This window comes from Schistocerca serialis, chromosome 5, assembly GCF_023864345.2.
Source record: "Schistocerca serialis cubense isolate TAMUIC-IGC-003099 chromosome 5, iqSchSeri2.2, whole genome shotgun sequence".
In the NCBI taxonomy this organism is placed as follows: domain Eukaryota; kingdom Metazoa; phylum Arthropoda; class Insecta; order Orthoptera; family Acrididae; genus Schistocerca; species Schistocerca serialis.
Window position 1 is genome coordinate 589,972,686 of NC_064642.1, and position 576,716 is coordinate 590,549,401.

At 42.9% G+C, this 576,716-nt stretch overlaps 1 protein-coding gene across 1 annotated transcript; it reads left to right on the top strand.

Moving 5' to 3' along the window:
- The first annotated feature begins 173,357 nt into the window (after window positions 1–173,357).
- On the top strand, window positions 173,358–479,059 carry LOC126481386 (uncharacterized protein C6orf132 homolog). Its single transcript, XM_050105108.1, has 8 exons — window positions 173,358–173,703; window positions 374,365–374,505; window positions 402,704–402,877; window positions 425,224–425,336; window positions 430,392–430,536; window positions 451,599–451,731; window positions 465,999–466,263; window positions 475,876–479,059. The coding sequence occupies exons 3-8, from the start codon at window positions 402,722–402,724 to the stop codon at window positions 476,201–476,203; spliced, it is 1,140 nt and encodes a 379-aa protein (XP_049961065.1). The 5' UTR covers window positions 173,358–173,703; window positions 374,365–374,505; window positions 402,704–402,721; the 3' UTR covers window positions 476,204–479,059.
- Window positions 479,060–576,716: the final 97,657 nt, after the last annotated feature.

Sequence of the window (576,716 nt, forward strand, 5' to 3'; positions counted from 1 at the left end):
TTACATTTAATATTACGATCAGGACTTAGGAAAAAACAGCGTTTATTATTCTGGCTTTTCTCCCAAGAACATAAAATGCTGCAGGGCGTATGAAGTTCTCAAAAATAAAGATATAACCCACTGAAAAGGTCAATATGCAATATTACCGAGTGTAAAAATGGAATAATTACAAAGGAAAACCAGGACAGAAGTGCTCGGATTGAGAAGCATGAGCCAGCCGCTGTGACCGAGCGGTTCTAGGTGCTTCAGTCCGGAACGGCGCTGCTGCTACGGTCGCAGGTTCGAATCGTACCTCGGGCATGGAGGTGTGTGATGTCCATAGGTTAGTTAGGTTTAAGTAGTTCTAAGTCTAGGGGACTGATGGCCTCCGATGTTAAGTCCCATAGTGATCAGTGCCGTTTCAGCCATTTTGAGAACCATGTAAGGTAGTGATGCTGTCTTTCATCTCAATTGTTCGGACTGGGAAGCATCAAACCAGTTAACAGCTATCAGTCTGAGTTTTAATTCCACTTTATTTCTTGCTTTAATTCATTCAGTACTTCATCAGTGTACACTTATGAACGCTAATGAAACGGTAAGACATCGAGAGGAACAGAAACAACGATATTTTTCTCTCTTACAGTTTGTTATCATATACATTTGAAATTCCATCTTTGCAAAAACTTATACTGCGTAGCAAAATTCTACATTTAATTGTTGCAGAATTTCAATCTTTCGAGATGACATTTATCAGCTGCCTTCGGACACTCGTGTATCATCCAACTATATATCATTTCAGCCAACACAGGACGAAGAATGATTACTTCATTTAACCACTTCCGATAACGCTACTTCGAATGACATTTTCCTGACGCACCCTCTCATACCATTCCCTGAATAAGTACGCCATCCTGACAGTTGTCTTCGATTTCTTAGTAATGTAAATAAGTGTTAGAAAGTTTCTTCTTACTAATTTATTGACAACTTGTTCAGTCCTCCTAATAACGTGGGGTCTCTAGTGACCCCAAAGCTTAATTTTTTATAAAATAAACATTGTTCTCTATTTCTCATAATTATGAAAAAATAGTTTCATAATACATGCACATAACTTTTTGAATATATTTACTTCAACAGAAAATTGTTATAGTACCAGAGGTTACCGCAGGGATCATATACGACACCATTTCTCTCTTGGAATTTTATAATTCATTAATGTTGTTTTACAATCTATAACTGTCGCTGTATTTGCGTGGTTATAGTCTTGGAATTACTGTTGTAAAGTGGCGTCAGTAATTCGTTGCACGCTTTTTGACAGTAGTTCTGTGTCTGTTGCATTAAGCTGAAAATCACTGATTGCCTTACCGTAAAACAGTGCTCGAAATATGCTAACAGCTAATCCTCTCTCTGGACAATCAGTGATATCAGCGATATAGATTCTGGTGCCTCATGCAGTGATATAGAAATAGACTTGTCACAAGAGAATATTCCGCAATAAAATGCAAAGTTCGAAAGAAGATTTGGGCAGTGCTGAAGTCCGGATTGTCAAGGCAGTAACACGTACTTCTCACTTTTATTGTTAAGTACTTATTGTAGTTTTTGTTAGTATATATGTGCGGTAGCGCCTAGTATCACGATGTACACGCTTTATCTGTTTGTCTTACGCCGAAATACAAAGAAAACTTGTGGCAAAAATACGAGTTGAGAAGAACTTGCGGAAGAGAGGAAAAATGTAACATAATAGGGGTAAAGCGAGGTCTTATAAATATCGCAGTAAAAATCAATCAATTGTTTCTCGGGAAGAACAAATACTAAAGTGGACTAACAAAGTGTCAATCTTCTTTACGGTAATTGATGGAATCCAGCAGCTGACGTTGTAATGAAATGCTTTATCGGTATCTTGATCCTTACAGATGCTTACGGGGCCCATGATGAAGCAATTACACATATGTAGAATAAGGGGGATGGATCCATTTTAGTGAAGTAATGGCTAGAAATCGTTCGACCCAAATTTAGAAATGCACCTTATAAGCCGATGTGGATGCGAGACAATGCAACCGTGCAGTGGACAAGCAGGCCCTCATCAGAGAAATATTTGAAAAGTCGGTAAAGACATTTCAAGACGCTTATGTTCCTCACACCATCAAGACGACTGATGAACAACTTTTGGTTCGTCTTGGTAGATGTCCCTTTTGGCAACATATTCTTTCAGAATCTCAAAAATATGGATTGAAGCTATGGTCTGTATGTGATAATGTAACATTTTACGTTATCTATCCGTAGGTTTACACTGTTCGACAAGAAAATAAAACACACGAAGCTGGTCAAGGCAAGAGAGTTGCTTTGAATATGATGAAAAGCTTAGAATACACTGGCAGAAATGTAACAGCTCACAGTTTCTTCGAAAGCTTTGGTTTAGCGAGAGCATTACTGAAAATTGATCTCACCAATTTAGGCACAATTAGAGGAAATAAATGAGAACTACTAGAAGCTTTCACTCAGACCAAATGTCGAGTCAAATATTCGCACATGTTTGGGTTCCAACAGCATGCATCATTTGTTAGGTACTATCCAAAAAAGGTCGAAGTTGTAACTATGTTTAGTACAAAACAGTCAAGGAAGAAGGTTGAAGATCATAAAGCAACGGAGTCAATAATGATTCTGGATTCTAATAAAATAGTGTCAAGAGTAGATACAATAGACAAGATGGTAACAACGCAAACTACAAGGAGGAGGAGCAGAAAGTTCCCATGATATAATTTTACAACACGATTGATACTAGTGTACTGAATGCGTTTATAATATAGCTGCATCTTACACCAGGCTGGTCAGAAACGTATATCTACAGGAAACAGCCGTTCCTCGTAGAACCAGGAAGCAATTAATTGGTAGAAGAACAGACGGTATCATTTCCTCAATATTTTTGTCAACACAACACATGGAAAACAGGACAGTACCCATTTTGTAAAAGATATACGGATAGAAAATACACTGATTTGTGTTCAAAATATGACTATTCTGTGTGTAAAAACTATTCGGCAATATCTTACGCTAAATATAATGTCTCACAATTCTCGCTTTGGAATTTGATCAAAAATATTGGTAGTTTCAACAGAATCATTTGTACCTTCTATTGAAATAAACGATTAAAAATAATTTAGCATTTTTATTTATGTTCATGCCACAACCATCAAGTTTCAGGAGATGGAGAAACATAAACAATGTGATTATATTCAATACTTCTTAAAGTTATCGTTATGAAAAGGAGATTTTATTGGGGTCACTGGAGCCCCCTAGTGATACTCAGTGTAACAAAAAATATTCGGTATTAGGAAGCTGAAAAAATAAAACGAAAGCATAGAATTTATATTTAATCACCTTAATGTTACCATTAGGCGCTTCTCGGGAGATATGCCTGCCCTGAAATTAATACTTCGTTTCTTGTAACTTCTCTGTAATAGCCGTGGGAAGGATGACGAGTGATTATACAGTAATTCGAAAACAAAAAAAAAACAAAAATTGTATTTAGATTCCCGAAGTTGTTTGTAAGATATGTTTAATTTGCTACTTTTACTTGGCTCACCGGTAATGTAGTCTGCAAGATGGTTGTTTCCGCAACAGTTCATATTTCAAATAAGTATTTTCTAGTAGAAGCGTTTTGTGACTCGTCACTGGAAGAGACATTTCGAAAGTGGGAGAGAGCAACGGCAACTCTGCTCTGGTGTGGCCACCATGCATCCAAGCACTATGTATCAGGTGAGCCACCAGATACCTTAGTACCAAGCGAGGCCCGTCCGGTGTGGCGGTAGCCTCATTCGCTGCTCACTACCAGGCCGGTACTTGACTGGGGTCGCTGACCACCACGGCAGCCCTTAAACCGTGCGTCACAACACGGATCCACCGCTCGTTCCTCTGCCCCTGCGGTACTGCCAACCTCAGGCAAAAATCGCTACACCAATCGCTATCGTGCGAAAAGAAAAGATACCATGTACGGCACAATATAAGAATACAAAAAAAATTTTTTTCGAATTGTTAAGAGAAACTTATCTAATTGAGACAAATATTTCCTATTTTCTGTGCATGAACATAACCGAACAAAGAACAAACAGTTCCTGATCATCTGTTTAACACTTAGCGTTTAATTAATGTAAGCGAGATTTTCCTGAATCTTAGAATCTCTCAGTAATTTAGTTACCGATGTATCCACTGTTTCGAGCTGCAAACATCCGTTACACTGGGCGCCAAACTGACGAAAAACTGAATTACAGAAAATAGGGGCCCCTGTATACTGGTACGGCTTGAAACGAGTACTTCACTGTACCACTTCACTGTCCTCACCGTTGCCTAAAGTATGAGGTACTTTTCCTACTGCCGGCATAATTGGCCTTGATCTCAAGATCGATCATGGTAACGGTGGCGAGCATGATTAAAGTTGCGGATGGGGCACCACAAATCTGCTTAAATAAGACCCGAGTGCAGCGTCATTCGAGATATACGTAGTTCCATAGAGACTTATAAATTCATAAATAAGGAGGCTCACACATTTAATGAATTAGAAAGTACTGAAATGAGAGGTAGATATGCTTTTAGTATAGTGTATCATTGTTTAGGGGACCGGAAGACTGCGTTCGGTCAGTAAGAAATCACAGGATGTACACTACAATAGAAATAAAATCCGAGAAACTAAAGGCGGACGAAGGAGTTTCTGTCTAGTCATGGTACACGGTAGAGGAACGTCGAAGATCTTAGCGGCGCGATGGGGGTATCTGTGATCCGAATGTGGTCGTAACTGAGAGCGCCAACGCAATTCCAGTGAATCTAATGGTCGAGACAAGCGAGCAGCAAGGTTGTAAACTCGTTTGGTCTACAAAAGTGGCAGCCATTCTCGAACTTTAGAGGTCTTAGGCATTCCGGTAAATTACTGCAACATAGTGCCTAAGTTGTAGGTCCACATTACCTTAAGCGCAATAAGGGGACCACATCCTAAGCGTATCGTAAACCCACATCCTCCGTAACTCACTTTTGGCCCTACAGGCGACGACATTAACGTTCTCCACGCGCTCACTAAATCAAACCCTTCCATCGGATTGGTGCAGTGTGTACAGTGATTCATCCCTTCAAATCCGTTCGTCCATTACCCAGGTGCATCGCTCTTCACACCACATCGTGCGTCCCTCGAGAGTGGTACAGGAATGTGTGCCTTCTGAGGAGTTGCTCAATTGCGCCCTATCCTTTTTAACTTCCTACTCACAATTATTGTTCTTGCTGGATTGATATTAGGACTCTGAATTCAAAACTGATTCCTTCTGCTCAATTCATGCGATTTTTTACTACCACCTGCGGCAGTGCTTTGTCTTGGTTTACCTACGATAAATCGCATTTACACTTCACTTCACTTTGGGAAGCTTTAGAACTGTTGAACTCTCTCAGATGGATCTGTTATTTAGGTAGCAGCCAATGTCTAGTCCACTGTCGAAGTCACTGAGCTCACTGACCGATCCATTCTGCTGTTACGGCCTCTCGACTGACGACTCAACACTCCCTGGCTACTTTTACATTGGTGGGTCTGCCTCTAGGAGGGCGTGGGTTCGAGTCCGGTCCTGTCCTGAGAGCAGCGGTGGCCTGAGGACCACAGGTGACCAGTACATCCACCTTCATCCCATGGTCGGACAGAGCAGGCCAAGGGGGGTGGAAGGCGGCGAGGACCAGGTACTGTAGCAGTCCCTGGACTCGCGGCCGTGTACGCGGTGCAGGACGCTACGCCTCAGTGGCCAGTAACTGGGCAGAGCGCGGCCGACTCCAAGCTGAGCTGCCTTGATGATGGAGCAGTGGCGTCGGCATACCTGGAGTTGCTGAGCCGGCTGGACTCGCGGAACAGCGCTGCGGGCTGCTCCCCAACACTATGCTGCACCCATCGAAGTACTGTAAATTATGTTGATAAAGCAATGCTACCGAATACCGCTGTATCACTCTGCACTACCCTGGACGCTATTAAACTTGCTCCGGCGCGGTGAGTCCCAGCTGCAGCTCGGCCATCTGGAATCCCAGGTCGACCATCGACGCAATGCAGCACCTACCTAGTAAACGTAAGATGTTTATGACTCCTTGGGAGACACACAAAATCTACAGGTATCTACATAATAGCAGAGGTAACATGGCCACAGTACTGCTATCAACATCAGTGCCCTTTAACTGCTGCGTATGACGAAACCACTCACGCAATTGTTTACAAGTCCTGAACTTACAATCAGTTTTATGAACCTTAATACAATGTGTCCCGAGTTAAGTTTCTGCTCAGTCATTTTCCTGTTGCGTCTATTGCTAGATTATCTCACAGTAATAATCGCTTCCAGTTGCAAACTGAATTTTCATCAAGTTATTAACTTTTGTTCCATCTCATTATAAAACTGCTACATTTAAGAGATAATATTTGTCGCTGTGTTTGAAATACATTGTTGCTGACCTGTTCAGTTGTATGCAAAAAATGGCTCTGAGCACTATGGGACTTAACATCTGAGGTCATCAGTCCCCTAGAACTTAGAACTACTTAAACCTAACTAACGTAAGGACATCACACACATCCATGCCCGAGGCAGGATTCGAACCTGCGACCGCAGTGGTCGCGCGGTTCCAGACTGTAGCGCCTAGAACCGCTCGGCTACTCCGACCGGCTCACTTGTATGCATAATGCAGACAAATTGTACAGTAATGACGAGATAAATAATTCTTTTTGAATCATACTTCAGTATTCAGTTTTAATGACAGAGTTTTTTATTGTATTTGCTGCAAGTTATCATGAATTTTGAGCAGGGTCATGGGAATGCTAGCCAATTTTTCTCCTATTTCAGCCTATTATGCATTTCGTTTGAACTGTGTTGAACAAATCAGTAGTGTCCCTCTCGGAGTTTTTGGTTTGCAGTATAAATTAATTTATGAAGGATTATTCGGCTTACAGTATTGTTGATTATTCGAAAATTATAGGGTAGATTAATTCAGGTTTTAGGTGTACATTCATGATGTGTTATCGCATAGTGCATTATACAGTTTAGTCTGTTATTATCCACACCCGTTAATTATAGGTGTTAGATCTACCAGGTGGTGAGATTACTCGCATCTCTGTACTGGTGTTACAGCAAGAGAATAAACGTTTGTTGAACCAAGAAAGTTGACAGTGCTCATACTGCATTGTGATACGGGCACGATATTACAATCACCACATGGTATAGATTTAAAAGAAACTTTTCGTTTATCTTGCTGAGAAAGAATGTGATGAACTACTAGTTTTTTCTTAAATTATTTAAGTCTCTCGCACGTCGTAGATTTTGTAGTTTAGTGACAGCTGTACAATCACATCCTAGATGTATACATGCATTTTAGTAAACTAAAAACATTCGTGAATAATTTAAATTGTTCATAATAGTATTAGCTTTTGATGTTATTTATAGTAAGGAACATTGCGAGTTTATGATTCACATGTTAAATGAGGCACTTTATTTTTATATTTACCACTGTCATTTTGAATAGATGATCTGCAACTGGAGTAAAAAGTGACGAGTAATTTATTGACTTTTTTTTTCCTTTCAGGTGTGTGCAGTTAGCAATATATGGTAGACAGTGTTGTGGAATAGGATCATAGTACATGGAGCAACTGAGGGTGGGGGTGGGTTGCAATACGATTCTCCTCGGTGCGCGACGGCGTCATGATAGGATGAAACCTACCGATGTTACCATTTGAGTCTGTCTTCATCAGAGTGACTACGTGGTGGTGGTGCAGTTACTGCTTTATTCACGTCACTGCGTTTGTAACCATTCAGATGAGAGTGGCACAGGGTCCTAGCATACAGTATGTTGATTGTATGACAGGGCGAATGCGAAGGGAGGGGTGCCAGGGGTGTTATATATTGATAGGAATAGTGTACGTTAAATTTTGTTGGTGATCAGTAGCGAATCGAGTGGAAACTGGCAAATTAAGAGCACGAGAGTTAGTAGCCTTCCTCGTGGTTCATGTTTGCAACTCGATTTCTTTCCTCGGTGGCTTCTATGGTTTTTATTTCGGTGAAAAGTTGTGATGTGGCTAAAACACGCACCTGTTACAATTGCGTCGAGTTGTACTTACCATGATGTGCTTTCACAGTCGATTTGGTATACTGGCCACATCTTGTGTACCGTTCGTGGTTCAGAATATGTGTAGTGATGAAGCATCCCATCTTTCCAATGAAGACCAGTCCTCTGTCACAACTAAACTCATGAACGCCTGTCGTGTGAAGCTTATCTACAGCGTATTTAGTGGAGCCCAGCAACTCTCTTTATTTTCTTATTTCTGAAATTAGTTTGATTCTCTCTCGATGTAGAAAGTGGCCCACAATGTCACTAACGCCACTCACGTATGCTAGGCGGACAATTTGCCGTGGCTGCTCCCTCTCTATACCTCCTCTCGTATTGCCGAAGTTTTCTTTGCAGTACTGCCACTGTATCCATTTGCCCTAAAAATCTTTCGTAGCTTACGCTGTTCAACCACCACGCTGTCGGTATAAGTGATCCATAGTGCTCTTGTGGCCAGACTATAAGCATCAAAGTTGTTCAACTTTGAGTGATGACGAAACATAACGCTAAGGTATCTGTCCATGTTTGTTGGCTTCCTGAATACCCTGAACACTTCTTGCCCAAATATTATTTGGACAGATAAGTCACGAAGAGAAAGGAAAACATCGCATTGACAGCACCGTCAACAATATTCTGTGTTGTGACTGATTTAAATGTTTATGGGAAAGATTAAGTTCGTCTTCTCCTTGTGAGCGAATGCGAATATGTTATCTATATACCAAAACCAGAATTTAGGGCCCATGCGGACGAAAAGTCGTGCTGTATCTTTGTAAGCTTCCATAAATAGGTCCGCAGCTAATTTTATCATCTATTAGCTGGTTACACTACCAGACGAATTTTCTTGACTCTGAAGATAGATTTAACCCGGTGTGAATGAGGTGAGAAATTGTTACATCAGCTGTGAGGAGCGTATGAGGCACCCGAAACTCTGACGACGAATTTTTGATACTATAATCGGGTATTAATTATTTTTTGCTTGGGATATTAATAATGGTGTCTATTAAACAAGATGAGTAAGTAAAATACTATGTTTAAGATATAAAATGTTTTTTGGGTGAAGTAGTGAAGTGTCTATATTTTCTCAGAAAAGTTTCAGAAATTTAACATTTTTTCATACAAAATTCAAACAAAATTACAGTTTCTTTGAATAATTACCATAATTATAAAACAGAAAAAGAAAATAAAAGGTCGCATGAGATCAATTAGCTCAGTACCAACATTGTACCTACAAATCAGCACGTTTTCCACAGATAAAAATCGCGTGCTCCACACATATTGGCTTCTCACACTTCGAACAACAATGTTTTGCTTTCCTGTCTTTTTTTTTCTCAGTACAGTCACCACACCAGACATATCTGCAAGTCTTTTTATTTTTTTAACTGGCGATGAAGCATCCGGTCCGAAAAGAATGAAACAGTTAACGTGTGGATCCCGAGCCGACGTTTATTGATATTAACAAGAAATGTTTGGTGATGGAGATTGAAAGGAAGGACATATTATTTCTGCTCGGCAGTGAGTAGCTTTCAGAACGGATTTTGTATTCTAGTAGTGAGTTTATAAGCTCCATTAAGAACAGATTTGGTTGTGTATCGACTCTCTAACTCTTCATTTCTCTCCAAATGTATCGTTAAGCTGGTATCAGACAACCTTGAAATTCTTCCTCCCTATTTTTATATTTACCACTGCTGGTTACCGTTCGTCAAAAAACACGGCTATTAATATATAGGGCTGCAGTGAAGTTGGATTAACTTTCTTTAATTCCTATATATAGTAGATTGGCCCTCTCCAATGTTCTGCTATGTGTCCCGCAATGACTTCAGTTTTCAAAAGCGATGACGACGGTTAGAATTTCCGTTTATTTGCTGTATCTCTCCTCCTGAATTTCCGCAGTTGGTTTCAATATGTATTGATAGGTGGCTATTAAACTTTCTGACAAAATGGATTCACAATTTGCACAAGCTTAATGTACTTATCCATTTCTATTTCGAAATTTAATTATCAGCTCTGTTACAGCAGGTGTCATGTAAGAAGTACTTGAAACTGGTAATTACCGTTTTTTATTGTCAAAGTTGAGACAATAATAAGCGGTAAACACCATGTTTAGCTACTATAAGAAGGTTGTGAGCCCATCCCAATTATAAATTCTTTAAAATAACTTTCGGTATTTAGCTCTGTAACATTTTTGTTAGTAAAACCAAAATTCTCTCTGTTCTCCCGCGACCATAATTATTTGTACTGTCCTTGTTTGGAAACAAGGGAAGCGTTGACACGCTCCACTGGGTATCGGAAATTTAGTAATATCCTTACATATTACATTTACAACACTGTATCAGTTGTAAATAACCTCACCTCCAGCATAGTAATCAGGGAATTCCACTCTGTTTTCACGCAACTTCAAAAATAAAACCTTTTCTCATTTCACCAGAGAATAAATGTTTTGAGAATAACAAGTGGCAGTATGAGAACGGTACCGAAGAAACATATTTGACGCGCCTTCTCTCTGTGCTACGCCATGAAATTTAATCACAGCTCTCGTTTGGTGGTTTCAAATACGGCTTATAAATTTTCATGCGGGTTTATCGAATGAATGTAAATTATTTTCACAACTCTTTCAGCGGCAGAATGTAACAACATACATAACCCTACCGTGAGATCGAGCGCAGCTGGGCCAAGAGGCGCCATCTGATTGTGAATACTGTTCTCTGCTGTGTAGCCACGCCATTCAGCCGTCACACGTAAAGGAAGTTTAGAGGCATAAGTTAGATAGATAGAACAGTTCGATCTGCTCTTGTTTTTGTTTCTTACGTTTACTATGTGTTTAAAGAAACTCACGTCATTCTCAATGGAGAGAAGTCTTCCAAAGTAAGAGTGATTTCAGGTGTGCCGCAGGGGAGTGTTGTAGGACCGTTGCTATTCACAATATACATAAAAGACCTTGCGGATGCGGTTCTAGGCGCTGCAGTCTGGAGCCGCGAGACCGCTACGGTCGCAGGTTCGAATCCTGCCTCGGGCATGGATGTGTGTGATGTCCTTAGGTTAGTTAGGTTTAACTAGTTCTAAGCTCTAGGGGACTAATGACCTCAGAAGTTGAGTCCCATAGTGCTCAGAGCCATTTGAACCATTTTTTTGAACCTTTTGGATGACATCGGAAGTTCACTGAGGCTTTTTGCGGGTGATGCTGTGGTATATCGAGAGGTTGTAACAGTGGAAAATTGTACTGAAATGCACGAGGATCTGCAGCGAATTGACGCATGGTGCAGGGTATGGCAATTGAATTTCAATGTAGACAAGTGTAATGTGCTGCGAATACATAGAAAGAAAGATCCCTTATCATTTAGCTACAATATAGCAGGCCAGCAACTGGAAGCAGTTAATTCCATAAATTGTCTGGGAGTACGCATTAGGAGTGATTTAAAATGGAATGATCATATAAGTTGATCATCGGTAAAGCAGATGCCAGACTGAGATTCATTGGAAGAATCCTAAGGAAATGCAATCCGAAAACAAGGGAAGTAGGTTACAGTACGCTTGTTCGCCCACTGCTTGAATACTGCTCAGCAGTGTGGGATCCGTACCAGATAGGGTTCATAGAAGAGATAGAGAAGATCCAACGGACAGCAACGCGCTTCGTTACAGGATCATTTAGTAATCGCGAAAGAGTTACGGAGATGATAGATAAACTCCAGTGGAAGACTCTGCAGGAGAGACGCTCAGTAGCTCGGTACGGACTTTTGATGAAGTTTCGAGAACATACCTTCACCGAGGAATCAAGCAGTATATTGCTCCCTCCGACGTATATCTCAGGAAGAGACCACGAGGATAAAATCAGAGAGATTAGAGCCCACACAGAGGCATACCGACAATCCTTCTTTCCACGAACAATACGAGACTGGAATAGAAGGGAGAACCGATAGAGGTACTGAAGGTACCCTCCGCCACACACCGTCAGGTGGCTTGCGGAGTATGGATGTAGATGTAGATGTAGAAACTCGATGCAGTCATTACAGCGTATTAAATTATAGCAATCAAATAAGTCTTTATGTTATTCTAGGTGTTCATACTTTCATTAGGTACTCTTTGGATCACTGATGTACAAATAAATGGCATAGGCGTTACCACTGACATTTTCTCCGTTAAACTGGTTGTTGTTGTTATTGTCGCAGTCTTTCGGCTTGTGACTGGTATGATATAGGTCTGTCCGCTACTCTATCCTATACAACCCTCTTCATATTCCAATGACTAATGCAAACCCACCTGAACGTGCTTACAGTATTCTTACCTTGGTCTCCCTTTACAATGTATACCAACCACACTTCTCTCCAACATTAAACTGATGTATCTTTGAGACGCACAGTGTGTCCTGTCTAGCAATGCCTTCTTTTAAGAAAGTGGAATAGCTTTTTTCTTGGCTGGCTCTCTCAAGGATACCATTTTGCGAGAATGTCGTCCACTCCTGAGGCCTTATTTCGACTTAGCTCTTTCAGAGCTGTGTCAAATTCTTCTCACAGTATCATATCCCTTTCTATGCCTTCAAATTCATTTTCCTTCTATACCCTTCTACGTATTTCTTCCGCCTTTCAGCTTTCCCTTCTTTCCTAATATTGATTTTCCTTCTGAACTCTTGATATTCATACATCTACTTTTCTTTACTCTAAAGATCTCTTTGATTTTCCTGTAGGCTGTGTCTACCTTCCCCCTAATTATAAATGTCTCTAAGGACTTTTTTACAGTCAAAGAGGACGAATTTAAGGTATGAACTTAGTAAAAAGCTGACTATGTAATCTATCTTGATCAGTGACTCAAGTTGTAAAGTGTAACGTTACTGCAAGCACCGGCGTCCACTGTCACTGTCACAGTGAATAAAATTCTTCTGGGTCTGTGACCGCAGTGTCAGCGTTTATGACTTTCGAAATTTCGATCGCTATTACAAGTGGTTTTACAAAGATTTTTTTTTGTTTTTTGTTTTTTTTAAGTGGGTGAAACGTCGGAAGTTTTACACATTGACAATGTGAAATAGATTATACCCAAAGCGCTTGTTGTCGTACGTAGACAAATTTTACAAAGAGTGATATGTTCTGCTCCATATACAAGTAAATGATAGCAGATTGTGGAATGCTTGCGCCATTAACATACCAGTACTAAGCATACTATCGTTCCACAACGAGCGAGATGTTCACAATACAAACTCGAATATGTGAAAGATGAAAGATGGAGAGAGGATTTCATCGTGGTTTTAGAAGAAGCTGTTTGTCATCTGAGATAAATTATTAATAAAAATCACGGAAATTTTTTATCGGGGTGGATATGAGATGGGTTTGAATCCTGATCTTTCCTAACTCAAGCATATTAGCTTCATCGCTCGCTCGACGAACAAAGCCGTTATTTTTGAGTGGGAGACTGGATTGTGCTGACGGTTTTTGTAACAATGAGTTAGAGAGGGTGGCAATAATATCGTGCCAAAGAGATATAGTTTAATCGTAAAAGAAATGTACCAAATAAGTGATAAATCTCTAGTGCCACTTACATTTAAGATCTGCAGCTTTCAAGAGCGTTGTACTTCTTTCGGAACATGTCTAAAATACGCCTATTTTCTCCAGCAGGATTAAAATCTGTTTCAAGTGTTTGTTTCTCAAGAGCAGCGGAATCATATTCCTTTTAAGATACATCTCTGATCATTGAATTCAGTGTCTAATTCTATTAACTACGGAAATTAGCCCCCTCTGTCGCTTATTACTGAAACAATTAACGCTAATTTTCGGGTTGTATGCTTCATGACTCTCTCGCGACAGATATATCTAATCGGCAGAATCATTTCAGTTTTCCAGCTTTAGGTCAGTTAACACTGACATTTCTGTGTTGCTCCAGTACACAGAAATAGGCAATTGATCTACGACGAGAAAGTGTGATGGGTATCACGGGTGACAATGGAGTCTAAAGACGAAGTGTAACAAATGGAAGTGGCGTAACACTGTATTCGAGACAGGTTGTGCTAGTACCGTTCAAGAGCTGTAATGACAAGCATCAACAATCATGTATATACAGAGTATTTCTAGGTGACACATAATATCACGGCGAACAACTTCTTTTCGGGACAAAACGTTCATTGTCGCTTCCTGACGTCGCTAGGTCCACTATTATTCGCCGGTCCTGGTACGACGGGGAGCATTAAACTTTACTTATGCCTACCTCGATAAGCTTCTTTCTGTTAGCCGCTTTCACTCTGTGTTGGTAGATACCGGCTCAGCCGATGAAAATTAGCGTTGAAGAAACACCAACTAAATACCTACGAAGCAAAGCCTGCATAATTCAAGCTTGGAGGCAGAATCCGTAAGTTCGTAAAGTTTTCGGGCGCTCGGGATGCTAAATAACCTGCTAGAAAATGTTTAAGTTTCACGTAATTCGACTTTATTGCCTTAAAAATATGTGAAAAATAACTATCAACTTCATATTTACTGTCAGACTAGTATTGGTACAACCGGATACTGTTTTCACTATAGAGTTTCACATGAAGGCTACCAGCAGTTCAACAGTCCGATCTGACTGATTTTAACGTTCTACAAAGCCACTGACCCACAGAGCTACTACATTAAGTCGTTCTTGAGCTTCTTAACTGAAGAGGTTGCCTCAATGCTTCGAGATGTTCACGAAACACTCCACGTACTGTTTAAGTACGACAAGAAGGTTCACACGTTAATAACTTCCAAACTAACATAAGTCACTTAAAATTTCCAAACTTCCACAAAAATGTTCAGTACTGTAGTCGCTTCGTACATACGACAGAAGAACCGACAGCGCGTTAAGATTTTATTCATGTTAACAAAAATATGTGTGGTGGTGTTCCACATTGGTCTGTCCAGTAACACGTTTCTCAGCCGGCCGTGGTGGCCGAGCGGTTCTAGGCACTTCAGTCCGGAGCCGCGGTGCTGCTACGGTCGCAGGTTCGAATCCTGCCTCGGGCATAGATGTGTGTGTTGTCCTTAGGTTAGTTAGGTTTAAGCACTTCTAAGTCTAGGGGACTGATGACCTCAGATGTTAAGTCCCATAGTGCTTAGAGCCATTGAAACCATTGAAAGGTGGCTACACTGAGCCACAGCGCCAGAGATTGCGCCAAAGAGTATTATTCAGCCGCCTCCACGGAGTGCCTGTCGAGGTCTCGTAGTCCGTGCTTTGGGAGAACTCGTGGTAGTCTGTACTGAGATGTCGTAGTGAGGAGTGCTTGTTGAGAACTCGTAGCAGGGAGTGCTTGCTGAAATGTGGTACTGAAAAGTTCTTGTTGAGATGTGGTAGTAGCAAGTCGGTGTGGAGATATTGTAATGTTTAGAGTGCTTTCCATCAATATAAATGACGGTAAAAAAAAGAAATTTTCTTTTCTCTCTCATTATTTCAGTGTCCTGAATAATGCGTCATTACAGGTTCAGTCAACAAAGCATCTGGCGTGTGTTCTTGTATTAGAGTGTAATTCTGGTTTTCTTGCGCAATTATAGTATTTCTAATTTTTTTTATCACGTCAGTATAATTGGTATTTAAAAATTCTTGTCTTGTTGAAGAAGAACCGTGCCGGATGTGCGTTGAGTCATACTTCCACATACAGAACAGTTATACTTGTGCTTTGGTTTCGTAGGTTTTATAGTTGCTGGGGACTTAATTAATTAATTGTGTTAACGAAATTTTCATTTCATTCTTTGTTGATGTTCTATGCAGTCAGATTGCGTACTAAGACTATTCAGGGCCAACCGTTTACGAGACTTGCGTACTCGGACTTACAGCTACCAAAAACTAAAAATATTTGCATTTTATTTAATTAAGCCCCCATGCATGTGGCGACCGCTGCTTCGGATCGTCCCTTGGAATCTTCTGATTGTAAAAATAGTAGACAGTAGTATTGTTGTAGTAATTTGTAGTTAGTAATTGTAGTCTATTTTGCATGTGTAGATTCTTCTAATGGTATTTTCCAAAATTTAAATTTGTTGTCTTGTCTATGGGTTTGACAATTTAGTGCAATTATTTCAATTGTTCGTTAATCGTGTTTGAGGGAAACATCTCGTGTGAATGGTATTGTTGGAGATGAGGAGTCATTGTGTGTAATTTTCGTACAGTGACGAGTTTTGTATGTTTTGTAAATGATTACGCGATCGATGAAAAAGGCGAAAATGATGAATAGTGAGAATGACGAAATTGTTAACATGGCGAACTCGCCAACACAGGAGAACAGTGTGATGAATAATGAAGTGGAAAACAATATAATAAGTCGGGAAAATAGTCCGGAACCATTTCAAAATTTTTCTCAATCAGAAAATTCACAGAATACGAGATTAACGACAGAAGATTCTGTAATAGTATCGAACACAGATGGCCGTACAGCTATGACGAAGGAAGCTGGTTTTGTGGGAAATGTTAGGGGCGAAAGGAATTTTGAACTAGTTCATACGGAGCAGTTGATGAGTGCAATATTAAATTTAGGAACACGGTTAGACTCACTGGGATCACAAATGGGAACAATGGAAACACGGTTTGGATCTGAATTAATAACAGAGATTGGAACAATTAAAACAGAGATGGGAACTTTGGAAACACGGTTAGACTCACGAATAGGGACATGTTTCAAAAACATGAAAGATGAATTAAAGAAAGAAATCAGAGAAGAAGTACAGCCGATTTTGAATTCTCACAGTAATAGATTAGTTGCAGTAGAGATTAGACAAAGGGAACAGGATAGAGAAGAGGAAGAAAGAGATCGCGTGGTAGTACAGAAATTTTCAGAGTTAAATTTACAACGTGCAAAAGATAAGGAAGAAATTTTTGAGAGAATCGAGGAATCCGTACCAAATGACAGAATAAATAATCTAACACAACAATATGAACAGTTAACTACCAAATGTGTCAATATTGAAACCCGAGTCGCGACACTTACGGAAGACGTAAATAAACAGAAAGAACAAATAGGTGATTTATCGGAAAGAGTTGAGGAGATTTCAGACAAATTGAAAAATCTTAGTTTAAATGGGGACAGAGATTCAGATGATACCGCACCATTGCCATTTGCAGAAACCGAAGAGTACCAGAACATAAATAAGCATGTTGAAAATCAGGGAAAATTTAATGAACGCGTTAAAAGGGAAGTTGAGGCATTACGAGAGCAAGTCAAACAAATTGAATGCGAAATCGTAGGAAAAGACAGCAGAAGAAATTTAGAATCACGGATAGCAGAGGGCTTTGAAGAAAATAATTTATTTCATTTACGAGAAGCAACAAGAGAGCGCCAGGCGCGTGAACTTGACAATAATCGACATTCGGACTGGGACAGACGCGGTAGGTCTTTGTCGCCACGAGGCGAAAACTTTGACTATAAACACTTTTAAACTGTTCGGAAGATTAAGATATTTCGCAATTCTAAGAATGACATACATCCATGTGCACGGTTAGATCAATTTATGTACGCACTTCCACCGAATTGGCCACTAAGACACAAACTGGACATTATGTGCGGCTGTTAAGGTCCTCAGGGGATTCACTACTCTAAGTGAATATGTGCCGTAGCGTGCATAGGGCCCCGAGCTGTAGTGGTGCTATTTCCCTTTTAGTTTTCTGCACCGCTGCCTACTCTTTTACTATTCTTTGCATCTGTCAAACCAACTCTTCGACTATCAATCTATCTAGAGAGTAAGTAAACAATAACCTGATATGTCGACTTTACCTAAAAGTGATTTCGGAAATTACCGTTTGGACTTACTGTATCTTCAGCAGCATTCATTCGTAGCTTAAACGAAATTTTACCTGTTTATCTTCGTGACAATATTACTTCATACGTTGACGATATTCTTATTGCTAAACGTTCTTGGAGTGAGCACAACAAAATTTTGGATTCATTACTACGTATTTTTGCACAAGTTGGCATTACAGTGAACTTAGAAAAATCTGAATTTGTTCGTTCTCAGGTGAAATTTCTCGGTCACATTATTTCTACAGAAGGTATTCTCCCTGATCCAGAGAAATTAGACGCTATTCGTAATTATGCTGTTCCTACCACAAAACGTGAGGTTCGTAGTTTCTTTGGTGTCTGTAATTTTCTTAGACGCTTTGTTAGATTGGACGATTTGGCCACACCTCGTTTTTGCGATCTATCTGGAAAGTTCTTTTTAAACGAAAATCGGTCAACAACTCTGTTTGGTTAGTTTGTATTCCTGATGAGTGGGTTAATAAGCTGATTTGGTATACGCATTTCAGTTATGCACACTTTGGTCCCAGAAAATGCTTTCATAAATTACGAGAAAATTGCTACTTCAGTAATATGGAAAAACGCCTTCGATTTGTTCTTGCCAAATGCAAATTATGTCAAAAGGCTAAGCCGCCAACAATTTCTCACAGAGCACCGTTGTTTCCTATCATTCCAGCGAAATTAAAGGACATGGCTGCAGTCGATTTGTTCGGTCCAGTGGTTCGTTCTACTAATGGTTTTGCGTACATTTTCGTAGCAGTGGAGTTGACATCAAAGTATGTGTGTTTTACACCGTTACGCAAAGCAACAGCTCGTTCAGTATCTAACGCTTTCATCAAACATTTTGTTAAAGAAGTTGGTCATGTTGATAAGGTTATATCAGATAATGGATCACAGTTTCGCTCTAAAATTTGGCTTCGTACTCTACGGCGTCGTAAGATTAAACCAATTTTCATTTCACTTTTTCACCCTCAATCTAACGCTTCAGAGAGATGGATGAAAGAAATCAATAAATTGTGTCGTCTCTATTGTCATCAGAATCACAGAACGTGGGATCAGTATCTTCATATTTTTCAAAACATTCTGAATGAACTCCCTAATGATTCAACTTCTCTACCGCCTATATTGATATTAAAAAACAAAGCACCGACAAATCGCATTTCTGAAATCGTTCCTTTTCCGCCTTCACGGAAACTGCGGCATTCTGAAGTTGTGAACCTGGCTCTACGAAATATTGAATCTGCGGCTGCTAGAAGAGAGAAATCAGCAAAACGTCCTGGTCGTTTAAAAACTTTTTCAGTTGGCCAAAAGGTATTAATTAAGTGTCATCGTTTGTCTCACAAAGGAAAAGGCTTGTGTCGCAATTTTTTTCTGCTTTATAACGTCCATATACAATTCGCAAAATTATTCATGATAACACTGTTGAAGTAGAAACTCTTAAATCACGACGCTCTAAGGGAATACATCATATATCTAACGTTAAAGTTTTTGTGGAATGATATACTTTTGAAAAATTTTTGTGGAATGACATACTTTCGAGAAACCAACAGTTTACGTAAACATGGATACCGCGCTGTGTTTTGGCGGCGGCACATACTCAAAGCAACAGTCAAGTCTGCGCGCCGCACAAGGCAGTCGTTGACCGCAAACAATTGCTTCCTACGTCACGCGCCTACAGCTGATCGAGTGCTCAGTGCGAATGCACTGACAGCCGTAAACAAATACACAGTTTAATTTCTCCGATTAAATTCAGTATAAAGCTATAGTGAATTGATGAATTATGTTATTAACATCCAGTATTTTTCAGGATACGGTTCTATAAAATATTTAAGAACTTCAGGTAAATTCTGTGCGTGTCCGACTTTAAGGCGACTTGCTATCGAGAAATTTTCAGGAAGAATGTAATTTCGAAGAAGAAACTAATAAACTAAAAAAGGTAACTATTAATTGAGTTCATTTTTCAGGCAACATATTTCCACTTAGGTGCGTACCTTAGACGTAATTTGCTGCTCGCGATTATGTGATTCATACTTTGTGCTAATTTCATGTTCTATGAATTTACTTGTGAAGCGACGTGCTTGCGTACGTTAACTGATTTTGACAATGATTATTAATGAACTGGGTTGTAACTTGTGTATATTATGCATCGCTTGGCTGCACTGCTTTTTCACTGATGTCATATTTTTTAATTATGTGCATGCTGTGCTTATTTATTTAAATTATAATTGTCACCTGATTTGTTGTGCTGATTTGGTTAGGTATGTAAGTTATACTTTGTGATTTATCTGCTTGCGCCTTCATGTTTACTTATTAAGATTACATATGAACACTTATTTGCTTATGCTGATATGATGCTAATGACCTGTTTGCTGCTATGCGTATGGATTGCATATTTATACGTTTCTGTTGTTGTCATAACTACTCTATAATTTGGTGTATAGAAATGCTGATATACTGTGTACAAACATAGAGTTTAGGTCACATTATTGTATTAATTATAGTTTGTTCGCTTGGCAGAGCCTCGTTGTAAGAATTGTGCTGCATCCACTTGTTGACATTCTGTTCTCTACTGGTATATTTACTCGCTATTGCATGTTTTGCTTACGCTCAGTGCCTTATATTTTTAAGATAGGAAAATGAACTGCTATAATTCGACATAAACGACATTAGTACAAGAAACTTCATAGAAGTCACATGAGCTGAGGTTTTATGGAAGCTGTATAAATTTATGCTAATAGGAAGGAAGCTAACGACATGACATACAAAACTAGGTTTAGACCATTGACAGTCATTACACTGCATTTTTCGTGAGCAATTGAGATAGAAAGTGACACTTGACACAAAAAATACTCCACATGTTTGCTTCTGCCATAATTCTTGAGGTGGTGTACACACTGTGAAATATTATGATCATTCACACTCCGTAATCGTACTTAATTACTGAGAGTTATTCGAACTAAGTCTGTTAGAGGTCATGTATGCATTTCTTTTGTTTATAATTCATAATGAGTAGAAGATTTGGCTCAGATGGATTACACAGAGGTTGTGTGTTGACAGTGTGTCTTCGGAAAGTATAGGATGATGAGGTTTGCATAAGTATTTATCTGTACTTGTTCGAGGAGACTGGCTAGAGGAAACAGTTGTTATGGAAGTGAAATGATATTGGCGATAAGGTTTATATGTGTCGACGTATTGAAGAGATATTATTGAGGTATTGAGATTATATGAAGTTGATGATTATTGGAGTTTTTGTGGACAAGAGATAAGGTAAATGATATTGATGATAAGATTTATATGTATCGACGTAAGAGGTATTATTGAAGTATTGAGATTATGTGATGCTGATGATTATTGGAGTTTTGGTGTATAAGAGGTGAAGTAAGTGATGAGGATGAAGATAGCAGACTAGAACACTAAAGTAGAAGGAAGATAGTCTATACACACACTTTGTTAAATCACTAAGCAGTATATACTTTTTTTTTGAAGAGCGGAAGTATTTGCATATCTTGGCTCACTGACAGTTGTTCAGCAACAGTACATTTGATCTGGCTTGTCAAACATTGGTCTTGACATGATGACTATGACATTGACTTAACTATTATTGACTGTTATACATTGCTGCCACTCCTACTTGATACACATGTCGAACATCAAATCATGGACAGAGTTACATTTACACAGTTAACACTATTCAATTACACAGTACATTTGGTATCAAATGGAGACGAGATTATAACCCTGATTTATGTTTTGTCACTAAAAACAAAAACAACCAACCGCTAGCCGCAACTCGTGAAGTCCTGTCTGATTTCCCACATAGCCAGCATCGCCCTGTTATCTTAAAAGTCGGAATTAACATCCCAATCATAAAATCCTTTCCTCTCCCACGATGGAATTTCCAGAAGGCAGACTGGGCCACCTTTGCAGAAAACCTTGACAAGTGTCTAGGTTGGATACCCCCGACTAGGGACAACTATGACAGATTTGTGGGAGCAGTCATCGCCACGGCTAAGAGGAATGTACCCAGAGGCTACCGGAAAGAGTACATCCCTGGCTGGAATGAGAGATGCGAAGACCTGTACCAGGAATTTACCAAAACCAACAACCAAGAAATCGCGGACGAACTGTTGCACAGCTTAGACGCAGCTCGACGGGAAAAATGGATGGACACCGTGGAGAATCTAGATTTCACTAAATCCAGTAGGCAAGCATGGACCCTACTCCGTAACCTGGGAGGCAGTAAACGTAAAATAAAAGACACCCACCCGATAACCCCTAACAAAGTGGCCACACATATAGTTAGAACCTCAAGAGCACCAAGGGACAGAACACACACCACGACCGTCAAACGTGAATTAAGATCCTTAAAACAAAGGGCATCGCCTACCTCCGAATTTTCACAGCCTATCACAGCGGAAGAAGTTGCAGCAGCCTTGTCAAAAATCAAAAGTGGCAAGGCTCCCGGCTTCGATGGCATCCACCCGGAATTCCTACTTCACTGTGGAAAATATACTAGAACATGGCTCGCAAACTTCTTAACAGATATTTTAGAATTGGGTAATATCCCACACCAGCTTAAACGAGCAAAGATTATAGCGATACTAAAGCCAGGCAAACCTAATGACATGCCCCAAAACTACCGCCCTATCGCTCTGCTGAACTGTGTCTATAAGCTGTTGGAACGTATCATCTACAACAGAATAAGCGGAAAAATTCTTGAAGTGGTACCGATTGAACAGGCAGGTTTTCGACCCAACCGCAGTTGCACCGACCAGATCCTCTCCCTAGCAACTCATATAGAGGCGAGCTTTCAGAAAAAACTCAAAACATCAGTAGCCTTTATTGACCTATCAGACGCTTATGATACCGTTTGGCGACAAGGCCTGATATTTAAGTTGCTGCGGGTCATACCATGTAATAAGCTGGCCAACCTCATTGATAACATGCTCACAGATAGAAGTTTCAGAGTCATAATGGGCGACTTAAAAAGTGACCAAATGAAGCTCAACAATGGTTTACCACAAGGCTCCGTTCTGGCGCCATTGATGTTTAACCTCTACATATCTGACTTACCTGAAACCACTTCTCAAAAATTCGGATATGCCGACGACTGGGCAATAGCTGCAAGAGGCAGATCAATGGAGGCAACGGAAAACACATTAACTGCGGATCTAACAAAGCTGGGAGATTACTTCCGAAGGTGGAGATTACGGCCAAACGCAACAAAAACGGAGGTGACATGCTTTCACCTCGACAATGCCCAAGCAAAAAGAAAGCTCAACGTTCATTTCGAAAACAGGCAGCTAAACCATAACAATTACCCCAGATATCTAGGCGTCACCTTTGACAGAACCCTAACATTCAAGGAACACCTACGTAATACAGCCGCAAAACTTAAAACTCGAAATAATATCATACAGAAGCTATGTGGGACCACGTGGGGCTCTTCCGCGGCTGTGCTGAGATCTTCGGCTCTGGGACTTGTCTACACAACAGCAGAATATGCCGCACCGGTATGGCTAAACAGTAAACACACAGGCTTGATCGATGCTCAACTAAACTACACAATGAGGATGATATCAGGAACAATAAAGCCAACGCCTTTACACTGGCTACCTATACTGAGCAACATTCCCCCACCGGACCTGCGCAGAGAGAACGCTCTCTTACGTGAGTATGGAAAAGTGCTGAACAACGAGAAACTGCCAATCCATAAGGATGTTCTTGCCCTGGAGATGAACAGATTGCGCTCAAGACACCCCTCTTTAAAAAAGGCAAAAAATACGCATCCTCTCAACCCGGATTATGGCAACCTCTGGAAAATGCGGTGGAGAGAATCTGTGCCCCAAAACCTGCAGAATATGCCATGCATCAATGTCCAACCACCAGGATTCAATTTGCCAAGGAAAACTTGGACGACCCTGAATCGAATTCGGACAAACAACGGCAGATGTGCAGACAGCCTCCACAGGTGGGGTAAAATCACCACCCCGAGATGTGACTGCGGTGCGGACCGGCAGACGATTCGTCACATCGTGGAAGATTGCCCTCTGAGACGTTTTGCAGGAGACCCCAATGAGTTTCTGACCGCAACTGAAAGTGCAATAGATTATGTCACAAATCTGGATGTTTGTTTGTGAACTTTTGTTTGTTATATACACTATTTTTAAAACACTTTTATATCTACAACTATATGTTACACACTGTGACTACTCTTTATTTCTGTGTCTTATGATTTTTATGTCTTTTCTATATGATGTGTTATATGCCATAAGCTAAATAAATAAATAAATAAATAAATTACACAGTAGTACTTAATGTGGATGAAAGATGAGTGAGTGTGTTTTGTGTGTTTTCCTTTCCTAATCCCATATAATTAGTCCCAACCTATCTCCTAAATATTATTTTATTTGTATGTAGTGGCTTGCACTGACACTCATAAATATTATAGGTTTACTGATATTTGAGTATTTGTAATAGTTAATATGACAATTATCTGATATCATTTGTGTGTTTATTAGAATTTGTATGTTTAGTGTAAGAGCATTGTAAAAGCATTTGTATGTGTATTCAAACTATTGTTCAGGCTTGAACTGTCTGATTAGTGATAGTGAATATTATGAACTGTTACCTGCACTTTTTCAACATAATGGGTGCCACTTAGAAATGTTTAATTTCTTCTGATGAACTGTGTGATTAGGATAGTGAATATTATGGACTGTTACTTGTACTTTTTCTACATGATTGGTGCCACTAGGATATGCTTAATTTGTGCTTATAAACTCTGATGAACAGTGTGATCAGTGATAGTAAATATTATGGACTGTTACTTGTACTTTTTCTACATGATTGGTGCCACTAGGACATGTTTAATTTCTGCTTATAAACTCTGATGAGCAGTGTGATCAGTGATAGTGAATATTATGGACCGTTACTTGTACTTTTTCTACATGATTGGTGCTGCTAGGACATGTTTAATTTCTGCTTATAAACTCTGATGAACAGTGTGATCAGTGATAGTAAATATTATGGACTGTTACTTGTACTTTTTCTACATGATTGGTGCCACTAGGACATGTTTAATTTCTGCTAATAAACTCTGATGAACAGTGTGATCAGTGATAGTGAATATTATGGACTGCTCTCTGGACCTGCTCATCATTGCTAGGTGCAACTGATGGACTGATTCTACTGACATAATGTCACTTGTTGCTGTGTGTACCTGCTCAACATTACTGGGTGCCACTGATGGACTGCTTCTACTGAAATAATGTCACTTGTTGGTGTCTGCGCCTACTCAACATTACTGGGTGCCACTGATGAACTGCTTCTACTGAAATGAAGTCACTTGTTGCTGTCTGCACCTGTTCAACATTGCTGGGTGCAACTGATGGAACTGCTTCTACTGAAATGAAGTCACTTGTTGGTGTCTGCACCTGTTCAACAATGCTGGGTGCCACTGACGGACTGCTTCTACTGAAATAATGTCACTTGTTGGTGTCTGCACCTGCTCCACATTACTGGGTGCCACTGATGGAACTGCTTCTACTGAAATGATGTCACTTGTTGGTGTCTGCACCTGTTCAACAATGCTGGGTGCTACTAATGGAACTGTTCCTGCTGAGTGATGTCACTTGTTGCTGTCTGCACCTGTTCAACATTGCTGGGTGCCACTAATGGAACTGCTTCTGCTGAGAAATGTGACTTGTTGCTGTGTATACCTCTTCAACATTGCTGGGTGCCACATATGGAACTGCTTCTACTGAAATAATGTCACTTGTTGCTGTCTGCACCTGTTCAACATTGCCGGGTGCCACAAATGGAACTGTTTTTACGGAAATAATGTGACTTGTTGCTGTGTGTACCTGTTCAACATTGCTGGGTGCCACTAATGGAACAGCTTCTGCTGAGAAATGTGACTTGTTGCTGTGTGTACCTCTTCAACATTGCTGGGTGCCACAGATGGATTGCTTCTACTGAAAAGATGTCACCTGTTGGTGTCTTTTTTGTATAAACTGATTTTTTGTGTATTGTGTGAACTCTTATGTAAAGTCACATGTATGAAAAGAAGTTGTCTTGCTTACTGTATTTCATATATTAGGTTATTGAAAGGTCAGTGCAAAGCCTAAATTTTAACTAATTATGTGATATTTAGGTATTAATATTATCTTTTATTTTTGTCTGTATTTTTGTGGACGAATTTGGTGGTATTTTCACCACCAATGCTGGCAAAAATACCATCAAATTCTGGCCCGTGGAGGAAGGGCATATGAAAGGTGGCTACACTGAGCCACAGCGCCAGAGATTGCGCCAAAGAGTATTATTCAGCCGCCTCCACGGAGTGCCTGTCGAGGTCTCGTGGTCAGTGCTTTGGGAGAACTCGTGGTAGTCTGTGCTGAGATGTCGTAGTGAGGAGTGCTTGTTGAGAACTCGTAGCAGGGAGTGCTTGCTGAGATGTGGTACTGAAAAGTTCTTGTTGAGATGTGGTAGTAGCAAGTCGGTGTGGAGATATTGTAATGTTTAGAGTGCTTTCCATCAATATAAATGAAGGTAAAAAAAAAAGAAATTTTCTGTTCTCTCTCATTATTTCAGTGTCCTGAATAATGCGTCATTACAGGTTCAGTCAACAAAGCATCTGGCGTGAGTTCTTGTATTAGAGTGTAATTCTGGTTTTCTTGCGCAATTATAGTATTTCTAATTTTTTTTTATCACGTCAGTATAATTGGTATTTAAAAATTCTTGTCTTGTTGAAGAAGAACCGTGCCGGATGTGCGTTGAGTCATACTTCCACATACAGAACAGTTATACTTGTGCTTTGGTTTCGTAGGTTTTATAGTTGCTGGGGACTTAATTAATTAATTGTGTTAACGAAATTTTCATTTCATTCTTTGTTGATGTTCTATGCAGTCAGATTGCGTACTAAGACTAGTCAGGGCCAACCGTTTAAGAGACTTGCGTACTCGGACTTACAGCTACCAAAAACTAAAAATATTTGCATTTTATTTAATTAAGCCCCCATGCACCATTTTTGAACACGCTTCCCGAGCGATTCCTAGAGACACAGAACTGTGGCGTAAAGCAATACACAAAGAGCAGGAACTGCTTAATTCATATTGGCTAGTGATATAGGCAACCAGTCAGAACAGCTGCAGCCTCAGATGCTCGTAGCAGTTCCTAAATCATTGAATAAGATTCATAGAAAGCTATTTATAAAGATATTCTGTATTTGGGAAGCATAATTCAACTTTAATAAAACAAACTACGAGTTATCGCCAGAAATTAAATACTAATGAATTTATCACTTAACATTTCATCTGGCTGCTTTTATGCAAAAACGTGCAGCGCGCCAAGCTGGTGGGAGCAGTATTTTGCTGTGGGAGACATTCTCCTACCATTGCATGGGACCTGTGGTAGCAATGAAAGACACACTGACAGCTGCGAACCAGCTTCTTCCCTTCATGCTCAATGTCTTCCCTGACGGCACTGTCATCTTTCAACAGTATAACTGTCCGTGTCGCGGGGCCAGAACCATGCTACAGTGGTTTGAGGAGTATTATAGAGAACACACGCTGATGTTTCGGCGAGCAAATCCTGTGGAAGCGTTTACGTCGCGTACGCAAATCAGCGGCCCGTTGTTTACCCGATTTACATGACCTGTGCGTAGACATGCAATGCCACATGCCTCCACAAATCTACCAAAAAACTGTCAGATTCCTGGTACGCAGAATCAGTGATGTATTTTGTTCCAAATACAGACAAGCCAGCTATTAAGCAGGTGGTCAAAAAGTTTTGGCTCATTAGCTTATAGCGTCTTCTGTCGAGCAAGACTTCAGCCACGAACATGTGGCAGAACAGATGTGTATATCCCGCAAATGGAAGTTTATAAGATAGTTGTTCGGTTGCTGGAGCAACTAATGTGGCGAATGAGCTTGTGAAACTATAGCACAGAAGTACGAAATGAGAAGAAGAGAAAGACTGTGGAAGCGGAGAAGTGAGAGAGTTCGAGACAGAAGTTGTGGGAGACGAAGCGGCGGAGTATGCAGAGTGGGAGCGAGCAGTGGCGAGCCGTCCCGCGATACACATCGGGCACAGCGGCGGCGGACCTCATTGCGTATGGCATTTGCGTGCGCCGCGGCCTCGGCGGACAGGCACTTTGTAAATTGGCTGATTCGGATGCAGGGCACGCGGCGCGGGATGGGACTCGAACGCGGTGCGGCCGGGTCCATAACCGGACGCCGGCGCTGCGGGACAGACGTCAGTCATTCTGCCCGGCCAGCAGCTGTCGCCCTGCAGCAGAGGTCCCGGCTAACGGCTTCCCGAGCTGCAGCCGAGTACCAGCCACGCAGCAGATACCAGAGCGTCGTGTGTGGCTTGCAGGTAAAACGTCGCTGGGAGGGTCCGTTCTCCAGCTGCTTGACCATGCTCGTGGTGACCTCTATGTCATATAACCAACGGTAGCTCAGTTCTGAAAACGTTAATTACTGTTTTCAGAGTGAAACCATGGCCATAGTAGGCTGTATTCTTTTTATTATCCGAGCAACTGACCAATTTCTGCCGTCGATCATTTTCAAGCACATATAGTAAGCTTCACGTTTCAATTTACATTCTAACACATCGCTGGTACATGTGAACAGGCACACATCGAATTTTCCTTCCTATGTGGCACAAAGCCGGCCTGTGTGGCCGAGCGGTTCTAGGCGCTTCAGTCCGGAACCGCCCTGCTGCTGCTGCGGTCGCAGTTTCGAATCCTGCCTCGGGCATGGATGTGTCTGATGTCCTTAGGTTAGTTAGGTTTAAGTAGTTCAAGTTCTAGGGGACTGATCACCTCAGATGTTAAGTCCCATAGTGCTCAGAACCATTTGAACCTATATGGCACAAAAACAATGCAATAGTGTACGCGATTAAGTCTATTAGCCGACGCAAACAGAAAGTTTCCATATCACGGTATAGCCTTCGCGTCGGCTAATGGACACGTACAGAAATCTGTCATACCATGGTACAGCTTTTGTGTCGCCTAATGAACGTAATCTTGTATTGTGGTTCAAATGGCTCTGAGCACTATGCGACTTAACTTCTGAGGTCATTAGTCGCCTAGAACTTAGAACTAATTAAACCTAACTAACCTAAGGACATCACACACATCCATGCCCGAGGCAGGATTCGAAACTGCGACCGTAGCAGTCCCGCGGTTCCGGACTGCGCGCCTAGAACCACTAGACCACCGCGGCCGGCAATTTTGTATTGTTTTCCCCCCAAATACTCACAGATACGGGATCTATACGTGACTACATGCAACTGTAGTGGAATGAGAAGTGAACCATAAAGATTGAAATATGCGCTTGAAAATGACCCATCGTTCAAACTGGCCAATTGCACGGATAATGAAAAGAACACAACCTGATTAGACTACGTTTTCATTCTCAAAACATGTCGACACTGTGGACCCCAAAACAACAAAATTTTAAAAATTATGAAGTTTGATCTTCAGACATTCTTGTGGCAGCTCAGCTAGACTGAAGAGCGTGCCAGTTTAAATGAATTATTAAAGCAATTCGGTTGAACGCATCCAACTGTCAATTAATGAACAGGAATCAGGCCAAAATAAACTGAGTTTATACCTTCAGACATGGTTGCAGTTTCTTCGTTGTAGCAGCTCGAAACTACGTATTCGACACGCGTGCTTGCGTGGTGCAATCGGCAATAATAGAACCCTTCTAGGATCGCTTTGGCAAAAAGGAAAGTTTCACAGTACAAACAAAGCAAAAAATTCAAAAATCGTAAATTTTTTATTATTTCACATGAAAAAAAAATTGTTTATCATTTCTTATGTGACTGTTCGTCCGATTGTTAAGGCCACTGTTCCTTAGGAGTTGGCAGACGTATCAAGTTGAAATTTATGTACATTCTAATGCCACCATCCCTTGACAGTGAAAAAAATTGAAGCTTCTAAGTCACTGCAGTCGAAATATACGGCTTTCTACGTCACATATGTTGCTACTCACCGATTCTTTCATCAAAACCTGCAGGGTACTTACCGTTGACGTAGAATCATGAAATTTGGCACATAGCAAGATTTTACACCACAACCAAATAGATAAACTTTAATATTATTTATTTGTAAATATAAGAGACGAAGAACTCTCTTTTTTTCATTTGTTGTCTGACTGTCTGTCTGTCCGTCTGTTAAGTTCCATTTTTCTGAGGAACAGGTTGACATATGAAGTTGAAATTTATGTCACTTGCTAAGGTCTATTGTCCCTTGGCGGTATAATAAACATTAATTACTAAGTCTATGCAATCGAAAGGTACGGCCGTTTACGTGACATGTTTTGACACTCGCAAACTCACTCATAAAATCCTATAGAGTACTTCCCACTGACGTAGAATCATGCGATTTGGCAGGTGGAAATGATTTACAGTACAAGTAAAAAAAAAAAAAAAAAAAAAGAAAAGAAAAACAGAAAATCGTTAATTTGTGATCACAAAACGCGAAAAATTCTCTTTTGTCATTCGTTATTCCACTTTGAACTTGAAACTAACACGTTCTATAAGGTCTTTGATTCCTCGGACCAGTATCTTGCCAGTATGAACATCGATAACAGGAAAAAATCATCGAAATCCCCCTCGATTACCGGAATGGATGAACTGTCTATATATACCAGGGTTGGAACTTTAATAGTGACAAATATTTATTTACAGCTCGGACAAAATAGATACGTGTTTCAAAGTTTTACTGACATTCAAAATAGTTACCAGCATTGTGTATAACCCGTTGCCAACGATATGGAAATCTTAGGATACTCTTAGCAGCGCCTATTGTGTTGACAGTTTGAGCGGCGCGAACGAATTTGTAGCGGTTCTGAAGCGAATGCCGTAAAGTGTTCCCTTCAGTTTAGAAATCGAGTTGAACTCACGAGGGCTTCAGTCAAGGGACTGTAGTAGGTGGTATAGCACTTAGCAGCCCCATCAGTGAAACAAATCAGTAAGAGTCTGCACTTACGAGTTTGAATATTGTCCGGCAAAATGATGGTCAGGTCGTGCAGAAAGTGTAGTCACTTCTGTCTCTAAGCTGGTCGAAGGTAGTGTTCCAAAAATGAACAACATAGAGACAGAAGTGATGACACTTTCTGCAGGACCTGACCATCATTTTGCCGGACAGTACTGAAACTCGTAAGTGCAAGCTCTTACTGATTTGTTTCACTGATGGGGCTGCTAAGTGCTATACCACCTACTACAGTCCCTTGACTGAAGCCGTCGTGAGTTCAACTCGATTTCTAAACTGAAGGAAACACTTTACGGCATTCGCTTCAGAACCGCTACAAATTCGTCCACGCCGCTCGAACTGTCAACACAACTGGCACTGCTAGGAGTATCCTACTACTTCCGCATCGTTGGCAACAGGTTATACACAATGCTGATGACTACTTCGAAGATAAGTAGAAATTTGAGACAGGTATCCATTTTGTACGAGCTGTAAATAAATAGTCGCCACTATTAAAGTTTCAACCCTCGTATATAATTAGTTTCAATGGTAACCACAGTGCGCGAGTCTTAGTCGCAACTGACCAATTTTATTTTTTAATACTGCTATTACAAGAAGCAAAGTTTCCTTTCTTCTTTTAACCGTTTCTCAAATACTTCATAAGCAATAACGCTTTTCTCACTGTCAGTAATTGAAACTGGTTTACACTGTTCGCCGAAACGCTGTTCTGAAACAAAAGTCACATTTGCGCACAAAACTGCTCGCAGTATTTTTCCGATTCTCTCTTCTGTTTTCTCTATTGGCCACACATAAAGTATCTCCTTCCGCTTCCATAATTTGCTAATATGCGAAGGCAAGATATCTGGTTCGAGTAGATGATCGTCAAACACTTATCGTACACCAGGAAGTCTAAAAAAAGCGCACACTCCGCTGCAGAATGAAAGATGAACTCTGTAAACAAACCCTGGGCACAGGTTAACCATTTCTCCGCAGTATCCATTTTGTAGGTGTGCTAGTTCAACTGGGTATTCAGTATAGGTGTGAAATTCGAAAAATGGTACAGAGATGCTCGTAGAAGTTGTGAGAAGAGATTGTGACAAGTGCGTGAATGTCTCAGTGTATGGAAGCATTACTCGCAAAAGGAAAAGGTCTGGCTTCGAGTGCCGGTCCGATGAACAGCTATATTCTGTCCGTAAGTTTCGGAAATGCGTACACTCCGCCACAGGGCGAAAGATTCACTCAGTAAATTAGCTTTAGGTCCGGTTCCATACCACTGGCAAGATCACTTTACACTCTAGGTGAAGTATACGTTGTATTCTTTATTTCTGAAAAGTTAAACTGTTTATCAAACAGTTAACACAGCAAGGATGTGGGACTGTGTCAATTCGACCTTGAGAACCAGCGTCAAGGGACTATCCAAGAACCGTTTTGTAGATGCGAGTACGATTCAGCGACAAATTGAAGTTCCGAGTGTACATATGAAGCTTTCACGGTTGGCTCGGTCAGATGAGCACCACGGAAGAATATAAGAATCACAGGTAGGTGACAAGGTCAGGCAAAAAGTGTTATTACAATCGGTCAGCATAGCATTTACTCGTATAGAAGTAGCCTGTTATTCTGCGTATACCCGTTATTCCCAATACAGTGGACGCTGGGATTCATCAAACCAATACTATCGATTTCTTCTCTGATTCAAAATGGTTCAAATAAAATGGTTCAAATGGCTCTGAGCACTATGGGACTCAACTTCTGAGGTAATTATTCCCCTAGAACTTAGAACTAGTTAAACCTAACTAACCTAAGGACATCACACACATCCATGCCCGAGGCAGGATTCGAACCTGCGACCGTAGCGGTCTCGCGGTTCCAGACTGCAGCGCCTAGAACCTCACGGCCACTTCGGCCGTCTCAAAATGGTTCAAATGGCTCTGAGCACTAAGGGACTTAACATCTGATGTCATCAGTCCCCTAGAACTTAGAACTACTTAAACCTAAGTAACCTAAGGACATCACACACATCCATGCCCGAGGCAGGATTCGAACCTGCAACCGTAGCGGTCGCGTGGTTCCAGACTGTAACGCCTAGAACCGCTCGGCCACCCTGGGCGGCTTCTCTTATTCCATTAAGGTACTGAGCGAGGGAACAGCGACTATGTTTGTGCCTGCTCAAGCGCCCTAATTTCTTTCACCTTATATTCATGATGCCTCCGCGAGGTATATAGTTGTGGCAGTCGAATTATCGGGAGTCTTCTCCGAATAAAGGTTCTCTAAATGTATCAAACGAGGTTCGGGACAACTGTGTCGGCTTCTCTCACAATTTTCATATTCAGATTCCTCGAGGAATTTTTTAGACCTCTGTATGGCCTATGACAATAATCTAGGATCTTAGCAGCGGGTTTCTGAAACTGGTTCTATTTTCGTGTTTATTGGTTTTCAGCCCGTGCCCATTCAGTCCTCTCAACAGTAATGTCAGTTATGACGATACTAAAGTAAGGACAATAGAAAACCCAGTCTCCGGGCGGAGGAAATTGCCGGTCCGGCTGGGAATCGAACCCCTGCCCCTTCAATTAACAGTTCGCCACGTTGACCACGAAAATATCGAGGCCGACTTCCTAACGTTCGATGTGTATTGTTGTATCTAACTGATAATGACTACAAACCTTGGAACACACACTGCAGTAGATTGCACTAGAACGTTCCATGTGATTCCCTCTAGAGATGCAATCCACAGAACCATTTCAACGGCATCATGTCTTCAATCGCCCTCCTACTGGTGATTTTACGTGATACACCGATTTCGTATCGCTCTAAATACACTGTTGGCCATTAAACAGTAGGAACGATAGCAAAAAAATAAATTCTTTCTTATTTTGCGGATACAATATACTTGGTCAACCGGTCAAATTAACGTGACCAACGCGTATCATCGGCATCATCGTACAATAAAGACTAACAGAGGGACGTGATAGCACTAGCAGTGGAGGGTACATAAAGCGTGTCGGGCAATGTGGGTAACATTTGAGTCGTTGTCGTAATGCGCAAACTGAGCGCTGTACCTGACGTTCGAAAGGGCATAACTGGCTTACGGACAATAATGGAAGCATTTCCGAAACCGTTAAAACTGTAGACGTTTTGCGTACCATAACCGGAGCCGAAGCAACTGTGAGTGATCACCAGAAGGCACAATGGATCAACACCAGTATGCATCTGTCCTTGGGGACCATGGCAACCCCTACATACACTTTGCTTCTCCTCGCCACGATGGGACATACCACCAGGACAATGCAAAGCGTCACACAGTTCGTAGTGTACGTACATGAATTGGAGAGAACCAGGACGAGTTTATCGTACTCCCATAGCCACAAACCCCCCAGATTTAAACCCGGTCGAAAATGTGAGGTATCTCCTCCATCGTGCTGTTTGCGCCAGTGATCCCTAGCCGAGAAACCTAGAGCAGCTGTTCACAGCACTGAAGTCCGCATGGCTCGAAATCCATGTCGGTACCTGCCAGAACCTCCATGACTCTTTCCCTGCACGTCTCGCAGTGGTCCTAGATGCAGAAGCTGGCTTTTGACAGGTGATTATATTAATGTGGCTGGACAGTTTAGTAGGAAGCATTCGTTAAAATTGAAGTTCATTTTGGGCATAGAGACTACCTAATTTCGTACACTGTGACCCCTGGAAGCAACATCTGATCTAACCTGGTTGTGCAACGAGTGTAACTGAAATTGGACGACAGATGTGGGAATGAGAATTCTACATCAATTCAATGCCAGATTTCACCAATCATAGCGCCCAGCGAGTGATGATGTACTAGACACTCAGCCAGCTATGACCAAATGTTTTCAAAAGGAGAGAGATCAGGAGAACATGCTGAGCGGTGGAACAGTCCAATGCCTCCAGTATCGACGTGGAGCACGACAGCAAGGGCAACATGCAGTTGTGAGTTATCTTGTACAAAGATAATGTCAAAAAGATCTCGAAGATACGGCATGGCCACCGGACTTAACATGTCAGAAATGTAATACCATCTGTGCAGATTACCTGGCATGATAACTAGAGGTTACGGTTTTGTATGTCCAGTCGCACACCTCATACCGTCACGCCAGGTTGTCGGCCGGTGTGACAATGACGAATGAAATCTGACATCTTTTCACCCAGAAGCCTGCACACACGGGTGCATCCATCTTTGTACTGTGTGCAGAACTCGGGCTAATCTGAAAAGATTACGTGGTGTCACTCGTGAGTGCAGTATTGTCGTTGGACAAAGACTGTCGGCTCGCCTCTCACTGCTGGCGAGTGAATGGAAGCCACAACAATGGTCGCAATGCTGAAGGTTCGTGGTGGTACAGACAAGACGCCATCCGCGTGCATGCTTCACTCTGAATTTCATATTCTGTCCTCAATATCGGTTGGGCTATTACATGACGCGCATATCACTCGGTCGACATCCCCGCTTCGCTAAAGCAAGCTGCAACCCTCTCCCGCAAGAGGGCTCCGAATTGTAGCGTGTAGCCGGAGTGTAACGTAACTATGTCGGAGCGAGAGAAACAGCATCTTGTAATCGAGTTTTAAAAACACAGTTCGAAGATTTCATCCACACATGGAGTAGCCGTTACTTAATGTTGACAAAGCCAGACCACACAGGAGCGCTGCTACATCTGTATCTGTCTGCCGACTTGGGTTCACCGACGTCGATCATCCATCACACAGTCCCATCACACATCCGATTTTCATCTGCTTAAAACGCTTAAAGAACACCTTACAGCAAGATTTCACATACTGTGTTCCACGGAACAGCGTGTTCCGCGGGAAGTGAATCAGTACTGCGCGAAAAAAATTGTAATTAACCTGGCGGGTATTTTTGAAACTTCCAGGATAATAATTACTGTATAACTTTACTATGATTTTTGTGTTATTACTTATGATTAAAAATTGAAATAATCACTGAATAAAACAAGTTCTTCTCGTTTTTTAAAAATTTTGCTAACTTTCAAAATAAATAAGGTGTCCCAGAGTACCAGTATTTTCAGTGTTCCGACAGAGGATTAGTTCGGGAATCCATGCCTTAGAGGACTTAACTTTGATAATGATGATGCTGTGCAAGCAGAAGTGAGGTTGAGCCTCCATAAGCGAGGTCAAACATTCCACAGTAACGGTATCAACAAACTGGTCTCTCATTCGGAGAATTGTATTTCGTCACCACGATGACTATGCCGAGAAATAATTCATTTCCGTGTCCGGTCAGCATTTACAGAAGATATCAACTCCAATGGCCTTGTTGTTTCCCTCGATCAGGACCTGTGTTGTGCAGGATTGTTCAAGTTGATGACAAATTAGCAAGTGGACCGCGTCTTGTGTTGTTCCGCACTCGCAGGATGTATCTCCATCACCTGGAAGAATGCCCCATTTTCGCTTGTTGGTCTTGAAAGGAGGAACGCCCATCCTAAGACGATTGAGTGATCTCCAAATAGGGTAGGGCAAGTCATTTCCGGGAGCTAGCTCCTCCATTACAGGGATATCAGGTGGTAGCTTGCACTTCCACCTGATGATGCGGTTAGACGCTGGTGTTTCCTCTAGTGGCTGAGTCCTCGCGATGAAGCTCTTTCTCGACTTCAGTCGACGGACAGCAGCCTGATGATCTTGCAGTGGATGTTTGGGATCATAAGTTTGCTTAGACCCCTCTACATCAGTAGGTACAGCCCTTAATAGTGGGGGAGCTATTCCAACAATCGGATGGATTTTATCGACTGGAGTTGGCTTCATACATTCCGACAAGTTTCGGACGCTCTCATTGATTGCAGTATCAACCTGTTTGCTGTGAGTGGATGCACTCTACAGCATACTCTGCAGCGGACACACACAAAGCAAGACCCGAAATTCTCAGGACGAGAGGACTTGCTCCCCAGGTGGTGGATGTGAGCTTCCTGAAGATGATATTCCGTGAACTGAGTTTCGGCCTGGTGTTATGGCAATGTTTCTTGAAGGACAGAGTTCGTTCAAGGGTAACACCCAGATATAATGGTGTTGAACAATGCTTCAGTCGTTAGCCTTGCCCTGTAACGTCCAGTTCCCGCCGAGTTTCTCTATTCTTCAAGTGAAATGCGCACGCCTGAGTCTTGTTGGGATTTAGCTGTAGATGATTGGCTTTGTAGTAAGATCCAAGCGATTAGCGATGTAGAATATTAAGAACCCTTCTTTCATTTTAAAAGCTTTAGATTTTCCACATAAAAATTCTCAGGCATTACTTTTCAGCACGCCTTCGTACTTTGTTAATTTTAGCACTCACTTGCAGGGTGAACCAGGTGTTTTGCATTGCGTAAGAAATTTCTTTGGCAGTACAAAAGATTTCGGTTCACAAACGAATCAGCTAGGCAGACACTGAAGCTGAGAAGACTGACTGAAAATCGTAGCAGATGTGAAGTGGTTGATTACGGTCGTGCAGCGAAAGACTGTCTGGCAGTGGGAGAACGCTGACTCTCCACGAAACGACGTGGGTAGAGCAAAGTTTTTCTACAGAAATTTCTTCGAGAGTGTTTGATTCTTCGTGACGGCTATGAAAGCGCTCACAGTTCCGGCGACAGCTGAGTCTAAACGCTGTGCATTCTTGCGCGTCGGCGCCGGCAGCAATCAGGGTCCCCGCTATTGGGAGAGACGGCGGTGACACGGCGCAGGTGTTTCGCGTTATCGCGTCAGTGGGCGCTGACGGCTGACTGTTAATGGAGCGGCTCGGGCCCGCGGCTTCCACTCCGCTGCTATCTCGGCCGCCGCATCTGGTCTGCGTTAGCGGGTCCGCCTGCATGCAGCTCGCAGTGCGGCCGAGCCGATCACGGGGCCGCAGCTGACGGAGCGCCTTACGAATGCATCTCGTTTATTCTCCTTATCTCTACCCATTTCCCAGAACTGTACCTGCTTACGGTCGCAGTCCACCAGTTCAAAGTGCTCATTACGGAACGGGGATAACTTCTTTCAGCGAGAAAGAATTCCTAAATGCACTATAGTCCAGTGAACGTGTACCGTACAAGGAAGGAAAGCAACATTTATGGCAATAAAACGGCCAACGACCTACGTAAGAAACACGTCCTTAGAGATCCTCAGACGACAGCCATGCAATCAACAACGTCCACAATTGTTTTGAATAACATTCCCTGCAGTGAACAGTCATAGTCGTTAAAACGCTTGATTTGTATGTATTCAACAAGGGGACTGTTCGTAACGACAGATCGTGGTGCCGGGTCGCCATTGTTCTAAGCAGTTTCAGTCTAGCATAGTGAAGATTGCTACAGAAAATAAGAAAAGAAAGAGTCATACGGTGCTGTTCAATAGGAGTCAGAAAAGAGCTGTTTTAGCCGCCTTATCGTTGCTGCAGACAATAAGAAAAGAAAGAGTCATATGGTGCTGTTCACTGGGAGTCAGAAAAGAGCTGGTTTAGCCGCCTTATTGTAAAGGGTTTACTTCCACTGTCAACAATGGTCTCTTTCGTCTCTGTGCATGAGAGTTGTGTCTTATTATCATTATTATTCTGTAGATTCTGCCTAGTGGCAGGTCCATGACTTCGTATGGAGAATTTCTGATTCCACTGTTCCTGTCTTCAGCTTCTTCCTTCAGTGTGTTGTATCTCCTTCCATCTTTCATGTCGTCCAGATGTTGAATTCTTCTTCTTCCTCGTCCTGCGTTTCCTCTGAGTTTCCCTTCGATGACATTATGTATGAGTCCCTCGTGTCTAAGTACATGTCCAATCCAGTGGGCCTTTCTCTGCAGAATTGTACGCAGAATACTTCTCTTCTGTCCTACTCTTCGCAGTACATCGTCATTTTTTATGCGATCTGTCCACTTGATCTTTTCCATTTCAAAGCTCTCCAATTATTTTTTCTCCTTCTTTCTCATGGTCAATGTCTCTTCTCCATACAGTGCAATGCTCCAAATGCATCACACTATCAGTTTTTTCCTCCATGCCAAACTCAAGTTGCTGGTCAGCAGAGTGCTCTTCTTGTTGAAAGCAGCTTTGACCATGGCGAAGCCGGCCGAAGTGGCCGAGCGGTTGTAGGCGCTACAGTCTGGAACCGCGCAACCACTACGGTCGAAGGCTCGAATCCTGCCTCAGGCATGGATGAGTGTGATGTCCTTAGGTTACTTAGGTTTAAGTAGTTCTAAGTTCTAGGGGACAGATGACCTCAGAAGTTAAGCACCATAGTGCTCAGAGCCATATGAACCATTTTGACCTTGACGATTTTTGCTCGGATTTCGTTGGTGCAGTGGGCATCCTTTGTAATAAAACTTCGCAGGTACTTGAACTGATTCACATTTTCCGGTTCCCGATTGTCAACAGTTCTCTTCAAGTGTTTCTCACGTTTTGATATGCGCATTACTTAACCCTAGTTTAAAGTTCTTATTTTTATTCTTCCTTTTATTTAATGAGAGTTTTATTGATGTGACTACGTAATATTATTAATTGATTATTATTTATTGTTTGATTTATCGATTCCTTTTCTGGTGTTTGCTCCTTTTATTCGAGTCTTTTTAATTATGTTTGCAGCGGTTATGAAGTCTATATTCCTTACTGTTCTCCATAAATTAAAGAATACAGTAATACCATATGCGTTTCGCAGCAGCAGATCCCGTTGAGTCTCCTTGCTGGAACTTCTCCACCTGAAATCGCTAAAGATAATTTGTCGCTCTGTGGAATCGATCGGTACAGTCAAGTGCTACGCTGTCATGTGTATGGAATGTGACGTCCAACTTTAGTTCGTGAAATTTTTAGGTCTTCGGAGAAATATTCTCGACGAATCCCAAAACCGTGTGAAACTGCAGGTTCGCAACATCAAACCACACAACACTTCCGAAAGACTTGCGTCTTTATAATCACTGAATATTTCTTTTGAAATGATTGAGGGTTATGAACTCTACACACCTGATACTCCTTTTGTGCTTTTATATGTATTTATTTCCTTCAATACCATAAAACACAGATTACTGCCCTAACGGCGGCTTCCAACAATCTTCTCTCAATTCGACATAGAACATCTCTCTTCCAATGTCCAACAAGGAATAATTTTCTCTTTGCCGTAGCTTAATACAGTCTGTATATCTTTGTTATTGAGTTCGCACGGAGATCCGTAAATTCCACGTTTATCTCTCGCGCAGGTATTTTACATTTATCGTCGTATTAATAATCCGTAATCCGCGATCCGTCCGGAACAGTTTGGATTCACTTCGCACCTCTGGGCTGAACTTCAGGTCCTACGGATCACTGAACACATCAGCAAAGGCTTCAACACTGACAAGTCGACAGCTGCCGTTTTTTTGGACTTGCAAAACGCCTACGATAAAATCTGGCAAGACAACCTCGTACACAAGATGCTGACACAGACCCCTATACCGGATATTTATGTCAAGATCGTGGATGACTTCCTCCGTGGTAGGACTTTCCTAGTGGCTCAACGGGGAATGCGTTCTGGCATTCGCCGGCTGTCGGCAGGCACTCCGCAAGGATCGGTGATATCTCCCATCCTATTTAATATCTATGTCAATGATATACCGGTCATCCCCGAGTGCCACCTTGCACAATACGCTGACGACACAGCGCTATACACCACTGGCCGCATTACTGACGCCGTCGTCGCCCGCCTCCAGCAACAGGTGGACGCCACTATCACCTGGTGCCGGACAAACAAAATAGCTCTCAATGCCGCCAAAACTACGGCAGTTTACTTCACGAAACGGCGCCCAGTCCTCCGCCGCAATATCTCAATTGCAGGTGTGCAGGTGCCCTGGTCCCCGACAACTACCTATCTCGGGGTCCAGATGGACCACAAGTTGCTCTTCCACTGTCATGCGGAGTATGTCACCACCAAGGGGCAAAAGCTAACCAGGGCTTTGTACCCGCTCTTTCGCAGTAGGGATCTTAACCTGCATACCAAGCTCCGCATTTACCGAACAGTTATCCTGCCTGCCCTCACGTATGGATCTGCTGCATGGGCCACGATTAGTGTCACCAGGATGCGGACATTGCAGCGCCTGCAGAACAAGGTGCTCAGGTGGAGCCTGAACGCCCCGCCACTCACGAGAATTGTTACTCTCCACGAGGAAGCAGATATCGTCCCCCTAAAGACGACCATACGCAACAACGCGCGGCGGCTCTATGAGAAAGTGGATGCCTTGCGGGACACTGTCCATGGGTTACGCCACGTTGGGACCACACTTCCACGCCGCTGGCATCGACATCCGGTTCCACTAACCATCCTAGAGGAAACGGATTCCGACCATGGCTAACGATAGGTCTGGCACGCCCACCACGGACGCATCCTTTGGCGGGACTAGCCCCCATTCTACGTCCAATACTTTCCAATCATACCTGCCCATGTTAGGCTAAATTTTTCTGCCTGACTCATGTAGTACTGTCACCGTCAGAGGGTGGTACGGGACTACAAGTCCCACCGCCACACCTCCAAAGTGAATTGCAGTGATGCTGTCACTGCCCTGTGGAAATTTACTGCCTCACCAACACAGTTAGACCGCAATAGAACGGTGATGCTGTAATGTAACATATCACAACACACTTCAATTATGAGTATTTGCATGGCAAAACGCTACATGAACAATACGAAGGCACTTTCAAAAACGCGCTTTGCCAAGGAGGGGGGTGGGGTGCTTTGTGCTCACTCCAAATAAATGACAGTACTCGTTAATCATTGTTGAACTATATTAACAACATATTTTATAAATATTTGCTGATGTGTGAACGGGGTCCAGGACCTGAAAACCCCCTTTAACGCACTCTTAGCAGTACAAATGCGTTTTCAACAGCGTGCACTGCCGACTTATGTCCACCACCAAAGAATATTAAAAAAACAAATTTCGTTCATTGCTGTTAACTTCTACTCATAACACGCATCTTGAAGAGATACTGATGCGCAAGTAAGGCCGTGAACCACGAAATATTGAGTACGACTCTCAATAGGGAAATTGACTACTACGAAGACTTACATTTTTGGATTAAGTTTAACTGAAAATTTTAAAACATATATGGAGTCTAGTAGAAGAATTCAGCAGGAGTAATAATGTTTATTTTAAAATGTAAAGAAGCTGACTAGATTACAATACTCTCAAAAGGTAGGCACTACCCTTCCTTGCTATAGCGAGGGTTAAGTGTATCTGCTGAGTATAGGTGACTATAATGAATGCGTCTGTAGTGTTGGGTTCCTGTCTTTGTTGCTCAAGTATGATGATAAGAGAAGGGAGACAGTGAAGCTGAGAGCCAGCGTATAGCATGCTACTCCTGAAATAGCCACAAGGAGCCTCTGAGGTTAACGCTCCCATCCAACTGACAGATCACAATCAGTGTAACTTGATCTTACTTGATGAGGCAGAGAGGACAGTGGCCCAGGACAGTAAATGAAAAAGTTTACTCCATCATTACTCCTACACTTGGCGGCCAGGTACTGTCGTCGTAAAATTCTTGCACCGCCAAGGTTCGAACCGGACACGTCTGAGTAGAACTTCTTCACACAGAAGTGTCTTGGTGATCTAGGGTATGGATGGCGGTAACAAAGTGAATCGTGGTTGGCGCAACTTCTTCGTTCCTAATGTTTCATCCAAAGCTGCGCTGGACGTCTTCAGAGGTGTTCCTGGTCCCGCTGAATCTGAATGACTGATAGGTTAGAAGTAGGATAACGACATAAATGTGAGGAAAGGCCGTGGTAAAAGTGTGCACGGGACTGGTGGAGATAATGCTTGTCAGAGAGGAAACTTATCTATCAGTTCTGTAGAGCTACTGTTCATATATCACTAACTTTCTTGGCATCATCTTTTCAGTTAGAATTATGTCCACATTTTCTTCCGAAACAAAAATTTTATCTAGAATGACTAACTACTACCCACGGCTATATAGAGAAGCCATCGAAATAGATAAACAAAGATATAATATTAAAAAGAAGCACCTATGAAGATATGTAGTGCAGCTCTACGCGAAACATTTGTACGGGGAAATTTCATGGACGATGACCACACAACCTGGAAGAGTCACTAGCAGCTGCTACAACTTGTCGAGAAAGTCTACGTTGTCTGAACGTAGTAAATGTCGCGTCCTTACGAAGTTCAACAATGAGTACGTCATGCTGATATTAGGCTCATGTAACTGGAAATGATTAAATCTGGTAGGCGCCTCCCACTGAGAAAGCTTGTAATATTGGACAAACACCTTGAAACTGGGGTGAATTGCACAGGATCAAATTCTTACATTCTTTTCTTCGTATCTTAACAACGAATGCTTCACAGATAAGTTCTCCAATTGAATCAATATTCTTATTAAGACCGTTAGTTTTGTATGAGAAAAAATTGTAAGAAAGCTAGCTAAATATAGAAAAGAATCGGATCTGAGGCACATGAAACCGTTATAAACGAGAATTATTGGAATGATGAGAAAGCAGTCCTCCATTTGTCCTCTAGTCATTCGTTCCTGGATCTCTTGTCCTTCCCTTCAGTATGATTTTCTAGACGTCTATATTTCCTTTTGACTGCTTCATTGGCTGTAATTTTCTATTTTATCCTCTCATAACATACATTCATTAGCTCCTGTATTATCCAAAGAATTCTACCATGCCTTGTCTTTCACCTATATGACGACAGAAATCGGAATGAATTCAGGGACCTGACTTGTAGTCTGTAAACTGAGTCGACAGTGGGTTGCAATTCCTTTGTGTGAAGGAGACGAAATCTCACTTCTTCTCAGGAATCTCTGTGTCTTCTTCTCACTTACCGTTCACTCACAGCCCGTTTTCTGTCACGCTGACTGTCTCATCTCCTTTCTCTCCCTCGCCATTTTTTCTTCACTCTTCCACTCTCTGTCAGAAAGGCTTGCGGCTGCCCCTGTTCGGTAGTTTTGTTAACGATATTCCGACTCTCTCTCACTGGAGGCGCTGAATTTTCCATTGTAGCGTCTTTGTCAATGATGAGCCCAGTTTACCGACTCGACCAATGAATGGCGCACAATGCGTAACCACACCTTCCAGTCTCCATAAAGGATGCCAAATTTCTTTCCCTGCACCGGCTACTGACTCCGTGGTGAACTGCACGCTGCTATAAGTTGCTTCATATTTTTATCTGCATTCCTGAGTTGTCAACAAAACTACCAGCCAGTATTACACGAATTTGTTTTCTTTGTTGCAGGAATGCCTTTGATTCACCAAATGTCCCAAAGTAACTCAGCGGTGTCCCTTTGACGCCACAAGTTTAAGGAGACAGCTCTTTCACATCGAAGCAAGCACTTAAGGCAAGCTCTACTTGTTTTACTGTTGGGAAATTTTCACATTGAAGTCCCAAGCCGTGCTTAGCTGTAGGCCGCCGTCTTTATTGAGGGTGTTGTAAAAACGGTCTGGAACCCGATCATCGAAAGGCTGAAGCGGTCGCAGCGGGCGTGTAACGAAAACGCTACCTTATGTGGCGTTCGAGCGGGCACCAGTGACGTCACAGAAAGCAGTGCTTGTGCATGACGGCACCAGAAACTGAAAGCCAGTTACCGCTTGACGGTGGCCAAGGAGTACTCGACCGAAAGCCCATGGATTTGGAACCCCTTGAAATGGCTTGAAGACGTCAACGTCTTTGTGGGAAAATATTTGTGGTTGCCCATGCGACCATCATTCTAACTAGGCGTGCACCTCTTCTTCCAAAGCAAATCGACGGCCAGGAATGTGGGCGACCCCACACGCTGCCAAGGCTGTTTAGACGACACTGCAGAAGTTTCAGTGGGAAGCCCTTACATGTCGTCCATACAATACCGATCTCTTGCCACTCAAATTCTGTATGCCCGAAGTTCTGAAGAAAGACATTTGTATTTATAATCAAAAACAGTCTTGATCTTAGTTTATTTATTACGGTGACCGGTTTCGACCACTACTGTGGTCATCTTCAGACCAATGAATAAGAACCGCCTTCTGCTGGATTAGCTTCGGACGAGGAGGTGCACGCCTGAGTACAATCATGTTTCTGTAGCCAACCATAAACATTTTACCATGAAGGCACTGACCAACTTGCCTCACAGTGGGATAAATGTATTAACATTTATGGCTATTAAGTTGGAAATAATAAAAAATTTACTTAATTTTTGCCCTCTATTCGTATTCATTTGACTGACCCTTATACATATGTAATTAAGGAAAAAGATCCAAGTCATACATTAAATGTAGATTTGGGAGAACAACGATCTACTTTTTGGTGTATAAATTGAAAAATTGTCACTTACTGCCATTTGATAGGGTGGGAAAGAAAAGATAAACCAGATGTTTACTGCAATTTTGAACGTGTGTTTTTTAAAGACCTCCGTTCCGTCAAACAACGGTACTTCAGTGATCGAGGACTTCCTTTTTTTGCGATCCTGCGATATGTATCAAACTAATGTTTGATATGCTAAGCGGTATAACGTTTGATATACTGAACGGTATGCATCGAAACATCTAAGAAGTGGGTATCACAGATATCATCAAAGATACAAAATCTTACTCAAGGCAGATGCGAAGAGTTATGTATTTAATGCCAATTATTTGATTCAATGGAGCAAAACATCTGATTTTGACCGCTGTAGAAAGATTTATACTTTGTGAATATGCACTTCTAAGTGTGTAGTAATAAAACTTATTTATAGTTTGTTTTCAGGAGATGACTAGGAAAGTATTCTATGTTTATGCAGTGTGCAATTTTGCTTGACATGGAGGCACAGTTTATCCCATATGCAGTAAACCCAAATGCAGCTTCAGGTGTACCATCTTGTTTGCAGCGACAAATAAAAAGATATGGGAGTGAAATAAACTATCAAACGAATCAGTTTGTTACCACCTAACTTCTGGTGGGATACCAAACAACCTTTCCGAAAACTTTTGGTGGTTCATATGCTAACATAGGGGCCTGGTGTCTGATTCTATAAGTAAAAGCCAGGACCTAAGGCACTATGGATATTTTCTTTTCAGCCACTCATTACAGTAATATAGCAATTTTACTCATAAGATTTTCCTCTTTTATTTAACAACTTCTCATATAAGTTAATTGTATTACTGTTTTATTCTCTTTCGATGGTATATTGCGTGTTTGTGGAAGTATGTGTATTCATGAATATCTTCAATATTACCAGGTGTTTATAAATATTAGTAACATTAGTTGTATGTGTCCTACTTGTGTGGTGAAAAGAACATTGGAATCATCCATTTACTACTGCTTCAAAGAAGTACTACGATTAACAGTAGCTTGTCTGTAACTGAGTTTGCTATTTTCTGTTGAGTATTCAAAGTATTCACATACTGATGCTTGCAAGTTTTCCTCATACTTGGTTCTCCTGTGAGCGGCCATGCCATGCAGACTGAATGCTCAGAAGATTAGGGAATTCCAAACAGAGTTTCCTTTCTGCCAGCTGTCGGTAACCTTGGCCTGCTTGCTACTGTGTTGCCCCTACATATATCAGCACCATGCCACAATGGCTGGCTATGTGATCTGAATTCACACCCTCAATAAATATATGACACCTCCTGCTAATAACGTCATAAACCGCTACTTGGCATTTCACAATGTAGGACTACATGCTCTAAACAATGATTGTGCCAATGAATGTGTGTTAAATCTGTGGTGATCGGTTAGCCTGCATAGTTGAGCTTGTAGCTAATATAAGTATGTATATATACAAATTCAAGGAAATAATAATATCTTTAATTAAATCAAACTGCTAAGTGTATAATGGTTGCTATTGTTCAAGAAAACAACTGCTTATGCAGAACAATGACTTCCCTGGAGAAACAAGCCAAGGCTGTGTGCTCATATATATATAGGACACTACACAGAACACGATATTCGTTTATACATGTGCTTGCAGTAAAATCAAAGTTTTTAATTATTTATGATCTTATTTTGACTTTTACTACACTAACAGTAATGTAACATGCTGTTGTGATGATGGGAATTTATTCAATTTTAGGTAATCAGTTACCTGCACTGGTTCAATTACAGATCTTCTACTCATATGTGATTGTATACAGAGCTGGCAGCACTGTGAATATCATCAACAACCAAACCATCTAGCAAAATACAATGAAATTCTAAATCAGTCATTGGTCCATCAAGCAAACTGGGACTCCAAATGGTCAGGCTATGTGAAAACTCCCTGCAATATCACACATCTGTTGTACATTGTGCTCAACTGGGGCTAGTCATCACCAGGAAAAAATATTAATACACATACAAATCAAACATCTGCATGCTCTTAAAATTTAATCTATGCTTCAGACTATCCCATAACCTCATTATTCTAATTATGTACATATAGACCACCTTCATTTTATTGTGCAACTACACATTTCTTTTGACTACCTTTAATGATGATACTAACACCAAGCACTAGATTTGTCTCTATGCACCAAAGTTGTTTGACAAAAAACTCTTTTAAAATAATTTTACGTAAATATACATAATTTTCAACAAGATATTGTGTATATTCCCTTCCACATAACTATTTAATTTCTTCAGTCCTCATTTATGTGGCACCATATCCTAATTGTAACACAAATTAAGTTTCATCACTCGTATCTCTACATTTACATCCTCTAAAAGTCATAAATGTTACCAAAAATTTTTACAGCTACATACAATATAAACTACAATGACATATTCTGATTTACATGAACTTAGCAATTTACTTTTAATCCACATTTTCAATTAGTTTAAACTATTATTCCCATTCCCGCTGTCCATACACACACTTAACCATATTGATATAACTATACAGAACAGAATCCCCCAAAATTCTCTAAACTACCTTTGCTCATACTGAAATAACTCATCATCATATTTATCCTCCAAATGAGCCATTGTTTCACCATTTATCTTATTATCTTTTGGCCACCTCAAAATGTCAGCTACAATAACTATGTCTTTTAATGTTATTGTCAAGAGACAAAGAAATATAATTTTAACAAGACTGCACAACCCTATGTGTATGTGTACACATCGAATTCAGTAATCCTCTAATACTTTATTACATTCCTAACAATATGTACATATTGCTGTTGACAAACTAATTCTTATCTTCCCTTTATCTCTACATATATTCACACAAACAAATAAACATTCCTGAAAGTTCTTCTCCTGTGATCAGCCTACATGCCCATCCCCTGATGCATGTTATTCATGTTGCCCACATTCCACTTTCCATTACAACCAGCTCTGCCTTTTTCTTAACACAATATAGCAGCATAGTAACTTATGTCCAGTCAAAACCCCAAAATAAATATAATAACATAGAAACATGATATATGAATACCCATTTCAACATAATCTTAATCTTTCTTTTGCCTTGTGTCTTGCAGTCTTGTCTACTTCTTCCAACTATGTCCAAATACTACTGAAAACCTTCTCTAGGAACAAAAGGTAATCATCTCCCTTAAACCTCATGGCATATTTCATTAACAACACTTCCATGACAACAATTATCGTGTGTATTCTTTTCTAGGAGCAAAAGGTAATCACCTCTCTTAAAAACCTCATGGCAAATTTCATTAACAACACTTGCTTTATGACAGTTACTTCATGCATTCATTCAGCATTAACTTCATAATTACCATCTAGTACACCAAATAGTACAGATAAAATTGTGAAAATCAATGACTACCGACATCATCTCTACATTACTTCAAATAAACCGCTTTATGGGACACATGTGTCTTATCAATAGACCCATTTAATACACAATAGTCCAAGAATACCATCAACACAAACTTATCAGTACACTCTCCCACTGAGCAGGTGCACATGCAATAATTCGTCATTAATAACTTCTACAACACTAGATAAACTGCCTTTCAGGTCCATTTCAACACTGTTCTCACTTCTAGCAATATTATTGTGACTGTTCCAGACACATGGTTAACTGCAACAGATGCCAGCTCACTGATGTCAAATTACACTATATCACCATTACATCTACCATACACATTAACATAATAAACAGGAAATATATTCCAGAATTAGATTTTCACTCTGCAGTGGAGTGTGCGCTGATATGAAACTTCCTGGCAGATTAAAACTGTGTGCCGGACCGAGACTGGAACTCGGGACATTTGCCTTTCGCGGGCAAGTGCATTCATTCCATTTATCAGAAACCTTCCTTAATTCCTGTGGACAGTTACCTCCTTCCCTTATAACAGATCGACTGTCATACACAAATCACTCTCTTTTCTTCTTCGCAATGGCCAAAGCACATACAATATTGAAAAAGGGTTCCAGGAAACTGGCAAGAAACTTTCATTATAAAATTTGCTCTCTGCCTTGCTAAACTTATTACACACATACATTACATGTCCTATGGTAAAATCTGCCAACAAATTTCCTAACTCAGCCTCTATAGTAAACATGGCTTCCTTTAAACTCAGTAACTTCTCTTGACTGAAAAACTAACTACAATTATAGTTTTCACGCCCTTTGCAAACTTCACACATGAAGTACCTTCCTCTGATTCTTTATTAGACATGCCTCCTCTTAAATCAAATATTTCTCTCTCAATAATATTCATCTTCCTTCTTAACATTTTATTACTCTGTGTAATGTCCCCCTTATATTTTCTTGCACCCACACACATCAGTTTTGTATTTGTTGCAATATATATTGCATTCACTTCGACTTTTTCTTCAGTGTGCCAAAGAACATAAAAAACAGAGTAAGAAAACACAGATTGCTACTTACCGTAAAGAAGATACATCAAGTTACAGACAGACACAATTAAAAGACAGTCACATAAAGCTTTAGGCCATAGCCTTCTTTAGTAAAAAAGACACACACACAAACACGGAGAGAGAGAGAGAGAGAGAGAGAGAGAGAGAGAAGCACGCCTCATGCACACACGATCATCAACTCTAGCATCTCAGACCAGAATACACTGAATGCACGTGTGTGCGTGTGTGTGTGTGAGTGTGTGTGTGTGTGTGTTTATGTGTGTGTGTGTATGTGTGTGTGTGTGTGTGTAAGAATAGTTTGTATGCCTCTCTTTTACTGATGAAGGTTGTGGCTGAAAGCTTTATTTGATTGTATTTTAAGAGCGCCTGTCTACAACTTGATGTATCTTCTTTACGGTAAGTAGCAATCTGTCTTTTCTACATTGTTAATGTTCGCATCAAGATCATAAAAGATATTTTCCACATTAACTTCCATTCCCTCTCCTACAATTTTTCTTCAGAATCAGTCACATCTACTTCTTCATCAGATTTTGACTGCATATTATTCACACTCGAAATTAATTTAGTCTCTCATGCATTGCTAATCCTCAATTCAGAATTTATTTCCTTAAATTTCTGATACATAATCCAACTAATTTCTCGGTCCATGCACTTAAAAACGATCCAAACTATACCTTTCTTATCCTCTCTAGAACTGAGTTAAACACAGCCTGCACCCCCTGATCCACAATGATTAAGTGACATTTAAATTTCGCTAGCATGGCAGGGAACTGGAAACACAAGCCAAGGTTGTGCGGGGTGGCGCGCTACTTTTTTACCGCCCTGCCAGTGTCCAGCAATGTTCATTTGTCTAGCTAAAAGCTGGAGTAGAAAATACTAGACAAATATACGTCATCGAATGCAGAACAGAAGATTTGTATACTAAATTTGTGTGACAAGTTATTGTACAAAAGTGTTGTGTTACTGTAGAGGATGGCAGAATTGAAACTATCCATAGTTACACGTAAGTAAGCTACTGAAATTAGTATACTATGTTTCTGTTACTAAGTCTAATAATATCGTGTTATATGTTATGTGACCACTGATTAAAATAGTACCTCACGGTCATTGAGCACATTCATGGTTTTAGTCTGCTGTTGGTTGAAGGGGCGAGATCTTGCGTGGCTTAGGAGCCGCTTATGAAAGCATGATCTGCAGATAGTCAGACTTAGTGTTACCAGTGTATTCAACTGCGATTCTGGTAGAATTTTACCAGTGTGGTTCCATGAATAGTTGTGCTCGTTTTGAGAATCAACAAGTTATTGAACTTCTATGTATTGGTTAGATATAGGATTCTTTTTAGGTTCACGAATCAGTAGGCCAGAAGTTCTATTTAGGTTCGTCTCATCTGGAATAAACCGACGCAGCTGTGTGCGAAGTTACAAGTGGGTTCGTTTCATCCAGGGTCAGACTCTAACATGCATTCCATTTCATATCTTAGTTTGCAATCATGTGTTTCAGTAAATATTTGGGCATGTGGGCGGTTGATGATGTGGCTTGGAGTTTTAGTCAGAGCAGTAGCAGCAGTAATTGTAGCAATGCAATTATTGTTTGGATGCACACTATGGTAGCAGTAGGCTACAATGGATTTGTATTATCACTCTGTATACCACCGTTCATTAGTCATGTATCCTTGCTACCATGGACCATGAGTGTTTACAGATTTGCCGTATTTGCCTATTAATGCTGCAGTCACCCCAGGCCACTGCTCACTGCACCATCGCCAGGCAACTATTGTCTATTGCAGGTCGCAACATACATAGAATTGTCCAGTAAACAGGATGTGGCTAGCTGCTGAAATAAGGGTTTTAACTTGGCAATGTAAATTTTCCGGTGTATTTTTACAATAAAGATCACAGTTAATACTGCCAAGTCCATACTAAGTGGCAACACAATGCAAAGTTCACACGGACACCACAATCACACACAAGGCCAGTTTATGGTATTTACACACGTTACCAAAGTTAATAGAGTTCACTGGATCGTTTAGTTATGAAAATGCTCGCCCAAATGTTTTGCACTCTACACGTAATACCTGTTCCAGTCTTAGATCGCACAACACGCCACGTGGTTTTAACTAACAGTCAAAAGCAATAATTTTGATATTCCGTCCGTAATTCCATACGACTTTCACTATACCGTTCACTTAAATACACTTCGTACTACTTCACGAACACGTAGTTTGCATTTTTCCGCGATTTTACAGTACTATCGTCGGAGCTGCTTTCAATGAGATGTTACTAGTTCGAATCCTCAGCCCCGACCTCCCTAGATCACACCAAAGGCTTTGTTCCCAGCATAGATTGGCGCGAGCCTGCATTTTTCTGATTGGCTGATATCACAAACTGCAAATCAGGTCGCAGTATTATCCCGCGCTAACTCGCGCCTTATTTCAATGACCAATCATAGTAAAACATTTCTTTGTATGGCAATTGCTGAATAAATAAATTTAGAAAAGTATCAAATATAAAATGACTCCTTCTGAAATTACCGATTAATTTGTGTTCTACTCACGATTTATTAGTACCATAAACTGACTGCGCATTTAATTATAGTAAATCCCCTGTATAGTTTGACTGGTACTTCGTGGATAAACAAAACCATTTTCATTTATTTCTGTTCTTCTTCACTCATACAACACTCACATTGCTAATTACTACACATATAATACAATTATAATTATGCAGATACATTATATATTAATCAAACATAACTTTACAACATTGTTTTGACTATGAGTGCTAGCACTGTCCGTCAACTGCTGCCCTCTGCCACCTACTAGTACAACTACGTGCAGCTCTGTAACTCAGGTCCATGTCAGCTGGTGACATCTGTCGATGACTCATGCCTATAACGATATCGTCCTAACAAGTGACAGGAGCTATGCGAAGGCGCTACGCCTCAGTTACTGCTATATTTCCTTTAAACTTCCTCTCTCGATGCTGTGGGGTAATGTGCTGCTGGAGGTGATGTTGCATGGATCTGATACAGTTTGCAGGTGACAAACAGCAAGGAGGCAGTAATGCTGAGATGTTGTACCTTGAAGGTGGTGGCATGGTCAGGCAACATGGCTTCCTGTGCTAACATGGTCAAGCAATGTGGTAGAGCAGCGCAGCAGGATGGAGTTGATGAGGCATGAAGGCGATTGTGTTGAGACACTACAGTTCAAAGATGGCAGCAAGCTCAGCAACACTACTTGACTGTGGTAGCACAGACAGGGGATACAGTTTTGCAGTGACTTTGAAGGTGATAGCACAGAGTTGGTGCAGCATGAATGTGATGGTACCGCAAGGCCACATGATACGGAATTGGCAGCATGGCCATGTGGTGTAGAGATGCAGTGGCCGGGATGTGATGCTACGGATTTAGAAGTTTTGATACATTGCGGCATGGTCAGACATCAGTGTGGACTGGTACAAAGGCTGCAGCTTGAATGTGGTGCTATGCGGAACTGGTCCTATGTATTGTCACCATAGAGGCAGTTGTGGTAGAGGTGGCTGTGTTGCAACAGCGGGAGATGTGGAGGTGCAGTGTCAGAGATGCTGCGGCACAGGTAGGTCTCACTGTGGACTGACGTGATGGCTGTGGCATGGATGTTGTGCAATACAGAATTTATGTTGTGGGCAGGAGATACAGAGACAGCGACAACGAATTGTAGTGTAGGGCAATGTAGAGGTGCCATGGTGGAGATGCTGCAACATGTCCAGGCATGAATACAGACTGGCATGACGGCTGCAACATAGACATGGCATGGAATTCATGCAGTGTGTAGGCAACATGGAGGCAGTTGTGGCAGTGATGTTGGCATAGGGGTGCAGCAGTGGAGATGATGTGGTGTTGCTAGTTGTCATTGTGGACAAACATGGCAGCATGAATACAGCAGCACAGCTAAGAAAAGAAACAGTGGCACTGCCTGGCGATGGTGCAGTGAGCAGTGGCCTGGGGTGACTGCAGCATTAATAGGCAAATACGGCAAATCTATAAAGACTCATGGCCCATGGTAGCAAGGATACATGACTAATGAACGGTGGTATACAGAGTGATAATACAAATCCATTGTAGCCTACTGCTACCATAGTGTGCATCCAAACAATAATTGCATTGCTACAATTACTGCTGCTACTGCTCTGACTAAAACTCCAAGCCACATCATCAACCGCCCACATGCCCAAATATTTACTGAAACACGTGATTGCAAACTAAGATATGAAAAGGAATGCATGTTAGAGTCTGACCCTGGATGAAACGAACCCACTTGTAACTTCGCACACAGCTGTGTCGGTTTATTCCAGATGAGACGAATCTAAATGGAACTTCTGACCTACTGATTCGTGAACCTAAAAAGAATCCTATATCTAACCAATACATAGAAGTTCAATAACTTATTGATTCTCAAAACGAGCACAACTATTCATGGAACCACACTGGCAAAATTCTACCAGAATCGCAGTTGACTACACTGGTAACACTAAGTCTGACTATCTGCAGATCATGCTTTCATAAGCGGCTCCTAAGCCACGCAAGATCTCGCCCCTTCAACCAACAGCAGACTAAAACCATGAATGTGCTCCATGGCCGTGAGGTACTATTTTAATCAGTAGTTGGTCACATAACATATAACACGATATTATTAGACTTAGTAACAGAAACATAGTATACTAATTTCAGTAGCTTACTTACGTGTAACTATGGATAGTTTCAATTCTGCCATCCTCTACAGTAACACAACACTTTTATTCAATAACTTGTCACACAAATTTAGTACACAAATCTTCTGTTCTGCATTCGATGACGTATAATTTGTTTATGTAAAGGTGTGTAAGTATAAAAATATTTATTAAAACAATATTTTATACAAATATTAATAACGTTATTCGTATGTGTACTACATGAGTGGCGGTAGGTGCACTGGAATCACCGGCCGGTGTGGCCGTGCGGTTCTGGGCGCTACAGTCTGGAACTGAACGACCGCTACGGTCACAGGTTCGAATCTTGCTTCGGGCATTGATGTGTGTAATGTCCTTAGGTTAGTTAGGTTTAAGTAGTTCTAAGTTCTAGGCGACTGATGACCTCAGAAGTTAAGTCGCATAGTGCTCAGAGCCACTTTCCACTGGAATCGTTCTTTTATTACTAGTTCAACGATGTATTCACAATAGCTGTAGCTCTTCTGGAATTGATTTTGCTATTTTCTGTTCAGTATTTCAAGGATTTACATATTAAAACTGACAGGTCATTACCACACTCTGGTCTTGCTTGCAAGTGTCAGGCAGACCGGACGCTCAGGGGATTAAGGAATTCTGGGGAGGTTGTTTACTGCCGCTTGTTGACAACTTTGGTCCGTTTGCTGCCGAGTCTCCCTTACACTGTAGCCGACACGCCGGCTAGCAATATGATTTAAACTCACTCTCTTTGAATGGGCAATCTCACCCACCCTTATTTTTTTTAAATATAAAAAAAGTCACTACCTCTGTTGGACGAGTAGCGGCACAGAACGTTGGTGCTATTATTATGCAACGAACGATGACGTGCTCATTTGAGTGCAGTGAGGGGTACGTCTGTTGTCTAAAAATTTCTCGAGCAATAAACTGACCGCATTGTATCGCCTGGTTCCAGGTCCCTGCAACGTTTCGGAAGTACATGTGACCATTACCTAGTAATATTCTTCGGTATTAGCCCCTCAGCTTTCATTTATCGCAAGTCTTTCGCCGCTTATAAAGTCCTAGCGGTCGGAAAAGGGCACTGGTGACTTAGGCGTACAACAAAAGGACGGGCCCTCATTATTGGAGACAAATATCTTTAACATTCGATTGCTGCAAAGTTCTTAAGCATATTCTAAGTTTTGTTGTGTCTAGAACTTGAGTCCAACAGTGGCACATGTATCGGCTGTTCGTAAATCAGGATGAGGCGCCGCTTCCTCATCTGTACGTCGGTTGTGAGTGATGATTTGGATTGAAAACATATGGCGGACTACTGACAAAATACCCATGAATGTAACAGTCCTCTATTCATTTAGCTACAGAGGTAAGATCGCCACAGCAATGGGAGACGTTGTCTGTCCTGTCCCCTCTCCCCGATGAAGGAGTTGGCCGAGGAGTGCGGCGTTCCAGCACGTAGCAAGCAGCGATAGCTGCTGACGTCTATGGAAGATGAACGATGACTGCAGACTCCCGCTGGTGTGTAACGGACACAGCCCCGAGCAGCTTGGCCACCTCGTGGCAACAGAGTATAGCTCCTGGGAGGATAGTATCTGAAACTTAGTCGACAACATGTATGCCCGCACTAGGCAGTGATCAGCAACAATTTGGGCCTCAGTGCTTTGTCATCAGAATGACGGCACCTTTTTACTATGACGCCGTTTTTCTGCATCAATGCTAGGCAGTTCTTTATTCCAGATTAGGATGTAGTGCTACAGTTCGAATATAGTAAACAGACCGCAATACTAGAAATTTCTGCAAGGTGTTCAAAAAGCTAAATACTCCCCACCAGACTTTTTTGTGAAAGACAAAAATGGGAAAACACTGAATAATAATCATTTTATAAAAATTATTTCGAAAATTTTATAAAGTTTAGGAGGTCCAAAATCAAGATTTAATTTTACATACGGAAAAAGCACTTAGACTCAAATCCCCCAGCAGAAGAGGAAATCAAGGAAATCACAAAATCTTTCAAAAGCTATAAAACACCTGAGGACGACTCCATAACTGCACAACTTTGTAAATATTCGAATAATAAATTTGTGGCTAAGACAATCGAAACAGTACAACACATTTGGTTGACAAAAGAGGTTCCTGAAGACTGGAAGACCGCCGTGATCTACCCGCTGACCTGATGACCTGATGAGATAACCGATTGGAGCAATTACAGAGGCATTTCTCCCTTATGAGTTACCTACAAAATCTTATCAAAAGCATTATTAGCTACGGTGGAACTACAACTATGCACTGAAAATGGTAACATCAATGCTACCTTGGAAAGAACAGATCATGTTTGTAACAGATTCTCAGCCTAAAGTCAATAATAATGTACCTGAAAAGAAGATCTAAAATTTCTTAGTCTTTTCGTTGAATTCAGGAAAGACTGCGGCTCAGTTGATGGGAGGTCACAGTTCAAAATACTCAATGAACAGGACTTAGACAGTAAAACTAAAGATGTCATTAAGCAAACACTACGCAAACAAAATTTCTTAAGTGTAATTTCGAGATGAAATTTTTAGAAGTTTTGACATAGAGTGCTAAGGCAAGGAGATGGTTTCTTCGTGCTGCTCTTTAACTATGCTCTAGAATAAAGTTACAAGGAAATGGACAATGTCAATAGGAGAAAGCCAAACCAATGAGGGAGTTACATTAGGTTGCAAAAGGGAAAGCCTCGATATATACTGCTTAGAATTTGAGGATGACCTCATATTGTTTCAATGAAGAAAGCACTAGACAAATGAAATTACTCAAAGAATGAGTTGAAAAATCAGGCTTACAAATCTTCTTTGAGACAAGCAAGTTGTTGACAAAGATTAAGGTATCCCAAGAATAATGAGAATGAAATAGGGAAAGACTTAGAGAACTAATACGTCCAAGTATTAAAGAGAAGTAACTGAACAAGAAATTTTCGGAGAAACAAACCAATAAATCAAGAGTTAGTAAGATAAAAACAGCATACTACCTCACTATGGACGTATTTAGTAAGAAATCAATATTCATCAATGTTAAATTCACACACAACTATACAATAATTCGCCCAGAAGCAGTTTCTGGAGCAGAGTGTTTGGCACTGAACAAAAGGCGATAGTAGAAACACTTTAAATTACACAAAGAAAAACACTAAGGAAAGTTTCAGGACAGTAAAAGAGCCAAACACTACGCAGAAGACGTCATAAAATGAGCTTTGTACACATATTCAAAAACATTAGACAAGATCAGGAAAACAGCTTTCTACAGCCACATCCGAAGGATGCATTCCTACAGTCTGATAAAAACGCTTTTCTCTCTCTTCGGTAAATTAAAACTGGATAACACATAGTGCAAAAAAGTTGAAACATACATGAACGAACTCGAAATTACTCCCCAAGATGTTGAGGAACGTCTGCCATCCAGAAAGAAAGTACTAGACTCCAAAGATTTACATGGAAAAGTTAAGACTAAGAGTGGAGGCATTTGGACAGAAAAAAGGAGAGAGAAACAACGAGAGATGATTAAAGAAATGTAGGAGAAAAGAAGCAGAAGTTGTTGAAATAACTGTAACGGTTCATGCATAAAAGAAGAAGACATTTCCTTGAGACGGAAATCTTCTGTCTACAAATCTGCAGTGATGTTGAGAGCATCACTTGTGTGATGCTCGGCCTGCCCTTTACTTGTGCGACATCCTACGAACCATGGACGAAGAGCAACAGGCAGATTGCTATTCCTAGCTTTCTGGAAAGCGTTTGGCCCAGAATGTTCACGATGGTCCGAGCAAGTGGAATCGGCTCCAAGGTATGTAACTGGTTCGAAAACTTCTTAAATAGTAGAACTCAGTACACTGTCTATGACGGCAATTGTTCGACGACAAAGAAAGGGTATCATCAGGAATGCCCCAGGAGAGGTCAATGGGACCGCTCTTTGACCCTATACACACAAACTGTCTGACGGATAAGGTGAACAGCAGTCACAAGTATAGTGGGGACAAAATTTTGTTATCACTATAGTCGAAGAATTTAGTTAAGCATGTCAAGCAAATAAGATAAACGACATATTAAAGAAGTGTTTGATAGTCCATAATTTTCTTCAGTGACTGTCCGTTACGAATCCAGCTCTATGGCAACCATCCCAACCGAATCAGTATATGTATACCAGTTAGAATGGGTGCAACGTGCTACTGATAAGAAGGCCTTTGCCATCAAGGTCTTTGTAACTTCGACTCGATATTGTGATCACTGAAATAACATCACATACAATCTCAACCCGTGAAGTTACTTTTCTTTTCCTACGCTACCTACGCGTGCTTCACTCGCTTTTTCAGCCGGAGTAGCTGAACCACAGCAGATACCTAAAATTTCTTTTCCTTACGTGAGAGAGTATTTTCGAACATGTGTGATTTTGAAGGATTTTGCTTGAGTGCTGAAACCTAATCGTAGATTCATCCACCTTCACAAAATATTTCAAGCAGGAAACCTTTCTAGAGAAGACATGCTCAGTATACTCATTTGCACTGTGAAATTGGCCTCCTCCTGTGGGTGGGGTACATTGGTCATCAAACATGTTACCCATCAGTTCCAACTGTTTATAAACCGTTGTCCAAAACAAATCAATAATTTAGAACTCTTAAGGCTAATTCGCAAGAAAATACCATTTAATGTAGATATGAAGAAAGATCGAAGAAAAAACACAAAATATCGTCTTATTTATGGAGCGTTTCTTAAACAAGTCTGACGCATTTTGTCCTGATTTGTTCTTTTTACTCTGTCAGGAAGTTTTGTAACCCGTAAAGAATGAAAAATTCATTGTTAAAACAATTTTGACACACTTATCTACATCTACATGGATACTCTGAAAATCACACTTAAGTGCCTGGCAGAGAGTTCATCAAACCACTTTCACAATAATTCTCTATTATTCCACTCTCGAACAACGCTAGGAGAAAAACGAACACTTCTATCCTTCCGCGTGAGCTCTGATTTCCCTTATTTTATTATTGTAATCGCTTCTCCCCTGTAGATCGGCGTCAACAAACTCTTTTCGCATTCTGAGGAGAAAGTTGGTGATTGATATTTCGTGAGGAAACCCCGCCACAATTAGGAACGCCTTTATTTTAATAATTCCTACCCCAAATCCTATATCATGTCCATGACACTTCTCGATAATGAAAAACGTGCTGCTCTTCTTTAAACTTTTTCAATGTACTCCGTTAATGTTCTCTGCTAAAGGATGCCACACCGCGCAGCAGTACTCCAATAGAGGACGGAAAAGCGTAGTGTACGCAGTCTCTTTAGTAGATCTTCTAAGCATTCTGCCACTAGATTGCAATCTGCTCTTCCCATTCTGCACAGATATTTTCCAATTTATCTTGTCCATAACTGTAAGTCCTAGGTATTTAGCTGAATTTATGGCCTTTATTCGTGACTGATCTATTATGTAACCGAAGTTTAACGGAATTCTTTTAGCACCCACGCCGATGACCTCACACTTGTCATTATTTGGGTAAATTTCCAATATTCGTACCATATAGATGTTGATTTTATATCGTTTTGCATTTGTTTTTACCTTCTGATGACTCTTCTAGGCGATAAACGACACCATCATCTGCAAACAACCTAAGACGGCTGCTCAGTTTGTCTCCCACATCGTTTATATAGATAAGGAACAACAGAGTGCCTCTAATGCTACTTTGGGGAACGCCAGAAAACACTTAAGTTTTACATGATGACCTTCCGTCAGTTATTACGAACTGTGACCTGTCCGACTGGACATCACGAATCCAGTCGCGTAAGTGAGGCTATTTTCCTTAGGTATGCAATTTGATTACAAGCATTATCGGGTACATTGTATGTTTATTCTCTTGCAGATCGCCTGCAGAACGTCATACGTACACAAATGAACGGACTTGCTGTCATAATATGTTCTTGTATGCAATGACAGAATTGTTGGGAACACCATTTCATCCTATGTATACATACACCACTCGCGATTACCTGTACCACAAATTCGATTGCTGATGTGTTGGTCAGCGTAGCGTAATTCCTCATATTTTCGTACCCTCCTCATGTGCTCGCATCCTCCTTATACACTGAAGCGCGAAAGAAACTGGTGTAGGCATGAGTTTTAAAATACAGAAACATGTAAAACGGAAAAATACAGCGCTGCGCTTGGTAACGCCTATATAAGAAAACAAGTGTCTGGCGCAGATGTTAGATCAGTTACTGCTGCCACAATGGCAGGTGTTCCAGAATTAAGTGAGTTTGAAAGTGGTTTTATAGTCGGAGCACGAGCCATGTGACACAGAATCTTCGAGGTAGTGATGGAGTCGGGATTTTACCGTACGACCATTTCACGAGTGTACCGTGAATATCAGGAATACGGTAAAACATCAGATCTTCGATATTGCTTCCGCCGGAAAAAGATCCTGCAATAACTGGACCAACGATGACTGACGTTAACCGCTCAACGGAGAGAAGTGCAACCCTTCCGAAAATTGCTGCAGATTTCAATGTTCTGTGATCAACAAGTGTCAGCGTGCGAACCATTCAACGGAACATCATCGATATGGGCTTTTGGCGCCGAACGGCCCGCTCGTGGACACTTGATGACTACACGACACAAAGCTTTACGCCTCGCCTGGGCCCGTCAGCACCGACCTTGGACTGTTGCTGAGGGGAAATATGTTGCCTCGTCGGACGAGTCTAATTTCAAATTGTATAGAGCGGATGAACTTGTACGGGTATAGAGAAAACCTCATGAATCCATGGACCCAGCATGTCAGCAGGAGACTGTTCAAGGTGTTTGAGGCTATGTAATAGTGTGTGGCTTGTGCAGTTGGATTGATATGGGACACCTGATACGACTCTGCCAGGTAACATGTGCGCAGGCATCATGTCTGATCACCTGCATCCATTCATGTGCCGGCCGAAGTGGCCGTGCGGTTAAAGGCGCTGCAGTCTGGAACCGCAAGACCGCTATGGTCGCAGGTTCGAATCCTGGCTCGGGCATGGATGTTTGTGATGTAATTAGGTTAGCTAGGTTTAACTAGTTCTAACTTCTAGGGGACTAATGACCTCAGCAGTTGAGTCCCATAGTGCTCAGAGCCATCCATTCATGTGCATTGGGCATCCGAAGGACTTGGGCAATTCCAGCAGGTCAATATTACACCTTACACGTCCAGAATTGCTACAAAGTGGCTCCAGGAACACTCTTCTGAGGTTAAATAATTCCGCTGGCCATCAATCTCCCCAGATATGAACATTATTGAGCATATATGGGATGCCTTGCAACGCTGTTCAGAAGAGATTTCCACCTCCTCGTACTCTTACGGATTTATGGGCAGCCCTGCACGATTCATGGTGTCAGTTCCCTCTAGCACTACTTCAGACATTAGTCGAGGTCACGCCGCGTCTGTTGCGGCAGTTCTGCGTGCTCGAGGGGGCCCTACACGGTATTACGCAGACGTACCAGTTACTTTGGCTCTTCAGTGTAGATTCGTACCCTGTCAAAGTGTTTCGCGATTCATCAGCCGAGGTGCTTCTTTTTTCTTGCTTTTAGCATCAAGTGTTGGTGTTCATTAGATCATGCTAATCGCTGTGACCTACGTCGTGTGACAAGGAGTACACACGTCGAGGGAATGTTCCTTTATCTCATAACAACGATGTCAATTTGATGGCTGTTCACCAGCTGTTCTCAAGAAATACGATCTGCGATATTTTTCCTGCTCGCCGCCGAGTACATCTGCTGTTACCATCAGGGGTGGGCAAATGCGACCGCCAACACGTCGCTTGCTGACGCTGTTGACACTGGCGGCAGCGGTTTCGTTCCGCTTGAGGTAATCGTGGTACAACCCGGACATGGATGGTGATTAGTTGTACTCACAGTCTCCGCGATCTGGGGGATGCAGTGTCCCATGCATTGACCAGAAACCGTTTGGTTGAGTTGACATGTGGTGATATCATCTACACTTCAACATTTCCTGCTCTGTTATATTCCCATGAACCAGTACAAGGTTTGACGATTTCCCACTCATATGACACTCCGAACTATTTCGGCTGCCTAGTCGGTAGGAGCGCTCTCCTCAACCTAGTGGCTAAGTCTATCTCAACGGTCGTCAAACTGTTTTGTTCAGGAGCCAGTACAGACATTTTGGGGCTGTACCTCCGGCCGCATATGTACCGTACTTATTATTAACTGGTAACCTACATAAATCAGTAGGTATAGATCAGCTGTAGAAAGGGCAGTGTAAGTTGTTAACCGACTGCTAATAACTGGTCATTAAAACACAATAAACTTCGTGTCGACTGTTTTCCGTTTTAGACTGCTGCCGCCCTCTGTTTTTCCGAAAGTCAGATGGAATGTTGCCATAAGAGCCGATGATGAACTGATTATTAACAGTAACTCGACTTAAATTCAAATGCATTATGCAATATGATACACGATCGCAAATGTTGAATAAATGCTTTGAACATAATTTTCTTCTACTCATTGCGTTGTATTACAACAGCCGTAATTTAATTTCATATTTCTTGCTATAGGTATGTACCCTTTTGAGGATGATCATCTCTATAATGCACAGTCACGAATCCGTGTTACTAGCGTGTCAGTATTTATACCGATCGGTAAGAGTTACGCACTCCCTGCTGTTGCCAGTACTGGAAGACAAGCAACAAGACATCCCCCGTTCCACATCTCCTAACTCCGCAGTGACAACATTACTTACCACTCTGTACCGGAGCTAAGCTGCCAAATTTATTTGCTCGTGGCCGAATTCACGGACGTCAATTGAAAGTAAGCACATCTTAAATTATTAATGTCGCTGTAAGTGTTTCTGTTTGTTACTAAACAGGAAAACTATGCATAAGCTCTTAAGGTTAGTGCAGTGTTTGGATTCGGTTTCATGCTAGCGGTCGCCTTAAACGCTTTGGCTATCCGTGCACGACTCATGGCCCGATACTAACTTACGTATGTCGTCGTTCCTGTCTCACAATCTGTACTTGTGCATAAACTATCTAATTCCTGTTCACAAGAGAGTATTTTAATTTAAGTCGCTGCCTGGTATTGGCGGATAAATACATTACGTGGTGCCCGCGTTGTTAAGAAGAATGATGCTATTTTCCTTCGTACATGCATGCGTGAGCGAAGGAATTACATATGGACGTTTGGGTCTGTCCGTGAGGCGTAAGCGGATAGCCAAAATGGTTAAAATGACCGCTTCTGTAAAGCGGGAAATTCGGGTTCACGTCACCGTCCGACACAAATATTCATTGTAGTCATTCCCTTATACAGCTGATGGCTTTTCGTATTCGCAACTGCGAATACATTTCATGTATGTCATAACGTCTGTAGGGCCTGCCGGAGTGGCCGAGTGGTTCTAGGCGCTACAGTCTGGAACCGCGCGGCCGCTACGGTCGCAGGTTCGAATCCTTCCTCGAGCGTGGATGTGTGTGATGTACTTAGGTTAGTTAGGTTTAAGTAGTTCTAAGTTCTAGGAGACTGATGACACATAGTGCTCAGAGCCATTTGAACCATAACGGCTGTAGTGGCCGCAGTATCCGTTCGAAGGCCCATTGCATAGTTCTTCGTAACAACACAGGCACTGCTCTTTCGTGTTGGTTGCTGGATGTATATTATTATGAAATATGACTGAGAATCGCCCGTCGCACGAATACCTGATGCAGGCCGGAGGCCGGAGGCAGTTGGACGACCATTGCTCTGGCTGCTTTGATCACGAGTATAAATAACCCATGAGACGCTCTCTTTCTATTCTCTGCATCTTTTTATAGTTGGTTGTAGGACTCGACTGTTCGATAGAGGATGTCAAATGAAACACATTTCAGACATCACATTTCATCATTGTTTTATTTGGCAACCAGTTCCAGCGTTTTACTACGCTATCTTCAGGCCCCTGACGCACGTGTAGGAAGAATCTACTTCGGTTGTGACGAAACACGAGCCAGCACTACTGGTGCATGGGGGCTTAATTATTTATAATGAATGCAAATACTTTTTATTTGCATTCTGTCCGATTACGAAGTCTCGTAAACGGTAGGCCCTGACTGGTTTTGTACGCAATCTGACTGCATAGAACAACATAGAATGAAACGAAATTTCCGTTAACACAATTAATTAATTAAGTCCCCAGCAACTATGAAAGCTACGAAACAACAAGGCACAAGTGTAGCTGTTCTGTGTGTGGAAGTGTGATTCAACGTACACATCTGGCACGGTTCTTCCTCAATTAGACCAGATATTTTAAACACCATTTATACTGAAGTAATTAAAAAAAACCAGAAATACTGTGATTGCACATAGAAACCAGAAATACAGTCTAATACAAGAACACGAGCCAAATGCTTTGTTGACTGAACCTGTGACCAAGAGGCATTATTGTTTAAGACATTGAAATAATGAAAAAAAAGGAATTTTTTACCTTCATATATATTGATGAAAAGCACACTGTGATCATTACAGCATCCCCAATCCAGCAACATCTGGTGTCTAGCCCATCAAAACAATACTACAAGTTCTGAACAAGCACTCCCCATGGGAACTTCTCAACAACGACTCTCTACTGCAACATCTCAACAAGCACTCCCTACTGCTACTTCTCAATAAGCACTCTCCACTACCACATCTCAACAAACACTGCCAGTGGAGGCGGCTGAATAATACTCTTTGGCGCAATCTCTGGCGCTGTGGCTCAGTGTAGCCACCTTTCACTGGTATTAGTAGACTTTAGCTATAACGACCACTTCAACCATCACTGTGGTCACTGTGGCAAGAGTGTACTAACACCAGTAGTGATGGCCCCTGTTTTGATCACAACCGAGGTAGATTCTTCGTAGACGTCGGTAAGGGACCTGAAGATGGAGTAAAACGCTGAATCTGATTTTCAAATAAAACAAGGTTGAAATTTGACGACTGAAGTGTATTTAATTTGACATCCTCTTTCTTTCTATGTTTCAGACATATTCTGAGTTCATTACGCTAAAATACACAACCAGTGTTCCTCAGCAGCCTTTCTGATCAGAAGATCCTGTTTCAAATCCTATACTGCTAGGGCTTGTTTTTTGCTTTGAGGATGTAAAGGGGTACACTGAATCTCTTGAGACCAATTGGGTAGCTACAAGGGATGGTCACAAATCATCCTCTCGGAAAAAAAATATTTACAAAATATGGTTCAAAAATGGTTCAAATAGCTCTGAGCACTATGGGACTCAACTGCTAAGGTCATTAGTCCCCTAGAACTTAGAACTAGTTAAACCTAACAAACCTAAGGACATCACAAACATCCATGCCCGAGGCAGGATTCGAACCTGCGACCGTAGCGGTCTTGCGGTTCCAGACTGCAGCGCCTTTAACCGCACGGCCACTTCGGCCGGCCAAATATGGTTCAAATGGATCTGAGCACTATGGGACTCAACTTCTGAGGTCATTAGTCCCCTAGAACTTAGGACTAGTGAAACCTAACTAACCTAAGGACATCACACACATACATTCCAGAGGCAGGATTCGAACCTGCGACCGTAGCGGTCTCGCGGTTCCAGACTGCAGCGCCTAGAACCGCACGGCCACTTCGGCCGGCAAAATATTTACGTATATTACGGATTCTTTATTTGCACTTACATATTTACAGTCCTCATACACGTAGATATTCCCATTATAACACCATGCCGTGCCCCTAGAGGAGACCAAAAAAACGTATTGTGGACTGATAAGCTGAAGTATGTATATGTGGAGTAGTGAGATTTCAGTTACCACCAGGAAATATAAAGTTCAGTTGTCGCTATGAAACTGAAGTTTCTTGACACATTTCTCTTCTCATCCACCCGGTGGGCAGCGTCTTAGTGTGCCAGGTGCTCTAGTCTCGAAGGGGCCACGTGTGACAGCGTGATGGCGGAGGTAGCGTCACGCTGAGCCTTTCTAGGGCGTCGCTACACTGCGGCTGTAAGTGGCAACTCTGGAGCAGAAGTGGCGACTTCTACTAGAGCCAGCACTGGTGTCCCTGTGGACAGTGGCTGATAAGTCGTGGGGTGGCACTGGAGTCTTATAGCGCGCTGGCCAGACTTATTCTGTTTCGGAGTGGCTGGCCCCAGGAGATGCCAAGGTACATAATTCAGTGTAGAAAATAGGTCTGCGAGTTAGTTGACAGCTACCAAGAAGAAACGGACTCTGGGGAAGTAGAGTGCCGAGGAGTCGACAGCAGTGTGGAAGCAACAGCAAATAGCAGTGCCCTGCAGCAGTCAGGGCGGAGCGTGGCCGACTGTAACACGGATATTGTCGTGCTGTGGCAGGTGATGGTATCTTGCTTTCAGCATCTTAAGGAAACTGAGCCGCACTCGGCTCGTGTTCATGTCATTTATTGTTTATCATTTTCTATTACTGTACTGCCGCCTCGTTTTCTTATTCCATTTACTGGCGTGAGCAGCAGCAGCAGCGCACTGTCGTACCATCTTTGGAGCGACCGATAGTATTTCGGGGTCGTCGTGCGTCTGACTAGTCAGTTCGAGACGGTCCAGCAGTGCAGTCGGGAGGCGGCAGCAGTGAAGTCGGGGACGCAGCGCCGGTGAGGGGCAGACAGGCAGTGCTCGCCGACCGCTGGCGACACACATGAACTGTCCGACGGAGGGAGATTGGAGCGGGACTACCATTGGTTGGTCGTTCGGTTGGGCGTCTCATCGCCGACGTATATTTGCTCCTTTCACGGTTTCCGGACCTAGCAGTCGGTCGGTTGGCGTGGAGCAGCAAGGAAGTCGCCGCGGGGCCACTGGCGGTCACTACGCCTGTTGGAGTGCGTGGGGCTGTTCCCATTGCTACAAGGTCCGTGGTTCGCCGACCCTGGACACCACAGTTGGGTTTTGATTTAATTTACCAGCAAGTCAAGACTGTTCACATTGTGTGGTTTGGAGTTCGTTGTCGGCTGTTGGGATATTCCCGCGAGAAACAACGTGGCTCTCAAGTTGGAAAATTCTAGCCACCCTCCAGTGACGTTTCACTGTATTTGCTTATCTGAACTGAAGTGCACCGCGGAATCTTCTGCCTTGTGGCCGTTAACGTTCCGGTTACCTGCTCTGGCCGTTGACATACATTTCAGGCAGTGTATTTTCCTCATCGTGTTGATGCTGCCCAGCACGGTGTGTAGTTTGAAAGCTCCGTGTATGATTGGTTATGGGCGCAATATCTTCTACGTTGTTCCGTTGAACTCCGTGTTGGGCCCTGGTCGGGTGAAGTGGAACTTATCTTGTCTGTGGGTGAGTTGACTGCCGGTCGGTTGAGTTGTCGTCGGATCGTGAATGGTTGGCCCGACTGCCTGTCTGACCAAAGCGAGCGTTAGTGTTTGAATTACAGGCCGACCCTCGAACATCTGAGCGCCCTTGGGTGTACAGCCTTTTTTTTTATTTGTTCTTGTTGCTTGTACTTGCATGACTTCTAGCCGATTTTTTTAAAATTAATGTTGTTTTCCCTTAAGGCGTACGATTCTTTAGACCTTCAGTCTTATTTAAAGAACGTTTCACGTAAGACCTTTGACATTTTAAAGATTTTAATGTCGTTGGATTTTAAATGTTGGGCCTACAGCCGATTTAGTGTTTGACTTGTTTTGCTCTTAAGGCCTTCAGCCTAAATTAAAAAACTGTTTCACGTGAGGCCTTTGGTATTTAAAAGAAATTAATGTGATGGAGTTTTAAGTATTAGGCCTTCAGTTGAGTTTAACTTGTTTGCTCTAAAGTGTCTTTTCTTTGGGCCTTCAGTTTAACTAAAGAACAGTTTTAAGATAAGGCTTTCCCTTTTAAACTTCTGTTTTGGTTGAGTTTTGCCTGATTAAGAGCTGTTTTACTTAAGGCCTTGTTTTTTTTTAATTGTGTTGTTTAGCCTTAAGTGTGGATCTTTCAGTCGACTTTGAATTCAAATTGTTTTCTCTGAAAATCTCAGACTCTTTGGGCCTTCAGCCTAAATAATAAATTGTTGTAAGATAAGGCTTGCCTTTTAAATTTCTGATTATGCTTGGGTTTTAAGTTATCGGCCTTCAGCCTTTTTTAAATTAAAGTGGCTTTCACGCAGTAATTAAGTCCCAAAGATTGAAGCTGTGTGTTTAAAATAATTTTTTTGGGGCTCTTGTAATGTTTGATCAACTAATAAAGTTGTATGTTCGAGTGTAGCTCACAGCCCCTTAATCTGGCCCCTTTCCACAATTTAAACCACCTGTCCGGTCCTGCGGGTTCAGCAGGGCGTCTCAGAAACAGCAGCTCATAGTCAGGAAGGAAGGATAGAGAAGAGCTCCTTTTATCGTGTTACGTGGCTCAGCGTGAGATGAAATGTGCCAAAATATAGTGCAGTGGTGTATGCACGGATCGATGAAGTCAGACTGGTGTAATTGTTGTTGTGAAGAAGCACAGCGAGACCGTAAGGACTTAGATTGTGCCAGAACCGTACTTCAGTGTATTTGCACAGTACATGGGTGGTGCCATCTCTAGCCATTGAGACATAATTGTATGTTAGCAATAATTCATTGTACCTCTTCCCAGTCTAACCATTTTACTTAATATTTTGTTGTAGGTTGTATATCCGAGATGATCTGCCTGTTGTCTGTCTCGGATACGGTGAAGGTGTAGGTTGTAGAGGACAGTATATCATTCTAAAGCGAAGTATTACCTTTCTTATTTTATTTAGGTGCCCTCTTGCAAAGTCATTTGTGGGCAGAAACAGATCGTTTTATCTATACAAAGTATGCTTGTACCACAGGAAAAGTTTCACAGTATATTATTGTTGCCCACTTTGGATATCAGACTTTCTTATTACTCTGGGCGAATTTCTTTGTAATTTCTGAACCGAGACTAATTTTTACAGGAGACTGAGTGCAAAGGACGACTGTATTCGTATGCACTATTGTAAACCGTTGTTTAATAAAGCAAAAGGTTGGTTAAAAACCCCATCTTGCACAAAATCCGGGAAAGGTCCACTTTCAACCATAACCTGTGTCACATGTTGTTAATTTTTCGTTTGTTTGTAGGGATATGTCTATAGTCTTAGTATGTACTGAAATTCCCGCCACCACGGTATCGTACCAAGCCTCTAGAGATTCTGATAAACCTGCATACTGGCGCTGTTCAACTACACTCAATCAATGGGTTGTGACAAATTGTGTTGGCATTTATAGCGAGATGCTGAGGTACTGTGCCGCAGGGATTTCAACGTGTAGGACTGCAGAGGTGTAACTGCAAACAGACAAAAAATTACTTTACATTACTTAACATTATGCTTTTCAACGCGACAAAGTAAACTATTTGACTACTCATCGTATCTGGGAAGTATATCCTCCGCCTTCTACGACCAGGAGAAAGACCTGCTAATCCAGTGTTGAAAACGTCGTCTTCCCCTCCTCCTCCCCTCTCTGTCTCCTTTCCTCTTTCAAATGATCAAAATAAAAGTAACAGACATCTTTCCTCAAGCATGAATAAAATGAATTTAATGTCAACATAATTTTGAAATAATTGATGTAAAATTCTGTTTGGAGAGGAATGAAAATAACGCCTTTGATATCGCATCTGAACGGCGCCTTATTGTAGAGGGTGACACGGTGCTCAGTCGACATCGATTGGTCTTGCGGCCTTAGTGTGGAGGCGACAAAGTTATTCGCTTAGTTGCTACTCCAGTACTATCCTTTTCTGTTAAGTAACCTTTCTCGTCGTTTGCAATTGACCAAACATGTTTCACCTAACTGTATTAGGCATCTGCTGTGGTTTCTTTTGTCTCCTATGTTTTAAATGAGTCAACTGGCTCTTGTTTAAGAGTTGCTGAACTCAGACTATTTTTGAATCATGATTTGACCCTATAGGTTTATATTATTTTATCAGAACTGCAATTTCCGTCAAACAACAGACAGCCTCTCAGGTATATTTTTATGTCAGAGTAGGATCTGTTGTTCGTCCGAATCAAGCAGTTTTTATCTTTTCTTCTTTCTGTTCCCAGCTTCGATTAGGCCTTCGTGAACCATTCCTGCTTCATGTGGTTTATTCACATATTTCCTTTGGGTGGTTAATTAGTTACTTAGTTACACGTTCCGTGCACACATTACGATATTAGAAATTCTTCTATGGAATAGTAGGAGTAGTCAAGGAGAAACTTCTTCGGTTTGTTTTCAAATTTTACTGCGGCTTCTGTCAGACATTTTATATCACTGGGTAAGTGATCAAACTTATTAGTAGCAGTATTGTGTTAACCCCCCCCCCCCACCAATGAACCATTGAACCATGGACCTTGCCGTTGGTGGGGAGGCTTACGTGCCTCAGCGATACAGATAGCCGTAGGTAAGTGCAACCACAACGGAGGGGTATCTGTTGAGAGGCCAGACAAACGTGTGGTTCCTGAAGAGGGGCAGCAGCCTTTTCAGTAGTTGCAAGGGCAACAGTCTGGATGATTGACTGATCTGGCTTTGTAACAATAACCAAAACGGCCTTGCTGTGCTGGTACTGCGAACGGCTGAAAGCAAGGGGAAACTACAGCCGTAATTTTTCCCGAGGGCATGCAGCTTTACTGTATGATTAAATGATGATGGCGTCCTCTTTGGTAAAATATTCCGGAGGTAAAATAGTCCCCCATTCGGATCTCCGGCTGGGGACTACTCAGGAGGATGTCGTTATCAGGAGAAAGAAAACTGGCATTCTACGGATCGGAGCGTGGAATGTCTGATTCCTTAATCGGGCAGGTAGGTTAGAAAATTTGAAAAGGGAAATGGATAGGTTATAGATATAGTGGGAATTAGTGAAGTTCGGTGGCAGGAGGAACAAGACTTCTGGTCAGGTGACTACAGGGTTATAAACACAAAATCAAATAGGGGTAATGCAGGATAGGTTTAATAATGAATAGGAAAATAGGAATGCGGGTAAGCTACTACAAACAGCATAGTGAACGCATTATTGTGGCCAAGATAGATACGAAGCCCGCACCTACTACAGTAATACAAGTTTATATGCCAACTAGCACTGCAGATGACGGAGAAATTGAAGAAATGTATGATGGAATAAAAGAAATTATTCAGATAGTGAAGGGAGACGAAAATTTAATAGTCATGGGTGACTGGAATTCGAGTGTAGGAAAAGGGAGAGAAGGAAACATAGTCGGTGAATATGGATTGGGGCTAAGAAATGAAAGAGGAAGCCGCCTGGTAGAATTTTGCACAGAGTACAACATAATCATAGCTAACACTTGGTTTAAGAATCATGAAAGAAGGTTGTATACATGGAAGAACCCTGGAGATACTAAAAGGTATCAGATAGATTATATAATCGTAAGACAGAGATTTAGGAACCAGGTTTTAAATTGTAAGACATTTCCAGGGGCAGATGTGAACTCCGACCACAATCTATTGGTTATGACCTGTAAATTAAAACTGAAGAAACTGCAAAAAGGTGGGAATTTAAGGAGATGGGACCTGGATAAACTGAAAGAACCACAGGTTGTACTGAGTTTCAGGGAGAGCATAAGGGAGCAATTGACAGGAATGGGGGAAAGAAATACAGTAGAAGAGGAATGGGTAGCTTTGAGGGATGAAGTAGTGAAGGCAGCAGAGGATCAAGTAGGTAAAAAGACGAGGGCTAGTAGAAATCCTTGGGTAACAGAAGAAATATTGAATTTAATTGATGAAAGGAGAAAATATAAAAATGCAGTAAAAGAAGCAGGCAAAAAGGAATACAAACATCTCAAAAATGAGATCGACAGGAAGTGTAAAATGGCTAAGCAGGGATGGCTAGAGGACAAATGTAAGGATGTAGAGGCTTATCTCACTAGGGGTAAGATAGATACTGCCCACAGGAAAATTAAAGAGACCTTTGGAGATAAGCGAACGACTTGTATGAATATCAAGAGCTCAGATGGAAACCCAGTTCTAAGCAAAGAAGGGAAAGCAGAAAGGTGGAAGGAGTATATAGAGGGACTATACAAAGGCGATGTGCTTGAGGACAATATTATGGAAATGGAAGAGGATGTAGATGAAGATGAAATGGGAGATATGATACTGCGTGAAGAGTTTGACAGAGCACTGAAAGACCTGAGTCGAAACAAGGTCCCCGGAGTAGATAACATTCCATTGGAACTACTGACGGCCTTGGGAGAGCCAGTCCTGACAAAACTCTACCATCTGGTGAGCAAGATGTATGAAACAGGCGAAATACCCTCAGACTTCAAGAAGAATATAATAGTTCCAATCCCAAAGAAAGCAGGTGTTGACAGATGTGAAAATTACCGAACTATCAGTTTAATAAGTCACAGCTGCAAAATACTAACACGAATTCTTTACAGACGAATGGAAAAACTAGTAGAAGCCAACCTCGGGGAAGATCAGTTTGGATTCCGTAGAAACACTGGAAAACGTGAGGCAATACTGACCTTACGACTTATCTTAGAAGAAAGACTAAGGAAAGGCAAACCTACGTGGCTAGCATTTGTAGAATTAGAGAAAGCTTTTGACAATGTTGACTGGAATACTCTCTTTCAAATTCTAAAGGTGGCAGGGGTAAAATACAGGGAGCGAGAGGCTATTTACAATTTGTACAGAAACCAGATGGCAGTTATAAGAGTCGAGGGACATGAAAGGGAAGTAGTGGTTGGGAAGGGAGTAAGACATGGTTGTAGCCTCTCCCCGATGTTGTTCAATAAATAAAAACTTTGAGGTTCGCCGGTGACATTGTAATTCTGTCAGAGACAGCAAAGGACTTGGAAGAGCAGTTGAATGGAATGGACAGTGTCTTGAAAGGAGGATATAAGATGAACATCAACAAAAGCAAAACGAGGATAATGGAATGTAGTCGAATTAAGTCGGGTGATGCTGAGGGAATTAGATTAGGAAATTGGACACTTAAAGTGGTAAAGGAGTTTTGCTATTTGGGGAGCAAAATAACTGATGATGCTCGAAGTAGAGAGGATATAAAATGTAGACTGGCAATGGCAAGGAAAGCTTTTCTGAAGAAGAGAAATTTGTTAACATCGAGTATAGATTTAAGTGTCAGGAAGTCATTTCTGAAAGTATTTGTATGGAGTGTAGCCATGTATGGAAGTGAAACATGGACGATAAATAGTTTGGACATGAAGAGAATAGAAGCATTCGAAATGTGGTGCTACAGAAGAATGCTGAAGGTTAGATGGGTAGATCACATAACTAATGAGGAAGTATTGAATAGGATTGGGGAGAAGAGAAGTTTGTGGCACAACTTGACCAGAAGACGGGATCGATTGGTAGGACATGTTCTGAGGCATCAAGGGATCACCAATTTAGTATTGGAGGGCAGCGTGGAGGGTAAAAATCGTAGAGGGAGACCAAGAGATGAATACACTAAGCAGATTCAGAAGGATGTAGATTGCAGTAGGTACTGGGAGATAAAGAAGCTTGCACAGGATAGAGTAGCATGGAGAGCTGCATCAAACCAGTCTCAGGACTGAAGACCACAACAACATTGTGTTAAAGACATCATTAATGTGGAGTAACGAATGCCTGTTCCTTTTGAACTGCAGTGGGTTATTTGCAACGAACAGCTGCTGAGAGGCTTGTATCAGCGTACTGATTTTGGTAGTCGTCTTTCTGTGATACGTTCTAGATGGTGTTTCCACTATTTTGTGTCCTTGTACTTCATCATTTATTTCATATATGTGAAACTATTAATTTCTTAATTTCTAAATCGATCTCGTTTAGAACACCCTCTTACAGCCCTTAGAAATTTCATTTCCGCTGTTTGTACGAACTTTTCATTTTCCATGACTCACTTCCATAAGCAACGAAGTGGCGGCCACTACATTATAGATCTTGGGCTCGGCGTCTGAGCCATACATTGTTCGTGTTCATCCCATTAATTGTTTGTATCTTCTATTACGATAGTGCTACCTCGTTTTCTTATTCCATTTACTGGCGTCACTAAGTTCCTGCCTTAGTTGCCCATGAATGGCAGCAGCAGATCGTATCGAAAAACGCAATGTAGTACCATCTGTGGAGCGAACGATAATATTTCCGGGTCATCGTGTGTTGGGTAGTCAGTGAGTGGGAGACGCATTAGTAGTGCGGTCGCGACGGAGCAGCAGTCGCGGACGGACCAAAAGTCCAGTCGGCCGGTTGGCGTGGGGCAGCAAGCAAGACCCCGTTGCGTGGAGTCGGTCTGGAGCCGCTGGCGGCGTGCACTCGCGGTTGGAGAGTGAGGTGCTGCTTGCGAGTGCTACGAAGTTCGACGCCAACCGACCTTGGACATGAAAGCTGAGTCCTCACTTAACTTACTATCGAGCCTCAACTGTTTACGTTTCTTCGTTTGATCCTGGTTGTCACTTTTGGGACATTCCAGCGAGCAACAACGTGTGTGTATTTAACTTAACTTAATTTGTTTCATGTTATGGAAGTTTACAAGCGGTATCTTCTGCCTTGTAGCCGTTCCAGTTATCTGCCCTGGTCATTGATGTAATTTTAGGCAGTGTATTTTCCTCGTCGTATTGTTGCTGTCCAGTACGGTGTGTAGTTCGATGCCAATATTCTGTGTGTCGTGTATTGAAATCTTGTGGTCGTTGCGTGGAGCGGAACTGATTTGGTTGATTCGTCAGTCGGCTGTCTGTCGGTTGGGTTGCCTCTAGATTAAGAAGTCTTTGGACAGGCTGTCTGCCTCACGTTACTGTTACATTCCCAGGACGACCCTTGGAAACTTCTGAGCGCCGTTCCTTGTGTTGTGTAGTAATTTCCCTGTTTGGACTTTAGTTGTTTTGTTGATATGTGACCTTCAGCCTAGTATTTATATCTCTTAAATTAATGTCCTTGTCTTGCCCTTAAGGCATGAGATTGTTAATCTTCATTTTATATGAAATGTTTTAAGATACGGCCTTCTTCCCTTTAAAATTGAAACTCTTGTTTCTGGGGCTTAAGCCGTTAAATTATTTGTTGTTGAGCGGCCTTCAGCCGGTGTTTTAATATCTCTTAAATTAATCTTCTTCTCTTGCCCTTAAGGGATAAGATTGTTATGATTTTGAATGGAGCCATCACCCCAATTTGCATGAAATGTTTTAAGATAAGGCCTTCTGCCTTTTGATTGAAACTCGTCTTATTGCTGAATATGGGACCTCCAGCCTACTTCCATTAAAATTAAATTGCTAAGGTCTTCAGTTGATTAGATTGAAGATTTAGAAAATATTCTTCGGTGAAAACTCCAGAGGAACTTTGTATTTCAATTTTGTTTAAGTCTTGTGTCTTGGATTTTGAATGTGGCCTTCAGCCGATCTAAAGTTACTCAAAGGAGATCGATTAAAGTTTTGAGTGTTTTGCGTCCTTTTTGTAATATTGTGTGTTGACAAATAAAGTTTTTATGCTGAGTGCAACTGAAAGGAACTCACTTTGGTCCCTTTCCACAACCTAATCCGCTCTGTCCTGTTAGTCCCGGAATTTCAGCGTCCATTAGAGTTTCATTCTTTAACATCCTTCTTATGGTGCTGCTTATCATTTGAAACGTATTTAATTTAGTATCTAAACTGTTCATCCAGAACACTATGACCACCTACCTAATAGCCGGTATGTCCAACTTCGGCTCGGACAGCAGTGGCGATATGTAGTGGCATGGAAGCAGTGAGGCCTTGGTAGGTCGCTGGAGACAGTTGACTGCACAGCTGCACACACAAGCCACCTAATGCCCGTAAATCCCGCCGAGGTGGTCGATGAGTCCTGACGCCACGTTCAACCACACCTCAGAGTTGTTCGATAAAATGCAGTTCTGGCGAGATGGGGCGCCAACACATCAACTGGAACTCACTACTGTGTCCCTCAAACCAAAACATCACACTCCAGGCCCTGTGACAGGGCGCATCATATTGATGAAAATTGTTACTGTCGTCGGGAAACATGATTACCATGAAGGGGTTAATTGGTCTGCAACCAGTACATGATACTCCTTGACCGTCATGATCCTTTGCACGAGCTCCACTTGACCCGTGGATGCCCCAGTGAATGTTCCCCAGTGCATAATAGGGCCGCTACTAGTTTGTCTTCGACCCGCAGTACATGTGTCAAGGAGCTGTTCCCGTGGAAGATGACGGATTCGCGCCTTCCCATCGGCATGATGAAGAAGGTATCGGAATTCATCAGACCACGCAACGCTCTGTCCCTGTCCAATGCCGGTGGTCACGTGGCCATTGCAGTCGTAGCTGCCGATGTCGTGATGTTAACTTTGGCACACGCATGGATCGTTGGCTATAGAGGCTCATCGTTAGGAGTGTTCGGTACGTTGTGTGTTCAGACACACTTGTACTCTGACCGGAATTAAAATCTGATGTTTGTTCCACCGCAGTTCGCTCCTGTCCTATTTTACCAGTCCGTCGGCCTACGACGTCCGACGCCTGTAATGAGGTGTGGCAGCACAAACCCAAAACTTCTGGACGTGGTTTCACCTAGGTTTCGCCACGTGTTGAAGACACTCACCAGACCACTCCCCAAACACCCGAAGTCGTGCAGCTTCCGAAATGCTCGTGCCGAGCCTCCAGGCCATCACAATCTGCCCTCGGTCAAACTCAGATAGTTCGCACGCCTTACCTATTTTACGCATGTGCAGCACGCTCACCGTTAATACATACACCGTGCGTAAGTCTGACTAGCAGTCACTCCTTTCCAGGTGACGCTTCGATCGCCTGGACTTGTTTATATCGATAGTAGATCGGTGATCATGTTCCGGCTGATCAGTGTATGTCCTAATTGTCGTCGAAAGAAACACTATTTCCAAGGTAGCTGAAGTTAGAGACTTGTTCAGCTAATCGATTATTTATGATTGTTTTGCCTTGGTTGTTTCTTCCTATTAACATTATCACCTTTGCTTTGTTTGAGGAAATGTTCAGCGCCCAGGTGCAACTTATGTTACGCTCTTTGCAATATGTCTTCTGTTTCATCTGTAAATCAAGGAGTAAGGCAAGGATGTAATACTTTTTACTAAATTTGTGATGCAATGGCCGCGCGAGATGGTCAGCTCTCCTCGCAGACAATATAGCCACCTAAGGCCGGGGCCATCAAACTGCTTTTCAATGTAGTCGCACACGAGGAATGCCCCAGGACGTCCACCCAGTTGCTAGTGTATGACGGAACAGGTCACGGACCCTTACAAATATTCAAGCTGGAACGAAAGCAGACGTTTGCAAGTATAAAGACAGAGATGACTAATAGCACGTTCACAGGAAACACGATGTCAGTTCCTCACGGAGGACCGGTAGTTTGTCGAGCGAAAGAATGCCACCCAGCAATAACTTTCTTAACAGCTGTGTGTGGTATTTCTGCGGTGTGAATTGTGAGTGGTAGAAAATGATAAACAAGTATCTTGTAAAGTTATTTCATCGACCAGAAGAAGAACATTTACTGGCCAATCGGCGCTACGGGCACTCTCAAGGAAAGAACTGTGGAGATCGCTGAGAGATTGTCGTGAGGTGGCGGATTCCTCTTCGAGACTGCAAAGCGGACACCTCTTAGTGAGTCTCGATGGAAAAGGCTTGTCTTGACGATACTTGGCTTCTGAGCACCACTGTTCCAATCGATACAGCTCTAGTTGCTGCCAAAGACGCACGCCGTTTTCCGCTTCCATGTCATCACCGGGGGGAGATTGTGCCAGACGATTCCAACGTTCATTCAGGCGTGCCCCTAAGAGAGCGACTATCGCCTGTTGAATGACTTCCGCTATAGCATTTCATTCAAAGTCCGCCTGCCAGTCCGTTTGTGTCTTAGTAACCACAACTGGAAACCCTCGTAACCACCCAGAGAATCTTGTTATTGGTAATGTGTCCAAAATGCTTTTTGTGTCAAAATAAACGTTTGCTACAAATCCAACAACATTCTTAGAATTAGGGCTCAAAAACATTTTATTTATTGAACAAACACCACCATCCGATGCAAACTGTAACCAGTAAATGTGAAATCACCCACAACAAGTGTCAAAGAGCTATTGTGTCAAATCATAATTTCTCTTCTGGAAAAACTATCAAACTTCTTTGAAAATTACACAGGGTAACAGCATTCTACCAAATTTATACTAATCTAATATTTTAGTATTTATATGTTACTTTTCCATGTAGATGAATCATATAAAACTATTTTTTCTCCAGTTTCTATACATTTATGTACAATTTCAAAAACTAGACCAGCATTACTGTTCTGTCGTAACCATAAGAACCGGAACGAATTCAATGATTACAAGAGTAAAGAAGGCAGTGAGGAAACGTCAGGCAGTAGCCCGCTGACATGGACCGTGCAGCGCCGGGAGAGCCCCCTGCAAGAAATAGATATAAGCGCCACTCCTGCCAGCCTCGGACGGAAATTAGTGTTCAGATCGGTTCCGTATACGGACATTAGTGGACGGCTATAGACGGGTACTCGCAGAACATATTGTAGTGGTCTGTATCAAGTGCTTACTTGGACTTTGTTTAAAGCGACGAACGTTACTGTTTCCATTACACTTGAGACACTGATGTAACTCCAAAGTTAAGTATTGCCAACTGCTTTATTCACATAAAATTGCTAATGTTATTTTCTTGAATTGTTGTATAGCATTCCCAGAACGCAGCATCCCCTAGGCACCCTATACGAGGCGAGTGGGCAAGGTCTAACAATAACTAACTACTTTGTTCAACAAACAGAATAAGGTACAAAAACATGATATTTAGGGTCAAGGCAGTGCTTTTACCGGTAACAAACATTCTAAAAGGATATTCCGTAGTTGAGGAGAATTTGATTAAGAAATAAACTTTGGAATGACTTTCTCATTTGCGTGGTGCTGCCTTTGTTTCAGGCAACGAACACCGGATATAGTGCCCGACATAGCGGTATCCCACCTTCCTTGGTATCTTTTTTCCACAGTCCAAATACCTTGCTGAAAATGTTACTTGCCCGCTGCTCCCGAATCTGCCTGACGAAAACAATATTTGGATTCAAATAGAGCGTTTTAATTGACATTCTACATCCAAGGGCGTTTGTAGCTCTGAATAAAAGAATCTATATGTTCTAAATAGTTCTCACTTCTTTTCTTGCCTGGAAACACAAGTACCGGTATTCTCAATGACTCCCATGCATTAGTTCTTCTAAAATGATTGCTTCCTTCAGATATTTTGACTGTTTGTAACATGAGCCAAATTTGGGGCATGGTAAAAATTCCACTTGTATTTTTGTATGGGGAAGTACGTGTGCTAGAAAGTGAGGACCAGAAGAATCACTAGAAAAATCTTTAAATAATTGTTCAATTAGTGTCAATTTAGCAAGCACAACGGTTATGCACTCAATAAAAAAGTAACAATCATGATGATGTTTCGTGGGCTCCTTTCTCAGTCAAGGGTTTGCAAAAGGCATACTTTTTCTTGTCCCACGAAGCCACCTATCCAATGTGGACCTGCAGCTGCCACATGACACACGAGCAGCGGAAGAAATATCGAGATCTCCGACCAGCAATCCAAATTAAGCTCTGTACGATCACAAAACTTTGTCCCTGATACAGTCTCATGTTAGACTGGTTTAGGCACATACAGTACCTACAGACGTAACAGATTCGATTCAGGTGGTAATTTACACATTCTTCTGGTTGCCATTCTTCTAAATCATTGTCGAGAAGAAAACAACAGAAAATTTGAAACCATTTCTGGATAATCGAACTACCAGTGGCATAATTTCGCACTTGAGTGTTGTCTAGTGATTTCCGTGGTACTAACAAAGAAAATGGAGATAAAAGTAATAAAAATCATAGCATTGATTATTTATAAAAGCGTAAGAATGGACATTTATTCTAGGTCTTTTAAAAATTAGGATATCTTAATCATTTACTAAACAATAGGTATAGGAGGCGTTCAGTAAGTAATGCTACAATATTTTTTTTTGAAACCAGGTTTTTTCAGGATTCCAGTACACTATATTATTCCCCACTCTTTTTTGCTACTACGTCGCATGTTTCAACATAATCTCCCTTCACTGCGACGGCGTTATGCCATCTTACTGGGAGGGCCTGTATGCTTGATGGTACCACTCTACACGTCAGTGTCATGCTGCGTCAATAATCTCCCCATTATTCACTTACTGCTTCCCGCTGAGTGAATCCTTCATTAGCTCAAACATATGGAAGACGTAAGGTGCGATATGCCCGCCCGGTTAGCCAAGCGGTCCAACTCATGGCTTTACGGAGCGGGAAGGAGCGCCTGGTCCCCGGCACGAATCCGCCCGGCGGACGTGTGTCGAGGTCCGCTGAGCCGGCCAGTCTGTGGATTGTTTTTAGGCGGTTTTCCATCTGCCTTGGCGAATGTGGGCTGATGGCCCTTATTCCGCCTCAGCTACATTATGTCGGTGATTGCTGCGCAACCAAGTTCTCCACGCAAACATAGGGGTTACAATCTTCTGGTGTGAGACGTTCCCTGGTGGTGGTGGTGGGAGGGAGGGGGGTCCACCGACGCCTAACCGCACAATAACCCTGGGTTCGGTGTGGGGCGGCGGAGGAGTGAAGTGGACCGCGGAAGTCGTCGTGGGGATGTGGACCACTGCGGCTGCGTTGGATCGGAGCCTCTCCGTCGTTTCTAGGTCCCCGGTTCACATACGATACAACACATACAGGGTGCGACATCCGACCTGTAAGATGGAGGAGGAAGAAGAATCAAATGAAGTTTTGTGAGTTCATCTCCGGTACACAGACTTACGTGAGGCCTTGCGTTGCCGTCAATAAGAAGAAGTTCGTTTTGCAATTTTGTGCTGAAGTCGTTTCTTCAATTTCTCGAGGCTAGCACAATACATTTTAGAAGTGATCGTTGCACCATCAGGAAGGAATTAAAACAGGATAACCCCTTCAGAGTCACAGAAGACCGTCGCGATGGCTTTAGCGGCCGGGAATGCGGATCAGAACTTTTCCTTCGTAGGTGGTTTGGTGTCAATCCATGGTTTGCTGTTTTGTTTCCTGTTCGAAGTGATGAACCCGTGTTCCATCGCCTGTGGTGATGTTGGACAAAAAATTGTCACGACCAGCATCGCAACAGATGAGCAATTCCTCACAGACGGTCCTTCGTTGCTCTTTATGATCTTCTGTAAAGCGGTGAGTAACTCAGTTGGCTTACACCACACTAGCTGAAGGAGAAGTGTATCAGCATTACCAGGGAAGACTGTCCAATTGAGAATCGAGGTGTCTGTTTGTGATCTGTCGATCACCTCGAATGGGAGTGTCCACACGTTCCAACATTGGAGAAGTCACTGGTGTGTACGGCTGGCCCACAAGCGGGAGATCGGACAGATTCGCGTACCCTGGTTGCGATGATGACAGACGCCTCGCCCAACGATTCACCGTGTTTCCGTTCACTACCAGGTCTTGGTAGACATTCTGGAAGTTCCTATGAATGTCTGCGAAGCCCTGGTTCTCCGTTAAAAAGCTCAGTGGCAACTCTCTGTTTTAAACGCCCATTCATTACAGACGCCATTTTGAAACCTACATATAGCCTCGCCACCTGTCGGAACTTCATGAAACTATAGGGTTTGAAGCGGGAATATTCGAAGATGTCTGACAAGAAATCCCGCATTTTTTAAACCGAAGTTGGCCGAGAAAAAGAAATGTGTGGCATTATTTACTAAACGTCCCTCGTGTTTTGGCAATGCTATGATCATTTACGTATTCTGTAGGTCACTTTTATTGAGAAAGTGATTTTAAATTGGCGTAAGCAGATTCTTTTTATGCTGTGTGATTCACGAAGTGGAGTCATAACCCTGCTGTGCACTGGATTTAGCCTTGTTACTACACTCTAAGTTCAAATACACAATCCTTGGAAATGTACTTCCATTTCTTTTTTATTCCTGCCGCGTTGTTCCGTCGGAACTTTGAATACGCTACATGATACATATACGTATACATTTTTGAGTTATCGCTATTTGTTGCGGGTTGCCCTTGATTTATGGAAACCAGTGTTTCCGTTTGGTTTTCCACCACCGGTGACCGCAGCTGCAGTCGCGCATCTCCGCGGCGATCTGCGCCCGTTCAGCGCTGCGCGCCGACGTCAGCTACCCGCGGCCGCTTTAACATAAATACCTGCGTCGCGTCAGGCCACGCAATTTGTCACTCGCGGGTCGTCGCTCGGTTGCAGCGACTCGCCGGCGAGCGAGCCCGCGAGTTGTGCAGCGCGCGCGCCGTCTTGCGCCGGCCGCGAGTAAAAAGTCAGCGGCGCGGCGGTCAGCGGTGATGTATTTCGGCGCGGCGCGGCCATGCGTCACCGGCGTGGCGGCTGCCCCTTTGGCGCAGTGCGATGCAAATGCCGCGCAGCCGCTACCGCTGCCCGCGTACGTACCGAAGCCCGCGGAATCCGCTTGTCGGGCCTTGTAGCGGCAGCCTCGCTACACGACTCCCAGGAACGCGGGTAATACACTGTATAATGTCACAACCTTATTTCGTCCTTTCGCGAGTCTCTCCTTGGAGTCGGTTTCGTAAATAGCGCGACGTTCATCAGCCGTGTAAAAGGAATACGAATGGAGAAACGGCTGCTTTGTACCGACTGCGTGACACCGTCACTTTAGGAGAGATTAATGTACACCCTCCTCTACTTTGACCGGACAGTCGGAGGATTTTTGGCTTTACCCGTACGCTGCACCTCTCACAATACCATCGCTCTTCGGTTTATTCCCCGGCTAAAAGTTTATGCTACTAAATGAAACAGGTAACAAAGTCTATACAGCTTCTTAGTATAAGATCCATACTATTATTGTCAAGGACTCCATGCTGCCCCGAAGAAGTTAATGGTTCACTTCCATTCCGTTTGTAAGCACAGTAAACCTGTTCCAGAGAGACGTTACCTGAATCATATCTTACACATATATTTCGAAGATTCGTCATAACTGGACCTAAATTATTTTACTATGAAGGATAGTTAAATGAAAACGAGACACTTGTAAGAACTGTAAATAAACTGTTTATTATTTGAAACTTAATCGTCGTAACTGTTAACAAATTTATACCATTTTGAGATAAGACGGGTTCTTTTGTTGTTTCTTACGGAACCATGGTTGTACGCTGGTGTACACCGCTCCGTCCGAAAAAAATCGACAGTCACGAATGACTTTCTTCAGGACTCCAAAATTATGGAAATGAGGAAAGATCGGGAATATATGGAGGGTGTGTAAGTGCTTCCCTGTGAAACACCTGCAGCGTAGTCGAAACAGCATAGCCAATACGTCGGCCAGCCATGAAGGTATTGATCGTCTTGTATCAGAGTGGGACAAATGTATCAACAGTTACGGTGGTTTCTTTTGAAATAATACACAGTTTACTTACTTTTTCAATTTGTCTTTTTAATTTAACTGCCGCTAGTATCTTTGTATTTCGAGATAAAGATCTAACACGTGGCACACAGCTACAAGACTGTTCTTCCACTGCCTCTGCAGTAAAAGTATGTTCTGAAAAGTGAGGAGAGAGAAAGAGAGACAATGTGAAGATATATCTTTCTATGCTTTCAACATTATAATTTAAAGCATCTGTCTACAATTTTCCAACTGTTACAAAGAAACAAAGAAAGAGAGAGAGAGACGAAAGATTGCTTACTGATATAGTTAAAATGGTTCATATGGCTCTAAGCACTGTGGGACTTAACACCTGAGGTCATCAGCCCCTAGAGCTGAGAAATACTTAAACCTAACTAACCTAAGGAGACCACACGCATCCATGACCGAGACAGGATTCGAACCTGCGACCATTGCAGCAGCTCGGTTCCGGACATAAGCGCCTAGAACCTCTCAGCCACAGCGGCGTGCACTGATATTGTTATTTCGTTTACAGTGCAACACTATTGTCCCCTTAACTTAGCGGTCAGCGCGTCTGACTGACATGCAGCGGTCTTGGTTCGATTCCCGACGGGATCGGAGATTTCCGCCGCTCAGGGACTGGGAGTTTTGTTGACCTCACCGTCATTTCATTATCATCGACACACATGCCACGCACTGTGGCGTCACTGAAAGGACATGCAACTCGGCGGCCAACTTCGCCAGGTGGGGACTCCTAACTATCAGTGCCATATGATTATTTCGTTTTAACATGTCTGCCCCGATAGCTGAGTGATGCCGGCACGGTAGCTCAGCGTGTTCGATCAGAGGGTTATCTGCCCTCTGTAATAAAAAAGAAAAATGAGTGAATGGATCAATAATGAACTTCAACGGGCTCCCCGAACAATTACAACGAACTATAACGCACAAAATGAGATTAAAAAAGAAAAGTGGTCAGTGTGACGGATTGCCGTCCTACGGGCCCGGGTTCGATTCCCGGCTGCGTCGGGGATTTTTTCCGCTCAGGGACTGGGCGTTGTGTTGTCTTCATCATAATTTCGTCACCATCCGGCGCGCAGGTCGCCCAGTGTGACGTCGACTGTAATAAGACCGGCACCAAGGCGGCCGGACCTGCCCCATAAGGGGCCTCCCGTCTAGTGACGCCAAACGCTCATTTCATTTTATTTTAGAATAACAATTTTTAATTACATCCACTACTATTATACGTTTTCATGCTCATTTTGAAAGGTGGTTGTAGATTTTGTTATGCTTACATCTTTGACACAAAACAAAAGTAACTGTCGTCTGATAACTCAGACAAAGAGCCTTGTACCTGAACATACGTGTCCTGTGGTCCTGTGCGGCAGTCTAGTTTAGTTTGGTAACGGGATTCACGAGACATACAGGCCCCGCAACGAACTTGTGACGTCATACTACTTGGATTGTCCGCCACACTTCGCCAACGCTTGGCCCGTGCAGGGCCGACGAGATATCAGGCAACTGAAAAGTTCCCCCCTAAAGGTCTTAAATGTGTCGTGTGCTAACGAGAGCTTGCAAGCGTTTAAACGCGTAGTAAAAAGTTATTAAACTCGTCTGAAATACTTACTCGCTCCCAGCCGAAGACCCCTGCTGGCACTGATTATGTCCGTAGTGTCATACGCTGTCGCGTACCCTCCGCGGCCTGTCTTCCTCGTGGATATCATTTGGTAATAAGTGACGTCAGGGGTCTTCTGGCCAAAATGATAGGCAGCTGCAAGCTTTGGCGGACACATAAGCACACTTGATTTCTGCATGTTGGGTTTGCTAGACTGGCCGCCGCTATCGCTGCTACCGCTGAAAGCGGTATCGAGTGTGTACGCTCCAGCGCATGCCGCAATCTCTTGTCTTGTGTACTGTGTTTAGGGCAGTATTACGTTGTTGCGTGTTACTCTTGTGAGTTAAGATTCTCGGCTAGAAAATCATTGAAATGATAGCAGTTTCACGGTAACCACATGGTCCTTTCCATTATCTTTGACAAGATTGTCTGGGCTTCTAGATTGATTTCATCAAGAATATATAATGATAATTGTTGTGTTGAGTCAGACTTCCATTCTAAGCTGACATTCATGTGCCTTGCTCCAAATTGTGGTTTTGTGCTGTGGACTTCGGTGGTTTTCAATTAACGGACGGCCTAGAATTTCACTTATTCTGAGCATTTACTCACATTTCATGCAAAGATCTCCGGACGAATAACTGTGATACCGTATTAGTATCTTTTTTGTATTCATGCCTGGCCCATGTGATCATAGCCGCCGGCCGCTGTGGCCGAGCGGTTCTAGGTACCTCTGTTCGGAACCACGCTGCTGCTACAGTTGCAGGTTCGAATCCTGCCTCGGACGTGGATGTGTGTGATTTCCTTAGGTTAGTTAGGTTTAAGTAGTTCTAGGGAACTGATGACCTCAGATGTTTGGTCCCATAGTGCTCAGAGCCATTTGAACCGTTTTTTATCATAACCGACAAATTTGTTTTAAAGATAGATACTCTTTAAATTACAATGTGAATGTTGTCATTTACCTACATATTTATTTTATTGTTTAAGCACAAAAGGTGAAATAGAATTTCGACTACCTTTATCTCAGAACCGAAAAAATATTCTTGAAATTGGAAGAACAACATACAAGGAAGCCCACTTGCATTGCGGAGTACTGTTTGCTACAGACGCAGACAGCTGAATTTCATATTTGTGATGTCTGATATTTGGGTTATGTCATAGAGAACAGAGACAATTTCGATCCCGCAGCAATTATGAACCAGTCAAGACACAAACCAATTAATTGCATTAGCTATCAGTGGGCGCTGATTTAAATTAAGGGGGAAAGTTGATAATTTGTGTTGGACTGGTATTCGATCGTGGGTCTCCTATATTTACAAGGCAGATGCGCTGACCGCAGCTCCATCTGGACAGAGAGGTTATCACAGCTGCGCGGAGTACCTACCCGTCAGAACCAAATTCGTAACTTATCCACACGTTACTGGCGTAGTGCTCCTTGGCCATTATCCTCGATACTCACTGCATTTCGCCAATTCCTCAAGAGTTCGAGCGTGGTGTACATCAGCACTAAAGTGATCAATTGGTCGTCCTCACCTCAATTATTCATATAATGTCTGTTCTTTCGGACAAGTCAGAATTATTAATTGAATATGTCTGAAAGAAAAGATACCACATATAAAATTAAGATGAGGACGACAAGTTGCTCACCTGTGTGGTTGCACACCACGCCAGAACTGTTTCGGGAATCGACAAAATCCCACGAATAATGAGATTAATGGCTAGGGGGAACTGTATTAGTAGTGTGCAGATAAGTGGAGAATTTGAGTCTGACGGGAAGCGTTCTGGGCAATTCCGTGCGTTAGTCTGAACTCTGGGTTCTGATGACTCAGAGGTCACCGCTTGTGCCCAGTAAGCAGGACTCCTGGGTTCGAATACCAGTCCGGCGCAGTTTTTCAACGTTTCCCATTAATTTACATCAGTGCCCATTGGCAGCTAATGTCATTATCTCCTTTCAGGTGCTGTTCCAGAGCGGAGCAGATCTTCGTTGCACAGATAACATTTTATATCATGAGCATGAGGAGCAGTTCTTATGTATGATTTAGGGTAGCTGATTATGCATCTAGTTCTTCATATGTTTCAGGGTGGAACCGTTAAATTCTGAAAGGCAGGTGTTGTTTAAAATACCTCACAGATTATAGCTGCACAGAAAGCCAATTTTTGGCTTCCAGGTTTACTTATTTATGATTTCACTGTTAAAGAAAATTCGTAACACTAGTGAGTTTCAATTTCCACGTTAACGCTTTAGATTAAATATTGATTTTAGTCAATGTATTTTTATGGACGACTTTCTGTAAAGTAGAATTAGAGTTCTCGTCTGTAAAAAAACTGCAGTCTTTTATTCCTACATCTTTACAGTTCTGTGGCGCCTTTTCCGCACTGTGATATTACTTCTTTGGAAAGGCACTACAGTGATAAATTGGATGCTGTTTCAATTTGCACAGTGAGTCGCCATACAACACATACATGTGAATCACATTCTGAACTTTCACTTCTAGTCACTAAGCCACTTTGCGACGCGCAGCGGACGTGCATCCTGCGCTGTTATCACACTACCCCGTCGTCTCAATTAGTTCCTGATATAAACAATGCATAGGAAGAGCTATCTCGGGAAGAGTATCTACGAGAATAATATCGAATGTAATATGATTAGAGAATTATAGAGAGCATTTCACGATTTCTCTTGCATGATTGTACATACTGTAGTTGAAACTTTGCAGATTAGGTTTTCCAGAAACCGTATAAGTAGAACAGTTTCCTACAAAAGTTGCTGGATGTATCAAAAACCGTATTGACAGCATTAATTACATCTGCGCAGTTCATTTAGAAACACTGGGAGAATAATACTACTGTGCGACGAATAATTTAAGTTGAAAGTGTCCTTCATACAACAAGGTCTTACCAGAGGAGAGCAGTCTCACAAAGAAGTGTCTCACGTAAGCCCAAAGTGCAGCAAGGAACAGGATATGAAAAATATTAGAACGAACAACTACAACTGAAAACTCGCAACATCACAGGGAAACTTTCACATACAAAGACCGCTTCCAGTGAAAAAGAACGTAATAAATGTCCAGATCAATACAAGTAACAACTCACTGATAATATCAACTATTAAAACAAAAATTATGATGTAAAACGTAACGAGACTAAGTAATAGCCCTCTCAGCCGCCCTGCCACAGATACTTAATTTAAAATAAAATATTTTCGACTTCCTCCTTTTAATAAACAGACTAATATCAAACTGCATAGAGACACCATAACACTAACAAAAGACGACAGAAAAAACACAGTGACCGTTGGCAACACTATATACGGTAAACACGCAATCAACGTACATTGAAAGTGAAGTGTTCAAGTGAAATCTGTTCAGAATCGGCGAAAATCGTACATCCTGCTGTGCAGGACGAATAGGTACTTCGATTTTGTATAATGAGTTCATCGTATGTCGGCATCTGATTGAATCATGTAAAGCCACATTCTGGTTAGACTGCCACACGGGAAGAATACGTTACAAATGTCGACATTAGCATGAACCTTAGAAACGGCAGTAGTCACTGAAACCAATCATTTCCTTGTTTATGTTCTCATTCAAATTGTTTTCTCCCAAGTATCGATTACAGGCTCTAGAAGTGTGAGAAGTGTGTAGTAGTAATTGTGTAATATTATGTATCTGGAAAGAAGTAGATCGTTCACTGTTCTCCAAACATGCGTTCTCGTATGTTGAAGGGTAAGCCACTCAGTGGAATATGTCGCCTTTCTTGTAACATATACCTCAAAAGTTGATTGTGCATCTCCTGGACGTTCTCATGCTCACTAACGAATACATGAACAAACACTAGCTCTCCATTGATCTTACCTATATCTTCTACCAATCTTGTATTCCAAGGAACACTCTGATGAACAATATCCAGGAATCTGTTGAGTGAGTGCTCTGCTAGGTACTTTCGTTTGGACGACAGACAGCGCTGAAGTGATGGTGTTATTCACAAAGGGCTGAAGTGATGGAGCTGTTCGCATCTGATATTCTATATCAATTCGATTTAGGTGCTTCATCTTCGTTGTATAATCTCAGTCTCTGTTACATACCTACAATACGCAAACGATTATAATACATTTTCTCAAATGAAACCATAATCAAGACGGTTACAGTGACTTTCCCATATGCTTTACAATATATGTATGGGATTTGGACCTCGAAACGGGCAGCTTTTTATTATTACCGTTTAAATTTTTCAAATGAAAACATAGACGGCTTTTAAGGCGCAACTAAAATGTAGTGTATATATTCTTAAATGTGAATCGCAACGTGCGTTTCCATGAATAGAGTACCACCACATTTTCTGCTGATACTAGTCGAAGTGAACGAGGGCTAACGTTCGTTCATAGTGCACAGGAGCAATGCTTTAACATTAAGTTTCGCTACAAAATGGGCAAAACGGCGATAGTGTCTCTCCAGTGGTGGTAAAAGTGCTCAGGAAAGAAACTGCGATTTTTAGCCCCCTACTGACAACGATTTCGTAACAGAAAGATAATTGTTCGTGATGATCGTGTCCAGCTCTGCGATTAGCAAGGACAGCTTCTGTAGCATGATCCAAAACTATAAGGATGAGGAAAACACCTGTTCTAAGTTGTGCCGTAACTAATCTGAAAATCGTCATTTTGGAAGAAGGATTACAGTGGGTTTTACTAGTTTATTCCAAAATACAGAAGCAGCCCTCAATAAATGTGCTGTATCGAATAGCGATTACTCTGTGAGTTCCTAAAACTTTTTCTGGTGATTTATAGATTGTTCGTTCCTTTTAATGTATGTCAGGGCACTGATGACCTCGACGTTGAGCGCCCATAAGCCCCAACACACACATACGTTTTATAGATTGTTTGAATGTACTATTCGCGCACATTGCATATTATCACTGCTCATAAAAAACAAAATTCACATCAGACGCCTGAGGTCACAATATACAACTGCAACAATATTTTATTATAGTTGATTAATGACTCAGGCCATCCGTAAAGCTTCATTTCAGACCATTAGGCAACCTTAGTCACTGAATACGAAATACTTTGTGTTTCTGAATCCAAATACATTTTCACTGCGCCAGGAAAGTAATTTATGCAGTGTATGACAAATACCAAAGGTCAAATTCTCCGCAATGTAAACGTAGTGAAGATATCACTATCTCTCTGAAAAGTATATGATAATTCGTGTTGACTGCGTAATAAACGAGAGAAATATGTACATACGAATGCCTATAGAATTGCAAATTCATATTTTAATAATCGACAAACGTTCGACGTTCGTACTGCGCATGCAAATCTCCGCCTGTCGTGGCGTGGGCGACATAATTCTAAACTACGTAAGAAGTAAAAGGTGTGTCCCTGGGTTCCAGTGTCCTCAAACACGGCCTTGAAAACATTCCAGTACCAGATGATGAACAGTTGTAACGACTTCGTTTCCAAAAAGAAAAGAGCAATGACTACTTTTGTGTGATGGATAATAAAGACACATTGCAGTTCACTGCCTCAATTTGCTTGCTCAATTGTACACTGGAAATATTACAGATTTGTAATTACGTTATAGTTTATTTTAGACGGCTATTTGTTATTAACGAGACTACACTGTCATTTATGGAATTTACGCCATGAATTCAACTGCAAGGGTAAGTTGAGGGCTGAAGTAGTTATGGCACATTTAAAATTTGTTGCATGTGCGACTGGATGGTTTCAGTCAGCGAATTGTTCCTACATGTTATTCGAGCTAGTCAGAGTCTTCCCTTACGTCAGCCCCGCAAACTATTGAGTTCACACAAATGGCACTAGCATAATACTTCTTCAGAGGGTTTTCACAATTCATTTGACTTTCTCCAAACTGTTCAATGGCCCTTTGCATAGAATACTCCATTTTCTGAACCCTCTTTAATTTAATTTGATGTTCGTCCCTGCAATTTTTATTATTATCTGATTTGCAACCTAGGTATACATTGTAGCTTATAACTTGATTTCTAAAGCTTTTCGAATAATCATTTAATTCGAGTGATATCTGATTCACCTGGAGTTTCCAAGAATAACCAATTCTGTTGTGATCTGAGAAGAGGATATTAGTTACAGCCAGCTGAAACTTTTCGAAAAATTTTGTCCTTCCTTACTGCGCAAAAGAGTGCGATCTTGCGTAAAATTGTCCCTACCGGCACATTCACGCTGTTGGAGGGTTGGAATGACTTTCGTGCGCTAAACACTCTCACGGCATTTACTAGTTACAGTACAGGTAACATGACCTGCAAGCCTCATTTCATCGAAAAAATACGCCCTTACGACAGATGATGCCATCAGTCTGCACCAAGTAGTCACATTTGCAGCATGAAGTGGTACCTGATGATGCGGGTGAGGATCTTCCATTGCCCACATTTTGCTGTTCTGTGTGCTGACATCTCCTTGTAGATGGAAATGGACGTCATCTGTCCACAGACTGTCCCATGCCCATCAACTTTCCATTTACAGGAGGACAGGGAATTTCACATGGGACGTTTGTCTTGCTAGTTGGCCAGCAGGAAGTAACTCCAGAACGTGGTTCATTTGTATGGATAGCAACGCAGGATCTCTCTTAGGAGTTTAAGAACCGTGCTCGTAGGCATTTCCCATGTTCCTAGTGCACAACATCTTTGCACACCACCGCTCGAACCCTCCTGCAATGCTGTGCCCACATCTTCGACAAAAGTCGGGCCAACTGCTTTGCTCCGTCTGCCACACTGCACATCGAAAGAACCTGTCTTTTCGAATTTTGTAGTCATTTTCTCCAGACTCTTTGCAGACGTTCGAACTGTGTCTTTTCTCATACCCCTGGACTTCTGCAGGGCTACTGGCGCACAGTCACCGTTCTTGTAAAAGAGTTTTAGCAACAACGCACGATCCTTCGCGGAGATAGTCATGCGGGGCGTCTCGGAAGAAAACTGAGCAAAGCCGTGTGACGTGCGCGTCTGTCGGTGTGCACACTCGTATTCTGATGCTTACACTGTCATGTATTTATCAAATTTTCGTAACAATTTTGTGGCATGACGTTTCCCACTGCGTCAGTAATATGCTGTCCAAATTTGAAGTCAGTCTGACGAGTGGTTCTTTTTCTATAGCGTTTTGAAACTGGAACTGTAATTGTGGACTTTCTGCAGATAGTAAAACTAATCCTTATATATAAAATTCTCGTGTCACATGTTAGTTGCCATACTCCTCCGAAACGGCTCGATAGATTCTGATGAAATTTTAAATGTATGTTCGGTACATCTGAGAATCGTTCGTAATCCGTTTTTCGTACGTCTAAGTGGTAAGGGTGGTCCAGCCCAAAAAAATGTTTCTTATTTTTTCGGACAGAACTTCTTATTTCAATTTTTTTATGATGTGGCATTAAAAAGTACACACAACCCTAAATTTTCACACTTCTACCACCAACCCCTATTTTATAGCGATTTTAGTAATTTAATAATTTTCAACACCGGTCGATGACTGATCGATTATCACTTGACCAGTCATCCCCGCCAGGTGTCTACCAGTGACAGTCTTTCACGATTCGATAGATAGGTAATTGAAGAAAACGCACCAAAAGCAGCGACTCGAATATCCCTCTCTGAATCAACTGAACTAGACCGAGAATTTTAACTAGGTAGCACGCGTCATTCGCCAAACCGACATTTAGGCCTAGCGCACATGCATCGATTTTTATCGCATGGAAATATATAGTACGATCAAATTCTATTAGTGGAACATAGAAGTTCCTATGCTCTCCTATGCCTAAATGAACTTATTCATACAATATTTTTACGTTCGATAAAAGTCAATGCGTGTGCGCTTGGCCTCATTCATAATGTTGGCGAACACGTTTCGACACGAAATTGCCTCTATGTTTCTATGCTCATGAACGAGCCGTGTATAGGTTCAAATGACTCTGAGCACTATGGGACTCAACTGCTGAGGTCATTAGTCCCCTAGAACTTAGAACTAGTTAAACCTAACTAACCTAAGGACATCACACACATCCATGCCCGAGGCAGGATTCGAACCTGCGACCGTAACGGTCTCGCGGTTCCAGACTGCAGCGCCAGAACCGCGCGGCCACTTCGGCCGGCGAGCCGTGTATTGGCTACAATTGTTACATCAGCGTGATCTACCGTAGAAATGCCAGAACTAATAGTGGCCGATACTGCCGGACTTCCCCCTAGCCCTTTTTCACTCCCTACACAGTTGTCGGCCATTATTATTGTTTGTGTCACGAGCTCCCGCCAACAACGGTTATTATGTTACACGCATACATTTTGTCACACGTATACATTATTCTTATAGACTAGAGATAATTTATACGGCAAAACAACGTTTTCCGTGTCAGCTAAAACATACACTACTGGCCATTAAAATTGCTACACGGCGAAGATGACGTGCTACGGACACGAAATTTAATCGACAGGAAGAAGGTGGTGTGATATGCAAGTGATTAGCTTTTCAGAGCATTCAACACGGTTGGCGCCGGTGGCTACACCTGCAACGTGCCGACACGAGGAAAGTTTCCAACCGATTTCTCATACACAAACAGCAGTTGACCGGCGTTACCTGGTGAAACGTTGTTGTGATGCCTCGTGTAAGGAGGAGACATGCATACCATCACGTTTCGGAATTTTATAAAGGTCGGACTGTAGCCTATCGCGATTGCGGTTTATCGTATCGCGACATTCCTGTTCGAGTTGGTCGAGATCCAATGACCGTTAGCAGAATATGGAATCAGTGGGTTCAGGAGGGTAATACGGAACGCCGTGCTGGATCCCAACGGCCTCGTATCGCTAGCAGTCGAGATGACAGGCATCTTATCCGCATGGCTGTAACGGATCGTGCAGCCACGTCTCGATCCCTGAGTCAACAGATGGGGACGTTAGCAGGACAACAACCATCTGCACGAACAGTTCGACGACGTTTGCAGCAGCATGGACTATCAGCTCGGAGACCATGGCTGCGGTTACCCTTGACGCTGCATCACAGAGAGGAGCGCCTGCAATTGTGCACTCAACGGCGAACCTGGGTGCACGAATGGCAAAACCTCATTTTTTCGGATGAATCCAGATTCTGTTTACAGCGTCATGATGGTCGCATCCGTGTTTGGCGACATCGCTGTGCCACATTGGAAGCGTCTATTCGTCATCGCCATACTGGCGTATCACCCGGTGTGATGGTATGGGGTGCCATTGGTTACACGTCTCGGTCACCTCTTGTTCGCATTGACGGCACTTTGAGCAGTGGACGTTATATTTCAGATGTGTTACGACCCGCGGCTCTACCCTTCATTCGATCCCTGCGAAAACCTACATTTGAGCAGGATAATGCACGAACGCATGTTGCAGGTCCTGTACGGGCCTTTATGGATGCAAAAAATGTTCGACTGCTGCCCTGGCCAGCACATTATCCAGATCTCTCACCAACTGAAAACGTCTGGTCAATGGTGGCCGAGTAACTGGGTCGTCACAATACGCTAGTCACTACTCTTGATGAACTGTGGTATCGTGTTGAAACAGCATGGGCAGCTGTACCTGTACACGCCATCCAAGCTCTGTTTGACTCAATGGCCAGTTGTACCAAGGCCGTTATTACGGCCAGAGGTGGTTGTTCTGGGTACTGATTTTTCAGGGTCTATGGACCCAAATTGCGTGAAAATGTAATCACATGTCAGTTCTAGTATAATATATTTGTCCAATGAATACCCGTTTATCATCTGCATTTCTTCTTGGTGTAGCAGTTTTAATGTCCAGTAGTGTATAAAGGTTTTCAGAGGTGGAACGAAGTTCGCCGGGTATAGCTTGTAATGTATAATAATGATGAAACGCAGGTTCTTGCCAATCCTATCTCATTAAAGAAGAGTCTTTGATAACATTGGATTACTGAAAAACACCGGTAGGTGGCGAATGGGACCTCTTTCCGAGGATGTGTATTGTTGATACGAGGCCAGGACACGTACTTGGTACCGTAGCAGTTTTGCGCCCTAAACAAAAAACAAACACCTACTTGGACGATAGCCTTGTGACCATTGCTGCAGTGAGGTAGTTGATCGGCGGTGTCGTCTGTATTTGGTCAGGTTCCTCTTGTAGTCGCCGCCGTAAGGTCGGTGCCGGCGCTGGAGCTCTCTCTCTCTCTCTCTCTCTCTCTCTCTCTCTCTCTCTCTCTCTCTGTGTGTGTGTGTGTGTGTGTGTGTGTGTGTGTGTGTGTGTGTGTGTGTGAGCGCCGCTCGCAGTTAGCGCTGCAGCGGCGCGGCGGCTCGCCCGTCCAATTCACAGAGTGGCCGATGCGGCGAGTGGACGCCGCGCGGCCGGCTCGTAAGAGTTTACGATACACTCAGAACCGAACGTCGTCAGTAATAACGTGTGCTTAGCATGAAATATTCATGAGGCGGCCCGCTGTTTGCTCCGTGAGTCGAAGTGCGGCGCGCGGCGGCGGGCGCTGTGCTGTGCGGGCTGCACTGCACTGCTGGTGCGCTGCGCTGCGCTAGGCGAGGTGTTTGCGCCTTCCACTCGCACTGGCATCCGACGCGCGCGCGCTGTTGGTATTAACGCTCGTTTAGCCTTCTAGGGCTACCGGCACGGTGACAGCCGCCGCTCGGTCCCATCTGTGTATCCGATTCAGAGGTGGACGAGTGGTCGTATCCTTTGGCGCTGATATTTATTCGCGCGAGGAGATGCACAAAAAACAACGTGAATCGACGGTGGAGGAGGAACATGTTCCCTCTAACACATGGAATGTTCGTCTTTATGTGGTTACATTTCAGGTAGAAATTCTACTGAGAATGTATAGACCGGTTCTTCATGGATTACACTAATGATTGCACAGTGGAGGCTTTCACGGCCAGTATTTGCATCCTTGGTGGTTTTATTATTTACCAGGGAACCCGGGCTACGCTTCTCTATTGCTAAATATGTGTGGAAATTGGATGCACTTCCTAACCTCCTCCTCCCCCTCTCTCTATTCATCGTCACCTGCCCCCTTCTCTCTCTCCAGCACGTCATCCCTCCCTCTTTCTGTCCCTTCCTCTTCCCCTATGCCTCTATGACTCAAATAGCTCAGAACACTATGGTACTTAACATCTGAGGTTATCAGTCCCCTAGAACTTAGAACTACTTAAACCTAACTGCCCAAAGGACATCACACACGTCCATGTCCGTGGCAGGATTCGAACTTCCGACCGTAGCGGTCGCGCGATACCAGACTGAAGCGCCTACAACCGCTCGGCCACAACGGCCGGCCCTCTGTCTCTATCCCTGTCCGCAGCTCGTGGTTTAGTGGCAAGCGTTGCTGCCTCTGGATACCGGCTTAGATTCCCGGCCGGGTCGGGGATTTTCTTCGATCGGGGACTGGGTGTTTATGTTGTCCGCATCATTTCAATCATTCGTAAAAGTGGCTAGTCTGAAATGCGTAAATATTGCGAATTTGTACGGGCGCTGATAACCACGCAGTTGAGCGCCTCACAAGCAAAATGTCATCATTATCTATCCCCTTCTCCTCCCACTCTCTGTCCATGTCGTCCATCTTACACTTTACGTTCATTGCCTCCCTCACTCTCTGACCATCTCTCTTTACTATTATAGCAATAAATAAATGAATAAATAAAATAAAAAAAGAAAGTAAAAAAATGAGTGAGAGCGTTTAGCATTGCTTTAATCTGCCAACGGCTAGGATGACATAGTTTCGGACGATTCAGATTACGTAGTAGTATTGTAATAAGCAGACAGGCAATGAGTACAGCTTCCCAGTCTTCTGTTGAAACCACTCTGCGGGGAAGAAAACAAAACTGCATAGAGTTGTGGATACAAATATTGCTTCAAATTGTAAATAAGTAGAGAGAATGTATGTGGGAGAATTAATTTGAGTAATGGTTTAAACGCCCTGGTGTCGTTGTTTCAGGGCAGATTTATGTGCCTAGCACTTCGCTCGATGATGCAAGCAACGCTTAACAAAAATCAAGATACCTTCTTAGAATTTATCTATCTATAAACAGCGTTCAGCCATATAAAATAATGCAAGGAACAGTGAAGAATGGAAGAACGAGGTGTTCGCATTACAAAGGATCTAATGACGTGTTTGCATTACAAAGGATCTAATGACGTGTTCGCATTACAAAGGATCTAATAAAGAGACGAACTCTTCCTCCCCAGCTGTTGAATCCCTACATCGTAGAAGCAATGACGAAAACATAAGAGGTGTTCAGGATTGAGATTAAACTTCACGGTGAAAGAATATCAATTATAAGATTTGCTGATGACATTGCTAACGTCACTGAAAACTAGTAACGGTTACAGAATATACTGAACGAAATGAATATCTAGTGAGTATTGTAAATAACTGTGACGATATGTGCAGGTTTGAACAAGCAGTCAGCTCTAAACTTTTCGTCAAATGATTTCTAGTTTAAAAATGCGATCATCTCATTACTGGTGAAAGAAGCTGATATCTGGCATGCATTCATTGCTCAAAAATATTGGTAATAGGAATGGAGTTCGACTACTTGCAAGGTAAAAACAAACTGCATTATCGTTTGAGGTTCAAACATCTCACTCCCGGAGAAAAAATCGGTATCTAACATTCGACTGGGATTACTTAACAAACTTATTAGATACTGGGTTTGAATGCTCGTCCAACACAAACCATTACGTCACATCTGCTGAAGCATGCTCACAATTTGTTACTTGTCAATGACACAATATCTAACAACTACCTTATAGAATTCTGGAAGTCTAGATAATTTTGAAAAATTTCTTATTCCCAAACTAATATTTTTGACTAGTTATTAACGGATGATTTATGCGATGAGTTATGAGTGTTAGTTGTCTCAGATAGTAATGAGAATGGTAACATTTTCGAAATGTCGTCTAAAATTTGAGTTTAGAAGTGTATTTCCTTATACTTGCAATATCATGGTATTAACTTACATTTAGGTTGATTGCTGTTCTGAACAGTGTTCCTAACGGGTGTCTTGTGGTAAACATGTTTTAAAGTCAAAGGAGTATACCGAAAAGAGATTAGAGGATCTGCAAGAAAATAATGTTATGTGCGGTGCAGAACACAGTTCTGGTTATACCGGCTTTTGAGCATGGTAGCATACATTTTGGTAACAATGCTTCAGATTTTGATCGACACCCACTTCGTTACACATCGTATGCTATTATTATTCCACATAAATAAGAGCTTTCCTTGCAAAACACGAACGCAACCACCACTGGTTATCATATTTACATACGAAATTTAAGAAAATATGACCATCTGTCATCTGTCAGGTCACGGCACTCATGGAATGAGCTGTAGCCAGGACGTTTATAAACGTCAGTAATTCACCAACTGTATGGTAAATTTGAGGCATTTATCTATTACAGTTAAAATGTTTTTAAAATTGTAAAATATGATTCAATGTAGCAGACGGCAAGGTTTGAATGTTTCAAGATTTTAAGATTTTCATGTGAGCTGACCATGATACACGACATGGTTCTGGAATGGAAAAATTGTTGTAATCAAGTTCAGTCAAAAAAAAAAAAGATAAATAAATAAGTAAATACAAAATAGGAAATCAGCATGAAGCTATGTCATTCGAGACTGACAGGTGTGGGTTTTGGGCATGTCGTATTGTGGCGTTGTTTTGATTTTATTATACTGCATGATGTGCTATAATTATGTATGTAAAATATATAAATGATTGTAGTTATTTGTAACAGTTGTAACGAAGGTTTGTGCTGTTAAAAGCGGTCTGTTAACACTGAATAAAAATGTGAGTAACGTTTCAGTTACGTATGACGCTGTCGCATATCACTACCAGCGACGTCTGGAGAGCGTTTCAGTTTGCTGCGTTCGATTGAAGAAAAACGCATTGTTTACTCATACGAAGCCTAACATTTTATATTCATATAATGGTTTCTGACGAGAAATATGAACAATTGGTTACTCGAATGTACATTGGTGGACTGTATAATTACACTTACGTTTGGGGTAAGTCAAAAAAATGTATTGCACGGATGAAATATTTTATAATGCTTTATGTAACGTTCAGCTTATGTGTAAAACTGCGGAAGTAGGTTATAATTTCACCTTTGTTAACACCACTTTAACTTTTGTAGGCCAATGTATGAAAATGGACGTGATGACCCGAAACTAGTCACCACAAAGAAGTGACTATTATGGCAACTGTGACGGATATTGAGGAAAAAAATAAAAATGTTTCATACAAAAGTTGCTGGTCGTATCCCCCAGTATGGTGGACCTTCATAAATATGAATAAAAGTGCTTTTGATCGCTTGAGACTGTGCTATATAATACTCTATTACTGTCGCTTGTAATAGCTGCTATGCCCAATAGGTTTACAAAGATTATTTGATAATGCTAAACCAAATGTCATACTGTCAACAATCGAAGATCTACGGATCAATCAAACGTATTTAGATGGTATACCGAGAAGTAATATTCAGTTTAGCAAATTTGTCTTAAGAAAATCAATGCACCATTAGAAATCCTCAAGTCATGAATGTCCAGAGGAATTGACTAGGCCTTCCACAAAGCTTCCTGGTCTATTGCTAACCTGTTAGGATGAAGGTCACACTAATATTCTTCCAAAAGCTCCGCTTATGGATCTCGCATATTGTGGATAGTAAGTTTTTATATACTATATTCAACAGGAAAATCTTTTATTCAGGTATTATTGCACTTTATCTACTTCATGACAACAGCATCGTAAATGTATGGAGAAAGTATCTTGTATAGGCTCTGTGTTTTACATTGCGGTGTGTATAGAAGAAATCATAAATGTTTAGTTTTTATTCACAATGCTTTCGTCTGCATCACTGGTCAGGAGACAATTTTTTTTTTAATTTTATTTTTATTTTTTTTTTATTGGTGTCTCACAGGCCATCGCATTTTAAAAGACGTTTTCAATTCCGCATATGTAATAGTTATTACTGAACCTTATTTATTCAAGTTGGATACATTTCGGATTTGAGCCATTTTAAAATGGGTGTATAAGTATCGCAAATCGTAGGACTGTGGCAGCTGTTGAACAAATGTGGTGACGGTCTTTAACCACTGGGAAATGGCTGTAATCGGCAGTTCGTAGATAAGTAAATGCATGTTTGCTGGCCGGCCGCGGTGGCCATGCGGTTCTAGGCGCTACAGTCTGGAACCACGCGGCTGCTACGGTCGCAGGTTCGAATCCTGCCTCGGACATGGATGTGTGTGATGTCTTTAGGTTAGTTAGGTTTAAGTAGTTCTAAGTCTAGGGGACTGATGACCTCAGATGTTAAGTCCCATCGTGCTCAGAGCCATTTGAACAATGTTCGCTGATTAATATAGCCGATATGGTCAAGAGATGTTACTCGTATTGCTGAACGAACCATATTCGAACCCATATTGTCCATAAATGTTTGATGGATAACATGTCTGGTAGGAACTAAGAGCAGGGGAAGGACGTCGAGGAATGAGAAGGCATCATCCGTCTCTATCTCTGCCGTGAACTTCATGGGATTACTAATGTTGTTGATGTTGTTGAGGTGAGCTTCTCATGTCCATGATACAGGTAACAAAAGTGTCATCGCTGGGCATTTAGTTTCACCTTTTTCGATAAAAAAAACTAAACTATGTCAGAGCTGTGTCCAGGGAGATGTCCTGAAAGTTCTCTATAAACAAGTTGGCCTAACTGGAGTGGTAGGATTCCCATCGTGACATTGACCATCATATATTCTTTTTCAAACGTTTAATTCGGGAATCGAATCAAAAGTCTACACCTCGAAGAACGAGAGATTATGGTCAGTTTAGTTGTGGTCTCATTATATTTCTGACTGTATAGACCTGCTCGTGACACTTATGAATTTACTTAAGCAAACTCTGAAGGTATCGTATATTTTGTATGGTGGTGAACAATATAATGAGATGAACGACGTCGGGAAGCCTATTAAATCTAGTAATAGCCACCCTGTTTGTGCAGTACTTTGAAGACATAGCCCTGTACACCCTTCCTGCAAAGCCTAGATACTTTTGTCGTTAATATGACGGCTTGACCTTGTGGACGCGAAAGGCTGCAAAAGTTTTTGGGCCACATTGACAACGTCCAGGACCACATCAAGTTCACAATGAAGGTAAAGCCGGACGCTGTCTTGCCATTTCTGACGCCCTTCGCCGCCGAAAAGCAAGTGGGTGTCTCAGCAACAGTGTTTACTGAAAACGTAACCACACGGACCGGTTTCCGCATGCTGCCACCTACCACCACTTAGTTCTGAGGGCCTTGCTGTATCGTCCAGAAGCCGTTTCAGACACTGAACCTTCCGAAAGCACTAAACATCTTACAGATTGCCCCCGAGGAAAAAAAGAAGAAGCCATCTATTTTGCCGTTCTGTGACTCAGTAAGACGAAAACTTAACCGACTCCTTAAGGAGCAGAAAATTCACTCTACAGGCACCTAGCAAAAATTCGACCACTCATGAGACCGAAGAAAGGTGCCACTGACATCAGAACGCCAGAAATATACTAAATATCGTATCAGTATGGATAGTTTTACGTCAGACAGAAATTACGCACTATTGAACAACGCCATATAGAACACGACAGACGTTTCAGCGTGGGGTATCCTGAGAAATTGGCGGTAGCAGTTGCTTTGCAAAATGGACGCCTAATTACATCGACGAAACATCTATTAATAAGCGGACAAGAGGATTCTGGAATAGCGTAATAAAGGAAGTGATCGAGATGAATGTTCCTGACAACACCCCCAATACTGACGGCAGTCTGCAGTTAAGCACAGCGGAAGCTTGAAGCGGACGTGGCGGTTTTGCTGCCACAGAAATACCTTATACCGTGCTGCAAAGGCACCAGTGACGAAGCGCGGCTTTGTGAGGACGGCAGCAGTATGCAACAGTCTTCAGAATGACGAAGGAGCACTCGACCTAGAGCTCGTGCATTTTAGAGCAAATGAGGCTCTGCAAATCCTCGCCATTTTGTCAACTAATTACACTCCTGGAAATGGAAAAAAGAACACATTGACACCGGTGTGTCAGACCCACCATACTTGCTCCGGACACTGCGAGAGGGCTGTACAAGCAATGATCACACGCACGGCACAGCGGACACACCAGGAACCGCGGTGTTGGCCGTCGAATGGCGCTAGCTGCGCAGCATTTGTGCACCGCCGCCGTCAGTGTCAACCAGTTTGCCGTGGCATACGGAGCTCCATCGCAGTCTTTAACACTGGTAGCATGCCGCGACAGCGTGGACGTGAACCGTATGTGCAGTTGACGGACTTTGAGCGAGGGCGTATAGTGGGCATGCGGGAGGCCGAGTGGACGTACCGCCGAATTGCTCAACACGTGGGGCGTGAGGTCTCCACAGTACATCGATGTTGTCGCCAGTGGTCGGCGGAAGGTGCACGTGCCCGTCGACCTGGGACCGGACCGCAGCGACGCACGGATGCACGCCAAGACCGTAGGATACTACGCAGTGCCGTAGGGGACCGCACCGCCACTTCCCAGCAAATTAGGGACACTGTTGCTCCTGGGGTATCGGCGAGGACCATTCGCAACCGTCTCCATGAAGCTGGGCTACGGTTCCGCACACCGTTAGGCCGTCTTCCGCTCACGCCCCAACATCGTGCAGCCCGCCTCCAGTGGTGTCGCGACAGGCGTGAATGGAGGGACGAATGGAGACGTGTCGTCTTCAGCGATGAGAGTCGCTTCTGCCTTGGTGCCAATGATGGTCGTATGCGTGTTTGGCGCCGTGCAGGTGAGCGCCACAATCAGGACTGCATACGACCGAGGCACACAGGGCCAACACCCGGCATCATGGTGTGGGGAGCGATCTCCTACGCTGGCCGTACACCACTGGTGATCGTCGAGGGGGCACTGAATAGTGCACGGTACATCCAAACCGTCATCGAACCCATCGTTCTACCATTCCTAGACCGGCAAGGGAACTTGCTGTTCCAACAGGACAATGGATGTCCGCATGTATCTCGTGCCACCCAACGTGCTCTAGAAGGTATAAGTCAACTACCCTGGCCAGCAAGATCTCCGGATCTGTCCCCCATTGAGCATGTTTGGGACTGGATGAAGCGTCGTCTCACGCGGTCTGCACGTCCAGCACGAACGCTGGTCCAACTGAGGCGCCAGGTGGAAATGGCATGGCAAGCCGTTCCACAGGACTACATCCAGCATCTCTACGATCGTCTCCATGGGAGAATAGCAGCCTGCATTGCTGCGAAAGGTGGATATACACTGTACTAGTGCCGACATTGTGCATGCTCTGTTGCCTGTGTGTATGTGCCTGTGGTTCCGTCAGTGTGATCATGTGATGTATCTGACCCCAGGAATGTGTCAATAAAGTTTCCCCTTCCTGGGACAATGAATTCACGGTGTTCTTATTTCAATTTCCAGGAGTGTACATAACTTTTTTTAAAATACTTCTGTCTCTTGTCTTTACATTCTTCTTGTCTGTATCTGATGTAATGGTAGCAAAATGATTTGTAGTCAATATGTCATTTATATTACGTACTGTCTGGGTGCTCGGTGCTGCTCAGGTATATACTTACTCGAATTGTGTAATTTCATCTTCTCCTCAACCCTCTCTGTCCAACTTCTCCTCCACCTCTGTCTGTCTCCCCACACCCTTCTCTCTGTCCATCTCTTCCTCCTTCTCACTTTTTCCATTCCCTCTTCCCTTTCTCTGTCCATATCTTTCTCCCCATCACTTTCTCCATGTTCTCTTTCCCCTGTGTCCATCTCTTCATCCTCCATCTCTCTGCCTGTCTCCTTCTCCCATTGCCCATCTCCTCTCCCCTTTCCGTGTCTCTTCCCTCACCCTCTATCACCTCTTGTTTTCTTCCTCTGTCCGTCTCATTCTTCCCCTCTCTTTGCCCATCTCCTCCTCTGTCCTTTCTCTTTCCCTTTCCTCCTCCCTTCTTCTCTGTCTATCTCTTTCACCCACATACCCGTGGCCATGTCCTTCTTCCCCCCCCCCCTCCCCCAACCCACCTGTCCATGTCTTCCTCGACCTGATCTCAAACACCCCAATAACAGTTTCTTTGTTCTTACTGCCACGGTATTTTTTCCATACAGTTACATGTAAACCAGTTTGGGTTGAAGTTGGTTCAGTTGTTTAGAATACGTGGAACATACATACATACATAAAAATATTTTTATAAAATGTATGGATATTATCATAGATTCCAAGATTGTGAATCATAGAATTCAAGGATTCTTTCCAGCGAGAACTTGTGTTGTCGACGGGAAGTAACAACTGTAGACAACTGGAGGCACAGACGTCCTGGTAGCTCCTCTAAGGCTGCTGATCGAATACCATGTGAACAGTACCACGTGAAATTATTTAATAAGCACAACCGATGGAGAGGGATTGACTATGTATATTTGACGATTAGTGTCATTAACACAATCCTTAGAAATGGTTTCGTGACTGTTTTAGATGTTAAGTGATCGTGATACGAATTCTAACACTACTGACTGTGAAACCAAATATAGAACCGCTCTGGCCGACTTCCAGCCTGCTAAGACGTTTGGGTGAAAGGAAGCGTAATTCGTCAATAAGGCGGTTCTGAAATAACTCGGCCTGCTCCATGAAGTAGAGACTGAATTGTGAAAAAAATGCAACATAGTACTAATAACAGATCATGATAGTGGACGCTAATATATACTAAATGGGGAAGTATGTGCCATTTGTTCACACCAAAACCACACTGACGTTGATTCACAAAGACGTCAATATTTCGACAGTAATTAACAGAAGAAGATATTGGTGAAAACACTATGTGAAATGAATAAATAATCAAGCGGGCGACAGCTACTTCATTACGAGAACGAGAAATACGCTGTGACAGCCGTTGTCAATATAACCAATTGTCGACGCAACACCGGCCAGATGGACTTATGTGATGAACTGAAACAAAACCAAGCTCTCACAGGCACAAAATTATGTCCTAACAACACTTTACTTCTGTCTGAAGAGTAATTTGTAATGTAGCAAATTTAAAACTATTTGAGTATTCATTTTTATTTCTATCCCTGACAAAACTTATTTAATATTCTATCATTACTTCCATCCTAGTCTGCAATATTTATACGTTAGACTACAAGTGTTTTAAATAGTATAAAACAATTTGTGTAGTAACCAGACTACTCCTCAACACTATAATTAATTCTAAACATTAAGTGATGAAAGTTGATATCCACCATTATATAGTGCGAGCGCGAACCCTGTATAAAAGGGGTGGCCTAGAATTCGGACCACTAACGGGTTTCTGGTTCGTGTTCTGCAGCTCTCTCAGCAGGAATACAGGGCAGGTTCTGGCTGATATAATGATATTACCTTAAGGTTACAGGTAACGACGTCCAGTGTCGAGCTATACACTTGTTCGCCTTTCTGCTCCCACACCCTCTCCCCTGGGGAACCGCTGTAATTGATCAAGGTCACCCAGGGAAACCACCCACATAATGGTGTTACGTGAGATAAAAATGGTGGGAAACCCCTCTCCCCCTCCTTCTCCTCCTTCCCCTTATCTTTTAGAACTAGCTCAGCTGTGTGTGGGGATGTTCACTTGAGGCCTGAGCTTGATAGAGAAAGGTGTAGGTTTGCTATAAACAGCAGTATAATTTTCTCTACGTAGCTCAATTATACTCTGTATCAAAATGCTTTGTAAATAATAGCAACGATAAAAAATGTAACTTATGGTTTATCGCCAACTTTTTAATAATTTAATCTTTTATTTACAGTAGTTTTTTGCAATCATTTGTTTATATAAGTTTCTAATAGAAACACAGCATATTTTTCAATACAATTATTTTTATTAATAATTTACTTCCTATTTATTATGCAAAACCAGGAAGTTTAATGTTACCTCTTATCTCCTGCATAAAACTACGGTTGTAACACCCCATGTCTTCTTGTGTGTAAACCACCATCTCTCCTGCTGACATTCTCGTGGGAATTTCATGTAGAATTTTAAATTTACAGTTTTTTTAAGGGAATTATCAGAAAATGTTGCTATTTAGATAGTTGTAAGCTCTGCAATCGGTTTTTCTGTTGCTAGGTGCACAACGTACAGACCAGTGCGTTTAGATACAACTTAATCATCCTTTTAAGCAGATTTCGGTGGTAATGGAGCTTTATAAACAGATTTCTCGTGTGTCCTTTAACGTAGTAAACGTTCCCATTACATCAGTTTCGTCCAAGACTCCAACATATGGCCACTTACCATTCCAATTAACAATAAATGCAAAATTTCGCAACAGGCTATGTTTAAACCAATATGTAAACCTTTCTTGCACATCTGCAATAGCTATTTCTTTTTCCAGTAGCGGTTTATATTCGTCGCTTGTTGCCGTTGTCTTCGTCACCTACTCCAGTTTTCATTTTTTAGCTTCGGTCTGTTTCATTTCCAGTTGTCTTTTTTGTACAACAATAACTGCACTTAAACGCGCTATTTCTTTACTGGGGAATGGCTCAATTATGTGTGATTCATTTACTCTTTTTCTTAGCACTTTTGGAATAACATTGGTTATAGGCACCACTCCTAATTCGGCAGTATCTGTATATGACGGTTTTGGGAGAAATATGTTTCTCGGGCTTTAATACAGCACTTCTGTTTCACACTTACATCGCCCTTACTGGAGTCAGTGTTAAGAAGCTCCAAGTAGTTTACATGTAGATAATTAAAACAACAACTGCATGCAGACAGAACATAACCTGTAAGCTTCTCTCGGTACAGGGTGTCTGGTAAGTTTATTGGTACACCAGCGAATTTTAGGGTATCAAAATGGTTCAAATGGCTCTGAGCACTATGGGACTCAACGGCTGTGGTCATTAGTCCCCTAGATCTTAGAGCTACTTAAACCTAACTAACCTAGGGACATCACACACACCCATGCCCGAGGCAGGATTCGAACCTGCGACCGTAGCAGCAGCGCGGCTCCGGACTGGAGCGCCTAGAACCGCACGGCCACCGAGGCCGGCTTTTAGGGTATCCTTATTACCCCAGTCGACAAACTGCAGAACATTCTAGAACGCCACACAGCAGCTGTTCTGTAAGTTATTAATTAGCCGACACCACATGGATGTGGTTGGCGCAGAGTACAATGGAGTACGTTGTAAATACTTTGTTAGAGTCTGAAACGCTCAAACAGTCTTGCACAGGGTCAAACCCATGGTACATTCTGTAGTTTTATATTTTAGCCTCCGGTCTGGTAATACGATGATATTAAGCTAAAGGGGAGGTAAGAGTTTCTCGTAGTCACGTGTCTAGACATTTATCGATAACTTTGTTCACGCCTGGATATGTTATTTGATATATAAATTTATTATATATCTTTACAACTGGAGGTCATCCACGTTAAGCAGTCTATCCCAGCCGTCTTATTCTTGTCCAACCTCATATTTCTGTTCCCCTTACGATCTCCTTCCATGCATAAGTCGTGATTTGATATGAAGTAGTCGCACATCTTCATTCTATTAAAAATTCCAGCATAGTTTTGCGTTATGTCCAAGTCCAAAAGGCAGTAGTCGTCTACAGGTAGCTGCTACAATGATATCAGTCAGCACTTCCATCAGAACATGTAATTTGACGTCAGCTAATTCCGCTTTGTGTGATATAACCACATGATGTTTATATTTCCTCGAAATGATTTTCGATGCTTCCTAGCCGATTTTTTCAAGCATTCCTCTTGCTGTCACACTACCATTTCCGTGTAGGAGAAAAGATAGCTTCGCTTGGACACTATATCTCGCCGTGATCAACTTTGAAAATACACTCCTGGAAATTGAAATAAGAACACCGTGAATTCATTGTCTCAGGAAGGGGAAACTTTATTGACACATTCCTGGGGTCAGATACATCACATGATCACACTGACAGAACCACAGGCACATAGACATAGGCAACAGAGCATGCACAATGTCGGCACTAGTACAGTGTATATCCACCTTTCGCAGCAACGCAGGCTGCTATTCTCCCATGGAGACGATCGTAGAGATGCTGGATGTAGTCCTGTGGAACGGCTTGCCATGCCATTTCCACCTGGCGCCTCAGTTGGACCAGCGTTCGTGCTGGACGTGCAGACCGCGTGAGACGACGCTTCATCCAGTCCCAAACATGCTCAATGGGGGACAGATCCGGAGATCTTGCTGGCCAGGGTAGTTGATTTACACCTTCTAGAGCACGTTGGGTGGGACGGGATACATGCGGACGTGCATTGTCCTGTTGGAACAGCAAGTTCCCTTGCCGGTCTAGGAATGGTAGAACGATGGGTTCGATGACGGTTTGGATGTACCGTGCACTATTCAGTGTCCCCTCGACGATCACCAGTGGTGTACGGCCAGTGTAGGAGATCGCTCCCCACACCATGATGCCGGGTGTTGGCCCTGTGTGCCTCGGTCGTATGCAGTCCTGATTGTGGCGCTCACCTGCACGGCGCCAAACACGCATACGACCATCATTGGCACCAAGGCAGAAGCGACTCTCATCGCTGAAGAAGACACGTCTCCATTCGTCCCTCCATTCACGCCTGCCGCGACACCACTGGAGGCGGGCTGCACGATGTTGGGGCGTGAGCGGAAGACGGCCTAACGGTGTGCGGGACCGTAGCCCAGCTTCATGGAGACGGTTGCGAATGGTCCTCGGCGATACCCCAGGAGCAACAGTGTCCCTAATTTGCTGGGAAGTGGCGGTGCGGTCCCCTACGGCACTGCGTAGGATCCTACGGTCTTGGCGTGCATCCGTGCGTCGCTGCGGTCCGGTCCCAGGTCGACGGGCACGTGCACCTTCCGCCGACCACTGGCGACAACATCGATGTACTGTGGAGACCTCACGCCCCACGTGTTGAGCAATTCGGCGGTACGTCCACCCGGCCTCCCGCATGCCCACTATACGCCCTCGCTCAAAGTCCGTCAACTGCACATACGGTTCACGTCCACGCTGTCGCGGCATGCTACCAGTGTTAAAGACTGCGATGGAGCTCCGTATGCCACGGCAAACTGGCTGACACTGACGGCGGCGGTGCACAAATGCTGCGCAGCCAGCGCCATTCGACGGCCAACACCGCGGTTCCTGGTGTGTCCGCTGTGCCGTGCGTGTGATCATTGCTTGTACAGCCCTCTCGCAGTGTCCGGAGCAAGTATGGTGGGTCTGATACACCGGTGTCAATGTGTTCTTTTTTCCATTTCCAGGAGTGTATACCTCACAGTTAATTGGTGAAATGATCCACACATCTTCTTCCTTAACACTGCAGAACGTCTCTTCTCTAACTGCGCCTGACAGTCCACTTGCTCTCAGACTTTAACAACCATAATGTTATCGCAAGACGGTTCTGTTATGGGTTCAAGCACACTTAAATTCTTCTTGTAAGGAGCGAGCCATTTTCTGTGTAATTTATACTACCGGTATCAGTAACAAGATTGTCCAGGTTCTCAAGTAATAACCACAAACCAAAGTGTTGGCCGATGGGTCTTGTCTTCATCCGTAATAGCTTATGAATGTTAAGCATTTAGCCGGTCGGTGTGGCCGAGCGGTTCTAGGCGCTTCAGTCTGGAACCGCGCGACCGCTACGGTCGCAGGTTCGAATCCTGCCTCGGGCATGGAAGTGTGTGATGTCCTTAGGTTAGTTAGATTTAAGTAGTTCTAAGTTCTAGGGGACTGATGACCTCAGATGTTAAGTCCCATAGTGCTCAGAGCCATTTGAACCATTTGTTAAGCATTTTTGAGGAATCCTTGTTGACACTTTCAGCTGCCATAGAGGTATCTTTAGTTGTGACCTCCTTTTATACTCTAAAGATCCAAGATGGTGGAGCTTCCAGTCACTTGATCTTCCGGGTATACATTCTAAATCTAGTTGTACCTGTAATCCAACCGCACAGCGCTGTACTCTGGCGCGATTTTGGACAAGATATTGCAGCACAGTTTCCGCACAGTAAAGTATAGGTCGGTACCCGAACTGGTCGGTATAACGTAATATTCATCATGTAAAGCGCTGCATCTGGACACGTTTACGGGTAGGGTGGTACAGCGCAATAGCTAGACGGAACGATGTAGCGCTGTACCCAAGCGTAATAGCGGATTTATGTAGCGCGATGTAGAGTGGCAATCGTGAAGGGCACTCTCCCTCCCACCACCGGACACCTTTCACACAAAATAGCGCAAATGGGCTAAGAGTTTACAACTGGATTACAATTATGACAAGATTTAGAACTTATGACCGGAACATCATGTGAACGGAAGTTCCACCATCTTGAATCTTTAGAGTATAAAAGGAGGCGTGAGAGCCGCATCTAATCGGTGTTCCGTGGTAGACGAGTGTGTCAACATAGATTCCTCCAAACTTCTAGACATCCCACAGCTGTTACGGATGAATTCAAGGCCAATCGGCGAACAGTTTAGTTTGTGATTATTACTTGAGAATCTGGATGATCTTGTTACTGACATTATAAATTACACCGAAAATGGCACGCTCCATAGCAAGAAGAATTTAAGTGTGCTTACAGCCATTACAGAACCGTTTTGAGATAACATGCTAGTTAAAGCCTGTGATCAAGAGGACTGTCAGAAGCGGTTAGAGAAGGACAGTCTGCAGTGTTAAGCAAGAAGATATATAGATCGCTTCACTACTATCTACGTAGTTAATTCTCCCAGTACTTCACTGCGAGACTTGGAATGAAAGCGAAGGTAACTTTTTTTTTCTTACCCGGGAATGACAATGTGACAGCAAGAATACTTGAAAAAATGGGCAAGAGGGCAATGGAAACCATTTCGAGGAAATATAAAATCCTGTGGCTACATCATACAAAGTGGAAACAGCTGACGTTAAACTGGATGTTCTAATGGGAAAGCTGCCACAAATATTGCTGCAGCTATGTGTAGATGACTGTTACCTTTTACATTTGGACATAACGCGAGACTTTGCCGGCATTCATAATGGAGATGCGAGACGCTTCATTGACTGCTCAAAGATTGGGAAGTTGGGCCCAAATGAAAGTTAAACACCGTTCTAAAAATACATAAGACAATCTACTTAAAACAACATAAAGATATTCGAAATGCTATGCTCAGAGAAGATCTAAAACAAATTAGTAGTCATAACAATATTTCGATTAATACAGAACAAGCCTTGAAATGACAATTGAACAATTATGCTGAAGTGTTAATGACTAACCATCGTCCAAATTCAATGCAAATTTTACAAATATTACTAAGCAGTCTGTAGACTTTACAGGAATCAGTAACTTTACAGAAGCCCAAAAGGAAAAATGATAGAGTACTCCAAGAGCTGTGCCAACGCTAAAATAAATTTAAATGGTACTTCAGTCACACTAAGTAAGATATGGTTTCATATTTCATGTTTTTTTAACAACAGGTCGTAAAGGAAATGAATTTTTAGTATTATTTAATTAATTTTGTGCGCTGAAAGCATAATATAATTTTTACCTGGTACAAACTGTCGGCATATGGACAGACGCAAACATTGTCACAGATTTTGGCACTCAGGTTGGCACATAATGGTGACTTACTCAGCTGATAGTCGAAAAAAATGTCTTTTACACACATACACTAATCGAAACGTTGTAGCACTTTTGCAACATTATTATGGAGACGTGAAAATTCTAGCTGAGGAAAACAATATAGACGTCCTGGACAGTTTTCACGTTAAAGGGATTTGTCTTTCAAACGCGAATTACACTGCAAATCAATCAGTATATGCACAGGGATGCTATCGCTGAAACGGCAAATGAACTCGAAAGCAGCTCTAAAACAGATGTGGGATTGACAGCGTCCTGAAAACATTTAGAAAACTAACCTTGTAGTTCTTTCAAGGCCACAATGAATTCCTCGAACTTCACGTTTTCTTTAACGCCAGTGAGCTCAGGGAAATGGACTATGTTTCTCTGAATTTGTCCCTTCTACAATGCGATTTTCTTTCTAAACACACACGCATTAAATGAGAAACAAATTGTTTCTTTCCTTCAAATGCCTTACTGTGGGCGGTGTACGGTCAAGCCCACTTAAAATGCGAGTTCTGCAATCCATTCCGGGTGTTCTAATCTTCATTCCCGCAATCCTTTAGCTTTCATAAATTCAACAATAGCTCGTTTTAAATCGAAAAATCGTTCCGTGTGTGCCCAAACGTACTTTGCAATAATATATAACGTCTCCATACTCTTTGTCCGCAGCTCGTGGTCTCGTGGTCGCATTCTAGCTTCCCAAGCACGGGGACCTGGGTTCGATTCCCGGCGGAGTCAGGAATTTTCACCTGCCTCGAGAGGACTGGGTGTTTCTGTTGTCCTCATAATTTCGTCATCACTCATGAGAGTGGCGAGACTAGACTGAGCAAAGGTTGGGAATTTCTACCGGTGCTGATAACAGCGCAGTTGAGCGCCCCACAAACCAAACATCATCATCATCCATACTCGTCGTTCAATCCATGAACAGCTCTTGCAGCTAACAGTGGATTAAAGCATGTGTACTATTCGTACCATTATTTTCTTCACGTGCCCTATTCCCGCAAATACAGAACCGAGTGCTTCAAAAATGGCTCTGAGCACTATGGGACTTAACTTCTGAGGAGGTCATCAGTCCCCTAGAACTTAGATCCACTTTAACCTAACTAACCTAAGGACATGACACACATCCATGACCGAGGCAGGATTCGAACCTGCGACCGTAGCTGTCTCGGGGTTCTAGACTGCAGCACCTAGAACCGCTCTGCCACTCCGGCCGGAGAGTGCTTCTTCATGTGCAAAACAATGAATCACATCTGTAGACGATTGTAATTTTTAGCTCTTCATCATCAAACACATCTTTAAATTCCTTTCGAATTGCTTTTTAATGTAGTTCCATGACAAATTTGCAGTTTCTACCGATTATGCGATAGTATGCGATAGTCTTATCCTCTTCTGCCATTCCCATTCATTTTTGAAGGCTTGTGGCGATAAATTGTTAGACTGCCTCTTTTCTGCAAACATCCATCGTACCTGTGAATCTCCTCCATACAACGGGCAAATAGTGAAAGGATAACAGTTGTGACACCATGACTCGGGTGAACTGAAGAAATTCGTGCCAACCGGCAAACGCCGCCCCACATTGCCCAATGAAATGTCGTTCTGTCACGCATTTCGGCACACCGTGGCCGACCGTGTTCTATAATCTCTTCCGTATTTCAGGTTGGCAGCGAGTCGATGATTGTGTAGTATACAAAATAGACTGCTGATGAACATTTGTGTTTTGGTTTCTGCCGTTTTTCTGCACTTACGTAAAAAATGTCAGGTCAACTGCCGTTATTTTAAATTGCTTTATCTCTAAGTCGTCATGCTAAAAAGTAATCGGTAACTAAATTTAATGTCACTGAAACGTAAATTTCTGCATTTTGAGTTTTCGATTCTCGTAACTAACATAGCGTTGTGGGTTTAGGAAAGAACAGATGCTCAGTATTTGACGGTCAACAAAAGCCATTTTATTGGTTATGTTACATGAATAACTCACATAATTTCATAATCAAGAAATGAAAAGAATTACATTAGATACAAGTTCAAGTCGACACACATACAAGTAAATTCTACTTTCCAAAAATAATTCGACCAACTGGTTTTGTTACAATTTCATTGATAGGATTAGAGTTATGAAAATCGTCTGCAATCAACAGCAAAAACATTTCAGGTACATCGCAAGCCAAGATGAAGAAATATGGAGAGTATATCACGACAGTCACCAGATTACCCTGTGGGTAAAGGAGGTGAATATTTGAGGATCACTGTGGAATGGAATGTTGTGGTAAGGAAAGGAAGAGAAGACGAGTTAAGAGAGAATATGGGTCCATAATTGCAATGAGAGAGGAGAAAGACTGTATGATTTCCTTAACTAATTTTAAACAGTAATATCAGATACACTGTTCGAGAATGACACGTAGACGAGGAATATTTCGAAAGATACCAGAAGTGTTACTCATAGGATACAGAGGACTCCAAACCAGATATTGGACTGTAAGGAAATATGGACTCAGAACTAAATCTTTTGATGACGAAGAGTAGGTTGAAGGGAATCAACATGGAATGAAATGGACTGCTAAAGTGCTGAGGAATGATGTGTCAGCCTGAAGTTTTATGAGGTTGTAGATACGGCAGCAATGAGTACCACAACAGACAGTACAATTGAACAGGAAGGGACATCTCTGAGAGGGCAGTCACAGATATTGGCCAGATAAATATACTCACAAGTAAAGTAAATTGGGAGAAATCTTGGGGAATAGAAAAAATACTTCAACTGACGAAAGAAGGGCGTAAAAATGGTTGAATTGAAGACAGAAAAGAGATAACTTCCGACTAAATTAAAAGCAAAGCCGTCAATATCGATTACAGATGAGATTTCACTGATGTAGAGAATAGATAGGCGGAAAGAGTACAACGAGGGCTTCTTTGACGATACGGAACTGTGTGTTAGCTTAATATAGGAAGAAATGGATGACGATTTGGAAGAAATCGAGGATACAGTAGTAAGGTCAGAGTTTGTGAGAGCCGTGGAAGGCTCGTGAACTCAAAAGGGGCGGCCGAGGTGGCCCAGCGATTCTAGGCGCTACCGTCTGGAACCGCGCGACCGCTGCGGTCGCAGGTTCGAATCCTGCCTCGGGCATGGATGTTTGTGATGTCCTTAGGTTAGTTAGGTATAAGTAGTTGTAAGTTCTAGGGGACTGATGACCTCAGAAGTTAAGTCCCATAGTGCTCAGAGCCATTTGAACCATTTTGAACTTAAAAGGTGAATGTACAGATAAATTAATTAGACCTGGTCAAGCAACTGATGGAAGTGGCAACGAAATGACTACTCAGGTTAGTGTGTATTATCTATGAGACAACAGACATGCCACTGAATTTCTGAGGTCTATCGTCCACAGATTCCTGGAGTTGGGGGGTGGGAGGGGGGGGGGGGGCGTGACAACTTTCTCCTAACTGCTCATGCATCTGAGCTACTGACGAGAATAATATATACTGGTAGATAAATTGCAAGATAACTGTTGTATTGCAACATGATCAGTTTGGGAATAAGAAAGGTAAAGACAGTGGAGGGGCAGTTCTTTCATTGAGCATGATAATGGAGGCAAGTTCTTGGGTTAAAAAAATGTTGAAAAAATGCAATCTTTGTCTACTACAGTTCAAGATGTACGTTGAAGATGCAGTCATGGAATAATACGAAAGGTTCAGGAGTGGAATTAAATTTCAGAGTGGAAGGATTCGTTGAGACGAGGTTGCTATCTTTTGACATAATGTGGAAGTGTTATAGGATCTGTTTAATGGACTGAACTATCCAACGAATATGGACTGAGAGTAAGCCGAAGAAGGGCGAAATTACCGAAGAGTAGCAGCCATGAATGTGCCGCGTGCTTGCGATATCATTGTCGCTAAGTAACAAATGGTTCAAATGGTTCTGAGAACTATGGGTCTTAACACCTGAGGTCATCAGTCCCCTAGAACTTAGAACTACTTAAACCTAACTAACCTAAGGACTTCACACATAGTCATGCCCAAGGCAGGATTCGAACCTGCGACCGTAGCAGTCGCGCGGATCTGGACTTCGCACCTAGAACCGCTCGGCCACCGCGACCGGCGCTAAGTAACAGACTTTACCTGCCTTGTGTATGGCTTGCCCCATTGCTGTGATAACGGACCACGTCACGAGTTGGTGCATAAGCAGCAGTGCGCGGCGATACAACGATATGCTCCACAAGCAGGGTGGAAGTTACTTGCTGGTAGCTGGAAGTGTGGGTTTTCTGAGGCGATGTGAGCTCTACTTTGGGCTGAACACAGCTGGAAGGCAGCGGCCTGTCCTGCGGAGTGTTACTGTCACCATCACACCGGCTGTTTACACGTCTCCCTCTCAACCGGTCGAGGAAGCGAGGTAGTCGGTGAACCATTGCTGCCTATATTGTGGACTACAGCGTGAGGTTTTCTGTTCTTTTGTAATGGATTGTAACTGTATTTTTGTTGCTTTTTGGTCTAGCTGGTAAGTGTGGCCGTTCCGCAGATTTGCCGTTGTGAGTGGAGGCTGTGTGTATCTGATTTTTGTGGACGAGGATCATGATTTGATGTTTTTGTCTTCTAGCCACATTATTGAGTACAGTGGCTCCATCGTTTGTGTATGCAAGTCCGCGCTTCTTGTCAAGCCTAATGGTAAGCTGCCTGTCTGGCATATTATTTATTCAATGCCCGCCAGATTTCTTTCATTCTGCTGTGTTTTAGCATTTTGTTGGAATAGTGTTTAAGCACCTGTTAAGATTTAGTGCAAGCTACCAGGTGTAGAAGTATGGACCGGAAATTTGGTTGCAATAAGTACATGTCTGTTGTTCCAACTGACAAACAATATTTTCTTCAAAATAGTCTCCATTGCTATCTATACATTTCTTCCGCCTCTCTGGCAGTCTATGAATGCTATGCCAAAAAAGAATGCTCTTCTTTCGAAGCGAACCAGTCAGCGCGCCATTTTCGTACATTTTCATACAAACTGAAGCGTTTTTCAGCGAGAGCGTGTCCCAGTGATTCCAATAGATGATAATCGGACGGAGCCGTCTGGAGAACAAGCCGCATGCCCTAGTATTTCCCAACTGAACGCCTCGATCGTTTACCTGACCCATTTTTCTGTGTCTGATGGGACGTTATCGTGGAGCAATATGACTTTGTGTTGCCTTTTCACATATTCCGGTCGTTTTTTTTCTAATGTTCGACTTAAATCGATCATTCACTGTTGGTAACGATCAATGTTAACGGTTTGACCAGGTTTTAGCTGCTCATAATTGATGGCATCCTTCCGATCCCACCGAACACAGAGCATTGTCTACTTTCCAAAGTGATTTGGTCTCGCATTGGATGTCGACGGTTCACCTGGGTTCACCCATGATTTACGACGCTTAGGATTCTCAAAATATCTCCATTTTTCATCACATGTTACTATTCGATGGAGAAACGATTTTCTTTTCAACCTGGAGAGCAGCATTTCACAGGAGGTCTCTCGATTTGCTTCCTGTCTTTCATTCAGTTCATGCGGAACCCATTTTCCCGCTTTCTGCACATTCCCATAGCTTTCAACCGAAGAGAAGCGACTTTCTGCGTCACATTTAATTGTTCCGCGAATTCCTGTTGAGTTTCAGTATCGTCTTCATCCAATAAGGCCTGCAGTTCGTTGTCTTCGAACTTTTTCAGTGGTTTCTCGCACTCGTCGTTTCAAAATCACCACTTTTGAATTTTATGAGCGACTCGAAACATTGAGTCTTCCCAAGAGCATGTTCGCCGAAAGCTTGGACAAGCATTCGATGCGATTCTGCAGCAGTTTTCTTCAAATGATAACAGAAAACCAATGCTGTCCGCAAATTGTAGTTTGTAGGCACAAATCTCGACATGTTTATGGGTTTGAAACAGACCCCGATGTATGGAACTTGGGTTACTCTGTGTTGACATTCGTCGTCAGCCGTTACAGAGAGCAGATGGCACTGCAGACGCGGTCTCACGAGCCCTACATTGACTGCTAGCACCATCTACAGGGAAATTGGGGTTTCATGTTTCTACACCTGGTACTTGCATTCAGTACTTACCAGCCCTATTTCTTTCATTAGTGTTTTGTGTTTTATTAGGCTAGTCTTTAACACATTTAGTGCATTCCAAATCTATTTTATTCACTGGTAGTTGTATGTTATTAGAATAGTGTTTCATTCTGCTTATATACGTGTGTTACTGGAGAGATTAGCCGATGCTTGTCATCCTAATTATTGACTCCAGGTGAAAATCCGGAAACGACCCTCAGTATGTGCTTTAGTTGGTCTTTAGCATTCATCAAATGATTTTGTAAATTCCTCATACGTATGTAGAAAAGATATGTTTTGGTAAGACAACCACCAACTGAGTATAATAAATCCGCATTACTTGTCATTAGTTGCTTTCCGAGTCAGGAGCCTGTGTAGTAACTAGCTTGCGACCTGTTTATTTGCGGTCTGTAAATACGGTCAACTACTGCCTTTGTTTTCTTACCAATTCACCCTGAAATTAAGCATCTGCTTCGCTTTTGTGTTTCATATTTCAGTTTTATATGATTCAATGTAAATGAATCCTTTACAACCACGCTTAAGTAGATCTAAGAAACACCGTCTAAGGGCAGCCTCTTAGTATAAGTTCAGTCTATTGTTTGGTTGGCCACTGCGCCGTTAGTATGAGCCGTGGAGGCGTGTTCAGACGAAACTGGAGATCCTTTAAATTTTTACCAGTGAATTCCTTTCATTGTAACCGAATTTCTTGCAAATGATCCATTCTAAAGTTTGTCGGTATCACCGCCGGGTGTTAATTCAGGTATTTTATATCTGTCTTTCCTGGCAGTGAAATTCTGTTCACTTAAGGCTGATCAGTCATGCCGTAAACTACCCGTTACGGCCGAGGCATCGTGTTCTTTAATGTAATTTGTATGTAAAATTATACACCTTAATATGCCTTCGCCGTGCTGGACATTTATTATTGTGCCTCAGGCAGTTTGTGCACTTGCTAATTATAGTTATTAGCTAGATCCTATTAATATTCTTGACCTGTAATTGCATGTTAACGAGCAACGCCATATGGCAATTAATAATTTGATTGCAACTGCTTAGTACTTTGAATCAGTTCAATAATTTTATTTTGCCCCCCTCCTCACCCGAAGAAGTTGATGTTTTTTGTTGTTTTTTAATTTATCATCATCGCCCCAAATTTTTTTGGATTGTATTTAATTGCGCATTTTTGCAGTGCAAAGGGTTTATTTGTTTCTCATAATAAATTACTGTTGAATTTTAGTTTATTTTGTGGTACCAGTTCCCTACTACTTCAATGAAATTAGCGGCAAAGTTAAGATCAAAATTTGGGACCACGTTTTAGTTCAAGTGAAGAAGCAAAGTAATTCATGAAAGACGAAGCAAGGAGGATGCAACAAGCAGATTAGCATAAGCAGTAAGAGCGGTTCACGCCAAAAGAAACCTGTTAGTATCAAACACAGCCGTTAATTTTCGGAAGAAGTTGTTTAAGATGTGGTGTCACAGTAGGAGTGTGATAATTAAGTGGACTATTTATAGTAGAAAGTGAATAGATGAGGAAATAGGTACTTCGAGAATAGTAACTTGAAGAAGGGATAGGAGGTGCTTTTACTGATTAATGCATCGAATTTATTTCTGTAAGCAGGTTAGTTTTATTACGGATTCTGATGCACCACATTACACCCCACTCCTTCGGCTATAAAACCCTAATTTTCAAAATAATCTCCAGCCAATGCGACGGTTTACGCTCCCCTTTACTGTGAGGGCCTTTACGCCCCTGTGGTACGTCCTACTGGTCGGCATCATCCACGTACTGCTTCCCGCGGAATGCATCCTTCACTGGGCCAGTCAGATGGGAGTCAGAGGATGCAAGATCCGGGTAATTTGTTGGATGACGTAGAACCATCCAGTGAAGTTTTATGAGCTCCTCTCGGAAGTGCCGGCTCGAACGAGGCCTCTCGTGTCCTTTTCCAGGACATGCAAGGCCTCGTACGACCCGGCACAGCCGAGAGGAGAAGGGCCAACACATCGAATGAGTGTCACCACGTTCCAGCATGGCAGGAGTCAGCTGTGTGTGGCCAACCGGCATGCGGCAGATGGGACAGGTTTGTGCGACCTTGTTGCGATTACGACAGACTCCTCACCCGACGACTCATCGTGCTTTTGTTTACTTCCTGGTCTCCTTACACATTCTGCAATCGCCTATGAATATTTGCGATGCTCTGGTTTCCCGCCAAAATAAACTCAGTGACAGATTCCTGCTGGGAATGTACCTCTACATCTACATCTACCTGGATACTCTGCAAATCGGCTTTAACACCTGTGTTACGGCCCTTGATCAAATATTGATTTATCGATATTTTTTCAGAAATCATCCATGTTTATCACCGACAATTTTATTCCTGTTGTATCGGTATCGTAATGGCAATATCGAATGCTGAAGTGTTATTTTATATTATATTTTTTTCACAATATCTGAAACTGTTCTTTTGAAATTTTTTGGAATTCATGGGGAAGGATACTGATAACATTAAATATCAGTGGAATAGCAATGGATATAACATTAGAAAAATCTGTGATATGATAAACATAGTGAAGATAGTCTTTATATAAAAACTGTTATTAACTTTTTACATCAAATACACACATATAAATTAAAAGCAGCGTAATTAACAAAAAGTAAAAAAAGCCACGTATAAATAAAATTAATGCCGAATCAATAAAATATGTACAAATCATTTTAGTTGATGGTTTTCTCCATTTTTAAAGCATCTGTTGGAAGAATGGAACACATTCACAGTTATTTCTGTATTTAAAAAAGGAAATTGGAGAAACACAAGAAATTATAGAGCAATAAGTTTGCAAAATGCCGGATATAAAATTTACGGAAAAATTCTTAAACGAAGACTGAAAACTATTGATGATGTAATAATTTCAGCAGCACAATCAGCCTTCACTAAGGAACGTTCGTGTAACGATAATATATTTACTGGAAAAGTGAGCTGTTTCCCTTATAACTAGATTTAGCGTTTATCGACTGTGGGAAAGTCTTTGATAAGATAAAAAAGTAACAAAAAATTTTCGTAAACACCTTATTAATACCATAAAGAGTCTATACGCGCATAAGTAAATGGTTAGAAGTTTGTCTTCGAAAACGGGAGATGAAATTTAAATAGTAAACTGAGGTGTTCAACAATAATGGTGTCTATCACCCATTTTATTAACTATATGCGTTGACTATTTCGTTACGAAGGGGAAAGATGCAAGACAGTTGAAATTTAAATAAACATTCCTTTAAATTCTCTGTTATACGCTGATGACCAGATAATTAGATATGCAACCGAAAATAATTTACAGAGATATGGATCGAGACTACAGTTTGACTATCTCTGCAAACAAGACAAGGACAATTGTTTTCAAAGAGTAGAATCCAGTCAGAGCGATAATAATAAAAAATGAGAAACTTTTGGAACCAATATCCCACCTCAGTTATCTAACATGTGATATAAGTTTTAACTGCAACAAAAACTTTGAGAAGACGGTTAATAAATTTCAAGCTATGTGCGGAACAATTGGAGAACTTGGAGAAGAATAACTAGAAAGGAAACACAAATTCTATAAAGTTATGGCCGTACCTGGTCTTGTATATGGCTCCGAATCACGGAAATAAAGAAAAGAAACACGTATACAAGCAGCAGATATGATTTTCAAGAGATGTGTAAAGGGCTGTGATACAGTAGAAGAAATAAACAATGAAACAGGAAGATCAGATTTAAAATTCTTTTCAATTAATGCCAACATAGAAGAGAATCGACAGAAATGAATCATGTTGATAGAATGATACGAAACAGACAGCAAAAGGAGTAATGACTTATAGGCCGACCGGGAAGAGAGAACTAAATAGAATTTTTGAGAAGTGGACGGATACAGAGAACGGAAGAACTGACTATAGCACCTAATCTTTGGAGGTAGATGACGAAGATGATGGTGATTTCATGGGATATTTTGCGTCTGTCTTTATGAGTTTTTCAGATCAGTGTTTTCAACGTCTCCGCTCTCCCATCTCTCAAACAAACATTTGATCATTCGCGCCGGCCTTATCTTTGTACGTTCTATCTCCCCTGTTAATACTTAAGGTACGCGTGCCACGCACATCAACAGAATTGTAAGGTGGGTCGCACGATATGGGTTTTTTAAACAATCACCGTTGTAGACTGATTGCATTTCCCTAATATTCTACAAATGAATCAGTTTTCCGACTACTTTACGTAATACTGAGCTCATACGATCTCTCCACATCTTACCCATACAAACTGTTACACTCACATATTTAAATGAACTTCCCGACTCCATTAGAGTATTATGTGTTTTAACTTTATGAAGGGGCGAAATTTTGCATGTGTAAAGGTAGTTGCCAGTCTTTGAACTACACTAAAGTCTCATCAAGTTCTGACTTAATATTTCCACAGCTTTTCTTCGGACAGTGCTTCATTATAGGTAAGTGCAACATCTGCGATATATCTCAGATTTCTATTAAAATTGTCTGCAAGATCATTAACATACAATGAACAGGAAGGCTTCCAACACACTTCCCTATGGCATACCTGAAATGGCTTCTATCTCTCTCGAAGACTCTCAACTCAAGTTAATTACTGTGTCTTTTATGCCAAGGAATCCTTACCCAATCACTAATTTCCCTTCATGCCCTATACGATCACACTTTCGATAGCAAATGTCAGTGTGGTACCGAGTCAAATACTTTTCGGATATCAATACTGCATATTCCTGACTGTCCCGATTCATATCTATCAGACTGACATGTGAATAGAAGTACAAGTTGACATTGATATGACCGATTTTTTCGGAATTTATGCTGGTTGGACATTCTGCTCGAGGTACATTATTACATTTGAATTTAGAATAAAGACTGTACAACAAATAGATGTCAAGGTTATTGGACGGTAGAGATGTGTATCATTTCTGCTGCCTTGTAGACGTGTTTGATCTGTAATTTCTTACAACCACCGGGCACGGTTTTTGTTCGTGGAATCTAGGGTATATTATGGATAAAAGAGGGGCTAACTCAGTTGCTAATTCGGATAGAATCTGATAGTTATTCCATAGGACCCCAGAGCTTTGTCAAGTGTTAACGTTGCCAGATGTTTCACGACACCAGTGATACTAATATGCCTTCCACTCATCATTGTAGTGCAGCAAGAATTAAACAGGGCAATAATCCTGGATCTTTGTGTTTAAAGGAATACTTCAGAGCCATGATCAGCATTTTTGCTTTTGTTTTACATCCTTTGATTTCGTTTCCAGTCTCGTCCATCAGTGTGTGTTCACTAATTGAGAGGCCACCAACAGATTTTCAGGCAAAATTATTCTTTGTTTTGTTTTTTGCTTTTACTATCAGTCAGAAATTGGAAAGAAAAAATATAAGATACAAGGAAGGTAAATGCGGAGAAACCATGAGTAACAGTCGAATTATTTCAGTTGATCGACGAAAGAAGGAAGTCCAGAAATGTTCAGTAGAGTTCAGAAATACGGAAGCACAAGTCACGTAGGAACGAAATAAGTAGGAAGTGCAGGGAAGCTGCACAAAAGTCACAACGATATTAACTGAAATTAAAAACAAAGGCAGTAACACTAAGAGTGCAATGGAGTTCTCTATGAGGAAAAAGACTTATCTGATGACGTGACAGAAGAAGAAACAGGAGCTGACTGTGAAGAGGTAAGTCCAGTATTAGAAACTGAATTTAAAAGAACTTTGGAAGACTTAAGATCGAGTAAGGCAGAAAGGATAGATAACATACCATCATAATTTCAAAAATAGTTTGAGGAAGTGACAACGGAACGCCTATTCACGCTGGTGTGCTGAATTTGTAAGACTGGCGATACATTGTCAGATTTTTGAAAGAAAGTCATTCACAAAATTCCGATGGAAGCAAGAGCCGAGAAGTGCGATGATTACAATGCATCAAGTTGTTGACAAGAACAGTATATGGAAGAATGGAAATGGAAATTGAGTATCTATTAGCCGACGAACACTTTGACTTTACGAAAGGTAAATGCACCAGAGAGGCAGTTCTGACATTGAGATTGATAATGGAAGTAAAACTTAAGAAACATAAAATTGCCTTCGTAGGATTTGTCGACCTGAAAAAAGTTCACGAAAAATTAAAATAGTGCAAGATGTTCGGAATTCTGAGAAAGATAGGTGTACCTATAGGGAAAGACTGGTAATACGCAACATGTACAAAAACCAGCGGGAACAATCAGATTCAAGAATCAAGAACGAACTGCTGGGATTAAGAACGGTGTAAGGCAGGGATGTAGACTTTTGGCGCTACTTTGCTGTCTATACATCGAAGTAATGACGAAAATGAAAGAGAGCTTCAAGTGTGGGATTAAAACTTCTGGGTGAAAGGATATCAATGATAAGGTTCGCTGATGACACTGCTATCCTCACTGAAAGTGAAGAAGAGTTGCAGGATCTATTGAATGGAATGAACAGTCTGATAAGTGTACAATTTGGACTGCGAGTAAATCGGAGAAGAAAGAAATGATAATTAGAAGAAATGAGAAAAGTGAGAAGATTAAAATCAGAATGGGAATGACGAAGCAGACCAAGGCTAAGTTTTTGCCACCTAGGCAGCAAAATAGAGCAAGGGGGAAAGTGCACATAAAAAGCAGACTGGCCCTGGGAAAGACGGCATTCCTGGCCAACAAAAGTCTTCTACTATCAAACGTTGGCCTTAATCTCAGAAAGAAATTTCTGAGAATGTACTTTTGGAGCGCAGCACTATATGGTAATGAAAAATGGAGAGCGGAAAAAAGCAGAATAGAAGAAAATGAAAACTTTTGTGCTGCAGAAGAATTTAGAAACTTAGGTGAAACGATAGGGAAAGAAAAGAAGAAATTCTCACCATAACTGATGAGGAAAACATTGACAAGGAAAAGTGGTAGGATAATAGGACATCTGCTAAGACATCAGGGAGTAACTTCCATGGTACTAGAGAGACTGGCAGAAGGTAAAAACTGTAGAGGAAGACAGAGGTCGGAATACCTCTAGAAAATAATAGAGGACCTACGTTGCATGTGCTACTGAGGGATGTATGTGTTGACGCAGAACAAGAATCAGTGGCGAGCCACATCAAACCAGTCAAAATACTGATTCCAGGTACCCTGAATTTCTATTTGAGGAAATTACTCGGATATTTCTGCGAAAAGTTACTATCCAATATTAACAATGTTACCGTACTGTACTCGTCATTTCAAGAGATTTCTAAAGCCTACAAAGACAAGTACCTATACGAGTATCTTCCCATTTAAAAATGAAAAATCGTGCTTTAGTATCGCCAGAATACTACAGTTAAGACTATCACAGGTCCAACAAAATTATAGGTGCCCCGGCGTACTGTTATGCACATATACACTATGTGATCAAAAGTATCCGGACATCTGGCTGAAAATGACTTTTAAGTTTGTGAAGCCCTCCGTCGGTAATGCCGGAATTCAGTATGCTGTTGGCCCACCTTTAGCCTTGATGACAGCTTCCACTGTCGCAGGCATAAGTTAATTAGGTACTGGAAAGTTTCTCGGGGAATGGCAGCACATTCCTCAGCACCGCCTCCGAATGTCACTGTTGGCACTACACACACTGACAGATGACATTCACAGTACAAAATGGTTCAAATGGCTCTGAGCACTATGGTACTTAACATCTGAGGTCATCAGTCCCCTAGAACTTAGAACTACTTAAACCTAACCAACCTAAGGACATCACACACATCCATGCCCGAGGCAGGATTCGAACCTGAGACCGTAGCGATTGTGCGGTTCCAAACTGAAGCGCCTAGAACCGCTGGGCCGCACAGGCCGTCGTTCAGAGGACATTTGCCGTACCCACGCTCGGCTATCTCATCGCCACGTTGTGTACCGTGATTCGTCACTCCACACAATGTTTTCCCGCTGTTCAGTCGTCCAATGTTTACGCTCCTTACACCAAGCGAGGCATCGTTTGGCATATATCGGCGTGATGTGTGGCTTACGAGCAACCGCTCGACCATAAATACAAGTTCTCTCACTTCCCGCCTAACTGTCATAGTATGTTTTGGACTGACAAGACAGCCAGTCCAAAGTGACGGGTAACCGAAAGGCACGCGCTTAAACTCACGCAGGCTGGCGTGAGGTCTGAAACAGGATACGTAATGAATGCTATAAAGAAAAGTACGTAGCTGCTGGAATACTTAACTTTAATCCACAATGGGTGACATTGGTCTTGTTACTGTACATGCTTCATTAGATACATAGCAAAGGATAAATGGCGCCTTGCTAGGTCGTAGCAATTGACTTAGCTGAAGGCTATGCTAACTATCGTCTCGGCAAATGAGAGCGTAATTCTCAGCGAACCTTTCCTAGCGAAGTCGGCTATACAACTGGGTCGAGTGCTAGTAAGTCTCTCTAGACCAGCCGTGTGGCGGCGCTCGGTCTGCTATCACTGATAGTGGCGACACGCGGCTCCGACGTATACTAGCGGACCGCGGCCGATTTAAAAGCTACCACCTAGCAAGTGTGGTGTCTGGCGGTGACACCACATATTACTTGCACTTCACTATCACATCGGAAACAGTGGACCTAGGGAAGTTTAGGAATGTAGAAATCTCGCCCACCGACGTATGTCACAAGTGACACCCAATCACCTGACCACGTTCGAATTTCCTGGGTTCTGCGGAGCGCCCCATTCTGCTCTCTCGCGATGTCTAATGACTACTGAGATCGTTGATATGGAGTACCTGGCAGTAGGTGGCAGTACAGTGCACTTAATATGAAAATACACTGCTGGCCACCCTGAAGGAAGCATACGAATCAAGTGAAATTTACACCATGGGTTTGCAGTGATGAGATATGCAACTGATTAGAATTTCAGCGCAGACGCGCATCACGCGCGCCTGTGGCGCCACCTCATAGCGCCATTTAAGGCTTGGCGATTTCGACGAGTGTACGTTCGGCACGTGTGTTTACCTTGTGGTTGTTTCACAAGACGATCAATTATGCCTCGTAGACAACAGCGAACATCGTTTGATCAAGTATCCGAGTTCGACAGAGGAAGGATAGTGGCTTACCGAGATTGTGGATTATCATATAGAGAAATCGCTAATCATGTTGGACGAAACCAAACAACTGTAATGCGGATATGTGACCGTTGGATGCAGGAGGGTACGACGGACCGACGTGGTCGATCGCATTCACCTCGGTGCACCACTGCACATGCTGATAGGCAGATTGTGCGCATGGCAGTGACGGATCGCTCAGTGACATCCCGAACCGTAGTACAGCACATTGCGTCTGTAACGCATCATCCAGTGTCTGCGTGTACCATTCGACGCCGTTTACAGCAGAGTGGTCTGTCCGCAAGACGTCCATTGCTTCGTCTACCACTGACGCAGAACCACAGACGTCTCCGTCGCCAATGGTGTGATGACAGACGGATGTGGACGGCATAATGGAATGACGTTGTCTTTACTGACGAGGCACGCTTCTGTCTGCAGCACCATGATGGTCGAATTCGATTGTGGAGACACCGTGGAGAGAGGATGCTGGACAGCTGCATTATGCACCGCCACACTGGTCTTGCACCGGGTATTATGGTATGGGGCGGTATTGGATATTACTCTCGCACGCCTCTAGTACGCATTGCCGGTACTTTAAATAGCCGGCGCTACATATCCGAGGTGCTGGAGCCAGTTGTCCTTCCTTACCTTCAGGGCTCGGCCACAGCCGTATTTCAACAGGATAATGCGCGACCACACGTGGCACGCATTGTCCAAAAGTTCTTCGTCAATAACCAGATTGAAGTGCTTCCCTGGCCGGCTCGCTCTCCGCATCTTTCGCCGATAGAAAACATGTGGTCCATGGTTGCTCAACGAGTGACCCAGATTACATCTCCAGCTGCCACACCAGATGATCTTTGGCAACGTGTGGAAGCTGCTTGGGCTGCTGTACCCCAGGAACACATCCAACGTCTCTTTGACTCAATGCCGAGACGTGTGGCAGCGGTGATCTCCAACAATGGCGGCTACTCTGGCTACTGATTCTGACAGGAACCACATGTCACAGACGTCTGTAAACGTAATCATTTGATACATGTTATCTACAAAATAAATTTTGTTGTGCTACCTCTTGTCTTTCTTGGTGTTGCATTTACGGTGGCCAGCAGTGTATGTCCGGATGCTTTTGATCACATAGACTACACAACCATTTTATCGGTGCCTTCAACTATTCACGAAATTATGGTGATGTTTTGTCTTAAGAGGAGCCGGAACGATCCATTCCTCCATGTTAATTTTAGCAAATAGAGGAAACATTTTTTGTAAAACCATTTAAAATATTTCTCTGAAATTTGGACCACATGTTCAGTGAATATTTCTCTACTTAGCTATAATGCAATGTTAAGAAATATTTATTGGCTTTTGTTTTACAATTTTTTTAAACAAATGCTTATTTTTTCTCAAAAATTTTGCACTTTTTCCTCTATACCTCTTGAATTATACATTTTTTTTACAATTTGTTATAATAATAAAGGAAAAGAAGTAAAAAATATTGAGTATAAATTTCATTGATATACTGTTTGCAGTTTTTGAGAATATGTGCCTCAAAGATGAAAATTTTAAAGTTATGGGAAATGGCTTCCAAAGTTTTTTAATACATTCCTGCCTCATACGATATATTATCAGCATCCCCTTCTTTTTCCAGAGTTAGTTTCCTTTTCACTGGTCTTTTCTTACCTTTTGCTGCATGTTGTACGCGTTTGTCTCTTCTTCCTGAACCTCTTAGTCTTTCTTCATCAATCAGGTGCATTGTGGAAATGGTGTTGTGTCCTGGTTGGCAATCTAAACGTTTCAGCACATCACATTTGATAATGTTTCCTTCACTGTATGTTGCCATTGCATTATACACTCCAAAATGCAATGTTTTTATCTGCACAAACACTCTTTTGGGAATCGTAATCCAAATTAAAATACTTACACTTTCATTTGGATTTTGTGTTTTCCCATGTAAACACGCTTGCAATAAACTTGGCTGTGATAAATCTCTGAATATGGGCTTAGTTACATCAATTACAACATTTGGCAAACTGTTTTTATGGGCATATTCCTTTCCTGATTGGTACTTGCAACATGAGTCATCACCTGTGAGTGACAGTGCGTGTTGTGGGTGCTCGTTTGTTGATGCAGTTTAAAAATAATGCCCATACTGTTCTCTTCACGTGCTCAATGCTCCTTGTATTTTGCCTAATTGCACACCCATAATACCTCTACAATCTATCACTTGCATCATCTGTCAATCTTCCTCTTTCTCCAAGGGTCTTACCATCACTAAGCTTCTGGGACACTAATGTCTACTTTAGTTTGAGCAAACGAGCCCCCATGTGCTTCTGCACATGTCCAATGCACTCCTGTTTTTTAATGTGAATTTCATTGCCATAAAGTTTGAGTTCCTCTACAGCTTTATATCCTGTAGTACCACCATCTCCTAGATAGTTAGTGTATCGTACGTTATACCACTCCTGTGATGTGGAAAAGATTGCTTTCACTCCCTCTACTTCCATCTCTCCACTCGTGCCTTGAAAATTTGCTTCACAACTTTCGCTATGTTCGTCCTTGGTATTGCCCTTACATATACAAGGTTTTGAGAGAATAGCAACATCAGTTACCTTGCAACTGTCTCCACTGGTAGCTGTCACAAGTCCATTTAGAGATTTACGACGTTGCCATGATCCATTTAAAGCAACAGTTAAATCTCTACAATTCCCATTGTCTGTCACAGGTTCTTCAACTGCTTTCTTTATTGTTGCTTGAGTAATATCTTTAGCAGAAGATCCCACCAATTCATTTTAAAATCCAAACTTGTTTGGTGGTTTTGGTAAGTTCATAATTCCACAAACATTGTCCCTACAGCACTGCCCTTGCAAATGCAACGCAAGCCATACACTAGCCTAACACATACATCACACACCTTCTTTCCACTATTATCACTACGAGGAATACTGTTAGAAATAGAAACCGAAACTTCTGCAGCACATTTGTTACACTTCAGTAACATTTTACATGCCAAACCAAGGTGCAAAGTTAATTTCAATTTCACTCCTCTTTCTTTGCAAACTAGGCATAATACGTTATGTTTCAAAATATTTGAGAGCAAGGAAATGTTAATTATTTCATTCACATCATTACTGTCACTTTCATAGTTTTCAAATTTTTCTTTGCTGTTACAAAGTTTCTTGCTGGAAGAAGTTCTATCACATTCCGAGCAGCATCTCCCTTTGAAACGACAAAATATTTCTTCTTCCACTCATTGTGCCTTTTCTTAAACACTCTATTGCTGAAACGGGGCATATTGGTACCCACAAACCAAATACGTAAAACAGGTACGAGCAAAATTCGTCAAATACGCAAAATTGAACAAACAACACAAAGCAAACTCCACAAGTCACCACACACGGTATAGCGTTTATGTTTACCGATATGAACAGCACTTGTCACTGAGATAAAGCCATACAACGTTGCAAAACAAAACACTGTCAAACTCCGCAAAGATAATCTGATTGCAGCCAGCGAGCGGCGCCGTCAGAGGTGACACACCGAATCCCTACAACCGTTTACGCTGCACGTCAACTCTGCAGCGATAAAAAACGCACTTAGAATTCACTTAGAATGGTGAAACTTGATTTGTTTTGAAACTTCCTGGCAGATTATAACTGTGTGCTGGATCGAGACTCGATCTCTGGACCTTTGCCTTTCGCGGGCAAGTGTTCTACCAACTGAGCTACCCAAGCACGACTCACGTCCCGTCCTCACAGCTTTACTTCCGCCAGCACCTCGTCTCCTACCTTCCAAACTTTACAGAAGCTCTCCAGCGAACCATGCAGAACTAGCACTCCTGAAACAAAGTTTAGAATGAAAAAAACCAAAAAACTTTAATTCTGTGATTTTCATCGTTCCGGCTCTCCTTAAGCAACTCAGCCTGAATATCATAGAGCGACCAATGAACCAAGTCACTGTGTTTACAGAAACAATTCAGCCGTTTTCGCCAGAGGTAGCTACCAAACTTTAGGACTTTGTTACACAGCCTCCGAAGAGTAGCGCGTGAAGAGATTCGCAGGTAGGCAGCCTGGCGCAACAGGCGCCACGCAGTTCCGCGCTGAGCCGGGCGGTGACCCCAGGGACGGCGGAGAGCGCAACTTATTCATAAGGCGGGCAGCCAGCGAGGCCCGCAGATGCGGCCGCAGATAGCAGCGCCTAACCAGCGGCTCAGATTCCACCTGTCTGCGGCGGGGCCTGTCCCCGGACTTTACGCACTGGCCACTGGCCACTGCCCGCTTGCCAGATTGCCGTAGCACGCGCGGGAGCCGGGGACTAGAATTTGCGGTGATCTTCCATTTGTGGTCCGGCATCTGATGCCACTTTACTGATGTTTCTCGAGATTAACCAGAAGAGCGAATTCTTTCGACCTCTGTCAGAGCCGCAAACAAAAAAACGTTTGCATCTGCTTGGGCCTACTTCGGTAAGATGCTCGGCAATTGTGACAGATTCTTAGAGGCAACATTTCATTTAAGTAATTAGGGCTGTAGGAAACCTTTAATGCTGTAAAACAAAATACAGGATGGAAAAAAATGAAATGGGCTCGGAAAATATTTCATACAACTTATACCAACCGCCCCAGGTGCACATGGGGTAAGATGTGTTGCAATAAGCATTTTTCGCTCCAGTTCTGTTTTGGCCACCCTAGGCGGCCGAAGTGGCCGAGCGGTTCTAGGCGCTACAGTCTGGAACCGCGTGACCGCTACGGTCGCAGGTTCGAATCCTGCCTCGGGCACGGATGTGTGTGATGTCCTTAGGTTATTTAGGTTTAAGTAGTTCTAAGTTCTAGGGGACTGATGACGTCAGATGTTAAGTCCCATAGTGCTCAGAGCCATTTTTTGGCCACCCTGTAAATGCAGATGCGTTGATACTACACACGGCATATGTTACGTTGTTTTTGGAGATCATGCATCTACAGATGTCAACCTCAGCGAACAACTTGAATCTCTAACGTAACACCGGGTGATTCCATAAGAATGAACAGATTTCAATTGTTTACTACAAACAGACTATAAAAGCGGAAACAAAATTCCGCATGTCATTTGATAGAGGAAGGTTCTGACACTGTTATTTGTTTGTAGGAACATAACGGCTACACCACAAGAGAAATAATTTTGTGTGTAAGAATCTGCGCAAAATCAATTCATTATTCAACTGAAACGTGTATTCCACCAGTGACATGCGTAATATGTTTCTACCTTTCACGGTTTGTATGTAATAAACAAATGAAATCAGTTCTTTCTTTTTGAATCTCTTTTATAAATAATTAGGTTTTACACACAATATAAGCCAATAATCACCTTAGAACCCTTTAACGTATTATAATCACTTTATTATGTATCAAATCATTATACGTAGAGTAGCTGGCAACTGAGTTCAAAAGAAAGTGCTGATTGATGCATGTGACTAAGGAAGGCAATACGAATTGTTTTCCACACAACACCATAGTATTTTGGGCGCCTTCATTTAGCGAAAGTGAGAGTGGTGGAGCATGCCTTCGCTCTGGTTGGCTATTAGGATGCTGCAAAAGCTGAAAAACGTATAACTTCATCACTTATTACTTTCCAAAGAAATTGTCAGCAGCATAACAAGGTTCTCATTTGATAAACAACTGACGATTCCGTCATAGTCGTTGGTGCAGGCGCCTAAAAATGAAAGGTGGCTTTGTTGAGAAATTCGAAAATGTAGGATGGTGGTGGTGGAGGGTACTTAAAAATTCCAAAATGGTAGTGGCAGGAATTTCAAAATTCAAGGTCTTGGAGGCGGTAAGATTCAAAATGCAAAATGGCAGTGGTGTGAAATTTCAGAATTCAAGATACCGAAAGTAGCCCAGTTATGCTATGCATCCCTCCTACCCACTCCAGCCAATCACAGTGTAGTGTTTTAGTGGGTATTAGAGTGAGGCAGCCAGTCACAATACAGCGCCCAAATTACGTAAGCTTCATTTAAATTACATAAGGATGGCATCATGTTCAAAGATATACGGTATTTGCAAGGAAAAAATTACGTAAGCTTCACTTGAGTTGCGTGAAAATGGCCTCATGTTCGAAGGTACTAGTCAATACTGCAGTATTAGAGTGTCAAATAAATATGTGGGCTGACAGTATGTTCAAAGAAATTTGCCCATGAACTGCATAAAGCGGCACCATCTCTCTGTCTCTCTTCTCTCTCTCTCTCTCTCTCTTACAAAGTAATGAAGGACTTACGTTTTGTATCAGATCCGAACTGTTTTCGAAAGCTTTATTTTCTTTTCTTGATATTTTTTTTTCAGACAGGTATCTGAGTGGAATTCTGATTTCTTGTAGTTCTGTGCTGCAGAAACCTACTGCTGTATATCACGAAATGTAATCTTTCACCAGACACAGTCTAGGATTCGGCTTCAGAAACGCAAAATTTTAATATCTATGTAGACCAAATGGGAGTGGAGCCATTTTTGAAACTATTAATTTAGGATTACCATTTTTAGTAAAATTGTTGACTCTGAACTTAGCTTTTGATAGATCTGTCATCTTGATCTTGTTGTACCCAGGATGCTAAAGACCTGTCTTTCAAATCAAGATGTCTCATGTTAATTATTCTGTGTCATTATATTGATTGACTAGATTTTGCACCATATCAACCCGTTTGAAAGACTCTGAGCATTGAACTGTTGAAACATCTTAACTATTTAGAGCGCTATTGAACTGATCGACGACAGAAGCTTTCAAGATTGAATATGATGAGTAGTGATTAATCTTGTGTCTTCCATTAGCTTGTTGTAAAAGTCCTTACATAAGTGTGTTTGTAGATGATTTGGAATTCTGTTACTTCTTCTGTATATTTTTCTTAATGTATTTTGAACCTGAGTACCAGATTCAGTCTTTGATCAGTAGTCCATGCATATTAGCAGAACGTGATGATTACTGTTAATAAATATTTATAGCCTGGACTGTGTTCAGAATGTGCGACAGGTTGGTTAAATCAGCTTCATGAAGGTCATCAATTCCTTCTGTGATATCCATTCTACTCAGATAAACTTTGAATGCTGAGTGATGCAGTTTCCATCTATTGCAGCTTTCAAGCTGATTACAATAAAATTAATAGCAAGAGCAAGATCCTGATGAAGTGAGGTATCGACATTCTTCACATAATATGGTACGGAGGAAGATGTGGAGCCGCACGGAGTGGCTGCGCGATTTGAGGCGCCATGTCACGGATTGCGCGGCCCCTCCCGCTGGAGGTTCGAGTCCTCCCTCGAGCATGTGTGTGTGTAGTTATTAGCATAAGTTAGTTTAAGTTGTGTAAGTCTAGGGACCGATGGCCTGAGCAGTTTGGTCCCTTAGGAATTTACACACATTTGAACATTTTGAAGATGTGGAAAAACAAATAAAATATGATCTACATATCAATGTAAATACGTTACATATCTTTCATAGCTCAACTGTGAGGACCATTCCTCTTATCAGCTTCAAATGGGAAACCTCACAACAAACAATCATGCCACCAATGTTTCATCTACTTCACGTTTAACTTCGCTGTTCATGTTTGTCACCACACATATTCGACTGGACTGCAAGTTCTGACGGAAAACTCTTATGCTCAGTATTCTGTGCATTACATTGCGGCAACAAGTCCTTAATTCATTTCACTTTCTCCAGGCTCTTCAGTAAGATAAACGATTCAAGTGAAACAGCTGAGTGTATATCATTCAGTGCGGTCTCCAGTAGAGCTAATAATGTGACTGTGGCATTCACCGTTTTGCTAGAGTTATATCCTACTACTAGTAGAGTTTTGTCTTCACTAGCACGAAATTACCACAAGCAACCACAGTACTCTGATCACCGCCCTACATTTGAAATGCAAGTTCCTTGGCAAAACATCGACTGCCTGTGGTGCAGGATACTTGAGAATCAAAAAAGACGTCGTACATGGTTCTGGAAGAAAGGAAACATAGTAATGTGCAGTCTCACACTAGCAAAAACAACCTAGTGGAAAGTTTTTTTTTTCAGCCATTGTGGCCCAGCGGTTTTAGGCGGTTCAGTCCAAAACCGCGCTACTGCAATGGTCGCAGGTTCGAATCCCGCCTCGGGCGAAGATGTGTGTGATGCCCTTAGGTTAGTTAGGTTTAAGTAGTTCTAAGTCTAGGGGACTGAGCCATTTCAATTATTTTTTAAAAAGGTTTTCGCTTGCGTTCAGTGTCCACACAACTGTCAAATGAGTCGTAACTTATCGAATCGAGAAATGTGTTAGCAGAATACTTCTTGGTGATCGAAATTGATGACGTATATGTTTCTGGGAAAGAAAAGAGAAAGCAACGGGCAGTCTACTCTCTCGAACAGCTGCGTGTTGCACGCCACTTCTGGGATTCTGGTAGGCATTCTAGCCGTGGATCGAATCTGCCTGGCGGATTTATGGCGACGACCAGTGTGCCAGCGAGCCTGGATGTGGGTTTTAGCTGGTATCTCACATCCGACTAGCTGAATACCGGCCTGGTACTCATGTCCTGCCTCTGCTACCCGATTTGCAGACATTTCTAAGAGGTTCGCACACTTCCACATGGATAACACAAAATGCAGCCGAGTGGGATTCACAGATTCTATCATGAGGTACAGAAATGACGGCAGGATGGCCATCCAGTCAACTTACAACATTAACATTGTCAAATCCGATAACAATCATACCGACACTGTTTACGTGGCTCACCGATCCTGGACACGAAAGTTGTGTTTTGATTTAATCCACCAGCAAGTCATGACTGTTCACAATGTGTCGTTTGGATTTCGTTGTCGGCTGTTGGGATATTCCCCCGAGCAACAATGTGTGTTTTCAAGTTGGCAAATTTTAGCCACCATCCGGTGGAGTTTAACTGTACTTGGTTATTTTGAATTGAAGTGCACCAGCGGAATCTTCAGCCTTGTGGCCGTTAACGTTCCGGTTACCTGCCCTGGCTGTTGACGTAATTTCAGGTAATGTATTTTCCTCATCGTGTTGTCGCTGTCCAGCACGATATGTAGTTTGACAGCTAAGTGTATAATTGGTGGTGGGTGCCAATATTTTCTACGTCATTCCATTGAACTCCCTGTTGTGTGCTGTTCGGGTGGAGCGGAAGTTATCTTGCAGTGGGTCCGTTGACTGTCTGTCCGTTGGGTTGTCGTCGGATCAAGAATGGTGGGGCCGACTGCCTGTGTCACCTAAGCGAGTGTTTGTGTTCGAGATCCAGGCCGACCCTCGGAAACTTCTGAGCGCCTCTGGGTGTACTGCCTTTTCTTAGTTGTTCTTGTTGTTTGCATTTGTAGGGCTTCCAGCTGATTTTTAAATTAAGGTTGTTTTGCCCTTAAGGCGTAAGATTGTTTAGGCCTTCAGCCTAATTTAAAGAACTGTTTTAAGTAAGGCCTTTGGCATTTAAAAAAAATTAATTTTGTTGCATCTTAAGTGATGGGCCTTCAGCCGATTTTGAATAAAAATTGTCTTGCTCTTAAGGTGTCAGACTGTTAGGGCCTTCAGCCTAATGAAAGAACTGTTTTAAGGCAAGGCCTTTGACCTTTTAAATTTTTTTTTTTGAGTCTTAAGTGATAGGCCTTCAACCGAGTTTTAAATTAAAGTTGTTTTGCTCTTAAGGTGTTAGTTTCTTTGGGTCTTCAGCCTAATTGAAGAATTGTTTTAAGATGAGGCCTTTGCCTTTTAAAAAATTAATTTTGGTTTGAGTCTTAAGAGATAGGCCCTCAGCCGATTTAAAAGAACTGATTTAAGATAAGGCCTTGCGCCCTAGGAATTTCTGATTTTGATTTCAGTTTTAAGTTATTGGCTTTCAGCCGAATTTAAATTAAAGTTGTCTTTCCCTTCAGGCATGAGATTGTATGGTGTATTCAACCGGTTATTACGTTCCAAAATTTAATGCTGTGTGTGTTTTTTTTAATTTTCTTGACCCTTGTAATGTTTGGTCAAATAAACAAAGTTGTATGCTCGAGTGTAACTGACATCCGCTTACTTTGGCCCCGTTCCACAATTTAAACTACCTCTCCTGTCCTGCGGGTTTAGCAGGACGTTTCACAGCGGACATCAACAGTTCTTTCCCTTTTCTTTTCTTTCATCCCCCTCCTCTCCCCTCCACCTTCAAATTGCATAATATCAAATTAATGTCTTAAATGACTGAACAAGCTATCTGTCCAAGTTTCTTAACCGACATAAGCTACAGTTCCAAAACACAAGTGCTAATGAAGCTACAAATTCAATTACGATCAGTAACATCCATATAAAAGTTAACCTACACTGAAATTGGATAATGGTTAAATCACAGTTTAAGATCGACCAGTATATTTCGCAGCACACCGGAATGACACGTCTGTAAAGAACAGTCAATACAAAATACCAGCGGCCCACAACATATTACACAAATTCTCATTTACCGCCAAAGAGGAAAGCACCAAGACATGTAGCACATAGATGACGCTAAGCTCGGCTATTCAAGAAGACGATAAGCAACAAGCTAATTCTGCTCTTCTCTAATTACGAACTAATAGCACACATGAACACAGAACTCACGCCTGCCGATGGACGGCCGTGTGCACACATTTAAGTTGCGTATTTAACTACCAGAACGACAAGAACACTTTCTCGCAACCTGCTTCTCGGCTGCGTAAAGGTCTGCTACAAAGCAACTCACTGGTGAACAGCGCAACAAATTTCACAAGAGGTCAAGCCACCAATAATTAGCGACAGGCGAAATAGAACAGAAATCTCCGTGACCGCATAGAACCATTTGAGTTTGACCGAGTGTGAACATCAAGACTAAGGGCCACAGGATAGGTGGATCTGTTCTTGTTATTGGTAATCCTTCCTCGCACCAACCCTCTCGCTTTGGAGCCTGCCGATTAATGCCAGTTGGCCGCCTGTCCAGTTAATGAAATACTAACAGCGCGTCTCGCGACGCGCCAAGCTGCAGGCGATGTTGACATGTCGCTCGCCGACCACCACAAGCCACCACCTCGTTCGAACGCCTCCAGTTGGCGTAACAGCGCCCACGCTCGCTGCGGTGGCCCAGTTGTTTGCACCAACGACACACTCTTCCCGCGCTGTCACCGGCAGTGAGAATTTCAAATCACGTGCGCGTTGTGACGATTGGTACTGTCTGTCACACTGTGAAACCGGTTGTCGTTCCAAATAAAGGATCTTACATACAGCTGTCTGCGGTTTTCATTCCACAAGATGCAAATAACAAACAATACAGGGCATTTGTATCCACAGGCTGCATTTCTCTACTGCACGCAGACTGATCTCTTGTGAATGTGTTGCCCACTCCACGTGTTTCCAACACCCCGTCACAGACTGTAGGTGATGTGATAGCGAAATGAATACGCAAAAGAAAAACCACAGCCAAACCAAGAGAAGGCAGACCTCATATACTGACAGACGGGGACCGTCGAACATTGTGGTAGGTGATGGCAAAAAACACTTGAAATCAGCGGAAAAAATCACTCCTGAGCTTCAAAGTGCTACCAGCAGTCCAGAAAGTTGAATGACTGTGCCTACTCCATGGCAGCTGTCTATAAGCCACAAACTTCTGTTATTCTTGGACACTGTCAGTGGAAGGAAATACGCAATCTGTTGATTTAAAGCATTTGTGGATAAAATTCCAAAGTCAAATCGCAACTTTCCTTTACTGGTTACTGGAAAAAAATGGTTCAAATAGCTCTAAGCACTATGGGACTTAACATCTGAGGTCATCACACACACCCATGCCCGAGGCGGGATTCGAACCTGTGACCGTAGCAGTCGCGCGGTTCCGTACTGAAGCGCTCAGAACCGCTCGGTCTCAGCGGCCGGCGGTTACTGGATTTGGCTCATTTCCGAGCCACCTTCAGATCAATCTAAACTGTTGTTCAGTGTGTGAACCCATTACACATTGTCCATCATCGTATATTTTAGAACCGAGTCACGTTATTTAATTAAAAAATTATGAAGTGAAAATCTCAGTTGGTTATGTTGATTAACGTTGTCAATTTACATAACCAACTAAAACTTTTATTTAACTACGGTGGCATCTCTAAGAAATACGACGATATGTAATGAGTGTCACACATTGAACAATATTTTAGATTGATATGAAGATAGCTCGTTAACGAGACGAAACCAATAATCAGTAGAGGAAATTAGCAACCTTGACGTAGAATTTTGATCCACGTATGTTCCAGACAGTTCTGTTGTCAGTGCTACATAACGCTTGAGGTGGTGGAAAGAGCGAAGCTACTGGTCATTGGATGATTCGAAACTAGTGGTTTAGAATGATGAATAACGCTATGTCATGTTTCAGTCAGTTGAAGGACCTTGGTTTGGCGAGTGCCTGGACAAAGTTACCTGCCATAATGTTTGTTGCATACAGCATAGTACACAGGAAGAAGGTGGTGTTACGGTGAGGGAGTCTTTTCGGCTTTCCTTGTCTGTACAGTTTTGTTCCTTCAATATGCCCAACAAACCACCAATGGAACATCATTCGGACGAGTCTGAAACTCGACTTCGCTCCAGCACGCAGCGCTCAACGTCACTACCTCCTGTAGTTTCGGCTCTTGAAGAAGAAACGGCTGCCATTACTCCACGGATATTCAGACACTTCGCTGGAAGTGTTTCCAGCGGAGATCAAGCCCTCGTAAGGGCAAAGGATGCAAATACCAGATACTGACGTCCAGTAATAGCTGATCGGGTGTTATTGATTAGATAGAACATGGTCAATTAAATTCTTCATTTGTATGACCATATTGTCCGTAGCTTCTTTACAATTCCTGAGATTATTTTCGTTCTGTCGTTGCAACTACAAGAAATGCGTGCTTTTTCACCAGACACGTTTCGCTTTATTGATGAAAAGCATCATCAATAAGTCTGTATCTAAGGTTACTTACCATTTCTTTATAAGATCAAAAAACAGTTCGTTAAAAATCTGTTGCGTTTTACTTTCGGTGATTTCCGCTTGGTTTCTAGCCGATGTACATCGGTAAATGCCTTCTGCTAGCACATCTTAGCAGTTTTTCTTCGTTTGACACTGATACTTGTAGCCTAATTTTTAGTTTCTCTGCAGAACTGTGCATTTCTCGTGTTGTACACAGCACAGTGTTCCGCACATCACTGTTTTCTGTTTATTTTTATACTTCTAAGTATGTATTGTGGTTTATGTTTTGTAGTGTTGCCCACATAACATTGTCACTAATTTGTTTTTGACCTATACTTTCCTTATGGTATTTTAGTTAACTGTATTTAATTATGTTGCTGTGTATTTATATACTGTGTAAGAGTAGTGAAGGAGCAGTGATTTTTTTTTGTGGAGGAGGGAGAAGGCATGATGAGTGGAGATAAGTGTATAGTAGTGTGATGGAGTGTGAGTTGGAAGAGAAGGTGTGGGGCAAGAAGTGAAATGTAATTGGGAGGGGGGATGGGGGGCGGGGTGTTGCGTGGGAGAGGGTGAAGGATGGCAATGGCTCTTTTCTTTTTCTTGTAATTTCTTCAGTTAGTTTATACACAACACAATAACATATATAACACAATAATATATAACAAAAATAATTTTATATATATAACAAAAAAATAAACAGTTGCTCAGTGACCAAATAGATATTGCAAAATAGACGCTGTATAAAATCATTGAATAAATTAAATGAAAAAGAAAACACCCTTTCCACCCTTCACCCTCTCCCACCCAATCCCCTCCGATCACCCAATTACATTTCGCTTCTTGCTCCTCACTTTCTCCTCCAACTCATGCTCTATCACACTACCATACACTTATGTCCAATCATCATGGCTTCTCCCTCCCCCACAAAAAAAGTCAGCGCTCCTTCACTACTCTTCCACGGTATATATAGACACACAGGAACATAATTAAATAGAATTACAAACGTACAATTAATTAAAATACCTTAAGGAAAGTATATGTCAAAGACAAACTAGTGACAATGTTATGTTGGCAACACCACAAAACATAAACCACAATACGTACTTCGAATTTTATATATATAAAATAAACAGAAGACAGTGGTCTGCGGAAAAGAGTGCAGTGTAGAACGTGAGACATGCACAATGTTATATTGGCAACACTAGAAAATATAAACCGCAATACATATTTAGAAGTATAAAAATAAACAGAAAATAGTCGTGTGCGGAATAGTGTGTTGTGTAAAACATGAGAAATGCACAGTTCTGCAGTGCAACTAAAAATTAGACTACAAGTATCAGTGTCTAACGAAGAAAAAGTGCAAAGATGTGCTAGCAGACGGCATTTACCGATGTACGTCAGCTAGAAACCAAGCGGAAATCACAGAAAGTAAAAAGCAACATATTGTTAACGAACTGTATCTCAATCTTAAGAACAAATGATAAATGTCTTTAGATACAGACTCACTGATAATGCTTTACCTCAGTAAAGCGAAACGCGTCTGATAAAATAAGAAACACATTATCTTGTAGTTACAACAACAGAACTAAAATTCCATTTGGAAGTGTATGGTCACACTAAGAAAGAGCGTCTTTCCCAAGGTTGATTTCTTCCTATCGCCAGTCAGGCCCCAGACCAGTTCACGTGGTTCGAAACCTCAGCAGCGTTACAGAAAAGTATCCTATGAAATTTGAATTTCTTGGCAGTTTTAACACTTCGTCAATACTATGACGTAGGAAAATTAGCGGAATATTTTGAAAATAACGAATGTATATGTAGTTTGAGGAGGTGAGTGGGTGGGGTGGAAATCACGACCCATCCCCCAATCAACTCCCCAGCCTTAGATCCGGGGTCTGGTTGGTAAATTCTTGGGTATCTTTTGATAGTCTGTGACCTCATCGAGTTAATTTAATGAATGACATAGAGTACATTTGTAAACGATGTGATTACTCAGCATAAAAGTGTCGCATAAATATTCAACTTACTGCAGTGGACGACTACAATAGTTCTGTTGTGCAGTGGAGGGAGCTTAACTCTCTAACTTATTAGAGACCACGTTCCTATACTAGTTACTAAAAGTGCTATTTCTATCACACGACTCTTGTTACGACAGCGACAGTAAAAGTAGAGAAAACTGAGGTTTCCTGAGGAGTACCCTACAGCAGTTTGCCAACTTCCTCCAACCAGATTCAGAGTAAAGAAGACTGAAAAATGCCTCAAAAGAAAGAGTTTTTAAATTTTTATCCAGCTGCATAGAAATGTTAACAGAACACCATAAATATTTTTTTACTATGCTTACTTAAAACTGGATATGAATGTCGTCTTCATCATAACCATCATCGTCTTCATGAGAAAGAGAAGCTACAATACAGAAGAAGTTGATGGTCTCAATTTATATGTTTCTTTTGTATAATTTTTTTTACAACGTAGTTTTGACAGCCCTCAACCTTTCTACTAGAACTAACACGAATCCGTAATATGGCGTTAACCATTTCCGTGCGTATTCGATTCCTTACCTTCGTTTTCACGAGAGTGAACTGGATGAATATTCTTTCTGCTTTGCTGTTCGACCAAGGAAGTGTGACCCTAGATAAAGCAAATTCTGTAAGTTCTTTGAAAGAATTTTCACCGCCGGCGCCCTGGTAATAGAAAACCTCACGCCAGATATTGAGATGATTGTTAACATCATCCCACTGGACGATGAACAGTGTGTGCCACTATAATTCAATTTTTGTAACTGTATCATCACCCAATTGAGAGTTTTCTAACAGGGGAACTACGGTTCTTTTATCACTACATGCGCCATTAAAACTGAGAGAAGAGATAATTTCTTTAATACAAGTTTGTCCCTGTGACACGAATTCATGATGAACTAGTTCTTGGAAGCCATGGCGTCGACATTTGACCTGATCGGACCTGACGAGCTGTTTAGGTCTTGGAGAGCCTTTCACGACCCACTGCGAAAACAGAACCTTGGTCTTAACGTTACACCCGTAGATCAGCCTCTCATCACCAGTTATGACTCTCTTAAGGAACATCTCGTTCTCATTTGCGCGATCCCAAAGCTCTTCAAAGATTGCGAGGCGAAGGTCTTTCTGGTCTTGACTCATGGGCCGTGGACGAACTTGGCGGCAACACGACGCATTTCAAGGTGCTGTGTCAGTAGGCTTCCTGCATCGTTTGATGTATCTCTGTAAAGATCTTCTTGAGGTTGACTCAAAATGTAATGCGGACGCATTGTTTCTCGAACTCTGCCATCTCGAAATTCGGAAACTGTGCGACTCAAAGTTCTTCTCGATACTGCACTGAACAATAACTAACAGACATGCAACAATGAGTCTTCTGGCAGTTACACATTAAACATAGGCGTGTGCAGGGATGCCAACAGCATTTTGCTCCAACACAGCATTGGCGCGAAATTACCAATGTTCCGGTATTTTTTGAACAGACATATTACTTCAACGTCATCAACCAATCTTTGCTGTTATTGTTTAATGAGTAAACAAAGGATTTTTTTCTTCTTCTTCTTCGGTTGTCTTGTTTCCAATTTCTGATTTTTTTTAACTAGTATCAAAGATATCACTTGCCTAAGAAGAAACTGAATAACAACTACCAGGTCATCTAACAACTTGCATTGGTCCACATTATCTGACTCGAATTTCTTATCAACTCTTTGAAGACATGAAACACTAGGTTTCAAAAGTATCAAATATTCTACATTAAATTCGTCACTGAACATCTAATAGAGCATTTCAACAGTGTAGCAGTTTTCGTTCAGTCTGTCAATTTAACTCGAGCCATTCATCATTTATTCTACATTCTGCAGGTTCAATAGATAACCATCTGATGTAACAAGCTTGGGAGATTTTCAGAGGTTCCTTCCCATCATTTAGAACTTAGAAATCTAGTGGTAAAAGAGCTGTCACGAAGAAGATCGAAAAAACCAGTTGTAATTTTCTCTTATCAAAAAGTCCTGATTTATTGGAAGACATTCTGAAGTTGCTGCAGAGGTTGGCAGCTGAATGGTATAACAGACATACCTTATAAGTGTCAAATGTGAAACCTCCCTTGTAAGTAATTCGTGCACTCCGTTATTAATACGGACCATCACACTAGCATTACCTGCTGCTATTCCCTGCAATTTCTTTAAATCAAAATTAACTTCTTTCAAGACCTCTTTAATATCTGATACAATATACTCAGCATTGTATATTTCAGTTTCGACTAGTAAAAGCAATGTCGACACTATCTTGTGAGAAGTTTTTCTATGTTATACTGTAGGTATTGCTAGATGTTTACTGGCACAAATATCAGTTGATTCGTCAATTAAAATACTGTACAATGCGTATAGTATAAGCAATACCGATGCTGTCTTGTGAGATGTTTTTCTATGATATGTTGTAGCTCTTGTTAGATGTTTAGTGACACAAATGCCAGTTGTTCCTCAATTAAATACTGTACATAGCGTCATCAACATTAGTTCTTGGAACCTTCACAAGATAGTATCAAAGAACATTCTTGATAACAGCTCTGCACTTTGTACGATGTAACTTAATCTGGCTTGCAGTAACACTAGCTTTGAACCTGCTTCTACACATTTCATATAAGTGACCACACGACATTATAGTTCAATGCGCGGACAGAAAGAGGGTAAGTGACCCTCTAGTTTTATTAGTTGCTACGGAATCCTCTACTGGTTTGAAAATATATATTGCCTGTAATTGGGAAGAAAAAGAGGAAACTGCTGATTCATGTTTTTTTTCTTTCTGTGTCATTTTCTATATCCGCTAACCGAACTCTTACAGTACAGTGACAGACTTTACAGAATGCCTTTCTATTACCTCATGCAGCTTGTGATAACTGTTGTGTCTAAACAAGACAGCCTAGACACAATAAGAGGAAGCCGAAAGGCACGCGTTTAGCAGGTAAGAGATAGGTCTGTAACAGGATACGTAATGAATGCTATAAAGAAAAGTACGTAGCTTCTGTAATACTTAACTTTAATCCATCCTTGGTACATCGCTATTGACGATATAAGTGAGACTCCATAGATACATGCAATGTTACTAATGGCGCCTTGCTAGGTCGTAGCCATTGACTTAGCTGAAGGCTATTCTAACTATTGGCTCGGCTAATGAGCAATGCTTCGTCCGTGTAGTCGCTAGCTACGTCGTCCGTACAACTGGGGCGAGTGTTGGTCCGTATCTCGAGACCTGCCTTGTGGTGGCGCTCGGTCTGCGATCACACAGTGGCGACACGCGGGTCCGACATGTACTAATGGACCGCGGCCGATTTAAAGCTACCACCTAGCAAGTGTGGTGTCTGGCGGTGACACCACATTCCTCCCCCGCAAATCGGCGAACGGTCGTGTTATAAGGCTTCCGCCCGCCGTGGGGAGGACCCCATGTTGACGTATGCGATGAGGTTGGGAGCCTAACATGTCTATAGTAAATCAGGTCCTATCAGTGAATCAGACTGTGCCTAACAGGCGAGGCTGTGCCACCCGCACCCGGCCATTCGGTCCGAGGGGATCTAGGAAACGCCTGAAAACCTAGTCCAGGGTGCACGTCAACATGCGGTGTATGCGCCCGTAAAGAGACAGGAGGGGCCGAAGGGTCGACCTCCATTGCGTCGGGGTATCCGATGCGCGATGACGTCATGTGGTCCGGAGCGGGCAAGAGTTCCATGGCGGACGACAGCTGGTCACGGGAAGCGATCGGCGGCGCGCGACCCAGGGAGGCGCTTGGTGGCTGCAGCGAAGCGTCCACTGCGGGCGGCGCTGGCGGGAGAACAGGCGGCGGCGGCGGCGGCGGCGGCGCGTCGCCATGGGGCAAAATGGAAGGCATCGTCGGTAACACCTGGGGATGAGGCGAGCCAGTAGATGGGTCCCCAGGGCTCTGAACGGACGGCACCGTCGCTGAAAGCAGACGGGGAGTGGCAGAACCCGTGCAACGACAGAGGCGCAGCTGATTGAGATGCCGACGCACCTCACCAGAGGCCCCCAAAACCAAATACATCGCGCGGCCGAGGCAGCGAAGAACGCGCCCTGCGAGCCAACGCCGTCAACCGCGATAGTTGCGATAGAATACAACGTCGCCTGGAGCGAAAGCAGAAGTCTGCCGCTGCACAGGAACCTGATGCGGCGGGTGCAGCAAAGACATCAAGGTTCGATGAGGACGACCGTGGAGCAACTCAGCCGGCGAGCGACCATCTCGGGGCTGAGAGCGATATGATGACAAAAAGAGCAACAACGCGTCCTCCCGAGAATGCGACTCTTTCAACTTCAACATCTGTGACTTGAAAGTCCGGACCAATCGTTCAGCAGCACCGTTTGACTGAGGCGAGTACGGCGCGGATGTCAGATGTTGAATACCATTGGCCTGGCAGAATGACTGAAATTCTGAGGACATGAATTGTGGGCCATTGTCGGAAACAATAGTCTGCGGAAGACCTTCAATGCAAAAGATAGCAGACAACGCTTGGATGGTGGCAGATGACGTCGTGGAAGACATCCGGACAACAAAAGGAAAATTACTGAAGGCATCTACCAGAACCAACCATCGAGCATTCCAGAATGGACCAGCAAAATCGATGTGCAAGCGTTGCCAAGGGGAAGTGGCTTGTGGCCATGCAAAGACTTTCCGCGGCAGTGCGGATTGTTGTTCGGCATACGCCATGCAAGAAGAACACATATTCGTAATCGCAGCATCGATTCCGAACCAAGTACAGCGCTGACGAGCAAGTTGTTTCGTTCGCACTATACCCCAATGTCCTTGGTGAAGAAGCCGTAAAACAGAGGACTGTAACGAACGTGAGACCACGACTCTGGACTGATCATTAGCAGGACGCAACAACAAAACACCACGTCGAACAAAAAGTCTCTCATTGTGAGGAAAAAATCGGCGAACCAACGGATCCTCGATCCGAGACTTTGACAAGGGCCATTGCGTAGCAACAAAACGCAAAACGGGAGCAAGGACCGGGTCAGCAGCTGTGGCTGTAGCTAAACGACGAAAATCAATTGGAAACGATTCGACCACGTCATCGGTTTCCGAATCAATGAACATGCAAGCAAGTTTGGAAGAATCGAATGCTCTATCCTCAGCAACAGGCAAACGGGACAACGCATCGGCGTTTCCGTGCTTAGCAGTGGACCGATACAAGATATCGTAGCGGTACTGCGAGAGGAAAATAGACCAGCAAATGAATATCTGCGCTGTACGTGGAGGTACAGGCTTGTTCGGATGAAAAAGCGATGTCAAAGGTTTGTGGTCCGTGATGATGGTAAAGCGACGACCATACAAGAAATCATGGAACTTAGTAACACCAAACACGAGAGCCAGAGCTTCTCCATCTGTGAATAATTTCTTTGCGCAGACGAGAGCAATTTGGACGCAAAGGAAATAGGGCGATCATGCGACCCATCTCTGTGCGCAAGCACGGCACCGATCCTGAAATCCGATGCATCTACCATCAACAAAAGGGGTTTCTGGGGATCGAATGGCGTAAGGCAAGTATTTGAAAGCAACGCCGATTTCAACTGGCGAAAAGCGCGTCCGCATTCCGTCGTCCAGACGAACGGAACATCTGCACGGCGTAAACGATGAAGCGGAGCTGAAATGGAAGAGGCATTGCGCACATTCACTCACACCTTGTGATTCTAAATCGTTTAACGTTCTTGCGACCTCATCACGCAATGCGTGAGGAACATTGCGCGCTCTAAAAAATTTCGGTTGCGCAGTGACTTTCAGTTCCAAATGTGCTTCATGGTTCTGAGCGCTACCTAAGCCCGGTGCAAAAATGTCTGCCAATTCTTCACACAGACGAGAAACACTGTCTGAAGGCACAGTCTGATTCACTGATAGGACCTGATTTACTATAGAGATGTTAAACAACTGAAATAAATCTAAACCAAACAAGTTCACTGCAGTAGAAGAACGAAGAACGTAAAATGACACAAGTTTTGTTTGTCCCTTGTACGTAGCAAGAAGGCTGCAATGTCCTAACACAGGGATATTCTGACCTGAATAACTATGTAACTTAACATACGTGGCACGCAACAGAGGTTTGCCCAGTTGTTTGTACGTGTCGTGATTGAACAATGAAACTGCAGCTCCAGTATCGAGCTGGAATGGGATCACTCTGCCTTCAAAGTCCAAGTCCACAAAAAGTTTAATGTCCTGCCGACGACAAGAGAGACTTTCTCGTGCAATTTGAACTGACACTGGTACAGAAGCACTTGTGGCTTGACAGGATTTCCGGCGACGTCGACGCACACTTTGTGTGGGACGAACACAGTCACTGTTTGAGATAGTGGCACTGGACGAAGTGGAATTAACTACATGAATGTCCATGGGAGAAGGTTCACGAGCCTGAGTGTCCTTGGTTCGATTCCGGCGCGAAGCAAAAGGCCTGGAATGATGAAGAGTGTCTGATCTGAGCTTTTTCTGGCAAACACTTTGAACATGTCCTTTTTTATTACAGTAAAAACAAATAGCTTGGCGTGACAGGCAATTGTCACGCGAATGTCTAGTTGCACACCGCGGGCATGATTTCACTGCATTTGTATGCTTGCGCGGCACACCTGGTTTAGAGCGTGGCGGCAGCTGCGTGGACATGCGCGAGGGCAGTTTATCGGTCCGCGCAGCGCGCCCGGGTGGCCGGTTAATGTTACACAGGGCTGGCGAAGTTGCAAATGATTCCTGAGCACAGTCAAGTGTGTCTTGTCTATCTAATATGTCTATCACTTGCTGAAGGGAGGGATTAACTAGCTTCAAAATCTGTTCCCGTATACGAACATCAGAAACGTTCTGTGCAATTGCATCACGTACCATTGTATCTGAATAAGGGAGTCCACATTCACACTCAAAAGCACAATCCCTTGTAAGGCCTTGCAATGTTGCAACCCACTCCCTATTAGTTTGACCGGCCGTACGTTTTGTACGAAAGAAAGTATACCTTTTTGCAACGACATTGACTGTTTCTTTGAAATAGGCGTCCAATGCCGACAAAATTTCTTCGTAGGACAGAGTTGCTACGTCGCGTTGGGGAAATAATTTCACCATCACACGGTACGTTTGCACCCCTACACACGCCAATAAATGAGGCTGCCGCTCGTTACCTTGAATTCTGTAGGCGGCGAGATGAAATCCAAACTGGCGTGACCACTCCGTCCATGTTTCCTCGTCTGCTTGAAAATTACAGAATGGGGGTGCAACTGCATGTTGTGGCTGCGGTAGCGATGAAGCGGCGGCGGCCGCATCGTTTTGCAGTGCACGTTGACCCTGGACAAGCTGTCCAAGGGCATCCAATAACGCCTGCGTCTGCTGATTCTGCAAGCGATAAAATTCGGACAGTACATCTGGCGAAGCCATGACACAAGTAAATGTAAGCAATTAGAAAGAACAAGACCCTTTCCGTTGACTCGTCGCCAAAAATGTTGTGTCTAGACAAGAAAGCCTAGACACAATGAGAGGAAGCCGAAAGGCACGCGTTTAGCAGGCAAGAGATAGGTCTGTAACAGGATACGTAATGAATGCTATAAAGAAAAGTACGTAGCTTCTGTAATACTTAACTTTAATCCATCCTTGGTACATCGCTATTGACGATATAAGTGAGACTCCATAGATACATGCAATGTTACTAATGGCGCCTTGCTAGGTCGTAGCCATGGACTTAGCTGAAGGCTATTCTAACTGTCTCTCGGCAAATGAGAGCAAGGCTTCGTCCGTATAGTCGATAGCAATGTCGTCGTACAACTGGGGCGAGTGCTAGTCCGTATCTCGAGACCTGCCTTGTGGTGGCGCTCGGTCTGCGATCACACAGTGGCGACACGCGGGTCCGACATGTACTAATGGACCGCGGCCGATTTAAAGCTACCACCTAGCAAGTGTGGTGTCTGGCGGTGACACCACAATAACCACGACACAAATTTAGGATTTTTTAACCACTCTTCCCTGAAGTTTTAGAAATATTGCGGTTTAACTTAACACTTTTAAAACGAACTCAACAATAACTGAATAATATGAATAATAACAAGGAGCATTCGCGAATTTGTGTTTGGTTCAACTGCTCGGTCCTTGAAAATGGTAATAAAATAATTAAAATGAAAATATTATTTCATATCTTCATTACTTAAGTTGGTTCAGTCAACATTTCATTGCTTCAAGCTTTTAAAGTGCTTTAACATTTTGTTCCAGAATTTTGAATATTACGTCTATAGATTTAAATAATACAAAATAAAATATAATAGTTCCGTATGTATGTACTTCTTGCAGTCGTTGTTTAAACTGCTGAGTACTAATAGCAATTAAGCCTACGTTTCTTAAAAGATGGTATAGTATAAAACCTGTTAAGCTCAAGTTGAAGATACTGATATACAACTCAAAACTTCAGCAACGAACCAAATAAATTTTTCGAAGACTACAATATTAAAAAGACTATAATACAACGAAACAGTATTAGAGAAATTAATTTCTCACTAGCAACCTGATCTTAAATTTTCCATCCGGACGACCTTTCCATGTTGATGGAAAACAACTAATTGGTAACATTGACTGACAATCACTCTTCTCGTGTATAATACGAGAATATTGTATAAAAAGAGAGTAGAAGACAGTTTTGATTCACACAACATACTGCGACTTGAACACTACAATGTGGACGTAAATTTTATAATCTATTTTGGTTTTCATCTCGTCAGCGTGCCCGAGAGATACAGTGAGGTACCATCTTAATATCGTGTCGGACTTCCTTTTGCCCAGCTTAATGCAGCACCCCGACGAGGCATGGACTCAACAGATCGTTGGAAGACACCTGCAGAAATAATGAGCCATCCTGTCTCTAAAGCAGTCCAAGTTATGAAAGTGTGCCGGTGCAGGATGTTGAACACTAACTGACCTCTCGATTATATCCCATAAATGTTCGATGGGATTCATGTCGGGAGATCTGGGTGGCTCAAATTGTCCAGAACGCTATTGAAACCAATCGCAAACAATTGTGGCTCGGTGACATAACACTGTTGTTAGGGAACATGAAGTCCATGAATGGCTGCAAATGGTCTCCAAGTAGCCGAACATAATCATGTCCTATCAATGATCGTTTCAATTGGGCCAAAGTAGCTCGTCCATTCCGTGTAAACACTGCCCACACCATTATGGAGCCACCACCAGCTTGACGGTGACTTGTTCACAACTTGTGTCCGTGGCTTCGTGGGGTCTGAGTCACACTCGAATCCTGTTATCAGCTCTTACCAACGGAAATCGGGACTCAACTGATCAGACCACGGTTTTACACTCGTCTATGGTCTAAACGATATCTTTCAGCCAGAGGAGACACTGCAGGCGATGTCCTGCTGCTAGCAAAGGCACTCGAGTCGGTCGTCTGCTGCCATTGTCCATTGAAGCCAAATTTCGCCGCACTGTGGTGCGGGATACGTTCGTCGTACGTCCTACATTGACTGCTGCGATTATTTCACACAATGCTGTTTGTCTGTTAGCACTGATAACTCTACTCAAATGCTCATGCTTTCAGTCGTTCAGTGAAGGCCGTCGGCCACTGCGTTGTCCGTGGTTAGAGGTAATACCTAAAGTGTGGTATTCTCGGCATTCTCTTGCCACCGTGAGTCTCGGAATATTGAATTCCCTAACGATTTCTGAAATGGAATGTCCATATGTCTGGCTGTAACTATCATTCCGCGTTCAAAGGCTGTCAGTTCCCCTCGTGCGACCACAATCACGTCGGAAACCTTTTCACATGGATCATCCGAGTGCAGATGATAGCTACGCCAATGCAATGCCGTTTCAGGCTTATGTACGGGATACTATGGCCATCTGTGTACAGGGTGTTTCACTAATATGTTTGCCCCTGTAAGTTACGAAGTAATAGGCGACTAAAATATTTATTGCGGCAGGTCACCATAAGAAACGTTAAGCTGTCTGCGGAGCTATGACCATAGTTTATTGTGTTATTATCCAAATAGTTACAATAAAACCATACAATTTTTAAATGGAACAATAGTTGTTTCTATAATGCACTGGAATCGGTAACACCAGCTGTGTATACATCAATTTAAATTACATTCCTATCACTTTTAGTTTGGGAGCTGCAACCCTTCAAGCTTTCAGGGGTAGATACCACACGCTGTACATAATACATGGCTGTGTGGTGGGTGATGGATGTTCTGACGGTGGGAAGTTGATTTAAATGAGATGTTCAAATGTGTGTCCATGTTCCTGAATGCACAAAGCAGTGCGCCATCTAAAGGATCTGCGGACAAGATGTAACATCTCCGGTGTCACGGAGCAACATGCGTCCTCGATGCACCGTTTTAGATCATCTGGGGCGCCGGCCGCTGTCGCCGAGCGGTTCTAGGCGGTTCAGCCCGGGACCGCGCTACTGATACAGTCGCAGGGTCGAATCCTGCCTCTCTCATGGATGTGTGTGATGTCCTTACGTTAGTTAGGTTTAAGTAGTTCTAAGTCTAGGGGACTGGTGACCTCAGATGTTCCCATAGTGCTTAGAGCCGTTTGAACCATTTAGATCATCTGGGGATGTGGGCTCAGTGACATAAAGACGATCCTTTAGATATTCCCACAAAAAGAAATCTAATGGTATAAAATCGGGCGACCTTGCGGGCCATGAATAAGGACCATGGCGCCCCAACCACCTTCCTGCAAAGCTGTTGTTTAGTTATTCCACAACAGCATGCGCAGAATGGGCTGGGTGACCATCGTGCTGCATCCACATGTGTGTAGACACACATGTTCAAGGAGACCACCTAAACTGTCGACTGTAAATGCGCGATATAACTCACCTGTCAGTGTACCTGGGAAGTAGTGTGGACCGATGATTTCATCCCCAACAATACGTTAATAGACCACCTACACAGACGTCGACAGGTCGTACCCACCGAGTATTTTCTTCGGCCTAGTAGTACACGTTATGGCGATTCACTGCACCATAATTCATGAAAGTGGACTCATCACAGAACATAACACCTTCTAAAGACTCCAGCGTGAAATTACGCATGGTCCACTCACAGAATGTAACTCTCGCACGGAAATCGTTCCCATGCAGCTCCTGGGTCACTGACAGGCGGTACGGGTGAAACCTGTGGCCGTGTACTATACGCCACACAGATGTGAGACTGACACCAGCGACTGCAGCAACGGCTCGTAACATGACATGAGGATCGTGGTGTACTGCAGCTAAAACAAAAACCTCCGTCTCCTCACTTCCTGCAGTTCTTCGTCTGTTACTGCGGCGCTTTACCAAGCTGCCTGTTCGGCACGTTGGAACGTAATGGCTGCCGGAGCTCTTCGCCTAGGATATCTCACGGCGTACTCCACGGCTGCTTCAGTGGCATCGTGTCGGCACTCTCCGAGCATCAGCAACATGTCAACGTACTCGTTGTTCGTGTGTGCCACCTTCATCCGATGTCAGTAACTGTGATATATTGAGCCCCCTTTGTTTGTGTGGCTCGAGCTGTCGGGTATACGGCCGTGTGCGGCTATAGTCGGCTCCGTGACACCGGCGACGTTACAACTCGGCCGCACCACATTTAGAAGACACATTGCGTTATGCGCAGCGTGTGTGGTATCTGCCCCTGAAACTTAGAAGGGTTGTAGCTCCCAAACTAAAAGTGATAGGAATGTAATTTGAATTGATGTGTACACAGCTGGTGTTATTGATTCCAGTGCATGATAGAAACAACTATTGTTCCATTTAAAAATTGTGTCTTCTCTCTGTAACTCTTCGGATAATAACACAATGAACTATGTTCATAGCTCCGCAGACAGTGTAACTTTTCTTATGGTGATCTATCACAATAAATATTTCCGTCGCCTATTACTTCGTAACTTACAGAGGCAAACACATTTAGTGAAACACCCTGTATGTGCATATCACAATCCCACCACTTCTGCCACCTCATTGTATGATGACTATGAAGTCATTGAATGTCAATCGCAACATATTTGACAAAAACGTGATTGTGATAGAAGTAAATCTATTCGCAAAATGACGGTAAATTGAAATGAGAAACTTTTTTTTTTTTTTAGACTGGGGGACAAATTGGGAAGGCTTCCCAGCTGACGAGATGGCATACCAGACAGGGTAGAGTCACGGAGACGTGATTACAATAAGAAGGAGGCGAGGCGCCATAAATGAGCAAGATGGGCGGCGCTCGGCTGCTTAAGAATGCATTAAAGTAGGAGCCACGTCTGACGTAACGCCGAGTGGGCGGATGGAAGATGTGCTTCTCATAAATGAAGCAAGACTGAGGTACAGATAGAAAATGCCAGTTTCCCCAGTGGTAGGAGCACTTTCTAAAATGACTGCAGCACTACTTTGATTGCCTTGGAGACTGTGTTGTGCTCTGGAGATAGAAACTAATTAAACTATCTTTTACCTTCCCTTACTCGTCGCTTAATGAGATAGCTAATTACAAGCAAGTATTGTTTCGTAAAGAACTGATGCTGTCTTCCAGTCGATGAAGAAAGGCTCGTCATCCTCATTATACTCCATCTCTTTATTTTCTGTCTAACGACACTGACGGGAGTACTTTTGCAGAAAGGTGAGAGAAAGCAGCGAGGTATCACCGAAGGTGTGCTGGAAGAGACAATTCGGAATCCACCTAGAATAACCTTTCTATGTCATGGGAAATCTGTTTCATACTGACTGACCACAATATAGTCCTGTCTACTCCCATCAATGATTCAGCTATTTAGTAGCTGTATCATCTCCCTCAGTCTCAAGTCCTGTAGTTTTCTAGAACTTTTATTCTTACTTGTAGTCTCTGGCACACTATGTACAGGTAAATTTTATCGATGGCTACAATTACTATATGGCTTCTTAGTGTTATAATCATTTTAGATAAAATAGCCGCGCGGTGTAGCTGTGCGGTGTAGCCGCGTAGTGCGAGGCGTCTTGTTACGGTCCGTGTGGCCTCCCATTTCGGAGGTTCGAGTCCTCCCTCGGGCATGGGTGTGTGTGTTGTCCATAGTGTAAGTTAGTTTAAGTTAGATTAACTAGTGTGTAGGCTTAGGGACCGATGACCTCAGCAGTTGGTGCCATAAGACCATACCACAAATTTCCTAATTTCCAGATTAAATAATTTTGAGTACTGGGCTGACGCTTCGACCAATTTGCTGCGGTCTTCTTCAGGACGTTTCATCATTTTTCTACTACTGGTTACGAAGTAACAATCTACACAGTCCAGTCAAATTAATGTGACCGACTCTCAAAATGTTGATTAACCATATTTTGCTGTGCGGACGTGCACGAAGAGAGTCAGTGAGCTTCTGGAAGGTGTATGTGTATTGAACCGGGGACCTAGAAAAGACGGAGAGGCTTTGTCCCTGCCGTAGCCCTCAGCGGTTCAAAACAGGCCACGGCAGTCCATGCACCCCACCACCGCCGCCCCACACCGAACCCAGGGTTAATGTGTGGTTCGACCCCAGTGGATCCCCCACACCCCCCCACAGGGACGTCTCATACCAGACGAGTGTAATCCCAAATGTTTGCGTGGGAGAGTAATTATGGTGTAGGCGTCCATGGAGTTGGCGCAGCTAGGAGAACCAGCATGCAGTCGCCGAGGCAGATGCAAAACCGCCTTAAAAAGCATCCACAGACTGACCACCACACCAGACCTTGACATTACTCCGCCGGCCGGTATGGCCGAGCGGTTCTGGCCACTTCAGTCTGGAACCGCGCGACCACTACGGTCGCAGGTTCGAATCCTGCCTCGGGCATGGACATGTGTGATGTCCTTAGGTTAGTTAGGTTTAAGTAGTTCTAAGTTCTAGGGGACTGATGACCTCAGACGTTAAGTCCCATAGTGCTCAGAGCCATTTGAACCATTTTGAATTCCGCCGGGCGGATGCGTGCCGTGCACCATCACGCCTTCCCGCTCGGGAAGCAGCGCATTAGATAGCGTGGTTAGTGGGGATGGCGCTATTTTGCCATACACGGTATACTTTAAATATGGAAGTACGGGGTCAGTTTACAAACTTAGCCGTTTCGGAAATTCTTTCCTTCTTGGTCCAAAAGCCCTTTTGGACATCAAGTAAATCGCTCCGTTTCCACATTGCGACGAGGACTGCACTGTTATTCTGCCCCCACCCCTCCCCCCCCCCCCTACCTCCCACCACGACACGCTTTTACCCTCTTGTGCTAGTGATGCCACCTGCCGCCTGCGAGTGGTTATTGCTCGCTAACTTCGAACATAGGCGGTGGTCACATTAATGTGAGTGGACCGTGTATGATGATGATTGATTTGGTTTTAGAAGTAGATTAGCTTCACCATCTTAGATCTGATTGCTAAGAAATTTGCTACTAGATCTCTTCGTGTGTCCGTAGCACGTTGTCTTGCCGTAGCGTTCTCGCTTCCTGTGCACGGGGTCCTGGGTTCGATTCCTAGCGGGGTCAGGGATTTTTCCTGCCTCGAGATGACTGGGTGTTGTTGTCATCTTCATCATCATTCATCCCCATTACGGTCGGAGGAAGGCAATGGCAAACCACCTCCACTAGGACGTAGCCTAGTATGGCGCTGCGGGTCTCCCACATCGTCCCCAATGCTCCTTGAAGTACGGGACCTCATCGTCATCATCTCTTCGTGTATAAGTGGTTCTTGTTTAATGCATGTTAAAACAAAGGTACGAGTGTTTTTATTCAACTTTTCTCCCATCCGTGACACGATTCGACTCACAAAAGATTTCCTCTTACTTCACTTTAAATTATGTTTGTTAAATGGAAAGAAGACAACTTGTCTCATGTATCGGTGAATCGCTTCATTTTATTCCGTAATTTTTTCTACTCAAGACCAAGTTTTAACTACCTGTCGAGGAGGAGCTATTAGAGAAAGAGCATATACTCTATTAGGACAAGAATAAGGAAAGAAAGCGGCCCTGTCTGTTTCAAAGGTGTCATGGAATACTTAGATATAGATGTTTGTGTCTTCAGTCACAATGTTTCTTTTTTCTGATGAGGTCCATAAATGTTCGCCCCTTCAGTATCATTTTCAGAAACTACAGTGACGTTTCTGGGTGTTAAATACTCTAGTGATTGTCATCTAGCAGCAAAGGAGGTAGACATAATGAAAATACGTTCAGCCTGTCGATCAAAAAATAATCGGTTTTAGGCAGTATACGTTATAAGAGTGAAGCTGACAGTGTTTCCATTATTCTGTAAATATGACACTGTTATGAAGATGGACTACACTACCCCACTGACTAATACGTCCAATTCTAATTGAGAAAATAAAGTAATATTACGGTTGCCATCACTTGGACCGGAAAACGTTCCTCTACTGTATTGGGGGAAAACTCACATGTCGACTTATGACCCTGTGTAACTTCATAAAACAGATAAATTGATATTGACAGCTGAGGATAATATATATTATGAGGTTTGAAGAGCTTTGACTCGCAGTAGATATGGAGCGCGACATGCCATGCTTTATCATTCTTATCCAGCAACACACACACCTCTACCTTTCTCTTCGCCGAACAGTACTCTTACTCATCCGCAGCAGTTTGTTTGACTTTAGTTAATCTGTTTTCATAAACTCAAATTGTCTGTTAAGACTGCTTGATCACATATTTAAATGTAAAATTAATGTGTACAAATGAACGTAGAAAGTTTACTGCACTCCCGCATTCAGACTGAATCCTTGTGAACTTCGTAGCAGCCTTCACGAGATGCATGTAGTAAAAACCCGTTTTAAATATTTAACGCTAAACAGTTACATGTTGTAACCTTCCCGTATAAAATAATAAAAATGACAATTTTTTGTTAATATCTTAACTCATGAAAACTGAGAAATTTTGATGTAAGTAGCGCTACGCCATGGCCATGTGAAATCAATCTGAATAAACTGAAAAGTTCTTACCTCGTGATGGTGTCCCCGGATAACGCTGTCTATATATCTGCTCGTGAATGGCACAGCTTAATGCAATAATGGCCTATCTACTAATACTGGACAACATTTGTCTGAGATCTGAATTTTTAGAAAAACTGACTTTCCTTATTGCCATAGCTGCACAGCTGGTCGTCTGATTACTAAAGAACACATGACTATGATCTGAGAAAATTTGTGAAATATTTAAATTTAAATAAATGACTGGATCGCGACTGGCAATGACTTAAGGCTAAATTATTCATTCCAGTTTTTGTTGACTGGTAAAAATTATATTCTGAAAATCTTTTACATTATTAATAAAGATCTGCAATCCATTAAATGAAAAACTGAATATTACAAATCTGGGTCTACTGGCGCTGACGAATCACAAAAAAGATTGAAACAAATTTATGTTACATCTCAGACAAATGACTTAACTACGCGCATGCCAATAAAAATAATAAAATTTATCTTGCAATACATGGCTAAGAACTGCGCTGTACCAGCGACAGACTACAACTGCCGTGTAGCAGTCATAGAGTAAATATCTATGGAGTGAGCATTCACATGCGCAGAACAGATTTTGTGTTGTCAACACACATTGTCGGCTTGGTTACGTGTTCTCGGGGCGTCGTGTGTTTGTCCGTATAGCACCCTGTATATTTAGAATGTCACTACTTTCCTAGTACAGACGGATTCTTTTCGTACGTGTCGTGGATTTTTTATATATGTTGCGCAGACATTTTAACAGTATCCATTTGATACCGGGAATAAACCAGCTACGTAACTTTTAAGGGCAAGTGATATTGCATTCTGCTTCTTTGCGATAGGTGTCACAGTTCAGATGCACTCGATTTTTGGTAGTTTTCGGTATGATACGGCACTTCATAGTATTACAGAGCCTGACCTACATTTTTGCAGTGGTCTTTCAAAACGACTTGACAGTACGCTAGTACTTCAGCAAGTGTCCGAAAAACACCGAATTTGCCACACATTAGCGACTATATCCCTGCTAATTCGTCCTATTTTCTGCTATTTCTGCACATTCATTTTCTCGTTTTTGCGACCTAAAGCACAATTTTTCTTGCTGGTGACACTTCGATGTATTTATTTAACGCATTTTACGTACTTGCTCCCAGTTTATTAAATAAATAGTAGACTGAGTAATCTATATACATAATCGACAAGTCACTGATAAATGCATGGAGGATAGTGTTTGCTGAAATAACTAACCATTCCCTTTCCTAGCAAATTTACGAGAGGAAGCGATTGTTTGTACGCTTTTGTACGAGCCGTAATATCTATTATATAGTCATAAAATCGTAGAAAAATAGGTCTACAGAATCAAGCCTTAATTATAATGCGTCTCGAAATTTTGAAACATGTACAGTGTCTCTTACTAATATGATAACTATAATTAGAGCTACATGGTATGTACCCATGAAAAGTTACTGTCCCTCCTTTCACATATTTTTCTTTGCATACGTAGCAACAACAGTAAATCACCATCGCTATTACACTATCAACAGACGGTGAAACACAACAAAAACTCTTCATATTATAAACTTCAAACGCTGCAGAAAGCACACACGCACAGTGAAGTCCAGAAAACACGTGACAATCCTGGTTTATTGTTGTCAACATGCGCAGAACGCAATGCTCACTTCAGAGATATTTACTCTATGGTAGCAGCGAGCGAGTGCAACAACTGCCGAGATTGCTCTGACCTGCGATTCTATTGCAGCAAAGATATTTTGTGTCGCAGTCAGCGCGTGAGCAATACATCGAAATTACGTTTGCTTTAGCAGGTTGGTGAACACCTTACATGCAATACATTGAAATTACGTTTCCTTCAGCAGGACAATGCTAATAGCAAGAAAGAACTCCATGAAGATCATAGTATATGCATAACAAATACGTTGGTGTTTCACCATTGTTTGTTTTCACTGTTAGACACTTCCATCTTATCCTAGTCTGTAATCGTCTGTGTCTAATTTCTCTTCTAATGACTAAGTTGGGAACACTGTTAGTGGTTGGGTACAAAACATTTAGTAATTCTTTGTTATGGAGTAGGTATGTTACTAATTAAGAAGAGTAGGTATGTTACCCACTAAGAAGTTGTCTAGCCTAGCACAGTAATGGTCCACCAGTGATCATTTTGCCTTTGTACAACATTCGGGATCGAGGAGGTAGTTATAAAACAGTAGCGCAAGCATCTGTCGGCACGTATAAGTTTTTTTAAATATCTTCATAAATGGTTGCCTCCTCCTCCTCCTTACGAATACAGAGGGCTGACTCAGTGGTGAAGTCAAAGGCCTCGTATTCTGGAGGGAAACATCTACATCTATATACATACTCTGCAAGCCACAGTACGGTAATGGTGGAGGGTACGTTGCACCACAGCTAATCATTTCCTTCCCTGTTCCACTCGAAAACAGATCGGGGAGTAAACAACTGCCTTTATATATCCGTACAAGCCTTAATTTCTCTTACGATCATGGTCCTTACACGAAACGTACGCTGGCAGCAGCTGGATGGTTCCGGAGTCAGCTTCAAATGCCAGTTCGCTATATGTTCGTCAAAAAGAATGTTATCTTCCGTCCATTGATTCCTATTTGATTTTTCTAAGCATCTTTGTAATAGAAGCTTGTTGATCGAACCTACCGGTAACAAAGCTATCCGCCCGCCTCTTAACAGCTTCCATGTCCTCCCTTAATCCGACCTGGTGGAAACTCCAGCAGTACTGAAGAATGGGTCTCAGTAGTTTTCTGTAAGCGGCGAAATTTATTGACGAGCCACCCTCTTTTAAAACTCTCCCAATGAACCGCAGTCGACCATTCGTCTTCCTCACTACGATCGTCATATTCTCCTTCCATTTCATATCGACTTGCAACGTTGCGTCTAGATGTTTAATCAACCTGTGTTAAGTAGAGCACTACTGACGCTGTATTCGAACATTTTTCTCGATTACAGTAACAACATCTACCGCTTCTGGAAGGTAACTCGCCCCCGAATCTAGATCTGTCTTCAGAATTTCTGTATTGACCACAGTTTTCATGTAATGATGTTTTTATAAATGCTTAGGACGGCGAACACGTTACACAGCTGACAAAACAACATGCTCTAGCAGCAAGACTTCAGAATCCAAGTAGCAAAAACCCTTTAAGTATATAAAGGAATCAAAGGAACGAGTAAAACAAGAGTAAAGAATAACAGCTAAAAATTTACATCACCATTTCACTTCTGGAATGTCATTTCACAAGGACCAGTTAGTTTGTGAATCATTCTTACGGACACTTCTGAGAGATTGCCATACTATTCTTTCAACATCACACAATAAATAAAGGAGATGTTCATCAGACCTTAATTTCCTAATATACCCTCCTCTATTTTAACTTCGCGGACACTTGGTAACTTCTCTCGCAAACATATGAACCCATGTCATGTTCGTCAATGGTTTTCACAGAATTTTTGACGAGACCCAGTTTAACGTTCAACGGGAGTAGATGCACATATTTGGGACCATCCCGAGGAGTGTTCACCACATACTTCTACCCTGTCACAAGTTGTTTCCGAACAGACTATTTTTCTGTCCCTGCGTTCCTACTCCTATAGAAAGCAGCGATGTTTCGTATACTGGCGCAGCATGTCCAGAATAATTGCAGTTCTTTTTGTGTCTCCTTATACACGTCATTTGTATCAGTTTAATGTTTTCAGGGTGTCTCCTTCAGATTAACTGTGTGAGTCATAGAAGCAGAAGGAAATTTATTCCCTCTGCGGAGAGGTACCGCTTCTGCACTAACTTTGTCTGGATCTGTGAACAACTGCCGCTCATTTACACTGAAATCACTGCCAAGAGTCTCCTTAGGGACTCCAAAACATTTCTTTGGAGAAATCTTCCGAAAATTACATGACAGTCACCATATTCACTTTCTTATCACTAGGAAGAAGATTCCATCATTTGAACTGCGAAGTTAAGTGACGAGCCTGTTGCTTCGACCCATTTAAATCACTAACATCTAGATCTACATCTACATACATACTCGTCATGCCACCGTGCGGTGCGTCGCGGAGTGTATCGCTGACGTTGCTAGTCATTTCCTTTTCTGCCCCACTCCCAAACAGACTCGAAATACGATTTTCAAAATGCCTCTGTATAGGCCCTAATTTCTTGTATGTTACCTTCGTGGTTGTTACGCAAAATGTACGTTTTCGATAGTACAGTCGTTCTGTAGTCAGCTTCAAATGTCGGTTTTCCAAATTCTCTTAACAGTGTGCCTGGAAAAGAACTTCACCCTCCCACCAGGGATTCCCATTTGAAGTCTCGAAGCGTCTCCGTAATAACTGCGCGTTGTTCGAAGCTGCCCGTAACAAACCTCGCAGACCACCTCTGAATTGCTTCGATGTCTTCCTTATCTAGCAGTACTCAAGAACAGGTCGCACTAGTGTCCTACAGATGAACCACGCTTTCCCAAAATTTTCCCAATAACCCGAAGTCGACCATTCGTCTCACCCAACACAATCCTCACGTGATCGTTCCATGTCATGTCACTCTGCAACGTTGCACCCAGATATTTAAACAAAAGCGTTAAGATCCGATTGAGACAAAACGTATTGCATTATTTGTAGAAGGATTAAGGTTGTATGCAACACATCACACTGTTCAACAAAAAATACATTTTTCTCGATTACAGTGATAATAATATGTACTGTTTCTGGAAGATAACTCGCGCCTGAATCAAGATCTAGCTTTAGAATTTCTGTACTGCACAATTTTTTGTGTAACGTTTTTGTAAATACTTACGACAGGTTACACGTTATACAGGTATGATTCACCGTACTCTGAAAATGTTAGATCGGCATGTTTGTTTCATAGTTGCATTATTTGCGTTCCTCGCTGTATTTTTCGTCACTCACTGTGACATTCTCAGAACGCTCTGGTATCAGCAGTTCCTCAATGTGACGTACAGGCCTTATAGCAAATGGTAATTTAAGATGTTGCTCTGTTCTTATTTTCGGGACGATTCTAGTTTTGTCAGGTACAAATAAAAGGCTTTGTGTGATCCTTTGTTTTGTTTCAAATCATAGGAACAGCAAAGAACACATTAAATGATTCTTTTAACCAACCCATCAGGATTTTAGAACATGACGAACAACATATGTGGGAGAGTTGCGATAAAGCTATCTAACAAGTGGTTCAAATGGCTCTGAGCACTATGGGACTTAACTGCTGTGGTCATCAGTCCCCTAGAACTTAGAACTACTTAAACCTAACTAACCTAAGGACATCAGACACATCTATGCTCGAGGCAGGATTCGAACCTGCGATCGTAGCGGTCGCTCGGCTCCAGACTGCAGCGCCTAGAACCGCAAGGCCACTCCGGCCGGCGATAAAGCTATCTCCTAGTGGCCAAACTTACTCGCGAAAGAAAGTTCATAGCATTTCTTTACAAGATGATTAAGTTACAATTTTTGCTACGAGTACTTCAAATTATTCACAGACATAAAAAAAAGTAACTTGCGCTACTTACACAGGTAGGAGGCAGTCCTTCTTCTGAACTAACACAGAATACAACGACAGACCTTGTACAGCTTACACTATCAAGCAGTCGCTTCCAACAACTACCAGAACCTTCAACATTGAGATGCAAATGACAACAAACTCCACTCATCATATTTTCCAACAGGTAGATTTCGCAACCGAGGATGTAAATATTGCAACTATTTTTCGTCAATCAAATCTGCGAAATATATAAACTAAGTAACGAAAGAATGCAAAATATTAGCGTTTTCAAGGATTTCGATGGATTCAGGGTAGGGTGTCACACGAAAACAGCTCTTTAGTCAAAAACTGATTCAATTTTCGAATTAAACACCCGCGACTTAGCAAAGAACACGATTCATATTCGTCGTAACAAAAGTGTTTTTTTGGAATTACAGTTTCCTTGAGATACCTTTGATAATGGCAGAAGCTAAAGAAAGGGATTAAAAATTGTGTCACAGCTGGGACTTGAACCCTGGTTTCTTGTTTACTTGGCTAACAATTCCAGAACGGTTGCGGTGGAGTACAGACACCTGCACAGACAAACCTGGTCGAATGCCCTACCGAGTAGTAAGCAGGAAACCGAGGTTGAAGTCCCAGCTGTGGCACCAATTTTAATTCATTTCTTCATCTTCTATCATTATCGAAGGTATGTCAAAAGGAAATGTTAATTCCATCAGATCAATAGATCACCTACAACTGAGGGACAGGCAGGATCCTCATTAGGTACAAAGCTGGGGTTCTATTCTAGTAGCGGAGAGCATCGGTAGTAATGACGATTTTAGAAGAGCAAAATGGGCTGAAGGCGTGAATTGAAATTTGCCTTCTGGATGGCGATGGATTAGGAAAGTTCGTGTAGGTATGATCGTTGTACTGCGGGGGCGGTGTAATGGTTAGCACATCTGCCCAGCAAGGGGAAGATCCTGGTCCAAGCCTCGGTCATGCCACACATTTTTATTCACTTCTTCAGCTGTTTTCATTAGAAATATTACTGTTGACCACTGTGTTAATCAGTTCCTCGTGCTGACGAAACCTGAACAGATAATTTACAAACAAACAAAAACTGCTCAAAGCAAAAACTAGACTATCCACGAGGTGTTCGACGAATTTAAAGCGAAACTCTATCTACCGATCTGACGAAGGGTCCTAAGCAGTTTTGGTTCTACGTTAAATCAGTAGATGTATCAAACCCACCGTCCATACACACTGTTACCATAAAGGCAACAAAACAGAGGAAGGTAGAGGAAGGATGAAATGCTAAGGCTCTTTTTCCAAAACGATTTTGCTGAGGTAGACCGTACTACGTTTCCTCCTCTGAGTCATAGCACGAAAGTGAAAAGACACATATCGAAATAAAAAGACAAGGGTACAAAATCAACTGAAATCGCCCAACACAGAAAAAGACCTGACAGGATACCAATTCATTTATACATGGAGTATGTGAAAGACCATGCTCACTTCTAGCAGCAGTATGAAGAAGCTCGTTGGATGCGATTGTATAAAAGAAGAAGAAGAAGAAGAAGAAGAAGAAGAGGCAGGTCACTCAGTTTTCAAAAAGTGTCGTCGAACGAACGTACCTAACCTAACGCCTATATCGCTGACGTTGGCAGGTTGTAGAATTTTGGCACGTGTTTTACACTTGCATGTCATATTTCCGGAGACTGAAAATTTCTTGCGTAGTAATCAAAATGGTTTCCGCAAACAACTGTCATTTGAAACACAGATCGCTCTGCTCGTTCACGAGACGCGGAAAGGAGTAAATACCGGCGTCCACATTGATATCGTGTTCCTTGACTAACAGAAGGCGTATTATAAAGTAGATAGCCATGGTCTACAGTAGAAAAAATGTCCGGAAACCAATAATTCCTGAGACTCGACCGATGTGTACCCTCATTTTCATCTGATATGCAAAGCACTTTAGGCAGTGCAGAACGTGATTACCATGCATCCTGACACATCCTTCAGCCCTTCTTCGCAGCGAATCACACTTTCTTTCAAATAAACCTGATTAAATTCGAATCGCGACAGGTACATTGATTACAAACTCACGGAACGTTTGCATGTTGACGATGGGTTGGGCGTACAACAGTGCCTTTAAACGTCATAGCTAGAAATGCAGCGGATCCAGATCCGGTGAACGGGTAGACCATGCCACCGTAGCTTCTCGACCAGTCCACCGTCCACGAAAGATTGCGGGGTGGTACTGTCACATGATCCGCAGAAAATAGGGTAGTGTCCCATCATGCGTAAACTACAGTCGTCGTCTTTCTGTAACGATAAAGTCTCTCACTAACAGTAGTAATTCGGTGCCCAGAAATTGGCATTTACACCTCTGTTTGGTAAAGTATATGGTCCTATGAGTCTGTCACCGAGAACTCTAGCTTCCAGTCTAAATGCGTCACCTCGTATCATTCCTTGAGTATCTGATTTGCATCTGTCTACATATGCGTATATACTAACCCATCCTATCTACTCTGTAAAAAATTATTTAGTTTTGACCAGTACTTGCTCTTGTAGCGGTATGAGACAATTTTTCGAACTACTTGTACAGCTCCACACTATCACTTAATAAACAAAATGCTAGCGTACTGAACTTGAGACAAGCTGTTTGACTGGACCGAAAGTTTCCTACAAAGCAGAACATAGCATGTCATTTTTAGTTGAGCTATACCTTTCAGACGTAAAAATAATGTCGGTTGTCTCTCAAGGCAATGTAATAGGGCCGTTACTTTTCCCGCTATATGGGAATGACCTATTATCGACCGAAGTTCCACTATGCATTTCGCGGAAGTTCCTTTTGTTTATGATGGAAAATTGTAGCGAAACAGAGAAAGACCTACAGAAAATTGACACTTCATGGATCAGCACTCGACCTTCAGCATAAACATCATCTAACGTACTGCGTGTTAATAGGCAGAAAAAACCATCATTGTATGATTACATTACCGCAGAACAGTCATTGGAAGCATTCACATCCATTACTTCTAGCTCTACATCTACAGTTCGCAAGTTCCGTTACGGTACGTGGTGGAGTGTACTGTTGGTATTGGTGTCACTTCCCCCGTTTCCTGTTCCCGTAGCGAATGGTTCGCGGGAAGGACGCCTATTAGTAAGCCTCTGAGCGGACGCGAATCTAATTTTATTTTCAAAGTCTTTCGTGACGTATGTGTATTTAAGAGGATTTCATATATTGGCTGGCCCTTCTAGGAACGTACGCTCTTGGAATTTTAACCGTAAACCACACTGTGATGCAGAACGCCTCTCTCTCAGTGTCTCCCACAGAAGTTGGCTGGCATCTCTGTGATGATATTGCACTTACTAAATGACACTGTGACGAAAAGTGCTGCTCTTCTTTGGATTTTCTGTATTTTCTCTATCTATCCTATTAAGGATTGGTACGGATCCCAGACCGCCGGTGAGTATTCAGGAACTGGTTGAACGAGGGTACTGTAATCTACCTCTTTTGCTAATAGGCTACATATCTTTGACGATTCTTCCAGTGAAATTCATTGTGGCACCGGTGATTAATTTTATGTGGTCGTTCCACTTCAAATCGCTCTGTACGAATAATACTAGATATTTTATGAGAGTAGCTCTTTCCAGTGTTCTGCAGCCGGGTAATCATAGATTAATGAGTGTTTCTGTTCACGTATACGCAATATTTACATCTGTTTACGTTGACGGTTAATAGCCACATCCTGCTCTAAGCTTCGATCGTCTGAAGATTTTCTTGCATTTCGCTACAGTTCTCTAGCGTTGCTTCTCTGTATACAACAGCATCATCCACGGAAACCTCATGGAACTTCTGAAATTATTTATTAAGACGTTATAATTTATACTTATTCCTTAAACGGATAGTCCTACAACAATTCCAAGGGTTACGCCGGTAATTACTTTTAAGTTCGAAGACTTCTTTCCGTTGAGTATGACATGCCATGTTCTGTTTGCTAGAAACTGTTTAATCTAATCACGCAGTTGGTCTGATGTTCCGTACCCCCCCCCCCCCAAATTTTGTTCATTGGTGGCAGTACGGAAATGTATCAAATGCTTTTCGGAAGTCAAGGAACATGGCATTTAGCTGAGAACCTGTATCTGCTGCTTTGTCGGTCTCATGGACGAACAGAGAGATCTTACTTTCACAGGATTTTGATTCCTGTAGCGGAGACTTCTGATCTCCAGAATTTTTTTCAAAATTCTACAACAGAGTGACGTCAGAGATACAGCAACACCACAGTTCTGTGCGTCTGTTAGACAATCCTTCTTGAAGACATAAATCATCCGCGATTTAGTTTTCATGCCCTATGTGTGTGTAACTATATTGGTATCCCGCCATGTCCATTGGTCTTCCCTCATCAGAGCGATAGCAGTCGTTTCCTATGCCATGGGCTCTTATTTCGAGACTGTCGTTTTCTCGTTCGTGAGACGGTAAGGTCTGTTCTCCTCAGTCAGCCTATAACATAGGCGACTTTTACGATTTTATTGGAAAAACTAATGAAGCAATCAACATACAAATTTTTGCGCACTATTTGTTGAGTCTTCGAAAATATTTTCTGATTTTCTTAAGAAATTCAGTCGTTATTAAAGTTACTCAGACCAAAATGATATTCCTCCATTATGGAAGTTGCAGATCTTATCTGGAATCAAAAACCAAAGAATTTTCTTAATCTTATTGCGCATGGAGTAATAGCACAGTTTTTTGAAATTTGTCAAAATAATAAAATGGCGGGCGTCTGAAATACACACGTTGTTTTGTCGTGTCTAATCGGTCACATTTCGTGCAATAACTATTGAAGAGATGAAAAAAATGGTTCAAATGACTCTGAGCACTATGGGACTCAACTGCTGTGGTCATCAGTCCCCTAGAACTTAGAACTAATTAAACCTAACCTAACCTAAGGACATCACACACATCCATGCCCGAGGCAGGATTCGAACCTGCGACCGTAGCAGCAGCGCGGCTCCGGACTGGAGCGCCTAGAACCGCACGACCACCGAGACCGGCGAAGACATGAAAATGAAACAAATTATCCTATTACTCCTTGCAAAAATGCCAGACAAATAATTCGGCCAAATTTCAGAGTTATCTTAATTAACGTGCCAACGATCCATTCAGTCAACTAGAACTACAGTGTATTCCTCTGTGAAACAATTTTGGAAAAAGGCGTTTAGCACTTCATCTTTTTCTGTGTCATCCTATGTTTCATTGCCATTATGGTCACAGAGGGTCAGGATAGATGGACGTTTACCGATGCAACTTATTAGGATTTTCTGTCAAGTCAGTAGGTGGTATTTTTCTTTCAGGTTCTACGCATGAGTCTCCTTAGGCTGATTAGGCCGTGGCTTACTTTTTTGTTTGTCTTGTGTCCTCACACGGGATAGAGAGAAGACAGTGGTTTACAGGTAAGCCTGCAATTTCCAAGCGGTTAGGAACAAATGCAGAAGACAAACTTCTAGTGAAAGCAGGTTGATTGCGTGGATCAGCGCTAAAATCTGTCACAGGTAACGTACGACAGGCGTCGATTTTGGGATTCGATAGGATACTTGCAGCAGGAGACTCAAGGATACTAAGGGGTCTCATTAACATTAATTGATTGCAATGAGACTAACTACTACACTGAATATCAGTTCTAAACATTAGAAAAAGTAAAGGACGCAACTGGCTGTTCAGTGAAGTCACTGTTTTGAGTCCATGGCGTGAGAGCAAAGAGAAATACCAATCACTAGCAACATTGTAAAGTACTAGCTTTGAGAGAATCACTGCAGATGAAAAAAACAGGATGTCGGACCCTCACCGAGGCTGGCGACGAGCCACACCGAGTTGGCGTCCCAGCGATCTGACCGAGATCTCTGTCTGAAGAAATAAAAAAAATTTTCGAGCATGGTAGCGGCTTGCTATTTCTCCCTCCCTATTGTAGCCTCATCCTTCCAATGGCACATTGCAGGCTTCGGCCAATCTGACATCGGTTCGTTTTTTCCAGTCTGGTCATCAACATTCAGATTCGTCCCCCTCTCCTGTTCGGTATGTAGGGATGTTTCTGCAATAGCTGTCAGCTGACTGCTAAACGTCATTGCCCTTCCTGTTACGAGTGGCAAAAAGACTGTTTTACGTCACTTGGCCCCGGCTAGAGGTCTCTCGTGAATGTGGACTGCTGCTATAGCACTCTGACCAATGTAAAGCTACTGACGTTGCGGTTCTCAGGCGCAAGTATCAAGTTTGATGCTACGCTTTCAGGTTCGAATCCTGCTTCGGGCATGGATGTGTGTGATGTCCTTAGTTTTAAGTCTAGGGAACTCATGACCTCAGATGTTAAGGCCCAAAGTGCTTAGAGCCATTGGAACCATTTGACCCATCAAGTTTGATGCCTCTCCTAAGACGTGCCTTTCTGTGACCATCTTCTACTGTGACGCCTTACAACAGTGTGTGGGTGGGGATGGAGTTACCAGCTAGTTCTCTAAAGCGAAACACCTTCCCTGGAACAGCTGCCCAGAGCGTTTTCGATTCGCAGGACCGCAGCTTTACTGTTTACTTCCGGTAACCTAAACACTAACACATTTGCCTGATGTATACATCGTGTCTCTGATTTCATATTTTAGGATGGCCTCACTGGCTTCCAACACCCTCAAGCTTAACACTGTACAAGTCAATATGTCGTAACTACATTGAAGGGCCAAAGAAACTGGTATAGGTATGCATATTCAAATATAGAGATATGTAAATAGGCAGAATACGGCGCTGCGGTGGGTAACACCTACATAAGATAACAAGTGTCTGGTGCAGTTGTTAGATCGGTTACTGCTGCGACAATGGCAGGTTATCAAGATTTAAGTGAGTTTGAACGAGGTGTTATATTCGGCACACGAGTGGTGGGACACGGCATCTCCGAGATAGGGGTCATGTGGGGATTTTCCCATATGACTATTTCACGTGAGTACCATAAATATCAGAAATGCGGTAAAATATCTAATCTTGAACATCGATGCGACCGGAAAAAGATCCTGAAGAGAATCGTTTAGCGTGACAGAAGTCAAACGCTTCCCCTATTTGCTGCAGACTTCAGTGCTCGACCATCAACAAGTGTCAGCATGTGAACCATTCAAGAAAACATCATCGATATGGGCTTTCGGAGCTGGAGATACACTCGTGCATCGTTGATGACTGTGCGACACAAAACTTTACGCCTCGTCTAGGCCCGTCAACAATGTTGCCAGGTCGGACGAGTCTCGTTGCAAATTGTATGGAGCGGATGGACGTGTACGGTTATGGAGTCAACGTCATTAATCCATGAACCCTGCATGTCAGTAAGAGACTGTTCAAGGTGGTGGATGCACTGTAATGGTGTGAGGAGTGTGCGGTGGAAGTGATACGGGACCCCTGAAATGTCTAGATACAACTCTGACAGGTGACACGTATGTAAGGATCCTGTCTGATCACCTCAATTCATGTCCATTATGCTTTCCGACGGACTTGGGAAATTCCAGCAGGGCAATGCGACACCCCAAACGTCCAGAATTACTACAGAGTGGCTCGAGGAACACTCTTCTGAGTTTAAGCGCTTCCACTGGCCACCAAACTCCCCAGACATTGTGTGTATCTGGGATGCCTAGCAACGAGCTGTTCGGGAGCGTTCTTGATCCACTCGTACTCTTACGTATTTATGGATAGCTCAAAAAGGTAAAAAAGTGTTCAGATGTGTGTGAAATCGTATGGGGCTTAACTGCTAAGGTCATCAGTCCCTAAGCCCACACTACTTAACCTAAATTATCCTAAGGACAAACACACACACCCATGCCTGTGGAGGACTCGAACCTCTGCCGGGACCATCCGCACAGTCCATGACTGCAGCGCCCAAGACCAGCGGCTTCAGAATAGTTCAAATGGCTCTAAGCACTATGGGTCTTAACATCTGAGGTGCTCAGTCCCCTAGACTTACAATTACTTAAACCTAACTAACCTAAGGACATCACACACATCCATGCCCGAGGCAGGATTCGAACCTGCAACAGTAGCAGCAGCGCGGTTCCGGACTGAAGGGCCTAGAACCGCTCTGTCACAGCGGCCGGCAGTTATGGATGGCCCTGCATGATTCATGGTGTCAGTTCCCTCCAGCACAGCTTCAGACATTAGTCAAATTCATGTCAAGTCGTATTGCGGCACTTCTGCGTGCTCGATGGGTCCCTACACGATGTTAGGCAGGTGTACCAGTTGTTCTGGCTTTTCAGTGTAAATAGCTGCCTGTGAGACTTTGGGACCGTTTAAATTTGCTGTGAAGCTCTCTTGGCTTTAGTAGCAGCTTTCTGAAGTGATTGGCAACGAAATATCCCTTAAGCTCTCCCCCCTTTTGAAATACACCGTAAGCCAACTTGCATTTTTTACCTGTAGAAGAGGATGTAGGCACAATTCGTGTATTGCAGCGGGTAGGTCTTGGAGAAAGGAGAACCACTTGCATGAATATCCAGAGCTTTGATGGAAGCGCTGTTCAAAACAAAGAAGGGAAAGCAGAAAGGTGGAATGAGTGTATAAAGGGTCTACACAAGGTCGATGTACCTGAGGACTATATTATGGAAATGGAAGAGGATATGGATGAGGATGAAATGGGAGATGTGATACTGCGTAAAGAGTTTGACAGAGCACTGAAAGACCTGAGTCGAAACAAGGCCCCCGGAGTAGACAACATTCCATTAGAACTACTGACAGCCTTGGGAGAGCCAGTCCTGACAAAACCATCTGGTGAGCAAGATGTATGAGACAGGCGAAATACCGTCAGACTTCAAGAAGAATATAATAATTCCAATCCCAAAGAAAGCAGGTGTTGACAGATGTGGAAATTACCGAACTATCAGTTTAATAAGTCACAGCTGCAAAGTACTAACGCGAATTCTTTACAGACGAATGGAAAAAACTGATAGAAGCCGACCTCGGGGAAGATCAGTTTCGATTCCGTAGAAATGTTGGAATAGGTGAGACAATACTGACCCTACGACTTATCTTAGGAAATAGATTAAGGAAAGGCAAACCTACATTTGTAGGCTTAGACAAAGCTTTTGACAATGTTGATTGGAATACACTCTTTCAAATTCTGAAGGTGGCAGGTGTAAAATACTGGGAGCGAAAGGCTATTTACAATTTGTACAGAAAGCAGATGGCAGTCGAGGGACATGAAAGGGAAGCAGTGATTGGGAAGGGAGTGAGACAGGGTTGTAGCCTCTCCCCGACGTTTTTCAATCTGTATATTGAGCAAGCACTAAAGGAAACCAAAGAAAAATTTGGAGTAGGAATTAAAATCCATGGAGATGAACTAAAAACTTATAGGTTCGCTGATGACATTGTAATTCTGTCAGAGACAGCAATGGACTTGGAAGAGCAGTTTAACGGAATGGACAGTGTCTTGAAAGAAGGGTATAAGATGAAAATCAACAAAAGCAAAACGAGGATAATGGAATGTAGTCGAATTAAGTCGGGTGATGTTGACGGAATAAGATTAGGAAATGAGACACTTAAAGTAGTAAAGGAGTTTTGCTATTTGGGGAGGAAAATAAGTGATGATGGTCGAAGTAGAGAGGATATAAAATGTAGACTGGCAATGGCAAGGAGATATTTGTTAACATCGAGTACAGATTTAAGTGTCAGGGAATCGTTTCTGAAAGTATTTGTATGTAGTGTAGCCATGTATGGAAGTGAAACATGGACAATAAATAGTTTAGACAAGAAGAGAATAGAAGCTTTCGAAATCTGGTGCTACAGAAGAATGCTGAAGATTAGATGGGTAGATCACATAGCTAATGAGGAGGTATTGAATAGAATTGGGGAGAAGAGGAGCTTGTGGCACAACTTGACGAGAAGAAGAGATCGGTTGGCAGGACATGTTCTGAGACATCGAGGGATCACCAATTTAGTACTGGAGGGCAGCGTGGGGGGTAAAAGTCGCAGACGGAGGCCAAGAGATGAATACACTAAGCAGATTCAGAAGGATGTAGGCTGCAGTAGGTACTGGGAGATGAAGAAGCTTGCACAGGATAGAGTAGCATGGAGAGCTGCATCATACCAGTCTCAGGACTGAAGACCACAACAACAACAGGTCTTGGTATGCACGTCGTAATCACGCCAGAGAGAATCGGTGTTCGAGTCGACTCTCATCTTCCTCGCGTCGTATCGCACTTGAAACTCGTGGAGTGGCCGGGAGCGCTCCCCGGACCCGGCGGGCTCTAGTTCGCGGCCGCGCCGCCGGTGTCGCCCGGACCCAGGCAGCGAGCGGCCACGGACGCGAGACTCCGCGGCAGGCGGCCGCCGCTGCCAGCTGCGCGCAGTCAGTGCTCGGTTGGCGCTGTGGTCGCGCGGGCGCGCTCCGAACCACGCCGAGTGCCTCTCCTCGAGAGTCCGGCCGCGCTCCCTTCCGATCCCCCTGGGCCCTCCCCGACTCCCTCCACCCGAAGAACGCGCAGTGTGTCCGTCTCCTACGTCCCGACTCCTCCGTGTTCGTGTGCTTCTCTCGTGTGTTACTGCAACAATAGTGTGTCTGCGAAACGACGCGGCAGCGACCGACTTCGGAAACCCGACTCTGCCGCGATTTTCGAACGACATCACAGTGTTGTCGCTGTCTTCCGAAGACAACGTCGGCCGTTGGAAACGTAAGGTATGTTCTCACTTACGGACATCTCGAAGTGAAAATTACTGTAAACACTTCATCAGAATGTACTTCTTTCTTTGGCTCAGGGCAAGGAATAGGGCAGTAATGAATGACAGCCTGTTTCGCAGCTTCTGTCTAACTAGATGACCAGATCATCGTACCCTAGTGTCCCAAGCTATTGACATCACAATTTAATCGAAATTTTTAGGTACGTTCGTATGAAGAGATTTTGCAATAAATAAAAGTCTAGATAAAGTTTCTATTAATCATTAATGCCGGTTTCATCCGAATTAGCGCATCTTCGAATTTAACGTTACGTTGCAGGACTGTTGCTACCGCCGGCGTCAGCTGATGTTTGGCCACTTGTAGCATCCATCATCAGCTGGCGACTATCTTAGCAACAATCCTGTATTTTAGCGTTAAGCCTAAAAATGGTCTAATTCCTCCGAAACAGTTAATAACATTTAATGAAAACTTGTTTTAGGCTGTTGACAAAATTTTACCTTTTGTGGATCTTCCTCCGCATTCTATTGCTGTTATATGGGACGGTAAACACAATAAAGCACGTCATGTGAGTAAAAATCAGCCCTGGATTCTTTATAAACAAATACTCGAGCAGATTTCACGTCTGTGGAAACAATGTTAATAAGTGACAAGGAGCATCGGTTGTCAGAATCCTGTTTGTCATGTATGAATGCAGAATGAGAGTGGTGATAAACAACACTTGCAAGGAAATATACTTGTGTGAATAGCTCTCTGTGGGGTAGCGACATTGAGAAAATTGTAAAGATTACCTCGATGCTTTTTGACAGGAATAAGCAAACGATGGAAACATTAATATATGCTCTAACATAAATCTAGAAACTTTGGGCTTAACGCCACACTCAGAACAGACAGACTGCAGGGGAAGATTTGGTTGCTGCTGTAGGAACATTAATTACTTTTTTTTAAGTGTCAACAATATAAGTACAAAATGGACTCATCTGCCCCTTCGTAGGACAGCTGATGGAAGCAAACAGATATTCGTACAGCAGCACAATTTTTCTAGTTTTAAAATGAGGGTACAAAGTCATAGAATTCGAGCTATAGTTATTCTAAAATAATGACGGCACGCAGCTAAATTTTTAAAAATTTTAATCAAATTTTTTGTTTAGAATTTAAGTACATGATCTACTCATCTGTAATGTCATAGGACAGCTGATGGAAACCACAAGTTTTTAGTTCAACAGCATTATTTTCTACCCTCATAATGAGCGTACACAGTCGCGTAAGTGCAGCAATAATTTTTCTGAAATTTTTATTTATTTATGAACTGTTCTGAATTTAAATGCATAATCGACTCACCTACTCTTTCATAGGACAGCTGATTGAGGCCAACGAATATTCGTAGAGCAGCAAAATTTTTCCAGTCTAGCAGTGAGCGTTCACATTCATGTAATTCGGGCTGTAGTGTTTCTGAAATAATGATGTAGTACACTGGCTTCTAACTCTACAGGAAGTACATTAAACCGAAAGAAAAACTCGCTTGTCGAAGAGGAACGTGACTTCCGGTCACAGATGTTCGGCTGGGCCCCAGACTCATTCTCGCCTCAGAGCTAGATGCATTCGCAGTGCGTCACCATAACATTAAAGTCAGCATGCCCTCTCCCGATAGGTGGATGCTGTTTAATTGAGGCGGTAGGAGATGCGTCATTAGGAGCCGCCTAGCCTTGGTAATGAACTTTTGATGAGGAAATGCTACCTTGCACGGTCTTTCGTTAGCGCAGAGCAAAGACCAGCTGGACACCGCAGCACTCCACACACGATAGTTCCGAATGTTCCCAGCGACCAAGCGGCCAACGGCACGCAGCCTTACAGTAACGAACTGCTCATTACGTAACGTAATATCGTTTTAATGCGGTGCTTCCCGCCTCGCCGGGCAGGCAAGTCGCGGACTGTCGAAAACTACAGACGGCCTCTGCAATTGGGACGACTAATGACCACACGTTATTTCTGGTCACATGCTAGTGCTTTCCTTCTCTGACGGGACTCGTGCAAACTCCAACTTGGGATGGTAGCGACCTGCAGAGAATGAGTAGGTCAAGCCCCATCGATTTCATTCCATTATAATGAGCTATTGATTTCGAGAGGCATTGCTCCTTGGATAATGGATTACAGAATCTGAACTTCCGCTCTTCTCGGGTTTTGTTGTTGAAACTAATGTTCCAACAACAGCTGTGCATCTCATTATATCTGACCAGGGGGTTAAACCTGTAATTTGGGTTTGTGAATCACAAATGATATTGTCGAAAATCTGCTACTGTGCAATTATGGATTCAGCGGAAGGAAGTTACGGTGCCCGATACTTTCTTTCGGAAATTCATTGCATTTCTCGCCTAGGGAACAACATACACGTAGATTATTCATAGCCAAAGTTTTGTTGTGAAATGTGTTGACTGGCACATGGTCTTATATTCAATATGATTTCATTCAGTATTACTTTGCAATTGACTTTCTGATATTCATTTCGAAATATGTGGTACATTGCGTAGTTTATTAGTGCACAGTAGTCAAGTACTTGCACCAGGACGGCTGTGTTGAAATGTAGTTATTTTCGTCATATATTCACCTCATACTGTTGGTAACAGCTTTACTAACGGAACATTTTAAAAGGCTGGTGAAAAGATGTCGTTCAAAAAAGTTTTGTAAATGGACTGATGGACTATTTTTCTTAGATTAGCAGCAAAAAATTATACATTTTTTTGTAATCAGAACGACATTTAGTTATTAGCTGCTAATATTCGCAGACATATAAGTCGGCTATTTGATGTAAGTTGGAATACATTCCTGTGAATCTCCAAGAACAGAGCTGAAAAAAGAATTCATGCAATAATTTTTTTTCGAATCGAGGTTAAGAATTCTTTGTCATCAAAGTGCAAAGTGCGCCACTAGACAAGATACTTCATTTTTTTTTCGTACCCTGTCTAATATTAAAATCACCTTAGTTATCTTTTACAGTTTTAGTAATTACAGACTGTCGCTTATTAGGGAGAATTTTGTTACCAACTTTAGCATGTTCTCTAATTTCCTGCTACACTCACCCAGCTCTTCCCTAATACAAAAAATACTATTACTACCTGTAAAACTTTGGAAACAGTTCTTTCATTTCAGCGATGTTGAATAAGAAGTGCTTCGTGAATTCTTACCTAAATTTTCGTTCACTAAGGTTCGGTGTAGATGCTACGCCTCTTAATTGAGAAACTTTCCATAAAGCGTAATCGTTGACTATAACTGATATGTTCATATTTTTAACCAGTTAACCAGTATTTTTATTTCCTCTTTTAGAAGATCAGGTATTTTTATTGCTCCAATTAATCTTTGGTGCAATATTTTTAATTTCCTTACTGACCGTGTTGGAAACTCATCAAAATTATCCAGCCACTAATAACATCAGTATATTGTATTCGGTATCATGATGATATCACTATAAATCGAAGAAAGTTGCCTCAAAATGAAAATAATGAAACGTAAAAAAGCATTTTGCTTCTCTTGTTTAAAAAGAAAGCATTTTTACAATTACTCGTCTTCAACAACTTCCTTCGTAGTGGTTGAAAGCTCTTTTGTGATTCTTTGTTTTTCATTATCGAAGATTAGGAGTCTAGAGCTTTTTTCCCCCTGAAATACTAGATATCGATGATTCATTAAACATGAATATGCAACCGCATTCCAGCTTCTTGAAACTGTGCGTTGGAAAAAAAATTGGAAATCATTACAGGGTAGCAAAGTGACATATATTAGTAAAAATGGAATAAGGAATAGTGGAAGTTCTGTTTTCAGTAAAAACTCAAGAATAACAGTTTGTTTTCACGTGTCTCCAGTCTTTCAGCATCGTCTGTTTTTGGTCGATTCGAAGACGTCCATAATTCCGTCAAAGTCCGCAGACAGCAAGGATGAGTCTGCAGCTTACAGAACCATCGCCTCGCACTCTCTCACTGGGTAAACTCCCTGAAGAAACGTGGGCGCCGGCCAAGACTAATACACGGCTTGCAATTATTGAGTCTGTCCATCCCGTACTGTTTGTTCCTCCACGTCCCAGGGTGTGTTTTCGCTGCGTCGCAGTATTTCGCCTCTATTTCCGCTCGCACTGTACAAACAAATTTCCCTTATATCCCTCCACGCTGTGACTCGTGAGATCGATAAGAGGGAAGAATGCCTCAGCAAGGGCTTTCAGATTGACCTACTCCATTGTCGTCGTTGGCAGTACGTCTGCGAATTCATAAAGGTCTGACCTCATTTCGGACAGATTTTCCTTTAGTAACATTGCCAACGGGATGGAGGTAAATTTCGATGACGAACATTGCCCATCAGTGTTATAATAACAGCAAGAAAACAGTCTAACCGTTTTCAGCGAAATCGTCAGTTTCGCAATTCATATTCGCAGCAGCTAAGTAACAAAAACTTCCATGGTTAATTAGAAACATAAACGTACCGCTACTTCAAGTAAACAAGTAACAAACTGGTAACAAGTGAATGTGATACAATACCACGTGATACGTTGATAGTTTCTGCAAATAGACCGAGAAACTTTGGTAGCTCATTCTAACAAACGTCGTTCCTAGATACGTATCAAAGCTTCAGTATAACAACGGACGAAGTATAGTTTCATGTTACAGGTTACGTTACATATTTTCAGAGAGTTCCGAACGAAAGGTTGCAGCGTTCTGAGTGATAGTGGAGGAAACTGTAGAAACCAAAATTCCATATTGAGGCTTACACCATCGATACTAGTTCGTAGATCTCAACCTCTAATGGTTAACAAGAATTTCATGCAGTAAATATACCTACCTGCTGTTTCAAGCTGAGTCGAACTTTGTAAGCCTGTAGGTTTGAGCCTGTTTAATAAGAAATTCATGCAGTAAATATCCCTGTTTTCTGTCTGTCTAATAAACATACAAATTAGTGAACTGTAACTGATGCAGTTTGCCATAGGTACATTTGTAAGTGTTTCAGTTTTGTTCGTGACATTGAGATATACGGTAATAAAATTTGATCATAAAATGCACGCGTACTCGGCCAATGTCACTTTCTAACCCACCTTTAGTTTTTGGGAGTCAGTCCGTCCTCTGACACAATTAATGAACTTTCGGCGGCTTGCTCTGCAGATTCCGGAGCTATCGACTGATAACTTTGACTTCTGTTGCTTCCAACGATATCTCCCGCAGTAGTAGACGAAAGGGGAAAAAAATTTCGAAATCCAGTTCAGATGTGTTTCAAAGGGAGTCAGTAGTAAAATGGACAATTTTTCCATAGAGGACATGCAAATGAAGTATGCTTTTTATTCCTCATTATCTCTAGATACTTGGGAGGAGGCCTTTTCAGAAATCCGTTATAAATGCTGAGTATTTGCAGGTCTTCTTTTTCACTAAGGAGCACTGCACAACCTTACATATCAATATGTTTGTGGTTATCAAAATGTTTGCTTTGCTGTAGACATAGTTATATTCTCAAGAGTGTTGACTCACAAGTGGCCTTATGTGCAATATGTGTTCATTCAATTTTACTTTACACCACATAGCGTACGTGTGGCTTCGCTTATTTGCGTTCTCAAGTAAGTGACCAGCTGTCAGGTTTTTAGTGCACAGTAGGTTAGTCAAATGAAATGCATGCATTAAGAGGGCTCTACTAAAATGTGGTTACTTTCTGTATTTTTTACGCCTGACTGTTGATAATAGATTTACTCGCAAAAGATTTCAAACTATAGGTAAAATATTGATCTAGATATATAAGTCTGCGAAAATATGTCATTTAGGAAAGTCTTGCAAATGAATTGCCTGACAGCAGACAGTAGAGTTCTTGTTAACTTGGCACCAAAAAAATTGTGCATTCTCTTGGCAACTGGATTGCCGTTGAGTTATGAGCTATTGATATTTGCTTTGAGAATACGTTTGTTGCAAAGAGTACAAGAATAAAATTTTTTGGTGGCAACATGGTAAAGGAAGTTTCCCCAGTAAGTCTCGGAAAATGGTGTACAAATTTCCTACACAAATCATGTACGGGAGAAATTTTGAACTACAAATCTGAATTCAAAGTGATAATATGATGAAAGTGGCCAAAAAACGAGACAGTAATGGAACTTTATTGCCTATGTAACCATGCATTAAATGTATCTCAGCAGTTCTAAAAATCTTTTCTTTGTGTACTGGTGTTAAAATTTTTAAATAATTTTTACCAAACGACATTGATAAACACTGTCATACCCGTGTTTACAGAACTGAAGAGAAATTTGGTTTTGTTCGTTGCTTATAGCTGTAAGTTAAAACATAGAATTCATGTTCCTGAAGATATCGTAAATTGAGATGAAACGTAGCTTAAAGGAAAATTCTGATTTCTGTGTTCGCCAACGATGCATAATTAGAGCTGTACAGACGCAGGAAGAGATGCATATGTCGAATACCAAAATCACATAAATCCATTCCAAAGTATTTTTCTCTGTTCATACAACTAATACATTTTAAATTCACGTTTTCGGTACACATAAATAACCGTTTCACGAAAGTCAAACAAGTGCCTGATAATTCTCCGAACCCCTATGCCGTAGGCTTGTCGATGTTTGAAGCTGGTTTAGATAAAATATGGATTGGAATTCTAGAAATTACTGACTCAAAGCGAAGTGAAACCGTCGGTACGTAATGAGAGTGGCCGGTTCTCCCGACATTAAAATCGTTATTTGCTGTTACTGAACCGGTTACTCTTACTTAATATTAATTACAGTTAATTGTGAAATCTTCAGCCTTCTGACAGATTTTTCGATTAGTCGTTATTATTTCCAGTAGAAATGCACATTTGCTCTTCACAAATTATGGTAAGTGCTGTACAGGTGGAATATGAACGATAGGAAATAAATAATTTTTATAACTAGTTGCTTCATCGAGTACCTAATGGTTGGATGACTGTCAGTAATGTGTGTCAGCTTGTCCCCTTATTCAGGATGCGCAGCGCAGTTTAACTAGTTTATTACATAATTTGTATTTTTTATTTATTTGTGTGTGTTAAAAGCTATATACACAGAAAACGTGACTTGTGTGGTGGAGTACGATCACCGAGCTGGAAGTTACAGTCCCTTTCAAATAAGTGTATAGTTAAAAATGGAAGCTGCTAATATTCTACTGCACTTTTTCATTGGAGATCAAGTGCATTTCAGGAAATCCAGAATTTATTCCTTCAAAAAATTTCAAAGTAATTTTATAGGTATTTAATGATTTAGAGTCTCACGATGTGTTTCAAACTGAGTGCCAATAACTTTTGTTTAAGTAGTATGGGGCAGCGTACTGAATGTTCTCTAGGCACTCTCTTCCCCTCCCCCCCCCCCCCCCCCCCCCCGCCCTCTCCTGCCAACAAACACAAGCAAAGGCCTTTTAAGTTACTTATCCTCCAGTGAAATACTAAAAATCCCATTGAAAGATGAGTGCAGGAGGTCTTACGTTTATAGGTGCCTACATTATCGTACAATGAACTTCACCCTAAAGGTACCCTGAACCGCAGCACGACGGAGTCTAACGACTTGATGCTTTTACACTTGTCTTCTCCATCGCTATCCTTTTGATTCATTCGGAGAGCTGATGAGTTGGTCGCTGTTAAACACAATGACAGTGGACGGTATAAAGAACACATGACTAACGAATGAGATCCCTTAAAGAAGAAGAAACCCGAGACCTTAAACTGACGGAGGAGAAAATCAAAATAAGCAATATTTAAAGATTCCACTTAACAGTAACAAAATAACTTTGTCGTATGATGACTTTAAGTGTGTCATTACAATTATTTCGCAGCCCAATGCTTACAGTGTGGAGGAAAGCGTACACCTTCAACTGATAGCGAAAATTTCACTTATTGTTAGTTCTTACCAACATTTTTCTTCGGTACAAAGGGCATCAGAACACCATTTTTACCGTTCCAGCATTATTTAGGTACATCAGACTACCACTTACACGAAATTTCACCATCGCTGGAGGAACTACTGCTGGTAAATTATGACCATTTGAAAACGGCTCAAGGACGGAAAATGGACTTGGCGAAATTTTTATGCCAATGGTGCTGCTAATGAATAAGAGTTTTCAGTTGTATTCACTGTGACATGTGGCATTCAATCGATATGAGTCATCTCAGCGTTGCTCCACATTAATAAGACAAAGTGCAGGAACCGAACTAACGGTCCATGTCTTACGTATTCATCAGTACACCACTTAACGCCACTGCAGGAACGAATCCAGTGAATGGAAATTACGGAAGCATTTATTGTTTGTGTTGACTTGAGAACCAATCACTTTAAATAATAAAAAAACTGTTTGAAGCTATAACAACCTTTCACACGATTCAGTAATGTGACTTTACACAATGAACCTTTACTTCTGCTTTTCTCAGGTCAGCGAATGTTCGGTCAGACAGAAGATTCGTTCAAATGTTCAAATGTGTGTGAAATCTTATGGGACTTAAATGCTAAGGTCATCAGTCCCTATGCTTGCACACTACTTAACCTAAATTAACCTAAGGACAAACACACACACCCATGCCCGAGGGAGGACTCGAAAAGATTCGTGCCTGCAGTTACGCCTAATTGGAGACTTAAATGAGAAGGCAGTAAATCAGGTGAAATATAAAAGAAGTTCCATATTCTGACACATAATATTAGTTACGTGCTGGAGGTCATGTTACGAAGTCTTACAAAGCACATTACTATGTCAGTGGCGTCAAATATTTTGCTTTTCTTAACTCACTAGACTGGGTATAAAATTTTTGTTATAATTTGTCATGACTTTACTTTTCCTTTTGCCATCTACCTCTACATCTACATAGATGCTCCGCAAGCCACCGTACTCTAAGTGGCAGAGGGTACGCTGCATCACTACTTGTCATTTCCCCGCCTGCTCCACTCGCAAATAGAGCGAGGGAAAGAAACTGTATTTTAACTTATCTTCGTGGTCCTTACGCGCGATGTATGTAGGTGGCAGTAGAATCGTTCGGCAATGAGCTTCAGGTGCCGGTTCTCCAAATTTTCTCAATAGTGTTTCTGGAAAACAACGTCGCCTTCCCTCCAAGGAATTCCCATTTGAGTTCCCGAAGCATTTTCGTAACGCTTACGCGTTGTTCAAACCTACCGGTAACAAATCTATCAGCCCGCTTCTGAAATGCTTCGATGTCTTCCTTCAATCCGACTTGGTACGGATCCTAAACAATTCAGCGGTACTCAAGAGTAGGTCGCACCACCGTCCTATGTGCGGTCGTCTTTACAGTTGAACCACTCTTTCCTGAAGTTATCCCAATAAACCACACATCACACCAACTAGAAATTTTGTCTAAATCATCTTATATCTCTCTGTCGTCACTCAAATTCGACACCTTACCGTACACCGCGGCATCATCAGAAAATAATCGCAGATTGCTGCCCACCATGTCAACCAAATCATTTCGGTGTATATAGAGCAAAAGCGGAGCTATCACACTTCGCTGGGGCACTCATGCCGTCGAGGACAGCGTACAAGATTCTATTACTTAAGAAGTCTTAGAGACACTCATATCTGTGAACTTATTCCACATGCTGGAACCTTCGTTAACAGCCTGCAGTGCGGCACCGTTTCAAATGTTTCCCGCAAATGTGGAAATAAGAAATCTGTCTGTTGTCATTCATCCATAGTTCTCAGTGTATTATGTGAGAAAAGGGCAAGCTGAGTTTCACGCGAGCGATGCTTCCTAAAACCATGCTGATTTGTGGACGTAAGCTTCTCAGTCTGAAGAAAGTTTGGATAATCGAACTCAGAATATGTTCAAGGATTCTGCAGCAACCAGAAGTTAGAGATATTGGCATGTAATTTTGCGAGTCCGTTCTTGTAACCTTCTTATATACTGGAGTCACCTGGGCTTTTTTCGAGCTCCTTGGGACTTTTGATTGGCGAGAGATTCACGATAAATACCATTGAGTACTTTTTGTAAAATCGAGCTTGGATTCTATCCGGTTCTGATCATTTACTTGTCTTCAAATCTTTCAGTTGTTTCTCGACGCCAGGTATGCCTATTTCTATGCCGTCCATCCGGTAGTTTGTCCGATGGTGAAATGACAGTATGTTTGTACAATTCTCTGTGTGAACGATTCCTTGCACTTGAAATTTTAAACGTCAGCTTTCGCTTTTCTATCTTAGACTGCCACACCAGGCTGGTTAACAAGGGACGGAAAGGAAGCCCTAGACTCGCTTAGCGATTTTACATACGATCAGGATTTTCTCATGGTCTCTGCCAGATCTTTTGCTAAAGTGTGAGGATGGTAGTTGTTGTATCCTTCGCGCATAGTTTTTTTCAAGGACGCAGGAATCTCTACCAACATTCGCTTGTCGTCATTTGTGCGCCCCCTTTTGAGCCCTGAGTGCAACAGCCTCTCATTCCTCACCATTCTCCGAATTTCGTTATTAAACTACGGTGGGTGTTTTCCATCCTTCACCCACTTACTAGGCACGTAACTGTGCAGACCACGATTCATTTTGACACGAGTACTGCAAAATATCTGGTTGCTGATTGAATTCTTCCTCAGTGACTTCATGATACAACTACAGTTCAATGATATTGAGTCAACCAGTCCAGATAACAATAGTTTAACTGCAACACAATCGCACTGACAGCTTCTTAATTTCCATGACCCTGATCTCCAGGAAAATATGAAATTATAGTGCTAGTGTTACTGACGTTTAGCGTTTTTGTGTGGTTTTAAATATTTAGAGCAAAACGCCAGGGCCAGTAACTTGAGTTGAGGTAAAATATTTTTTTTTTTATCCAGCGGATCATCGCTAGGAAGTGAATATTTTCTCAGTGTTGGGAATAAGGCAGGATAAAATAATTAGTCATAGACGTCTGGAAGTAATCGCCGTGCAACCATGGACAGTTATTTTAATAGGTCGAGGATAATCACAACGGCCCCATCGGGATTTGAAACGGGCTGCTCGTCAGCGTTAACGTCCATTCCAGTGGCTCTGTCACAGAGTGAACTCCCTCGACAACCACGTAATCTTCCAGAGGTTACTGTAATCTTCTAGAGGATTTGCGCGGTGCTCTCGCGATTCTCGAGAACTGTGCTGCATCTCAACGTAATGAGCCACTAAAAACTAACCTGAAATACAGACAGACACGTAGAAAAATGGGGTTTCCCGATTTTTCGTTTAACTCTCAGGAGGACATTGATACTCGGGCCTTTGCTGTTTAAAGTTTCTAAGTTCCAGATTCGTGTAGAAGATAGCTCTTTTACCACTACAAGTTTTTAGTGTGTGTTTGGTAAAAATTAAATCGCAAGTAATGGTTCCACTTTGGAACGGTAAAAATGGTGTTCTGGTGCACGATAGTGGTAAAAGCTGGCGATGAAGATAATTTAGGAATGTGCTCAACACAAAAGTCTATAAACCGGAAGAAACATATGCGCAGACTGAACACACTCTACAATCCATTTTGGAACATCTAAGTATAGCACCGTAACTGTCCGCTGTCCGTCTCCCGACGCGAAGATCGAGGTGCAACGGGAAGGTTTAATCAGTAGTCAGTTTCGAATCGGATTCAATTCTTCTGAAGTCGATTCAATAACTGAGTTGTTGACAGAATTTTCTGCTTTTTAGGAGGACGAAGAATTCATCAAAACGAAGCAATTAATCGGAAGCATATCAGTTAACTGTTGGGGAAAAATGTAACTAAATCGAACTTCGCTCAGTAGGTCGGTCAGGAATTACTGCCGGCGTCCTATTGGCATCCGCTCGTGACAAGTCTCGGACAAATGAAAGCTATTTTCTGAGAGATTGCTTGAAATATCGTTCGTGCCTCGAAAGGAGCTTCTTTGATTTTTTTCAGAGTACATTGCGTCTTTTCCATAGTATTGTCCAAGCTTTGCTGTATTCGTTAAAGTAGTTCATAGATTATCATTAGAAACTAAAACGACGACTAATGAGTATTTTGTGCTATGCATCATATCATAGGCATAACATGGAACTTCCACTTTCACTATATCGCATAATAATCACTAAAGTACCTTAGTCTTACACTTTTTTTCATTTGTCGGCATTCGGCCGTCGCCATACAGCCATCAATCGCATTTACAATGTATGTTTCTTCATGATTATTCTAATATGCACCTCACTAATTGCTGTGTACAAACAAACTGGGATATTTTGCAAAAACAGACATAATGTCTTATGGGATAACAGCAATCAGTGATTTTATAATGTTACTTAAAAATCCGTCTTGATTGCAAATTTTTATTATTATTCATATGACCGGTTTCGGTTCATTCAGAACCGTCTTCAGATCTGATATTTCAGTTACAGGAGTAACCCGTCCAAAGACCTGTGATGGACCACCATTTGCCACAGGTCTTTGGACGGGTTACTCCTGTAACTGAAATATCAGATCTGAAGATGGTTCTGAATGGACCGAAACAGGTCATATGAATAATAAAAAAAAATTTGCAATCAAGACGGATTTTAAGTAACATTATAATAACTGGGGTATGAATAAAAGACTTATAAGTGACACCAATAGAATCTACTCATAAAGCGATTATACCATAACAATAAAAAAGAAAACATAGCATCATACAAAAATCGACACATCGTGTGCACATTGCCTCTAGATAGTTAGGTCATAGACATTTAAGTGGCTGAACATAACGTTTAGCGCTAGTGAAATTTTTCGGACTGACGACAACACTGCAACCGATATTGGAAAAGGAACCTTTGGTTTAACGACTGCGCTTAAAAAGTCTTTTGTTGTATCTTGTACCTGGTACACGAAAATAATACATGATTCACGTCTCCTTTTTAATTGTATAAATCACATAACGGAGATTCCTGCAATCCTATTCGGAATAGGTGGGTTGGAAATCTACCATGATTTAAACGCAGGCGCGTAATCGTTGTTAAGAGTCGTCTGCTCCGGATCGAGTAAGTAAACGGAGGACATACTGCTATTATGCGTTGCGGCTGGCCGTAAAGTACTCTTTTTGAAATGTTGGCTGCATCCCATTATGTATGCCAGTCGTTTCTCGTTTCCGTTAATCAGTTCAGCATTTCTTGGTAAGGAACTCTATCATTTACGCTTTCGCTTTGCTAAGCTATCTGCCATCTGATTATGGAAGATGGCACTGTACTCTGGAATCGATAAGAAATTTTTTACTATTCCTTATCCCTTATTTGTAACGACTTCTTTAATTGCTGCAGTTGAACTTTTGTTCCATTTTGATTTTTTAAGGCTGTTTTACAGTTATGTGATAGGTTAACATACAGTCTGGAACCGCGCGACCGCTACGGTCGCAGGTTCGAATCCTGCCTCGGGCATGGATGTGTGTGATGTCCTTAGGTTAGTTAGGTTTAAGTAGGTCTAAGTTCTAGGGGACTGATGACCTTAGAAGTTAAGTCCCATAGTGCTCAGAGCCATTTGATAGGTTAACATCACTACATTGCATCGTGTGCCACATCTGCCGTATTTTATTCCTTCCCTAACTGCGATGGCTTTCTATAATAGACTGTTCCCCATCAGGAAGAGAATTTTTTGTGTGGTGGTGTACAGCACAACGTACCTTGTTTCCGCTGATGGCCTTCAGTCGATTCGTGTAAATCGTCGTCGAATTCAGGAAAATGACATTGAGCAAATCGGTGATTTCAGTCTTCAAGTGTGTAGAAGCTTTATATTGTACGATAATATGAAATAATAGCACATGTTCTTCTCGTGTTCCCCGCTTCACCTGCTCGTACATCGTAACGCCGGCGTCTCACTTGTGGCACAGTGGCACAGTGAAGTGAGGCAAACCCAGATAGAATCTGGATTAAACGGCCCTTGTTGTCGTACATCACTCAACATGATTATGGTTTTTTGGTGATTTTCAACGCTCTTCTATACTAATACTGGACTGGGCTGCTTTCGGATCTGGGTTTCATAAAATACCAGGCTGACAGGCCACAAAAATAAATTACATTTGATGACTCGTGTAATTAGTTAACTCTATTAATAATAATAATAATAATAATAATAATAATAATAATAATAATAATAAATCCCGTGGAGGCCCGGGAAAAGAATAGGTCTCCGGTATGTTCTGCCAGTCGTAAAAGGCGACGAAAAGAACAAACCACTAATAGGGCTAACCCCCCTTTTAGTGTGATTAGTTGGTTCAGTACAGAACTAATGAAGCCTCGGACAAGCGCCGTCATGGACGGGGACGACGCTTGAACCCTATGCCCGCCCACAATGCTAACGACACTGCTAGCCAACTGGAAAATGATTTAAATCCAAATAGAGGTGTTTTGCAGGATATGCTTCCTGCAACCACCCTAGAAGGAAAACAAAGACAGAGGATGAGATGGTCAGATGAAGTTAATCGACACCTCAAGTTCTGTTATTACCAAGCAACAAACCTAGGAACCAACACAACTGGATACAGATCACAAGTATACACAACATTTATTACCAGATACCCAGAATTAAAATTTTTAACAGAACAACGACTAGCTGATCAGATCCGTGTAATAATAAAAAATAACAGGATACCCCAGTCAGAATTAGATAACATCAAACAACAAGAACAACAAATACTGGAACAAAATAATGTGCAATCAGAAGAAGAAGAAAATACAGTAATGGACTCAAACATCCCAGAGCAAACAAACAAAGAACAACACGCACCAATTAAACAATCAGAGGAAAACGAAATCTTAAGGCAGCCACCAGAACAAGCACAAATAGAACACAAAGTGGCACAGATATTAGATATAGAAGAAAAATTTCAGCTAACATATATAGAATACAAAGACACAAATACAGACATTAGACCATTCTTGCATAGACCACCAAATAACCCACAAGTCGAAACAACAATAAAAACTATCAACACAATCATACACAACAAAATAAATGAAAACACAACTATGGAAGAGTTACAACTACTGGTATATATAGGAGCACTCACTACACTAAATATACACACTAGGCAGAGATCAGAACCAACCAACACACAGAAGAAACCCACAAAACCAGCATGGCAACACAGGCTACAGATCAAAATAGAAAAACTGAGAAAAGACATCGGACAGCTAACACAATTTATAAGAAATGAAATCTCGAAAAAAAAACGAAAAAGGTTAGGTAAAATCTCACAACAAGAAGCGACAGAGCAATTAGACGAAAAGAAGCAGAAATTACAAGCATTCGCCAAACGACTCAGAAGATACAAAAAAAGTGAAAATAGAAGGAAACAAAACCAAACATTCAACACAAACCAAAAGAAATTTTACCAGACAATAGATAACACACACATTGATATAAACTATCCGCCAAACATAACAGACATGGAACACTTCTGGAGCAACATATGGTCAAACCCGGTACAACATAACAGGCATGCACGGTGGATACAAGCAGAAACAGACACATACAAGATGATACCACAGATGCCTGAAGTGACAATTTTGCAACATGAAGTCACCCAAGCAATTAATTCTACTCACAATTGGAAAGCCCCTGGAAATGATAAAATAGCAAATTTCTGGTTAAAGAAGTTCACCTCAACACATTCACATCTAACTAAATTATTTAACAGTTACATTGCAGACCCAAACACATTCCCTGATACACTTACACATGGAATAACTTATCTGAAAACTAAAGATCAAGCAGACACAGCGAACCCAGCTAAATATCGCCCCATAACATGCCTACCAACAATATACAAAATATTAACTTCAGTCATTAAACAGAAACTAGTGACACATACAACACAGAACAAAATTATAAATGAAGAACAAAAAGGCTGTTGCAAAGGAGCACGAGGATGTAAAGAGCAACTGATAATAGATGCAGAGGTGACATATCAAGCTAAAACTAAACAAAGGTCGCTACACTACGCATACATTGATTACCAAAAAGCTTTTGATAGTGTACCCCACTCATGGTTACTACAAATATTGGAAATATATAAAGTAGATCCTAAATTGATACAGTTCCTAAACATAGTAATGAAAAACTGGAAAACTACACTTAATATCCAAACAAATCCAAATAATATCACATCACAGCCAATACAGATTAAGCGTGGAATATACCAAGGAGATTCATTAAGTCCTTTCTGGTTCTGCCTTGCTCTGAACCCACTATCCAACATGCTAAATAATACAAATTATGGTTACAATATTACTGGAACATACCCACACAAAATCACACATTTGCTATACATGGATGATCTAAAACTACTGGCAGCAACAAATCAACAACTCAACCAATTACTAAAGATAACAGAAGTATTTAGCAATGATATAAATATGGCTTTTGGAACAGACAAATGTAAGAAAAATAGCATAGTCAAGGGAAAACACACTAAACAAGAAGATTACATATTGGATAACCACAGCGACTGCATAGAAGCTATGGAAAAAACAGATGCCTATAAATATCTAGGATACAGACAAAAAATAGGAATAGATGATAGAAATATTAAGGAAGAGCTAAAAGAAAAATATAGACAAAGACTAACAAAAATACTGAAAACAGAATTGACAGCAAGAAACAAGACAAAAGCTATAAATACCTATGCTATACCAATATTGACCTACTCATTTGGAGTAGTGAAATGGAGTAACACAGACCTAGAAGCACTCAATACACTTACACGATCACAATGCCACAAATATAGAATACATCACATACATTCAGCAACAGAAAGATTCACATTACGCAGAAAGGAGGGAGGAAGGGGATTTATCGACATAAAAAAACCTACATTATGGACAGGTAGACAATTTAAGAAAATTCTTTCTAGAACGAGCAGAAACTAGCAAAATACACAAAGCAATCACCCACATAAATACATCGGCTACACCACTACAATTTCATAACCACCTCTACAACCCTTTAGATCACATAACATCAACAGATACAAAGAAAGTAAATTGGAAAAAAAAAACACTACATGGCAAGCACCTGTATCATCTAACACAGCCACACATCGATCAAGACGCATCCAACACATGGCTAAGAAGGGGCAATATATACAGTGAGACAGAAGGATTCATGATTGCAATACAGGATCAAACAATAAACACCAGATATTACAGCAAGCACATTATTAAAGATCCCAATACCACAACAGATAAATGCAGACTTTGCAAACAACAAATAGAAACAGTAGATCACATCACAAGCGGATGTACAATACTAGCAAATACAGAATACCCCAGAAGACATGACAACGTCGCAAAAATAATACATCAACAGCTTGCCTTACAACATAAACTTTTAAAACAACACGTTCCTACATACAAGTATACACCACAAAATGTACTGGAGAATGATGAATACAAATTATACTGGAACAGAACCATTATAACAGATAAAACAACGCCACATAACAACCCTGACATCATACTCACCAATAAAGAGAAGAAATTAACACAACTAATTGAAATATCCATAACCAATACAGCAAATATACAGAAGAAAACAGGAGAAAAAATTGAAAAATACATCCAACTGGCTGAGGAAGTCAAGGACATGTGGCATCAGGTTAAAGTTGACATTATACCAATTATACTTTCAACTACAGGAGTCATACCATGCAATATCCATCAGTACATCAATGCAATACAGCTACATCCAAACTTGTATATACAACTTCAGAAATCAGTAATTATTGATACATGTTCAATTACCCGAAAGTTCCTAAACGCAATGTAGCATATACCGTACAGATAAAAGGAAGTGACGCTTGATCAAGGTCCGCGTCACTTTCATTCCGAACCAGACCTAAGGTCTGAGAAAGGAAAGATGATGATGATAATAATAATAATGCTGAGAAAGGGGAGTGAGATTGCAGTCTCCCACTGTCAACAAAAATTCGAATGAAGCAGCTGTAATTACGTATATTTCGTCTCTTTAATCTTTTCTCTTACGCGTGACATATTGTCGATGCTCGCGACTGCAAAGCAATAGAGATTTTAAAAGATTTGTGGTGGTTGTATATAAAAACTCCTCGTCCTGTTGTAGAAATTATTGTTCTGGCACTTACTCGTCGCTTTCATATTTCACCTTTGCTAATTCCTCATGCATGCAGGAAAGTCATATAGTTCCTGTGATTTGGATTTGAGTAACTGTACGTCCTCTAATAACCGATTGTGCGTGACAGTTCTCGGACAAGCTTATACCACGTCAGATAGGATCACGCCTTGTAAGCACTGTGGTGTTGAAACCGACGTATAGTTTACGATCGTTTTGATTTTAACTAATGAAAAATGACCGTCAAATAATATTGGGCTTTGAGTCCAGTGCGCGCAGTGTGGTCTTTGCTACTGCAACATAGCTCCATATGGCATAAACAGCGAAAATTCCAGACGACTCGAGCTACCAATGAAGGCTGGCGTATAGTATGTGTGTCACAATCTGTAGTGTGACAACAGACTACTTCCTAGGCCCATTTACGGTGGTCGTGGCAGGATACACGACTTGATGTTGGCACGCACTCTTTTCTTTATTGTGTTTCTTTGTCGCCTCAGAAAATCTCCTCCAATATAGAGATCTATCATAACAGCAATGTCAAAGGTGATACGTCCAGCGTCTTGGCTGTACTCAAGCATATCACTAAACTTCCTCTCCCGTCTTCCCTCATCTCAACCATACAACTCTGCAACTGACTTCCCCGTAAATAAAATGTAATCCAAAACCCTTCTGTACTGAAGAGCAGGCTAGAGATCTACTTGCTATCATCGATGTAACCTTCTTCTCGGCATTTCTCAACTGTAATTCTTCTATCCAGCCGCGGACCAGTGCATGTGTCACATTACGAGACTGTCCAAGCCTTCTTTATCCCTATCTTTTCTGTTTTCTTCTTCTGTTCTGGTATCTTTATTTTTATTTTTCGCTCTTTTCCAGACCAGTCATATTCTCCTCCAGATTTAACTCCTTCTGCACTACTACCTCATATCCGAAAAAAACCTGATGAAATTATATATAATATCAACATGTTTTGTATAGCTAACTTAGCAAGGAAGTATGGTCCATGTAAGAGACGGTTTGAAAGTCTTCATGATATCAAGTGAAATAAATACATAAACTGATGAATAAGGTGCTTCGTAGTGCGGTGAGCTCCATGAGGAAATATCAGTATTACAGCAAGTGTCAAACACCAACATTAAATGTTCAGAGCTATTATTACTTCGAGCACTTTTACGCTTGTCGTAGATTTTCGTCGGAAACATAAGCTTATTTCAGTCTGTTTCATTTGCCTTTTGGTCACCTCAATTTGAATTTTTCGTACTTTCCCTAAATCATTTCATGGTATCAAATGTTCTAATGTGTGTGAATTCCTAAGGGACCAAACTGCTGAGGTCATCGGTCCGTAGACTTCTACACTACTTAAACTATCTTACGCTAAGAACAACACACACGCCCATGCCCGAGGTAGGACTCGAACCTCCGGCGAATGGGCCGCGCTGTCCGTGACATGGCTCCTCAAACCACGCGACCACTCAGAGTGGCTGCTGGTATCATCTCCACAACAAAGCCGCAGTTTATTTCCTGCCCTATTCTTATTTAAATGGCCTTGCCATCCGTCTCAAACGCATTAGATGTTGCCGAAATGTCCGGAATATTTTATAGCGAATACGGAGATGGTGCCATGTGCTAGGGTATGTTCGATTCCATTGCACATCTTTGGATCCCAATGACAAGCGAACACTCATAATAACCCACTGTTGATGAAACGTTCAACTAGGATGATAATATATGCCTATTGTATTATCGTATGAAAGACGACCGGACATAAATTTACGGAGACGAATAATTTTTCGCTAGCATCCACCTTTGGACAATTATGGAAGACATCTTCCCAACTAATGAAGTTACAAATAGGGGAAAGTGCTGCACGTTGGTGCACTGTTTAGTCCTTTGCCTCTAGCCAACCATGGAATATAAGTTTATTTCTTATTCATTTTTTTAATGATTTAATGATGCCATTCACTTTTATGTGTTGCAGACATTTTCTGATATTAGAAACATTATTCTGGTAATTTAAGGTTTTTGCTAATGTTCCATGGCAAATATCTGTATACCTAGGAATAAATCTTCTACTGAAATTTAAAAGCGTTGCAGTCGATAAAATCTTGTAAATTAGTATATTTAATCGTCTGTCTATTACACTATTACTCTACTACACTTCAGTAGTCAGTAGATGAACTCAAATAAAGTGGAAGTACTATCAAAAAATATTTAAAACTGAAATACCCTTTTTAAATAGAAGCTGATGAAAACTAAGAGAAATTTTCATTATCAAGTCAGGTAACATTCGTAATATGTAAGTTCAGTCCAGTTTCATGGTTGAACATATTCCTCTGTTTCAAGATGGTGCAGAACCTACGAAATATGGCTTAACTGTCCATGTAATATATATATCTAAAGATATATAGCTTTTTACTCACCCTAAAAAAACGTAACTGCAGGATTAACAATATATTAAAAATAGCTTTAATATATTGTACAGCACTTAAATGTGAGGAACTCGAAATTTTTACAAATGCTGCATGAAACACAACCTCGTGACTAACAACATCAGAAACAGCGGAAGCTGCTTCTCGTGGTCTCTAGTGCGCATTCTTCCTTGTCATCAATCTCTTCACTGAAACACCGACAAAGAAACACAATGTTTTCGTAGGTACACCATTCTCTGGTTACAACACTCTCTCCCAGGCAAAACTTTTTAAGTTGACGTAGAAAAAAGTATTGAAGATACCTCATAAGATTAACGGAAGCTGTCGGCGTAGCAAGCTGAGAGATAAGTGAGTGAGAGTGTTCCTTAATTGCAAAACGTAGCCGGAAACATCAATCGAGCGTTATTGCGTGGACGCCATTGTTGCGAGGGCAGTCGGCCAGACTCATCAAAGACCCGTCCCCTATTTCTCAATTGACCTTTGACAGACAGTGCGCGTAGGAGAGAAGGCCCCAGCGTTTCTCGCGATATACTGTCACTTAAGCCGCGCGTCCGTTCCGTTTTTCATTCTGCGCCAAAACTACCATATTTCTTAATTGCTGACAAACTCTGTTTTTTCTGGTACGGTCCTCGTTAACTTTTCTGTGTGTGTTGTCATGCCTGTTTTTATTTGCTGACTTCTTTCTACAGACCTAACAGAAAGCACGACCTCGCAAAAGACATCGTTCGACTGTTGGATATAGCGTCGGTGTTTCGAGCCAAGGACTCAGACGGCGCGCCAGTTTACTTTAGTAGTCGCCTATGCCGCAGCAAGGATCTATTACAGGGGACGTGAATGAGTCAGTCGCTGAATGAGCAGAACTTCTTAGGAGTTCTGTTTCATATTTTGCAAACAAAGCATTATCTCGTTTATTTATTTTTATCGCAACGATCGTTTCTGCTCAGTTGATGCCGGCCGGAATGGCCGAGCGGTTCTAGGTGCTATAGTCTGGAACCGCACGACTGCTACGGTCGCAGGTTCGAATCCTGCCTCGGGCATGGTTGCGTGTGATGTACTTAGGTTAGTTAGGTTTAAGTAGATATAAGTTCTAGTTGACTGATTACCACAGCAGTTAAGTCCCATAGTGCTCGGAGCCATTTGATTTGACACGCCGGAAGGATCACACTAGAAGGAAAGAACTGCAGGAAGACCGAAGAGACCCACTATATGGTTAGAACCAACATTAAGCTACCTGTTTGTGGCACAAATGTTAATATAATCTTTTCCTGAATTTCCGGCAACTTTCATTTCTCAGTGTGTAAGGAACATTTTTTGCTGAAGCATTGTAGGTAAAATGGTAAAATTTTCTACAGACCTTGTAAATACTATAACACAATTTCCTAAGGTACAAAATTTTTCAAAATGTATTGCTACCGAATTTTTTACATTCTGTGAAATAAAAACTGCTTTCTATAAAACACATACATTTAAAAAACTGTTTCTAGTGTTCTAGGACTGATGTTAAAAAACTGGTATACAGATTTGTATAAATGCTAAGAGTAATATAACAAATTCTGAAAGTGTTAAATGCAGTAATCTTTGAAAAATGTTTCCTGTGTGATAGTATGGGCTCTGCAAGTACGCAGAAACTTTCTTATCAAGTTGTTAGGCAAAAAAAGTTAACATTATAGCCAATTATCTCTCAAAGAGTAAAGTTACATTAGCTTATATGTACCCGTGTATGTTTTCGCATATTCCCCCTTCAGGCAAACGTTGAGCTACATTCTTTGAAAATGTGACGGCAGATTTGCTTACTCAGTTCGAGCTCATGCTCCATCCTTTTGATCTCTAATCTTCCTTACCGCTTACTCGGTTCTTGCAATCAGCGATTTACGTGTTTATTAGTGCTTATGAGAAGTAACCTAGATAAATGACACAAAAGACCAGGTAGATGCTGATGTGAGAGAAGGAACAGAAGCTCTAAAAGCAACAAAGTAGTCTTTAGGAAAGAGGCTGGTTTAAATGGTATTAATATCGAACTGCGGAAATATGGAGCACTGTTTCTACATATAAGACTTCACCGTTTTAATAAATGTTGAAGAAGTAGGGAGGTAGCAAAAGTCTTCTTCAAAGCCAAAGTAAAGTCTGGTTTTAAAAAGGGTGATAAAAATAAATGTAACTATAGAGGAATAGGCCCCCTGGATTCTGTCTATAAATTATATGCAAAAATCCGTAATGCTTAACTAAAAAATATTATGGAAAACCTAATATCTGAAGAACATTCCTGTTTTAGAAAGGGACGATCTTATATTGAGAATCTTTTAACACTAAGAAAGTTATAAAGAAGAGACAAGGAATTGACAGGGAACCATAGCTTGCTTTTATAAATTTTAAAAAGGCATTTGATAATGTAAAGATAGAAGTATCATGGAATGTCATGGCTGAACGAGGTTTTCTATCTCATCCCATAAATACTGATAACGAGCTTGTCTATCTCATCCCATAAATACTGATAAGAGTCCATACACAAACATCGAAAGTGTTATGGATACGAGAAACACAAACATTAAGCCAGTAAACACGAACTGAGTACTAAGACAAGGATGCGATATTGCCCAACACTTTTCAATATTTACATATATAAAGTGATCAGTACATGAAAAATGGTGAATAAAAAAGGCGTGACACTAGATTAAACGCAGTTATACATACAAATGAACTAACACTAACTGCAGAGAATTATGATGACCTTCATATGGGGGTTTTATACATTGCAGCAGATATCCTGAGAAGACTAGCTGAATTTATCTGTAGGTAAAACAAAAGAGATGGTATTTCAGGGCATTCAACCAGTAACATTAAAATTAGTCAAAAATGGTAAGATCTTCCAGGAAGATACGGAATTTAGATATGTGGTATGGGTATCATATGTTAATAAAAGCACGACATGGATGAAATATTAAATAAATGTACTTTCAGATTTAGGATGACTGTAAAATTTTGCAGAATGAAGCCACAGAAGAGACCCAGCTACAACTTTACAAAACTGTAACTGTACCAATCCCTACTCATGGAGGTGAAGCTTGAGTGACAACAAGACATCAAGAAAGTAGAATACAGGCTCAAGAAATGAGTTTTCTAAGAAGAATGGAAGGATGTACAAGAGAAGTTTGTAAAGGAACTGAGGATAGAAGGAAAGGTGTAAAGAAAATAGGAAAAAAATTGAAGGGAAGGTACAAGCATCAGACAGGCAGTCCTGACGCTGAGGTTGATAACGAAGATCTGTCGACCAAGAAAAGGCATTCACGAATGTAAAATGGTGCAAGAGTTTGAAATCTGTAGATAAAAAGGCATACGCTGCAGGGAAAGATGGGTGATATTCAATACTATTGATCCGTCCTGCCTTTGCATAGGTAGCACTAAGTACCTACGAGTAGACGATTAGTCTGGTGTAACAATAATAAATTATGTGCACAAATCTTACTCATGAATCAGTCTATGCATTAATGAAAGCTGTATGGAAATCTCTATGGTGGTTCCTGAAGTTTGGCCACAAATAGACAGAAAAACATGGCCGGAGACTTTAATTGATAATATGTCTGGATATAGATAGAGGATAGGTACAGATGTATAGATTCATGTCAAAGTTCACCGCTCTCTGAGGTTGTAGCAACTGTTTACTGTTTTCCCGCCGGATAGCGCCATCTCTGCTGCTGACCAGCAGGTAGCTCCCATGATTGCCACGAGATGTTTTTCCAAGAGCCAATTAATATGCCGGCCGGAGTGGTTGTGCGGTTCTAGGCGCTACAGTCTGGAGCCGAGCGACTGCTACGGTCGCAGGTTCGAATCCTGCCTCGGGCATGGATGTGTGTGATGTCCTTAGGTTAGTTAGGTTTAATTAGTTCTAAGTTCTAGGCGACTGATGACCTCAGAAGTTAAGTCGCATAGTGCTCAGAGCCAACCAATTAATATGTAACCAATACTAACATATATTGCAAACTCATATTACTGCAATTATAGTATGATCAGGTGGCCTAGTGTTAAAACACGTGTCTGGAAACCCGTAGCTCGAGCAATCGAATCCTTGTCGAACCGCGAAGGGTTTTGATCTAAATATCTGTCAACGATGTTAGGAGTTGCCAGAAAAAAAAACACGTCACTGGTAAGTCCCCTTTCTCTAGTGAGGTAACTGGAGGAAGTTGGCGATGTGCAAGTCATGAAAGTGTCGTCCACGTGAAAAAGCTGCACTCAGCTACTGACAGTTACAATTAAAAATTATGTACACGAACCTTCCTTGTGAATCATTTCATCTGTTAGGTAGTGGAAAGTGTATCAAAATCTGTACAACAGTTTGATACTATCCTTCACATACAGACATAAAAATGTGGACAAGGATTTTAATTTTACGAGTCCAAGAGGTAAAATCAAGAACTGAAGAGCAGGACAGAGGGACTCTGATTAAAAAGGGCAGAAATAGGAACGCAGACCTCCTTCCCTATTGTTTGTAACAGGGATGTGTATGTTCACATTAGCTAATGCAGAGCAAGTATTCAACGCCAGACAACTAGGGTCATCAGTCTCCTATACAGTCAGTGGGTACAGTCAGTCTGTCTTCATATAGGGTAAATTTTGGGCGCAAGTACGAGAAAGTGTTCTAAGCGTTTGCATAATATGTATTTGAGGCAGAACATGGGAACCAGCCCTGTATTCACCTTATGGGATGTGGGAAACTGTCTAAAAACCACATCTACGCTGGCCGGCACACCGACCCCTCGACAACCAGCAGAGGGGATTCAGTCCGGCGCCAGAATACCTCCCCGTCTCGAAAATGATGCGTTAACACAAACAGATATACCGACAGATACGCTTCAGCCAAGAGGACGACGATCACTGAGGTGGTGAAGGAAAATGCATAAAAACACAAACCCGAAAAAGTGTGAGTCGGAGTTGGCAGATAATAATGAGGCTTATGAAGAAGAACTAGAGGAGGACGAGGAGTAAGATGAATGAGAAGAGAAAGAACGTCTCATAGTCATTTCCCATGGCAAGGTAAACAGAGTTAATAAGAAGTCCTTTCATAGCTACACTACTGGTCATTAAAATTGCGACACCAAGAAGAAATGCAGATGATAAACGGGTATTCATTGGACAAATATATTATACTAGAACTGACATGTGATTACATTTTCACGCAATTTGAGTGCATAGATCCTGAGAAATTAGTACCCGGAACAACCACCTCTGGCGGTAATAACTGCCTTGATACGCGTGGGCATTGAGTGAAACAGAGCTAGGATGGCGCTTACAGGTACAGCTGCCCATGCAGCTTCTACACGATACCACAGTTCATCAAGAGTAGTGACTGGCGTATTGTGACGAGCCAGTTGCTCGGCCACCATTGACCAGACGTTTTCAATTGGTGAGAGATCTGGAGAATGTGCTGGCCAGGGCAGCAGTCGAACATTTTCTGTATCCAGAAAGGTCCGTACAGGATCTCCAACATGCGATCGTGCATTACCCTGCTGAAATGTAGAGTTTCACAGGGATCGAATGAAGGGTAGTGCTACGGGTCGTAACACATCTGAAATGGAACGTTCACTGTTCAAAGTGCCGTCATTGCGAACAAGAGGTGACCGAGACGTGTAACCAATGGCACCCCATACCATCACGACGGGTAATACGCCAGTATGGCGACGACGAATACACGTTTCCAATGTGCGTTCACCGCGATGTCGCCAAACACGGATGCGACTATCATGATGCTGTAAACAGACCCTGGATTTATCCGAAAAAATGACGTTTCGCCATTCGTGCACCCAGGTTCGTCGTTGAGTACACCATCGCAGGCCCCCCGGTTTGTGATGCAGCGTCAAGGGTAACTGCAGCCATAGTCTCCGAGCTGATAGTCCATGCTGCTGCAGATGGTTGTTGTCTTGCACACGTCCCCATCTGTTGTTTCAGGGATCGAGACGTGGCTGCACGATCCGTTACAGCCATGCGGATAAGATGCCTGTCATCTCGACTGCTAGTGATACGAGGCCGTTGGGATCCAGCACGGCTTTCCGTGTTACCCTCCTAAACCCACCGATTCCATATTCTGCTAACAGTCATTGGATCTCGACCAACGCGAGCAGCAATGTCGCGATACGATAATCCGCAACCGCGCTAGGCTACAATCCGACCTTTATCAAAGCCAGAAAAGTGATGGTACGCATTTCTCCTCATTACACGCGGCATCACAACAACGTTTCACCATGGAACGCCTGTCAACTACTGTTTGTGTATGAGAAATCGGTTGGAAACTTTCCTCATGTCAGTACGTTGTAGGTGTCGCCACCGGCGCCGGCCTTGTGTGAATGTTCTGAAAAGCTAATCATTTGCGTATCACATCATCTTATTCCTGACGGTTAAATTTCGCGTCTGCAGCACGTCACCTTCATGGTGTAGCAATTTTAATGGCCAGTAGTGTATATTTCGAGGTCTGAATGGTACAGCAGCATTGTGCTAGCTCTGTATGTGATTTAGCCACGATGGAGTGGAGACGAAAATGAATAAGAGTGACACTGACATAGTAATTATTTGGTCCTATGAATGTAACGGTTTACTGTGCTGTATTACAAAGTGCGTTGTGACACTGAAACCATTAGCTTACAAACGTTGATTCAAGTGAAAGCGGATGCATACAAAAACCAATCAATTATATGCCAATATGAACGTGTTTCAGCATAAGTGGGATTACCAGAGGCTGTTCTCCGAATACTACGCCACGCTTTAAGAAGTTAGCGACCTCTCTGACGTGTGAGATGGGAAGCGGAGAGAAGAGAATTTACCGTTTACCAGATATTCGAGAAAGCTCAGTGGTGTGATACTGGGAAAGAGTCGACCAGTTTCCTTGAAAGAAACAACGTTCTCGTGGGCTTATAATTCTCACACACCCCGAGGTGGTTTGCCTATTGCAGAACTTAGAGATGTAGATGTGAACCTTCCTCCACCAGAATCTATGTACTTTCTATTCAACGTCTCTTGATAATTAATATGAAAGAAGTTTGCTGAAAACAGACAGATTTCCAGTTATTCGCCGTTTAGTCACGTAAAGGCCTTGACTCCAACACATTCTGACAGCTGGTGTGGGAATTGTGGAGCTAATTAAATGTAAGGAAGAAGGCAGCGCATATCATCTGTCTCTCTGTGAGACGGAACAAATGCAGGAACTTACGTCATTGCTGGCTTCTTGCTGTCATCTTTCATCAGTTGTACGAGCGACAAAGATTGTTTTTGTGGGGCGGCAGCTTCAATTATAGCTTTGCAACGTGATACTTACAGTCTGCGCTCCAATACGTCACTTAAGACCATAGATGTGTCGGAAAGCAAAGCTTTGTTTTGAGAAACATGTACACTCACATTTCCTTGAATACTCCCTCTCGTGTTTTTTAAACATTTGTTTAAATTTTTCTTTCAGCTAGGCAATAAAATAAAACTTATTCCCTTCACGTTCCTCTGCAACTTTAATAAAAAATAAGTAACAAATAACTGTTCTATCCACACAATTAATTGACGTACGCTCTGGAGTAAAAGCTATGTGTGGAACGGTTCTGAAACTGAACTTACCCTTACTAAATTTAAAGTTTCATGATAATTTAATCAAATTATAAAAATAATGGGGTACTACCTCCTTTTCTGATACACTACATACAGGAAAATTTGATTCACTCCACCTGACCGCCTCGGCTAGCAAAGGGACCATTAAGGAGCTTTCGGAGTTTGGGCAAATTCTCGACCTTCACTTATACACTGGTGTGCAAAACTTAAAGGTCAAAGTAGCTTTCATATTATTTTGCACTGCCAAGTAACACAGCTTGATAACACGTGGACACGACACAGAAATAACTGTTACATCATAGTACTGAAGGTAGTAGAAAATGCGAAATGAGACGAACGATAATGACGCTGTTTGATATTCAAAGACAGTAATTACATTCAAGTTCCCACGTTTCATGATAGTCCCCTGGACATAACAAAAGGCGGGACGTGGTCCTTTATATGGTGTGTGATAAACATGGAAGGCAGTGCATGCTCTGCAACGTGCTTTCCAGATGGCCTCTAGATTGGTAACGAGTTCTTGTGGTACGACGTTCCATTCCTCCATCAGCTGCTGACAGCTGCTGGATGATCATTGGGGCATGTAGACATGCTGCAATACGTCTTACCTACGCATCCTATATGTGTTGGGTGGGATTTAATTTGGGGGAATGGGTGACGAATCCATCCGCCGATTATCCTCTCGTTCCAAGAGCTGCTCCACCTGCGCAGTCCACAGCTCGTGGTCTAGTGGCTAGCGTTGCTACCTCTGGATCATGGGGTCCCGGGTTCGATTCAAAGTACGGTTGGGGATTTTCTGTGCCCGGAACTAGGTGTTTGAATTGTCCTCATCATTTAATCATCATCATCATCATTCATGACAGTGGCTAAATAGGACTGTGAGAAAAGTGGGACTGTGAGAAAAGTGGGACTGTGAGAAAAGTGGGACTGTGAGAAAAGTGGGACTGTGAGAAAAGTGGGACTGTGAGAAAAGTGGGACTGTGAGAAAAGTGGGACTGTGAGAAAAGTGGGACTGTGAGAAAAGTTGGACTGTGAGAAAAGTTGGACTGTGAGAAAAGTTGGACTGTGAGAAAAGTTGGACTGTGAGAAAAGTTGGACTGTGAGAAAAGTTGGACTGTGAGAAAAGTTGGACTGTGAGAAAAGTTGGACTGTGAGAAAAGTTGGACTGTGAGAAAAGTTGGACTGTGAGAAAAGTTGGACTGTGAGAAAAGTTGGACTGTGAGAAAAGTTGGACTGTGAGAAAAGTTGGACTGTGAGAAAAGTTGGACTGTGAGAAAAGTTGGACTGTGAGAAAAGTTGGACTGTGAGAAAAGTTGGACTGTGAGAAAAGTTGGACTGTGAGAAAAGTTGGACTGTGAGAAAAGTTGGACTGTGAGAAAAGTTGGACTGTGAGAAAAGTTGGACTGTGAGAAAAGTTGGGACTTCGTAAGGGCGCTGATGACGGCGCAATTTAGCACCCCACAAACCAAACATCATCATCATCATCATCATCATCATCATCACCCACCTGCGCTGTTCGATGCTGTCGGCCATTGTCTTCCATAAAAATGAAGCCAGGGGAGAATGCACGCCAGAAAAGACGCACAGGGAGGATTACAGTATCGCAACGATGTTGACAGCTGAGAGTACCGTATTCACAGATCGAGAGGTCAGTACGCCTACGAAACACTTTGCCTCCACTCACCATAACACCTGGACCAATAGAACCATCATGTTCGACAATTTTCCTGAGTGCGTTACGTGTTCTCACCTCTCGCCATAGTAGGTACGTCCAAGATTGTCGAAGATGATCGTTTTGGTTGTCCATGTGTTATGGTATGGGAAGACATAATGTTGCATGGGCGTGCTGAGCTCTAAATCTTTGAACACACTTTACTCGCCGGTCAGCGTCAATATGAAACATGTGCGTCTTTTCAAGGGTTCATTCGGCCCTGACTTCATTTTTGTAAATGACGACGGTCGATCGCATCGAATAGCGCAATGGTGGAGCTCTTGAGGACATTCGACGAATGGACCGACATGTCCGTTCTCTGATTTAAAGCTCACCGTGCACGTGTGGGATGCGTAGGGAAGACATACTGCAACACGACCATTTGCACAAACGACCGTCCATTAGTTGTTAAGCACGTTAGTGGAGGAATGCATCGTCCCACCATTAGATCTCCTTGCGATCTTAAATACAAATAATATTAACGACTGACGAATAACTGAGACATCTCTTAGGATGTAAAATGGTAGGGTACACAAGTGATTGAAGTTTGATTATTTATTCGCACATTAAATACGATAAATAGAATGGTGGTCGTACAGACAAGCAGATATATGGGCACTATGGGACTTAACTTCTGAGGTCATCAGTCCCCTAGAACTTAGAACTACTTAAATCTAACCAACCTAAGGACATCACACACATCCATGCCCGAGGCAGGATTCGAACCTGCGACCATAGCGATCGCGCGGTTCCACCCTGTTGCGCCTATAACCGCTCGGCCACTCCGGCCGGCTGCAGATATATCTTCAAATAAACTTTTGGGAGCCGTATGCATGTAGTAAGGTTTGTGTATATGTGCAGGCAGATTTCCTCAGTCAACTATGCATTCCAAATGCGTGTAAAAGGAAGTCCCAGAGAGCGTTAATTATTCATAAATAAACAGTTAACCCACGCAATTAAAGTTGAATAGTACGTAAAAAATCTGTAAATTTCATTAAGCGTTAATAACGTCCGTCAGGCTAACCAGTAGCAGTTATCAAATGCAGCGGAAATATTTTCAGCTGATCAGCTGGCACACACACACCCGCACACACACACACACACACACACACACACACACACACACACACACACACGCTACAGTCGGGGAACAGGATGCTCCTAAGCTCACCTGACTGCGGCCTTAAATACTCTCAGAAGCATCCCAGTCAACAGCGAAATTAACAAACTGCTGCACTATTCAAATTGTTAGGAACTTATACGTAATAAATATAGGTTGAGAGGAGTGCATTTCTTTGCTGGTCTTTTCCTACCTCAAGAGACAATCTGTCTAATGGCTCGTTCATAAACAATATATTTACATAAGTGCACACGTGGGTAACACTCACAACAAAGAAAACATACGAAATACACGAATACAAATTAATAGGCACAGTTCATAAGGACCCACTTTTTGATGTTTTCAGGATATACGTAAGTGGCGCCAGTGTGAGACTAGCGTCCTTTATTAATGGCCAAATAAATCTTTGGTTAATAACAAATAAATCAAGGTAAGAGCTGTGCATTTGACATATTGGAAAACAGGACAAGATTAACGGTAGAATGCCGCATAAATTATGAGTGCGTGAGTCGTGAAATTGTCGTTCAGACACATTAGCATAGTAAGCTGTAGTTAAAATATTATTTAGGCTTTGTATCAGTTAGCGATGCGAGACAATTAATGTCTATAGCTGATTTCTTCAATTATCATCTACCATGACTACAATTATCGCTCAATTCTTTTACTAGATAATAATTTTTAAGGGGTTATCTAACAATATTGACATAATAGTGCCACCATGACGTCTGTAACTTTTGCCGTATAATTATCATTTAACGGGCCATAGGCACACTCCAATATCGTAATCAGCCTGGTGCATCTGGATTTCAGGTATGACGTTTCTAAGATTTATTACTTAATTTCAAATTTATCTGCAATATCCATTTATCGTATACGTTTAAAAGTCCGTCATCTTCACTACGTTCAACCCCCGGCGATACTCCAACCGTCTTTCCCTTCTGCCGTCCTCGGGAAAAGGCCAGGAGACGGCCTATATGCTAGCCGCTCGGTGAAAATGATACTTACATAGATTACTCATTCACGATATAAAGCAGTTGTGGACTATGTGCAACTGAAGCAACTGAGCAATTAAATGTCTCAGCTTGGTCGGGACTCAGAGGCCACACTTTGCTGCTGAGTGATATTTTCATTTTAGGAAACGAACGCTAGGCTATCGCTAAGCCATTCTCCGCAATGCTCTTTTTCACAGAAGCCTAATACAGTAAGTTATTCAGGAGACCCATTGACAGACTACGAAAAGTAGGGGAAAATAGAGTCACAATTGCAGTTGGAAATGTAGGCAGTGAGTGGTACCTGGATAGCTCAGTCGACCATTTTCCGCGAAAGGCAAGGGTCAGTGTCTGCTCAGCACACAATTTCCATAGTAGAATACCATATACTGTGGTGTTCGGAATATCCGTAGGTGTGTAATTTTACGTTACCTGTATAGGAAATGCAATGAATTCAAATTTATACATGTATTTGCGATGACTGGATAAGACCTTATGAATGTTTTGTGATTAAAACCGTATAGATCGCTTGAGATATGTATATATTTATAAATTCGTTTTGGTTACTGTTATCGTCACATCTGTAATTAGGATTAAAGAAACTTAAAATTAGAGGGGTTCGTGATACATTAGCAAGCTATTACGAAAAATTGAAATTTTTTTAAAAGTTAACTCACTGAAATTCAGAACTTCTCTGTGTATTGTAGACCCGAGAAGGGTCAATTATTCCTTCTCTTTTAACGCTGTCATCCTCATACAAAATGTCAAATGATTCAGTCTCCTTTTTTGTTTCGGCCTGAATTAAATCGACTGGACTACTTTCTATTTTCATGATTCGAAAACCGCAGAAAAATTCCTCCATCTTGCGAATGTAGTTTTCATTGCCCTGGTGATGTTAATGTTATGCTTGTTTTGATATACATCACAACAAATTTTTCAAATGGCTCTGAGCACTATGGGACTTAACTTCTAGAATTACTTAAACCTAACTAACCTGAGGACATCACACACACCCATGCCCGAGGCAGGATTCGAACCTGCGACCGTAGCGGTCACGTGGTTCCAGACTGTAGCGCCTAGAACCGCTCGGCCCCACCGGCCGGCATCAACAAACACAGGAGACTATTCTCAAGAGTGATCCTCGTATTTGGGAGATAGAAAAACTGTAGAAACTAAAATATGCAATAGAATACATTTTAGGACAATCTGACAGTAGCGAAACTCACCATACGCTGACAAATTGCCAATTTTTTCCAGTGAAGCAACAATAATGAATATTTTTCCCAACGGTGATATATCACCTCGGGGCATTCGAGTTTATCAGTATCGATCATGGCGGATTGTGTAATATTAGGCCTATAAAATTTTCTGTAGGAGTTAATGAATTAAAATAATTTTTGAACAACACTTACGTCATTTGCTTTGCACTGAAGATAGACTTGAGTCAAATCAACATGCAACCAAATCTTGATGATTTACATGCTTATTCGTCTCTGTTGCAGGATAGCATGGGGGCTGTATGTTCGATAGTGTCACAGCCTGTTTTGTCCTGCATCCTTCGGTTTTCTAGTACAGTTATTGCTCATTCGTTGGTACAAAATGATAGCACTGCACACTATTTTCCTTACTTCTTAGAAAGGAATAAGCCGCTTCTGCTATCGGAGGCTTTCGACACGACTTCAGTGGAGGCCATTTGTGTGGTGTTCGGGATATACTCGAAAGACAACATATTGACTGAGGACGGGCAGACCCGACTAAGAGATCTCTTATGGGAGGATGTAAAGAGCCTGCGAGAACTCAAAATCTGGAGAGTGAATGCATACCAGATGGAGGGGAACAAGAGCCAAAAGACCCATAAGCACAGAGCGAGGTGACGCAGTGGCTAGCACACTAGACCCGCATTCGGGAGGACGACGGTTCAATCCCGCGTCCGGCCATCTTGATTTAGGTTTTCCGTGATTTCCCTATATCGCTCCAGGCAACTGCCGGGATGGTTCATTTGAAAGGGCACGGCCGAATTAATTCCCCGTCCTTCCCTAATCCGATGAGACGGATGACCTCGCTGTGTGGTCTCCTCCCCGAAACACCCACCCATGAGCTATATGTGTTCATCCCCGACACCAGAGAGTGACTGAGGATGAAACATGTCAGACTCAGGCAGATCACTGTTCATTTCTTACCCGGCCACAGGCACGTAGATCAGGAGGTGGCTACGGAGAGAGAAAGATCCCCGAGTGCGTACTGCGACTACTGTGCACGGGAAAGTGAACTATTACACTCACACGACGACGTAACACAGGCGTTGTGGACAGATCTCAAAGAATGAAGACAGAATATCTAAAGCGCTGCATAAAGAGCACATGGAGCTGTTAGAGTACACAAGGCAACGATCACAAGTGATGAATGACCGGACGGACAATGCTTGCGGTACAGACAACAGCAGATCAGAAGACAACGGCACAGGTGAAGACGGACACCTATACAATAGGAGTTAAATGTTTAGTCACGTACGTATTAGAAAGTAGTTCTAAGTTACCAAACAGTTTCCATTTGAGAGCGTTGCTGCAGCGTATATGCTATGTAGTGCGACTCTGATGTAGGTGTATGAGCATCGACATCTCGACAAGGGATTAGTGTGGCACTGGTGTCTTTTCGGCGTGCATGCTGTAAATGTGGAAACGCGAATTATGGGGACGCTATTACCAAGTGCGACCAAACAAGATCATCGTGCTGTTATTCCTGTCTAACTCCGGTAGACGTCCGCTGGAGAACGAAGAATGTGTGTGGGGCAGCTTTTCTGTTTGAAACCACCGTTGTGGAATGGTGCACAAGTTCCGTGTTTGTCGCGATTCGACGCGTCCACAGTGGTTAGCACACTGGACTCGCTTTCCGGAGGACGACGGTTCAAACCCGCGTCCGGCCATCCAGATTTAACTTCTTGATGCAATAATTAACAACACCCGTATTTATTGTACAAATTTATTTTATTTTATAAACTTCTATGTGCTACCACTTTCGGTATTATATTGATGCCATCTTCAGGGCCCACTCGTCTTAGTCGTAAAACTGCTATACATGGAAGGAGCCATACAACTGGATCCGTGAATCAATCGTCCTGCAACAGCTCTTGGTGGCCAGGCGACACAGCCTTTCTTTACATATATGTACCCGATCATTAACGTTCTAATTATTCAGCTATTGCTCGTAAATACAGCCGGAACAATTGTACTAAGGCACAGGTTGGTTTAAACAAAAGAGGGACCTTGTGGTTAGATTTAGCTGTTAACCGGTTTAATCTTTTGATTGTAATTGCATTTCTCAGTTATTAATTATAATCTGAACAATCTGTTGTACTAAGCTGTGCATTGCTGTGTTTGAAACACCGGGTTCCGTCGACTGAGTTCTCTTGTAACAAGTGTTCATAAGTAATGTTTTAAGACGTTCCTTCAGAGCGGTCTTAATAACTGACAATCTGGGTTTTATTAAAGATAAAGTTGTCGGAAGGGACAGTTTGTGTTCCAGTCGCACCTTGGTTGCCGATTGAAATTAAGAGGTTGGTTGCTTTGAAGGAAGCCTTATCATTGTCATATTGTTTGTTAATCTGTTTAACCCTTAAGCACAGGTGCGCATCTTAATCCCGAAACTTTCGACATAGAGCTTTCGAATTAAAAGTTAAGTCATCTGTTTCGAATAATTAAATCACTCTTGTCATCAACGTTGGTTATGTAGTTTCATGTGTTTCAGAAGGGCACTTAATAAGACAGTGTCCAGCACGGTAGTAAACACGGCTGTTTCACCCGATAACGGGCGGGCTGCAGGTCCGCCCGTCTTGTAATCATTGTCATATTGTCTGCTGTTTTGCAATACAGCACTTCAGATTTCTTTTCCTAAGATTAAAAGCTTATTCAACTTAAGGTTTAACGTCAAAAGAATTTTGCAAATTTGTTCAATTTGTTAAAGAAAACTTTATGGTTAAATGCTTCGATTATTTGTAAAGCACAGTTTATGTATTGTTGAAGAGACAGGTTGTGTGAAAAGAAAGTTATATTGGTGGCTCCTCCCTTCTACGTTTTCAAAAAAATGACTCTAAGCACTATGGGACTTAATATCTGAGGTCATCAGTCCCCTAGACTTACAACTACTTAAACGTAAGGACATCACACATATCCATGCTCCAGGCAGGATTCGAACCAGCGACCGTAGCAGCAGCGCGGTTCCGAACTGAAGCGCTTAGAACCGCTCGGCCACAGCGGCCGGCTCCACGATTTCTTTATTTCCAGTAAGTACCACGTATCAGGCAGCAAATAAAATAACATAATTCTAGCACCTTTAACGTAAACCGCCAACACCTCAAACAAACCTGTCCAGTTGCTTCAGAACTGCAGACAGCAATTTCAGCAACAAGTTCCGTGTCGCATCACAAGACATGAAAATTTTGGCCGCGCTGTGGTAGCACAGCAACAACTAGTCCGGCAGCTGCATGGACTCGCGATGACATCTACAATAATGAAGTGAATAAGCGCCCACGCTTTGCGCAGCTTGAACCGTGACCCGAACAAAACAAAAACAAAAGAATTCGTACGGTAACATCTTTCCGCTTGAGCTAGATTCTCGCTTCTGTTACACCGAGTGGTCCGGCAGATTGGATTCGTCCGTCCTGCGCCAATTGCCAGTCTCCGCGCGGAGCGTGGAAGAACGCAGAAGTATCCGGGGACGGCGGTCGGGAGTAGAAGGGCCCTCATTTCGCAAATGCAGCGTCGAGGGATAGCGGCGCCGTAGCCGCGTTTACCGGATAAATTGCGAAGTCCTGCGGGCTGTTCGCTACAGTGCGGGCCGGAATTTTCGACGCCAGCTCTTTCCGTCCCTCTCTCCCTCTCTCTCTCTCTATCTCTCTCTCTCTCTCCTAGTCGCACCAACACCGTGCGTCCCAGTGGCCTTTGTTCGGCGATGCCTGCACAGCCTCCCCGCATATTCTTGCGGGACGCACGTACGCTATCGGCCGCGCAGGCCACTTTCCCGATGGAAAAATGATGCCTCGGCTCTGCGTAATCGCTCGCTCGCCTACCGTCGGAACGTACGAACCGAACGGTCGGCCGAACGAACGCTAGGGTAGCCGGCGTTGGCGGCAGCGACTCGCCTCTTTCCTTCTTTTTACGACTTTTTTTAGCCCCCTTCCCGACGAGAGAGAGAGAGAGAGAGAGAGAGAGAGAGCGCGTATCTTTTATTTTTTTCGCCGGCCGGTTTTTGCCGCCAGTATCGGCGACGGCGGTGTTCCCCGGTGTTCGGACGGTATCGATTACGGCCAATAGCTTGGCGCGCTCTCGGCGCGGCCGGGACGTGGTGCGGTCTGGCCTGCGCGCTGTAAACAGGAACACGTCCGCTCGTACGTGCCGGCGCCGCTGTAGCGCTGTTGCCCGCACGCCATCATCCTCTCGCCACTTTTCTTTCGGCCCGTCTCCGCGAGCGCGGCGCGGCGCGGTGGTCCCGACACACGTGCGTACAGCTACGGCCCCGTCCAGTGAGGATTCAACCGCTCTCCAGCCGCGCAGTGCCGCGGTCCGGCCAACGCGTCCAGTGGGCGCTGTCCGCGTAGGTTTCGCAGGACGACGGGCCGCATTTACGCGGCTTCAATTTACCCGATATCCGTGTCGGACTCCGACGTTACTCTAACAGCCGTGTTAACGTCTATGGCCTCCGACTTGTCCAATACAGCCATAAACTTTACCCTACACCATCTACTCCGCCAATGAAGCCACTTATCCCGGCAGATAGCGTCAGCGGCGCTCGGAGCTTGTACACGGATGCCGCAGATGTATACGGAATGATGGCATCATTAGAAAATTATTGCGAAATACGGGAAGTTCTGCAAAGCACCAATGCTTGTAGCTTGCGGCTATGTAACGATCCCGATTACCGTGTTATTTCCTTGCCTATTACTATTGTGAGTCATTTCATATACACCACCTGACAAAGAAAGTGAAGCACAAAGTAGATACGGTCGGATGTCAGTGTAACTTTGTACACATGCACATCATCAGAAGGTACCAGGTAGTTGTAAATAACGTGCAACCACTCGCAGAAGTCCAGTGTGGGTAGAAATTATTCTAAGGCAGCGAAACTAGCTAGATATTGTCATGCGTTAATGCGAAAACGATTTGCGCAGGAAGAAGTTCCAATTTTGTCCACCAGGAGCAAAACTGGTGCTGCGAATGCAAGGAAGACTCAGAGAATGTTTTTCATATGTAATGGATTAGCAATGGGACGTGTGCATAAAAGGTTAAAAAAGTGAGAATGACGTAATGTTGATTTTATTAGTAACCACTCCTTACACGGCTTGTTGAATAAGAGCAGATTTGTACCTGGTGGCCAAAATTGGAAATAAATTTTTTGCAGCTTAAATCGATTAACGCATTAGCACACCAACAAGTATCGCTGCAATACGATACTTACAACCCACACTCGACCCCCCGTGAATAACTTCATTTTGTTTATAACCAACCACTATGTTGTCGATTAGAGTTGCAGTTCTCTATGGGAGATAGAACGGCCTCGAGAGTGCATTAGTGTTGTTCGTGTTTAGTGCTTTTACCAGGACTCACAGGATATGTAAAGGTTGTGAACAATGTCAGGTGTTGAGCGATCGTTGAGGTCACGGAGCTACTGCGTACTTGCGTGAGACGTTATCAGCACATGACCGATTTTGAAACGGCCTCATTGTGGCTCATAGTTGGTCGAATCGTCGGATATCAAATATGACATCTAAGTCTACGTCACCTACATGATTAGTCTGCGATTTACAAATAACTGCCTGGTAGAGGGTTTATCGAACTGCTGTCAATCTGTTTCTCTACAGTTCCACTCTCGAACAGCAACCAGGAAAAACAAACACTTATATCATTCCGTGAGAGCTCTGATCTCTCTTATTTTGTCATGATCATCATTACTCCCTATGTAGGTAGGCACCAACAAAATATTTTCACGCTGTGAGGAGAGCAAGTAGGTGATTGAAATGTCATGAGAAGATCCTACTGCAACGAAAAAGACTTTTGTGTTAATGGCTGTCACCCCAAATCGTATGTCACACTCGTGGTACTCTCGCGCCAATTTCGCGATAATAATGCGGAGTCCGCCCTGATAGCTGAGTGATCAGCGTGATGGATTCCCGCGCTACGGTCCCGGGTTCGACTCCCGGCTGGGTCTGGGATTTTCTCCGCTCAGGGACTGGATGTTGTGCTGTCTTCATCATCATTTCATCCCCATCCGGCGCGCAGGTCGCCCAATCTGGCGTCGAATGTGATAAGACCTGCACTATGGCGGCCAGATCTGCCTCGCAAGGGGCCTCCCGGCCAATGACGCCAAACGCTCATTTCCATTTTCATCTGATGCGGAAAGCACATCGCAAGGCAATACTCCAGAACAGGGCGTACAAGTTTAGTGCAGGCAGTCACTGTAGTAGACATGTTGCACTTTCTAAGTGTCGTGCCAATAAATCGCAGTCTTCGCTTTGCTTTCCTCACAAAATTATCTACGTGACCGTTCCAATTTAAGTTAAGTTAATGGTAATTGTGATCCCTAAGTTTTTTGATGAATTTGCAGCGTTTAGATTTGCGTTACTTATCGTGTAACCAAAATTCAGTGGTTTCCTTTTAGTCCTCATGTGGATGACTTCACACTTTTCATTATTCGCAGTCAATTGCCACTTTTTGCACCTTATGACTTTATAAGAAGGTAAATGACAGCACCATCTACTAAAAATCTAAGAGCCTGCTCAGATTGTCTCTAAATAGTGTATGTAGTTCAGGAACAGCGCAAGGCCTATTGCACTTCCTTGGGAAACACAAAATACGAGAGCAGTTCAATAAGTAATGCAACACATTTTTTTTCTCGGCCAATTTTGGTTGAAAAAACCGGAAATTTCTTGTGGAATATTTTCAAACATTCCCGCTTCGTCTCGTATAGTTTCATTGACTTCCGACAGGTGGCAGCGCTGTACGGAGCTGTTAAAATGGCGTCTGTAACGGATGTGCGCTGCAAACAACGGGCAGTGATCGAGTTTCTTTTGGCGGAAAACCAGGGCATCTCAGATATTCATAGGCGCTTGCAGAATGTCTACGGTGATCTGGCAGTGGACAAAAGCACGGTGAGTCGTTGGGCAAAGCGTGTGTCATCATCGCCGCAAGGTCAAGCAATACTGTCTGATCTCCCGCGTGCGGGCCGGCCGTGCACAGCTGTGACTCCTGCAATGGCGGAGCGTGCGAACACACTCGTTCGAAATGATCGACGGATCACCATCAAACAATTCAGTGCTCAACTTGACATCTCTGTTGGTAGTGCTGTCACAATTGTTCACCAGTTGGGATATTCAAAGGTTTGTTCTCGCTGGGTCCCTCGTTGTCTAACCAAACACCATAAAGAGCAAAGGAGAACCATCTGTGCGGAATTGCTTGCTCGTCATGTGGCTGAGGGTGACAATTTCTTGTCAAAAATTGTTACAGGCGATGAAACATGGGTTCATCACTTCGAACCTGAAACAAAACGGCAATCAATGGAGTGGCGCCACACCCACTCCCCTACCAAGAAAAAGTTTAAAGCCATACCCTCAGCCGGTAAAGTCATGGTTACAGTCTTCTGGGACGCTGAAGGGGTTATTCTGTTCGATGTCCTTCCCCATGGTCAAACGATCAACTCTGAAGTGTATTGTGCTACTCTTCAGAAATTGAAGAAACGACTTCAGCGTGTTCGTAGGCACAAAAATCTGAACGAACTTCTCCTTCTTCATGACAACGCAAGACCTCACACAAGTCTTCGCACCCGAGAGGAACTCACAAAACTTCAGTTGACTGTTCTTCCTCATGCACCCTACAGCCCCGATCTCGCACCGTCGGATTTCCATATGTTTGGCCCAATGAAGGACGCAATCCGTGGGAGGCACTACGCGGATGATGAAGAAGTTATTGATGCAGTAGGACGTTGGCTCCGACATCGACCAGTGGAATGGTACCGTGCAGGCATACAGGCCCTCATTTCAAGGTGGCGTAAGGCCGTAGCATTGAATGGAGATTACGTTGACAAATAGTGTTGTGTAGCTAAAAGATTGGGGAATAACCTGGTGTATTTCAATGCTGAATAAAACAACCCCTGTTTCAGAAAAAAATGTGTTGCATTACTTATTGAACTGCCCTCGTATTACTCCTGTTTTACGCCATGACTTTCCGTCAGTTACTATGAACTGTGACCTATGACAGGAAAGCACGAATCTAGTCCCACAATTGAGAAGGTATTCAACAGGTATGCAACGATGTCAGAAGCCTTCTGGAATTCAATGAAATAGGATTCAGTTTGACATCCCCTGTCGACAGCACTCATTATTTCGTGAGAGTAATGAGCTAGTTGTGTTTCACAAGAAGGGTATTTTCTGAATCCGTGCTGGGTGTTTATCAATTAATCGTTTTCATGGAGGTAATCCATAATATTCGTACTGTATTCCAAAATCCTGCCGCAAATAGCCGTTACTGATGTTGGTCAGTAATACAGCGGAGTACACCTATATCCTTTCCTCAGTAGCGGTGTGACTTTTGCAACTTTCCATTCTTCTGACGAGCCAGCCGTTGCATATGATAAGTAAGTGTGGTGCAATTGTATCAGCATACTCTGAAAGGAACGTGACTGGTATACGGTCTGCACCGGACGTCTTGCCTTTATTGGGTTAAGCTTCTTCGCTACACCGTGGACATCCACTTCCAGGTTACTCATTTTGGCAGTTGTATCGATTTCTGGACTTTTTACTTCGTCTTCGTTGATGAAGAAATTTCGGAAAGACGCGGTTAGTAACTCAGCTTTAGTGGCACTGTTATCTGTTACTTCACCAGTGTTATTGCTCAGTCAAGATAGTGATTGCAATTCACCTCTAATGTACTTTACACGCGACCAGAATCGCTTTGGGTTTTCTCCAGATTTCACGTCGGAGTTATGTTGTGGATGCTAATGAAAACATTTCGCAGTGCAGTACCTGTGTCAAGGTTGCGATTGAGCAAGTCTGACCACCAAAAGGGAGAATCGCGGGTATTGTGCACCAAGCTCATTTAAGACCTTCACATGTGCGCCTGACATCGGAAATGAAATGATGGATTCCCTGCAACAATGTGTCTGAAACTGCACCACTGGCTACCAGCAGCGAGACTGGGAAATGACCATCGGTTCATAACTTTCCGCTAACATCACAATACAAACGGCTGGACTTGGATTGATGAAGTGAACGGGAAGCATGGACTGCTGACGAGTGGCGTCACGTTGTATTCAACAATGAACAGCATTTCTGTGGATGACCACTGTCAGCGAATATGGCAGAGACCTGGTGAGCCGGCCGCTGTGGCCGTGCGGTTCTAGGCGCTACAGTCTGGAGCCGAGCGCCCGCTACGGTTGCAGGTTCGAGTCCTGCCTCGGGCATGGATGTGTATGATGTCCTTAGGTTAGTTAGGTTTAATTAGTTCCAAGTTCTAGGCGACTGATGACCTCAGACGTTAAGTCGCATAGTGCTCAGAGCCATTTGAACCATCTTCCGTCACGTAGTGTATATTGCAGTTATCATGTATTTTGGTATATTCAGCACTTACATGCTACGTTACACGATACCGCTGGGCAGAGCCTGATAGCGAAGCGCAATAATTTAAATAGATTAACCCAGTAATATGTTGCTGCGTTGAAAGTGGTGAAATGCGGTACTATCACAAAAACAACAACAGACACTGAACCATGGACGGTCTAAGCACGTTATTATCTTGCAAATCGAATTGAAAATTGCATCAGGGCGACAGATCTGTCGTAGTTACTCAAGAGAGACCTCAAAATAGTCGTATCGCTCTCTTCAGTCTTCTAACAAACAGAACGCTATCACGTAGATGTGTAGAACACTAACACGTACTAGACATCTTCACGCTGTACTTAATACCCAAGAGCAAGAATAAAATAAGCTGTACATTTACCTTAGCTCGCTGATAAAATCGCCGTTGAACGCCAGCTAAAATCACTTCCACCACCTCTCCCCCCCTCTTTCGCAAGTTGATGAAACTCTGTTGCAAATAAATATTCACCAATCTTCCACGGCGACGTTGACGTTTCTCAGCGGCGCCCATTTAAGATGTGGACGTTTATGATAGTTTATGATAGTTTCTCCGTCTGAATCCAAGCAGAGTAGTATTACACTGAAGAGCCAAAGATACTGGCACGGACTCAACTAAAGTCTGAAGTAGTGATGGATGGAACTGACACCACGAATCCTGCAGGGATCCCCATAAATCCGTAAGAGTACGAGGGGGTGGAGACTCTTCTGAGTAGCAACTGCAAGGTATCCCAGACACTCTCAACAATGTTCATGTCTGGGGAAGTTGGTGGCAAGCGGAAGCGTTTAAACTCAGAAGAGTGTTTCTGGAGCCACTCTGTAGTAATTCTGGACGTGAGGGGTGTCGCGCTGTCCTGCTGGAATTGTCCAGATCCTTCAGAACGCACAATGGATGTTGAAGGTGATCTGACAGGATGCTTTCGTACGTTTCACCTGTCAGAGGCGTATCTAGACGTATCAGGCGCCCCTTATCACTTCAACTGCGCACGCTCCATACAATTACAGAGCCTCCACCAGATTGAACAGTCCAGTGCTGACATGTAGGGTGTTTGGATTCATGAGATTGCCTTCACACCAAGACACGTCCTTCCGCTCGATACAATTTGAAATGAGAAACGAGACTCATCCGACTAGGCAAAGTGTTTCCGATCAACAATAGTCCGGTGTCGGTGTTGACTGGCCCAGGCAAGTCGTAAAGTTTTGTGTCGTGCAGTCATCGAATATACACGAGTGAGCCTTCGTCTACGAAAGCCCATATCATGATGTTACGTTGAATAGTTCACACGCTGACACTTCAAATCTGCAGCAGTTTGCGGAAGGGTTGCACTTCCGTTACATTGAAGGATTCTCTTCAGTCGTCGTTGCTCCCGTTCTTGCAGGGTCTTTTTCTGGGCGCAGCGATGTCGTAGATTTGATGTTTTACCGGATTCCTGATATTCAAGGTACACGCATGAAATGATCGCACGGGAAAATTCCCACTTCATCGCTACGTCGGCGATTCTATGACCCATCGCTCGTGCTCTGGCTAAAACAACACGTTCAAACTCACTTAAATCTGATAACCTGCCATTATAGCAGTAGTAACAGATCTAGCAACTGCGCCAGACACTTGTCTTCTATAGGCGTTGCCAACCACAGCACTGTATTCTTCCTGTTTACATACCTCTGTATTTTAATACACATGTCTATACCAGTTCCTTTGGCGCTTTAGTGTATTATACTATGATTTCTTTGTGTATTAATTCATTTTCCCTGTAGTATCCACACTAAACTTTTCCAACAGTCCCCCTGCTGCAAGTCTTTCGTCAGTAACAGAAAAATCTGCCGTTATAATTATCAGAGCAGATAGATTACAGCCATATTGGATTTATGAAGATTTTTCTTTGCAAAGATCTACGTCAGTTCCGGAGAGTTATTGTCTGAATGTTGTAGCTGTTACGAGAGTGTAATAAACAAATCTGTCGGAAATATTTCAGCAGTTGTATAAAAAGGGGTAAATTGGTATTCATTAACACTTTCACTAGCAATTTTTTTTCGGAATGAAAGATATGAATGTTTGACTATTTTTATTAATATAGTAGTCGGAAGGAACAATATGAGACATGTATTTCCCACCTTTTCGGTGTCCTACACCGGCAGGTCTAGGACTTGCTGGGTTTATTTGTGGGTACCCACAGGATTTCAGAAGACGATGCGCCAGAACTACAAGACCTTCAGAAAACAGACACACATCAGAGTTGGCGGTAAGGTGTGACAGCAAACTACCCCTTTCGAAACTGTAGCTGTCTCCCACTCCGACGCTTAACTTTGAAATGTGGCTCAAAGATGCCTACAACCTTCCTCTGTAATGGAGCTCGATGACGCTTCAAACTGAAAGGTGCCGACACTTGCGAAAAAAGGCCGGAGTTCAGAAGTTCATGTGAAGTGTAAAGTGAGTTAATAACGTCCCATTGCCACCAAATTATGCCAAAAATCCGCCCACCGATGTCGTCGAACACACCTACTTTTGACACTTCGGCAATAGAGGTCAGGGCCGCGACGCCCAGCGTTAGGCGGTTTTCTTGTGAGTGGCCGAGGAAACATTTCAGACACACCGCAGTTCAAAATCGACAGGAAAAGGTCTTCGGGGGTGACATAAGGAACGTCAATGAAACTACCCTTTTCCTTGGGCCGGTGATTCCCACACATTTCCAGTGCTATGAGCTACAAGAAGACGTTTTTACAATCTTTCACACTGCTGCCATCTCCCCGTCTCTTGAGCTTGATGATGATGATGATGATGATGATGATGTATTGTTTGTGGGGCGCTCAACAGTTATCAGTGCCCGTACAAATTCCCAGCCTTTGCTCAGTCCAATTTCGGCGCTTTCATGAATGCTAATGAAGTGATGAGGACAACACAAACACCCAGTCATCTCGAGGTAGGTGAAAATCCCTGACCCCGCCGGGAAACGAAACCGGGACCCCGTGCTCCGGAAGCGAGAATGCGACCGCCAGACCACGACCCCTTTTCTAAGGGCAAGGTACATCAGCAGCACCACTGCATGTGGTCTCACTCCTATGGAGTGTAGTGCGACCGCAGTTTTGGCTCTAGTGCATAAGGAAGAACTACTAGGGATCGTTGAAAATCATTTGAAGAAATCGGAAAGTAACGCGAAGCATCAAAGACTGCTTATACCGTTTCAGTGCTCCTGTTTCACGCTTGCTGTCGTTTCATCACGGAGTGGTGCGACATTGACAAGTACCTGAATAAAACGGGAAAGGCTCCCTGTAAGGCTCCCCAGTTCACTGATAACCTCGGTGGTACCCCCGCCCTCCTTCACACACACACACACGTTTACTGAGAATTTTAACAATTGGCCTGTACATAGAAAACATTCGAAGTAGTGATAGGCTCCTGCAGGAAGACATTTGGCATCGGAGGCGTGTCAAGGAGAAGTTTAAGGCCAACGGAGGGCCTTTCTGTGATGCAACCGTAATTAATATAGTGAAAACTTGGCTATGAGCACAGGACAAGAGCTTTAACCAACAGCAAATACGTGCTCTTTCACAAAGCTGGCGTAATGTTATACAGCGGCATGGAGATTACACAAACAAATAGCTCGTGTAAGAGAGATGTTGACTGACATTGCCACCAAATTATAACTCTGAAAAACGTATTTTGGGACTTTGTTTTTCGAACGAACGTTATATAACTGGAACAAAGCAACTCTGATAACTTAGTTCTGGGCGGTGCTACCACTCATTTTTGAGTAGTAGGTAAACTATGCAACTCTGCAAGCGACAAATACGAACGATACCTGCACAACAAGGAACGCAACAGCAGCGGACTTCATGCTCTCCTTCCTTCTTGTCTGTACCCTCAAATACAGTTCCCTCCTAACATCGGTCACACTTGAGAGATCATAGATTCATAATTAACTATACATAAGACACTAATTTTTAAATGAAGAACTGGTCGTTTGCATCCGAATAAACTCTAAATTTGAGAGAAACAAACTAAAACTTCACATTTATATGCCCAGTATCTTTAAAATACAAACAAGCAAGGAAAAATTTATATGTACACCGTTAGACGAGAAGATGCCATAAGTTTCGATTTCATCATTAGCTGTTCGACACTGTATTTAGTTACAGGCGTGAAATATCTACGGTAATCCAGACGCGTAGACTGTTGGAAAGACAGTTGGAAAAGTTCGGTTCAATGAAAGAATCTTGTAAAAAAAAAATAATAATAATCCCTCTACGAAGCAAGTCACTTACAAAACTGCCTGCAGCAAAACAGATTTTCTACTGGGATTTTGTGGTTTTAACTGATATCGGACTACGCAGTACCCTGAATATTATGAACAACTTTAGTTCGAGTACCGTGATGGACCTTGGAATGGAACACAAGTTTCGTAGTCGTATTGCTCTTCATACTGGAAGACAGCATTTCGGATGAGTCGAGCGCTTGTCATGGATTAATTCGGAGGCTCCGCTTTCCATTAGTTTCGCACCAAACGTTTTTCTTCATTCTATGAAGGTGACCAAAGAATTAAAAATTTTGTTTCTTAATTTGCTCCAATCGTTGCTGATTATTCTGGTAGAGTCTATGGACACATTATTTTACGAAGCCTCTTCCTTTGAAACAATCCTGCTTTTCTCAACCATATCTTTCTCTCTACCCGGGAGGTTTCACTTGTAATAAGAAGAGTCTTGACATGGGCTCCTATATTGGAAGGCACTGCTTTGCACCCATACTTCTAACTCCACTGTCTTCGAAAGCTACAGCTGTTAACTATTTAGTAGGTATACAGGACGAACAAAAGTTTTCTTATGACAGCATTGCTACGGCGTATATGCATTGTAGCACGACTTTGATGCAGATATATAAGCACCAACAGGTAGGCCAGGCGTTAGTGTGCATTCGTGTCTTTCCAACGTGGGCTCAATAAATGTGGGAACGTGAGTTATGGCGACGTTTTTACCAAATGCGTTCAGATAGGGTCAACGTGCTGTTATTCCTTACTTGATTGCCGAAAGACAAACACCGGTACACATCCACTGGAGAATGAAGAATACCAATGTATGGATCAGCGTGCCTGTCGAGAACCACCGTTCTGGAATGATTTACCATGTTATGAGCTGATCGTGATTTTATACAAGACGCTTCAATCAAGGAGGCTAGGCTGATCCCTTACGGACATATTTTGAGGCAAGGGGATCCACCCTATAGTTCTGACCTCCCCTCCACCCTATGTAGTTATCATGCCTCTCTTAAAATTGCCTTGAGGGGTCGGCAATTTCTGTTGGAATTGAATGTGCAGCAGCCTCTTACGGATGTCTTCACGCAGCAGGACAGATTGTTTTACCAAACGCAAACTGTCAACCTGCTGCATCAGTGGAATGAGTGCCTCAATGCTCAAGGCAATATGGTCTGATTCTCATACGGATTCTGGACTGTACGGGCTTCGAAAGGGAACATTTTTATCACCCTTTATAGCCAAGTCTTTTCTTAGGTGACATCTAGCTGTTTTGGTGCTTATAATGACGCTCAGTTTCACCTTGTAAGTATGGTTCAGTTGGGAAACGTATAAATTTTGAAAGATAGTGGTAGAGACGTAAATTCTCAATGAGTTTCAGATGTCAGCGTAGTTAAAAAAAGTTTCGATGGTGCTGAGTCACAGACATGCGGTACGTTTTGAAAGAATAGTCGACTTGTTTACGTGCTTTGCTCTAAGAACTTAGCATTGTACTCGATAATGGCTTAAAAGCCGATATCTAGAAAGTACAGATGAAAAATATAGTAAAGTACTGTCAAATTGAGGTTTATTCTTTCAAAAAATTAGCATATTTGTTCAAACTACGACAGGGGCATATTTGTGCCTTTAAAATGATGGGGTGTTCGCCTGTCGAAATATCGACGATTGTCGAAGACGTCATCCGGCTGCATTCTCGTTTTATAGAGGTGGAGCCCCTCCACGCCCACACCGGCATGATGGCCAACACAAAAGGTCTACTGCCATCTCTGCATAGGGGTTAGTATTCACTAAAGTGAGGTGTCGCAGGATGTGGGTACTGCGATGTTTGCGTACGTCTGGTTAGGATTAACCATTAATACGCGCTCATCTGGAGATAGATTGGTCGAAATCTGACGAAGGGTAGTGGTTTGAAGGGCAGAGGAAAAAAAGTGCCAAAGCAAGAGCCAAGGGAAAAAAACCTCTGCGAAAGTTAGGTCGGGCGGCAAGAGCAGTAGCGGTTGTCTTGCTGCCTGCGATAGATTGTGCAAGGATAGGCTTTGTTAGTAGTGGGTATCATGCATGTCGATACCTTGACGTTGTGCGTTTGTGCTGCTCGGCGGCTGGCGCTGGGTGCTGGTACAGAGTCCTCGTTCAGCGTCCTGCAACCTGCAACAGTTATGTTTGTTATCGGTCTTGTGTCCGATAGGTCATATACCGGAGGCACAGTGTGAGGGAGTGTTGGCAGATTGTTCGTGCGTCTGTGGGCGAGCTCGTCGATGTCCCTGCTGTGGCCTGTTGGTCGGCTCTAATAGCAGCTGGTAGTTACCAGTCAGTGTTGCTGATATGCAGGGGCTTACCGGCGTTTGTCGCTGTTTGCGTATGTTAGTTTACCATAGGTGGTTATGCCCTAGCTAGCAGTGTCTTTGGCCGCTTGTGTTTCCACCTGTGGTTGTGATCGTACTTTCCCAGAGTGAGGATGAAAGGATTGTTCGAGTGTCTCGAGTTCCTGTATAGTCGTGTGGCGTGTTTCTTGAATACTTCCTTGAGGGTATCAAGGCGGTATTCATGGTGAAGATCCACGGTGCGTGTGTAGCGTGGAGCATTGCTGATGATTCGTAGCACCTTGTACTGTATGATCTGCAGGCGGCGCAGTCGTGTGGGGGCTGCATATCCCCAGACGGGAGCTGCGTACGTCATCAGAGGTCTAATCAGTGTCATGTATAAGGACCTCGACACCCTCCTATTCAGTGTGCTTTCCCTGTTGAGCATTGGGTAGAGCTGTTTGAGCCTCGCGTGCGCTCGGTTGGCAACGTATTCGATGTGGTCCCCCCATGTAAGTTTCCGGTCCAGCCAGACACCAAGCTATCTGACTTCCTCTCGGAAACGTATTGGGCGTGTATGTAGTGTTATCGGTCTACAGTGTTCGTGTTTGCGCAGTAGTTTCGGTCTGCGTGTGAACAGAACTGCTTCGCACTTGTCGACGTTTACTTTAATACGCCATCGCTCCAGCCAAGGCTCAGCTGTTCTGAGTTGATGTTAGACGGTTTCCAGTCTTGCGTGAGGATGGCTGTGTCATCCGCGTAGACGGCTAACGTCGTGTTTCGTGTCGCTGGGAAGTCAATGTACAGTTTAAACAAGATGGGCCCTAGGATGCTTCCTTGGGGTACTCCAGCTTGGATACCGTGTTGTGTTGATTGTTTATCCTGCACGTTAGTGTTGAAACATCTGTTCGTGAGATATGAGTGTATGAGACGTACGAGTCCGTCCGGGAAACCAGCTTCGCTTAGTTTGCGTATGAGTCCGTTGTGCCAGAGACGATCGAAAGCCTTTTCGATGTCTAGGAACACGGCCCCTGTGGCTTTGTTCATGTTGTAGCCGTGTGTTATATGTTCTACTACGCGGAGGAGTTGTTGTGTTGTCGAGTGGTGATTCCTAAAGCCGAATTGCTGCGGTCTTAGGGTGTCGTTGGCGATGCAATGCCTAGTGATACGTTTTAGTATTACCTTCTCAACAATCTTGCTGAGCGAGCACAGCAGACTGATAGGTCTCGTAGGCTGTCTGGACGTTTTATACGTCGGAAGAGACTCGAGTTACACTTCAACAAATTTGCCAACAGATTTTTATATCCGTATTGTAGTCAACAACCGTTCGCATTCTGATATTTCCTCTACTGCGTAGGTATCATGACTCTTTCCAATCGCAGGTTCGAATCCTGCCTTGGGCATGGATGTGTGTGATGTCCTTAGGTTAGTTAGGTTTAAGTAGTTCTAAGTTCTAGGGGACTGATGACCTCAGATGTTAAGTCCCATAGTGCTCCGAGCCATTTGAACCATTTTTGACTCTTTCCAACTGCGTTACATAACTCGTGTGTTAAGCGTCTCATAGTGTTGAACCTTTCAATGTTTGTTGTTTCCCTAAATCACTTCTGACGAACGCCAGGATGATTATTTAGAATAATATCGCAGCTGATTGCTACTCCTTGCAATCATCAATAAAATCTGAGCGCAGGGTCCGGATCTCCCTAGCACTCCTTTACCTTTTCCGAAAACATGTGACTCACCACCATTCTGCGAGTTCTTGGAGACCTCGCGCATTTTGTCAATCGTGCCACTGCAGGAGGCTGAGGAGGATTCGGACCAAAGGCGAAGGAGATTGGGCTGAGATGTGACTCTATTGTGTGTGTGTGTGTGTGTGTGTGTGTGTGTGTGTGTGTGTGGGTGTGGGTGTGGGTGTAATAGACAGTGGAGGTGGGCAGGGATGGAGTAGACGTGTGCACGTGCCTGAGTGTGGGTATCTCTCCTCACACCCCTCCCCCCATCCCTGCACCCCATCTCGTGGCCGCCAATTGATCCGCGTTCGGGCTTAGCCTCCGACCCAATCAGCCGCGGGAGGTCTCCAGTGCGAGCGCCACAGGTAGCTCCAGCCGCAGCGCCGCGCCGCTCGGCCTGATAAGCCACACGGACGCGGCAATGAAAGCAGCCCGCTGCCGCGCGCTGCGCCGCTGTGTGACAGAAAGCTATCAGCCGGCCGGATCAATTGGAACCCAGCGCGCAGGCGGTCGCGATACGCCATTGACTGCGAGAGCTGCCCCCTCCTGCCGCCCGGTGTAAATACTGGCTCTTCTGCCTTTATTACTCGCCGGGAGAGAGGAACTGCTCCGGTACCCTCTCGTAACACATCCCTCATTCCTTCTATTTACTTTTACGGTACGTTCTCGCTTTGTTGCTGAAGCAAATTAATTAATTAGACACTGAAATACAACTGCAGCCAATCACAAGGTCTCTCTCTCTCTCTCTCTCTCTCTCTCTCTCTCTCTCTCTCTCCCCTCCACCCTAGACTTACAAAATTAGAGGAAACTCTGGAGACCCTCTCCAAGTACTTCCACATCGATTTTCCACTGCAGTTGCCTGTGTGTAATTTACGAGCGTTCTCCATATGTGTCTGTCCATTTACCATTCTTCTCTGAGGACTGCTACTCCGCGTGGTCTATGGCGCCTTGTCACGGTTCGCTCGGCTCCCTCCGTCAGAGATTCGAATCCTCCCTCGGGCATTAGTGTGTGGGTGTGTGTTGACTGTAGTGTAAGTTAGTTTAAGTTGGATAAAGTAGTGTGTAAGCTTAGGGACCAATGACCTCAGCAGTTTTGTCTCACAGAACTTACCACAAATTTTCAGTTTCTGAGGTCTGCATCCCAGCTAACTCCTGTTATTGCGCTATCAACCTACCTTCACTAGGTCCGCACATCTGTTCCTTGGTCTTCTTACACGACTTCTACCAGTCATGTTTGTGTAGCCATTGTTTTGCTACATTCATGCAGCCATTTGTTTGAGATGGACAAACCATCTGAAATGGACCTTGTCACTTTTTCTTTAAAGCATACGTATACTTCAGATTCTTCCGTTATATCTTTCGTTCCTTTCTAGTTGACTGGCACATAATCTGTTAGAACTTCATTTATGCTGCTCATTTTTGTTATCGAGCTGTTTAGACGTTGTGCAAAAAATTGGCTCTAATTACTGTGGAACTTAACATCTGAGGTCATCAGTCCCTAGACTTAGAACTACTTAAACCTAAGTAACCTAAGGCCATCACACACATCCATGCCCGAGGCAGGATTCGAACCTGCGACCGTAGCAGCTGTGCGGTTCCGGCTTGAAGCGCCTAGAGCCGCTCGGCCACGGCGGCCGGCGGGGTTCTTGGAACTTTGCAATTACGCGTCCTTGGAATAGTTTACATCTACACTACAAGCCATTAAAACTGCTACACCAAGAAGAAATGCTGATGATAAACGGGTATTCATTGGACAAATATATTATACTAGAACTGACATCTGATTACATTTTCACGCAATTTGGGTGCATAGATCCAGAGAAATCAGTACCCAGCACAACCACACCTGGCCGTAATAATGGCCTTGATACGCCTGTGCATTGAGTCAAACAGAGCTTGGATGGCGTGTACAGGTACAGTTGCTCATGCAGCTTCAACACGAAACCACAGTTCAATAGTAGTGACTGGCGTACTGTGACGAGCCAGTTGCTCGGCAACCACTGACCAGACGTTTTCAATTGGTGAGAGATCTGGAGAATGTGCTGGCCAGGGCAGCAGTCGAACATTTTCTGTATCCAGAAAGCCCCGTACAGGACCTGCAACATGCGTTCGTGCATTATCCTCCTGAAATGTAGGGTTTCGCAAGGATCGAATGAAGGGTACAGCCATGGGTCGTAACACATCTGAAATGTAACGTCCATTGTTCAAAGTGCCGTCATTGCGAACAAGAGGTGACCGAGACGTGTAACCAATGGCACGTCATACAATCACGCTGCGTGATACGCCAGTATGGCGATGACGAATACACGCTTCCAATGTGCGTTCACCGCTATATCGCCAAACACGGATGCGACCATCATGATGCTGTAAACAGAACCTGGATTTATCCGAAGAAATGACGTTTTGCCATTCGTGCACCCAGGTTTGTCGTTGAGTACACCATCGCAGGCGCTCCTGTCTGTGATGCAGCGTCAAGGGTAACCGCAGCCATGGTCTCCGAGCTGATAGTCCATGCTGCTGCAAACGTCGTCGAACTGTTCGTGAAGATGGTTGTCGAATTGGAAACGTCCCCATCTGTTGACTCAGGGTTCTAGATGTGGATGCACAATCCGTTACAGCCATGCGGTTAAGATGCCTGTCATTTCGATTGCTAGTGATACGAGGCCGTTGGGATCCGGCACGGTGATCCTTATTACCCTCCAGAACCCACCGATTTCATATTCTGCAAATAGTCATTGGATCTCGACCAACGCGAGCACCAATGTCGCGATACGATAAAGCGCAATCGCGATAGACTACAATCCCACCTTTATTAAAGTTGGAAACGTGATGGTACGCATTTCTTCTCCTTACACGAGGCATCACAACAACGTTTCACCACGCAACGCCGGTCAACTGCTGTTTGTATATGAGAAATCGGTTGGAAAATTTCCTCATGTCAGTACGTTGTAGGTGTCGCCACCGGCGCCAACCTTGTGTGAATGCTCTGAAAAGCTGATCGTATCACAGCATCTTCCTCCTGTCGGTTATATTGCGCTTCTGTAGCACGTCATCTTCGTGGTGTAGCAATTTTAATGACCAGTAGTGTATGTTAAAGAGTCTGGCGGTTCAGTTCTTTCAACTAGTCACTCTCCTGCAGGTCAAACGAACATGTGACCATTCGTGGTGCCCTTATCTGTATACGTTAAAACATCCGCTGTTATTTCTATTTGTTAACGGTCCCACACTTCTGAGCAATATTCTAGGACGTGTCACGCGAGTGATTTCTAAGCGATCTGCTTTGTAGACTACTTGTATTTCCCCAGCATTCTACCAAGATATGAACAGCATTCTACAAAGATATGAAAGGCTGTGCGACATTTTTTAAAAAGTATCCTATATTTTTTATTTGATAATCTTCTTCGTCTCCTCAAAATTTGTTCAAAAACTTATGACTGTATACCATTTTCGTAAACATGAAGTTATTTAAAGACAAAAGTGACTGACTCTCATGTTCTGCGCACTCTGCTGGTTGGGGGTGTGGGACATAACGTGTTCATTTGCTGGAGTTGACAGTAATCAAGCGAAAACAGAAGGCAAATGCACATTGGTCGTTCAGTCAGTCGTCTTCATTTTGAGGTGTCTATTAGCGGAGTGTACACCAACGATATGAAGTCAGGAATGCTACACATTTATGGAGAATTTAAGTTAGCAAAACCGCAAAACTTAGAAGTACTGCATTACTGTACTAAACGGAGCTTTATCGCAAATTAATATTTTACCAGCTTACATTCTTCATAGACCAGTAGTATTTCTACCCTCTCTTAGATGGTGTACATTGTGCTCAAAGAAATCTTCCACTGAAGAGCGTTGACTGAATGATCGGTGTGCATTTTCCTGTTTGTTTTCTGTCTTCTTCAACAAGTGGACAAGCTACGTCATATTGTGTGCTAGTAAAGACCAGTCAAATTGCAGTACGGTACCTTTTTAATAGAGTCATGTTTACGTGAATGATACGCTCTGACACGTTTTCAATCAGGTATTGAAAAGATGAAGTGGATCAACGAGTAAAACTGTAGGACACTGTTTGAAACAAAGGCAACGAATAAAGCTACAAGAAAGGCAGTCATGTAGTTGATGTCCCTTTGGCAAATAAACATCATTTGCTTGATACATACTTTATTTGTCTTCTGGACAAAAAGGTATCTTAAAATTATGACCATATAGCAAATATGATTTCAAAATTCTGAAGCAAGAACTTCATCAAGTACTGATATCACAAATGCCATTTCCTTCTTAAAATTGTATGCCCTTATTATGCAAAATGTCAGTCAGATAAAATATCATGACATGTTATCGGATCATATTGCAGTATAATAAAGATTTTAGCAGGTTTGTGGTGGTACAAATGTGTACTTCGTATCCGTCGTAAAAGTCTCTAAAGCGATATTCAATAACAACGTATTCAGTAATGTACTCCTCTTTAGCACATAACCTAGAATTCTGCAAGCTTGCTTCTTTGTTCCCTCTAACGTAAGTCTCATCTACAACAAAATAAGTAAGTCTTACAATTGCGAATGTCTCTGGTAAGTAATCTCATGGCAAATTCAAACTGTGTGCCGGACCGAGATTCGAACTCGGGATCTTTCCCTTTCGCGGGCAAGTGCTCTATCAACTTTCTTTTTCGTATTTTGTTCGTTGTATTTGGTCGTAGCGGACGTCGCAGGACATCCGTAGAAGTTCGTTGATGATCCTTTCACTGATTGCAACCAGCTCATTACTATCGCTGAAAGAGCTTCCTTGACACTTCTTTTACTTCCACTACGCTACCTTTCCCGATATGTAGCTGCTTGCACATCTAGTAATAGTCTTCAGGTTTATCATGCATGATCTGGAAAAATACCAAAACAGGTTTTATCATTTAACGACTTTAGAAGGTATATGTATTAGCCAATGAATATGAAACAGTATGTGGCTTCAATATTTTAGTTCACACGTAGGCTATGTGCTCAAGACCATGGGGTTTAACTGTTCACATAGATAGAACTGAGCCTTAGAGTTTGTATACACTGCTATTTTTTTTCTAGGGCGTTCCCTTTTTGATTTGATCAAATTAGATGATGTTCGTTGCGAAACGAAATTCATTACGTAACATCTAAAAATTGTGCTAAAAGACTAACACAGTCTGAATATTTCCAAAATTATTATTAACAGTTTGCGATAAGTCGCATTTAGTGTAACATGGTACTGATCGAAGGCAACATATCATTTCGGCACGAACTCTTTATCTACAGCCGAAAATTATTCAGTTAGTAGATTTCAGAAACGTCAAACAATATTTATATAAGCCTGTTTCACAGTTGGTTGTGTTCCTAAGCTCGGTTTGTTTGCTCGTTTTGTAACATATAATACGTTAAGTGCCGGCCGGAGTGGCCGTGCGGTTCTAGGCGCTACAGTCTGGAGCCGAGCGACCGCTACGGTCGCAGGTTCGAATCCTGCATCGGGCATGGATGTGTGTGATGTCCTTAGGTTAGTTAGGTTTAATTAGTTCTAAGTTCTAGGCGACTGATGACCTGAGCAGCTAAGTCGCATAGTGCTCAGAGCCATTTTTGAATATGTTAAGTGACTCTGCGCACCAGTGAAAATGATGTTGAGATTATACTGGCTGTATTTCTTAATATCTTCAGTTGTTAGTAGAATTTACTGTCCATACTCCAAAGAATACCTTCCTGATAAATAAACTCCGTTCTGGTAACACGACTGCGATTCGCTCACGCAGGAACTGTCTGGAAATACCAACGTCTACATGTCTGAAATGAACACATGAATGTCCGTGAATAAAGCATGAGCAGGGCAGAACGGGAATGGTAAAAGTGAAGGATGGGACGACAAAAGTTTGAAATTAAATCCGTTATCCAATTACTGCGGAGAGGCTTGCACACAGCTATTGCTAAGCTCGCTGTTTTAGGAAAAGGAAAATTTGAAATTCGTGGCCTTTGTCCTCCGCGTGTAATTCATTTCTTGAGTGCGACAGCAGATCTCTCCACCTCTTTTCCTCTACAAATACATTTTCTTCTCTTTATCCCTGCTTATAGGTCAACTGCGTCGTTCTCGTAGCTGTTACGCGTTTCTTTGTATTGCCTCAGTGGAATATAACTCAGTAACTTCAAACCATTGCAGATATTTCAAATAAATTTTTCAAACTAAAACAGTCCAAAGGAAGAGTGCGTTTCACTGGCCGGAAAGATTACAATTTCAAGTTATGTGCGACTCTTCTAGTTTTATGAGTTCCTGTATTGTGTTTTATCCATTTCAAACAACTGAACTGCTTGCTACACCCGGCGGGCGGAATTTTGGAGTAGGCTGCGTTGACGTTGAGGAAATTAAAGACGGAACAGCTGGAAGGAAGTGGGCAGAGGACCTGTAACGGCTACCACAGAAACCTTTCGGCTAACTCTTGCTGTGACTTGGGGAAACCACGAAACACCTTAATGGGACACGAATCAGGAACTCTGGTTACGAATCCATAATTTTAACCACTGCGTCATATCGCTCCATTTCTGCACTAGGCCTCCTACATAAAATGTACTGTGGATTCCTTAGTAAGTCTTCACCCCCTCCGTGTCCTTCCGCACGAAACCGTATAACGTCTTTTACGTTGTCAGCTACCACTGCCCAGGAGTTCTCTCATGTGAAACAGCTAAAAGTTTCTAAAGAAAAAAAATTGCCTTTTTCATGTCAGGCTGACAACAGAATAGATTCCGAGAACCAGGGAATTAGTAATTATGATGCTTTGCTTCAGGATGTAAACTTTCGATGAGTGGTGTAACGGTTGTTTCCATATCATGGTAAGGTCCGAAATAACGCGAATGGTGAAATTCGGTGCGCTTTGTTTCGAATCTTATTTCTGTCAATATACTCCACGCTTTATCAATCAATGGGTCACAAATACTGGATTTGCCTTTCCTGTATGAAAATATTTCTTAAATAAATCAGATATTCGAGGGCTATTCGTTCATCAAGATCCGGTTTCTCGCGAAATGGAAACCAAAATGACAATCCAAAGAAGCTTTGCAGTCTTTTGGGGGCAATGTCTCTAGTACGCCCATCGGCCACGTCGCGTCACTCTTCTGAGTTCTGAGAACACAGTGAGTATGTAAATATGACTAGTAAATAGTGTTACTCGCGAAGTATGGGTGCCAGCTGAGAGATTTAGCCTGATTTTATGCAGCCTGCGTAGTGTAACTGTCTTGCATATCCTGCTTCATGACAGTTCTCGGGCTCACGCCACAGGGCCAATGGAGACTCTGTTGCAGCATTTTCTGTGGGAAGTATTCGATCGCCCATTATACAGTCCTGACTTGGCTCCCTCTCATTTTCATCGCTGCTCTCATGACCCGCTGGCTAAGAAGACAGCATTTTGGCACGGACAACGAGCTCTAGACCAGCGTAGACAAGTGACAGAATGCACAAATGGTTGCCACGTGTGATGGGAGTATTTGAAAGTTGGTACAACGCCACAACAAATGTCTAAACCAGAAGGCGACTATGTAGAGTTGTAGTTGGAAGGTGTAGCTACCGGCTGCAAATAAAACATTTTTGATTTTCAGTTTGATTTTCATTTCGCGACGGGTCGGACGACCGTAATAAACGAACAGCCCTCGTATTTTCCTATGAAAATGAAACAAAGTTAATATGTCTGTCAACATTTCTTTGTACGAATCAAGGTCCCACGTATCTATTTCTTGAGTTCAACCACCGTTGTTACTGGTACAGCATTCATAGCCTTCGCCAGGCTAAGAAGGGAAAAGTCGTACTGCGTTATACCATGTGCAGTCTTGCGAACAGAACGGGCTGGGCGCGGTGGCCGAGCGGTTCTAGGAGCTACAGTCTGGAACCGCGCGACCGCTACGGTCGCAGGTTCGAATCCTGCCTCGGGCATGGATGTGTGTGATGTCCTTAGGTTAGTTCGGTTTAAGTAGTTCTAAGTTCTAGGGGACTGATGACCTTAGAAATTTAGTCCCATAGTGCTCAGAGCCATTTGAACCATTTTTTTGGGACCAGAACGGTGTTTCGTTACCGGAATATCTAATTTAGTGAGGCAGAAATTTATTGGGTAAGCAGCAATGGAAAATGGTGTTCCAGTAATGTTGTACATTGACGAGCATCGAGACTCCATGAAATTTGTGGGATAACGATCACAGCTACATCATACTCACATCACAGTTTCAACGTTGGCATTTTCTAATGCGACGTAGCACACTAAACAAAGGTCCTGTGAACCACCTTCACTTCGAACATCTGCTTGCAGCTGTTCAGTGTTCCTCGCCATAACGACAATTCACCATCCGTACCGAATGGTACATTGCCTAGTATTTAAATAATTCAGTCGCAACCGAGTCCTCATCTCCAAAGAGTATTGCATTATTAACAACAACAAAAAAATACGACCGCTCAGTATCCAAATGCTAATTGTTGCAAGATACTCACGTTGTTAAGTCTGAATCTCTTCGATATTGGCAAAAGTTATGTAAAGCAAACGAGGTTTTACCCCTATAATTTTTCTCATTTTTCCCAGTGGCACAGACAAATATACTGAAACGCACGATGTAGCCTCACAATGCTCTGCTATCCTACACCTTTCCGGCGTTCTGATTTGAATACCCACTGAAAAACAGTAACTGATGAACATGTATCATATCCCAGCACAAAAATTTTTACTGGGCTGTCACCGTTTGTTAGAAACATCGATCTTAAGCCGAATTCGGTTAGCCCTGTACCTTGACAGAACCCTGTAAGTAGCATTCTGTTTGGTTCGTAATTAATGGGCATTTTTGTAAGATTCATTCTGTGTGATCAGATCTCTATGGCGTATATAACGATTCGATTTCTCTACCAAGCAACACCGCGAAAAGTGCATTGCTGAGTTTTGCTTAATTCTTTAACTGGCATTGTTTCTCAGCCCACAGAAAAATCACATCCGTCCTTCATGGAAGCTCAACAACCGCATTATATAAATCCTCTCAACTTCTACCGCAGCTCCTTACAAATTAATTTCCAAAAAATGTAGTTGCAGGTTCTTTTAACTACGCGAGAAAGTAGCTGATAGGAGCTACAGAAACGAGCTATCTCAGTCTCAGATATTATTTTTTTATTTCATAATGAAACTGAGAACATCAGAGAAGACAAGCCCCAAGAGAATGCCTAATTTTCTTATTTTTATTGCCGTAAACTTAGATATTAAAAAGCTTTTTCCGGAATGTATCGAACTTCAGCGGGAAAGAGTGCATACCCTACCGATCGTTTCTAGCACAAGAAATATTTCGTTAGCCAATGATGAAGGCGGTGAGATTTCAAAGACGTTAATGATTATTTTTATTGACGTACGATGTACAAAGCTACGTCTCCTATTTCCCAGGTCCAATAAGCAAAATGCAAGACGTTAAGTGCCCTGAAAAATTCGACAAACCTGTGACGGAAACGGATGTAATACACCCTGTTTTTTCGCAAATGTAGCCGCCGCCAAATTTATGGGACGGCTACCAGCAATAGTAGCGGCTCTAGGCTACGCTTCGTTCCGGATACAACGAGAGCGTTTGCAATGAGCGGAAGCAGCTTACAAGAGGACCGCGCCAACTCGTCCTCACCGAATTCGCACAAATCGATGGTATATTCAGAGCTTGACCAGAAATGGAAGTGGCACACATGGGAGCTCCAGATGGCGAAACGTTTAGAAAAACATTTGGCTCGGGTCGGGCTGTTTCAGCCACTTGTGTTAGCGTAATTTCCAGACCCAGATTTTCACAGTGGAAAGAGTGCAGAGCCGTAAACTGATGGAGTGAAGTCGACTCTGTAATATCCCCCTCCCCCCTCCCTCCTCCCTTCTTCCTTCTATTGTCCACATTAAACAATGTCCAGTCCAAGTAATTAATAAGCAAAGTCTTTTATGAAGATTTTAGAGGGGCGAAGATTACAATAAGCTTTCAGATTTACTTAGCTTGTCATGCTGAGATGGCTCCAGCTTTTGTTGTCTAGTGGTCTGATTCTTAAAGCTGAAAATCTCACATCAGGTCCTCACCGTTGGTTTGATAAAATATGTCTGAAGACTGTTGTTGCAGGTTTCTTTTTTACGTAAATATTTTTTCTCATATTTTAGTATATATTGTAGTATTCAGATTTTTCACATAAAGAGCCGAAATTACATTGTTCGCTCAAAACTACAAAATTACGTCCGATCACAACAGAGGTGTGCTTACGACTCCCGGGGAAATAACCGTATTCCAAAGGGTTTATAAGTTTTCTTAGCAAATGAATTTCTACTAGTTTCCGTTACATTACTAATTTTGATTATAATTTTATAAATGAATCGCGGCTGCTACGGTTGCAGGTTCGAATCCTGCCTCGGGCATGGATGTGTGTGGTGTTCTTAGGTTTAAGTAGTTCTTAGTCTAGGGGACTGATGACCTCAGATGTTAAGTCCCATAGTGCTTAGAGCCATTTGAACCATTTTATAAATGAATCCAAAAATAAACATGTTAAACAGCATAGGATTGCGTAATTAGTAATAGAAATTTCAAGTGTATCAATCATTCGTAATTTCAAATGTTTGTAATAGAATAATTGTAGCTATACATTCAGAACTAGTTCTTATCGATTGTAAGATCGAAACTAAAATATGTAATAAAGTAATTCCTTTCAATAAATTTCAGCTTTAATATAACATACTGTGTATGAAATTATATTTGATTTTCAGAAAAGCAACTCAGATAATATTGACCAGCCAAAAATTCGAATAATAATACTGGTATCTAAAACTACTGTTGACGAAGAGTAATGATAGAGCTTGATGTCCCGTTACAACTCCCTTGACGGAAACCTCTTTCTTTTAGTCCTATTATTTGCGATATTTACGTTACTTACACGGAAAATAAACTGACAGAGTGCTAAATGTATTGTATTTATTAAGATTTTAATAAAAAGACTTCTATAAATTTTTTTGACTGATACGGTGATTCCCTACTTGCAGGAGAACCAATTTCTTATGTTACATGGCTCATGAGAAGAAGAAACAAAGCTATAATAATATAAAAAGATTTTTCAAGGTGCAGAAAGATGTCATTATGCGGTATTCAAGTGATTAACCGCAAATGCCCTCCGTTAGTGCAACCCTATGATGTCTGTTCTTCTCATCAGCTAAAAGAAATAGGTAAAAAACTTCAAAACTGCTCTTATCTCATCGAGTCAGGAAAACAAATTGCGAAAAGACTGGACCAAAACCACTTCTTTTTACGTCAGCAACTATCCTCGCCAATATTTTGCAAAATGATGCGTTAATTTGTTTGCTGCCAAACTGTGTCATGAAAGAGAAGATTTTCTGACTGTAAACCAGATATGTTTCTCTATCGAGACTTTAAAACAACCTTGTAATTAAAAAAAGGTGTCGTTTATTACATGTGCAAGACCCCGAGAAAATAATTGCTTTCCCTGTTTTTACCCTGATAATCAGCCCGACATCTGTAAATTAACAGCCGGTCGGAGTGGCCGAGCGGTTCTAGGCGCCACTGTCTGGAACCGCGCTACCGCTACGGTCGCAGGTTCGAATCGTGCTTCGGGCATGGATGTGTGTGATGTCTTTAGGTTAGTTAGGTTTAAGTAGTTCTAAGTTCCAGGGGACTGCTGACCTTAGAAGTTATGTCCCATAATACTCAGAGCCCTATGAACCATTTTTTGTAAATTAACAACCATAAAGTAATAGAAGTATCTGATATTATGCAGAGATTCTCGTGTATGCCTCACAGTCTCTTTCTGGAATATTTTAACACTGGACTCGCATTCGGGAGGACGACGGTTCAACCCCGCGTGCGGCCATCCGTGATTTCCTTAAATTTCTCCAGGCAAATGCCGGGATGGTTCCTTTGAAAGGGCGCGGCCGACTTCCCCGTCCTTCCCTAATCCGATGAGACCAATGACCTCGCTGTTTGGTCTCTTCCCCCAAACAACAAAAATATTTTGATGCCCCAAATTTTCTTTTGCCTTTTCTTTTCACAACTTTGATGAAATAACTAAAAATGGGAAATACAGAGCATCATTTTGGTTAATTTGCAGATGTAAGTAAGGGAAAAATTAAAAATTTAAAAAGTTTCCTCATAGGGACTCGACCCCACGACCCACTGATTACCACCAGGTATTCTTTCCATTGTGCCAACCGTTGTCCGGAGAGTGAGATAACATATATCGGTCGTGAATCGCCTAACCTGCACCAAAAATACGATTATATCTAAACACTTCGCCACTTCTGTCACTTTCGTTTGTGGCCAAACCCTGCATATACCATAAATTTGGACGAAATTGGGGTTGACGAGGAGGCGTCGTCCCCAGTGAGTTTCGCGTGAGGCGCCCCGTGACAAATGCAGCACTGGAGGCTCCGCCTACGGGTCGGTTCGCAGCGCGAGGGAGGATACGCCAGATAGTGATCTCGCGGCAGCTGGCTCTCTCCCGGCTACGCAGTGCGTTTGAAAGCACGCGCCCTCTCTTTGTCACAGGCAGATGTCTGACTCTGGAAAGCCAGTAGCGAAAGAATACCCAGCAGGGCTCTTGTAACAACGTCTGAGCGTTTGATTGCTTGTTAACAGATACTGAAAACAAGAGGAGGATTACGGTGGGCGCCCGCAGTGATACACGTAACGTACGGTCACGCTCACATGTGTGAAAAAAGCCGGCCTGGGTGGTCGAGCGGTTCTAGGCGCTACAGTCTGGAACCGCGTGACCGCTACGGTCGCAGGTTCGAATTCTGCCTCAGGCGTGGATGTGTGTGATGTCCTTAGGTTAGTTAGGTTTAAATACTTCTAAGTTCTACGGTACTGTTGACCTCAGAAGTTAAGTCCCATAGTGCTCAGAGCCATTCGATCCATTTTGTGTGTAAACGTAATCCAGTCACGTTACCAAGAAACCAGACTGTAAGGAAGAGCAATGTACCTAGCCCAACAGAATTTTATGCCCGGGAGCATTCGAAGAGTGCGATTCATGGAGTCAAGCGAGGGCTCTGTTGTCAAGCAATTCATGTACTTCACTATCATTTTCGTATTGAATTTTTGTAGCAGCAAAATATTTTCTTCATATACAAAATATTTTGGTTACTTCGACGTCAACCTTACAAGACGTTTCCTAGCTAAGTTTGTTCACAGAGCATTTCTTAGCTTGCTGTCTACAGCTGTTAAATAATTTGAAAAAGCGTGGAGCATATTTATGCTGTCAACTGTACAATTTTAAGTTTATTCACTACCGTTTTCGATATTTACAGTCATCCCGAAAGAGAAAAACATTTTACATCAATGGATCAACCATATATTTCCGTCATATATGAGCGTGCCACACATACATCATACATGTCACACATGTCATAATAGTCTGATTTAAAAGAGTCCATCTAAACATGCTGTACCTTGGCACAGTTACAACTTTGGACGATTGGTGATAACTCCGCTTAATTAAGTGTGGAGGTATCACCAAATGTGCACTACTTTAATTGTGCCTAGGCACAGCGTGTTTGTATGGTATGTGTTAATGCAGACTATTACTATAATTTAATATGTTCTACATCTGTATGGCTTTGATATGACTAATGTATGATTGATAGACAACATTTTTCTCCTTGAAGATGAGTAATCGAAAGCGGTAGTGAATAACCATAAAAACTCGACCACTTATGCCACAAATAAGTTTTCTGCACGGTTTTTATTTTTTCCTTTCTCTTTTTAATTGTGGTACCATTATCTGCAGCAAGTATATAAATATTCATTTAATAAATCACCATGGGGTATTTATATTAATACGTAAAACAATAGAATAACGTCCCAATAGACACTAATGAGACTAGTGCTACACAAACCCTTTCCCCCTCACTTCCCGATCCCTTCCAAATAACGTCTAAACCAACAATCCAATCATCTTGACACCTAGAACTCTTTACTCACTTACTTACAGCCACCTCCGCCGGCCGAAGTGGCCGTGCGGTTAAAGGCGCTGCAGTCTGGAACCGCAAGACCGCTACGGTCGCAGGTTCGAATCCTGCCTCGGGCATGGATGTTTGTGATGTCCTTAGGTTAGTTAGGTTTAACTAGTTCTAGGTTCTAGGGGACTAATGACCTCAGAAGTTGAGTCCCATTGTGCTCAGAGCCACTTACAGCCACCTCCAACTTGCTTCATCCCCATCGGTGATTTACTACAAACCCACGCTCTCAATGATTTAGTATAATGTAAACGTCTCAGGAGAAAGAAACCTCACACACACACACACACACACACACACACTATCAGATAAGCAGAGAGAGAGTCGAAGTGAACATAGAGTCACGACTGAAATCACACACGACTCCCTTACGAAAAATCGACAGTGCTAGACCTGAAGTGAAATTCGATAACTGCAAAAGGAAAAGATAGTGACGTGAAAATTTGTCGAAGTTCTATAAATGACAAATTGACCTCAAACGTACCAGCATACGAGAGGATACGCAGATTTCAACTGGAAAAACGAATAACTGTAAGTTTTAAATTATTAATGCAACAATTATGATGTGAATGTCTGAACTGTTTTCTAATCTATACATATCACACCTGTATATTGTCGACAACACTGAGGAAACCGGTTGCAGCATCTACCTTTAGTATGAAGACAGCCACGGCCTGGTCGGTATTCTGCGGTATTCTGAAATGCTCATCTGATTGTATGGTACAATTTTTATGTAAATAACGTGAACGAACATGTTTGTAGGGAACTGCTCATCTGCGACTGCTGCATTGGTCAGTTTTGATAAACCAAGCTCAATAGTGTTAGGAATACACTATAGTGTCGAAAAATGGTCACGCACGAATACATCACGGTAAACAGTTCCTTGATAATGCGAACAAAGTCATTGATATTTTTATGTATTTTGTACATGTGACGAAAATAGAATATTATCCGAAACAGGGTAAAATAATTACCTTATTAGGAGAAGCCTTTAGAGTATGTAGAACACGTTCTGTTACTTGCATCCATTGTTTTGATGTAATAATCAAAGGTAACAATAAGAGGTTTGCAACATTAGTTGAGCGTTAGCTCATCTAGAAGAAAATGGAAGAGAAATTGACCATGACTTTTTCAGAGGACTTTTCCCAGGTGTTTAGGAAACCAACGCAAAGTAGTACTTAGAGTTAGAATTTGAGTAGAACCTTCGCTACTCTTATGTAGGTGTCCAGTGTTTCAATCACAGCACCAGCTCTCTCTTCTGACACCAGCTCTCTCTTCTGACACCAGACATAGGTACCAAGAACCGCCTGTATTTTATAAACATTTGTCCGTTATCAATTAGAAAACGAACCTGTCGAAGGTAAGTGCATTGCAGTAAATATATGTTAATACATTGATGCAGCTCGAGAAGGCAAAGCTACGTTTGAGATGCAGATAATACTTTTTCGTGTATCTCCAATGGTAGATTATAAAAATCAATTTCCTGACTAGGAAGGCTGTGTACAAAAGTACTGATGTACATGTACGTAGACGCTCTTTCGTGTTGTATCATGAGAGGAAACCTAGTGACGCGGAGGTAATCGGAGCCAATAAGTTGCAGCGTGCTAGTATACGCAGCCCCCGATAGCTATCACAGCGTCGATCGCCGCTGCCCACATTGCGTGCACGCCCACCGGATGTCCAGAGGCTCCATTGTTAGAGGTCAGTCGTGTGTGTACGTATATGTGTGCGTGTCTGTGTGTGTGTGCGTGAGTGCGTGCGCGTGCTTGTGTGAGTGTGAGTGCGAACAGCCGGTCTGGTATAGGAGAGCAGCTGTCGGCAGCTTCGCGAACAAAGCCGAGGGGCGCAAGAACGTTTGGGAGATCGTAACAGTTGTGGATCTGCGCCGATAAATGTTACTGTGCTACGAGAATATCCGTAATTTTACTGCAACAATATGTCCCCTGTCGTGTACCGGAATAGTGAATGCACTGGTGGACGGGGGCGGGGTGCCTATACACACCTGCTTTAAATACAAATGCTCCACTTTGCATTGGCAGATGTGTCGCCAACAAGAGAAGTGGGGCTGATATTGCATATAAAAGTCTCATCTACATAAGAGCCTTCTCTCTTCAGAATCGCTTTCGCGACAGTGCTCGCAATTATCATGGGCATCGAGGGTGTAGTTCCTACAAATCGTGGGAAGATGTGGAATACATAAGAAAACTTTTCTTCTCTCAATGGTGTAAAATACTGTACGATGTACACAGCTTCGGAGAAGCGGCTTTTTAACTGAAATTCACATGTTTTCCCACCACTTAATATACTGAGCTAGATGAATCAAATGATCCTCGTTACAAGAACTGCGATGATGACCTGCCCTAGGAAGGAAATATTTCAAGTATATTTATTAATTTCTTTCATTTTAATTTTTTTTTAAGTTTTAATCTTATAATTGGTTTGATTCGGCCCGCCACGAATTCCTCTTCCGTGCCAATCTTTCATCTTAGATTAGCAATGGCAACCTAGTGCCCCAATTACTTGCTGGATGCGTTCAAATCCCTGTCTTCCCTACAGTTTTCACCGTCTAAATCTCCCTATAGTGCCATGAAATTTATCCCCTGATGTCTTAACATATATCCCATTGTTCTGTCCATTCTTCTTGTCATGTTTTCCACATCTTCCACTCCTCGCCGATTCTGCGAAGAACTACCTCACTTTTTTTCGCATATCTGAACACTCTCCCTCTCTAACCCAATTTCCCAATTTGCCAGAGTGACTAGCTCCTGTGAACTACGAAAACTGGAAAGTTTTGAAATAACATAGTAGACTGTCGACGGAATCAACAGTATCCGAAGTAAATCTCATAAAACGATGTACACAGTACCGACTAACTTGTGCAGTTGCGGTGAGATTCAAACAATCCAGCACATTTGTTACTGCTCTGAATACACCCAGTGCAGTCACGAGGGGCTCACGTCAGCTACTCGTAGTGCAACTGATGTCGCCCTGCTTCCGGCTAAACTACACTAACTGATACGTTTTGTTTTGTAATACGTATCTAGCTTCATAGGAATCATTGAGTTTGATCTTCTTTTTCCGTTTATATTTTGAATTTAAAAAAAATGCATTAAATCATCTTATTTCCATAGTTTCTATTCACTTTCAATTTTTTTAGTATATTTTACATTTTTTTAAAATTTTTGGGTGCAGAGACGAGTAAGTTTTATGGTTGTTCAACATGCAAACATCTTGAGCAAAGTTGTCCGTTCGAGAAACACAATTATTTTAAACTCACTCCGCAAAAATGGAAAGTTTACCCTTGAGTTTTATTGACAATAATGTACACTTATCGTTCTGTAAATTAGAGGCTTTCAAAGCAAAATAGTATGTTAGTTAAAATGAGTGAAATTTATGGTATGATTATTCACTTGCCTTTATTTCTGTTTAATATTTCTGCTTCTGTGACGTTGTTTATAAACGTTCTCGCGAAGGCGCATCCGTAACATAGAGAGAGGATTTAGGAATTCTGTTGGGAATTTAAAGTTTTCGTCTTGGGTCATCATTGTATCACTCGATTTAAGTACTTTTTTCTTGTCCTGGTATGGTATTTTGTATTCTTTGATTTGCTTGTTGAACTACGTCATTTTTTGATAGCTTCCCCAACCATTCTCCCCGCATTTTCTCTTACTAAGCAGATACAGTTTTTCGATGAGTAGTTCCTCTGACTTTACTACGTTACACTGCTCATCGCTTAAGATGATTTCGACGGCGCGCAGATCGATGATATATGTGCTGTTTGTAAGTTTTGTTCTGGAAAATACGAGAAAATATCAGAAATTTGAAAAACATTCGTAACGGTTAGAGAACATAACAAAAAATATCTGCGTTTCTCTCTTGAAAAATAAGTTGAAGCGAAAGAGACAGAACTTGTCCTTGTGACCACCACAATATGGGAGCTACCCGTTCAAATACTTACGTTTACTCAGGTACGACGTCTACCACTGCACAACTACTGTAGAGCACAACGGGGGAAATAGAGGTACCTTCGGACGCAGATACCATTATTAGCCGTGGGTGGTTGAGAGGTATCCTTAACTTCACCCAAAAGCACTTCAACCTTTGTTTACAGAGTGGGCAAAATGAAACTGGCAAGGAAATCTTTCGTACACACTAAGACAGGCGGATGAGGCAAGTTGGGTTGCCTACCTTAAAGTGCATGAAATATTTCCGCACCAGTTTCGTTTTGCTCGCCTTGGTAAGTGTCGCAAGTGTAGAATATTTGTTTCTGAAGTGAAGCACCCACAGATACACTATATTGCTGTTATTTAATTTATTAATATTTCTTTTATTTGTGACCAGTCACATCTCCGACTTCAAGCGCTCATTTTTCCAGTTAACCAAGCTGTCGTCGTGGAACCCTGAATCATCATTTGTCACAGGAAGAGTCTATGATCAACAATAATGCCTGATGCGAACTCGAAAGCATGAGAATGGGGCTGTGACCTCGGAACTAGTCTCAAATAAACGAAACGGAGGTAAAAACAATAAAGTGTAAAAAAATAATTTATCAGCTACATCCCGTCAAATAGACATCCCCTTCGAAAGTAACGGAGAATATCATGGAAAAGTGTAGAACAGTTCTATGCCGATAGCTAGAATTCCTTTTCGTACTTCTAATTTATAATCTGATACTTCGGACACAAGTAAGAAGTGCTATCATATCAGAAAACTTCACTAGCTCCTTGACAGAGAAAACTGTATATTGTATCAACGAAAGTACATGGTTTGTGTGTGTTAGTATGTTTGTTACTACTTCACGCTGAAACAGTTGGACCGATTTTGATCAAATTTAGAATAGAAATAGCTTTTACCCTGAGTTAATACATAGACTTCCTTACGTATACCTGCCCATGAAAAGGAGAGAGGGTGGGGGAAGGGTGAAAAAGAAGTGTAGCCCACGACAAGCGAATAGCCATTTCGTATTCATCTAGTTTTTGAGAACGATAGCACTTATTAACTTGCAACGAACTTTACACGTAATTTCAAACATCCGATAAACTTTTTCTCGTTCACAACAGCCACAAAAGAATGAAAGGGAAAAAATATCGATGATTACATTTTTGCTGTTAATACAGTAAATCTGCCGCATCAATCATGTTTAATTTATTACTTCTTTGCTACAAACTCTATTCGCAACACATTTCACAGACAGTTTCCAAGTATACCACTGAGTGTACCTAGAAAAGTATGTTATTATACGATATTTACCTCAGCAGACACGACGTCATAAGCATAGAACAAAGTGAAAATCAAACTGCAGGGTGAAATTTGCCAGATATACAGGTCAAGTATGGTAAACATATGTGAAATATATTTGACATGTGAATACCTGGGCACAGTTCATCCTAAACCGCTGAAACGATTTCACCCTAATTTGGTACATATTTTAGTTAGGATCTGGAAAGAAATACTATGCGGGTAGGGACTACCAGCTCCCTATTCAGGTGGTGGTGACTATGAGCTGAGAGTAGGAGGGAGGAGGAGATTAACAACACAGAGGGGGAGGAGGAATTAGGCAGTGAAATGGAAAAGGAGATGGAGAAGGAAGAGGAGGAGATGGGCAGAGAGAGGGAAGGAGATGGGCTGAGAGAGGAGTCAGGAATAAATGAACTACGTGAGGGGGTAGGAGGAGATGGACAGGAAGAGGGGGAGGATGAGGGAGGATGAGTTGGACAGAGAGAGGAGGAAGAGGAAAAGGAGAAGAGTGCCACATGGAGCCGTTGAACAGAGAGAGAGAGAGAGAGAGAGAGAGAGAGAGAGAGAGAGAGAGGATGGAGGACACGAGGGTGAGGAGGAGGAGGAGGAGGAGGAGGTGGTGGTGGTGGACAGAGAGAAGCGGAAGGAACAGGCGGACTAATAGAAGATTGGAATAAACACGTACCCAAGCAATTGTTTTGTAAATTGTTAATGGTGAGTAACACGGTTGAGTGCAGCTAACAGTAAATGAAGTTGTGTGGTACGAGTGGTTGGGTGACCTCTAAGGGTAGGTTCAGTCACCTAACTAAAAAGGTTTTTCCTATCCTTAACGCCTGCAGGAAACTTCACGATGTATGAGCTACGTAAAGAAATGTATGTATCAAGTGCAAGTGACAGTAATCTGTGTGTGTGTGTGTGTGTGTGTGTGTGTGTGTGCGTGTGTGTGTAGTGTAGTGTAGTTTAGTGTCATGTTTGTGTTGAGAATGATGGGCGAAGGGAGAGGGAGAAACCCGGTGCCGGCCATAGCCTACTCCTGTCGAACAGCACCACGGGGACCGCCTAGCTTAACGTACCCATCCAACTGACGGATCACCGTCAACAGTGGCGCGCACCCTCACTTCATGAGACACAGTGAAGACGTTTGAAATTTAATCCACGGCATGGGTGCAAAGCCTGTTGATTAGGGAATTTACGACGCCATCCCTCCTATCCCCTCTGCCATAAAGGCAAAGGGAAAATTATCAACAGCAGGCGGCGTACGCGGGGGAGTCACTCACTGAAGTACTGGTTACCTCCTACAGTGCTTACCGCTGATGATCTGATGATCTACCTCGGCACAACCGTTGACTATAAATCTAATAACTAACGACCGTTAAGGTAAACAATGGTTAATTTATTAGATTCGTTTTTGAGACGGGTTGAAAACACTCTGGACATGCAAATTTGGTTTTCCCATCACTGACTTTCTTACTAAACTACTGGCACTTTCCTATCATATTAAAATTTGTGCTCTATCTATATTCGAATGTTCCAATTTTACAGACTACTAGGCCGAAAGCTATCTCCGCCCAAATGTAAACGTTCGAAATACCGGTAACGTTCCCTTTTTTACACTGTGATGAGGACTTCACTCACAGCAGTATTCAGTCCGACAATGCTTTCATATGATAGCTGCAGCCAGTAGTCGACGTCAAAAATAAAACAGGCAATGCACAACACAACATGCGTACACACACACACACACACACACACACACACACACACACACACACACACACACACACACACACACACACACACATTCACCTCCCACCCCCGACACACACACAGTCATGGACTGTGCGGCTGATTCCGCGCGAAGGTTCGAGTAGTGTGTAAGCTTAGGGACTGATGACCTTAGCAGTTAAGTCCCATAAAATTTCACACACATTTGAACACACACACACACACACACGCAAACACACACACACACACACACACACACACACACACACACACAGTGGATAACATTGTCCCAGAAATAAATTACAATGTTTCCTATCCCTCAGTCTGACCAAGGTTTTCGGGATGTTGCTCTTGGGCATCAGGAGAATGCTGGTTCTGGAAAATCCCTCCCAAGATTCCGAATTGGGACTCCCTTGCCTTTCTCCTACTCTACTGAGACATTCCGCTGAACATAACTAAGTTCTAGGGAAAAAATGAAGTGACACATGATGTAGATTGTCACGCCTTGGAAGTGGTTATACTAATGAATCCGACAGTGTACTAGAAAAGTGTGTGTGTGTGTGTGTGTGTGTGTGTGTGTGTGTGTGTGTGTGTGTGTGTGTGTGTGGGTGTGGGTGTGGGTGGGTGTGGGTGGGTGGGTGGGTGAGTAGGTGTTGGGTCGGGGGGGGGGGGGGGCAGGGATTAGGTAGACGTAGACTACAGTACTGTATATTCTTTCTTTCTGAACGAATGCTGTGTACCTGACTGTCACCAACACGCCACGGTAGAGTAGCTGAAGTGTGGGGCCTCTTAAGCGGACGCAACACTGGAATCCAGAGGACTTACGGTCGCTGCAGGACCAGCGAGCGGGAGCTCCGGCTGTTAAACGGCGCTTTGTGCTCGGTAGCGGCGCGTGAATGGGGCGCGCCGGCTGTTGCCATGGACACAGCCCAGTAAATATCTCGACCCGCGGCGCCGGCGGCCGTTGCTCACGCGTGCGGCAGGTACAACTGCGGCGCTCCTCCTAAGGAGTACTCGCGCTGTAACTGAATGTTTATACGCGCGTAAATCAGCCGCCGCTGCGCGTCCCTGATGGCCGCCTTTTTGTTCCCCAGGTGCAGGATGGCACAAATGTTCCCAACTGGTCTACTCGCCCACGGAAAAAAAGGAAACGAGAAACAATTTTTCACTGTTCCTGCGCATCGCTTTCATCTCCACACAGAGGATACCTCATATACGTATTTTCAAGCAGCATGAGGACCGTCACATGACCGACTCATCTTTTGGCTGTTTGAAACGAAAGCAATAACACTTTCGTGTTTGGGTGGTAGATGCACACTTCTCGTGATGAATTCACCGTTTGTACACAGGGTGAACCCGAACTCTACCTACAAAATGTCGGGGATATTTTCTGTTTTGGTGTAGGGCACGTGTTCTCTGCGATCGCTCATTGCAGAATAACATACACCATTTTGATCCTGAAGTCATTATGAATGAAGACAAAAAGGAATTACAGGCATTGGCTGGGGGTGAGAATTGACTGAAATCAACGAGTGAAGTCGAAAATTTATGGTGGACCGGTATTTAAACGCGAGTTTCTTGCTTACTAGACGGATTCTATGACCACTGTGCCATCCGCACACAGTGATCGTTACAACTTCAGGGACTACCCAAGTACGGCTCTCATCAAACCCAAATTCTCAGCTGATCCACACGCTATGAATATACGGCCCCTTGCGCATTAGAGGGTGGATAATTTGAAAATTTGGGTCTAGCGGAAGGTAAGCTAGTGTAATTCGTGCAGATGCAATTACCACTGTGTCCGGGTGGCACAGTGGCCAGAGCATTTGCCTACTTGCCTAGTAAGCATGAAATCCGTGTTCGAAACCTGATCCTTCACAAATTTTCAACTTTCCCTGATGATTTCAATCAATACCCGTCCATAGCCAATGTCTTCAATTCCATTGTGCCTTAATTGATTAGGGCTGCTTGATCAAAATGGTGTCTGTACTATCGAACGTGTATATATAATATATAATGTCCGAAAGCTCGACGAAAGTTTGGAACAGTGTTGTAAAATATACGGACGGTGTTCAGTACTACCATGCTTCGTGACCGTTTCCAATTCATGTAAACATACCGCTGCCGCAGCAGCACACCACGAGCAGTCCAGTATCAACAATAGCTTCATTCTGTGTTCAGTACTGCAATAACATGCCATATAGAGGCATAAAGAATTTTAATACAGTCAAGATAATTGCTTTACTCTCAGCAGGACAAACACAGCAAAATTTTGCCGATCGGTTACATGTCACTCAATGTGGTGTGTCTAAGGTGTGAAGATAGTACAGAAAGAAGGGAAATGTGAGCGCTAGACCTCGCAGTGGTCGTCTTCGCATGACAACACCAATGCTGGATCGTTTCCTCCAACTGTCGACTCTCAGGAGCCCTACGTCTGCTGCCAGAAATATTTGAAATAACTTATTCCTGGCCACAGGGTTTGTATCTCAGACGAAATAGCACGTAGAAGTTTGCATCGGGGTGGTCTTCATTCCAGAAGACCAGTGAGAAGTTTTGCACTGAACCAACAGAATCGACGTAGTCGAAGGACCTGGACTCTTGCACATCAACACTGGACGATTATGGAATGGAGAAATATCATGTTTTCTGAGAGACAATGACTGATTTAAGTCCATCCATTTGCAGGTGGTAGTGTAATGTTCCGGGCGGCAATAATGATGGGACGGCGGACCCGTCCAATCCCCATCTACGGCAATTTGACTAGTTCCCGATACCTCCAAGAGGTCCTACTAACGATTTCAAGGACCTATAGAGGTTAATTCGATGACAATGCAAGACCGCACTGATACTCTAGCAGTGTTTCTGTATCTTCAAAGACACATCAAACGAATTCACTGACCAGCACAGTCCTCAGACATGAATGCAGTTGAGCTTGTATGGAACGTGTTGAAGGTAGCCGTTGCACGGCACCCGAATCCACCTGACAATTTTTCAGGACCTCACTGAGCTGCCATTGAGGAGTGGGACCTCATAACCCTAGACAAACTTGATGGGCTCATCCAGAGCATGTCTTGCAGAGTGGAAGAAAATTTGGAAACTGATGGTAAGAGCCTATGGGGCCAAACTGCAGAGGTCATCGGTCCCTATGCTTACACAATACTTTAACTAACTTACGCTAAGATCAACACACACACACACACACACACACACACACACACACACACACACACACACACACACACACACACACTAGCTCGTGGGAGGACTCGAACCTACGTCGGGGGCAGCAGCGCGGACCTTGACAAGACGCCTAAGACTGCGCGGCTACCCCAAGCGGTTGGAGTGGGAGAACTCATTTGTGTCGGGGGAGGACATACTCACTACTAAACACTGACAAACATCATCATAAGATACAGATTTTCACTGTTTTTGTTTTCCTTAATTTATTTTGTAATGTTTCTTGTATCTAGCCGAAATCATTCTTGTTTTCAGAAGCAATTACGTTTCGGGAGGCATTCTAGGGTAGTCCGTGTAGTTCAAATGAGCAATGATTCCGGATGGCTCAGTGATCAGAGCATCTGCCTAGTAAGCAGAGACCCGGGTTCGAATCCAATTCCTCCATAAATTTGCAACTTTCACTACTGATTACAAACAATACCCACTCGCAGCCAATATCTGTCCTTTGTGTCTTAACGTATGATTTATTCATTTTGTTACCCCAGTTACCATTATTTCTGTGAAAATGAACAGCGTAAAACACGAACTAATGAAACAACAGTGAGATGAAACACGCACACTTGTATCACAGAGTGTACAACCTTTTCTGTATCTGGTACAGCACGTAAGAAATGTATAACTTATTTCAACTAATAAAAATGCAACAGTTAACAGTAATTGATATATTAATAAATCAGTCACAACTGTTAGGCCTACAACTTTGCTTTTGCCATTTTTTTCTTCTAGTTCATGGCGTTATTGTGAAAACCTTGGGAAAAATTTACGAATCAAAACGTTGGTCGTCGCTAGCCACCGATTCCTCTCATCTTTCGACAGCACTCGAATCTCGCGTTGGAAGAACTGGGCATCTTCTGAGGAAACCTATGAACCGACCTATTTCTCACTTGTTCCTATGACCGGACGTGCTGGTCGACCAGGCCACTGACCGAGAAAGGTGTTAGTGAGAGGGAGCATTCTGAATAATACGCCACGTGTGATAAGTCCTCCATTTCCGACGTTTCCAAGTTTGTTTTGGCCGGTTTTATGACATGGGGTCGAGCTTTGTCATCCTGTTAAGTCACCTTATATCTGTCACCCTTGTCTTCCAGTGCTTAGCTCAAACGCATCAACTGCTTTCGAAAACGATCTCCTGTGATATTTGCCGTCGGCTCAAGCACCTTCGAAAAATCAGCTCTCTTCCCTGTGACGCTTCAAACAAGGTGTCGACATACGCGGAAGAAAGACCACATATCGGTAGTTCAGTGTGAGGTGTGAGGTGGGTTAATGATTTCGCACTGCCACAAATTTTCACCACAGTTATGCCCAACGCCGCAACGAGAGTGTCCCGCGATGAAAAGGTGATCTCAGCCCCACTTCCCAACATTTTACCCATTCTTTAGACGTCTCTCCGATGGAGGTCAGAACCATGAAATCCAATGTCGAAACCACTCTGTTTTCTTACGTGTGGCCGAGGACAACGTTTGAGACACACTGTCGCTCTGAATCGAAAAGTAAAAACCTCAAGATCTGACTTCAAGGCATCAATCAAAATATCGCTTTACCTGGGGAGGTGATTCGTACACATTTCGCGGTTGCAAGCGACATTTCGCAGTTCATTGGGTAACAGGAAGATGTCCTTGACAACCTTTGCAATTGTTGACACCCACAGACGTTTCAACCCTTGTCTAAGAACACTGTGGAGCTGCATCCCCAATGGACGTGATTCCATCTCTTTGGAGGCTAGCGCGACCGCAATTTCTGCTCTCGTGTACAGGCTGAAAACACTGTTGATTGTTAAAAACTACCTGACGAAATTTGAAGTTAATCCGAAGCAGAAAAATGTACTTACGCTTTTCCAACCTTCATTTTGTCCACCCTCCTATGGTGTGATCATACGGAAGTGTAACATTAACACTTACGAGAGTAAAACGGCAAAGGGTCTCTCTTAGAGCCCCCATTTCGGCAACACCCTCGTTGCCTCCCACGCCCTCTTGTTGAGCACGTTACAAATGTGCTTTCAGAAATTCCGACAACAAAGCAGCCTGACTGCAGCTCTAAAACCTGAGGGTTAGGCAACCCTTAGACACGGAGTCTCACAAACGGACAGCACTGAAGCACGATTTATGAATGAAAATCCGTCTCCGTTTTCTTTCCTTGTATACCGAATGTAGATGACCTCACTCATAGCCTTGTTGTGGGGTTGCGCTGAAATGCAAATAATTTGCATATCCAAATATGTAGTACTCTTTATGAAAAATTGGCATTTGTTGCCTGCCACCTTTATTACGTTCCTAGCTTAATGTCTTGCAGAGTATTTATGATCAATGAGTATACACGACTGAAGGTAGTGATTGTCTGTAGACTGAACGAAGATCAAAAGCTAACAGTTACTAATACAATGAAACCTCTCACGATCGTTTGTCATAGTTAATCTTCAGGGTTGTACGGTCGTGGTGCAAGAAACGTTGTCTTTCCCGACGTTTCGTCCAAAGCTGCGTAGAACGTTTTCAGACGTCAACCTGGTTCAATTGTGTCTTAACCAGGAGCACTTCTGAAGACGTGCTGTGCAGCTTTTGAAGAAACGCCAGAAAGGAAAAGTTTTATCGACCACCATACAACGCGGAAGATTCACCAGCAGCTTGGAGATAGGCCTAAAGTCAAATACATGTAAATATAATTCCTTCTAAAGCTGTACTGGAACAGAATACTGATTCATGTGATTGTTCCTGCAGACTATCACTTATTTAAGAACTCTGGGAAAGTAAAGGGAATGAATCAATTTTGTTAATCGATTAGATTTCGTCATTACCAAGCTGTGGACTGAAAGCAGTTGATTTGGTTTAATAGTTGTACCATGCCATTTGGATTTGAAACGAACGTACACTTTTCTGCCAAGTCTCATTTTTTTAAACACGAATGCGGAATACCGAAGCTTCACATTTACCAGAGTTTCGGGACGCGTCCTCCAGTGAATTGGGCGCTATTTTTGCCTGTAAAGTTGAGCTTCATTAGGCGCCGACGTTGATGACCCTCGAAATGCGAACACCGGTTCTGAAACAATGCGGAGTAAAACTGCTAATGAGCTCTCGCAGAAACTAGCACTTCTTGCTGACCTCCGTAATTGTGCCGCCTAAAAAGCTATTTCACTCTCGCCCTTTCGGCCAGCGACGCTGGAAATTACGCCCCTCGGCGGATTCTCCGAGACCCAGCAGCCGCTAATGCGCCCACTACAGTCAATAAGTGCTCAAGAAGTAATCCCCCCCCAGGGGATCCACAACTCTTTTGTGGATACGTGTGTAGCGAGCACGGGACCCCGAGCTAATGTGGCCTTCCTTCCTTTCCGGGCTGCATACCTTCCCTTTCCGTATCCTTCCCCATCCCCCATCTTCGCCCCCCCCCCTCACCTCTGGCTCTTTCCTTCCCTTTCTCCCCCTCTGGGAGTATGGTTTGTGCCTACGTCCGGAGACGGACGCTTGTAAATGTACCGCACTCTTCGCCTTCCTTGCTTGTATGTCTTCATCTTTCTTCGTCCTTCTCTTTTCCTTACCTCTTCTCTTTACCTCTTCTCTTTACCCTTTTCTCCGCTGCGGCGTTTGAGACCTCTCTTCTTTCCTTTCCCTGTCTCTTTCTTCCTCCCTGTGCGTGTCTGAAGGCCGACCCACGCACTTCCATGCGTAGCCGGTGACGGGGTAACGCGTAATTCCCCGCCCCGGGTAGACAGGTAGGACACGTACGTACCCCCTGGTAACGGCCAGGCCCAGGGAGGGGTGATTACCCGAGCTGATACCTTCCGAAAGTGCCGATTGGTCCCTCCGTCCGTTTGTCGGGAGGTGTGACCTGAGGTGTGAACAATCACCTAAGGCGGGTGTGCCCTCGGTGAGGGCCCCCACAAGGGAGGAGCGCGCCATCGGAGACGCCGGTAATCATGGGGGATTCTTCCGCAATGGTTTCCTCACCTTCCACTATGTCTGCTCACAAACGTAAGTTCACTGAGTCTCAGCCACAGACGGTTCTTCCATCGTTGCCACAGTTCCTTGTTGTTTCTCGGTCTGACGAAGGTCACGACTTTTCCACGGTCAACCCTTTCATTATTCAGAAAGGTGTCGACGCAATTGCGGGTCCTGTAAAGTCTTGTTCCAGATTACGGAATGGCACCCTGTTGTTAGAAACACACAGTGCCCTCCAGGCTCAAAAATTGCTGCGTACTTCTCTGCTCCACACCTTCCCTGTCCGGGTGGAACCGCACCGTACCTTAAATTCCTCGCGTGGAGTCGTTTATACACGCTCCCTCGATGGATTGTCTGACGAAGAAATTCAGCACTACCTGTCTGACCAGGGCGTCACCGCTGTTCATCGGGTTATGAAAAGGGTTGACTCGAACATCATTCCAACCCGCACTGTCTTCTTGACATTTGACAAAGTTCAACTCCCATCAAAAATCAAAGCAGGCTATGAGATAATTTCCGTTCGCCCTTATGTCCCAAACCCTACGCGTTGCTATCGATGTCAGCGGTTCAATCACACCAGCCAGTCCTGTTCCAATCCAGCCAAATGTGTTACGTGTGGCAAGGATGCACATGAGGGTGCTTGTCCACCTCCATCCCCTCACTGCATCAACTGTATGGGTGACCACGCTGCTTCCTCTCGAGATTGCCCCGTTTTTAAGGATGAAAAGCTCATCCAGGAAATAAGAGTGAAGGAAAAGGTGTCGACATTTGCTGCTCGAAAATTATTCGCCAGTCGACAGCCCGCCGTGCCTCAGAAAGGAAAATACAGCACTGTCCTTGCTTCTCCTCGGCCAACAAAGGAGGCGGCCACGCAGACTTGCGACCTCACATTTAGTACCACGGTCGTCAGATCGGCCAGCGCAAAGATCGCCCGTTCAACCTCACCTCTTTCGCCTGCCCACTCTCTGGCTCACCCTTCGTCGGGTTCTGCTAAATCTCGAGCCCAAAAGTCAGACGCCAAGTCTTCGAAAAAAGAGCATTCTCGTGAAGAGTTTTTACGTACTGCAACTTCACAACCATCGGTTCCTCCTTCATCTAAACATACCTCCAAGAAGGCTACGAAGAAACACAGTTCCTCTCCTTCTCCGCCAAGGCGTGTCCCATCTACAGCACCACCTGGCGGAAATCGCCCTCGGCCATCTTCTGTGTCGCCGAGGCGCACTGTTGGTGGCCGGTCAACTGGCCGATCGTTGGTGGCAGGAGCTGCTCCTGACCAACCTATGGATCAGGATCTTCTGCCTTCGACTGAATGCCATTCCATGCTGTCGGTCGCAAGCTCTGAGCAGTCGTTGAGTTGACAGCACCCTTGGTGCCGTTCCTCCATTTTCTGTTCACCCTATGTCCATTATCCACTGGAATATCCGCGGCATTCGCGCCAATCGGGAGGAATTGTCGATCCTCTTACGATCCTACTCGCCGGTCATCTTCTGTCTTCAGGAAACAAAGCTGCGTCCCCATGACCGCTTTGTTCTCCCTCATTTTCAGTCCGTCCGATATGACCTCCCCTCAGTTGAAGGCACTCCAGCCCATGGAGGACTCATGATTCTGCTCCATGATACTCTCCATTATCACCCAATCCCCTTAAACACTTCCTTCCAAGCTGTCGCCGTCCGTCTTTCCCTTTCTGGATACACGTTCTCTCTTTGTACGCTATACATTCCATCGTCTACACCAATGGCACGAGCTGATCTCCTTCATCTTCTTGATCAGCTTCCACCCCCCTATTTGCTGGTTGGGGACTTCAATGCCCACCACCCGCTTTGGGGATCTCCACATCCTTGTCCACGTGGCTCACTATTGCTAGACGTCTTCCACCAAGCGGATCTAGTCTGCCTCAACACTGGGGTCCCTACATTTTTGTCTGCCTCCACGGCAAATTTATCCCATTTGGACCTTGCGGTCGGTACTGTTCCGCTAGCTCGGCGCTTCGAATGGTTCGCCCTTGATGATACACACTCGAGTGACCACTTTCCATGTGTTCTTCGACTGCAGCCTCAACTGCCATATATGCGCTCGCGACGCTGGAAGTTTGCCCAAGCCGATTGGACACTTTTTTCGTCTCTAGCGACATTCGATGACCGTCGCTTTCCCAGCGTCGACGATGAGGTCACACATTTTACCGACGTTATTCTCACAGCTGCGGAACGTTCAATACCACGCACCTCCGAATTGCCCCGGCGCCCTCCAGTTCCTTGGTGGAACGAGGCCTGCCGTGACGCAATACGTGAGCGGCGACGTGCTCTTCGCATTTTCCGTCACCATCCAACTTTGGCCAACTGTATCCGATATAAGCAGCTCCGTGCGCGATGCCGTCGCGTCATCCGCGATAGCAAGAAGGCAAGCTGGAAATTCTTTACTAGCTCATTTAACAACTTCACTCCCTCCTCGGAAGTTTGGAGTCGGCTTCGACGGTTCTCAGGCGCGCCTAGTTTCTCCCCGGTCTCTGGGCTCACTGTCGCGCATGATACCTTAGTGGACCCCGTCGCAATTTCTAACTCATTGGGTCAGCACTTTGCTGAGATTTCGAGCTCTTCAAATTACCCGCCAGCGTTTCTCCCGAAGAAACGTGCAGCAGAAGTGCGGCATCTTGCTTTCTCCTCTCAAAATCGCGAAAGCTACAATACTGTTTTCTCCATGCGCGAACTCCAACATGCACTCTCTACTTCTCGCTCCTCCGCCCCAGGACCGGATGGTATCCATGTCCAAATGTTGCTGCATTTATCAACCCATAGCCTGCGTCACCTCCTTCGCCTTTATAATCGAATTTGGACCGACAGTACCTTTCCCAGGCGATGGCGGGAAGCTATTGTCGTTCCCGTTCCGAAACCTGGAAAGGACAAACATCTCCCCTCTAGCTATCGCCCCATTTCTCTCACGAGTAGTGTCTGTAAGGTTTTGGAGCGTATGGTGAATTACCGTTTAGCTTGGTGGCTGGAGTCCCGCAGTCTTTTAACACCAGCCCAATGCGGATTCCGAAAGCATCGTTCTGCTGTTGACCATCTTGTTGCTCTCTCCACTTATATCATGAACAATTTTCTCCGGAAACGCCAAACGGTAGCAATATTTTTTGATCTGGAGAGAGCGTACGATACCTGTTGGAGGACAGGCATCCTCCGCACGCTGTTCTCTTGGGGCTTTCGAGGCCGGCTGCCCCTTTTTCTTCGCGAATTTATGGCAGAGCGCACATTTAGGGTGCGGGTGAACACTACTCTCTCCCGTACTTTCTCCCAAGAAAACGGGGTACCCCAGGGCTCCGTGCTGAGTGTTGTACTGTTTGCCATCGCCATTAATCCAATTATGGATTGTCTCCTTCCTGATGTCTCGGGCTCCCTCTTTGTGGACGATTTTGCGATCTACTACAGCTCTCAACGGACCAGCCTTCTTGAAAGACGTCTTCAAGGATGTCTCGATCGCCTCCACTCGTGGAGCATCGAAACCGGCTTCCGTTTCTCACCCAGTAAGACCGTTTGTGTTAATTTTTGGCGACGTAAGGAGTTTCTTCCGCCCTCCTTACATCTAGGTCCTGTCAACCTTCCGTTTTCCGACGTCGCTAAATTCTTGGGTCTTATGTTTGACAGAAAACTGTGCTGGTCGTCCCACGTTTCCTATCTTTCGGCTCGCTGTCTGCGTTCCCTTAACACCCTCCGTGTCCTGAATGGTACCTCTTGGGGAGCGGACCGGGTGGTCCTTCTCCGCCTCTATCGCGCCTTAGTGCGCTCGAAATTGGATTATGGAAGCATAGTCTACTCCTCTGCTCGGCCGTCTATTCTTCGGCGTCTCGACTCTATCCACCACCGTGGATTACGTTTAGTGTCTGGAGCTTTTTACACTAGCCCTGTGGAAAGCCTTTATGCTGAGACTGCTGAACCTCCGCTGTCCAATCGGCGGGCAGTCCTTCTGAGTCGTTATGCTAGCCATTTGTCTTCCATGCCTGCTAATCCAGCCCATAACCTTTTTTTCGACGCCTCCTTTGATGTCGGGTATGCAGGCCGCTCCTCCTCCCTACTACCCCCGGGAGTCCGCTTCCGTCAACTGCTCCATTCTCTTTCCTTCCGCTTTCCTAAAACCTTCTTGACAACTTGGGGTACAGCACCGCCTTGGCACCGTCCCCGGATCGACATGCTCAGAGAGCTATGTCAATTTCCCAAAGATGGTACCCCTACACTTGTTTACCGTCGGGCATTTGCTGCTCTATGTGCACAAATGACGGAAGCCACATTTATTTACACCGATGGCTCGAAAACATCGTTAGGTGTAGGGAGTGCCTATATTGTTGGCGACACCCCAAATCACTTTCGGCTTCCTGACCAGTGTTCGGTTTATACTGCAGAGCTTTACGCTGTTCTCCAGGCTGTCCACTACATCCGCCGCCATCAGCGGATACAGTACGTAATCTGCTCAGATTCTCTCAGCTCTCTCCTAAGTCTCCAAGCCCTTTACCCTGTGCACCCTCTGGTCCACCGGATTCAGGACTGTCTGCGCTTGCTCCACCTGGGGGGCGTCTCAGTGGCGTTCCTCTGGCTCCCGGGACACGCTGGTATCTGTGGAAATGAGGCGGCCGATATAGCGGCCAAGGCTGCAGTATCTCTTCCTCGGCCAGCTCTTCAGTCTCTTCCGTTTACCGATCTACGGAGCGGTTTATGTCGCCAAGTTACTCATTTATGGCATGCGCATTGGTCAACACTTCCCCACAATAAATTGCGGGAAGTGAAAGCCGTTCCTTGCGCTTGGACCTCTTCCTCCCGAACGCGTCGTCGGGAGGAGGTAATTTTAGCTCGACTCCGGATAGGGCACTGTCTTTTTAGTCATCGACATCTTTTAAGCGGTGATCCTCCCCCACTCTGTCCCCACTGCTCTCAGCTGTGGACGGTCAGACACCTTTTAATTGAGTGCCCCTACTTTAATCCATTACGCTCCCGTCTACAGCTATCGCCTGATCTATCGTCGATTTTAGCAGATGACACGCGCTCAGCTGACCGCGTTCTACAGTTTATTAGTGACAGTGAAATGACGTCAGTCATTTGAAGCTTTTTTTTTTGTGGACAACCAACCCCTTTCTATAGTGGACTTTTAAGCATTCCTTCTGCCTTTAGTTTCTCCAATTTTCTGACTATGTTTCCATTGCTGCTGATTTTAAATTTCGTTTTTTTCCTGTTTTCTACGTCACGGGCTGGGCGCTAATGACCATAGAAGTTTTGCGCCCTAAAACCACAAACAAAAAAAAAAAAAAAAAAAAAAAAAAAAAAAGAAGTAATCCACTAAAATAAATGCTCCAATTAACGCTGAAAGGATACCCATTTGCCCAGGTTAGGTTTTTTGAACTAGAAAGATGTGTCTCACATCAGCTACCTGTTCCGTTTTTCCTCGACTATTTCATTTTCTTAAACATAACCCTGTCTTCACGACGTTGCAAGCTAAGTAATCTGTTCATTAGTTGCTTCATAAGCTCCGTTACGCCTTTTATGAAGCCCTGTGTTTACTGGCGTTAAGTATCGAACGTCCAAAGTATCTAACCTTTGTCAAATATGTGTGTGTGTGTGTGTGTGTGTGTGTGTGTGTGTGTGTGTGTGTGTGTGTGTGTGTGTGTGTGTGTGTGTGTGTGTGAGTGGGGGGGGGGATACATTTCATTACCCATAAGAATGACATCGTGAAAGGACTGGCTGTGAATCGGCCTAATAAAAACCTTTTCATTACCAAAGCGAGAGCAAAATACTAGAAAGATTACATGACGGTGCCAGTGAAATGTGTCGACCATATGCAACAGGCAAAGGTTAAGCAGGCTGTAGAGAATGTATATTGACTTTCCTGCCCTCTATGACATGTACATACAGAAAGGACTGAACAAAAGCAGGAGAATTATGGCAAACTGAGAGGGTCGCAAGTGCGTAAGGAGAAAGTTGAGAGTTGCGATTTGAAAAAAGCTTGAGGTCTCGTATCCGAGACTAAACAAAAACTACCAACTACACCAAATGCCATGGAAAACACTCTGCTGCCTAGTGAAATGCAAGAGTAACAAGATGCTAGCGAGAATTCCGTAGTGACTAAACTCAAAGTGTTTACAGTCGTATCGCAGCACGGTCAGAATCTCGGTGAAAGTAGGCTACTGCATTTTCTGTTTTTTTCTTTTTTTTGTATAACGAATGCAGAATAGTAGATAAGAGTAGTAATGAAGGATGCAATAAGCTTGAAAAAACAGACTAAGGTGACGTTCTAGAAAAGGATGGGGCTCTCAGCATGAGATAAACTTAGTCTGTCATCAGAAAATCAAGTCCTTTACTTGGAGTGTAGCTCTTTAGTCTCTTAATGACCAAAGAATGCAGAGTGAATAGTAATAAATGTGATGCTCCCATTGGCAACTAAGAAATAAAATGATACATTCCAACAGAATAAATGCCACTTTTTGTGGTAGGGGACCAAGAAAAGAAGTAACCTGTAGATGGAGCATGGTTCAAGACGCAGTCTCCCCCACGCCATAATGGTTTAGTGGAAGGTAAAACTGCAAGAGGCAGAGCCGGAAAAACTCTCTTCAGACAGGTAATGCAGTGGAATTGTAAAATACAGCCCGATCGGGCTCCTTAAGAGGTGCTACAAATCAGGCCCAGCATTTTGTATTGAAGTAGAAGGACAAGAAGGAGAAGGAGAATATGATGTGATGATAAAGACAGCAACACGGCGCAGAGACCTATAGCTCAACAATTGTACTGCATTGAGGCCCTTTGCGTTTAGTTCCACATCTGCCTTTATTGCTTTATGAAATAAGAGCTAGGAGCGTTTTTCATTGCCGTTCGTCTTCAGAACTCATATATTAATTCTGATAAAGTTTCTTTCTTTTTTTGTTTTGTTGAAGAATGAGGAGTGATTTAATATCTAGTTTTTGGTTGCATAATGAAGTCTTTGAGACAGTTAGAGTAGCTCTATACATTACTATCTACCTCTTCGTGACTAATTTTTTCCTTCCCTCGTTTATCGACGTGCTGTAGCAGTGGATATAGTTTCCTTCAGTGTGAAAATATACACCGACACTGACACGTTTCCCGTAAAGCGGCGGCAGTCTGAGCTATACCTTCAATTCCAGTTTTGGGATCCGTAGGTGGGGACAGCCCACAGGAAAATCGCGTAATGTGTTCATCAGCATTACAACTAAAAACCACAGTAGTTACATCCAATCTCATTAAAAAGCCGCTTTATGTGCCTAATCGACAGAGTGTTCTCAAATTAATTTTTACCGTATTAAAGTACAAAATATATTAACTGTGACTGATTAACACAGAGAATAAGAAGCGCATCAAGCAGTGACATAATAATTCGAGTGCTACGGTGTAGTGTCCGCACAACACCTTCACGCAGCAGCCATATTCAGTTTCGTAAATATTATTATATAGTTGTCACAATCACAAAATATTTTTCAGTTAAATTTGGCATCAGAATAAGTAGCGGCCGTCTGTTGACTGAGCACATAAAATGACACTTCAAACAACTTTGTTGTTGTTGTTGTTGTTGTTGTGTCGTTTTTCTGAGAATCAGGCCAGTTGTTGTTTAGCTTCGCAAGAAAAACCCAATGATAATTCTTTTTCCGCCATCTTCCGCCGGCACATAAAACAAAGAAAATAGGAATTTTATCCAGAAACACCAGGCAAATCCATCTTAAGATTCATAGGAGTAGTTCATTGTTGGGTATCGTTAGAAAAAATACGTTTCAGACACATGTTCTTCCCATTACGATTTACGTAACTTCAGGAGGAAGTACCTTCTGTTTCAACAATGCCACTATCGGTTTTCTCTATTCTGCTGCAAACAAAATAGCGTTCCTGTGTAACGATCTTGGTGCGCATGAAACATCGAGATTAAGTTTTTTCTACTTGACTCTAGGACATAGAGCTCTTTTATTAATTTAGTTCCATATTTTCAAGTCGTGCTTACGTTTATTCGACTTGATATCACGAATACTTCTACTGTACGTTTTGCGAAAACAGGTAGTCGAAATTTTATATCCGTCCCTGAATGATGTAACGGGCTAATTGCTTATGAAACCACCCTGATGAGGAGTCGGTCATAAAATGACTTTTGTTTTCAGGTTCTGTTTATTTTTATAGGATGCTATTGTCAAATGCCGTGGTAGATTTCACATGCACAAAATGAAACACTCAGAAGCAATGGCCTGCAACACGCCACGTGCAGGAAAAGTGGAATCATAGGAAGTTATTTAAATGACACAGTGGTGGCGTGCACGTAGGCCGCTCAGCGCCCTCTTTTGTGTGACCGAAAGGCTCAGTGTTACGCAAAGCTCAGTCGGTACGAAGCCGCCGTAGGACGTGGAATTGTGTAACCAAGTGCCATATGCCTCGCCGATGTCATAGGGTGGAATATCGTCATGTGAGTGCTTTCGAATGGACAGAATGATTGGTCTGTAGGAAGCGGGTCTGTCATTCCGTCGCATTGTAGCTTGTACAGGGCACACTCTTCAACACTGAGGCGTATGTGGAACCAGTGGAAAGAAGAGGACCTCACTAAGCGCTGACAGTGTACTGGACGACATAGTGTGATCTTAGCGCGAGATGACTGTATCTCGTACGCTTAACCGTTAATGGTAATTTCTTTTTGGAAAGGGAGCAAGAATCGCCGTGGCCAAAGCTGCTTTCAACTAGAAAAGGACTCTGCTGACCAGCAAGTTGAGTTTGGCCTTCAGGAAAAAATTGATAAAGTGCTACATTTGGAGCATTGCACTGTATGGAGCATAGACATGGACCATGAGAAAGAAGGAGAAAATATACTTGGAGAGCTTTGAAATGTGGTGCTGGAGGAGAATGGAAAAGATCAAGTGGACACATCGCATAAAAAATAACGATGCACGGCGAAGAGTAGGAGAGGAGAGAAGTATTCTGCGTACAATTCTTCAGAGAAAGGCCAACTGGATTGGACTTGTACTTAGACACGAAGGACTCATACATGATGTCATCGAAGGGAAACTCAGAGAAAACGCAGGACGCGGAAGAAGAAGAATTCAACAGCTGGACGACATGAAAGATGGAAGAAGATGCAACAGACTGAAGGAAGAAGCTGAAGACAGGGAACAATGGAATCAGAAATTCTCCGTACGGAGACATGGACCTGCCACTAGGCACAATACTACATAATAATAATAATAATAATAACCGTAATGGACAGAACAGCTTCGTCCACAGTGTTAGGCGCGACGTTTGAGCACTGCTACGGATGTGGAGATGTCGATGTCGACGGTTCATCGCCGTCTTTTACGTGGTCGACTGGTGGTACAGACGTCTTAGTGTCGTCTTCCACTGACTGGCGTGCTAAGTGGCCAAATGTAGTATTTTCAGAAGAGTCTCCCTTGGGTCGTACAGCGAAGGCCGCATAAGCATTCGATGCCACCGAAAAGAACTCGGAAGGACAGACTTTACTGTTCAACGGTTAGCGGACTAACGTCACTTGCGACGGTTTGGGGTGCCGTTGCCTGTAACACATGAGCTCACTTCCTACAACTTCAGGGAAATCTGAACATCTACCGCTACATCAAGTAGGTTTCACAGCCCGAGGCACTACGCCTCCTGCAGACCGATCCACCTGCCATATTCAGCAAGACAAGGTCTGGCCGAGTGTGCCGAGGAATGTGCAAGCCTTCGTCGAAGAAAAACGCCTACCTTTGCTTCTCTGGCCTGCCCGTTCGCCTGACATTTCGCCCATCGAACGTGTCTTAGATACGGTCGGTAGGCATCTTGTTCGTTCAGATCTTCCTGCAGCCGTAATTGAGGCTTTTTGCACGCGCCTGCAGACCACGTGGTAGAGTATTCTCCAGCAGCATATTCACGCACTCTTTGATTCGATACCTCCACGTCCAGCGGATCTAATTGAATTTCCACATTCGCAGTATACGTACTAGTCCGTAATACTAATAATTTCTGTAGTGCCGTGTCCCTAGCCGGTCGAATAAATTTCATTGTTCCCGTTGGGATTCACAGCCTGCAAGTGTTTAAAGAAGGAATGCATTGACCGGTGTAGGCTCATTGTCCTTTATTAAAATTGCGGCATTAGCTAATGTCGGCCGTGAGGTATTATCAAGCACATTTGCTATGTCATGAACTGCATATCGTCCTCATAAAGGAATGTGATGAGCACGATATGTAATACATGACAGAACAAATGTGCTTGATAATGACTCACGGCCGAAATTAGCTAATAAAACTAAACTCCGTCCGAACAGACCTGGGATGGCCCAACGGTACCGACCGGCCGCCGTGTCATTCTCAGACCACAGGCGTCACTGGATGCAGATATGGAGGGGCATGTGTGTCAGCACACCGCTCTCCCTGCCGTATCTCACTTTACGAGAGCGGAGCCGCTAATTCTCCATCAAGTAGCTCCTCAGTTACGCCTCGCAAGGGCTGAGTGCACCCCGCTTGCCAACAGCGCTCGGCAGGCCGGATCGTCACCCACCCAAGTACTGGTTGGTTCAAATGGTTCTGAGCGCTATGCGACTTAACTTCTGAGGTCATCAGTCGCCTATAACTTAGAACTAATTAAACCTAACTAACCTAAGGGCATCACACACATCCATGCCCGAGGCAGGATTCGAACCTGCGACCGTATCGGTAGCCCGCTTCCAGACTGTAGCACCTAGAACCGCACGGTCACTCCGGCCGGCCACCCAAGTGCTAGCCCAGCCCGACAGCGCTTAACTACGGAGATCCGACGAGAACCGGTGTCACCACTGCAGCAAGGCCGTTGGCGAAATTAGCTAATAGCACAATTTTAACAAAGCGCAATACGGCCTACAACGGACAATGTGTTCTTTAGCTAAATTTATCGTCATCACATTTCTCGTTCTTAATGTTTCCCTTTTTCCAAACTGTAATGTATATACTATGCTTCGCCTTTATTATACAGGGTATTTCAAAATTACACCTACAAACTTCGAAGGGCTGTAGGTGATTTCTTGAGGAACAAGAAACCCATGTCCGGAAACGTCATCCACAGACGCTAGTGAGCGTCTAAGTTATGTATGTATATACAGGGTGATTGTGCGTTAATTTACAAACTTGCGGGGATGATGCAGAAGGATAAATGTATGAATTTCAGGTAACAGACCCCGGTCCGGTAACGAACGAGTCGAAAGTTATAAGCGAAAATCGTTCTGATGCCTCTGATAGTGGAATATGTATACAGCTACTGTTGTTGCTAAGTTTGTAGAGTAGATAACTTTCACAGGCGATGGCCTGGACTAAAACTAGATAAAAAACGTCCAGTAAACATGGGGTCTAAAATGCACACAATAGCGAATATGAGCAAGTGTCATAGCTCTTCAGGTATGCCTTTAAGAACCCATGTTTACTGGACATTTTTTTCTTAGTTTGGTCCATACCACAACCTCTGAAAGTAGCCTATTGTACCGTCTTATCAATAATAGTGCCGGTACATGCATTCCCCTGTCATAGCTACAAGAATATAATTCACTTATAACATTCGACTCTTTCGTTTCCGAACCAGGGTCTCTTGTCTCAAATTGATATATTTATCTTTCTGCATCATCCCTGTATGTTTGTTACATCACCACCGCATCACGTAGTATATGCATACATTTAAAGACGCCGACGCCTGTGACTTAGATCCTGTAGCGTCATTGGATGATATTTCCGGATATGGGTGCCTATCCTCATTTCGTCCCTCAACGACCCTTCTAGATACCTTCTAGCAAGAAGAGGCCACGACGTTTGGAACGCGGATTTACTGTAAACTTTGTACTCTCGTAGTACTCCATTAGGACAACAAAATGTGTAAGCAGTAGCCCGTGCGTCTCAAGCGTTATTGAGGAAATCGCAAGATAATTTGGGTCGTCGAATATTGTCAAATGTATACCTGTGCGTGGCCACTTTTACCATGAAGCGTCGGCAGCCGACTGGTTAGCGTTTAAACCCTGTAATCGTTGGGTCGCTGGGTCGAGTCCCGCTCGTCAGTTTTTTGTTTTTTTTCCTAACACATTCATTTTCTTTACTATTTATTTTACAATTGATGTAATGGGAAAAATACGTGTAATCGGATGAACTTTTATTAAATTTACAATGTTATTTGGCAGTCTACAAATTTTTATTATCACAAATAATATAATATTGATAACTACCCACTAGTAAACGACCAAACGCATAAAGCTATTCTGAAAATGTATGCGAGTCCGTGTCTTCAAAATTGTTCGTATTTAATCGAAAGAGAACGAGAAATTGCTTCTCGTGAAGACGCTATTAAAACACACTCGATACTGTATGAGCAATGCCCAGCGTCGATATTTAAGGAAATGCCGCGTTATGCGTGGTTTGCTTCCTAATTACCGGCTGAAAGAGGGGTTTTTGAAACCTCAAAAGACCTTGCGAATGGGGAAACATAGCATTTATTCAATGCAGCTGGTGCCGTTTAACTTTGTTTTTCATGTTTTTACGAAATATACCATCCCGCAAATTGTAATGTCGAAAGCGACGATTAATTGTACATCTTTCGATAGGCGTCTGTGCCGGTCAAAACTTGGAGGTAACAAGTTTCGGGCTCCTTCCAGGTATAAGGGATTTCTAAAATCAAGGACAAGCATACATTTTCAGTATCACTTTATGCGTTTGGCCGTTTAATAGTCGGTAGTTATGAATATTATATTATTTGTGATAATAAAAATTTGTAGACTGCCAAATAACATTGTAAATATAATAAAAGTTCATCCGGTTAAACGTATTTTTACATTACATCAATTATAATATAAATAGTAAAGAAAATGACTGTATTAGTCTAACATTCTGCGTGGTGTCTGTTTGTTCTATATCGTGTCTCCCTACCACAATCGCGCAACGACGCTCTGAGCGTGTTTTTTAGGGAATTGACTAGTTTGAACGTGGGACCTGTTGCTGGTAAGGAGACGCCAGACCACACATGACATGTAGAGTTCAGAAGAGTTCAGTGAGACTAGCTATGATATAACCAAATACTTAATGATTTCATCGTCAGCTCCACTGCACTCCCTGTAAAAGAATCTCATTACTAACTAAATTTAGTGGAAGGGGTTCAAGGCTTTCCTATTTTTAGTCAGCTGGTAAAATAACGTCGAAAAAGCAGTTAAGTTTACCATTGGAAATTTTATTCTACTCACAAAACATTGTTTATAAATTGCACTATTGATGAAAGGATATGTTTTAATACAGGATGGTAAAAACCAACTGCGTTCAACAAAAATGTGAATGAATATTCCCTGAATGGGTTTCCAAGTTCTACAATGGATCGAAGGATGACCTATGCCATATCACATCTATAACCTAGGTTTAAATTAAGTTTCACAAGAGAGAAAACTATCAAAATGGTCTACAGTGACCCTCAATTATCCCTAATTACTTATCTAACTTTTCGTAAATTACAGTGGCTGATGTGGCTTCTCAATAACTATATAACAGAAAAATCATCGCGTTTCAGATTTTTTCTTCAAGTGGTAAATGTGAACACCATGAGCTTTAATTGACGATCGACACTAGTACTACGCAAAAAGGGGGTGTAACAGACGAGACTTCTGCAGTTCTGAGTGAAGCTTTATGCGCTGTTATGCGGCATCGCGTGCGTTCATTACCTTGTCGGTGTTCGTCAGGGGGCGGTTCATTACCTTGTCGGTGTTCGTCAGGGGGCGGCGGCAGCACAGCGCCGCTCACCTCGCTGTCTCGGAAGCAACTCTCTCTAAATATCTCCTTACTACAATTTACCGAAGTTGGTTTAAAAAAACTATCTGGCTGTGTTTTCATCTGACCAATCAGGGTCTCTATGTTAACCTTAAGCTCCGCCTACAAAAATTCTCTCTATCCAGTGAGAAATGTTATACTCTCCGTGGTGGGGCAATGATTTTGAAGTTTGCAACCTAACAGAGACGCGAAAAAGTCTCACGCTAAAACTGTTCTTCTGGAGGGCTCTAGCTTTTAACATGGGCTGGGGGGGGGGGGGGGGGTCGTAGCGGTTAGCTGGCGACGTGGGTGTCCGTCCCTTATCGTAGGGCCTTCTAAATTAACACGGTTCTGCTCTCGGCTTCTCCCCTCAGAACTGCGTCTGTCTGACGGTGGGAAGGTATGACATGCATTTAGGCATTCTTGTGTTAGTCTGTGGTATTCCATTTGCTCACTCGTTACTCATATTACTTTGGTTAATTTAATGTCACGATTTATTCGGAGCTATGTGACATACTACTGGATTTGCTTATCATGTCAGGGTTTTCATGGAAGGTGTTGGATTATCCTGATACCTTACACTAGAAATAAAAAAAAGACTAGTGGGACTCGATCTAGCGACCCAACGTTTACGGGGTTAAAACGCTAACTACTTTTTTCTTTTTTTAATCTCATTTCGTTCGCTTTTGTTCGTTGCATCTGCTCGGGCCGGACGTCGTAAGACATCCGTTTAATTTCGATGTCGATCGATTCTCAGTTTTTTTTATTACAGAGGGCAGCTAACCCTCTTTTTTTTTCATTTTGTTCGTTGTTGATCGTTGTGTTTGGTCGTTGCGGACGTCACATGGCATCCGGTCAAGTTCGTTTGTTGATCCTTCCACTCAGTTTTTTATTACAGAGGCCAATCAGCTCTCTGACCGAACACGCTGAGCTAACGTGGTGGCAAAAATTAAACTTTTCACTCGAGGGAAGACTTGAACCTAGGACCTCTAGCCGGCCGAAGTGGCCGTGCGGTTCAAGGCGCTGCAGTCTGGAACCGCAAGACCGCAACGGTCGCAGGTTCGAATCCTGCCTCGGGCATGGATGTTTGTGATGTCCTTAGGTTAGTTAGGTTTAACTAGTTCTAAGTTCTAGGGGACTAATGACCTCATCAGTTGAGTCCCATAGTGCTCAGAGCCATTTGAACCATAGGACCTCTAGCTCTGCAACTGCTCACGCTAATCACGGGACCAGGGCGCTCGTGCGCCGACGCTTCATGGTAAAAATGGCCACGCACAGGTATACATTTGACGATATTTGACGACCCAAATTATCTTGCGATTTCCTCAATAACGCTTGAGAAGTACGCGCTACTGCTTACACATTTTGTTGTCCTAATGGAGTACTACGAGTGTACGAAGTTTACAGTAAATCCGCGTCCCAATCGTAGTGGCCTCCCCTTGTAAGTCTGTCGGTGTAATTTTGAAATACTATGTAGAATCACCCATTAAAGTACAGTACACATGTAGCTTACACAAGCAATGCCGAAGATCTCAGCAGTTGTTCTGCCAAGTTTATTTTTACTCACAAGTATCTTGGTTGCATTTGGTGAACTTAAGACAGTTTACCAGTTTGGAGTCTTATCGATCATCATAGAGAGCAGTATATTGTTAGGAAGTAAGACGTCGAACAGTATTGTAGTGCTCACTGTGGTCACTTGAAATCAGTGGGATGAAAAATTTCACTGTGAAGTTTCATTTGAGCTCTGTGCCTATTCAACCACTGCACTGGCCGTGACATGTTTCCTGAAACTACCAGTTATTCACGGTCGCTCGCGCACGGATTCGGATTGCTGCGAATGTCGCTTCCACGTCACTTGTGACAGCGACACAGCGTCCGGGGCCCCGTCATACGGCTGTGTGGCTGCCCGTCCCGAGGCAGCGCACGTGGCGGGCCGCCGACCTGCCGCCCATTGTGCTGGCGCGACGTGGGGCGGGATCGGGTGACGGAGTCGCTCTATTGTGGCCCGCGAGATCGGATTATGCACGCCGGCGTAGGACCGCGCCGCGAAGAGGGTGCGAGCCGGAGTGGCCCCCAGTGCCGGCCTCCGCTACCCTCCCACGCCCCACGCGGCGCTCTCGATAGCGCGATTATCAGTAGTTTCAGCTCTGGCGGTGTTTTACCAGCAATAAGTTGTTACTAGCGCCTCGGTGAACACTTTCATAGCCGGCCGGAGTGGCCGAGCGGTTAAAGGCGCTACAGTCTGGAACTGCACAACCGCTACGGTCGCAGGTTCGAATCCTGCCTCGGGCATGGATGTGTGTGATGTCCTTAGGTTAGTTAGGTTTAAGTAGTTCTAAGTTCTAGAGGACTTATGACCACAGCAGTTGAGTCCCATAGTGCTCAGAGCCATTTTTTGAACACTTGCATAAACGTCACGCACCCAAATTGAAAGTTGGCTTTATCTGAAGTGTTGTCCACTTGACGCTGGAAGGGTTCTCACACTTCTTATCGAATGAGGGCAGAGTGACAGTAAACCATTTTAACGTTTGATATCTCTGTACTGAAGAGAACATTCTGATCTACTTTCCGTCAGGGTGGATAGTGATAACGCAGCCGTGTGATGTTTTGCAATTCAACTGTGTACACGGTTACTGACTAACAAGGGTACCTCCCCATCGCACCACCTTCAGATTTAGTTATAAGTTGGCACAGTGAATAGGCCTTGAAAAACTGACCACAGTTCAATCGAGAAAACAGGAAGAAGTTGTGTGGAACTATGAAAAAAATAAGCTAATCATACAAACTGAGTAGTCCATGCGCAAGATAGGCAACATCAATGATAGGGTGAGCTCACGAGCGCCGTGGTCCCGTGGTTAGCGTGAGCAGTTGTAGAGCTAGAGGTCCTTGGTTCAAGTCTTCCCTCGAGTGAAAAGTTTAATTTTTTGTTTTCAGACGATTATTATCTGTCCGTCTTTTGCGACTGATTATCACATCCACAAGAAAACCTAAATCGGGTAAGGTAGAAGAATCTTTCTACCCGTTAGGTGGGTCGACACGATATTCCTGTGTCGTGTAGAATATATCAGACGTGTTTTCCTGTGGAGGAATCGGTTGACCTATGACCTTGCGATCAAATGTTTTCGGTTCCCATTGCAGAGGCTCGTCCTTTCGTCTACTAATCGCATGGTTTTGCGGTGCGGTCGCAAAACACAAACACTAAACTTATTACAGTGAACAGAGACGTCAATGAACGAACGGACAGATCATAACTTTGTCAAAATAAAGAAAGTAAACTTTTCACTCAAGGGAAGACTTGAACCAAGGACAACTTGTTCCGCAGGTGCTCACGTTAACCACGGGACCACGCCACCCTGAGCTCACACTATCCTTGATGTGGCCTATCTTGCGCATGGACTACTCAGTTTATATATTTTGCTTATTTTTTTCATATTTCCACACAACTTCTTCCTATTGTCTCGATTGGTCTGCGTTAAGTTTTTCATGGCCTATTCGCTGTGCCAGTTTATAACTAAATCTGAGGGGGGTGCGATGGGGAGGTTCCCTTGAAAGTAGTCTGCTGCCGACTGCTGAGGTATCGGTTTGGATGGTGAAGTGCACACTGGCTTGCAGTTTTACTGATTGGCGATGACAGCCAGGTGCGAACCTGGTACAAAATAATTCTCACATCGATTACGTTTATCTTCCGAAGGTGCATCTGAAGACATTGCGGGCAATCGCGAAATAGATTACGCGAGAAGGAATCTAAAAGCCATTTTCGCAGCCAGATTCTACTTTATTTATAATTTCAAAAGTACCCTTCCTCTTTTGACAGTCACTTCAAATAATTACTAATGTGATAATTAAATCGACACCCTAGCCGCAAACAGGCGTTAGTATACATCATTAGGGATATACCGGGTGATCAAAAGGTCGGTATAAATTTGAAAACTGAATAAATCACGGAATAATGTAGATAGAGAGGTATAAATTGACACACATGCTTGGAATGACATGGGGTTTTATTAGAACCAAAAAAATACAAAAGTTTGAAAAATGTCCGACAGATGGCGCTTCATCTGATCAGAATAGCAATAACTAGCATAACAAAGTAAGACAAAGCAAAGATGATGTTCTTTACAGGAAATGCTCAATATGTCCGCCATCATTCAACAACAATAGCTATAGTCGAGGAATAATGTTGTGAACAGCACAGCCATGTCCGGAGTTATGGTGAGGCATTGGCGTCTGATGTAGGCTTTCAACATCCCTGGAGATGTCGGTCGATCGCGATACACTTCCGACCAGGTAATCCCAAAGCCGATAATCGCACCCGCTGAGGTCTGGGGACCTGGGACGCCAAGCATGACGAAAGTGGCGGCTGAGCACACGATTATCACCAAACGACGCGCGCAAGAGATCTTTCACGCGTCTAGCAGCAATATGGGGTGGAGCGCCATCCTGCATAAACATCGTACGTTCCAGCAGGTGTTTTTCAGCCAGGCTGGGGATGATGCGATTCTGTAACATATCGGCGTACCTCTCACCCGTCACGGTAGCAGTTTTGCTGTTTAGCGCCATCTGTCGGACATTTTGTGACCTTTGTTTTTTTTGTTCTAATAAAGCCCCATGTCATTCCAAGCAAGTGTGTCAATTTTTATCCTTCTATCCACATTATTCCGTGGTTTATTACGTTTTCAAATTTACACTGACTTTTTGATCACCTTGTATATAGTTAAAATATGGCTAGCCGGCCACTGGCCTTCTTGTGCGAACGCACACCCTATGCCCCAACTCGTGCGGAACTTGGCAGATTAATCTGCCACGAGTAATGAGTGTGATGGGCAAACATGTATTAGACGCACTACAAGTGTAGTGATATGGACGTGCTGGGAATGTGAGTCTCGCGGGAGGCGTGCGCGAGACACTCCCTGCAGTCGCGCTATCCTCTGTGGCCGGCCGGTGTGGCCTAGCGGTTCTAGTCACTTCAGTCTGGAACCGCACGACCTCTGCGGTCGCAGGTTCGAATCCTGCCTCGGGCATGGATGTGTGTGATGTCCTTAGGTTAGTTAGGTTTAAGTAGTTCTAGGGGACTGATAACCTCAAATGTTAAGTCCCAAAGTGCTCAGAGCCATTTTTTTTATACTCTGTGCCCTCGGTGGCTCAGATGGATAGAGGGTCTGCCACGTAAGCAGGAGATCACGGGTTCGAGTCCCAGTCGGGGCCCACATTTTCAACATGTCCCCAATGATGTATCCAAGGTCTGTTTGCAGCTAGGGTGTCGATTTATTTATCATTTCATTCTAGAGAAGCTGCACGGTCATCAGTGGTATGCGTTCTTTCGGGAACAGATACTACTTTCATATAAGTACCAATGTCATTCCTTGCCTTTACGTCCTACCTTAGTCGAAATAGCTCCCGCCATCGTTTTTCGATGAGGATGGCTGCGCTAAACTGGAAGCCCGTCACTGTCTTGATTCTTGGAGCGATCCTTAAACGCGAGCATCACTCCCCTTCGTTACCACGCAAGGCACTTACATTGGAGACATACGTGTTCAGCAAAAACGATTAAGGGGCAAGTTTATGTGGCGAAATTCTCTTTTTCGGGGTGCGTTATTAGGTTATGGCGAGACTCCGGCTGATGTGAGGCTTGGACCTCTCTTCGGGTCACTGCTTCTCCTTTACTTTTTCGACGCACTGAACCTGTATTCGCGTCCTTTTTACCTGTCTTCGATCCGCGAGCTGAACTCCTCCACTAAATGTCGGTAGGATCAATAACAAATCAAGAAGTATTCGGAATTTTTTTACTGATGTCAGTTAATTGGAGGCTGATGTTCTTTCCCAGTCGCATCTCTGTGTAAAAATGTTGTTCTGTCACTCAATATTTCTAGTATGCGCTTCTTCTGTGGAGTCTCTATCGTCCGAGACAGTTTGGGAGCTTGTTTGGTCCCACGTCAGCCTGCCTATTTTCCGATGGAAATGACGTCCTCATGATACCAGGTCGTTCACAACTTTCTCCCCACCAAAGTTCGACTTTTTCGCATTAGCCTTAGTGAGAAGACCGATGCAGTCGTTGCCATGAAACAGATAAATTATGTAACTGGTTAGCTGCCTGTAGACACAACCATTGGAGCTGGCTCCACCGACAACTGGACTTTCAAGTCTGGACGAAAGAAGTGGTGGTCTAAGTGAGATTCATATGGCGTCTCTATTCATCCTTTTTTCCCAGATGTAGAAAAACACAGTTACATGGGTTGTCAGGTATTATGTGTTGGGACCGGATAAGACCCAGAGCCTTGTGCCTTTGACCTAAAATACGATTACGGCAAACTGGACATGGCAAAAGTTGCCACTCTATAGCGAAGTCCTTGAGGATGTGCTGTAGCTGGCATTTAATCGTCAAGAAGTTAGATGCAGTGTGGATTTCCTCCTTTTCTGTTCGAATGTTTCATTCCTGTTATCTTACTTTTGGTGAACTTGACAAGAGAGAAAAAAAAAATCTCGTGCTCTTGCTATTTTCATCATGGCCACTTCCCACGTGTATTGTTAGAGAACTTATTCCATTTGTTTCAGTTTTGTGGGCTTTTGGGTCTTGGCTTTTTTTTTAAAGGATCGCTAACGCAAGCGTGTGCGGTGGCGCTCGACTTGGAAATAAGTCTGTTCGAATCCTGGTAGTGGATGAAATTAACACTGCCATTATTTAAGCGGTAGGGAGAGGAGATTTGGGAGCGTTAAGTCTCTGTTCACCATTACCTTGGGTTAAATTGCAAACCTCATGAAGTGAGGGCATGTGATACTGTTGATGGTGATCCGTCCGTCGCATGGAGACGTTACGCTCGGCGGTCCACATGGTGATGTTAGAGAGGAGCAGGCTATGTGCCGGCACCGGGTTTCATCCTCTCCGATCTCCCATCATCTCCAGCACGAACATGACACTACACTCCTCAAACACACATTACAGTCACCTATTCTTCACAGTTTTATTTGATTACATCGTTCATACTTAGTGGAGAAAAGGCGCCTACTGGGGCGGAGGATAGGGAAAACCTTTCAAGTTAGGTGGCTGAACCTGCCCTTCCGCGTCTCCCAGTCACTGATGTCAAGAGACTTTAATTTATTTTACTCCTCACCTTGTCTAATGCAGTTCCAGGGTCTTCAGCTTGGTTAGATGAGCACCCAATACGGGTGGCAGAATTCGCTATAGTGCATTAACGTGGTTGTACTCAGTCCAGGGGATCGAAGATGAAATAATTTTTATTCTCGAAATACGTAGTATTTGAAGATCGAGTAACTAATGAGAAGGTACTGAATGAAACTGTTGAAAAACGAAGTGAGTGATACAACTAGCTGAGTATCCATCATTTTTTCCAAATTTCTATTAATCCATCCCCGCCTGCCCCTCTCTGTTCATCTCCTCATACTCTCCTCCTCTCCTATTCCTCCGTCCATCTCCTCCTCTTCCGTTTCTTTTTCCATCTCCTGCTCCCACCCCCCACCCCCTCTTATGTCACGGTATTTCCACCTCCACACTCTCTCTGCCTGTCTCCTCCTCCAACGTTATCTATGTCCATCTCCTCCTCCCTCACCTGTCTCTGTCCATCACACCTACCCCAAAAGGAAGTAGGTGTTTCTTACCCCCACTGTACTTCTTCCCAGGTAGTAAATGAAAAGTGACTAAGTTTCGTGGAATCGATACACATGTTTCTGAGGACCTTTTCTACCTGTGGCTTCAACCGTGTACGCACATATCACATGTATTTTACATATTTTTAAATATATTTGAAATACACAAAACAAAAAGGTTTTGCGTCAACTCGGTTCCTAAAGTTCCGGAACCTGTACAGAAAGTTGGAATAGAGATCTACATCATTTCCGCACTATTTATTGCTCATGAAAACCACACATTGCCTATTGTACCACCATACGAGACTTTCAGAAGTAGTGACCAGATTGCTGTACACACCTGTACTTCTAATACCCAGTACCACGTCCTCCTGCATTGATACATGTCTGTATTCGTCGTGGCATACTATCCACAAGTTCATCAAGGCACTCTTGGCCCAGATTGTCCCACTCCTCTACGGCGATTCGTTGTAGATCCTTCAAAGTGGTTGGTGGGTCAAGTCGTCCACAAACAGCCCATTGCAATCTATCCCAGGCATGTTTGATAGGGTTCATGTCTGGAGAACGCGCTTGTCACTCTAGTCGAGCGATGTCGTTATCCTGAAGTAAGTCATTCACAAGATGTGCACGATGGGGGCGCGAATTGTCGTCCATGAAGGCGAATGCCTTGCCGGTATGCTGCCGATGTGGTTGCACTATCGGTCGGAGGATGGCATTCACGTATCATACAGCGGTTACGGCACCTTGCATGACCAACAGTGCCGTACGTCGGCCCCACATAATGCCATCCCAAAACAGGAGGAAACCTCCACTTCGCTGCACCCGCTGGACAGTGTGTCTAAGACATTCAGCCTGACCGGGTTGCCTCCAAACACGTCTCCGACGATTGTCTTGTTGAAAGCGTATGCGACACTCATCTGTGAAGAGAACGTGATGCCAATCCTGAGCTATCCAATCGGCATCTTGTTGGGTCCACTTGTACCGCGCTGCATGGCGTGCTTGCAAAGATGGACCTCGGCATGGATGTCGGCAGTGAAGTTTTGCATCATGCAGCATACTGTGCAACACGGTGGCGTTGCTGTCAGGGTTCCTCCGAGCCATAATCCGAAGTTAGCGGTCATTCATTTCAGTAGTAGCCCTTGGGCGGCCTGAGTGAGGCATGTCATCGACAGTTCCTGTCTCTGTGTATCTCCTCCATGCCCGAACAACATCGCTTTGATTCACTCCGAGACGCCTGGATACTTCCCTTGTTGAGAGCCGTTCCTGGAACTAAGCAACAATGCGGACGCGATAGAACCGCCGTATTGACCGTCTAGGCATGGTTGAACTACAGACAACACGGGCCGTGTACCTTCTTTATGGTGGAATGGCTGGAACTGATCGGCTGTCGGACCCCCTCCGTCTAATAGGCGCTGCTCATGCATGGTTGTTTACATCTCTGAACAGTCAAAGGGACTGTGTCTGTGATACAGTATCCAAAGTCAACGTCTGTCTTCAAGAGTTCTGGGAATCGGGGTAATGCAAAACTTTTTTTATGTGTGTATTTCTCACATATTTACACATATTTTATCTGTATGTCTAGCGAATTTCTCCCTGCAATTTCGTTTTCACGCATCTCAATGTTCATGAAGGTTCAAAATGGTTCAAATGGCTCTGAGCACTATGGGACTCAACTGCTGTGGTCATAAGTCCCCTAGAACTTAGAACTACTTAAACCTAACTAACCTAAGGACATCACTCACATCCATGCCCGAGGCAGGATTCGAAACTGCGACCGTAGCGGTCGTGCGGTTCCAGACTGTAGCGCCTTTAACCGCTCGGCCACTCCGGCCGGCTGTTCATGAAGGTCTTATCTCCTATACTATGTGTCGTACAGTGAAATAGTTTAGTAGGTACATTGAGTGGCATATGCGGATAATGTGGTTGGAATAGAGTTAGTGGTAAAGAAGTAATAAATTAAAAGGCCATGCCTGATGCGGCATCTTTACTGCAGGAACACCGATAATGTAAGAACCTATAAACTTTTTTTTTCATTTCATCATTTTGCGTGTGTGTGTACTTGCGTGTGTGTATTTGTGTGGGGATTGTGGGGTGGGGGGGGGGGGGGAGGGAGGTTAGTGATGAAGGATGGGTGGTGTTAACGAGAAGAAATTTTGTCAGGATTTGAAATTATGCGTAAAGTTTGTCACAAGTGACTAAGTTCTCTCTTTCTCAAATACTAGATGAATGAAGTCTGGGCATTTGCACGTCGCGGGATCTGCATCTACATCTACATGATTTCTCTGCAATTCACATTTAAGTGCATGGCAGAGGGTTCATCGAACCACAATCATATTATCTCTCTACCATTCCACTCCCGAACAGCGCGCGGGAGAAACGAACACCTAAACCTTTCTGTTCGAGCTCTGTTTTCTCTTATTTTATGTTGATGATCATTCCTACTTATGTAGGTTGGGCTCAACAAAATATTTTCGCATTCGGAAGAGAAAGTTGGTGACTGAAATTTCGTAAATAGATCTGGCCGCGACGAAAAACGTCTTTGCTTTAATGACTTCCATCGCAACTCGCGTATCATATCTGCCACACTCTCTCCCCTATTACGTGGTAATACAAAACGGGCTGCCCTTTTTTGCACCCTTTCTAAACAGTATCCTTACCCATTTGATACGTAGGTGTTTCTTAACCACACACCGCTTCTTCCCAGATAATAAGTGATATGTCTACCAAGTTTGGTTGAAATCGATCCAGTAGTTTAGAGGTTAAAAACTGTCGAGGAAGATAGAGATTGGAATATATCCAGCAAATAATTGAGGACATACGTTGCAAGTTCAAAAATGGTTCAAATGGCTCTGAGCACTATGGGACTCAACTGCTGAGGTCATTAGTCCCCTAGAACTTAGAACTAGTTAAACCTAACTAACCTAAGGACATCACAAACATCCATGCCCGAGGCAGGATTCGAACCTGCGACCGTAGCGGTCTTGCGGGTCCAGACTGCAGCGCCTTTAACCGCACGACCACTTCGGCCGGCTACGTTGCAAGTGCTGCTGTGAGAAGATAAAGGTTGGCACAAGAGAGCAAGCTGTGTCGAGCCACATCAAGCCAGTCAGAAGACTGACGACTCAAAATATTTACAAAGGGAGGCTGAGCAAATGTACCTACCTACCTACATACATACATACAAAAATACATATAACCATTTTTATAATATGCATGGTTAGCACACTGGACTCTCATTTGGGAGAACGACAGTTCCATTCCGCGTCCAGATATCTTCATTGAGATTTTATGTGAATTTTCTAAATAACCTAAGGCGTATGCCGAGGTGATTGCTTTGAATGGGCATGGCCAAATTTCTTCCAGTCCTTCCCTACTCCGAACTTGTGTTCAGTCTCTATCGACCCCGTAAAAATTTGTAAATTTTGGGTAAGATCTTATGAGACCAAACTGCTTAGGTCATCAGTCCCTAAGCTCACACACTACTTAACCTAACTTTAACTTACTCTACGGGCAATACACACACCCTCATGCCCAAGGGAGGACTCGAACCTCCGACTGGGGGAGCCGCGCGGCCCGTGACAAGACGCCTCAGACAGCACGGCTACCACCCGCGGCAACGACTCCGTTATCGATGGGACATTAAACACTACTTGTAGTTACTTTTTTGCATTTGTCTAACATAAAGGGTCGGTTGATAGGACAAATTCTGAGACACGAAGTAATAGTCAGCTTGTTAATGGAGGAAAGTGCATTGAGTGAAAATTGTAGAGGAAGGCCTAGGTATGAATGCAGTAAGCAGGTTTAAATGGGCGTAAGTTGCAAAAATTCTTCGGCCTCGCATCAGCGGTAACATCGGATCCCGTCCGATCACTGAAGTAACGCGCTGGCGGGCTGGGCTAGCACTTGGACAGGTACCCATCCGGTCTGCCGAGCGCTTTTGGCAAGCGGAGTACACTCAACCCGTCGAGAGAGCGGTGTGCTGACGACATGCCCCTCCATATCTGCATTCGGTGACGCTTGTGGGCTGAGGATGACACGGCGGCCAGTAGGTACCGTTGGGCCTTCGTGGCCTGTTCGGGGGGGGGGGGGGGGGGGGGTTTAGTTTTAGGTTGTAGAAGAAAGAGGGTTGCTCGGGACATACGAGCAAGGAGAGCTCCATCAAACCAGTGTCATACTGAAGATCGCAACAGCAGTGTTGAACTGGTAAACACAGAACATGGGCACTGCACCTACGTCCCATCCACTATACCTTATGAATCAGGAATGTAAGACACGATTGCTGGTGTTCGTTCTTTCGGTTATTAAGTCCGTTAGCCCTCGGTGTCTTTGTAAAGGAGGATGCTGTCTGCCAGTATTGGATTTGACTCCTTCCCAACTGACATCGTCTTCAAAAACAACACTGTGAATTTAGTCTGCAGATACATTACTGATCTACATTCTACATCTGCATCTACATTGATACTCTGGAAGCTACTGTAGGTACGTACAGTCAGTCCCTCTCCTGTTCCGCTCGTAAATAGAGCGAGGGAAAACCGACTTTATATACTCCTCCGTATTTTCCCCTGTTTCTCGTATCTTATCTTCACGGTCCTTACGCGCAATGTATGTTGGCGAAAATAGAATCGTTGTGCAGTCATCTTCAAAAGCCGGTTCTCTAACTTTTTTAAGTAGTGTTCTTTGACAGAAACGCCGCCTTCACTGCAGGGATCCATTTCCTATTCCAATTTCTGCAAGAGTACTGACTAAACCTCATAATTGCGCACAACATTATCGCTGAGTATCCGTTACCCCGGCAGAGAGCAAAATAAAGTTTCTCTCTTGTTTCACATTCATCGAGAGTTTTCAACAGAGAAACTGGAGAAGCCGCAACGACGCAGAAACTATTACAAGGCTCCATAAATGCTAGAATTAGCCACGGTATTTCTGCAACAGTGTCTTGTAAATGGAGCAAGTTATCAAGACATAACAGCGCTTGTTACAAACGGACAGGACGGACGTTACCTGGTTACTCGAAAGACCGCAATAAACAGAAATTTTTACTGCTCCCGGATGTGCGCCGACTTCAAATTCCACGCGTTATTAGTTTGGCGTGGTTCATAAATAAGCGCTTCGTGCTGCTGACCAAATTAAGTTGTCTTCCCTGGGCACATCTTCGGGCACAAAAATAAATTAGCGGACTACAGAGAGCGGTGCAGGGCAGCTTATAGGGCGTAAATTGAGGGAGAGGAGAATGCGACGTGACGTGATGCTCAAAGCCGCGCAACATCAAAGAACATTCTCCGAGATCTCAATGGACGGCGTATAAATCGATCAGTTTCCGACTTTAAGGGCTCTTGCTCGGAAAATACGACGACGACGGGATTCAGAACACATTACAAGAACAGAAATAAAAGTCGTGACGAAGGCTATAAAGTCATGTATGTGATTCGCTGGTATGTCTGTATTACGGAAAGCTGCCTTCATGGGTACCGAATTTAATAGTGAATCAGTTATAGCTTCTTATAATACAGGCGTCTACAAAATGGCTGTGGACCTCACATTTGAAAATATTAAAATTAAGTGAAGATGTAATATCAGACGCGTCAACTCAAAGCCAATTTGATGCTTTAAGTAGCAGCTGTATATTAGTAGTGTCACTAATTTCATTTACTGAATTTCTCTAAATATATTACAAATTCAGGGGCCGATGACCGGAGCTGAATTCATCGGATCAGTATTTCTCGATATTTGGAATACATTCGTACAAAACTTTGCGTAAAAAATACAAAGAGAAAATGTGGAATGAACAACAGTGTGACAAGGACAATAGGTATTACTGCTGCAAAATAAAGAAAAGGTAATGCATTCTCCATTTAATCTAGGTGTGGAGGACACGTATTATGTGTCACATACATTGAAAAATTGTTGACGTATGCTGAGTACTGGTTACAGGAATTCCGGGCACAAGCTAGAATGACCTGTGAACATCATAAAATGATGTGGTTTTAATAAATAGTGTATTGAGGCCAGTGGTTAAAAAATAGTGTTTGAAGGGAATCTGAGTCACACAAGATACACTGAAATTTGTCATGGATCAACAAAGTATTTAAGTTCAGTAGTCCTGCTCTAAGGAAGAAGATTCTCGGAATTGGCGCACTTGTGCTATAGGGAGCGTTATTTAGTGACAGGGTGCAAGTGGTGAAACATCGAAGAAGGCTGCGACGCATATTTGTCGAACACTTGAAGAAAGGAAGGACAGGAGGGAGGCATGAATGTCAGGGTCTTAAGTCTCTTCGAATATGAAATCATCACAGGCAGTGAACAATTTGAGAATGGGAGATCATGGAGTAGGTAATGGGCCATATTCTTCTCAAACTAACAACTGTCGCATTCTCAGTAATCGATCTGCAGAAACCACAAAAAAGAAGGGAAAAAAGGGAAACTAACTGAACGGCTGGAAAGGGATTTGATGTTATCTCTCCTGAGTGCGAATCCATTGTGTTAACAATTCTACCACCTTGCCCGTTAACGACGGGTAGGCATTCAGTATTTGAAGCAGCAATTGAAGAGGCGTCGTTATTGCCAGTGAAAGACTGTTTGTGGAAAAGTAGACTAACCAGAAGGAGGAATTACTGAGGGATGATTACAGCGTAAGCTAAGAGAACAAAATTTCATGTGAAAAAAATCAGTGGTCGACTCGGTATGTCGTTGGTTTCTAAAAGAAACAAAACAAATCATATTACTTCGTCATTTTCCTTGGTACTTTACATACCCACAAACGCCGAATGAGGTAGAAGTCATGCCCAGTGCCTAGAAAAGGCACCTAAGGTATCATCGATCTTTTGCATCAATTCCCATTGTGAAGATTTTCACGTCCCTGGCTGAATCTCCACACCATCTGCAAGAGAGAGAGAGAGAGAGAGAGAGAGAGGGAGAGAGAGAGAGGGGGGGGGCTGGGGAGGGGGGTGAGCGATTTATTGCTTGAATCTCGCAATCTTCAACAGTATTAGACTCTTGTCATCACTCTTGACTTCAGCTGGGACTCTTAAACAGCTCGAAACATAACGTAAATCACAGCCTGAGCAACAACCTTTCCGAACTGACAATTTCACTACGGAGTTGGAACTGGCAATTACATTTCAGATAACCTATCAAATACGGAACGTCGTAAACACATTATTTTGGTCGGAAGTGTCTTCCTCTAGTTTGAAAAACTCTAATGACCCATCATCCGAACTACTAGTCCAGTAGCTTGTTACCAAAGTAAAGCGTCTAGGCATGACTGACGCTTGGTTGAAGTTATGATGATGAGTCATTACCGTCGAAACAGGTAATACATCTTCCAAAAGCCAGCAATACATGATTGTAACTCAAATAGATTAGTATACCTGTTAGAATTCTACAGTGTTAAATTTCATTATAATCCTTATGCACACAAATCACTGAATAATGGAATAGTATCAAATGTGAGAAACTACTTTTTGTCTAGAGACACACAGTGTCGTGATTTGTGAGGTACATGTTACTTGTTATGATTTATGGTGTTAGAGAGTGCAGTTGACGAAGAAAACCGCAGAGATGGTGAAACAGTATGAAATTTGTTGGTAACAGGATGACGTACTCAACGCAGTAGATTACTGCAGGATGGGACTCAATGCCCTTCTGCAGAGTTCGCAACAATTGCAGCGTCATCAGCATGTAGGAGTTCACGAGTGATTATCTCGTAGCGCTTTGTCTTACTCTTCAGAAGACACCTAGAAAAGCCCTCCAACTTTCCTTGTATTCAGCTGTACCCCAACATTGCAATTCTCAAAAGCCACTTGGAGCAGAAGTGAGAACAAAATTCCGAAAAGTGTATGTGCCAACACACAGCCTTGTATTACGCCACAGTTCATATTGAATGATTTACCACCGAGGATTACAGAGCCATGTATATCGTCATGAAAAGATCTGATTAAGGACAACAAAGTTGGTGCAAATCCAATTTTATCCAATATGCTGTAGAGTCCCTCCCTTCTGACGGTGTAAAAAGCTTTGTTGAGATCGACAAGAGCCACATTCAATGACTCTCTATGTACGTGGCACGTTCCTGGTGGCTGGTGCGAGGTGAATATCATATCACTTGCCAGCTCGAAATCCGCACTGAGTCAGGGTAGATCCGAGCAGCCAAAGTTTCCAGTTTTTTCAGTATTATTCTCGCAGACACCTTTCCACCAATGCTCAAGACATATATTCCTTCATAGCTGTTAAGTCACCTCTGAACCTTTTCTCTTACAAATTGTTACTATATTTGCATCTCACATATCTTGAGGTATTGTGACTTCTTCCCAGCACTGCAGTCAGATTTGATACAGTATCAGCAACAAACAGGTTTCATGATTTCAGCAGGTAGATTATCACTCCCTGCACTCTTGCCTAGCTTTAGACTTTTAAGTGCTTTAATTCGTCGGGAGTAGGAGGATCATCAAGCTGATACATAATAATGTAAGTTGGTAAAGCTTTGGTGAGGTCGACAAAAGCCACATGTAAAGACACTTCATTCTGAAGAAATGTTGACCTCTTGAGTATAAGGTAGCATAGTGTAGCACCCATCTATGTAGCTGCTGCTTTTTAATCGTTGATTGGGTCACCATTAACATCTTTTATTGCAGCGTGCTTCCTGCTTGTTGGTCCAATGGCCGTTCTGATGCCTTGATACATGCCACGGTAATCTCTTTTGTCTCGGCAGATCTGCGTAGATTTACAAGGCTGGTCCAATATCTGTTTGCGCAATGGCGAGAAACTCGCAGATCTGCTTTTCAGGCCGTGTAATCGGCTATTGCTCGTTCGTCTTTAGGATTATTCATAACCTATATATGAGCATAACGTTTCTTGTCTCTATATGGGCGCAACTCATTTTCCTATTCAGCAAACCAGTCCCTTTTCAGTCCTACCCTGCTTCCCCAAAGTTCTAATCGCTGTTTGCATAATATTTTCTTTGGCTAGATGCCACATATTTTCGGCGCTCTATGCAGTCATCAATTGCTCAGTATTGTTTCATGTCAGTATCTTCTCTGAACTTTTTATATAGCCATTATCTTCGGTGGCTTTGGTGTAGATCCTCACTCTTCGACATTCTCTCTCATCAGAATAAATCTTTTTCGGTACGAACAGTGATTTGGTCATAAGTAAGGAATGATCAGTATCACAGTCAGCACTGTGATATGTACGGGATTTAAGGACATGACGTAGGTCACATCTTCTGGTTACGATGAAGTCGAGCTGATGCCAGTGACTTCACCGTGGGTGTTTCCATGTCTGTGCAGGGCGCTGTTCCGGAAGTGTCAGTGACGCAGAGTTCCAGGAGTCATGAAATCCCCAATAACATGAGTTTATCTGATCCACGGACATTCTCCAAGTATTTCCGCTGATCTTCGTAACACTTGTCTTTGACATCAGGTGGCTCTTTCATAGTTGGTCCGTATGCTGAGATTAATTTGATGCGGCCTGATTATATCCTTAATCTCGAAGTTGTTAATCGTTCAGAAATAGATTTTGGTTGTTCGCAGCAGCTAAGAATACTGTTTCGTACTGCAAAGCCAACTCCATGCTCACGTCTTTCTCCAATCTCTTTCCCTCTCCAGAGTACGGTCATTATTTTCACGCGGCCTGCCTTCGCCTGAGAGGCGAATTCCCTGTAATGTAGCCACATCAATGCGAGGACACAGCTGTTCTCTGTCGGTTGTGGCTGTTTTTCTGACTACAGGGGCAGCATCTGTAGGAGTGTCATGTCGGGGTAACATAGATCTGACTGTCCAAGTGCAAATCGTTTTATACTTGTTGGGTTTGTTCATATGAGCTACTTTACTGTTGTTTTTTCCATGTGGCTCAGTAACCTACCTTGCATTAAGCACTGCGAGCTGCTTGGTGCTCCATACACCCACAGCAGCGAAAGGTGAGGGAGCGTCTAGTACCTTAGTGACTGTGGGCTGCCCAGCTTGCGGTGGGCGATAACCAATCAAGTAGCCGCAATGGACTACCCCATCGAAGAGAGTCACCACTAGCGACCGCACACACGTCCCTCAGCGCAATGCTTAAAACCGGTAACTGCGACTCCCCGTGTTGTTAGCCGCAACTTTGTAGGCGCAGGTGGAATGTCTTCTCGACAGGCACCGCTTCGCCTGGAACGTATTTAAAAATCACGAACTTGCTGAACATTAATGGCTTTCTCTCGTCCCAAACAACTAAACAACTGTTTCCACAGGAGTGACGGATCACTACGTGTAGAGTTGAGTGGATTGGAGGGGTTGCCGACTTGCTCAGGTTGAACCCTACTGTCGCCTACGGTACGTCGGATCCGTTGCCCCTTCCGCCAAGCATATGCGCCGAATTGAAGCCATCCTCCGCCCCAGATCCCGTTAGGGGCTTCACTCTCAAGCCCAGTTTTTGACAGTATGGAGAAATCCATACACTTTGAAATCTATCTTTGATTATGGAATTACTGGTTACGGGATTTACGAGTTTCCACGGCCAGATAGGTTTGCGAGGTTTTCATTGCCTACCGTCGATAAGCAGGACCTACTTCCAAGAGTCTAACAACACTAGTGTACATTTTCTACGGCTGATGACCAGTCATCTGTTCGTGTTTATTTACATCAGGTTTATTCTCATGATGAACAAAGTATAGTATAAATACCAATTTAACATTAGTTGCCTGGCTGCTTCAGAGTGTTACAATTTTAATCGCTAGCAATGTGCCTTACACAGCGCTGTTCAGACAAAGTTATAAGTCTTACCGAGAAAGAACAGGAAGAAGCAACAGCGAATACGAAAATTTGGATACGAGAGTAATTCAGTTTAGTTGTCTTACGGAAATTTGTAAGCAGTATTTCCTATTAGACTGTTGAGTGCATACAAACACATTCTTTATTTCAAGGTGGCTCTTTGCTGCTCAAGAAACCTAAGAGCTGAGAGAAAAGTATTCTGAAAATTACACCAGAGACCTATAAATCAGCCCGTTTAGACTTATATTAATTGGGGCCCAGTAACAAGGCGACGGGGTAGAACAAATTCAAGCGATGCCCCCCGTTTTCGTGGAATTAAAATTAGCGCGTAGGACGATATAAATAGCGGGCAGGGCCCTCCATGAGTTAGCGGGCAGCGGACGCACCGCCACCTGGCGCGCCACAAAGCGCATTAATGTATGTGTGTGTGTGAGCGCGCGCCGGAAGAGCCGAGGAGCCTCCGAGCGGTCGCCGCCGGGGTATTTATATCGACACCGCAGCGACCGCTGCTCCAGCACGTCCTACGTTTATTGCAGCCTTCCACCAAAATCAAAAGATACCTTTTGATACAACATTGTTAACGAACTAGTTTTGTTATCTACTGACGATACGGCATTGTTAACGAACTAGTTTTGTTATCTACTACTGCCTGGTGTCCCGCAAGGTCCAAACTACAACTACGAGGGGCTTTCAGTAAGTAATGCAACACTTTTTTTTCTCGAGCAATTTCGCTTGATAAAAAGCGTGATTTTTTGTGGGGTATCGAGGAATATTCCTGCTTCAGCTGCTATAGCTTCACGAAATTCCGATTCGTAGTGGAGCTATATGTAGCCTTCAGAATGGCATCTGAAACGAAGGAGCGTTCCAATCAGAGACTTGTCATTGAGTTTCTCTTGGCAGAAAATCAGAGCACTGCACTTGCAGAGTGTCTACGGACACCTGGCGCTGAACAAAAGCACGATGAGTCGTTAAGCTAGGCGTCTGTGTTCATCGCAACAGGGAGGTATAAAGCTGTGCGATCTCCCACGTGCCGGCCGGTCACACACAGCTATGACTGCTCTATTGTTCGAGGTGATCGACACATCACAATCAAACACTTTGCTGCTCAACTGGACGTATCTGTTGGTAGTGCTGACACACTCGTCCACTAGCTGGGGTACACAAAGGTGTGTGCGCGCGCTGTGTTCCACGCCGCCTAATAGAAGAGGATACAGATAAACGTAGGAATATCTGTGCAGAATTCCTTCCACCTTAAGAGGCTGAAGGTGACAATTTTTTGTAGAACATCGTCCCAGGAAACGAAACATGGTATCTTCACTTCGAACCGGAAATGGCTCGGCTCTGAGCACTATGGGACTCAACTGCTGAGGTCATTAGTCCCCTAGAACTTAGAACTAGTTAAACCTAACTAACCTAAGGACATCACAAACATCCATGCCCGAGGCAGGATTCGAACCTGCGACCGTAGCGGTCTTGCGGTTCCAGACTGCAGCCCCTTTAACCGGAAATAAAAAGGCAGTCCATGAAGTGACAGCACATTACTTCTCATCCGAAGAAAAAGTTGAAAGACGCCCCCTCAACCATTCTTCTGGGACTCTGAAGGTATTATTCTGTTTGACGTCCTCCCTAATGGTGCAACGACCAAATCTTTAATGTATTGCCCTACTCACAGGAAAATGATGAAACGAATTCATCGTGTTCATCACCATAAAAATACATACGAACTTCCCTTCTTCATGACAACGCAAACATTCACACAAATCTCGGGACCCGAGAAGAGCTCAAGAAACGTCATTGGCGTGTTCTTCCTCATCCACCCTTCGGCCTGGATCTCGCACCTTCCGATTCTAACCTGTTTGGCCCAATGAAGAATGCACTCCGTGGGAAGCAGTAGGTGGATGATGCAGAGGTTACTGATGAATGACGCTGCCTCCAACGTTGACCAGTAGACTGGTACTCTGTGGACATACAGTCCCTCCCAGTAAGGGAGCGCAGGGTGTGTTGAAGCGTAAGGTTTTGTAGCCGAAAGAGCGGGGAATAATATTATGTACTGGAATCGTGAATAAAAACAATCGGCTTTCAGAAAGAAACGCGTTGCATTAATTATTTAAAGCCCTCCTCGTATTACGGCGACAGCTGCTCCAGCACGTCGTAAGGTGATTCCAGTTCTCCACAAAAACAGAATGATTCCTGTCGACTGAATATTTTTAATGGCCTGGTATTCTTAATCTACTACTACCAGATGCCCTGAAAGGTCCCAACTACAACTGTTACAGGATACTATTTTTACGAAAGGAAAACGCAAGGAATACTGACCGTACGATTTAATCGAAGGAAGTGTCAAAGAGATTACCACAGTAGGCTTGCATTCTGGAGGATGATGGATCCCCGATTTCCTTCTTCATCGCCCAAACAATCCAAGCTCCGTCTCTAATGACCTTCATGCTGATTGGACGCTGAACCTTAATCTTCGTTCCTTCCTACAATTTATGTTAGAAGATAGGTTGAAGAATCACACGTTTATTGCACTTAGAAATTTTCCGAACGTATTTGTCAGCAGTGTAGAATATATAGTGAAAGATGACGATAAGCAATATACACATAAAGAGAATAGAAAATTCTGAAACCTGTTGTTATGAAGAAAGCAGAACGTTATATGGGCAAATGGGATAACTTGTGTAGAGGTGCTGAATCTGTTGGGTAGAAATTCACTGAAAGAAATTATCGGTTGATAGAACAAAAATTGTACAGTCTGAACAAAACTTCACTGTTGCAAGCGGATTCAAATGCATTTTATTTGTAATAGTTATGCAGAGATCAAGATTCTTGCAGAGGATAGACTAGCGTGCAGTACTGCATCAGACTATCTACTGAAAATCACAACAGCAACGAGAAAGACACAAAGGCTGAAACCTAATTCAACCGAAAAAAATTACGGGTGTCTTTCAAGGATATTATGTAAGTATTTGGTGTACCGAGTCCGTGGTCCTCATTGGCTCGTTGCGGGGAAACTGGAAGTCGTTCGAACTCTTACGCCAATTTATCTTCTTATCCGTGTTTCACAGAAAATTTTTGCGATCACAATACATCCAATCTCATTCAGTGCCATATCCACTTGTTCGGCGTGTGAGGAATTTCGTCAAACTGCTGCTGCGTATTCTCCTACAAAGGAGAGCAGGTCCTGAGTAGATCCACAGAGCACGTTTAGATACGGGAAGATTATGATAAAACTAGTCCGGAAAATATTTCATGCACCATAGATAGGCAACCTAACGCACATCATATTCCCCGTGTGTGTGGATAATGTGAGCTGTGTTGGCATCTAAAGGCGCGAGAAATATTTTCCGGGCCAGGTTTATTTTGACTACCTTGCGTAGCTGTCACGCGGAGGTCATGCGGAAGACCCCAGTTCTATGAGGAATTTTTCCTTAGTGTGATGACTGATACGGGGTGCACTCAGCCTCGTGATGCGACTTGAAAGGCTACTTGACCGAACACTAACGGCTCCACGGTCTGTAACGTTTACAAAACGGCCGGGAGAACGACGTGCTGACAACACGCCTCTGCATACAGCATCCGCATGACGCCAAAAGCTAGAGGATGACACGGTGGTCGATGTACATCCCTTGGAACCTCAGATAGCTCTTGTAAGAACAAAGTTTGGCCCGGTCTGATAATGGGCTTTGTATGATTCCCAATTTTTGTGACTGGACACTGTATATGACGCAAGTGTAGACACGATATCTAAGTTGTCTTTTACAGAAATGTGTCCATTGAATATGGTAGCAGGTTGAGAGTTAACCGGTCGTCATCATGTGGTGCTAGTAGGTGCAAGCCGCATGCATCATAGCATATTAGAGATCGCACAAAAAATAGGCTTTCTGAGGCCAACATTGTCTAAGGTGGGTCTTGAAAACTTCATAAATAATGTTTGCACGGTTGTAACACGCCTCACAGGACCACCACAAGTGTTTGACGAAAAGTCCTCACGTCACTTTTGCAGAGCCATATGTGGTGATCGTCGGTCGACACTCTAGATTGAGCCAGATTTCTAAGCATTCAGCTACTGACGAAAGACTCGAGTACCTTTGCTTTCCTACGTATTTGGCCCTCAGTGTATTTTCAAAACAAAAACCGAAAGCAACAGCGCAGTGGCACTTGATGCCCACTTACAGGCGCCTCGGCGCGCGTTAGTCACGCTCGGAAGCCCACGTAATATAGCGTCGAGCGCGCGCATACGTCACACGCCTGTAGGACGCCCCAGCTGAGATCAAAGACGACCACTAAGCCGCCTCTCCATCCTTCGCTCCTGCCATCCCCCGTCCTCCCGTCCAGTGTTTCAGGTGTCCAGAGGAGGGCGTCGGTCCGGAACGGCGGGCTGCGGCCCTAGGGGCCGTCCCGAGCCGTTAATCTCCCATCGTCGTCGCCTCCTGAGCCAAATTATGCCGCACGTCTTTCGCAGTGAGGACCGTTTGAAGTTGTTTTCAAACTCTCTTTTTCTCTTCGGCTTTAACTGTTGTTTTCCATTCGGTGATATATTTTTGGATACAGGGCTCAACCGAGGAAGTTCAAATCTTGACAGTGGCGCTGAGTTACTGCTTGTAGCACTCGTGTTGTCAACATAAAAATTTCACCACTAGGGATAAAGAGGAAACACCTGCTGCGCCGGAAACATGGAAGTATTCAGCTATAACTAAACTAGCCGTAGTGGTGAAAAACTCTATCTGAAGAAAACCAGGGAAATTGTTTAAACAATGTGCTTGAACATTAACCAAGCGACAAAGTAATATATCGGCGTAATCTAAGAAACTCAAGAAAACACGCTTCGTTTAACTATTGTGTCCTGTAGCATAACTGTGTAGAGAAAAAACTGAGTTCCTTAATCAGTCATATAGCCACGAATAAAGCAAACACTGCAGTCGGACGCAACATTTAAGAATAGTTGATAACAGCTAGCTAGCCAACCCACCGGTGTGTCATTGGACATTAAGGCGAGCTAGTTAATGTTTTCGTAATTTCATTTACTAAACGATATTAAATAATGTTTTAGAGATATACATGTTCATTACGTTATTAAATGCACAGAAGAATTTAATTCTCTTTTTCCCTACTAAATCGGTCTCGAAATTCTTTCGGGTATCAATCTCCAAAGCTGCATCCACTGATGAGCCAAAACTTAATAGGGTGTTCGTCCATCTTTGGAACGAAATACATCACTGATCCGACAGTTTGTTGGTGGGTTTGTGAAGGTATGTGACCTTAGAAGTCTACGCACAGGCCATATAATTCACGTAAATAACAGGCGGCTGATCTCTGTACTTGGTGATAGTTCCCGATAGCGACCTAAGTGGGTTCCACAGGATTTTCATTCGGTAAATTTGGACACTGAGATGTCAACGTCAGTTCACGATAATGCTCCTCAAATGACCGTAGAACGATTCTGTCTCCGAGATACGGACAGTTATATTCCTGAAAGGTGACATCGCCGTCGGGGAAGATGTCAAGCATGAAGGGATGCAGGTGGTTCCGCAGCTGTCAGTGTGTCTTCAATTTTTATCACAGGTCCCAAGCAAGCGCAGGAGAATGTCTCCCACAGCATAATACTCCTCCCACCAGCCTGCGTCCGTGGTGCGCTGCATACTTAGTCACCGTTCGCCTCGATGTGGGGACCACCAGCGACATAGTGTAGCAAAAATTTGATTCGCCTGGAGAGCCGACAGGTTTCCTCTGACCGAGGGTCGAATCCCAATGGTAAGTCCCCACTTGAGTCGTAATAGACGATATCGTTGGGTCAACATGTGAACACGTAGGGGTGGTCTTCTTAGGAGCACCATATTCAACAGTGTATTGTACGATGAGCGGTGTGCTCCGAAACACTTGTTCGTGCACCAGCGTTGTGCTCTTTTGGCACAGATTGAACAGATCACCATCTATCCTACTTTACAGAGCAGAAAAGCCTCCGAGGCCCACGTTCTGTGAGGAAATTTGGACGTCCAACCATTTACCGTCTAGTGGTAGTTTCACTGTCCTTCTACCTCTTTCCACAGATGCTCGTGACAGTAGCAGATGAACATTTGAAAAGTTTCGCCGTTTTCGAGATACTCGTTCACAGGCTCTGCGTAATAATAAACTGGACTTTGTCAAAGTTCCTTATTTCACTTGATTTCCCCATTTACAACCCAAAACTTCGCTAGATCATCCCATGTCTGTATCTGTATCGTTACCGCGTCACGTGCACGGAACGCCACCAGGCGGCATCCAAGGGTAAACGTGGGCAGTGGTCACAATGTTTTGGCTGATCAGTGTTGTGTGTAACGTTTTCAGTGGATTTCCCGTAGTTGGCATAAGAAAATTTAAGACCGCTTACGGAGCCTCCACCGTTTTCTTTCTCTACCATTATAAAACGAGATCATTTAAAAATCGATGCACCTAGGACCTAGATAGGTGGCGTACTATGTAATTTTAGTGGATTCGAATTCAGACGGAGTGGGGTAAAAATTCCTTTCTGACGTTCCAGGTTAAACTTTTCCATTATTTTCCGAAAACAATCCAATGTTGGGATACTCCCTATGAATATGACACTGCTCAATTTCTTCCCGGTCCTACAGCCATCCGTATTCCGTCTGTAACGACCACGACTTCCACGGAAAGATAAACTAATTAACAATAGCACTTACAGCATATAGGTGGAACGGGTCACCAGTCAAAATCAGAATGGTTCAAATGGCTCTAAACAATATGGGGCTTAACATCTGATGTCATCAGTCCCATAGACATAGAACTACTTAAACCTAACTATCCTAAGGAAACCACACACATCTATGCCCCAGGCAGGATTCGAACCTGCGACCTTAGCAGAAGTGCGGTTCCACGCCAGTCAAAAAGTCGGACTTCAAAAATAGAAAGACTTTATTGCTCGTAATATGAAGCGTTTTGGATATAGCCATCTCCAGGTTTGTAAGAGAAACATGTTGCACGTAGATATAAAGGTATAAACCGTGTACATAACAATCATAAGCAAACTATGATAAACTCTGATGTTGCCTCTACCTCTTCGACGTCGACAGCCTATCAGACTAAGCTCCCTCTCCCTAATCTGAATTCTGATGGTCATTTGAAAATTGCCCTTCCAAATAATTTGTCGTACATTTTTTTGTATTTAGGTAAGAATTTTTCTACACAAGCTAAGTACGAACACAATAAATGATGGTTGACAAGAAAAGTGCTTGCAGTTTTTACTCAGCGATTATGCAGAACAGCTTAATATGAAAGATTAGATTGGAAAGAGTTATATGCAATCGAGATACGTTGGGTCACAGGTTAAACACAGTTACAGACATCGAATACAAAACTGAAATAAAGTACAAGACAGACTGACAATCACGCTTCACGGAGGTTGGTAGTAGAATGGGCGTTCAAAAAGATACGTGCCTGAGGCATAATTACAGAAACCAGTACCTGTATGTTAGAAGTATTGACTGTGGCCGTTGAGACACCAGCCCCACTGTGACACAAGGCGGTGAATGGCTGTCTCATAAAATTCCCGGGGATGCGATGTTAACCAGTTCCGCACGTACACTGGACGTCGTCGTCCGAGGTGATCGTTTGTCCCTACGCTGACGTTTTTCCTTTGAACAAGATGGTCCCCCTCTAATTCCCTTCCTGCAGCTCGGGACAATGAATGCCCAGCGTTACTCGCAAACCTTGACCACCCTTTGCCAAGCGATGAAATCAAAACGACCAGGCAAGCTCACCCGTAGGGTCATTCTGCCCCACGACACTGCAAAGCCTCATACGGCCAACACAGTCGCGGCACACCTGCAGAATTTCAAATGGAAGCTTCTCGGCCACCCTCCATACATCCGGTCATCTCTCCTTGTGATTACGGCATGTTTGATCCTCTAAAAAAGTCTCTGAGGGGTAATCGATTCACCTTGGACGACGACGTCCAGCTGTACGTGCAGAACTGGTTTTCATCACAGCCCCAGGAATTTTATGAGGCAGCCATTTACCGCCTTGTGTCACAGTGGGACAAGTGTCTCAACAGACAGGGTCAATACTTCTAACATACTGGTACTGGTTTCTGAAATTATGCCTCCGGCTCGTTTGTTTTTGAACGCCCCTTCCAATATAGGTTTATTACTACTACAACCGTGAAGCATGATTATAACCCATTGGCGATGACACTGTGTGACAGCAATTGTATACGTTTCGTATTTGGCTTGATATTCCTATCTCATACGGAATGTTCCTGTGAAACTATTGGTATTGTAACATAAAGTATAGCATCAACCGTATGCAAAACAGCCTGACTTTCTGTGCTGACGGCCGGAGTGGCCGTGCGGTTCTAGGCGCTACAGTCAGGAGCCGAGCGACCGCTGCGGTCGCAGGTTCGGATCCTGCCTCGGGCATGGATGTGTGTGATGTCCTTAGGTTAGTTAGGTTTAATTAGTTCTAAGTTCTAGGCGACTGATGACCTCAGAAGTTAAGTCGCATAGTGCTCAGATCCATTTGAACCATTTTCTGTGCTGAGTTCAGTAAATAAGACGAAGTGTCATGAAAGTGCTTGAATGTAAATTGAAATTTAAAATTGCTATATTCACCACATTTATAATATTATGCCTTGAACTACCTGTTTTGGAAAATTATGGACTCATTTTGTTATATATTTAATGACAATTAATAAAACGTTGTTGTACTTTATGTACGACTTTTGTGCAAACTGTGGTAGTGTTTGTCACTGCTCACAGGTTACTTTTTCAGTAGTATTTACATGAATTTCTAAATGGAGTGAACAAAAGCTTTCCATTCTAGTGCATTGCTGCAGCTTCTATGCAAACCAGAGCGACATTTTCGATCGCCTTTTATATAAATCATATTTGCTTATTTTAGTGCACTGTATAGTAAATTCGTGCCCCATGATCGGCCGAGACTCCCTCAAGAGGGATGTTCGCCCAGCTGTTAGCAAGTTCTTTTAATTCGATGCCATTATGGCGACTTGAGGATCCTTAAACTACACCAGTAATGTTAATTGGGAAGGATAACTACCGATTAACGTGATATTTTAACGCGGTATTCGATCCAAGTGTTTTTCCTGGCATATGTTTACATCACTGGAACGTGAAGGCTTGCGTGAGGGGAGACGGAAAAATCCCGTTGTCTGACGGAGTTTCTATCCCTCGACCTTACGGGTTCCAGGCTCGCATAGTACCTCTAACACACCGGACGCGTATAGAACGCGGTGAAAATAAGACTGGAAAAGGTGCCTGTGACTCGAGATCCATACTACAGAGGCATCAATATCTACATAAATACTCCGCAAGCCACCGTAAGGAAGGTGCGTGGCAGAGGGTAACCTATACGACTGCTTGTCATTTCTCCTCCTGTTCCACTCGTAAATAGAGCGAGGAAAAGACGACTGTCTGGACGCCTCCGTATGCACAATAATTTGTCTAAACTTATCGTTGTGGTCCTTTTGCGCGAAGTATGTCGGCAGCAGCAGAATTGTTCGGTAGTCAGCTTCAAATCCAAACCACAGGTTTCCCAAAAAGTCATGGATCCAATATATCCATGCCTTATTATTACACATAAAATTCGCGTAAAAATACAGGTATAATCCTCTGAAAAGTGTAGTGGCATGGAGGAAAATGTAATAAAAGTAATATGTAATAAATACGGGGGTTGGAACTTAAATAGTGGCAACTACTTATACACAACCGATACAAAAGAGTTACATGTTAGCATCTGTTACTGTCCTTCAAAGTAGTGATCAGCGTTGTGTAGAACCCTTTGATAGCGATGTGGAAGGAGTAGTATACCGTTAGCAGAGCCTGCTCTGTTGCTGGTGCGAATGGAGCGGTCTAAATTTAAGGTGATACTCGTGTACGGCACTGATGGTGTTATCCTAACGCATTACGCTCCTGCGGCAGACCGTCAATGCACAGTATTACTGTTCGTTTTTGGAGCATCACATGCTACCAGCTTTGCGAAAGAAGCGGCGACACTTTCTGCGCAACCCACCCATCATTTTGCACGACAATGCTCGTGCGCATACAGCGCAAGCCGCGGCTGCTCTGTTCGGTCGATGGGACTGAGAAGTACTGTACCATCCACCATACCCCCAGGACTTAAGTCCTTGTGACTTTCATTTGATTCTGAAGATGAAGGAAGAATTGTTATAGAGATTCGACAGGCAGCAGATCGCTCCATTCGCAACATCAATAGAACAGGCTCTGCTAACGGTGTACTACTCTTTCTACATCGCTGGCAACGGGTTCTACACAACGGTGGCGACTACTTTGAAGGACAGTAGCAGGTGCAAACAAGTAATTCTTTTGTATCGGTTGTGAATAAATAGTTGCCACTATTTAAATTCCATTCCTCATATACCAGGTCTAAGCATCCTGTGATGTTTGTAATGTGGATCACCTATGAAAATTACTGAAAATATGCCTTGACTTCAGAAATATGTCCCCTCGTATACAAATTTACGTTCATATTTATATATGACAACGCTGTCTGACAGCAAAGGATTAGTAGAAAATTTCCTTGACTGAGAGCAATCAGTTTTTAAAGCACAACGATTTACAGCAGGCATAAGAAAAGGAAAAATGAATTTCAGTGACATGAGAAATCGTAACAAATACCTCTCCAAACATAAAAGTGTTTAACCAACGTGTGTTATAGCCAGTTGCAGTGCAGATGAGCATGCGGACCCCAGACTGAGAATAACAAGCAGTTATAAGAAATCTAATGAACCTACTTTCTCTAGAATAAAGTTTCTGTCACCTGCTTCAGTTCCACATTCTACCTTCATGGCTGAAACGCATGGAAAGACTGCCATGTGCAGTTTCATTAGCAACTGTTGGTCGTTTTGATATTACCTGGCGTGATTAACATATAAAAATTTTCCAACTGCTGAAGGCGAATGGTAGATATCATACCGTGCGTTCGTGTATTTATGGCACAATACAAATCAGGCTAATTCGTTTAAATTGGAAAGTGAATGGATAGGAAAACTGAATTTAAAGAATATATGAACGTAAACGCATGCAGGTAATTTAAGAAAAGTAAGTGAATCATACTTACAAATGTACTACCGTTGCCGCAGGAACACGTGGCAGACAAAGTTCCAACATGTAAGAAAATATAACAAACCAAGCTCAGTAAAAGTTGCAAGACGTTTGCAAAGATTCATTGACATGTAGTGTAACTGAACAGAGAGTAGTGTTCTTCAGATGAATTAAGAGCAAGCGGATTCTGTCCGATCTTGGAAACAAACACGCCTTATAAAAACAAATGACCTGACATCGGCATGTAGGACGTGTGCCCAACATAACAAAATTGCCGACCGCGGTGGCCACGCGGTTCTAGGCGCTGCAGTCCGGAAACGCGCGACTGCTACGGTCGCAGGTTCGAATCCTGCCTCGGGCATGGATGTGTGTGATGTCCTTAAGTTAGTTAGGTTTAAGTAGTTCTAAGTTCTAGGGGACTGATGACCTCAGATGTTAAGTCCCATAGTGCTCAGAGCCATTTGAGCCATATCAAAATTACAGCAACTTCGCGATGTTAACCAAGAAAGCAGTTAAACATGAATCACACGTTAGTCGTGAATGATTCACAAATTATAATAGCAATCGTGAATTTACTGCAAGCAACCTCGCTTCACCTCACTACCTGACCGACCAGCGTCCAGCAACTCACGATGTTCGACAGATAACACAACCTACTTCGACACTTTGTCACAAAAGGCGTTCTGTTGAAAGTCATGCCTAGCGCTGCCAATCAGCTGGCTTCGATCTGATTCGTTAACCGACCCACATTTCATAGAACATTTCCAGAATACGTCACGAACTAATCCAAAGGTAGCTGAACTGTTCGCTCTCGATATTCGGCACAGAACTACGCCTTAGCAGTAAGGCTCCAGCAACAGTCAAACATTCACTGGTCACACTAATTCCTTACTTCTGTTGAAGTTCATAACGGTTACGGACAAACTTAACCCAAAATAATTGCTTTTAAAGTATTCGAATAATCGATTTAAACTACTATAGGTCTTAGTGACAAACGCCGTTCCTGAGAACGATGATTAGCAGGCTGTAAACTGCTACAAGGGAGTATTAGGAAACATGTAAAACGATAAACTTTTTTGTACGACGGGTAAACTAACGTATAGCACATTTGTTTCCAGTTAATTTCGCTATACGTACTGACGGAAAAAAATCGGAACACCGAGAAGGTGTCGTGCGACATAAACGAAAACTGGTAGGCGTGTTTCTACATCAGAGAGATGATTTCTGAAAGATGATCACATTTCGCACCAGTCTCGTAAGAGAGGTGCTAGTAGCGCCACTACGAACATGAAAATCAGGGTTGCTTTAAATAAGCGCTGTAACCGTCGTGAGCGTTAGTTGCCTTTGAGTCTGGACGGGGTGAGTTGATGTTAGTCAAGGATACCTTCAACGCGACGAAGACGCCATTATCAGCCCCTCACTGAGTTTGAACGAGGTCGTGTAACAGGGCTACGAGAAGCTGGAGCTTCCTGCCGCGATGCTGCAGAAAGACTAGGCAGGAATGTACCCACTGTACATGACTGCTGGCAACCGTGATCACGAGAATGTACAACCCAAAGGAGATTACGGACGGCCGGATGGCCACGTGACACAGCCGATAGGGAAAACGCAACAGTGACACAAAAAAATGTCACAAATCCTTTACTTCAAGGACGACTCCGCAAGAGGCGCCCACTAGCTTGCAAAACAGTGGCCCCAATCATCACCATTTGCGAATTCTGTGGTGGCAAGTGAGACCTCATTGGAGGACAGGGTACAGGTCTTCGTATTTTCTGTTGAAAGCCGGTTCCGCCTCGGTGCAAGTGATAGGTGCGTGTTGGTTAAAAGGAGCCCAATTCAGGTCCTGTCTGCCTGCTAGACACACTAAACCTACACCCCGAGATGTGATCTGGGTTGCTATTACCTGTAACAGCAGAAGCACTCTCGTGGTTATCCCATGCACTCTGACTTCACATTTGTACCTAGGTCTGATGATTCGACTTGATGCGCTGCCATTCATGAACAGCATTCCGGAAGGTGTTTTCCAACAGGATAACACTCATCCACATACAGCGGTTGTAGCCCAACATGCTCTGCAGAGTGTCTTCATGGCCTTCTCAGTTACCAAGTCGATCTCCAATAGGACGACAATTCCAGCGTCATCCACAAACGACACTGACAGCCTCTGTATTGTCCAACCAAGTGCAACAGGCATGGAAATCCATCCCAAAAACTGACATCCGGCATCTGTACAACATGCATGCACGTTTCCATGTTAGTATTCAAGATTTTGGCGTGTACATCGGTTATTAATACACTAAAATTTCACATTTACAATAGCTTATCTTGCACATTCATCTATGGATTTGCAGTGTTCATCACTTACATGTGTTACCTGGATAAATGTATTCCCTAAACTTCATTACTATACAGTAAATACTTTTTGATGTTCCTTTTTCCGTCAGTGTGTTTAGAGCTCTCAGTAATGAGTTAAATAGTTCGGAGGAATAGCCTTTTTATGCAACATTTTATTTTTTGTAATCATTTCAATGAATACTAAGACTTGTGACTATGTAGACTTTCCCGGCGTATTATGTTATGTTAATTGGGATCTAGAAACGACGGAGAGGCTCCGTCCCCGCCGCAGCCGCAGTGGTCCACTACCGCATGACGACTACCGCAGTCCCCTTCACCCCTCCGGCGCCCCACACCGAACCCAGGGTTATTGTGCGGTTCGGCCCCTGGTGGACCCCCCCAGGGAACGTCTCACACCAAACGAGTGTAACCCCTATGTTTGCATGGTAGAGTAATGGTGGTGTACGCCTACATGGAGAACTTGTTTGCGCAGCAATCGCCGACATAGTGTAGCTGAGGCAGAATAAGGGTAACCAGCCCGCATTTACCGAGAGCGATGGAAAACCGCCTAAAAACCACCCACAAACGGGCCGGCTCACCGGACCTCGACACAAATCCACTGGGAGGATTCGTGCCGGGGACCGGCGTTCTTTCCCGCCCGGAAAGCCGTACGTTAGACCGCCAACCGGGAGGGCTTTTCCGGCGTCTTAGTATAGCAGATTCTTGTCGGGTTTCCAGCCGGATCAAACGGTCATCTGAACACAATATTTCAGCGGTCCACCTGGCCACCATCATCAGGTGAGAAAAGCTACGCTTGTAAGTAGGCTGTTTAGGTTTTTATGTTGGTAACGCCACGTAGCGCTCTATATGAAAATCACTGACTGTGCTGTGTGAAGTCTGTGGCTGGTTTGCGTTGTTGGAATATTTGCTGTTGTAGTGTTGGGCAGTTGGATGTGAACAGCGCGTAACGTTGCGCAGTTGGAGGTGACCCGCCAGCAGTGGTGGATGTGGCGAGAGAGATGGCAGAATTTTAAGAGCGGACGATGTGGACGTGTTCCACCAGAAAGAGTAAATTTGTAATACTGGATATCATGAACTTATATGACATTTGAACACTATTAAGGTAAATACATTGTTTGTTCTCTATCAAAATCTTTCATTTGCTAACTATGCCTCAATACTTAGTGCCTTCAGTAGTTAGAATCTTTTATTTAGCTGGCAGTATTGGCGCTCGCTGTATTGCAGTAGTTCGAGTAACGAAGATTTTTGTGAGATAAGTGATTCATGGAAGGTAGGGATTATTGAAAGTCAGATTGCGTTGTGCTAAAAATATTGTGTCAGTTTATTGATGATCTGAATAAGTAAAGAGAGAAACGTCTGTGTACTTTGAGTTTTCCTCAGCCGTTTGAAAACCAAATAACGTAAGGGGTTTACCAGCTCAGTAATTCATTAAATTTTCTAAGGGGACGTTTCACGCTGCTCTCGCCGATAACTGTTATCGGTGAGAGGAGCGTAGCTTTTCTCACCTGATGATGGCGGCCAGGTGGACCGCTGAAATATTGTGCTCAGATGACAGTTTGATCCGGCTGGAAACCCCACAAGAATCTGAAATACTGAGACTTACGTCTACAATTAGACCATTTCTCTATGCATCTTTCTGCAAATACCTGTAGTTTGTTTTGTCTCTGTACTATTATTTTGAAAACACTCTCACGTTGCGCGGAATTGCCTCTCACCCATTAATACCCGCCTCTGTCTCCGGTGGGCGGTGAGAGATTGCAGCGCTGAGAGCAGAGACAGCGCGAAACGGTAGCAACTAGACGGATGCGATTAAAATTACGGCGACAGCGCGGCGTACAGCGGGAGCGAGGCGGTGCCAGCCCGGCGAAGTGCCTGCGCCAGCGACGGACAGGGCTGGCCGCGACGCGCTCGGCTCGGCTCGGCGCCGGTTAATTTATCTCTCCTTTAAGCTCCCCCAATGACGAGTCCGAGGTAATGATGACAAAGTGTGCCGCCGGGGGATATATCAGCCGCGCCGCCGGATCAAAGGCGGAGGGCCGCGCCACGCGCCGCGAATCGCGCGCCGGGTGGACCACCACACCGCCAGACATCTCCCCGCCCGGCCGCGGCGGGACCTCTTCATCAGGGCCGGTCACGTGACCCTCCATACAGCCTCCACCCCCTGCTCGCCCGCCAGTCACTGTGCTGGCCACCTGCTCTGTACGCGGTCCAAGCAGGAGGAAACGAAGCTTTGGGTTTATACAAGGTGTATTCTTTGTACCTTTGTTACTCAACTACGGTCCACCACCAACTGCGAACAATGGATCTTCCGAGATCAGCTCTACAACATCTTCACGGGATCTTTCCGCTTAAGATCAAATTTCCTGGCGAAGTGCCCGTGCTGCTGCTGTTGTGGTCTTGACGGTGTTGTGCATGCCTTGCTGGCTTCTCGTTGAGTTCAAACTCAAGTGAAAATGTCCAACTCAAGCTATCAATCCTGGACCTTAATTGGGCACTTGATGTCACTTTACATTACCAGCCACCGTTACCAGTGCCACATCATGCATGTAAAACATTCCCTAACCATAGGCCATTGGTAAATTTTCAACCTAATTTCTAGAAAGTTAAACGAAAATATATACACCATCATCATTATCATCATTGATTCATGGTGCTGGTTCCAGTTGTCATGTCCTAGTTCATGAACCACGGGCAACGTATGAGTGGCCAAGTAAGTGGTCCTGACAGTCGGGATACCAGTTGCTTTGGAATAAGGTTGTGCATCTCGGACATATTCTGAGTCGTGGTCACCTTTGTGCTCAGACGGCAAAGACTATCAAATCCAACGGTTAGTCCCTCAACCGTTAGGGGTAAAACCCAATGGGACCCGAGGCAAGTAAGACTAGCAACCTGCTTCCCTGGTACTTTATATATGATGCTGGCAACAATCAGAGCAATTGACAAATATGTACACTCTGTGACAAAAAAGAAACGCACCACGAATGAATTTTCCAAATCCTCTAGAAATGCATAGACAGACAAACAAATAATCACAATTTTAGAAAGAAATGAATGGTGTTTATTCAAGAGAAGCAGCTCGCCGTATTGAGCCAGCCAATAAAACGTTGATCCACCTCTGGTCCTTTAACATGCAGTTATTGGGCTTAGCACTGATTGATAGAGCTATCTAATGTCTTCCTCGGAGATATCGTGCCAAATTCTCCCCTGTTGGCACATTAGATTTTCAAAATTGAGAGATGGTTTGAGGGGCCTGCCCAGTGTTCCGAACTCTATTAATTCGGGAGGATTCCTGTGACGTAGCTGTCCAAGGTATGCTTTGCAAGCACGAAAACAAGCAACAGAAAGTTCGAAGAAAAGCAATAGAAACTCTCGCCGTTCGCCGTATGCGTACAGGCATTACCTTCTAAATATAAGTCCAGCATGGCCTGCCATGAAGGTAAACACAAGGGGGCGTACAATATCGTCGAGTAACACTGTGCTGCTGTGAAGTGGCACCCCAGACCATTACTTCCTCTTGTCCGGTAGTATGATGGGCAACAATTACGTTTGTATGCTCCTGTTGTCCTGAACGTTTCCAGACACATCATCAGCCTGGAATTTTGTTGACTGGAGTAGAATTGTCTTAAGTGATAAGCGGTAAGTCCTGCTTGGAACTGAGTACCAATGACAGGCAAAGACGTCTCTAAAGACTCCCTGCGCAGTGGTTGGATACCAACCTGACTATCTCCCACCATGTGGCTCGACATTTCAGTAAGATAATGCCCGAATGCACACCGCCAGAGATTCTAGTACTTGTTTCCGCGCTTGCCAAACCCTACCTTGACCAGCCAGATCGCCGGATTTCTCCCCAACTGAGAACGCTTAGAGCATTATGGGTAGGATCGCAAATCTCGGGTTTCTGACGAGCTAACACACCAATTGGACAGGACTTGTCACTATGTCCCTCAGGACGTCCAATAACACTATCAGTCAGTGCCAAGCCGGATAACTGCTTCCATAAGGGCCAGAGGTGGACCAACACGTTATTGATTTGCTTAGTTTGTGAAGCTCTTTCTCTTGAATAAACCATCATATTTTACGAAATTCTAATGATTTGTTTGCTTGTATGTATACATAAATGCATTTACGCCAAGTAGACAACACGAAGCCAGTGATGGGTCTTAATCATACTATCGAAATAATTCTCGCAGACGTTTCATTTGCGGATCCATGCTAACTCGAACTTCCTTGCTCTTATTGTCATATACTTTCATCCGCCTTATTTTTGCTACTACGATGCATCCTCTAGGATTGGAGAATATCTTGCCTGGACAAGAATTAGGCTATTGCCGGGCTACCATCATTAAAAGTCAATTACGGAATAACTGACTGCTGAGACGCATACATGCACTGCACGTACATCCATAAGGCTCTGCAAAAACGATGACCTGAAACTTTTGTTCACGAAACTCCACGTATCACGGATGCCTCTGTTTTGTCACACGATTACGATGTACTGAGGCAGACTAGTAACTTTCGTCTCACACGTCTCTTGGAGGGAATCCTAGTGACACGCCAAAACAGTGTGTCGTATTCAAATCGAGCCCTGATTTTGGACACGTCCCTCTCCTTTTGATCTCCACAAACACACATGTTCGATTTGACTGATTTATGATAAAATTATGTCCAGAATATTCAGCGTAACAATGAACTAAAAAGCAACAAGAGGTTTATTCTTGTTTACTGTTACAGTGAACGGAAACACTTCTCATGTCGACGTTAAGGAAGATTTCGACGAAATTTAGACACACATTCCTTGATTTATAACAGGTGTGCATAAATAGTAAAAATTGAGAAAAATTTGAGATTTTTATTTTGTCCGTATCCGTTGCTTGAATATTCAGTTTATTGCAGCAGGGGTTACCAGGTTCGAGCTGACTCGGCGCTCCCAAACCGCATACCTAGTGGTTGACCCTAACTGCTTCATACAAGAAAGTCAAGCTAAGAGTGACAAATACACTTATTGAAATAACCTACGTGTCTCCTATGTCACCCGACCCACACAATCAAACAATGGTAAGGATGTTTAGCAGAAATGCTCTAGCAGCAACTGGTACCTCAGGAAAGGGCAGTCGTGTAGCAATACCCCAATGGGGAGTTCAGGATACCTAGTATTCGAAAAAGACAGTAATATTTCCAGGGGGAAAAAGGACAGTGTTGGCAGACAAGGAATGATTGTGCAAACCAGATTGTAACAGTTGTTTTGGGTAGTATTTACTTATAGGTGACAATATGCGCAAAACCCAGTCGAAAGACTGACAGCAAAAATAAATAAATAAATAAATATAAAAGAGCGTTAAGTTAGCAGCTAAGATAACCTCCAAATCGGAAGTTGTATCTATTCATTTGTCGTGGCAACGTATCCTTAGTGTAAGCGTTTATATAGTATCTCCGACGAGTGTTTTTATGACACGGTGTTGTAACCGAAAAACAAAACAAGATTACCATCTATACTGTACCGTGAGAGGACTCCTGAAACGACTAAGTGGGAAGTAAACATACAGCAGGTGTGTGAGTACTCTGGAGCGGCAAATGCGACAGAGCGCAGCGGTGAACCGTTGCACAGCTGCGGGTTCCAGCGCTGGAAGATCGCCCGCGCCCGCTCTCTCCCCCCCCCCCCCCCCCCCCCCCCCCCGCTACTTTGCTCCTGACGTGCCAAGTCGGTCGGAACGATCTCCTGGGAAAGGCACACCGCCCGCAGATTACGACACCCGGCCGCCAGCTGCCGCGGCCTGCGCGCCGGTGCCTCACCGCCAGGGAGCTCTCTTCTGGAGCCGGCCGATGTAAGCTGCCTCTAGTGTCGGCGTCACATCCTATGCGTAAATTCGTCCGTAATATCCTGCCAGTAATTCGTGCTACCTGCCGTATGAGTACAATGAACGCTTTCATAACCATTATTTGTTTTTGTTAAAACCTCCAGGCTGAGAAGCTGAAGTTGGCTAGTTGGCTAATTAGTTGAAAATAGCTAATCAGTTTTTGTTCTATGGTAATTTATAGTTATATTTACTGGTATTTTGTCTGCTTGGTAATGTGAGGTTGAACTCGTCATTAGCGTAACTGTTAAGCTCGTATTTAAGTTCTTAAGTAGTCTCGTAATTCTTGAAAAGTGATCGACAATGCAAAAATTAATCAGAATTGCAACATTAAACTGTTTAAAGCAACACTTCTGACGAGAACCCAGTTTTTTATGTTAAATTTAAGGAAACTGACCTGTCAGAAATAAAATAAGCAATCTGGCTGTGAGAAAAATGACATATACTAGCCGGCCGGTTTGTGACCGAGCGGTTCTAGGCGCTTCAGTCTGGAACTGCGCGACTGCTACGGTCGCAGGTTCGAATCCTGCCTCGGGCATGGATGTGTGTGATGTCCTTAGGCTAGTTAGGTTTAAGGAGTTCTAAGTTCTACGGGACTGATGACCTCAGATGTTAAGTCCCATAGTGCTCAGAGCCATTTGAACCATTTTTTTGTCGTATGCCCTGTCTGAAAAGTATGATATTGTTGAAATGTTAGTTGTATCACACGTAAATTATAGATGGCCTACATAGCATAGCTGCAACACTAGAAGAAAGTATGATCTTCACTATTCTGGATTAAATCTCACTTTGGCACAGAAAGGTGCGAAATATGCTGCTACAAAAATCTTTAGTATTTTGCCAAATAGTGTTAAAAGTCTGACAGATAATCAACCAAAATTTAAAAGCAAAGTAAACGAATTTATGAATGACAACTCCTTCTACTCAGTAGATGAATTTCCAGGTATGAAGTAGTAACTGTAAAACATAAAAATAAAATTATTTACTTTGTTCAAAGAAAACTTACGTTAAAGGGACAAGTTCGACATCGTTACGGAATGTCGTATTCATAATCTATGGAACAAGGATTAATGTATGTATGTATGTACACTACTGGCCATTAAAATTGCTACACCACGAAGATGATGTGCTACAGACGCGAAATTTAACCGACAGGAAGAAGATGCTGTGATTTGCATATGATTAGCTTTTCAGAGCATTCACACAAGGTTGGCGCCTGTGGTGACACCTACAACGTGCTGACATGAGGAAAGTTTCCAACCGATTTCTCATACGCAAACAGTAGTTGACCGGCGTTGCCTGGTGAAACGTTGTTGTGATGCCTCTTTTAAGGAGGAGTAATGTGTACCATCAGGTTTCCGACTTTGATAAAGGTCGGATTGTAGCCTATCGCGATTGCTGTTTATCGTGTCGCGACATTGCTGCTCGTGTTGGTCAAGATCCAACGACTGTTAGCAGAATATGGAATCGGTGGGTTCAGGAGGGTAATACAGAACGCCGTGCTGGATCCCAACGGCCTCGCAACACTGGCAGTCGAGATGACTGGCATCTTATCCGCATGGCTGTAACGGATCGTGCAGCCACGTCTCGATCCCTGAGTCAACAGATGTGGACGTTTGCAAGACAACAACGATCTGCACGAACAGTTCGACGACGTTTGCAACAGCATGGACTATCAGCTCGGGGACCATGGCTGCAGTTACCCTTGACGCTGCATCCAGGTTCCGTTTACAGCATCATGTTTGTCGCATCCGTGTTTGGCGACATCGCAGTGAACGCAGATTGGAAGCGTGTATTCGTCATTGCCATACTGGCGTATCACCCGGCGTGATGGTATGGGATGCCATTGGTTACACGTCTCGGTCACCTCTTGTTCGCACTGACGGCACTACATTTCAGACGTGTTACGACCCGTGGCTCTACCCTTCATTCAATCTCTGCGAAACCCTAAATTTCAGCAGGATAATGCACGACCGCATGTTGCAGATCCTGTACGGGCCTGTACGAGCCTTTCTGGATACAGAAAATGTTCGACTGCTACCCTGGCCAGCACATTCTCCAGATCTCTCAGCAATTGAAAACGTCTGGTCAACGATATCCGAGCAGCCGGCTCGTCACAGTAAGCCTGTCACTACTCTTGATGAACTGTGGTATCGTGTTGAAGCTGCACGGGCAGCTGTACCTGTACACGCTATCCAAGCTCTGTTAGACTCAATGCCCAGGCGTATCAAGGTCGTTATTACGACCAGAGGTGGTTGTTTTGGGTACTGATTCTCAGGACCTATGCACCCAAACTGCGTGAAAATGTAATCACATGCCAGTTATAGTATAATATATTTGTTTAATGAATACCCGTTTATCATCTGCATTTCTTCTTGGTGTAGCAATTTTAATCGCGAGTAGTGTATGTATGGTACACTGTGTGCACCGTGCGTGTTGGTCGTTTAAATATCACAGTAAATAGGAGTGAAATATGTACTCCTTGTCTTCCTTGTAATATGGAAAGGAATCGTTACCGGGCATTAGTTCCTATGTAAATCCTGTTCTACTCAGCCCTCTCTACAGCCGCTTGAAATGTGTAATGATAGTTATGCAACACCCTGTATGTTGTAAATGAGAAATTTTCTGTCTAAGTATGTTTCTTACTGCTTCACGCTGAAACAGCTAGAAGAATGTGGAAGAAAACTGGAATGGAAGTAGCTTATACCCTGTAATAACACAGAGACTACTTTTAAAATTGTGTGGCACACGATATTAATTATTGATTTGAACAATATCATGCGCAATGTGTAATATTAATTACTCTTAGAAAAAACTATTTATTCTTTGACTTTCGAACTGTACGTATTTGTGAAAATGGTTTTATTACTTAATATGTCCTACACAATACGACGAAACGTAATTTAAAAAAATATTTACACAATCGTCAAAGTGTAGAATCTGTACTTGCATACAAGCCCGTTGGATTTTAGCCGCTGAGCGTCAGGCATACTTCATACTTTCAGAGACTCTTGACGGCTCACAACGACAGTATCATTTAAGTGGTGCACGACAGAGAGACGTCGTGCATTTACGTGTAAAACATGGTAGGCCTCAGTGAGTCTGTATTTCATTACGCAATGCGAGCGTACCCGATGGTAACAGGCACGTGCGTAAGGGTAGATGACGTTGTTGCAACTCGAAATCTTATATAATTCACACGGCACTGAAATATAAATTGTTTATTTTCTTTCTTCGTTGAGGTAGTGTGTTTGTTATTCGTCCAAGTTGAAGCATCTGGACGGATTTGGATGAATTCTGGAATGGAAACAGACTACATCCTAAATCTATCTTTTATCAGGAAGAAATCACAATTCCCGTGGGATGGTCAACGTGACTACTGTTCCCGTGGGATGCTTAACGCGAATAAAAGTCATTCACAGAAGTCAACTATCAAATGAAAGCATTAAGTTTATCGTAGAGATATCGGAGCACAAGAATAAATCGGTGGGAAACATCAAAAACAAGATTATTGATCAAGTACCTGGAGAAGTGGCCACCTATACGTCAATCGACATAGTGATGACAAGAGACGGCGTCACTACATACACTGCTCTCAGTAGAGCTGTCGGTTATGCCGTTCCACTAGTTGGAGCTGAAGCTGGATGTGCTGTCACATTTATGCGAACCTGTAAGCACCAAGAGTGCGCCATGGCACCAGGTTACGCACCACAGAGGTGAAGAGGCCTATTGTGCAGCACGCTATCAGCACCGGCGAATACAAATGAGAGACGGTATAGATACTACGAATTCCTATCATTCCAGCAAATTTGCCTTTCCAGTTCAAACGCTTGCAGTTACCTATGAAAGAATCCTTCTCGTTCACTATAAATAAGAGTCAAGGAGAAACGTTCAAAGTGGCGGGTATTCTCTGGATACACCACATTTTTCACACGGACTGCTCAATCTTCTATTGTATGTAGAGAACAAGAAGTCTCGAAACGTCATTTATGGAAATGTAAAAATTTTTGGCTCGCCGTACGCACCAAGACAATTATGATCTTTTCCGTGCTAGGAAAGTCGCTATCAGTCGTGTATTTTTTTACCCCTTTCCTGTCACACTTTGTAATTCGCTATTCAGTCTGGCAATTTTTTTCCTTAGGTACATGGGCGACTGGAATGCAGTTGTAGGGGAAGGAGTAGAAGAAAAGGTTACAGGAAAATATGGGCTTGGGACAAGGAATGAAAGAGGATAAAGACTAATTGAGTTCTGTAACAAGTTTCAGCTAGTAATAGCAAATACCCTGTTCAAGAATCACAAGAGGAGGAGGTATACTTGGAAAAGGCCGGGAGATACGGGAAGATTTCAATTAGATTACATCATGGTCAGACAGAGATTCCGAAATCAGATACTGGATTGTAAGGCGTACCCAGGAGCAGATATAGACTCACTTCACAATTTAGTAGCGATGAAGAGTAGGCTGAAGTTCAAGACGTTAGTCAGGAAGAATCAATACGCAAAGAGGTGGGATACGGAAGTACTAAGGAATGACGAGATACGTTTGAATTTCTCTAACGCTATAGATACAGCAATAAGGAATAGCGCAGTAGGCAGTACAGTTGAAGAGGAATGGACATCTCTAGAAAGGGCCATCACAGAAATTGGGAAGGAAAACATAGGTAGAAAGAAGGTAGCTGCGAAGAAACCATGGGTAACAGAAGAAATACTTCAGTTGATTGATGAAAGGAGTGAGTACAAACATGTTCCGGGAAAATCAGGAATACAGAAATACAAGTCGCTGAGGAATGAAATAAATAGGAAGTGCAGGGAAGCTAAGACGAAATGGCTGCAGGAGAAATGTGAAGACATCGAAAAAGATATGAATGTCGGAAGGACAGACTCAGCATACAGGAAAGTCAAAACAACCTTTGGTGACATTAAAAGCAACGGTGGTAACGTTAAGAGTGCAACGGGAATTCCACAGTTAAATGCAGAGGAGAGAGCAGATAGGTGGAAAGAATACATTGAAAGCCTCTATGAGGGTGAATATTTGTCTGATGTGATAGAAGAAGAAACAGGTGTCGATTTAGAAGAGATAGGGGATCCAGTATTGCAATTGGAATTTAAAAGAGCTTTGGAGGACTTACGGACAAATAAGGCAGGAGGGATGGATAACATTCCATCAGAATTTCTAAAATCATTGGGGGAAGTGGCAACAAAACGACTATTCACGTTGGTGTGTAGAATATATGAGTCTGGCGATATACCATCTGACTTTCGGAAAAGCATCATCCACACAATTCCGAAGACGGCAAAAGCTGACAAGTGCGAGAATTATCGCACAATCAGCTTAACAGCTCATGCATCGAAGCTGCTTACAAGAATAATATACAGAAGAATGGAAAAGAAAATTGAGAATGCGCTAGGTGACGATCAGTTTGGCTTTAGGAAAAGTAAAGGGACGAGAGAGGCAATTCTGACGTTACGGCTAATAGTGGAAGCAAGGCTAAAGAAAAATCAAGACACTTTCATAGGATTTGTCGACCTGGAAAAAGCGTTCGACAATATAAAATGGTGCAAGCTGTTCGAGATTCTGACAGAAAGTAGGGGTAAGCTCTAGGGAGAGACGGGTCATATACAATATGTACAACAACCAAGAGGGAATAATAAGAGTGGACGATCAAGAACGAAGTGCTCGTATTAAGAAAGGTGTAAGACAAGGCTGTAGCGCCGGCCGAAGTGGCCGTGCGGTTAATGGCGCTGCAGTCTGGAACCGCAAGACCGATACGGTCGCAGGTTCGAATCCTGCCTCGGGCATGGATGTTTGTGATGTCCTTAGGTTAGTTAGGTTTAACTAGTTCTAAGATCTAGGGGACTAATGACCTCAGCAGTTGAGTCCCATAGTGCTCAGAGCCACTTCCATTTCAGGGCTGTAGCCTTTCGCCCCTACTCTTCAATCTGTACATCGAGGAAGCAATGATGGAAATAAAAGAAAGGTTCAGGAGTGGAATTAAAATACAAGGTGAAAGGATATCAATGATACGATTCGCTGATGACATTGCTATCCTGAGTGAAAGTGAAGAAGAATTAAATGATCTGCTGAACGGAATGAACAGTCTGAGTACACAGCATTATTTGAGAGTAAATCGGAGAAAGACGAAGGTAATGAGAAGTAGTAGAAATGAGAACAGCGAGAAAATTAACATCAGGATTGATGGTCACGAAGTCAATGAAGTTAAGGAATTCTGCTACCTAGGCAGTAAAATAACCAATGACGGACGGAGCAAGGAGGGCATCAAAAGCAGACTCGCTATGGCAAAAAAGGCATTTGTGGCCAAGAGAAGTCTACTAATATCAAGTACCGGCCTTAATTTGAGGAAGAAATTCCTGAGGATGTATGTCTGGAGTACAGCATTGTATGGTAGTGAAACATGGACTGTGGGAAAACCGGAACAGAAGAGAATCGAAGCATTTGAGATGTGGTGCTATAGACGAATGTTGAAAATTAGGTGGACTGATAAGGTAAGGAATGAGGAGGTTCTACGCAGAAACGGAGAGGTAAGGAATATGTGGAAAACACTGATAAGGAGAAGGGACAGAGACATGAGGGAATGACTTCCATGGTACTAGAGGGAGCTGTAGAGGGCAAAAACTGTAGAGGAAGACAGAGATTGGAATACGTCAAGCAAATAATTGAGGACGTAGGTTGCAAGTGCTACTCTGAGATGAAGAGGTTAGCACAGGAAAGGAATTCGTGGTGCGCCGCATCAAACTAGTCAGTAGACTGATGACCAAAAAAAAGGTACACGAGTGAGTTGTGAGAGATATGGATTCTGTCAGACTTCTCCCATCATCTCAAAATTTAATGTTTTTTTTCCGATGTCACGAGGTTTGCTGGGCCGTAAGTGGCTCGCGCCTCAAGATCTCCAAGAGATAACTTTTGTGATGACGCATAGTGCGTTTCTGCATTAACTCCTTTACCGCGGGTAGCAATGCAAGGTGCAGCTAGTTACCAATGAAAGTGATCGACTGCTAAGGACCTGACGAACCACTTCACTGAAGTCGGACATCAAGTTGGGATGGAATAATGGGATGATAGGTAAATTGGTAGCGGCCTTTTGCAGCGTTCCTGTTAAGTAATTTTAAGAAACCTATGATGACATAGACATAGATGGAGAGTCTGACTTCGACCTGTTACTCTCCACACCGCATCCAACGTATTAACAGCTGTGCCGCCATATTAGGTCATCCGTGGTATGGCTGTGTACAACGGAAAAAAAATTATTTTGTGCATTGCTAATTAAAATCTGTTTCGTGCTAAAACCAAAATTGGTACCTTCACCCTGGTTGCTACGTGTTTCAGCGTTGCAGTAAAACACACATTAATAAGTTACTTTGTACAAGTGTCCGGACTGTTCAAAAACGGACTTTCTGCAAACAGCTTCTGCGACAATAATGCGGCCTTAGACTTAAAGGTACACTAATAAAATTCTTGTTAAATTTACAGATGATTCAGAAATATCGCAATTGATTCGACACTTCAGTTTTTAGTTGTAATTCTATTCAGAAGCACTAATCAGTTTTATCAAGACAAAGCTGCAGAGCCGGTTTAATATGAAGCCCCATTAAACTCTCAGCTGCTCATCCATAATAAAAGGATTTATTCTGTCTGTGTATGAAAGCTGTGCGGAAAGAGCAGGGCGGTTTGTTCCGTGAAGGAGCAACGTGACACGAGATTAATAATCCTGCATGGAATTTCCCTAGCGTCAACGGAGCGACCAATGTGGACTTAGCGAGTGAGGGAACTCTCGAATGTCGTCCTGAGATGTCAGTACTGATATTGCGCCTCAGGTACACGGTAAATGATAACCATGGTACAGACTATTTGCGCTCTTTCTCAGACCCTTATACACGGCAATAGTTGTGGAACGTTACTTTTGGCCAATGTTATGGACCGTGTTACTTTGTTTTCAGTGTCTCTCCCTCCCAACTTCCCCCCCCCCCCCTCTCTCTCTCTCTCTCTCTCTCTCTCTCTCTCTCTCTCACTCTCTCTCTCTCTCTCTCTCTCTCTCTCTCTCTCTCTCGCCCTCGCTCTCTCTTTCTCTCCGTCTCTGTTCCACACACACGCGCGCGCACACACACACACACACACACACACACACACACACACACACACACACACACACGAATCTTATGATGAGCAATGCACTGTCACAATCATAGTCACCTTTGTAAATTACTGTATCAGATGCGATAGTTCTGAAACTTGCTCTAGCATAGGTTCTCATGTGCAATACTAAACCTCTTCTTAGGAAATAATTTCCTTTGTATTCAAGATGTCTGAAATTCATTCGAGAAATTAGAGACAATTTGGCAGAAAATTACACATTATGTACCTACCTTAAGTTTGTCACTTTTACTAGCATACACAGTGATTCTTTATCCTGCATCAAAGTAAGTATCCATGTTTGTTGGGACAAATTGAGAACTTCATTCACCAGTAATGATGTTTTGTGATAAATGCTACTTCAATACTGCATACTGCAACTCAGGTCACAAGTTAAAAAGCTTTCCCACCTCGCCATTTTTAACACTCCAGTGCAGTCTTGGGGCAATGAAACCAGCATCGCAACATCTGTTGACGATGTAAAAGAAGTTAGAGCTTCCTCTCGTCAGTCTGTATATCTTGTGAATGCTATAAGTCATGAGAAAGCACTAACGAACATATCTTTTCAGTTCTTCGTCAATATTAGCATACTACAATCCTGCCGTACGTTTTTTGCGCAGAATGGAATTTATTTTAATTTTGATGGCTCTCAATCAAGCTGTTCTTACACTCAACGTTACTCATTATCCACAAAATGTTTGTAGTACCAACTCCCAGTGATTGATATTCGCTGATATTGAATAAGGTCAGAAGTGAAAAATAACAGCATAACTCAGCTCCGATGACAGTACAGCGAATTAAAAATCATTTCATCAAGTCTGTCGGAGTGGCAGAGCCACGCTGTGGCATGGATATGGTATTTCATTAAAAGTGAAACGATTCAAATAACAAAGCATGTCAAAATTTACTCTTGTTTTAAAAATCCGAGCGGTGTTAATCTGACACTTATTGGCACGCTGTAAATTTCGTGTTTATGAGTAACTACATAGATGTAACTCTCAGGGACGAGAATATAAGCTAAACTCCTGTATAAAACGTACCATTACCCAGTGACTGAGAATGATCACTTTTCTTCTATTTCTTTCCCGTTCATTTACTTTTGAAGTATATATGAGGAATTCACACAGGTGTACACTACGGAATACAATAACCCGAAAAACTTGTATCCATGTCTTGGAAGTCGAAAAACAGAAAATAGCCCTTAAAATTTGATAAAGTGATTTTCTACTCTCTACTGCATCTGCAATGAATAGCTGCTCTCAGTTACGACAAAAGTTGTATTCACAAGGATGAGAATAGATAAATTTCTTGCGGTTATCATCTTATCGACACAAGTGGAGAAACGTACTTGTTCGTGGGCTTCAAAACAATCGGAAGACTTTCTTTAATCAACAGTGCTCACTATTGGCAGAGAATGTGACTGTGAGGTTGCGATATCGACTCCCGCTCAGACACCGGAATTTTTCGGTCTGACTTTACGCTAGTCTTCACTTCTCAGTGACATATAGTTCGGAATTGGGCCCCTTTCCTCAGAAGGACTTCCGGGATCGGTTAAGAGCGTGATAGTCGCCAAAATAGCGTGCAATTAAAAGAATTTACCAACAGGCGGTTGAAAATCTCCCTGAGGGACTTCCAGCCAGTTATATCATACGAATTTACTTTAACAGTGGCAACTGTATCATCCACATAACATGGACCGAATGAAGCCAAAAACGGGAGAATTTTTAGACAGGTTCCTTGCAATAAGTTGATACGACTGCAAGGAGTTGGCGTACACGTAGGACCGGAAGTTCCTACACCGAGTGACCAAGAAGTTCATTGTTACGCTATACTAAGACGATGAAGGGCCTCAGTCGAAATTGTCAAGAGAGAATATAAATTCCACTATGATTCGTGGTCAAAGATTGCTATATCAGTAAGTAAATGAGCTCAGAAGGGGACAGAATGATTTATCTCTGGGAAATGAGTTTATCGTATCACTTTTTGTCCCTATGGCAGTAGTCGTAAGAGGAGAGCATGGAATGAACTCCACAGTGCCTGTGTGATTATAACGAACTTTACAGCTTCTTACACCACTGCAGTGAGCGTGGACCTATCTTGCGTCGTCTGCCTGCTATGTCAGTTACACCGGCTTTACAAACAGTGTGATTTGTGCTAAGTATAATTTGTCACTTTAAGTAGTTCTTAAGTGTGGAACTTTGAAACTTACTGGTCACATTAACTTGCTGACAAATGGCAGTACTAATAAGTAAATCATTTATTATTTACTACGTCATTGCCATAACTGTTAATACATTTATTTCAATGTGAGATACCTTTTTGGAAAAAATATTTACAGTTGTCTGCGGAACCACGACTGTACCCAGGAGTGCACATCTTCGGCCGAAGCAAATCGACGGTCACGAATGCCGTCAGAGCTCCAGACGTACGGGAATCCCATAGGGAGAGTTCGAGACTATAAGGACGATGTGTAAGGGCTTCCGCAACGTTCTCGAAACAACCTTGGCAGCGTGGTGGCCCACCTCGGTACGATCATGGTTCCTAGGCAACTGGAAACACTTTTCCGTCTAGGCATTGACCATTTTATATGACAATGGGGCAAATGCATTAAGAGTTGGTGTGATTACTGTTGAGGTAATCAGCTTCTTTACTTTTCTCCATCTGTCTCGTTCTCATTTTGACTGACCCTTACGTCCTGAGAAAGGTGGACTGCTCGGAAAGCCGCCGAATATACAGACGAACGTTTCACAACAAGCGTTGTCCCAAATGGAAGAAATGTATTGCAACGGACAGAGATTGACGAGAAACTGAGCGATTCCGAAATAGAGAAATAGCCAACGTCTTTGACGATGAGTTTTTCATTCAGTAGAATTTGGAAAACGTGGTATTGGGTCGTATGGGAAGAATATTCATCAACAAGCATCAGTCAAATTCTCTAGTTGACGTGTATGATAAACGTGCTCTTCGAAGAACGAAATTTGGAGATCAGTAATGAAGCTGCAATCACACTCTTATCAGAGATAACTTGCGCAAACAATGGGGCCAAAACCTAGAGATAAATCATGTTGATGATTTGTGTTTGGGTACATTAATAATCAATACTCCCACACCAGATGGACAAAACTGAAGTGGCGTGGAAACTATTCAACGTAGGCAGTCCTGTTTATGTCACCCACACAGTCTGGGATAAATGATGTAAGCTGAGTTGTCTGTCTTAATGTGAATGAAATACCTTCCTTGCCGCCTTTATTTTGTCCACCCTGCATACTGTTTATCGGTTAGAGCTGTTTCGCCACTGAAGCCTTTCTCAATAGCCTATATTAATTCTTAGATGATGGTTCTGTCGTGTTTCTCCTCAAGTCTGCTACGAGAGGATTATGCAGCCTGTTCAGAATGGTATCTAGAGTCAAAACCAATCCTATCAATAATCGACATAAGTAAGCAATGAGTGTTAGCTTCTGTAATAAAATTTATTGTGTCCACTGAAAATTTGTGCCATCGACATGGTCAATGTGAAATTATATAATGTTGTTGTAATGAAAGCATTTCGGCTGATGGTTCTTTCTGTTTCTTACTGATTTCTTGAAAGTGTTACAGCAGCAGTGCAGCTGTGTGCTAAATGGTACCCTATTTGTTACAAGCCTTAAAGATCTGTCTTTGCAAATATATAAAAAATAAAGAAAGAGGAAAAGGAAGAAAAGTATTAAAAAGATCGTGCGAAGAATAAAATGCACTAACGAAGAATAGAGATAATAATGAGAGTCTGGTACCACGCGCCGTGGAATTTGAATCCGCGCCAGACGTCATGGACGTCGAAGACCCATAGAGGTCTCTGCACCTTCGCGCCGTAAGCTGTGGCGGCGCGCGCCTCCTGGCGCCACAGTGGAACACGTGGTTACAGCGGCCAATAGCGGCGTCCCCGATAGAGTACTTAAGCGCTTGCCTGTCACTCAGCCTGCCACTCTAATCTAGCGTACGTCTCAGGACATATCGCCTCGCATTAAACAGCGTATTTACTCGTGTTTTCTTTACGTGTGGATGTGGTTGTCTTGTTTGGTTTTCCTGACTGTGTTGTCGTAAGGTCCTTCGTTGGTCGTGTCCATCCTCTCCCGTTGTGTTGTCCGCGGGCTGTTCTGCGAGTCCCGCCGCGTTTCCGTCACTTGAACTCCGCGACTGTTCCGGTCGCTGTTACAACAGAGAGAAATGCAGTTAAGCAGATTTTGTAACTCAGCCCAAAGATCATCCATTTGGCTCATATCGGGACTTGGCAGACTACTCCTTTCCAGTTATGTTTCTGTCCACAAACCGTGGCCTCATTGATGCTGCTTTATGACAGGACACACTGTCATGCTGATACAGTCGTCGTTTCCGAATTTTTCCACTAGTCCTACACACTGCACAATGTTGTTAAATGTGTTCGTAGCCTTCCGCATTCAGCGTTCCCTTAACCGCAATATCTGGACCACAGCCCATGCACTGGAAACACAACCATACCGTAACGCCACCACCTCCTTATTTTATTGTTGACACTAAACACTATGTAAGGCAACGTTCTTCAGCCACTCGCTAAACCCAGACCGCTCCAGCGAACTGTCAAAGCATATAACGTGATTATTTATGTATGTCTGCAGGTGGTGTATTGAGCCGAAAATAATTATTGAACTTCATGGTGAAAGATTCAGCTGTCATTCATTCTGCAGAATTCGCCAGTAATTTCTGCCAGTGGTATGGTATAACTTTCCTGCCGTTTATGCCAGCTAGACTTCACCGAAGCTGATGGCGAATTGCCCAAAATAGATGACTGCTGATGGTTTCACCATGAATTTTAACAATACAGCGTGATTTTGTGGATCAAAATTCCGCTTAACTTGCTAGTAATTTTCTGGAATTAATCCACGACTGGTTTAGAATCTTTCTAAAGCTTCATCTTCGGGTGCCACCACATAATTATGAGAACATAAATGTGTGGCAGTCGGGCCAATCAGTTACTGGAGACCACGTTCACGTCAAACAAACGGGTGAGAGAGTAGGACCAGCAACCATTCGCTGAATTCATGCGACTTTTTGGGATCACCCATCGCAAAGCTCAACGGTACAGATCCATCAGCACATGAGATCTGCCTCGTTTTAGTTTAGCGGTGGTTGTTCCTTCGCGTTTCTCACCCCACAGTCACTTCACCAACAGCTGACTCGGGCAGCTTTAGAAGTGTTACAATGTCCCTGATTTAGTGGTTACTTAGTGACATTTACTGTCAAGTCCACATTCGAAGTCACTGAGCTCTCTTGACCGAAACATTCTGATGTTACTGCTCTTCTGATGGCAAAAACAATGCTCTCCGCCTCCTTTTATATTGCCGGATCGGCTTGTCGTGACATCTAGCGGTCAGTTCCGTATTACATTGCGGTGTCCGAATACTTTAGATCAGATAGAGCATACCTGTGACTGTATTTCGATTACTGTGCCAAAGTGTTTGAAGACATAAAAGATTTCAGTACTATCTGCACTCAACAAAGAAGGGAGATAAAGAAATAGCATCAAACTTCCGTCCAATTTCACTTTTGCTAGCATTCTCAAAAATTTTTGAAGAAGTAATGTACAGTCGGCTTTATAACCATCTTATCTCAAATAACATACTGTCAAAGTCACAGTTCTGATTTCTAAAGAGTTCTGATATTGAGAAGGCTATCTACCATTACAGTGAAAGCGTTTGACTGTTTAAATCACAATATCCTTTTAAGTAAATTAGATTATTATAGTGTAACAGGAAATGCCACAGAATGGTTCAAATCTTATATCTCTGGCAGGAAACAAAGGGAGTTATTAGGACAGCGACATGTATCAAGGCCGGCCACGGTGGCCGAACGGTTCTAGGCGCTCAGTCCGGAACCGCGCGACTGCTGCGGTCGCAGGTTCGAATCCTGCCTCGGGCATGGATGTGTGTGATGTCCTTAGGTTAGTTAGGTTTAAGTAGTTCTAAGTTCTAGGGGACTGATGACCACAGATGTTAAGTCCCATAGTCCCATAGTGCTGAGAACATGTATCAAGCTATCATTCATCATCCAGCTGGGAACTAATTACATGTGGGGTCCCACAAGGTTCCATTGTAGGGCCCTTACTTTTTCTTGTCTATATCAATGACCTTTCATCAGTAAAATTACCAGAGGCCAAGTTCGTTTTGTTTGCCGATGATACAGACATTGAAATAAATAGCAAATCAAGTGCAGTCTTAGAAAGGTCAGCTAATAAAATATTTGCGGACATTAATCAGTGGTTCTTAGCCAATTCTTTGTCACTAAACTTTGAAAAAAACACACTACATGCAGTTCTGAACTTGTAAGGGGTTTCCCACGAGTATATGCCTAACATACGATGACAAGCAGATAGAAGAAGGGTACAGTGGTAAATTCTTGGGATTACAGCTTGATAATAATTTCAACTGGGAGGAGCACACCACAGAACTGCTGAAGCGTCTTAAGAAATCTCTATTGGCAATGCGAATTGTGTGAGACTTAGGGGATATAAAAATGAAAAAGCTGGCATACTATGCTTACTTTCATTCCATAATGTCACATGAAAGCACTCTGTGTTCAGGCGACGAGTGGCCTACCGGGACCATCCGACCGCCGTGTCATCCTCAGAGGAGGATGTGGATAGGAGGGGTGTAGGATCAGCACACCGCTCTCCCGGTCGTTAGGATGGTATTCTTTACCGAAACCACTACTATTCGGTCGAGTAGCTCCTCACTTGGCATCACGAGGCTGAGTGCACCCCGAAAAATGGCAACTGCGCATGGCGGCTGGATGGTCACCCATCCAAGTGCCGGCCACGCCCAGCAGCGCTTAACTTCGGTGATCTCACGGGAACCGGTGTATCCACTGCGGAAAGGCCGTTTCCCCCATAATGTCATATGGGATTGTTTTTTGGGGCAATTCATCAAGCCAAGTTAAAGTTTTCCGCGCACAAAAACGTGCAGTAAGAGTTAAATGTAGTGTGAACTCAAGAACATCCTGCAAGAGCCTGTTTAGGGAACTAGGGATACTACCTATTGCTTCCCAATATATTTATTCCTTAATGAAATTTGTCTTTAAAAATATATCACTTTTCCAAACCAACAGCTCAATTCATGAAATCAATACTAGAAATAAGAATAATCTTCAAATGGCTCTGAGCACTATGGGACTTAACATCGGAGGTCATCATTCCCCTAGAACTTAGAACTACTTAAACCTAACTAACCTAAGGACATCACACACATCCATGCCCGAGGCAGGATTCGAACCTGCGACCGTAGCGGTCGCGTGCTTCCAGACTGAAGCGCCTAGAACCGCTCGCCCACACCGGCCGGCTTATTATAATCTTCACAAGGATCTAAAGTCACTTAGTCTTGTACAAAAAGGTGTGTATTATTCAGGAACACACATTTTCAATAACTTGCCAGCAGCCGTAAAAAGCTTAACAACCAATGAAATTCAGTTTAAGAAAAGCCTAAGGGATTTATCGGTGGCCAACTCCTCCTACTCGATTGATGAATTTCTCAGTAGAACCAACTGGTATAAAGTACAATATAACTTCTGCACAATTTCAGTGCAGTAATGTGTTCATTGTAAATAAGTGTTTGTGTGTGTGTGTGTGTGTGTGTGTGTGTGTGTGTGTGTGTGTGTGTGTGTGTGTGTGTGTGTGTGTGTTCATTGTAAATAAGTATTTGGTAGTTGTATTACACGTTTATTACCTTATAAATAAATAAAAAACTTTTTTATTTTAAATTCCGTGCCTTAGTATTTGTAAAATGAATCTTTCATATAGTGTTAATTAAAAAATGGCGACCATGCCACTTATGACCTGTGGGATGGTAAATTAGCTTATTTGTTTGAGTTGTAAATATTTGTCATGTATTGTTGTTTTTCTGAAATGTTCTATATCCTGGAGGACCTCCTCACCACGGATCAATTGGAATGAAAGTAAATCTAATCTAATCAAACACAGCTGCGGCAAAATTACATTGTCAGTAGTGTACGTGGAGCCAAAACTTTCCTATGACATCGCGAGATAATCGTGAAATGTGGGAATGACTGGTAACAGGTTAACTGCTTTTCACAGAGTAGTGCGCAATGGTGCCAGTCGCTTCCCCCACGTACGTGAATATTCGTGGATTTGGTGAGTTGGGCACCGCAGCGGACGCGCTCGGTGGTGGAGGCCGGAGCGGAAACAGCCGCCGGCGAACCGGTTGGGAGGTTCCGCGGAGTGTAGCTGACCGTCCGGCCAAGTCACGAGCGGCGCGATATACTATCAGGGCGGCCAGGTGTCAACCATCACTCAGCGCGCCCGGAATTATGTATTAATCCCGCTCTCCAAACAGTAATCTCGCCGCTCCTGAGCAGGAGAAGTAAAAAGAGGGGGGAGGCAGGAGCGGCGGCCGGCTTGTGCAATAGGTCAGTAGCCGGGCGAGTGGCCGCTGCTTCGAATGTTGGCGAGATTACTCGTCCCGTTGGAAAATAAACCGGCGTTATTAAGCAGCGCGGTCTCGAAAAACGCTGCCGGCACAGATCGCCGGATTCCCGCAAAGGCGAGCCGGCGTAATTTGAGAGATTTTAATAACATGCCTGCAGATAGCACCGGTTTTCCTCCTCCTTTCTCTCTGCGCCTTTAGTGTAGCGAAATATCGCTCCGGAGAACAAAAATCGCAGAGACACCGCTGAAGAAGACGTAAATACCTTTAAAGTTCAGGCGGTACGTGGCTACAGAGCAGGATGGCGGAAGACTTACAAAGCCCATAACTGCATGATGCACTGAATGCTGTCGAAATGAATGAGGAGGAGACGATTGGCTCGCCTAGTTCGCGTAATTGTCCGCGAAATTTCAGTTACTTGGGTTCTGGAGACACTGTGTCATTCAGTATTCTATTGCTGGTTAGTTCAAACAACTTAAGAGTCAACGTCGCAGGTTTTTAACCTTTTGTCTGTTTATCAATATGCATCACTTTTATAAGGAAGACTCATATTAGGAACAGAGTTTTTTAAGGGGTCTCCTTAAAATACCCCAATTCAATATATTAATTCTCACTCTTGTTTCCAGGTAACTTGGTGATCACAAGACGATATCTTCTGCATTAATCTTTCAATAGGCATCGACCACTAAGCAGTTTTTCACTTGCTTTACTTTATTTTTGTCCAACGATAGTTATGGTTCTGAAATTCTTTCAGTAAAACTCCTTGCCCAGATTAGAAACATTCCCCCATACATTCATTTTTTTATATTAAGGGTTCTAATACCCTACTCACGACGATCTGTGCAATGAGATAATACAAATAATGATTAAACTGTCAGTTACTAAATTTTAACGGAGTAATGCATTGGTTTTACGACCTTCGTTCTATTTTTTTTTTCCTTATGGGACTTAACAGCTAAGGTTATCAGTCCCTAAGCTTACACACCACTTAACCTAAATTATCCTAAGAACAAACACACACACCCATGACCGAGGGAGGACTCGAACCTCCGCCGTGATTAGCTGCACAGTCCATGACTGAAGCGCCTTAGACCGCTCGGCTAGTCCCGCGCGGCTTCGTTTCATTTGATTGGTTATTTTACCTGTAGGGTCTGGATGGTTGTTGACAGTTGTAAAAAAGTTTTTAACGGTATGTTGAGCCGTCATGGCAATTGCACTAATCAAGAATGTTTTCGTGACCTAAACTCAGTGTAACCGCAGCTTGTAATCAAAATGAAAATTTATTTGTGATCTTCACTTCCATGATTTGCAACCATTAATTTAAAAATTAGTTCAGACCGCTTGTTTCCAACGTCGAGAATGTCCTAAAACATGATTCATTTTTTTAGTTTATTTTTAATTCGCTAACCTGTTTACCTGGACTGCAAAAGATTATGGAATACCTGGAGAGCAAGATCTGCTGTCAGAGATCATCTCCTACCTGAGTTCTTGATATGTTTAGAGCCTAAAATAAGCAGATATGTTTGCTAGATACATATCGGTGAGAAATGAGAATCGCATACAGAATATCTGCAGCAGAGAACAACATCTTTCCGATAAACTGCTCTCATTGACTTTCTAATCATTCTAAGAACTGCTCGCCTTCAATTCCTCCAATGGCAGTCCCTCATGCTCAAAATAAGCACGTCGGACTATGATCGTTCTCTTTTTTTTAACTACAGATAACTACGAAATTCATGCAACGCAGTACACTTCTTGGCCCCCCCCCCGAAGTTTTACCTAATCAAACTTCATACATAGCGCCTTGCAAAAGAATCACGAAAGAAGCTATTTAAGCCACACAATCATGTTCTCGCAAAGAAGAGTCGAGGGTAATTTGACGAAAGTGTCACTGTAGCTAGGGGTACACCCTGCACAAAACTGGTTTTGGAAAATAAAGTTATATCTACAGAGGAAGTAATTTTTGTTTTCCAAGTTTATTCAAGCAGTAGGCTCTCCCATATTGCTAAGGATTAACGCATTGGTCACTTTAGCCAACACAGTGTAGTAAGATACTATAACGGAATGAAACAACAACTGGAACGAGGACCTGATGAGACTGCCCTATTGACCTAGGGCGTCAACAACGAGTTGCCTGAGAGTAAAGACGTGGACAGTAACGAGAGAAAGACAAACAACGAAGACACGGCGAGTAAACCAACATCGAAAACCAGAAACATAGGAAATCCAGAAGCAAACAAAGACCTATAGCGAGATCAATCAAAGAGCGTAGTGAAATCGCAACTAACAGCTGCTGCGGTGCTGTCTTCAAAGAACAACCATGAGCACTGATAGGACGACAAGACGAGCTGGTGCTGTAGGCAGCGCTGTAGCGGCAAGAGCAGCACTCGTATATTTTAGCAATTCGTCCAGCGGCTGCCAACGAGGTCCATACCTTCCGGCGAGCTTTCAGACTTGCCGGTCCGGGTTACAACATATACTGTACCAGATCATTGCTAGGTGTCCATCTGTTTCAGACAATAAGAGAAATGTAAACAATTAAAAATGAAAGCGAAAGGAAGTACCCAAGTAACTATTTAAAACCCATGTAATTTTTGTAGAAAGTTGGCGCGAACAGATGAAGTGAAAGCAAATATATGAAAGGCAACATTTTAGCATTACGACAAAAGGAAGTACCCAAGTATCTACTTAAAACTCACTTAATTTTTGTTCAAAGTAAGCTCGAACACATGAAACGAAATCAAGTATATAAAAGGCAACATTTTAGCATTACCACACTAGTTGCTCTGTGCTGATAGTGAAGTTCTGTTTCATTAAGAGACTAACTCTTACCAAAATTAAACGTCTGTGACGAAAGAACAGCTGCCAAAAATTGTTCTTTTCATAATGGGATCCCTATAAATAACTTTTTGTTTGAAACTTCCAGGCATATTAAAACTGCGTGCCGGACTGAGACTCGGCCGCGCGGGATTACCCGAGCGGTTTGTGTCGCTGCAGTATTGGACTGTGCGGCTGGTCCCGGCGGAGGTTCGAGTCCTCTCTCGGGCCGGCTGGAGTGGCCGAGTGGTTCTAGGCGCTGCAGTTTGGAACCGCGCGACCGCTACGGTCGCAGGTTCGAATCATGTCTCGGGCATGGATGTGTGTGATGTCCTTAGGTTAGTTAGGTTTAAGTAGCTCTGAGTTCTAGGGGAATGATGACCTCAGAAGTTAAGTCCCATAGTGCTCAGAGCCATTTGAGCCATCCTCCCTCGGGCATGGGTGTGTGTGTCTGTCGTTAGGTCAATTTAGGTTAAGTAGTGTGTAAGCTTAGGGACTGATGACCTTAGCAGTTAAATCCCATAAGATTTCAAACACATTTGAACATTTTTGAACTGAGACTCGAACTCGGGACCCTCTGAAGTTTTACCTAATCAAACTTAGTACATGACGTCTTGCAAAAGGATCATAAAAAACTTTGAGGACGGGTCGTGAGTCGTGTTTGGGTAGCTCAGTTGATAGAGCACTTGCTCGCGAAAGGCAAGGTCCCGAGTTCGAGTCTCGGTCCGGCATACAGTTTCAATCTGCCAGGAAGTTTCATATCAGCGCACACTCCGCTGCAGAGTGAAAGTTTCATTCTGGGAAATTCGTTTATCACACATAAACTACATCAAGGGGCTACAGCTGTCCATAATGATGATTGATATGGATCCCATAGGCTTTATCACTTAGAAGTTTTCCTAAAATCGTAGCAGTGAAATGAACGTGTAACACAAATCTCAAACATGACACTAGTGCGACCAATTCTACTGTTCCGGTGTTAGAAGTCCTGATAGAGTTAACTTGATAACAAACATCAAACTAATTCAGAGACGCACTGCTAGGATAGTAACAGAGAGGTGTAACTCACACAAAAGTGCGGGAGAAATGGTAGTGCAAGTTAGAATCTATGGAAAGAGTATTTTTCGTGAGACCTTTTAGGGTAAATTTAGAGAAGCAGCATTCGAAATAAACTGAGTGACCAGTATACATACATGACAATAGTAAAAAGATAGCGATTTGTACATATACAGATGGCGGTAGTAATGCACACACAAGGTATGAAAGGGCAGTGAATTGGTGGAGCTGTCAGTTGTACTCATGTGATTCACGTGGATGTGATTACGGCCACACGTCGGGGATTAACAGACTCTGGACGAGGAATTGCACTTGCAGATAGACACATGGGATATTCCATTTCGGAATTCGTTACGGAATTCAATATTCTGAGATCAACAGTGTCAAATGTGTGCCGAGAATATAAAATTTGAGACATTATCCCTCACCGAGGACAATTCAGTGACCGATGGCCTTCTTTTATTGAACGAGAGCAGCGGCGGTTGCGCAGAGTTGTCAGTGCTAACAGACAAGCATCAATGCCTGAAATAACCGTAGAAATCAATGTTGGACGTACGACGAATATATCCGTTAGGACAGTGTGCTGAAGTTTTGGGTTAAAGCAGCAGACGACCGAAGCGAGAGCCTTTGCTATCATCACGACATGACTATATTGAGAGCTGACGGTACGGTTCGAGTGTGGCACAGACTGCTCGAAGCCATGAACTCAAGTTGTCAACAACGCACTGTGGAAGCTAACGGTGGCTGCGCAAGGGTGTGGGCCGTAATTACGTGGAATGGACTGCGTCCTCTGGTTCAACTGAACCAAACAGTAAGTGTAAATGGTTATGTTTATCCAGCGATGTTCATTCCGTGTAAACATGGCTTCACCAGTTAACAGTAATTATGGAAACAACTGACGACTGTTTTCTAACGAGCTACAAAATTCAAATATTGTGGTAACGTTGCCAGTATGAAGATTCTGGTCACGCTGTATATGAACTGGGGACAATTTTCTGTGTGTCATGTTCGCCATACACGTGTTGATGAGACATTGACATGTGCAGAATATTGCGGTGTGTGCTGGTAGTGGGATTACGCTGCATCATTTCAAAAATGTGTTGCTGTTCCTGCACAGGACTGACGGACCACACCTTCAGATAAAACACAGGCGCTTGCAAGAATACTTGTTTCACGTAATATGTTGATTACAGTCTACCATCAGGACTTCGACGTGCCAGAAAGTGCCGACGGTATTCTACGACAGCAGCAGGAGTTGTGGAACTACCGTCGGCTACTATATATTTCGGTAGTTTTGCTGGTACCTTTGATCAGTTAAGATCGTACCCGCATAACCTCTAGGTTACGTGTGTTGCTTAGATATCGGGCGTTACCTGATAACGATCGGTATCTTTACATATGTAATCTATATCTTACTAGATTCCTCTAAAATCCGGAAGCAGTAAACCATATGCAAACGGAGTGAGGATATATAAAGGACCATTGTGATTGTTACTTAAAAATAAAGTGTTGTGCGCGCGCGCACACACACACACACACAAACACACACACACTCACTCACTCAGTCTTCCACATAGAATTAGTTCAGAGTAAGTAACTATTCTATGTTAAATTCAGTATGGTTGCAGATGACAAACTATGAAAGAAAAGTGCAATAAGAAACATAATAATCTAGGAAAACTACAGCAAGTGGTAACAAGGTATTTGTACAAAACTTTGTTTTTAAAAGTCGTAAATATTGTCTTCAAAACACAAAGTTGTGTTTGTATAAGTAGTAACGAGCATGTTTCCTGTTTTATAGAAAGGCAATAAAAGACCGCTCATGATGCTGAAACTTCAGCGAAACATGTCTGGGAAATAAAAGAAAAGATAAAAACTGTGTTTTGCTGAAGGTGGACCCTCTCCAAAAACAAATGTAGGAAAAGTATTGTTGATCGCTAGACATTTTGTGAAAGAACTTTTCTGCTGATTTCTGCGATGCCAAAACTGAAGCGAAGTCCAGACCTAAACTCTGTGAAGTATCTTTGGGCCAAACTACTGGATGCAGTCTTCAACGAACCTCATCTTTGCAACAAGGACCAGCTTGTTTTATGTATTCATGAGGAAGAAACAGTGTCTCCCCTGAAGAGATGTCAGTCCTCGCGAAGAATATTAGCAGACAAGTTTTAGATTGTCTTCATAATCAGGGACGCCATACAAAATGCTAAAAAGTGAACAGATGACAGTCCAAATCACTCGTTAACATGTAGAAAAGACCTCTTGTAAAAATCTGTGAAATGAAAATATTGTAATAGGACTTCAGGAAGAAACTCTGTCCGTGCTGTAGATGTAAATACTATTATTTACCTACAAATTGTGGCCGAAGTAGAGAGAATATAACATGTAGACTAACGATGGCAAGAGAAGTGTTTCTGAAAAAGAGAAATTGGTTAATATCGGATACAGATTTATCTAAAGGAACTTGTCTTAAGTGTAGCTATGTACGGAAGTGAAATGTGGACGCTGAACGGTTTAGACAAGAAGAGAAGGTTTTCAGATCTGATGCTACAGAAGAATGCTGAAGATCATATGAATAGATCAAGTAACTAATGAGGAGGTACTGAACAGAATTGGGGAGACAAGAAATTTGTGGCACAACTTGACTATAAAAAGGAACCGCTTAACAGAACACATTCTGAGACATCAAGGGACCACCAATTTAGTATTGGAGGGAAGCGTGGAAGATAAAAGTTGTTGAGGGATGTAACGAATTGAGGGGAGACTGTAATCGTGGCAGAAATACAACAAAAATAATCTTTGAAAGATTATTTGATTAAACAGAGAAACTGAACAGTTTGTTGTTACACTTCTGTTCCAATGACATCAAGAACGTGTGATCAAGGGGGTGTCTTTGTTACTGATCACTCTGGCATCCACCACTCACAGATAACTTTGAGACAAATACATATGTTCACTGCTAGAACAGTTTCCAAACACTACACTTTAGCAATTAGTTCTGCAGTGACATATCAAGTTCAGTTCATTGCTCTTACATATCTTAGTTCGGTGTAACTCGGAGTAATGTGCTTCTTGCCCTGCTGCTGAAATTGTCCCAGTCCATTTCATCTGCAAATTGGATCTAAATACGTAATGAAATAATCCAGGTTCCAAGTCGTTTTATAGTGGTTTATTAATGACAAGCTGCACAGCTTCTTCTTGGTGAGATCCTACTCCACATAACAGGCTACCCAGCCACAAAACCATTGTAGTACAACAATTATGTTATTTGACGGAAGTGCAACACAGTGGTCGCGTCTGTGAACTGTCTACAACTGAGCCCCCTTTGAGCCTTCTGCTCCCCCTATTTATATGTTCTTAACAGTGAAGTTAACAAAACTATAGTGCAAATTTATGAATGACTTTACACAAAATCTTTCGTATTTTATACCCAATCTGGCGTATACAATATACAAGACTTTTACTTAAGATATATATCACATTACCAAAATAGTGAAGAGGAACAATGCAAACCTATTTTTTCTTAATTATAGCTTACTGAATGGATGCATAATAATGCTAGGACGTATTGGACAAACATGACTCACAAGTAAACAAATGAAATAATAAATTTTATGAGATTTAATGTAGTATACGAAATAACTTATTTTGTGCGGATATACTAGATACAATTAGAATTACGAAACTTTCAATAAATTGTCTCTTCGGAGAGTATTTTATTAGGGTATCGAAAAAGGAACGTAAAACAAGGGGTTGTTTTATTTCAGGGAGACCAAGAGATGAATACAGTGAGCAGTTTCAGAAGGCTGGATGTTGCAGGAGCTATTCGGGGATGAAGAGGTTTGCACAGATAAAGTAGCAATGAGAGCTACAGCAAACTAGTCTTTGAAATGAAGACCATAACAACGTACAAATGAACTTCACATTGTTCATGTCGTAGTACACCTAAGTAACGCCTGAAAAATTCGACGTTGCATTCTACAGCACCACAAGAAGTGTGTGATGTTGTCAGTCAGCTTGTAGGAGTGCGAGGTGGGAAGCAGAGTTGGGCAAGCTGATGAGTGCATTAAGCGCTGAGCCGCGCTCTTATCGGCGGCTCCACAGTCGCAGCCGCTGAGGCCGTCGACGCCGCGGCGTGTCGGTGCTGGCTTCTGTCACAGCCCGGTATCGCGGCAGAGACAACTCGGGACAGGTGGCGCTGACGCGGGCTTCTGGCTTGCTTCCTGCCCCCTCGCTCCCCTCCCTCCTCCCCCCCACCCTGTCAGAGCAGCCACAGCCAGCCCGCCCCTCCAGACCGCTGCGTGGAGGGCGGCGTTTCTTTATCCGCCTCCTGTCCGGAAGTGCCTCGCCGTGTGAAAACGCGGCGGCCATCTTTAATTCTGCACCAGCACGCCTGGGCTGGCAGCCTGCCCGCCCATGCCTCCGGTCGCCCCTGCTACAGCCACGTGGCAGGCACCACTGTAAGGGCAATTAACAGCTAACGAGGAGACCGTACGAACTTCCCCTAACCGATCTGATTCATATTGACAGGCTGTGTAGGGCACAACTCTCAACCGGTTTCGAGAAGATCAAATTCGAAAACTTTAGTTTATATTGGGTGTTCGGAAATTCCTGTTACAAACTCGTGGGACTTGTAGAGGGGAGCGAGTGTATAATATTTTGAATAGCAACCCATGTCTGGAAACTTACCATTTCCGTGCTACAGCCGTTTGACAACATGTTTGCTAGGTAGGTTTGCAACAGGGTGGTCATGGTGGGGGGTGGATTGGCTGATGTCATGTGACATGTCTCCTACCTCTATGACCTGGTTCAAGCCCCATTCACGTTTCTGCGAATGTTAAAAGTAGTGTGGAGGGTTGGAGATGCAATGGATGTCGTTGTTGGCCATACACAAGATACAAAACGGTGCTGGAAGCACGTGCAATCTCTCGTGTACTTAACAGAATGAGATTTTCACTCTGCAGCGGAGTGTGCGCTGATATGAAACTTCCTGGCAAATTAAAACTGTGTGCCGGACCGAGACTCGAACTCCGGACCTTAGCCTTTCGCGGGCAAGTGCTCTACCCAAGCACGAGTTATGCCCCGTCCTCACAGCTTTACTTCTGCCAGTACCTCGCCTCCTACATTCCAAACTTTACAGAAGCTCTCCTGCAAAACTTGCAGAACCAGCACTCCTGAAAGAAAGGATATTGCGGAGACATGCTAGTTCTGCAAGGTTCGCAGGAGAGCCTCTGTAAAGCTTGGAAGGTAGGAGGCGAGGTGCTGGCAGAAGTAAAGCTGTGAGGACGGGGCGTGAGTCGTGCTTGGGTAGCTCAGTTGGTAGAGCACTTGCCCGCGAAAGGTAAAGGTCTCGAGTTCGAGTCTCGGTACGGAACATAGTTTTAATCTGCCAGGGAGCTCGTGTAGTTGTTGATGGGTTATCTTCAACATGATGCTGTGTGGCCTTCTCCATTTCGGATGTGCGGCGTCACCTTGCAGCTCAAGAATCACGTCAGCTGACTGTGATTCTACCCCTTTCTCGGAGCCGTTGCCTAATGTTCGCTAAAAGGATATAGGATGGCGTCGGACGTTGTGGATAATGGTTTTGATAAGGGCGACGAGCGGCTCTTCCGTTACTGTGAGCTTCGCCTTACAGGAGAATCATGTCCGTGTATTCTGAAAATCTGTACTCAACATGTCGCTCTAACACTCGCAGACACGTGAATGAGGCTCCAACCAGGTCAGAGATGACAGACGTCAAATGACATCAGCCAATCGGACGTAACCACCACCGCCATCACTACCTTGTTGCAAACCTACCTAGCAGTCATGTTTTTAAGTGGTTGTAGCACAGAAACGGTACGTTTCCGGACATGGGTTCCAATGCAACATATTATGTACTCTCTCCCCTCTATAAGTCCAGGATGTTTGTAACGGGAACTTGCAAACAACCTGTATATTTTGCACGGTGGCAAAGATTCAAGCAGTCCACAGCCGAGCGAGTAAACATGCAGTTTTTTTTTTTTTTTTTAAATTCCCATATTATTCTAACAGAAGATTTATTGTGTTCATTCAAAGTTATCAGTATTTAACAATTCATTTATAATTTACATAATTCTCATCCTGAAAAAGGAGTAAAAACCTTTTTGTTGGTTGGTTGGTTTTATTTTTAAAGGGACCAAACAGCGTGGTCATCGGTCCAACGTTTTTGTAAGAAGATCGTAAATAAAAAATGATACACGGAGACTTTCAGTCGGATCAGTATAGTCATCTCATTTACATTACTGTATCTACATTTATGTCATGTATAATACTTAACCTATGGAGTACTGGACGAATCGGTACAACACTGACTGCAGAAATGCGAAACACAATAATTATTGCGACTAATAACACCTCTAATGGACTCCGAATTTTTGCGTGTGCATGGTTTCTCAACACGTCTAAAGCAAAACTAACTTGGTTTAGATTCATGAACGGTTCTCGGTCATCACATAGTTTAGCGGCTTACCACGCATATCGAAGCATATCATTGAATATGGATACAAATGATTAGTGGCGTATGACTGATTGAATTTTATGTTCAAACGTGTGTGAAATCTTATGGGACTTAACTGCTAAGGTTATCAGTCCCTAAGCTTACACACTACTTAACCTAAATTATCCTAAGGACGAACACACACACCCATGCCCGAGGGAGGACTCAAACCTCCGCCGAGACCAGCCGCACAGTCCATGACTGCAGCACCCTAGACCGCTCGGCTAATCCCGCGCGGCTGAATTTTCATGCACTATACATTAGAAGCTGTCTCTGTATTCTGTTGCATGGTATACATGTAATTTTGTAGCCACCTTATTGGACTCTTCGTCTGCGTATCAAAATAAATGTGGCAAGGTTGCACCGGCGGAGTACATTTGAGAGGAACTGCACGTTGGCAGAAAGGTATGAGAAAGAGATACAATGTACTCGTTGCCAGGTTTGAACCAATGATTAAGAGATTATGAAACTAACAGCTTACTCGCACATCTGCGGACTCCTCAAATGATGCTGTAGGCTAATGTCGCAATGTGAGAATCGTACGGCGCTCATCAGCATTCCATCGTTGAGGCGATTTAAACGTACAGTGCTGTGGTGTTTTGTATTGTTGAAAAACGAAATTTTCGAAATGGTCTCGAAATTGTTAAAGAAGCCAGATATCCAACAAACACAGGTTCATGACTTGGTGAGAGCGCAAACTTTCTCTACCACTGAGGACCCCCCCTCCCCCCCCCCCCCCCCTCCCCGGCACCCCGGCAAAAACATGGACTGGCAACTTAAAACTAACGCCAAGGTAAACTTATTTCCGACGCATAAGCTAAGATGTAACCCAAATTCCTGTCTAATCGGATGAATATTTTTGCAATACGACGTTAAGTCAGTTCACTTCCAGAAGGTCTAAAGATAGGAAGACAAACTGCCATTGATAAAGCACCTTTCATTATCCTGAATTATTTTCTTTCTTTACTTTATATTTCAAGCCATTAGACCAGATGGATACTAGTCATTGCATGAGAATGACTAGGTTTGCTTTTGAGTTTCTCGTGGTAATCAGCACTAATTGGTCGTTACTGCTACGTTATCCTTACGAACGAAATCGACTTTACCCTGCTGTGATGCAGAGACACCAGCGTCAACAGCCACCTTCGATTTCAGTTTCGTTTCAGCCGTGAAGTGAGAGCGCGGGTATCAAAAATGGCTCTGAGCACTATGGGACTCAACATCTTAGGTCATAAGTCTCCTAGAACTTAGAACTACTTAAACCTAACTAACTTAAGGACATCACACACATCCATGCCCGAGGCAGGATTCGAACCTGCGACTGTAGCAGTCCCGCGGTTCCGGACTGCAGCGCCAGAACCGCACGGCCACCGCGGCCGACCGCGCTGGTATCAACTAAACTATAAGGGAAGCTGACATAAAAACTGTTAATAATATACACTGAAGCGCCAAGGAAAAATGTACAGGCATGCGTATTCAAATACAGTGGTATGTAAACAAGCAGAACACGGCGCAGTTGTTAGATCGGTTACTGCTGCTACAATGGCACACGAGCGCTGGGACACAGCATCTCCGAGGTACCGAAGAAGTGGGGATTTTCCCTTACGACCATTTCACGAATGTACAATGAATATCAGGAATCTGGTAAAACATAAAATCTCCGACATCGCTTTATGTATCATGCGTGTGAATTAAATTGATATGTGAAAAAGTGCTTTTTTATTCACAAATGACAAAGGAAAACGGACGTTACTGTGGATCTACTTCCATTCTCTGGTTACAAGCTAATACGCCGGAGCTTTTCGTTGCCCACACTGTAATGCAGGTGATCTGTGAGCGATAATTGTCATCAATTCCTGAAATTACTCGTACAATTAATTATATATAATTATGTGGCGATTTCCGAAATACTGGAGGTAATTATTTGCACCTTCAATAGACTAATTATGCACGGTGACAGTTATTGCTCTGTAATTGGCATCGAATTTGCTACCACTGCTGCACACAAATGCTTCCTTCAAGAAAACATTCACACCATCTACAATGCGTTATGCGACAGGTGAGGTTTAGACAGATTCATCACTAGACTACGATTAGAGAAGAGGTAGTTCTCTTCTCTTATACAGGTAAATCATTTGCTTGACTCCAGGGATGTTGTGCAAAATTTAACCTAAATTCCAACGCACCGAACAAGCAGCGTCAGTTAATTAATGTGTTCATTCTGGTAAGGTTGTGCGATGGACGGGAAAATGGACCCTGGCACCTTGAAAACTCTGTTGATAGATTTACCATCTGTTACGTAGGAGCACCTCCTCAGATCAGCAAACCTGCTACCGAATTACTGTCCGATGAGCTAACGCCAAACTACATTGCACAGTGGAGTCATACCTTAATAACAGCTGAAGGATCCTATTCTTTACGTATCTGTCGAAACTAAAAATCACTCTGCAACAGCTTCGTCCACTTGTTTGGAATGACAGTCGCCGCCTAGAACACCACCCACCAGTGCGTTCTGAGCGATAATCAAGCCCCATTTGGTACAGCGTTTTTTTTTTGTTTTTTTTTTTACATTTGGACGCTATTTCGCGGAACAAAGAAGGAACGGAAAAATCACAGAAAACGTTGAGCTGAACGTAATTCCTTCTGACTAGAAGTGAGAGCTAGAAACTAACAGACGATAAAAATATAAAAGAAAACATTTTAACGATATTTGAAAGTATACAGTTAAAGATGACCTCCTTCCGCCATGATGAAGCCTCCTCAAATAGCACTAACGTTGTGGCCAAGTACCCACGCAAGTATGTCCTTAGACAGCAGCATGTAAGTAGTACTGACTTCAAGTAGTTAAAATCACTGAAGATGTCGATCGAAGGAAGATCGTCGTTTATTTTGCTGGAAAAGAAAATTTCTTCAGCCTCTTTCAGACTCATTGCACGCACACTGTACGAAAGAAAGCCCAGGTTTTTACGAATACATAGTCGGACGGAACACTACGCCATTTCAGTGCTGCATACTCATGGTACTGAACGCAGAATCTAAAAGCCGTGGATAAACTTCGATTGTTTCTCCTAAGAGTATAAGGATTGGAATTCCAGCTTCGTCGGAATATCTAACTAATATTTCAGTCCTGATATGATATTCGCAGTAATCATCATCATACAGCCTGTGTGTTATACGTCTCTTTACCGTGGTTGTTATGCTGATCACCGTTTGGGATTCACTATTTCCATGGTTTGCCAAATTAATTTTTTTTTTTTTTTTGAGCTGATGCTCTCCGTGACGCAGTAGTCGTCATTTAAGCTAAGGACTGGAAGAAGTGTGTGAAATCTGTCTACGAATCGTGTGAACTAAGGTCTGTGCGTTATCCTGTTTCAAGAGTTCCAGTATCATGTTTAGTGATACGAAGGGACCAGCCGAAAATTTTCCTAAGCGAGCGAAGAAAATCACCAAAAACTCACATGGTTGTACCACTCATCTCATAGACTCACAAGCTAGCTTCTAGCTGCAAAACGTTATGTTGCTTTTTTTTGTGCATTATCTGCCTTCTGACTGGTTTCTGGCCGGCCGCTGTGGCCGAGCGGTTCTAGGCGCTTCAGTCCGGAACAGTGCTGCTGCTACGGTTGCAGGTTCCAATCCTGCCTCGGGTATGGATGTGTGTGATGTTCTTAGTTTTAGTAGTTCTGAGTCTAGGGGACTGATGACCTCAGATGTTAAGTCCCATAGTGCTTAGAACCAATTGAACCATTTTTTTTTTTGAATGGTTTCTGAGAGTTGCACTTGCAACCGACGTCCTCAATTACGTGCTGGATGTATGAATGTATTCCAGTCTCCGTTTTCCTCCACAGTTTTTATTCTCTACAATTCCCTCTAGCATCGTGGAAGCTATGCCCGGATGCCTTACAAGATGCCCTACCATTCTGCTCTTTCTTCTCGTCAATGTTTTTCATGTATTTTTATCCTCACCGACACTCCGGAAAACCTCTTCATTCCTTATCTTATCAGTCCACCTAATTTTCAACGTTCTTCCGTAGCACGACATGTCAAATGCTTCGATTCACTTCTTTTCCGTTTCTTCCACAGTTCACTAACATACAGTGCTGTGCTCCAAACAAACATTCTCAAAAATGTTCCAATGTGTGTGAAATCTTATGGGACTTAACTGCTAAGGTCATCAGGCCCTAACCTTATACACTACTTAAGCTAAATTATCCTAAGGACAAACACACGCACCCATGATGATTTTCACGGGTTTGCAGCCGGGTTCCATCGTCCTGACGACAACACGATATTTCGGCGGACCGTCTGGCCGCCATCTTCAGGTGAGATTGAGTGCACAATCACGCCGGAACTGAAGAGACCTCAGATTCGGGGGCTCGTTTGTACCGCGGGTACTGGCCAGTATAAAGGAGCCGCCGAATCTGAGGTCTCTTCAGTTCCGGCGTGATTGTGCTCTCAATCTCACCTGAAGATGGCAGCCAGATGGTCCGCCGAAATATCGTGTTGTCGTCAGGACGATGGAACCCGGCTGCAAACCCGTGAAAATCATCAGTATTTGGTACGCCGGGAAAATTTACGCTATCACACGCACCCATGCCCGACGGAGGACTCGAACCTCCGCCGGGACCAGCCGCACAGTCCATGATGCAGCGCCTACGACCGCTCGGCTAATCCCGCGCGGCAAACATTCTCAGAAAGTTCTTCTTCAAGTAAATGTTCGATACTAGTAGACGTCTCTTGGCTAGGAATACCCTTATCGCTTGCGCTGCTTTTGATGTCCTCCTTACTCCGTCAATCATGGGTTACTTTACTGCCTAGGTAGCAGAATTCCTTAACTTCACCTACTTCGTGACCACCAATACTGATAAGTTTCTCGCTGATCACATTTCTGATACTTCTCATTATTTTCGTCTTTCTTCGATTTACTCTTAACCAGTATGCTCTAGTCTTTAGACTGTTCATTCCATTCAGCAGAACCTGTAATTCTTCTTCAGTTTCCCAGAGGATAGCAATGTCATCACAAAGTCTTGTCATTGATATACTTTCAAATCGAATTTTAATTCTATTCTTGAACCTCTATCTTAATTTCGTCATTTATTCTTCGATGTATAGATTGAATAGTACGGGCGAAAGACTACAGCCCTCTCTTACAGCCTTTTTTCCGAGCACTTCGTCCTTGGTCCTCCATTTTTATTGTTTCGTCTTGGTTCAGTTGTGTCACCCATTAATAAAAAGAGATCTGTACCCATCACGCCATCTGATGTGAATTAATGTGTAAAGGAAACAGTGGTGATTTACCTAAATCATGTTAAAGCTACTGTAGCTGTTTGATCAAAGTCCTGTCAAGTTACACAGTAACAACAAATGTAATTTGTCACCGCACGTCCATGTCATTCTAATATCCATCCGCACACTTCATTTAATTTACTCCCACTGACCACCTCTTTATTCATACAGTTTCGATGTTCAATGTCTTTATCTTGTTGTTGTGTGGATGAGGATGCATAAGAGACGTTATGTGCATCTGTGCACGCCTATCGGCTGCCATTCAAAGCGTGGGTTGTGGAGTGTGTGATTGACATTGGCCTTGAAGCTCGCCTCGCTCCGAGTCCACCCTCACACTACAATGTTACGAGCCACCCATGACCCTTTGTTTCTCGTGTACGAGGGTCGCGTCCTTAGCTGCCCCTCCGTCCTCCCTCAATTCATGGGTCCTGAATGAAACTCTCACTAGACCTCACACAACCCTACGCCATTCATTCCCTACCATCTCCACCTCCACCGCTTTCCTTTCAGAGGGGGGGAAACCGTTGGACTTGGAAGGCTAGTACTCTCTCTGCTGTTACGTGGTGTTTCCTGCGTGTGCACATGCCGTAACAAATGTAACTGGTTATGAAATGGTGTGAAATGATTACTGTTTACGACCTTAGGCTACTGCAGGCCGTATCACCTCGCCCAAAATGGTGTTAATGAAACGTCAACGACACCTTGAAGTGTTTCTCCTCAACTAACTATCTTAGTGAGGAATTCCTCTTCAATTGGTGTTCGTGGCTGTCACTTAGGAAACTAATCCTGGCAACTGAAAGAACTCTGATGACAAGGATATGGCAGTGATTAGAATCACTTGGTTCTCATATGCTTTCGTCAGTATAATAATTACCAGAAGCATATCGGCAGTACTGTAGTAGCGTACTGTGCTTAGCAAAATTCGTAAGTGTAGTAAATAAATAAATGTCGTGTGACTACGGCCTCCCATCGGGTGGATCGTACGCTGGGTGCAAGTCTTTCGAATTGACGCCACTTCGGTGACTTGCGTGTCGGTTGGGATGAAATGATGATGATAAGGACAACACAACACCCAGTCCCTGAGTGGAGAAAATCTGCGTCCCAACTGGAAATCGAACCCGGGCCGTTAGGAATGACATTCCGTCGCTCTAACCACTCAGCTACCAGGGGCGGACGAAAGTGTAGTGGAAATGTGTCTTGTTCTGGGAGACTTACGCTTGCTAAAGTTTCTGGCGCAGAAACTGAATGCGATGAAGTAAATCGGGAAGAGGGTGATAGAATTACGTCACGTCTGAGAGCGCCACCTTGATACACCAGCGGAAGCGAGCTCAATCACGCAAGTGATTAATCGAGTACAGTAATGCACCAGTGGTGTTAAGCAGGAAACAGACTCTTAAAAGAATGTGATCACTTTTCATACTGTCACTTATCCTTTGTTCCTTACACTCGGGACCTGAGGTAATAACGTCAAGTATAACTGGTATTTTTAAATACTGCGTTTAGTCTGAACGGTTGTGTCACAACTTTGTTTTTCGTTGCACCTGAGTTCTGAGAATCCGAAATATGCCGGCAGTAGACAAAAACAGGTCAGACAAGACGCTTGCATATTGTCCCCTTTCCAACATATTTAGGGAATCCCCTCAATGAACCCCTGAATGTGACTATTGTGTGTTCTCCCAATTAATAGTGCTATTTAATGTTACAGCCAGAGATAAATTCTTATGGCTGTGTGTAACAACACACCACTAATATTGTACTCAAAGACTATTGGATATGGTTTATTCAGCACGAACTTTGCATCCGATCACGCTTACAATTGTCACTCTTTAAAAGTTAGGGATATTGTGTTTAATTGGTTCCGAAATTTCCAAAAGATACTCAACGATATTTCCAGAATACATTTTTCCATTTCATAAGATTCTAGCACGTGAGGTTCAGATGCAGCGCATTTAAGATGGCGCAGTCTAATCTTATGGTTCACGTATTTCAGTTCAGTTGCTCACTAATAAGCATACGATATTCACGTGTATAGTAGTTTACCTCTAAAACACGCACGCACACACACACACACACACACACACACACACACACACACACACACACACACACACACACGAAGGAGAAAGAGGGGGAGAAAAAGGGAGAGGGGGAGATTCAAATGGTTCAAATGGCTCTGAGCACTAAGGGACTCAACATCTGTGGTCATAAGTCCCCTAGAACTTAGAACTACTTAAACCTAACTAACCTAAAGACATCACACACATCCATGCCTGAGGCAGGATTCGAACCTGCGACCGTAGCGGTCGCTCGGTTCCAGACTGAAGCGCCTAGAACCGCTCGGCCACACTGGCCGGAGAAAGAGGGAGAGAAATTGTTATTATTATCATTACTAGTAATCACTAATCTCAGCATCACCAATCGAGGGGCGTTTCTGGAAATACACTCCTGGAAATGGAAAAAAGAACACATTGACATCTGTGTGTCAGACCCACCATACTTGCTCCGGACACTGCGAGAGGGCTGTACAAGCAATGATCACACTCACGGCACAGCGGACACACCAGGAACCGCGGTGTTGGCCGTCGAATGGCGCTAGCTGCGCAGCATTTGTGCACCGCCGCCGTCAGTGTCAGCCAATTTGCCGTGGCATACGGAGCTCCATCGCAGTCTTTAACACTGGTAGCATGCCGCGACAGCGTGGACGTGAACCGTATGTGCAGTTGACGGACTTTGAGCGAGGGCGTATAGTGGGCATGCGGGAGGCCGGGTGGACGTACCGCCGAATTGCTTAACACGTGGGGCGTGAGGTCTCCACAGTACATCGATGTTGTCGCCAGTGGTCGGCGGAAGGTGCACGTGCCCGTCGACCTGGCACCGGACCGCAGCGACGCACGGATGCACGCCAAGACCGTAGGATCCTACGCAGTGGCGTAGGGGACCGCACCGCCACTTCCCAGCAAATTAGGGACACTGTTGCTCCTGGGGTATCGGCGAGGACCATTCGCAACCGTCTCCATGAAGCTGGGCTACGGTCCCGCACACCGTTAGGCCGTCTTCCGCTCACGCCCCAACATCGTGCAGCCCGCCTCCAGTGGTGTCGCGACAGGCGTGAATGGAGGGACGAATGGAGACGTATCGTCTTCAGCGATGAGAGTCGCTTCTGCCTTGGTGCCAATGATGGTCGTATGCGTGTTTGGCGCCGTGCAGGTGAGCGCCACAATCAGGACTGCATACGACCGAGGCACACAGGGCCAACACCCGGCATCATGGTGTGGGCAGCGATCTCCTACACTGGCCGTACACCACTGGTGATCGTCGAGGGGACACTGAATAGTGCACGGTACATCCAAACCGTCATCGAACCCATCGTTCTACCATTCCTAGACCGGCAAGGGAACTTGCTGTTCCAACAGGACAATGCACGTCCGCATGTATCCCGTGCCACCCAACGTGCTCTAGAAGGTGTAAGTCAACTACCCTGGCCAGCAAGATCTCCGGATCTGTCCCCCATTGAGCATGTTTGGGACTGGATGAAGCGTCGTCTCACGCGGTCTGCACGTCCAGCACGAACGCTGGTCCAACTGAGGCGCCAGGTGGAAATGGCATGGCAAGCCGTTCCACAGGACTACATCCAGCATCTCTACGATCGTCTCCATGGGAGAATAGCAGCCTGCATTGCTGCGAAAGGTGGATATACACTGTACTAGTGCCGACATTGTGCATGCTCTGTTGCCTGTGTCTATGTGCCTGTGGTTCTGTCAGTGTGATCATGTGATGTATCTGACCCCAGGAATGTGTCAATAAAGTTTCCCCTTCCTGGGACAATGAATTCACGGTGTTCTTATTTCAATTTCCAGGAGTGTAGAATGGTTTTAGTCAGGGTTCCACTACACCAAATTATTTCCCACTGTTCTGGTTGCAGAACCCTATTTTCAGCATAACCTCCGTTCAAAACGACGGCCTGTATGCCCGCATGCAACGACTCCACCGATCGGCATCGGAGCCAACGTCTTGCTGCATCAATAATGACCCCATCATCCGATTACATCTTCCAGCGGAGTGCATCCTTCATTAGGCCAAACAGATGGAATGTGACAGAGCCGGGCTGTAGGGTGGATGAGGGAGAACAGTCCAACGAAGTCTCGTGAACACCTCTCGGGTGTTCAGACTTGTGTGAGACCTTATGTTGCCACGCAGATGCAAAAGTTCGTCTGCATTTTTGTAGCGACGAACACGCTGTAGCCGTTTCTTCAGTTTTCTGACGGTAGCACAATACACCTCAGGATTGATTGTTGCTGCATGAGAAGCGACATCAAACAAAACAACCCTTTTATAGTCCCAAGAGACGGTCGCTGTGGCTACACAGGCTGATGGCGTGATTCTGAACTTTTTCTTCTGAGGAGAGGTGACGCTGCGCTACTTCATGCCTTGCCATTTTGTTTCCGGTTTGAAGTTGTGAAGCAATGTTTCTTCGCCTGTGACAATGTCCGACAAAAAATGCCACGACCAGCCTCGTAACATGCAAGCAGTTCCGCACAGATTGTCCTTCGTTGGTCTTTATGATCTTCTGTTACACGGCGAGGATCCCAGTGGGTGCCGGCCGGGGTGACCGACCGGTTGTAGGCGCTACAGTCTGGAACCGCGGGACCGCTACGGTCACAGGTTCGAATCCTGCCTTGGGCATGGATGTATGTGATGTCTTTAGGTTAGTTAGGTTTAAGTAGTTCTAAGTTCTAGGGAACTGATGACCGTAGAAGTTAAGTCCCATAGTGATCAGAGAAATTTGAACCATTTTGATCCCAGTGGACACCACAATCCTTTGAGTACCCCAACTGGTGGAAGAGTGTGCCAGCACTGACGACATAGGAGCCCAGTTGTGCAACGAAGTGTTCTATTGCGATCCGTCGATCACCTCGAAAGGGAGTGTCCACAAGTTCCAGCACTGCAGGGGTCAAGCTGTGTTCGGCCGTCCGGCACGAGGGAGATCGGTCAGGTGTGCGCGACATTGTTGGATGAAGACAAACGCCCCCATCATTGACTTACCATTCCTTTGTTGACTGCCATGTCGCCGTAGACATTCTACGAACACCTATAAATATTTGTGATGCTCTGGTTATCCGCCAAAATAAACTCAGTGTCAGCTATCTGCTTGGAACGTCATTCTGAAGTCTACGAAAAGTGCCCACACTTGTCAGAACTTCGTGAAAGTGTTGAGGCTGAAGCGGGAATATTCTACGATATCCCACAACAAATTCTGCAGATTTTTCAATCGATATTAGCTGAGGAAAAATGTGTTGCATTGCTTACTGAAAGCTCGTACAATAACGTTCACTTAAGAAATATGGTGTCTTGAATCGTGAAGAGTGAAAAACTACATCGTTAGATATTGCGAATTGTGTGTACTGAAAAAATTATTACCTCCATAAAGTGAAGTAAGAGAGAGGTGTGATGTTGCAGTAGGTGTCGCTATTGTCTTTTCTGCTGAGGAGGCGTGTGAGCTCCGACGGCATTCCGGCGCAGCGCCGGCGTCGCGTAACCTGACACCAGCTTACGAGCGACGGCGACGCCGGCGGAGCACTTGTTAATCGGGCGCCGGCGCCGGCGAGGCGTGCCTGGAGGATCGCGCGGCCGCGTACGAGGGTCCGCCGCTGGCTCCCCGACCCTAACTCCAGCTCCAGCTCCAGCCGCAGCCCTCGGTCTCGCGCCGCGCGCTGGTCTCCTGGAGGGCACTCCAGCCGCCGCGCCTCCCCTGTCGCCGCTGTGTCTGGAAACAAGCGGGCTCAGCTGCCGCACGTTTCGGGCAACGCTGCGTGCTCCGAGACGTCGCCGTATGGCGCTGCGCTAGCGGGGAACCTACCGGACCGTTCCTTTCCCAAGAAATGCTTTTCCTCTAGTTACAGGTGTACAGGGTTAGGAACGAAACTGACAGCACAAAATGGTGGTTTGATAAGTTTGGTTTTATTCATTTCATATGGCTTTACGGATACATTACTTAGATTGAACAACAATGGCGTTAATGGTAATAAAATATAGATGAAGTACAGATAAAATAAATTACATTCATATCTGATTAGCAAATTTAAAAAAACGCATGAACGAGTTGCACATACGACAAAAAAAAAATAATTTTTACAAACAGAATAAATACCCAAAATTTAAGGTCGTAATAAACAGGAAAGTTCCTTAAATACACACACCAAAAAGACTTTTGCATCACCCCGGTTTCCAGGACCCCTGAACATAGACATTGACTGTGGATATTGTATCACAGACACAGTCCCTTTCACTATTCAGACTTGTCACTAAACCCGCCCAAAGATGTAAACAACCATGCATGAGCTGCGCCTATAAGACGGAGGGGTTCCGACAGCCCTTCCGTTCTTCATTCCACCAGGAAGGGGATACACGGCTCGTGTTGTCTGTAGTTCAACCATACCTAGACGGTCCATACCTCGGTTCGATCGCGTCCGCATTGTTACTTTGTGCCAGGAAGGGCTCTCAACTAGGGAATTGTCCGGACATCTCAGAGTGAACCAAAGCGATGTTGTTCGGACTGGAGGAGAGGCCGAGAGACGAACTGTCGATGACATGCCTCGCTCATGCTGCCCACAGTTTAAATCGTGTCCATCTTTGCAACCACGACACCATGCAGCGCAGTACAAACGGGCCCAACAACATGTCGAATGTACCGCTCTGGACTGGCATCACGTTGTCTTCACCAATGAGTGTCGCATATGCCTTCAACCAGGCAGTCGTCGGAGACGTGTTTGGAGGCAACCCGGTCATGCTGAACACCTTAGACACACTGTCCAGTTAGTGCAGCAAGGTGGACTTTCACTGCTGTTTTTGGGTGGCATTATGTGGGGCCGACGTATGCCGTTGGTGGTCATGGAAGGCGCCATAACGACAGTACGATACGGGAAAGCGATCCTCCGACCGATAGTGCAACCATATCGGCAGCATATTGGCGAGGCATTTGTCTTCATCGACGACAATTTGCACCCCCGTCGTGCAAAACTTGTTAATGATTTCCTTCAGGATAACGACATCGCTCGACTAGAGTGGCCAGCATGTTCTCCAGATATGAACCCTATCGAACATAGCTGGGATGGATTGAAAAGGGCTGTTTATGGACAACGTGACCCACCAACCACTCTGAGGGATCTACGACGAATCGCCGTTGAGGAGTGGGACAATCTGGGCCGATAGTGCCTTGATGAACTTGTGGATACTATGTCACGGTGAATACAGAGATGCATCAATGCAAGAGGACGTGCTATTGGGTATTAGATGTACTAGTGTGGACAGCAGTTTGAACCACCACCTCTGAAGCTCTCACTGTATGGTGGTACAAATGCAGTGTGTGGTTTCATGAGCAAATAAAAATGGCGGAAATGATGTTTATGTTGATCCATATTCAAATTTTCTGCACAGATTTGGGAACTCTCGGAACCGAGGTTATGCAAACCTTTCTTTTGATGTGTGTATTTGCAAAGAGTTGATTATAAGTAGGTATATAAACTTTCCATCTGAGAGACTGCGTCCTCAACGACATGTGTATTGAACAGAGTACCAGCATATTCCCGTAGAGGACCTTTTGAGACAATGTGGTGTATTGTTTGACGCCGGTGCACTTTGCACTTTCAGCGATTCCCCACATGTGCCAAGTTCTGGCATCTTTCATGCTTAATAAGTATGCGATTTAGGATGGTCCACAACCTTCTAGATTGGTGGAATCCAGCAGCGGCTCGTGTAGGATCGACAATGAGACCTTTAGTTTCAGGACTGGCTGCGAAACACTCATGACGCCGTGCTGTTTCTGGTGAGCTTTTTGTCAAGCCTTCAGGAGGTTTTACTAGACTTAAGTCATTGGCTTTGAGTGGTATCAATGTCCTGGTGCAGTGACAGTTCGAGATTTCTGGAACATTTCTCCGATTCCCATTTCGACACAGCTTGATGTCGTATCTTCGGTGGTTCGATATCAGATAGGAAAAGGTAGTCATTCTGTGGGTGTGGATTTTATTGTGTCAAATAGACTTCTCATGGCCACAGTCAGCTGTTTATCAAATATGTCTGTATGTACACTTTCAGTCATATTGGACAATATGTGTTACGGCGTAAACTCAAGCTCCGGCACGCCAGTCGGGAACGATAAGGAAGGGAACGCCGTGAGAAGAGGTCAGCCAATTGCACGCTGACCCAACCTCCCACCAGGACGACAACGCGACAATAGCGGCCCGACTGGTGATGGCCCCAGTTGAATAGCAGCTTCAAGATAGGTAGTTCTATAGCAGCATCTATGCTAGTTATGTCGCTTTTACTCGCTATGTTGCATGGACTAGGAATTGTCTATACTGAAGAGAATTTATTGTTTGTATGTCGCCCTTTGCTTGCGACATATGTCCGAAATTGCAAAAGTTAAGTACAGTATTTTTATTATTGTAATAAAACTCATGAAGACGATTTGTATGACTGTTTGTCTAACGAACCGATAATGCGGGCTTCCTAGACACCACAGTATGCACCAACAGAAAACTGGTAAAAAAAAAAGAAAGAAAACCGTTGTTTTCGTAAGCAACGGATGTTACTTATCGACGTAGTCTCCTTTGAGAGTTATGCACTTGGTCCAGTGATTCTGTCAGACTTTGCAAAATACTCGTTGACTCAAACTACCACTTCCTCATTTGACGAAAATTTCTTCCTACCGAACCAAAGTTTCAAGTTAGGGGATAGGAAGAAGTCGCTTCGGAGTAATTCTGGAGGATAGGGTGTATGAGAAACCAATTCAAAGCCCAATTCTTGCACTTCCACCATTGCTGTTGCTGATGTGTGAGATGGTGCATTATCCTAGTGAAAGAGCACTTTTTTGTACGACAAACTTGGTCTTTTCTCAACCAACGCAAGTTTCAAACGATTCAGCAATGAAGCATACTATGGTCCATTTATGGTTTTCCCTTTTTCAACTTAGTCTTGGAAGAATGTTCCTTGGAGATCTCAAAAAACAGTAGTCATAACCTTACTAGCAGACCAATGTTCTTTGCCTTCTTCTGTGCACTTTCATCAGCCTTTGTCCATTGTTTTGACTGTGATGTGTAATGATGGATTCAGATTTCATCAATAGTCATGAATCAGTACAAGAAGAACTCAGGATTGCAATTACATACAGCCAGACTTTATGCTGAAATGTTGTGCCGGATACACTTTTGGTCAACAGTAGGCAGTCGCGGCGCCCAACTCGTACAAGCTTTTTTCATAGCCAATTCTCAGTGCAGGATGTTGTGCACTCGCTCAGTTGAGATGCCTAAAGTCTCAGAAATCTCGCTAAGTATTATTCTGTGGGCTTGTATTACGGTATCATGGATATTGTCAATGTCCTAAATGTGACGTTCTCAATTGGACAGCCAGAGTGTGCTTGTTCGACCATGTCTAAATTTCTTAATTCAAAAGTAAATGGCTTCAATGATGGCGCAGAGTCCGAGTGAACATCCAATTTTGTTTTGGTTCCAGCAGTAGTGCAACCCTTCAAATGTCTTATAACAGCATGAAAATCGGTTTTCTCCGTTTTCAATCCCAGTCAACACAATGAACGGTGAGACGGCTGTCAGCAACTGTAGACTGTAAATTGATGAAATTCTTTACATGTTCCTTGGAATACTCAAGCTTACTAACCATGAAGGCACAGCAAAAATGTTACATTCTTTCATGGAAATTAATCACACTTGTCAAACGACTCTGACATACATCGGATGCGACGCCGTTTATAATGACCCACTGTCAATAGGACTTTAAACATTAAACTTCCTTCCTTTCGAATGCAGTGGCAACAGATTTTCGAAATTCTCGGGAAAGTAGTATGCGTAAAATGTAGAGAAATGAGGATAATGTATAAAGTGTACAGGAACCAATAGGGATTAAGTGATTGTCACCTAGTAAAACTAAACAAAAAGCAGGACTAACCCTTAGGGGCACAGACACTTGCGACCCTACCAAAGCAAGAATAAATTGATCCTTCTGCAGGCGTTGTTATCCTTACAGATAAACCTCGCTGCCCCCTCCTCCCTCTCTCCCCCCCCCCCCGCCCTCCCCCGGCCACAACCCAAAGAGACTAATTTAAAGGAGCAATCGTTCGAACCCAAATTCTTGATGGTGACAGGAATGACAGATAGGAGATCTGAAGGACCCATGAGACAGGGATTCTTTTTCCTATTTTTCGGGTTATATCCGTTCGTTGGTCTGCACGTGTCGGTGCATCGTACCGTGGAAGTTGATCACGGGTGTGTCATTAAATGGCGAGATGGGGAACATCCCAACTGTGTGAGGATAGGGGGGGGGGGGAGGGGGCTGTGCCAACAAGGAAGCTGTCTAGATATCCGGAGAAAGTTTTCGGTAACGGGGCGACTGGGTGAGCGTACTATACTTCCCGAGCGTACCGGACGCGGTCCCTGACCGACCCAAATTTCCAGCTTAACGTACGCTGCAATGAAGTGTCCATCTTCCATTAATCCCCAACCCGCTAATTACTGATTACCGTAGGTGTTCGGACGATGTTAGTGCATCCGCGCTAACATCTACGTGAAGGAGACATCGGCCTCTTATAGAAATGTTTATATTTGAGTGATGCCTGTTCTGTCCGAGTTTTCTCTCTCTCTTAGACCTAACAGATATTAGTATTTGCTTTTGTTTCCCACATATTATGTATTCTTTCAGTCCATTTCGTCCTGATTGTTAAAATGGGGCCTTGCTGCAGTCGTGTAGCTGAGTCACGTAATCGTGAGGTTAGAAGGTAAAGTAAGAATGGCTCCAAATTAGTTTCTGATGATACTGGAAGAAACCGAATAAAAACCTTTTGCTTATGAAGGTCGCACCGTTTCGTTGCACATAAACCAAGTATAAAACACAACAGACTTTTCGACAGCCTTTCCAGAGACCATTAGAAGGCCAAATAGCCGAAGTCACTATTTCATCTGTGAGTATACCGTATGAACAGACAAAATGAAGATTTCACTCCACCTGTAAGTCCTTGACAACTGTCTACTGCTGCCTGTACTCAACTCTGACAATGTAAAATTGGAATATTACATCACCCCTTGAAGCATATCCTTTTGCGTAAGGTTTTATTTTAGTTTTATGATTGCATAGTTACTTGGCAGTTTCTATAGATTCTGTAATAATTCGTTGCTCCTCTTTTTTTTATCTACTGACAGTCTGAAGACGACAGCTCGCTGTTAGAAACCAGTTGGTACATTCTAAATTGCTTTTGTGATTGTTATCATAAGCACCTAGAACCGCACGGCGACACCGGTCGGCCTTTATGAATAGGAAGGTAGGGCTAAGAGTGAGATACTGCGAACAGTTCAGTCATTGGGTTGCTCTTATCAGAATCTACAGCAAACCAACACCGTCAATGATAGTTCATGTACACATGACGACGTCACAAGCTGAAGATGGGGAGACAGAGAAAGTATATGGATATATTGAAAGAGGAATACAGTACACAAAGGGAGAAGAAAATGTAATAGTCATGGGGGACCGGAATGTAGATGTGGAGGAAGCAGTAGAAGAAAAGGTTACAGGAGAATATGGGCTTCGGACATGGAATGAGAGAGGAGAAAGGCCAACTGAGTTCTGTAATAAATTTCAGCTACTAATAGCGGAAATTTTGTTCAAGACTCACAAGGGGGGGAGCTATGCTTGGAAACGGCCGGGAGGTACGTGAAGATTTCTCTCAGATTGCATCATGATTATGCAGAGATTCCGAAATCAGATACTGGATTCTAAGGGGTATAGATTCAAATCAGAATTTCGTAGTGATCGAGAGTAGGCTGAAGTTTAAGAGACCAGTCAGGAAGAACCGATAGTCAAAGAAATAGGATTCCGAGGTACTAAAGAATGAAGAGGACGCTGTAAGTTCTCCGAGTCTGTAGGTACTGCGATAATGGCTAGCTCAATAGGCAGTTCAGTTGAGGACGAATGGATATCTCTAAAATGTACAATCCCAGAAGATGGAGATAAAACGTAGGTACAGAGAAGGTAACCACTATCTGCTGCTGTTGAGATTACCCTATGTTCACCTGACTAGAACTCATTTTCTTTCTATTTCACATCACTGACGCTCTGTATCTGACGGTGTGTGGCGGAGGGTATCTTGAGTACCTCTATAGGTTCTCCCTTCTATTCCAGTCTCGTATTGTTCGTGGAAAGAAGGATTGTCGGTGTGCCTCTGTGTGGGCTCTAATCTCTCTGATTTTATCCTCATGGTCTCTTCGCGAGATATACGTAGGAGGGAGCAATATACTGCTTTATTCCTCGGTGAAGGTATGTTCTCGAAACTTCAACAAAAGCCCGTACCGAGCGTCTCTCGTGCAGAGTCTTTCACTGGAGTTTATCTATCATCTCCGTAACGCTTCGCGATTACTAAATGATCCTCTAACGAAGCGCGTTGCTCTCCGTCGGATCTTCTCTATCTCTTCTATCAACCCTATCTGGTACGGATCCCACACTGCTGAGCAGTATTCAAGCAGTGGGCGAACAAGCGTACTGTAACCTACTTCCTTTGTTTTCGGATTGAATTTCCTTAGGATTCTTCCAGTGAATCTGTCTGGCATCTGCTTTACCGACGATCAACTTTATATGGTCATTCCATTTTAAATCACTCCTAATGCGTACTCCCAGATAATTTATGAAATTAACTGATTCCAGTTGCTCGCCTGCTATATTGTAGCTAAATGATAAGGGCTATTTCTTTCTATGTATTCGCAGCACATTACACTTGCCTACATTGAGATTCAATTGCCATTCCCTGCACCAAGCGTCAATTCGCTTCAGATCCTCCTGCATTTCAGTACAATTTTCCATTGTTAGAACCTCTCGATACACCACAGCGTCATCTGCAAAAAGCCTCAGTGAACTTCCGATGTCATCCACAAGGTCATTTACGTGTATTGTGAATAGCAACGGTCCTATGACACTCCCCTGCGGCACACCTGAAATGACTCTCACTTCGGAAGACTTCTCTCCATTGAGAATGACATGCTGCGTTCTGTTATCTAGAAACTCTTCAATCCAATCAGACAATTGGTCTGATAGTCCATATGCTCTTACTCTGTTCATTAAACGACTATGGGGAACTGTATCGAACTCCTTGCGGAAGTCAAGAAACACGGCATCTACCTGTGAACCCGTGTCTATGGCCCTCTAAGTCTCGTGGACGAATAGCGCGAGCTGGGTTTCACACGATCGTCTTTTTCGAAACCCATGCTGATTCCTACAGAGTAGATTTCTAGTCTCCAGAAAAGTCATTATACTCGAACATGATACGTGTTCCAAAGTTCTACAACTGATGGACGTTAGAGATATAGGTCTATAGTTTTGCACATCTGTTATATCTAGATTGAGCATCAGTATTTCCTTTTTCAAATTTTTAGGTTCCCTACCATGTTTAAACTTCTGACATTCCATTTCCCGACTCGTAGAACGTTACCCTTTCTTTAGTTATTCCGTCTTTTTCTCATGGTCACCTCCCCCTAGGCAGGGTCCTCCCGTTGACCCGAATGAGAAACTAGTCCGGATTCATTTACAGTGGAGCGATCGTCATGCCATATTTCAGTTACAGACCGCATGTCTATTAATGCGCAATGTTTCACATATTTCTGTGTTAAAGGTAGACTACGAGATCCTGCTACAAACGTCAATCCGCTGGAGGTCTTGCTGCATTTCGCAGAAATGTTCCAGCGTGGTAACTTCTCGGTATGCAAGAGCGTCATCCGCGAAAAGCCTTACGAAACATTATCCACTAGAGCATCGCATGGTGCCGACTTCACTGAGGAGATGGTATTACGATATTGCCAGGGACCGGATCGTCTTGCGGCTGCGTTTCGCGCCTGCAGAAGGAGTACGCGGGCAGGGTGTCGATGAGAGCGCCGAAAGCCGCGGCTCGCTCCCTGGAGGGCCGGGCCGCAGGGCGTGGGGGCGCATTGTGGAGGCGGCGTGCCGCCCACTTGTACACACCCTGCTGGGGCAGCGACGCAGCGCCGCGACGCCGCGCCAGCCTCCCTGCCGCTACACACCGCCAGTCCGAGACACTGCGCGCATACTGCGCTCTTCGCTTGCAAGGTCTCTGGCTAAGCTTTAAATGGTTCAAACGGCTCTAAGCACTATGGGACTTAACATCTGAGGTCATCAGTCCCCCTAGACTTAGAATTACTTAAACCTAACTAACTTAAGGACACCACACACATCCATGCCCGAGGCAGGATTCGAAACTGCGACCGTAGCAGTAGCGCGTTTCCAGACTGTAGCTCCTAGAACCACTCGGTCGTAGCGGCCGGCTCTGGCTAAGCGCCACCATAATGAAGTTGCAGTAGGGCTCGGAAGCAACAGATGAAGAGCATCACAAAATGGTAACCTATGACTACAAGAATAATATACAGAAGAATGGAAAGGAACATCGAGGATCTGTTAGGACGTCAAACGGGCCGACTTCGAGAAGGAGACACACCACAGGACATTTTAATTTGCACTGTCTATACTTTTGCAAATAAATTCATAAAACTTTGTCAGCATGACCAGGAAGGATTCAGGATTCACACTCATAGCAGTGGAAGTCCAAAAACACGAAAAAATAATATTTTTTAAATGTGACATTTCATGACTTTTTTCACTTACTGTTGGCTGCATTTGTTGCTATAGGTACACTTGTCTTCGTAAGTAAGACAGGTTCTTCGATGAATTTTGCACAGCTTACAAACCATACTTACAACTGCATGGAATTGTAGAATTTATTTAATCTATGGAAAAATGAATGGGCTGTTGCGTTTTAAACTTCCTGTTTAGAGAAAACTCGAATTTTATAGTTAATTATCTCAATTTTTAGCACAGTTTTTAACAGGTTTGGGAAATTCTTGAGTTTCATACACTTGTAAGTATGGTTTGTACGCTGTGCAAAATTCATCGAAGAATCTCTCTTACTTATGAAGAAAAGTGTACCTACAGCAACAAATGCAGCCAATACCAAGTGAAAAAGGATGAAATTTCACATGTAAAAAAAATTGGTTTTATTATGTTTTTGAACTTCCTCTGCTATGAGTGTGAATCCTGAATCCTTCCTGGTCATCCTAACAAAGTTTTATTAATTTATTTTTAAAAGTATAGACAGTGTAAATTAAAATGTTCTGTGGTGCGTCTCCTGCTCCAAGTCGGTCCGTTTCACGTCCTACCGCCCCTAAGGCCAACGTTGGCTAACCAACGACAGCTAACCGCTTCGTTGATCGAGATTAACAAGGGCATCATCACAAACTCTGGAATTTACGGCTTGAATCGCAGTATTTGACTGTTAAATTAAATAACGAAATTGGCCAATAAAACGTCCTGACAGGGATAGATACACCTGGTGGGGTCGACGTTTTGAAACCATCTATATGGTGATGTACGTTAAATTCCTGGGTATCACCAGCTGCAGCCATTCACTGTGGTGGACCCTCGTTTGCGAGTATTCGACGGAAAAAGAATTCGGAAATTTACCTGACGTTAAATAGCGTTAAAGTAATAATTTGTTGACTAGTTCCTTGGTGTAATGGACAGAAGGCTGCGGGCTCAAATCTTGTCAGGCGACTAAAATTATTTTTCTTTTTAAATCTTCGTCGAAACGACTTTGATCATTAGTTTTCTTCAATTAAATGGTATTAATGCAATTTTATATTTCTATTACTCTGTCAGGTCGTTTTAATCATCGTATCAAATTATTCGATTGCCCTCATTTTTCTTCGTGTCGTTCTTTTTATTGCTGAAATCTTTGTTTGCGTGATATTAATTAAATTTATGTATTAATTTCGATTTAATTTCTTCTTTTGTTTAAATCTTCACCCGAGTTTTTGTTTATAGTGCAATAGGAATTTAGGCTACGTTTTAAAGTTTGTATGTGGATTACTACCCAAAAAATGCGTATCTCTTATCGAAAAATACATTTTGGACAGAGTTGCACCAGTGGTATAAATAGATGTAACAGAATTTTCAAATAATTAAATACAGTAATATATATAAGTGTAAATATAATAAAGTTTGCATTCACTAAAATTTCGAGTCGAACAAGTATGATAGGATGTAAAATGAGGCAAAATATAGATGTTGATGTGATTGAAATGACGTGACAAAGAAACGGAAGTATAAAACCACTTAACTGGATAAAACCCCTCCAGCACGGGGCTCCCAGCCGTGTTGCCGAAAGCGGACCCTCTCCAGACTCCTCGCCGGCGATTCAGCGGTATCTGCCTGCCGATCCAACAGCTGCACACCAGAGTAATTGTTCTTCCAGGAAATTCTTGTCCACACATCGCCAGGGAAAAAAAGTAGGGAGCCTTGTTCTTGAAGATCATACAGAGCCGGCCATTATCTATACATGTGCTTTTCTGCGCGAATAATAACACAAAGCAACTCGCGAGCTGTAGTCTTCGAGGCCACGACGAACTGCAGTCATATAACCAGCTCAACCGGTAGTTAAACTGTATCAAGGAAGTTAGATTAAGATCAGTTTTGACGTGTTTTGTCGACATTTACGTGTCGTACTGCAAAGCTCCACGGCATCCAAGCTTTATTTTCAGCCGCGTCCGCAAGAGGGTGCGGTGTATCCGGTCACAACCATTGACCTGTTGTAAAGAGAAACGTGATTTTCCGACCAGGCGAAACATTTCCATTGAACCACGGTCCAGTTTCGATGATCCCTTGCCCACTACAGTCGTAAGTGATGATGTCGTTGATTCAAATCAAATGGTTCAAATGGCTCTGAGCACTATGGGACTAAACTGCTGAGGTCATTAGTCCCCTAGAACTTAGAACTAGTTAAACCTAACTAACCTAAGGACATCACAAACATCCATGCCCGAGGCAGGATTCGAACCTGCGACCGTAGCGGTCTTGCGGTTCCAGACTGCAGCGCCTTTAACCGCACGGTCACTTCGGCCGGCTCGTTGATTCAACACGGAAAACGTAACGGCCGTCTGCGACGAAACGACACGCTCGGCCGGCCGGGGTGGCCGAGCGGTTCTAGGCGCTACAGTCTGGAACCGCGTGACCGCTACAGTCGCAGGTTGGAATCCTGCATCGGGCATGGATGTGTGTGATGTCCTTAGGTTAGTTAGGTTTAAGTAGTTCTAAGTTCTAGGGGACTGATGACCTCAGAAGTTAAGTCCCATAGTGCTCAGAGCCATGTGAACCATTTTTGACACGCTCAAAAACGTGAGCTAAGCGATGTGGTCCTAAACTTCCTTGCAACAGCACTGTACTCCGTAGTAAGGTCCGTCACAGATAACCGCCCGCCCTGCTTTATAGAGAGAGAGAGAGAGAGAGAGAGAGAGAGAGAGAGAGAGAGAGAGAGAGAGAGAGACAGAGACAGAGAGACTCCGACCTCTACGTTCTGTTGTTTTACCATCTTCCCACATTCCATGATGCTCACACAGTAGCATGCTCACCATTCGTCTCTGCTCCTATTGCATACATTCCTTACCGAGTGACGTGGCCGCAATGCACAAAGCAGCATTCACTCTGCATCGTGATGTTTTCTTTAATCACTGTGTACGCTCTGGCAGCAGATGATGACCAGTGATCACGAACTTGTCTGGCAAAAGTAAAGTTAGTTAATACAAGTAGCTTTTGTCGACACTTTAGTGTTGTGAGTGATCATCATTTATCAGTATACAGGGTGAACCAGAATTGCACATACTTCTAGAGGGGGCATTATCGATCGCGAAACAAGAAGAAAAAGGCCACTAAGCAGGGGCTCTAAAACGCACACCTTAAGAGCTGTGAGGACTTGTCCATCTTCGCTATTGTGAAACACGTCTCTTCTATTGAAAAATGCTCAAAGCTCATAAGGTATTCATTTTAGAGCCCATCTTTACTGGACACTTTTCCTTGTTTTCGTCCATACTACTACCTTTAATGTTCGTCGGTGGAGTTCTGTTTCTCCCGCGTATTTTGCAGTATTATTGACAGACTTTCCTTTTTAGGGTTCCGTGTCAATGGACCCATTGTAGGAGCGCTTTTTTGATCGTCTGTCTGTCTGTCTGTCTGTCTGTCTGTCTATCCTAATCTTAAGAACTATTTCTCAGGAACGATTTGACGTAACAAGTTCAAATTTATTTCACTTATTAAAGTCTACGGTTCCTTCTGGGTGTCAAAATTCTAAACTTAGTCTTTGATACAGCCATTTATGTCACATGTTTTAACACATGCAAACTCACCCACAAAACCTGTAGGGAACTTCCACAGGCCTTGAATCATGAAATTTGGCCCAAAAAAAAGAAGTATTTTCCACAGTACAACCAAAGGAAAAAAATGAAAAAAATGTAAATTCACAACTACATAATACGAAAGCATTTTTGTCATTCGTTATCTGACTGTCGGTTAGTCTGTGAAGACACCTTCTTCTCAGAAACGGGTATCAGTATCGCCGTATAATAAACAATGGCTTCTAAGTCAGTCCATTAACGTCTCGTATTTTGATACTTGCAAAGTAACTCAAGGCCTTTAGGGTACTACCCGTTGGTCTAGAGTGACCAAATTTGTCAAGAGGCAAGGTTACACAGCATAAATAGAGAAAAAATCTGAGGATTTTTAGCTTGTAATTGCGTCATACGAAAGAATATTTCCTTTTTCATTAATTATCTGACGTCCAACTTGAAATTTAAAAAATCAGTAGTTCTGCATTCAAATTGACTGTGACGCAATGATGAAAGTCAGACATCGGGCGAAGAATGACTATTTTTCATGTGACGCGTTACGGAATTTATCCATCATCAAATATCCAATAGCAATTACTGTACGTCTGCCGGTGTGGCCGAGCGGTTCTAGGCGCCTCAGTCTGGAACTGCGTGACCGCTACGGTCGCAGGTTCGAATCCTGCCTCGGACATGGATGTGTGTGATGTCCTTAGGTTAGTTAGGTTTAAGTTGTTCTAAGTTCTAGGGGACTGATGACCTCAGATGTTAAGTCCCACAGTGCTCAGAGCCACTTGTACTATTTGATTACTGCACGTAGATATAACGTTTCAATTTGTATAAGAAACGCCATGTCTACGTGCAATAATCAGTCATGGATATCTAACGACGGATGTATTTTGAGTGGCGTAATATGACAAACATGTCTGAAATATGGTTCAAATGGTTCTGAGCACTATGGGACTTAACTACTGAGGTCATCAGTCCTCTAGAACTTAGAACTACTTAAACCTAACTAACCTAAGGACATCACACACATCCATGCCCGAGGCAGGATTCGAACCTGCGACCGTAGCGGTCACGCGGTTCCAAACTGACGCGCTTAGAACCGCACGGCCACACCGGCCGGCACTGAAATATGATTTGTACAGTTGCGACCCAGTCATTATGACAGGAGAACTACAGTTTATTATAGCAATGGTCGTTTGGCTCCTGAATGACTTCATGGAACATTTATATTATTGAAATTAGGACAATCTCAATCACCTTGGAATCCCTTGGAGCGATATCTTGCCAGTATCAATGTCGATAACGCACAAAAATGGTCGACATTTTCGATTCCCGGAGTGGATGGGAAATGGAAATGCCCTGTGGCTAGGACCTCGCGTCGGGTAGACCGGTCGCCTGCTGCAAGTCTTCAGAGTTGACGCCACTTCGGCGACTTGCGTGTCGATTCGGATGAAATGATGATGATAAGAACGACACAACGCCCAGTCCCAGAGCGGAGAAAATCTCCGACCCAACTAGGAATCGAACACGGCTCGTTAAGTATGACATTCTGTCGGGCTGACCTCTCAGCTCCCAGGGGCGGACCCCGGAATGGTTCAAATGGTTCAAATGGCTCTGAGCACTATGGGACTAAACATCTGTGGTCATCAGTCCCCTACAACTTAGAACTACTTAAACCTAAGGACATCACACACATCCATGCCCGAGGCAGGATTCGAATCTGCGACCGTAGCAGCCGCGTGGTTCCGGACTGAGGCGCCTAGAACCGCTAGACCACCGCGGCCGGCGACCCCGGAATGGTTGAACTGTCTATATACATAATTAAGTTTGTACGGAACCCAAAGTGGGCGAGTCCCACATGCAGATGGCCAATTTTTATTGTATATTTTTATCGGAACTGGGTGTAATCTTTCATCTAAGTGTCAGCCAGTTCTTTCCGTCTGACATTTATTTTGCACAAGAGAAGCGCGTAGTGCTATATAGCTGGCTTCTAGTGATCTACATCTACATCTACATCTACATCTACATTGATACTCCGCAAGCCACCCAACGGTGTGTGGCGGAGGGCACTTTACGTGCCACTGTCATTACCTCCCTTTCCTGTTCCAGTCGCGTATGGTTCGCGGGAAGAACGACTGTCTGAAAGCCTCCGTGCGCGCTCTAATCTCTCTAATTTTACATTTGTGATCTCCTCGGGAAGTATAAGTAGGGGGAAGCAATATATTCGATACCTCATCCAGAAACGCACCCTCTCGAAACTTGGCGAGCAAGCTACACCGCGATGCAGAGCGCCTCTCTTGCAGAGTCTGCCACTTGAGTTTATTAAACATCTCCGTAACGCTATCACGGTTACCAAATAACCCAGTGACGAAACGCGCCGCTTTCTCTGGATCCTCTCTATCTCTTCCGTCAACCCGACCTGGTACGGATCCCACACTGATGAGCAATACTCAAGTATAGGTCGAACGAGTGTTTTGTAAGCCACCTCCTTTGTTGATGGACTACATTTTCTAAGCACTCTCCCAATGAATCTCAACCTGGTACCCGCCTTACCAACAATTAGTTTTATATGATCATTCCACTTCAAATCGTTCCGTACGCATACTCCCAGATATTTTACAGAAGTAACTGCTACCAGTGTTTGTTCCGCTATCATATAATCACACAATAAAGGATCCTTCTTTCTATGTATTCGCAATACATTACATTTGTCTATGTTAAGGGTCAGTTGCCACTCCCTGCACCAAGTGCCTATCCGCTGCAGATCTTCCTGTATTTCGCTACAATTTTCTAATGCAGCAACTTCTCTGTATACTACAGCATCATCCGCGAAAAGCCGCATGGAACTTCCGACACTATCTACTAAGTCATTTATATATATTGTGAAAAGCAATGGTCCCATAACACTCCCCTGTGGCACGCCAGAGGTTACTTTAACGTCTGTAGATGTCTCTCCATTGATAACAACATGCTGTGTTCTGTTTGCTAAAAACTCTTCAATCCAGCCACACAGCTGGTCTGATATTCCGTAGGCTCTTACTTTATCAGGCGACAGTGCGGAACTGTATCGAACGCCATCCGGAAGTCAAGAAAAATAGCATCTACCTGGGAGCCTGTATCTAATATTTTCTGGGTCTCATGAACAAATAAGGCGAGTTGGGTCTCACACGATCGCTGTTTCCGGAATCCATGTTGATTCCTACATAGTAGATTCTGGGTTTCCAGAAATGACATGATACGCGAGCAAAAAACATGTTCTAAAATTCTACAAGAGATCGACGTAAGAGATATAGGTCTATAGTTTTGCGCATCTGCTCGACGACCCTTCTTGAAGACTGGGACTATCTGTGCTCTTTTCCAATCATTTGGAACCCTCCGTTCCTCTAGAGACTTGCGGTACACGGCTGTTAGAAGGGGGGCAAGTTCTTTCGCGTACTCTGTGTAGAACCGAATTGGTATCCCGTCAGGTCCAGTGGACTTTCCTCTATTGAGTGATTCCAGTTGCTTTTCTATTCCTTGGACACTTATTTCGATGTCAGCCATTTTTTCGTTTGTGCGAGGATTTAGAGAAGGAACTGCAGTGCGGTCTTCCTCTGTGAAACAGCTTTGGAAAAAGGTGTTTAGTATTTCAGCTTTACGCGTGTCATCCTCTGTTTCAATGCCATCATCATCCCGTAGTGTCTGGATATGCTGTTTCGAGCCATTTACTGATTTAACGTAAGACCAGAACTTCCTAGGATTTTCTGCCAAGTCGGTACATAGAATTTTACTTTCGAATTCAATGAACGCTTCACGCATAGCCCTCCTTACGCTAACTTTGACATCGTTTAGCTTCTGTTTGTCTGAGAGGTTTTGGCTGCGTTTAAACTTGGAGTGGAGCTCTCTTTGCTTTCGCAGTAGTTTCCTAACTTTGTTGTTGTACCACGGTGGGTTTTTCCCGTCCCTCACAGTTTTACTCGGCACGTACCTGTCTAAAACGCATTTTACGATTGCCTTGAACTTTTTCCATAAACACTCAACATTGTCAGTGTCGGAACAGAAATTTTCGTTTTGATCTGTTAGGTAGTCTGAAATCTGCCTTCTATTACTCTTGCTAAACAGATAAACCTTCGTCCCTTTTTTTATATTCCTATTAACTTCCATATTCAGGGATGCTGCAACGGCCTTATGATCACTGATTCCCTGTTCTGTACATACAGATTCGAAAAGTTCGGGTCTGTTTGTTATCAGTAGGTCCAATATGTTATCTCCACGAGTCGGTTCTCTGTTTAATTGCTCGAGGTAATTTTCGGATAGTGCACTCATTATAATGTCACTCGATGCTCTGTCCCTACCACCCGTCCTAAACATCTGAGTGTCCCAGTCTATATCTGGTAAATTGAAATCTCCACCTAAGACCATAACATGCTGAGAAAATTTATGTGAAATGTATTCCAAATTTTCTCTCAGTTGTTCTGCCACTAATGCTGCTGAGTCGGGAGGTCGGTAAAAGGAGCCAATTATTAACCTAGTTCGGTTGTTTAGTGTAACCTCCACCCATAATAATTCACAGGAACTATCCACTTCTACTTCACTACAGGATAAACTACTACTAACAGCGATGAACACTCCACCACCGGTTGCATGCAATCTATCCTTTCTAAACACCGTCTGTACCTTTGTAAAAATTTCGGCAGAATTTATCTCTGGCTTAAGCCAGCTTTCTGTACCTATAACGATTTCAGCTTCGGTGCTTTCTATCAGCGCTTGAAGTTCCGGTACTTTACCAACGCAGCTTCGCCAGTTGACAATTACAATACCGATTGCTGATTGATGAGTTCGAGACCAATCGAAAACCATAACCGTGCGATTGTAAATGTTTTATTTAGCAGAACGAGAGAGAAGTCTTTTCGAATTGCCGGATGAGGTTGACAATAGAGTACTCGACAGCCAGCATATATCGCAAATAAGGTTTGGGGGGGGGGGGGGGGGGGATCTTCCTTTATCCAAAAGGAAGGCTTTCAATTAATGTGTATAGAGAAATCGGTGAAGTGTCCGAAGCTGCGAACAAGCGTGTGAAAGGCAGACTCCAGGGCTCTCCAGAGCCGAACAGACGGCCCGCATTGCGCGCCACGGCGGGCCGCCACACCCGTTCACCCCACACACGCCCTCCCCGGTCGCCGCCGCACACTTGTACACACACTGCCGCACCACGCAGCGCCGCCATCTCCGTAATGAACACAGCCTGCTGGCGGGCCCTTCTCTCTTGCCGGCCAGATGTCGTATGGACGGAAACAGACCGTGCCGAGAGCTTCCGCAGATGTCTCTCAACGAACCCGATCGTCCTATCCCTTCTCGGGGTTACCACGCATATCTACAAATAACGTTCATGTCTTCAGTTGCACTAGAGGAACAAGACGAGTCAGCGGCCTAGTTGTATCTTGTCGCATCAGAAGAAGACACTAAAGTTATAAATTTAAGTAAGCAGCAGTACACAGGTGTAAATGTTGAACTTAACCTACTTTGCGGTTATCTTGTTTTCGACATAGTTTTCGGATTCAAGCTTTTTCTCTCTATGTTATGTAACCACTTTGATAACTTATCCTTAATTTACTCTTTTATTCTTCTTGCATACTTTATTTTCCTCCTTCTCCCCCATTTTGTGTTATGTAATGGTATTATTCGTTACACATGGATTAGTCTCTTCATGTGCAAGCACTTTTAACTTGATCAGATACCTAGGCCTACCTGCCTACAGATTTATTCACTTTATAAATATACTTTCTGTGTAGTTCAGATTTTATTCGCTATTTTACCTATTTATCTTTTACATGTTTCTAAGTTATTTTTTTGTAGTGGTAGTTCGTTAATGTTACATCTGGCAGCCCGTTACAAATTATTTTATTATTACAGAGATGAAACAAAAGAGATTTTTCATTTACCATATCTTAACTTTCAACCGATACTGTGAGGTAGTCCATATCAGTGACCTCTGTAGCTGGTTGGTTCGTTGGTTGTTTGGGGGAAGAGACCAAACAGCGAGGTTATCGGTCTCATAGGATTAGGGAAGGATGGGGAAGGAAGTCGGCCGTGCCCTTTCAAAGGAACCATCCCAGCATTTTCCTGGAGCGATTTAGGGAAATCACGAAAAACCTAAATCGGATGGCCGGACGCGGGATTGAACCGCCGTCCTTCCGAATGCGAGTCCAGTGTGCTGACCTCTGTAGTCATCAGACATCGTGAGAGAACAGAATGTGGCGCTCTGTGGAACTCACGGACTTCGAACGTGGTCAGATGATTGGGTGTCGCCGCGCGGGATTATCCGAACGGTCCAGGGCGCTGCAGTCTTGGACTGTGCGGCTGGTCCCGGCGGAGGTTCGAGTACTTCCTCGGTCATGGGTGTGTGTGTTTGTCCTTAGGATAATTTAAGTAGTGTGTAACCTAAGGGGCTGATGACCTTAGCAGTTAAGTCCCATAAGATTTCACACACATTTCAACGTTTTTTTTTGATTGGGTGTCACTTGTCATATGTCTGTGCGCGAGATTTGCGCACTCATGAACATCACTAGGCCCACTGTTCCCGATATGATAGTGAAGTGGAAACGTGAAGGGATACGTACAGGACAAAAGCTTAGAGGCCGACCTCGTCTGTTGACTGACAGAGACCGCCGGGAGTGGAAGAGGTTCAAAAATGGTTCAAATGGCTCTGAGCATTATGGGACTTAACATCTGTGGTCATCAGTCCCCTAGAACTTAGAACTACTTAAACCTAACTAACCTAAGGACATCACACACATCCATGCCCGAGGCAGGATTCGAACCTGCGACCGTAGCAGTCGCGTGGCTCCGGACTGCGCGCCTAGAACCGCTAGACCACCGCGGCCGGCAGTGGAAGAGGGGTCGTAATGTGTAATAGGCAAGACATATCTATCCAGACCATCACACAGGAATTCCAAACTGCATCAGGATCCACTGCAAGTACTACGACATGGATTTCATGGTCGAGCGGCTGCTCATAAGCCACACAGAACGCCGGTAAATGCCAAACGACGCCTCTCTTGGGGCAAGGAGTGTAAACATTGGACGATTTAACACTAGGAAAACGTTGTGTGGAGTGACGAATCACGGTACACAATGTAGCGATCCGAGGGCAGGGTGTTCTGCAACGGCGACTTCGTGCCAGGCCTCACCAACCGACATCGATACCTCAGTGCAGCACTCCGTGTAGAATGGGCTACCATTCCTCAAGAAACCTTCCAGAACCTCATTTAACGTATGCCTGCGAGAGTGAAAGTTGCCATCAAGGCTAAGGGCGGACCAACATCATATAGAATTCCATCATTACCGATGGAGGGTGCCACGAACTTGTCATTTTCAGCTAGGCGTCCGGCTACTTTTGGTCACATAGTGTATATTTATAGAGACTTGGGTACATTGTATACTTGTCCCCTACTACTTTTTATTATTTTGCGTGGATTCCACTTTAATATTACCCATTGTTTCATCTGTGTTGGCGAGACGCCTTGCTTAAACTGAATTTTGGTAATTATTTGCTGTTGTATTAGTTAATACTTATCTACATCTTTCACGTCTATTTGGCAATATTTAGTTTCCCTCAACTACTTTTCGTTCATCAGTTATTTGTTTTCTTCATTTTTGTTGGTTATTACACTCGATTATATTTTGATTTATCTGGTGGCCTAATGACGATGTAATGTAACACCGAAATCGGTAGCTTGATAAAGACTTCGGAATTGAAGGCCGAGCATGTACTGCTGTTAACTTCAAACTGACCAGCTAACTTTCCAACCACGAACTTCTACAAAGATGGAGGTACGAACAGACGTTATAAACCCGACTTCGTCATGCGATGTCCTTGTAACAGCACAAAGGTAGCTCATAGACTATGAGAGCTGCTGCTGAGGAGAGTTCTTATGGAATTAATTGGTTTTATAATTACATTTTCCTGTGGGTCTATTGAGTCTTATATTTATTTGCAATAAAGATAAAAGCTGAAGTGATGAACTGAAATTTATGAAAAGGAATTACTGTGAAACGGACTAAGATTTTTATCTAATCTAAATAATGATGTCGGTAGGTCACAGGAATACCATCCATTTTTATATTATAAACAGATTCCTTCAGATAAAATAACATGCTTTGTTCTACAAAGTTAGGCAATCGCGCGTATGCGTATCAAGTTCACTCGGGTAAATTTTTCTGAATCTCATTAGAAAAAAGTAAACTCCTTTATTATTTTCTGACTGAAGATCGCATCATTGGTACATCACAAGACATATCAAACGTTCCTGACTATATAATATCCTTCACTCGCGCGTGACCGAGGCTAACCACGCACTTACTATCACCATGCCATTACATTTAGCACTGACGAGCTTCTGAAAAGTGATTCACTTTGCGGTCATTTGACACATAACCGATGACGCACGAAGTGATTGGGGTCTCCTTAGTGTATCAATTCTCTATCTAAAATTAACTTTAAAATTATGTTCAAATTACGTCGTAACAATGTAGTAATCTGAGGGTCTCTCGTACTAGTTTAGAATGTATTAAAAGTTTACTATTAGTAAAGGAAAACTGTCCTTCCCAGCTTTCCCTACAACAGCTAATCAGAAGTCCGCAAGGTAGCAGCAGCTGTTGCGCTTGCCTCGTCCCACTTTGTGACTTCATAGGTTTGCTATTGCTGCGTCGCTCAACTCAGGTATCACGTGTAGGAATAAAGTAACGGATCCAAGACCCCGAGATGCTACATCACAGTGAAAAAAAGGTTAAGGTGCTAAAAAATTTGGAGTGATTGAGACCCATTATGGAGACCCAATTTCGTACTTGGACAAACCAATAAGAGACATGTAAATGCAGGGTTGCTGTGATGTGTGATGATTCGACTTCTAACGAGATTGCACTGCTGTTGTCAATATGTGACAGTCTTATGAATTGTGACAGGGTGTATAGTGGGAATTCAAAGTGTCATATATTCAGAGGGCACAGTGAAGGACCACAGAGAATACTGCTTGTTCATTGCTCATGAAAGGACTTTTGGCAGCTTTTGAAATGGACCTCATTGTGAGTCTGCAAGTGATCGACTGATCGAATCGTTCGATATACAGGTATCCGAGAGTTCACATGGCAAAGTACACCTATGTGGAACGGTAAGAGCAGTCAGTGTTCCGGTCTACCAAGTGTGATGACGTCAACTAACGATCACCGTACTGCGGGCAACGTGCATTGCATCCCCTTCACATCAGCACCGGCTATCCGAGTATAAATAATGGCTTCTCCACCACACCCCATGTAGTCACGCAACACTGGGTGGAGATTATCAGAAGCCGAGCTACTGAATAGCTGTCCCATGCATAGGCTGACTTCACATTACAGATGGCTGCGTTTGAAATGGGGCCATATCAGGGAAGCATGGACTGCTAATGAGTGACGGTGCACCTTTTTCATTCCGCCAGTATCTCGGATGACTGTCATCAGCAAATATGGTGGCGTCAAAGGGACACGACACAATCGGCCAATGTCTTGTAGTAACGCGCTGGTAAGGGCCCTACAATAACGCTCATATTTCATCCTGTGTCTCCGAAAGTACTTGCTATACTACCCCGTTTGTTATAACTGAAGTTAAGCCTGCTGTAAATAAGTCGTTGTTGTACAAAAGTGAACTGCACAAGACAGTAAATTAGTGCCTGACACAAACGCCGTTGTTATCCAATACTGAAATTTTCTACTAAGATGCTGGATTCATTACCTGTCTGTGAGGTAAGTATCAGTTGTAATACTCTCTCTAATCGTATTACAGAATGAGATTTTCAAATAACTTGTTACAGTTTTAAAATGACGTACATAAAGATTAACAACAGAAAAATTACCGTCAACACACTACTATAAATATTGGGAAATAATATGCTAGATAAGCAACTAGTACATACACAAAACTCCGCAGCGTCATGTCTGAGACATATGCTCGTATAATTACTCGTGTTAACAGACGACAGCAAGCAATAATTCCGTGTGACGTTCAGTACCTGGCACTTCAACTACTTGTTTGACGTACGGACGTAGACATACTCAGTGTAACGAAGCTGAAATAACTTAAAAAAGGCAAGGCCTCTGGTCCAGATTGTATGTCAGTGAGGTTCCTTTCAGACAATGCTGATAATACAATAGCTCCATTCCGCCCTTTCACTTTGAAGTAATAATTGATACTGCAGTGCTATCCACTTTGAATGGTTTGTCGACACTTGCCCCCTTGTTATCAATGAAATACTGGGCGCGCCGCATTTGTTCGTTGTTTCCATTACGTGACGTCCTGGAGTTCGTCAGTTTTTTATTACGTTCAGTCACAAATTATTTCTTTCTCGAAAGCTATAACGTTTTTGCCAGCTTTAACCCTGACTCCACTCTAGTATACGGACTGATCAAAAAGTTTCCATTCGAAGACCGTGCAGTCCACAATCGGTATGCTAATCAGGCGAAATCACCGACAGCATTGAGGCAACATTGAGGATAGCCGTTTGATAAAACACTACGTCCTGCTGTGTGAAGAAGTCTGTAACTGCCTGTTGCACTTGCTCGTCGGACAGAAATCGTCGACCTTAAGGACTTTTACAAGGGATCGAAGACATGATAATCCCATGGGGAAAGATCAGTACTACAGCTGGAGAGCTCGAATGCCTCCCATTTGGGTTGGCATAACTTCTGCAGTAAGACTTTTGGGATATGACGACGTGTGCTACGATTAAGCAGCAGATTCCCCTTGTCGAATCACTCCACAACGATGGTTTTCTACAGCCGGGGGCTGGGAGCTCCTGCCTCTCAAAAACTATTCATTGTCCGATGGATGTCTACCGGTATTTGTCCTTCGACAACCAAGAAAAGAATAACAACATGGTCCTCGTGTTTGGATGAATTTCGTGATAATGTCACCTAGGTCACGTTTCCACATTTACCGCACCCACGTGGGAAAGATACGAATAGTACACTAATACCTTGCGTACTTGTCGGTGCTTTTATACGCGCATCGCCGGCCGCGGTGGTCTCGCGGTTCTAGGCGCTCAGTCCGGAGCCGCGCGACTGCTACGGTCGCAGGTTCGAATCCTGCCTCGGGCGTGGATGTGTGTGACGTCTTTAGGTTAGTTAGGTTTAAGTAGTTCTAAGTTCTAGTGGACTGATGACCACCGATGTTAAGTCCCATAGTGCTCAGAGCCATTTGAACCATATACTCGCATCGCTACGTTGCATATACGCTGCAGCAGTACCCTGAAATAGAAAACTTTTTATTGATCCTTACAGCAGTAAATTTCATACTCATAATAAACACTGTTGTACAAATTTCTCAATAGCTGTACCGTCTTTTCATGTCACCCTGAGTCTCGTCAAAGACGAGAGGGATGTCACAGGAGAAACGATTTAGCCTCGATGATGATGAAAAAAATTTCTTACCTCCTGTACAGCGAGGGGACCTGGACAACGTTTGTAGTAGTGTAACGTTTGATGTAAGTGAAAGGCAAATTTAAAAGGAATCCAGTTCTGCTCTGGGAGTTCACCATTCCACAATTACAATAGTGTTAGAAATCACAGATGATACAGATACGAGTCTTATGTCCAGTTACGGCTAGAAATAGTAATACTGTCGGAAAGTACACGTTCGTTTCCAAATTTATTTTATGCGGGCCTTCAAAACTGTGCACGAATGTCCCATAGAATCGGTAAGTCCTGTTTGTTTTAAAACTCACTGTAGTTATGCATACAAAGTCGATTGCTTAAAATATTAATGTGTCTTTAATGCAGCCCTGAAGGACGAATGACAATTCGATCCCCTTCACCAACTAACTAAAACAGTACCCCACACTTACCGGAAACTGAGACTTACTAATTCCAGCTTCCATACATTTCAAATCCTAAAGTATATTCTTTCAACAATTTTCACGTTTATCAGAGCAGTAACCTCCATTTAATTAATAATGCGGTTTACAAAGCGGCTGTTCCACAACATCCACGTTGTCTTCACTTAGGAAAGTAAACATAAAGGATCTCTCGGAAACACTTGTGGAACTACGCACCCATTCCTATATGTCTCTCATCAGCTGTTCACTTGTACATCGGCAGCATGCTACTCACCTGCACTCCAGTGATAGTTCGTTGTCCTATTATCATTACCCATTCTTGCCACATGGGGATATTAGCTAGGCTGGCTGGACCATCTCTCTACTTCTACACTAATAAAGATAATATCCTCTTTACATCCAACAGTTTTTGATGAGACTGGGTAGAGCTACTATCTAGCGCTCGATCAATGCCCAACAACTATGTTTCACTGCCAGAGGAAAAAATTTGAATTTTTCACGCTGATTTTTTAATTTCCTGCCAGGTTTTGAATCTTCCATCAATAGACTAGTCCAAGCTTAAGTGCATTACCAAAACATGTCACAGTCAAATGAAAATGTCCACACAGCGCATCTGCTACAGTCTCATGCGTTCTCCTTCCGGCTCGGCAGCAACTCACATTTTCAATGTTCAAATTTTTGGGTGTACATATTGATGAAAATGTGAACTGAAGTAAGCATGTTATTGAGCTTTCTCAAACAATGAAGGTCAGATACATTTTCTCTTCGTATAATTACTAATTCTGGAAACAAAAGTATCAACCTCTTGATATATTTTGCCTATTTCTACTAAGTAATGTCTTTCGGAACAATTTTCTGGAGTAGCTCATCACGCAGCAAGATAGTATTGATTGCACAAAAGCCATCAGTACGAATAATTACGAATAATAAGCGGTGTTCACCCACGGACGTCATGTAGGTACCTCTTCAAAGAGGCAGAAATTTTTACTGCATCGTGGCATTTCCTATATTCGCTAGTTAAATTCGTCGTTAGTAATCCATCAAAGTTTGAGGACAACAGTGATATACAAACCTGCGACAACAGAGCGAAAACTGACCTTTGTTATTCATTGTTAAGGCTGTCAGTTGTTCAGAGCAACAAAAATTTTTGATCATTTGCGAAGTAAGATAAAATGTCTAACAGGTAAAGAAGCAAGTTTTAAATCTGATTTAAAATCATGTCTCCTTCTATTCCACTGACGAATTTCTACTTCAAAACTGATAGCCAGTAAAAAAAAAAAAGCTTTGTATTTGTATAGTTGCATCATTTCGATGAAGAAGTCGTTCAAATAATCTGTGGAACATGTAAATAACTGAACAACAAAAGACTCCACTAGACGAAATTTTACATGGATAAAAGATATGCCAACTGGGCCATCTCGTTACCTTACACACAAATAATATTTTCCATTTATATGATAACTACAACCTATACAATTTTTTACTCAATTAAAACGAAAAATGAACAAACGACTCCACGTACACATCAACCGGCACATGTCAATAAAAAACGGACATTGTTTCTTTCGAAAAAAAAAATATCCGTTTCAGTGCCCTTAACGGTAGAATGTGGGAAGACATCGCACATGACATCAGGTCACTTCCGGTAGTAACTCAAATAACTCTGACAATACAGCAGTACATCGCGGGCATCCTGCATCTTATGTTACCTCTTATGTTGTGTGTCCAGGTACCGTCTTGCCATAGGACATCGCTCTCTCACACTCCTGCACGCTACGCATCTGTCCTTAATACTCGTAGAACATACGTGGAGCATCGTCTCCATGCTAGGAAAATATCCGACATCAAGAGCCAGTTACAACTGTCGGTCAGTTTCCAGCTAAAGAGTGTACAACGACTGTTCGACACCCCTACCAAAATGATCTGTGCACGAATGAACACTGAATAAGATTCAATATTCCACTGACATGAGGCCAGTAATGTGTCCGAATTGCCAATTACTTATAAATTTCACTTTATAATGTAGTAGTTGCATTAAACCACACAACTTATTAATATATGAAGTTTCCTTTCACTCCTTCCGCTCCATCGAAGTACATAACATATTTTAACAGTGAGCGCGGTTCGTCCACTTGAGTGGGGAATAAGAAGAGCGTTTTTGTGGCAGAGTCTTGGTACGTAATGTGCTACTTTCGTAGTCGTGAGTAAACTTCGTAGACGAACAATGACAGTGTTTTGTGCAACAAACAAATTCGTAGTGTGTGATGGTTTACGGCCATTATTTCTATTTTGGCCTCGGGCAGTTGTATTTGATCAGCTCCGAAATGTACGACGGCAGCTACATTTTACATTTTAAACTGTGGCATGAACCCCGTATCTTGCCAGTAATTTAAAAACAGGCCTTTCCTGTTGCCTATAACATAATAATACTCACGGTGAAAGAAAGTGTCTGCTAAAAGGAAAAGAGATAAAAGCTTTTCCGAGCTTGAACTACTTCTTAAGGTGACGTTTTTGTTTTCTCACTTCAGAATAGCTTCCAAACAAATATTTCAAGATTCTGTTAGTGAGGCTAGATGTATCCTGTCTGTTAGATCCAGTAAGAGCACCTTGTTAGTCTGTTTTTATTGCAACAGATTATCCAAAAACGTGGTACTACCTGTCTTGCTGCTATCTTGCCGGTCAACGTTCCGAACAGGGGTTTTAATGAAGCGGTGTGTTTCTAACAGTAGTGTGGACACCAGAACATATACCGAGGCTAGTTTGTAATCTTCGAAATGGGTCACAGAATATTCACAAATGAGAAGAGGCCAGTTCCAGAACAGCTTCCGGGCAAATCCCAGATCTTTCTCTCTCGCCTCGGCTGCCAGACAAAAGATTTCTTTTCGTTTACACAGTAAATGTCGAAGAATACTATTATATGCAGAGGAATTTCATTTGTTGTAGTATGTTTCTCTGTCTCTTTTCCATTTTCAGTCTGTATTAACTTAGAGTAATGAAAAGATAAAATTTGCCTAGATATATACGGTTAAGACATCTAGTTGCGTTTGTTATGACCTTAGAATACGGTAATAGGTCGCTCCATAATTTAAATACACTAGAGGAACATTTGCTTTTCTCCCCTCCCTCAAACACCGCCACTGAAATTTTTATGTAAGGCAATACGATTTTCAGATCGTGTAAATAAATTTCTGATAGCGCATTACGTAAATGTTGTTTCCATTAATAATGACATATTCAATTATTTCGTGTTGCTGGTGGTTTAAATTAAATGACGCGTAATTGTGTATCAATATTCAGCAACGTGTAGCAGTCAATCGTTATCATCAGCACAGGATATTACTTTGGGGAGGCTCTGATATTAAAGAGGGAAGCTGGACGCTAGGGTAGACCGTTTGAGGATAGGCATTTGACCAAAATTATCCGCACTCCTGTTCGCAGGGGGCGATGGGAGATTTATTGCTGTTAGCGACCAGCAAGATATGTAGCTGTCGTGTTCACACAGTGTAAACTAAGAACTCATCACGTACAGTTAATGTGGTTCCGCCTTGCAGCTCCCATGACTGCTCCATGTCGACGGCTCTAACACTGTGGTATTTATGTTCTCTTAATTTTTCTTGTTAATGACAAGTCAACGGATGGCATGGAATTAATCGAAACTATCACATCGTTAATGCTAAATTTTAGTTTGTAATGTCGTGAGCATAATCTCTTCAAACGTTTTAAGATATATTTGGAAGCAATACCATTGTTTTTACGTATTCTATATCGAATCTAAATTGGTCCATTTAGTTAGGAACTGTTTGTTGTGGCGTATTGATGTATGTCTATGGAATGAACGAAAGACGATGCTTTGTTTCACATGAAAGCTATTTTGAGACGTCCTCCAGTAAGTAAACAAATTTGCATGCCTCCCGACACTATGCCAGCTAATAACTAACGACGTATATTTTATTACTAATGGCAGCAATCTCGTTTCGTTGTCAGCGTGGTTAAGTGATCATTACGTAGAGTCATTGACGAGTAAACTAAACGTTCTCGGTCCCGGGTTCGAATCTGACCATTGTTTAAATTTTGAGTAAAAATCATCAGCAAAGCTGGTTTAAGACCTACAGCATAAGAAATCACCCATGTTATGCTAAAGGCCATCTGCAAGAGGGTGGAGGAGAGGACAGAGATTCAGGGCGTTTTCTTGCCGTTGGGGTGGGAAATTGCCCCAAAAAGGTGGAAGAGTAAGCAATGATCAACGCCATAAGGACGCAGAAGGCGTTGGAAACCACTACATTACAGACAGATAATTTGGTACCCACAAGAAATGTGGCCTTTAATTGAAAATGTGTCATGATGATCTCTTCGTTGGGAAAAAGATTCCGAATTAGTCGCCCATTCGGAATACCGGCCTGCCTGGGACGGAAGTAGTCGCAAGAAAAAAGATTGAATAACCAGCGAAGGAGTGACATTTTACGACTCGGTGCTTGGAAAGTCTGAAGTTTGAACGCAGCAAGACAGAAAACCTGAGAAGGAAATGCTAATTCTTAATCTACATATAGTTGGGGTTAGTTAAGTGAAATGGAAAGAAGACAAGGATTTCTGGTCAGATGAGTATAGGATGATATCAATAGCAACAGGGAATGGAACAACGGGAGTATCTTTAGACTTTTACTTGGCACAAATTTCACTGGGTAAAGTGTACAGAAACCCACACGTTCCAGCAAAAAATTATATATTGGAGTTTAATGTTTCTGTGTTCAATATTTGATGCGTGGAGTGTGCATAATGGTGGTGTAACAGTTTGCATATGAACAACTGTATTGGGAGTAAAAACAACGAAAGTCTCTAACGATCGCTGTGCAGTTGTAAAGTGTAACGTGAAACCAGGAAGAGCCTTTACACACGTGCATCGAAATATGTAGAGCTCGGGATGTTCAAAGAACGATCGCTGACGCACCGTGAACGCGATTCCCTAACGGTGTCATCACAGTCGCGCAGAAAGCAACTGATGGTCTCCCACGGTCGTGTGACAAACTCGCCGACGACACGTGAGGGTTCGCACCTCATCAGCAGAACCGCACGTGCATTCATGTCATGCTTACGAGTTGCCACGCGGATTCCCAGTTCCGAGTAACTGGCGGCCCTCTGAAAGACGAACCGAATGTGTGTGTGTGTGTTTGTGTGTGTGTGTGTGTGTGTGTGTGTGTGTGTGTGTGTGTGCCGCGGCGAGGAAAGACTCAGCTTTGCGGTAACGAACGGCGCCATTCACGCCGTCGCTTGTTTCCAGCGCGGCTAGCAAAGCTCTGCTTCATGGAGGACGCAGGCGCCGGAGAGCGAGTAGCGAGCGGCTGGTAGCAGGTATCTGCTGCGGATTGTTAACAACGCCGCCACTCCACAAAGACGCGGTGCCTCGCGACGTCAGCGTGAATCACGCGCTGGATACGTCGGCGCGAAGCAAGAAAAGAAAGCGGGAGTGGCACTGTTGCTAGAAAGTAGCTCGAGTGTAAACAATAAGGGGGGGATGACACTTTGTTGAAAGACCTTGTGGAGAGGCATAGCATAGAAAATTGCGCTAAACACCGCCATTTAGGGGATGTCGCATTCAAAGAGTTTTCATCTCGCTCATGTTCCTTGTTTTAATGTGGAGAGCGCTGCTGCTGCTCGTCTCTCTTGAAAATTTTCACCTTAGCTTGAAAAAGAAAGGGTGACGATAGCGCGGTATTTATAAAATAATTTTGTAAATGCGTCGGTAGCCGGCAGAGAGCTTAGCTCGTATTTCTACACTCGCAACTGCACAAAAATAATAGCTTATAATTCTCGTGACGTTCATCCCAGTGTTTCAGTTCTTTATGGTTCTCGTATTTTTCTTGCTGTTAATTTTGTACTGCGCACGTTTACTGGTCCTTACCATCCAGTGCTTCACATTTCCGTGTTTCTCCTCCTGGTCTCTTCGATATTATTAATTTAGAATTACATGACCTATGCGCAGACGTCCAATGCTACATACCTCCACAAACCTACGAATAAACTGTGGGATCCCTCACACGGGAAATCAGTGATGTACTTCGCTCTAAAGACTGACAAACAAGACTTTAAGCAGGGGATCATAATGTTTTGAATTATCAGTGTATCTCCAGCATTGGACACACATCTCGAAATAAAACAAAGTAAATGTTAGTTTTTTTTTAGAAGTGCTTTATACCACTATGTTTAAACCAGAGCTTTAAGACATGTGGCCGTCATAAATTATGGTCCAAAAATTTCAGTAATTAACTCAGTTTTTCCTTAAATATGTCTTCAATTTTCGAATTTAAGGAATAAGGTAGTCCACTTTTCAGTTAAATATATTTGAAGACTGTATACAAAATTTCGGCCCTCTCTCTTTAATAGTTTCTAACCAGTGTATACCAAATCATCAAAAAAGTGCAATTTCGGGTGATTCAAGTTAAAGCTTGTTTTTCTACCTACTTCGCATAAAACTAATGCATCCTAGGTCCATATTCATCTCGTTTCTGGTATTGTTCTCCCTCCTTTTTCCTCTTCTATTTCTTGCTTCTTTAATGAACTCCAACATTGATTTTCAAAATATTTCAAATGGTTCTGAGCACTATGGGACTCAACTTCTGTGGTCATCAGTCCCCTAGAACTACTTAAACCTAACTAACCTAAGGACATCACACACAGCCATGCCCGAGGCAGGATTCGAACCTACGACCGGAGCAGCAGCGCGGCTCCGGACTGGAGTGCCTAGAACCGCACGGCCAACATTGATTTCTCTGCTTCGAAGGGTCTCCTGCTTTCCATGAGAATTAAATTTCTTTGCATATTTAGTCCACCAGGCTCTCCCATCAGTTCCATATCCCTAAACATTGTCACTGCACCATCACTGGATCACAGCAGAGCATCCAGCACACATGTGTTTAAGCCTACTAGCAGAGTTTCTGGTAACCGTTCCAATATACAGTCGTTGAAACCTTCATTTGTGTCTTGTGAGTCCTACTATAAAGTTAATTCCCTAATAATCTTGTGCCACTAAGACATTAGAGACTAAAAAGGCATAAAAACATACAAGTGAGTACAGCTCGAATGTTTGGCATCCGTACAAGCTCGGATTACGGAAAGACATAGAAGCAATTCAGAGGCAGGCTGCTGGATTTGCTATTGGTAGGTTGGAACAACAGGCAAATGTTACGGAGATGTTTCGGGAACTCACATGGGAATCCCTGAAGGAAAGACGACATTGTTTTCGAGGAAGACTGTTGAGTAAATTTAGAGATCGTGCATTTGAATCTAACTGCAGAATTATTATGTAGCCTCCGACATACATTGCGCCTAAGGAGCACGAATATAAGATACGAGAAACTAGGGCTCATACGGAGGCATACAGACAGTCGTTTTACCTCTGTTCTGTTTGCTAGTGAAACAGCAAAGGAAATGTCTAGTAGTGGTACAGGGTACCCTCCATCACGTGCCACCAGGCGGACTGAGGAGATCAGATGTAGATGCATATGTACATTCTGTTTTTAACAGTGCTGTCTGTGTGACATGAGGGCGTCATCATGTGTGCAAAAACTTGTAAATTCCCCTGATTTCTTCGGTACAATTTCTTCGAAGTAAACTCTTTTTTGTGCCGAAAACTACAAAGAATTTCTTAAGACAAAAATTAAAAAACCAATTTTGGATACCTTTTCACTGCTGTTCCCCTTAAATGATACCGAACTTTGAAGAAGAAAAAAAAAGACAGGATCGAATAATTACTCCTGCGTTCAGCCTCTTCTATCGGCTTTAGAAACTGCCTTAGGGACGTTGCTGCCGTGGTTCTGTTCGTTGCAAACTTGGATAGTTTACGTCAAAAAGTTTCTAATCAAAAATGTCGTTTTCATCTTACCATGTATACCAATGATCAGTATCTTGTTTCCAGCATCACAAGAGAATAACAAGAACTACTTCGTGGTCGAAAGCAAGCAGTTGAACCTCCATCTGAACAATAACGTCTTCTGCAGATATACAGAGGGACATACGGAGCAGGCAGAATGAGGTGTAGAGGAGAGAACGCAGACAGAGCAAGCACGTTTTCCCCGTTCTCATGGCAACCTGTTTTGTCGGCAGGGAGGCGGCGGCGGCGGCGGCGGCGGCGGCCGTGCCGGCTGGACGCAGCCGGGCTCTGAGGGTTTCTGCGGACCCGCTACCAGTAACTGCTCCACGAGGATCACACGGGGCAGGTGACGATGAAGCCTGCTCTGCTGACAAGTGAGTACTCTGGTGTCCGGGAACTCTCTCTCCTCTCTGTCAAACATTTGTTTAGCAACTGTGAGCCCTTTCGATTCTTTCACGTAACGTTATTAAAAAATGGTAATTTCACACCCAGTAATGTAACAGACGTGTTCAGCCCCTCACACCTCGTTTAACTTGGCTTGCTACGCTGAGCCCAGCACAGTCATTCCCTTGACTTTTGCATCGCTTAAATCTAACAAATTCGGACGCTCTCTCTTGTTCCACGTTATGACAATACTGAGAACAACTCCTCTCCGAACGGAGAATGCTTGGGTTACAAGTATTACTCAGCTTAAAATTAAAAATGGTAATGAATTTCTTAGACCACATATCTGCAGAGAAGATGAAATCACCGATTTAGTAGTTGAAAAAATTAAATGATCGTGTGGCATTGATGGCCGGGAAGACCCATGCGAGGAAGTTCGTCCGCCGTATTGAAAGTTCTTTTTAGTTGACGCCACTTCGGCGACTTGCGTGCGTCAGTGATGATAAAATGATGATGAAGAACACACAACACCCAGTCATCACGAGGCAGAGAAAATCCCTGACCCTGCCGGGAATCGAACCCGGGACCCCGTACGCGGGAAGCTAGAACGCTACCGCAAAGTAGTGACCTTACCAACCTATTTACAAACGGTTTTGTAGAGAAAAACTGGATTACTACTTTTGTGAGCAGAAACTAAGATGGTTTCGCTTGTTTTGATAATAGTGAAGAAATTTTGTTCAGTTACTTTGGAGCAATGTCTTCACTGCTACGCCGAGAAAAATTGTTCTTTTTGTGATTGTTGATAGCTAAGCAAAATAATTATTGATGACTGAACAGTGTCTTCAACCAGAAGACAAAAGAAATAAAGGTAACAGTAACATCTCAAACTAACAAATGACGTGTTTATCTTCCACTGATTTCTTCCCTGATCGCATCATCAACTTACGTCATACTTATCTTCTGATGTCTTACGTGTTCTTCATTCAGAGAATAGTTCTTTATCCAGAATAATACAGAGGAATTAGTTTTTCATGAGTACCATTTTGATTCCAAAACATGTTTTCCCTTCGTAATTAAAAATATAACATACAAAAGAACCCAGGAAAAATGACCGATGATGACCTTAACGCCGCAATTACCTTAAAGTAAGTCGTTCATTCTTGGAAATTGTGACTGATCTTTGTTTTACCCATTGTTTGTTTCAATATAATTTACTAAGTTTTCAGTCTATGATCTACGATTAATGAAAATTGGGGGTTTCAACTGCAGAAGAAAATTGTCGATGATAAGGAACCGTTTACCGCAACGGCAAAATATTTGTCCTCGTTCAATCTACGTTTGTCGTCACTGTATCCTTTCAGTTTAATTTTCTTTTGTAAGACGTGGGTGTATGAAAATCTGTTTAAAATCCAATACTGTGATATTTAGAGACAAAAGTCCATTCCGAACAAAAGCAGAGCTTTTGCGGAACATTATCTTGTTGAAGGTAAGTATCGAACATTTAATTGAAGAGGATTAGGTGGAAGTACTTTTCTCAGCGATTCTGCATGCTGTGTGACGTGTGGCACCTGAAGTGAAGTGCGTGCGCGGGAAAGTGGGTTATGGATCACAAAGCGCGAAGGTGATGTGGTTGTTCACTAGTTGATGTGGCCCAGTGTGGGAGAGTGTTGTGCGTAGAGGATAGTGTATGTGGGAACACATGACGTTTTTTGCGATGTTGCCCTGCCTGTGCTTTTCCGAATTACTATGCGAAGTTCCGTTGGACGTGAATGTATGTCCAAAGAAAGAGGCACTGCGACGATTACAGCCGTTTTTGAAATATGTTATTTGTGATAATGGACAACCATAAGCTGTAGAAAGCAATGACGACAGTGAAAATTTGCACCGGCCCGGGACTCGAACCCGGATGCATGCTTGGCCAAAGGAACTTTGGAACGTATTTCGTACAGGCACTGCAATATTGTGCTTGTCTGCCGACACGGGCAAGCGACTTTCAACTAAAATGTCTACCCCGTACAGGAATATCCGTAATTTATGTATGCGTGCAGGCTGTAGATGCATGGTTGGCGACATATGGAAGTTTGGGTTTTGCGCCATGAGTCATGCACTTATAGCCAAATGGTAAGGCGGCTGCTCGCTCGCGAAATCTTGGTTCGAGTCCCGGTTAGGCACAAACGTTTATTGTCGTCATTCCATTCTTATGGTTGTCTATATTCGCAATTGCGAATACATTTATTGATGCTTTTTGGTCGGTACTCAGTTTAGTGACTAATTTCAGAATGACATGGAGGAATGCGCACCAGAGACCGCCATGAGCAGTTTGCTCCCTTTTCTACAGTTTTTGTTGTTGTTAGACACGCGTTGCATTTTGAGCAGCATTTGCAAATACATGCCGTTCTACCCATTTAAGTGCTGTATAATATTTTAAAGCTATTTGGAATATATAGTTCATTCTTCGGGTACAATTTTTATGACGAGTAAAACGTTGTACACTTACAGATTTATACATGTAATATGTGGCAAGGTAAGCTATTCTTTATCGGCCATGCTCTATCCTGTACCCTGAAACAGAAAGAGGTCTTTTACTTCGGAGCATGTGACACTTCCGTATGAACTGAGCTACTTTAATGTCTCAACAGTTTTATCTCTTGAAAATGGAGATTTGTTTTAATTTCCAATAGCTTCTATTTCAAAATGTGTTTATCTTGTATCTGGTCTTCGATAAGCTGCTTGACTTTGTTTCGCTGATTATTATTGTTGTATTCTAAAGTAATAACGTAACTGATTGACTATTAAATACGGAACTGACACCTTTTTCTCGATTTCAGTTTGTTCCTCGGTGCATGACACGTCGGAACATGTTTTCATGGTCGGTAAACCTTAATTTCCCGGAGTAATTTTTGTAATTACATAAAACGACTGGAACACACAAAAACTGAACTCCATCACTTAAAATATCGGACAAGTGCGATTGGTACCTGCTCTAGAAGTGTTCAGTACTTACTTAATAATGTAAAGAAATGGTTCATCTATAAATTTTGATGAGTGAGTTTGGAATTATCAAAATATGTCACAGAAAGGACGGTATATTTTGATTGCATTTACTTAGAAGCTTAAACTTTTTCCATTGCCAATGGACTGTAGGCTCTAGAATCTCACATTAATTTCAACGAAATACCTCTTCCTGTCACTGGAAAAAGGGGGTCGAAACAGACGGACAGACAGACATACAGACAAACAACAAAGAACATAAAGATATTTTCAAGTGATATAATTAGAAATTAACAATTTTCAGATTTTTTCCTTTATTTTTTGTGTGAAACTATTTGCTTCTTGCCATAAAAAAAAGTAAATGTCGTGTGACTAGGGCCTCCCGTTGGGTAGACCATTCGACAGGTGCTAGTCTTTCGATTTGACGCCACTTCGGCGACTGGCTCGTCGATGGGGATGAAATGATGGTGATTGGGACAACATAACATCCAGTCCCTGAGGGGAGAGAAATCTCCGACCCAGCCGGGAATCGAACCCTGTCACTTACGATGGACATTCCTTCGCGCTTACCACTCAGCTACCGTCGGCAGATACTTCTTGCCATATTTCATGAGTATACGTCAACGGGAAATAACCCACACGTTTCTGGTGTCAACGCTAAGCGACTCTTAAGCCTAAGTAAAGAGCGATGCCACTGAACAACCATGACTGGAAACGAGTGATTTTTGGTGCAATCCGATAGATAAGTTTGTGTTTGGTGATTCCTTGAGAGCTTTACCTGCCATCATGTTTAGCTCCAGCAGTGAAGTACGTAGAAGGGATATTTTTCGTGGTTTTGTTTAGTCCCTTTATCGCGCTTGTGAAAACGGTAAATATAGGAAGAAAAGGAGACATTTTATAACATTGCTTGCTGTGTACAGTAGAGGAACAAATCGGAGGCTGTGGCTGTTTGTGTCAGCATGTCATAAAGCGGCGTCTGTGAGGCAAAGGTTTGTGGACGATGACATTCATGAGGTGGACTGACCTACTGTCCTGCCCAGTGTCCCGTCCTCAATCCAACACCTTTGTGATGATGAGTGAGATCGTCGACTTCGCTTTTGACTCTAGTGTCCATCGTCACTCCTTTGTGTGGTGTCGGTTCTTGAGAAAGAATTGCCTGTCATTCCTCCAGAAACATTCATACACCTCTCTGAAAGTGCCCCAAGAATGTATTCCCTCATGCAGGCGAAAGGTGGACACACCTCTTATGAGTGTCCAGTAATAAGTGGCCAGAAACTTTTCATTAGTTTATACTGCTGATCACTAAAATATCCATAGCAGTCACTGCATGTAGCTTTGACTCTGTGCTTTAGTCCGTCGATTGTAGTAGTTGGCGAATGGAGGCCGGTCATTCCCTCGGCAACCCATGACCAGATATTTTCGGGTAAGAGTTATGGAGAAATGGCTGGCCTGAGTAATAGTCGAACACGCTCCGTGTCAAGGTAGGTTAGGAGAGCACAAGCAATTTGTGGTCTTGCGTTGTCTTGTAGAAAGATGTTATTGCTGGGTGAGAGATATGGAGAGGTTGCTGGCAAGGGCAGTGGTCGGACACACTCTGCATCGAGATAGGTTAGGAGAGCACTGGTAAGAGGTAGTCTTGCGTTATCTTGTTGAAAGTTTATATCACGGATATCTCTAATATAGGGCACAGCCACAGCCAAATGTTACATACCCGATAGCACCACAAGCCATCATGCCTGGTGCTGCACATGTACGATGTCACCGAATACTATCTGGCATCTTTTGTTCTCCTCAGAGGCTCCACACAAGGGCGCATGTCTGTGGCGATGCTATACGCATATCCGGGATTCGTCTGACAACACGACGCGGTAAAATACTTGTCTCGAGTGCCGATGTTCGGCAAATCATTGTCAGTGAGCCTTTCTGATGCCGCATCGAGGGAAACCACAGCAATGATCACCGAGCTGACAATCCATGATAGGTCACACGTTGACGCTCTGTCCATGTGTAAACTTATCTTTTTGGAAAGAAGCCCAATGTCTAACTGAAGGACCGTAATGTGGCTGTATATGCTGCAGGGCCGAGCGAGTAACAAGTGACTCCCCTCGGGCGGTAATCGCACGGGGCCGAGGAGATTCTGCGTGGCGTTGAACTGGCCTTCCTGAACCCATCAATGCAATTTTCGTAAGCAACAAACGTCGAACTGCTGTGCTGCAGCCTTGTCGCTGAACAATACTGCATTTTCCATCGCCAAAAATCATGCTGCTGTCGAATTCCAGTATGCTCTTATAGACTTTTCACTTTCTTATACGAATTATAACGCGATCTTCTCGCTGACGATGTACATCAAAATATGATTTCTGAACTGAAACCCCGCTGCATAACCTTTACACATTTAAAAAATATATTTCATGTAACCGCTTACTGTTTTGTGCAGTTGCATTGAAACGCATCATTTGCATAAACAACTTATTTTACAATTGACACCAATTTGCAGTTTTTATGGTCAGCAACTTGTTTTATTAAAAGCGATACGGAAACGAAGATTCCAAAATCTGGTAGCAAGCAGAGAGTCGAGAAAGTGGCTCTACGGTTAACTTTCACAAAGTTTCTACGTATACGGCATATTTGTCTGAAATAGGCTGAAAATGGCAGAAACGATAATGGCCTCTCCCTTATTGAGACTGTATTCAAACCAGTAGCAAAAAGTGTTTTGAAAATCTGTGCTTATGGAAGCTACTGCAATTAGCTTTTAATCATATGTATTTATTTTACATTCCGTCTAACCTCGTGCATATTTACAACGTTGACCTCGTGTCTAATATTTAAGTGGGAGATTTGTCGTCCTGTTTCCGATGCACTTTCCTAAAAGTTCAGTGTTCTTTCCGTATGGGAGTACTCACACCTAAAACAAATCAGTATGTGTCGGAGTGTATGCTGTGAACATATGCAGACTGTTGTAGAATACAGTGCACTGTTATGTGACATCACTAGCTTCTGCGTTCCTTTCAATAGAGAGAAGAACGATTCGATCTCCCTGTGTCTCTCAAAAATTTCTAATTTCTCTTTCTGTATCTTGATAAGCGTGGGGAAGAACTGCGAACAACAGAAAATGAAAGAGCTCTCTCACGGACGTTATTAGAGAGCTCTCAGTACTCATCAACTATTTTTTGTGAAACTAACGGACTGCCACTTCTTACTTTGTCAGCTGTTAACGTTGTGATGTCTGTATGATTTTCTTCATAATTTTGAAACATGTATCTTGTTATCCTCTCGGTATCACCTGTTACGTTAATGAAAATAATGCAGTAGTCTGCATAACAGAAGATTTATAATTGTATCACAATATATTCTATTAGTCGTACGAGAAAAACCGTCTATTCACTTCTGAATCTTATTGTTACAATCACGTAATAGATGTGAGGTCAACAGTATCTAAATACGTAACTCCCGTGATGTGCTGCCATATAGATGTGTGATATGTACTCCATCATTTTATAGAAAATCGACAGTATCCATGAAGGAAGGTGATCGACATATACTATACACCTCTTAAGAAACCATAAATCTTAGGCAATATGGACTAATCAGTGTACATTGAAGAGAGTGTGCACAAAATCCTTCGTAATATTAACCATGACGCTTAAGCATCATGGCTTATGAAGACGACCAAATTTATAGCCTAAACCGGCCCAATGAATAGTGTGTTTCTGTCCCAAAAAATAGAAATGAAAGGGAATTTAGCTCTCCGTAGTCACGGTAAGCTTGCATACACCAGTTACTACCAAGCCTTACTCTAAGCTGGACGCACACATCGTTCATAATCGTATCCAGTTTATGGTAACTATTAATTCTCTTTCATCGAAAGTTTACAAATGGATCATTTCTTTCAGAATTGCTGGCTCAAATGTTTCTATAATCAGCCCCACGTAACAAAATGTTTACGTTAGCGAGCCAGCAACACGCCATGCGGAATTAAGTTGTTTAAAATGTCACCAAAATATCTGAATGCCACGCCTTGTCTCAAATCGAACTCTCTTCCACACTTTAAGGCAATTCTCAGACTTTCAGTACCGAAATATCACAATGTTAATCATTTTCACAGGAGGACATACCAATAGGTCTGATCGCTAAGAGGTCTAAGCGCCGACTCCACTAGTCGTTCTACACACAAGAAATTTCTGCTTTTCCAAAATACGCGCGAATGTGCTAATTTCTGACTCGCAGGAAAACATCACAGTCTGTCGGAAAGCAGCATCAAGCCCGCTAAATCCCGCGCATGTACGTAGAACCAATCAAAATTTCTCACTGTATTTGAACAATAAATTAACTAAAATAAATTTTTGTAACCCACAACTATAGATTGAACTCCTCCTTAAAAAAACTACTTTACCGAAATTATAATCCCATTTCCACAGTACCATAAACTGACGAAATAGATTATAACAAATTTTCCGCCATGAACGACTTAACGCACACGCGTCACTCTCGAACATTCCTCACGAGACCAGTTAATTCAAGGTACAGAGTACAAAACTGTACACAGACAATTATTTCACCTTCACACCTTCCTTCACTCTAATAACTAAGAACAATTATAATAATATTCAATAAATAATTAGAATATTAAACAAACAGAACTGCAAATAAAAATGACAGAACTTTTACTGCAGTTCAAACAGTGTATGTCAGATAGCGACCTCTAGCAGATCACATAGAAACTAAATACGTGTACTCTCTGGCATCTGATGCCAACTATCCTGCGCATAACTCATCTGCACGTCTCTTTGCTGCTGTCACGATCTCAATAGGCGTGATGTGAGGCGGTACGCCTCACGTGGTCCTTGGCCTTACGCCACCCGTGAGGAAGGGCATAATTATATTCCCTGTGGGTAACAGTACTTCTTCCGTGACTGTTGTCATGTTTTGACTTCATAGAATACGGTCACGTCATCTTCAAACCATTATATGCTTCCAATAGATGGAAGTGCCAGCGGCCTTGACACAGTGGTAACACCGGTTCCCGTCAGATCACCGAAATTATGTGCTGTCGGACTGAGCTAGCTCTTGGGTTGGTGATCATCCGGTCTGACGAGCGCTGTAGAGGGGTACACTCAGCCCTTGTGAGGTATCTGTCGGAATTGTTCGAAGCTGTGCACATGAACAAAAGAAACATCAAATTTGGCGGGCATTAAATGGAATGATTGGTCGCGAATTGGAAACCACAGTGTCAATCAAAACCGTTGTATTTGCAACAGTTAGCTACACCTTCCAGCAATTTTTCTACGTAGTCACTGTTCCGACTTAGATATTTGTCGTAGCGTTGTGCCATCTTTCCAACTCTCTCGTCTTAGAAGACAGCCTCCTGCGCTTACCGACAATTTCTACACTGGACTGATGCTTGTTTTCTGTGGCAAAACCTTGTCTTCATAGACAGCTGGTAATTTAAGCAGAGAAGAAAGTTAGAGGGAGCCAAGTCCGTTTTGTATGGTGGTTGAGCAAACACTTCCCATCGGAAACGCCGCAGGAGCGTCCTCATTGCCTCTTCAGTGTGCGGCCGAGAACAGTCATGAAGAAGGAAATGCATAACAGGTACGTTATGTGGGGTTGCATGAAATCAGGCGTAATCTCTGGGCAGGCACCCATACTTGGCGGAAGATATTATTTTCAAGCATCTTTATGCTCTCGTAACTGAGAAGAATGACGTGACGCTGTCTAGGGGCATACTAGAAACACTTCCCAACACATTTGTGCAAAGCTTCGCCGGATTTTCACTGTGGCTTCCATTTGGCTACCGATAGCTTCTTACTTTCCGAAAAGCTCTCGTATATTAACACACGGGCTGCCTTTTACTGAAAGATGTTTGTATATTAAATATGATGGTTTTCTGCAACTTAGATGCTACTATTTGCTACTTTTAAGCTATCTAAACAGTTACATTTTTGCTTCTGAGGAGCAGTGTCCAGATCCTTATGCTGTCACCTGAACTTACGAATAGGTTACTTGAGTTTCTCTTGAAATTTCGGAATGATTACATTTAAGAGGGATTTTTAACTCCTATCCTTGTTTCCAAACTTCATGGGAATCAAAATATCGTTTTCCCTCTTTATTTTATAGTACCGGTTATGACTTGTGGTTCTCGCGAACCCTGTGGAAGGATTTATTCTACATACAAATTAAAACTTTAATATTTTCTGTTCACTAGATTATGCTTTTCACAACTTTATTTCCTAATGCTATTTACGACATTGTAAATAAAGAGTGAATGCTTACAGATTTATTCTTTTTGTCCACTAAGAATTAACGATGTCGTAGAGAGCCGATGTCAACTCTCAGTCAGATGTTGATGACACCCAAAATTTTGCTGGTGTTACTGCTCTTTGATGCCGTATCTTCGGCTAACAACTATTTTAATTAATCATCACCAACATGTATTCTATTAAATATGATGGGGTTGGCCAATACGCTTTACAATCCAGTTCGAAAATACGCTCTCATTTCTGGACTGTGCATGACTGATGAATGTACTTCATGAACCCCATACACCAGTTACGAATACGGCATGCGTAAGCTTTTTAATGATATTACAGCCATATGCTCAACGCTCTTTTAATGTGTTATTACAAATATGAACACTTTGCCAGCGTAATCCACACACAGTTTACACTACTTGTAGAGGAAATACCGGGAAGTACCAGTTAGGTGAAAGACAAACTAGCTGACCCGTTATGGATAATTCACTACGGTTGCGTGTCCTTGCTCCTGTAATAGCTGGGTGGGAAGCGCTACTAATGACAATTCCGATTGAGGCCGCAACTTTTGGGATTACACATTCTATTTCGTGCCCGACGCCTCCTAACTGATTCGGTTTCACATATTAGAGCAGTATTCCTTCAAAAAGGCAATCACTTCCTCCTCAGCTGTATCTGTTACAAAAGTGCGAAGCTGCGAGTTATAATTACTTGTACGACATTACCTGTCGTCACCCACAGAGCTGTGTAAAGAGGCTTTACTTTTTGAGATCTGCTCGCTGGCGACAGAGACTAGTGCACAACTCTACAGTGCTGCGAAATAATTAACAAAGATTAAATGCCTAATTCACCTGGATTAATCTGTAATGAAATATCAAACAGAAAAGGAAAAGCTAATGGCTTTGTGTAACAGGGAACGTTGATGGCTCATTTTGCTCTAACTCAGCTTTTCGCCCTAAACTAGGCTATGTGCTTCCTTCAATCTCTTTTCTTAATTCTTCGTGGAAGAATTGATGCTGTTGTATCGACAGTATCTGTGTCAATATAAAACTCAGCACTGGGGTCGATTTTATCTGTTTCTTATTAACAGTCACCTCTTGCACTGACAACTTCTGAACTCAGAGCAACCTAGCAGCCATATGGCAGCTGTTCTATAGAATCGGGTGCATGATGTACTCCTGGCAACATATTTCGAAGTATCCCACAACTTCAGAGTAAAATTTATGCTCAGAGTGGAGGATTTCGAACTGAGTACCTTCAGATAAAGAAAATATTGTCGCTGAAGCTTATACCATCAACTTCAGCTCACAGCAGCTACACAAAATGATGACCGACAGCCTCAAAGGCAGGCGTGACACGGTCGTGCTACGGAATAGAGACAAATATGCCGTCTACACTATATCCACACAGTGATGCACTCCATATTTTGCAACATGTAGATGTTCAACGGCGAAGAAGATATTGGATGCTTCCATTACAATTGAAACAGTACTATAGCATATTATGTATATAATCCGACGATTTCCTGAATAGTTAAATGGTGCCTGAAAAATGTTTCTATATTTTGTCACACAAAGTGAAGGACATCATTCAGTGAGAGGCAATAAACTGCGGCCCCGTGAGATACAGTATTTAGCAGTTTCTGCGCACTGAGGGACCTGCCCAAGTGTGTCAGTGTCCTGTACGATAAACATAAAAATAATGGCACCTGTATGCTCGAGATATCAGATTTTTTTGGATGTGTTGTTAGCATTCATAGATGAAAACAGTTTATTGGTAACAGTGACGACAGGTGAATGTGCAGTCATCGACAAACGAGCACTTCATGGCAGTATATCTGGACGAGATTTTCAACAAGGGCACCCTAATTTACCATAATAAATTCTATCGCTGGGTGTAATATGTAAGTATTTTTTTTCTGTTCCATGACAGATCAGGCGTTCCACCTTGACACAAATGTAGTGGAAACAGTGTTATGGGATCAATTCCAAAAAAAGGGAAGACTGCTCAAATGACAGACTTTCAAGAAGAAGAAAATCAGCACAAAGCGCATTTGGTGTGTTGATACGAATAGTTATGAATTTTTAAACACAACTGGGTTGCAACTCTTCCGAGGTGGGCGTTATTATACATGACTCCATCTTGTGACGGAACATTCTCAAGATCCCAATGTCGTACGTGCAGACAGCTGCAAATTTTAGTTAAACGCTTCCGGAATGCGGATAAGCACGCTGGACCCTGATAGAACCCACTCGGTGGATTGACGACGTGGCCCGATCTAATGCCCAGTCTGGATGTGTTTTTACTCGTAAGACGGCTACGTGAAAACTGGGCTAGTACCCACATTTTGCCTCATTCACATAATTCGAAAACATTTCCTAAGTGCTGTCATACTATCTCATGAACAACAAAAGACACAAAGAGATGGGATAGTGACTGGAGAGGCACTGACTAGCCTGTACCACTACCGTTGCCTAAGCAGACTAACATGCTGATTCGGTGAAGAAACGGAATAATTCCAGGAAAAGGAAGAAAGATTCTCAAAATCTCAATGTGCTAATATCATAATAGGAAATCAAGTATGGTAAACAATTACTTACAAACACAGTAGCCGTCTCCAAGATCTGTCAAGGGGCGACTACCCGTATACTTCCAAAATGTTCTTCCATTTCATTTCGGAATTGCTGCTGTAGTCACGAAACACTCATATACATCAAATTTTATCTGTAACAGGGGTATAGACGATGGTTTACATGCTTCACTCACTTATTAACCTCGTGTATCATGTAGGAAAAAAGGGTCAGAAACTTATTTTTATTAAAACTATTATTTGGTGAGAAAAATCCTATATTTATTGTGATTTGTTTTTGACACAACGTATGTTACACGAGTATAATACACGAAATTAGGGTTTTTGTCAAGAAAGTAGAATATATTTTAGTCATCCTCTTGTCATCCAATCTTTTTAAGTTGTCATTAAATGCAATTCTCCGTTTTCTCATTACATATAATTCTCAGATTTTTTTTCATACACTTCCTTGTTGCTTCTCAGTTCCCGTACTCCATTTTCATACTTTGCAATCAAAATTTTTCTAATAATTCTTCTTTTTTCCTCTCGAAATTATTTAACTGTTGGCTGAGTTAACGGTGAGACATTCTGAGGTATAAAGACACCCAGTTTTTATCAGCACATTGTAATGCCTCAGTTTTGTAATAACTGGTAACGATGTTTTAGTGTACGTGTTCGTTGTTAAAGGAAATGCCATTTCCATTTTCGGGTCTCTATTTATGTTAGCTGCCTCATATAGAGGTTTTGGCTCGATTATTTATTTTTAGCATTTGAATTCTGAAAATTTCTTTGTTTTTCCATATTTTGATTCTAATTCCACATATTTTGTTGTATGCTTAACGTTGGTCACTGATACTCTTTCTTTAAATGAAATTTGTAGTAATTTTTTTACTGATGTCATTTGAATAATAGTTATCCTTTTCGTAGCATCTTTTAAGTCCTCTGCTAAGAATTTCAAATCATCATCAAAATCCAAGCAGTCAGTTTCAAGTTTCTCTGTCTCTTCCAAGTTTCATTTTATTTGTCTCCATTATCGTACTACCTTCTTCAAAATCGCAATTGAATAACGATTGAGACATTCTATCCCTCTGCCTCAAGCCTGTTTCAGTTTAGAAAGGTTTCTATGTTTCACTGAAACATTTAACTTCGAACACCGTTCAGTTAAAAGTTTGTTTAAAGACTGCTATTGCTTTATTGTCGGCTCCAAATTCTTCTAGAACAGCAAAGAGGAATCTCTATCAGTAGATTTATAGGCTTTTTCTTTTTTTAAATCAAAAAAGGGTAGATAAATATTTTAGGAAAAAAGTTCATTATAGCTGTTGGTCACATGGCCCTTCTGTTCTTAACTGGTATTCTCCTAGCTGGCCCTCCTTTTGAATTTCTAACCTACTTCGCAAAGCTTTTATCAGAGTTGTACATTTCAGTGGGAAGAGGTATATTAGATCTGTTTCTCCCCTTTTTTGTGTAATGGATGATTAAACGCTGTTATCAGGTCTTCTAGTATTTTTTCAGTTTCACAGGAATCATCAGTGGCAGCAAAAATGCTATACCTCGATACAAAATCGATGCGTCACTGATTATCAACCAACCATTGAGGTCACTTAAGTGTTTGATTACGATTAGATCTACATCTATATCGACATTCTACTCGGCAAGCCACATAACAGTGGATGGTTGGGGGTACTTCTGTTACAACTAACTGATTACTCCTTCCCTGTTCCACTCACGAATAACGCGGGGTAAGAATGAGTGTGGGTAAGCTTCTGTATTAGCTCTAATTTCTCGAATTTTCCCATCGTTGTCATTTTGAAAGATGTGTGGAGAAGGAAGTAATACATTGCCCTACTCTTCCCGTAGAGTGCTCTCTCGAAATTTCAACAGTAAAGTTCTCCGTGATCGATAAGCCTTCCTCGTATCGTCTGCCACTGGAGACTGTTGAACATCTCTCTAGTGCACTCGCGCGGACCAGACGTTCTTGCGACGACACGTGCCGCTCTTCGTTGGCTGTTCTCCATCTCTTCTATCAGTACTACTTGGTAAGGATCCCAAACTCGTGCACAGTACTCAAGAATCAGTCGATCAAGCGCCTTGTGAGTCATTTCTTGCGTGTATGATTTGTGTTTCCTTAAGATTCTTCTTATGAATCGCAGTCTGGCACCTGCTTTTCCTGCTGTTTATGTTACGTCGTCGTTCCGCGTAAGGTTCCTGTGGATAGTTATCCCTACATATTTTGTAGTGGATACTGTTCCCAGAAACCTGTCGTTAATAGTGTAGTTGTACTGCAATGCATTTCTTCCCTTCCCTTATGCAATGTTATTCACGATTGTGATCAACTACCAGACCTTGCACCATTTACCAACGCTCTTCACGTAGTCCTACAAATAGATATTGCCTTTTGGCGTTGCTGGTTTCTTATAGACAAGTCTTAAATGACTGATAACGATTTCCGCTAGATCATTTATACAGAGTGAAACACCACAAATATTGCAAAAATGGAAAGTGCTGTTGACGTGCGGTTCTCACAGCACGGATGGGCAGTCAGGGGCTCATATTTTCACCCAATGAACAGAATGTAATAATACTTTGAAAGTGTATTTTTTGTGCAAAGATACTCTGTTTGAAATGAAGCAAACTGCTACTTACATTAACAGGCTAAAAGTAGGGTAAATTAGAATGTCAGTGGTGCTTGGTGCAGGACTCTATTGCGAGTGGTCTACGAGATAACGTATTTAGAAAATTTTCCACAGCGGTCCTTGTATGTCACATTCAGTCTGCGTAGTTATCAGGTACGATGTTGTTATGTTTCCTTACAGTGTGATTGTCTGTTCGTTGAGTGCACTGCGCCTTGCTAATCAGTTAGTGTGTGCAGGCAGTAGATTGTGTGCAGACAATGGGATTTATCGATGCAGAAAATGCGGATATGCTAATTGTATATGGAGAGTGTAAAAAGAATGCAGTTCGTTCTTGTGCGATGTACGCGGCAACACATGCCAATAGATATCAACTACACTCCAGGAAATGGAAAAAAGAACACATTGACACCGGTGTGTCAGACCCACCATACTTGCTCCGGACACTGCGAGAGGGCTGTACAAGCAATGATCACACGCACGGCACAGCGGACACACCAGGAACCGCGGTGTTGACCGTCGAATGGCGCTAGCTGCGCAGCATTTGTGCACCGCCGCCGTCAGTGTCAGCCAGTTTGCCGTGGCATACGGAGCTCCATCGCAGTCTTTAACACTGGTAGCATGCCGCGACAGCGTGGACGTGAACCGTATGTGCAGTTGAGGGACTTTGAGCGAGGGCGTATAGTGGGCATGCGGGAGGCCGGGTGGACGTACCGCCGAATTGCTCAACACGTGGGGCGTGAGGTCTCCACAGTACATCGATGTTGTCGCCAGTGGTCGGCGGAAGGTGCACGTGCCCGTCGACCTGGCACCGGACCGCAGCGACGCACGGATGCACGCCAAGACCGTAGGATCCTACGCAGTGCCGTAGGGGACCGCACCGCCACTTCCCAGCAAACTAGGGACACTGTTGCTTCTGGGGTGTCGGCGAGGACCATTCGCAACCGTCTCCATGAAGCTGGGCTACGGTCCCGCTCACCGTTAGGCCGTCTTCCGCTCACGCCCCAACATCGTGCAGCCCGCCTCCAGTGGTGTCGCGACAGGTGTGAATGGAGGTACGAATGGAGACATGTCGTCTTCAGCGATGAGAGTCGCTTCTGCCTTGGTGCCAATGATGGTCGTATGCGTGTTTGGCGCCGTGCAGGTGAGCGCCACAATCAGGACTGCATACGACCGAGGCACACAGGGCCAACACCCGGCATCATGGTGTGGGGAGCGATCTCTTACACTGGCCGTACACCACTGGTGATCGTCGAGGGGACACTGAATAGTGCACGGTACATCCAAACCGTCATCGAACCCATCGTTCTACCATTCCTAGACCGGCAAGGGAACTTGCTGTTCCAACAGGACGTGCTCTAGAAGGTGTAAGTCAACTACCCTGGTCAGCAAGATCTCCGGATCTGTCCCCCATTGAGCATGTTTGGGACTGGATGAAACGTCGTCTCACGCGGTCTGCACGTCCAGCACGAACGCTGATCCAACTGAGGCGCCAGGTGGAAATGGCATGGCAAGCCGTTCCACAGGACTACATCCAGCGTCTCTACGATCGTCTCCATGGGAGAATAGCAGCCTGCATTGCTGCGAAAGGTGGATATACACTGTACTAGTGCCGACATTGTGCATGCTCTGTTGCCTGTGTCTATGTGCCTGTGGTTCTGTCAGTGTGATCATGTGATGTATCTGACCCCAGGAATGTATCAATAAAGTTTCCCCTTCCTGGGACAATGAATTCACGGTGTTCTTATTTCAATTTCCAGGAGTGTATATCGGCAGTTATTTATCGACCTCTTAATCAGTTAAGTGGAAGTGGAAGCTTAACACGTAGACCATGTAACAGACGGCGGAATTACTGTCCTTGCTGCTGTTGGAGTTGATCAACAAGTTAAATGGTTCAAGTGGCTCTGAGCACTATGGGTCATCAGTCCCCTAGAACTTAGAACGACTTAAACCTAACTAAACTAAGAACATCACACACATCCATGCCCGAGGCAGGATTGGAACCTGCGACCGTAGCGGTCGCGCGGTTCCAGACTGTACCGCCTAGAACCGCTCGGCCACCCAGGCCGGCGATCGACAAGTTAGCTCCCGCGCAGTAGAGCGAGAAAGTGGCATGAGTCAGCAAGCAGTAAGCATTCTCCACCGACACAAGTTCAGACCCATTCTCTGCATGAAGAGCTGGATTCGAAGGGATGTACCCTGAATTTCTCACACGCTGTGAACCAACAACTATCAAATGGCTTTTTAACTTCTTCTCAAACATTCTCTGTACTAGTAATCTCCCACCATTATTCAAGAAAACCAAGCTAATAGCAATCCTTAGCAATCCTTAAACCGAACAAAGACCGAATAAAAGTAGATAGTTACCGCACAATAGCCCTGTTAAGTGTTACTTACAAACTACTTGAACGACTCATCTACAACAGGATCTATGAAACAATATAAACAAACACCCATAGAAAATGCTGTATTCAGGACTGGTAGAAGCTGTAACGACCAAGTGTTTGCATTAACAACCCATGCTGAAAATGGATATGAGAAGAAATGCGTAAGCGTAGCTGCTTTCTTGGATCTATCCGCCACCTACGACACAGTATGGCGAGAATGTCTACTCTTAAAATTTGTGAGCATCATTCAGTGTCGGAAACTCACAAACCTGCTTAGCAACATGCTAAGCAACACTCTTTTCCAGATTTACTCTGAAAACGACAGACAAAAGCAAAGCCTTCAAATTATGTGACGGACTACCTCAAGGATCTGTATTGGCCCCTCTCCTTTTCAAGTTATACATTTATGACCTGCCAGCCCCGACCTCAAGGAAATTCATATATGCTGATGACATCTGTTTGGTAACCCAGAGCTCCAGTTCCACCACGGCTGAAAGCACATTAACTACCGACATGGAAATCCTGGACACATACTTCAGGAAATTGTGCCTCCGCCTAAACCATGCTAAAACTACAACTTCAGCATTCCACCTACGGAACAGACACTCTGACTACAAACCAGAAGTTAAACTCCGAGAACAAACCTTACAGTACTGTAGCACTCCGAAGTACCTCGGCATAACACTCGATATGTCACTAACTTTCCAACATCATCTCTCCAACGTGGCCGCTTAAGTGAAGACCCGTAATAACATCATTCAGAAGCTTGCTGGTACCTCCTGGGGTTGCAGTGCTCAAACACTAAGATCAACTCCTTTTGCACTGTCATACTCCGTCGCTGAGTAGCAAGATAGATTTGCAACTCAACCAGACAATGCGACTTATCACAGTCTGCATACGTAGCACACAAACTGCATGGCTACCAATTTTAAGTAACATTCAACCACCAGCTCTAATAAGATCAGATGCTCTCCTGAACATCTGGGGAAACATTCAGAAGAGCCCCCAGCTACCCGTACACAGCGATATATAAATAGCAGAATATCAGCGTCTGAACTCAAGAAAACCACCTTGGCGAGCTGCACAACATCTTGAAGCTTCCGACTTTAACATCAACGAAGTATGGAGAAGACAGTGGCAAGAATCGTCAGTGTTCAACGGTCATCTGGTTGAAAAGCCTTCCATGCGAGTTCCCGGTATCACACTCCTCAGACGCCAGTGGAGAATCACCAACCGCATCCTAACAGGACAAGGGAACTGCGTATATCTAAAGCACAAATGGGGCTGGGCAACATCTCCAGGTCGTGACTGTGGAGCTGCCCTGCAAACAATAAATCACATTGATGGTGAATGCCCGAAACGAGTCTTCGGGGATCAATAAATGACATCCACTATGCATCACCTGAAGAGCTCAACTGGATTAACAGATTGGACTTAGAATTCTAAGAACTTGTGTAACGTGTACATAATTTAGCATAATAGTTTGGACATTTGATTCTATACATGTATTTTGCTTGTCATTTCTTATAGTGTATACTCTTAAAATTATGTGTTTGATCCAAGCTCTGTATCATTATACGATCAATAATAATTAATTCCAATCACATCTCTCTGCATGAAGAGCTGCATAGAAACGACTATGAGAATCGTTTTAATTTCTTTACTTGGGCATTAATACTAGGTACTCCAGATGTATCATGTATCTTGTTCAGTGTTGAAACCACATTTACCAATCACGGTCAGGTATAACATCGAAACATGCATTAATGGTCTTTCGAAAATCCTCATTTGCTGTGTGAAGGGAACGTCAGAGCCCATGGAGTGTAAACGTGTAGAGTGGGATAGTGAACCATCAGCACATAGGCCCGTTTTCCATAGAAGGAACGAGCATAAGTATCGCAGCCTCCTTACGTACCGTTCTCCACGGATGCTAGAAGATGTTCCTCTGCAAACAAGGAGCAACCTGTGGCACCAACATGATTGCTGTCCAGCCCATAGCGCACGAAGTACTACAGAATGTCTTAACAAATTGTTTCCAAATCATTGAAATAGATGCTGAGGACCTATACCTCGGTCGGCCTCCGTATGTGACGCCTGTAGACTGTTTTCTGTAAGGAAAGCTGAAAAACGCTGTCTGGAAGGACATACCAACTAACCCGACGCTACGCAACGACGTATTACTGCAGCCTGCTCGGACATCTCCGCTAAAATGCTAACACGTGTGCAGCAGTCGTTCCATACCAGAGTGGAAGCATGTACTGACGCTGACGGTAGTCATTTTGAACAAAACCTGTGACTGTCAATTGTCTCGTTACTGCTCAGAATCCACGTACCATGTCATTTCTGGAAACCCAGAATCTACTATGTAGGAATCAACATGGATTCCGGAAACAGCGATCGTGTGAGACCCAACTCGCTTTATTTGTTCATGAGACCCAGAAAATATTAGATACAGGCTCCCAGGTAGATGCTATTTTTCTTGACTTCCGGAAGGCGTTCGATACAGTTCCGCACTGTCGCCTGATAAACAAAGTAAGAGCCTACGGAATATCAGACCAGCTGTGTGGCTGGATTGAAGAGTTTTTAGCAAACAGAACACAGCATGTTGATATCAATGGAGAGACGTCTACAGACGTTAAAGTAACCTCTGGCGTGCCACAGGGGAGTGTTATGGGACCATTGCTTTTCACAATATGTATAAATGACCTAGTAGATAGTGTCGGAAGTTCCATGCAGCTTTTCGCGGATGATGCTGTAGTATACAGAGAAGTTGCAGCATTAGAAAATTGTAGCGAAATGCAGGAAGATCTGCAGCGGATAGGCACTTGGTGCAGGGAGTGGCAACTGACCCTTAACATAGACAAATGTAATGTATTGCGAATACATAGAAAGAAGGATCCTTTATTGTATGATTATATGATAGCGGAACAAACACTGGTAGCAGTTACTTCTGTAAAATATCTGGGAGTATGCGTGCGGAACGATTTGAAGTGGAATGATCATATAAAATTAATTGTTGGTAAGGCGGGTACCAGGTTGAGATTCATTGGGAGAGTGCTTAGAAAATGTAGTCCATCAACAAAGGAGGTGGCTTACAAAACACTCGTTCGACCTATACTTGAGTATTGCTCATCAGTGTGGGATCCGTACCAGATCGGTCTGACGGAGGAGATAGAGAAGATCCAAAGAAGAGCGGCGCGTTTCGTCACAGGGTTATTTGGTAACCGTGATAGCGTTACGGAGATGTTTAATAAACTCAAGTGGCAGACTCTGCAAGAGAGGCGCTCTGCATCGCGGTGTAGCTTGCTCGCCAGGTTTCGAGAGGGTGCGTTTCTGGATGAGGTATCGAATATATTGCTTCCCCCTACTTATACCTCCCGAGGAGATCACGAATGTAAAATTAGAGAGATTAGAGCGCGCACGGAGGCTTTCAGACAGTCGTTCTTCCCGCGAACCATACGCGACTGGAACAGGAAAGGGAAATAATGACAGTGGCACGTAAAGTGCCCTCCGCCACACACCGTTGGGTGGCTTGCGGAGTATCAGTGTAGATGTAGATGTAGAACTAGAGTACGCGCTTGTGCTTTTTGTAGTGTGTGCTACCACAGGCATTGTACAAGGGCCGGTATGGACACTTTTAAGAATACGATATCTCGTAAACGACTCGCGTTGGAACCCTGCAACAAATACCACTGTCATTACAATTTAATCTGCTTTTCGTTTGGTAAGGGGGGTAGGACGTCAAACGGACCGAGTTGGAGCAGGAGAGGCGTCACAGGACATTTTAATTTCGAGTGTCTGTACTTTTACAAATAAAGTCATAAAATTTTGTCAGCATCACCAGGAAAGATTCAGGATTCACACTTATTTCAGTGGAAGTTCGAAAACATAACAAAATAATGTTTTTCACATGTGCAATTTCATCATTTTTTCACTTACTTATGGCTGCATTTGTTGCTATAGGTACAATTTTCTTAACTTAGAGAGATTCTTCGATGAATTTAGCACAGCCTACATACCATACTTACAGGTGTATGAAACTCAAGAATTTATTTAATTTATGAAAAAACGAATGAGCTGTTATATTTTAAACTTCATGTTTAGAAAAAACACAAATTTTAGAGTTAATTACCTCAATGTTTACCACATTTTTTAATAGATGTGGAATATCCTAAAGTTTCATACACCTGTAAGTGTGGTTTGTATGCTGTGCAAAATTCATCGAAGAATCTCTCTTACTTATGAAGAAAAGTGTACCTATAGCAACAAATGCTGCCATTAGTAAGTGAAAAAAATGATAAAATTTCACATGTAAAGAAAATTATTTCGTTATGTTTTCGAACCTCCACTGCTATGAGTATGAATTTTGAATCCTTCCTGGTCAAGCTGACAAAGTTTTATGAATTTATTTATAAAAGTGTAGACAATGGAAATTAAAATCTCCTGTGGTGCCTCTCGTGCTCCAATTCGGCCCGTTTGACGTCCTACACCCCTTAATGACAAGAGGCACTGTTCGATTTAGAAGCATGTTTGATTGCACAAAAAACACACTTTTAAACGTTATTACTATCTGTTGATTGGCTAACAGTACAAGCCTCTGCATACCTATCCTTTCTGTGAAATGCGCACGTCAATAACACTTCTCCTTTCCGCAATATTTGCGATGCAAGTTTTAAGTGATGAACCCTGTCTACGTTGTAAACAGTAGTGGTCTTATCTTACTGCCGGCGAGTACTCCGGAAATTACCTTTACATCTGTCGTAGCAAGCTGTAGGATATTTAGCGATGATGATGATCCTCTAGAATCGAAATCCATCAAATGATGCTGATGAGCAAAAGAATGTAAAAGAAAGTGTACCGTATGTTTAACACGACGGGTGTGGCGTGGACGGAACCACTGCCCCCCGACATGACGACGAGTCACAATATACCTTTTTTAATTTCTGAAAGAGATAAAGACCAGCATAAAAGCTGTGACGTGTGGAACGAGACTGCGTGCCCGCAGTGTTGGCCACCGCACACACGCCTCTCCTTGGTCCGCTGCGGTGCCGTTCGTAATGCGCGAAGAGGCTTTGCGGCGGGCAGCGGGCGCTCTAGCGGCTGGCGTAGCGAGAGGCTTTGCCGCCGCGCGCCGGGCACCCCGCCAGAACATCGCGCCGTGCCGCCAGCGCTGTTTATTCTTCTTCGGATGTGCGCTAAAATGTTTTATTCATGTCGGTAAAAGCTTTCATTCATCACACGCAAATAAGCATGGACCGCGCATTGGCAGACATGAAAATTCATGTCCTCCCGCCGAAAACTGGTCCGCTTAGGAACAGGGATGCACACGAACGGCGGATTTTCGCAATGGTTTTGCAGAGAATTTGGAGGCAGGAGAACGTGGAAAAAAAAGAGAAAAAAAGTGGCGAGGGTGAAAAGCAACACTTCTAAGCCGTGAGCTGACCGCAATTTAGAAGATTTGGTTCACCCCAAAAACCTTACGTTTTTACCACCTCTCGTTACTGTCATTTCTCACTCTCTGAGGTTCATGTTGCTTAATATTCATGAGTGGAGGAACATATTTTGTTTCGACTTCCTGTGGCATAAAGCGGTGGCTGCTACTTTACTGCTTAGCTTGGTAGGCACTGACATAGTTTTGTCATTCGTAACACTCGCGAAGAAACTGCATAATGAGTGCTAATAAATGGAAATTACACTATTATTACACTCTTTGGTTGGCATTCAAACTAATCTGACGACAAATCCCTTGAAATACGACATATATAATGGGACTCATTTTTGTAAAAGGAGTGCGACATACGCGCTTTTTAACAGGGATATGTGCACAAAATTAATGACTTTTACTCGTGTCGTTGATGATGGAAAACGATCACTGTGTCCCCAACAGGCGATGCCTGCCTTCACTACCTACGATTATTCCAAGTGAATAATATTTCATGATCAGCATCGTAGGCAATAGTCTACAAAACGCTTATTTATTAGCATGACGCGTTTCGGCTGCATGCTGGCTTCATCAAGTGCGTTATAGTTACATGTACCTTAATTTCAAGTATGGTGAGCGGTCTAACGCAAGGCTTTCCGGAGTGGAAAGGAGCGCGTGGTCCCCGGCACGAATCCGCCCGGCGGACATGTGTCGAGGTCCGGTGAGCCCACTAGTCTGTGGATGGTTTTTAGGCGGTTTTCCATCTGCCTCGGTGAATGTGGGCTGGTTCCATTTATTCCGCCTCAGCTACACCATGCCGGGAATTGCTGCGCAAACAAGTTCACCACGTACGCGTACATCACCAATACTCTACCACGCAAACATAGGGGTTACATTTGTCTGGTGTCAGACGTTCCCTGGGGGCGGGGGGGGGGGGGGGGAGGGGGCGGCTACCGGGGGCCGAACCGCACAATAACCCTCGGTTCGGTGTGGGGCGGCGGAGGGGTTCAAAAATGGTTCAAATGGCTCTGAGCACTATGGGACTTAACATCTGAGGTCATCAGTCCCCTAGACTTAGAATTACTTAAACCTAACCAACCCAAGGACGCCACACATATCCATGACCGAGGCAGGATTCGAACCCGCCGCGACCGTAGCGGTCCCGCGGTTCCAGACTGAAGCACCTAGAACCGCTCGGTCACACCGGCCGGCGCGGCGGAGGGGTGAGGTGGTCTACGATAGTCGTCATGGGGTTATGGATTACGGCGGCTGCGTCGGGGACGGAGCCTCTCCGTCGTTTCTAGGTTCCCGGTTAACATACAACACAATACAATACAATACAATACAATGGTGACAGTTGTTGTTGGGCGTGCCAAATAACCCTCATTACACTTCATATTAACCGTCTCAGTACCGAGGAGGGTTCGCGGGTACTTTGTGCTCACCTTTTAAAAGTTTCGTAATTTAGTCTGGTACATCTATTTTAAAATTTGAAAAAAGTATTTACTGTTTTTAATGATTTCTTACAGCAGATTCTGTAATTGTTTTAATTTTTTCAGTAAAACTTAACCCAAAAATTTGTCTTATTTGTTACTAGTGAATGAGACTTTTTGCAAAAAATTTCTCAATCATATTTAAGGTTCAGAGCCCTCCTTGCATATTGATATAAATTTAAAAAGTGTGTTATGAATGAAAATCAACGACAATTAACGAAATTTCCACTTGTTAAATTTTTTATGGTGGTAATAAAGCACACTTCCAATCCATTTAAACGTTACTGAAAATGCGTTGGTGTTGCTAAGATTGGGCTAAAGGATATTTTGAGGTTCTGTACCCTACTTATACATCAGTTCTGCAAAAAGAGGTCAGTGGGGACAGATTTTAAGGTGTTAAATGACAAATCCAGAAATACAGACTGCTACAGATTTTTCAACAATTCAGGTGGAAGATGGTATTACTACTCATCCTTGAAACCAAGTATATTTGGTATTTCTTACCATACGTTGTACTAATTTTCAATTAAAAAGGACCAGTTAAAAATATAAACGGAGAACCCTTTTTCAACGGGCATTGGGTGAATAGAGACACAACAATGCTTTTTTTTTAAAATACGAATTACTCTTAGGAAATAAAAACGTCATTTAAACGTATGTCTGCCTCGTCTTACTAACAGTTCTTTCATCACTTGAATTACCAGAACGAAATGAAATTCAGATTTTTTTTTTTTCATTTGCACTTTCATCTGTGGAAATTTGTCTCATAAACGATGCCACGTATGTTTTTTCTTCTTCCACAACTTCGGTAATTCTACCAATAAAATATTTCATATATCCCTTAACGCTCTCAAATATCACTTTCACCCATTACCCAACGTGTAACGCCCTATCAATAGACTGTAAAGGGCTTTCAGAAGCCGAGGAAAGTATTTCTTTCCGATTCCTGATCATTTGTTGTTAGTTCTGCTCTTCCAGTTCTCCAGAACCTTTCGCCAAACCTGTTTCAGTGGCCGAAACATTGCGACATAAAGAGATCGTGTAACAAGTGTTGAGTTCGCTGGTATGAAAACTAACTCAGTGTCTTTTTTTTTTTTTTTTTTTTTTTTTTTTTTCACGCAGATCAGAGGCAGCTCTAGACAGATGTAGCGAATATTGACTTTTCTTCCCTCAAGGCAACGAAAATGAAGTACCGCTATAAACTTAGACCAACTACGAAACAGCTGCCATCAACCGAACCTTATTGATTACGTCTGTTAAACCTTTTCCCATCAGGACTACCTTCACTCCATAGATCGTATAGGTGTTCAGATCTGTATATTAAGTAAGGTGACAATAATGAGCCATCGCCAGTAGCAGCAAACATCACACTTACACTGGATTTTGTTTGATTCATAACCCTGTCAGGGTATTTGCAGCCTCTTTTGTACAGAATTTTGCTACTTCCTGGATCATTCGCGAGGTTCGCCTCATCGTAATTTAATATTTGCCCTGGGGGAACACCATCGACAGCTATTTTCAGTTCTTCAAAATACAAACAATATCCTGTGAGTTAAATTTAGCCCACATTTTCGTGGAGGAATATCTTTATGCATGTTGATGAAATATTGTGTGTAGTCAGGACCTGGATTATTGTTTTAAAATTTGTTTCATTATTCCTCCTTCTCTGTCCAAATAGTATTTAAAAAAAGTCAAAGATTACTAGTAGAAATGCTCATATAGCACAAGCAACAACACTTTTCACAATCTTCTATTAAGCAGGTACGCAAAGTTCTGTTTGGCCTCCATTTCTTTTTCCTGTTTTCAGTTTCGTCATTAGACATTTTGCTGTACTTTTGCAATGGAGATTTAGAAATTTTCAATTTGATTAAAACACTTCGGCGCGACATTCATTTTATGATGGCTTGTTTTTCCATATCCTCTTGTGATGCATGTTTGTGCGGACGACTTCTAGGATCAGACTGATACTTCCTAACTATGCCGTTCCCAATGGCCCCTCAAAGTGAAACAAAATTACAGCGTACAAAATGTTTGATAGTTTCTATAAAAAAAATATTTGCAGCATAAACCTCTGAGGATGTGTATTTCAAGTAGTAATAATATTTACTTAGAAGCTATTGAATTGATTCCACAAAACTATGTCATATAGTACAGCAAAACTTTTACCGCCAAAACCAATACAATGAAAACGATTGATGAGTTTGAACATGTCTGCTAACTTCTGAAATGACTTAAAGGTGACAGTAACCAAGTATTCCAGAAAAACATTCATAAGGTGTTTCGGACACCAGATGTCACTACAGTCGCATAATTTCACATTTAGTTAGCGACAAATTAAAGTTTTTCACGAACTGCTATCCCTATTTAGCACTGTGTCCCTATACCTATTTGAAAAGTATGTTATTAATAAAAGTTAAACACATTTAACGATATTTGTTCTTTTTGTGTAGATTTTTTTTGTGGTGGACACGAAGCACGAAGCACTACCGCCCTCCCCCCGCTCCCCCCCCCCCCCCCACGCCGCGCCTTGACGTTGCAAGTTGTGGAAAATGCATTGGTATTACTAGGGTTAGTGTACATACAGGTATGACAGATAGTACAGTCTCCAACCTCAGCCAGTTCCATACAACTTTGATAACTTTATCACAGAATGCTTCTGTGCTTCTCTCACAGACTTATAGGTGTTACCTGCAACATTTTGTTTCACATGTACCGCTCTTCTCCTTTTATTCAGACAGTCACTTGTCAATCATATTCTTTATTTCGATCACAGTTCCATTCTGGAAAAGGACATTTTGAAAAGGTCAACCCAAACAGAATTTGCTTTGCATTACTGTTGCAGAATAAATTCCCCCATCAGTCCATTAGCAACAAACCTCTCTCCCTCTCCCTCCTTTTTTTCTTTTTTTGCATTAATGAATTCCTAGTGTAGACTACTACTTGCGAAAAGCAGAACTTTAGAATGTAGTCTGACATGAGGTCATTTGGGATGTTGTGCGGTGGAGAACCAGCAATCAGAGTGCACCAAAGTGGTTCTGCCCCAAAGGATCACAGATCCCAAAAACGTTCGAGGCCACGCAATCAGCAGGCAAAGTTATGCTTACAGTGTTCTGGGATGTTCAGACAGTTGTGGATTTGGCATTCAGGCCTAAAGGTAGCTGGCCGATGTGGCCGTACGGTTCTAGGTGCTTTAGTCTGGAACCGCGTGACCGCTACGGTCGCAGGTTCGAATCCTGCCTTGGGCATGGATGTGTGTGATGTCCTTAGGTTAGTTAGGTTTAAGTAGTTCTAAGTTCTAGGGGACTGATGACCACAAATGTCAAGTCCCATAGTGCTCAGAGCCATTTGAACCATTTTTGAACCTAAAGGTACCACTATAAACTCTGCAAGGTGATGCGAGACCGTCAGAAAACTAAAGGCACGAATTCAACGAGTTCTTCCATACGTGGCGCTCCCTCTCCGCGAGCATAACAATGTGAGATCACACAGGAGCTCTGCGACATCTGCAACTATCCGGCACCTTTATTTCACAGTCATCGATCATTCTCCATACAGTCCCGACTTGGCACTATGTGATTTTCATCTGATTCCAAAACTTAAAGAATGCTTTAAAGGACTTCACTTTAATAGTGCAGTGCAAGCAGAGGTGAGGTTGTGGCTCCATCAAGAAAGTCAAGCATTCCAGAATGATGGTATCAACAAATTGGCCACCCGTTGAGAAAAGTGTATTAGCCGCCCTGGTTACTAAGTTGAGATATGTAGACATGAAGAATAAAAACGCAGAATGTTAACAAAGTTTGTTTTATTTAAAAAGTGTTAAGAGTTTGAACATAAAAACTCGGATGCATACTTTGCAGCACGCCCTCGTACAAATTTCATACTTCACGGAGACATTTTTGTTAGAATCAAAAGGAATTAGGAGTTTGATGATGCGACGAAGAATTCCAGGAAGAAGGGTGTAGTGCATGGAAGGTTGTGTTTGGCAGGACTGAGGGTACGTATTTTGAGAGCTCGGATCCACGTGAGACTCCAAGACTTTCATAAATGTGGAGGAATATTGAGGAATGCAGTCTCTCTCTTCATCCTCTTAATAAAGTGTGTTCTTCTGTTGTGGATGAATTGTACTCGCGGAGGTTAAGTTGCTAAGGGAACTAGAGAATAATTCATGGATAGCTCAGTACACAAGAGTATTGCCTGCGATAGTCAAACGTTCCAGATTTTTCTTCCTGTCCGGCACACAGTTTTAATCTACCAGGAAGTTCAGTACATACGTATTCTGCGCGGACTTGTTTCCAGATCTCGGAATCTAATCACTTCAGCCTCTATCACGTAAAAGGCTGTGACAGAAGTACAGGTGCAACTGTGAGCTCGTTATGTAAACAAACTTGACCAGCCTGCGTCACAGTGAGTGAGCACGGCGCTGAGCGCAGTCTGCCTGCTTGCAGGTGTCGCCGCAGCGCGGCATGGGAGATGAGTGCGAGGTGTGCGCGGGGGCGGGTCCCGGCCCTCCGCCCCCGCAGTTCCTGGTGCCGCCACCGCCGCGGCCGCCCTTCCTGCCGGACGACGAGCACTGCCTCCAGGAGGACCAACTGCCCTCCGACGTCTGTGATGCCCTACCTGTGAGTACACCATCTGCACGCTACTCGCCAACTAGCATTTTCATTCCCGAGCATTAATTAAAAGTGCAAGTGAGCCACTGTTGTGTTAACTGCTTTGCGTTAATGCTAGTTAATAATGAATGATCCTCAAAATTTTTTTGAAACCATAGTGAACTTTTTTAGATGTAATCATATACGACGCTTCATCACCATTGTACACACAGCTTCGCAGTTTCATGTTGCTTTATTAAAGAAAACTGTCGTGTATGATTACACATATTCTTCGTATTTGTTGTAGATTTCAAAATAGGTCGAAATACACACTTACGTGTTAGTATCAATTAAACAAGTCAATATATTTAAACAAAATTAATACAGAAAAATTTTTTGAAGCATTTTTATCACTAGGTACAGTATTAAGTTAATATCACTTTTCCTAATTTCATTTTATTATGTTGTGGTCTGCGTTAAAACATTCCTGTCAGTAGCGAAGCAAAGGAACACTTGACACCGTTCACACCACGCAAAGGTCAGACCTTGTGCCCGGCGGTTTGAATTGTTCTTCTGAACGTAGCAGTCATGCTTCAGAATTAAAACAAAGTCGGCCTTGAGTCAGTTGTAATATTAATTTATTGTTAGCTGTTAACTGAGGAATGACTGTGCAGCTTCAGTAAGCTATAAAAGCATGTAAAACACTTGTAATTGGGGAAAGATAAGTCTTTAGCTTTATTTCGTCGAGACATGCTATGCAGACAGTGGTACACGGTGCTAGGACGAACAAGTGAGCTGTGGCAAGGGCGATGTGTGTTGTAAGTGATACCACAGGCCAGGAAAGGTTCAGTTGCGTGCGAGCCCCTAGAATAAATAAAGAACAGAAGAAAATTTGGAGGTGCCGCACATAATAGCTCGGGACTGAAGAAGTTAGAACAAAGTTTGACTAGGGTGGCGTACTGATCAAGCGAGACTTTTAATCACCGACTCGGTTGTTTGGGATAACAGCATAAGATACTATGCGGGACCAGTATCCAGTACTGTAGCAGCAGACGCTCCAGTGCACAAATACATCTTCACCCCCATTGGTTTGAGGACTACTCTAGGATGAAATTTTTACAGGAGACGAAATCATGACGGACTTCAACCCAGCCAGAACTCTGATGAAATTTCGCCTCTCACCCATAGAAGAAAAGAGGTTGTTGTCCCCCTTAAAACACTTGCACAATGGTAGGTAAGATGTCAAGGCCCATTTCGTAATTTTACAATGTGACTTTCACCTATGGTGATGCTCAGTGCGCGTGACAAAAGTAAGTAGCCCTACAGTGAAATTTCATCGATGAGCTGGTTCTAAGATCGAAACAAGGCAACAGATAAGACGTCTAGAAATACTGTGACGCATTGAAACCAACACTGCTTCCCGAGGAAAAGGCACTCGATCGATACTGAAATGCTGATTAATCTATCAAACTCTTGTAGCTACTTGAACTGAGAGTACAATTGGACGGGAAAAAGTCGGATATATGGAACTTACAGTGAGAAACTTGTAAACTAAAGGAACTGAAGAAAAGAACACAAAATACGCTTAGAACATGTGAAATCTTAAAAACTAAACGGGTACATTAGTGTAAGTATAATTTTTTCCAGTGTTGTTGCATCATAAGAATCATCGCTTCGGTCACATGGAGCGGATATTAGAATGGGGCCCGTATTACAGCATAACGCAGTCACCAACCCAAATAGAAATCCTGCAGACTGAATCCAGACACCAGAGACGAAACATGTGCAAAGGCATAATTTTTATTTCGAAGAATTCAATAGTTCTCATCTCGATTAAACTGAAAAACTCGGTGCCTAATAACAATAAGTATCTGTGTCAACATTTAAAACTGAATTACGTCCTATTCACTTACTGTCGAGTGCACTTCGTAACTTCCGTTATCTGCTATGTCAATTCCGACAGCAGTGGGAGTTGTTTGCTATTCAGCAGGAGGAACAGATATTGCCAGTGAACAATTGCAGACCTTCAAAGTTGTTTCAGGACAAGTAGAATCTGCCAGCGCTCTTTTGCAATCAATACAGAAACCAAGTTCGAGTATTCTCCATTACAAACATTTGTAACATCAAGATCTCTCTAAATCTCGAAGGTTTTTCAACTTACGAATATACACTACCGGGAAAAAAGTGCGTCATCCTCAAGGACTGTTTCCAGTGGCATTGTGTGCATAAGGAAGGACTGCAATGTTAGTGATTTATTTGTCACGGTCATCTATGATCAGTCGGTGCTCAGCAGGTCTGTCTATGCACCCTCCGTTTTCACTCTGCAGGCAGTAGCGGCGCTGAGTTTAGCACTGAACAGCGTTTGAAACATTCATTCTGTAGTACAAACTTTCCCCACCGTCGAGAACGTACTCCTGTTGAATGACTTGGGTATTTTAATGGGATCGAATTGCAAGCCGGCGGGAATCTGGATACAGATATCAACAAATTGTTGCACATATTGGTTACAATTTATCTGCGGTGTGTTGCTGCGTTCAACAGTGGTCTGTCAAACATTCCCTCATACCTGTAGACCACCTTCTGTGCGTCCGCTTACTTCAGACGCACATCAGGATCGACAGACTGTGCAAGCAGCGGTAGCCAACCGAACATCATACGGATAAGAAATCAGGGCACGTGTTGCACCTGCTCTGTCAGCAGGGATCATTCGGGACCGCCTGCTTGCAGCAGGATTAAGATGAAGTGTGTTCCGGCCAGGCTACCACTGACACCACTACACCGCCAAGCCAAGCGCAGTTACTCTGGCGTCGTGAAAGAGTCAACTGGAGAGTTGAATGATGTTATTAGGTCCTGTCTGTAAGCGAGCCATGGCTGTACACGTGCACGGCGTAGACCTGGTGAGGTCCTACTGCAGGCTTCATGGTCTGTGTTAGTGCTTGGGGGGGGGGGGGGGGGGGGGAGGGGTGCGAACCTCAGCTCCCTCTGTTCCTCCATGAGATCCACAACGCCGTAGACAACGGCGCTCGGGTTGACGCCTTGTTCCTTGATTTTAGGAAGGCATCTGACACCGTCCCGCACTGCTCTTTAGTGAAAAGAAACGAGCTTACTGAGAATAGGAGCAGATTTCCCGCTAGATTCAAGACTTCCTTGCAGGTAGAACTCAACACGTCGCTCTTACCAGAACACAATCGACAGATAAAAGGTATTTTCTGGAGTACCCCAAGGAAGTGTGATGGACCGTTACTGTTTACAACACATGTAAATGATCTAGTAGAAAGCGTCGGATGTTCTTTAAGATTGTTCGCAGATGATACGGTTGTGTATAACAAAGTAGCAATTTCAGAAGTTAGTAACGATTTGCAGAATGACCTCAAGAGAATTGATGAATGGTACAGGCTCTGGCAGTGGACCATGAACGTAAGTAAATGTAAGTAACTATCCAGAGGCATTTTGAGTGGAATGATCACATAAAACCAATAGTGGGAAAAACAGATGCCACTCCCAGATTCATAGGAAGAATCTTAAGGAAATAAAGCTCATCCACGAAGGAGGAGAACTTGTAAGGCGCTTGTTCAACCGATTCTTGAGTATTGTTCATCTAAGTGAGGTCCCCGTCAGGTACGACTGAGAGAAGAAATAGAAAAGATCCAACGATGAGCGGAGCATTTCGTTACGGGATCGCTGCGGAGATGCTCAACAAACTCTGTTGGCAGACGTTATGAGAGATGCATTGTGTATAAGAAAGAGATTTACTATTGAAATTTAAAGACAACACTTTCCGAGAAAAGTCGGACAACATCTTAGCCCCCCTCCCACGTGTGCCTCAGTAATGACCACTTTTCAATAAAATGGCCCCGCCTTTGAGTCTGTTGCTTTTTTTTTTCGGTATTGTATGCCCGAATTAAAAGTCTCGAATGAATCATTCCGATTCAGTTGCAGCGGATTTCTCGTGATATACTCTATACTTCTTTTTCCGGACCTAAGGCGTTTTTACTTTAGCGGGTGTTACTGCGAAAGCCAGCCTTGGTATATACGAGGGTTGGAACTTTAATAGTGGCTACTATTTATTTCCAGCTCGTACAAAATAGATACGTGTTTCAAAGTTTTACTGACCCTCAAAGTAGTCACCGGCATTGTGTATAACCCGTTGCCAGCGATGTGGGAATCGTAGGATACTTTTACCAGTGCCAGTTGCGTTGACTGTACGAATGGCGCGGTCTGTTGCCGAAGAATCTGTAGCAGCTCTGAAGCGAATGTCGTGATGTGTTCTTCAGTTTAGAAATCGCATTGAACTAGGAAGGCTTAAGTAAGGGAGTGCAGTACGTGGTGTAGGACTTAGCAGCCCCATCAGTCAAACAAATCGGTAACAGCTTGACTGTGCGTGCTTCAGCATTGTCCTGCAAAACGATGGTCAAGTCCTGCAGAAAGTGTCTGTGCTGCTCGTTTATGGAACACAGCCTACGACCTTTAGAGACATAAGTGATGACTTTTGTGCAGGACCTGACCATCATTTTGCAGGACAATGCTCAAGCACGTACAGTGCTAGCTGTTACTGATTTGTTTGACTGATGCTAAGTGCTATACCACCTACTGCACTCCCCTGAAGTAAGCACTCGTGAGTTCAACTCGATTTCTAAATTGAAGGAAACACTTCACGGCATTCGCTTCAGAAGTGCTAAAAATTCTTCGGGCAGTACACTGTGCCGCTCGAACTCTCAACACAACTGACACTGCTAAGAGTGTCCTACGATTTCCACATCGCTGGCAGCGGGTTATACACAATGTCAGTGACTACTTTGAAGGTCATTAAAACTTTGAAACACGTATCTTTTTTATTTTTAAAGTTCCAAGCCTCGTAAGTGCATGATTTTGCTTCAGTAGTTCTCTATGCCGCAGTTCTATTATCCTGTTACGTCTACAGTGGAAGAAAGACAAATGTAAGCAGTCTAGCATTCTTCCAATTTGTCGGTGGAATGTAGGCAGAACGGACTGGTGGTAACAAACACTGCCCAGCGCTGGCTGGAAATAAAGCAGGGAGGATGATGGGAAATAGGTCCGTAAATCTGTGGCGCGTGTCAGCGGTATGACCATCGCAGGAGCTCGTGCAATTTCAGGTGTTCCCTGGTTTACTGAATCGTAAATTTATGTTTTTTTCGACTACATTTATACGAAAAATACGGCAATCCATAAAGAATGCAAGTGGTTTCCATCCACTTACTAAATATCGTAATTGGTTAGACACTATTTCGAGTTCGTAAATAGTAACAAGCATTAAGGAACACTCTGCCCAGTGCACTATATCAGGTTGGTGGCTGTTGTATGGACGACTGTGGTGAGTGATTGTGCAGTGTGTCCTGTTAGCGTCTATAGAATTGTAATTAATGACTTTCGAAATGATATAGAGAGAGAGAGAGAAAGAGAGAGAGAGAGACAGAACATGCAATCTTTCGATGAAACGTAGCTTACTCATTTAGTACAGGACCGAGATGAACATCGAAGAATGGTCACTTGTTCACACGGCGAAAAAGTTCTATTCCTGATGCACACAATCAGTCACTGTTCATCAGCCCTTACCCTCCCTTTACCAGACATAAGCTTAGAATGGAAAATCGCTTCCCGTCAGTTTTCTAAATGTCTTACTTGTACAGAAACGCACTACATAATAATCTGTCAGCAACCGTGGCTGCAACGCGATCATCTACGAAGTGATGACACAATGATGTATAATTTTGCTTCTCTTTCACGGTCATTGGTTACTGAGTTTACATGAAAACGGCGACAGAACGGAAGTCATTAACGCGTGCAGGGACATTACACAATGAAGAGTTGCTGTAATTGATAGGAGAGGGAGAAATATGAGAAACGTTTACCTGCACAAGGGTACATAAGCTATGGGATGCAGAAACTGTTAAACTGACACTAGAATTGGCAGTAGATAGGAAGATTGTTGAGACACGTAAACATTAGGAAGAGCGAAACGCTAATAAAGAATGAGACATCCAGCCAGGCGAATGGATACTGGATCGATCAAGGAAGCGCCTTTCTGTGTTCCAATTTGAAAATATCGAAATGACGCCTAATGGGAGGAAGTCGGAAAATCTTAAGAATCATCTCAAGGCAGGGCTGTTCTATATAAAGGATTGTATAAAATGTATTTTGTAGTATCTATTTGTATCAAATAAGTTCCAAAAGCTATTTAAAGCTGATAGCTTGTATTATTAAAAATAAAATGGAAAAATTAAAGGCGAAACAGAGAGATGGGTGAGTAATTTCTTCAACTCGAATCTTTACCTGAAAAAGTTTCCTTTTCGAAACGAGGCTTTGTCCAACGTGATTGCGAATGGCCTCATGTGTTACCATTGCTTCTTTTGGAACCAAGAGCTGTTCGTGAAACCATAGTTTGGCTGTCGCATAAAATGAGGCGCTCTTGGTATACTGGTCTGCCCAAGTAAGAGGAACCAAATGCCAGGACACTTCTAACCGAATTCGATATGACGTTGAGACTGCTCTTACTTTTTGTGGCTTCGCTATCGCACCGGATAAGAAGAAGAACTGATGCGGAAACATCGTTGTTGAAAGAGAGTTATTGACAAATGTTGAAGCAGTTACAAGTTTTTTACACTTGGCGACAGAGAGCAGTTCCCGAATGCAATAGTGTTCACGACAAAGTGAGTATCCTGAAAATGTGTAACTCGTGAGGCATATCGCAAGAAATTTGTAATAGAAATTGAAAGAACTATCTGAAATGCCAGTGAAATGCCCTCTAAACCTGCTGGGCAGAATGGCTAATAGGATTGTGGAAAGGTCCAAAGGTTGAGGTCAGTTTGCCGGCCGGAGTGGCCGAGCGGTTCTAGGCGATAGTCTGGAACTGCGCGACAGCTGCGGTCGCAGGTTCGAATCCTGCCTCGGGCAAGGATGTGTGTGATGTCCTTATGTTAGTTAGGTTTAAGTAGTTCTAAGTTCTAGGGGACTGATGACCACAGCAGTTAAGTCCCATAGTGCTCAGAGCCATTTGAACCTTTTTTTTTTTTTTTTTTTTTTTTTAGGTCAGTTTCTCCTTCTAATTGTCAGTAATTGTAATTTAATAACCTTCACAACCAAAGCGTCACATAACTGGACCTTTACCGAATGCAACTCTTTCACTGCTGAAGGCCTCCAAACAAGAAATCTTAACAAATCAACAAGATAAAATCCAATTAAGATAACAATAAAATAATTTTTAAGAAAATCACAGCAAAGTAGATAGAACAAACATATGCAAGGTGCAATACAAATGGCGGAGGGCCATAATTAAATATCAAAATTTTAGAATATATTACCACAGACTTTTAAATGCCAGAATACTTAATAACAAGAAATCTTTTAAAAAATCGACAAGATTAAAATGCAATTAAAGAGGCAAATCAAAAATTAAAAAAAAAAAAGTATCACGGCTAGGTGGAAAGCCTTAAGGCTAAGCAGATAGAACAAACATATGAAAGGTGCAATACCAATGGCTGAAAGCCACAGTTAAGTTCCAAAAGTTAAAAAAATATTACTATAATCTTTTAAAGGTAGAAGGCCGCAATGTTCAAGCTGAAAGATAAATTTAAGAACTAATTTTGCAAAATTTTTAAGAAAAAAACCATAAGCCTTAAATTTTAAGCAACTAAAACACTCAGAAGCCGCCAGGGAGGTCGGTCTGTACTCTTTCACTTAGGCGAGAAAGGTGTAGAACCCAACTATACTTGATCCATCGGAACCCAACCAGGGTATAGCCACGGACCGACCGACACGACGACTTGCTTCCCATCAATCAGTACATGATAACTCAAACAGAAAATGTTACGAACGTAATTATCCACAATCAGTTATGTACAAACACTCGGTGTTGGTCACAAGAAAACCTCCATAACAGCGAACGACCGAAACGAACCACAACGTGAATGGACGAGGCTTGGGTGCTTCAAACCACACTCAACTTTGACGTCCTGGGTAGGCGAACCGCGAAGCTCGTAGCGATCGGAGAGCTCCACACACGCTCCGACACTGCGCAGGGACCGCCAGCGGACGCAGCGACTGCACCGCGAGGAGATATCTTAGTCGTGTGAAGTTAGCACCCCTTTTTCGAGAAATATACATTTTTTTCACAGTTCTTGTTAGATGTGCCATAGTTCTAGAGTTCTTTCCACAAAATTTCAATAGTTCTGCAAAATGTAACGAAGAAAACAACAATACTCGAAAAAATTTTCGTATCGAAAATATTCTCTGACAATTTCCGCAAAATGTAAATAAGTACAAGAGTTCTGAGCACAGTTCTGAACAGAGCTCCAAGAGTTCTTTCGAAAATCCAAGTAACATTTTTTTGCGCAGCTAATACTTTACGAGATAATTGCAATTTAAGAGAAAATCTTTTCACTTACTGTGAAGTTGGCACCCGTTTTTTCAGAAATGTATACTATTTTCAGATTTCTTGATAGATATGCCATAGTTCTAGAGTTCTTTGTACAAAATTTCAATAGTTCTGCAGAATTTAGCGACGAAAACAATATTCGAAAAAATTTTCATATCGAAAACATTCTTCGTCAATTTTCGCAAATTGTAAGTAAGTACAACAGTTCTGAGCACAGTTCTGAACAGAACTCCAAGAGTTCTATCGAAAACCCAAGTAACATTTTTTTGTGCAGCTAATAGCTTACGAGATAATTGCAATTTAAAGAGAAAGTCTTTTCACTTACTGTGAAGTTGGCACCCTTTTTTTCACAAATGTATACTATTTTCAGATTTCTTGATAGATATGCCATAGTTCTAGAGTTCTTTGTACAAAATTTCAATAGTTCTGCAGAATTTAGCGAAGAAAACAACAATACTCGAAAAAATGTTTCTATCGAAAACATTTTTTGTCAATTTTCGCAAAAATTAAACTTGTACAACAGTTCTGAGGACAGTTCTGAACAGAACCCCAAGAGCTCTATCGAAAATCCTAATAACATTTTTCTATGGCGATAATAGTTTGTGATAAATTGATTTAATGTGGGACACACGTTCTCTACAGAAAATATAAATATATTCGTACAACAGTTCTGATGACAGTTCTGGACACCACGTGAAGAGTTCTATCGAAATTCCTAGTAGAATTTTTTAGTGCAGGTAATAGTTTAAGAGGTAATTACAACTTAATTAAGAACCCCATAAGAGCTCCTACTGTGAAGCTGGCACCCTTTTTTTCAGAAATATATATTTTTTCATAGTTCTTGATAGATAAGTCGTAGTTATAGAGTTCTCTGTACAAAATTTCAGTAGTTATGCAGAATTTAGCGGAGAAAACAACATTGTATAACATAGCTGATTCAGGAACCCTTTCCTTCTGATACAATTCTTACTCTTGCCACAATAAATCACTTGTGCATAGATTCCAACGGTACTGATCATTACAAAAATACAACCACTGACCAGCGGCGCACATTTCTTGCAGCGTTGTACAAAGCATTCGGCTTATCCGCTTTGAAAATACCACGCTTAACGCTATTTTAAAATTTACGGAGGATGGCTCCCGTTTATCTACAATGTCAGCATCTATCGAATTATCTTCATGCAAACGTGATGCCTGGATCACACACGTCCCCTTTTTAGGTACGGAGGAAACAAGAGTTCAGTCTTGTGGAAGCCAAAAAAGGAAATGTGGGCATCCCTTCTTTTACTGATAGCAAACTCTAGAGAAATCTCCACGCTTGTTTTTCTTCATCATGCCAACAAAAGAAAAATTCTCCCTTCATAGCTCTATTATCATTCCAGTACTAGTAAACCAGTTGTCCGCTTTCACATTTCGACCTGATTGATATATAGGTTTACACAGTCATAGAACATCATCAAAATGTTTATTGCTCAGTTGGTAAATCCTTGTGGTTGCAACACAGCGTATATTTCCAAATTGTACAGGTAAAATACTTAAGAATCCACACTTAAGAATACATACTCGTTTGTTTTGATTGATACATATTGGCGAAAACTGTACCTTCCACAGAATCCTTCCAGCTTCTTGTCTACTGTAACATTTTCTCCAAGGGTGTAAGATTTGTGGTAGTTGCGTACAAACACAGTAAATATTTCCCGAATAGCTGTTAGCTTGTCTAATTGTCTCCTTTCATCACGAATAGCGCGACTGTAAAATCTAAGGCTCTTCAGAATAAATTTGAAACGTTTTATGTTCATTTGCGAGGTGAAATTTTTCAATGCCATCACCATCAGTTCCACACAGATCTTCCAGGCTTTATCTGTTACTTTTGTTAACAACAGTTAAAAACAAGAGACTCATGAAGGCTTTCAATTCAATATCATCTATTGATTTTACCCCTCTCTCACGTTGAAATGAGGCTTTGATGCTCTCAAAATTCTGATTGGAATACAAAACTACAATAGACAAATATCGTTATCAATGAGGTAATTACAGCATCACAAATGCCGCTTTGGCTGCACCTATTGGTACAGGCAAATTTCGAATAATATTATGCTCTTCGAACAATATGCTTTGGATTTCTTCAACACTATCTAGTACTTCCCACTTACAATAATAAAATTTTTATAAAATAACGCAACCACGCGCAGTGTATTGATCTGAAATTTGACGTTCAGACAGCGGACACTGACTATTAAACAGTTCAAACAGAATTTAAGTGCAGTTTACATTCTGGATTAGCTTTGTACTACTTACTACGGTGATAAACAAATAAATTAATCGCTGAAATGAAATATGAAAGGGCACAATGGATAAAAACGAGCAATCGGCTCATATCTCATCAAGAGAGCATTAGCGTCGATACTGAATCATACAACAACGAAAGGCACACATGAAGTGTATACTTTTAGAATCAGGAAGAACCAGATGAATTTTATTACGTAAAACAGTAATTGTTTTGGGCTCTCATGACATCCAGGACCCACTAACAGCTAAAAATATGCCCAGGACCCTCATGGATGAAAGTTATGTGGCAACATCACCAGCCGCTAGGATACATAAAAACATGTGCTGTGTGTAACGAATAAATTTGAAATTGCTGTCGTTAATATTGTTGCAAACATTTGTTCTAGTTAGAAAGGAAGTGTGGAAGTTTGATTAGTTACACTACAGCGAGAGTTAAAAGTCTTTACAATGTATAGAAATGTAAGCATATTTACTGAATATATCGTACAAACGAACTAAGTAGTATGTTTAAATCCTAATTCAATACATGACTGATAGAGGTGTTATAATGTTGAGGGGATACAGTATTAAAGTTAATAAGAAGTTCGAAATTTGTAAATAAGAACCTCGTTTATTTGGTCCTCAGTAATCCGGATTTCCGGTTTATCCGGATTCATATTTTCTGTCCCTTGGTATTTTTCTCTTTTTTTCTTATAACACGAAGATGTGTAGTCTGTGAGGTACATAGGCTGCTTATCACTAGGCTGGTAATTTAGTCTAGTACTGAGTGATAAGGAACTCGGAGTGTGTGAATGACATTGTTTCTCAAGTATTGTACATTAATATAACGGTGTATTGATGCCCATCAAGTAAGTTGCATAGTAACCACGCCAACAGCACTCCACCACAGCTCATTGTACCTCTGATGCGATTCTCGACAGGTGTGACTCCATCTGGTTCGTGGCGCGTGTGAATGTATCTGCTCTCTCAGCCATCTGCTTGTTTTGCACTGACGAGCCTTCTCTCCTTGAGTCATCTAAGCGTGCACATCCCACGCTTCCACCTACAGTCAGTCTTAAGAAGGTGTACTGGCATTTGTATAGTGCTGAACATTTAGACTTCATGTATTTAGTAGAATATACATCCGGGTTTTCGATTTTCGGTTTTCCAAAATAAAAGTGAGAATTTACAATCGTACTCATAGCTGTACTTCCAGCAGTACTGTAACTCCTGCGTTCCCAATTTCGTAGAAGTTGTCCTACGAAAATTGCAGAAGAAGCACTCCTGGACGAAAGGATATTGTGACGATATTCTTTCGTCACAGCCTGGGGTTAGAGACCCGGTCCGGCACACAGTTTTTATCTGCCAGTAAGTTTCACATCGGCGCACACCCACTGCAGAGTGAACACACAATCTATTTCATAATCTACTGGCACCATAAAAATGTTATGAGGGTTTTTAAAAGAACTCTTTCGGTGCTATCCAGGACTGTCAGCAAAAGGGTTGTGCCAATTTATTATAATGTAGACCAAGTGGGTCTCTAGAAAATGCTATTATCTCATTAACTGTTATCCCCACAAAAAATACACTCCTGGAAATGGAAAAAAGAACACATTGACACCGGTGTGTCAGACCCACCATACTTGCTCCGGACACTGCGAGAGGGCTGTACAAGCAATGATCACACGCACGGCACAGCGGACACACCAGGAACCGCGGTGTTGGCCGTCGAATGGCGCTAGCTGCGCAGCATTTGTGCGCCGCCGCCGTCAGTGTCAGCCAGTTTGCCGTGGCATACGGAGCTCCATCGCAGTCTTTAACACTGGTAGCATGCCGCGACAGCGTGGACGTGAACCGTATGTGCAGTTGACGGACTTTGAGCGAGGGCGTATAGTGGGCATGCGGGAGGCCGGGTGGACGTACCGCCGAATTGCTCAACACGTGGGGCGTGAGGTCTCCACAGTACATCGATGTTGTCGCCAGTGGTCGGCGGAAGGTGCACGTGCCCGTCGACCAGGGACCGGACCGCAGCGACGCACGGATGCACGCCAAGACCGTAGGATCCTACGCAGTGCCGTAGGGGACCGCACCGCCACTTCCCAGCAAATTAGGGACACTGGGGTATCGGCGAGGACCATTCGCAACCGTCTCCATGAAGCTGGGCTACGGTCCCGCACACCGTTAGGCCGTCTTCCGCTCACGCCCCAACATCGTGCAGCCCGCCTCCAGTGGTGTCGCGACAGGCGTGAATGGAGGGACGAATGGAGACGTGTCGTCTTCAGCGATGAGAGTCGCTTCTGCCTTGGTGCCAATGATGGTCGTATGCGTGTTTGGCGCCGTGCAGGTGAGCGCCACAATCAGGACTGCATACGACCGAGGCACACAGGGCCAACACCCGGCATCATGGTGTGGGGAGCGATCTCCTACACTGGCCGTACACCACTGGTGATCGTCGAGGCGACACTGAATAGTGCACGTTACATCCAAACCGTCATCGAACCCATCGTTCTACCATTCCTAGACCGGCAAGGGAACTTGCTGTTCCAACAGGACAATGCACGTCCGCATGTATCCCGTGCCACCCAACGTGCTCTAGAAGGTGTAAGTCAACTACCCTGGCCAGCAAGATCTCCGGATCTGTCCCCCATTGAGCATGTTTGGGACTGGATGAAGCGTCGTCTCACGCGGTCTGCACGTCCAGCACGAACGCTGGTCCAACTGAGGCGCCAGGTGGAAATGGCATGGCAAGCTGTTCCACAGGACTACATCCAGCATCTCTACGATCGTCTCCATGGGAGAATAGCAGCCTGCATTGCTGCGAAAGGTGGATATACACTGTACTAGTGCCGACATTGTGCATGCTCTGTTGCCTGTGTCTATGTGCCTGTGGTTCTGTCACTGTGATCATGTGATGTATGTGACCCCAGGAATGTGTCAATAAAGTTTCCCCTTCCTGGGACAATGAATTCACGGTGTTCTTATTTCAATTTCCAGGAGTGTATTATTACAGTTGTCGGTAGAACTCTTAGGGTCGAATTAAGAAATGCCATCAGATCTTTTGTACGAATTTACTACTTTTACATGACAAAAGTGAGTCCCACAGTAATTATCTCACATAATGTCATCGTCACAAATAATGTTATTATAGTTTTTGGTAGAACTCTGTGGGTGATATTCAGAACTGTCATCAGAACTATTCTACGAATTTTGCTATATTAGATAAAGTGAGTATCAGATTAAAACAATTATTGTATAAACTATTATCGCCACAAAAATGTTCTTATCATTTTCAATGCAACTCTTCCGGTGCTATCCAGAACTGCCAACAGAACTGTTATACAAATTTATTTTTTCCAAACTGACAAATAATTTTTTACCATACCAAAATTTTGCCGAGTTAATATTCTCTTCCCGAAATTCTGTAGAACTATTCGTGTTTTGAGCAGGGAAATCTAGAACTATTGCATATAAATCAAGAACTGTGAAAAAAATTTATATTTATCGTAAAAGGAGTTCAAACTTCACGGGAAATGCTCATAAGCATTCCTTAATAAAGGCAGTTACTACTTAAACAATTACCTGCACAGAATATGTTACTAGTATTTTAGATAGAACTCTTACAATGCTATCCAGAGCTGGCATCAGAGCATACGAACAGACATAATTTTTTTTTAGTAAGAGTGCCCCACAATTAATCAATTACCATACAAATTATTACAACCACAAAATATGTTATTATGATTATCGATAGAAGTCTTGAGGTGTTAACCAGAACTGTTCATCAAAACTGTAGAACGAATTTACTTTTTTCTGTGGAGAAAGTGGGTCTAACATCAAAGCAGTTACCGTATAAAGTACCATCGCAACAAAAAGATATTATTAGGATTTTGGATAGAGCTCTAGGTGTTCTGTTCAGAACTGTTGTACGAATTTACTTTTTGCGAAAATTGACAAAGAATGTATTCGATAAGAAAAATGTTTCGAGTATTGTTGCTTTTCTCGCTAAATTCTGCAGGACTATTCCAATTTTGTACAAATAACTCTAGAACTATGACATTTCTATCAAGAACTCTGAAAAAATATATCTTTCTGAAGAAAAGGATTCCAGCTTCACAGTAAGTGAAGAGATTCCCTCCTTAAATTGCAATTATCTCGTAACGTGTTAGCTGCACAAAAAATTGTAATTAGGATATTCGATAGAACTATTGGGGTTCTGTCCAGAACTGTCATCAGAACTAGTGTACGAATATATTTCTATTTTCCGTAAAGAAAGTGTGTCCCATATTAAATCAATTTATCTCAAACCATTATCGCCATAGAAAAATGTTGTTGGGATTTTCGATAGAGCTCTTGGGGTTCTGTTTCGAACTGTCCTCAGAACTGTATTACAAGTTTAATTTTTGCGAAAATTTACAAAAAATGTTTTCGATACGAAAAATTTTTCGAATATTGTTTTCGTCGCTAAATTCTGCAGAACTATTGAAATTATGTACAAAGAACTCTAGATCTATGCTACATCTATCAAGAACTGTGAAAAAAATGTATATTTCTCGAAAAAGGGGTGTTAACTTCACACGACTAGATATCTTCCCTGGTCCTTAGCAACCGACCGACCGCCTGCTGGTCCGTGCGCGACTGCTGCTCCGTCGCGATTGCACTGCTGGTGCGTCCCCCACTCACTTCCAGACACACGACGGCGGAAATACTGGGTAGGACCCAACCATGCAGAGGAAACACGCCCACTGGCTAATCGACATCCCTGCACCAGGAAAGGACCGACCCAAGTTGCACAAGATGGTAATTGAAGGGTCACAGAAGCGCTCAGAGGATCAGTTACACGTCGCCGATGAGACGACCGACCTCTCAGAGCCGGTATGTGGACAACATTTAAAATAACTTGTCAAAGGAAATCACGCCAACTACACACACAACCTGACAAACACTTGCACGAAGACCTGAACGATACGCAACATTAACTAAGCACGCATGAGGACAAATGGGCGCGCACGCGCGCGCGCACACACACACACACACACACGCACACACACATACACACACACACACACACAAACACACACACACACACACACACACACACACACAGCCGACTCACGAACGACTAGCGAGCCAAAACGTGTCGTCCGGCACGACGACCGACCGACGATCCACCAAGACCGTGGCGGCAATGGTCGGGCGAGCCATGTCGACGCAGACCTCACTGCTGCTTCAACCCCACTGTACTAGTGCCGCATTGCAACTCCCCGACTGGCAGGTCCGGACTGCGGTCCAGACGCATTCTAATTGACTGCAGCTCGAACTCGAGACCCGAACTCGTTTACGACAGACAACGACCAGGAAGTAATAGCAGTTGAGCAAAGATACTACGAGAGGGAATATATCGATACACACTGCTAGCGCCGTTCACGATCAAGCAAAGCAGTGACAGTAGTAATTTAAATTAACGTAGTGAGGTGGAAGTACGTTAAAAATAGGGTGTAAAATACATGATGGCGGGCACATGAGCCACGCAAGGCTGGGTCAGCATATGTTCTTAGAGCATTATATGTAGGTACCACCTGAGACGTTTTCTGTAGGCGTCCTGTTATAAAGAAAATTTGTATTTTTTATTGTTTTATATCCAAAATTAAACCAATTTGTGCTGATTTATAGTAGTAATTTTAATATGCAATTTTGTTTCTGCATGTCTTATAGGAAACAAAAATCTCGGTTTTCTTTTGGCGAGCTGTCGAAAGTGGATGTAACACGCATTAACACACTGTAACAAAACCTGATTTAATTGCTGTGGAAGGGAGTGTTCTTCCTACTACCTAAGCAGCGCTGTGCGTGTATGTGGATTTAGTCGTGTGGAGGTATGCTAATCGGGAGTCGTCACGTTAACTGCACATGTAAATGTTTGGAAGCTTCGAGTAGGAGACACTGGAACGTCCACCTCGCTGCCTCGAGTAAGCTTCCAGTGTGTCTCAGCCCGTCAGTCTATAGAGGAAACAAACTTTCAGCTGTCCTTCATGGAAGTGTAGCTGCCGTACTGCCGTGACGGATTATGTACAGAACTGAAGAAGACCATTGCTATAAAAATGTACGCACCCCCACTGCAAGTCTGAAGTATCTCGGCCTGGAGGTATCCTGTTACAGTTCTGCTGGCGAAAAGAAGTTTCATCATTTCTAAAGCATTCACGTGCAGTACCACAAAATTTTTTAATGATAAGCTGTTTCGGTCTCGGTTCCAGAACGCCTTCTGATCACCTTCTGGAAAGCAATTTGTAGAAGAACGCCGATGCTGCTTTTGACTGTAGCTAAAGATAGTCCACACTCGACTGCAAACTTTAATCAATGGAAATCATCAGAATGAGTCTCCCTTCAGTGGAGTGAGCGCGCTTTAGAATCTTCCTGTTGGATTGAAACTATATTATGGACCGAGACTCAAACCAAGAACCATACCTTTTGCGTGTAATGCTGTTACCGACTGATCTACCCAGGCGCTTCAGTCTGGCGCGCGCAGCTGGTATGGTCGCAGGTTCGAATCTTGCCTCGGACATGGATGTATGTCATGTCCTTAGGTTAGTTAGGTTTAAGTAGTTCTACGTCTAGGGGAATGATGACCTCAGATGTTAAGTCCTATAGTGCTTAGAGCCATTTGAACTATTTTTTGGTCTACCCAGACCACATAGCTTCAATTTCCTCTGCACTTCCTTCCTGAACTCCAGAGATGCTCTCTTGTGTTGTTTGATGGACTAGCACTAGGCTATTTCAAAATACACTCCTGGAAATTGAAATAAGAACACCGTGAATTCATTGTCCCAGGAAGGGGAAACTTCATTGACACATTCCTGGGGTCAGATACATCACATGATCACACTGACAGAACCACAGGCACATAGACACAGGCAACAGAGCATGCACAATGTCGGCACTAGTACAGTGTATATCCACCTTTCGCAGCAATGCAGGCTGCTATTCTCCCATGGAGACGATCGTAGAGATGCTGGATGTAGTCCTGTGGAACGGCTTGCCATGCCATTTCCACCTGGCGCCTCAGTTGGACCAGCGTTCGTGCTGGACGTGCAGACCGCGTGAGACGACGCTTCATCCAGTCCCAAACATGCTCAATGGGGGACAGATCCGGAGATCTTGCTGGCCAGGGTAGTTGACTTACACCTTCTAGAGCACGTTGGGTGGCACGGGATACATGCGGACGTGCATTGTCCTGTTGGAACAGCAAGTTCCCTTGCCGGTCTAGGAATGGTAGAACGATTGGTTCGATGACGGTTTGGATGTACCGTGCACTATTCAGTGTCCCCTCGACGATCACCAGTGGTGTACGGCCAGTGTAGGAGATCACGCCCCACACCATGATGCCGGGTGTTGGCCCTGTGTGCCTCGTTCGTATGCAGTCCTGATTGTGGCGCTCACCTGCACGGCGCCAAACACGCATACGACCATCATTGGCACCAAGGCAGAAGCGACTCTCATCGCTGAAGACGACACGTCTCCATTCGTCCCTCCATTCACGCCTGTCGCGACACCACTGGAGGCGGGCTGCACGATGTTGGGGCGTGAGCGGAAGACGGCCTAACGGTGTGCGGGACCGTAGCCCAGCTTCATGGAGACGGTTGCAAATGGTCCTCGCCGATACCCCAGGAGCAACAGTGTCCCTAATTTGCTGGGAAGTGGCGGTGCGGTCCCCTACGGCACTGCGTAGGATCCTACGGTCTTGGCGTGCATCCGTGCGTCGCTGCGGTCCGGTCCCAGGTCGACGGGCACGTGCACCTTCCGCCGACCACTGGCGACAACATCGATGTACTGTGGAGACCTCACGCCCCACGTGTTGAGCAATTCGGCGGTACGTCCACCCGGCCTCCCGCATGCCCACTATACACCCTCGCTCAAAGTCCGTCAACTGCACATACGGTTCACGTCCACGCTGTCGCGGCATGCTACCAGTGTTAAAGACTGCGATGGAGCTCCGTATGCCACGGAAAACTGGCTGACACTGACGGCGGCGGTGCACAAATGCTGCGCAGCTAGCGCCATTCGACGGCCAACACCGCGGTTCCTGGTGTGTCCGCTGTGCCGTGCGTGTGATCACTGCTTGTACAGCCCTCTCGCAGTGTCCGGAGCAAGTATGGTGGGTCTGACACACCGGTGTCAATGTGTTCTTTTTTCCATTTCCAGGAGTGTAATTTACTCCTCGGTACGAGAAGTACTGGCAGTGTCCAAGCAGTGAGCGCTTGTGGTAGGTAATGCATGGATAAGACCACTGTGCGTGGCGAGTAACATCCGGGTTAGAGACTAAGTCCTGCACACACTCTCTATCTGTTAGGATGTACACTCCGCTGCACAGTGAAAGTTCTTCGGTCTGGAATCTCACGACTGCAGCAGGTCTTCATTGATGAGTCCCGCTTCGAACTGAGCTCCGATGACCAGCAGAGACTTGCCTGGAGACGCCACCTGCAGCGGTGGGATACCAACCTCAATGTCGCACGCCACGTGATCCGATAATCAGTAGTGATGGTTTCGGGTGCCATTTCCTTTTATAACAGGACCTCTTTGGTTGCCATCCACGTTACCCATATAGCACAGCGGAACGTCGGCGATAATGTACTCACCGTTTTGTAGCCATTCATGGCAGTACATCCCGGGCTCACATTTCTGTTAGATAAAGCCCGCCCCGCACACGGACGAGTTTCTACTGCTTGCCTTCCTGTGTGCCAAACCATACTTTGGCCATGAAGGTCGCCGGGTCTCTTCCCCACCTAAGAACGTTTGGAGAATTACGGACAGCGCCCTCCAGCCAGCTCGGAATGTTGACTACCTAACGTCCCAATTAGACAGAATTTGGCACGACATTCATCAGGAGGACATCCGACAACTTTATCAATGAACTTACTATGAAATAGTGACCCTTAACTGCTTGCAGGCCTTGACATATGTCAACGGGGACAGATGAAAATGTGTGCCCCGACCAGGATTCGAACCCGGGATCTCCTGCTTTTCATGGCAGACGCTCTATCCATTTGAGCCACTGAGGACACAGAGGACAGTGCGACTACAGGGATTTATCTCTGGCACGCCTCCCGCCAGACTCACATTTTCAACATATTGTCCCGCACTACATCCGTAGTGCCTCCGCCCATTATACTCATTACTCGCGGCGCGTTGCCGATTGCCGTAAGAATTCGGGCACTGTTTGTGCATCCGCACAGAAGAAGAAGGTCAAATGGCTGGTGAGCCTTAATATATATATATATATATATATATATATATATATATATATATATATATATGAAGATGGTATCTGTTCTTTCGGACATGTCCAAAAGAACAGATACCATCTTAGTGTATAACTTTATCAGTGCCAAGTCGAGTAATTTCTTGCGTAGGGGCAAGAGGTGGACCAAAGCGTTACTGATTGTTCAGTCTGTGGAGCTCTTTCTCTTGAATAAATCATCAAATTTTTCTAAAACAGTAATCATTTATTTGCCTGTATATGAATGTACATTGCATCTATCAATTTTTCCGTCCCATTGATAATCTCCTTCACGGGGCAATGTTTTTCTTAAATTTTTTGTGTTACAGTGTATTTTATTACTGTGTATATTTTTACTTCTCCTCTAAAATGTAATGTTATACCCTTCCGAGAGTAACTGGTCTGAAAATGATCTCACATAGGTGTAAATCGGCTTCGTTTGATAATAAAAATAAATTATTTTATGCGGTTAATACTGCTTTTTAATTTTTAAAAAAATTAGTAGGTCCCTCCGGCCACTGCTATTTCCACGAAGGATGTTTCTAAAAACAGTTTGTCAGGCAGAGTGCTTTTGTTGCGCTGTGTTACTGGCCATAGACGCTGACCTGCACAGATCCCTGAATCACCGTCGTAGGACAAAAATGAGCACATTCGTATATACACACCCTGAAATATGGGACAGCTGAATCGTTGATTACACTGACTGTATGTATAAGCAATCCAAAAATTTAGAAAAATATTTCCAACCCATGTTAAACAAGAGTTAGTCCAAACACTAGTCTTGCCTAGTCTTTACTACTGTGATGTAGTTCAACACGGCAAAAATAGTGAAAATTCTAGATGCCTCGAGCTAGTGATGAATGCTTGCGTTAGATACGTGTGCAATATACGGTTTTATGATCAGTCCTACATACTCTCAGCTAGGTTGGATACGTCCACATAAGGTACGCGATCTCCACACGATGTGCTTACTTCATCGATTTCTTAGTCACTGGTGCCCCCAATACTTATCTTCTCACATTAAACACCTATCATCATTCCACAACTGCAATACCAAATCGGATACGTCTAGCGTATTGGCTGTACCTTTACATAACACAAAATCTTTCTCCGTGTCATTCTCCATCTCTGCCATACGACTATGGAACGCGCTCCCCTGTGATCTGCATCTTATCCAGAACCACTCAACATTCAAGAGTCAACTCAAAACTTACGTATTAGGGACGGTATAGCCACCATTGTTGTGCCCCTCTCATCTCTTTCTTTCGCGTCTGCATCATAGCTTCAAACTTTACCTTCCTATTTCTCTTCCTGTAACCTAGCTACCGCCCGCCATGGTGGCCGAGCGGTTCTAGGCGCTATAGTCTGGAACCGCGCGACCGCTACGGTCGCAGGTTCGAATCCTGCCTCGGACATGGATGTGTGTGATGTCCTGAGGTTAGTTAGGTTTAATTAGTTCTAAGTTCTAGGTGACTGATGAGCTCAGAAGTTAAGTCCCATAGTGCTCAGAGCAATTTTTTAGCCTAGCTACCTCTTCAATATCTTTTTCACCCCTTCTATCGTCTTATGTCTCTGCTCGATGTGAATAACTTACAAGCTGCAAGAAGATAACGAGAAAATTCCCAACTAGCAATAGGACTGACATTCATAGAAGGAAAATATGTTTACTTTCATATACATAGTCATTATTATTATTATTATTATTATTATTATTCTTGAATGAGATTTTCACTCTGCAGCGGAGTGTGCACTGGTATGAAACTTCCTGGCAGATTAAAACTGTGTGCCCGACCGAGACTCGAACTCGGGACTTTTGCCTTTCGCGGGCAAGTGCTCTACAGTTTTAATCTGCCAGCAAGTTTCATATCAGCGCACACTCCGCTGCAGAGTGAAAATCTCATTCTGGAAACATCCCCCAGGCTGTGGCTAAGCCATGTCTCCGCAGTATCCTTTCTTTCAGGAGTGCTAGTTCCGCAATTTTCGCAGGAGAGCTTCTGTAAAGTTTGGAAGGTAGGAGACGAGATACTGGCAGAAGTAGGGCTGTGGGGGACGGGCGTGAGTCGTGCTTCGGTAGCTCAGTTAGTAGAGCACATGCCCGCGAATGGCAAAGGTCCAGAGTTCGATTCTCGGTCGGGCACACAGTTGTAATCTGCCAGGAAGTTTCATTATTATTCTTGATTGTTTTAATTATTTTTTTGATTGTTATAATTATCCTTGTACTACTGTTATAATCTCTATTTTTTCTTTAACATAACAAGTGGTATGTCCATAATGTTCTGTACAAACTGAAATTAGTTCAATCCGAGCATGCCTGGTTAGGTGTAAGAGAGAGCCTGAAGGCCTTAATCTTGCCAGGTAAAATTAATTAATTAAATAAAATAAATAAATGTAAGGAGTGAGGGCTGCCACCGCCAGCTGAGCGCTGTTACTGTTGCTGTGTGCCGGCAGGTGATAGACGCGGAGCTGCACAGCGGCCCCGCGCTGCCGTCCCTGGCTGTGATAGCGGTCAGCTCCGCCATCCTGGCCGCCGTCGTCCTCATCGCCGGCGTGCTCGTCTGGAAGTGAGTACGCGGCTGCGGCTGCGGCTGCAGAGTGGGCAAAACAAGGCGCGAGCTGTGGGCCGTCAGCACTGTAGCAATGGCAATAGCAGCCTGCGCTGCTGTGTGGAACGCTTGCTCTGACTAAGTTTTGACGGACAAGAATATCGCTGCTACAGTCAGAATGTATACAGGGCGTCCCTGAAGTCCGCTAACATTTGAAAATGCATTTATTCGTGGAATAATTTAAGTGGGAGGAAAAACTTGACACACATACCTGAAATGACAGGGGGTTATATTGAAATCAGAACAGAGTGAAAAACCGAATAGCAGATGGCGCTGGACAGGAACACGTCGGTGACGTGGCCAGACAATCGCGTATGAAACGAGCTGCAGTGAGATAGGAAGTCACTTGCCTGGCTGTTAAACACCTGTTATTAAGTACGACTTTTTGAACAGTTCTCGGGTATCCGACCGGTTAGCATCGTAATTTCCCCACAATATTTCGGCAGACGTACATGCTGCCATCTTCAGGTGGGTCCTGACGAATGCTGTGCTGTTCCTCTCGGCGCCCTATATACACTAGCCGTTACTCCCCTCCACCGTTCCTCTCCTGGTGTCTTCGGTGCGGCCGGCGCGGTGGCTAGTGGAGGTGGTAGGGGAAGCGGCGCCTGGGTCTGAACTGGGGTCTACAGTCTCCGTGCGGCCGCCGTCGGGGGCGGTTCTCGATCTCTGGGACCGCATCTTTCTCTCCAGGCTGAGTGCAGGGTTCCAACCCTGACTAAGTTGAAGGCCGCTGTCTTTATTAATTAGATCGATCTAATAAATAATCTAATAATCGGTCTAATTAATAAAGACAGCGGCCTTCAACTTATTCTGGCTTGCAACTCTGCACTCAGCCTGGAGAGAAAGATGCGGTCCCAGAGACCGAGAACCGCCCCCGACAGCGGCAGCAGGAAGACTGCATACCCCAGTTCAGACCCAGGCGCCGCTTCCCCCACAACCTCCAGTAGCCGCCGCACCGGCCGCACCGCAGACGCCAGGAGAGGAGTGGTGGAGGCGGTAACGGCTAGTGTATATAGGGCGCCGAGAGGAACAGCACAGCATTCGTCAGGATCCATCTGAAGATGGCAGTGTGTACGTCTGCCGAAATATTGTGGAGAAATTACGACGCTAACCGGTCGGATACCCGAGAACTGTTCAAGTTGGAAATACGCCGGGAAAACTTCAGATCGCATATCAAGTACGACTTTTATGCAGGATGGGGCTTCACCCCATAACGCTACTCCTGCGAAAGAGCTCTTTCGCACATTGTTTGGCGTGGATCGCGTGCTCAGCCGCCACTTTCGTCAAGCTTGGCCTCGCAGGACCACAGACCGGAATCTGTGTGGTTATTGGTGGTCTACCACGATCGTCCGCCCGCATTAGGGGTGCGAAAAGACAACATCCAATGGCAATAACTTACCGTACCTACTGATAAGTTCACAACATTGTCACTCCACTACAGGTATCGGTGGAAATAATAGCCGCCTAGGTGAGCATGTGTTACGAAGTAACTCGTCTCTGCTAAAAATCAATTTTTATGCTAATTGCTGGTTTTGTATCATATAAATCGTATAAATCGCCATCTGTTGCTCATGGTGTGCACTTTCTTTGTCAATTAATCTCCACGTCTTTTCAAGCATTAAGGCCAATTTCTACGTCTCTACCTACATTATTCCGTGAACTATTCCGTCTTCAGGCCATGAGTGGCCTACCGGTACCATCCGACCGCCGTGTCATCATCAAGGAGAATGCGGATAGGAGGGGCCTGGGGTCAGCACACCGCTCTCCCGGTCGTTATGATGGTTTTCTTCACCGAAGCCGCTACTGTTCGGTCGAGTAGCCACTCAATTTGCATCACGAAGCTCTGTGCACACCGAAAAATGGCAACAGCGCATGGCGGCCTGGATGGTCACCCTTCCAAGTGCCGACCACGCCCGACAGCACTCAACTTCGGTGATCTGATATGAACCGGGGTATCCACTGCGGCAAAATATTAATGGACTTTTGGGTCGCCCTGTACTCACTGACAAAAATGGGCTTTTGCTGTAGAAAAACTAGAACAGAACAGCTGAATCTTCTCGTATTGAGAACTTAGAAGCTGTGTCCTATGTTTTACTTAAGAAAAATTTTCAACAGCCAAGATCGCATAAATTAGTATTTATTGTTGCCAACAGGTTTCGAGAGTTATAATTTTAATCTTCTTGTCTTCAAAAATAATTTGTTATAAAACGTGTTCCATTGTGAGTCAATACCTCATGCCATGTTGTCGTCATGCGAACACATTGGTCTGTGGAAAATAAAACTATTTATAGTTCGCATACCTAGCCCTCACAAAGGCTTGTTAATTCTTACAACTCAAGTATGCGAATATGCCAATGTGCTTAACAGTAAAAGGTTTTGTTTTTGACAAAACTGTCCACAATGTGCTACATTGTATCCACTATCAAGACAACATTGCATGAGGTACTAACTCACAATGGAACACGTTTTATAACTAAATTATTTTGAAGACGAGAAGATGGCAGCTAAAAGTGTCGAAATCAGCTGTCAGCAATAAGTAATAAATTGAGATCTTTGCTACTGAACACTTTTTCCAAGAATTGAAAAAAGGAATTTTGTACAACAGCTTAAAATTTCAACAGTAAGAATGTTGGTTTTAGGGATGCTAAGGTGGTGTCAACATGCAAAATATACGTATACAAGCTAAAGAAAAAGTGGTCTATGCATGATAAATAAAAAGTGTGATCAGGTTTTCTCATAACATTGATATCACAATTTAATTTTACATTGGACTACACGTCCTCGTCTGATAAGGCATGTCTTTATTTCTTCTTGTATGTCTACTTATCTCTACCCTCCAGCTATAAAATGGCTTTTATACGTACTTGGTGAAATTAACTACTGTTTGACGCTAAATTCTAAAACACACTTTCTTCTACAGTCAAACGCCCATGCCAGACAAATTCCCTGCTTATTTTGTCTATCATTCCTTCAAGCCCCTAATTTTTTCCTTTGTCGGAGTGGCTGTGCGGCTCTAGGCGCTACAGTCTGGATCCGAGCGACCGCTACGGTCGCAGGTTCGAAACCTGCCTCGGGCATAGATGTGTGTGATGTCCTTCGGTTAGTTAGGTTTAATTAGTTCTAAGTTCTGGGCGACTGATGACCTCAGAAGTTAAGTCGCATAGTGCTCAGAGCCATTTGAACCATATTATTTTTTACTTCGGCTAAAACGCTGTCGGTTTATTCTTCTGTGTTTTTCGCAGCACCTACGGTCGTCATAAGTGCAATGCATAGCTTCAGAAATTTTTTCTTCATATCCAAACGGTGTTATTTTTTCTTTCCGCATGCGAATGTGTTCTTTGCGTCTTCCTTGCTTTTACCAACTTGTGTGATGTTACTACGCAGGTAACAAAGTGTTTCACTTTCTCTCACATTATTACTCAGTGTTTACCCGTGTCCAGCCACTTTTACATTCTGTCTAGTACTTATTCCTATCAATTAGAAGATATTATTGAGCATGGAGAGTTGCATCAAACCGGTCTCTGGACTGAAGACTACAACAACAACAATATTGAGAAACCATGATTTTGCAAAAGTGATTGTCTCTGGATTCAACTACGTCAAACAATACAAGTTAAACAGGAGTTCTGACAGCTCCAATTCTTTTCTGTACCGTTTCTAGCATAAAACTGTCGAACATCTTCATTTCTGTTAACTGTTGTTTACAAATTTTATTCATATTTGGTAAGTCATTGTTAAGTATTTGAAAATAAACTATACAGTAGACGATGCAGGGACCCAAGGAGGAAGCATTGTAAGGTCCTACAGGTATCAAAATATAAGCTATGTAGTATTTGCACATAATGACTTCTATAGCACACACTAATAATGTCATAACTGTACTACGTATACCAGATCTAATTAACGCAGCATGAATAATAGTACAAGTGTAAGCATAAATACAGCTGTAATTCCTAATTACAAACGCTTACAAACAATACAAGAAATAGAAAACAGAAAGAAGTCGCCATTACGTGAAGGTGTAGAAAATAACATAACATTTAGATGTCGTTACTTGTATTTTTCATTACGATTGCTGCCAGAAAGATTGCTTCACACCGGTAAGCAGACACAATCATTTTAAAATTTTACATGAAAGCTGCGGACCCATTACTCATCAACCTGCAGCACTGTAATTATCACGAGAAATATATGGTCTTCTCGTCAGTTCCATTAACATTCTCTCTTACTGTACTCAACATAGTCAAAGGTTTTGCGAATACTGCCTTTGTTAAGTGTAGAGACAGAATATATTCTTTTTTAACAATGTTAAAATGCTTATGAATCTCAACTTAACTGTCATTTTCGATCGTACAGTGAAAGAATCTTGGCCCAAGGCTGCCACAGATATTTTTAGGGCCACAACGTTTACGAGGATCTCATCGCTGTACATTCAGTAAGTAAATAAATATGGATTGACACTACATCGATGTAACGCTATAGAAGAGATGTATTGCGCCACGGTAACGTGAAATTAAAGCACCTAATGTAATGGGTTGGATTCTAGATTTGCCACAAGAGTTCCTGAATCTGATTTTTGGAAGAATGCTTGAGGTACTCTCTTGGCAATTATTCACATGCGATGAGTTAAGCTTTATTAATGTACTGATCATGAATGCTGTGCAGATGGTATTTTAACGTGTTTTATGCAAATTGTATTTATGTGTATTTTTGTACAGTACCACCTGAAAAATGAAATTGGCACTTCAAATCCGGACGAGTTCCAAAAATAATAAAGTAGCTGTTATAAGGACAGTGTGTTCTTCATATTCAAATCCATTAGGGCTTTAACTTGGCTTCTGAAGGTGACACTGGGTACCAGTTCTCACTATATCACAACATTATTACTCTGTTCAGCTGTGAGACATTTTTATTGTTTGTCTGACTGTCTGCTTATCAGACAGAAGTATGTTTGTGAATTGTTCCTTTGAGCTTCGCTCATAATGTTATTGTACCATATTTATTCAAACGTAGGTACAAGCGGAAACCGCCTGTTCTGATGCCGTGCAAGCCATCGGCGCAGGGCATCGATCCAGGGACCATGGGCTACGACGACCTGCCCGGCGCTCACGTGGCAGCGAGGCAGATGCGCGCAGCTGCGGCTCAGCACCCGCCGGAGGTGAGCGGCTCTGTGTACCTCCCACCATAGAAATATATTTCGGCCCTCTGAGTGAATATGACAGGTAACTATAGCTTAAAAATTTTTAATTTTAACACAAGGACTGACATACAAATGCTAGGCACGTGTATGTTATTGCTAAACGATGTTATTTCCACATTAGCTACTGGTAGAGCTTCGTGACAAAATGTCCCACTCATTCACGCAGCAGCGCTACCACAAGTTACAAGAAACGCTGTTGCACTTAACACACCACGATGGAAGAAAAATGCCAAAGGAAAAATAAGTGAGTTTCGGTGTAGCACTGTCGCATACAGTCCACAATCTTGTTGGAGAGTCGAAGCAAAGTGATCAGACAGGGAACTGTGCTGTTGGAAGTGCAGCCGATCAAATTGTGGTTGGTCAGCTCGTTAACGCGTTGCTAACGCGGCGAGTAGCGTCGAGGGAGTAGATATTAACTGCGAGCGGAAGAGCGGAGACCATTATGCACGTTTAAGTACAGGGAGGAACTTGGAGTGAAACTAATAATTTTAACGTAACTTTCCAAAAGTTGATGTACGCTCTACTTGCACACATATTATTTCATATTTTACTAGTGCTTCAGTAGCTCCCCTTCAAAATGATTTCACGACGCTATGTCTTCGGATTCAACTCCAGAAATCCTGTGTAGTATCTGAGACATCCTTACATCGCGCTTCTCCTTTTGTAGTCACGTACTGCATGTTTACATCTACACTACTGGCCATTAAAATTGATACACCAAGAAGAAATGCTGATGATAAACGGGTATTCATTGGACAAATATATTATACTAGACCTGACATGTGATTATATTTTCACGCAATTTGGACGCATAGATCCTGAGAGATCAGTACCCAGAACAACCACCTCTGGCCGTAATAACGACCTTGATACACCGGGGCATTGAGTCAAACAGCCGGCCGCGGTGGTCTAGCGGTTCTGGCGCTGCAGTCCGGAACCGCGGGACTGCTACGGTCGCAGGTTCGAATCCTGCCTCGGGCAAGGGTGTGTGTGATGTCCTTAGGTTAGTTAGGTTTAAGTAGTTCTAAGTTCTAGGGGATTTATGACCTAAGATGTTGAGTCCCATAGTGCTCAGAGCCATTTGAACCATTTGAGTCAAACACAGCTTGCATGGCGTGTTCAGGTACAGCTGCCCATGCAGCTTCAACACGATACCATCGTTAATTAAGAGTAGTGACTGGCGTATTGTGACGAGCCAGTTGCTCGGGCACGATTGACCACACGATTTCAATTGGTGAGAGATCTGGAGAATGTGCTGGCCAGGGCAGCAGTCCATCACTTTCTCTATCCAAAAAGGCCCGTATAAGACCAGCAACATGCGGTCGTGCATTATCCTGCTGAAATGTAGGGTTTCGCCTGGATCGAATAAAGGGTAGAGCCACGGGATGTAACACATCTGAAATGTAACGTCCACTGTTCAGAGTGACGACAATGCGAACAAGAGGTGACCGAGACGTGTAACCACTGCCACCCCATACTATCACGCCGGGTGATACGCCAGTATGGCGATGACGAATACACTCTTCCAATGTGCGTTCACCGCGATGTCGCCAAACACGGATGTGACCATCATGATGCTGTAAACAGAACCTGGGTACATCCGAAAAAATGACGTTTTGCCGTTCGTGCACCCAGGTTCGTCGTTGAGTACACCATCGCAGGTGCTCCTGTCTGTGATGCAGCGTCAAGGGTAACCGCAGCCATGGTCTCCGAACTGATAGTCCGTGCTGCTGCAAACGTCGTCGAACTGTTCGTGCAGATGGTTATCGTCTTGCAAACGTCCCCATCTGTTGACTCAGGGATGGAGACGTGGCTGCACGATCCGTTACAGTCATGCGGATAAGACGCCTGTCACCTCGACTGCCAGTGATACGAGGCCTTTGGGATCCAGCACGGCGTTCCGTATTACCCTCCTGAACCCACCGATTCCATATTCTGCTAACAGTCATTGGATCTCGACCAACGCGAGCAGCAGTGTCGCGATACGATAAACCGCAATCGCGGTAGGGTACAATCCGACCTTTCAACTGGTTCAACTGGCTCTGAGCACTATGGGACTTAACATCTATGGTCATCAGTCCCTACAAATTAGAACTACTTAAACCTAACTAACCTAAGGACATCACACAACATCCAGTCATCACGTGGCAGAGACAATCCGACCTTTATCAAAGTCGGAAACGTGATGGTACGCATTTCTCCTCCTTACACGAGGCATCACAATAACGTTTCACCAGACTACGCCTGTCAACTGGTGTTTGTGTATGAGAAGTCGGTTGGAAACTTTCCGCATGTCAGCACGTTGTAGATGTCGCCACCGGCGCCAACCTTGTGTGAATGCTCTGAATAACTAATCATTTGCATATCACAGCATCTTCTTCCTCTCGGTTAAATTTCGCCTCGGTAGCACTTCATCTTCATGGTGTAGCAGTTTTAATGGGCAGTAGTGTACATATATACCATGTCCCTCCTAATAGTTATCGTGCGAAATTTTTCTAAGATTTCGAAACAAATCTGCACGTTCGTTTTTGTAATGTACAGCTGTACTCAGCCCAGACTAATGGTGCTCATCACAGCTTTCATGCAACGCCGAACGTCAACGGAAAGCATCCGTTTATTTTCCTCTACAAATAGAATGATTTTTAATGCAGAGTTTTGCGTGCGAACTCGATAGAGTGGTCTCAGATTATTTTGTTGCGATATTCGTTTTAGCGATATGAATTAACTGGAACAGTGAAACACGAAGAATGACCGGTCCTCCAGCAGCGACTTCGTAGCGCTGCCGTATGGCGACAGTAGTCAGTGCGGACCAGGGCAGTGCCGTCCTGCTGGAGTACAGGGCTACGTGTTCTATTTTTTCTTTTAATACAAATCGATAAAAATAATATCGCGCTAGTCCAATTTGGGACCGCTCTGTCGAATGGGCTCGTAAAATTGCGCTTTAAAGATAATTTGTTTCTCACGGGAAGCAAACGCTTTTCGTCGACAATGGACGTCGTATGAAGGACGTGATGAGTAGTATTTGTTTCGGCTGATTCCAGCTACCCTCCGCAAAAAACGAAACTGCAGATACCTGCCAAAATTACAGAGAAGATAAGCCTGGCGATTCTTACAAGGGAGCCTCCCCATCGCACCTCCCTCAGATTTAGTTATAAGTTGGCACAGTGGATAGGCCTTGAAAAACTGAACACAGATCGATCGAGAAAACAGGAAGAAGTTGTGTGGAACTACGAAAAAATAAGCAAAATATACAAACCGAATAGTCCATGTGCAAGATGGGCAATAAGTAGGCAAATATGAACAGAGGAGCGCCGTGATCCCGTGGTTTGCGTGAGCAGCTGCGGAACAAAAAGTCCTTGGTTCAAGCCTTCCCTCGAGTCAAAATTTTAATTTTTTATTTTCGGTTTACATGACAAACTCTTATGTTTTCATCACTTTTTTGGGAGTGACTATCACATCCACAAGAAAATCTAAATCGGGCAAGGTAGAAGAATCTTTTTACCCATTCGCCAAGTGTATAAGTTAGGTGTGTCGACAACATATTCCTGTCGTGTGGCGCACATGCCGTAACCAGTGTCGTATAGAATATATCAGACGTGTTTTCCTGTGGAGGAATCGGTTTACCTATGACCTTGCGATCAAATGTTTTCGGTTCCCATTGGAGAGGCACGTCCTTTCGTCTACTAATCGCACAGTACTGCGGTGCGGTCGCAAAACACAGACACTAAACTTATTACAGTGAACAGAGACGTCAATGAACGAACGGACAGATCATAACTTTGCGAAAATAAAACTTTCACTCGAGAGAAGACTTGAACTCAGGACCTTTCGTGTCGCAGCTGCTCACGCTACCCACGGGACCACGGCGCTCCTGAGTTCACACTATCCTTGATGTTGGCTATCTTGCGCATGGGCTATTCAGTTTGTATATTTTGCTTATTTTTTCATAGTTCCACACAACTTCTTCCTGTTTTCTCGATTGAGCTGTGTTCAGTTTTTCAAGGCCTATCCACTGTGCCATCTTATAACTAAATGTGAGGGGGGTGCGATGGGGAGGTTCCCTTGTTAGGAGAGACATGCTTTTTACTCCTCGTGGCATTGCACAGCTGTCTGCGGAGATTGATGTCTGTACCGATGTCAGTGACTTTCAGTCCGCCCCCGCTAGCTGAGTGACGCCGGCACGATAGCTCAGCGTGTTCGGTCAGAGGGTTAGCTGCTCTCTGTAATAAAAAAAACTGGGTTAATGGATCAACGACGAACTGAAACGGGTGTCTTGCGAGGTCCGCCCCGAGGATATGCAACGAACTGAAAAAAATACGAACAAAATGAGATATAGAAAAAAGTGGTGAGCGTGACAGAATGTCAATCCTAAGGGCCCAGGTTCGATTCCCGGCTGGGTCGGAGATTTTCTTCACTCAGGAACTGGGTGTTGTGTTGTCCTAATCATTATCATTTCTTCCCCATCGACGCGCATGTCGCCGAAGTGGCGTTAAATCGAAAGAATTGCACCCGGCGAACGGTCTACTCGCCGGGAGACCCTAGTCACACTACATTTTTTTAATGATTTTCATATTTAATCCATTCCCATTTACAGCGGGGAAAAATTACTGTCCACATTTCCTCGCACGTGCCTTAGTCTCAAACCGTAGTAAGATACGATAAGATAAGAAACTCCAACATTATTAAAACCATTCATACAGGTGTACAACGATCACATGAAGTTAGGTATCGAGCAGTGGTTTACCACGTACTCAAGTATAAATTATTACTTAAAGTCGGAATTAAAAGACAACTGCGTATACCACGGCAAGGTATGAGACTTCTACGTAAATAAAATTACACAGGAAAGCGTAAAACAGATCCATAAAAATCAGACAAAGTTGTGGTAAAACCACACAATCAGATATAAAATCATTAGGCCTACGTAGAATCGTACATGTTAGAGGTAAAGAATCATTGTTAGAGATGTATCTGCGTTAGAACTACTAGTAACAAAGTCCTGCACTACTCAACAAAGAGTCATATATTCATACGCTTCGTAAATTATCGTACAACCACGTACGGTTTTTATCAAATGGCGGAAATCTATTGTTTTATCTTTCAAAAAGTGAGTGTAGAGCATATATCAGTAACAAATGATTAGGATATTAAAGTTACAGCATATTTCTCACAGAAATTTAAAACAGTGCTCCACATAAAATGTCTTCACGGTTATAAAACAGAAACTAGGTTCCCACAGAATATTGTGCATATAGCCAAAATACATCACTCTCATGAAGTTTCATGTGAGTGTAGACAGATAAGCTAAGCCGATCAATCAAATTCATGGCCGCAAGAATGGATACGTATTTCATCAAGGAACGTGTTTGAAAGTAGTCCTGTAAAGTGCAACGCTAATCTTACCCGATACCGAAATGTAGGAAACGCGGTAGCGTGGCGCGGAGAGGGGAGGGGGAGAGGGATAACGAAAATTATTTGAAATATGTATCTGTAATGCTTTTTACCGCATGTGCATTTCATCATTTTATAAGAAACTGAAAACGGAGACGGAAAAGGAAATATGTAAAATACGGTTACTGCTCGGTCTGAGGCGCTGCAGTCATGGACTGTGCAGCTGGTCCCGGCGGAGGTTCGAATCCTCCTTCGGGCATGGGTGTGTGTGTTTGTCCTTAGGATAATTTAGGTTAAGTAGTGTGTAAGCTTAGGGACTGATGACCTTAGCAGTTAAGTCCCATAAGATTTCACACACATTTGAACATTTTTTTTTGGTTACTGCTAGACGGAGCATTTGCGATAAGCGCCCCCTGTCCTAGCCTTCTTAATGCCTTCATCACTGCGACGTCTCTCTAAGCTGCATGTGGTTCTATCTTGCACTGTTTTACACGTGTTTTAACTAAAATGAACTAATGAATGATTGTCGTAATGGATGGTATTGCATAGCTTATGGTACGTAGCAATTTTCAGCAGTTATCTTTGTACTGTGGCACCGTATGGAAAGTACAAAGTACTTACTGTAGTTTTCTGTTTTATAGCATGAGAAAAAAAAAGATTTTGACTCGAAACTAGTTATCATAAAGAAAATTAATATTCCAAAAATGGTTCAAATGGCTCTGAGCACTAAGGGACTCAACTGCTGAGGTCATTAGTCCCCTAGAACTTAGAACTAGTTAAACCTAAGTAACGTAAGGACATCACACACATCCATGCCCGAGGCAGGATTCGAACCTGCGACCGTAGCGGTCTCGCGGTTCCAGACTGCAGCGCCAGAACCACGCGGCCACTTCGGCCGGCCATTAATATTCCAAATTCGACGTTTTTTTTTTTGCAATTTTCTGTTCTGATTTTGTTCTGTAGTATCGGTTCCTCCAGCGTCTACACCACTTTTACAGAATGCTCTCATCAGTTTCATGTTTCAGTCGTCTTTCCTACTACTGATTTCATCATAACATTTCATTCTTCATCGCAGCAATACTCCTAAATATTTAAACGGCAGATCTATTACCGTTTTCAGAATGCAACCAGTAACCTTCTAATCGGATGCAATCAGTTTCTTTCCTTCTGTTATGTTTTTCATCTTAAGTTTATCCCAGGCATATTTAAAGAGCGTTGTCGCTTAATACTTCGAGAGTAAAAACTATCTAAGAGTTTCTGCAGTTCCGTATGACATTCCCCCAAACAGTAAACAGTCCGTATCGCTGGCACTATCTAATGAACCGTTAATTGATAGTTGAAACGTTGGCGTTAGTATTATCATTCCTTGGGACGCACCACACTTAAATTTGATTTGCGTTGCACGTCATCGTCCATTACAATGTAGCACATATCTGTGACGGTACTCGGCGTGATCGCGTCTTGAAAAGCAACCAAGTCCTTCCGTATTTCATATTTTCGCATAAGGATCGAACACAGGGAACACTATTTTATACAGGTAGCAGAACGATATTTTCGACTTCTCAGTGTTGCAGTTGATCCTGACGTCTTCAGCAACGACAATTCCAGTTTGGCTCAAATGGCTCTGAGCACTATGGGACTTAACACCTGTGGTCATCAGTCCCCTAGAACTTAGAATTACTCAAACCTAACTAACCTAAGAACATCACACACATCCATGCCCGAGGCAGGATTCGAACTTGCGACCGTAGCGGTCACGCGGTTCCAGACTGAAGCGCCTAGAACCGCACGGCCACACCGGCCGGCCAATTCCAGTTTCCTCAGAACTGTCACTCATTAATAAACGTTGAAGACTGATGCAAGTTGCATCTGGAAAGTTCTGTGAATGGTCTCAGAAAATAAAGATAACTATAGTTACAAACAAAATATATTTACTGGCCTTCAAAAAAATCACAATTAGCTACAACGCAATTCTGACATCTGTCATAAAACTATTGGCTACTGTCAACAAACTCTTCTTGTGGAATCGCTCGAAACACCGTGGTCACTTGCAACGTCTTTCAGAAATAATTTAAGGCGGGGAAACAAAAGTTTGCCGGTGCCAGAACCAGAGGATAAGGAGGGTGTAGAAGAACACTCATTTCGTGTTTAGCGAGTAAGACGAGCGCGCTGACGTTGCGTGCATCTAACAACGCGTGACCTCGATTCTTCGAGCGAATCTGCAAGATGAATCTGCTGACAGTTTACAACGGCTTTACAGCCGATGTCAGAAGTATTTTTCAGCTAATCACGTTTACTCTGAAGGCCAATAAGGATGACTCTTGTTTTCTTTATTCTACGAGAACATCCGGCGAACTTTTCAGACACATCTCACATCTTGCGGTTGCAATGGCACGGATATTCTCCGAAAATTTACACTGATTAAGAATACATTGAACGTAGTCGATGTCCTCTTAAACCATGGATCCGTCGTGGCGAACCACATGGAGAGAACAATGGGATATCATATTACGGTATATGATTTCGGTATTAATTTTTGTTGTACTTTAACAATTGTAGCAGTCCAACTGCTGAAACGTTCGGCAATTTGCTGAACTTCAAGGCGCTAATAACTACTGCGTACTGTTGCTTCTGGATTATACTCACATTTGAAAAGAGAGATGCTGAAGTCTCCTTCCCCATTATTCTCCAAACCGAGCTTGGTTTCTGCCTCTAATGACTTATAACAAAAAAAAGGTCTAAATATAGACTGATTTTCGTTAGATTACGAAAGAAGTTAGTTTTGTGATTTTTGGTTTCTTCTGGGATACTTGTTCATCGAACAGTCCACAGCTGAACTGCCGGTTCATAGTGTTTCGTAGGACACTATGAACCAGAACTACACATGCGGACTGTACGATCAAGTTAGTTGTTTGTATTTGCCTAATGACTCCATCGCCAACGAAACATCAGTCTTTTATCCTCTTTAATAAACTATCATATCAAGATAATGCTGTAATACTATGGTTGGAACTTAAATAGTGGTAACTACTTATTCACAACCGATACAAAAGAGTTACGTGTTTGCATCTGTTACTGTCCTTCAAAGTAGTTACGTGTGCTGGAACAGTTCTGAAGAAAATGCCATGAATAGGTTCCTTCATCTTCGAAATCAAATTAAAGTCACAAAGACGTAAGTCCAGGGAGTACGGTGGATGGTACAGTACTTCCCAGTCCCATCGACCGAACAGAGCTGCCACCGCTTACGCTGTATGCGTCCGCGCATTGTCGTGCAAAATGATGGGTGGGTTGCACTGAAAGTGTCTCCGCTTCCTTCGCAAAGCTGGTCGCAGGCTCCAAAAACGAACAGTAACACTGTGCATTGACGGTCTGCCGTGGAGGAACCTAATGCATTGGGATAACACCATCACAGTCTTACACGATAATCACCATAATTTTAGACCGCTCCATTCTACCATCAACAGAACAGGCTCTGCTACCGGTATACTACGCCTTCCACATCGCTGGCAACGGATTTTACACAGCTCTGGTGACTACTTTGAAGGAGAGTAACAGGTACAAACACATGAATCGGTTGTGAATAAATAGTTGCCACTATTTAAGTTCCAACCCTCTTAGTGCTTTCCTTCCTCTCATAGTCCTGTGACTTTCAGTGATGGAAAATTCCTCTTGAGTTATTGACGCACATCATCCATACAAAAGTTCGGAGACTCATTTTATTCGTTGCGTGCAAGGGACTTCATTACAGTAACTGCGTTGGAAGCGTCAATGAACAACTCAAAACAACGGAAGTGCATTCCACCAGTCAGTTGTCAGCAGTCAGTGTTACGTAGTGGACGTGAGGCCTCACTGTGTCAACGTTAATGTGTCAGAAATCGCACTCGAGCATCATCTAAAAATTAAATGTTCTTTTCCAGAATGCTTTGAAGAAGCGAAACATGTTTGGAGAGTTTTTCCTGCACACTTTGACTCCCGAAAAAAAAGAGCAACGCGTGTACATCTGCGGTGGCATTACTGAAGTGCAAAACATGCGCGATTCTTTCTAGAAAAATTCATCACGTGTGACGGACTTCGTATCGTAAATACAAACCTACCACGAAACGATAAAAGGCAGAATTTCACATAAAGGTTCAGCGCTTTGACGACATAACCAACAGTGAAGCCAATACAACGCGATAGATAAACAGTATCCCAAAAAAGGATCTTTCTGAGGGGTCCCCATTATTAGGAGAACGTTATATGCGTTGTACTCAGATGGGTGGAACTTGAAATATTAAAATCGCCATCTTAACTTTTCTCTATTTTCTTACTAATTTTTTGACTTAGGGGGTACATCCTCCAGTGGCTCTTTGTTCTCTGTAAATTCCCAAAATGTGTCTTCTTACAATTTCATGGCCATGTTTCAAACCTACAAATAAGATAACTAGGACGATGATTTAACGTCTCATCGACAGTGTGGTGTAGATGTGTCATAGTGAGTGGTTCAGACGTTTCCAATTACTCTCATACACATTAACAGGCGACATATAATAAAGTTTGTACTGCTATCGAACACTTAGGTGTAGCGGAGTTCACTATACGTCAAGTTTAACGGAGAATAAAGTATTATTAGCCACTAGGAAATGTGGCAGCAGTTGGGCTTAGAAAGACGGTATGTTACAATTTCACTTTGCCTGTCCACTGGATGATACAGTTCTGTAGAAAACGTTCCTAGGCTCGTCTGATGGTAGACGTATTACACCAGAGACACCGCTTGCTTTGGGCACGCGGCAGTGTGTCTTACGACGCGAGACGGTGAGAGCACGCGGAGGAGAGGTGCCCACGGTGAAATTGTTTTAAATCGGTTATTTATGAGCTCATTAGCGGGGCAGGTGCGCGGTCGGCGGGCAGCTGCAGCGGCCGAGCGCTATGGCACCTGCCGAGAAATCTGTGCCTCCGCCCGCGGCCGTGGCCGCCTCTGCCTCCCTCACCTGCCGCTGCGCCGTCACAGCCGATCGCGGCGGGGCGGGCATTCCAGCGCGGTTCCAGGACAGCCTCCCGCCTGCACCTGCCCGGGGAGCTGGAGAACTGGAGCCGCCCGCCGCTCCGCTCCGCGCCGCGCCGACTGGATTACTAATGAGGCTGAGGGCAGCGCGCCCATCCCGAACGCAATTACCGCCATCCGCTGTTTAACGACGTCGTGAACGAGTGCCTGCCCGTAGCCCCCAGCAGTACTTGGCTTACCGCTGTTCCGGGCCCGTCCCTTGTTACCGCCGGACGCGCTACTACTGCCTTACATGCTACACTGACCATCCTCACAATTGTCCGATTCCTTAACTTCCGTTCGATACAATAGGTAAGAGCTGGAAACCAGCGAGGAAGTCTCAAAAACCTGTGTATTTCTTCGCGTAGCGACCCCGGTCACGAAAATTGACGATGGTTGCAGAAGCAGTGTCTGACCACGTGCCTAACCATATCCACAACCAGTGACGCCTATCGGCTGAGGATGAAATGGCGGAAGGACGGTGTAGTTGTTCCTTCTGAGGCCTGTTTCGACGGAGTACGTCGCCATCACTACCAACAAATTGACGTTCATTATTGGACAACAATCTCCTACAACTTTTCCCACACGCTAGAGTTATCAGTCGTCACTATCCTCCTTCCATCTGCACGTTTTCTGATGTCGTCCACCCATCTTCAATTAGGTCGTTGGCTCGAACTTTTCTGATCTCTCGGAATCCAGCAAGGACGTTCTTTGGTTCATCTATCACCCATTCACCTGGCTACATCACCAGTGCCTCCATATCATTTTCTTTACTGAGGTATTTACTTGTTTTCAAGTCGCTCACCCACGTACCTTTTTCCTTTGCACTCGAGCGACTCTATGTTTTTTTAGTATCTTTCGTACTAAAAGTTCGCCGGCCGGAGTGGCCGAGCGGTTCTAGGAGCTGCTGTCTGGAGCCGCGTGACCGCTACGGTCACAGGTTCGAATCCTGCTTCGGGCATGGATGTGCGTGATGTCCTTAGGTTAGTTAGGTTACTTTAACTAGAGGACTGATGACCACAGCAGTGAAGTCCCACAGTGCTCAGAGCCATTTGCAGTAAAAGTTCTGTCTTGCGCCATCAGTCAAAATTTTTGATAAATGCAGACTTACAACTTTCCGTTGCAGACATAGACGATAACTAGTCTTCAATCTCTATTCAATTTATTAAAATCAATCACTGCCAATTTTGCTACTCTGTATGAATAGAAGACAGTCGTTTATTACTTTGTGGTTTAGAACCTGGAAACTATGTTGAGGTTGTTAGTCCTGATACGGTTTTCTATCTGACTGACTCCTCATTCAAAGCAGCATTTCTTACTTTTTTTGGAGTCATTCATCGTCTGACTAGTTCGATGGGACACGCCGCACATCCTAGTCTTTTACGTTAATCTCTTCATCTCAGAGTAGCACTAGAACCGTGCATTCTCAATTACTTTTTGAATGTCTTCAGTCCCCTCCCGTATTCTACGCTGTACAACTTCCTGTAGTCCCAAGACACGCTCGGATGTCAGTGCGCGTTAGTTCGCCGCTTCCCATACGGGGAGATACACCGGCTCCCGATCGTAACCGCTCCACGGATTCGAGGGGCGTGAGTCGGCCAGCGTCGATTTGATTTATAGGTGGTTTCACACATATGACTAGGTGAATACCGGTCAGGTAACGAAGTCGCGTCTCCATTCGCTAACATTCAGAACTTTCGAATTATTTCACATGAATAACACTACCGCAGACCGGTGGGGTATACATACTCCGTCCCGAGAGGGGGATTTCGGGATGGCGACAGATAGGGTCTCCGGCCACTACCTTAATCAGCAGTATACAATCCATTAACAACAGTGGCGACATTGCGCAGATGTGGTACAAAGGCACGACAATGAGAAGAAGAACCAGTTCCCTCTAGTACCATGGAAGTTATTTCTTGCTATCGTAACACTTGTCCTATCATCCAGTCCGTTCTTCTGGCCAATGTTTCCCGTACGTTTCCTTTCTTTGCCGATTCTGACAAGTACTACCTCACCATCCGTGTTAAATTTAATAGAAGCTGTAACGCTTAAATTAATTGGCGAGTTTTTCAGTGTGGGTAGGAAAATAACTGTTGACGACCGATGTAGAGAGGGTATAAATTTCATGCTGGCCACACTCAGAATAGAACTAATGTGACCATTATTGTCCAGGGCGCAAAGCGTTAGACACTAGCCTTGGAGCTGCCGGCTTCAAAACCTGGTAGAAACGTCCCTGTAGGATAGCCACAGGGTCGACTCCACTTGCTATAAAACTGAGTACGGGGAATATTTCCCGCGGATGAAACGCGGCTTGGCCGAAGGACTCGCCATCCTCTCCTCACTAATGCTGCGGCGAACCTAACACTGTACTCTACTGGCATTTCGGTCAGAAGCCCGCTGAGCGCCAGACACGTAAATTTATATCAAGAAGTTAAGTGTTTGGATGTCCTTCTGGAATGGAGCCTCCTACGGAAGTGAAACATGGACGACGAGCAATTCGGACATGACACAATTAGAAGTTTTGAAATGTAGAGCTATAGAAGAAAACTAATGATTAAATTGGCAAGTCGGCTCATTAATGAAAAGGTACTGAATGTAACTGGGGAAAAAATAAATTTGACAACTTGACTGTAATGAGGTTTCTGTTCACGGAACACTTCCTGAAATAGCGAAGTGTGTAGGGTAAAAATTTCGGAAGGGGACCAAGGCTTCACTACTGCTAGCAGATTTTAATGAACATAGGTCGCAGAAGTTACTCAGAGATAAAGAGGCCTGAAAAGTAGACTAATATGGAGAGCTCCATTAAACAAGTTGTGGCTTGCACTTTGACCGCTCACCACTTCCACAAACAAATGAAAACCAGTGAAACTGACACCATATCGTGTTGCCTCCAAATTACCTGACTCGATATTACTCGCAGGTGTGATTGAAGCACTTTGAACGTTGGTTAATCGATGCTAACCATGTGATGTAGGTGAACAGAATGTGCAATACCACAGCTCAGATTCCACTCTTTATATGTTACACATTCCACATTCAAGATTCGCAAAGCAACAAAGAACGAATATTATGTACTGAAATAGGGAGGATAGAGTCCACTAGTGTCAATTTCAGTTTCACATGAAATCAAGAATAATTTAGAAACCAAGTTACAAAAATATAGTCAATGAATCCGTTATAAGGTTCAGACGAGCAAGAGAGAGAGGTGCTAGCAGTGAGCAGCAACATTGGCACGTGATGGCGCTTTAAGTAGCTTGCAGGCCGGAGCACCTCTCCGTCTTTTGCCCATGGATGCTGGCGGTTGTGCATGAGGTCCTATGTGATGGACACGGACGCTGCCAGTTGACTGCTCCTCGGCACCTACGAAAGCGACGCTAAGTGGCCCGTCTGGCTCCTATTTAAAATGTCGGTTCGTGCAAGCAAACACCGGGCTGTCAGGGTAGATACTATTTTCTGTTGGCACCATAGACGAGCGTTCCTACAAATGGCCGAGTCTGTCTTACAAGCGAGTTCAGAGAGAACACTCCAGATCTGTTAGGCTGTCATTGCTTGGCATCTCCTCACCGCTAACTGTCTCTCAGGAATGTATCCCTGGGCTCCTGCATCTGGCGTTCTTCTTCATACCAAGGAGCCTCTCTAAAGGCAAACACTATCCTGGTAACTGACAGTTAAAGCTTGAAAGGCTATCATCATTTGGGTCGTCGTCCCACGTCGACGTGGGGTCGGCCATGCTACTACGAATTTACTAGTGTTAGTTGGCCCTTCCTGTCGCCACCCCGGACCCCCATGGACGGAATTAGTGTACCTCAGCTGTCTGCGTCTAGTATAAGCCATGAAAGAGAGCGAACGGATTCAAATGTCTGCGAGTCGTGTAACTGAGGCAGAACTTGGGGACCAGCCCGGTATTCACCTAGCGGGATGTGGAAAACCGCCTGAAAGCCACATTAGCCGGCCGGTGTGGCCGTGCTGTTAAAGGCGCTTCAGTCTGGAACCGCGTGACCGCTACGGTCGCAGGTTCGAATCCTGCCTCGGGCATGGTTGTGTGTGATGTCCTTAGGTTAGTTAGGTTTCATTAGTTCTAAGTTCTAGGCGACTGATGACCTCAGAAGTTAAGTCGCATAGTGCTCAGCGCCATTTGAGCCACATCCAGGCTGACCAACGTGCCGGCCCTCGTCGTTAATCCGCCAGGCGGATTCGATCTGGGGCCGGCACTCCTACCCGAGTCCAAGAAGCAGTGCATCAGCGCTCTCGGCTACCCTGGCGGTTAGTTAAAACTTGAAAGATGTTGCCTTAAAATTGTCTAGGTCGAAACTTACTCCTGTAGAGAGGGAATTATGTTAAGCAGTTTCTGTTTCACTCTCGTCTCGGGGACACACATAAAATCGGAATGCATTTTTTTTTTCTTTTCATTTCTAGCTCAATATCTTCATAAATATGTAGTGTTGCACAGTCTTCAGACTTAAAGCAACAAGAACAAAAACTTCTTTTCGTTTTGGATTTGTACGGAAATTGTTATGAAACTGAAGTCTGAATCGCAGTAGGTAATCGAATGTAGCGCGAACACTGAAACGCGCATGCGCACCGACTTCCGGCATGCCTTACTCGTCAAATGACGCCTTTTGCGTTGGTACTGCCGCAGTGTGCTGTTTAGTGTCTGTTCAAAATGTTTAAAACAATTGATCAGACCGCCGGCTGTGAAGTACGGTTAGTGATTCGTTTTTGACAGCAAGGATGAGTGTGTGACACCATGGAGATGAGCGACAGCAAAGGGCGTAGTGGGTGACATCCTTCGAGGACGCACGGGGGAACGTCCACGATGAACCGCGATCACGCCGACCATCAGCAATATCAGAAGATTTTGTCAAAGCCGGACAAAAAGATTCGCGAAGACCGGCGACTAAAAATTTCCACTTTAGCGTTGAAACTTCCCAACGTGGGTCTAACAACTTTGTACAAAATTGTCTGCGAAAATTCGCAAGTCCGCAAAGAGGGTGGACTCTGGCTCCCAAGGCTACTTAGTGAGAAACATAAAATGGGAAGATTGGCTTGTGCTGTTGAATTTTTGGACCATTGTCATAAGGAAGGTCATTAGTTTTTAGACAACATTGTCGCAGGGGACGAGATACAGGTTTCTCACATGAGCCGAGAGTCTAAAAGTCAATCAGTGGAATGTCATCACACCAAATCACCAGTCAAAGTGAAGGAAAAGCAGAGAATCTTAACGCGGAAGGTTACGGCAAATGTGTTTTGGATAAACATAGAGACTTTTAATTAGAGTTCATGCAGTAAGAGACAACAATAAACGCAGCCACATACGGCGTTACCCTGACTCATCTTCGGCTTGCAATACAGGCAATACAGAAGAAGTGAAGTGGCCTTCTGAGGTTTGAAGTTTGGTTGCTTCATGGTAATGCAAGACCTCATTCTGCCTTGCACTCCCCAAATCTGATCAGATCTTTTGGATGGGATCAGATTGTCCATCCACTGTACAGTCCAGACTGAGCGCCGAGTGATTTTCACTTGTTTCGCTGCCTAAAGGAATTCCTCAGCGGCGGAAGAAATAGTAAAAGAGTGGTTATCGTCAGAGGCGGCAGACGACTAAGACTTAAGGATACAGAAACTGTAAAATACTATGAAAAATGTTTAAACAGACGTGGTAACTATGTAGGAAAATAGAGAAACGACTGAGGAATTAAATAAAAATACTTTTTGAACAACTCTGTGGTAGTTTGTGTTCTATAAGAAGTCATACCGCACTTTTCGAGTAACCCTCGGAAGCTGTACACCTACAGTGTTTCAGTTTTATTTATTTATCTTTCACTCTTCGCTACTCAGTCAAACTTACAGGCTTGAATTCGTTTCTCTTCTGATTTAACTCTCTACAACGTTCTCTAATAAGTTAATGACTGTTACCTTAACACATGTTCTGTCATCCTGTCACTTCTCCTTGTTAGTGTTTTCCATATGTACTATTCTTCGCTGATTCTGCGAAGAACCTCCTCCTTCCTTATCGATCCATCTAATTTTCGACATTCTTCAGTAGCACCACATCTCAAACGCTTCGATTTCTTTCTTTTCTGGTTTTCCCGCTGCGCATGATTCACTGCCATGCAATGCTTTACAATATCAGTAATTTCTTCAAGTCTGGGTCTATGTTTGATGGTAATGGACTTCTTTTGGCCAGAAGTGCCCTCTTTTCTGTGCTAGGTGCTTTTTATATCCTTCTTGCTTCGTCCGTCATGGGCTATTTTCCTTCCACGACAGCAGAATTCCTTGATTTCGTCTCATTCTTAATCAAAAATTTTGATGTTAAGCTTCTTGCTGTTCTTATTTATGCTTCTTACCATTACTTTTACCTGTTTCCGGTTGATTGCCAGTTCATTTTCTGTCCTCATTAGACTGTTCATTCAATTCATTAGGTCCTGTTGTTGTTCTTTACATTTGGTGTGGCTAGCAATTCCTTCGGCGTATCTGGTATTGATATCCTTTCATCCTGAATTTTAACCCCACTCTTAATCCTTTCCTTCACTTCCGTCAGCCGGCCGGAGTTTCCGAGCGGTTCTAGGCGCTATAGTCTGGAACCGCTCCGGTCGCAGGTTCGAATCCTGCCTCCGGCATGGATGTGTGTGATGTCCTTAGGTTAAGTTAGGTTTAAGTAGTTCTAAGTCTAGGGGGCTGATGACCTCAAATGTTAAGCTCCATAGTGCTTAGAGCCAAATGAACCTTTTTTTCTTTCTTTTTTTGTATGGGCACTTAGTTCTTGGTTTACCTATTTTACAATCCCCTCTTGATCCTAGCACATCCTGTTGTTGCATATAGCTTACATGAAATTTTTTTTAATGTGGAGCATCTTGCACCATTTTACATTGTGGAACATTTTTTCGAGGTAGGCAAAGCCTATGAACCTGTCTTGATTTTTATTCCATTATCAACCACAACGTCAGGGGCTACCTCCGTAGTGGCTTTGCAGTTTATAAGTAGTCTAACGCTATTTACTGAATTATCAAACCAGTTTGTTGTTTTGCTTGATTAATATTCAATGGTAATAACTTCATTAAATAGCTTCTCCATTGTGGAGAAGAAGTTAAGCGGCATGTAGTTTTCAGTGTCATGTATGCTGTTTTTTCTTGTCATGTGGAATAATTAAACATTTTCCTTTTCTAGGGTATAATCGTCCTCTGTAGTAATTCCCGAAATAGTTCAACGAGTTACTTTTCATCTTTTTTAAACTGCAGGTTAATGACAGCCCCGGACAATCATCATATCAAGGTGTCTTTCCCTCCGAGATGAGTCGCAATTGTGATCTCTTCTGTCTTGCTTCTCCTTCTTTATGTCAGAAGACATCGAATAGCATTGTTTTTAATTGCCTTTCTCTGTTATTAGGGTACATGGAGTAAGTTTATGTGGTGAACAAGTAACATAGGCTTTTCGTAGAGTAGGCCTCTCTCAATCCCTTCTTTCCCTACTTCCATCTTCTTCTTCTCTCTCTCTCTCTCTCTCTCTCTCTCTCTCTCTCTCACACACACACATACACACACACACACACACACACACACACACACACACGCTTCCTGAGTCGACAACAGAAGAAACACACACATCTTCTGAAGGGGTCTGAAAAACAGCATTTACACATTCGGGATGTTTTGAACGGAATGGGTCCCGTTACTGTCCTTAGTCACATACGAACTACGCAGCAGTCTCGATTTATTTCACAAGCCAAGTGTTTTATGTAGTCGGATATCGTAAAGCGTCAGCTCGAGTGAACTCAGAGCAGCAATAAAATCTTCATTATCGAAGCTTCAGCAAGAAACATTTAATTCTAGGGTTCGTTTATTTTCTTTCCAGTTCTCTGTCAGCTTGTCCCTAGTGCGTCGTGATTCGTTAAAATTATTTTTCGAGAAGCACTATAATATCTGGACAGCACTGGCCGACATCTTCCGGCTTCCATAACAGTGCTCCTTTGTCTAGATGACTTTATATTATTCCAGTCATTAGAATCGTTATTAGTGAAGGAGCGTAGGTTGTGTGTGTGTGCGCGCGCGCGTCTGTGTGTGTGTGTGTGTGTGTGTGTGTGTGTGTGTGTGTGTGTGAGAGAGAGAGAGAGAGAGAGAGAGAGAGAGAGAGAGAGAGAGAGTGAGTGTGAGTGGGCGGGCCATATTGCTGTATGTCTGTGCATGCGTGTGTGTATAAAGAGGCAATCTAAGCGGGTTGGTAGTTGTATAGTTGCCCGCTTACGTTACTTATATTGGCCCTACTATATTTGCTGTAAAAATCAGCAACCAAATGAGCAAAACAAACTTAATTTCTTGAGCAGTTTCTGACATCTAGAGATCATCAGAGTTTAGAACTGACGTATCCAAAATACTGCTGTAGTTAAAACTGTAATTGCATACTATATGTATCAGCATTGATGGCGCTGTGAATCCCTGATCAGATTCAAAGAATAGTAAAGGGTGACACGCCGCATGGGTAAAAGCATTAAGATGGCGAGAGCCGGTCACCTGTTTTTCAAAGGGTAGCTGGAAGCCCACGTTACTGTCTGGAAAGCTTATTCCACATCATAGATTCTGCTCTACCGTTCTTCACTGTCGTCAGTATACATGAACGATACATGAACGATACATGTGCTCCTCCGGATAATGGAATACAAACGGTGAACTGTCGGAGCACTAGGTCTGTTTTCTCATTTTCAAGTTTCATATTGGCCTAACCATTGAACAAGGATAGCTGTATTTACTGAAATTCGCATAGTAACATACAGTCGACACTGGAAACAGTTGAACAGAACAAATTGGCCATTTCCGAGTAGGACTTCCGCTCTGAAGTTTCCATACAAACTTGATTATGTATATAGATAAGAGTAATAATTTTGTGTGGCTGAACAGCCTGGTGCCAGTTCTATTCGACGCCACATCGGCGACGTAAGTGTTCCTAATATACACTAGTTGTCCAAATGGGGAAATGGGACTTACAGTTTAAGGCTGAATCTGAGTGTGTTACTTCTGGTGTTTCCTTACAACATTGAGAGGTGATGGATTGATTAAACATAAGACTGAAAAATCCGTTTTCCTTGTATGCACAATACTTATAGATCACCAGATCCAACATATATTCACATAGTTTTTGATGAGTAAGTTTTACAGTGTCAAAATACGTGACATACATGGCAATATTTTTCAGCTGCATTGATTTATTAGTACAGCTTCAATTATTTATGAAGCTGAAGGATCGTGGACATTAGTATTTGACAAAGATATCTTAGCAGAGGGACTAACAGACAGTTCGATAAAAATGACAAAAACATTTTTCTTCATGTAATATAATTACAAGTTGATATTCGAATTTTTTCCGGTATTGTAAAACCTCGCTGCATGACAAATTTCGTGCTTATATATCAATGAGAAGTACCTTATATGTTTTGTTGAGTGAGCTAGTGAGTATAAAAACACGTGACATAAATAGCCATACTGTTTGACTCTACTGACAAGAGACTATAGACGGTAATATCTGATCTAAATTTCAACTTATACAACTACGTTTCTGAGAGAAAGAGTTCGTAACAGTTGGACAGAGAGACTGACAACACAAGGAACCTATAAGGTTTCCGGTGTTTGCTAACTGAGTTGCGGAACACACATAACGAGATATTATCAAAGAAAAGCATTTACTTACAATAGTCATAGCAGCATTTCAGAATGCATTTAAAAGCTATGACCTAATAGTGACAATCATCGTACTGTGTAAATACAAAAGCTGCAAGTGGTGACATAAAGTTCCTGTTGTTCTGTTAGCATAATTATTTATATATAGTTTTCTTGTGTCATAGGAAAATGAGAGATGACCTGTTGAAGAGGATTGTAGTGAATTTATTACAATGTGTCTTCCTGACATACACTTGAAATATCCTACGGGTGTTAGGTAAGCTTACATCAGGGTGGCTACGAGTTTATTAAAACCTCACTACCCTTGACTTGGAGCCCAAAGTCTGAACCACTCCGCCCTCTCTCTAGGTGCTGCCGATATAGGTGACGTTGTAGGGGTGTGTGGAATGCGGTGCGAAGTCACCGTTTTAGGAATGAAAATTACCGCAGACCTGTCGTATATTTTGTAAAATTTCTGGGAGACGTCACAAGATGTCTGGCAAGTCATTAATAATGTATGCTGTTGAACACCAAATGGTAAAATGAGTAATAATCGCAATGAAAAATCATAAATTAAAGTTGTTGTATGATCCACAAATTCCGAAATAATTCTCTCAAAGACTGTTCAAATTCACCAACACTACTGAAAACACCAGATTGTAAATGTTAAAGGGCAATTTTAAGCATATGGACAAGGTAATTACTCATAGGAAACTCGAGTAACTTTCATGAAGAAGAATCAAATTGCCTCCAAATCCGCTGTGAAGAAAATTAAAATGGCTGACAGAGATAATTGTTTTAATTTTTATTATAAATCATCAATAGTCGTAGATCCAGATAACAGTCGCATATGGATGACTTAAGATTAAAGATTTTATATTATGTTCTGAAGAATTTGTTTTAGTAAATTAAGAGTGAATTAGAGCAATAAACACTGGACACTGACACTTCTGTTCCAGATGATCGACATGAAGCCGAATGTTGTCTACCCAAATGGCTACAGGGGTCCTGAGGAGCCAACGGTATTCATCTGTTCAGATCCCTACAGCAAAGAAGAACTGTACAACCCCGTCTACCAGGAGCTGTCGCCAGGTATATTTAAGCACTTCAAGCCACCGCTTGCTGCAGCGAGAGTTTAACTGATGAATACCTCATCATGACCATTCAACCTTTACAACCACGCATGGATTGCTATGGTCTTTCAGTCAATTTATGCTTTGTGAAGCTCTTGGAGATTTTTCTATTTAAATGTTACCAATCCTTCCTCACTTTGTTATAGGTATTCAGTGGTGTAATTTTTCCTTCCTCTTAGAATGAGTTTGAAAGACCAACACCAGAACCGTAATGTTGTTAACATTGGCTGCGATCTTCCTCAGTTGCTCTTCAGTTAGGTTTGTCTAGTCGATAAGGACAAATATTCTCTGCCGTTTGCAACTAACTTTTGCAAAAGAGGAAAATACTGGTTCCTACCTACAGGGTATAATGTGAACTGTATCTGCAATAATTGTGACATAACGGAAATATCTTTCAGCCAGAGATCATATCTGCAGTGGTAGTAACAGTGGTCGTTCGTGCCCATCAAATGTCGTTCGTTACTTCAGTAGAAGTTATTCTATACAGTGTTTCAGTGACTCAGCTACACAATCATGAGTCCGGTGTCAACATGGATGATCTGGCACTCAACCACTGATAGTGGGAGTCCAGATGGAATACCCAGAACTAAAAACACCAGTGTGTATTGAGAATAACAGAGCCCATGGAGAAGACCGTTAAACACCATTCAAGAGAAGATTTCTACTGCCATCCTTCAAACACATTCACTGGATATAATTAATAATCTTGAGGAGGCTAAACGAAAAATGAGATTCAGATCTCTCGAAATGTAGATTTTGTGTCGCTTCTCCTATATATCTTCACCAGGAGACTGCCACAAAATTATAGCAAACACTAAGAATAACTACTATCTAAAAAACTGTAAGTCACAAGTTATTTGCATTTCAATTTAGTTCTTCCCGTGTTTTCTCTATTTGTCTCAACTTTATCTGTCGCGCTTGGAATAGTAAATAAGTGACAAAACATGCGTGATTGAGCTGCCTCTTTGCAGCGTTTACTCATCACGGCTTTTGTTTTTTTTCTCTTCATAATTGCTAGTTGCAAGGATAATGAATATGATTAAATTTCGTTCTGGGTCTCCCGCTGATTATTCAAATCGATTTTAGGCTACCGACACCCATTAAAGCATTTAACATGTAAATTTGGTTGCTTCCTCATATTTATAAAGGAGCAACTTCAAATAATAACCTATTATTAGGTTATGCACCACCGATTCTGTCCTTTTGTTTGAGAATTACCACATGTCCGTATTTCTGTCAGCTGTCTCATTCCATCGCAAGGACACACTGAATTAGCAAATTTATTTAATTACTGTAAATATTTTCAGCACTTCGATGTGTAAAGCATTTACTTAGAATTCGTATGACTATTTCGAACCCGAGATGGGAATGCAGTGTTTCTTCCCTATTGTTCAATCTGTACGTCGAAGAAGCAATGGTGGCAATAAAAGATTAGTTCGACAGTTGGATTAAAATTCAAGATGAAGGAATAATAACGATAAATTTCACCTATGACCTTACTGTCTTTAGTGAAAGGACCTTTGAGTGGATTGGGCAGTCTATTCAGTCTATACAGCCAAAGACTAAGCCGCAGATAAACGAATGCAGAGATGGAACTAACGATTAACTAAACTAAGACTGTAGGCTACGAAGTAGATGGAGTTAAGGATTCTGCTATCTTGAAAGCAAAAAGCACTTGGCGGACGAAGCAAACATCAGACGAGTATAGTCAAAGACGGCAGTATCCGCCAAAAGAACTCCACTAGATCAAGCATGAGCTTTAACTTGAAGAAGAAATGGCCGAGAATGTGCATTTAGAGTGCAGATCAGTACGAAAGTGTTTCATTGACAGTGGGGGAACAGGAAAGGAAAAGAATCGAAGCATTTGAGATGCGGTGATGTAGATGGGTGTTGAAAGATGTCCAGCAAGTAATTGAGGTCATGGTCAGCATGTCGCCAACGTCAGAAACGGTGCATATTAGTCTGACATCAGAATGATGCTAGGGTTTCTTCCTCCCAAGACAAGTAACTTTGTCTTCTCCTAAAGCATATGCCACAAAGCTAATATTCACATAGTAAACTTAAATTGCAACTAACATGCAGTACTGCGGAGGTGACTGAAATGGAAGTACCCAGTTCTGCAAATGGCAAACAGAGTTTTCTTTAGCACAGAAACGAAGAGAAACGTTATACACTGAAGAGCAAACAAACTGGCACATCGGCCTAATGTCGAGTAGGGCCCCCGCGAGCATGCAGAACTGAGGCAACACGACGTGGCATGGTCTCGACTAATGTCTGGAGTAGTGCTGGAGGAACTAACACCATGAATCTTGCATGGCTGTTCATAAATCCGTAAGAGTGCGAGGCGATGGAGGTCTCTTCTGACCAGCACGTTGCAAGGGATCTCAGATACGCTCAATAATGTTCATGTCTGGGAAGTTTGGTGGCCAGTGGAAGTGTATAAACTAAGAAGAGTGTTCCTGGAGTCAGTCTGTAGCAATTATGAACGTATGGGGTGTCGCGTTGTCCTGCTGGAATTTCCCAAGTCCACAATGGACATGAATGGATGTAGGTGATCAGGCAGGATGCTTACGTATGTGCCACCTGTCAGTGTCATATTTAGACGGATCAAGGGTCCCGTATCACTTCACACGCTCGAGACCATTACAGAGCCGCCACCAGCTTGAACAGTCCCCTACGGACATGAAGGGTCCACGGATTCATGAGACTGTCTGCATACCCGTACACGCCCATCTCCTAGATATAATTAGAAACGAGACTCGTACGGCCAAGCAATATGTTTCCAGTCATCAACAGTCCAATGCCGGTGTTAGCGGGCGCAGGTGAAGCGTAAACCTTGTGTCGTGCAGTCATCAAGCGTACACTAGTGGGTCTTCATCTCCGAAAGCCCATATCGATGTTGTTTCGTAGAATGGTTTGCACGCTGACCCTTGTTGATGGCCTAGCTCTGAAACGTGCAGCAATTTGCGGAAGGGTTGTACTTCCGTCACGTTCAACGATTATCTTTACGTCGTTGTTGGTCCCCTCCTTGCAGGATCATTTTCCGGCCGCAGCGATGTCGGAGATTTGATGTTTTACCGGATTCCTGATACTCACGGTACACTCGTTAAGTGGTCGTACTGGAAAATACCCACCTCATCACTACCTCGGAGGTGCTGTGTCCCATCGCTCGTGCGCCGACTGTAACACCACGTTCTAACTCAATCTTGATAACGTGCCATTGTAGCAGCAGTAACTGATCTAACAACTGCTTGTTGTCTTGTATAGCCGTTGTCGACCACAGCACCATATTGTTCCTGTTAACATGTCTGTGTATTTAAGTACTCATGCCTATACCAGTTCCATTGACGCTTCACTGTAATAGCGTGTAGTTTATTGACGCTAGACTGTGTTTAATTTGCTACGTTAAAATGTAATCTTACCTGTATGGTTAAGCCACAGGTTGTTGAAAGGAACCATATGCAACGAACCGAATTCCCTTCCTTCCATATACTCACAAAAGGCTCCACACCCTCCTACTCTCTCATATTTATGCATAAAAGAAACAGTGCACGTTTTCATTGCGCTCCAGAGCACGAAACAGTAGCAGTTCAGCCACAGCTCTTCTCCAACGAGAAAATACTACAAAGGAGACTATAGTAGCTGGCACAACTTGCCCCATAGGCCCTCATAAACACGGCTCGATATACGTGGGACTATTTGCTTAATGGACAATGCAGTTTAAATGGAATTTATGCATAAATAACGTTACATTTATACATGTTTTTGTTGGTAATCTGGCTCATGTACTGTGCATCATCAGTCTCTTTTCCATTTAACAAAATGGAGGTTCTGATGAGTTCGTGTACGCGTAATGTGCCAGTAGCACTAGAGTGGGAAGGCCGACACAGCACCCAGAATTAATACCAGGGGTCTGTGCCCGAACGAAGCCCTGGCGTTACTTTTGTGCGTCTGATCACAGAGCTCCAATTAATTACTTGGAGCAAAAAACCGATGGCAGCAATTACGCGTTTATTAAGAGAGCAGTGATTAATTGGTACTACCTACACGTCAGTCTGGCTCAGCCGTCCATTTTTCCTCTGTGGGAACAGAGGATGTTCTAGAAATAAACATCTGAGATAGACGTGCTGCACGTAGGCACTTAGCATGTTTTTCCGGAACGTAACATGATTGTAAATTGCTAAGTACTACAAACAGTACAAACAATTAAAATACTTTAAATGTTTTCCAATTCTCATCGCTCTTGAGCGAAACCTGTGTAATTTAATAATTTTGTTCTATTTAACTTACCAGTACTGAACCGTCACTTCCTCTCTCATTGTCGCAACACTATACTGTAGTCTTCTGACTTAGGGACTCGTAGCACGCTAGGGTTAACGCAGTAACGCTTAAAATTCTTTTGGGTGATTCGTTATTTGATTTACATATTTACGATAATGATTGTATGCTTACATGTAATTACGAGTATATATTTATGTTGAGGATTTAATTAAATGAGTTACTTTGTCCTTGGGAAATACTGTGAGATGCAACAGTTCCACGGAATGAGAACTGGCTGGGATCACATATTTCAAACATGTAATTTTATATTATTTGAGCAGTTTATCGATTATGGACCACGACAACCTTAATTTAGTTTCTGGTGCCTGTTAATTTTCCTTTGACCCACCTACCTTTCATCAATTCGCCCTGTCTAGCATGACGTTTACCTGCTTCGTTCTCACCAGATGACCGTTCCCTACCTTGGAAAGTCCAAAAAGTGACAACGACTTTCCTGAAGGACTCTTGGTGCTACTCGTCTCTTAGATTTAACGTAACAGTGCTCTATCATGAAAGAGTTTCTGAATCGAAGACGCTTCCAGTCCTCTTGACGTTGCCCATGTGTTTTACATAATGTCAGAAGTGAACTCTGTGTGTAGGTCTTGTACTGGAACAATCTTAGTAAATTTTATTTCGAATTACACATCCTGTTTACGTAATTTGAGTCAAAAATATTGTGCGTGGTATATCTACACTTACGTTCTACTTCAGCAAACATTATTATCAACACCCTGATATTTGATTCTGCTTCGCTAACCTATAGTGGTATTGGAACGCCATAGCTGTGTCACTAAAATAACAGTTATAGAAAATTATCTCTGAAAGGAGGCATTTTGTTGAAAGACAAGTCAGTTATCCTTTTTTGTTTATAAGTTAAAAGCGGTATGTTTCACGTTTAATTATCTGAAAAATGGTCCAATTCTGCCGAAATCGGTCGTAACAGTTAATGAAACGTGATCTAGACTGCTTATTGCTTTATGAAGAAATTATTTATGTAATTTTCTCGACGAAGTCAAAAGAAGAGGAAATTTCTAATGGGAGAAGGAAGATATTAAACAGAAGGTGAGAGTTACGATCACACGAAAATATTAACATGATAGAATGTTCAGAATTAAAGAAAACTGTTTGGAAATGTCTCCGAGCATATATGAAAAGATTCAAAATCATTTGGTACGAGACCCAATCGAAACCTACAATATTGTAGTGAAACCAAAGCAGAAATTTACGTTTGTTGAATATTACATCTCTTCAGTTAGATTGGCATTTACTAATAACAAAGAGATAAACTGTAGAAACTTAAATGAGTGTATAAACAAAGAAATGATTCAGAAATGTAATAACAGATGAGACGAATAAACCACTTCGTGGAATGAAGAGAAGGAAGATCCTAGAGATAATGGTATTTCAATACAAATGACTCAAAACGGAAAAAATTAATACACAAGTAACGTGAAAAATATCTACATAAAATGTCTGCGAAGAAATATATTTCCCTGAACTCGACCATCATTCCAGTTCATAAGAAGGGAGACAGAGCCATTTGTTTTTATTATTATAATTTTTTCTATCAGCCTACTCTCCATGACATATTAAATTTTAACTTACATTATCACCAAAAACACACAAAAAATAGATTTTAAACATGAAAGGAGCTAGCTGGCTTCAGAAGTTAGTATAGTCCAGTGGCCCACGAATGGACTTACAGAATTACAGAATGTGAAAGAACTACCATTTCACCTGGTATTCGTAGATTAGGAGTATGCTATCGATATGATTTCAGCAGAATCTCTACTAACAACCACTGGAGGAATAAAACATTAACTCTGTCTGTGCTAGTGTACTGAAGAATATGAAGTAGATGATGTAACTCCACTTTGCCTCTTCAGGATGATATTAACCAAGTTAGTGATTGAAACAGGCGTGAAGCAAGGAGATTCCATAGCAGCAACACCATTCTCAGCAGTCTTCGAGGAACTGTTCAGACCCCTAAGCTTAAAAAAAACGCATGCTAATTTTGTACATCTCAGTGTTTGGGCGATGATTTTGTACTGTTTGCCACTAGGATAAAGTTAAGAAACAAATTGAGGAATTAAATAAAGCAAGCTAAGCGGAAATATGTACAATAAACACACGGGGAAAAAAGAATGGGATTTAATAATATTGAAGTTCCAGTCGTGTGTGTGTGTGTGTGTGTGTGTGTGTGTGTGTGTGTGTGTGTGTGAGTGGATGTCATCAGTCTTCTGATTGGTTTGATGTGGGCCTCAAGGAATTCCTTTCTGTGGTTCCATACTCTTTATCTCAGTGTAGCAGTTTCTCTCTATGTCCACAATTACTTGTTGGATGTGTTCCAACCTCCGTTTTCCCCTACAGTTTTTACTCTGCAGAGGTTCATCTATTGCAGGGGTTACCAAACTTTTCCTCTGAAGGAACACTTTGAGAATACTGGTAACTTGATGGAACACTTTACTCTGATGGTTAAGAGAATTTTTAAAAAACGAGGAAAACTTGTTCTACTCATCGATTACTTCAATTTCAAATCATAACTAAAACACAGGAATCATAATAAAATTAGAACAAATACAATTAGTACCGTCAGGATGTCGAAAAAAGCGCCTCGATATTAATAGTTTTCAGCGGACCACCTTGTATTTACTTCCTGAGTAACAAAGTGTTACGCGGAACACAGGCTGGAAAAAACGGCATTGGTATCATAGAAATTATTCCCTGATGTTCGACACATGTCATATCATCCTGTCCCTCGTTTTTTTTATGTGTTAGTTATTTGCCGATTCTTCACCTAATTTTTTATATCTTCCTACAGCACTTCGCTATTGCTTCTATTCTCTTCTATTCTGGTATTCCTACAGTCCGTGTTTCTCTTCCAGATAATGCTACGCTCGAGACCCACATTCTCAGAAACTTTTTCATCCAATGAGGGTCAATATTTGATGCCAGAAGACTACTTTTGACCTTAAGAGCTCTCTTTGATCCTCCTAGTCCGCATCTTATGTCCTCCTTGCTTCTTCTGTCAAATGTTATTTCGCGACCATTGTAGCAGAATTCCTTCTCCCCGTGTATTTTGTGGTCTCTAATTTCGATGGTCAGTTGCTCACGATACTGACTTCTCCTGCTTCTCATTACTTTCGTCTATCTTCAGTTTACCTTCAGGTCAACTCAGTGCTCGGTAGACTGTTCATTCCATTCTGTATGACCTGTAGTTTCTCCTCGCTTTCACTGTTGAAAGCAGTGTGAGCAGTAAAGTTTACCACTGAAATTCTTTCACCTGTAATTTATAATTACTACTCCTTCTACTCTAAGTGCTAATTTATGAAATAAAACAGAAAATTAATCGGCTACTAACTTTGTACTATCCCTTTACAGTATACTGCTACTTCGATGACAGGTGATCTTTACTACAGTTCTTACATACAGAAAACGCTGCCATCAGTTCTTTATTATTCTCTTTGGGTCTGTTCAATAATAATTAGCTGCACTGGTAAACAACTTCACGGTTCCTTTTCAGTGTTTCGTGGTTCCCCATGCTAATAAGACCGATATACAAACACACACTCACACATTCATCCTACACAGCGTGGCACAAATACAAAATGACGAAGTCCAGTAATATTATTCACGTGGGTAAACGATGTAGTTAGTCTCGAGTACTGGACAGTGCATTTATTTAAATTTAAATAGAGCCACAACAAGTCATTGTTATTGTGCAGATTCCCTAATATGACATTACATACTTTTAATCCGTTCTGAATCTTTTGAAGCTTTACATAAAAACTTGAGCACTGTTAATTTTATTTGCACTGAAACTATATGTTAAGTAACTGTGAGAATATTACTGTGGTTAAGTACACAGACTTCATGTAATCATCATGTGGATTTATTCTAGCAGCTACTGAATTGTCAGTTTTATTTAACCTTTGTTATGTAGTTTGTTCTTTAAATAACTGTGTACATATTTCAACTGTATCTCTAGTGAATTTCGACCTGTATTTTCATTTTCACACCGCTCAGTATTTATGATGTCTTATCTCCAGAACAATGTGTCGTCCAGTGATGTGTCGCGAATACAGTTCCTAGTAAAGTAGTAAGAAATTAAAACCTCATGCCTGAGGCGGCAGTTTTATTGCATAAACAGCGAAAATACTGAAAACGTCAAACATTTCTCCTTTCATGATTTTTGCGAAGCTTGTCAGTGAGAATAAGTTTCGTAAAGGTTTGTTGCAGGTCAGCAAGTTCTCTCATTCTCAAATACTGCATTAATGAAGTCTGCGTACACATACGTCGCGAGCTACTCTTCTTTCTCACCCCTACCCTCAGCCCTTTGATTAGTAGGTTTTTCTTACCCCAGCAGCGATACTTTCCAGACACTAAGAGGTAAGTATATCATGTTTGATTGAAATCGGTCCATTGGTTTAGGAGGAGATATGGAACAAACTTACATACATACATACACATTTTTATAATCTCTATAGATTTCTCCTACTTTCCTGATAATTTCAAATATCTCGAAACATTACAATGCTTTTAGAAATCCTGTGAACGTGTCTTGTGTTTTCTTAAGTGTTGTATCCATTATCCAGCGCAACGTCAGATTTGCCTCTCTGGTGCCTCCTGAAGCCAAACTGATCCTCACCTAAGAGATCCCCTGCTGTCTGTTATTGTGAATATTATTCGTGTCAACAAAGGTGCAAGAGCTGAGCGGTAAGCCTCGCAAATAAATTCCCTAGATATCTCTGGAATTATGTGGACGATATTTTTTGGGGAATTCTGATGGTATGTCTCCAGTCTTGTAGATTATGCACACCAGGTTTAACAGTCATTTGGGTGACACTTACTCAATTTTCGACACTCCAAAGAAATTTTTTCAGCGCATTCTACCTTATTTAATTGAAAGTAGGCCAAGGCTCTGCCTATGCCACTGGATCTTTGGTCTGTTACGTCTTCCAAATAAACTCCTATTTTTTTCTTTCATTTCAGAAGATAGTTCCTGCCACTCGTAAATACCTTCACTCTATTGTTTCCTTTCCACCTATCCGCTACCTAATATACGTTTAGCGGTGGAATTCCTCCTGCAGTGTTTTGCTTTTCATTTCAACTATGATTGGTTTAACATTTCAATGCGTTGAACAGTTTATAATTTATTTTACGATTTCTTTACATTTTTCGTGCAGGCAGTTCTCCGTAGCTTCCCAGCAGTTCCTATTTATTTCGATCCTAATGGATTATACTGCTGCGTTCCCTATTTTCCTGATCATATTTTTACTTCCATCATTTGCGCATCAACTGAAGTATTTGTTATGTTACACAAGATTTCTACCCAGTGACCTTCTTGCACCTACGTTTCTCTGACCAACGTATGTGACTGGCCTTTTTACATATGTCAGTTCCTCTTCAAGCGAACTTCCTGCTACGGTATTCATTATCGCAGTATCTACAGCCACTGAGAACTTCAAACGCTTGTCTTTATTCCTCAGAACTTCAGGATCCACATATTTATACCTGTATTCTCTCTGATGATTAATTTAAATTCACTTAAATTCAACCAACCCATCAAAATTACTGAATTGTGGTCTGGGTCTACATCTTCTCTTGGGTGTGCCTTACAATCAAGTATCTGATTGTGATATCTCTGCCCCACTGTAGCGTATTCTGGTTCGTATCTTTTCGTGTCTTCAGGCCTTTTCTAGTATACTTTTTGTTCATGTGCTTTCTGAACAGGTTGTACGTTATTATCAGCTGATGTTCACTGCTGACGTCTGCTGTTCTCCTCTCATTCTTACTACCAAAGTCATGTTCTCCGATAACACTGTAATCAGTTTTTTCCCATTTCACTGCATTCCTATCTCCCCTGATGATTAGGTTATCTCCTTTTACGTACTCAGCCTCCCGTTCAGTGTCATCATATACTGTCTCTGCCCCTTCCCCTTCTGCTTGTGATGTCGGCAGCTATACCCGAATTATTGTTGTTGGCGTTGATTTGCTGTCGGTTCTGACGATAACGATCCTGTTTCTGAACTGTTCACAGTAACTTTATCACGACTGTACCTTCTCATTCGTAACGGATACTACTTTTGTAATATCGTCTTCTGCTCTTACTGATATCACCGTATTTATCCTTATCCCCTTTCCATCTTACATCACTGACTCTCACTGTATTTGTCTAGACTGACCCCTGGCATTTTCCTATTCATAGTTTCTATGTTCCCAAGCACATTCGGACCTTTGACTTTCCACACTCCGACTCGTTACAGTCCTACTGGAGGTTAATAAGTGACGCAAGAAAACATGCAGGAGTATTCATTGATGCATATGGCTCAAGAAATGTAATGCATGAGTCCGGCGAGACCTTTATCAAGTTGTGGACGTGAAACGGCTGATAATGGTAAATTATGGATTGGTAAATAACTGCTTGCATTTATATAGCCCAAGTTCGCTAATTTTGTCCTCCAAAAAAGATGTAAACATAATGTCAGTTACAAAAATAACTGTAAGCAATGGAGATTTCAGAACCACTGCAATGATTGTCATATACTCTCTGTACGTCATTAAAAATGCAGCAAACGTAGTACTTTCCTATGAATTTGGCAAGAAAATCCAATTGTGATGTTATGTTTCATTGATATCGATATACCGTTAAGGGTGCTCTGGTTTCAGTTTATCTACGAGAGGCTTATCGAATTTCTACTATCCGTCTGAAAAATAGCATAACAGAAACGTACAACATACAACTATCTCCAACAGCAGCGAGAAGAATGGGCAACAAATGTCGTGCACGCTGTCAGTCTGCCTAATTACTGAAATCAGAGATTAGTATTCTTGAGAGAGTCTTATTACTTGTAGTGCACCTCTGGAATGAGTAGACCCCTTTCGTTTATTTGGACATTGGTGAAAATCTAGCACTCTGTCATCTGATACTCGTAAAATATTACCTCACATTTCTCAACTTACCTCACACGCCCCCTCCTTCTTTCCATCTACCTGACTGAAAACAAGGAATTTTTGTTTTATGAATAATTTCTTTGCTAATCTAGTTAAACACTATACGTTACAGCACATGAGGTCACTAGTGGTCGTACCATAGTTTGAAGGCGTTCAACTCGGTGGTACCTGATTCAGATCTTGAAATTGTAAGAAATTTTCTTCTTCAAAATTAGAAAGAACAACAAATATGGAGAAGTGAAATTCCCTTGTCGTGACATTCCGCGTCGTATCTGAGGATAAATTGCAGATCTCTGCACTGTGCCATGTGGAGTAAGGACGTAACACTATTGAGGTCAGATAAAGATGTTGATCAGCTGTGCAATTAGAGAGGTTGGTAGCAGTGTTTTTAATAACTCTCTTTAATTATTGATATCTCCTAACTGCACGCAATATAGTTTTCTGTTGCTAGGATCTAACACCATGCAACATTGAAGAGGACATTTGTTATCTTCATTGTGTGTTAGCTCTCGGTATCTCCCAGATGTCTCCCATCTGACCATTAGTTAACTAGTGTTAGTGTGTCTTTGTCAAATCAGTCAGCTTTATAAACTTCTGTTCATTTCTGTTTTCTTTTTCTTCCTTCACAGTTTGGTAATTTTCGCTATTGTTTCTCGGATGAGTTAACTTCTTCTCGGGATTTAATCGCAGACAAGTTTTTCTGCTAGAGTATTACTAAACCCATTAGTCAACAACCTTATGTTAGGAGAAAATAACAATATGTCAATAGTCTGACGTTACTATAATTCCATGTATCCATCGCTATCCTGTTATGATATTCAGCAGATGTCTTGTGTACACTATATTGTAATTTTGTGATGATGTCTGGAAAGATAGAAGAGAGAAGGTAGAGGGTGCTTTAATACCTGGCGAAATAAATGCATAAACTATTTTTTTTTCGTTTTACTCGTAATTACTTGGTCAGCATTTAATGATAGTTCGACCTATATTGGCTGGTATGCTGCCTGCTTTTAGAATCCAAAATAACTGAAACATTAATAAACTGAATATTTTATAAACAAAGTATCATTTCCAGTCGAACAAGAAACAGATATTGATAAATGTGACAAGTGAAATCTGTGTCAATTCTAGAGCTTAAATATGAGGTTGCCAACTTTGGGCAAATGTGTTAATGTGATGAATGTTTAAAGATAAATATGTAAAAGCTTTATGGCTGAAGTAGCAAAATCATAACTAGATCGTACAATGATATAACTCTGTACATACTTTTAGTGGTATTTGTGGAAGGTGTCTGCAAAGTGGTTAGCGAATACAGATAGACAGTACATAAATAATAAATTATAACGTTGTGCTTGATGCTAAAGTTTTACCAAATAAACAACGAACATTTACACTGCGTTCAACTGTTTTATTTTAATTTCTTTGAGGGGCTGTAAGCAAGAAAAGTTTGGAGAAAATTTGAAATTTTATTTAAAGTTTTTTGGAAGTCATTAAGCACCATCATTATTAAACGCTAAATGAATGTAGGTAATTTGCGGCCAGCCGTTTGCACTTCAAGACACATACACAGATACTAAATTTAACACTTGACTTCTTGTGTTAAACATTTAACGTAAGATTATGCTTCCTAATGTATGAATTATGACAGTATTTAAAATTTTTGAATACGGACCATAAATGTATGAAATATTGAAAATCATACTGTGGTTGCGTCTGCAAGCTGATAGATACGTAATTTGCTACAAAACAGGATGAATGTTTCAGCTATTTAATTTAGCTACATGGATTGTTGAAAACAAGTTAAAAATTTGTGTCCTATTAGAGTTAACATACAACTTAAGACTTCGATTCAACAAGCAGATGTGACTGAAGCTTCAACAGTAACAATAGTTCGGATAATGGAGGAACATGTTGAAAAGGGTGACAAGTGTTTTCTTTTTTCTTCGACCAGTCCTTTGTTCTTTCTCCTTACTCATGTGCTCCTCCTTACACACCGCTTTATTTTTCTAAATCTGAGGTATCGTTTCTGTAGAATATTTGTGACTTCCTCACTGCTCACGTATGGACCTTGCAATACCAGATTGATTACGATACTTGAGTTCGATGCCAACACTTAAAATATTATCAATATCGTGATAATATTGCAACAAAGATTTCTATACCGATGGTATGGCAAGATACTGATAACTTTTCTGTGTTTTTAAGATATTATTGAAAAGAAAAGTATTTATTTAGCATGTAAGGTGAACTATGGAAAATATGCTATCATTACTTGCTCGTATACTTGAGAATAAAATTAAATACATACGGAAGTTCTAAAGGGCAAACAATTGCAGTCAAATATAAGAATTTAGTCGTTGCCAAACCTTTCATGATACACATACTTCGCATTACGGATTTTTTTTTTTTTGTAAAACAGATGCGCTGACTTAGAGCTATGTATCAAAGATAAGGCTAAATAGGAAGATTTGCATGAAACAACGTAGGCATAAAATCGTTAGCAGTAAAGGAAGCACAAACTAAAATGTTGGGCTTAACGTAAACTTCATATTACACAAATTTCCGGAGACTACAAGCTAAACTGTTATTCTAATTAGAACTTATGTGTAGTTGACCTACTCTGTTTCTGACACGAAGCCTAGGAAAACAAATTTCATTGTTGGGTGGCTGTAGCTTCAAATTTTGAGAAAAGACACAGTGATGATGTTTCTTGTTAGCCAAAGGAACTCTTCCATCATCTCTGTATTCCAGGGAAAATGATCTTCATGTTTTCCTATTGTTCTAAGAACTTCATTATCTTGTCTCACACCGTTCGATACTTACATTATTGAAAATCTGGTACTTCTTTCTATACTGTGAAATTATCCAGCATTTGAGGTCGATACAAGTATCTTAAATACACTTAACTCGTGTCTTTATTATCGGAATATTCTCATGTGCATTTGATTGCAGTGTCGACGGAGCGCGGAGAGTCTGACCTGGAGAGCGAAATTCCGGTGTCGGAGGACGACTTCGCTGAGGACGAGTTGAGCCTGGGCGAGGTCGGTCCACGCCGCCACCACCACCCGCATGGTGCCCACCAGCACCAGCACCAGCACCACCCCGCCCAGGGCCACCACGGGCGCGTTCCGCCCCCACCTCCCCCGCACAGGCGGGCGCCGCCGCCTCCACACCCGGCTCTCGCCGCTGGCGTGCCACCAGTGCCCTTCCACAACAGGTCTCTTCTTTCTCTTTATCTCCCCTATTTCCTTTTACTCCTGGTTCCGCATTACTTTTCGTAACTGGTATACATAGGGTGCACCTTCAAATACCACGTGCAAAATTTTCATTTTCTCTCGCTCACTACAGCCAAAGTATTACCCCTGAAAAAAAATTAAAATTAACAGGACATTTTTTTGTAGGAAAATTAATTTAGCCGAATTTTGTACTGGGATACATTTTCACATTTTCACTAGAGGTCGTAGTTTCAAAATTATTAAAGAAAACGCGATTATTTTGATAACTAAAAAACTGGGGCATCCAGCGAAAATACACTCTAATAAAACATTTAACTATATTAAGTTTCCTACAAAAAGTTCCTGTTCATTTTTTCTGTAGGGCTGACAGTTTCCATGTAGCGAACGAGAGAATATGAAAATCTTGCATGTGGTGTTTGAAGGTATTGCGAGTTGCATAAAATCTAACAATTTGGGCAACTGACTCACACTGTACATGGAACGGCACAATCTCGAGTATTCAAGCAGCAACTATTTTCAGTAGTTAAGGCAAGTATTTTTTAAATGGATCTTGTACTATAATCACCTGATGTGGAAATCTATAAGGTTCATTCAGACGAAACCCGGTCACTAGCGTACAGTAACAACAATTTTACTAACTCAAATATGTAGTTAGTTATACACAGCACACATACTCTAAAATAATCGCCAGAACCGTTGGTACATTTATCCCACTGCGACAGTAGTCAGTCGATTCCATGCTTGAAGAAGCTACCCAGACACACACTTCGTCGTCCGTTGCAAATCGATGTCCACGAATAGCTTGTATTAGAAGTCCAGACACATGAAAGTCACACGGTAAAAGGTCGGGACTGTACGGTGCATGTTCCAACGTTTCCTACCGAAAATCCGGCAATGTCGTCTTCACCGCATCGGACGTGTGTTGGCGGGCATTATCATGCAGGAGGATGATGCCTTTGGACAACATGCGTCTGCGTTTAGAAATGATGGCTCGTCTAAGGTTCTGCAAAGTGGCTTGATGCCGCTGGGCATTGATGGTGGTCCCCCGTTCCAGGAACTCGACAAGCAGTGGGCCCTTGTCGTCAATACAGGACATCATGACCTTACCAGAACTGATGTGCACAGCCTTTGATTTCTTTGGAGGTGGTAAAGTGGCATGTTTCCATCGCTTGCTCTGACGCTTGCTTTCCGGTTCAAAATGGTGACACCTGTGACAATACGCGACGGAACGCCGTATTCCTCCTCCTGATAACGTGCAGATGACTCAAAGACAGCCCCATTCGTGTATTGCGCTGTTCTGCTGTCAGCTGGTTGGGTACACAACTGAGCACAGATTTTTCTGAAAGTTCCGGTTTTCACGCATTATGATATGGGCGATGCCCACGCTAATACCCAATTACCGATGGATCTCGTCCACGGTGATTCTGCGGTTGTCCAAGACTAAAGCATTCACTATGGCAACCATTTCCGGTGCGATGAGACGATGAGGCTGCCCATGACGAGCATCATTTTCCAGAGACTCGCGCCCCTCAAGGAAACGTTTGCGACATTCCAAAACACTTGAACGAACCAGACTGTACTCACCGTACACAAGGCTCAACCGTTTCTAAATTTCACGGCCTGCAACTCCCTCCGCCGCCAAAAATCGAATCACACCTCGTTGTTCCTGCTTACTCGCCTGCATGTTCGGTAATGGACGATAACTTGTGGGACCACGTTTTCTTTGGCGTGGAACCACAATGGCGCTATGAAACATGAAACGGTGCGCACGCGTCAGTCTCTCTACCAATAGATGGCGACACCATACCCGCAGTTACGTGGTGCCACCTTCCGAGTAAGGTAAAGGTAGTCGCACTGACCAGGTTTCATTTGAATGAACCTCATATATAATTGCTACCAGTTCCGGTGGTCGCTAATCATCACCTGGAAAAGGAAGCTTTGGAGTGAGAGTAACTGGATACGTTCATGGTTTTCCGTCCCACTGGATACAACACCAAAAGCATAAACTGTGTAACAGAACACAAAATATGAAATTTTAACATTTTTCAAAAGATCCGTTGCGTCCCTAAAGTAATAATCCAACTCTTCCAACCCCAGCGTAATTATAAACTGTTGTTACAGTGCCGCTGTTAGATGCCCGAATCATGATCATAATTACAAAACTTCCTGCGTCTGGTGGTCGTTAGTAACGATAGAAGCTGACAGCAGTAACCAGATATTTGATAGCAGCTGACGGTGGTGCAAAAGAATTTTTGTTAACTATTGAAAATACTTCTCTTTACAGTCTTAAGAGTTATAGCCGTTTTCCGCGTTGCACCTAACGTAAAACTGCGTATTGGTAGAGCTTTCCGTACCGACTTTAAATTCATGGAATATTCGTTTCTTCAGAGCTACAAGCTACTCATTGCATGACACATTTTTAGAAAAAACTATTCATCATCAAATGGCTGCACTGCATTTAGTGACCTATAGAATCTATACAGTGTGTGCTACCAACGCCTACTAATACAGCTGGTTTTAATGTAAGATCAGCTTTGCGGAGAACAAGTGCTAAAGGTGACCCATTCTATCGAAACATTCATCATTGTGCTGGAGAGCTCCCACACTGCAATAATAAGTATTTGTATTCGTGACGCAGTTTTTGCCGTTTGGGAAACGCAAGCTTTTGAAAATAACTAACATTTTTATTGATAACGCGGTACAATAAATCAACAACTGATCAATAAATCCAGTGAAATCCATCCGTTGACAAGCAACGTTTTGGAAACCGCTATTTGCAAGAAACAATAACATATTTGAAAAATATGTCCCAAATTGGTTGCTTTTATTGAACATATTACACCATAACATCAGATAACCCTCAAACTATCACTTACTGACAAAATTATTGTTAGTCATTTCAACAGAGAAATAAGACTAGTTCACAAAATTTTGGTGTTTTATAGAGCAGTAATGTTGTTTACTGACAGTTCTAATACAGGAGACCTGGTATGTACTGATTGAAGTGATAATGGAAGCGCCGGCCGCGGTGGTCGTGCGGTTCTAGGCGCTCCAGTCCGGAGCCGCGCTGCTGCTACGGTCGCAGGTTCGAATCCTGCCTCGGGCATGGATGTGTGTGATGTCCTTAGGTTAGTTAGGTTTAAGTAGTTCTAAGTTCTAGGGGACTGATGACCACAGCAGTTGAGTCCCATAGTGCTGAGGGCCATTTGAACCATTTTTTTGATAATGGAAGTGGTGAACTACTGCACTCACTGTGTAAAATGAGTCTATTTCATTCCCTTCATCATCTGCAGTCCAATCATTTCCATTCACGTCAGTATGTATTACACACTCCGCCATAAACTTAACAGCTTGAAGACGCCACTGGGCTATGGCTAAAAATAAAGTGCCTCTGATCTGTATCGAATGAACCTTCTGGATATGCAGATTGCCCCTCCGTCTCAGACGTGATGCGTCAGACTGTACGCAGTGGAAACGATTTGTAAATCAATGGCTCTGACAGAGATGTGGGTGTGGTCCTTGCCAAAATCAACAGTAATGAATGGCAAAAGGGAAACAAAACGTTGATTTATAAGTGAAACATTTACTTTTTCAAGCCAATGGAGATAAGAGAAAATTGGGACACAAGTTTCTTACGATTAATGTAATTAAAAACAGTTACTGAGAAACAGAGTCCGCGGAGAATGGGTAGAGAAAAGAACGTGGTAACTAACCCACATGCCATCGAAATAAATCAGACGCACGAGTCAGCATCGGAAATAACAACTGCGTCGATCATTGTGGTGTGAAGGAAAGCACATGCACGAACTCAAGTACCTGAATCATGAGCGAGTCATCGAAAGCAACGTAATTCCTCACAAGGTACTACCAATATCTCATCACTCTCATTGCGCATACCCCAAGACAATCTGAACTTAAAGTAATACTGCGTTACGAGGTGGTGGACTGCGACCTGAGTAGTCGCAGAAACCGAAGTCTCGAGCAGGAGCGCCAGCGAAAGAGTATGCTAGAGGCCACGCAAAGACGTCCCCTGAAGACACGGTGTCTCATGCAGAAGTCTACAGGAGTGGACTTCGTGACCTGCTTTGAAGTCTCAGTGGAACCCTGAATGAGAAGTGCCTTAAAAAACGACGCTCCTCCGAGCTCTGCATGGAGAAGCCACCAAAACAGTGAATTTTTTTTAATGGCAAAGTTCATCAGCCGTGCTTCCAATGCTTCGAATGCCACGTAACAAACTGTGCCGTCTCTCCTGTGAACAGTGTGTTTACTCCTAGGCCATCTCTAATTTGTTCAAGTGACACAAATTACTAACAGTTTTGTGGTAGAGTCCCACTCTCGAAACAAGTTGTATCACGGACCAGTGCGAGCAATTGTACGCTTCCTTTTCTTGGAAAACTGTGGCCGATCTCCCATTCTGTCTACTTTTCTAGGCACCGTCAGTCATCATTTGTCCAAGTCCCACTGGCTTTTTCGAAAATGGGGCAAACAGTCCGCGAGTTTTGCACTTCCAAGACCTGTCAAGACGTTATCTGCCCATCTAGTCCACCCGCACCCTATGATTTTATGAGCAACAGTGCGGTGTCGGTCGTGGTCGGAGAATACCCTTAGGGTACACAAAACCAAATTCTGGTACCCACCAGAATAAGGGACCACCTCAAATGTTGAGGCAAATTAATTGAAAACAGATACACTTTCAAACGGCTGCCGCATCACTCACATAGCTATATTAACAAAGGTATCTATGTTTCATCCATGAATGGAAACAAATGAACACTATAACAAATACATTTATTGACTTTGAACATGAACTTTACCCAGTGACAAAGAACCATTATTGCCAGATCGGGGAATACAGTTCAAAGTATAACCTTGGCAAAGGTAGGAAGGGGAGATAAAACACACACGTTAATAACTCGCGGACACGGCCAGCCCCTTCCCAGGTTGTTCATTAGATATAGGAAGTTCACGGGAAAATAGGAGCGAACATCAATACACTGACAAAAATGCGCACTGAAAGCAAAAAAACGGATGCGTGACTTTGTGGAATCGCCTGCATAGGAGAGTGAGTTACATTCGTTTCTAAAAGGCTTCTGCGGACGCGTAGATGTGTCGTCTTACAAATCGCTCTGTGCGTAAATAAACAGGCTTGCGGCAGCAACTGCTAGAAGAAAATGATTTCGGCCTTCCTTTAGTACTTAGAGGTGAAGTGCAGACGTTTTCCCTGCGGTACCAAGTCTCGGCCCATCAGTCACCTCTACTGCCGAAAGCTAAACGAAATGCTTACTCTACAACCAGAAGTGTGTTCTCCAAGACCCGTCTGAAACTCGTCTATGTTGGTTCCCAACTGTCAATCGCCGCCCGGTGAACGCGTAGATTATGATATCCGAAGAATGAAAAATGCGTAACAGCGTTAAACGATCTCCTATCCTTCTGTATTTCATTACGCCTCAGCCAGTCACATGCGGGTGAGGACCTAGAGCCAGGAAATTCCTCACACTCCGTGCCAAATGAAAAGCTCTGCACGTAGGCACAGTGCAAAAACACGAACAGTTTTGTAAAAGAGAGCGTGGAAGCTTAAACTGGACCACTTCGAGACATCATAACGAACACTCACAAGCCTCGAGAGAAAAGAAACCAAACTTACCTAGAGATCGCGTATCTGCCTAAAACGTCTTTTGCGAAGAAATCCACGTTTTCCTTCAAGAATGGAATGTATGTTCCCTATCCCTTCTGCAGAACTTGCTGGGAAATGAGAAGTCCAAATTTGCCAATTTTAAAGCGGAAGATTCTTCTTAACAGAGACTATAATTCTCGTACATTCATTGTGAGCTTCCCAGTCGTTAGAACGACAGCCAACTGCATAAGAAAGACAGAAAAGAGAAAAACAGACATTGGCGATGATAATCTAGACCTACAGTTACAGAGCATAATCCCGAACGACTTCTTGATCAAGGAAATTGGAGTATCAACGTCTTAAATTTATTATTAAAGAGTGTCAACGGGAAATGGCCACGTCACACATCATCGAGCCAGCTAGCAGTAGAGGGGTGAATTTGGTTGAATAGGCCACAGTGTAGAGAAACGCAGAGGTCTGCTGCAGTTCCGTCTATTCATTCCACAGTCCTGCACGCTATTTTGTGTGGACTGACTGCCAGACACCTGTCCCGTTTCAGTGAAAACGTCATCCTGTTCTACCAATTTGGTGCCCAGGGCACAATGGTGGGTGATGAATGGAATGGTGGCTGACCGCTGGGCCTCAGCGCAGTGGATGGGTGGAGCTCCATGTGGCCATGGACGCCTTTTGCAACTCGAGGAAGTCCCTAGGGGGTCTCCATCCCCCTGCTAACAGGGCGCGAGTTGTTACGATGGTTTGGCGAGCCTCTGCAAATTTGCCGGGCTAGTACAACAGTTAATCGGAATTACATTATTAGACAGATGTTATGACCTTTCCAATTATTTGTGTCGCATTTGAAAATAAACTCTTGCATCACTTGAGCAAGGAAAAGAAAAAAACTCTGATTGATAATGGATGAGAGAATAATAGTAATACAGTGTGTTTGAGAAATAACTCCCTGGTTTCAATGTGTCTAAAATCTGTACAAAGTGACATACACTATTTTCGTTGCGGTGCTTGATTCATCAACTCTCCAAGTTTGTATCCCCTGCGGTTGGCAGGTCTGCGTGACCTTGAGACGGCACCAAGTGCGGTTTTTTTCCTCTGTTCCCTCAGTTAAGTCGAGGCGTGCGTGCAATGCAGTGCAGAGCAGCTCAGCAACAATGAGTACTCTGCAACAGACAGCACAGTGTGTTATTTGGTTTTGAGAACTGAGTCAGTAGTAACAGTGCAACTTAATTTTATACATCAATATGGTGGTTAACCAACTACAGCAAAAACTATCTTTAATTGATTAAGTCTTTCAAGGAAACCAGTAGTGTTTTACAAGCAAAATCACCAGGCAGACCGAGAACTTCTGAAGATGTTGTTGAACAGATCCGTGTTTCGTGTGTCTGGAGCCCGAAGAAGTCATTCTCCAGACGTAGTACACAATTAGGAGTGCCTAAAGTGCGTGTAGCTGTTGACACTCGCTTTCCAGGAAGGTGGATAGGCAGGGCTGGCCCAATACCTTGGCCACCACGAAATCCAGACTGAAGGACTGCTTCTTTTGGGGCGACATAAAAATGTTGTGTACAGTGAAAAGATCAGAGACATCAATCATTTGCAGGAAAGAATCGTCGCGGCGGTTGGGACAGTTACACCCGAGATGCTGGTGAATACGTGGCGAGAAGTGGAATATCGTCTTGATGTATGCAGGGCAACAAATGGATCCCACATTGACGTCTACTAGCATTAAACAAAACCTGGAGGAATTCTCTTTCATGATATGTACTATTTGATTTAATCTTTCTTTCTTCTTCTTCTTCTTCTTCTTCTTCTTCTTCGTGGATGGATGACTTAGGACGACGCGTAATCAACATTTGTTGGCCTTCCTTTTCGCCCAGTATTCCTTCATAAGCAACGAATGGGCTAGCTTTCGTTACGTAGACCACGTATCTCGGTTACTTTTTTCTCTTCTCCCTCGAAACTCCGTGTGTTAGTGATTTTTCTGAATTCATTTCTGTCACGTAGATTTGGAGAACCTAATTCTCTCAGGTCTTTTATGTCTGTTAGTACGAGTTCGGTCTTGTAGTTTGTTCTTTAAAAATGTATGGATTTGGTGCGTTAACCTGTTTGAGTCCATTCTTTCTTAATGCCCCATGAATTGGATTCTTCTCATGGGCATTGTGTCTGTTGTTTTGGAGCTATTTTTTATGTATTTCTGCATTGTGTTTTGGATAATACACACCATCTTTAGTTCTTGGACCTAGGATTTTCGTCGTTATTTTACGTTCTTTCACATCTAATCCCTCTTTTAGTGTTCTGTATTGAAGGTTTAGTGTCTCAGATGCGTAGAGAACTTCGGGTTTAATTGCTGTTGTGTAGTGTCGTATTTTGCAGTTACACGAGAGACTCTTTTTGTTGTAAATGTTTTTTGTTAACTGAAACGCAGTCTCCATTTTCTTGACTCTTGATCTCACAGATTTCTTTTCATTACAATTTTCCACTCACCTAAATATTTAAATTCTTTTACAATTTTCCATTCACAAAAATATTTAGGTGGCTCGGTGGCCGTGCGGTTCTAGGCTCTGCAGTCCGGAACCGCTGGACTGCTACGGTCGCAGGTTCGAATCCTGCCTCGGGCATGGATGTGTGTGAGGTCCTTCGGTTAGTTAGGTTTAAGTTGTTCTAAGTTCTAGGGGACTGATGACCTAAGTCCTATAGTGCTCAGAGCCATTTGAACCATTTTTGAACGAAAATATTTAAATTATTTTATTCGAGAGATGTAGGTGTTACCAATTTCGAGATCAGAAGGTGCATCTTTGATGTCAGTCATAAATTTTGTTTTTTCAAATGAAATTTGTAATCCTGTTTGTGCTGCCTGCTCTTGTAATAATTCTAGCTGTTTCTGTGCTTCGGTAATGTCTTGTGCGATCAGTTCCATGTCATCAGCAAATGATAAACAGTCTAATTCCATGCTCTTACGTCTTTGTCCCAGTCTGTGTGCTGGTGCATCTGCTTTTCTCCGTTCTCTAACTACTTTTTGAAGAGCACAATTGAAGAGCACTGGGGACAGTTTCCCCATTAAATTTAGACGTAAAACTACGGAGTTCTTTTTCAAACACCCTGTATAATGGACTGGCTCCCGTGTGACGTGTGTCGCACTGACTAGACGAGTGTCTAGCAAAAAAACCTGTACGAAACTGTTGAAACGTCCCCTTAGAAAAATTTAATGAATTACTGTGCTGATAAAATTCTTACGCTATTTGATTTTCAAACAGCTGAGCAAAACTGAACGCACTCAGACATTTCGGTCTTTACCTGTTCTGATCAACACTAAACTGACACACAATATTTTCAGCGCAACGCAGTCTGACTTTCAATAATCCCTACAAAAGAATGGCCCTGACTAACACTAACCTATACCTCTCACAAATCACTTACCTCACAAAAATCTTCGTTACTCGAACTACTGCAATACAGCGAGCGCCACTACTGCCAGCTAAATAAATGATTCAAACTACTGAAGGCACTAACTACTGATAGGCATAGTTAGCAAATGAAAGATTTTGATAGAGAACAAACAATGTATGTCATAACATATATAATGTCAGTTCATGACATCCAGTCTAACAAATTTACTGTCTCTGATGGACACACGTCCAGATCATCCGCTCTCAAAACTGCGCCATTTCTCTCCCCACACCCACCACTGCTGGCGGCTCACCTCCAACTGCGCAACGCTACGCGCTGTTAACAACCAGCTGCCAAACACTACAATAGCAAACAACAATGCAAAGCAGCCACAGACTGCACACAGCACAGCCAGTGATTTTCATACAGAGCGCTACGTGGCGTTACCAACATAAAAACCTAAACAGCCTACTTACACTGTTAGCGACTGTGTGCTTCAACACAGAGCTGCTCTCCTCAAGATTATGTGGCGCTTGCATTATAGATAATGCCGGTGACTGACAGGTGTGTTTGTTGCGTGCAGGCCGGAGCACAGGCGCCACGGAGGAGGCGGCGGGGGCGGCGGCGGTGGCGGCAGCGGCGCGGGCAGCGACTTCCACGAGGGCCTGCTGGTGGACGCGCTGCTGCAGCACCAGCAGCCGCTGACGCTGTCGGCGAGCCAGCACTACGCGTCCGCTCCCTGCTACCGCCTGGCCAAGCCGCCGCCGGAGGGCGCTCTCGCCGAGACCAGCTTCTCCACGTTCCGACCCCAGCACGCCACCAGCCACGACTCCGACTCTGGCTACAGCCACAACACGTCCAGCGGTCACCACGGACCCCGCAGCGCCACCGGAAGCCTCAAGATGTCCTAGGAGCGCCCGCCACCGCTGCCCTCTGCCGCTTCTAGAGGGAAGCACAGTGGCCGTGGCGACCGATACCCGATATCGCTTCGATACGGACGACTGATCGACACGGGGCTCTTCGTGTCCCTCGACTTATGGACTTCATTAAGAAGCAGTTTCGGGAGAACTAATACTCAGATCCCTTCTCTGGTTGTTACGTCAATTGTCAAGATGATTGTACGAACTTCGCCAGTCTAGTGATACCTGTACATCGTCTGCTACCAAGCAATTGCAGGAGCACCAGCGTCTTTCGATGTTTCTGCGTCGATAATTTATCACAGTGAAACTTCTGTGTCATTAAATGAAATAAAACTTCCGCAATAATCTCTTTTGTATTACGAACGTACAGCCCGCACACATTTCAAGATAACGTATATTTCAAGAAAACGTATAACAATATTCTGCCTTAATAATGGATCATTTATTAATCATTATACTCTGTTTTATCAGTCGATTATTTTTTAAAATCCTAAAAACGTTAATTGTCTGAGTGCTACTATTTGGTGGCTCATTGCTTCACGTCTACTGTTCCGTGTAAGAGTATGAAGGAATGTCGTTACATGTACCTTTGGAACTTGTCCCCACAGTGCAGATCTGTGGTAAACGTGAGACTCTCGATGAAATTCCAGTTACCTAGTGTCCAACGATACGTGTTACATCAAAAAAAAATTTACTTTATTTCATATCTTACAGAGCAGTGCCCATCGGTCTAAAATTATAATATCCAAGGAGTTTAATGATTCTAAAGAGAGTACTCGTTTAAGTGTACACCGAATGTTTGATGCACTTTCATATGACAAGACCAATGAAAATCGCTATTACTAAACAATAACTTTTATTACTTTGTTTTTAATGCGTTAGATTCTGACACGGGCACTGAACCTTTGCAGCTATGTTCAAAGTTTTACTAAAATAATTCTTGAAAATATCGACCACAATTAGAAACTCCAGAAATATCGTTTTAAGTTTTACACCCATAAAAAAGACATGGCTTTCTAGTCACTAGCTGTGTGATATAACTTACTACTTTGATTAAGCTGAGAGCATCCTTAATTTGTTCGCTGGGAATCACAATTTCTACCACATTTACGTTAATTAATAAAAACAGGTGCAATGTGTGTTCTACACTCAAAAGCTACATAAGCCTTCACAGCACGGATCCATCAGTCAGAAACGTTTGGGGTATTGAGTCTATCACTGTAACACTGTAAGACATTGTTAAGTTTATCCTGGTTCCTCCACATCATAGGTGGACAGCTGTTATGTAACGCTATGTAAGTTTATGTGTGTGTTAACGCGAAAGTGTCATTGTTTGACCTCTAAATGCGAACGATCTTAGATTTACTCACTTTCACAGATATAACTTCCTGTGTACTGGCAACAGCTATCATAACTGTTACTGCGCCAATACAAACATAACATATTCCAGACACCGAAATTGTGTCGTCCAAGTTCAACAAGGACAAGCTGAAGTACTCAATTTTAACAGTCTGGATGCATTGCCTGTGTTTCACATATCTGAGTATGTATAACGACTACAAAATCGGCCAAGTGATCTGCGGTTACTGGCACAATATTGTTTAAGCAATTGTCTCTTGTACCTAGTATTCATAAGTGTCTCACTGCCAAATACACAGTTACATGTGTTGTTGCCATTCAACTAACGACTATGTACCAAGAATTAGTTGCTTTGCGCGAGGTGTTTTACCCTTGTGGAATATGATTTCTTATGTTGCCTGTAAATATATGGGAAACGTAAGTTTAGACATTATTAGGTAACAAACCGAGTGCACAATTTCGAAGTGAGACAGATATATCAAATCGCATTTGTGTCTTTTTTTTTTTTTTTTCTTCAAGAGAGACTTTATCCAGATATTTGAAAAAACTCTATAACGTAACGTCTTACTTTCTTTCCTTCTTCCAGTTTCAAATAGTTAGCAGCTAAGTTACGCTTTGGTTGCATACCTTTGCGTAGCAAAATCTCAACAGTCTAAAATAGAAAGGGAGTAGTAAACACTGGAACTCTGACACTACCTCACGGCTAGAACGTTTCTCACACTAGCTCGGTCTTTTAGTTGCCATTGTGCAGACATGGGCTTGCTTCTGTTTCTTCAGTAATGCTGGCTTTCCAGAAATTAAATTGTCTCTTATTATGTGGTTTCAAGTTCTGTGGGGACCAGAATCTCTCCTTTAAAACGGGTGACAATTAATGAGACAGGTGATAACCTTCAATCCGAACAAACTGCGTATTCTATAAAAGCATACAGTTTATCCCAATGGTATTCCGTTACAAAAGAATCCACAGTAAACCTCAAGAATAAATTAGTGTAGAAAAGCTTTGTTATAGTTTTGACACAAACATTTAAGTGCAGTTAGATTCAATGAACTTACCTGTTTCTTCTCGAGCTTATCATGTTATAGCAATACGAACTGTATCATTAGGCCGCATGTAAGGGATATAGAGTATTACATAAGTATTAAATAAGCTCTGCAGTAATTGTAATTTGTGGAAAGAAAGAAAGAATTTCAAAATTTAATTTTTGGATATGATGCGTTAAAATGAAATTGATATTTTGGTATTTCGATATTTCACCCAAATTTAAGAAAGCGTCATACGTATTAAAGCATTTAGTTGAATATCTTCGTATACATGTACAGACACAATTTATCCCCGTATAGAGAATGTTTGTTAAGCTACATACGATATTATGCTAGTCAAAGATATGTATTTTGGTATGTGGTGTTTGTAAAGGTAAAGACCAAGGCTGACTGAGTGACTGCGAAATAAAGAAACTGTTCTTGATATGCCAGTTCTTTCTCATGCAATATTTGTAAAATGTGTTTTTCTGTTTCTCTGTGGCAAATTTTCACATATTATTTACATTAAATACTATTTGATAGTTGTTATGCGTAAAATGAGTGTACGATCTTCGAAGTTCACAGAATGTCTTCGAAAATACTCAAGACTGACCTCATGAAACAATGTTGGTCTAAAGTTACTGCAGAGTCAGTACCGACACCTCATTCTCTGCTGCAAGGTAAAAGGGTATTTCGCGTGATTCAAACGGCAGCTATTACTTTGCTATATCAGCTCAAGATTTAATATGTGAGCCTTTGTGTGTTGCGAACGCACTTTTTCTCATCAGGAACAGCCAGTCAATACATAAATAGAATTTTTGTGGAGCCAATTCACTACACAGAGTTGTAGTTTCAAAGTAAGATATTCTGTGCAGCTACTCAACAGTTATCTAAACTTACGCTGCAATGGACCATTGGTAAGTGTGATTCTTGTGATGACTGCACATTTACAAAATAAAACCCAACTGTACAAGATGCCTGGCATTGTGTCAAACCCATATCGTATATTGAAACTTTACACTGAACCATCTAGAAGTGTATGCATTAATATGGGCCATTTAATTCCTGTTTACTTTCAACGTGAAGTTTCAGTTGTTTATTAATGATGGTGTTTTCATTTTATTTTACCTCATGTTATTGCGTGGAGTATCCTATATTAGGTGACTCTGCACTGATTCATCTTGCCTCATTGTTTTCAGGTATATCAAGCGCTATTAGCCAACCAGTATATGGTGGAAAGCTGATAACACAACCTGATTTGCCATGAATTACATCTCTGTTGAAGCTTATTAATTTCAGTTGCCTACACACATTTGTGCATTAGTTCCATATAAGATGCATATTTGCTATTTCTTTCATTGTAATACAAATTATAATCTTTTAATAGTAATATGCTTTCCAAGACTGATACTGCTTCATTCCTGAAATGTGCATAAATGTCATTTCAGACCATTTTGTGCTCCAATATAGAGTTCAATTCCCTCGAAGAATTATGATATGAAATCCTCGTCAAACTTTAATAACTTTCCAGTCTGCAAGAAAGCTTGTTCCACAAATTTCATCCGTGTGTCTCCTTCTGCTACCTATCGCACAATGGACATCTGCCCTTACACTTCCTATGCGTATATTTTTGTAAAAGTAGTTAAGCTGCGTATGTTTGGAGCTCTTCAAGATCTGACACCATGCTTAACCGTCTACTACATCCATCGCCCAGAACCCCACAAGACATCGAACATGACGTTAGATTTTTTGAAGCAGATGGTTTTGGGCTTGTCGCAGTTCGCGAGGAAATGTTTCTCATCTCCCTCGCTCTCCAATAATTAAGAAATCCTGTCCAGATCCAAAATTTATGACAAATTATAACTGTACACTTATCTACGATTCGAAGATGTACAGGCCTGCATTTCCTGCCTCGAAACTTGAATCTTCAGTCAGTTCCTCTGTATATATTCCTAGCTCACCAACGTATATTCCGCAAGAAACGAGAATGATTACGCCTCTATTAGGCGTAAATATCAGAGACTAAGCCATAATCTCTCGGTTGTTGGTACATGTAGATAAAGTAGCTCTATGACAGGAGAGCGAGGATTTTAAATAACGTGAATTGTATTCAGTGAAGCCACTGGAAATGCGGGTTTTTACTCTCTTTATATCTGGAACAGTAGCTATAAATGCCAGCCGACAGGCGACGTGCAGAACGTGTTATTTCAAGAATCAGTGCTCAGCTCTTGAGGCAGTTACGTTGAAATAATTGGAGCATCTCAGTATTCTTGACAAATAATTTCACCAAAATTCGTATGAGTTGTGTGGCAGCATCACAGTATGCTGACTGAACCCTCACACTACTTTCAGGTACACAGATATACCGAGAAAAACAGTGATAAAGGACATCACACGTCAGTTTCATAACCCATGAAGAGACAACGACGGGAAAAAGCCCATTTACGAAACGTACAAGGAGTGACAGTGTGGGAAAGTTAACCCGAGGCAGAATAAAACCAAAACACTATAGTAGTAACATAAATGAAAAGTCTCAGAGTTCTACAAGGATGCCACAGATAGGCTACATGAGATAGCAACGTACTAGTGTAGTTACTATTAAGAAGTAGCCTATAGATAGCGAGACTGGTCACCCTAGAAACATACGAGTAGCAGACCATGAGCAATGTGAATGCCTAGTCAGCACAGAAAATCGACACTAACGAAACATCTCAACAGGTACTGCACGTCCATACAAATTACAAAATCCACCAACTTCTTGAGGCACATGTCTACGGCTGTGAGGAACATAAGAGTAAGGTGAATTTTCAACTTTTAAAAGATGCGCGTATATGAAGTAATTTGATGTGGCCATTTCTTACCTCTTAATAAGAACGTTTCGTCAAATTATTTTAAACTATTTTACGAAAGATCTTACAAGTGCAGAGTACTGTCATATTTGTATGCATCACAGTTATGAGGCTTTCGAAGTTATTCAGTAGAAGCCTGCTGCCCTTTGGTGGTTCAACATAGCACCACACAGATCGGTTGACTGTTGTTCGACAGTGTGTCATCAGCTTTCACTACGGACGGAGAAAGTAACATTTTGTATACAACGTTTGTTTTAAAGCCAACGTTTCTGAATGTGTACCACATACACGGTTTTATCGTTTAATTTATGAGACGACAATAACGCGTCTACTCCAGTGCTGTATGTGTGTCTCTCATACGTCTTATTGTACTTTTGATGCTGTATTATTTTCATTCATGTTGCAGTTAAGTTTCTACGTATTATGGACTAGATGGCGGTTCACCACGTACAGTGGCACAAAATTTATGCATGTTAATGGAATACAACGCACACATTGAGAAACATTTTGTCCTCAGTACGATTTGTTCATTAGAATGTGAGGAACCGTTGTACTATAGTAAATATATAAATCAAAATCAGATTTGAAGAAGTCATTTAAATTTTGCCGAGATAATTGTCCAAATAAAGCTTCTTTAGCTACATATTCTGACCATTAAAATTGCTACACCAAGAAGAAATGCAGATTCGTTGGAGAAATATATTATACTAGAACTGACATGTGATTACATTTTCATGCAGTTTGGGTGCATAGATCCAGAGAAATCAGTAAATAGAACAACCACCTCTGGCCGTAATAACGACCCTGATATGTCTGGGCATTGAGTGAAACAGAGCTTGGATTGCGTGTACAGGTACAGCTGTCCATGCAGCTTCAACACGATGCCACAGTTCATCACTGGCGTATTGTGACGAGCCAGTTGCTCGCCCACCATTGACCAGACGTTTTCAATTGGTAAGAGATCTGGTAAATGTGCTGGCCAGGGCAGCAGTCGAATATTTTCTGTATCCAGAAAGGCCCGTACAGAACCTGCAACATGAGGTCGTGCATTATCCTGCTGAAACGTAGGGTTTCGCAGGGCTCGAATGAAGAGGTAGAGCCACGGGTCGTAATACAACTGAAATGTAAAGTCCACTGTTCAAAGTGTTATCAGTGCGAACAAGAGGTGACCGAGACGTTTAACCAATGGCACCCCATACCATCACGCCGGGTGATACGCCAGTATTGTGATGACGAATACATGCTTCCAATGTGCATTCACCGCGATGTCGCCAAACACGGATGCGACCATCATGATGCTGTGAACAGAACATAGATTCATCCGAAAAAAATGACGTTTTGCCATTTGTGCACCCAGGTTCGTCGTTGAGTACACCATAGCAGGCGCTCCTGTCTCTGATGCAGCGTAAAGGGTAACCGCAGCCATGGTCTCCGAGCTGATAGTCCATGTTCTGCAAACGTCGTCGAACTGTTCGTGCAGATGGTTGTTGTCTTGCAAACGTCCCCATCTGTTGACTCAGGGATCGAGACGTGGCTGCACGATCCGTTACAGCCATGCGGATAAGATGCCTGTCATCTCGACTGCTAATGTTACGAGGCCGTTGGGATCCAGCACGGCGTTCCGTATTACCCTCCTGAACCCACCGATTCCATATTCTGCTAACAGTCATTGGATCTCGACCAACGCGAGCAGCAATGTCGCGATACGATAAACCGCATTCGCGATAGGCTACAGTCCGACCTTTATCAAAAGCCGGAAACGTAATGGTACGCATTTCTCCTCCTTACACGAGGCATCACAACAACGTTTCACCAGGCAACGCCGCTCAACTGCTTTTTCTGTGTGAGAAATCGGTTGGAAACTTTCCTCGTGTCAGCAAGTTGTAGGTGTCACCACCGGCACCAACCTTGTGTGAATGCTTTGAAAAGCTAATCATTTGCATATCACAGCATCTTCTTCCTGTCGGTTAAATTTCGCGTCTGTAGCACGTCGTCTTCGTGGTGCAGCAACTTTAATGGCCAGTAGTGTATGACGTCAGGTAGCCATAAAAACGCTCTAACTTACTTTATCGACACATCTACTTCGCATTTCCGTCTGTCCTCTGTGCACCACCATCTGTGACGAAAGGCCATCGCAATTTCAGCGCACGTGATGCTGGCTGCCGCGTCCCCAGTTGCTCACCTGCAATACAGCAATTACGTGTTGCTTCCGTGACAGGTGGTCTCGTGGTCAAACTCATTTCGGCCGGTCACCGCATTACGTCGCCTCGTTCGGAGCACATTACACACTCACTGTTCCGTTACACTCCTACCTGTTTCATTTCCTCCTTCTTTCTCTCAATTTTCAACACTATGTCAAGAACATTGACTTCCATCGCCTTTCTTTTTTTCTCTGGCGAGATTCTAAATCACACTGAAATATCTATTCTTATTGCACTACCTACTGATTGCTACTTCTACCTAGCTGCTTCTCCATTCACGTATATTTTACTAAAAATACGCCTTCTGTTAAAGTGAAAAAAAAGCAGTTAACGGTAGGCCAGCAGCTGTAGAGAGCACTGACAATAAGCGCTAGGATATTATTACACATGGTTTACTACTCAGTAATAACGAATTTTAGCAGCTTAAGTTCTGTATTTTCTTTAGCACAATGGGCATCACAAGACATATTATCTACAGGACCACTACATCAAACTTCACTTATTTTTATAATAATTCTCTGAAGCACGAAATGAATAACACTGCGACAGAATCTGGGCCTAAATGTTCCTTAACAGAGACTGTGCGAGGTGCATGCAATGCCCCCTTTGAGTTCAACGAATCAACAGCTTCTTACATCTACTAATCTCGCCATGAACGTGCGGAAAAAGCTAAGTCGTTACATATTTAATATAGGAACTATACGGCCCACCGGTTTCAAATAACTATTCGGTACAGTGACCAAGGTTTCGACACCTTTAAGGATGTATTCATCAGAATGTAATTTGAGAAGCCGTAAATTACATTGCGATCAGTATAATTTTGCTCCTAGCTAGGCGCATGTGCCAAAGGCTGGAACGTGATTTATTTTACATTGACTTCATCCAGTCTTCTCTTAACTCTGACTGTTGCTTCCTCGTAATGAAATTTTACGATTCTCAGATTTCATTTTGATGAAGACATCCTTAGAGGTGTTGAAACCTGAGTCATTGTACTGAACTGTTATTTGCAACCGGTGAGCTGTATAATTCCTATGTTAAAACTTGTATACGGTTGCTGACAAACCAACCATGTTTAAAATTGTCTTTACATAGTGACGCCAAATGACACATTCAGTATTGTATTCAGCTATGAATTTGTTACGTCTGTGTATCAAGATAGCCAGTCTTAGCTAAGATGGAACAGTGATTTTATTTTTGACTAACAGACAGCGGGTAGTGAACTGGATTATTTGTAATCACCGTTAGTGCTTTAGAATACGACTGCGCGAAAATCATAGATGCTGGAAAATGGGATACATCAGTCGGTAAAGAATAATGAGACCTCTGATATTCCAATCTCGCCTATCTTCTCCAAATCACATTCCATTAACTACAAGATCTGTCTCAGACGTATCCTCATCAGAAGAAACCACACTGTAGTGTACTGACCTCGGACATAACTGCAGGAGGCAAAAGTCGATGATTAGAGAAAAGATCAAAGACGACATCAGAGATCTATACTGCTAAAATTTAACATTAAGATCGTTACGGATGACCGAATTCCTGTGAAGATTTATCAGTCTGCAAAATGATATCTTTTTGAATATATCCGGGTACACCATACAAGTAACGGCCCCCCATTAAAGAAAAATAATTCATTAAGTCCGGAGAAGGACACAATGATGTATTGCGTAAATGACACTCCATCGTAGGACTGCGAAGAGATTTTATACTGTCTGATGTATGTCTCTTTGATTTATAGCTCTTAATTAGTACGGAGTCATAGGTAAAACACACGGAAATAAGTATGATGAAATCTAAATCATTTAGTACGAGCGCTCTTCATTGTTGGAAACATGGAATGACATTTCTCCTCCTTGTGGTCTATAGTCCGAAGACAGCTATGACGAAGATCTCGACAACAGTCTGTCCTTAGCAAGCCTCTTAACCACTGCAAACTACTGCACCCTACGTTCATTTGAACCTTCTTACTGTATTCAAACATTGGTCACCCTCTAAAATTTCACCTTCCATTATCATGCTTACAATTCTTTGATGCTTCAGGATGTTTGCTATCAGCTAATCCCTTCTTTTAGTCGTGTTGTACTATAAATTTCTTTTCAGCCAGTTCGATACACTACGTCCTCACCCGTTACTTCATGTATCAAATCTACAAAGATCTTCAGCTTTCTTCAGGAGCACCACAGATCAAAAACTTCCGTTATTTCTTGTCTGAACTAGTTATCGTCCACATTTCGCTTCCGCACAAAGCTAAACTCCAGGCATCTTTAGAAAAGACTGCCTAATACTTAAATTTGTATTCGATACTAACAGCTTTCTCTCTGCTATTGCCAGTTTTCATTTAATATCTTACCTACGGCTATTATCAGTTATTCTACTGCCCAAATACCCCAAATTAATACGCCATTTCCAATGTCATTTCCCAGTGTACATCCTTCGACATCATCTGATTTAATCCGACTACATTCCAATACCTATGCTTATCCATATTGTTCGCTTGCTCTTCCTAGTACTTTGCCACAACTGACAAAATTTCAGTGTCATAGGCATATTTCGAGGCTTAATTTCTTTTCACTGAATTTAAATCACCTCTCTAAACTTCTCCTTGGCCTCTTTTATTGTTTGCTCAAAGCACAAACTGAATTGTTTCTGCAATAGGCTATAATCCTTCTCAAGTATTCCTTCCCTTTCATGCCCTTCGACTTTGCAGTCTGGTTCCTGTACAAGTTTTGAATAATATTTTGCTTCCTGCATTTTACCTCTGCTATCTTCAGAATTGCGAAGTCAACTTTGCCAGTGAACTTGGGTAAATGCCTTCTCTAAATCTACAAATGCTCGTATCTATTTGGCTCTCAGAACAAACGGAGGCCCATTTGAATGAGATTGTAATTTGATGTATGACAACAGAGTAAATGTGAACAAACATAGCTAGTTAACCACGTTTCTCCACTGAAGGATATAGTTGTGCAATTAAATCACGGGATGAAACCAAAGGAAACAGTAAATCTGTCACCAATTTCCTCCTTGAACTCAACAAAATTCATCATTACTTATACAATTTACACAAAATAGCAAATTACACGCGAAAAACCTTACAGAACATTTAAGCATTGAATGATTTCGACAGCAGTGGTAACCATCCAGATATAGCGCCTGACGGCTGGCGTCTTAAGACATGTAATATAGTTGGCTGTTGTCTTCTTGACCTTAGAACCACCATTCTTTAGCATCCCAAATACGTCAGCTCCATTCCTCTCTGCCATGGCTCTCACTTTCCACAAAACTTTGGTATCACGTTACCAGGTGGAGGAAATCCGCAGTCAATATTTTTCACCTTCACTATCTGAATTCATCGAGTAGGTCCGTGAGTCCGTCAAATGCTTGCTTGCTTCTCCGTCTTATCTTTCACGCCTGCCAGCGTGAGGGGCTGTCAGTGACGTACAATTAGAAAAAGTGACGTTTCTACAAGTTACAGTTTCACTGCTGAAGGTGTGACCGCCATGTACTACATTTCAGTAACATTATTTTCGAATACACATGGGTTCTATTAAGAGAAAAAAAAACTCAACTTTTTTTTATTTTTTGACATTATTGTATTTAAACTTAAATTCGTTGGTGACTATTTACGAACAATATGTTCGTTTTCAAACTTCACCAAATTTTACAAGTACTGTACAAAAAGAGGTATTGTCTGTGACCTGTCTAAGCCATTTGATTGTGTGACTCATAAGTATTCTCCTAGATAAATTATGGAAATTATGGTACAGGCAGCCAATGGATAACGTCATGTAACCAAAAGAAAGCAGGGTAGATTATTCTGACAGGGCAGAATCTTTTATGGCATTGCACAAGGTTCTGACTTAGATCCAATACTGTTTCTCATAGATGTAAATTATCTTCCGTTTAATTTGCACTAAGTAGATTCAGTTGTTTTCACGGATGACACTAACATTGTAATCAACCCAAACACAGATACCACAAGAGAACAAATGGGAACTAACGTTCCTACAAGTATTATTGAGGGGTTTCCTGCGAAGGATCTCACTCCTGATGTAAGAAAGACACAATGTATTTAGTTCTACACATCTAGAGGTAGGACGCCAATGATAAGTGTGTCACATGGTAAGTAAATAATGAGTTGAGTGGATACTTTGAATTTCTTTGGTGCCCGTTTTGATGAGAATTTCAATCAGAAAAAAGTTTTGGAACTCCTAAAACAACTTATTTAAGGCACATTTGTATTTTGAATCATTGCAAACCGTAGGGAGAGACAGAGCATTAAGTTGACGTATTTTGCAAACTTTCATTTAGTGACGTCATATTGAATAATGTTCTTGAGTAACACATTTTTAAGAAAGTAAGTCTATATTGCTCAACAACGTGCCATAAAAATAATATGTCGTGCTCATCCACGATCATGCTGCACACCTCCGTCAATGAGTTAGGCATTTTGACTAATACTTCACAGTATACTTACTCACTAGTGAAATTTGTTGTACATAACGCTCTGCGGTTCAAAAGGACCAGCGATATATAATAATTACGATGTCAGAAGAAAAACTGACATTCATTACTCGACATTAAGGTAGTCTTTAGGTCAAAAAGAGGTGAACAATGCTGTCACGAAACTTTTTGATCCTCCACCCAGTTACACAAAATGTATGACAAATAGCAAAGTTCATTTTGAAAATTTTCTTCTTGAAAGTACCTTCTATTCTTACACCTTTTACATATCGTGAAAAGAGAATATCTGTAAATGGTGGTGGGTAGGATCACTAATTCCCGTTTACATTTAAAGAAAAAAAACTTTGTAAACGGTCATCATGTTGCCATGACTGACTTATGATGAGTAACTGACATTGTCAGCTATATTGGATGCGATCTCGGAATCTAAACCCTGTTGTTCCCCTTATTACAGAAGTTTATTCGCCCAGATCGCCCATACTGTGCAATGTGAATGTAAAATGGTTCCTTCCACATCATTCTGGTTGATCGCACAAATGATCCATGGAATATTAATCTAACTAAGAAAGTAAGTAACATCGCTTAAATCCAGATTTGAATTCAAACGATAAAAAACCTCAATTCCATCTGACGGTGTCGAATTCCAATGCTGCTGGCTATGACAGCTACAACTGTGCGTATGGGTAAGCATTTTTCACGAGAACCTTCATGAATTAGTTTGGCCGAACAGCTGTGAACATTTACATTTAAACATTCATCGTTGTACATTTCATATACACAGCTTGATGAGCTCCTCACGTCTCAGCCATCTAACCGTAGACGGTAGACTTCTGTATGTGACAGAAGTAGCTTACTTTCACCATACATTCACGCGCGCTGTCGTCACAGTACAGGATCAGTGCGTCTTCGCTAACGTTCATGTAGTACTTTTTACACATAACATAAAAAAAGATACCGACAAACGTCAAGCAGTTGTGGAGGGTCTCTTGAGGAACGAACTGACACAAAGAACCCATATCCTCAAACGCTGAAGAACATCAAAGAATAAGGGCTACTGCCCGCCGGTAGGCCTCTCCTCTGGCAGTAAGCTAGAGTCTGTACGCTCTGCATTGTTGTTGTGTCTGGCGTAGAGGCATCCGGCGGCGTTCAGTTTCGCTTGCGATGTGTCAGCGCAGAAACCGACCTCTGCTGCCGCAGATCTGATCGAGTGACAGGCGCTGGCATCCCTGTAGCTTCGACTCACATCGACGTTTCGGAACATACGTTCTTATCCTCAATTTTCTCCTCGTGGCGCCGTTTGTGTTGTGTTTTCGAGTTTATACCAACTCGCAGCTGATCGGAACAGTTTAGCTACAGCCGCATAACTACCCGATATACATGAGGATGATGTACCGCGTTATATCTTGTGACAATGGTGTTTATTTGTTACTTTGATATTTAACTTCTTGATTTTAGACAATCACTTTTAGAAAAGAAAATAATATTCGAAAGTACTCAGCAAAGTTATTAGTTTAGATTAGTTTACAAGTACTTTCCGATTCAAAAGAGTCATAGTGTGAAGATCCCTAAGTACGTAAAACATCTGTACAACAATAAATATTTATAAAGAAAAATAATTTGCTAATTTACGTTCCGCGGATGCCAAGTAAAACGGTCTTCATGGATGTTGATTGAGTCAAAAGATCTTAAATGTATTTTCATTTAAGTAATAATAACAAATTTCCCATAAAGTATGTAAATGTTCAATACACTGAGATGCCTATAATATTTCTTAGACTATTGTAACCACACATTATCAAACAGAAAAACCATTTTGCAACATTTATTTGCACTGTTCGAACTGCTGATCTGAATTTGTACAGAAATCAAATAGTACGTAATACTCGTATTATTCTAGGTAATTAGTAACGAACATCAATCGATTCTGCAAGGAAATTCATCAGTGGAGCTTTTTATGACTGCTGGGAAATTATTGAAAAGGTGTGTTTCTGAATTACAGGCGCCTTTGTGACCATTAAATCTGAATGAATGTGTGTGTGTGTGACTTGTGTCTGATTTCTCGGACAGACACTATACAATTGTATATGTAACAATTTTATAGGATTCACGACCAAACATGATACCTTCAGTGCGGATGCACACCAGATTTCGTTCTCTGTTGCGGGAATACATGTCACACTGCGAGCAAGGTTCACATGGAGAGGGACGTGTGACGAGTCGGGAATTTGGTTCGGGCGAGAAGTGTTTCCGTATGGCAGAGGTGGTTAAAGAAACAGTTGTAGAGAAGAGTGGCATAAGGTTTCGAGTCCAGGCTCACCATACGTTTTGAATGCGCATCATTGATTAACGTTAGTGCTCTAATGCAGTCGTCGTCGGAGTAATTTCCCTGAATATATGTGAAGATTCTTCCAGTGTGCTAGTATTTATTCCTTTAACCGAGCTATTGGTTTGGAAATGAGATATGAGAGAGGTCGTTGGGGGACGTTCTTAAGTTCAAACCACAAATTATTTGCATTACATGTCGTTACACACGGAAAACTTTAGCTTCGTTTGATGAGTTATTCCAATAAACTAGATCCTTCCACCAACATCATGTTGGAAATCACGAGATTAAAATTAGCTACTACTTCACTATCTATTTTATTTTTAATTTAGTTTGGCAACTGACTAAGGTACATACACGGATGTGGATAAGCAACAGTAAACAACGAATATCAAGGCAGCTCCTAGAGAGATGACGTTAGAAACAGGAAAAAGTCAGAGAGCAGACAGATGTGAATACCTAGAAGCATTAATGTAAATTATCCGGGCAGAAGTCCGCCTCCGTAGCTGAGTGATCAGTAGGGTTGACTGCCATGCAGAGGACCTGGCTTCGATTCCCATTATTGCCACGGATGTACTGCTCGTGTATCGAAGTGAGGAGCTGCTACTCCGATTACTCGTGGTCTCAAGGTCAAGAAACACGACAACGACCATAGAGAGCGGTAAGCTGACCTGACTACATGCCCCTCCACACCGCATCTGATGACGCGGTTAGTATAGGATGACACGGTGGTCGGTTGGAGCCGATTTTCAAGTCTAGGACCAGAACGCGGAACTATAATTACTTTATTTGTGAAGGTAGTAACTATTCTCGAAATCACAGATACCATTGATGACCGTGCAGCTTCTCTAGAATGAATGATAATTAATTGAAACACTCAGCTGCCGACAGGTGTTGTTGATATACCTCGATGGGGACAGCTGAAAATGTGTGCCCCGACTGGGACTCGAACCCGGGATCTCCTGCTTACATGGCAGACGCTCTATCCATCTGAGCCACCGAGGACACAGATGAATAGCGCGACGACTGGATGGGCAAATATCTATTAGGTGCATTACATATGCAGAATCTTGCACAGTTGGGAATGTGGGTCTCATGGGAAGCGTGCAAGGGATAAGTCCCTGCAGTCACGCTATTCATCTGTGTCCTCGGTGGCTCAGATGGATAGAGCGTCTGCCATGTAAACATTACATCCCAGGTTCGACTGCCGGTCGGGGCACACATTTTCAGCTGTCCCTTTCGAGCTATATCAATGTAGGCAGTTGAGGGTTTCAATTAATCATCATTTACTTACTTTATTCACTAGCCTGACAGAAAATGGTTGGGATAAAAAACGGAGGTGTTACAATGTTCGATGGGATTCATGTCGGGCGATCATTCTCTCGAACTGTCCAGAATGTTTATCAAACCAGTTGTGAACAGCTGTAGCCCGGTGACATGGGGCATTGCCATCTATGACAGTTCTATCGTTGTTTTGGAACACGAAGTGTATGAGAGGCTGCAAATGGTCTCCAAAAAGCCGAACATAATCATTTCCGGTCAAAGATCTGTTCATTTGGACCAAAGGACCTAGACCATACCACGTAAACACAGCACACACCACAATGGAAGCATCGCCAGTTTGCACAGTGCCTTCGCGACAACTTAGGTCCATGGCTCCGTGATGTCAGCACCACACTCGAACCCTAATATCAGCTCTTACCAACTGAATTTGGGGCTTATCTGACCAGGCCATGGTTTTCTAGTCGTCTAGGGTGCAACCGATATAGTCACGCGCCCAGGAGGGACGTTGCAGGCGAAGTTGTGGGGCTAACAAAGGCACTCGCGTCTATCGTCTGCAGTCATAGCCCATTAACGCCAAATTTAGGAGCATTGCCCTAGCGAATAGGTTTGTCGCAAATCCAGCATTGATTTCTAACGATATTTCGCGCTGTTTTGCATGTCTGTTAGCACTGACAACTTTAAGCAAACGTCGTTGGCCTCTGCGTTGTCCGCGCTGAGAGGGATTGCCTGAAATCTGGTATTCTCGGCACACTTTTAACATGGAGGATCTCGGAATATTGAATTCTTTAACGATTACTAAAATGGATTGTCCCATGCGTCTAACTCCAACTACCACTCCTCGTTCAAAGTCTATTAGACCCTATAGTGCGGTGGTGGTGGTGGTTAGTGTTTAACGTCCCGTCGACAACGAGGTCATTAGAGACGGAGCGCAAGCTCGGGTTGAGGAAGGATTGGGAAGGAAATCGGCCGTGCCCTTTCAAAGGAACCATCCCGGCATTTGCCTGAAACGATTTAGGGAAATCACGGAAAACCTAAATCATGATGGCCGGAGACTGGACTGAACCGTCGTCCTCCCGAATGCGAGTCCAGTGTGCTAACCACTGCGCCACCTCGCTCGGTGTTCCTATAGTGCGGCCATAATCACGTCGGACACATTTCCTCGTTAATCTCCTGATTACAAATGACAGATCCACCAACGCACTTCTCTTTCCCACCTTGCGTACCCAAAATAGCACCATTTGTATAAGTGCACATCGCAATTCCATGACTTAATGGCACGCCAGTGTATAACGCCGTCTACTACGGTACTGGTCAAGTGCTCCAAAGGGTAGTACCCTTGGCATGCACTGCACAGTGATTATAGAACATGGCTGTAGACAATTCACTGTAAATAATCCGAGCGCTAGACAGCGAAGAATTGCTAATTTCGGTAAGTAGGCGATAAATGTCGGTAAACACAGCAGAGGCGTGCCAGACGCCCCCGACTCGGACGGCGGACTACGTGAGTCAGGCGGACACCGTGGAGGGCGGCGTGTTTTGCCGCCCCCCGCCGCGCGGCGCGCCCCGCCCCGCCTGGGCAGGAGACACTTTACGGTCGGCACTGCGCGCGCCTGCTCCCGACAACGAAATTTGTGTTGGCGGCGCTGGCGCTCGGCTGTTTTGCCGGCGCGGGGTGTTTTACAGCTAGCAGTGGTGGGGCGAAGCGCACTCTGTCGTCCCGAAACCGCCTCCGGTCTCCGCCCGCCCACCGCCTCTCTGTGGGAAGCACAGGGAGGGGGGAAAGAAAGGCGAACCTCCCGCGCAGCGTGAGTAATTATTTCCGACAAGGTGACCCCTACCTGATGGAGGTTTGCTCCTCACGTCAGTGCAGGCACCGTGCTTCCTCTGTGGGATTTTTACACAGAGCTTACTGCTGTCCGAATCGTGGAAGGGATAACCGTTTTTAACACAACAAGAGGAGAGCTTAATTTCACTCCGTATAGAGATACCATCACGAACTTTCGGCGTGTACAGCAGTTGAACAGAATAATTTCGGTGCCTTTCTCACGTACTTGTAACTCATGATGTTGGCGTTTGTTTTAGCACAGTAGTGCAACTAACACCGGTCCGCAGTGGATCCTGTGTAGAAACCAAAGTAGACTGTCTCTATAGATTTCGATGAGCTGAAGACGAGTATCACGATTAAAAATGTCTCTTAGCTCAGGGCTACAAGTAAGCTGAGACTTTACGTTTTACTTATATTGCTACCGTAACCAACAGGATGTGAACATTAACTGAACTTTTCTAATTTATTCGCGCCATTTCTTGGCCTTCGTCTGGTGAGTACTGTTTGGAGTATCTCCCTGTTTCATCCAGCAGAAATCAGCCACCGTCTTGCGTGCCGCTGTTCCGTGAGACAAATAACCTGGTGAAACCGCTCGCCTTGCTCATCACAGGATTCACCCCAGTTCTCTGAGAACACATTGAGGTGGGAGCAAAGGAAATGTATCTTCAGAGTCATGCAGGCGGTAACCCTAAATGCGGGAAGGAGTTCGTCCACGAGGACCTTGCAATTTTCGGCTCTCCTGTTTGCGAAGAACAATATTATTACCTTAGGAAAAGAATGCCACACAGGCAGCTGATCAAAGGTTAGAGCGTGCTCAGACTAAGTGTCCCACAACGACGGAGAGGTTCCGTCCCCGCCGCAGCTGCAATGGTCCACAACCCCACGACGACTACCGCAGTCCACTTCACTCCGCCGCCGCCCCACACCGAACCCAGGGTTATTGTGCTGTTCGGCCCCTGGAGAGCCCCCCCAGGGAACGTCTCACACCAGACGAGTGTAACCCCTATGTTTGCGTGGTAGAATAATGGTGGTGTACGCGTACGTGGAGAACTTGTTAGCGCAGGAATCGCAGACATAGTGTAATTGAGGCGGAATGAGGGGAACCAGCCCACATTCGCCGAGGCAGATGAAAAACTGCCTAAAAACCATCCACAGACTGGCCGGTTCACCGGACCTCGACACAAATCCGGCGAGCGGATTCGTGCCGGGGACCAGGATCTCCTTCCGGCCCGGAAAGCCGTGCTTTAGACCGGATGGCCAACCGGGCGGGCCAAACGGTTGGGATACACGTGGACCAATGAATATCCCATTTGTAATCGTCTCTGTGCTGAGTCGTGGAAAATTCTTACAAAAATACAGAGGGCTGCTTCATTCCTGTGCACAGCCTTAACAAAAGCTGTCATGAGTCCCAGCTTAATGTGCAATGGTGGGAGAACAATTTTATTCGGATTTGCTAAAAGTTTTTCAGCTATATTTTTTGACCCACATGGCAGAGATGTTCGTGCGTGAATTTTTTTTTCTTGCATGACTGTACCACTCACACATGTAGCTGCAGTGTAACCCTCTTGCCAACCGAAGAGCATTCGAATGACTTTGAAATCTCCACGTACCAGCCATTCATGGTTACAATAAATAACACAGTTTACAATGATTTACTTTCTCTGTCTAATGCGACGTATTTCACAAAAATAAATGGCCCTATAGTACTGTTGTGTAACAGTCTATCCTCAATCTTGTTTTTGAAACTCCACTGTCTTGCCCTTTGAGTCTCCAATCGATTGGCTTGTGTGTAATGTTCAGGTTTTCCAAGAAACCATCAATCTCACTGTAGAATTGTATGTCACCTTCTGCTGTCGTGGGTAAAAGAGTTTGGCTATAACCTTTGGAAGATGTAAATTTCTAACAAATCAATGAGTTCACGCTGTGTGACTTTGTGTGTTTCTTCAGATGACGATGTAGGAGTAAATGTAGCGTCAGAGTCACGGGCGGATGATTCTGTTTTTGCTGTACGTATCGGTTTAGTATCATCACCATCACTGCTTGATAGTACTACATGTGGGGGAACAGGGTGACGAGAGGTAGGATGTCAGGGTATTAAATATCCGCACTCCTCTTGATACTGACTCTTTTTCCTGAGGGAGGCACCGTATAAAATAGCAGTCCGATGCATGATTTGTGGGATCACGCTAAATAGTAGGCACACAAAACTTCATGGTGTAAAGCAGCGCTGCCAAAATGTACCTCACTCACTTACGGCTGATGAACCCTTGTTACACTGACCCTGCGCGTAGCTCTCATAATGTCTCATAAGTGTCAGCGTGAAACGAAAACACGTGATTTACTTGTAACCCTGAACTAGGAGACAACTTTAACCTTGATATTCGTGTCCAGCGCATCTAAATCTATAAAGCACGGCTACATCTGTTTCTGAAAAAAATAAAAAGTGAAAATTTGTGGACCAGTGTTACATGCAAAGGTTCCCAGTCGCCACTACGGCTGTGATTTTTACTGTGTCGTTCCAATCTATCGTGATGTTGGGCCTTACGAATGACGAGCCAGGGCAAGATCTTCGTGCCCGTACAGTCGGTGCTACCGTAGCAACGGTCAAGAAGATTAGTGAGTACATCAGGTTAGTATGTGTACGATGACGCACCAATAGTTTACAAGTTTGATATTGTCACAACAGTTTTATTCTGGAATGAAAATTTTCAATTTTTACGAACAAGTGGCATGGTCCATGGACATTAGTTTAGTTCATTAGGTCTTCAGTAGTCTCTGCATTGCATAGGACAATTCCGCGAAGGCAGTCACACTTATTCCTTACAACTTGTAGCCCAAAGGTTTATTTGTGTCGTTGCAGAATGGCACTATCAGTGCACGCATTTCCATAATATTCATTGGCTTCGAAGAGAACAATTTCCCTTTCAAATATTCCCCCAGAAACATGGGTTTAATTGTGGACTTGCAGAAGCCCAAGAGGATTCTCCATGGTGGCGCTGCAGGGAACGATGGGACATCACACGATATCCGAATATTTCCTGTAGAATATCCAGTACAACATGATCCGTATGAGGTCTTGCACCGTCTTGCTTAAACCACCGTGTGATCCAATGACTGGTGGCAAGAAGATATGGCACAAAGACATTTCCTAAATTGTCTTGTATCAGTCAGCATTGACAGATTCATTCAAAAACGCTGGTCCGTTTGGGCGTTACTGGATACAGCTACCAACCTCTCACTTTTTCCCCACACCTCTCGTTTTCTTGAACGTAGACATATTGCGTTCTCTCTTGGCACTTATACTGAGCGTTTATTTTGTTATTGTGCCACTAAGAGGGATACAAGCTTCGTCCGAGAAGTATGTATCGAACATTAATTCCGCTTCTCTTTCTGCCGTAATGAATACTCGAGTCTTCTCTGTTTGTTCCGCTTAGTTATCTTCTGTGACACTCTAAGTTCGCAAGGGAAGAGCTAGAGATCACTCTGTACCATTGTTTGTACAGAAAGACAATATATCACCATTGCCCTTGCTGTCAGCGAGGTTGATTCGTTTGGCCTTCGGTGACTGGCAACCCGTGGTGGAGAGCGATCAATCGTTAATCGAGATCGTTTCCATGCCAACAAACTGCCTTCTCTTTCAAGTTTTCTCGTTGATCGGAGAAATGTGTTCAGCGATGGAGCCCAATACGTGTGGAGTATTGCCGTAAATCTTCTTTGCATAGCTGTGACACATTTCAATTTAGCATAAAGGAGAACCGTCTTAACAAACTTCTGAACGGGTAAAGGTCCATGCCCGGCCATGGCGAAACGCTAACTGCGAAACAAGAGACTGGCGATATTGCAGCTATGCGACTCTACCGACAGTCGCATAAAACAAAGCACAAAATGTGAATGAAATACGTCAAGAGGTGCAACTTTTATTTAAGTGTTAAAATGTATCAACTACTCGAGCGCCAACCCTGTAATATGAGTCTCTGTAGTATCTGTGGGCCATATGATACATCATTCAGTTCACGGAATTCGGTCATGGAGACATCACTAATGCACTGAGTTAACATAAGCTATGAGAGATCGTGTCGATTATCATGGAGGGAAATTGGTAGCAGTGCTGATTTCGTAAGATGTTGGATAACTCAACTTTGACCATCAAGCGTTAGTTCCTGTGCAACACGAAGAGTACAGCCACTGTCCCGGTAACCGTTGAAGATGTACATTTTGGTCTCAACACATCTGCTGCACCTTTAAAAAAAATTTGATAATTTTAATTACATACTGTGTAATAACGAGAAGAGGGAGCAGTGTCCGGCCGCGGTGGTCTAGCGGTTCTGACGCTGCAGTCCGGAACCGCGGGACTGCTACGGTCGCAGGTTCGAATCCTGCCTCGGGCATGGGTGTGTGTAATGTCCTTAGGTTAGATAGGTTTAAGTAGTTCTAAGTTCTAGGGGACTTATGACCTAAGATGTTGAGTCTCATAGTGCTCAGAGCCATTTGAACCATTTGAAGGGAGCAGTGTCCCATAACCAAACCGCCCCGTGTAAGTGACATATGGAAGACAAACAGGATGTCAGGAGCAGATAACGCTTCCTCAAGTAGCTGGACACTATATGTTTCTATGAGAGAAAGCAGATACTCCAATAAGCATTACACTTGCCATCTTGCCAAAGATGTAGAGGGTGGAGGTCAAGGAGTAAGAGGAAAGGTCCACCGCACCTGAAGGAAGCATCCCGTATGGCATTTAGAATGATAATCAAACGTTAAGGCGAACACATGTGGGGCCGCGCGTAACGGCCGCGTGGCATGAGGCGCCGTGTAACGGATTGCAGGGCCCATCCCGCCGGAGGTTCGAGTCCTTCCTCGGGCATGGGTGTGTGTATTGTTCTTAATATTAGTTAGCTTACGTAGTGAGTAAGTCTAGGGACCGATGACCTCAATAGTTTGGTGTCTTAGGGTTTCACATACATTTGAACATTTGATCACACCTGGAGCGAAAGTTCCAAGAGAATGTTCAGACAAATGCTGATGAGGGCTGTGTGTACCCAGAATCAATTATGAACGAAATAAAATGTCAGCAAGCATATTAGGTAGTCAGCAGGCAATTTCAGTACTGTGCATCCAGAGCACAGTGGCATTCCGCAGCAGCACCTGATGGACGAATAGACACTTCAACTATGAGAAGAGGGTGATAGACTCTGGTGAACGCACAGCATCTACAAGCTAAGTAGGGCTTCGTACTATTCATTGGAGATTTATTTCCTCTCATTACCGCTACAAAGGTTGATCAACATTTTATGTAAACTGCAGGTGGAGGCAGGAAGAAAGGAAAAGAACTAATGACATCACCTGCACCGGAACTTGTGAAATCAGCGGCAACGAGTAACAATATTTGCCGGACGAGGACTCGAACCCAGCGTTTCCTGTTTACTAGGCAGCTGCATTACCCAAGTGGCACCCATTCATAACGTTTGTCACAAACGCGTGGGCTATCTCGGCACACTTGCCTGCCGACCCACATTCCCACGCAGCGCACCCTATCCGCAGTCCTTGTCCATGTGCTTCATGCTCGCTAATTTTAGATTCCCGCTGGAGGTCGAACTTAAATGGGCATCGGCACTGAAGGTTGTGGATTTATGGCCCATCGAGGCGAATGAGTTATACGAATGCATAGTGTCTGTTGTTTCGGGAATATCATTGACGCCCTATTGCGTCACATCAAGTCACATTGACTCCAGTTTTGTGTAGCGAATCTTTGCCGGGACGCGACAGCTTTACGATTCTTCAACTTGGTGACAAGCTTATTGCCAACAGTCTCAAGGCTCGAAATGACAGGAATGCGTCGCTACGGTGGCGATAGGGCGTGTGGTGCACAGAGGCATCTGGCAGTAACGCCGGCGTGGCGGCGAGCGTGACGAAAACAGAAACTGCTGAGATCGATCCAGACTGGACACAGAGAGACTATTTGCGCGCGCAAATGAGTCCTCTGGCCGGCGGCGCTGTTGAGCGGTAATGAGGCGGAAGCGGCCGCCGATTGCCGATTTCCATTACCGGCTCGGTCTCCGGCGAGAGGGAAAAAGGAACAAGGCAGGCCGACAGGTGGCGGCTGCCTGATGCGACACGGCGTCAGCGCCAGCCGGCGGCGCCGCGGGGCGACAACACCGGCCTCAGGAGGGCCTGTGTTTAATGGGATGCTTTTTATGAATTTCATTACGTGTGAAACAGAACGTTCTGCGCAGTTTTACTTTCGTAGCTTTTCGTTTTCCGCTGTTATTTTCTTTGTAGGAATTTATTACGCCAGAATTAGAGTCACAGTCCTCTTCCTCATTTCCCTCTTTCACGCTCTGGTCAGAGATCGAGAGGAGCAGAGAGAACCTGCCCTACTAAAGCTTTCGGCCGAGTCATCAGATGAACCCAGGCGACTTAGTTGACAGAGTGTGACGCTCCATACTCAAATCTACACTAGGAGTAAGTACACTACTGGCCATTAAAATTGCTACACCAAGAAGAAATGCAGATGATAAATGGGTTTTCATTGGACAAATATATTATACTAGAACTGACATGTGATTATATTTTCACGCAATTTGAGCGCATAGATCCTGAGAGATCAGTACCCAGAACAACCACCTCTGGCCGTAATAACGACCTTGATACACCGGGGCATTGAGTCAAACACAGCTTGCATGGCGTGTACAGGTACAGCTGCCCATGCAGCTTCAACACGATGGACCTTCGCCGGGAATACCGACTTGAGACTCTCACGGAGGTAATCCACAAACTCACCACAAGACTATACAGAAACTCCAGACATTCGCAGAACCCGTTTATTCTGAATCTGGGGAACTACGACCACAACCATAGATGGAAACATAAAAGACCAAAAGACATACTTGTAAGGACATAACATCTATGGCCAAGCATACGCAAACATAACGGCACAGGCGAGCCCCTGTTAATCAGACCCATTACTGGATATCCAGCTGGATTGGAGTACACTGCCGAATAACTGGCACCACACAGGGAAGCCGTACCGTACACTGCATGCAAACAAGCTCCACACATCCCCCACACAGTGAGATGATCTATGGCCGATCTCCCACTACTATATAACGATCTTGATTGTTCCAGGAATGCAGCTGCAGCAACAACTGGGACACATCGCCATCGCTTGTCATGGTAATGATGCATGATACCTATACTAACAAATCCAACCTTGCATGAACTATCGCAGCTAGTAAGCCACTACTGCTCTTACTACCCATCCCACTGTCGCAGAGGTTTTTTTCCCACGGCACGAGCCATGGCACTTTTTTTCCTCTGCTCTTCAAATCGCTACCCTCACTCGCGTTTCGTCCACTATCTATCACCTGATGGACCGTGTTAATGCGTAGCCTTACCCAGCATCCTGTGATCCACATACTAGACAACTAACATGTTTACGGAGGTGACAGTAGAACTTTTGGTTTGGTCACCACGTTGGTGCGGGCGTGGAGGGGCCCCATCTCTATTAAAAACCATCGTTAATTAAGAGTAGTGACTGGCGTATTGTGACGAGCCAGTTGCTCGGCCACGATTGAGCACACGATTTCAATTGGTGAGAGATCTGGAGAATGTGCTGGTCAAGGCGGCAGTCGAACATTTTCTGTATCCAAAAAGGCCCGTACAGGACCAACAACATGCGGTCGTGCATTATCCTGCTGAAATGTAGGGTCGCGCAGGGATCGAATTAAGGGTAGAGCCACGGGTCGTAACACATCTGAAACGTAACGTCCACTGTTCAAAGTGACGTCAATGCGAACAAGAGGTGACCGAGACGTGTAACCAATGGCACCCCATACCATCACGCCGGGTTATACGCCAGTATCGTGATGACGAATACACGCTTCCAATGTATGTGCACCGCGATGTCGCCAAACACGGATGCGACCATCATGATGCTGTAAACAGAACCGGGATTCATCCGAAAAATGACGTTTGCCATTCGTGCATCCAGGTTCGTCATTGAGTACACCATCGCAGCGCTTCTGTCTGTGATGCAGCGTCAAGGGTAACCGCAGCCATGGTCTCCAAACTAAAAGTCCATGCTGCTGCAAACGTCTTCGAACTGTTTCTGCAGATGGTTTTTTGTCTTGCACACGTCCCCAACTGTTGACTCAGGGAATGAGACGTTGCTGCACGATCCGTTACAGCCATGCGGTTAAGACGTCTGCCATCTCGACTGCTAGTGATACGAGGCCGTTGGGATCCAGCACGGCGTTCCGTATTACTCTCCTGAACCCATCGATTCCATATTCTGCTAACAGTCATTGGATCTCAACCAACGCGAGCAGCAGTGTCGCGATATGATAAGCCCCAATCGCGATAGGCTACAATTCGACCTTTATCAAAGTCGGAGACGTGATGATACATATTCCCTCCTCCTTACACGAGGCATAAAATGTTAAAATCTTATGGGACGTAACTGCTAAGGTCATCAGTCACTAAGCTTACACACCACTTAAATTATCCTAAGGACAATCACACACATCCATGCCTGAGGGAGGACTCGAACGTCCTCCGGGACCAGGCGAACAGTACACGAGGCATCACAACAGCGTTTCACCAGGCAACGCCGGCCAACTGCTGTTTGTGTATGAGAAATCGGTTGGAAAATTTCCTCATGTCAGCACGTTGTAGGTGTCACCACCAGCGCCAGCCTTGTGTGAACGCTCTGAAAAGCTAATCATTTGCATATAACAGCATCTTCTTCCTGTCTCTTAAATTTCGCGTCTGTAGCACGTCATATTCGTGGTGTAGCAATTTTAATGACCAGTAGTGTACTTCTAGAAGCTGACAATGTCCCTTCTAGCTTCTGTTTGTATGTTCCGGTTAATCTCCGGAAGGGGATTAGGAACCACTTTTGACTACTAGACTGATTCGCAAGGAAGGTCTTGTATAGAAGTTTATAACAATTTCGTGAAAACTGGCTGAACTATTATGAACTGAAATCCGTCATCGATGTGAAAGCGATGGCATTACCATCTAGTGGTACAGTCGCCGCAACTCCAGACAGCAGCGAAGCTTGAGGAAAATCCGAGTCGGGCCTGGTGGTCTACCGGGAAAGCTTGGGCATGATAACCATAGAACTGCCGGACGGATCCTTGGTCAGGTCAGAATTTTTACCATGTTTTAACCTAGCTTTCACGTCTCAGTGGTGTTGATATGCGCCAGAAGGGAAATCACGCAAAAACTGTAAGTCGGGTCTTGGTGGTCGAATGATTCCGGCACGGTAGCTCATCACTCATTATGTTCGGTCAGGGGACTGGACACCTCCGTAAAAAAAGAGACTGAGTGAAGATTTTTGTTTTTTGAAGGAATACACTGCCATTTGAGTGTATATTTCAGTATATTTCCTGTGTACATTCGAGATCTCGGCTTTCACGGCGTTATTGAGTGCAATGATCATCAATAATGTACTTTACTGTGTTCTGTGCTGGATGACACACAATTTAGTACCATTATAACGATATGTCATCCTGCACGGTACATAGCCACGTAGACAAATACGTTACCAGTCTAAAATCATTGAAATCGATAATGGCATAAAAGCTGAAATCTAGATTGTACACTGGAAGTATACAGAGATATAAAGTCAAATGGCGGTGTATTCCTATAAAAAAAAAAGGATTCCTTGCACTGACCTTCAGCCAGCTGTTATGACAATGTTTCTTGAATTATAGTGTACGGTCAAGAGTAACACTCAGGTAGGTATAGTTGTGTGGGACACTATTAATGTTGTTTGTCTCACCATGTGAAATCCTTTTCGCACCGAAGTTCGCTATTCCGCAAGTGAAATGTACACACCTGAATCTTTAAATGATTTGGCCTTAGACGACTGACCTCATAGTAAAGGCCAAGCGTAAGGAATGATCAAGGCAACTTTTCTTCCATCTCTTCAAATTAAGAATTAAAGAGCACAGGAGCGAGTATATTCTTTCGTATGCGCCGCCTGCTCGTCTTATCCTACATAAAGACCTCGAATTTTCTATTCTGCCGGAGAGTGCCTTTGAGGGATGTTGCTTGATAGTCTTCAGTGAGCTGGTAAATTTTCTTCAGCAACTTTCTGTGTTTGATAGTGGCGCAGGCAGCTATTAAATCGACAAAGACAACTCCAGTTATCCTGTTCGAAACTATCCGCAGTGTGTTACGTAATTCAGTATCTGACTGCAGCACGATCTTCCAGGTCGAAATCAACCTTCTTGAGGAACATCACTCTAGCATGTGTCTTTGAGTTTAGTTTTGCGTGATCGTTATGCTTTAAATCGCTGTGTGTACATCCTTCGGGATTGTAAAGTGAATACTGCTTATCATGCTTTAAAATTAATGTATATTTACTGCGCTGTTGCTACACGACGGTTATTACGCGATGAACAACGCGGGGTAATGCCTACCAGTTTTGTCTCGTAGTAACGCTGAGCCATCGACTGATGACTTACAACGCATCCGACATGCTGGGAGTCTTTCTTCTTCTGCTTTAGTCCTGCCATCCGTGAAACAATGGTACTTTCATGTGTAATGACGGTTGCCGGCCATTACCCTCACTTCCTCCTCCGCCCCATCCATTTCTTTCAATGTGTTCAGTATCAGTCCTGTGCAAATGTATCATAATGTCTGCCGGTAACTTCCGTAGTTTTCGTACGCGTCATGTTTCTAGGAACAGTTACAGCTATTAAATATTTTGGGGAACTCGTCTAGAATGATATGAAGACCGTCGTAAGAAAATGTAAACAGCCCACGATGAAAGTAAATTACAAAACAATCATTACGTCGATAACTCATCCGTCTGGAGCGGTCTCTACTACTATTTCCTCCTAAATGATTACAAAAACTCGTTCTCCTACAGAATTTTATCGACAGTCGCTGTTCCCAAGCACTCTTTGTTGAAGTAACGACATTATCCTCATCGCCATGTCTACATACAAACTCTTCCTGGTAAACGATCCTGATAGCTGACTAGAAATTTGTATTTTCCTGACGTGCCAGAATGAGGGCAATCTGTTGTGTAATGAACTCAGAAAAAATACTTCAGAAAGCCAAGATCGCTAGTGGTGTTGTTGTTGTGGTCTTCAGTCCTGAGACTGCTTTGATGCAGCTCTCCATGCTACTCAATCCTGTGCAAGCTTCTTGATCAACCAGTACTTACTGCAACTTACATCCTTCTGAATCTGCTGAGTGTATTCATCTCTTGGTCTCCCTCTACAATTTGCACCCTCCACGCCGCCCTCCAATACTGAATTGGTGATCCCTCGATGCCTCAGAACATGTCCTACCAACCGGTCCCTTCTTCTTGTCAAGTTGTGCCACCAACTCCTCTTCTCCCCAATTCTATTCAATACCTCCTCATTAGTAACGTGATCTACCTATATAATCTTCAGCATTCTTCTGTAGCACCACATTTCGATGGCTTTTATTCTCTTCTTGTCCAGACTATTTATCATCCATGTTTCACTTCCATACATGGCTACACTCCATACAAATACTTTCAGAAACGACTTTCTGACACTTAAATCTGTACTCGATGTTAACAAATTCCTCTTCTTCAGAAACGCTTTCCTTGCCATTGACAGTCTAAATTTTATATCCTCTCTACTTCGATCATCATCAGTTAATTTGCTCCCCAAATAGTAAAACTCATTTAGTTCTTTAAGCGTCTCATTTCCTAATCTAATTCCCTGAGCATCACCCCATTTAATTCGACTACGTTCCACTATCCTCGTTTTACTTTTGTTGGTGTTCATCTTATATCCTCCTTTCAAGACACTGTCCATTCCGTTCAACTGCTCTTCCGAGTCCTTTGCTGTCTCTGAGAGAATTGCAATGTCATCGGCAAACCTCAAAGTTTTTATTTCCTCTCCATGGATTTTAATTCCTACTCCGAATTTTTCTTTCGTTTCCTTTACTGCTTGCTCAATATACAGATTGAATAACATCTGGGATAGGCTGCAACCCTGTCTCACTCCCTTCCCAACCTCTGTTTCCCTTTCATGTCCCTCGACTCTTATAACTGCCATCTGGTTTCAGTACAAATTGTAAACAGCCTTTCGCTCCCTGTATTTTACGCCTGACACCTTCAGAATTTGAAAGAGAGTATTCCAGTTGACATTGTCAAAAGCTTTCTCTAAGTCTATATACGCTAGAAACGTAGGTTTACCTTTCCTTAATCTAGCTGCTAAGATAAATCGTAGTCAGTATTTCCCCACGTGTTCCAATATTTCTACGTTATTAAAGCATTTATTTCGATAACCGGTTTCAGTTAAGACTACATTACTGTCATCGGATCTGTAATGGATAGAACCAAGTTGACAGGGAAACAGGTTACAAGTCAAGTATAACAATTTACAAAATTAATTGTTCATGTACTTGGAAAAGTAACATACCTTATGTTGTACAAATCTACATAATCTGTCACTCTCCCAAAGTCTTTATATTATCACTCCGTCTCCAATAATCATTTGTAGAGCATAATGTAGATTAGAAGTTAATCTAAAATATTTTCTTCCTGTTAATCAATCCAGTGATAGTGACCTATGAGGTATTTTAGTAGAAAACATGATCAAAATTGCAAAATTTTGAAATTAATAATTTTGTTAATACAAACTTCATCTGTTACCTAATGGTATTTGGTCTTCACGCTGTAGACAAACCATCGATATGCATCAAGACTATTTTATAGTCTTTGCTGAAACTTGTGACATATTTGTTAATTATCGTCTATGAATTACTGTCTCTGAACGACTCATGAGACAATACGGTCACAACTATTAAATATTCGCCTAAGTTTCCTTACTTATTCTGGTTTTAGAGACAAGTTCCTTTCCAAATCCAGCATTAACACTCTTTTACGACGAGACTTAATTATTTTATTCGCATCAGTATTTGTACAGCTGTCATGTAAGTGAGTGAAAACCTGAGTGATACAGTGCTATAAACAATTAAAAATGCTCATGGAATCTTAAGCAGAAAAGCGAGAAGTAATCGTTACTCGACCCTTAAGATGATAAATGGCGAAGGAGATTACAGCCTTTTATGCTCCTCCTCAGGAGCCGGCGGTACCGCCTAAGCGTACGTCCGTCGTTGTCAAACGCTGAACTTCTAGCGAGAAGAGACCGCTCATTACTTACGTGTGGTGGACAACGTTCCACGAGCGTCGATCGTTGACGTCACGAGCACTGACAATTACAATAGGATGAGGTTACGCGAATATCTGATGAAGCGGGACGGGTGCTTTAATCTGAGGCATATTTAGCTGCGCAGTCGTACATTCATGTACAGCGTTGGAGGAGCAAGTAACATGTAATCTTACAACATGCTATCTTCAAAAATATTCATTCAAAATATTTATTCAGCTGATACCACGTTAAAAGAATAATTTGAGAGTGCATTTAGTTTTGACAAGATACAAACTGCAGAGGCGGTACAGGCTATCCATTAATAATTTCGTAAGTATCGTGAATAAAATAATTTCTTAACACTCACTTAGTAACCCACTGGAGGCCAGGGGCATCTGTACACAACTATTTGAGTGTCAGATACTGTTATGTTTCCAATGTAGGATGATTGTTCGCTTTCGTTGTGTTTACCGTTCATTCAGTACTCCCAAATGCAACTGTTCAGCACAGCAAAAATGTTTGAGTTTGCTTCCATGAGATGTGATGAAACGCAAATCTATACAATGGCAACAATTTCGAATAAAAAAAGAAACGAAGTCTGCCATACAACACTGAGCACCATTTTATAGCGTCACATCGTAAACACTGCGACTCTTGTTTTGCGGTTTGGCCAAAGCCCATGACTCTTCCGCACAGTATTGTGTCCACGACGTACAGCCTGAAGGATCATTTTATGTTAGTAGAATTAGTTTGGAGAGGAAATCTCTCTCGTCACTTCGCATTGATAAAATAATATTTTTAGAGGCTAGTAATCGAGTTGAACAGCCAGAGGCTCTTGGATCTACAGTCAAAGTAGCAGGCTAGCTCACTTTAGACCACATCTGGCCGATTCTTGGACGTGGTACAGATGATAAGATTTACATCTTTTATTTATTTCAACGATGTTGTTGACTTAAATATCATATGTGTGGACTTTAATCGTTTCTTAGATAATCTGTAAAAAAGCTGACACGAATGTTTCCCACAGAGGCAGAGATGAAGATGCACTTTCGTAAGCTGTCTATCCCGTATTCAAAAAACACTGATTAATAACTACTCAATATAGTTTTACCATCACGGATGTATAGGAGACTGTACATACGTGGAATACAGTATTAGTTACAGTTACCAAGAAAACTATTCCTATTTAAATTGTTCTTTATTTTTAAAGCACATCTGATTTAGTGTCGGTAATGTTCAGTCGTCACGGGGCTGGAAGACTTTCTAATACCTGAAGATACTAAGAGGAACAGGTATTTTATATCTTATATAGAAATAAAGGGCATGTTTTCTTAAAAAACTTTCGCCATTTGTTTGTTGTTTTGACACATGTAAGCATTTCGTAAGGTTCACAATGTGTGCCGAAGAGGCCATAAACTACATGATTATGAAACTTCTCTCCGTATTCGTAAGGTGTACCTTGGAGGCTAATGGTGGTAATTCTTGCACTTACATAATCTGTTTGCAAAATTACGCCAAACAGCTTCATGTACGTGTTTCGAAGATCGTTTCTTTATACCTTTTCTTATAAAATTATTTCACTTGATCAGTTTCACTCTATTTTAGCACAGTGCGACAATGACTGAATTATCTTCTATATCACCGCACGTTTCCCAATATGAGTGGCTGTCAATTAGAAACTAGCCATGATTTTTAAATCGATAGACAGATACAAAACATTGCTTTTTATTGCTATATTCATGTCTGAAACAAAACTTTCCTTGTCCACTCGCTTTTATATAAAAAGGAGGCCTACTGTCAAATATTTAAATGTTACATTCGTAAGGCTTAGAAATTAAAAACAAAAGAAAAAATCCCGTTTCCCTGTTCCAGCCACAAATGTTTTGCGGGACGAACGATTGCTGCAAGTCTCCGCTTTAGCTTGAATCTCTCTAATTTCTGCCTTCACTGTCTTTTTGTGAGGTATATGTAGGTGTAAATAAAGGGTAATGTTGAATAACACCTCCTATAATTGTAAATATTTCTCCTTTAGATAATTCATAATGGAAGTGTGCTACTACGTAATTGTCTTGAAGTACAATATCATGGGATGAATTTGCTAATACTAAACTTGATAAAATCCTATTGCAAATAAGAAAACGAACCCTGTGATTCCTAATATATTGATTTTCTGAGGTGAATATTGTCTCAGGTGAAGAGAAACTGAAGTAAATCTGAAATTTAACACATGACTCTGTTGTAATCTCATCAAAATGTTTGGAATCGATTGAAAAATTTCACGCAGAAAATAACTCTTAGAATAAAAATCAGTTTTTGATGTACCTCATTTTTAAAAAGGACCAAACTGTATAAAACAATTTATCCCAGTCGCCAGCAAACAGCCGTGAAAACTTGTAATTTTTTATTTTAATATGTTCTAAGATTTGAAACGAAAATCGTGGGGCGCATTCAACACATAAGTGATCCATGAACAGTTAACCTCCATACTATTATACTGCATACGCCCCTTCGTTTTGAGTTTCAAATATTATCAGTATTTTCATGGCTATTAAAAAAATAAACATTTTCAGGACCATCAATATGGCGTTAGGAATCTATATGGAGCTAGGAGAAATTATTTTAAACTTAATTTTTATTCAAATATTTATTATTATTTGGCAGTTACTGAATCCCAATAGGGCATAATATCTCAACGTTGCGTGCAGTGTCTTGGAAAATTATCAGGTATGGGTAACTACACTCCTGGAAATGGAAAAAAGAACACATTGACACCGGTGTGTCAGACCCACCATACTTGCTCCGGACACTGCGAGAGGGCTGTACAAGCAATGATCACACGCACGGCACAGTGGCCACACCAGGAACCGCGGTGTTGGCCGTCGAATGGCGCTAGCTGCGCAGCATTTGTGCACCGCCGCCGTCGGTGTCAGCCAGTTTGCCGTGGCATACGGAGCTCCATCGCAGTCTTTAACACTGGTAGCATGCCGCGACAGCGTGGACGTGAACCGTATGTGCAGTTGACGGACTTTGAGCGAGGGCGTATAGTGGGCATGCGGGAGGCCGGGTGGACGTACCGCCGAATTGGTCAACACGTGGGGCGTGCGGTCTCCACAGTACATCGATGTTGTCGCCAGTGGTCGGCGGAAGGTGCACGTGCCCGTCGACCTGGGACCGGACCGCAGCGACGCACGGATGCACGCCAAGACCGTAGGATCCTACGCAGTGCCGTAGGGGACCGCACCACCACTTCCCAGCAAATTAGGGGCACTGTTGCTCCTGGGGTATCGGCGAGGACCATTCGCAACCGTCTCCATGAAGCTGGGCTACGGTCCCGCACACCGTTAGGCCGTCTTTCGCTCACGCCCCAACATCGTGCAGCCCCCCTCCAGTGGTGTCGCGACAGGCGTGAATGGAGGGACGAATGGAGACGTGTCGTCTTCAGCGATGAGAGTCGCTTCTGCCTTGGTGCCAATGATGGTCGTATGCGTGTTTGGCGCCGTGCAGGTGGGCGCCACAATCAGGACTGCATACGACCGAGGCACACAGGGCCAACACCAGGCATCATGGTGTGGGGAGCGATCTCCTACACTTTCTGTACACCACTGGTGATCATCGAGGGGACACTGAATAGTGCACGGTACATCCAAACCGTCATCGAACCCATCGTTCTACCATTCCTAGACCGGCAAGGGAACTTGCTGTTCCAACAGGACAATGCACATCCGCATGTATCCCGTGCCACCCAACGTGCTCTAGAAGGTGTAAGTCAACTACCCTGGCCAGCAAGATCTCCGGATCTGTCCCCCATTGAGCATGTTTGGGACTGGATGAAGCGTCGTCTCACGCGGTCTGCACGTCCAGCACGAACACAGGTCCAACTGAGGCGCCAGGTGGAAATGGCATGGCAAGCCGTTCCACAGGACTACATCCAGCATCTCTACGATCGTCTCCATGGGAGAATAGCAGCCTGCATTGCTGCGAAAGGTGGATATACACTGTACTAGTGCCGACATTGTGCATGCTCTGTTGCCTGTGTATATGTGCCTGTGGTTCTGTCAGTGTGATCATGTGATGTATCTGACCCCAGGAATGTGTCAATAAAGTTTCCCCTTCCTGGGACAATGAATTCACGATGTTCTTATTTCAATTTCCAGGAGTGTATATAAGAATCACATTCTATAAATTCAAGTTACATTGTTTTAAAAGGCTAAGAGTATTTGCAAGTAATATTTACGCAACAATTACATGGTGCGTGACCTGTTGTCAATAATTGTACAACAACTGATCGTTGCTGTCATGTGTAAAGACGGTAGCATACGTATTTTAATTCCTCTGAGTTGTAACACATTAATTTTTCTTTATTAATTCTGATAGTTATATGTACATCGCAACTAAAATCTTCTCTGGTCCTATTAGGTTCATTTATGCTGCCAGAAGCATTTTCGATAGCATGAGGCGGCGAATAATACTTCTGAATATTTGTGTTCACAACGATTAAATGTGTGATTCTGTTTACGCAGTTCATATATGCAGCGCCGGCGGCGGAAAAAGCTACCATGGCCCCTTGCAGACTGCGACAAAGCGCCCGACGTCGCTTTAATAATGAAGCCGCTAGGGATTCGATACTGGAGAACGTAATTTCTTCGCTGACCGCGAGATGGCACTGACCGTGACTACCACGGGTATGGCTACAGAGCTTTCGCGTTGTAGCGAGCAGTGCTGATCGCTTTATATCGTTAGCGCCAAATAATGGACTGATCAGGACAGAATTAGTAAACAGAGAATACATGAGGTGGGAATTACGTTAATCTACTAGCATATTTATGGCAGCTGTAAAGGGTAGATACAAAGTGTGGCAGAAAGACACCTCGCGTCATGTATGGAAAGTTGTCAAGTAAAAATCGACGGGAATTTTTTTTTTAACTTTGGATACGAGGAAAGGATTAAAGGAGAAAAGGCCCTTTTGATGCATTAGCTTACTCACGTTGAGTCCGAAGGAGCAATCTGCAGCTCTTCAGTAGTACTTAGAAGAAGAAATTCATTCTAGACAACTGCTTTCGGTAAAACCAGCGATCCACAGCTCTGCAGCAGGTACTTAGAACTTCTTCGCCGAGACAAATATTTTAACTTCATTGTGGATAACCAGATTCGGTAAAACTAAGTTACCGTCTTCAGATCTGTAATAAAATTACAAGTGTTACGAAATGTTATAAAAATCTTTATTGTATATTACCAGTTTGTGTAAAAGTAAATATCTTCAGATCTGTAATAAAGTTATAAGAATTAGTTTACTCATGCTGATCTCGAAGGACCGATCCGCAGTTTTGTAGCAGTTACTTGGAAGAACAACTTCTTCTCAGCTGTATTAAATAGAAAATGTTTCATCGTAGATAACCGCATTCGGTAAAACTAAGTTACCGTCTTCAGGTCTGTAATAAAATTACAAGTGTTACACACTGCTATAAAAACTTTATTCTAGATTACCAGTTTTGGTAAAAGTTACCATTTCATTTGTGGTAAAGTCTTAATGGACCAAACTGCTGAGGTCATCGGTTCCTAAGCCTGCACACTACTTAATCTAACTTAAAGTAACTTACGCTATGGAAAACACACACACCCATGCCCAAGGTAGGACTCGAACCTCCGACGAGGGAAGCCTCACGGACCGTGACAATGCGCCTAAGACCGCGCGGCTACCCCGCGCGGCTAAAAGTTACCATCTTTAGATTTGTAACACACTTATAAGAAGTGTTACAAGCAGCTTTGCAAATAATGCAACATTATCCGATAGAAGAACCAAATGACAACATACCTTCATAGAGGTTGCTACAAACATCTTGTGCCAGCTACACTCAAAATTTTTCCTTTGAATTTCCAGGTTCATAAAACACGAAATGAGCGATGTGTTGGCACGTCAAAATTAAAGTTACTACATATATCACAATTCGCCAAGACACCGTTCCCACAACATAACACGTCATGCCCACCAGGGCGGCACAAGACTAACTGTCAATAGTCAATGCATGAGGCGAACAGACCACAATGGCAACGGGTGTCGCTGCAGTACATAGATAACCTCAGTAAAAGTCAAATACGTAATTTAAAAACAACCATTATCCTTAATATATATATTTTAAAAAATCCGAAATGTTTATAAAGTATATTTGATGATTTCGTGATGACAGAAAACTGCAGAAGACACCATATTTACGAAACGGCAAGTAAATTTTTAACAGTGTCACTAATAGTAGTTATAAAAAAAAGAAAAAATTTAAAAGCCAGACCTTATGCTACAATTTTTTAAGTTAATTATTAATTATATTATTACTGCATAGCAGCTATATGCAACAGGGTAATACTATCTGAAAAATAGAAGCCATAACTTTGCTAGCTATTAAAAAAAATACTGAAGGAGAATTGGCAAAATATGAAATAGTCAACAGCTTCAAGAACAACGTGTAGTACCTTCTCTAGACAATGAGGTTTAATAGGATATTAAGAGCAGATTCAGAAAGATGTAGGTTGCATTAGTTTCTCGGAGATGAAGAAGCCTGCACAGTATAGAGTCGTATGGCGAGCTGCGTCAAACCAGTCTCTCGACTGAAGGCCACAACAACAACAACAACAACAACAACAACAGCAACATAAATTCATTAAGTTTCGTTTATATAACAGCAGTTTTATTGTGACACCACTGTGGTCATTTCTTGCCTGCTGAACGCGCGGAAAGTGTTACTACATTCCAGTAAGACCCACAACTGCAGGTAAAAATCGTGGAAGATAGTGAAAATTATATTGAGATATTATGTTTGATTAATTTTGCTAATCTGATCTGAGCTGCAGAATTACTTAATGTACTCCACTGTAATGTACTGTGTGTTGCCAGATGCACAAAATAAGAGGGAAATACAGGTAAAAGCAGGTGAAAAGCACGCTGGTAAATGTATCATATATGTTTACTATTTGTGGCACTTGACATATGGGGAAATGTATCGCGGGACGCAGTGACCACAAAAGATAATCTGAAAAGGTCAAAAAACACGCATAAATTATTAGAATAGGAGCATTAGAGAGAAGGACATCCTTTCAAGAGACACTAATGCACATTACTAAAATAATTTCACAAAACACAAGTTAAGCAAAGCCCAACGCTTAGTTTTGACCACGTGTTCGGTAAGTATTAAGAAATGAAGTTCGTATTACACCAACTTGGTTAAAGCGGTGTGAATAACATAAATTAATTACACAAACGTAACTTCATGTCTAGTGACGATGGGTTCTCTCTCTCCTATACGATGGATCAGATGTACCAATTTTGTCAACATAAATACCTGGTCGTTCGATCAATAAATTTTGGAATCAGGCAAAGCCATCAGAAACAATAACTCGAACAGGGTGGACTAAGACATTGGTCATCGGCATGTAACAAATGGGATAAAAACACACGAAGCTAGATTCGTGCTTCTGCACTTGTGAGTAAGCAATAAGCACGAGTCTAGTTTCGTGAGTTTTTATCATCTGTGACACAGGTAGTGAAAGTGTCAAAGGCTGACACGAGCCATAGAGGTTCAAATAATGGTCATTCTTTTTATAAACACTGGCTACTACTGTGTTTTCAGGGTCTGTAAATTACCTACGGTCAGAATTGCAACGATAGTAGTTGCAATAAATAGAGTTATTAATGGCGGCTATGAAGTCATTAAAAATAAAAACAAAAACAGAACGAGACTGTGAGCCCTCAAGAAACAAAACTGTGGTAATATTAATAGTGCAAGTTAGGCCATTCCGGCACTGGAGAGGTGGTGGAGTGGCAGGGTGTCGGTGCTGGCCAGTTCTGACTAGGAAACGTCGGCTAAAAGGTGAAATATCTTTATTAAGCCTTGTACTACAATGATATCGAAGGCGAACCTTTGGTAGTTACAAGCTGTGCAGGACATTCGGATGGGTATCCACAGACAGTGTGATAATAAGTTTTATAATTATGGAAGAAACAAACGTCCAGAGGCTACACTTATTCAGTGGTTCCAGGTGGTATGAACTGCAGTGTCACACACTTTTCGGGATGGATAGTTTGCTCTAAGACAGTACGATTTTTATACGCAGAGTGGGAATCAAGGAAAAGCAAGTTATGACTCTTCAAGCTTTCCCGGCGGCTGTGTTGTAAATAGTCTTCAAAGGTTTGCCGCCGGATCACGTTGTGCAAATTCCGCAATATTTCCTCGGAGCAACTGTCAGACATCTTCAGGTGGTTCAGCCCTACTGGTGGCTAGGTACGACTGACGGTATCAGCACGTCGTCGCCCCGTTTTTAGAACACGCGCGTGAAGAATGCACAGGCTCGGAAATCGCGCATGCGCAGTGATTTGCAGATAGATGGTACCATATTGAAACTCCCTCTGCCGAAAATCGCAGAGCGTCTCTCCCGCACGTGCGCTGTATGCTGCGTTGTATGGTTTGATGAATCCCGATACCTTCTTCATCATGCCGACGGGAGGGCGCGAATCCGTCAACTTCTAGGGGAACAGCTCCTTGACACCTACACTGCAGGACGGAGACAGGCTGGCGGCAGCTTCATTATACTCTGGGGAACATTCGTGTGGGCATCCATGGATCCAGTGGAGCTCGTGCAAGGCACCATGAGGGCCAAGGACTGAAGCAGTGTAGTACACTGGTAGCAGACCACTTACATCCCTTCAGGACGTTTATGTATGCTGACGGCTGTGCCATTTTTCAACGAGATAATGCACCATGTCACAAGGTCAGAAGTGTGATGGAGTGGTTCTAGGAACACAGTGGCGATTTCCAATTGATGTGCTGGTCTCACAGTTCGTTGGATCTGAACCCGTTCGAACAGATGAAGGATGTGATTGAACCTTTCTTCAGAGCTCACCGCCCCCCTCCCTCGAATTTACGGGAATTAGGTGACTTGTGTGTGCAGATATGGTGCCAACTTTCTTCAGCGATCTACCAGCTCATCATTGCTTCCATTCCCGACGCGTCGCCTCATTTGTCCGTGGCAAAAGTGGATATGCCGGCTGTTTGGTAGATTGTCATAATGTTCTGGCTGATCAGCTTAAGTGTCTCTGCTATATCGTCTGCAAGATTTGTTTCATAATTCGAGTTAATAATAAAAGTGATTAGCTCAAGCCTAGTAGATAGCTGCAGGACGGTTGCGAGGATTTCCTGACTGAGTGCTTATGAAGTGTTTGAAAGGAGCCGCAACTCACACGGAACCCACATTTTCCCGCATAACATAAAGAGCAATTTTCGGGTCGCAAAGTACATCTCAAGGTAAGTGCATAGGCAGTGGAGAGCATATGCCAGAATTTCAGTTCGTCATCTGTAATAACGGGTTACGACACTGTAGTGTTTTATAGCAGTACCGTTGAACGTCCAGGTGGTACACATCCAGCACTGTCAAATCTTTAGCGTGTTTGCTATCACAGTAATTCTTTGATGTCGTATTTCAGTATAACGAAGTTTATTGGTGTATCATCTGTAGTCCATGCTCTCGGGATTTCCCAAATGGATTACAAGATTTTCAGTAAAATACAGCTAAGTATTTTGTTTACAAAATAAACATATACATACATCTCCCTTTAGGAACGTTAGTTATTGACTTTTACGTAGATATATTTACATTCATTAGCTTCCTGTCTGCAGTCCTGGTCTGATTCACCAGATATTGTTTTGAGAAGGAAATATAATTACATAAGATAGGACAGCTTTGTCCAATACTGCGTGACTTTCGACCTTTGTATAGAGTGTCAGGCAAAATCAAGAGCAAAATTCGAAGAAAACCAGAAACAGAATAAAGAAAACGCTCAAAGCTGAGTAGAATACAGTATACACATATAGCTCGCATCAACGCCAAATACGATACTAATTCAAATTTTCTTATTCTCTTATCTGCATATCTTTGTGATAAGTAGAACTAATATACACTCTTTCCTGTATAAATTTGTGTAGTTAAAGCATCTCCTTTTTTTTGCGTCTGAAGTAGTGACCTGATGCTTGATATATATATATATATATATATATATATATATATATATATATATATATATATATATATAAGTTGTAAGCATCATCACATATAGGGTCACAAGTTCAGACGCAAAAAAGGGAGATGCTATAACTACACAAATTTACACATGCATTTGGGTATAGCAGTGCTACTCATGGGAAAGCCATGCAGATATTAGGATAAGAGAATACGTAAACTTTGAATGCGTACTGTACGTTGAGTTTATGCGAACTATGAGTATATACTCTGCTCAGCTTTGAGTGTTTGTCTTATTCTATTTCTTGCTTTCTTCGACTTTTGCATATATATATATATATATATATATATATATATATATATATATATATATATATATGGTTAAAGCAGCAGTGTGCCTAACAGATTACATTATTCCTTCTCCAGGTGAATGGTCAAGAAGTGGGCGTTATGTTCACTTAAACACCTATTCAAAAGCCATCTCCTTTTTCAAGTGCCTAAATAATAGTCAACTCAACTCAATAGTCTATTTACTCGTATTTATGGTCATCAGGACATTTCTCTTTCCTGTTTGATTCATTACTTCAGTAGACAGTACAAATTAACTAATTATAAATCACCTTCAATAAATACACTAATACATAAATATTACACACACCAAAAAATTATGAACACACTTTTTCAAATTCTGAAGGGAATATAATCCCTTTAGAAAGACATTTCCACTCTGCAGCAGAGAGTGTGCTGATTGAAACTTCCCGACCAATTAGAACTTGGTGCCAGACTAAGACTCGAAATTGGGACCTTTGCCTCTTGCTGTCATGTGTTCCACCAACTGAGTTACTCAATCTCGACTCACGACTCGTTCTCACAGCTGTATTTCCGCTAGTAAGTCATCTCCTACTTTCCAGCTCCTGGAAGACTAGAAGAAATATATTACGGAGACATGGCTTAGCTACAGCCTGAGGGATGTTTCCAGAAGGTAACTTTCACTCCGCAGTGGATTGTGAACTGATACAAACTTCCTACCAGATTAAAACTATGTCCCTTTTCCTTTCTTTTTTCTTTCTTTTTTTATTTTCCAAACGAACCTTAATGATGCCCAGAAGTGAGGGGCCGAGGAAATGTGGGCAGGGAACGCCATAATCCGTTTCCTTCATCACAGGAACGAAGGAAGGTGTATGGAATTTGGAGTAGATGTACAACGAACATCAATGATGTGTTTAATTATTAATTTTTCTTTTTTATTTTATTATTATTGACACCACCGATAATACTAAGAAACTGGCGTCGAGAGAAGGAAAGAGCAGCAAGTCGCTGGACTCGGTGAGACTATCAACTCATGAGAAGAACATTCCGCCGACAAGAGAATAACCGGTTCTAAAAGTGGAAATGACGTGGATCAACTCCTCATTGCAGTAACATACCAGTTCTAGGATGATTTAGGACAGCTACCCAGCATGACTCACTACCCATCCTCAGAGCAGTATGGAAGGTAAGAGATGAGGCACTACCATAAACAAAGCTGTGAGTTGTGATTGGTGTTTAGGTAGCTGATTCGTTAGAGCATCTTCCCACAAAAGTTAAATGTCCCGAGTTCGAGTCTCCATCCATCATACGTTTTAATTTTCCCGGAAGTTTCATATCAGTGCACACTCTGCTAAGTCACAAAATAACTTACAGGACGGAGTATTTCTACAATTCTATAAGGACTAGTGTATAAAAGCCGCCATTCAAAATCTTTTTTGTGAAAAGTGATGACTTTGAGAAAGTTCCTAAGAAAAAGTGATTTCCTACTTGTTACTTGCCGCAGCTTTCTATTATGGGACAAGTCAAGCAAGTGTTTCTGCTCTGTAAGTATAAGTACTCTTTTGCTCTGAGATACACTCTTCTCTCCTTATTCTCTGTAGTGGATTTATACATTTACTTCTCTCTTTGGATTTACGTATAAGATTAGCTGGAGTACATCACATGTTACTTAAAAGAAGACTGTTTACTATCTGTTCAAAGAATTCCAAGTACTCAACCCATTTCATATGACGACTGTGTGCGTAAGTCGCAATGAATCCATTGAACTCTCTAAAGACATCTATTGATATCATGTAATTATATTTCCCTGGAGACATAGTGAGTCTCAACTTTTCATCTACGAAAAGGATAGCTGCTGAAATAATGAGTTAAAATTTGTGTCAAAGCTATTCTAATACTAGACAGCCTCGGCCACGCTGACGATTTGGAGAGGGGAAAATGGACCGAGGTGTGAGTTGTGTTAGGGATGGCATTGGACTAGGCCAGTCTGTGCAGCTGCACAGACTGAGTCAGCACAGTGCCAAGGTGGTGTTCAAATGGCTCTGAGCACTATGGGACTTAACATCTGTGGTCATCAGTCCCCTAGAACTTAGAACTACTTAAACCTAACTAACCTAAGGACATCACACACATCCATGCCCGAGGCAGGATTCGAACCTGCGACCGTAGCGGTCACGCGGGTCCAGACTGTAGCGCCTAGAACCGTACGGCCACACCGGCCGGCTCCAAGGTGGTGTCCTGGATAACACATCTGCCTAGTAAACAGAAGACTCAGGTTCAAGTCCTGGCCTTGGCACAAAGCTTAACTTATTACTACAGCTTCTGTCCTTATCAGCTCTAAAGATAAGTTCACATGGATTTCCTTTTGGATGAAGAAATGCAGTTAGTATTTATTTAATATCATGTTCACGCAGAAACGTTTTCCAAGTTTGATAATTTAGGTTAGATGTGTTGTCACATAGCAACACGGCAGGTTTGTCAACTGCTGAGATGTAAAACAAGATAAGGTGTGATTACTAAAACTTACGACACAAATTTCTTGTTTTCCGTCTTCCTCATCTGTCTGAGGCAGGTAAGCTACTAATCCAGAAAACGATGTGTCACAAACTAAAATGTTATCTTCACTCATTTCAGGAGGGTGCAGAATATCAGAATGTATTAAAGATCCTTTTACTGCTTTAAAATCATTCCCACAATCAGTCGTCAAAATGCATGGTGCATTTTTCTTCAAAGGATCTAGCAAGTTTGAACAGTTTAAAAGTTGTCTGCGTACAAAACGACGAAAACCTGAACATTACGCCAAGAATGCTTTAAGTTGTTTCTTAGTAGCTGAGCATGCAAAATCTTATTGGGGTCACGTGATATTCCATTACGGTGATAATGTGACCAATAAGTTTAACTTTCTCTCCGATAAATTTAAACGTTTTGAAATTCGCTGTCACTCCTGCGTCAGAAAACCTGTCTTTTTTCTAATAGTTGTATGTATTCTTCCCACGTTTGTGTAGCTAATAGCATATCATCAACAAACAACGTAACTTGGTTCAGCAGTCAATATTCTAAGATAATATGAAGGACAGTGATAAAAATTCTTGAACTCACATTTAAGCCAATGGCAATGCACAGAACAGAAAATATTAGATACAGGCTCCCAGGTAGATGCCATTTTCCTTTACTTCCGGAAGGCGTTCTAAACAGTACCGCACTGTCGCCTGATAAACAAAGTATGAGCCTACGGAATATCAGACCAGCTGTATGGCTGGATTGAAGAATTTTTGGCATACAGAACACAGCATGTTGTTCTCAATGGAGAGACGTCTACAGACGATAAGTTAACCTTGCTTTTCACAATATATATATAAATGACCTAGTAGACAGTGTCGGAAGTTCCATGAGGCTTTTAGCGGATGATGCTGTAGTATACAGAGAAGTTGCAGCATAAGAAAATTGCAGCGAAATGCCAGAAGATCTGCAGCGGATAAGCACTTGGTGCAGGGAGTGGCAACTGATCCTTAACATAGACAAATGTAATGTATTGCGAATACATAGAAAGAAGGATTCTTTTGTGTATGATTATATGATAGCGGAGCAAACACTGCTGTAAAATATCTGGGAGTATGCGTGCGGAACGATTTGAAGTGGAATGACCATATAAAATTAATTGTTGGTAAGGCGGGTACAGGTTGTGATTCATTGGGAGAGTCCTTAGAAAATGGAAGTGGTTTACAAAACATTCGTTCGACCTATACTTGAGTATTGCTTATCAGTGTGGGATCCGTACCAGGTCGGGTTGACGGAGGATATACAGAAGATCCAAAGAAGAGCGGCGCATTTCGTCACATGGTTATTTGGTAAGCGTGATAGCGTTACGGAGATGTTTAGCAAACTCAAATGGCAAACTCTACAAGAGGGGCGCTCTCCAGGTTTCGAGAGGGTGCGTTTCTGGATGAGGTATCGAATATATTGCTTCTCCCTTCTTATACCTCACGAGGAAATCACGAATGTAAAATTTGAGAGATTCGAGTCCTCACGGAGGCTTTCCGGCAGTCGTTCTTCCTGCGAACCTTACGTGACTGGAACAGGAAAGGGAGGCAATGACAGTGTCACGTTAAGTGCCCTCCGCCACACACCGTTGGGTGGCTTGCGGAGTATAAATGTAGATGTGGATGTAGCTTCTTCCACTGTAAACACAGGGGGTGAATTTCCTGAATTCTTCAGTGAGTTTTACTGCAAGCATAAATTTCTTAAATTAATTCTTGTAAGGAATTTAACGCCAAAAAAATATGTGTATTTGTTCTTCCAGATTCTCTGGATGAATTCATACAGGGACAATAATCTTATTACTTGGTCTCATATCCAAAAACAAAAGAACATAGCTACCACGGTTTGTAACAGCTAACAGTGGGCCGCAAAGGTGAACATAGATGGTTCTATAATTGCCACTCAAGCATCTGTTTCATTTCCACATCAACGGTTGCTTTCTTAGAACATATGATGGAATAGCTTGTACCAATAAATCTCTTTGGCCTGTTCATTGCATTTAAATGGATGTGTAGCTAATTCTTCCATTATAACATGGCATCTTTATTTAGTTTTCTACATTATCCCCGGATCATCTCATGGTCAGCATCTGATGGCTTATAGCAGCCATGTCTACTTTGGAGGGTGTGGTTCATCCACCACTTCCTATTCACAGTTGAGTGTTGAGTTCGACATTCACCTTTAATCGTACGAGTATCTAATAGCGCCTCATATAGCTGCTTGTTATTACGATTATGGGTTTTCATGGACATAAAATCGTATATGTGAATCGCATATGTTGTTGTTTCGGCTAGTATAGTGTTTTGTCAGTGGCCATTTCCGTAACATCCTTGAAAATACAGATTGTCACCTTGCTTTCTTTATTACTATTAGGTAGTCCGTGATCTACTTGCCACAAATTCTACAGTCTCTACTCCATCGCATACTGTATTCTATTTTCTCTTGGTTCACTATTGTTGCATCACTATATCGTGGGATGGGGAATATTGCACTGTGCCCTTATTGCCGTTATTGTGTACCCTTGAATCTCTCAGCGTAAGATACTCAATGACGAACGCCAAGTAATGTAGGATAGCTTCTGGTACTCGTACTAATTTATCCCGGAGGTCCATTGGCTATTTGGCCTTCATTCTGAATATGCCCCCGTCAGAAATAGGCTCGTCCCAGTATCTTGTCTTGTTTACATATTTTTCTAAAGACTTGCAGAGACTACCCTGCTGTTACAGTCTCCTAGTCTCCTAGTTAATTACCTCCTTTGTAAGTCGTTTCGGTACAGATCCAGACCAACATGTTGCTTAAAATGCCTGCTCAAATTGACATAATCATGGTAGTTCTCTGCTGTCTCAGTGCCCCAAAGGGCGACTTCTCCATGGATGAAACCTGCGAATTACTGAATTCGTTACTTATCAGTCCCTGACCTATGTAATACATCTTAAAATCCTTTGTGAATACGAAAGGATGTATACTTTTTTTTTAGGAACGGATACCTGAAACTGCACATGTTTAAGTAAGTTTTCATCCAGTAAGACGGTTGACAACTGTGGCTCTGTCCCCATACTATGCAACACATGTTCAGGTGACATACCAGCGTGATTCAATTCATTACCACGCTCTTGCCTACAAAACATAGGATTAATATTTCCACATGCTTTAACAATAGCGGACGATGAACTATTGACACATTGCTGAACTTTCACCAATTCTTGCTGAATTTCTTTGACCATTGACCTCTCACCACTGTGGCAAATCTTTGTTCACTATGGTCTTTAACAGTTTTAACTCTGAATTAGCAACTTGACCTAAATTAGTCCCCTGTGACAAGATTCCATCATCAGATTGCTGACTGTGGCAGTTCAGAATCTAAACATGCATTTACAAATTTATCTACGCTAAAAATCCACTCAGAAATGTGTCTCTCAAAAATCCCTAGCTGTTCTTCTAAATGTAATTTAATGTTAGTTTGTAGCTCTATAGTGGAATTATCTGCTTTAAGAATTAATGTACATATAGATTGCGCAAAAGGTGTATGCTCCTCACATAGTCCATAGGCAGAATCGTTATTTGTATAGAAATTTCTTTACGAAACTTATGTTTTGTGGAAATTTCACCCAACAATTTTGCGGAAAATTGCTCAAATTCAGTTCGTATATTAGTAGGCAACTTAACAGACCTCTAGGGACATTTCATTACGTATAGTGATCATTTCATTTTTTGCACACATTACATATGGCAATTTAGTTGACATTTCACTCATCTTCTCTAACATTTGGTACAATACAACATTTGTATCTGGTACTTGATTGGTAGGTGGAACATAGAACGCATTGTAGTATTAATTAAAAGATTAACTAAAGGATCAGCTACATTGCTTTCGGTTGGTGATTGTATTTCCCGCACTAAAGTGTTTGTATTGCTTACAGCTACGCCAGTAAGCTCATTCTCGTTAGCAGGAGATTATTATTATGTTTTTTTGTCGTCTACACTGTGCCTCGTTTTGTTATCTATACTGCAACAAAACAGTATAACCAAATTTAGGTCTAATGTAATTCAAAATACACTCAACATCCAAGTAAGCAATTTTTAAAATTAAGAATGGTATTGCAATACGATACGGCTAAGTGGAGACAGAGAAGTGGCATTAAGCGCTCCCGCGACGCGAGTTCAGCCATCTTGATTGACTAATTACCTACCATTGTTGTACCACTTTATTATGTAACTATGAATTCTATTGTGATAAGCAAAACTATTCAACGCGTACTGACTGCAGCTGACATCACTCTACACATGAGCTGTTGCAATGGACGATATTGTCCTTACCATTTTTTGTTCACTGACTACAGTCAGCAGTTTAGTTTCTTCTGATATCATGATTTTCCCCGTGCTTAAATAAAATTTAGTGTTGTCGTTTACTATTTATTTCATTTTCCTTTTTTATAATCATATTTATCCTTAGTTACCTCCAATATTGTTATGCATTATTCATTCATGCATGAAGCAAAGACACTCGGACTACAGCAATGCAGTGTCCTGTCTGAAGGGAGCCAGTGTGATATTTCCCGTAAAGCAGGTACTGGAGTAGAGACAGAATTTTAATTCTTCTAAGACGGGACATGTCACAAAGGTACAGCTGAAAATTTAGTCTAAATTGAATGGCAAATTCAAAGAAAACATCCCGCTTTTCCGGTATATGCACTCTGCTTCATTACATTTTCCTTTTCTAGGCGCAGAAATCACTGTAGGAGTGAAAAATTGGTTGACGGTTCGCTGTGCATAGCATAACGCAATGTGTATGGCATAGCACAATGCAATGAAATATAGCGTAGTGCCCAACAAAACTAGTCAGTCTTTGAATTACCAACAGTATTGAACTGCAGGTTCAAAAAGAGAGTTTGCAAACACACGGATAGAACTTAATTGTCACTTTACCAAACTTTCGCTGCCCAGCGGGATTTGTCAACTGAAATATAAAATTTTCTTATACAAATAATTAGTGGCATGTAAGGAACCTATTCGATGAAAAACACCTCATTCAACTCATCAGAAGACTTATTATTCGCAATTAATTTAAAATTAGAATTACGTCTTCGTTACGTGAATCTAGACAACAGAAGTAGAAGAAATCAGGTGGAATGGTGGAAGGACTCTTAGACAGCCTCTGTTGTTTTTTCTAAAAAGAAGATCGACTTTTGCATATTGAGTCCAGTCATATACACTGATCGAAATTGAAAAATCGCAGCACCAAGAAGGATTTGTGCGACATAAATGACAGTTGGTAGGCGTGTTTTTGCATCTCACTGATAGTGTCTTTTCAGATTTCTAGCCAGTCGCATAAGATTATGAGGATGCCAACCAGGTTTGCTTTAAACAGGTGCTGTAACGGTTGTGAGTGTTAATTGAAATCTGGTTTCACAGGACAGAGCACATTAGGTTGTCGAAAGGGGGAAAGGTCAATTACTGTTACTTGTAGAAGAACACACACAACTTTACTGCTCAAACTAAGGCACAGTTTTCTCTTCAAAACAACAAAGATCAATTTACATCTGAGGGCCCAAGTAACTTCTCCAGAATAAGTATGAATGATTGCTTTTAAAACACCAGGATTTAAAGTAACGGCTGAAGGCCTTATTTAAGCAAAATTACAATATTTTCTTGGCCAAAGCAATTACTCAGGAATAATTACATTTACAGAACAGGGGTGAAGACTGTTTAAAGAATTCAAGATATTAAAGTGAAACCTTACAGGCAAGGATTTACATTACGGATACTGAAACAAACGCGGCTGAAGGCCTAAATACAGAGCAAAACGAATTTTAAATGAAACACGGCTGAAAGCCTAGTCTTTAAGTTGTTATCAAGTTCGGCTGAAGGTCATATACTAAACATAAGACAATATTAATACATGGCTGAAAGCCTGGCACAGTACCTGCGACCAAATAAAATGACAATCAGAAACAACAAACAGAGGTGCTCAGAAGTGTTCTAAGGGTCGGCGTGGGGAGGAAACTCTAGCCACAGTTTAGGTGAGACAGACAGCCAAGTATAACGTTAAACGATCGGGTTGCAGCACGACCTGCGGACGGCTGACGAACCAAGAAACTGCCCAATCAGTTCCCTTCCACCCGACCAACAGCACGACAACCAAAAGTACCAGCGAAGTCGAGGATCACAGATGGATTATGTCTTAATAATTGAGGTATAAACACAGTGAAGGCACAATAAACACTCAAAGAGAACAGAGAACAACACCAAGCCGTCGAACTACACGCTATGGCGGACAGCATCAACACAATGAGGAAAACACACTGCCGCAAAACTACGCTAACGACCAGGGCAGATAACCGGAACGTTAACGGCCACAAGGCAAAAGATACCGCTGGTGCACTTCACTAATAAATTATAATCATTTCAATGGTTGAACACCATACAGGGAGACGGCTGCCAAATTTTGCCGACTCCAACACACCGTCACGTTGCTGCTTGCAGGGACAGCCCAGGATGTAACAACCAGCAATCAACGAAGAGATGTCACAATGCTTGAGCTTTCATGACGGGTTCACTGATTACTCTACTCCAGTATGCAGGTGCGATGGGCGTCGAAATTAGCAGTTCTCTCAGTTAGTGTCACACAACTCCGACCATGGGTGCACGCTGCCAGTGGCCCCGGCCTGACCACACGCCGCAGAGACTTCCTCGCTGCTCCACCGCAACCGGCCAACAGCCCACACCCGGAAATTGTCAAAAGATCAAATTCAAGTCGGCCGATGAGAAGACTGACCGAACGACTAACCAACGGTCGTTCCCGCTCCAGTCTTCTTCAGTCGCACAGTCCATGTGTGTCGCCAGCGGTCGGCTAGTATTGGCTGTCCGCGCGTCACTGGCGCTCCGTCCCCGACTGCTGCTCCGTTTCCGACTGATCTCCAGACACAGAACGACCCAGAAATACTATCGGTCGCTCCAGAGACAGTACTACAGAGCACTTGTCGATAAGTGCTGCTGCTGCCACTCACGGGCAGGTAAGGCAGGAAGTTAGTGACGCCAGTTAATGGAATAAGAAAACGAGGCGGCAGTACGGTAAGAGAAGATGACAAACAATAAACGGAATGAACTCGAGCCTCGCACGGCTCATTAATTACCTTCGACATCGGACGTGGTGAGTCGATGTTAGTCGAGAATGCCTTTAAGGAGACAAAGACGCCATTTTCAACACCTCACCGAGTTTAAACGAGGTCGTGTAATAGGGGTACAAGAAGTTGGATGTTCCTTCTGCGATAGTGCAGAAGGAATTGACAGGAATGTAGCCACTGTACATGGTTACTGGCAGTGGTGGTCACGGAACGTACGGTGTCATGATGTTGGAACATTGTACTGCATCTGCAGTTCTAATTTGAGCAGCGGTTGGCACCACAATGACACAACGAATTATTACAAATCGGTTACTTCAAGCACAGATCCGAGCCAGACTCCCTGTACTGTGCATTGCACTGCCGCAGACCATCGCCATTTGCGACTTCAGTCGTGTCAAGCGAGAGTTCATCTGCAGGGATAGGATGGAGGTTTGTTGTTTTCCTGATGAAAGCTTGTTCTGCCTCTCTGCCACTTCTGGCTGTGTGGTGGTTAGAAGCAGGACAGTTGAGGGCCTGAAACCAACCTGTCTGCGTGGTAGACGTAGCCTTACTGGACCTACTCCTAGACTTATAGCGTGTGGCGTGATTTCGTATGACAGCGTGAGCGCTCTCGTGGTTATCCCACACACCTCGGCTGCTAATTTGTACGTCAGTCTGGTGGTTTGATCTGATGTGCTACCATTAATGAACAGCATTCCAGGGGGTATTTTTCACAAGGATACCGCTCGTCCACATATCGCTGTTGTAGCCCAACATGCTCTGCAGAGTGTCGACATGTTGCCTAGGACAGCCCAATCACCAGGTCTGTCTCCAATCGACCACATACGGGACATCATCGAAAGACAACTCGAGCGTCATTCACAACCAGCATTGCTGCCCCTGTATTGACCGACCAAGAGCAACAGGCATGGAACTCCATCCCACAAACTGACATCTGGTACCTGTACAACACAATGCAGCACGTTTGCATGCTTGACCTCTAAATTCTGGCAGTTACACCGGTTATTAATATACCAGCATTTCACATTTGCAGTACCTCGTGCTTAACCTGTGATCTTGCAACGTTATCACTTAAATATAGCGCCTAGACAAATGTATTCCAGAAATTCAATTATACTAAAGTATCATTTTTGCTGTTGCAATTTTTTTCCGTCAGTGTACATTACATTATTTAAACGAGCAATATATTTTAATTTATTAGATCTAGTATCTTGTCTCATTACCACTGGAATACGGTACAGAGATGTAGAAGAAATCCCGAGACAAAAGAATCAATAAAATGAAAAGGAAAAATCAAAAACTTACCTCCTCCTCCTTTCATTTGTTAACAGTACGATCATATGTAATGGAACTGATACGTTCCGTTAATTTCGCGCCTGCCAGGTGGCAGCCCTGACGATCCACTTGGCGTCTCGCTGCCAGCTCCTTCCTACTTGCTGTCTCCCATTGCGCAGGCCGGCCACTACAACCCGCATACAGCGAGCTGTCGGAGCGGGCAGCAAAAAGGCGTTTCATTAATTCAGCCAGTTATGCCCCGCAGCCGCCCTGCGCTCACATGAAATTAAACTTAGTGCCGTCCGCTGATTGGCGAGGCGGGCCTCCTCGCCTACCTCGTTGCTAATTAGCCGAAATAAATCTCGAGCAACTAATTGGCGACAATTTATGGCCTTCAGACCCTCGTATTAAAACGCACCAGTATTTTTTTTTCTTTTCTTTTCTGACGCTAACTTTTCGTTGTTGGTTCCGTTGTTGGTTTATGGAGTGGCGAGTCTTTAATTTAGAGGCGCTATGAGAGTTTGTAGCTTTCCATTGTGATTAAGAAGAGTGGGCATGGTCGTAACAACGACGGGGATTTTTACGGCATGCTGGTTCTGGTCGTGTGTAAGGCCAGACACTATACGACTCCCGCAGAAGCAAAGTAGAATACCCCACCAGTAGATGCTGTTGTAGATATTATTCCTAGCTTTTTACACAGCCACTTTTTTTTGGCGTCCTTCGCTTAACCCTTTTCCAGTTTTTACTTTTCTCTGTTCTTTTGTGCGAGTGACCTTACTGAAACTCCTGAACGGCTTTAATTTACTGTGATTTTTCTTTAGAATAAAAGTTCGGACATTTTACATTGTGTTGAGCGTCTTGCAGTTGATGTGCACGTTCTTCCAGTATCATTAGACGTTTCCTACAGCTTAGTTTGTAAATCACATTTTCCTTTCTAAATTATTCGTATGCATTAATTGAGTCTGAGTGCCGGTGATTCGGAAAACCTAGATCCATATTCATTACTATCGAGACACAGATTCACCTGTAGGGGCAAGCGAAGTGGGTAACTATATTGTTCTGAATACTGAAACGAGTTACAGGTGATTATGGAAATGAAAAAAATGGACAGCTTCTTTTTAAATGCTGTACATAATTTACATCTCCGGAAGGGACTGACGGTCACGTTTATCGATGAAACCTAATTTCTTTTGACCGCTTAACTACTGTCTACGAGTTTTTGAAGAGACTGTCTTATTTGATTATGATTCGAAGTAGCTGTGTCCGGCTGAGCTTCAAATGTCACTTTCTACTTCATGTGCTTTTTATCCGTCTGGCCATATCATCAAAACCTAAGCATGTAGAAACAAAGCCATGGCGTCGACGATAGATTACATTATAGCGTAGGCATCAGTTTTTACGCGCACTGTGTTGAAGGGCACTGTGAAGAAGTGGAATAAGATTGTGGGTTAACATCTAGTTTACGACGACGATATCTCTAGGGACAGAGGACAGATCTGGATAAGGCATGAACTTTGAAGAAAATTTTCTGCGTCTTCATCAATGCTACCATCAACAATTTCCGCTCAGTCTATCTACGGAATCAATGGCAAAATAACTGGATGGCTGGGTGGATATTTCAGTACCATTCCTCACAAATACAAGAAACACAATGTGAAATGATCACGTAAGCTGCTTCTCCACGAAAGGGTACTACGAGATTTTACATTTATTGTATTCGTTGAACCATTCATTCTTGGAATTCCGTATCATGTAGCCCACTGAAGTGGTTACTCTTTTTCCGTTTGTCTTATTTCAGTATTTGCTACCTCCAGATAAAACTAAATCCCAAGAACCATCCACGTCAACAACAACAAGATTTAAAAATGGAAAACTGAAGGCTAAATTTGAAAGTTACGCCTTAAACGGCACTAAGTCTTGCTACAGTTTTGCTTCCTTTATCCGCAAAGACATTTAGTAGCGACAGATAAGCTCTTTGAGTGGTGTATCTCTGAAGCACTGCCGGGTAGCGTGTTTACATTTGGCTAAGTTGTGGGGCGCTTCTATCCAATGAAACGACATGACATTTAGCCTGGCCATGCTTACGATCGACTTGAAATAACAATTTATTCAGGGTCGCCAAGTGGGAAGTTATGGCAGTTGTGAGGTGCGGCAGCAGAACTGAGAGGTGGTGAGACAGTTTCAGTTACTTTCACTGATTGTTAATAAGGAAACTTTTGAATCACTATGGTATGTTGTGAAAAGTTTACTGTCCTACTACATGAGAAGCTGTAGTTGTAGGGTATATATTCTATTCTTCCACAAGTCCATCTCCTTTCCACCCCCCACCCCACTCTCTCTCTCTCACGGTCCATCTCCTTCTCCCCTCTTTCTCCATTTCCTCCAGCCTCTCTCTGTGCCATTTACTCCTCCACTTTCCCACACTCTATCCTTCTCCTCCTCCCCTCTCTCTGGCCATTTGCTCCTCCGCCTCTCTCTGCCCATATACTTCTCTCCCCACTCTATCTCTTCCTCCCCCTCTCTCTGTCCATCTCCTCCTCTCTCCTATCTCTGTATATCTCCTTCTCTTTGCCTTCTCTGATGTTTTCCCCCTCCCTCTCATTCTGTCTGCCTCATCAACCCCATTATCTGTCTGTCTATCTTCCCCTCCTCCCCTTCTCTCTTCACGTTATCAACTTCACCCCAATAAGATGTTCCTGGTTCTCACCTACACGCTATTTCTTCCTCGATAGTAAGTAATGTGGCTACCAAATTTGGTCGGAATCGATCCGGGGGTTTAGGAGGAGCTTTTTGCCCTTGGCTTTGTACGAAAACACAGATGTCGCATTTATTTAACGTATTTCACACGTTTTTGTACATACATTTCACCCGAAAGTCCAGCGAATTTCTCCCTGCGGTTTCATTTTCACACAACTCAATGTTTATTATGATATATCTCTTGAATTACGTGTCGCAATATGATACAACGTTTCAGGTACATCCAGTGATATATTTGGATACTATCTCCGAAATGTGTTGCGAATACAGTTAATAGTAAAGAAGTAATAACTGAAAACTTTATATCTCATGCGGCAGTTTTATTGCATGCACAACGAAAATGTACTGAGAAGTAATCTCTTTTCTTTCACAATTTTGTGGGGATTGTCAGCGATAAAATGTTTCGTAAAAGATTGACATTATATGTAAAGATCGTATCAGGTCACTCTCAAATACAGGTAGGTGACTGTTACTCCCTCAGCCACATTTCACAGACAATAAGTGATATATTTTCCAAGTTTGATTGAAATCGGTCGAAAGGTCTAGGAGGAGATAAGGAACAAGCATACACAAATACGTACAAACAAACAGTTTTATAAAATTTATGGGTTATTTCACGTGCTAAACTGGTCATGGAAGCGAACCAATATTCAGGCGCGAAATATTAAAGAGGACCAGTACATTTTGTGTTTTCCTTAAAGTGGAAGCTTGTCGTTGGATCTTGTTGTGGTCATTCAGCCCGAAGAATTATATACTCAAGTTGGTAATTCTCTCCTGCACTTTAGCTTGTTCTGGGCTTTGTTGGATATCGAATATACAAAACTCGTGCTTGGTAAAATTTCGACCTTGTCTCGCGTGCATTTTCTCCCGTTGCCAGGTTTCACTGTTGTTTAATCGGACGGCACAACATATGTATTCCATCTGACTTATCTGTTGCCTATTGGATCTTTTCCTACATCATTTACTACATATTTATACGAATCTTTGCTGCATTCCTTATTGGATACGTGTATACTTGTTTCATTCTTCCCGTACTAATACGGTGTGTGCAGTTTTTCCTACTCACCAAACTGACGGGTTTGACATGGCCCGCCACGAATACCTTTGCTATACCAACCTCTCCATTTCAGAGCAGCAATTGCGACCTACGTTCTCAGTAGGTTTACTTTCTTCTTCTACAATTTTTTACCCTCTACAGCTCTCTCTAGTACCATGAAAGTTATTCCCTCGTGTCTTAACAGACTTCCTAATGTCCTGCCGCCTACTATTGTAAGTGTTTTGCGTATATTCCGTTCTTCGCCGATTCTACAGGGAGACGTCTCATACCAATAGACTTAATTTTCGAATTCTTCTACAGCGACACATCTCAGACCTTTATATTCTCTTCTGTTCCCATTTTTCCAGTGTCAGTCTATTACTGCCATACAATACTTGTTCCAAACAATCATCCTTACAAATTTCTTCCTGAAATTAAGACCTTTGTATGATACCAAGAGAGTGCTCATGGCCAGGAATGCTCTCTTTACCTGTGCTAGTCCGCTTTTCATGTCCTTCTTATATGGCCTGTCCATTGTTATTTTGCTTAACTTCGTCTTCTTTTTAATATCCAAATCTGATGATAAGTTTCTCACTGTTCTCATTTCTGCTGATTCTCATTTCTTTCGTCTTTCTTTGGCTGTCTTTCGTCTTTCTTTTGCTGTCAATCCACATTCTGTATCCATTGGACTGTTCATTCCGTTCAAGAGATCCTGTAATTCTTCTTCACTATCACTAAGGACGGCAATGCCATCAGTGAATCTTAACTCTTTGATATCCTTTCACCTTGACTTTTAATCCCACTCTTAAACCTTTCTTTTATTTCCGTTATGCTTCTTCGAAGTATAGGTTGAATAGTAGGGCCGAAAGGCTACATCCCTGTCTCACAGCCGCGTGGAGTGGCCGTGCGGTTAGAAGCGTCATGTCACGGATTGCGCGGCCCCTCCTGCCGGTGGTTCGAGTCCTCTTTTGGGTATGGGTGTGTTTGTTGATCTTAGCATAAGTTAGCTTCAGTAGTGTGTAAGTCGAGGGACCAATGACCTCAGCAGTTTTGTCCCTTAAGAATTCACACCCATTTGAACACACACCCTGTCTCACACATTTTTTAATCGTAGCATTTCGTCCGTGGTCTTCCAGTCTCATTGTTCCCTCTTGGTTCTTGGACATATTGTATATTACCAGTCTTTCCCTATAGTTTACCCCTGTATTTCTCAGGAATACGAAAATATTTCACCATTTTACACTGCAGAATGCTTCTTCCATGTAGACAAACCTATCCACTCTCTTCTCTGCGCTCAACATTGGAATTGCTGCTGCACTCTTGATATTACCGCCCTTGCTTTTAGTTTCACGGAAGGTTGTTTTGATTTATCTAAAAATATGATGAGACAGTCCTGCCGAATATGATTTCTGTTTCAGTTTCTTCACGTTTTTCATGCAGTCATATCGCCTTAGCGTCCCTTCACTTTCGGTTTATTTCATTCTTAAGTGGCTTGCATTTCTGTTTTTCTGACTGCCCTCTACATTGCTGTACTTCCTCTTTTCGCCTTCAGCTCAAGTATTTCTTCTTTGACTCACCGTTTCTTCGCAGTTTCCTTCCTTGTACTTGATTTTCTGTCCGTCTTTTTGGATTGACATTTGTAGATATTTCGATTCCTTTTCAAATGAACTGCATACTTAGCTATTCATTATCTCAGTATCTATATCCTGAGAGAACCTCAAGCATGTCTCTTCGTTCCTTAGTCCATCGCTATCCCACTTCTTTGCACACTGAACCGTTCTGTTAAACTTCAGTTTACTTTTCGTCGTCACTAAATTTTGATGTGAGTCTAAATCTGCTCAGAGGTACGCCTTACAATCCAATAACTGATTTCTGAATCTCTGCCTGATCATGATGTAATCCATCTCAAATCTTCCTATATCTCCCGGCCTTTTCCATGTATATCTCCTCCTTTAGTAATTCGAAAACAGAGAGCTATTACTAGCTGAAATTTACAGCAGTACTCAATAAGATTTTCCTCTCTCTTTCCTACCATGAAACCCACATTTTCCGATGACTCTTTCGTCTTCTGCTTTCCTTATAGTCACAGTCCAATTCCACATGACTACTGGATTCTCATTTACATTTTCGTACTGAATTAGCCGTTAAGAGTCCTCATATACTTTCTCTATCACTTTATCTTCCGCTTGCAACGTCGGCATGTATACCTGAACTATTATTGTCGGTGTTGGTCTTCTGTCGATTCTGATAAGGACAACCGTATCATTAAACAGTTCACAGTAACACACTCTCTGTGCCCTACCTTCAAATTCATAACGAATCCTACTCCCGTTAAACTATTTTCCGCTGTTGTTGGTATTACTCTATATTATTCTGACCAGATATCCTTGTTTTGTATCCATTTCACTACACTGACCTACTGCAACTAGACTGAGCATTTGCATTTCCCTTTTCAAATATTCTAGCTCCCCTACCACGTTCAAACTCCTGACATTCCTCTCCCCGATTCCTACAACGTTACCCTTTGGCTGGTTAATCAGTCTTTTTCTCATGGTCACCTCCCTTGGTAGTCCCTCCCCTCCCGGAGATCCAAATGTGGCGGAAGTGCAGAATCTTTTGCCAACAGGGAGATCATCGAGACACTTTTTCAATTACAGGACACCTGTGCTGTGGACACGTATTACGCGTCTTCAGTACATTGGTTTCCACTGCTTTCTGCACATTTATGCCGTTGATCAGTGCTGAGTCTCCTGCTTATTAGTTAAAGGTTCCCAGCCCAAAGGCAAGAGAGCACCCTAACGCCAGTCCGCTACTACACCCTCATTGATAAAGGCAGTTGGCAGAATGAGAGTGACTTCTTATGCCGAAAATTTTCGTCTGTCATTGCTGACGATTTTTATTCAAATGATAAACAGTGGCTTGTCAGTTGGTCTGTACAGACGTCACAAGACACCTCTTCAATTCCATGGTTCAGTTTATTTTAATTTTTTTTTTTTATTTACTACAGAGAGCACTCAGCCCTCTGACCCAACACGCTGAGCTACCGTGTTGACACCTTCACCGCGGGTACAATACAGCGCAGATAAAGAGGTAGCTCCCATGTTGATAGTAATAAACACACATAAAAATAGTAGGTGAAAATTTCTGACCCTGATTCCTGTAAATACAGTTGCAAGTTTCTCCCTACAGTGTGTGCATATGTTCTTGTTTCCACGAAAATTCTTAGTAATATGGAGAGGTATCATCAGCAATTTACCGTTTTCGTGTTAAAGGTTAATGATTACAGTCTCGGGCCACGAACCCTTGCTAGGTATTTGGCTATAACTGAACCTATATATACTCTATAATTTTTGTTGAATCTTACGACAAATTTTTATAGTATTTGATGCTCATTTATACAAACTGTTCCTATTAGTTCCCAGTCTCACGTTTTGTTCTACTGCTACTGTGACTATTCCTCGTCTATTGTCGACGTCAGACTGCGCTACGTAATTGATTAACGGATCTTGAGTTTTTCCATTATGAATCATTGTTCCACAAAATCAAGGTCTAAAGCTACGCTGCCTATGGTAGTCCGTTTTCTAAAATAGTACACAGTTCTCAAGCTGTATGTAATAACAGGCTTCGCAACCTGTAGTAACAAGCGATAAATGTGATTCAGCGCTTTGTGCTGATTGTAACAAAATTCCCTTCAGCTGCTGAATAGAAACATCGCCAGACATATTTGAAACACCTGATGCTTCTGTAGAAGTAACTGAAACCTGGTTTTCTTATTTCCGTAATGAGGTAGGCACAAATCTTTCAGAGTGTTTGGGAAGCTACCCTGTTCAGCATTATGTCTTCAGATAAGTCTTAGTTTTTAGTCAAAAGTGAGCAGATCTGCATTTAGATCAGTAAATTTGATTCGATATACCCTCTTCCTTCTAGTAAATCTCCGTTTTCATTTATAACACTAAGTCTGGAGCCTGTAACACGAACGGAGACATGAAGTGGTGATCCAGTATAGTCGAAATATTTAATATTGATAATTTGTAGCTAATGCAATGTCTCCCTGCATTTAGCATCTTTGCCTCATTGTGTTAAGTATTTAAGTATTTAAAATACACTATTTTTCACCAACACAAGCGGACCAGTATAAACTGAATTCGCCACATATTGTAGACAGCTAAACGCATATGTGGCATTTTGCTGATAATGCACGTAAATACAACGAGCACTGAAAAAGGAGGCAGGGATGGGTTAGGATGTCTAGAAGCGTACCATAGATCAATGTCCTCAGATGAGCTCTGATGGTGTAATGATATGTGCAGTGCCTATTGGAGTGATGCAGACGTACACAAACTTCTCACGTGCGTTCGCAAGGTGGTTGTCCACTCATGTAAGTCTACATTTGCAATAAGCACGCCACCTGACGGAGTGTGGCGAAGGATGATTCTGATACAACTATCTGGTCCCCCTCCCCATTTCGTATGCGAATGGCGCATGGGAGAAATGATTGTCGGTAGAGATCATACACAGGAGAAGAATAGCTCCGACAGATCGCCTGTTTTTCACATCTTCCGCACATCTTTCGCACAACAGCAGTGCATGTATAGATGTAACAAACGGTGTTCAACCGTTTTCGAGAAATCGTGGTTCAAACTTTTATGGACCAGTTGAACAACATACGAGAGAACAGCATGCTGTGTAGAGCGGCGATAGCGCAACCGACTCAGGCACCAAAATACAGGTCCGCCCATATTGTTTTTGAGTCACGCCACTTTTTAGTAATCTTATAACGCCAAAACGTGCCACGTTTATTCGGGAGGGTCCAATAATAATTGTCATAATCACAGTGCTACTTAGAGGTGAACCATAAGAAATCGTTATGAAATATACATTTATTTATTGATTATTTTATGGACATATCCCAGTGAGGGCATACCGCTTACAGTACTGAAGGCTACATTGGCATTGATTCTGTGGTGTGTATAGAAAGCAGTTGTGTCTTCCGTACGTCGAATGCTCCGGGCTGCCTGCTGTGTGGTAAACCGCTTCATTTCGATATCAGAAATGATCGTGGTTAGTCGACAGCTCGCAAGTGCTCAAGACGCACGTTCGCCACTATCACTGCGAAGAAACCATTAATAACTCGAAATGGAGCTATTTCTAGAACTTTCAATGGTGGTAGTACAATCATTATAAGTGTGAAAGCTCCTGGCAGATCAAAACTGCGTGTCAGAGTCGGACTCAAACCTGGGACCTTCCCATTCGTACACAAATGCTTCACTGAGTGGGGTACGTAGCCGCATCTACAGACCCGCCTTCACAGCCTTGCTTTCACAACTACTGTTTTACCTCCAAACTTTACGAAAGTTCACCTACATATAATGCAGGCAAATGTTGTTGGCTCGACTCTGTCTGGCACAGAGTTTGAAATTTCCGATCTGCGCACACTCCGATACAGAGTGAAGATTTCACTGAGGGTTTGTCTAAGGAATTTCCTTACAGTATTCTTTCTTCAGGGAACGCTAGTGCCTCAAAGTATACACGAGATCTTCTATTTAGCTTGGAAAGTAGCAGAGAGGTACAGCAGAACTGGTGGAAGTAGAACTGTGCGGACAAATCTTGATTAATGCCTGGACTGATTAGTTAGTACAGCATTTGATCGGGAATGTCAGAAAGCTCCTGATTTCCAGTGATGCAAGCTTTTAATCTGCTAGGAAGCTTAGCGTACATTCCGCTGCGAAGTAAAATTCATTCTAGAATCTGTACTGTGCGGCTCCTCCTTCCGCACGTTTGAAAATTCCCGCCAACCTCCGTGCGAGGTGCTGCCTATCAGTCTGACACTCCATGGAGGATGTTTTCGCTACCTTAAGCGTGCAGCGGTCTTTCGGAAAAAGTATGTGTGCGTGAGGGGGGGAGGCAGAGGATGGATTCTCTCGTGGAGCGTGCATCGTGCTTCAGTATGGAACTAGACGGTAGTCGTGGCCGCGTCGCACGATCACGTTCAAATTTTCCTTATGGAGTCGCTGATGCAGTAGTGCTGGATCTAGGAAGTCCATGTGAAAGGCGTGATATTACGACGCTTTGGGCAATGTAATGGCCTTCTGTAGCGTTGGTTATTCCTCTTAGCAGTTAATCACAGCTAATTATTTCTTCACTTCTGCAAATTTTCTGCTCAATTTTTGAAGTGTTTGGAGTGTGATGGCTCTGAGCACTATGGGACTTAACATCTGTGGTCATCAGTCCCCTAGAACTTAGAACTACTTAAACCTAACTAACCTAAGGACATCACACACATCCATGCCCGAGGCAGGATTCGAACCTGTGACCATAGCGGTCACGCGGTTCCAGACTGAAGCGCCTAGAACCGCACGGCCACACCGACCGGCAGTTTGGAGTGTTCGGATAGACTTCTATTACCTATTTATGCCGGCTGTCCTAAGAATTTCTTTGGTCCCGAAAGTTATAATTTGGTGGTACAGTACGCGCCCGAAAATGGATGTTAATTTGTGGTTCTGTCTGGTGTTGGTGGTTGGTTGATTTGGGGAAGGGGGCCAAACAGCGAGGTCATCGGTCCCATCGAATTTGGGAAGGATGGGGAAGGAAGTCGGCTGCGCCGTTTCTTAGGTGCCATCCTGGCGTTTGCCTGAAGCGGTTTAGGGAAGTTATATAAAACCTAAATGTGGATGGCTGGACGCGGGATGGAAGCGTGGTCCTAGCGCATGTGAATCTGGTGTGCTAACCACCGCCCAACCTCCCACGATGGTTTTGTCTGCTGTCATATTATTTGTTGACATGTTCTGAAATGTGGAAGTGCTGTGCAGCCTCGGTTAGGTTCTACCAGCACCAGTTTGGCTGGCAATTCATCAGCTGTTGTCGGTGTGCTTTTGTACGGAGAAGAAAAGGCTTTGTGTTCCTGGTCTATTTTGTGTGGTGCGCTCGGGAATGGGGTACACCTACATCGGTACTGGTTCTGTTGTGATGTGGTAGCGGGAATTACGTACACATATGTCGAGTGAGTGTTGGTAGCCCAAGGGTTAGAATTTTTCCTGCGGTCGACCAACACAATCTGTTGTCAATGTCGATTTGTAGTAAGTGTCAGTGGCATATGGGTGCCTCATGTTTAGAGACAGCGAGTTCGGGAATCGGAAATAGCTCCACTGAGAGTAGTTTCACTGTGATGTGTGATCGGCAACGAGGCACATACGTCTCGTGTGTGTTTGCCAATTGAACCACGTGACAGATACACTGAAGAGTCAAAGGAACTGGTACACCAGTCTAATATCGTGTAGGACCACGCAGAAGTGCCGCAGCACAACGTGGCTTGGACTCGACTAATTCTGAAGTATTGCTGGAGGGAACTGACACCATGAATTCGTAAGAGAACGAGGGGTGGAGATCTCTTCTGAAAAGCACGTTTCAAGGCATCCCAAAAGTGCTCAATAATGTTCATGTCTGGGAGTTTGGTGACAAGCGGAAGTGTTTGAACTCAGACGAGTGTTACTGGAGCCACTCTGTAGCAATTCTGGACGTGTGGGGTATATGTAATAAGATACAGATACCGAGCCTACTGAACTAAAAGAAGAACATAATGTTATGTAAAATTAAAATTATTTAGGATAACGTACAAAAAAGTACAAAAAATTTTAACAGTTTAATTAAAAAAAATATATTTCCGAAAGCAGTGACTGAAATGCAATTATTGTAGTTCAGTAAACTCAGAAAATACAGTTTAATGTCCTGTAAAAGTTTCATGTCAGTGGCTACAGTGGTTCCTGAAATACAGGGAAGCCAAGTCACTAAATTTAACATTGTCTGGATAGGGCGTTCCAACTCCCCTTCAACATTTAGAGGTCAGAACATGTTAAGGTTTTCACAATTAGTTTTATGGTAATGCTTACGTTATGTTCTGCTGTTTCGATTTGTGTTTTAAATGTCTTCAGGCAGTGGTGTTAGTCTTGCAGTGTGACCTAGTCATTTATTTTGGTTCTCTGTTACAGTGCAAGAGTGTTCCGTTCTCCGTGCATTTTGCTCTTTCGACAGCCGACGGGGGTGCGCGCCATCTTTCATCTACATCTACATTTATACTCCGCAGGCCACCCAACGGTGTGTGGCGGAGGGCACTTTACGTGCCACTGTCATTACCTCGCTTTCCTATTCCAGTCGCGTATGGTTCGCGGGAAGAACGACTGTCTGAAAGCCTCCGTGCAAGCTCTAATCTCTCTAATTTTACATTCGTGATCTCCTCGGGAGGTATAAGTAGGGGGAAGCAATATATTCGATACCTCATCCAGAAACGCACCCTCTCGAAAACTGGCGTGCAAACTACACCGCGATGCAGAGCGACTCTCTTGCAGAGTCTGCCACTTGAGTTTGTTAAACATCTCCGTAACACTATCACGGTTACCAAATAACCCTGTGACGAAACGCGCCGCTCTTCTTTGGATCTTCTCTATCTCCTCCATCAACCCGATCTGTTATGGATCCCACACTGATGAACAATACTCAAGTATAGATCGAACGAGTGTTTTGTAAGCCACCTCCTTTGTTGAGGGACTACATTTTCTAAGGACTCTCTCAATGAATCTCAACCTGGTACCCGCCTTACCAACAATTAATTTTATATGATCATTCCACTTCAAATCGTTCCGCACGCATACTCCCAGATATTTTACAGAAGTAACCGCTACCAGTGTTTGTTCCGCTATCATATAATCATACAATAAAGGATCCTTCTTTCTATGTATTCGCAGTATATTACATTTGTGTATGTTAAGGGTCAGCTGCCACTCCCTGCACCTAGTGCTATCCGCTGCAGATCTTCCTGCATTTCGCTACAATTTTCTAATGCTGCAACTTCTCTGTATACTACAGCATCATCCGCGAAAAGCCGCATGGGACTTCCGACACTACCTACTAGGTCATTTATATATATTGTGAAAAGCAATGGTCCCATAACACTCCCCTGTGGCACGCCAGAGGTTACTTTAACGTCTGTAGACGTCTCTCCATTGATAACAACATGCTGTGTTCTGTTTGCTAAAAACTCTTCAGTCCAGCGACACAGCTGGTCTGATATTCCGTAGGCTCTTACTTTGTTTATCAGGCGACAGTGCGGAACTGTATCGAACGCCTTCCGGAAGTCAAGAAAAACAGCTTCTACCTGGGAGCCTGTATCTAATATTTTCTGGGTCTCATGAACAAATAAAGCGAGTTGGGTCTGACACGATCGATGTTTCCGGAATCCATGTTGATTCCTACATAGTAGATTCTGGGTTTCCAATAACGACATGATACTCGAGCAGCACTTTGCCACACATAGCACTTGGGTACTGCCGGTACGGGTCCTTGCTTCTAGCATATGGGTCACTCAGGCGACATCGGGCGTCTCAATGGCAGCCGCCTCCAGCAAATTGCTGATGCGCTTTAAGGAAAGAGAAAAAACTAAAAAAAAAGTTTTAAATAAAAGTTTGACGGCTCTGAACGTCCTCAGCCGCAAACACTCAGCTCTCGATTGTCCCCTCCCAAGCTTTCAGCACGTCTCAAATCATACGAGTGTTTGTTGTTAGATAAGAAAAATGACTGGCCTGAACGCAGTAACGCGCAGACTTGCCGTCTGGCACCTCAGCCAATTCTGCTAATTTTGATGCTCGACATCTGGCGCTCTGCTACGGCATTCAACAGGCTTGTAAAATTTTCTCGAGAACGCTTGAGAAGCGCATCGTATTAGAGCAGTATTCGCAACAACTTTGTACCGCCAATGCGAGGAAGATAAACAAATATACGGTTCCCACAGCGGTTTTCAGTTTAATATGGGGACTTATTTGCTATCCTGATTCGCAGGGTGTTCTTTGCTAGTGGACAAATTTACCCACTGGGCTGGGTGTCCAAGATATCCGGGCCCGGAAACCAAGTGTCTGTGGGAAGCTTAGAGGCTGTAAACGTGGAGTGTGGAGCGGTATGCATCCGTCAGTGATACCTACAGTGCGACTGTGGCTTACCTCCTTCCAACCATCACGAGGTGAACTACGATAAATTGGACAGTTTTCTTTCACAAGACTACTAATGGGACATTGTCCCTTGACACATGGCTTTCTCTTAAAGCGCGACAACCCCCCAGTGTTTCAAAGCTAGGGAATATGTGTTTCGATACACCGTGTATCAAAGGAATAAATTTTGCTGTCGTAATGGCAGATTCGTATGTACCATCGGATTGCCATCCATTCCCAATGAGAGGAAGACGAGCGCGATACGCGTTTTAATGTTTTGTATGTTTTCGAGGTTTCTTCCCAAAATATTGAGTCTGAGAGTTTAGTGTGTTGCAGAGTGTCTTTGTCAACAATCATTTTTAAGTAGCACTCCAGCCACCGTAATCTGTCCACCTTTAAATATGTAAGTCCTACTCTTTCACGATGTACCATATAAAACTATATGTTTCAGAGACATATTAAGTCTCAGATTTATCTACAATAATTAATACAGGCAGAAGTAATGAATTAAAATCTGTGCTACGGCCGAGACTCGTACTCGAGTCGTCTGCTCACTAAGCATGTGTATAAACTACTACGACACTGAGCCTAACAGTGGGGTAATTCGTGCAGTAGTGTCAGATGCAGCGCGAGAGTGGTACAGTAGTTAGCGCAAGTGACTAGTGAGTAAGAGATCTGAGTTCGAATGAAGCCGTTGGTACAAATTTTTATTCATTATCTCAGACTGTATTCGTTATTTTATAACTGAGTTTATACTACAGTTTTTCATTGATGAATTCTGAGTAGAATGGATTATCTTCAGTGACTCTCCGTATGTCAACATTGTATTTCAAATTCTTGTGTGTGAAAGTCAGAGTTTGCTGATTCAACCTAGTTTTAGAATGTACTGATGTTGTAACAGTTTTAACCAACTTTTTCTCTGTTTATTTCATCCGAGGACACTGATAACCTCGCAGTTTAGCGCCATAACACACGAAACTAACTAGTAAATTTGCTGACCTTTCTGGTGTTTTGTATCCTTGTTGCTGTAGTCTCACCTTAGTGTTACATTTTCATTATGGTTCTCTTTTGAAATTTATTTATGCCTTTTACAACTATTATTATAACAACAATTACCAGCTACATTTATTTAACTTGAAGTACAGAGAAGTAAGAAAAATACATCGTTATTATAAAAAGAGGAATGATAACCCAAAGAATACTTATTCATTTAGCATATTATAATGCATGCAAAAAATCAGTTTTCCCACCTTCTTAATTTGTTCTTCTCCTAGAATACCGTAGATGTTTACACGCTTTTAGGTCTTTTGTCTTTAAAAGAGTTTCAATGTACGTTGCTAATCCACTGCCAGAGGATTTTTTTTCACCTGATTTTCTGTCTCTGCCGAAGAAAATGTGGTTTTCATCTTCCTCAACGCTGGACTGATTCTGAGAGAATGTCTCTACGCTGAGCCGGTACAGATGGTGGCGCAGTCGTCGTGACTAAATCGAACCCCTTTCATTGTCACTATAAAGTTCCAACTGTAATTGCAGTTTTACTACCAGGGACGTGACGGGAGGTTAGGTACCACTGTTACATGGAGTATCCTTTTAATTTCGTAATACCGATGGTTGTGGTTGCATCAGTCCCTCTTTCTAATTCCTACCGTATTTCATTGAACCAGTGTATACAGATTCCTAGGCCACAGAATGTACTTCTTCATTTTTCTTTATTCCGCTGTGCCACTTCACCAAAAAATGATAGTATTCTTACTCAGGTGGGAAAGCTTGTGAGCAGCTTCTATGGGGATGAGGGTCGCACGACTCCTCCCTCTTTCACAAAAAAAAAAAAAAAAAAAAAGAATGAAAATCAATTTATTTTCTGTACCTTTGATATTTTTATGGTATGATGTTACATTTTTCCATGATAAAATGGCATTTTTCCACATAATCACCGTCCCATCCTTACGCCATACGGGAATTAAGGCCTGGATACTTGCATGGTAGAGGTAGGAGAAGCACGTTTCAGGCGCTGCGTTCAGAAACTTTCACGTAGGAGTCATCTTTAGTAAACCTTGTCCCACGAAGGGATTCCTTCAGTTCACCGAAGAGGTGTTAACTACACTCTGCCAGGTGAGAGTAGCTGGGTGGGCGTTCCAGCACTGTCCGCTTTGGCTTTATGGTTTCGGTACCCATCTGGCGCAAACCTTTATCAGCTTCAACTATTCCAATATTCTACTCACATTCGCTTCTCCTATTCCCACTGGGATTGTCAAGTTTAGTCAGCAAAAATCAGACTGTGAATACGCCACACTTGGCCTTGAGTCCATAGTGTGTTAGGTCCCCTGCTGCGCCAGAAGTCGCAAATACTGGCGAGCACACTTTCATCGGACAATCTACTTGCCCAGTGAATAAGTGTACAGTGATAAACAGCATCATCCCGAAGCATCTTCCTCTAGCTCTGGTTAGTGTTTGTCATCGTTTCCTCCTCACAACACAGGAACTATAGGAACACGTTACTTCAGACGAGGATCAAGAGTAGCATCCATGTTGAGGGAATGCAACGACGCAGCGATTTCCGGGAACAGGTGAAATTAAATTTGAATACAAGTGAACATAATGTTTCTATGACTTCCGTGAATAGCAGATACGTAGAGCAAAAGATAGATTTTTGAAAAAATCCAAATCAGTGCGAGTAGGACTCCCGCACCGAGGATTCCGTACAAACTTAATTATGTATATAGTATAGTTCACCCATTTCGGGAATCAAATATTTCGACGATTTTTGCCTGTTATCGACATCGATACTGGCAATATATCAGTCCCGGAATTTCCAAGACTTTCGCGAGTGACAAAAATATATTTTTCGTGTGATGTAATCAAAAACTAACAGTTATTTTAAGTTTTTCTTTACTTATACTGGGAAGCTTGCTACTTCCCATATGCCATAATTGTACGTCAACGGGAAGTCCCCTACTGGTTCTGATGAGTGAGTTTGCGAGTATCAAAATATATATGTGAGATAAACGGCCGTACCTTACACTTAAATGCTCACGTTTTTTTAATAAATTTATTTACTTCCCTCTATGATCACAAAATATTGGGCCCTCAGATTGGCAGTTTCGGTCAGCAATAACCATCTTCAGCTTTGTAGCAAAACATGGAAAAAACTCAAAAAAGTAGTACATTGTCTCCAGTTTAAAACAATAAAACAGGTCATAATTAAAAGTATTACTGACATACATAGATAATACTTTATTTAAAATCAACAGTCGAGATCGCAATAACATTTGTTTATTTATGGTCGGTTTCGGCTTGTATTAAACTCGAAGTCGGTTATAAAACACCAAATATTATTGCGATCTCGACTGTTGTTTTCAAATAAAGTACAGCACCATATCGCTGCGCTCCACAGACAATATTGTCTAAATTTATACACATAGAAAATTATCCGTTTAAAGTATGACGAGGCATCGCTTTTTTTTTTAAAAAAAAAAAAAAAAAACATGTCGTAATATAGTGGAGCCATAGTGACATCATCAAAAGATATACGCAGTACCAGTTCAGCATCGTCACATACAAATGAAATATCATATATATTAGAGGCATTTAGTTAACAGCGCAACTACTGAAAACAAATTGCCTTACAGTAGCTACAAAACTTTTGTGTCGCAATTCCACCAGATATCGCTACTGTGGGCGTACATAGATTCTTTACTGATATAATCTGTATGGAATAAAAAGAAGAATAAAATCGAGAAAGTTTGTAGTAGGCTTACCAGGTGTATAAGTCATAACAGTAATAAAATACAATAAATTAAAACACGACCAAAGTTGGTTTGTTAAAAAGGAAACAGTTAAATTGAACTCGCTCTTGTGATGAATTTTATGACTAGATAAACATATAATGATATACATAAGGGCTACCTTACGGAGTTCACAGAATAATATAAAAATGATAAAATGAATACGGAAAAAACGCGGAGGAATAACAACTGACTAGTAAGTAAACAGCGCCCTCTTTCGCAATGACGCCCCATAGGGGTGAAGGTGTTTGAGGAAATTCGTCGCCAGAGGGCCTGTCGCACGCTGCGACGCACCATTCCAGGAAAAGAATGATAAAACAGCGTAACAGTACCAAGATTATCTAGTTTATGAACTAGGGTATATAAACAGAGACTAATACGCTCACGTAAGAAAACGAAGTAAACATGTAAAACAATCTACGCTAGGTGAAGACAAAAGCAAGATACACAGTTATATAACAGAGGCGTTCAACGATCAAAGCAGAATTTTATCAAACAAAGAAAAGTAGGCATAGGGTACAATGTTGCTCTACACATTGAGTACTTTTACTGGTTCTCATCTTTTTGCTTTGTAAAATTAAAGCTCTTGGAAAAATTTGTCAACATGGTAATTTTGCTTCCAGTGGAAAATACGCATATTATTCTCAGTGATCCCCATAGAATAGCCAGTTCCTGATAAATACAATGTAATAGCAGTTTTATTACGCTCCTGTGAACGGTCCTTAAACCTTACGTTAAAATAGCGGCCGATTTGGCCTATATAATATTCATCAGATTTACTACCAACACTCCAATATACTGCAGAGCCATCAAATTTGTCATACGCACTTTTCAGTTTATATTTTACTTGCAATTTTAGAGTGTTGTTAACTTGAAACACCGATTTAACATTCGAATCTCTGAAACACTTCTCTATATGCTACGACATTTTGCCGTGACATTTTTCTGGAATGCATTCATTCGTTTTTTATTGGCTCTATTTCATGGCTGAGTGTGCGTCTGCCGGCTGTTTATTATACCTTTGTTTAACCTATTGTAGTACCGCGTGCCTTCAGTCACATAAATACCATTAGGTATTTCAATTTGCTTTAAAATGTTGAGCTCTTCACGCATTTCGCTTTCGGCCAAAGATAGACCAAGGAGTTGGTGAATCACTAAGGTAAGGAAGGCTTTTTCATATCGTCGAGGACGGCATGAACGTTTTTACTTTTTTTTCGAGTCCAGGACATAAAATAAATACAAAAACTAATAGGTATTGATTCACATAACAAATTTGCAAAATTAAATATGGACAGTAGTATTTACGAGACAGATTCAATAATAGATATAAACAAGCAGCAGATAAACAAGCAGCAAGATGATTATATTTTTTACGGGCCCAGTATTCGGTTAGGTTTAAGTAGTTCTAAGTTCTAGGGGACTGATGAACTCAGAAGTGAAGTCCCATAGTGCTCATGGCCATTTGAACCATAGGCAGTCAGAGGGACATCTAAGTGATTCTGGAAGGGTTCCGTTTCTCCCGATAGAGGAAAGAATATTGTGCATTTCTTTGGTGTGGCCTTCGTATAATGTGATATACGACATAATGTGTCCGTGTTGTTCGCATCGTTTCATTTGAAAAACATCAGTGCTGAGGGTGAATGTGATAAAATATTTGCTATTCATATTTGGGCTTCTTTCGCGCTTGAACGTTAGCGGCGTCACCAGCGGCGCTGCCCCACGCCCCACCGCCCCCGCCACCGCTGCCGCCCCCGGTGCACGAGTGTGGGGCGTGCGTGCCAGGCGGTCACGCGCCGCGGCTCACGCCAGCTGCCGGCCGCCCCCGCCGGCGCCCGCAAGCGCGCCATATTGATGGCGCCATAAAATTTCAAATGGAGTGCGCTCAATATGGAAGCAACCCTCATAAAACACAGCCTCAACATTGCGGTATTTACGACACCGAGAGGCGCTAGGCGCCCCGGCCACAAAAGCGCCGCCCCCGGCCGCCCCCATGGCCGGCCCACTGCCACAGCCGCCGCCGACGCCGGGGCATTAGGTTATAAGCAGCTTAAACGGCAGGACAATGAAGAGCCGGACGCCGCTGCGGTTCACGCGCCCGCCCTAATCTTTAATTGAACGGCCAGAATTTGCGTTACGGCTATAAACTGACGCATTTTTTTAACTCCCTTTTTGCTGTGAACGAATTTCGGCGCGGAGAACAATAAAATACGACAGTCGTGTAGTTTATTCTCCTATTACGGCCACAACATTTTGTTTCGAAGCCTGTTGGCTCCCAGCGCCAAAACCACAATTTTAATAGCAGAATTCTGGTTCTGGAAAGGAACAGCACGTTCCACCTGCCAAATTATCTACATATTTACTTCCCCACTTCAATCTGGGAATAGGCTGGACTTTCTTGCAGACAGTACTGAGCACGTCGCTCTTAACACATCAAAATCGACTGATGTAAAGGTAATTTCGGGAGTACCCCAAGGAACTTTGATAGGACCTTTGCTGTTTACACTCAATGTAAATGATCCAGTCGACTGTGTCAGAGAACACGGTTATCTATGAGAAGGTAGCAATGCCAGAAGACAGTAACAATTTGCAGATGGACCTACAAAGGATTGTGAACGGTGCAGGAACTGGAGTTGATCCTGAACCTAATTAAATGTAATATACTGCAAATACACAGTAAACTGTGCAACTACTCCTGTAAACTGTAACCACCGTAAAATATCTAAGAGTATCTGTTGTATAGCTAGAGAAGGCCGAAATGCACGCGTTAAGCAGGCTGGCGTGAGGTCTGAAACAGGATACGGAATGAATGCTATAAAGAAAAGTACGTAGCTGCTGGAATACTTAACTTTAATCCATCATTTGTATACATCGTTCTTGACGGTATGGTATAAAGAATATCAACTGTTGATGGCGCCTTGCTAGGTCGTAGCCATTGCCTTAGCTGAAGGCTATTCTAACTATCTTCTCTGCAAATAAGCGAGGCTTCGTCAGTGTTGCATCGCTAGCTAAGTCGTCCGTACAACTGGGGCGAGTGCTAGTAAGTCCCTCGAGACCTGCCGTGTGGTGGCGCTCGGTCTGCGATCACTGACAGTGGCGACACGCGGGTCCGACATGTACTAATGGACCGCGGCCGATTTAAAGCTACCACCTAGCAAGTGTGGTGTCTGGCGGTGACACCACAGTATCTTTCCGGAGTGGCCTTCTAATGAATGACCATATAAGACGCATCGTCGGAGAGCAGATGCGAGTCTGAGATTCGTGGGAAGAATCGTAAGAAAATTTAATTCACGTACTAAAGAAGTGGCCTTACATGGCACTTGTTCGACAGATTCTTGAGTATTGTTCGTCAGTCTGGGACCCTTACCAGGTAGTACTGATACAAGAGATAAAGAAGATAAAACGGAGAGCTGCGCGTTTCATCACGGAATCGTTTAGACGGCGCTAGTGAGTTACAGAGACGTTCAACAAACTCCAGTGGCTACAAAAGAGGTGTTATGCATCACAGAGAGGTTTTCTAAGGAAATTTCAACAGAGTGCTTTCCGGGAAGAGTCAGACCACATATTACTTCATCTCACATACGTCTCACGAAATACCACAACGAGAAAATTAGAGATATTAGAACAAATACGGAGACCTGTCGACAATATTCATCCCACCCGCCATTCGCGAACGCAGCAGGGAAGGTGTTGATAAGTTAGTGACACCAGAAGTTCCCTAAGCCACACCCCGTCATGTGGCTTGCGGTGTACTGATGTAGATGTAGAACAAATCGTGGCTGCAAAACTGCGAACTGACAGAGGTACGGAGAAATTCGTTGTGTTCGATTTCGGGGAAGATGAATTTGGATTCTGCAGAAATGTAGGAACGCGCCAGGCAATACAGGCCTTACAACTTAAGTTAGATGCCAGGTTAAAGAAAGGTTTATTTAAAGCATTTGTGGATTCAAAAGCGATTTAAAATGTGCTGTATGTTATTTAATATACTATCTGAACCTCTTAAGACTGCAAGCGTAACATACATTGAGTGAAGGGTGACTGACAAATTCAGTGAAACTAGACTGTTGTTATAAGAGTTGTAGGACCTGACAGGGAAGAAGGGGTTGAGAGATGAGGGAGACAGAGTTGTAGCCAATCCCCTATGTTATTTAATCTGTGCATTGAGTTATCAGTAAAGAAAATAAAAGATAAATTTCATAAGAGATTAAAAGTTCAGGGACAAGAAACTATTTTTTAGGTATTGGCCGGTGACATAGTTACTCTGTTGGTGACAGCAAGAAACCTGGAAGGACAGTTGAACCATTAAATTAGTTGTGGAATATAGTTTACTGTATTAAGTGGTAAGGAGGGAATTAGATTAGGAAATGAGACAGTGAAAGTAGTAGACGAGTGTCACTTCTCCGGTAGCAAAATAACTTACTTTGGACGAAGTATACAGGATGTAAAATGCAGTCTGACAAAACCAAGAAAAGCGTATTGGTTATTTTCGTTTTCGTATTTTAGCGAGCTTTCCTTTTCTCTTAGTCTGCCTGCATACAACCCTATGCTTCTGCTGCACAAGTGTGTTACGCATTATGTTGCCCTTCCAAAGGAGAGTTTAGTTAAATACCCGTTTTATTCATTTACCTTCACTTTAATTCCACATTTTCAAACTTTGAATTTTAGACCCCATCAGATCTCTTGATGTTTTGTAGTATAGCATCCCTTGTTTTCTGGGTAGTTGACTCCATCGTTCTGCCAATTACATTACCTGCCTACCTTCACTGGACGTTTTATTTTGCTTTGACTGTGAATGTTGCGTTTCCTATTTAACCCCGCTCTGGATTTTATATTGAACTGATTGTGAGCGCACTTATCCGTTAATTACTACATCCTTCTTTAACTTGGGGTATATAAGTTAGTGATTATTTAATTTTTCCCTCATTTTTGTACTCACTTGTGTATCCGAGGATGCGAAACCCGTCGTTTCAGTAAAGGATCATTTAACAGATGCTGAGGTTTTTCGTCTGTCAACATAAACTTAAGTGTTAGCAAATACTTACTTGAGGTGTTTTTCAGGAGTGTAGCCTTGTACGCACGTGAAACGTGGACGTTCGGACAAAAAGAGACAAGAAGAGTACAGAAGCATCTTGTAGTGCAAGTTTCTGGGTTCGTTCCGTGTCCTGCTTACAGTTTTAATCTGACAAGGAGTTTCAAAGGAGCACACAAGCATTTACTGAAAGATTCACTCTGGAGGTGAGGGAAATCTCAAAATGATTTGGATTGGCCAAGTGTATGCACAATACTTTTGAATCACGCACGACACTTCTGAATCAACAGAGGATTTCCATTCTTGACACTTGAAATAAGGCGTCTTTGTTTCGGAACTAAGGCACTGTTGTTGTATTGTGCTTGTGGGGGCTGATTCCGCAACCTGCAGAAGCCAGCGGACCCAGATTTGTTTTATACTACTCAAACGCAATTGACTTCCTCTGTGTCGAGTTAGGGAACGGATAGGCACGAAACGTGCAGCAATATCTTCAGAAACTAACCGAAACGAGGAAGTCATCCCCTGATTCCCGACCCGGAATAAGCAAAGCTATGTGACGATAAGAATGTTTTCTGTTACTATTGGTGCACTCATCTCCAATATATTTTTATTATCTTTACGGAGACACTGGAAATAAAGGAGATCCAATGGGATTATTGGCCGTGAGACCCCATCTGAGGTTGATCGGCCGCCTGGTGCAGTTCTTTCTGTTTGATGCCTCGTAGGCCTCATGCATGTCAATGAAGATGAGATGAAGTGATGAGGGAAACAGAAACACCCAGTCTTTGAGTGAGGACAATTTCCGACGCGATCGGGAATCAGATATAGGGCCTAGACCGCAACCTGGAAGCGCTATTTACACCTTACCATACAACTATTTACACAAAAAAACTAGGACATTAATTATTCCAGAACAGGAAAATCATCACAAATGGAGCAAGGTAATTTGTAAAAGCTTTCTGAAGAGCGCTATGAAATCCTACAAACAATCAGCCAGTTCGGGAGGTGCTGAGGAATAAGCCATAGACGTCCGCTGTTTTCCAATACCCAGGACGAAATAACTTCTCGTTAGCTATCGTCTTGCGACCAGCTCATACAGCGAACTTTTTTTCCAACAATTTACTGTAATTAATATTACTGTAATTAATATTTCCAGATGACACGTTGGGAGTCAGCCACTCTTTACCTATGTATCTTGTAGTCAGGAAGATGTTTGTATGATATAGGCGGTGATAAAAAAGTTTCCTTTTTGGGGTGTTACTGCTGAGAATGTGCAACATAACGCGACTCCGATGCAGGTATTTGAGCACCCACTTGTAGGTAAGGATTAGTGTGGCATTCATGTCTTTCCGATGTGCTTGCAATAAATGCTGAATCGTGTACTATGTCGAACTTTTATTCAAATCCGTTCTAACTGGACCAACTGGCAATTATTCTTTCCTTGAGTGCCGAAGGGAAAACACTGGAGGACATCCATCGGAGAATGAATAAAGTGTATGCGGTAGTGCATTTGTCGAAAACCATGGTTGTGGAATGGTGCGACCAGTTCCATGCCGGTAGCATTTCGACACAAGACACAATACGTGGTCTGAGGGCACTGTTGCAGGCAAGGAGGCAGACAGCACCCCCCCCCCCCCCCTACAGACCTGATATCTCCCCACGCGATTATCATTCTTTCAGCCCCTTAAAAACGGCCTTGAAGGTTCGACAATTCCTGTGTGACGAGGATACGTACAGGCGGCTACGGACTTTTTTATGCCCCAAGGCACGGTGTTTTACCTAACGGGTATCTTCATCCTGGTGCGTCTGTGGGATGATTGCCACAATGCTCATGGCGAATGTGCGTGAGTGGCCTTTAGATTCCGGACCGTAAGGCATTCGAACGGATTTTACCTGGGTGGCATACCGATTCTGGACTGTACGGCCATCGAATGAAACCTTTTTGATCGCCCCTTATAAATAGGACATACAAAACTTTCTGACAGATTAAAAAATGTGTGCCGGACCAAAACTTGAACTCGGGACCCTTGCCTTTGGCGGGCAACTCTTCGCAGAAGAGCTTCTGTGAAGTTTGGAAAGTAGGAGACGAGCTACTGGCCGAATTAAAGCTGTTAGGACGGGTCGTGCTTGGGTAGCTTAGTTGGCAGAGCACTTGCTCGCGAAAAGCAAAGGTCCAGAGTTCGAGTCACGGTCCGGCACACAGTTTTAATCTGTCAGGAAGTTTCATATCAGCGCACACTCCCCTGCAGAGTGAATATCTCATTCAGGACCTACAAAAACTTAAATATAGGGCTTTGATTGACTACCTCAGTTTTTGGCAGACGTTGGTACTTTTGGGAGCGCTAAGCCAGCTCGACGAGTGACTCATTTCCTATGGAAGTAGGCGGATTTGCCTAGACCCAGCCATTCGTCTGCCTTCATTTGCGCAGCATTCCGCCGGGTCACCTACAAACAGCTATTCTGGCCCTCCAAATTGTTGCACTCTACTTTCCACTTCTGAAACAGCACTCAAACCATTTTTGAGCGTAGCCACAGCCTCTAACATTAAATATGTGGTCTCCTAAGGTACCTGTTCCATTCCGCTGTTGATCATTCACCGACTCAGTGATTTCTTCACAAAAGAAGTTCGATTATGGACGAGAAAGCCGATGAACGACTTTCTCCCCAAAAAGATGTAATCATGAAAGGCTGTAATTCGACTGGAATCTGTTCAGCTAGCTTCAGAACCAACATGTATCTGTTAAAACAGCGCTTTCAGTATATGGCTGCTTTGAAACAGTGTAGGGGATTAGGGAGAAGTTCCTCGTTGTCAGACTGGTATATGATTAAAGCCCCTCTGCATTCTCTCACGGAGTGAAGTCATGTTACAGTACTGACGATGATTTGTCAGTCCGATGAGATGAGAACGAGAACGTCTGTGTGCCCCACCCTCCCCTGCCCCAACCCACGCCCAACTCCCTTTACTGGTGCTGTAGAACGGTAATCCATTTTATGTCACTGGCACTTATCACCTTCCTTCTGTCATCAGATTTCTTCTTTGGTGAATCGGTCTTAAGGCGGGCATCGTCGGGAAGCTGTCCACTTTCCTCTATCTCGTGCCTCTACCCTAATCTGCTGCTATTTCGTTAATTTTAAATGTCACCCGCGATAGAAATCTTTTTCTTCCTTTCCAACTCTACCTTCGATGACTACGTTGCACACAATTTCTTCCGCTGTCTATGTCCCAGCCATCATAATTCCCTCGTTTTCACCAATTCACCGGTTTCCTTTCCTCTCCTATGCGTAGAAGTACTTCTTCGTTTGTCAATCTGTCAGCCAATTTTACTGTAAGCATGTCTCTCCCCAACCACACTTCGAAATATCGAATTACTTTAACTTTTCTTTTTTGCGGTCCATAATTCGCTGCAGTACTATACTATACTCCAAGCAAAGCATTTGGTGAATATCTTTCTTATTTCTATTCTAATTCTTCGTGCTACCAATTGTTTTCTCACCTTTTCAAAAACTGTTTTAGCCGCAGATCCTTCTTACCTCATAAGTCTTCCCTTTACTGGCACAAACTACTTAAAAATGGTACTTGTTTCAAGGTCTTACCTCACCTTTATCTTTGTGTCACAGACTTCACCCACTTCTGCGACCCTCTTCATTATAAAACGAAGTTCTTCCCTTAGTTCAGCCAATGCTGAAAGATCATCTGCGTACTTTACTTTCATATTCTCCACCTGCTAGTACGCCTCTCAGTGTTTCTAATGCCTTGTTAGTTACTTTCTTAGCATACATATTGAAAACGTTTGATAAGATACAATACCCGCCTTACTTGTTTCCTCATCGTCAATTTTTACTAACAACTTCGAGTTATGTAGAGCACGTTTATCAGTCTTTCGTCCTACGAGACCATCATCAGCCTTTCAAACGATATCCCACTTTATCATATATCTTATCTCAATAAACGAAAAATATGTAGAGATACCTATTAACGTCTAGCATTCTTTGTTCTGTCATTTTCAAACATACAATAGCAAATCTTGCTTCTTTCTCTTTCATGAATCCAAACTCATCCTCCAGCGTTTTCTTCTATTTTTCTTTCAAATGTTCTGAGTTTAATCTTACCCGTAGCCTTCATATGTGTCACATTGTTCAGTAATCTTTACGTTCTCAGGTCTTGATTCTTAGGTACAAGGATTGGAATCGTTCAAGTAAATCTTCAAGCCTAAAACCCTCGTCGAACTTGCTATTATTAACGTTGGTTAGTCTAAATACTGCCCGCTTTCCCTAAGCTTTTGGTGCCTTAGCTGTTATTTTATCACATCCCAACTCTTTCCACTTTGTCTTTTCCGTTTCACGTCCATGTAACTGTTGTCTGCATTCCATTTACGCCATATTCTATTTCATGCTACAATCGTCTACATATTTTTCCATGCCTGTTTGTCCCCTTCTAAGCTTTCATTCCTTTTAATATGCCCTATCATCGACACCAGCACCATTAGCACGATGCTACACTCGATATACGTTGCCACAATGTAAATTTCGCACCTTAAGGTCAGATGCCGCTCTGAGTCAAGAATATCAACAGACCGCTGAAAGCATGCTTTCGAGCCTCTCATCTAATAATAGCATACACTTGTACTGTGTTCTACGTATTTTATCCGAATCACAGTACAATAATGACAACCAGCTGTAAGAGAAATATTGTTGTACGTCAAAGGAGGTTTCAAGGTCTGTGTTCCGAGAAAAATACATTAGACGGGTGGTCTGAACTCTGGCCATCACTTCTCTTAGAACAGCAGTAGATCAGGCGGAAAGAACGCTACACAGGAAGGAGGGACAGAACGCATCTGACGCGACATACGTCATCCCACTTCGGAAGGAAGAATTAGCTGGAAGCGCCAGAAATAGCCGTTTAAAAATTCACGACGCCCGTCCAGCTGCCTGGCATCGGACTCGGAAGAAGTTTGGCTGCGCCCTCGCAGAGAACCGGAATATCATGGGAGATACAGAGGGGCTTGCGAGCCGTTTGACATCCGCTATTCGTCATGACACAATACGAACCGTGCAATATGATACGACACGTGGACTGGGCTCCGGGAGGCAGCCCCTCCGCCAGCGGATGGCTCCCCTTGGGATCCACACCGTGACTGAACACCATTTGCCTTCTGAGATTTCCTGCTCTTGCATAAAACACCCCGCACCCGGCAACCACTATATTATTCTATTTAGAAGGGCGCTATACCGCCCTGCCCGTGAAGACCAGAACATGTGCGCTCCAAATCTGGGGCAATAAATATTCTTTATAAAAGCGGAGAGAATCTCACATCCCTCCCCAGTTATCTCCGTAATTCAACTTTCATAATATAAGCGGGAAAATTCTTTGCTCCCCTCGGTACTGCTGCGGCTATTATACCCTACGACAGCTTTCATATTTCATCATTCTGACCGCAAAATTTTGAGGGTCGCTTCACCCTTGTTACGATGTAACACCGACAACGTTCTTCTTTATTTATGAAAGAATTAACGAGAGATCGTCATCTCTGATAGTACAGTGCATCACTCTGTAATAACGATAGTATAGTAGATGTTTACGTTCCTATCGCATATGTTTTAAGTCCCAGGAATATAATTTTAATAAAACTCGTTGACGCATTATATGACACAGAGCTAGGAAATAAATATTCAAAGTTAATTAGATTGTGTTTTACCTTACCACTAATAATCTGAAGAATGTATAAGAGTGCAATGTTTGTTGCCATTAGTGTCTTCATCGTGGTAGGTAGCAGTCCCCCAATAGGCAGACACGCTGTAGTAGATTAGTTACCCCAAGGTAACACTTTGGGTAGTCGAGAATAACGTAGAAGTAGAGTGTATCAATCCATTGTAAGAAGTGGATGTATTGTACCTACCTTCTGCTTTTGAAGTCGTATGAATATAGTCTCGATAAATTACGTATGGTGTATCCCAAAGTCGTATCACTGTTGTGATGGATGTTCTGAAATGCGGCCACATGATACCCTTTCCCTGTGTTGGTGTGGAAGATGTTACTTGTTAAGCTTATTCCCCTAGTTTCTCTCCCTACGTTTGTACACATCTTGGAGAAAGTTTGTGGTTATACATCTTTATCCCATAGTGGATATCCCTCTTAGCCAGAGCGTCAAAAATATCATTTCTTCTGACGACATAGTGCCCCCCCCTCCCTACGGCCCTACATGAAAGCGACACTTGAGTTCTCCCACCAATTTTGTGTGACTGCACTATTCCGTAGGAGTACCAACGGTGGTAGGGAGCCTGACAGAACAACACTTACTAGAGACCTTAAAAAAAGTTACATATTATTATGGCTGGCCAAATTAACTTTCACTAAATGCTCCACCATACGTCAAAGTAACACGGATACGTGACACATTATGTGACATAATCACCAAGTCTTAGTGTATTACGGTTGCTAGGTTCTACCAACAGGTCACGGAGCCATTTGAGAACCACTATGTCAACGTCCCCATCTCTGGAAAATCTCATCCCCCCCCCCTCCCCCCTCCTATAGATATTCTTTCAACTTACCGTAAAGATAGAAAATGCATGGCGCAATATCTACACTTGCCGAGGACCACCAACCATGTCCGTGCGGCATCGGTCAAATTGATGGCACTAATTCACTACGGCTGGACGGGACATTCCGTTTGTTTCAGATATCGCCAGAATTTGGCGGTGAATCTGTGAGTGTTTTAGACGTTCTGCCCACAAGGAACGTGCGGTCCTATGTATTTCAACTTTGGAGTACGTTTCCAGTTTCTACGCCATTTCACCCCCAAGATGTGATCGACATGCGATCCGTACCGCAACAGAACCGTGTCAGCAAGAAATACGGAATATATACTCTCTTCTAACAACTCTTCACTCTTGATGCACAGTGGTCTTGGCGTGGGAGGACATGTGTAGGTCACTTTCTGAAGTACCTATGTGCGTCCTTTTCTACGCTGTCAGCATATTCGAGTAGCTTTCGTACTGAAGGGAACTTGAATGCCCTTTTTTTGTCATCAGGGATCTGACTGGTCGGATGCGGCCTCATCTGTGCCAAACTCGTCACCTCCGAGTCGCGCTTACAATCAACGTCCTCCATTCTTTCCTGCATATATATCCCAATCTCTGTCTTCCTGTACTGTTTTTACCCTCTATTAAGGAGTAATATGTTCGCTGATGTCTCCATACAGCTCATATCATTGTGTCCCGTCTGCTTGTCAGTCTTTTCTGCATATAGCTTTCTTCGCCAGGTTCTGTGGAGGAAATGCTCTATTCTTTTCTTATCAGTTCACCTAATTTTCAACATACCTCTACAGCACAATATGTGGAATGCTTCGACTATCATCTTTTCTGTTTCTCCTATTGCCTGTAATGATGTAATGCTCCAGACGTTCTTTCTCGGATTTTTTTTTCCGAAACTAGGACATGTGTTCGACAGTATACTTTTTTTAGCGTTGAATGTCCTCTTTGTATGTACTAGACTGTTTCTTATATCCTTCTTGTTCGTCCGTCATTTATTGTTCAGCAGCTACAGAAGAAGAATTCCCTCACTTCACAGACTTCGTGGTCATCAGTTTTGATGCTAAATTTTCGCTTCTCTTTTTGTTGCTACTCCAAATTACTTTCTTATCTCTTGGTTTGCTCTCAGTCCGCATTCTTTACTCATTACACTGTTCGTCCATTCAATAGGTGTAGTAATTATCGCTTACTTTCAGTGCGAGCAGCAGTGACAACGGTGTATCCTATGACTAATTTAATTTCACTCAGAATTTTAATCCATCCCCCCTCGCTCCCCCCCCCCCCCCAACCCCCGCCCCCCACAAACAGGCTTTTGTTTCCGTCATTTCTTCTTCAGCGTTTTATCTGACCTAATTTCATCTTCAATCACATCTAGCCATATTGAACAAATTGAGGAGCGTTAACTTTCTACTCTTATCCTTGTGACAACTTGAACGCACATACACTGACATGTTCCATGTCCTTTGAAGTGAAGGTCGTACAGTGGTTACGTTATCTCTGACGGTCACTTCTGCCAGTAGCTAAAACCGGAAAGGGCGTTGCACTGGTAGTCGCCTTCTGGGGCTGGTTGAGACTCGATCGCCAGATGTGTTGGGCCCACAGAGCGCTGTGAAATGGCAAATATAACACAGAAAGCTGATTGATTTTGAAAGTTTTTTGTCTGCTACTCCATTGTTTTGCAATATATATTTTATTTATTGGAACTGTCAAAATTTGTTAAGTTAGACAACTAGGCCTTACGGTATGTCAGCTTTGGAATGGTCAATACCACGTAGTACATGAGAGAGAAAGCCTTATCTACCGAAGTTTTAAGGGTTTAAGGTATGTTGTGCTTAATTTCCCTGAAACAAAACAGGCGATTCACGCAAATTTTGTGAGATTGTTTTTTATTTGGCTTTGCCGGCCGCGGTGGTCTAGCGGTTCTAGGCGCTCAGTCCGGAACCGCGCGACTGCTGCGGTCGCAGGTTCGAATCCTGCCTCGGGCATGGATGTGTGTGATGTCCTTACGTTAGTTAGGTTTAACTAGTTCTAAGTTCTAGGGGACTGATGACCACAACTGTTAAGTCCCATAGTGCTCAGAGCCATTTATTTGGCTTTATTTAATGCTTCATTCCGCAGCGCCACGAAACCTGGACCCCAGATTCCAGGATGATGTTAAGTGAGCTGCTACGTTGTACGAGTGGTGCATTTCCAACAGCCCTTTGCAAATTTCAGGTGCAATGTATTTTATGTGCCTTTGTGTTCTTTATAATTACCAAGTTGGTCTCATGTTTGACTTACATACAGTAAATGTGCAGTGCCGTGACAAAAATATAGAAACACCGCGAGAAATGGACGCTTGAACATAAATGCACATGCTAGCCAAACCTGCAGTTGGCGCTGTGGTATCTGACCACGAATGGTACCTTGAAAAGCATCAGTCGTTATTAGAACAGTGTTTGTTGTAGCTGTGCGTTTTTGACTGAGTGTTGTGTGATGTCCTTACGTTAGTTAGGTTTAAGTAGTTCTAAGTTCTAGGGGACTGATGACCATAGATGTTAAGTCCCATAGTGCTCAGAGCCAGCCAGCTGTGCGTTTTGTCGGCGCTGTGTGAACACGAACTTCGGAAAATTTTTGTTGCTCCTGTGATGGGTCATTCGCTAACCAAGTTAGCCGAAATCTCCTGTGTTTCAAAAGGCATCTCATCGAAGATTTCTAATACATACAGGGAAAGGCAGAGAAACAACATTCGTTGGTGAGTTTGTTTACAAATTACTTTTCTGCTTCCAGTCACGATTTTTTTTACTCATATTTTACACTACGAGCTTCGGAAAATGATTTCCATTTTAGTGTGTTTTCTCTTTGTGCTACGCTGTTTTTACGTAATGTTTTCCATGTGTGGCGTTCTGCTATGTTTTGTTTGCTTTACTGCAATGCGTAAGAAACGGGCAATATTCAGTTAGTCAATGGTTTTTATGTATAGCAAACGACTTGGAAGAGCAGCTGAATGGAATGGACAGTGTCTTGAAAGGAGGATATAAGATGAACATCAACAAAAGCAAAACGAGGATAATGGAATGTAATCGAACAAAATCCGGTGATGCTGAGGGAATTAGATTAGGGAATGAGACGCTTAGAGTAGTAAATGGGTTTTGCTATTTGGGGAGGAAAATAACTGATGATGGTCGAAGTAGAGAGAATATAAAATGGCAAGAAAAGCGTTTCTGAAGAAGAGAAATTTGTTAACGTCGAGTACAGATTTAAGTGTCAGCAAGTGTCTTCTAAAAGTATTCGTATGGAGTGTAGCCATGTATGGATGTGAACCATGGACGAAAAGTAGTTTAGGCAAGAAGAGAATAGAAGCTTTCCAAATGTGGTGCTACAGAAAAATGCTGAAGATTAGATGGGTAGATCACATAACTAATGAGGAGGTATTGAATAGTATTGGGGAGAAGAGAAGTTAGTGGCACAACTTGACTAGAAGAAAGGATCGGTTGGTAGGACATATTCTGAGGCATCAAGGGATCACCGATTTAGTATTGGAGAGCAGCGTGGAGGGTAAAAATCGTAGAGGGAGACCAAGAGATGAATACACTAAACAGATTCAGAAGGATGTAGAATGCAGTAGGTACTGGGAGATGAAGAAGCTTGCACAAGATAGAGTAGCATGGAGAGCTGCATCAAACCAGTCTGTGGACTGAAAACCACAACAACAACAACATAATATAGTTTGTGGCGAAATTTTGGAAGAACTTGCAGAACAGGTGTCTTGTGGTCCATTTGTGCGCATTGTTTACATTGAGAATAGCTTACAACAACAAATAGTTATAAAGATATTTCTAAGTGTAGTTGACAGACATAATGTTACAAGTCTTCCACAGAGTACGGTATGCTTTTGTGCAGGAGGTATTTATCTTAAAAGCATGCATTATAATTAGCTCATTATACTCTATAGAAGAACTGTAAAAAGTCTTTTTCAGCTACATCTAAAAACATCTTTGTTTGTTTATTATTTACTATTTAAACGGTGCACTGAAACTTGTGTGTGGTAGTTAACGTGTGAGACTCTGCACAAATGGACCATAAGAAAACTAAGTACGCGTTCTCCCTCATTTCGTTGCTAACTGCATATAAAAAATCTATAACTAACTAAAAATCGCTTGTTCTTTTATATATTGGAATAAAGTCAAGAAAACAATGCAGAACCTAACACATCGAAAACATTACTTAGAATAGCATAGTAAAAAGAGAAAACGCATTTGAAAATGGGTATTATTTCTCGCTACTCGTCATGTAGAACATGAACAAAAGAAAATCGTGACTGGTAGCAGAAAAGTTGTTTATAAAAAAAACCATTGTTTTCACAGTCTCAGGCTCTCAAAAACTTTTTTATAATGGACAAAATCGGAACATCAGCTTAGTCTCAATGCGGACGGTAGTGTGTGCTGTCGAGTGATAATGACATTTATTTATTTATTTAGCGTATGGCAGTGACAGACGCTCATTGAGGAGGACAGTGACGAAAAATTCGTGGACAACAGCCGCAAAAGTCACTGCAGAACTGCGAACCCTGTCAGTAGCAAACAAAACGAAGAAAACTCCAGATTCGGAGAATTTCATGGCTGGTTGGAACTTCAAAACTACTCACCAGTGATGCAAATACCCTTAACATGCAAACGTGGTTTCGAAGCCATAAAACCTGGATGCCAGCTTGTGATAGAGTTTACGTCTGGCTTACGTCGTCCCAGTCCTAGGCTGCAGACTGCTTAGAGTGAAACATGGCGGGTATGTGGTGATGATTTGGGCAACCATGTCGTGATGTTCCATGGGTTGCATCGTAACTATGCAGGGTCACATTACTGCCAAGGATTATGTGACCGTTTTGGCTGATAAAGTCCTTTCCATTGAGCAATATTTGATCCCGAATGGTACGCTGTGCCCCTGTTCACACAAAAAATTGTTCAAATGGCTCTGAGCACTACGGGGCTTAACATTTGTTGTCATCAGTCCCCTAGAACTTAGAACTACTTAAACCTAACTAACCTAAGGACATCACACACATCCATGCCCAAGGCAGGATTCGAATCAGCGACCGTAGCAGACTGAAGCGCCTAGAACCGCTCGGCCACACCGGCCGGCCCTGTTCACACAGCTTGCATCGTCCTGATATGGATTTGTGAGCACGAAGAAATATTGATGCATCTCCCCTGGTCACTACACTCACCAGATCTCAATATTATTGAGCTTTTATGGTTTACTTTGGAGAGCAGGGTCCGTGATCTCTATCCGTTTCCGTTACCTGAACTTACTACTGCATTGCACAAGGAATGATGTAAGATTTCTTTCAAAAACAGTGGACCTTTATTTTTCATTTAGAGACGACTGGAAGCTGTTTTGGAGGCAAAGGGGTTTCATACACCGTATTAGACATGGTAACGTGTTGGGTTCCTGGTGTTCTATTTTTTGTCCACCGTCTGCACTTTTGGAATATTTTCTACGTTCAATTGCAAGTATGTAATATTCTACACATATTCTGATCTATTCTCTGTACACGTATCTATATCGCCACCCAGCATCACAGATCGTCGCCCACGTGAATTAAGGCTAGAACAATCCCGGTAAGTAAACTGCTATGGAGACTTAAGTCCGCGGCTCCTTCATGGCACTCCTCCTCTGTCTTTTCTTCTCGGTTCGCAGATTGCTTTACAGCATCTATCGTTCTCTATTTCTTTGTTTTTCATACGTGTTTAGTTCAGAGTACGTTATCAATTTCAAATCTTATTTTATATTCCTGATGTACTGGAGTCTTTGTCCTCCTTGTGACTACTTTCGCAAAAATTTATCCTTTCGTTAATTTCCCAATGAAGGGACTATGTCCCTAGAGGGGCCTAAGCTATCGGTCTCTCCAATCCTCTACTAATTTTGCTGAGAACTTATTCATGGGCCACCCTCTCTGTCCATTGAATCTTGAGGACTTTTCTCATACAACCAGCCCCAAAAGTCTAGTCTTTTCCGTTCTGACTGCCTGTTGTCCAAGAGTTTAAATTAATGTTTTTCTATGTTAGCAGCGCCTTCTTCTTTGACGTTATATTAGATTCTGTGTTTCTGAATATAGCCTCCTGGCATCATCTACCGTGCTCTATTATTCTGTGACCTAGATACTTAAAGCTCTCGACTTCCTTGAGATTCTCTCCATCTAGACGCAGTTCTGCTGCTATTGGAACTTAATACCGTACGTAAATTTCGGTTTTCCTTTTACTTAATTTCATTCTAACTGCCAAACCCGGGAGCTCCCAGGTGTTCATTTTGGCCGTTTTCTAATAGAAAGGAAAACAAAAAATTAGCTGTGTTTGTAGTGTAATATCGAAAACCTTCGTTACTAGCAAAGAAGTAATCAGTTTAAACGTCATGTATGATGTGGCAGTTTTTCACGAAGTTCAGAGTTTATGACGTTCCATATCCTGATCTATGTGTCATAGAATGATATTATTTTGTAGGTACATTCAACGGCATATGTAGATACTGTCGGAAAAATGTATTGTGAATAGATTTAGTAGGGAAGTAGCAGATTTGCAAGCATCTAGGTGCTGATGACGTCATATCTCCTGAACTATGTGTGTTATCGTGATATAATTCTTGACATTCATTTAACGGAATATGTGGATACTGTCTGCGAAATTTATTGCTAATAGAGTTAGTAGCACAGAAGCTATAAATTTAAAGTTCACACAACAATGCGGGAGTTCTTCGAGCATGTCATTGTTTATTATGTCATATCTCCTGAACTATGACAGGTAGGTGGTTCTTGTTGCTTTACCGTAAGGGACATGTATACCAAGTTTGGTTGGGATTGGTCCAGTAGTTAAGGAGGAGATGAGTATCTAACGAGGGGCTTTGGACAAGTAATGCAACACACTTTTCTTTGTTGGCCAACTTCGAATGACAAAATGAAGAATTTGCTGTGGGACAAAAAAAAAAGTCCAAATGTGTGTGAAATCTTATGGGACTTAAATGTTAAGGTCATCAGTCCCTAAGCTTACACACTACTTAACCTAAATTATCCTACGGACAAACACACACACACCCATGCCCGAGGGAGGACTCGAACCTCCGCCGGGACCAGCCGCACAGTCCATGACTGCAGCGCCTTAGACCGCTCGGCTAATCCAGCGCGGCGCTGTGGGACATCTTGGAACACTCCCGCTTCATCCCCTATAGTTTCATGAAGTTCCGACAGGTGTCAACTCTATACGTATCCTTCAAAATGTCGTCGGTAACGAAGGTGGGTTCCACCAGACATCTGTCACTGAGTTGTTCTGGCGGAAAACTAGAGCATAACAGATATTTCTAGAATGTCTGTGGACATATGGCTATGAACAAAAGCACAGTGAGTCGTTGGGAAAGGCGTCTGTTATCGTCACAACAAGGTCACGCAAACCTGTGCGATCTCCCGCGTGCCGGCCGGCCGCACCCACTGACTCTTGCCGTGCTGGAACGTGCGGACACTCTCATTCGAGGTGATGGACGGATCACAGTCAAACACCTCGCTGCTCGACTGGACTTCTCTGTTGGCAGTGCTGACGTTAGTACTCCAGTTGGTGTACTCAAAGGTGTGTTCCCAATGGGTTCCCCACCGCAAACAGAAGACCACCCTACAGCCCGGATATTGCACTCCCATAAGTTTGACCCAAGTGAGGATACGGTCCGTGGAAGGAGTACATAAATGATGGGGGAGATCACTGATGCAGCCTTGCGATGGCTCTGACATCAACCAGTGTAATGGTACCGTGCTGGCATAAAGGCTTTCCCAGAAAAGCGGCGTAAGGCCATCGCATTGAATGGATATTATGCTGAAAATCAGGGTTCTTTAGTCAGAAGCTTGGAGAATAATATGATGTACTGTGATGTTAAATAAAACCAACCTTCTTTCCAAAAAATGTATTGGACTATTTACTGGACGCCCCTAGTACATATACACACACACATACACACATATATAAATACATTTTTATGATATTTATGAATTATATGTTTCTGAAAATTACGTTGTACATGAGTTCTATGGCCTTTTCGAGACTTTTGTCACTTTCGGTGAATTTTAATGCTCTTATATTCTCTCCACATATAACACATGTATCTTTACACTTGCGCTTACTAAAATAGCAGCAGATGTAAAAAATGTGAAACTTTTAACGGTACGTACATGTTTCGAGGTACTTCGAAATTCACAACAAATTCACGTGAGAAGAACGAAACAGTTGAAACAATTTGAGAAGAGCCTTTTTGTGTTTCATGTCGCGTCGTAATGAAACACTAAAGCAACTACGAAACCGACATTGTGAACGTTTCTTGAGGGCCTATGCTCAGCGGGATTTTATTCAAATTGAGACTGGCCGTGGAAGCATCCTCACTTACAGCAGATACAAACACTGCTTTTGTGGTCTATTTCGATGGCTGTCCCACTCGCACTTATTGTAGCGAGCGGTGAAGTGCAGACACGTGGGGCCTCTACTGCTCGCCCCGTCTGCCCAGACGGCCTGGGACACTTACGCGGAGGGACGGCTGCACGTGCTCACACCGCCACCTCGAGGTGGGCCTCGGTGTGCCGAGCTCCGCTACTCTCCCGTTCTAAGCACGGCCTGTCGGCGGGTAAGACGCCACGCGGATGCGGGGTTCTGCGGCGCTCCCTAACTGCGTTATCTCGAGAGGGAGGGGTGTGGCTTTCATTAAAGCGACCATCCGGCGATGCCGCCGGCCGTGCAGACACTGTGCATATGTGACGCGGTCCAGGCGCGGCCCCGCGCCACGATAAATATTGGGCTTTACGGCGGACTACAGGGGTAGCCGGCTCCAGCCCTCCACTAGATTACGGAGAAGGGGGAGCGGCGGAACGCATCCGTGTGCTGCGCTGCTGATTCACCGCGGTTTCGCATTTGTACTCACCGTCGCTTGCGATTTCAGTAAGTCTACACCTATTTCCACACGCCACCTTGCAAGGTGTGGCGAAAGGTACATGCCCTTTACTGCCCCACGACGCATGCGACAAATAACGATCGATAAAAACTGAGGATATGTTAGATGACGATCAGTTTCGCTTTAGGAAAGGTAAACGCGCCGTAGAGGCAATTCTGACGTTCCGGTTGAATGCAAACAAAACCACAGAATAATCAACACACGTTCACAGCATTTGCCCACCTGCAAAAACCGTTCGACTGTGTAAAATGATGCAATATGTTCGAAAGTCGGAGAAAAGTAGACGTAAGCAATAGGGAGAGACGGGTAATATACAATCTGTACAAGAATCAAATTAGACGACTAAGAACAAAGTGCTCGGATTAAAAAGGCTGTAAGTCAGGGATATAGTCTTTTACTCTTGTTGTTGAATCTGTACATCGAAGAAGCTGTGATGGATAAAAAAAAGGGAGGTTCAGGAGTGAGAATAAAATTCAAGGTGAAAGGATGTCCATGAATCTATTGGCTGAGGACGTTGCTATCCTGAGTGAAAGTGAATGACAATTACGTGATCTACTGAAGGGAGTGAACAGTCTAACGAGTACAGAATATGGACTGACAGTAAATCGAAGCCGGCCAGTGTGGCCGTTCGGTTCTACGCACTTTAGTTTGGAACCGCGTGAACGCTGCGGTCGCAGGTTCGAATCCTGCCTCGGGCATGGATCTACTTAGGTTAGTTAGGTTTAAGTAGTTCTAAGTTCTAGGGGACTGATGACCACAGATGTTAAGTCCCGTAGTGCTCAGAGCCATTTTAGTAAATCGAAGAAAGACGAAAGCAATGAGAAGTAGCAGAAAAGAGAACAGCGAGAACCTTAACGTCAGGATTGTCTATCACGAAGTAGATGAAGTTGAGAAATTCTGCTACCTATGCAGTAAAACAACCCATGACGGACGGAGCAAGCAGGACATCAGAAGTACTGGCGAAAACGGCATTCCTGCCCAAGAGAAGTTTACTAGTATCAAACATTGGCCTTAATTTGAGAAAGAAATATCTGGGAGTGTAAGTCTGGAGTGCAGCATTGTATGGTTGTGAAACATGGACTGTGGGAAAACCGGAACATAAGAGAATCGAAGCATTTGAGACGTGGTGGTACAGACGAATGTTGAAAATTAGTTGGATTCCGCGCAGAATCAGAGAGGAAAGGAATATGTGGTGAACACTGACAGGGAGAAGGAACAGTTTGATAGGACATCTATTAAGACATAAGGGAATGACTTCCATGGTAGTAGTGGGAGCTGCAGAGGGAAAAAACCTGTAGAAGAAGACAGAGATTTGAATAAATAATTGAAGAGGCAGCTTGCAAGTACTACTCGAGCTGAACAGTTTGGCACAGGAGAGAACTTCATGGCGGGGGGCATTAAAGAAGTCAGAGGACAGATGACTCAAAAAGAAAATAAAAGGTCCATATGACACTGAACCGTGCACGGCTCGTGTTCATGCTATCTATTGTCTGTCATCTTCTATTACGGTACTGCCGCCTCGTTTTCTTACCGTTTACTGGCGCCACTAACTTCCTACCTTACTTACCTGTGAGCGGCAGCAGCAGCGAGTATCGATAAGTGCACTATCGTACAATCTCTGGAGCGACCGATAGTATTTCCTGGTCGCCGTGTGTCTGGCAGTCAGTTGGAGACGGACCAGCAGTGCAGTAGGGATGCAGCAGCAGTGAAGTCGGGGACGGAGCGCCGGTGAGACGCGGACAGCCAGTGCTCGCCGTCCGCTGGCGACTCACATGAACTGTCCGACGGAGGGAGATTGAAGCGGAACGACCGCTGGTTGGTCGTTCGGTTGGTCGTCTCATTGGCCGACGTATATTTGGTCCTTTCACCATTTCTGGGCGTGGGCAGTCGCTCGGTTGGTGTGGAGTGGCAAGGAAGTCTCCGTCGCGCGTACTCTGGCCGGGGCCGCTGGCAGTGTGCACACGCAGTTGGAGTGTGAGGTGGTGCTCGCGAGTGGTATGAAGTTCGTCGCCCATAGATCTTGAACATGAAAGTAGAGTCCTCAATTAACTTAATATCGAGCCACAACTGTTGACATTTCTTCGTTTGATCCTGGTTGTCGCCTTTAGGACATTCCCAAGAGCAACAACGTGTGTGTATTCAAGTCGACCAAGATTCCGGCCGTCTTCCTGTGGACTTTAACTTAATTTATTCTCTGTTATTGAAGTTGACCAGAGGTATTTTCTGCCTTGTGGCCGTTGACGTTCTGGTTACCTGCCCTGGTTGTTGACGTAATTTTCGGCAGTGTACTTTGCTCGTCGTGTTGTTGCTGTCCAGTGCGGCGTGTAGTTCGACAGCTGAGGTGTTGTTGGTCGTTGTGGGCGCCAATATTCTGTGTGTCGTTGTATTGAAATCTTGTGGTCATTTTTCTGGTTGGATGGAGAGGAACTGATCTTGTTGATTGGTCGGTCGGCTGTCTGTCGGTTGGGTTGCCTTCAGATTAAGAAGTCGTTGGACAGGCTGCCTGTCTCACCTAAATGGACGTTAGTGTTACAATCCCAGGCCGACCCATGGAAACTTCTGAACGCCGTTCCTTGTGTGTTACACAGTAGTTTCTCTGTTTGGGTTTTAGTTAGCTGGTTGATGTGTGGCCCTCAGCCGAGTATCAACATCTATTAAATTAATGTCCTTGTCTTACCCTTAAGGCGTGGGATAGTTATTTTTTTAAATAGAGCATTCAGCCGAATTTTATATGAGATATTTTAAGGTAATGCCTTCTGCCTTTTAAACTGAAACTCCTTTTCTAGGCCTTAAGCCGTTAAACATATTTTGTTGATATGTGGCCTTCAGCCGAGTATTAATATCTCTTCAATTAATGTTCTTGTCGTGCCCTTAAGGCATAAGATTGTTAAGCTTTTGGGGCCTTTGCCGAATTTTGCATGAAATGTTTCTATGAAGCCTTCTGCCTTTTGACTGAAACTTTTATTTTGTTTAATATGCGCCCTCCATCCAAGTTCCATTAAAATTAAATTGCTAAGGCCTTCAGCTTGTTTAGATTGTAGATTTAGAAAATATTCTTGGGTTCCAGAGGTACCTTGTACTTCAATTTCTTGCATAGGCCTTGTGTCTTGGATTTTGAGTGTGGCCTTCAGCCGATCTAAAGTTAAAATAAGGAGGTAGATTTAAGTATTGAGTGTTATGCAACCTTCTTGTAATATTGTGTGTTGATGAATAAAGTTTGTATGTTGAGTGCAACTGACAGCAACTGATTTTGGCTTCTTTCTACAACCTAATACACTCTGTTCTGCTAGCCCAGGCATTTCATACACCTAGTTTTTCTAATTCTCTCGTCGTGATCACTGCACTAGACGTTCGTGGGACGAAGGATTATTCTTATTGTTCTTAGTCAGATCCATTGGCTAAAGTTTACTTCGAAATTCGTTGAGTGCTTCGCGTATCGTTCTCTTGACGCTCGTTTTGGCTTCATTTATCTTTTGTTTTGTGTATTAGGCTTTATTAGTAGTTCATGGTCTTTGGTGAGCGTTGCTGACCGTCGATCACGACCCTGGGTTCGATTCCCTGCCGGCTGGGCGACTTTCTCCGCTCGGCACTTTGTGTGCGTGTGTGTGTGTGTGTGTGTGTGTGTGTGTGTGTGTGTGTGTGTGTGTGTCTGTGTCTGTATGTTGCTACTGTCATAATTTCATCATCATCATAGGCAAGCTAGTCGGCGGACCGGCTTTAAAAAATGGTTCAAATGGCTCTGAGCACTATGGGACTCAACATCTGAGGTCATCAGTCCCCTAGACTTAGAAAAACCTAACTAACCTAACGACATCACACACATCTATGTCCGAGGCAGGATTCGAACCTGCGACCGTAGCGGTCGCGCGGTTCCAGAGTGAAGCACCTAGAACCGCCCGGCCACTTCGGCCGGCGACCGGCTTTAAATAAATTGACTTGCACCCTGGGGCTGAACTCTCTGGATGGGTAAAAATTTTTTCATAATGTTTGGCCACTAACATATTTCTTTAAAGTCAGTACCGCCATTAGACGGTTTTTTTTTTTAATTTGCAGTGTTACATTTACACGATCATGATTTCGGCTTTACAATGCCATTATCAAGTGTTTTAATGTTATACAGTGCCTAAGATGGCATACTTCCGTCTTTAAAATACACTCTGGATGGAGGTATCAGCCAGATTTGTCATTTTATATCTGACTTCGGGGGTTTCTTACAAAAAGGTAGTACCATCCCTAGCGAAATAAGCAACGTTTGGATGCCAATTTTCGTCAGTTCAGGAGCACATGAAAGCAGAGACTGGTTTAGTGTGCATTTCGTTTATACAACTATTAATAATTTTTCCCATCAGCCTTGTGTCTGGTTTGATTAGGGCCGCCACGACATCTTCTCCTGTGCCGCACAATTTATCTGATCCAACATCTTCGATTGTTTTCTTCGACGTGTTCAAGTGTCAGTCTACAGCTATAGATTCAGCACTCTACGTCTCCCTCTAGTACTCTGGAAATAGTTCACACATGTCTCAACGCATGTTCCATGTATCCTATCCCACCTTCTTCCATATATTCCTACGCATTTGATTCTGCGGAGGACCTCCTCATTTCTTGATTAATCCATCACTCAGTTCTCTGCAGCCTTCTGTTAGACAACATCTTAGACGCTTCGATTACCTTCATTTTTCTTTACACATGTTTCCACACACATATAGTCTCAGAAAATTATTCTTCAAATTTATGCATATAGAACAAGTAGACTTCTTTTAGCCAGGATTACTGTCTTTGTTTATGCTAGTCTACTTATCTTCTCCTTGCTTCATCCCTAATTTTGCTTCCAGGCTAGAAGAATACCTTATCTTCGTTTACTACTGGGTCGACAGTTTTGGTGTTACGCATATCACTAATCTCATTTTTAATATTCTTCGTTAATTTCGTGAGGCTTTAGTTGCCTCGTCATTATTTTGTCTTCATTACAATGTTCATCTGCCCAACAAGTTCAGTAATTTTTCCTTGCTCTCACTGAGGACAATGTCATCTGTGAATCATATCACTGACTTTCTTTCACCACAAATATCAATGCCGTCTCCTTACGCCCTTTCTAATCCGCTTGGTCTTCCGTTTTGTTTCCTCTGGGTTCGTGCACGTATCGTGTGTTACCCGGCTTTCTCTATAGCTCATACCTACACTGTGTGATCAAAAGTATCCGGACACCCCCAAAAACATGTGTTTTTTCATATTAGGTGCATTGTGCTGGCACCTACTACTAGGTATTCCATATTAGCGACCGAAGTAGTCATTAGGCATCGTGAGAGAGCAGAATGGGGCGCTCCGCGGAACTCACGGACTTCGAACGTGGTCAGGTGATTGGGTGTCACTTGTGTCATACGTCTGTACTCGAGATTTACACACTCCTAAGCATCCCTAGGTTAAATTTTTCCGATACGCCACTCAAGTGGAAACGTGAAGGGATACGTACACCACAAAAGCGTACAGGCTGATCTCGCCTGTTCATTAACAGAGACCGCCGACAGTTGACGAGGGTTGTTATGTCTAATAGACAGACATCTATCCAGATCATCAAACAGGAATTCCAAACAGCATCAGGATCCACTGCAAGTACTATGACAGTTGGGTGGGAGGAGAGAAAACTTGGATTTCATGGTCGAGCGGCTGCTCGTATGACACACATCACGCCATCATGCCAAACGATGCCTCGCCTGGTGTAAGGAGCGTAAACATTGGACGACAGAGCAGTGGAAAAACGTTGCGTGGAGTGACGAATCACGGTACACAATGTGGTGATGCAATGGCAGGGTGAGGGTATCGCGAATGCTCGGTGATCGTCATCTGCCAGCGCATGTAGTGCCAACAGGAAAATTCGGAGACGATGGTGTTATGGAGTGGTCGTGTTTTTTACGGAGGGGACTTGTACCCCTTGTTGTTTGGCGTGGCGCTATCACAGCAGAGGCTTACGCTGATGTTTTCAAAAATGGTTCAAATGGCTCTGAACACTATGCGACTTAACTTCTGAGGTCATCAGTCGCCTAGAACTTAGAACTAATTAAACCTAACTAACCTAAGGACATCACACGCATCCATGCCAGAGGCAGGATTCGAACCTGCGACCGTAGCGGTCGCTCGGTTCCAGACTGTAGCGCCCAGAACCGCACGGCCACTCCGGCAGGCTCGTTGGTGTTTTAAGTACGCTCTTCCATCCACTGTTGAAGAGCAATTCGGGGATGGCGATTGCATCTTTCAACATGGTCGAGCACCTCTTAATAATGCACGGCGTGTGGCGGAGTGGTTACACGACAATAACATCCCTCTAATGGACTGGCCTGCACAGTCCTGACCTGAATCTCATAGAACACCTTTGAGATGTATAACAGCGCCAACTTCGTGCCAGGCCTCACCGACCGACATCGATACCTCTCCTGAGTGCAGCACTCCGGGAAGAATGGGCTGCCATTCCCCAAAAAACCTTCCAGCACCTCATTGAACGTATGAAGAGAGAGTGGAAGCTGTCATCAAGGATAAGGGTGGGTAAACACCATATTGAATTCCAGCATTACTGATGGTGGGCGCAAAGAACTTGTAAATCGTTTTCAGCCAGGTATCCGCATACTTTTGATCTCATAGTGTACATTTGTGAGGATTTGAAATATGTTGCACTGTTTTATGTTCTCTAACGCTTTCTGTAGGTCGCTAAATAAGACGCGAGAATTGCTTCTCTGATACCTTTACCTTTCCCACATCCAGACTGATCGATATCTAACGTATTCTCAATTTTCTCGTTCTTTCTTTCGCGTGCATGAGCAGTTCAGTTTATTATGTAATATTTTCTCATTTGCATGTCTTTGATATCCTCGGGATTTAGTGGATGATATTTTTCCGAGAATCCGAAGGCGCTTCTCCAGTCTCTCACAGTCTAATCTTGATGCTATTTGATTGATAGTCAGGCTGTGAGTTACTCATATGTTTTTGTTAATTCCTTAGAAACTTTTCTTACCCCTTTAATTTGTTTGATTGCAACCCTTCCAAAACTGTATCAGACTCATGTACTGTATAACTGTGCCTCCCATTTCAACACAAGTTTGTTTTACAACTACGTCAGCAGACTGATCCTTACTCTAGTATAAACCCTCAATACACTCTTTACATCTATCCAATCTTTCCTCTGCGTTTTACTGTCTTAAGATTTACAGCCCTCTTTAAACTTCACAGAATAACACTGCCATTTCGCTTTATCTTTGCTGAATTTCCTACGGATTTCCTTGCTGAGTGACTTACAATGCTGTGTTCATTTTTCTCCCGAACATTACCTTCTTCCACCAGTTCAACTGTGATACGCTATCATAAACGTTTAAGGAAAATAATTTACTTGATTAGATCTTGTTAGTGGGTGCAGAGTGTGAAGACCGTAAGTGGAACTCTGATTTCCACTGTCTTTTGAATTTGCAACCTCATGTACATGAATATTTCTCTCCTTCAAACCAATTTCGAAACAATGAAATGTGATAAAAATATTTCCGAGATGGTACAGTTTGTGCTTCAGTCAGATGTGGTAACACACCTGTTCTTAACAAAAATTAGGGGGACGAAGATTACCACAAGAATTTGTTCGCAGTGTATCATCGTAATAGTTTCTTGAAATTATTGCAACCAGTGGCCTTTTGTTTTGTTCTTGAAATTCATCATCAGATGGTGCATATTTATTCATTGTCTGCAGAAGTTTGGCAGTCGTGTAACTGTGGCAAAATATACAAACGAGCTGGAGAGAATTATCCACATTATGAGATCGATTTGGTGGCATTACTTACAGTTATTAGCATCTGTTGGTTGGTTGTTGGTGCACACAGTGTTCTGAACACATAATGAATGTTTTCCAGCGATGTTACTCTCACTGCACTTCACACACATAGCCACAGGTAAAATGTTCTATTTGCTTTACAAAACGTAAGTAAACCAAGGAATATAGCTAAAGTTATTTCATAGATTTTGTGTTAGGTGCCTCCAATTTCAAAGTATTTAAACTTCATCATAAGCATATTCTGGATGTATCAGGTATGAGCTCCTATGTCCGTGTATATCCTTAATGACGATTGCGTGATTGTGGTGGATCGTTTCGGATTCATAGTACTGGTTACTGTCGATCCGGCTTAGTCATTCTCTTTCCGTAGATGAATCTCGTGAGACAAGCAGTGATAAGTGACTACTAAACATTACGACAAGAGTTCCTACAAGACGTTAAGAAAATGTAAATCGAAATTTTCAGTACACATTCCTGAAAACAGAGAAGAAACTACACTATGTGGACGCAGATCGAAACGCTTCGGTGTTATGTAATATCTCTTATTTCATTAATAAACGAAGAAAAACAATGACTGAAAGGTATAGGAAATTATTGTTGTTTTTACGTCTGACGTGACTCTTAAAATGAGTCTATCCTGTACAAGTACCTTCATCTAGCCATGTCCGCTGCAATCTCATCGACTTGAGAACAGCAGTCACATACAGAATAATGATTGCCCTCATATGTATTATACGGTGACGGCATCGGTGATAAACGTTTTAAAATTTCCTTTTTTTCCTGCTTACTTTATTCAAAAGTTTCCGTGTGTTTCATTCTTATTTCGGAGTAAAAATTCAAATTGCCGTGATGTGTAAGTAAATCTGTAGAGTTTCGTATTTCAGGTCATATATTTTATTGTGGGAGTGATGGAAACGTTTAAAATGTGAAAATCAGGTAGAGAGTCTTATGAAACTGGAAATGCATCTGCGCTTTATAAACAAATTCAGGTAACAGAAAAGAGCATGAAGTAATAGTTAAACGAAAGATCTTGATATGGAACTTTGTTTTATCTGGCAACAAGAACCGTTTAATTTAGCGTGCAATCACGAGTTTAAGATTTGAAGACACCAGTATGCGTAGAAATAATTGTCCCCGTTAATGGTTACCCTTACCCGAAGCTGCAGGCGCTTCGCAGACTTTTCCAGCCGGAACACGTCCATTGGCGTCGCAATTACCCCCAGGGCCAATACGAGAGGCCGGTTTATTATAATTTTGTTTTCCAAAGCATCGTATTGGCTTTTGTGGGATGGTGAATAGTGGTGGGGTTAGGGGAGGGGGGAGAGGAGGTGAGACGCAAACGCACCAACTCTCAGCATGGAAACGAGCCCCAGGCGCAGAGACGCGCTCGTTTCGCTGTGGCGGGTTCCTTTTATTTTGTCCCCTGCCCCTCCGCTTAAACAGGCAGGTTTTTCGCGATACGCCGGCAGCGCTGCGCTGTGTGCGCAGCACTCTCAGCTGATATTTCCGATCGGGGACGGCGAAGCAGAGGGAAACGTGGGCGATTGCCACTGCGAACAGTGGCAGGCCAATTAGCAGGGCGATATGCGCACGCACAGTAGGTGGGCGAGGAGCGAGAAGTGAGCCAACTAGAGGGCTTCCCGCTGGCGCTATCACGCAAACAGCAGGCAATTTCGTTTCGCACTTTAGCCGACACAGTTAACATACACAGACTAATCCAATTTATATAATGCACGGTATGTTACGCCATAGTAGTAGACCAAAATCTAACGATAGCGGTGAGGTTGTGGTAACAAAATTTTTGACTCGATTGACAATTTCTTCGTACGGAGGACACATCATTTTATCTTGGACGGGGGTCATGGATAGATATAGAAGTAACTAACATCAGAAGTGCTCCAGGAAAGTGTCTTGTGACTCCTTCCCTTCATATTGTACACTGTCTGTGCAAAAGTATGCAGGAACCTGTTAATGGACCCTTATATGGGTTGGGTACGCCCTTCGCCTTCATCTTGGCTTGGGTCCAGCTGATGACACCTTCAAAGATTTGTCAGTGGACGATTGTCAGTCCATTTTTCCTCAAAAGCAGGAACCAGAGAACTTAGTGGTGTCGAACGCTGGGCTCTACAGCGAAGGAACCGTTTGACTCCCAGGAGACTTCCACTGGGCTCAGGCAGGACCTCTGGATAAACCAGTACGTTTTAGGAATGTACTTGTCCACAAACTTTGCCTCATAGATTCTGCTTTAACACTGGGTGCACTATAATGCTGTTGGAATCATACCTCCGAACAGTCCCTCCACTGTACCCAGTACACATTGCTGTAAAACGTATTCACTCTCCTCCACATTTAGCGGTTTCTTAAGATCAATAAGGGGAGCACACCCTAATCACGTAAGACACACACGCACTGTAACATCACCTCTTCCGTACTTCATGGTTGCCACTACAAATGATGTTAGGTAACGTGCCCCAAACCTTCGCCAAACCCAAACCCTCCCAACGGATTATTGCGTGGTATAGCGGTGATCAGCCACTCCAGTGCACTCGTTTTTCCAGTAGTACACTGTTCAGTGGCGTTACTGTTCACACCACATCGTCGCTTAGCACTGACTGCAGGAATTCGTGGCTTCGGGGAAACTGTTCGACCAGTGTCCCTCACTCCTTGTAATTCCCTACGGACAGTTATTCTGCTCGCTGGATTGACGGCAGGACTTCGGAACTCACGAGTGATTCTTTCCGGTGGTTCCGTATTATTTTTTACCACTACCCTTCGCTAGGCTTGAAGCTCCCTGTCTGTTAATACTCGAGGTCAGCTTGGTCTTGGTTCAGCTATGGTTGTTCCTTCACGTTTACACTCCCCAATCACGTCATTAACAGCTCACTTGCATAGTTTTAGAAGGGTTGGAATGTTCCTGTTGGATT

Coding starts and splice junctions, on each gene's coding strand:
- LOC126481386 (XM_050105108.1), top strand. CDS start 402,722: ATGGGAGATGAGTGCGAGGTGTGCGCGGGGGCGGGTCCCGGCCCTCCG. Junction 402,878..425,223: donor ACGTCTGTGATGCCCTACCT/GTGAGTACACCA, acceptor GTGTGCCGGCAG/GTGATAGACGCGGAGCTGCA. Junction 451,732..465,998: donor CTACCAGGAGCTGTCGCCAG/GTATATTTAAGC, acceptor ATTTGATTGCAG/TGTCGACGGAGCGCGGAGAG.